This window comes from Crinia signifera, chromosome 3 (genome assembly GCF_055691185.1).
Source record: "Crinia signifera chromosome 3, ASM5569118v1, whole genome shotgun sequence".
Lineage (NCBI taxonomy): Eukaryota > Metazoa > Chordata > Amphibia > Anura > Myobatrachidae > Crinia > Crinia signifera.
Window position 1 is genome coordinate 277,920,872 of NC_139219.1, and position 576,716 is coordinate 278,497,587.

Sequence of the window (576,716 nt, forward strand, 5' to 3'; positions counted from 1 at the left end):
TCGGGTGCCGGACGGCATTTTACCCAACGTCGGGATCCCGACTGTCAAAACACCGACAGCCGGGTTACCGGCGGCCACCGGCTATTTTCCCTTGTGACGGTCCACGACCCCCATAGAGGGAGAATAGCGAGCCACCGTGCCCACAGCACGGCGAGCGCAGCGAGTCCGCAAGGGGTTTAGTTGCGCTCAATATGCTGTCTGGGTCCGGCCAGTCGGGATCCCGACGTCTGGCTAATGACTGTCGGGATCCCGACTGTCGGACCCCTGTACCACACCCACTCAGTCTTTGGGTAAAGTGCACTTACCTTCAATCCTTCCAACACTTTGGTTTATCCAATCCTGTGAGTGAGCATAGCAATCTATATTTTATATATGCATTTTTTTTATCTTTATTGTAATAATTATGTATATGTTTTAATTTTGATTATTTTCTATAAAAAACGTTTTTTCATTAACTGTTGTGAGCATGTTTTCATTGTAGACCAGCGCTGCTTTATTTGTATATTTATTTGCTTTGACAGCAATAGACAAACCATTAGAGATAAAGGAACTCTATTATACTGTATACATAAGGCTATTCTCGACAAAAGGAGAAATAAAAAGCCCGGTCCTTTATATAGATGCCGAGGAGGGACACACTCTACCTCAAAGCAAACAGGACCAGACAAAAGGTGTGAAATACTTTTTTACTAAAGTATACCAGCACAAAATAATATTAATAAAATAAAAATCACATTGACCCAATATCCACCAAAGCAGCTACCTGCGGAAAGGAATCAAACCTAAATAAACACATCTTTATCTGTACTTAACAGATGATCGTATATCCATAAATGTCCCCAGTAGTAGAGTACCAGCCCTCTGAATGGCACTGTGGACTAATAACATCTTATCTGGCAGAGGCTGGGAGGTGGTGTATGTATAATCGGAGATGAAAGGAGTAATACTCATCCCTTGCTACGGCCCTACCACAGTGTCAGTGTTGTATCTGTACTAGGAGTACGGTGACATTGTCAGCGGCACCTCGGCGCACAGCTTCGTTGGCAAGGCGATGACATGCAGATTCATAGCGGGTTTCTGAGTCGGGGTGGCTCTCTTCCTCCTTGGAGCCATCCTGTGAATGGGTAAGATTATGTCAGACTTCAGGAGAGGATCTGTATACATTTTATTATAGCTCTCAACGCACCACTACTAAGGCAACTTACCTGCACGTGACTAAGGATGAAATTTACAGCCTCGTCTGCGGAGAAGGCCTTGAAAAGACCATCACAGGCTAATAAAACAAACCTGTAGGGTATATAATCAGCAAAAAATTAACTGAAAGTAAAGAAACCTCTCAGTGTTTTCTCATTGTGTTGTGTGCAGGAAAGTGCATATGAAACCATTGTTTATGGTCTTCCTTTGGACAAAGGTCCGACATTATGCACAGTCCCATCTAATCAGAAGCATATTATGTTCATTTGTACCTATGAGACAGAAAGGACATTTAAGCTTCCTTTTGCAGTGTGCCTTTAAAGGCCTTTATCATCACAATGGATTTTTCCGGAATACATACAGATGACTGGCAGTAAGAATACTGGCATCCGGATAGGGGTCTGGTAGGTATACTTTCTCTGCACCTCTCTCCTTGCAGCCTGACCCTAAACCCCAACCCCTGCAGCCTGGTGTAACACTCACCGCTAGTGGCTAAAACTAACCCCCATACCCCACTGCATAACCCTAATTCCCCCCAGTACTACCGAAACCTGGCAACCCCCCCTTAACCACCTAACCCTAAGTCCCCCCAGTATTATCTAAACCTGACACCCCCTTCCCTTAGCACCCCGCATACTTACAATCATACATTGGCTTTTGGGATTCCAGCATCTGCATTCTAATCCTTTCAAGATTCCAGCACTGGTCTTCTAACAGCTGCCAGGATGCCAGCGTCTGTATACGGAGCACCGGCATCCTGACTGCTGGGATGCTGACAGCATGCCGCTTTCTCATACAAAAAAGCACCTTGATGGTGCAAATGGCATTACAAGAATAGACCAAAATATAATAATCAATACTATACGAAATATACCCTAATTACTTTTTTTTCTTCTGCAATCCTTAATTACAGAATCTTGCACTACAAAGCTAAAATCTGAGTTTTGCAGGCGAGTGCACAATTGGGCGCAATTCCTGAACCCTCCCGATATGCTCAGCTCCAGGACACAATGCAAAAATCTTATATTCATGTGTTGGTTTATTAGCATAACATTAGACAAATAAGGCCATAAACCACCACAGCGTAGCCCACCATGCTCTATACCAATTTAATAAATGAAAGTATAGAATTAATAGCCACAGCACAGAAAGTTGTCCCGAAAGCTGTGGAACAAACAAATCATCACAAAATAACACCATTGTAATACTACGCAGACCACACTATTACTGACCTACACTACATGAAGCAAATGGAGTTATCCAGAAGACAAAGTAAAACATAAGATAGCGGCTGTGATACTGTAAGTTACTTGGTGTAAGTGTGATAATAATCTGCTTTACCTGTCACTGGGAGTGAGAGGACACCTTTTCACATCTGGCGTGCTGATGACACCCCAGCGCTTGTATTGCCCATCGCCTAGTGAGCGAGACACCTCCAACACCCCGAGTACTCTGCCGTCTCTGCGGAACACAAAGCACACCAGGTTCTCAAGGAAGAGATATGCTGGAAGAGTAGTTGCTACCTGAGAACTCACACAGTTACAAGTAACCTATAGGTCATAATAGAATGCTGCGATATAAAAGAAACTGTAAATAAATAAATAAATAAATAAAATAAATAACAGGGTACCCAAGTTAACAGAAGAGATGGAAGTCATCTAAATGAAGGTCAAAACACTATAGTAGTGATTTTCCCCCCTTGTACAATGGGGTGCCGGATGATGCTCTGACATGGGGGATCCCGACAGTCAGTATCCCAACATCGTAATCCCAACTGCCGGTGCTCCGACAGGGGGGATCCCGACTCATAGGGGCTATTCTCCCTTGTGGAGGTCAACGACCCACATAGAGGGAGAATAGAACCTGTGGTGAGCGTAGCGAGCCACCGAGCCTGCAGTGTGGCGAGCACAGCAAGCCCACATGGGTTTTTTTTGCGCTCGCCCCCCTGTCGGAGCACTGGCAGTCGGGATACTGACCGTTGGGATCCCCCTGTCGGAGCGCCATACCACACCCGTACAATGGTCCTACTTCATGTTTGTATGCAATACGGATGTTCATGCAACAAAAGCCATTACTGGCAGACTACGCACGTACCGCACACTTGCCAAGATAACTTTGCCAGTCTGCGTAGCCATACATCTACCAATGTCGATGTAATGCTTGTGTCGAACATTTGACTCTGTTGACCTTAGCCATGTCGACCATTTGTCTGTGTCGACCTAAGCCCTTCGACCACAATGTATGTCAACCTTAACAGTGTCGACCTAACAACCGTATACCATATTTCAGGCAGCTTTACTGGCTAACATTCACAGCCTGAATAAAACATACAGTAAGTCGCAGGTGCGTAGGCTATTGCATCCAAACATGAATTAGGCCCAATGCACAGTCCTGTAAAGCCATAACAAACGGATGCAGAGTACAGTGTGAGGCAGCATATCTACGTCTGGAGTGTTCTGTAAGAGATTTGCAGCTGGGAGGCATCTCAGAGCTCATATCTTGGTGAAACTTTTTCAGCAAATATAACCCCCGGGCAGAGCTGTCTGTGTAGTGTGGCCTATACTGATAACTGGCTGGCATTACACAGAACGTGCTGATTCTGCAGAAAACAGTACACACCCCAGAGCTGGGGGCTCCTCCACCCTGAAGGGAGTGCGTGATGGAATTAGAAACCACAAAACTCTATTAAGTAACACTCAAAGAACATATCAGGTAAGCACGTGCCAGACTCACCTATACGTTATGGTGGAATCTACAATTAAAGATATACAGGAGTTTGCGGTGTAGGTCTTTTGTGCGGATGGTTCGGGAGCGATTCTTGAATAAGTTGCTCGGTACACGTGGTTGGGATACTCACTTCCAGGGGGAATTTACCAACATGGGAGTTCTATTTCAGATTGGGATGTTGCTATGGGCAACCAATCAGATACTGTAGATTCTGATTGATGGCCATAGCAGCATCCCATGTGAACTAGAACTCCCATCTTTGTAATTTTCCCCCACAGCATAAGGACGGAGATGCTCACCTCACATTGCCCCCTGCTCTCTGGATTCTCATCCGCTCTTCATACTGTGTGGGGTTGTGTTCTCTACTCAAGCTTAGAACTGTGGGTTTCTGAGTGTCCTCATTAATCCGGCAGAGTAAAGCCTAGCACAAGGGAAAGAGGTCATAAGGATATGCAATGGATAACCTGTAGTGACTAATGCTCAAATTCAGATTGCAGTGTCAGAAATGTGTGCAGATAGCTAGAACCATAAACTGTAGAGTGGCAAATGTACTAGCCAAAACAGTATGGTCAGTGCAATGGTCCCCAAACTGTTCTAAAATCACAGCAGCTTGGGGCATTAGAAGGTTTGTTATTGAGAAATTCAGAATGGTTTACTTTTTCAGTTATGTGAATGCCAAGATCCGCTTCTGTTTGTCCACATATAAATGCATCCTCATACATTTAGCCTCGATATGCCATGAAGTGCAAGGTGTATGGAGAGGGCGAGTAGCCAGGACTTTTTTACACAAATGTGTCTGCCACAATTCAATGTGACTAGGATGCATTGGGAAACTAAGGGCCTGATTCAGACCCACTTGCTAGGCCGCGTATATGTGGTGCCTAGCGAGCGTGTAAGCGCTACCCGCCACCCCGCTGAACGCGCCCCCAATGCCGCAGCATCCCCGCGGTAACAAGCGAGTGGATGTGTCCGAGAACTGGTTGCTGACCATCGAATGATTTCTCTCCCCTTCAGAAATAAAAGTCAGTGAAAACTAACCATAAAATGATTAGTGTTCTCCTGCACGGTGCTCTGGAGCAAATTCTGTCCCGACTGAATGGGTCTGAATCGGCCCTTATGCTGAGTAATTTGATGACCCTTTTATATTGTGTGGGACGGAGTCTGTATTTGGAGCAGAGCCACCAACCCATGGCACCTCGGCAAGTGTTCCGAGGGCAACATAGGGTGCTACAGGACCCAGTTTGGGAACCACTGAGTGCAAGAGCTCCAGAAGCAAACGTCTTCTAATCATATTGCACCTTGTAATGGATAGCCCTTAGATAGCGAGAGAACAAATAAGCTAATATCAGTATCAAGTGGACCAGTTATGTGCACACAGAGCAGGCTTCCATGTTGTGTGCTTATCAACATAAATTACTTCACTGTGCATAAGCGAAGGGTGGAGCATGGACTATCAATTGGCTACACTTTGATTATGAAGGAAATGTCAGAGATTCTATGCACAATGACTACCACTGTGCCAATCGTAGGGTCCGATCCAGAGATGTACGCGAATCACATAGCTGCGGTGTCTTTCTATGCAGCTGATGCTGCAGGAGGCATCTAGTGCCAATAGGTGCCTCCTGCTGGCTTCTCTCACCTGCTGCAGCAGCATTGGATCACCTTCGTGGTCATTGGTCATCTGAGTAACCCTCAGGCTTCTCAGGATGACCGGGGAATTCACACTGGTGAAGTTAATGAAGAGGTGTCCAAGGACTCTCTCAATGGCTTCAGCATAACCAGAAAATCGTGCCCATGTTTCTGAATGCTGCATGCCCCTGCCACCGCTCTTCCACCAAATGGCCTCATGAAAATGCAGGATCCAGAGCACTTGCAATGATCTTGCAGAACATGATCTGCACATTGACAGTGCAGCAACTGGGCATGTGCAGATCTCACACCATCAGAGGGGTATGTAAACCATCGGGTTTGTATAGATCTCTGAATTTGGTCCTAGCACATAATCATATACTGTAAATATGGATATAAAACAAAAACCACATGTGAATAAGAGCTATACAGAACTTAAACAGACTTGTCTTTGAATTAATTCCCTATTTATTGATCCCGCTAGTATGTTGCCAGGGCACAGTGGAGCATGCATGCTCTCAGAGGGGACATGGCTGCCTGGAATGGGGGTGCTGCCCCGCCGGCATCCCTATTGGAGAAAGGCGGCCCTGCCAATGTCACTAATAGGGGGCATGCCCAGCCACTATGGAGGTCGTGGGCTTTTCCCATGCCTCCCCATTTATGAACAGATGAAATGCGTATGCACATGACATCTATTCTGGTGGTGGTGGCACGGCACTCGCTGGCTGCTGATAAAAGAGCTGGGAGACTTAGCTCTTTAAAATTAGGGCAGGGCGCAGTGACCCATTCAACTGGTTTAATAATAATTCTGATCAGAACGTAATTTAAGGAGAAGACCTTTGCAATGTTACATGAAGGTGATCAAAAAGATGCTAAACTTGCTATAAACAATAAAATAAAAACGGCAGGTAATTAGTACAACACATACCTTGCTGTCCCCAAGGTTGGCAATATATAGGATGTTATCAGCAACAACAACACAAATGGCCGTTGTGCCATCTTTCCATGCTGGCTTCCTACAGGCAGAAGAGAACAGCAGGGAATGACAAGGCCATGAATATGGAATGGAGAAGCACAGAACAGACATCAGGACGATATACCCACTGGCTTGCTGCCTTCTTCAGAAACTCCTCATCAGTCTGCTTGAAAGCCTCAAGCAGACATTTCTTTATTGCTTTGTCCACACTGCTTCCCTCTCCTGCAAGAAGCACCTGTCACTGTTATATAGACTGACTCTGCCACACTATGTAACAACCTTTACTTACCTCGTGGTAACTTTTTCACCAGATTCCGGTGTAGATTGTTTGCTGCGAACTGCGCTGCGTGACTACCTCCATGACCATCAAATACAGCATAGTATGAAAGTCGTGATCTAGAAGAGAAAAATCAGGTAGTTTAAAACACAAAGATGAAGTCACTTTTAAATTGAAGGACACATTTTGTGCATGTGATACAGATGTGTCCACATACATCTGTCCTCCATGCAGCACAAGTCACATTACACGCAAGCTCCTTTAGACTCCGTAGCGCCGGGTGTCTTTGCATGCAAATTTTCTCATTACAATCGGTTTTATTTGCAAAATAAGATGAGGATAGGATGCACAATAAGCTTTTGCTGATTAAATGATATGCTGCATGCCAATATTCTGTGTGGGACAGCGGCTGTATCTGCATATGAGATGCTATGCTACTTGCACGTCCTTTTAGCACCGCGTTGCGAATAAGACATATTGTAATTTAAAAAGTTGCACGCAAAGATACTCGGCCCTACTGAGATATGCCAACTCATCTCTATTCTACTTTGTCCCTAGAGGAGGGAATACTCTGGCAAAGCTCCTAGTAGCAATTTATGAGGAATTAATGACAACTCCAGCACAAGAGTCTACTATATATCAATCTGAAGTTACAGTGGGCACAAAATGACTCCAATTGACACTGGATCAATGTTCCCTGGTTGGACAAATCTTGATTTCTCCAGATGGTAAGGTCAAAATCTTGCAATATTAAACCATGGTACCAGACTGCCTTGTATCAAAAGGTTAAGGCTGGTGGTAGTATCTTGGTGTGGGGAATGTTTCATGACACACATTAGGCCCCTCAATACCAAGTGAGCATAGTTTAAATGACACAGCCAACTCAAGGTGTTGTTGCAGACAATGTGTATCTCGGATTGGCCCATCTTCCCATCCTCTAGTATTTGCAGAAAGATTATGCACCATAATGACACACTATCCTAAACTAGTTCCACAAACAATGAGCTTAGTCTGCTATGGCCCCAGTCACTAGAGAACCTTTGTGATACATCACTGTGCAGCAACTGGACCAGAATCTCTAGGGAATGTCTCCTTATTAATAACTGTACCTTTTCCGTAGACAAAGGGAGGGGTGGGGGATCCTACCCGGTACTAGGGAGGTCTACTTAATAAGCAGGACACTGGATAACTAAACTAAACTAAACAAAATGACATACACAAGGGGAATGACAAGACCATAACCATAAGCACAAACAATGCAGACTTACAGCCCAGTACTTACATGTTGGCAGGCATTGGCTGACACTCCTGACTCAGATCACATATAGTATGAGCATCTTGTAATTCTTCCCGCTCCCCTCGTCGTTCCGCTACATGAGCTTTTAAAGACAAAATTCCTAAACGAAATAGAAAGGATGATGAGTTAGTTGTCATGTGGTTTTTGCACTATCACCTCTACTTAATTTTATGGAGAATTTTTACTAGCTTATGCATGGATAAAGAAAAGGTACTCTAAATAGGGTGCCGGACGGCTCCCCAACAGTTGGGATTCCAACAGTCATTCCTCCAACTGCTCACTCATGGGGGTCCACGACCCCATAGAGGGAGAATAATATAGGTGGCGAGCGTAGCTCGCCACCATGCCCACAGCGTGGTGAGCGCAGCGAGCCAGCAAGGGGCTTCATTGCGCTCCCCACGCTGTGCAGTCGGGATTCCGACGTTGAAGAAATGACTGTCGGAATCCCGACTGTCGCTCATTTATACCACACCCCTCTAAATAAACCAAAGTGGAAAGAGCAAGTAAAGCAGCTTTTTTGCCATCACTATGTATGAATGCTGCCTGTTGTATCCTTCAGAGAAAGCACCCATTGCTTTGGAGGGTGGTGCTTCTCTATTTTTAAAGTCAAAGCATGTGCGATTGGCTAATACATTTTCAATATTCTTAACACACAGTAAGTGTAACTGGCATGTTATGCTTTGCATTAGTATTAGTTCACTTTACTAGAGAGTTCTAAGCTTGGTGGAGGTCGCATCAGCTGTCTAATAGAGTGGGAAGATGTTCCGTACATATTTTTTTAGCTTTACAGAATTACAGGGAAAAGGCAGGTTAAGAGCAAACCTTACATTCTGCCACAATGCTTCTTAAGGGAATCGGTACATCTGTCAGAATGAACTTAGGTCTACAGTCATAAGGTCGACCCCATTAGGTCGACTGGCTGGAAGGTCGACCTGATTTAAGGTCGACATGGGCCAAGGTCGACATGACTTAAGGTCGAATTTGCATAAAGGTTGACATGAGGAAGATCGACTGGTCATAAGGTCGACATGGGTTTTTCACTGTTTTTTTATCCGAATGTCGACACAGTCGACATGGACACAGTTGGCAATGAGAATCGGACCCTCGCATCGCTCGCTATGCATCGGGCACGGTGGCTTGCTTTGCTCGCCACAGCTTTAATAACCTCCTCCACGCCCTAGTGGATGGTAGGGCATGAAATACCGCCTGTCGGCACATGTCGGCTCAAAAAACAGTGAAAAACCTCATGTCGACCTTATGACCAGTCGACCTTTATGCAAATTCGACCTTAAGTCATGTCAACCTTGGCCCATGTCGACCTTAAGTCAGGTCGACCTTCCTGCCAGTCGACCTAGTGGGGTCGACCTAATGACTGTAGACCCAAGTTCATTCTAATAGATGACTGCTTCCCTTCTTAAGTTACTTTCGCAGTTGACCAGTCATTTAAAATATTTTCAAGTGTTTACTGCCATCATGCTTTGGTATGCAGTATTACAGCACGTATCATTAGGAACACCAGCTATACGAATATAGTACAAATAAAAACTGCTTCGTAGTACACAAAAAATATTTATGCTCCACAAAAAACAGTTCCAACATTTTGGAACACATTAGATGATGAAATAGGGTGTTGGCTTATAAAAGAAGCTCTTCAGATATGTGCGAGTCCAGGCCTATCCAAACTATGAGCCTGATTCAGACCTGCTCGCAAGGGTGCGTATACTGCGCACAAACGCACCCCCCCCTGCCCGTCATTTCTATGGGCACGCCCCATGAACTGCTTGTCAATCAGGCAACGAGCACCTGGGCGAATTAAAATTTTGCCATAGGCGCTCACCGCAGGGGTCTGCACGTTTCCCCCACCTTCAGAGACAGGGCCGAATTCAGACCTGAGCGAGCACTTCTAAATCGGCCAAACTGGTGAGACACTAAAAGTTCTTGCAGGCCCACAACATCTTAAGAGCCACAGGCCTATGACAGTCATTTAAATGTTGGAGAAATAGATATACACACACACACACACACACACACACGCACATGACTAAATACATTTTCAGAACATCAAATAGGGCTACGCAAATGGTCTACATCTACTACAGATGGAGTCTCTTGGTGCGCCAGGTCCTGTGAAACTCAGCTTGCACCAAACATCTTTTGCATCCAAAAATGTGTTTAGCCACAATACAGTATGAGTAGGACACACCAGGAGACACTGCTGAATTGATACGCAACACTTGTATATAGGATTACTACTAAGTATAGGCAGTGCTACAATGCAGCGGCTGTTTTCCACCACAAGTTCCATTGTGCTACATCAGTGATGGCTAACCTTGATCCCTACTAAAGTCTTAGTATTTGGCCATGCTAAAACTGATGCAGGGCATGCTGGGATGTGTAGTTCAACAACAGCTGGAGTGTCAAGGTTAGCCATCACTGCGCTACATATACAAATGTCATATTATATTACTCAGGAGAGTCTCCTGGTGTGTCTTATCATATCGCACTGTCATTACGATTCCTTTTCAGGTAAAAAAAAGTCACCTGGCACAGTCCCGCAAGAATGACAGTGCAAGGCTGTATGGGGACCTCTGTACATTTTAAGAGAGCCGATAAATCCATTTCAATGGAAAAAAAGCGAAGAGCACATCAAAGAAACGGTTCTTGAACAAAATAATTCCCGCAACAGATGACAATTTAACCAATCATTCCTTTTGGAGGTTACGCAGCTAATGGCAAAAGCTAAATGTTTGCAGGAAGGGATTATAGATTTACTTTATTCTACAGTATGACGCATAAATCAAAAAGGTGTTCTAGTGAGCACCAACTGATTGATAGCTACATGGTATACACAGACATACACGGATGCAGCAGCCTGTCTGACACACAAACCCCATGTGCAGTTTTAAGTTGTGTGAAAACCTTTACAAACTTTCTTTTCCCGGTGCCTGCCCTCACAGCTGTCCGAGTCGCTGGCTTCCATCCTACGTTTTCCACTGGATTTACCATTTGGAGGTTCTGCATCAGGTAAAGATCTTGCTAGGGCTGTGAAGACATGGGCTGAATTGATAAGTGATTATTTGTCATCTATTAAAACCTATGATAAATACAAGTATTCTAGGAATATAAAATATACATAATTAGCTCAGAAGAACAGAACTACAGAACAGATTTTGTGCAATTTCAATATGATAAGATTTTGGTACCACAACCAGAAGCCACCTGTGAGAGTATTTGTAGACCGCTTCCTCTACATGAATCGTCTAGATACTAGTTGGCGGTCTTATCCTTGTCACAAACAAAGACAAATGGGTATATATGAGAAAAGAGGGCCCAAGGCTAAATTGTCTTTGTGAGTATTATACTAAAACTATGTGTGGATATGTGTCTTAAATACTCTGCGCAGAAATGGAAATGGTGTATGTGAAAGTGGTGGACATTTTAATCTAAAAAATGTCTGTAATACCCCTTTTACACCGCTGCAAAAACCCGGGTCAGCAGTGGTGTAAATGGGTCAACCCATGTCCCATGTCCATTTGCACAGGACTTCTACTCAGGTCCTGACCTGGGTTGAACATGCCTAGGATCTGGGTAGAGGGCAGTGTAAATGGGTACGCCGGGTCATCCGACCTGGCTCCTGTTTACATCAATGGGGGAAGGCCAACCTCCGGCCCGCAGCGGAGACAGGGAGGAGGTGAATGGATGCCTGTGTGCGGCATCCATTCACCTCGCGGACGGGGGCTGGGGGGGGGGGGGTACACGGGGGCTGGGGGCAGCCCAGCAGCTTACCTTGGTGCAGGGCTTGCCCCCAGTATGGCGATCGGCAGTCCCAGCTGTGTAAGGAAGTGAGCATTAGGGTGCTTGTTTGATTCAGAACTGTATAAGGCAGTGATTCCAAAACCTAGGGCTCCACGTACTGTACATAGCATTGGACCGAGATAAATAGTACTGTGTAAATAGAAGCTCTGGTCTGGCAGGGGCCAGGTGAAACAGCTGTCAGTTCACTGCTGTGTCTCTATGGATTTGTTGTGCCCTGTGAACTAAACACTTTGTTATCCATCCTTGAGTGCTGGTCTTGACTCATTCCACGGCATGGGGTGGTGAGTGCGTATATATATAAGATAATTTTACCAAGCAGATTGCCTGTTGTCACCACAGCTGTGCAGACATTTTCTGCAAATACCATTGGCTCTCATTATGCCATACTGCGCCCCCACCTCCCTCAATAGGTTCATTAAAAGCATTTTATTTCCCCCAGGCTAATAATGACATTAGTGTGTCCCCATATAACAGCCATAATAACTGTCCCCAGTGTACGATGTGGCCACTCTATAGCGGCGGGGACGTCAGTCTCCTGCTGTGTGCATGTGTTACTACCCAGGTGCAGCTCTCTGTGATGCATGGTACTAGTGACACGGCGACATAGTGCGTATATGTGCTCACCAGACGGAGCCCCGGGCGGCTCTGGCAGCTCATCATACAGGTCCATCTGAGGCACCTTGGCCCAAAAGAGCCAACGCTTCTCTTCTCGCGAGATTATTATAGAGCTTGGAGCTTGCTTGCGGTCTCTTGTCAATCAGCGAGGGTTGCCAGGCAATGCAAACATTTTACCAATCACATTGCAACTTAAGCAAACAAGGCGGGATCACGCGTCTTTTTTTTGTGTACTAAAAAAACTTTATTCACAATGTAAACAAGAACACTGCATTTTTTGTTTTAAGACAAATATTTTGTTTTATTTTAGGACAACACACACAGAGCCCTGAGCTGCATGTATAGAGATGGGCTGGTAAAAGTCTGAAACGAATGTGAATTATTTTAATTAGTTTTCAAAATATTATCATACTTACCTACTTTTGAAAACTAGTTTCAGAGAGATTCCAGGTGCTAATAAAATTTGCTGCACCATTGAGGTAGGGGTCTGCGCATACGCGAATACCCCCTAGGGCGAATGTCTTTATCGACTTTCACACTTGTCGGTCGAGGGTCGACTCGTACCCAGGGCCGGCGCCACCACTAGGCAGCCTTAGGCATTTGCCTAGGGCGCCGGCCACTGGAGGGCGGCCACTTGGGAGCAGCCCCCGGATGAAGGAGAAGGTGAGAAACCACGGTCTCCACTCCCTCTCTGCTCTCCCTCCCTTCCCATGGAGCGACGCATCTCCTGCCGCTACCACCCCATGGAGAGCCCCCCCCCCCCGCTTGTTGAGCGAGACACGTCACGCTGCTCCCTCTCCCCCTGTGGAGTTACTCCACACCCGCCGGAACTGTATGTCCGCCGCATCTCCCGCCGCCTGCACCCCCTCCATCTCTCGCCGCCTGCACACCCCCACCTCTCCGTGGAGCAGGAGGGCGCCGGGGCACCCCCCCTGCCTGGGGCGCTCCGGTGCCTAGCACCGGCCCTGCTCGTACCCCTAGGGTGACCAACTCATCCCTTTAATCCGGGACACATATTAATTACACAGGTTCTGTGGCAGTTTAAAACCAGGTGAAAGCCAGCCACAGAACCTGTGTAATTAATATGTGTCCCAGATTAAAGGGGTGAGTTGGTCACTCTACGTACCCCTGCGAACACTGGTGTGTCGATGCCTGCTTGGGGCTGGCGGCTGACATCAGATCCTGCCCCGTATTTGGCCATAACTAGCCAGGATAAAAGTCAGTTTAGACTGAGTTTTATCTGTAAAGGGAAAAAATTACTTGATGCTGAGCGACCATCAAATAATTTTTCTCCCATGTTGACGCAGACGAGTGGATGTGTAAGCCTACACATCCACTCGCATGCTAATGTGGGGAGTCATCATGTGGCGGGAAGGGGAGGGGGGCAGTGTTGTGGACTAGCTGGGGGTTGTGTATAACACACAGCACCATATTACACTATACACAGCCCAGTATAAATTATACACAGCTGGCCCCATATTAACTACATTATAAAAAGAAGACCCCATATTGCATCATACACAGCCCCCCCCCCCCCCCCCCTTTACACAAGGGCACTTATTTAGATCTGATCCCAGTACAAATTTGTTCTCAAAATGGGCAAAACCATGTGCACTGTGTTACATCTGGCCCACCTGCAGTGCAGTTATTGCCCCCCATATTACAGCCTCACTCCCCAGTACACGCAGCACTCTCCTGGCTGTGTTGCTCCCTCCAGGGGATTGTCAGGTCCCTGCAGTGTGGTGTGGTGGAAGCAGCATAGGGCAGCCGGTGACAGGAGCAGACTAGGGATGGCCATCGTTGCCTTTGCCATCGATGGTTGCCATCGATGGCAAAAGTGCAACAGGCCATCGATGGTGTATAAGTATGCAATGGAAGACCATCAATGTTTTTACATATCGATGGTCATCCATTTGCTTTGAAAAATTGGCCAATCAAAATACGGGGGTGGGGCTTTGCGGCTGTTGGGGGCGGAGCTATGCTCTGTGTTCCGGCCCCTTAATGAAAAAATAAAAACAAAACTATTCAGTTAAGCCTGACATCGATGGTGGAGAACCATCTGGTTCTCCCCATCGATGTCAAAACTATTCGACATCGGCCATAAACCATCAATGATTTCTAATAATCGATGGTCGATGGCCATCCCTAGAGCAGAGAGAGCAGCAGTGCTGATGCACAGAGTGTGGTGGGCGTGGCCAACCTCAGGGAAGCCCTGGCTGCTGCTGCTGACTCTCCTGCACCTCTCAGTCTACCTCACTGTCACAGCAGTAGTAGTAGTAGTTTGTTTACTTATAAGGCGCCACAAAGTGTCAGCAGCGGCGTACATAGCAAACAAAAAACAAATTACAAGGTCACGTACAGGGTGTGTTGATAAAATACAGCATAAATAGGGGTATAGCTGGTAGAGCTAAAATCAGCATCAGTTCTGAAGTAGGTGTCGAAATTGTCGAGGAGTCTGAAGCTGAAGTAGAGGAAGGAAAGAACCGGGCAGGAGCACTGGTGAGGTAAAGAGGTAGGGTGAGTACGTGAGGAAGGAGGGCCCTACTCATAAGAATAAACAGACTAAAAGGTGGTGGGTGGGTGAACGAAAAACAATAGGATAATTAGGAATGGATGGAGGGGTAGGGTAGGCAGAATAGGAGGAGCGAAAGAGGTTAGGAGGAGGAGGTATAGGCTAGTTGGAAGAAGTGGGTTTTGAGGGAGCACTTGAAGGAGGTTAGGGAATCAGCTCAGCTACCGCTACCCACAACCCCACGGTGGCCAGCTGTGATGTAAGCATGCAAGCTCCACCCCCGCGTGCATGTGCAGCCTGGATTTAAATGGGAGTGACCGGTAGGTTTGCGGGCAGCAGGAGGCTGATGTGAAAGTCGAGAGCCTCCCGCTGAATGTGGGAGGGTAAGCATGTCTGCATAGGCGTGCGCATGGGGGGGTGCATAATTACCCCCCCCCCCCCTCACACTATTGCAGCCAGGGCCATTGGGGAGGTTAGTGGCATAACAAGTGCAACCTCTTGATTTTTTATTTTTCTTGCCTCGAGGGAGGGGAGGGAGCGAATCCTCTTCCCAGCCTGCCGGTGTACCTGGGCGGAAGACGGAGCTGCTACCCGGAATCCGCCAGGGTGAGAGAGGAGGAATCGCTGCTGCTGTCATCGCACCCAGAGCCACACCAGTGGGGTGGGGTGAGGAAGTGAGCAACTGCAGGTGACTGAAGGCTCTGCTGCCTGAAGCCGCATCAGGAGGTGGGGAGAGGAGGGAGTGTATGAGGACACACTGCTGCCCGAAGCAGCACCATGAAGGGGGAAGAAGAGGGAGAGGACCCCCTGCTGCTGCTTTTGCTGGCCAGAAATGCTCCACACAGAGAGGAGGAGCCGCTGCCATTGTCTGGTGAAGGACAGATAGTAATGGTGAGCATCCCAGCATCTGTTTGTCAGTTTGTTTTTGCACCCCAACTCTTCCCTCTGTCTATGCTGCCCCTCCATCCATCTGTCAGTCTGTCCCCCAATATGGTACTTTGTCCCCATCTGTCTATGCCCCCCCCCCCCCCCATCCATCTGTGTTTGCCCCTCCCCTCATCCATCTTTCTATCTATGGTGTTCTATCTGTCCATCTTTGCCCCCCCTGTCCATCCTGCGTTGTATACTATATAATGGGCATTACAGTGTGTGTCATGATGTGTAATGGGCATCACGTGTGTCAAATACTGTGTAATCTACATCACAGTGGGCATTATTCTAGTTCACTCTTTCTAACAAAATCCTTCTTAGATGGACAAAACCATTTGTACTGCAGGGGGGCAGATGTTACATGTGCAGAGATAATTAGATTTGGGTGAGTTATTTTGTTTCTGTGCAGGGTAAATACTGGCTGCTTTATTTTTACACTGCAATATAGATCTCACTTTGAAGTAAAACCCCACCCAAATCTAATTCTCTGTGCATATGTTACATCTGCCCCCCTGCAATGCACATGGTTTTGTCCATCTAAGAAGAATTTTGTCAGAAAGAGTGAACTAGAATAAGGCCCAGTGTGAGGTGTAACATGTAACGGGTATCACATGGGAGGCACAACGTGTAATGGGCATTATGGTGTGTGGCATAACATATAATGGGCATTATGGCATGTGGTATACTATGTAATGGCTGTGTGACGTGTAATAGGCATTACGGTGTAAATTTTTGGTGTATAATACACTATCCCTATTATGTGGAATGGGCATTACTGTGTGTGGTATTAAGTGGAATGGGCATTACTGTGTGTGGCATTATGTGTAATGAGCATTACTGTGTGTAGTATTATGTGTGATGGGCATTATGGTGTGTGGCATTATGTGGAATGGGCGTTACTGTGCAATGCATTACAGATGTACCGGGTCTCGTCTTTGCTGGCGATCCGCCAGCAGCATGCTGCTGGCGGATCGCCAGCAACACGGCGCTGCTATCTGACTGAGACGCGCATGCGTCCCCCACCCACGCGCGTCTCAGTATCTGGGCGGCGAGGCGGACGCATTACTGTCCGCCTCCCGCTCGAGGGGCAGGGGGGACCCGAGGAGGCTGCGGGGGGGTGCGGTCGCCCGGTGTGGGCGAAGGGCAGCACCGTCAGAAGGGGACGCGCGCGCACCTCGTGCGCGCGCGTCCCCTTCCGGCATACAGATGGCGGCGGGGCAGGGGATGGCGACGCCATCGCCATACCCTGCAAAGAGGAGACCCGTTACATCTGTATGTGGAATGAACGTTACTGTGCTATGCATTATGTGTAATGACCATTACAGTGTGGCAATTTTTTGCAATGCGCCTTGCGCACTGTCCCTGTTTCTAGTATGTGTGTGTGTGTGTGGGGGGGGGGGGATGATTCATTCTGAAGTGCATATACATAAATAAGTCACCTTCTATTTAGTTTGCATTGACAGTGGCGTAACTATGCCTCCACAGCCCCCGCCGTGGCGGGGAGGCGCAGAGTAACTATGGGCGCCGGGGGGGGCTGCGGTGCTATAGTTACCCACTGCGCTGCTGCCCGGCCGCATCTGCGGTCACTGTCCCGTCACTCGCTCCCGGCGCCGGCTCCTGCTGATAATGAAAACTGACACTTAGAAAATGGCTGCCCCCGTATTCCAGACAGTTTTGGCAGCCATTTTCTAAGAGTCACTTTTCATTATCAGCAGGAGCCGGCGCTGGGAGACTGGACGGGACAGTGACCGCAGATGCGGCTCTGTCAGGTATGGGCATGGGGAGGGGCGCCGAGGGGAGGGAGAGAGAGAGGGGGTGGGGGGCGCCGAAAAAGTTTGGCGGGGGGGGGGGGGGGGGGGCGCAAAATATATAGTTACGCCACTGTGCATTGATGCCCATAGGCGGTGATGGACATGTCCAGTAGGCGGTGGTGAACATGCTACTGTAATGGGCACACCCCTCCAATGGTACACCCCCTAAGAAATTGGACTGTGCATGCCTATGCATGTCTGATTGTACTGCAATCTATTGTTTCCTGTTGTTCTTAAATTCCAGTTAGTGGAGCAGGTTTTCAAGTTTTGAAATTGAATTATGGTAGTTGCTAAATCAGGGTTGCCGACTTTAAAAAAATCCTCTCCGGGAGAAGCCCGGAGAGGAATCTTGCATTACGAGTTTTGGGGGGCGGGGCTTAACTGTGATGTCATTAAGCCCCGCCCCCATTACATCAAATAGCAGAAATAACTGCTATCCATGGAGGGGGCGGGGCTGAAACGTCACGATTGTGCCGTTTTAGCTCCGCCCCCTCCCCTGAGACCCGCGGATTGCGGCATATAAATGCCGCGATCGGGGGGCTCAGTGAGGGTCCCCCTGATTCCGGGAGGGTTGCCCACCCTTCCGGGGGCCAGGAGGAAGGACCCGATTTTCGGGAGACTCCCGCAAATTCCGGGAGGGTCGGCAACCCTGTGCTAAATCCAAATGGTGTAAAGGACCTTTCATGCCTAGGGGAAGGAGCAAGGCCAGGAGCCGTGTAGTTTCACTATCCTCGCCACCACTGGTTGCTTTTAGCCATACTTATGTAAAACCCTGGTAGGGATTATCCACGGTGTACTGTATGTGCAAGTTTCACTAACCTCTGTAGAGTCTTCAGCTGAATAACTCCTGCTTCAGGTTCATTGGTGATGAAAGTATTGGACCAGGCTCTGGGATATCAAGAAATGCCTTAATTATGTTGTTTTATTAAACTGGATAGGTTTGGAATTAATTAAGGAACACTGGGGGTTATTCTGATTCACTCGGAAAGGCACAATCACTCTCTAATGGACAAAACTATATTCACTGTGGGTGGGGCTAATGTAACATGTGCAGAGAGAGTTAGATTTGGGTGGGGGGTATTCTTCTAACTGATATCTGCAGTATAAAAATAAAGCAGCCAGTATTTACCCTGCACAGAAACAATAAAACAGCAAAATCTAACTCTCTCTGCACATGTTACTAGGGGAAGCGGTCATCTATTAGAATGAATTTAGGTCTACAGTCATTAGGTCGACCCCATTAGGTCGACTGGCAGGAAGGTCGACCTGACTTAAGGTCGACATGGGCCAAGGTCGACATGACTTAAGGTCGAATTTGCATAAAGGTCGACATGAGGAAGGTCGACTGGTCATAAGGTCGACATGGGTTTTTCACTGTTTTTTGAGCCGACATGTGCCGACAGGCGGTATTTCATGCCCTACCATCCACTAGGGCGTGGTGGGAGAATAAAATAGTGTGCCGAGCGCAGCGAGGCACCGTGCCCGAAGCATTGCGAGCGAAGCGAGCGATGCGAGGGTCCGATTCTCATTGCCAACTGTGTCCATGTCGACTGTGTCGACATTCGGATAAAAAAACAGTGAAAAACCCATGTCAACCTTATGACCAGTCGACCTTCCTCATGACGACCTTTATGCAAATTCGACCTTAAGTCATGTCGACCTTGGCCCATGTCGACCTAAAGTCAGGTCGACCTTCCTGCCAGTCGACCTAGTGGGGTCGACCTAATGACTGTAGACCTAAGTTCATTCTGACAGATGTCCCGATTCCGTTACTACAGAGGCAGAACTCTGGGAGGCAATGGAGTCATCTGCCGCCGGGCTCCTGCTCTCAAGGGGGCACCTCTCCACCACTGCCAGTTTAATACCATTAATTGAAAGCCATCAAAATCGCTTCTGAAATATATATGTGTTCTCTCTCTCTGTATACATATATACAGTATATAATATATATTTCATAACAGACTATATATATTTTGAATAACATTGTGTGTGTGGGGGGGGGGGGGGGGCTCCAATATTCATCTTGCCTCTGGGCAACTGGGACAAACTTACGCCACTTATGTTACATAAGCCCCACCTGCAGTACATATGGTTTTGTCCATTAGAGAGTGATTGTGCCTTTCTGAGTGAACCAGAATAACCCTCACTAGGACCACCGTCATATCAGGCAACACAATCAATACTTATGCAAATTATTAAAAGTCACAGTACAAATGGGGCAGGCCTCTTCCTGGCTGGCGAATCGCCAGAACGTCCCGCTGGCGATCCGCCAGCAGCCTCGCCAGCCATCAGACTGAGACGCGCGTCTCAATCTCCGTCGGTGGGGCGACGGGAACCCTGTCCATCTCCGCCTCAGGGAGACGGACAGGGTTAGGGGGGGGGTGCGGGCAGGCATCGGGGACCCTGGGTTACCGCCGACAAGCCGGCGGGGACCCGGGGGAGCAGCTGGAAGCACCGTCGGAAGGGGATGCGCGCGCCTCTCATGCGCGCGTGTCCCCTTCTCGCAATTGATATTGTGCTGTCGGGGGATGGCGGCTGGTGTCGCTGTCGCCATCCCCTGCCAAGATGGGACCTGCCCCATCTGTACTTACTCTTGCAAATATTCTGACTATGCGAATCATCTTTAAATATATATATAACAAATCACCTCCCACTAATATCTGTAATAGCATCAGATGCATGTCAATGTTTCCACTACTCATTACATAAATCACTTTCTATTAATGTGATGTGTAAGCATAAAACACTTTTAAATAATCCTTAATACCTGGTATGCAAATCTCTTTTACATTCTCTATGCAATGAAAAGACACAATTTTCTAATATATTACAAAAAATCACCATGCATGCAATCAGTACTATGCAATATTATTTCAACACAGTTCACAGTAGCTAGCAATGTCCATGTACATTTTAGCCATGGAAATCGGTACAGGGGGCATGGTCATGGATATAGGGGTGTGGTCACACAGCATATATTCGTGGCCATGCCCCCACCTGAGAACAGCAGGCAGCGTGCTGACGTCATGCGACGCTTGAACGTTGGCTGCAGTGCAAGGCACCCCTGGGAACAGGAACAGCCGTACTGGGAAACATTTTCCCCCACTGGGCCCAATCACATCCATAGCAGCCCGGACCATTCGCCTGCAGAGTCGGAGGAGCGGCCACTGGCTCAGAAAATTGGTACATTTGTTTTTTAGCCGGTACAGTCCATTAAAAAACGGAACTGTACCGGCTAAATTGGTACAGTTGGAGGGTATGATGTACCTAGTACTTCTCAGCTCCCCTTTGAGAGAGACCGGGGAGAGGGCAGCTAGTTACAGTATATAGGGTGCGTGGGAGCTCTCAAATGTAATTTGGGTAGCTTCGTCTATGGGCCTGCCCCATTTATGGCACAAAAGAGGTGGGGCCATGGGCAGAGCTATCCAAATTACATTTTGAGAGACTCAGAGTACCGTAGCACTAAATCGTTCAAGGAAGGAACCCTATTAAAGAAAACAGCAGGGAGCAGAGGGAGAGAAGCAGGAGGGAAGCACCGAAGCAGCTAGCCGGCTCTCCGGCGCTGCCTTCTGTTGCTTGTGCCGCTCCCATGGCCGCCCCATGCTGCACTGCCGCTATGGCCACTGCCAGCGCTATGACCACGTCCAACAGAACCCGGCAGCCGCGAGGTCAGCCCCGGTAATTCGTGACTTGTGCAATCGCAGACACTATTTTTTACCAGGCAGGCCAAAAGCCGGGAGGGTCAGCAACCCTGCCATGTACAGTATATGAATATACATAAAACCCTTGGACCTGCACTTGGTCCCTTAAATGTACAAGGAAGGGAATGTATTTCTGAACAGCACCAGTATGGAGCCATTAATACTGGACACTCTTTAAAGCATACTTGCCTTAATTGTGTCACTCCTCTCCGGGAGAAGCCTGGAGAGGAGACCATATACTACAAGTCATGGGGGGCTGGACAAGGCTAATGTCACCAAGCCCTGCCCCCATGACAGTCAAATGCGGACATTCACGGGTCTGTGTTTTGGGGGAGGGGCTAAATGGCACAAAATGATGCAATTTGCATCATTTTAGTCCTGCCCCTCCCCACGGACCCACAAAATTCAGACTTATATGCTGCGGGGAAGGGGGTGCAAGGACTGCGGGGGCGATGTGGGAGACATGCCCACCTTCCTGGGGGTCGAAAGGGGGACACCAATTTGCGGGAGCCTCCCAGCCATTCCGGGAGGGTGGGCAAGTATGCATTAGAAAATCTCCTTTAACTTGGAACTGTGCTGACTGTACTCCTGGTAAAGTTGTGTCTCTGACTACAGTCAGCAGGGAAGTTCTTGGCCTTTTCCAAGCTAGAAGGGGTTATTAAATAATTGACAGAACACAGGATAAGAAACTTCAGTCAGTAATACTGCAGAATCGAAAAATGGTATAGACCACTCAGCTATGTTTCAGCAGCCTTAATGGTATGCACGATTTAGCAAGGACAGGTGTTTGTGGAGCAACACAGCGCAATTAAGTGGGGAGCAGCTATTCAAACATAGAAGGTACACCACCTTCTAAAGTAACAATTCCAAAAAGCAAATGTTTGAATTTTAGCGCAACCCCCTTAAAAAGATGTATGGTACACAATCAATAATTGAAATTGATTAATTGTGACAAAACATAAAACAAGTGATAAAATGTAAATAATGTATCTTTACAATATTTCCACTGACAGAATTCAGGGCTTCTTAGTCACATCAGGCACAACAATTATGAAGACTTTATCTCACCATAGACCGAAATTGCGGTGGGCTAAACTTCAGTTTGAAGATCTGCGGCCACACCGCAGATGGCTTGCTATAGGGAAGTGTGCACACAGCTTGAAAAAGGAGACTTAGTTTCTCCGAAACGCGTTGCAGCTACCTATAGGATACAGACTGCAATCTTCAGTGCACTTTACACGTTGCACTTTTTGACCACTGGACACTTTATGGACGCACCAGCACTTTAAATTGAGGACTTCCCTATAGCAAGCCATCTGCGGTGTGGCCGCAGATCTTCAAACTGAAGTTTAGCCCACCGCAATTTCGGTCTATGGTGAGATTAAGTCTTCATAATTGTTGTGCCTGATGTGACTAAGAAGCTCTGAATTCTGTCAGTGGAAATATTGTAAAGATACATTATTTGCATTTTATCACTTGTTTTATGTTTTGTCACAATAAATCAATTTCAATTATTGATTGTGTACCATACATCTTTTTAAGGGGGTTGCGCTAAAATTCAAACATTTGCTTTTTGGTATGCACGATTTAGAAAAGGGGGGAATTTAAGGCACTTGTAAAAATGGTAATACCTTAATAAATAGTGAGGGATTAAAATAGGGGTATGAATAATGAACAAAGTGCTTGCCTGTTAGGAAAAAGGGGGGTTAGTGAGTAAAATGTTTTACAGCCCTTTTTAGAGTAGGTTGTGGTTGTGTTATATTGTTCGGCTGGTTCCGGGGATCACGCAGGTGTGACCAGGTCTACATTGTCCCTGCAATACCTCTCCTCCGCTGTGGGGTTGAGTGTAGCGCTGTCACTGTTGTTCTCTGCGTCCTCTGTGTCCCTGGAGTCCTCCGTGCGGCTCTTGAAACCGGAAGTTTGGGTAGCGTGTTTCCGGCTCACGTTCCCGGCAAGCAACGCATTTCAAGTTTTCCACTCTTTGACAACGAGTGGAAAACTCGAAACGCGTTGGATTTTCCTCCCACAAATATATATATATAGATTGTATGCTCCACTGGGGCAGGGACTGATGTGAATGTTCAAATATTCTCTGTAAAGCGCTGCGGAATATGTGTGTGCTATATAAGTAACTGTTAATAAATAAATAATACATTCAGTGGTGTCGAAAGGGGGGTGGGGGGGGGGGGGTGGTTGGTTTTTCCACAGCTCAGCCACGCCCCCTCCCAAATGCCTACAGTAACAAGTCTGCAGGAGGCTTCCGGTTCTATTGTCAAGTAGATTAAATGTTATGTAGATGTTAGGCATAGCATTGCTGCTTATATCTTAAGCTGGCCATTCACCCCTTGGAGAAGTCGCTGTCAATCACCCAGTGAGCTGTCCAGGAAGGATCATTTTGCAGGCTACATATCGCATGCAATCCCAGCTGAGCCTGCCTGGCTTGGAAGCAATCCAAAATATTGCTTGTGTAGCCGGTAGCTCGCAGGCTCCGGTCCGATGCTCATGGCACCACGCATTGCATTGGATATGCTGTCATTTATATACAATTTGAGCTCTTTTCTTGCGATTGATCACTGCAATTATAGGGAAAAAAAGCCCAAATTGTATGTGAATTGCCTAATGTATGGGGGCCTTAATCACAGGTAATGCCACGTGCTCAATCCTCAGTGATAACATTAGTTTTTATTGAAATGTTTCGTCTGTATTCTCACAAATATAGTTAACTTTCAGCTCACAAAATGACCTTCACCGAGTGTACTTTTATTTTTTTTACCCATACTTGCCTTCTTTTTAAAAAGGATTTCATGGAGATTGTGAAAGTCACACCTATAAGCGCAGATGTGTATGGTTACATCTGAGTTAGTGAAATCTATGTGTTGATGAAAAGACACTGATACTCTATAGAGCTTGCTCATATATTGGGTGCGATTTAGACCTGATCGCTCATCTGCAAATTTGCAGATGGCTGTGAACAGTTAGCCACCGCCCAGACAGAAAGAAAACCCGCCTTGTGCAAATCTTGTCGCACATCCATCTGCAATTCATGAACCACTGAATGATTTTTATGCACTGCGCAAATGTGAGTAATACCGCTTCCAGATCGCAAAATGCAGGGACTCATCGAGACTTGGAAACAATTTAATCCCGAAGCGACCCATACATTTGGCTCTCTATGGCCCCTTCAGCGACCCGTCAATATTGTCGGATCGCTGGCGGGGGGCAGAGGCAGCGCTCCAAGCCTCCATAAGTGTGAAGGGGAACTGGGTCACTAGATATGATTAACCAATTCACACTGCACAGCAACTTAGCAATTACCTGGTAAGAACACTGCTTTATTACCAGTTCGTAATGCCGGGGTGTGGCCGGTTTGCTGGACCCGTTAAACCCTTTCAGATCGCCCCTATTACCATGTTGAACAGCAACAAAACAGCATGAACCCGGTAACTGGGTGCGATCTGAAAGGGGTCTAACCCTTCCACGACAGATAGAGCTATTAATGTAACAGACTCAAACACACAAAACAAAAGGTATCCACCCCCAAACACCAAGTACCTATCAGGGATTGCGATGAGATAGTTTTGCTATTTTTGTCACTATTTTGGCACTCGCATGCTTGATACGATCCATAAATATTTGCAGTAACTTGATAACCATACGGATTGCAAATTCACGCAAGAGTGATAAACTCTGAATCAAGCCCATATAAGTAGCCACAAGGAACCTTTAAAAAAAATGCATGTAGCCCTTGGGATTTTTGTACCTTATAACCAATTCAGAGAAATGGCACTGTTTATCCCATTTCAATGCATATAGCTCTGATTTCTTTGTTTCCCCCAATAATATAGCAGCTACATAATGGGAATAAGGTGCAGTAAGGGAGATTTCTACACTCTTCAGGGAGTCAGGGAGATTGATACTATTTCAGGGAGTCTCCCTGACAACGAGGGAGAGTTGGCAAGTATGTTTCTTAACGGACATGTTTTCTGGGGACATAGGTTATAAATACACTGAAAACATTTCACGAAAGTCAAACCATGCCCCAGACAGTGATGTAACTGCCCAATGACTGTCCTCCAGGAGAAGAGGAGAACATTATAAAGTAGCGGTAAGTAGAACTATAGAAAGAAAACATGAATGCTTGCTGAACATGTAGCTGCACTGTATTTTAACATCTAAGTCATTAAAATTACATTTGCCAGGTATAACATGATACAATGCATAAATAAAACAGTTTTACTATAGTAGTTAAAATACATACATATTTAAATAAATAGGCTTGACAGTCATTTGATATACTTTAATATATGGAAGGCAGAGTGACCAGCAACTTAATTGGAAGATCTTTCCATATGGTGTTTGGAGGTCTGGAACACACAGCACAGAATGACAAGTGCACTAGTCAGTGCAGGGTGAGGGCACCATCCCCGCACAGCAGCTTACAGGACAGTGAGAGCAGTGATCACTTCCGCACTATTATATACTTTACATTACAGAAGTGTTTCAGTAAAAGGTGACAGGACTATCTAATCGGGTGTAGTAGCCACCATCAACATGGACAGGTCTTGGTCTTCTTTGTTATTTTCAATTCAATCTATTTAGTTAATCTCAGAACTTTTTAGTTTTTACTAGTGTATATGGTATTTCCATCTAGATTTGAGGTAGGACAGCTATCGCAGGACTACAAGTCACAGCATGCTTATAATTCTTCATCACCTGCAAAGCAACAGGCTGCCTAAGCGTGGCATAATAGTGATGTCTGCCAGGACAGGGGGAGGCAGAGGAGTCGGCTACTGCATTCTAGAGCCTCCCAGATCTCCCCGGCAATGTCTTTTCCAGGCTAGGCATTTCCCCGCTGTTGCTGGAATGAATGCAGTGTGTTGTTTTTTTTTTTTATTATTGGCAAATCTTCAAATCAAAGTTTTATTGTATACTGGATTAAAACTTCTGTAGTATTAGCACATCCTGGATAAACATACTGTTTTCTAAGCCATTGAATTACATAGTCAAAAAGAAACAACCATACTGTACCGACACAGTGTAATAAGTTACAGTTGAACAAAAAAACTGTATAAGAGGCACAAGACATGACATGTATGAAATACTTTTTACATGTTCGGTTATACAGACAAGGTTATGCTACGCAGAATAAGCCGCCTGCACTTCCATAGATGATCAGTTTTCTGGCCAAAATAATGAGAAATTACAAAATAAATGGGAAATCTGCTCCAACAGTAATTTAAACATATATTCTTTCAGTTATATTTCATGTACATAAAGTAACACAGAGTTCACGGCTACGTCTGCAAATTGCCTGACTTATCAATCCCCGAAAAACACCATACAACATGCGGAGGCGTCTATCCCCTTAAAAAGGTTTTGTTCATTATAGTTTTAAACTCAATTGCCCTAATTTACATAAAGAAATGCATTAGTGTAGATGACTGGGCTGTTGTACGTATCACTACAGTATATACAGTACATCCTTCCACTGGTCTGCAGTATAATAAGTGGCAAATATGCTGCACTTTGACAAAGCAACTACTGTCCCCATTATACATGTTATCCATACTATCTTGTGTCTAGAGGTTGTCCACTTCTATATGACTATCATTGATTGGTTGGCCCTGTGCAACTTTTCCTATATCATTTCCTTTACTTGTCCTGCTTCCTTGTGTGTCCCACTCCTAAGGCAGATATGATCTTCCCTGTCCTTGGGCCACATCTCAAGGGAACAAGTAATGAAAAAGGCCGCCTGAATAAATAGTAATTAGACTTGCTGGACAGTACAGAAGCAAACTACAAGACAGCTGTGTTTTTTTTAAATTACATATAAAATACAGTAAGTAAGTCATGTGGAGATAGATACCTTTCAAAGATGGATTACCTTTCTTCCCCAATGGAAATGACAGGGGGGGGGATTGGAATGGCCCCAGCCCAGCAAAGACGCTGTGCCATAATTATGTCAATTGCCGCAATAAATTACAAAGGGAGCATGTGAACTCCGCTATCACCCTCGCCCACCCCGAATCCACCACTGGAGCTGAATAGAGCAGTCATGCATCCAGTTATTATTTTCGGTATATACCAAAGATAAGATATAGAGAATTTTTTTTACCAGAATCGGTTGCAATTATTTTGTATGGTTGCCCAAACTGGGTATAATTTTAAAATATCCTGGAATTTTTACAATTGTGATGTCAAATCGCAAATCTATCAATATTTTTTTTTTTAAATGACATTTATTTTGCCCATAAACTATTGTAGAAATATGTACAATGAGAAATGTATCATTGAGTTAAATAAAGCTCCTGTTTGCTGTTAGCATGCAACACACATTAGAACATACATAATCGTGTCGCTTAGTATGTTATCGCTCCACAAATCATTAACATGACATTAACATATTATACAATACAGTCATTGTTCACTTTCCAAGCAACAAATTCACCAACCAGGATGCAAAGCAATATGTCATGTAGTAATGCATTTATCCAATCCTGGGCATGTTTGAATCATTCCTTTCCTGATTCCCTATGGTTACACTACCTGCAAATATGGCTGGTAAAGGATTAGTCAGCACCATGATGGACTATTGTGATTCTGTTGACTAGTAATTTTATTAAAGAGGAAATTGATCAAAATTAATAACTGATATCATATTTTTCACTATTTGTACTGGTGTCCAATGGTCACAGCATAAGTCAATGATAAATAGTAACTTATTATTCCCCTTATTATTATTATATTATATTTTATGCTTTTTTTATGTTGTAGAATTGGCGTTCAGGAGTGAAGTGGACATTTAACATAGATTGATACATAGGTCAATGAATGCATTTGATAACACGATTCTCACTCTTGTACGATAATTCCTATAACTGTTTGTTTCATTTGGGACTGTATGTTCTGCAGGTTAGCTGGCCTCAGACATGCATCAGCCCAAGTCTGAGATGATCGGACCTCATAGTCTCAGGCTGTCTGACCATGAGATTGAAGGTCCTACAAACCCAAACTATGGCATCCCAAATACTTTCAATAACCCAGTGCTAACACTTTCCAACCAAGAGCAAGATCAGTCTCATATGCATTCAATGACATTTTGATCACAGACTATAGACGATGTCTCCAACCTATGACTGTCTTATTTACGTTAATTATTTAATTGATATCCCTTGGTTTTATCTTAAAGGCCAATGAAGTAAAGTGCTAATATACATTGCCTTGACATTAACAAGCGTAGGTAGTGAGTGGGCTTTAAGGCTCTGATTCTTGAGAGATTCATTCTTAAAGTGCAAACAGTAGGAATGGAGAAATTCTCTTATGTATGTCCGGCTCCCAGTTCCTCTCTCTTTGGCGTATGTGTGCTCGGACTTGCTTTGGGTTCAGTTCAGTTCTCATGGTGCTATAGCCTCCAGAACATGATCCTGCATGTGAAATTCTAAGTACATACTGTACATAGGGCAAATACATGTAGTACAGTATATCATGGCATTACTTCTCAGTGACCAGCAAGGTCCTAGAGTCATTTAAATCACACTACAAATTACCTTGTGCCTCTTATAGACATACTTATTATGTGAATGCATGACCCTCCCTAAACAGAATAGTGTGCGCTTGTTATGGTCACACACCCACTATGGAAAATGATAGATTAGATGGTGCAAATAAATATAACTAAGGAAGTGCATGTGTGCATGTATGTTCTTGTATGGCCTCATAGTGGTGATTGAATGTATAACACAGCAAGCAGTCCCACATGTATGTGTACCCATTGTCTACACTTAGAACGACCATCCTGTGGTAAGCAACTAATATTGGTGAGAAAGCAGGCTATTAATATAGGCTATTAATATACTAGGAACCAGTGATGTCACCAAGGAACGTGACTGCCCTTTTCATGCCACCACCGTGATGTCACTTGACCACAAAATGCTTCCTGCCCTGTGTGTTGATGTTTTGTGCATTTCCAGGCACGTGATTCATGGTTTAGAAGTAGACTTCACATGCAAGGGAGGAAACAAAGTGATCACATGTTCCTCCACAATTACTCCATAATGCCTCTTACTAGGGATCTGCATGATTCAGTATTCTATCTGTATTATTACCTAATCTTCCTGCCTAGAGAATGCATCTAGTTTCAGTTGATCAACTTCCCACTGGTTTATAGGCATTGTATTGTGACCACTGAGACCAGCACAATATAATTTCCTGAACCGCCTACTACGCTGTCTTGCATACAAAGGGTCATTGCTATCTGCCCATAGTGTAGTGCAGTGAAGAAAGGAAAAATACAGAACAAAGAGTGCAGCACAGTGAGATTCCCTGGACCAGTTGTGGGCACCGCGCGAGTCTCCAGCTGTTAATGTAAAGCTCTCAGCTCGCTGAGAGTTGTATTTCAAGAACAACTGGAAAGCCGCAAGTACCTCCTAGGCAATAAGAATAAAGGAGGAGATCTTCAGTGGGAACAGGAGGAGTAAGCGTGAGCATGGTGCTTAGAGGAGTGGGGCTGTTGTAATGTGCAGGTTTTTGGGGGTGAATAAGTTGTGTAACATGTTGATAAAAGCAGGGAAGAGTATGTGCATCCCATTAAATTCTCATTTGGGCTGTTCTGCGTCGAGACAGTTTGGACCTAAGAGAGGAGCAGAAAGACAAAGAAAGAAAGAGACAGAAAGTCAATGAAGGAGCCATGAATTTCACACTACACAGGACCCACATCAGAAACACTTATACCAGGCTCTGCCAGTGTAAACCAAGTGGCAACGCTATTTGTGACCCAACATGCCAGCATCCTCCACAAATGCTTTAGTCTTAGTAGGGTTCCCTCACCCATTGCACTTACACAGGAGTATTACAGCATTATACTCAACTATGGACATAGAACTACCTGCAATGTTGAGTTTTACATTGTATCTACAAATTGTGTGGCATGGAGTATTATGCAATAACACAATGCCAACAACTAGCAATAAATATCTTCCACCCCAGCTGTGTAGGGGACCCGTCCCCCCCTGAAGTCCATCACACAGCCTCACCGAATGGAGCCAGCCAGGAGAGGGTTGAAGGCGTAGAGCCAGTCATGCATGTCCTTGTCATTGCTGGCCTGCAGCAGAATGCCGCGGTGTTGTGTGCACACAGCGAACGTGTTGGGCGTCTGCAGAAGTAAAAACAAGACATGTAATAGTACAATGAAAACATGGAAACCTCCCAAGGGCTCACACCTGATTGGAGGTATTAATCTGCTAGTCCAGTGGTTCCCAAACTGTGTGCCGTGGCTCCCTGGGGTGCCTCGGAACACTTGCAGGGGTGCCCCGGGTTGGTGATCCAGGACCAATTCAAATTATTTATGGTTAATTATTAATGGGCAAAACCAGTGCTGGTGGCTGCCAATGGTAAAATGTGTACAAACAGAAGCAAATCCTGCCCTTTACCACATAACTGAACCTAAGAATTGCATATAAACCCAATCTAATAATTTTTTGGGGGGCCTAGGGGTGCCGTGAAAAAAATTCCGATACTCTAGGGTGCCGGGATTCAAAAAAGATTGGGAACCCCTGTGCTAGTCTATTTATTTTGTATCAGTTTCTTACATAGTGCATCAAATGTCTACCTAATAGCATTAGGGCTCCCATGTGTCCATATTTTCCCTCATCCGCGCATTTTCTACCTACAATATTTAACCCACAATGCTTACTGTCGCCTAACTGAACTCCTGCTGCAACCAGTAGAATAGTATAAGCAAGAATACTGTAAGTCTGTTGAATTGTTTTACCCTATTTGGAAGAAGGAAGGGTGCATTCTACATCCTATATTGTGGCCAAGGCTGTTTGTTTCTTCAAATAGGGAACCCTGATTCTCACCCTACCAATAATTGGTACAGATCTCCCCCCTCCATCAATAATACAGGAATATGGTGTAATTTTACCTTCAGCATGGCCTGTTGATCCTCACTGTATTCCACTTGGGCCTGAGAGAGATTAAGGATGGCTCTCTCCACTGAGTCACGATCATTATTGTAGATGTAGACATAAGGACGTCGGACCACCACGTACCTCTTTACCCAGCCCCCTGTGTGAGGCTCCAGGAAATGTATGTACCCCTTCTTAGAAACGATGGGGCTGGGAGAAATGAGCAAGAAGAAAAGCGTTGTATTTTACAATCAATTTAAATGGTAATCACTTTTGTGACATCTAAATGTAAATGTCTGAATCCTATATAATAAAACCCTAATACTGCTCCTCACATATATGGTGTACCATCAGCCACAGATGGTGCCCAATGGTGCTCCTTGTGGGTGTGCGCACACACACCCTACACCTACATACACACATACACCCCTACACCTACACACACATGCCTTAGCATGACCCTAGCTCCCAGCAAGTCTTGTCAGTTTGACAGGTTGGTAACTAGTGCATAATAAGAGCACTAAAAATACTGACTCACTATAGCCCCAGCTGTTATAATACTTGCAGGACGCCACACTTCTGCACTGTATGCATGTGCTAACAGATTATGACAATGGATAAAACAAGTAGCCAGGTTTTCCCTGACCAGTTCTATGTTTTTTTCTTTTCCCACTGGAATTTTTAATTCAGAATTCTTCCACACCAAAAAGATCATCAAAAAAGACAAAATATGATGCTAATTGCTCGTCAATGCCATGATACCTGTAGCATCATTTACAGCACTGCCCTCTACCCCATGAACCTATTTCCTGCCTCACCGGGATCATTGATTCCAAATCACTGAAGCTCAGAGAGAAAAATGAATGAATCACAAGCACTTCCTCTCACTGTCCCTGTTTTACAAGGGTGGCGAGTGGCAGGACAAAATGAGGGAAATAAAGAATCCTCCTGCCCTGTACATATTCTGCTGATGTTAGAATCCATGAACAATGCTATGATAATATGTGCAGGATGAAGCGAAGGTGATCAGGATTTGTCGCACAGTGCTTCCTCTTTCACTCGTTCATTCAGGTGCATGGTAACAGGACAGGAGGAACAAGGTAAGATCTTGCATCTATACGTGTACCACCATACATATAACTGCCGAAATTCGCTGCATGAAATGCTGGGCGTTCCCAAGGGCGCAGCCTATCGCCGCGCCCCATGCCCACACTGGTAGATGCAAACGGGATGGCGAACTAGCAGTTCGCCGTGCCCACTCTCACTGAGTGTATGCACATGTGCAGAAATTCACATGCGCAATAGTAAACAAGAATAAGGCACCATGTTTCAAAGTTATAGAACCTTTAAGTATACTATGTGTTCACAGTCTGCCTTATGAAAATAGTCATTTAATTCACATTCTGTTTAACAGAATAGATGACACACAAACCCATTTCCAAGTTGGATGACCAGTATTAATATATATTTAAATGAACATAAAAAGCATAAGCATTTCCTGGGAATTACTGTACATAATGAATGATAACTTCAGTCTACTTACCTAACCCGGATTTCTTGTATGTCAGGAACAAATAAGCTAAGTGGGGTCTTGAGTCCTGTGCTAGGTGACTTCTGCAGCTCCCCTGGGGGGCTTGGAGGGTCCCTCTCAGAGGTAAATGCACATGAGAGAGGCTGCGGACTGTGCATGGCAGAAGGGAGAAAGCAATGTAATTAGAGCCCTGTAATGCAATCTAGATCTATGTTTCCAAGCCTCTGGGTACTTTACACATATTATATTAAATGATTTTGGAGGAGATTCTGAAACATTTCTAACTTTACCTAAATTAACTTCCATTTATACATCTTTCCAATTAGTCTTATTCATGAAATACAGCAGTTACATATTCCTATTAGGACAATGCCATTTATAAAAATTCATTTGAATACTGGTTTAAAAGGAGGCACAAGTGACATTTGTCTAATGGAAATCTAAAAATCTCTGCCTCCAGATAATACAACAATAGCTTGATCCACTGTAAAGGTGCCCATACACGGTACAATTATTGTATACAATTTGGACTAGATCGCATTGCATTGCATAGGTTTTGCAATGCAATGAGATAAGATCTAGTACAAATAGTATGTGCAGCACATACTTTATGAGCTGTGCGATGAGATGTGTGACTGGAGCGCGCATCTCATCGCACTCAGCAATTGTACTTTGTATGGGCACCTCAAGCTAAAGGTGTTCATGCTGCATTTGCACATTGTTAGTGAACAACCCCTAGGAAGCCAATTCTAAGCCTTTACATATATATACTATAAAGAAAATATAAGTGCTATAAACACTGTGATATTTTTACAGTCCAGCCAGGACTTTTTTTGAAGGTTGATCATAACTGACCTGGACTCTTGGCTGCAGTATCGTCCTTCTACAAGGGAAGGACAGGTGCTAGATGGCGTGAGAGATGAGACACCAAGGCCAGGAAGGGAGGGGTCACGCAGAAGTGTGACTGACATCTCAGAAAGCTGAAAATACAAATGATGGAATGTTATCGCTTATGATGATATAGCGGGGTCTAGTCTCATAGATTCATTCACGGAATCCATTTGTAGAAAGGAACAGTGGGCCTGGAACAATGTTCATTCGGATGCATACAGTACAGTATGTACAGTGCAGGGACTTATCTCCCTTGGGGATCTCTCACCTTGCTCTCACTGGCACTCACGCACACATGGCTGTAGGTGTATTCTCTGTTGAAGGTGTGGGTGAGCAGGCGAAGACACTGTAAAAAATACAAAATGAGTGACTGGTAATAACATGCTATTTTAATAATGACAGAGATATATTGTATATATACAAAGTATGTCATGTACATGATTTATAACAATTGTTTTTCAAATTATGGGAACAGCTTTATTTCATTTACGTGAAAAGAGAATTTAAAGGTATGATAAAGCTGAGAGACCCTCAGCGAAACACGTCAGGCGCCCAGCACCCCTCTTCATCCTTCCTCCAATCACATTGTGGATTACAAAGTATCATTTCCACCTTTTGAATACCTGAACCAGGACTCAAAGTTGAACTCTGCCCCACCTGGGCTGGACATCACCGCTACACTCCAGTGCTCGTAGAGGTAAGACGGCACTCTGCTGTCTTACCTCTGCAAGCACCCCAGTGCTGGAGTACCTGGAGGAAACCCATGCAAGAACGGGGAGAATATACAAACTCCGCACAGTGAGGGCCATGGTGGGATCAATCTTGTGTCATTTATTTTTAAAGCTGTAGTTCTTATATAAGTTCAGTTTTGTATATTTATTTAAGCAGTCATATCATAAAGTAACTGCCTGTGAGGTGGGATTATGGAAAATGGGTGTTTTCATTGAATAGTACTGAGAAATAAGAATATACAGTAAGTACCTTGGCAGCCAGCTCTTTCTGTCTCTCACTGGCAGTCTCCAGTGGGTTTTCCTCCACATGTGGGGACCCTGGTTCTGTGAGTTGCACCAGCTGACATATAGGGCTAAGGGGCATCTCATCACTGGGAGAAGGAGTAAAAGCGTCTGTGGCTCCCCTGAGTGTGGCTTCCAGCTTCTCCCGTAGCAGCAGGTAATGCCGGGTCCTCTCAACCTGAAAATTACAAAGACATACAGTATTTTAATTTAAACCTCCAGCATCCAACTACATTCTGCCAATCAGATTTAAGCTATCACTTACAATCTATAAAATGCTAGCTAGAATCTGATTGGCTGCTATGGGCACTTGTCCTATTAAGAAGGTTTTATACATGTGCACCTGTGTATCTCCTATATATTTGGCTACATCTGTCACTCAAAGTGGGTGTTTGTGTCTATAACGCTCTGTTCCTGGACTTTCCTCTTAATGTGTGATTGCCTTCATCTGTGCTGAACACCTTTCTGAGAAATTAACCTGTTTAAAACAGGTGATGGCAATCATACATTAAGGGGAAGTCTAGAAACAGAGCATTGTGTCCCTCCTGGAGAGGGTCATGTTGGGAGGTATGTGACAGAGAACCAGCCCAGTGAGCCCACAGACAGTGCCAGACACCCACTGCCTTCCCATGTTGCCCAGCACTGCTACTCCACAGCCACCAGGTGAGCGCCCCCTCCCGCGATTTGCGGCAAAACCTCCCCCCCCGCGCGCCCCCCCCTCCCGCGATTCGCGGCAAAAACACCCGTGACCCCCCCCTACCGCGATTCGCAGCAAAAACACCCCCGCGACTCGCTGCAAAAAGAACCCCCCCACGACCCCTCCCGCAATTCGCGGCATAACCACCACCCCGCGACCCCCCCCTCCCGCGAATCGCGGCAAACCCTCCCCCGTGACCCCCCCCCCCCGATTCGCGGAAAAAACACTCCTCCCCGCGACCTCCCTCCCGCGATTCGCGGCAAAAAGAACCCCCCCGCGACCCCCCCTTGCACGATTGGCGGCACCCCCCCTGCGACCCCCCTCCCGCGATTCGCGGCACCCCCCCCCGCAATTCGCAGCAGCCCCAGGATTAAATGGCACATGCAAAACACTGACATGGCTATGGTCGACAATGAAAAAGGTTGACATGAGTTTTTGAAGATTTATTTTTAATTTTTTTAATTTTTTCATATTCATTGTCATGTGTCGACATGGACACCAATGAAGTGGCACACTTATGTCAACATTTACATGTGTTGACCTTTCTGTGTTGATTTTTTCTTGTGGCGATTCGCGTCACACCCCCCGCAACCCCCCTCCTGCGATTCGCGGCACCCCCGTGACCCCCCACCTCCCGCAATTCGTGGCAACCCCCCACCGGAACCCCTGTGAACCCCGCCCTCCCGCGATTCGCGGCACCCACCCCCGCGACCCCCCCCTCCCGCAATTCGCGGCACCCCCCCGTGATTCGCGGCAGCTCCAGAATTAAATTGCACATGGAAAACACTGACATGGCTATGGTCGACAATGAAAAAGGTTGACATGAGTTTTTGAAGTTTTTTGTCATTTTTTGAATATTTTCATATTCACTCTCATGTGTCGACATGGACACCAATGAAGTGCCACACTTATGTCAACATTTACATGTGTTGACCTTTCTGTGTTGAGTTTTTTCTTGTGGCGATTTGCGTCACACCCCCCCCACCCACCCCCCCCCCCCCCCCCCCAACCCCCACTCCCGCGATTCACGGCACACACACACACACCTCCCCCGCGATTCTCGGCACCCCACCCCGTGACCCCCCCTCCCGTGATTCACGGCACACCCCCGCGACCCCCCCTCCCATGATTCGCCGCAACCCCCGCCCCGTAACCCCCCCTCCCGCGATTCGCGGCACCCACCCCCGCGACCCCCCCTCCCGCAATTCGCGGCACCCCCCCGCGATTCGCGGCAGCTCCAGAATTAAATTGCACATGGAAAACACTGACATGGCTATGGTCGACAATGAAAAAGGTTGACATGAGTTTTTGAAGTTTTTTTTTCATTTTTTGAATGTTTTCATATTCATTCTCATGTGTCGACATGGACACCAATGCTCCCCCATGACCCCCCCTACCGCGATTCGCAGCAAAAACACCCCCGTGACCCCCCCCTCCCGCGATTCGCTGCAAAAAGAACCCCCCCACGACCCCTCCCGCAATTCGCGGCATAACCACCCTCCCGCGAATCGCGGCAAACCCTCCCCCGTGACCCCCCCCCCCGATTCGCGGAAAAAACACCCCCCCGCGACCTCCCTCCCGCGATTCGCGGCAAAAAGAACCCCCCCGCGACCCCCCCTTGCACGATTGGCGGCACCCCCACTGCGACACCCCTCCTGCGATTTGCGGCACCCCCCCCCGGCAATTCGCAGCAGCCCCAGGATTAAATGGCACATGCAAAACACTGATATGGCTATGGTCGACAATGAAAAAGGTTGACATGAGTTTTTGAAGATTTATTTTTAATTTTTTTAATTTTTTCATATTCATTGTCATGGACACCAATGAAGTGGCACACTTATGTCAACATTTACATGTGTTGACGTTTCTGTGTTGATTTTTTCTTGTGGCGATTCGCGTCACACCCCCCGCAACCCCCCCTCCTGCGATTCGCGGCACCCCCCGTGACCCCCCACCTCCCGCAATTCGTGGCAACCCCCCACCGGAACCCCTGTGAACCCCGCCCTCCCGCGATTCGCGGCACCCACCCCCGCGACCCCCCCTCCCGCAATTCGCGGCACCCCCCCCGTGATTCGCGGCAGCTCCAGAATTAAATTGCACATGGAAAACACTGACATGGCTATGGTCGACAATGAAAAAGGTTGACATGAGTTTTTGAAGTTTTTTGTCATTTTTTGAATATTTTCATATTCATTCTCATGTGTCGACATGGACACCAATGAAGTGCCACACTTATGTCAACATTTACATGTGTTGACCTTTCTGTGTTAAGTTTTTTCTTGTGGCGATTTGCGTCACCCCCCCCCAACCCCCACTCCCGCGATTCACAGCACACACACACACACCTCCCCCGCGATTCTCGGCACCCCACCCCGTGACCCCCCCTCCCGTGATTCACGGCACACCCCCGCGACCCCCCCTTCCATGATTCGCCGCAACCCCGCCCCGTAACCCCCCCTCCCGCGATTCGCGGCACCCACCCCCGCGACCCCCCCTCCCGCAATTCGCGGCAGCTCCAGAATTAAATTGCACATGGAAAACACTGACATGGCTATGGTCGACAATGAAAAAGGTTGACATGAGTTTTTGAAGTTTTTTTTTCATTTTTTGAATGTTTTCATATTCATTCTCATGTGTCGACATGGACACCAATGAAGTGCCACACTTATGTCAACATTTACATGTGTTGACCTTTCTGTGTTGATTTTTTCTTGTGGCGATTCGCGTCACACACCCCCACCCCCCCCCCCCGCAACCCCCACTCCCGCGATTCACGGCACACACACACCCCCCCACGATTCTCGGCACCCCACCCCGTGACCCCCCCTCCCGTGATTCACGGCACACCCCCCGCGACCCCCCCTACCATGATTCGCCGCAACCCTCTCCCCCGTAACCCCCCTCCCGCGATTTGCGGCAACCCACCCCGCGACCCCCCTCCCGCGATTCTCTGCAATCCCTCCCCTCCCGCGATTCGCAGCATCCACCCCCCCACAACCCCCCCTCCTGCAATTCGCGGCACCCCCCGCGACCCCCCCTCCTGCAATTCGCGGCACCCTCCGCGACCCCCCCTCCCACGATTCGCGGACACCTAAGTTGCAATACAGGGCATCTTTCATACAATTCTAACCATATTTCTCATATACAAACGTTCACAAATTAAGGGGGCGCAGCCCCTTACGACGGTGTGAAGAGCGCCCGTAGGGCGCGATGAATCACCTAGTTACTAAATAAGCTCCACTGATAAATCTTAGTCACATTCTATCAGACAAACAGACAAAATGTCTCTCCACTGGTGGCTTCCAAGTCAATATCTTGCTTTTAGCTGATGGCTCATTAAATGCCCACAACAATGCCACCACTGAATTCAGGAATTAAGGGGGTTATTCAGATTCACTCATAAAGGCACAATCACTCTCTAATGGGCAAAACCATGTGCATTGCAGGTGGGGCTGATGTAGCATGTGCAGAGAGAATTATATTTGGGTGGGGGGTGTACTTCAAACTGATTTCTATATTGCAGTGTAAAAATAATGCAGCCAGTATTTACCCTGCACAGAAACAATAAAACACCCACATCCAACTCTCTCTGCACATGTTACATCAGCCCCACCTGCAGTGCACATGGTTTGTTCCATTAGAGAATGATTGTGCCTTTCAGAATAACCCCCTAAGGGAGGAGTTTGCAGGATCCTGCAAGTACTGGAATGAGTTTATGATGAAGGTGAATGCGCCTGACTAACCGCCCACATGTTATCTGTGCTAAAAGAAAATATATAATCTGGAAATACCTCCTGTAGTAGGCTGAGTTTCTCCAACTCCCACTGATGGTCAAGGATTAAGCTGTCACTCCGTGGTCTCCAGCCTGCAAGGTTCTCCTCACCCCGCACGTATGCAACCGAGGTGTCTAGCACACGCCTGCGTCTTCTCTGCATGCCTAGGGGGACATCCCAATGTGGTAACATACAGCAATGTTCATACAATAGCATTAGAATGGGTGTGATGATTTGTGGAAAACTTCTTTATATATATATAATTATATATTTGATACCGTCAAACAGTGAAAGTTCAGAACCACATTTATAATGTAGTCTGAAGGAAGTGGATTCTTGAAAGACATCATCTATATAATGTAAAGTTATCATAATTGAAAGCCACGGCATCAGATGAGACATCTGGTGCAAGGCGTGACTGGAGCAGCCACTAGGGCAATGGGTTTGAAACCTTAGGCTAAATGTAATAGGGTCGTGAGAATCAGAAAGTGAGATATTTTGGGAGAGTTTTCCCATTTTTTTTTAAACGTCAATCAATTATATGGCAAAATCAACCTGGGTTTGCAGTGTAATTGATTGCCGCTTTAAAAAAAAAAAAAGTAAAACTCTCCCAAAATATCTCACTTTCTGATTCTCACACCCTAGTATATTTGGCACATACTGTAGGGCCGAATTCAGATCTGTTCGGAGGGCTGTGAATTCGCAGCCCACCGAACATTGTTAAAACCACGTATATATGCACGGGGTGCTGTGCACATGGTCTCCAAGCATACTGAACTGTGCAATGGATTCCCTCCACTGGCCGTACGCTGGGTGACTGACACGCAAGGGGCGCTCCAGGGTGGACCCCCGATGTTTCATGGGGTATTCCCCGGCCTGTTCCGGGTGGGCGCATGACGCCAGCGCCAATCCTGAAATCACATGGATACGCTGAGTGACTCCTGGGTCTGGTGGCGGCTGCGAGCACCAGGCACAGTAGAAGAAATAATTTGATGGGAAATAACCATCAAATGATTTCTCCATTCGCATCCCTGCACAGGAATTCGTATGGTGAGGTGGGGGTCATTCAGCGTGGCGGTGTTAATCTGCCTGTTAAAAAAAGAGTCACTCACCTGGACTGCTGGCTTCTGCAACCCGGCAAAGACTGAGCTCATATACTCCAGTTACACGGTTGCTGTGGAAAAGAGAATCATTGCTAATGTACAAATAATAAATGGATATAACTTTTCATATACAATATACAATTGTATCCTGCTTTATAACAGAATATTTAGCTTGACATGGAACACACCACGTGAAGCAATGACACTGTGGGGTCTCTGTGTAAGTCCTTTCTCCTGTGTTTTGTAAGAGAACTTATCTCAGCTTCTCCTAATTTCCCAAGAGGTAACCAGGACCGGCTCTACCATTAGGCAGCTTAAGGCAGCTGCCTAGGGTGATGGGATCTGGGGGCGCCACGAGTCTGCCTATCAAAAAATCAAGGATGTCTATGAGGATCCTTGTTGTAGATAATGCAGGTGGCTGCTGTGGAACTTCTAAGACCTCACCTCCATACTTTCCCTTGAGGCATACTTCCCTACTTTGCACTCTGTCATGGATTTCAAAGGGATGCCTCCAGGGAAAGCAGGGGACTTGCCCCCCGTCCTGGGGGGCTGAGAGGACCACCCAATTTTTGGGAGCCTCCCTGCCATTCCAGAATGTTATGTAAGTATGCCTTAGGAGTTTAGAAAGTGGGTATGGGTGACAGTATGGAGGGCAATAGGTTGAAGTTTTGCCTAGGGTGCTGAGAAGCCCTGGAGGTAAGCTCTGTAAGGATGGTGCCTTACAGAGGTTACACGTCTGTGGCATTTGGCCACGACTGGCCAGACCGCATAAACCCCATAAACCTCTGTAAGGATGGTGCCCTCAGACAAGTGGAGAAAACAATGGCTTTGTCCACAAACTGTAGAGGTTTCGCTGTGAATGTCCTGTTGGTAATATCATTATGCACATGTGCAGACAAAAACACACACATGCACATATTTCTTTAACCCTTTGTTGGCAGTGTTAGGCTGTCAGTGACCGGAAAACCCTCACTGTGTAGCCATGGCATGATAAATTGCAGCATTGGAACATTATGTACAGATGCAATATACTGTAGAACTATACATAAGGGTTATTACCGCTGCTGGACCCTAAATATACCCCTAGAATTTACTCCCAGTTAAAGTCTAACTAAAAAGATGATTTTTGTGGATTGAGGTAGGTATGTTGCAATGCTTATGTGCAGTTATCATGAACGTACCTTTCAGATGCGCGAAGGCTGCCTGTACCAAACAGGTTTCGGATGGAGCGGCAGGCAGGCAATTTGGCATCCCGAGAATAGAAGACCATGCAGAAGTCTTTGGTGATCACAGCTGGCTGTGTACAATTCTCCATCTTTGGGAACAAACAACAGTTTTAATAAAAAAATGTCCTTACTCATTTAAATGACTAAAAGGGGGGATTTAATTAGTAGTGGTCATTTTACTGCAGACTTATTGATGCCTCAGGGCTATTCAATTAAGCCTGAAGGCAGGCTGCAGTTAACAGGGGGAAAAAAACCCCAAATAAATTGACTGTTTTTGTGTGCAGCAACCATTTTATTACATAGGTCCAGCAAATGATTCCTTCATACTATGGGGTATATTCAATGCCGGGGGGAGCTGTGACAGCAAGCAGTGCTGCCTGCTTGCTATCACAGCTCACCCTGTCAGTATTCACCTGACCCCCTGCACACGCCAATTCCCCCTCGCTCCATTTGTTGGTGCGAGGGGGAATCGGCATATGCGGCCGCTGAAACAACGAGACTCGCAGCAAAATGCAGTGGGCTCCCTGCATTAGCCACGAGCCTCGCTGTTTGGGGGAATCCTCACTGTCCTGTGACAGCGAGGATTCCCCCAGAACATTGAATAGGGTGAGCTGCTTAACCCCCTCACCGACCGCACTGAATACAGGTCTATGTGTGTTAGTGCATAAAAAGGTAATTTAGTAGGTGAGAAAAAAAGGAAGTTCTAATTGAATAATCCTTAAAATACCAGGCTACCACCCTTTTCACATCCAGTAAATTATGAGGGCTAGATGAATTTCCTCTTTACTGTGTATTCATTTTATTGTTACTTATTGATAGTATTTACAGTTGACAAGGCTGGCAGCTTCACTCTGTTGGATGAATGGTGTCTAATGTGTCCACAGCATCGAATAAAGTTGCTTTTATTTAAAGTTTGCATTGTTAGGATCTATGTTGATCTATGTGTAAAAGAGCACAAATGTCTGTTTAAGAACAAACACTGCCCTTCTCTCTCCCCATATTTCCAAGCAGCAAATCACATAGGAGATTATCACTGTTGAAAATATAATATCTAATTTGTAGGCATTATGGGCCTTATTCTAGTTCACTCTTTATGACAAAATCCTTCTTAGATGGACAAAACCATGTGCACTGCAGGTGGGGCAGATGTAAAATGTGCAGAGAGAATGAGATTTGGGTAAGTTATTTTGTTTCTGTGCAGGGTAAATACTGGCTGCTTTATTTTTACACTGCAATATACTGAAGATCTCACTTTGAAGTAAAACCCCACCCAAATCTAATTCACTCTGCACAAGTTACATCTGCCCCCCTGCAGTGCACATTGTTTTGTCCATCTAAGAAGGATTTTGTCAGAAAGAGTGAACTAGAATAAGGCCCCAAGGCACAATGATTTATAATCTGTTGTGTTCTGGTCGTGCGCAATAAGAATTAATTTGCTCTGCTTCAGCTACCAAGAATACATGGCATAGGCAAATGCAGGGGGGGGTTTCTGGTTGCCCGGAAACCCCCTCCTCTTTGCAAATGCCTTAAATTGTGGCAACAATAGCACTGGTATATAATATGATCAATAGAGCTGCCACCACATCATGCAGTGTAAGGGACAGAGCAGAGCTGCTGCACATGCCTAGTATACCAGCTTCTTCTACCACATTTACTTTATGTGTGGATCTGAGCCCTCAAACATCACATGGACCAGAGAGCAGCTGTCAGGAGGAAGAGACAGGAGCCTTACCATGAAGTGGGAGACTGTGAGCTTAAAAAGTGCAGTACTGGTTCTATTATGTTTGTGTATTTATTTATTAAGATATGTTTAACCTTTTCCTGACCACTTATCTTATTTAAATGTTTGGAACAGCCTATACTATAGACCATCTGTACTGTTAAATATTAATACTGTATTTCATACAGTATCCAGTGTATAGTGTATAAAAAGACAAATTTTGTTAGCACTCCCCCAGACTCACGTACTTACTCCAATGCGCTGCAGATTGGGAAATTTTGGATTACATTTGGAAAGCCCCCTCTAATTATCCTGCGTTTGCCACTGCATGGCTATACTGTATATTTATCTAACGTGCTGAATTGTAAGATCTTTATTCATTAGGTGGTCAATACTGATATACATGGACAAATCTTTAGAACCCTTGAAATGAGGTACATCTGTCAAGTATACATGTGCCTCACCTCTACATACGCAGACAGCGTCATGTAGATCTTCTCTCTGTACGGAGTGACACGATTCAGCAGTAGGGAGTTGTGCATAGAGCTGTCCCATGCCACATCGAAGTGGTAGAATGTCCTGCCACGACAGGAAGGGATTTAATGCAAGCCACACCCACACCCACATATAGCTATGCCTTACACACATGGACACATACGGTACACTGGGTGACACACACTATAGACTCTATTTGCCAAGGTATGTCTAAATAACACGCACACACATATTTACACACCAATTGGAATATTTTCTAAAATTTCCAAAATAGGAAAAGTTAGGTTGTTGTCCCAGACACCCAATCAGATTTAAGGTATCATTTTCTGGAATGCAGTAGATAAATGATAGCTAAAATATAATTGGATTCTTTTTTTTCTCTTTGTTTCGCAATCTGATTTTTATTATTTAAAAAGGAAATATAAACACATACATGTATGATGTGAATAACAGCAATACTGTCGGTTCTAAAATACCAAATTATTACATTTACAAAACAACCATATATGTAAACTATAATTGGATTCTATAGACAACTCCTCCATTTTCATGTACTCGCACAAAGTGCTCACCTGGGCATAGAGTCTACTGGTTCATCATATGTGACATTAATGCAAGCAACAGGAACTCCTGGGTTACCCTTATAAAGGGGAACGTCTGAGAGCAGTGCTGTTTCTATTTACATGTCGCATTCACCTGATTACTATGTGCACACACTAGGTTTTATATCTGTGACATACATTGTGCTTGTAAAGATTAGAATATAAAAAATAAAGTGTCCAATTCCCAAGAGACTGACAAATTGGACACACATATCCATAGCAAATAGAGTCTTATGCAATATACTATGTTATTACCAAACAAAATCCATGAAATCATATACTGACAGATAATATAAATGTATATCAATACACAAATTGAAAGCAGTCTGGGTTATTTTGTTTTGGCAAAACATTTTTTCAATTTAACGGTACACTTCAGCGTATAGTGGGTGACTGGTTTGTGTGGATAATATTTTGCAGAGGAAGTCATTCTTTTGACTGTTTAATGGTGGATTTGTAATCGTTTTGAATCTCCTTTACCCTGGCTGGCCTTACTATGCAACAATGACAAATGTATGTCAAAGGCAAACACGCGTTTCGCTAACACTTAAGCTGGGTACACAAGCGACACTGTACGTGCCGGGGGCCCACCGGGGTGTTGACATACACACTTGCCAATGCCGGGTGGGACAAGCATCTGCAGGGGGCAGGGAGGCCATGTTGCGGCCCCTACCAGCAATAGGGCTGACAGAGGCGGCAGTAGGGCTGACTCTCAGTGACGGCATTTATAGTAATTGTTATGTGGAGATTCTCAGCTATCCATTGCTTTTACTTGTATGGGTCATAGGGTCAACACTATGAAGGCCGACACATGAGATAGGTCGACGTGGCTAAGGTCGACAGGGTCGAAAGGTCGACGCAAGCATTCTGTCTACAATGGGAAGGTGGACAGTCAAAAGGACCACATGAGTTTTTCACGTTTGTTTTGTCCCAAATTTTGACATAAGACGACACGGACACCGTATCAGTGTACCGCGTCCTCTTGCATGGCTCGCTGCGCTCTATTATTGGGGCAGTACGGATGGTGTAATGGTTAGCATTACTGCCTCACAGCACTAAGGTCATGGGTTCGATTCCCACCATGGCCCTAACTGTCTGGAGTTTGTGTATTCTCCCCGTACTTATGTGGGTTTCCTCCGGGTACTCTGGTTTCCTCCCACATTCCAAAAATATACTGGCAGGCTAATTGGCTCCCAATAAATTAACCCTAGAATGTCTGTGCGTGCATGTACATGTGGTAGGGACAGGGGTGTAACTATAGCACCGCAGCCCCCGCGGTCAAAATATTCTCTGTACAGTGCTGCGGAATATGTGTGCGCTATATAAGAAACTGGTAATAAATAAATATTATAATCTCCCTCCACGTCTACTGGATGGTATTGTTTTTAGAAAAAGAACTCGAAAAACTCGTCAACCCAATTGACTTTCCCATTGTCGACCTAATACTTGTGTCGACCATCCAACCCTGTCGAGCTTAGCCATGTCAACCTTATGTATGTCGACCTTCACAGTGTACACCTAGCGACCGTATTCCGACCATAAATGTTACTAGTAGTACTCAGTTTATGTTCATAGAAACACAGACTGCCACTGAATGTGTGTCAATATACACTTACAGTATATAAGAAATGCCCCCCACAATATTACACAGTAACCAGTTAATTAACAATAGGGAAGGCAGGTGAGAAAGGAACCTATGAGAAGGATACAGAAGCTCAGGAAGCCCAATGATAAAGGAGCAGGATCATGGAGGCAATGGGAGAGATGGTGGGGACATAGCAGGGAGGAGGTAGGAGGAGCATCGGGGAAATTAGGAAACATTTATAGAGACAATGGGAATTGGGATAGCATGGGAGAAGCGGGAATGGGAAATGGGATGAGTAATTATCTTCATGGAGGAATTAATAGCAGTGGAATAGGGACCAGTATTGGGGGAATCAAAAGTGGCGGTTAAATACTATTAAAAGCATGACACCAATACCAAGTAGGGTAATAGGAAAGGGGATAGACTATATGTTGACAAATCTATTTCTAGACTAAAAACAATGTATACAGGAAAGATATTGTCCCAAATGTAATAGTCTGCCAGTCACAGGCAGCAGCGAGAATTGGACGATTTATTTCAAGATTCAAATTTTTTAATATGCATTGTGGCGCTAAACCGAGCAGCTACGTGACCAAAATGATGCCGCTGCCCACTGCCGCAGGCTATTACATATGGGCCATTATGCGGAAAGGAAACATGAAATTGACACAAAAGGCAGAGTAGAAGCACTAAGAAATGGAAAAAGAGGCAGATAAGAGGGCAGAAAATCAGAAATGAGTACCTGGTGCCCCGCCCGGATTTGCTGCTGAAGGTGGGAGCCCCAAATATACAGAGTGAGAGAGTGTGAGTGCATTGGGGCAATACAAAACAAAGTATGGTGGGTAACCCAAACACAGGGGGTGATCAAATAATGTACTGCATGGAGGGAGAGGAATCAGGATTTATCTAGCAATTTCCAAGTTTGGTTCCTAACTACAATCCCTACTCACCTTGTCACCAGAGAGTGACTTAGATTAGCAAGCTCTACAGAAAACATTCAATGGTCGGCGACAATCGAATGATTTCAGGCCCCCACACAAGCCTGCAAATGGATGTTTATGCAAAACATCTATTTGCATCACTGCAGGGATATATACGCCATTTAGCGCTGGGGGGGGGGGGGTGTTTGTGTGGTCAGCGGGTGGCGTTACATGGCTTGTGAGCCAACCAGAATCTGGCCCAATATCCGCACAGAATATTATATGACTGAGCTGATGTGGAGTTGTGGTACTGCAAACTCACTCATTGGCCCTTATTCTAATACCCTCGCAAAGGCAAATTCCTTCTCAAATGGACTAAACCATGTGCACTGCAGGTGGGGCAGATGTAACATGTGCAAAGAGAATTAGATTTGGGTGAGTTACTTTGTTTCTGTGCAGGGTAAATACTGACTGTTTTATTTTTACACTGCAATATAGATCTCACTTTGAAGTAAAACCCCACCCAAATCTAACTCTCTCTGCACAAGTTACATCTGCCCCACCTGCAATGCACATGGTTTTGTCCATTTGAGAAGGAATTTGCCTTTGCGAGTGAATTAGAATAAGGGCCATTATGCCACAGTTGGTATCCGGATTATAGATCTGCAATGACTAGATGGACAGTCAATAGGTCAATGGGCTTTAGGTCAACAGGTGAAAAAGGTTGAACAATGACAGTGCTTAAGGTCAACAGGTTCAATAGTCAACATGACAATGGTCCATACACAAGTGGTCAACACATGTTTTCAGTGTTTGACACTTTTTTTTACAACATCTGGTTGATTTATTATCCACGTGGACATGTATAGTAACATGTTACTAAATTAGTAACATTTCCTAAAATGTGGCGAGAGCAGCAAGCCCATGAGGGTACATGTTTGTATTTATGGTGGTCAGTCTAACACGGAATATACAAAACTAGCTTAGGTATCCGGCGTTGCTCGGTTTAGTTGTGCAATGAGCATTACTTTGACTTTATCCTTCTCTTGTTTCAAGCTTAACAGGTCTTCCAACAGACCCAATAGGTGGCTGCTTAGTGTCAGCTGACGTTCTCATCCAAATCCATCCAGCGGAAGGTCCTGAACATGCTTCCCATGCCCATGGTGTGCCAAGAATACACCTATCTGTGGTTGGCTACCGGATCTCACCACATTTTATTCTTAAACCTGATGTCCTCTACCACATCTATGTAATGCAACTTTGCCATATCTGGCTTCCCTGACCCACTTTGTGTAGTGGCAGGACTGCTTTTTGGGACCCCGTAACCCCCATGGGGTCAGGAATGGGGGTCTTAGTGGTCGTGAACCTAATCTGGACCCAATAAAGCCACCTCACGTTGGTTTCCTCCAAATTGGTCCAACAGTGTCTGAATGCATATGGACACACAGACAAATAACAGACACATATGTTAGAAATGCGGCCTTAAAAAAATCATAAAAACTTGTGTTGACAACTTTTGCATGAACTCCTTGTCTTGTCAACCTTTTTTATCCTGTCAACCTTTGTACCTGTTGATCTAATGCAAAGTGTTGATAACCATTTGCCACAACCAGTAGATTCTAGTCCACACTCTAGATAACGATTTGCCACAACCAGTAGAGTTTAGTCCACACCTGAACTGCCAGTGGAACAGGTTATTTTTTCATGTAAAGTATATTTTTAGTAATGATGTCACATAAACTCATTTGGTCTGATTCAGACCTGATTGCTGCTGAGCGAATTTGCAGCAACCAGTGATCAGGTAGATGCCGTCCCGCTAGAGTGAAATCCTGCCTTGTAAATAAATGTGCTGACTGTGTCAATAGATGTGTACGGCTAGCGGAAAATTCTCAGACGAACGAAAATGACCAAAACCATTTGTTAGAGGCTCACTCATCGCAAGTTATGAGTAGCCAAGGACTTACTATATGGGTGCGATGAATACAGGCATATCCGGCCTGGAGCTGATGTTCCCCTAAAATGCTTGGGCACACCTTTGTTTTCCTAGGCACCTCTAGCATTTTTCTGAGCATTCCCACAAAAAGGCCGGTTACCACCCCCAGACACCTACTTCCTGTCAATCATCTTGCGAACGGCTAGCAAAGAAAAAAAAAGTAGCAAGATTTCTTCTCTAGTAGGCATTGAACACGTTCCAGTATGAATTTGCACAGCAGAGATCTGGTCTGAATCAGGCCCATTGCTCTATCCCCTATGAAACATTAAACTGTGCAGGACATAGGCCCAAATGTAATATAGTGTGACATGATCAGAGTGCTGAAATTTTGGTAACTCAGCAGCAATATTTGTAGTTGATTTTTTGGGATTTTGCAAATCGTACACTCAATTATGAAGGTGGCTCAATAAGTAAGGTAACAAGACCTCTGGTGTGTAATGGTCTTTATTTCATTCTAATTTCCCACCAGGCCAGAGAAGCTAGACCACTGCTTCCCCTAACTGCCATTACTGTAGGCCTCAAATCAGTCATACGGTGCCAACATCGGTTCTAAGGTGGGATTGGTTGAAAAATGGTGCGTAGTGTGGTCAGATTTCTACTTCTATAGGGCACATCAGCAGCTGAAATTCATCTCCAACTTGTTGAAGTGTAGGGTAATAATGTCAAGAAAACAAGTTTGGTGCACTGGCTTTTATGAAGGCAGGATAGACTTTCAAGATGAACAGCTATCTCACTGACCTATCTGCATTCAACCGCCTGCCCACCCGCCCGATTGCCCCCCAACCTGCCCGGTTCTATCGCCCGCCCACCCGGCCGGCTCCATCACCCTCCCGGCTCCATTGCCCACTCACCCGGCCACACCGCACATGTAAGTAAATATGCGGGGCGGGTTTTTGTATTAGGGAAGCCAATCCCGGATAACCCGGGATTCAGCATTTTTCAATCCCAAATTCTGGGATAGAAAAAATGTCCCGAGATCAGCATCCCTAATTACAATTGATGTTGGAACAGTATGGCTGATATGAGGAGCAGTTTAACAGCAATGAGAGGAAACCGTAATCTTCCTGCTCTCGTCTGGCATTACATTTGAATAAAAGAAACACCATTACACAGTTGAGAGGTCTTGTTTTCAAACTTATTGAACCACCCTTGTACATTTGCACCTCAATCTCTTTTAAATTAAAATTTTGGATTCTCTTTCTCCATGCTGCATGCACTACTGGTGGAGGGTTGTAAGGTGTCTGCATGTTTAAGGACCAGCTTGGTAAAGAGGGATACAGGAAGGAGCGCGAATACCAGTAAAGCCCCAGTAAATACTGTATGTAATAATAAAATAAAACATGATCAAACACATAATGAAATAGTAAATGGAAAGCAGCAAAGAGACAGTAAGTCAAGTTGCAGAAGGACAGTATGAGGGTAAAAAGGGGTAAGTTATATAGCCGGGTTGAGGAATGATAAAAATAAAATACCTAGGTGTGTCAGAATCAAGAAACTGCCTGAAACACAAATAATGAGACGTTAGTGTTGGCACCAGGGAATGGGAATATTCAGCTCCCAAAGTCCTATCACATTCATTCAGAGGTCAACATCAGTCAATGGACAGAGGTCAGGTCTTAATAAATGTACATCTACTAGCAAATCTTGCTAGGACCAGAAGTGGGAGACATTCGGAACCTCATTCTTATATGGTGGTGTTGATTTGAGGTAAGAGGTGCTAGGAAGGGGACGTTGTGAAAGTTAAAGCGTGGAATATGTGGATTAGAAGGAAATGTGTAGGATAGGGGAATTACTGTCACAAGTGGCAGGTGTGTAACAGGCGGTGCTTGCAATAGAATGAAGTACTGGGGAAGGTGTTTGCACATGGTATGTGAGATATAATATGGTAAACAAGGACAGAGTATGACACACTGGGTAGGCTGTGAATGGGGTATGGAATGACTAGGGTAGGTGGATCTTCAGAATGAGTAAGGACAATGGGAAGGTACAATCATATGGAATGGGAGAATACGGAATAGTTGTGGCTAAGGTTTGCGGGACATGTAAGGAACAGGGTGCTGCGGGGGCGTGAGGGAAGCTCATGCTTAATTTTCTCTGTTTCATGCTTAATAACAAGGCCAAAAGCACAGTAGGAGGCAGGATATGTTTATTTATAGCTAAATCTCTGATTCCTCCTTTTAGTTGGTACAAAGCCTCTCAATAACATTTCGTACACTTGGCTAATTTTTATACATATAAAGCTGACGTGAACACTGACCTGTCACCCCCCTCCGGGGGGCGATATCCAGCTGACAAGATGTTCAGAGACAAGATGTTGGGATCAATTAGAGACTCATCTACCTCTGGTGTATTGCGTATCCTTCCTAAAGTGAAAAAGTTATATTATGTTTCTGTTGTGTATACAGAATAATAGGAAGCATCTGAATGGTAATGTTTGGGTTTGTTAATACACTCTCTTCAGTAGTGTACAGTACAGCTGGAATTCAAGTGCATTTATGAATCAACAGCATTGGATTTTCAGAGGTGATTATTCCACGTAAATATAATATTTGTTCTCTCTAGATGGTAACTTCTGTAGATCAGCAATAGATTAATCATTAATTAGGCAGCCAACTGAACGATATACTTGGATACTAAGAACACTCATAAATGTAGCTATATTCAACATATTGGCTTTCATCTATTAATGTTACAGGAAGACTTTGTGTCATTCAATCTTTGTATAGTATTGCCCACTATAATTGGTTGGTACAATATAGTAGATGTATTTGGAGTAAAGTGGCACTGGTACATCTCTCTCCTACACTACAATTCTAGGCAGAGTGTGCGAATGCACAAATATATTGTGGTTGTTGTACTAAACAAATGAGGAGCAAATTTGGCTAATTCTTTTGATTCAACCTTGATGAGATTCCTTGGTGAACACAAAGGAATCTCCTTGTTCTCTTTTGATCTCTAAACAACTGTCCAGTTCTCAACCTAATTTCTGTGTCAAGCCTTGTTGGTCTAGACTAGTGATGGCTAACCTTGACACTCCAGCTGTTGTTGAACTACACATCCCATCATGCCCTGCTTCAGTTTTACTATTTGGCTATGCTAAAACTGATGCAGGGCATGCTGGGATGTGTAGTTCAACAGATAGAGTGTCAAGGTTAGCCATCACTGGTCTAGACTGTAGAGAGCTGCGCAAGACTTGTTTGGGGGGTGGGGGGTTGTACCCTGATTCTTCCCTTTGGTTTAATAGCGTTTTTGTCAAGCTTGGCATGTTCAGCTCAGAGACTAATTTGTTTTCTTATGGTACCAACACCATTGATCTCCTTTGAGCATCTTCGTTTGGACTTTGGCACTCCTTATATGCTCTTTTATAAATATCTCCAACTCTGTCATGCTGCATATGCCCAGTTTGGAAGTCGCCCTCTTTACCTCTTAAACACACACTTTGTTAATTGCTCATTACCGAGGTAATTGCTTATCGATAGTGTGACCTCGCCTCCCTATTTTTGCCAATTGACCTTATTCCTATTAGGAATATATGGGAAGCACATTTGTGTTGTGAACTTGTCCTTATATTTTGTCATGTGTCCACCTGTGGTTCTAGCTCATACTAATACTAATAATCATTTTAATCTTCCTAAATGTTGAGCCCTTGACTGTTTTATTAGGCATCTATTGTCCTATAGTTAATGGCTTTTGGCCATTGGTTTGGTTGGACATTCATTTTGCTCTTCCAACACTGCCTCCTGCAGTAGCTAAGCTATGTTTGATTGGATTTTGAAGATTTTTTTTAATGTTGCAACTTACAGATATGCTTTGAGTCCATCCACTGACAAAGTAATTATTGAGTACTTGTGGTGTGATTCAGAACTGCCAGATATTTCTCAATGTCAGGCACTTATTAATGACACCATAGACCAGGGGTGTGGAACCTCAGGCCCGGGGGCCATATGTGGCCCCCGTGGCCAGTCTGAGTGGCCCTCCCACCCGCCCGGTGGCTTTGCCGGGAGTCAAGTACAGGGGAATCTCACGAGAGGTCGGTAGTTCTTGTGAGATTCCTCTTTCTCAACAGCAGCCAGAGACTGTCAGTCCTATTCAGCAGCAGCCGCCGGAGCGTAGGACGGCTGCAGCAGGCCAATTTGTAAGATACATTTTTACATATGGCCCCCGAAGGATTTTTTCCCCATACAAATGGCCCTTGGTACAAAAAAGGTTCCGCACCCCTGCCATAGACCATGAGTGCTATGATTAGATTAGTCCGAAAGCTATCCGCTGTATGTTAATCCAGCAACTTTTACTATTTTAAATATGTCAGCACTGTTTTATAATGATTTTTCCCCCCTTTCTGTTAAATATGTCATTACAAATAAAATAAAAAACCAGTGTGGGACAAATAAGGTCCTGGCCATAATTAAATATTTTACCCTGCCCAAAGGCAAGTTATTCGCCGTGCAATTAGTTAAATGTCTCACAAAGTTTCACAGCTCTCGTAAATATGTTTGCTTAGCATTACAACTGATAGAAGGAAAGAGTTACCCACCTACTACTAGTTCCCGCACCTCCAGCCACTTAAGCTCTGCCCCTGCCTCGTGCACCAGGGTCACGGATATACGCCTTTGGATGCCCTGCGTCACAGAAATGAAGGATCAGGTGGGTATGAAAAAACAACACTTACCCTATCAAGTGATAAGGATTGGAGGGAGGGGTTACCTGGTGAAGGAGGAACGTTCCATGGCAGGGTAATCCAGCACCATGATCTACTGCCACAGGTATATAGCTGTAAAAGAGAAAGGTATAATGTATCGCCCTTTTTTTTTCACCAAATCTTCGTCAAGAGCTAACATTATGGACAAGGGAGTTCATTCTGGTTGACTCGCAAAGCTGCAAAATTCACAGCTTTGCGAGTCAACTAAATGGCGCCCACCGCCCACACGAACACCTGATTGTCACACTTGCGCCGATTTCACCCACACGCATGCAAATGCATGTTTTGCATCTTGAGTGCGTGGAGGAAACCATTCGATGGTCGCCGACCATCAAATAATTTTTAAGGCGATCGCAAATCTGAGTCACTCTCTGGTGACTTATATATGCGGTGCCTTGGTACGGGAAGAGGGCGGGCAGCTGACATCCGATGACATCAGCTGCCCACCCCCGGCACCTGTGTCAAAGGGATCTTACCATGGGTATCCCCAGCGTTTTTATGGGGACGCCCATAGGAGTTACTGTAATTGGCTAGTTAATTTTTACCTTTAACTTTATCACAGCTTTATCACCTCACCATTGTAGAAACGGTTTGGTGGGTCAATCGCACAGGATGGTAATCTCAATTTTGAGCAATTGGAAAGGGGTGCCCCCCCCCCCCGTTGGATGTACGGTTGGGTATTTATATAATGCCCGGGGGTGTGCTACCACTGGACAAATGGATTAGGAAGGAATTGGAGAGAAAGGGCAGGTTTTTCACGGTAGTGGTGCACCACAATATAATTGGACGACTTAAAAAGTAACTTTTAATAGTTCATTACATAAAAAAGGAGCTGCGAAAATATGAGAGACTACATATAACATATAACATGGACAAGTGAAACAATAGTCCAAGTTAAAAACTTGGGCTCATGCGGCGTCCCTTAGCACTTTGTATTCCTAATGACTTTATTGTACTATCAAGTCTCTTCCCTGTGTGTCGGTTAAATCGCCTGTTACCACTAGGGGGACGTGTTACATTCAATAGTATTTCCCTGTCTGTGAGTAAAGTCTGAATTGGTTACATAGTTGCCATGTACAGAAATTTATCAAATTGTGTCACAATGTCTGTTACCCTTGCTAGCAAAAGGTGCAGCGTGGGCCACGAGATAGTGCAGTATTTACATGTACGTTGAAACTGAGGTGTTTCACATTGTGTAATGTGTGGGTCCCATTATGCGGACCAACACAGTAGTATTTTAATCGGGCAGTGGGCACCAATCGCCTAGTGTGTACTGCTCCGTTCACATTCAGTTTGTACAACAATTACTGCATATCTGGTAAGTTCAATTATTGTAAGGCCTTCAATATGGGCAACTTGTAGCACTGGGTGTATATATCAATTAGTGCGGTATAGGGCTGTGTCCCATGCACGTTGCGCAGGGATTACAGGCAGTTCCCCGCACGACTGATCGGGGTGGCTTGTGTCACGCTGATAACACCTTATATATGCCAGTATATATGCCAGTGGTGTGAGTGGGCAGCCGGTAGGGCGGGATGTTCAGCTAGAACCTCTTGCGTGCTGTATTAAGCAGTGCGGGTGGAACCCTGTTGTTTGCTTGCACGGCTAGAGAGGGTAGCTGGCGTACGTTCAACCCTTGTACTGCGCCGACACTGTGACCATACAGACATAAACAATGATTTACGCTAAACATTAGAGTCCTTAAAAGGACTGGAAATCAGACAGACAGGGATAAGGAAGGCTGAGGGAGCAACCGCACGGCTATGGAGGCCGGCGTACGCTTCGCAGTTCTTCTTCAGGGCAACCTGCATTGGCGTCACCAGGCGGTTTAAATAGACGGTACTCTGACGCTGTTCCAGTGAGCGTTCGGACTGCACCTGGTTCTCCGCCCTCCTTATTTCCATATTGGACAGGTTGGATTTCCCAGTTTGGGTATCGTCACTGGGAGGGATTGATGCGGTTGTTTAAAATTTGACATATATGCCACTTTCCGTATACGTGGCTGTTGGGTACGCCTGTTTTGTATATGTGAGAGATGGCAATCGCATTCATAGATTTGAAAGTATGCCTATGTATCTTGTACATATACTTGCCGTGTGTCCCAAACCAATATATCGGGGAAAATGGCATATACACGGGTTTGTTGGGAATACTGAGTCTGAGAGATGTACGTATCATCTCCATAGTAACTGCTGACACAGTCCTGTCAGTATCCGGGATTGCAAATTCTATTTAGGGACATAGTGCCTTATGATGGGCGATTGGTCTTCCTGGGCAGGGGACTCTCGTGGTGGATTAGCCGGTATGTTTATAGGTCATACTACGGTTAACGTAGCCTTTTCCTGTATGATGGTTTGCTTAACGGAGGGATGTGTATGATTTCCACAGTGAATGCCTAAAAATCCCTAATCTGTTAACATTGGTTTTCGCTCCCACTTGTGTCCAGAAAGTCTAGAGTGCCAAGTGCTGGAAGGTAGGTATGTTCCTCTGTATAGGATCTAATGTGACTGTTGTGGGCACTTGCGGACTATGTTGTTTAGAGGGCAGGCAGCAGTGGGGTCGCCAAAAGTGAGACCCCTGTTGCCTCTATCACAAGTCTAGTTATCGATTTATTTCTATAAGGCCCCTGCCCAGCTTCGGGCTCTGTGGTATCCCTTCACCTTCTTTATTAGAGAAGTTGTGAGGTGCGGGAGGTCCGGGTGAGTGTGTCGAATTTTATTTCTATTATTTTTCGGGAAGATAATAATCATGTGGTGTACTAAGTGAGGAAGACCGTTGTGAATGTAGGTGATGAGTGAGTATTTAATTATGACTCGTGGGGAGTTGTTTAGGGGATGGGGAGTTAAGGAGTGTGTGATATGTGACACTCAAAATGCACAGCATACTGTTACTGGTGACAACAAGTGAATGAGAGGGGGGGTGACAGGATCAAAGAGGGTGGTAGGAATTATGATTATATTATAAAGAATTATCGGTGGTTGGTCGAGGTCGGTGTGAGGAGAATATAGATGGTGGTCGCAATGGAGGCATCTATAAAGAATGAACATTATATGTGTTCTAAAGTGATCACAGACAGGGAAATACTATTGAAATACTATTGAATGTAACACGTCCCCCTAGTGGTAACAGGTGATTTAACCGACACACAGGGAAGAGACTTGATAGTACAATAAAGTCATTAGGAATACAAAGTGCTAAGGGACGCCGCATGAGCCCAAGTTTTTAACTTGCACTATTGTTTCACTTGTCCATGTTATATGTTATATGTAGTCTGTCATATTTTCGCAGCTCCTTTTTTATGTAATGAACTATTAAAAGTTACTTTTTAAGTCATCCAATTATATTGTGGTGCACCACTACCGTGACAAACCTGCCTTTTCTCTCCAATTCTTATCACCTTACCAGGCTTAATACATCTGCCTCATTCTGTGTTAAGGCATTTATACATTACTCACAGACATTTAACCTAGACCTTGTTCTCCTCTCCCCTTCCACTACACAAAGCTTAATACAGTGGAAGCTGGGTTACTCACTCTCCATTTGCTTCAAGCTCACAGATTTGGAAGAATGCCATCAGGTCGTACTTGCAATGGCACTGACCAGTACTGGGAACACGTTGCCTGGTCAGCTTAGTGGCTGGAACTGGAAAGAAAACATAAATCCTAATTACATTAAGTAAAAGCTGATGAAAATGCTAATGTACAAAATAAGGGCACAGACATCCCTTGGAATCAAAGGGCCAAGAGCTGTCTTCAAGAGGCTGCACAAGATAATTGTATCTCTGAAAGAAATCAATAGCTTCCTTGTATCTCCGTCCAACTCTCTGAGATAGACTGATACGGGGAATAGACTAATTTCCTACAAATCTCCTGGTGGTGCGGGGATAGGCTATTCAATTAAATAGCTATAGCCACACCAAAATATTGGGATTCAAGAGCAGAAACCCACTGATTTTGCATAAACTGCAGAATCTAAGGGGTTTTTCTCTGCATGTTAACCCGATTTTGTGGGTTTTTTCCACAGACTTTACCTCGCAGGTCATGGAGCTCAGTCCAACTGCAGGGAACCGCACACACAATAATCCCAGGCAACTGAATACCTCGAGCACAGCAGTTAGCCGCAGCTTATTGAATACTCCCTATATAGAGGGATATTCAATGCTCTGATGGCGAGCTACAGTATGATGGCGAGCAGTGCCAATAGCTCGCCGTCAGAGTATTCAACTCCCTCCCCTTCACTCGCCATTTCCACCTCGCTGGTTCCATTCGGCCAGGTGGAAACAGCAAGTTTGGCCATTAAAAACGTCGGGCTCGCCACAAAATGCAGCGGACTCGCTCCATTTGCGCTGAACCTCGCTGTTTAAGGGGATGCTCACCGTCCTCTGACGGCGAGGCTTCTGGCCAAACATTTAATACGGCAAGGGAATTTGACAGCGAGGATGGCTTTTCCTCGCCATAGAAAACCCCCTCGCCATGGCATCGAATACCGACCGTTATGTCTATCCGGTAAAAAGACAAAGGCTGCAATCTATATCTTATACAAGGTGATACTGGGAAATATATAAGTACCTACAGCGACTGAATTGAGTTTATTTAACAGATTTGCACCTGAATACGGTGATAAAGAAATTGGAATAAAGTTACACGTTATTATATGCAAATATTGTCTTATCTTACTAGAAAACCACATGCGGTCTCGGAAGACACATAGAATAGACTCACACTGTAATTTAGAGCAACTGAAAGTTTGGTCACCACAGGCAGACTTCAGCAAGTTACAGACTATTAAATAAAAATCCTGACCTGCAGTATCAGTGTATCAGGTACGTCTCCGGGCTACGCTACATGACATGGCCAGAATAGTAATTATCTTGAAATGATCAGGTCTTATCTAAAAATTCAAGAGGTTGCTCTATAATATGGTATGCAGGATCTCTATAGAGAGGTACTGTCATCTCTCGTCTTCTGTGGTCAACAAACTGTCTTCTGGCAGAAAGGAGTGCAAAGGCGATAGGTGGAGAAGAGAGCGCTGGCATCAGAGCGCAGCTACTTTCAGTCTCAGAGATCGGTCAGGTTTATTGGACTGTAAGGAGCAAGGTGAGAAGGCAGATTGTACAGTGCCATACACAGTGTACAGCAGAGTGGTGAGAGGTACACTGCACACGTGACAGCGAGACACAGTGTAAGCACACAGAGTAAATGCGCACCATGTTTCTGCGCCTTTATCACAGCACCAGTCATCCTTAGCATTGCAGGCTCGTGTTGTAGCGGTACCTTTGCTGTGCTTAGCAAACAGATGCCTGCAAGTTCCTCTTCTGCAGACAGCACAGGGACCAGAGAGCTCAGCATGTGAAAAGTGGAGTGCAATGCCAAAGGAAGGAATGGGGTGTGGAAGCCTAGGAAGACCACCCGATGGGGTCACATTGGAAGAAGCCATTAGATAAATGTGAGGAGAGACAGCAGCAGTAGTAGTAGTAGTAGTAAATAGTGATAGCAAGGGAGGGTTTAAACAAAATAAAATATAAATGCATGGGTTAAAAACATACATACAGTAGGTAATGATCTTATACAACATCATCCATTGCTTCTACATTTCATCTTTGTTTATCGCTGTACAACCATCGATGTTTTGTTTCCGATAATAGTAGTTTTACATTTCAATGGTGGTGGTTCCACCCCCCAGCCAGCCACGCTGAAGATGTTTGCTCATTTTTGAGAATGTACAAATCAAATGAATTTTTTCTATCAAAGTCTTTTGATACGATGGTCAGAGACCATCGCATTGAAAAATTCTATGGCGGATGCCCAGCCATCATCTCTAATGAGTCATGCTATGTGTCTATTTCACAACTCTCTAATTTACAAAGTGTCTTGCTGACAGAAGCTCCCAGCTAAGGCTGCGTACTCACAGGTGGTTTAGCATCTTCCTGCATTAGGTCTCCCCGAAGTTGCAGTCACCAGAACGCTGAACACAGCATTAGCGCTGGTTAGTAATGCCCTTTTTACTATTATATGTATCAAACCTTCTAAAGAGGACAAGGGGAGAAGTTGCCCATTAAACAACCAACTACAGTATTATATCATTTATTAGGTACTGTGACAAGGAATCACATACACGGGATAAGATGAAGTCTTGGTCTTTATTTTGTAGCAAGGATGGTAACAGCATTGCAGCACACAGGTGTCACAGCATAGTACAAACTTCTTAGTATATTCCAGTGGTTCCTATCATAGCTCACACCCCAGGCCTATCACCTGGGCAGCTATACCACCATCAGGAACCCTGACCCTCTGCCCTGGAAACACTTATGTCAGGAAAGCACAGGTGCTGCTAATCAGCTCAACCCTGATCACATCCGTTTTCCTGCTGCTGCTGCTGCTCTAAAACCTGGACCGGATCCTCGACATTACCTTTATGTGGAGGTATGCTGTCCCTGCCACAAATGTGGGCAACTTTTCCAACTGTGCTCTTTAGGTTTGATACTTTAATTACTATGGCAAACACTGTAAAATACTGCAACTATCACGGATAGAATAAAACAACTGAAAATGTAATCTGGACTATAAATATTTGCTAAGAATACACCAAGCACCTGAGAATCAGTTGTCAGACAAATCTAACCATAACAAAGCTCAACATCATGCTGAGAACTGACCAGATGCAGCCAATGAGTGTTGGCAGAGCCGGATTTAGACCTCGGGTGTGGTACAGGGGTCCAACAGTCCGGATCCCGACAGTCATTAGCCCGACATCGGGATCCCGACTGGCCGGACCCAGACAGCATGGTGAGCGCAACTGAGCCCCTTGCGGGCTCGCTGCGCTCGCAAGGGGCTTACTATGTTATAGTGTGCCTATAATAATGAGGTGATAAATTTAGTGATTGAAACAAAAATGTCCCATGATACTCTGTGGGTTCGGGTAACTAACTTCCCATCAACCCCTGCAGGTGTCAGAAGCCTGTTTGAGATAAAAGAGCTCAAAAACCATCATGCCAGCATATGTACAATTAAATGCACAGGGCTCTATAGATCTGGTGGGTGTCCGGGGAGGCACTTACAGTTTCAGTTCCACTTCCACCACATGAATGATGGAGGGGGGAAGGAGAGTGCAGCAAGGAAGAGGATAGATGGTCACCGCCTACCTGTCTTTGCAGGGCTGTCGTCAGAAATTGTGTGGCCCAGGACTGACAAAATAGGCAGGGCCCCTTTCCTGTTCTTGAACCACAGTTTGCATGATGAGACCTCTGGTGTCCGCAGCACTGGACGCACTACTAAACCTCTACATTGCTTCAAGGGAAATGTGAACTTTCTTTATGACAATTTATACTTGATAGACTCTATCTGGGCTGGAGACACCTTAGACCCCCCAATGGCTGCCCTCCCTCCATGCCTCCAATATGTGTGCGCTCCTGGGTAAGCAGTCCTCTGTGAGTGGGTGGGTATGCAGTGTACCTCTGGGAACACTTTTGTGGGGGAAACGGATGGATTTTCTGGGACCCAACCACAGGACCCTTGGTTTTAGCCTCTCAGAAAGCAGGGACACTATGCCCCTGTTTAAAGGAATGCAGGCCTTCAACCCAGCTTGTTGTGCAGTGTAAATGGGTAACGCGGGTGGATGTGACCCGGGTCCCGTTCACTGCAGAGCTATAGCCAGTGCTGGGAGATGCTCTTCTATGCCAGCGCCTGCTCAGGACCCGCCTCCAGTGGGGTCATCTGCTCGGCATTATGCCAGGTGGGGGTCGCTCGTGGAAAAGGGTTTACAAGATGGGACGCGCACGGGTTGGAGCCGTGTACAAAATCCAGGTGCGACCCAGCGGGGAAAAGGGGTATAAACCTGCTCTCAGGAATGGAAGCTATTGTAACAGAGTCATTGGACTAACATTTAGAAACATCCGCAAACTAAGTTTAGTTTATAATGAAACAGATACAGGAAGGTGATAATAACCATCTAACACACTAAGGGGATTATTCTGGTTGATTCGCTCGGATGCAAATTCGCACCCTTGCGAGTCAACCAGAACCCGCCCTGCAAATGGTGGTACGCCCGTCTCCCTTGCAGCGTGTGTTCACAGGCAGGGCCTGTGAATGGATGTTTAACATAAACATCCATTCGCAGCCTGTGGGTGAACACCACATCATTCGATGGTCACTGACCATCGAATGATGTGGAACGTGCAAACATATCCAAGTGACTCTCAGGTCACAGATTTGCGTGCACCCTCAGGGGCACCGACGTCACGGCCTGATTACCATGGGAACACCAATCGTTTACATGGGAACGCCCGTGAAAAGCTGGGCATTCCCATAGGTGCGACTAATTAATTAATACCACATCTCACGGTCCTTTCTTTTGCAAGTTGGATTAGGTAAGGACATGTGGGTAATTCTTTGCCCAGTTAGCATAGACAGGTACATGAGCTACTGTACAGTAAGCGCAGTTACATGTGCGCACTGTGCATTGAACTGAATACAAACTATCATTTTTCCAACAATAATTATATATATAAGGGTAGAACATTACCTGGTTTGGATAGAGGCATGACCCTGGGGAGGAGACGTCTGGAAGAACGCAGGGGGCTGTGAAAAGTAAAGGTCTTATTTCTGAAAGATGTACAAGAGGTATTTTAGACTCCACATATGTCAGATAAACTATGAATGCAAATATTTTTTATATTACATTAATGATATTACGTTATCTAAAGCATATCCAATTGCTCTAAGTACACAACTGTACTGTTCCGCCATCAGCTTTCTGAAATTAAGCAGCACAGTGAAAAAAAGGATTACATGTTTTAAAAGAAACATTACAAAATAAAAATAAAGGGAAGAGAAATTCAAAAGCAAAATACAAATATTCAAAACGTTACATTCAAAAAGTTAAATTTTTCAAAGATCCAATACAACAGTTTGAAAAAGAGCAGGCACATGACAGAAGGCGATGACAATGTATACTGTACAGTAACTCAAGCATTTCAAACCCTGATTTGTTGAAATAATTTATACAGTAAATATATTCTACATTACAGCACATATATCGTAATCTGGCCGGTTTACACACAAAAAAGGATTCAAAGTTACAGTAGAAACAATATAAGTGGCAATTTGTATATAAAGGAAACCCTATGTAATGTTTCTGGACCCGATGTTCACGAGAAATATAATGCAGGGTATGCATGTAAACCAATAACAATAGGGGCAGATGTCTTTGTCAACTACTGTAGGGAATGGGTATAATGAGCACCCTATCTCTGTGGTGTGAATGTGAGAAGATGGCTGCAGCAGTTACCTCAGAACGTCTTTGCACAAGGGAGGGAATGGGTGCTGCTGATAATGTCCAAAAACCTCAAAGACAATCGGCTGAGTCTTCACATACTCCACAAAGGACTGAGTGACCTCCACTGCAATCTAATAGGAGCACAACATGTGTTACAGTGAATCCATTCCGCAGTGAGGCAGACTGACACATATAGGTTTATACACTACAATAAAGAGGTCATTTCTCCAACTAATAGGTTCATTGTTGTAGAATTTCTTTCATATACTGTAGCTGCTAAGTATTTTTTGCCAACAGAAAAGCTACAGACCTCATACCGCTACAAGGTATACACTGCATTCCAGGCCTTCAGATTGTGCCCAGTGTAATGGTATGTACGTGCACCTACATCTGCATGTTTGTAGATACTCCAGAGAATACATTCATTGTCACAAAACATACTTCCTCTTTCTTATAAGATGCTGGACTTACGTTCTGAACATGGTAGAAACCCAATGGTGGGCCACGGCCAGTGTTTTTTAGAGGTTCAGTCGAAAATGCCTCGTCATGGCGGTGTATGAAACTAAAAGAAAATATTCATATCAATATTCATATTATTCATTTTAGTATGTACAAAAAAAAACAATTCATGCTGTGAATGTAATGATTATCTAGACAAGTGATGGGCATTCACATGTGCACCCAGTACCCAGGATCCTTCATGCTTTGCTTCCCATCGCTCCCAGCTCTTATACTCTGCTTTTTGCCCCACCAACCTTCACTGGCAGTCCCAGTTTTTATCACACAACTCAAAGAGAAATAAGTGCACACAGTCTGCCACCTTCCATAGCAGTATAGAGCTGCATAACTCCTTCTTTAAAAGATGAGGAATATTAGGACAACTTATGTACGAGAGTGCTGCCATTTTTTGGAACCACCTTCACATGTGGAAAAACTTTCTACCATGGTGCACAAGACGAACATACTGACAGCTGAACGTAGTTAACAAGAAGTCACATTAAATATGTCAGATTGGTGTATACCCCTAATATGCCTGTGAATGATGGACATATGGCACTGGCTGTGCAGCACGGCTGATGGCCAATAAATATCATCTATATATATATATATATATATATATATATATATATATATATATATCCGTGAGTGTCTGTGAGTCTCTGAAACACTGCCCTCTACTGGCAGAGAGTGAAACTACATCTCTTTCTCACACATGCACAAACACAAAAGATAGCAGACTAGCTTTCGAAGCTTTTGCTTCGAGCGGGCTTACTAGTTCAGATATATCAGCACATCTCCGAGAGATCGCAGATTTAGCTGACACTTCTATATATACTTAGAATATATTTAAATGTAACAGCCCATGTTTGGTAGTGGATACAATGTTTTGGATAATGGATTATCCTGTAAATCACAACATCTCTGGCTGTTTTAATGAAAAACACACAAATGTATCACTTATACACCCCTGTGTTGTCATGGAGATTTTTTAACTTTGTATAGCAATGGATGAGACCGTCAAAGCGGAACATGTCTCTAAAGCTGAGGTTCTCAAACTCGGTCCGCAGTACCCCACACAGTTAACGTTTTCCAGGTCACCTGACAGGTGCGCTTATTCCTCAATGATCCACAGATGGAGCTAATTATTTCACTTGTGATTCTTTGAGGAGACCTGCAAAACATGCACCATGTGGGGTCCGTTGGACCGACTTTGAGAACCTGTGCTCTAGAAAGGAGGAAAATGATGCACTTGGATCTGCGTTTGCTTGGGTTTATCGCAATGATCCCATTCTTATTTTAAATGAAAATGTGTAATAAAGCATTATAATAGTTTAGTGTGTATTTTTTAGGAAATATATATTGTAATACCATGATTGAGGGTAATGTATGGCTATTTTGAAGGTTAACCATGTGAGGTTATCAGGTTGACAGTATGGATGGTGTAATGGTTAGCATTACTGCCTCACAGCACTGAGGTCATTGGTTCAATTCCCACCATGGCCCTAACTGTGCGGAATTTGTGTATTCTCCCCGTACTTGCGTGGGTTTTCTCCGGGTACTTCGGTTTCCTCCCACAATCCAAAATATACTGGTAGGTTAATTGGCTCCCAAAAAATTAACCCTAAATGTCTGTGTGTGTGTACATGTGGTAGGGAATATAGATTGTAAGCTCCACTGGGGCAGGGACTGCTGTGAATGTTCAAAATATTCTCTGTAAAGCGCTGCGGAATCTGTGTGCGCTATATAAGAAACTGCTAATAAATAATAAATAATCAGGGTAATACTTGATTACTGAAGACACTCACTTGAACTGACAAAATATGTCAGCATACTCTGGAGGAATGCTAGACGCTTGCAGGACGGTGACTCTGAAAGTAAAGATGGTGCCCAATTTCAAGGGGTGCAAAGTCCCATCTGACAGATCAAGTGAAGCTTTTATAGGACTGTCAAGAAGAGCTGCCTGCTGAGAGGCTGGAAAAAGCAATAAAGAAAGGACATTACAATAATTATAGATTCAAATGCCTAAACACAACTGAAATTTTTTACATTCCCTTGATTTATACCATTTAATTTTAAGTGTGTGTACTGTCCGTCAACAATGCAGACAGCCATTAGTGAACTGATAAGACTGCATGCTCAGGGATTGTTTCAGGCTCAGTCCACAAAATGGCTGCCTTGACTCAGTGTTCATGCAACTTTTATTTTTACATACTGTACTTGTACAGCAAGGCAGGAAATAGTCCTACACAAATTACAAACATTTGTGATGTAAGCTATTGTATATAGGAATCTGATTATATGGCCACTAATGTACTGTACTTGATGTTACTGGGCTCTGAGGGGAATAAAACATATGGTGAGTTTTAGGCTCAGTGCATCCCATTCTCACAGGATTGACTGCTCCACCTATTTGGAACAGGAATTTGTGGAGTGGATACTAATCCCATATTGACTACAATGCCATACTCACAGTAGACTAAAGATAAACTGGACTGATATTATTCCATAAATCAGTTGCTGCATTTGAACTATTCCCATCTTCTGCCGACCCAATGTACTAGCAGGTGGCGGATGATGACCCGACAGTCAGGATTCCCAATGGTCAGTATACCAACATTGGAAAGCCAACTGTTCAAAAGCCCGACAGTCGGTATCTCGACTGATAGGGGATTTTCTCCCTCCATGACCCCCATACAGAATAGAACCTGCCCGCAAGGGGCTTCTTTGCACTCGCCCCCCTGTCAGAGTACTGGCAGTAGGGATTTAGATGTCGGTATACTATCTGTCGGAATCCTGACTGTTGGGCCATCATACCACACCCGCACTAGCAGTCAGTGACATAACACTGAGTAATGTGTGATTTATTTCTGTATTGGAGACACTGACCAGCACAAGTGTTGTTGTTGACCTCATCTGCATTCGGGCCACTATCTGGGTTTTGTCCTTGACCCCCTTCAACGATCCGGAGTTCTTCCTGAGAGGTTCCTGAGCGTGTCATTACTGCACAGGTCTCAGCCTGGAACTGCTCCGCAGCGGGGGAATAACATTATAAGAACCTTACACATAAAATAACAGCTGCCGCCATGCTTACACATTCGTCAACATCATTTTAAAAGTGTAGAATGCAGAAACTACTACATGGACTTCTATGAAAGTGACGTAAAGAGAAACTGGTGTAAAATAAGTTGATTCCATTAGAAGACCGGTCCCAGGACTCCAAATAGATCAGGATCATGAAGTAGGAATACAGACAGCCTAGATAGGATCGGTAAATATGCGAAGGGGGGGCAATTAATATGCGAAGGGGGGTTAATTTTATGCAATATTGGGGGACTTAGCGCTAGGCTGCAAGGTGGTTATGGGTATGAAGGTTAGGGTTAGGCTGTGAGGAGATAGGTTAGATTTAGGCAGCTGGATAGGGAGAGTTAGGTTCAGGCACTAGGGGTGGACAATAAGCGGCCCTACAGATGTTGTAGAACTACACATCCCATTATGCCCTGCAACAGTTTTAGCATGGCTTAATAGCAAAACTATGACAGGACATGCTGAGATGTGTAGTTCTACAACAGCTGGAGGTTCATTTCTTGCCCTCCCCTACGTGACTAGCAGGGAGGGTTGGGGTCAGTGTGCTAGAAGGGACAGTTAGGGTTGGGGGGCAGGGTGAGTGTAAGTATACTGTCATCTTGACCGCCAGTCATCTCTATGTATTCTATTTTATTCTCTCCTGCTTATCGCTTATTTTATGTTGTACTAAATAAAAGTACATTTTAATTAATATACTAGTGCATATTTGCACCTGTGTCCCCCATGATGAGTCCCCTTTTCCTTTCCCACTTTGCTCAGTTGACTTTAGTTCATGCATGACTTTATAATGTACAGCAAAAAGAGAATGTATGCAAACTGAAGTAGAAGAATAGGGAAGAGAGGAGAGGAAATAGAGAGGTGTGGAAGGTAGCAAGGTGGGAGATGAAGAGGGAGAGGTGCCAGGAAGGATTTGTTTAGAGAAGGCCTGAGAAGACAATGAAGTGTCAGAGTAAGAACCACTATTGTATTTATGTGACGGGACTGTGAGAATAAAGAATGTGGCCCAAGACTGCCAAGATCTGGGGAATTATATACAATACGGTCCATATATTCCATATAATCGGTGTGGGAAGAGCATTTCTTTGTGCGGAGAAGGACATTCGGCACACAGTGACATTACCAGACTGGGAGCGGTAGATTTGTGCACATTCAGATCCAACAAACTAATAAGGTTTTATAGAATACTCCCACTATGTTCTTGAACAGATAATGGAAATGTTAATATTATAATGACGAATCTTTCTCACCTTTTGGAAATGTTGGTCATCAAAGGAGATTTTGGCTGTCCCGGATTGCCTAACCCCAGAGCCATAGTCAGGAGCTTCCTCGTCCGCTACAGACAGATACCAATAAATTATTTTGAATGAGCCGGAGCAACCACATACACAGGAAATAGGCATATGTACATCACAAACTGTTCAATATGAGGAACTCCAGTTGACAAATAATAATCTAACACAGGTTCACACTTATCGTTGACGTTACAAGGGACACATAATGGGACTCCATTTATCATTGGCCTATTAAAATATCATACATAAGGCAGAGGCATGGATATTGTGCCTAAATCATGTTCACATAAGTGAGCGTTTATCGGCAAACTACACAAGTGCTGTAATCGCACTACATCAAGGTCCCGCTGAAATGCCACTCTCACTAAGGACTTGATGGCAAAGTGTTTGACAGGCACTACCAGGTTTGGAGGTGGTAACAGGGAGTGGCTGCAAAATTGCAGGTATGTCATGGTTTTTCAGGGTGTCTGCAAGCTCTTACATACAAAAACATGTCACCTGCATCACTACTGCCGTGTCCAGGCTGTGTAGCCTTTGGCCAACCCATAGAACCAATGTTCCAGGTGTGAAAGGGGGCCAGATGTATCAAGCTTCAAAAAATGATAAAATGGAGAGTGATAAACAGCCAGCCAATACGCTCCTGTTATGTTACAGACTGGGTTTGAAAAATGACAGTTAGGTGCTGACTGTCTGGTTGTTTATAACTCTCCTCTGTATCACTTTTAGAATCTTGATACATCTGGCCCTGAGTCTGTGATGACTCCGGTGGGCATGTCTTTGTTTTCTGGGTAGCAGCTTCACTTGCTAACATGTGCAACTGCATTTGCTTACACACATTAATTATTCCTTGGTCCTTTCATGTCTCAAAACTAGAAGCATTACAGCGTTTATTTACTAAGATGGGAGTTCTGTTTAAGATGGGATGTTGCTATGGGCAACCAATCAGAGTCTATCTATTATCTTCCAAAAGGCGCTAAATAAATAAGTAGATTCTGATTGGTTGCTATTGGCAACATCCCATCTTCAAAAGAACTCCCATCTTAGTAATGAACCCCTACATATCTACTTTGTAAATTATTATAAATGTAGAGTACAACATTTATTTGCTACGGTATATCATATTGTTTTGTTAGATCTTGATCTTGGTTATCCATACCTGAACATTTATCTAACATTTTAATTTATAAGCTTCAACATTGAGAGAGTTAGATTTGTGTGAGTTAATTTGTTTCTGTGCAGGGTAAATACTGGCTGCATTACTTTTTGCACTGCAATTTAGATTTCAGTTTCAACACACCCTACTTAAATGTAACTCTCTCTGCACATGTTACATCTGCCCCACCTGTGGTGCACATGGTTTTGCCCATTTTGAGAACAACAAATATGTACTGCGATCAGATCTGAATAAGGGCAAATGTCTAGTCAGACAGTCAGTAGGTTGACACCAAAAGTTAGACATGCATTACTTAGACATTGACAACAGTTAGACATACATTAGATAGACATTGACAAAAGTTGGATATGCAGTAGACATTGACAAAAATTAGACATGCATTAGTTAGACATTGACAAAAGTTAGACATTAGTTAGACATTGACAAAAGTTAGATATGTTGTAGACATTGACAAAAGTTAGACATGCCGTAGTTAGACATTGACACGACTAGGACAGTGACAAAAGTAAGGACACAAGTAAAATGTTGACATGGAAAATCAATATGTGTACATGGACACCGCATATGTGTACATGGACACCGCATAAGTGTACCGCGTTCTCTCGCCATGCTTCGGGCATGATGCCTTGATGAGCTCAGATGAAGTCGGTTTAAAAAAGTTGGTTGTCAGGATATTGAGTGTGTTGGCATGTCTAATTAATGCATGTCTAACTTTTTTCATGTCTAACTAATGCATGTCCAACCTTTTTGTGATCACATTTTCTTATTCACCCCTTTGTAAAGTCATTCAATCTAACCTGTAACTACAGCGGCGTAGCTACGTTTTGGGTGCCCCCCCCCCGCCGTTATGGGGGGGTGCCCCCCGCCGCCCATTCAACCCCCCCCAATCCCCCGCAGCCTTACCTTTCGCGCTGGTCCCAGCGGCTCCGTTCTTCTGCTGAGGACCACCACAAAATGGCCGCCCCCATACAGTAGACAGTTTCAGAGAACTGTGTGCTATATGGGGGCAGCCATTTTGTGGTGGTCCTCAGCAGAAGAACGGAGCCGCCGGGACCAGCGAAATAGGTGTAACCGATTCATCTATTACACACAAATGCACTGTATATGACCTAAAGAAAAGGCCGATGTCGGCCTTGAAACGTCGTCCTGTATATATGCACTAATACCTTTATAAAGTTTTTCTAAAAGACCTTTGAGTGCCGCCTCTACCTCCCGTGGGAAGCCCATCAGCAACCACGGGCTCGATTTATATCCAATCTGGGAAGGCACCTGGGCACTGAATTCGTCTTCTAGAGTGCCGAACTCCGTCTCGCCCATATATATATATATATATATATATATATAGATGCTGGTGGTCCGGCACTCCAATGTAGCCAAGTATTTGCCTTGGGTGCTTTCAATGGTATGTTATTTCGGTGCATGAAACGCGGCACTCCTGGACATCTTTCAAAGAATACACTGTACAAGTGTTTAACTTCTACGTTCCGGTTTTTATTCATTCCTGATGACGGTTTGAATAAAAACCAAAACGTAGAAGTTAAACACTTGTACAGTGTATTCAGGAGTGCCGCGTTTCATGCACCGATATATATATATATATATATATATATATTTATCATGTGTAGGTGCCGGATATATACAGCATGTGTAGGTATCCGGAAGAATCCACACAGCACTGCAGTACCGGTTAATCAAAATTGTAGACAGTCACGCAGTCTTACCGGAAATTGCCTGAACCGCAACTCGAAGGAATCCTTTCACCTCTCCCTTCTCACTGACAATAGCAACTCGGTGAACCAGAGGCACAGAGTACAGCAAGTTACTCAGGTAGACGAAGGCCCTGCAGAGTGGTTGGGATAGATAGATTACAGGGGGAAGAGAGGAATAGAGGAAAAGGAAAGTAGTGGAAGTAGACAAATGAGAAGATGATAACAGAAGGATGTAGTGAAAGGAAAGGAGATTTAATAAGAGAAGGAAGAATTGGAGGTTACAAATAAGATTACAGAGAATGAGAGAAACATTGGTGAAGGAAGAAGAGGTGGGGATGGAAGGGGGTGGGAAAAACAGAAGAGTAGACGTCAAGACACACAGCAATTATTTGGTTGGAGGGTACAGCTCACATCACTACAAGAGCTTCCAAGCCAAAGAAAACATGTGGGGTGGGCAGCCCCAAGTAGCCAAGGAGTGAGGGGGTCAGGCACAGCGTGAAATGAGGGAAATGGGGATGGAGGGACATGGTGGACAGTTATGAACGCAGGAAAAGCTGTGAAGGTGTGGGAGGGCTGGAGGCAGTGAGGAGGGCCAGCTTGACCCTGGTGTTCTGTGTGGGGGAAAAGGCCAGCAGCAGAGCAAAAAAGGTGCATGGGTGTGCCGGCCAAAATCTGAAACAAATCAAACAAAAATAGAGCAAGGCAAAAAAGACACCGAGAAATATGAGAAGGAGCCAGCTCTTTCCATTACAGTGAAGAAAACAGAATCCTCAGAAGTTCTACCTAACTATGCACCTATAGTTCTGGGCGAGTTTATTGAAGGATTAATATTGTGAGGATTCTGTGTACAAAATAACATTGCTGGCTTAATGTTTTACCAGGATGTCCTGGTCTCAACACAACTATCATAAACCTATTGCATTGCCATAGTACCTATCTAATGTACATATTATTATACCTTTACTAACAGGTGGCCCTTCTTGAGTAAATTACATCAAGGTCCATAGGGTTATAATTTTTTTGACAGGAAGGTGATATCCAGTTAAAATGGGGAGTGACCTGAAAAAGTGGTTGGGACTACACTCATTAATATTACATCATCTAAAAAATGAATGCAATTTTAAAAGAAACGGGGTCGAAGGTGACCACAAGGGAGGGCACTCGCTTACTATCGTACTTGATCAGGAAGCGAGTACGTACCTCCTCACCTGCCAGTGCCATTATCCTACTGATATTTGGGAAGATGACGCTGGCCGCTAGAGAGAAAGGACTCTTGTACAGTGCCAGAGTCTTTACTATTAATGTGCGGACTCATCTTTCTGAAGATATACCCAGGAAGATGGCACCACAGCTATACTCTGGAGGAAGGGGCAGCGGATGCAGGCCCCTCCTGAAGCCAAGGCTCGGGTAACTAATACCGCTCACTCTTGACAGTTTAATTGTGCAAGTCAGCTACTCAGTTTCATACTGCCTATCAATAGAATAGAATAATTAGACTCCATCATACACAAGCTCAGGCTAGTGCAGGGCTGGGCAACACCGGCCCTCCAGATATTGATGAACTACACATCCCAGCATGCCTTGCATCAGTTTCAGCATGGCCACATAGCAAAACTAATGCAAAGCATCCTGGGATGTGTAGTTCATTAACATCTGGAGGGCCGGTATTGCCCAGCCCTGGGCTAGTGGGTATAACATAGACAGAAGTACCAAAATTCATAGGATAGCTGCCCAGAATGATGTAGGAACCCATGTAGCCCGGCAAAGTGCTGCAACTAGAAGTAGCATTGATTTTACAAATGTACAGAAGGCCTTTGGAGAGATGTTGACCCATGTCATCCTTGACATTTGTAGGTTCGTTAGGATCCTGACTGAAAATGGACCTCCTTACCAGACCATGAGGAGAGGGGGGATGGAAGAGTACAGCAAAACTAACATCCCATAGAGGAGCAATATATATGTCTAAACTTAAGCAAAAATATAAAGGAAATTCCAACGTAAACTGGTCCTATGACCACATGTTTGAAACAATTTGCATCTCTGCTGTTTTGTGTCACATGAAATAGGTCGACATCGCTAATGGCATCAGAGTTGGAAGGTCGACACAAGCATTAGGTCCACAGTCAAAAGGTTGACATGAGTTTTTCATGTTTCTCTTTTCGAACTTTGAACTTAATACGTATGTTATTGTGAGCTTGCACTCTCCCCAAATAGCTGCTCTAGATGACCCTGATAGCGCCACCCGGGTGCCCCTTTCTTTTCTGCTGTACACTAAGCGCCTGATTCAGAGTTGCACAAAATTCTTTCTGCTGGGGCTGATTAACCAATAGGCTGATTAGGCTGCAGCCTGGAGCGCTGGGTCCTGGGGGGATGCAGCAGCGACACAACGATGGTGCTGGGATACAAGGCCTTCCTGGTGCCGCTGGAGTTGGGGCTGAGCAAGGTCTCGTGAAATTTCCCCTGGGAGCTTTAGTGGCAGCGGTGCCTGTAGGGACTCCGGGAAGAGGAGATCCTGTGATTAATGCCACTGTTGCCAGCACTGCTAGGATGGTAAGTGGCAATATGAATGGAGCCGAGGTCCGAGCCTGTTACAGATTTTTAGCTAAATCTATTAGCCTAGGGTGGATGAAACCCGTAAACTTTTGCAGTCCAATTTTTTTTGCAATTCAAATAGTCTGGTTTACATTAATTGTATTTTTATATTTATTCACAAATGGTCTACATTGAATATTGTAAGATGTTAATGTTCTTATTTTAAAGTGGCTCACCACTGGATCTGCTATTAGCGCTAGGGCTGTTGAGACTGACTAGACGTTGGACTTGAAAGGGTTAATCTGGCCGGAACACGACTGGCCTCTTAATGGGTGTTACTTGGTGGCAGCAAGGCATTAGTATGAAGCATATATTTGCCCTAGGCTACGTATTTTTATTGGATGGATGTTGGTGGTGCAGACACATAGATGCAGCTGCCTGTGTACAGTACATTGATATTTTAGGGTTGGGTCAGTCTTTTTCACTATATTTGCACTCCATAAGTCCACTAGAGAGTCGCAGAATCAATACAACATGTCTACATGACCACAGTGCATGTCAATGTCAAAGAGTGTCTTATGAATTGGTATTTCTGAGTAAGATTTGTCAGGATCATTGCAGATCAACAAATACCTTTTACATCTATGCCTATAATGCACAGCATCAGTGCAGCTAAAGGGAATAATATCAACATGAAAGAGCTGGTTGCTTCCCAGCATGCTCTGGGCAGACCTGACGAACCTTCCCACTACACTGAACAGGGGGGATCGGTCGTGAAACGGGTCGGATCTGACAGCACAGTAGGGATGCTCCTGGGATCCGTCTTCCTCTTCCTCCTCATACTCCAAACCCTCCTCCTCTTCAAGCAGGGAGGCCGGCTCTGTGCCCTCGGAGCCAGGGCTTGAGAGGGTGGGGGAGGGGGTTATTTCGGCCATGCTGTCGCTCATGCATGTGGTGAATAAGGGAGAGCTGAGATCAGAAAGGGGGAGGGGTCTGTTAGTACAAGACAGAACTGGTTAATCCACACCGGGGCTGGAAAACCCAGAGGAGATCTGGAAAGGGGCTTATATTATGACATAAGAGAGATGGCAGGGTTTACAAAACAAAACAGAATATGGATGAAAAATTACAAACCAATGGATAGAGAAGAGTTGTGAAACAAGGAAGAACGGACAAGAAGAGTTATGAGGTGGGGGGGGGGGGGGGGGGGTATGTAGAGTATTTTACCCTGTTAATCTAACATTTACAATTTGGATTTTGAAAAAATGTTGCTTGGAAAGGTTGGGTGGTTAATTATCACACATGGTTACAGATATTAACATGACGAAGAAAAAGAGTTCTAGAAATGCAATTCTTATGCTGTCCATATACGGTGCAGTGTGAACAGTTCATTTTGAAATAGATCGCATCGCATCTAGTTCAAGCGCATGCGACATGATAAAGCAGCATGCGTTTTGAACTAAGGGGGTGATTTAACACCGCTCGCTTAGTGAACAGCTTAGCACTGCCCACCCGAACACCCACCCCCCGCCATCGAATCTCCTCAGTAACATGCAAGGGGATGTACGTGAACCTTCCATGTGGCCGAAGTGGAGAGAAATTTTATGGTTGACGACATTGAATAATTTCTATCACCTTCGGAAGTAAAATTCAGTCAGAATTGACTTTTATTTCCTTCGGTGTCAGCCGAAGAGGACGGTCACTGATGTCCTGTGACGCCAGCCATCTGCCCCCGGCAGGCATCAGCCCGCCTGCGTTTTGCATTGGCCCACCTACCTGTAGGAAAGCCTTGTGCAGAGCCGCACCGTCGGTCCCCAGTCCAAATACGCTATCAACCGATTACTATTGAATCATGCTCTAGATCAGGGGTGTCAAACTCAAATTCATCGGGGGCCGCATCAGCAGTTTGGTCACCCTCAAAGGGCCGGTTGTATCTGTAGGACTATGTGTCCACTCTTTATTATCATAAATTATTGTCACTGCATTCAATTCTTACTGTTTTTTGTAATAATGTAAGTAATAACTAGCAGGGAGATTGGCTGGGGGCCTGGGACAGGGCACAGTGACGTGACGTCAGATCGCCCAGCAGGTGACCTGGGCCTCTGGGTTCGCAGGACTCTCGCTAGAGTTCTGGACTGGTGGTGACAGTGGGACAGATAATGATAATGACCCTGGACACAGGCAGCCGCACTGCAGATTTGTGGGCTCAGGCTGCGGCTGTGTGCTGCTGGCCTGGCTCTCTGCCTGCCCGGCCATGGACTCTGGACTGGACAGACTGGTCTGGACAACAAGAGACAACACAACTGTGCCCACATCACTGCCGAACTTACAGTAAATATACTGACCCAACTGATGCCACTGCTGCGCAGCGTGGCACCACAGGCAAGAGGGAGCTCACCGCCGGGCCGGCGTCCAAGTCCGACAGGCAGCCGCAGCAGCATACACGTCACGGTGTCACTGGCACTGCTGTCAGGCGGGCGTGTGTCACACATGGCAGCGCCGTAGCCGTTGCCCGCAGGAGGAGCCGGGGAGGAGTCGGGCACGTCACACAGTGACACTAACAAGTCTGTGTCCACTGTCCTGCCTCCCTCCTCCTCCCAGCGAGCGCCGCGGCAGAGTGACTGTCACCCGGCTTCCTCACGTTGTTAGGTTTGTCTCTCAGTCTCGAGTCGTCATGTGAGTGTCACTGAATGTGATGTGACACTCACACTGTGATGGCTTCCCACAGTAATGTAATCGGCGCCAGGCGGGGGTGGGTGGCGGCTGCACGGGCCACATGACGAGGTCTGGCGGGCCGGATTTGGCCCGCGGACCTTGTGTTTGACACCCGTGCTCTAGATGCAATGCAATACTTTTTGTACCTTGTGATACGACGTAAGCGGGAACACGCATCGCATCGCAAGGTAACATAGCACCATGCGTGGGCACCTTTAATAAATTGGGGGTAGATTTATTAAGCTCAGTGAAGTGATAAAGTGTCTGTTTTTTATCACCGGCCAATCAGCTCCTACCTGTCGTTTTTCAAACTAAGCCTGTAACTTCAGCGTTAGGAGCTGATTGGCCAGTGATAAAAAACAGACAATTTATCACTTCCATGAGCTTAACAAACCCACCCCTCAGTGAGTAATTATTAAATTGGTTTGTGGTTGGACAGGAAAACTATTATTCATGTAATCTTGATTCATTCATTCAGATTCAGTATTGAATCCCGGCGGTCGGGATCCCGGCGTTCAGAATCCCGACGCCGGAATCCCGACAGCTGAAATGCCGACAAGGGGGGGACGTGGATCGCCCCCCCTTGCGGGCTCGCTGCGCTCGCCACGCAGCGGGCCCGGTGCCTCGCTACGCTCGGCACACTAATTTACTCTCCCTCCAGGGGTGTCGTGGACACCCATGGAGGCAGAAAGTGTCGGCATTTCGGCGGTCGGGATTCCGGCGTCGGGATTCTGAACGCCGGGATCCCGACCGCCGGAGTTGTAACTGCATCCCATTCATTCAGCTATGAATCCCAGGACAGACAGTGTCTAGGTCAGCAATCAATTGATTGGCATGCACCAGGTTGACATTGACTAAAGGATGAAAAAGTGCAAAAAATTGAAAAAAATTGTGAAAAACTCATGTCAACCTTTTTATGTATATCATTGTTATATCGACATTTTGCTTGTGTCGACCTATTGTCAATGTTGACCTAGTGCATGTTGATTGGTGTGGACCTATACATTGTTGACCTATCAAATGGATCACCATTCACTCATTCATTCATTCATTGACATAGGATGGCACTAACTGATCAGTTTTTTAACCTACACAGTTGAAGCAATAGGCCCCTAATGGCGTAAAATGGCATCTTACCTGCCTACCAGACGGAACCAAGGGAATCGGTCATAAAACGGATCCCCTCCAGTCACCACATTATCACAGTCTTCCATCAGTCCAGAAGGAAGCTCAGCTGCTCGATCATACATCTCGCGCATCATGTCCAGACGTTGCCTATAAGATATTGCCAATGAGGTATGATAAATACTGTCATGGATTTCCATCTGTCTAATCAACTAAAACATACAGTGGTTTGTCATCTATAACCAGAATAACCTAACTGTAAGCTGCATGGCACCATGCACCGGTAACAAAATCAACACAGAACAATGATGTACAGGACAAGTCACATTTCATCTGTCAGATGTTGGGGACGGCGCAGTACATAGCTTACAGCAGTACCTTAAGGTGCAATATCTCCATTGCCCTCACCATTCTGACAGGGGATTGGCCAAAACACTCATTGGAAAAGGTCTGGTAAATGGCAGATTGGTTAAATGACCGAATCTCAATGTACAGTTCATGCTTCCAACCAGGGTAATGACACCTTAGAATGGGTTTTGGGTCAGACCAGTTGTTTGGCTCTACTTACTTATGAGGCAGCAGATTAGATGGCTCTGGCTTTTTAGTAGATTCCTCATACCACAGGGACACAACTGTCCCTACTACAGTTTTGTTGCCAATTTGTAGTCAAACTGTCCTTGCTATAATCTGCCATTGAACGTGTAATAACATTTTGAAATGTCCTAACACGAAAGGAAGTATAATCAAACCAGATAATATTAAGCTTAATGAAAACACAGTGTAATTTATAGGATACAGTTAACTATGGTGATCAACTAGAAGGCCTAGCAGTACATCTGGTCAAAGTGGTTGTTACACAGATGTCAAATCATCTGAAGCTCATGTTCTGCCTATTAACTATGTCACTTGTGTACGGCGGTATTGATCAAAGGTTGAATGTGGCTGACATGTTATAGTCGGGATGAATTGTCTCCTCATGGCCACCAATATTGCAGACTTTCCCTCTCTACAAAATGTGCAATGTTGCTGAACTGTAACTCTCGCAGCTGGGCATCGTGACCACTCAACGCAGAGATTTGAATAAGAGTCTCAGAGAAGTCACAACCTTCTAATAAATATACTGAATAAATATTACCTAAATATTGGTTCAGCCCACACAGTGAATGAGTCCACTATACAGAGGTTGCAGGTACAATTTTAAGCGATTTTCCACCCTGAGTCTCATTATCCAAAAAAAACTATGAATACCTGAGTTTCTCCAGGGTCCAATAGTGTGTTGCACCGTTCTTCTGGTCTTGGACCTCCACAGCCACAATGGTCCTTGGGAAGGGACGTCTCTCACGTTCAGAGTGAGCATCCGGGGGCAATAAGTCAGGAGGCAGAGGTGAATACAGGGTGTCTGTCAGCAACACAAACTGGAACTGCACCTGTAGACACAGCGGCAGTGTCACACCAGGCCATAATAACTGTGCACAGTGGCATAAGTTGGTCCCAGTTGCCCAGAAGCCAGATAACTATTGGTGCCCCCAAATAGCTCAATTAACAGATTCAAACTTGCAGGGGAGGAGAGGTGCCCTTTTGAGAGCAGGAGCCTGGCGGCAGATGACTCCATTGCCTTCCCAGCTCACCAGTAATCCAGTCCCAGCGTGGAGACACTTTATGTCGCACTCTACAACACACCTGGTATGGTTAACTGATGACCATTATTAATAATAAGAATACATACTGTATATAATTTATATACTTCTTTCATCATGCTGCTTATACAGGGCATAATATCAGAGGTGGACGCTGTGGTGAATGTGTCCCAATGGTTACTGTATAATGGCAAATCGGATTTGCATGCAGATACATGCAATTTCAATGGATAGTTAGACTTGGACATGTCATGGTTAGTGAAAGCACTGACACCAGCGGCCATGTTCCGATGAAAAATCTGTGCTGATGTAGAGCTGCAGCTATCTCTGATGGTGTGCCCAATGGTGCAACTTAATATGCACATCACTGGATTAGCACAGCAGCCGGCGAGGGTCTCAGGAGGAAGACCGTCTACTGTGGCATTGGCATAAAGACACTGGGTAAATAGACACAGGGCCAGATGCACTAAGCTTCAAAAGTGATACAATGGAGAGTGATTAATAACCAACCAATCAGCTCCTGCCTGGCATTTTTCAAACACAGCCTGTGACATGGTAGGTAGGAGCTGATTGGCTGGCTGTTTATCACTCTCCATTTTATCACTTTTGAAGCTTAGTGCATCTAGCCCACAGTCTTGGCTCCAAAAGCATCCACCTCTGAATCAGGCCACAGTGTTTAAGCAGTGCTGTAAAATATGTTTGTCTCTAATATAATCTCCAATCTATCTGTTGGTCCCTGGAACATAGACACACAAAGGGCCCTGTCTTCTACAGGCTCTCAGTATCAGTCAGTTCCCCTACTGTTACCCACTTAGAACGTGATGTAATGGCATGCCATCCGGCACAAAACAATAATGCGGTTTGTCTAATTTTACTGCCCTGTTCACAATTTCCATATATGTAATGTTCTATTCATTACTAAAATAACATTATTTATATAGGATACCCAAAATATCTAATAGGGTAATGTGTATTAACACCTCCTTCTTTGCTTGTAACCTTTGATTTATTTGGAAAAAATCTGGCATGTTGCTATACCTGCCTAGGGGGCTAATTCAGGTTCAGTTGCAGTTTTGCAAAGGCAGATGAGGGGCCGCCATTTTCCGGCTCGCAGCGGCTGTTTGTGATGTCTCACAGCACCCCTTGACTACCCCCTAATGCCCCCCTTTGCTGACAAATAAAAAGTGAATGCATAATTTCAAGATGCGATCGCAGTTTGACACTGCGCATGGGCACAAGTGCGATAATCGATTATATAAACACATGAGAAACACAGTATATAAAGTATATATTGCATATACATGACAGAAAAGAAGGATTACCTTCTTTTTAAGCTCCACACTGATAGCATTGGCCTCTTTCAGGAAGATGGCATTGCCCCAGAGCTGGTCACGAAGTGAAGTGAATTGGTACCATTTCCATTTCCGAAAAGCCCAGAGTGCGAGATCATACTCCTGATCCGTCCATTGGACTGAAACAATGGTGGGTACAGTATTACTAATAAGCTCTATATCGCGCACAGCACACACAGGTATAAGAGCAAAACAATGAACCCTAGTAAATATATATATATATATATATATACTGTATATATATATATATATATACTCACGCTGCACACCGGCAGCAGCAGCAGCACACGGGGAAATAATAGTTACGACCACGGCAGGTATCAGCAACGTTTCGATTTTTACTTAATCATCATCAGGCATAAAAACAAATAGACATAGCTCAGCTTATATCCCCAAACCCGGCGTCCACGTCGGTCCACGTTTTCGCGGCGGCGGGAATGACCGTCATCACAGTGAGACAGCTACCGGGGCAATTAGGGTGGCTCTTACATCTAGTATTAGTGACCAGCCACTTTGCACAGGCTGGTCACAGTATGGCTAATCTTAGATATATTATCATTGACCATATGCCAAAACGTTTGCGTGGTGGTAATAGGTCTTTGGCTCTTTTACAATGCGAATCCCAGTGGATTCATCGATTAAGAACGATGGTTCCACACGGACTTAATGATCATTTAGGGCTACATGCGTTTATATACATTTTTTATCATGCCCATATTGTAATGTTATTAGTATTGTACTGTATCATTGTGCCTTTGATATGTTTTTGTAATATGTTTTTGTATGTATCTGTTACCATTCTTTACTTCACCATGGGGTGAAATGTAATAGGATGAGAGATTCAGAAAGTGAGAGATTTGGTAAGAAATCTCCAGGTTTTTTAAAGCGGCAATCATTTACACTGCAAAATCAAACTGGTTTTGCAGTGTAAATGATTGCCGCCTTAAAAAACCTGGAGATTTCTTACCAAATCTCTCACTTTCTGAATCTCTCATCCTATTACATTTCACCCCATGTCTTTTTAAATGCACGAGTACTGTCTGTAGCACGGTTTTTGCTGCGGTGATCCGTCTAAACATGTGATGTCATCTTCCATGGCCCGTTTCCGTGGCGACGCGTTGCCATGGTTCTGGTCGGTAGCTATCTCACTGTGATGACGGTCATTCCCGCCGCCGCGAAAACGTGCACCGACGTGCACGCCGGGTTTGGGGATATAAGGTGAGCTATGTCTATTTGTTTTTATGCCTGATGACGATAAAGTAAATATCGAAACGTTGCTGATACCTGCTGTGGTCGTGACTATTATTTCCCCGTGTGCTGCTGCTGCTGCCGGTGTGCAGCGTAAGTATATATTTGGACTTTTGATCCTAAGCTGGCACCGGGACATTTGCTTTTGGCTATATATATATATACAGTATATATATATATATATATATATATATATATATATATATATATATATATTATATATGTGTGACTGAAACATTCTCTGTGGAGAACAGTGAAATATGTGCGGAAAATAAATAACTAATAATAATGAATAAATTATATTATACTTTACATACATTCTGCTATGTTTAGAACGTCCTTAGTGCTTAAAATGTTCTCTTGCACATTGGCTTATACTCTATTACTAATAACAATATCACTAACATATTCACAAAACTTATTCAAGAAATCTGCTTTGGGACAATATCTTTATTCATTTACAACTTGTATGTCGGGAACTATTGGCGGTGCAGCCGGCGCATTGCAAAGCTAAACTGATGTTATCGTTCTATGTGATAAGGCAATATTACTAGATGACATGCAAAAATGAAACAACTGGTTTTAGGAAATGCAATTAACATTTTTCATGAGTTACAACCCCTAATTTTTGGGTTTAAAGGCATGTTATATGAAAATATCATTACATCGGATTAGATTCAGCTGCGTTTACTGAAGCTGCATTAGGGATTGCATGCTTTTCTTAACGCAAAATCGACAAATTTATTTAAAAAATACTCCCATTGGCTAAAACAAGTCACATGCCTTGTCTTACCCAAAAACAATTGGCATATCCACATTTTTATTAAAGAATTGCTGTGCCTTTATAAATAATGACTTATGCAGCCAAGAGTGCCCTACATACCCCTCTACCATGTTTTTCCCATCATATAATGGTTTCAGACAATTCCACGTGAAAAATAAAATAAATAGAACTGCTCCTGACGGTACTATTGAAATATATATTTTTGTCTGAATTTTAAATATTATAATTATATTATAAATAAATATATTAGTAAATATGGGTTAGGAACTGATCTTAAAGTATTAAAGGTTTGGAAGTGGTTCTATTAAAGTGCAAAGTTATATTTCAGTGAATGTTGAGTGTATCTTGACTTTAGTAAATAAGTGACTCATAAAATCGACCAAAAATCGATAGAGCATCAACTGATTCCCCCCCTCATATCGACCTTTTGTCATACTTGTCTACCCTCCCGGAATGGCTGGGAGGCACTTGAAAATCAGGTTCACCTCCTGTAATACTGGCATTGCATAGCAGGGGCGTGACTGCGATGATGCGCTTGCTCAATTGTTGAGCTCCGACCCTTCCCCTTTCATGGCACGCCCTCCGGCCCTGCCCCCTGCTTCCTCTCTTGGATAGGGCAGCCTAAAAGTAGGCAACCCTGCCTTTAGTAGATATACCCCATGGGCTCTATATATTTTGTACTCTTACCTTCATCCTCAGGTTCCTCCTCTTCCTCATTGACCTCAGTATAATATCTGGAATCCATCTGTCTTTGTAGGGCTTCCAACCGGCTTTCATAATCCTGTAGATTAAAAAAGAAAAGTATTGTAGTAACACAGCACAATATAATTAAAATCTACATAACTCTAGTGCTGTGGTGGTTATGCAGGGACACAGCTACAAGCCCAGAGTCTGTATCATTACTACAGCGTTGCTGCTGGGTTCTGTAAGACTACTGTTTTCCTATGCTATGAGTGCTGCTATACTGTATTAAATTTACATGTTGTGTATGAGAATGTGATGATAAATAAATAAACATGCACAAAGTACTAAGAAGTGACACTATGCAAGTGCAGCAGAGCTAAGCAGATCATAAGCATAAAAAGATGAACTATGTCTTCCTGGAATTGCCATAATCAGGAACCAGGATTAGCAGGTCAGCAGGACCAGAGGTGAACATGTGGACAGATGAAATCTCACTTAGCCGCACAGCAAGTAGTCTATGTTCAACTTAGTTTGCCCTTCATAAATTACCTGAACTATACTTCCCAATAGTGGTCACTACAGACACATAAAAAACAATTCACATTCTTACATACAGAGGCCCTGTCGAGCCATCAGCTCCTCACCAGTCTCTGCTGTTCCAGAAGGTAATTAGCTTCCTCTCGCTCTTTTCTATATTGTTCTTCCAGTTCCTGTAGCCTGATTGGGGAAGAGTAATACAGTGGACAACTATCCTGTGTGATGTATAAGTGTATAATACATGCAAACATCATTAGATCCAACATGAAAAAAACAAAAGCAAAAGGCATAAGGGTAGTTTTTCCAAAAGCAAAACACAATGATGGTTTTAGAGCCAAACACAACATAACACACGTGTCCACCGACATCTCTGAAATAAAGTTCTGTTATTATTAAGATTCAATTTATTGCCCCCAGTCTCACCTCTGTTCCATCTCCTGTTTCATGTCAATCCCCTGCTTTTCCAGCAGCTCCCGCTGAGCGAATGCCCAATCCACCGGTTCCACAGGGGTCTCAGCACATGGAGTGCGCTCCCGCTCTTGGCGAGCTTGCTCAGGGTGCGTAAAGCGAAATACGTGACTCTTCCCCATAATTATACGATTACCTTAATGGGATCAATGTCATTAGTGTTCATTTACAGTAGATATATTAATATATAAATAATTAAAGACATGGCTGATTCTAGTTTATCCTCACCAGATCTTAGTATGCACGACTCCTGTACTTTCTTCCCATTCACGTAAGTGTCAGCCCCATCATACGGCTCCAGGGTCACTACCACTGGGAGACACCAAAACATTGGACAACATTAACAACAATATTTTCTTACAAAAATCAGCTTTCGGTAAGTGAAATATAATAAATTTGGGGAGTATTAGTTAAAAGTAATTTTTTTCTGCTCATATCAAAATATCTGGCGACTAGAAATGTCCACCAATATATCCAGAACATTCTACAACATTAAATATATAAGTCATATGAGGTACAGTTCCAGATGAAGGAATCATATTACCTGAGCCGCAGGGCATGGTGTGGCTCCGGAACATACAATGCTCTTCCCGGATGAAGTGACCACTCAGGAGAATGTCCTGTCTCCTCTCTACATCTTCTCGTCCAACTCTAGGACAAGAAATCAGTGTAAGCGGAACACAATATATTTCATATGCTGGAAATCATGTCTTCTAACTATAGTCTATGACATGATGCCACCACGTTGCTAGCACTTGTCGATGGCTACTGTATATACCAGAGGTCCTCAAACTATTTTGCTCTGGGACCCCATCGGACAATAAAAATAATTACAGGACCCCAGCAAGTTACTGCAGAAGGTCATCACATCAAATGTGTAGTCAGCAGACAGCACATACAGGGCAGCATTATGGAGGCATAAAATGATGGGAGGAGTCTAAAATAGCAGGCAATCCAACAGATTTCTCAGACTCCTTGAATCACTGACTGAGATTAGAAGAGTCATCAGCCTGATGGTCAGCAACATGGAGTCGTTGGCACCCACTTTTGGGTCAGGACCCACAGTTTGAGAACCGCTGCTATATACGATTTGTGCATGTTAATGTGACCCCTCAATGTTCGCAAGGTAACCCTGCAAAGAAAGTGTTTGGCACTGGTGCTGGGAGACCACAGGTTATGGCTGTCATTACTAGTTTCACAAAGCAGCTGCTGACTATACAGAATGGTATATGAATCAAAGTTAATATATAAGCTAATAACAGAACAGGCAGAATAGGCACAAAACATATAACAAGGTAGGGCTGAAGCCAGGGAGAATAATATTGAATCAGATCAAACGCTAATAGAACTTGTCGCTGCGGAACCAGAGAATAAGCTAAGGGGTTCCAATAAAGAAGAGTCTCAAGTTACAGACATGTACCCATTCCCACATCATTGGTGAGCCTATTTGGCCTAAACAAGATAGAAATTGCTCTTATGTAGGTGCAACCACATAATATGCCCTTTTTTTTTGTACAACCGTACACTATACACCTATCTGGGCCAATTCGTGAAGGATGAAGGAGAACCTGACTGAAATGGTGGGAATGCAAACATATTACTTGTATATCTTTTAAGCATTAAGGATTAATTCATGAATTAATTCCCGATGGTCGGAAAGTTTCTCTATAACTGCAATAACATTGCACTCTAAAGCTATTGCAAATGCAACTCCTCCTGCATTTCTATGTGATCCAGGCTGAATCAGGACCTTCATTTTAAATCTTACTTCACCTGAATTTATATATCTCACAGATCTGAAAACAAGCAATTAGCAAATATTCTTCAGCTACCAATACTCATAACCAGGGCTGTTGTCAGGAATTTTGGGGCCCGGGACTCATTTCCAGTCTGGGCTACACCTCCCCCCCTCCCCCCTCCTCACTTGACTTACTGTAACCCGGTTCCTGCTCCCCCATCTCATCTCCTGCTAAGCTGCAGCCTGGAGGACCCGGAGCACAGTTCTCTTCAACTCAAGATGCCGGCAGCCAATTAAAATGCAGCACCGGTTGGTGAACCAATCAGAGCTCGCATATCGGTAGACGCTCTGATTGGCTTCCGGTACGCGAGCTCTGATTGTCTCAAAAAAGTCCTGGGTTGAATAAGCCTGCGCTCTGGGACCTGCTTTGTTCAGTGCACTGAGCGCAGTGAGGCAGAGGCAGTCGGGGGGTTGCGGTGGTCAAAATGAGCTGCCGGGCCCTTTCAGATTGCCCGGGATAGCTGTACCCACAGCACCCCCCTATTGGTGACCCTGCTCATAACCCTTATACCTAAGTTCATATATCATAGAACTTCATGTCCATTTGACTTAAATTCTACGTCATAAACCCATCTCTCATCAGCCTGAACTGATCTTGGTTTAACCTGAACTCATGGATTATACAACTGAAAAAGTACTTCAAACCTCATAGAAAGAAATCACAAAAATCTGCATGAAATCTCCATGGACAGAGCAGTTGTGCCGGCACAATATGTGGTGGATACGAGTCCAACTGTTTTAACGTTTTATACAGAGGATCCATCTGAAGCGGTTCTATGTAATATACTGTAGGTCGTGTCATCAGGAAGCTTTATGTTATTATGTATCTCATCCTTTCTATATTACTGGCTTCCCATTAATGTGTCCCATGTCTGTTCTCACCTTGTGATTCCATCCTTGATGTAATATAAGAGACACTCAGACATCAGAGGATCTTCATTAAGATTCACTAGATGAGGAGTCTAAAGACAGAGAGAGAAATGTCAGCGGTTACATGTAGAGCGCAAAGACTAATGTGCCAAATGTAATATTACATTATAACGTGCACAAAAGTGATGTAAAGTAGAAGAACGCTCTTCCCCCTATGAGCCAGAGAAGGGCAGGGGCAGGTAGGCAGAAAGACACAGCACACTAAACCTGCACCAACCTCTTTTGGGGAATAAACCCCAACCAGGTCTGAGCACATATCCAGAGCTGCAGGGATGAGCTGATTATCCCGGGTGCGGGGAAGTGAGTGGGTTGAGAAGACAACAAAAAAGACAAAAAAAACTCAAAAACACAAAAACAACACAATACAGCACACAATGACCCAATGACTCATACTCAGTAATACAAGCATATATTGCAGCCACAGTCAAGTTCAAAAGTCAAAGTATGGTGGCCATATACATACTAAGTGGGTGACTGAGACCAAAAATAAAAAGATGTACCTGGCAACTTGAGCACCGCATGGGGCTAATGATGTATGTCTAATTTAATGTGGTGGCAGTAACAGAGCAGGAAATGAAGGATGAGCACATTTTCTGTCAGCTCCAATCACTACCTCATCATCATCATTTAGATATTGATCAGTATCATTAGCCAGTTCTGGCGGTTCCATTTGCCAATTTCTAGGTCACTCTATTGACTAGGTCTGTGGGCCCGAATCAGTCCCATATGTGGGGCTGTGAATTCACAGCCCTGATGATTATCGAAAGACTGCTCATGTGCACGGTACGTTGTGCGCATGCACAGGGTCCTCTTGTAAATGGACCAATGCGAAGGCTAGCCTTCTCTGGATGCTCGCAATGTGCTTGACAGGCACCGGGCGTTTGGGGGCATTTTCCGGGAGTGCCCAGTAAAATACAGGCATTCCTTGGCATTCCCTGGCCATTGGGAGGGAGGGCCACTGACATCAGCAGCGGCCTCCTTCCCCCATGGCCTTTGCAGTGCTGAGTAAGCCTAGATGTACTCAGCACTGCGAGCAGGGGGAAATCATTAGATGGTGAGGGAGCTCAGTGGGGCAGCGATTATCTTCTTGCAGCCCAGCAAGCAGGTTTGAATCGGGCCCTGTATGTGCTCAGTTCTCCTGCACTGGGAGCCCTAGCAATGGTTGTGAAGCTTACAGAGTGAATACTGGTTACAAGGGGGTCTGGACATAACAAGGTGAAGGTGTCCAAAACTATACAACCCCTTTAAGACTAACTAATTATATCAGCGGCTCTCAACCTGACCCCAAAGTGGGTTGAGAGCAGGGCTTAAAGTGGTCATGCAGAGGTGGGGGAACTCATTTCCCTATGCCACCTAATTATCCTACCCTGTAAACTAGAATGCTTTTCTATGGGCCAGATGCATCAAGCTTCAAAAGTGATAAAATGGAGAGTGATAAACAGCCAGCCAATCGGCTCATACCTGTCATGTCACAGACTGTGTTTGAAAAATGTCAGGCAGGAGCTGATTGGTTGGCTGTTTATCACTTTCCATTTTATCACTTTTGAAGCTTGATACATCTGGCCCTGTGAGAGTTCCTGTGCAGGGCCCATGTGGAGGTTAAAATGAGAGGTGTTGGAACTCAGTTCGACCACGTTCTCCCTCACTTTAACCCATGGAGGATATCATCTCAGCATGGGGTTGCTACTCCCTGTTGCTGACCCTTAGGCTGATGACTTCTCTGATATCTCTGTCAATGATCCAAGGAGTCTGAAATATCAGTTGAATTGTGTGTTACTGTACTTCGGACTCCTCACATTTTGTGCCTCCACAATGCTGCCATGCATGTGCCACCTGCTGACCACACATGTGTGGTGACTATTCTCCCAGAGTGGTCCCAGAGTAAAATAGGTGGAGGACCCCTGATTTATATACTTATAAAAACTGGTCATCTCGGCAACAATATAGCAAGAGGGAGTCTACAAATTGGTCAGATATTGTGTGTGACCTACTGTACAACCAAAACAAAACAAAGATAGAACTTGGAAATAGCCATCTGGATGACTTCCTGTTCATGTCTGAGGTGCATAAGTTATGGTTTGGACACCTATTAGTGTAATCAAATTCAAACCAGATCTTGTCATTTAGTGCATGGGACCTGAGGCAATATACTTGTCTGAGGCCTCTCCCGTCCTCTGACATAATGGTGCATGTGTGTGCGGGCTCTAGGGTTGCCTACCTGACCCTCTCCATGAGGGAGAAAATGCTCTGTTCCTGGACTTCCCTGGTAATGTATGATTGCCATCACCTGTGGGGAGCTAGGTAATTGATAAGAAAGGTGTTTAACCACAGGTGATGGCAATCCTACATTACCAGGGAAGTCAGGTAGGCAGCCCTGGCGGGCTCTGACATGGGAAGAAGCATTTACTAAGTAGGCTTAGGGGATAATAAAAAGAGAGGTGTCAAATGTATTTGATATTAGACATCAATTACACTACAGAAACATGTCTTATGCAGCAGTCTCACCGACTTAACCGGCAGGCATGCAAATCGATGTTTAGCATAAATATCCATTCGCAGCCTTGCGTGCGGGGACCAAAATCATTCGATAGTTGCCAACCATCGAATGATTTCTACAAGCCACGCAAATATAAGTCACTGGAGACTGACTTATATTTGCAGCCATTTAGCTGAAGACAGGGCGGTTGGCTGACACCATGTGACGTTGGCCACCCACCCCCGGCACCCCACGTCACGTCCGAATTACCATGGGAACGCCCAGCATTTTCATGAAATGCTGGGAGCTCCCATGGGCGCAACCTTTGCCCAGCGCGTTCCCCCACCCGCAATGCTACGTGCGAATGGCCCAGCGAATAATCAATTCACTGTGTCCATTCGCCCAAAGAGCCTGCACATGTGCATAAAAGTTTATGCACATGCGCACAAACGAAACATCGCTCCCCTGTGCGAACATGCAGGGGAGTGTACAGACCAGAATGACCTCCTGTATGTGTTCTCAATTGTGCCAAACTGCTGCAGCTGTTCTGGGCCTATAATAGAGCAAACTTGTTCTGCTCAGTCCATTTTGGGGCAAGCTTGCGTACATAGGGGAATCAGCCAGTGCATGTACACTGTTCTGGCAATGAGCAGTATAACTAATGCAACATACAACACACCAACTACTGTAGTGCTCTTTCTACAGTACCTCAGCCCCAATAGGTAAATGTCCAGTACTTCAGCAAGAGTATAACATTGCTTAGTTTGTCATACGGCCTTCACAATGTACCTTTTTAGGTGAAAAGACCCCAAGAGTTCCTCCATCCTCTCTCATGGCCACCCCCATCTCTGCTAGTAGGGCCTCCCTGTAAGAGCAAGAAGACAGGTGTAGAATCAGACAGGAGGCAAAGACCACCACATTCTGAGGACAAGGCCTCACTGCTAATATAACTGCATGACTTCCAATTCAAATGATCCATTTGCTAGGTAAGTATGAGATTATTATCTCTTCTTTCAGTTCTTGTTACATTCTTTGCCAGGACTCTTAGAATCCATCGCTCGTGTTCTCATCGAAGGCCATTTACCTGTCCATGCGGATAGCTTCAGTGCGGCGCAGCTTCTCTTCCCATGTCTCATTTAGCTCAGCAATAATCTTCTCTGTTTCCTGGATTGCAAGCATGAAGAAACAAGAGATTTGTAGTTAGCGGCACATAATCAGAAGAACACCGTATTGTCAGACTGGTGCTACAGCACGTTCAGTGTTAGGTGTACGGTGGAGGTGTACGGATGGCTGACAGGCAGCGTCTAGGATGACTGTTCATAGTTCGACATATGGTCAACATACATGGTAAGCATGGTCAAAATGTTGACACAAGCAACCGGTTGACATTGCTAGTGTTGACCCATGATACGTTATTTTTTTAATTGAACGTTATTATGCACTACCATCAACGTTGATCCACGATTGGGAACAGTAAGGTGTGCGGAGAGCAGTGGTAGCGGTACACTGATTGGGGGTCCATGTGCTCAGGCGTCAACATTGATGCAAAAAGGTGAAAATAAATGCACAAAAGATAGTAATCCGTGACTGTGCAGGTGCTGGGTCATAGTACCACTGGTTGACGGATTGATCTGTAAGTTAACGGACCACAAGTGTTTCCGTGAAATCGGCTCTTCTAGATGGTAACCAAGCATTGACCATGAGATCACAAGAAACAGACCCTTTTTGCAGGAATGTCATGGGAGTGTCAGCATTGAGACTGCGATAGAACGTCTGTTCCTGATGGATCTTTAGCACCTAGTACAGGGCTGGGCAACACCGGCCCTCCAGATGTTGATGAACTACACATCCCAACATGCCTTGCATCAGTTTCAGCATGGCCACATAGCAAAACTAATGCAAAGTATCCTGGGATGTGTAGTTCATTAACATCTGGAGGGCCGATGTTGCCCAGCCCTGACCTAGTATGTCCAGATACTAACAATGATCTAAATACTATTGATGATAATTGTGAGTGGGCAGGATTGCTTCCACGTTCAGTTGTACAGACTTTCTGCACACTTCAGTGGATTCTCGCATTTATATTAGTGCAAATAGAGGACCATGACTCCGAATCAGACCCTTAGTTAGTACATAGTTAGTGTATATGTCACCAGCAGTCACCCGTACATCATACATACATACATACATCATAGTTATTTGGAAAGTGTACCTTAAGCCTCTCGATAGCTTCCTCACTCCCTGGAGTGAAGGCAAGGCGATCATGTAGACTGCAGACAGAGGCAGCTCGACTAGACAAACCAGACATGGAGGACGAAGGGCTCATGCCAGTCAGGGCATTGACGGCTGTGAAGAGATTGTCAGCAGCGTGACGCGTGTGTAGGACATTGGCGTTATCCACAGGACACACATCTATAGAGAGCAGAAGCCAGAGCAAAAGGGAGATTCCGAACCGAAAAGAAGGGGATACCGGGATGGAGAAGAGGAAGGAAAGCGGGAGCAATTATGGAATAGAGAGATGGAGACAGCAGTAAATGATAAAACAAGATGTATTGGCAGGAGACAGTGAGCAAAGTACAGGGAATAATCAAAGCAAGAAATATAAATATCCAATGATTGGGGAGTAATTATTACATTATGTGAATGAGACAGATGGAAGACAAGCAGAGAAAATGAAACCGGGTTTATATAGAGCACATTGTAACGAGAACATGGCATGACAAGAGACAGAAATAAATATGATGCAAAGGAAGGAAGAGTTTCAGGAGAGTTCATATTAAGGGGCAGGCAGGATTCAGGACAAGCAGAAAAGCGAGAAGAGAAATCTCAGTTTGGATGTTGTAGATAGATCACAAGGAGAGGACACAAGGAATCATATATATGTACTGCACCCTATGATACATTACACTGTCATATTAATAGGATATTATATTATATTCCCTCATTTCATAACAATTTAAAATTGAGAACAACATGTACACAGAGGCCTATGAAGGGCATTATCCACTACACAGAGGTCTATTAAGGGCACTATCCAAAACACAGAGGACTATTAGGGGCATTATCCACTACACAGAGGCATATGAAGGGCATTACCCACCACACAGAGGCCTATGAAGGACATTACCCACTACACAGAGGCCTATGAAGGACATTACCCACTACACAGAGGCCTATTAGGGGCATAATCCACTACACAGAGGCCTATGAAGGACATTACCCACTACACAGAGGCCTTTTAGGGGCATTATCCACTACACAGAGGTCTATGAAGGGCATTACCCACCACACAGAGGCCTATGAAGGACATTACCCACTACACAGAGGGCTATGAAGGACATTACCCACTACACAGAGGCCTATTAGGGGCATTATCCACTACACAGAGGTCTATGAAGGGCATTACCCACCACACAGAGGCCTATGAAGGACATTACCCACTACACAGAGGCCTATGAAGGACATTATCCACTACACAGAGGCCTATTAGGGGCATTATCCACTACACAGAGGTCTATTAGGGGCATTATCCACTACACAGAGATCTATGAAGGGCATTACCCATCACACAGAGGTCTACGAAGGACATTACCCACTACACAGAGGCCTATGAAGGACATTAACCACTACACAGAGGCCTATTAGGGGCATTATCCACTACACAAAGGTCTATGAAGGGCATTACCCACCACACAGAGGCCTATGAAGGACATTACCCACTACACAGAGCCCTATGAAGGACATTACCCACTACACAGAGGCCTATGAAGGACATTACCCACTACACAGAGGCCTATGTAGGACATTACCCACTACACAGAGGCCTATGTAGGACATTGCCCACTACCCAGAGGTCTATGAAGGACATTATCCACTACACAGAGGTCTATGAAGGGCATTACCCACCACACAGAGGCCTATGAAGGACATTACCCACTACACAGAGGCCTATGAAGGACATTACCCACTACACAGAGGCCTATGAAGGACATTACCCACTACACAGAGGCCTATGAAGGGCATTACCCACTACACAGAGGCCTGGGAAGGACATTACCCACTACACATAGGCCTATGAAGGACATTACCCACTACACAGAGGCCTATTAGGGGCATTATACACTACACAGAGACCTATGAAGGGCATTATCCACTACACAGAGGCCTATGAAGGGCATTACCCACTACACAGAGGCCTATGAAGGACATTACCCACTACACAGAGGCCTATGAAGGACATTACCCACTACACAGAGGCCTATGAAGGACATTACCCACTACACAGAGGCCTATGAAGGACATTACCCACTACACAGAGGCCTATGAAGGGCATTATTCACTACACAGAGGCCTATGGAGGGCATTACCCACTACACAGAGGCCTATGAAGGACATTACCCACTACACAGCGGCCTATGAAGGACATTACCCACTACACAGAGGCCTATTAGGGGCATCATCCACTACACAGAGGCCTATGAAGGGAATTACCCACTACACAAAGGCCTATGAAGGGCATTACCCACCACACAGAGGCCTATGAAGGACATTACCCACTACACAGAGGCCTATGAAGGACATTATCCACTACACAGAGGCCTATTAGGGGCATTATCCACTACACAGAGGTCTATTAGGGGCATTATCCACTACACAGAGATCTATGAAGGGCATTACCCATCACACAGAGGTCTACGAAGGACATTACCCACTACACAGAGGCCTATGAAGGACATTAACCACTACACAGAGGCCTATTAGGGGCATTATCCACTACACAGAGGTCTATGAAGGGCATTACCCACCACACAGAGGCCTATGAAGGACATTACCCACTACACAGAGCCCTATGAAGGACATTACCCACTACACAGAGGCCTATGAAGGACATTACCCACTACACAGAGGCCTATGTAGGACATTACCCACTACACAGAGGCCTATGTAGGACATTGCCCACTACCCAGAGGTCTATGAAGGACATTATCCACTACACAGAGGTCTATGAAGGGCATTACCCACCACACAGAGGCCTATGAAGGACATTACCCACTACACAGAGGCCTATGAAGGACATTACCCACTACACAGAGGCCTATGAAGGACATTACCCACTACCCAGAGGCCTATGAAGGGCATTACCCACTACACAGAAGCCTGGGAAGGACATTACCCACTACACATAGGCCTATGAAGGACATTACCCACTACACAGAGGCCTATTAGGGGCATTATACACTACACAGAGACCTATGAAGGGCATTATCCACTACACAGAGGCCTATGAAGGGCATTACCCACTACACAGAGGCCTATGAAGGACATTACCCACTACACAGAGGCCTATGAAGGACATTACCCACTACACAGAGGCCTATGAAGGACATTACCCACTACACAGAGGCCTATGAAGGACATTACCCACTACACAGAGGCCTATGAAGGGCATTATTCACTACACAGAGGCCTATGGAGGGCATTACCCACTACACAGAGGCCTATGAAGGACATTACCCACTACACAGCGGCCTATGAAGGACATTACCCACTACACAGAGGCCTATTAGGGGCATCATCCACTACACAGAGGCCTATGAAGGGAATTACCCACTACACAAAGGCCTATGAAGGACATTGCCCACTACCCAGAGGTCTATGAAGGACATTACCCACTACACAGAGGCCTATGAAGGACATTACCCACTACCCAGAGGTCTATGAAGGACATTACCCACTACCCAGAGGCCCAGGAATTGCATTATCCACTATAATTTCTTAGGTCTGCGGGTACATTTCTAATGTGACAGAGCAGTGTGTTGTAACAGGTTGGCACTTGCTTTTGCCAGCCAAAACTTTATCTGGACAATGGGTGATTGTGGAATTTTCATAGAGATTAGTAGTTGACTTCTATCACCCAAACTGGGCCTACTGTATTTATAGAGAAAACAATGTGATTGCAATTATGCACAGTGCACAAAATACAGATGCACTCTATAATACCAAGCACTGCTAATCAGAATAATTATAAGAATCTCTGCAACCTACCATAGAGCAATATTCATGAACAGGGTTAGACACAGTAATACATAGACAAGGCAGTACACCTAGATCATATGGTTGTATGGAAATCCCTACTTTCAGTCATAGGTACCGATTCTGTGGGTGAGTGAGGACCCGAGCACCCACAGAAATTGATAAGCACGCACCTGCTCAGCAGCGGCCCACCCGCCCGTGTCCCACTGCACTCCCCCTCCATCGTCGCTGGCACAGGTACTGTATTTGGCACTGTGGGGGCATTAATGTATTTGGCACTGTGGGAGCATTTATGTATTTGGCACTGTAGGGGCATTAATGTATCTGGCACTGTGGGGGCATTAATGTATCTGGCACTGTGTGTGTGTGTGGGGGGGTGTTGTACCTGCTCTGTGGGGGCATTTATGTATTAGGCACTGTTGCCATAATTTGAATATTGGAGACAACTGTACTGCGTAATATAAATCAGTATTATTTAGTGGCCACGCCCCTCTCCCCTATACTTTTGGCTTGAGCATCCACCAGCAAAAACATAAATCGGCACCTATGCTTTCAGTGAGTAATAATGTCCAAGCAGATTACTTTCTGGGATAAAACAAACAAACGATAATTTCAGTTCTGAACATTGGATGCAACCAATATGATCAGCAGATCCGCAGCTGTAGCTAACCTAAACCAAACTGCCCGGACAGTAGAACTCACTAAAGCACAGATAGGACTTGTGAAAAAGGCTGCAATCTCAGTTTATAATACATGGTAAATCCAAGCAAGGAAATATTCAGTGGGGAGGTAATTATTATGTTATTTGATAATTACACAACATGGAAAACATGAACCGTTGGTAGATCTCGAGGACCAGTTTGGCCACCCCTGGTGTAGAGGAATTATTATTACGCTAATCTATTTAACTGTTCTAGAGGTAACTGTGCAGAAAAGCTGAGGTGCGCTTAACAACATCAAAGCAAAATGAAATGGTTGCTATAGAAACACCTTTCTTACTACACAGTTACCTATTGAACCACCTTTAATAATGTCCCTCTGTATGTCTTAAAAATATTGAAGTAAAAGACAGATTCTTTTGCCTGTCTTCCATTAATGGTGTCATCATGACATCCCAGTAGTGTACTGCAAGTGTGCCCTGTAGGGGACCACTCACTGTCAATGATGTCAGACAGCCCCTGTGCTCCCAGCAGCTCTCGGAGACGAGCCACCTCATCTTTAAGCTCACGGATCAGACGGTTGTTTGGATCTTCATTGATGACAGCATTGCAACGGATCTGTTTGGCACGGTCAGCGTATCTGCAGGAAAGTACAGTGGCTGTTACACACTCAGAGACGTCACCTTCCTTTATACAGTTAAGCTGGGTACACACACAAAGATTTATCTGTGCAATCTCTCTGGGTGGGGGAACAAAAATCTAGAAATGTATATGAAAAAATGACCATCAACATTTGCTCCCAAAATGCTGGAAAAAAGACCAAAACAATTACTTGGATAAATTTGTTAAAATGGAATTGATTTAACCAATTTGGCTGACCAACCATTGTATGCTTTGCAGTGTTTGGGAGAAATTTTTTGATTGTCCTATGCTCCCACCAGAAAGATTGGACAGATAAATCTTTACTCTCAAAATCTAAAAGCCACCTGCGTCTAATCAGCAAATTATGTAAAACATAAAATCCTGAAATAGTTGTTTGTGCGGGAATTTGACTACTTATCTATGAATGAATATAATTATATCGCCATCATTTACAACCTATAATGAATCTGCGAAAACTGTTCAGGTTTCCAATATGAAACCAAATAGTTAATAAAACCTATAAAAGAACCCGGCCACTTATGAGAGGTATTCTGCTATATGATGCCTAGAAGCTCAATTTGGTTCTGTAGAGTACATTAGACAGGCTTGCCTACCCTCCCGGAAAAGCCGGGAGGCTCACGAAAATCGGGTCCCCCTCCCGGCCCCCCCGGGAAGGTGTGCAATCCTCCCGCATTGGGCAGGCAGTCCCAGCACACCCCTTCCCTGCTGTGCAAAATTACCGGTTTTCACGGGTCTGCAGGAAGGGGCGGGGCTAAAATGACGCAAATCGCGCAATTTTAGCCCCTCCGCCAATTCACGGACCCGCAAATTACGTTATTTGACTGTCATGGGGACGGGGCTTGATGACGCTTGGCCGTCCCGCCCCCCTGACATGCTGCTGCAAGTATGACATTAGGTAACATTACTCACCGCAGAGTGCTAAGCGTCTCATCATAATTAATATCTGCGGGGCTCAGAGCAGCAACCATTGCAGTGCGAGAGTTCCCACCTGTAATGTAGGACACAAAAAAAGCAACGTTCACTCATTGTGGCTTTTATATTTATAAAAACAATTAAATTCAAACTAAGTACAGAACTTGTCATAGAGGGCCTTATTTTGGTTCATTCTTTCTGACAAAATCCTTCTTAGATGGACAAAACCATGTGCACTGCAGGGGGGCAGATGCAACATGTGCAGAGAGAATTATATTTGGGTGAGTAATTTTGTGTCTGCGCAGGGAAAATACTGACTGCTTTATTTTTACACTGCAATATAGATCTCACTTTGAAGAAAAACCCCACCCAAATCTAATTCTCTCTGCACAAGTAACATCTGCCCCACCTGCAGTGCACATGGTTTTGTCCATCTAAGAAGGATTTTGTCAGAAAGAGTGAACTAGAATAAGGCCCCATGTACTGTAAAATGTCCTGATCAGCCAGGACATTTTTAGTAAGTTTTGCTAATATCTAATAGATGCAAGGTCAGGGATCTGAAAGTATTTTCAATATGAGGCATATTTTACATATTTGTGGATGTAACCGTTTCATTACCGACCAACCCGCGCCCTAGGTTTAGTGGATTTATCTAGAATAAGAGTTAAAAGAAGTGAGTTTAGCTCAGGTTTCACCTATTTTCTCTAACAAGTGTAATATTTTTTGGGCCACTATGATGTTACTTCTATATACAGTATATATCAGTGGCATCACTAGCGGGGTGTGGGCTGCACCCAGGTGCCTCTTTTGAGGGCTGATACCACACTGCAGACTCGCTCCTCCTCAGTGACGGGGGCTGGATGCTGCACTGTAACATTAATTACAGAACTTGGCTCCTGTCTCTGTGTGCCATGCAGCCACGGACCCCCACATAAAGGTACATTTGGGTTTAGCCTAGGAGGCCACACCCCCACCCCGCATGGCCATACACCACTTTTCCAGCACACTTCTTTTGCTGCGTGGACAAAATATACTGCGGCACTCGGTGTCCAAACTTGTAGGGTTTGTTTAATTTACTTTATTTCCTTCTTATTAATATCTAATATTAAAATATTTTGTATTCATAAGGAATATCAATAGTGGTGTAATGACAACAATACTGGTGTTATGAATATAAAATTACTTAATGCTTAATGATCATCAAAGCCTGGAGGAAATAAATAAATCAAAAATAAAATAATTGGTTGGTGGTAAGGGGGCAATGAAACTTATGATGTGATAGGCAATTTACAATGTCACCAGGCTGTTTGCAGCGGGGAGGGAGAGACGGGGATGGACGGAGGTGGTGGCAGTGCTGGGCCATGGCTTCATGGGTACCACATAAAAACGCTGGGCGTTCCCATGGGAGTACGCATTGGGGGGCGGCTGACATCACATGTCTTCTTCCTGGCACCCACAAATATAAGTCAGTCTCCACTGACTTATATTTGCAAAGGCATGAGAAATCATTCGATGATCGCAGACCTTCGAATGATATCTCCTGCTGCGGGCATATGCGAGGGGATGTGTCTTCATAACCAGGGCAGCCGAGAAGGGGGGGGGAGCAGGTACTAATTACCAGGGCCCGGGCTTGCTGGGGGGGCCCGGCAGGAACCCTAGTCCGACTCCTCCCTTCCCCCTCCATCCCTCCCGGGCAGCAACTCTAAGCCCTCTAAACATTTTGGGGGCGTGGCCTAAGCGTGGGAGGTGGCCACACCTCCCACACTTAGGCCAAACCACAAAAATTTTACCGGGGCCCGGCATTCCTCTCGGCTGCCCTGTTCATAACACACACCCCCGCATGGCTGATAGCAGATATGGCGGCGTTACATGGACTCGTAAGCTGCAAGCTTCGCAGCTTACAGAGTCAGTTAGAATCACTCCCTTAGTACATCACTCACCCAAGTTCTCTCTCAGTAGCCAGGTGAGTACAGAGTCTCTGTATGGGACGAAATCTGTCTTCTTCTTTTTCTTGTTCTGTTGTTGATGGAAAATCAGTTAGGAAATATCTATATTATATACTATATCTCTCCCTCTTCTGTGTACAGTACATACCTCCCATACAGTATACAGTACACGTACCGTACAGTATACAGAACACGCCTCCCATATACAATGCAAGGTCAGTGCAGTTTTCCTATACTTTTTTTCCATTTATACAAAATAAAAATGTTACAAAATTTAATAAGTGACATCCAGCAAGGTATCACTGACTGCTGTTTAATTATATGTAAATTGCCCCTACTTACACAAGCCCGCTACATGTATTTTTAATCTGTATATATACAAGGTATATTCAGATACGCATACACCAGACAGTAGGTCATTATTTTCTGATCAATTTATCATGTGATGTTTTCTCTGCTATACACGTGAAACCCCACCTTATTGGTTCCAGAGTCCTGTGGAAAAACAGAGAGGACAGACATTACATGACAGTAGGAGTAGGCTGTGCCAGCTATGGACGGTAATGTAGTCTAGTTTTGGACTTGTAAACATAAGATAATTCACTTGGTCTTGGCACCCATGGACTTGTTTTAGTAAAAAAACAAATGCTCATATCTTCAATGTATATTACACTTTCTTAGATACTTGGGGGGGGTTCTTTTGTAGAAACAGTAGCCTCTAAGATGAAGCAGGTAAGATAAAAGGGGAACTAGTGTGGTTGGATACAGTGGCGGATTCAGGGGGGTGGCACCCGGGCACGTGCCCCCCCTGTCATTTCATTTTGTAGCTTAGGACCAGGGCTTTCCAACGAGCCCAGCTCCGTGTCTCTAGCCCCCCGGGAACCAGAGATATCGCCTGGCAAAGCTGTAACGTTTTTTCCCCATAGGATAATATGGGACCCGTCAATTCCGACCCCCACCCGATTCCGACGGCTGCCTGTTCCCCCCCTAGCATCACAGAAGCTTGCGGTTGATCTCAATCAATTCCAAATCGCTGGGCCTTCAATATGATACCAGGCTGGTCCATATCGGTCAATCGGTTCCAGAGATATTACGTGTAAACTAATTTTTCTTTTTTGAAATGTAATTTCATGGTTGTTCATGTTCTTTGAGGGCAGATTACTCTGGAACCAAACGTTCCAGTTTCACTGGACCAAAATCATTCAAAGCCCACTCAAAAGTTCTTCAATATGATACTTGTCTCATGTAAATGGATCAGTTGGTTCCAAAGATATAGCCGGTTAAATAAGATAACTGGTTAAAGGGAGGGAGGGGTGGTTTTCTCTCCCCCTCACACAAGAAAATGCAGGGACTAGGCTGGTGTAAAAGGGGCCAACCTGGGAATGCATTTTCTGGTGTGAAAGGGGTATTATTTCAAATAGCCTGGACCTGCAGTGCTCTGAATACAGCCAGGCTCTGCCACTGTCAGTGGCTATCACTTCTGCCTGGCGGCTGTCCCCCATTTACCGCGAGCATGTATTCCCCTTGGCAATGAGCATGTAATCCCACATGGCAATGAGCATGGAACCTCTGGCAATGAGCATGGAACCCTTGGCAATGAGCATGTAGATAAGCAGCACTTATGTAGCATCATTTTTAATAGGCATTATGGTGTTTGACATAATACATAATGGATATAATGGCGTGTAACTTAACGTGTAATGGACATTATGGTGTAAATGTTTAATGCACACCTTTGGTGGACAATGTTCCTGTTTATGAAACGTATTGTGAATTTTGGCTTAATCTGTGTGGCATTATGTGAATTTTGGCTCAATCCGTGTGGCATTATGTGAATTTTGGCTCAATCCGTCTGGATTATGTGAATTTTGGCACAATCCGTGTGGCATTATGTGAATTTTGGCTCAATCCGTGTGGCATTATGTGAATTTTGTCTCAATCCGTGCGGCATTATGTGAATTTTGGCTCAAACCGTGTGGCATTATGTGAATTTTGGCTCAATCCGTGTGGCATTATGTTTATTTTGGCTCAATCCATGTGGCATTATGTGAATTTTGGCTCAATCCGTGTGTTATTATGTAAATTTTGGCTCAATCAGTGTGGCATTTTGTGAATTTTTACACAATCCATGTGGCACTATTTGGATTTTGGCTCAATCCATGTGGCATTATGTGAATTGTGGCTCAATCCGTGTGGCTTGATGTGAATTTTGGCTTAATCTGTGTGGCATTATGTGAATTTTGGCTCAATCCGTGTGGCATTATGTGAATTTTGTCTCAATCCGTGTGGCATTATGTGAATTTTGGCTCAATCCGTGTGGCATTATGTGAATTTTGGCTCAATCAGTGTGGCATTTTGTGAATTTTGACACAATCCATGTGAAACTATTTGGATTTCGGCTCAATCGATGTGGCATTATGTGAATTTTGGCTCAATCCGTGGGGCTTGATGTGAATTTTGGCTTAATCTGTGTGGCATTATGTGAATTTTGGCTCAATCCGTGTGGCATTTTGTGAATTTTGGCTCAATCCGTGTGGATTATGTGAATTTTGTCACAATCCGTGTGGCATTATGTGAATTTTTGGCTCAATACGTGTGGCATTATGTGAATTTTGTCTCAATCCGTGTGGCATTATGTGAATTTTGGCTCAATCCGTGTGGCATTATGTGAATTTTGGCTCAGTCCATGTGGCATTATGTTTATTTTGGCTCAATCCATTTGGCATTATGTGAATTTTGGCTCAATCCGTGTGTTATTATGTAAATTTTGGCTCAATCAGTGTGGCATTTTGTGAATTTTGACACAATCCATGTGGCATTATTTGAATTTTGGCTCAATCCGTGTGGCATTATGTGAATTTTGGCTCATTCCATTTGGCATCATGTGTAAGGGGCAAGTATAATGGGGTCTAGTATTTTGTTGCATAATGTGTAGAAGTTGTATATGGTGTTGTACACTACACTCAAGGACATGCCCCCTGTTGAGTGGCCACACCACATTTTCCGGAGCGCGCCTTAGGCGCGCGCAAAACTACATCCTTCACTTTTGTCACCATGGTGGGCCTGTGTACTTTAAATGCCAGGGCCTATTTTTAATCCCATTCCCACCCTCTCTTTGCCGCTCTCTTAGCATGTACACTGGCACCACTAACACCGCCCCCCCACCTAAACCCTTTTTTTTATCATGGTGCCCCCCCTGTCATTTTATCCTGGATCCGCCCCTGGTTGGATACACTAATTTCTCCACAAATTGGTATAATGAAACCGAAACTTTATTAAAGAATCCTTATTAACATCATTCCTTAGGTCTAGTACCACAATTATTTATATATCATTACCTCCTATTTATTGCATGGGGACCCAGGACCCAGTATCTGGGCGAAATATCAGAATATATTAAAAATAAAGTTACAGTATGCAAATAAAGATCGAAAAAGATGTGATTAATAAAGATTTTACATAAATCTCTGTGTATTATTTGTGTGTACTTTAATGCCTGGTGGGGATTCCGTTAACCCCTTCCCGACATTTGACGTACATTTACGTCATGGTCGGGAAGTACTTCCCGACACATGGCGTAAATGTACGTCATGGCATTTAACTGTCACCGCGTCTATAGACGCGGTGACAGTTTCAACATGTCTGCTGTCCCTGACAGCAGACATGTCCGTGCATGCCCCGGGGGGGCTGCGATGCCGCCCCCCCGTCGGCGATCGCTGTGATTGGCTGTTCAGTGTGAACAGCCAATTACAGCGTTTTCCTGTGTCACCGGCGAATAACGTTCGCCGGTGACACGGGATCAGAGGTGATTGGTGCTGTAAAGTACAGCACCAATCACCGCGGGGTGTAAGGGTGACACTGGTGTCACCCCACCGCACCCCGCCCGCCCCCAAAGGCCGTGATTGGTTCGTCGGACCGACGGACCAATCACAGCCAAGGAGGGGGATTTAAACTAACGGTGACTGCACTGCAGACGCCATTCCGGTCTGGAATAGCGTGCAGTGCGGTCACCGTACCTCCCTGCCGCCATACTGACCAGAACCTTGCTCCATAGCTTGCTCCATACTCCATACTTACCTGATCGCTGCTTCATCACTGCTTCCTGGATCCTGTTACTACTTGTGCCTTCCTGTGAAATTGTGCTGCTGCAGTGTACTAGCTAGATAGAGAGAGATAGATAGAGAGAGATAGATAGAGAGATAGAGAGAGATAGAGAGAGATAGAGAGAGATAGAGAGAGATAGAGAGAGATAGAGAGAGAGATAGTGTCAGAGAGTGCTATATTTTGTGCTGCTGCAGTGTGATCTAGTTATAGATAGAGAGAGAGAGATAGAGAGAGAGAGATAGATAGAGAGGCCTAGTGACAGAGTGCTATATTTTGTGCTGCTGCAGTGTGATAGTTATAGAGAGATAGAGAGAGATAGAGAGAGATAGAGAGAGAGATAGTGTCAGAGAGTGCTATATTTTGTGCTGCTGCAGTGTGATATAGTTATAGATAGAGAGAGATAGAGAGAGAGAGATAGATAGAGAGGCCTAGTGACAGAGTGCTATATTTTGTGCTGCTGCAGTGTGATAGTTATAGAGAGATAGAGAGAGATAGAGAGAGAGAGATAGAGAGAGATAGTGACAGATTGTGCTATATATTTTTGATATAACTGACTGCTGCCCCCTCCTTTTGTGCTGATCAGTATAAATTAACTGATCAGCAACTTTTTGGGGGCGCAGGTTTTTTTTTATATATAGATATACCTGTCAGTGCTGCTGCTGCAGTGTCATAGAGTGATAGATAGTGAGAGATAGAGAGATAGAGAGAGATAGTGACAGAGAGTGATAGAGAGTGCTAAATTTTTTGGCTGCTGCCCCCGCCTTTTGTGCTGATCACTATATCTGAGGTGATCAGCAACTTTTTTGGGGGTACAGAGGTTTTTTTTTTTTTATATATACCTGTCAGTTGCACCAAAGGTTGTGCACCTGCTGCACCTCACTGGTAATCAGTGTCGCATCACTGATCACCTTTTTTTTTTGTGTGTGTGCTGTGGGGTCTTTTTTTAATTTTTTTTTTACACACACTGTGATTTTGTGGGTGTCCTGTGGCCGCTGTGCGCTGATCAGTGACGTACATCACTGATCATCTTTTTCGGCACAGGGTTGATCTATATATTTTTTTTTTTGATCAAATTCCTGTTGCCTTTGAGCGCTGTTCAGTGACAGACGTTACTGACCAACATCTGTGCTCAATTTTTGGCGCAGGACCTTTTTTTTTTTTTTTTTTAACCCCTTCAATTTTTTTTTTTTAACCCCTTCAATTTTTTTTTTTTAACCCCTTCAATTTTTTTTTTTTTTTAACCCCTCCATTTTTTTTTTTTGTATAAAGTATTTTTTTTTCCTGCACACTACATACACACTACAACCTACATACCCCCCGGGTTGAAATAAAGTTTGTACCCCCCCCTACACTATACACGTGTTGAAACATTTCACTACCTGTAACACAAAAATAAAAATGGCATCCCAAATGTCCTCCCAAATGTCCTCCCAAATGTCCTCCCAGTCATCCAGGAGAATGTATTCAGTGGAGGAGGCATATGCCATGCTTGCCTCTGACTCTGACACAGGCAGTGATGCAAGCGGGGAATTTGAAGGATTCGCCTTAAGCTCCTCTTCCTCCTCTGGTGATGAGGGACCCCCTCAAAGACGCCCCCGTAGATCAGCTGAGACCCCCCCCCCCAATAATTGATCTCGTATGGACCCCACCACCAGACAATTTTGAGCCCCAGGTTCCTGAGTTTTTGGCCATGCCAGGAATCCAATTTGATTCCACAGGTCTCAGAGAAATTGACTTTTTCAAATTATTTTTCTCTGATGATTTTATAAATTTAATGGTGGACCAAACTAATTTATATGCCCAGCAGTTTATTGCTCAAAACCCCACGTCATCATTTGCTAGGTGGACCCCTGTAGATGCAGTAGAGATGATGACGTTTTGGGGTCTGGTGTTTCATATGGGCATAGTAAAAAAGCCAGAAATTAGGCAATATTGGAGTACAGATGTTCTGTACAGTACTCCATTTTACCGTATGGCCATGCCCCGGACTCGATTTGAGACAATTCTTAAATTTATACATTACACCGATAATGCACAGTGCCCACCCAGAGATGATCCCACCTTTGACCGGCTATTCAAAGTCAGGCCGGTCATTGATCATTTCAGTGCCAAATTTGAAGAGGTGTACATCCCAGAAAAATTTATTTGTATCGACGAGTCCCTTATACATTTTAAAGGAAGGGTTAAATTCCGCCAGTACCTTCCCAGTAAGAGGGCAAGGTATGGCATAAAAATGTATAAACTGTGTGAAAGCACCTCAGGGTACACCCACAGGTTTAGGGTTTATGAAGGGAAGGATTCAATAATTCAACCGCCAGAATGCCCCCCCTCCCTCGTAGGTGTTAGTGGGAAAATTGTCTGGGATTTAGTGCACCCCTTCCTGGATAAAGGTTATCACCTCTATGTGGATAACTTTTACACCAGCATCCCCCTGTTTAAGGCCCTTGGTTCAAGAGGTACAGCAGCTTGCGGTACTGTGCGCAAGAACCAAAGAGGCCTCCCAAAAACGCACATTGCCCAAGTAATGAGAAGGGGTGAAAGCAGGGGAATATGCACCGAAAATATGTTGTTGGTCAAATATAAGGACAAGAGGGATGTCCTTATACTGACAACAATTCACGGAGACAGTACCACCTCCGTCCCTGTACGAGGTACCAGTACCCACACCTCAAAACCTAATTGTATCCTGGATTACAATAGGTACATGGGCGGAGTGGATCTTTCAGATCAGGTACTGAAGCCGTACAGTGCCCTGCGGAAAACAAAAATCTGGTACAAGAAGGTGGCCGTGTATATCATCCAGATGGCACTGTATAACGCTTACGTGCTATTCCGTTCTACCGGCCAGAGGGGGACATTTATGCACTTTCAAGAGGAAGTCATAAAGGGCCTAATATTTGGGAACCAGCAGGCAGAGGGCCCCAGTACTTCTAGTACTGGCCCCCGTATTGTACCAGGGCAGCATTTTCCTGATGAAATCCCCTCCACTGGAAAAAAGGGCAGGACACAAAAAAGGTGCAAAGTTTGCTATAAAAAGGGAATAAGAAAGCAAACTATTTTCCAGTGTGACACTTGCCCCGACAAACCCGGCCTATGTATAAAGGAGTGTTTTAAAATATACCACACATCTATGGAATATTAGGTTCATAATTTCACCGTGCTTCGGGGGTCTTGCTAATGCCACATAGCACCCACCATTCATTCCACCAGAATCTGAGCCGCAAAATCCAAAAATCACTCCTTCCCTTCTGAGTCCTGCCATGCACCCAACTGGTATTTTTTGGTCACATGTGAGGCATTGCCGTACTCGGGAGAAATTGGGGCACATATTTTGGGGTGCTTTGTCTCCTTCATTCCTTGTGAAAATGAAAAATTTTGAGCCAGAACTGCATTTTTGTGTAAAAAAATGTAATTTTTCATGTTCACTGCCCACTTGTATCAAAATTGGTGAAACCCCTGGGGGTTTGAAATGTACACTATACCCCTAGATGAATTCCCTGAGGGGTGTAGTTTGCAAAATGGGGTCACTTGTGGGGGGGTTCCACTGTATTGGTGCTTGGGGGGTCTTGCTAATGCGACATAGCACCCACCAAAATTCCACCAGAATCTGAGCCGCAAAATCCAAAAATCACTCCTTCCGTTCTGAGTCCTGCCATGCACCCAACTGGTATTTTTTGGTCACATGTGAGGCATTGCCGTACTCGGGAGAAATTGGGGCACATATTTTGGGGTGCTTTTTCTCCTTCATACCTTCTGAAAATGAAAAATTTTGAGCCAGAACTGCATTTTTGTGTAAAAAAATGTAATTTTTCATTTTCACTGCCCACTTGTATCAAAATTGGTGAAACCCCTGGGGGTTTGAAATGTACACTATACCCATAGATGAATTCCCTGAGGGGTGTACTTTGCAAAATGGGGTGACTTGTGGGGGGGTTCCACTGTATTGGTGCAACATAGCACCCACCATTCATTCCACCAGAATCTGTGCTGCAAAATCCAAAAATCACTCCTTCCCTTCTGAGTCCTGCCATGCACCCAACTGGTATTTTTTGGTCACATGTGAGGCATTGCCGTACTCGGGAGAAATTGGGGCACAGATTTTGGGGTGCTTTTTCTCCTTCATACCTTCTGAAAATGAAAAATTTTGAGCCAGAACTGCATTTTTGTGTAAAAAAATGTAATTTTTCATTTTCACTGCCCACTTGTATCAAAATTGGTGAAACCCCTGGGGGTTTGAAATGTACACTATACCCCTAGATGAATTCCCTGAGGGGTGTAGTTTGCAAAATGGGGTGACTTGTGGGGGGGTTCCACTGTATTGGTGCTTGGGGGGTCTTGCTAATGCGACATAGCACCCACCAAAATTCCACCAGAATCTGAGCTGCAAAATCCAAAAATCACTCCTTCCCTTCTGAGTCCTGCCATGCACCCAACTGGTATTTTTTGGTCACATGTGAGGCATTGCCGTACTCGGGAGAAATTGGGGCACAGATTTTGGGGTGCTTTGTCTCCTTCATACCTTCTGAAAATGACAAATTTGGAGCCAGAACTGCATTTTTGTGTAAAAAAAATAATTTTTCATTTTCACTGCCCAGTTGTACCACAATTGGTGAAACCCCTGGGGGTTTGAAATGTACACTATACCCCTAGATGAATTCCCTGAGGGGTGTAGTTTGCAAAATGGGGTCACTTGTGGGGGGGTTCCTAACTTTTAGCATCTTATGGTGCCTTGAAACCTACATGGTGCCTAAAAAATAATCTCATAAAAAGGAGGCTCCAAAATCAAGTAGGTGCTCCTTCTATTATGAAGCCTGTGGTTTGGTCACCGTGCACACTAGGGCCACATATAGGATATTTATGAAAACCAAAGAATTGGGGGAATCAATTTTTAGTCACATTTCTCTAGTAAAATGTACTGTGTTCCTTATAAAAATGTATTAAAATTGCAAATCTGCAAAAAAAAAGAAATTTTGAAATTTCACCTACACTTTGTTTTAATTCCTGTGAAACACCTAAAGGGTTAACAAACTTCCAAAATGCTGTTTTGAATACTGTGAGGGGTGCAGTTTTTGAAATGGCATCATTTATGGGGGTGTCTCACATACAAGTCCCTCAAAGTTACATCAGAACTGAACTGGTCCCTAAAAAAATCAGTGTTTGAAATTTTCTTGAAAATTTGAGAATTTGCTATTCATATTGTAAGCCTCCTAGTGTCCCAAAAAATTAAAAGGAAGTTGAAATAATGATGTCAACATAAAGTAGACATATGGCCTATGTTAGTTATTCACTATTTTGAGTGGTAAGATTATTTGTCTCACAAGCAGAAAATTTAACATTTTGCAAATCGCTAAATTTTCCATTTTTTCACGATATTTTGGTATTTTTCACAAAAAAACACAGACTGTATCGACCCAAATTTACCACTAATTTGAAGTACAATGTGTCACGAAAAAACAATCTCAAAATCACTGGGATAAGTAAAAGCAAAAAAAAGTTATCCCCACTTAAGTGAGACATGTCAGATTTGAAAAAAAGGGCTCTGTCAGGAACGCAAAAACTGGCTCTGTCAGGAAGGGGTTAATAGACGTGCCATGGGAAAGCTAGGATAGCGACATGGGCAATGGCACAGCTCTGTGTATTAGTACAGGGTATTAGGAGTAATTTCCCTGTCACAATATGTACTGGCGGTGGGGCTTTGCTGCATATGAAAATGACCCAATTTTCGTGGTTTTTACGGCATTTTTTGTTTGGTGCATCTCGCCCATACTCACCATTTCAGCAAGAGCAGAAATCACTTTCCCCAGTGTAGTGAGAGACTTATTGATGTTTGCTCCTTCCTGTATGTAAAAAGAGAAAGGTGAGGGAAATTAAGTAAATTAAATGTAAAATATCAATAGATAGAATTATGTTATGATTTAGAAATTTATTGATCTTTATTTTTTTGTTCCGTATCTTAATTACTATTACATGTAGTTTCGGATATGTTTACTATCAGGTATTTCAATGTCGCTCGGCGAGCGAAGGTGAGGGGGTTTGTACGGTGAGGATGCCTTTTTTTAGCATGGAAAAGCCATCCTCGCCATCCAGCCCCCTTGCTGGTCGCTCTTGCCGCCCCCTTGCTGGCCGCTCATCGTATTCTACGTATTCCTACGTTTTAGGATTCCCCTAAACGGTGATGGGGAGCCCACTGCATTTGAGGCGAGCCTCGCCGTTTTGATGGCCACATTCGCTGTTTCTACCTCACCTCAGGGAACAGGCGAGGTAGAAACGGTGACTGTGGGGGGTGAGTTGAATACTATCAGTGCTGCTCGCCGTATAGCTCGCCATCAGCTGCTCATCCCCCCATGCATTGAATATACCCCTATGTATTTGAACACTGCATATTCATTTTCAATGTTCCTGCGTCAATAAAATAAATGTAGTAATTGAAGCAATAATACATGGGAGAGAATAAACAAAGAAAAAGGGTTAGGGCACTAAGGAGGTTATTCTGGTCGATGCGGTCTGTCCCAAATTCTTTCGGAGCGGACCGCACGCCACGCTGTGCGGACATCGTAAGAAGAAACGCCCACCGGTCCTCCGCATTCGGACGGACTCACTCTTTAAGAAGAGGGCGTGTTTACGGACGACATCCAAACCTTGCGTGTGCGGTGGACACACACATATTCTGCACGGTCTTACAGCGTCTGAAAGGACTGGAAGCTGGCCGTATGCACCGATGCAGTGTATTTCCGCAAAACTCACGACTATTATCTGAACTCATAAATCTGTCACATGACACACTTATGCAATTAGGCAACCTCATTCAAAAGTGTTTGTTTGTAATTGGAATCAATTAAATCCTAATAGATACTTAAACACATTACTACCACTTTACATTAACCCTTACATCATGTGAAGTGCTATTTATTCATTGTTACCCCTTTATCTAGGTTCCCCTGTTGCCCTCTTTCTGCTACCATTACTGTCTGCTGTACTTGAAGTGTTGGTGCTATACTTTTCTTATGAAGCCACCTGATGTGTTCCTAATGATTCTGCTGAGGCTATCTATGTATTTTTTTACATTTTTGTTTGTTTTGTACATTCCTGTTATGGTCCCTTTATTTTTTGGCATGTGCCACATAACATGCTATTAAAATGTTATGCTTTCCCTAACTGTAATAAATTCTTAATTTGATCCCCAAATGTGTGGTGTTATTGCTGAATGTAAAAGTGACATGTATATTTATATTAGTGATACCAAGTTCTATCCATTGCTTGCAGTGTAAATGTGTGTAAAAAATACAGCCGTGCTTTCAGCATATATTTGTGTGTTTAGTAATGGTCCATTTAGGCTGCAATGGTTCCAATTGAAGCAATGAAAAGAGTGTAATTAATGAGTAATGAGTAGAGGAGTGGATTGTATTGTGTTCAGCTGACAGTGGTTCAGGTGCGGCCGTACTAATTGGGCGATCCGAATGCCTAGCGCATGACCGAGTGGTGTCCGCAAAGTGAAACTTGCTTATGAAGACCGCATATTTCCTGGCTGTTGGTTCGTTTGCAGTCAGTGTTCTGTCCGAATGCACGCCTACCAGAATTAGTGCACTCCCTCGTGTACGCCCATGTTTACACCCAGTTTAGCCCACTTTTAAACTACGCCCCTGTGTACTTCCGAATGACGCCCATATTACGCCCATATTTCCCGAGTGAATGCGGTGCACATTTCTGTACGTTATTAGTGAGAACGAGTACGAAGACCGTGCATGGCACATGCGCATAGCGTTGCCCACGCATGCGCAGATGGCTAAAAATCGCCATCCGAAAGAATTCGGAAATTTACGCATCGACCGGAATAAGGTCCTAAGTGTCCTGAGAGGGCGCCTAGGGAGGTGTAGAGTTGCTTAGCTGCAGTTGCAATATAATAAAAAGTGAAGAAAGGGAGTTTAACTGCGCTGCATCTAGAAACATGCAACAGGTGTGATATGAATATGAAAGCCTGGTTTATTTAAAAGATAATAATTATAGATAATAATAGATAATTAAAAAGCAATTGTGATATATGAGTCACTGGTACCATAAAAATCGATTACAAGGATATAGTCACCCAGAAGTCCAAATGGAGTTCCTGATAAGTGTCCGTTCCTATGATGCTTCCTTGTAAGTCCCAAGTTGAAGAAGCCGGTTTTCTAACTAGAAGGATTTTTGGGAGAGACAGCACCCTCCTGCCAAGGGGACACCTGATGGTGGAGGGTCCCGTCTTGTAGAAGCTGGCTTGTTGTGGTCCTGATGTTAGGTTCGGCTGTTGGGATAGGTGGAAGCCTGGTCCGGTCACAAAAACTGAACGTAGGTGAATGATCCAAGTGGTGGGTGTCCGTGTTGGGAGTCACCAACGCGTTTCGCTTTACAGCTTTTTCACGGCGATGCCTTGAAAAAGGCTTCTGCAACTTGGGGCTTACAAGGAAATCATCATAGGAACAGACACTTAGCAGGAACTCCATTAGATTTCTGGGTGACTATAGCCGTGTTATCTATTAAACATGCTTCTTTTTTTTACATAGGGGAGAATAAAGCCTTGTCCGACTGGAGCTCCCATGAGTGTGAAAATAGTAAACCAGGACAACAAAATATCATCATGAATCGCTGCACCTTTAATATGAAATGAATTTATTATTGAGTCCCTTTGGATTAGATGAATTAAAAGCTCATGATTCATACAAATTCTAATATTTGTGAAAGGGAAACCACCAGCAGCGGGTAGCCGGGTACCACTTTTAGTAGGGGTCCTGTCGCTACCCTTATGCCCGGAGACAACTGCCAGCCCTGATGTCTGGCAAATGTACAATAGATCTAGCAGGTGCTGTGACCAGATGCCACGGTGCGACTGCACATGCACAAGGTGGAAGGCAGGGAATGGTTTCCTCATCTAGCAGTGCCGGTGGAAGGGAATACATCACTGTCTGTAGAAGTCACTGCCAGCCACAGTGTAGCCAATACAGTCACGGATTGCACCTGGCTTCACAGTGGGGTGGCAGATTTTAACTGGGAGCTGCAGTCATGCAGCCAATAGAAAACAGTAAAATCCGCCACTGGAAACCACATTTATTTATCACTTACACAGGGCCAAGTATTGGTGGGTAATGGTAGGAGTCTTACCTTTAGCCTTGTTCCTTTAGCTCCAGTGGAATCTGCTCTTTCACTTCCTGCCAGGTCCACAAGACTGATCTTACTAACCTATGGGGAAAGATAAATATTCACATTTCTCATCAGTTCATTGAAATTTGTGACCTTGGGCAAATCAACTAGACCTGAAAGAATCCTACTATTTGTTTACAGGTGTCAGAGCTCAGTGAGGTTAAACTTTACTCATGAAAGGTGCTGAGTACAGCCAATAAGCTAATAGGAGATAGAGTGAAATATGCATATCTCCATAGGTGTGCCCCCCTCCTTTAGGGTTCAGGTTCCAGACAGTGCACTTTATACATATGTTATACTAAGTACAGTATATGCCTGATAGGTCGACACACCTAAGGTCGACATGCATTGGGTCGACCCCTGAAGGTCGACATGGACTTAAGTTGACCGGATCATTAGATCAACACAAGCATTAGGTCAACATGGGCAAGGTCAACAGTTTTTTTAACCCAACATGTGCCGGCAGGAGGTATTTCATACCCTACCAACCACTAGGGCTTGGCATGGCCGCAATGAGCCATGGGATGCGATGGGACATGGTGCATTGATACAGTGTCCATGTTGACTGTGTCGACATTCGGGTAAGAAAACAGTGAAAAACCATGTGACTGTCAACCGTGCTTGTGTCGACCTAATAACCCTATCAACCTTATCCCATGTTGACCTTAGTTGTGTCGACCCTATGACCCATACCCCTGTTGCTGTTATTAGTCTGGTACATTATTATATACAAGTAAGCCTGCTCAAAGCAAAAGCTTCGAAAGCTAGTCTGCTACCTTCTGTGTTTGTGTATGTGCGAGAAAGAGATGTAGATTTACTCCCTGCCAGCAGATGGCAGTGTTTTGGAGACTCATGTGAGACTAGACATGTATATAGATGATTATATATAGTATTCAGTATATATACAGTAAGTGGCTCCAGTGCTAGAAGTGACAGCAGTCCATCTGGGAACAACATCGGTTGTTGAGGGCTTCTCTGCCATTCCCAGGGACCCCGAGGGTGGTGGAGAAGCCATCAACACCCAACGTTGTTCCCAGCCAGACTGCTGTTACTTCTCGCACTGAAATCATTTATCCTAAGCCAGAAATAAATCCACCCCCCTGAGACCAGATGGGGATCATATTTATGTGACCGACAAGTGGTATTTGCCCCACCATATTTTGAAGGGTGCCCAAGAGTTGATGGAAACATGACGAAAGTTCTGTTAAATAAACTGAAATGTAGATTGAAGCTGGGTGTCCTGCAACTAATTATCTTATGATTGACAGTCCCAAGAGTACAGCCGACCCACACTTTCTATCCAGCATTGGATTCATTGGAAGGCACCATACTGTATATATATTTGCAAACTTGCACTTAATTGGATTAACCCCAATGAGTACTGTGTTCTCCTTGGTGTATAATGATGGTGTAGCTATCTAGTCTTTCCTTATGAGTACTGAGAAAGCATGCACAAAGAAGTATTATTATCAATTTTAAATACCACCACAGATTTGAGCACCACTTTATAGAGAATATACATCATTCATAGACATATGAAGGGTACACACCATCCGACGCCTTACCCAGATATATTGCCCGTTCATTACAACAGTCAATTATATTGGCCAGCGCATGCATACACAACAGAATATGGTTACTGTAGATTCTGCATAAAAGGAAATTGTGCATGATGGGAGACAGGAAAGGGACAGACAGAGATCTGTAGTAGATATAGTAGGAGGATTCGGAGGAAGCAAAAGCAGACGTATCGGGGAAGTAGATTATATTCCATCATTTTAACTAATTACCAAACTAGATTCAGTTTATAGCTTCCTTATCTCAAAATAATGAATGAATCATAAAATGACTGTCTGCATTAGATTACAGAGGAGAACACTAGAGTCCATTAGATCAGAGTTTCCCAAACAAAGATCTCCGGATAGTTGGGGGACTAGGTTCCAGAGGGTGTGGTATAACACACCGACAGTCTGGAATCCGACAGTCATTAGCCCGACGTCGGAATCCCGACTGCACAGCGGGGTGAGCGCAACGAAGCTCCCTCTATGGGGGTCGTGGACCTCCACAAGGGAGCAGTCGGGATTCCGGCGTCGGGGTAATCACTGTCGGAATCCCGACTGTAGGTGAGTCATCCGGCCCCGTTCCAGAAGGGGAAACATTGATATTAAACAACTACTGCAGAGCTCAGATAAGCTGCTGCAGGAAACTTACTATCCGCGTTCATCAGAAATCTGAATTTAAGAAACATAATTATAAGTTAAATGTTCCTAGTGAATAAGATAACAGCCCTGTGAGGCAGGAGAACCCTGAGAGCAGCAATACTGCAATGTTATATATAGCATAACCTAATGATCTGTGATTGCTAATAATGTAATATGTTATTTCTGATGGTCAATAAAGCATTAAAGCATACCCAGCTCCAGTGTCTCTGCATGTGTCACTTCTGGAGGTAGGGAATAAAACACGCTGGCTCTGGCATGACTCTCCGCATATGACACTTCGGGGGGGGGGGTTATAAAACATGCTTGGCTCTGGCATGACTACTTGTATATGTCACTCTGAGAGGGAATAAAACACGCTTGACTTTGGCATGACACTCTACAGCAGGGGTGGCCAAACCTGTCCTCAAGATCTACCAACGGTGCATGTTTTCCAGGCAACCTGTGGATCTATAGTAGGAATGAATGCAACAGGTTTGAAATGTGACAGTTAGTAATGACTACAGCTGTGCACCAGCTAGGTAACCTGGATAACGTGGACCGTTGGTAGATCTCGAGGACCGGTTTGGCCACCCCTGCTCTACAGTATGTGTCATTCTGAGGGGGGATAAAACATGCTTGGCTCTGGCATGACTACCTGTATCTCTGTATCTGTCACTGCTGGGCAGGAATAGAACATGCTTGGCTCTGGCATGACTACCTGTATCCCTGTACCTGGCACTGCTGGGCAGGAATAGAACATGCTTGGCTCTGGCATGACTACCTGTATCCCTGTATCTGTCACTGCTGGGCAGGAAGAGAACATGATTGGCCCTGGCATGGCTCTCTGTGGGTGTTACTCTCAGGGTATAAAACATGCTGGACTCTGCCATTGCGCTCTGTATTGCATGTATGATATTGTTTAGTACTCACCTTCTCTGTGGTGTTCTGCGTGTCAGCATCGTGCCTGCGCTGGGTGAAGATGATGTTAAACACCGCATGTGACCGACTGCTGGTTTCATTCATGTTTGTGGCAGCGACAGTCCTGTATGGAGACAGACAAACATTCCAGGATACATATAGTACACTAGCTCCTATATTAGGAGACCTAATATAGGAGCCCTTATTGCAAGATTATATGTACAGGAACCGCAGGTGGTTATGGTCATTATCCCACAATCCATGTAATTCCCCATTAATTATATAAACATAATTTCACAGTTACCTGAAGAGTAAAGCAATGCAGTGTGCACAAAACACAATAGTGACATCATAGCTATGTACACTGCAATGTAAGCAGTGGCGGATTCTACCTAGGGGCTGCAGGGCTGCAGCTCCCCCAGTAAAAATCTGCCACCACCAATAAGTCAAGTGATTGCAGAGGCTTCCTACTGGAAGTACTATCTGCTAATCACATGCTGGGCTGTGATACGGCTTCCAATAGGAAGCCTTTCTGCCAGCTCAGTTCTGCTTCGAGGACTGCAGATGACACAGTCCCTAGATGTAGCAGGGAGAGACAGGGGTGCGATTGCATTGCACTGATGGATTTTGTCTGGATGGTAAAACACATCCAGGGCTTTTGTGTTACACTGATCACTAATCTCCCGTGCTGGAGTGAGAATGTTCTGGCTCTATCGCTGATTATCTGCTGCGCCAACAGAACACTATCATACTAAAATCCTTATTGTGTCCAACAAATGTTGCATTAGATACGATTACATTTACTAACATCGCACACAGAGCTGCTCATTGTTAAGATTACTGTAGGAATCTAATCCATACAAGCGGCAATAATGGAAAGTGGGTGATACTATTAGAACTTGGCAGAACCTTGGCAACATGGACTCGCAGGAAACAAAGCTCATGTTGGGCTTCGCAAATGACCGCTAGTGCAAACTAATAAGAACATTTTATTTTGCCATTACTCCCCCTGCGTTGCACCATCTAGCTGGAGAAGAATGTGGACTTGAGAAGTCCTTTTGTATGGTTAACCATTTGAGTGCCAATATTTCTGTGAGAGATTTATTTACAGTTTGTTATATAGCGCAGCATATTCCGTTGCGCTTTACAATTGGAAACAAGAGTGATTAAACAAACTGGGTAGAAACAAACCAGCATAGAGGTAGGAGGGCCCGGCTCGCAAGCTTACACTCTATAGAGATGAACAAAATAGTCGCTAAAAATGCTATCATCGCTCACATTGTTATATAAAGTCATATTAAAAAAGGTATAAAAAAGATTATATATCCTATATAAGGTACACAGTCAAGGTCATTATGATGAATAAAAATGTTTGCTTGGCAATTTTCATACCTATTTGGACACATTCACTTGGCACTCAAATGAGTTAACCAGAGATATCCAAAATGTCGGTCTATGTACAGTTGTTTCCATAAGGACTCCTCTAGGGTTAAACCATTAGAAAGCAACTCAACAACTCGGTATAGAGATCCACTGATCCCCATGAGCAGTGGAATATATGGATCTTGGTGGTTCCATAGAGAAAATGATCACTATCTGAACTGGGCGTATAGACCGCAGAGAAGTTTCAGTACGATGATCAATGGATCTCATGAGTGGATCTCTATGCTATCCATAGCAGAACATTCTAATTACAATGAGTATACCTGGCCTTGTTACCAGAGTCCATAAGATCTTGAATGTCATTGTATGAGGTAACAGCCAGTTTGGACAAATCCTCCACATAAGGTCCCAGTAAGGGGTGCTCACGGACTCGGAGGTTTCCCTTATTCTTTGGATTTAGAAGGTCTCTGACCCGCTCACAGTATATCTCCATATAACTGACCTAAAGAACACAGATGTACAAACTTATATAGTTATCTCCTGGGGAGCAGAACATATGTATTACATGCCTATCATACGTAAAATATAGGTGGAGGCTGCGAGATATCAGCATGAGAGGACAAAGCAATAATTAGCAAAACTAAATACATTGTCTCACATTATATTATTATCCTACTGGGCAATATAAGTTTTATTTCAACATATATTATCAAACTGTGGGGCAGATGTATTAAGCTTTAACAAGAGATAAATGCAAATGTGATAAGGAGAGATAAACGTCCAGCCAATCACCTGCTAACTGCCATGTTACAGGCTGTGTTTGAAAAAAGTCAGCAAGGAGCTGATTGGCTGGCTGTTTATCTCTCTTTATCACCCTTGCATTTATCTCTTGATAAAGATCAGTTACAGGTGATTAGTTATGTTTCCTCAATAGGCAAACGTGAACAATAAAGCTGAGTACATACCTGACGATGCAGCGGTGATATGTATCGATACATCACACTTACACTTACTGTACTTATGTGTAATAACACAATATTATTTGCGGATTCCTCCCATTGGACATGCACCACATCCAATGCCAGGATACAACAAACACAATTAACATAGAATTTGGTGTATTTCAGGGTATATTATGATCATTGTGATCTGTTGAGAATCACAATATTGTCCGATATATTGTAGATTGTGGACCCATCTTTATATTCACTTCAGATGTCTCTGTGGTTTCGGGCAAAGTGTCTGTAGGGTAAGTACCTCATATTTCAGAATATCTTTTGTTATTAATGGAAATATCCCAAACTTTTCAAAGCTAAACTAATCAGTTCTCTCAAACTTCTGCATTCAAATGGTGCAGCCCATGGTTTCTTGTAGAAAGCAAAATGGCCAACATTAGCATACAGTACCTCCACAGAGTAAGACATGTTATCATTGGTGGTGTCGCTGATCCGGGAGAAGAGATCTTCACAGAGCTAGAACACAAAGAGACAAGTGATGTCACATCGGCTCACCAGCTCAGATACAAGATTCTACAGTGACGGCTCTTCGTTCATGTCCTGGTCGCATAAGGGTTAACCTTTTACAGACAGTGTAGGGTTAATTAATTATTCACAGACACAGACTACCGTATACATTGAATAATTCATACACTGCAAGGACTGAATGAATAATTCAGATAGTGAGGGGTTAACCAGAATGAAGCACCAAGGTAATCGCCGTTATACAACGAACCTCTTACATATATTTGTTTGTGAAAGTCTCATTAATTCCACACATCTATCACGGTACGCTGCTTTATATTCCTAATAATGAGAGGGAATGGGCGCTACAGGATCAAGTGCGTTACTGGCTGAATGCAGGGACCAGACGGGAGTGTTTGATCATGCTAATATGTCGTCTGGTGGATGATGCTAGTGTGACACTAATCCCCTTAGATAACTGTGTGTTTCTTGTAAAGGGGAGTAAATGCAAGCAATCAGAAAAATTTATTTACTGTAAGATAACTTGATGAACTTTGCCTTAAATTCATTGTCAGAATTTGTCTCTTTTTATAGTGCCCCATCTATCCTTCATTCCTTGAAGTTGGCATATTTCTACTGCTATGGGGAGGCTCAATGTGTGTCTTGCTACGGGGTAATCCACAAAGCTTATTTGCATGTTTAACCCCAAATTTAAAACTGTGATCAAAACACACCACTTAGTAAATGTACACCTAAATCTACTGTATGGTCCTTATTCTGGTTAACTTTGAAATTTGCAGCCTTGCAAGTCCGCCCGCAAACCCTAATTTTGTGGATACGAACGTAATTCCGGTTCAGATCCCCTGAAGTGATCAAAAATAAACCGAATCTCGGTCTGTATCTTTCCCAAGTTTGGAATTCGGATTTAAAATTTCTTGAAAATTCATAAAAACAGCTAAAATCATTTGATTTACCTATTTTTGAAATCCAACACCTGAAATTTGAATTTTAAATCCAAGTTCAGAACCAAAATACTTGAGGGTCGTTTTGCCAAAACATAAAAAGAAAAACAAAACATTGCAGCTGGCTTTGGAATCAATACACCTTTTGATCAATATACAGTGCCCAAAAAAATTACAGGCATGCATCATTTAATTTTAAATAAATATATAAACAGTGTTGGACTAGGGCCCATGTTTAGATTTGGATCACAAGCATTTTATTAAGCTTCACACTTTTGATTGGCTTCTGGTGAATGGAGATCCACAGGAATTGTGCTTTTGTTATGTCATCAAACAGATGTATGTATAATGTTTTATTTTTACAATTTTAAAATATGTTCTGTTTGTTTAGAAATAAAGGAAGAACAAAAATATAAAATTGTACTTGCCACTGGTCCAAAAAGTAAAATTTGTTAATTATCCTATAGCCTATGTGAGATGAGAGGTTTTTATATCCACTTCTTCCCCCACAGATGCGCTATAATGACATGGGGATGCCATAGGAACCCCACATATGTGATGTTGCAATAGAGACCATCCCAGGCTGTTGGTAGCTGACAAATTCGTTGGCGGCACTCTGCCTATTTTCATTTTTTTTTTTTATAAATTTATTTTAAGCAGGGCACTGTATGCTAGCTAAAGATGTTCCCCTTCAATGCACATCAAGTATTATTTAAGTTTAAGGAAGGCTGCCCCCAAGTGCAGAGAGCAGGCATTGCACCTTAGCTACATTCTGCCGTGTGCCCATCAAAATTGTCCTGTTAATAAAACCATTTGGTTACAAGAATCTGTTGGTTTCCTTACCTGTGGTATGATCCCTTGCTGATTTGGTTCCTGTTTGCCCATCATGGTGTATGATTTACCAGCTCCAGTCTGTCCATAGGCAAAAATGCACACATTGTAACCCTCGAATGCATGAAGCAACATCTCCTCCCCAATGTCACAGTATACTTGCTGTTGGCCGGCGAACTGACTGTCCTCATCCTGCACAGTGAGACAGTTCCATCAAAAACATGTTGGCTTCTATGACAACTTCCCATTCTGCGCAGAACACAACTGCACAACTAAATAAAACATTTCCTAAAAAAATTATCAGTTAATCAATTTTGTTAAAGTAAATATTCAGTCATTTGTCAAGCACATAGCGTATGCTTGAAAAAAGCATTTGCCATATCCTTACCATCCTTTCTGACTATTGCTTTATTATCTTCTGACTATAGGTCCTTAAGGTTCTTTAACTATTTATTGGCCCTTACCATCTGACTGTTGGTCTTTACCATTCTCTGACTATTGGTGTTTACCGTTATCTCACTTTTGGTCCTTAATGTCCTCCGGACTGTTTATAGGTCCCTGCTGTCCTCTGACCATTAGTCCTTACTGTCCTTGCACTACTGGTTCCTACTGTCCTCTGACTGTTGGTTCTTGCTGTCCTCTTACTATAGGTTCTTACCGTTCATGACTATTGGTTCTTAACGTCCTCTAACTATTGGTCCTTACCATCCTCTGATGATTTATAGGTCCTTACAATTCCCTAAGTATTTATTGGTCTTTACAATCCTCTAAGTATTTATTGGTTCTTACAAATCTCTGACTTTTTTTGGTTGGCCTTAAAAGACAAATATGTATCTTTTGTGTCAGATTATTTTGTAGTTAAGTATCTGCCGTTGATGCTACAGTACTCACAGAAGTATGGGACCAGTATGAGTAGTCAAAATTGAAGCTCTTCGGTGTTTCCTTTGGCTGTTTGGGGTTTGAAATCGCTGTAAATAAGATAAATACAACGTGAGTCTAATAATCAAGGTAGAATCTCACACACAATAATATAGGCTATGGCCACTAAATCAGAGATGATGCATGATCACAGAGGGGAGGACCAGAGCCTTGAGATGACCAAGATGTCACTGGCCATTACTTGCTGCTCATACAGAAATGATGCATGTAAGTCATTGGTTGAGTGTGACTTCCACAGACGTATCATAGTGCGCATTTGTAACAACTATAGCAAGTACTGAAAAATGTCACTGTTTAAGACTAAAGTAATCAATAACATTTGGCTGGTTTGATAACGTATACAGTAAAAGTGATTTATAACAGTATCAAACATGCACTTTTGTTAGGGTGTGGTACAAAAGTCAACATTCAAAATGCCGACACAGATGTGATGTCGACATGGTCATAACTTAATGGCCCTAACCTTACAGCTAATCACAGCCTAACCATAACCCTAAACTCTACATCAACATTGTGACTACTGACATATTCACTGTCACCACTATGTCTAGGGGTAAACATCCGGACGGCAATGTAGGACCAAATGCTGCTGGTAAGGCCTCTGAAAAATATAACATTGCTCATAATTGTTTTAAAGGCAACAGAGTGATTTTATATGAGGACCTCATGCCCGTTCAACGAATTATATCAGTGATCAAGGAACAGGGTTAAATTACCCCAAATGGGGTGAAAATTTAATTCCTGGGGTTAATGGATGGTCACGCTGCCAAGACACAGCCGGGCATGCATATGAATCTATATGCATGCCCGGCTGTGTCTCGGCAGCGCAACCGTCCATTACTCCCAGGAATTTAATTTCATTGCATACATAATCTATATATAAATTCTATATGCATGCTTGGCTGTGTGTGTTACAGTACTGTAGTGTATAAGGACCGGACCTGCAGTGCGTCAGCCCCTTGCATATAACGCGCCTTCCTGTGTGATGCCCAGGTCCTGCCTCCAAGCCCGCCCATTTCCTCAGTAGAGTTAACTAGTTGCTGCGCCATCTCGGCAGTGCACAATCTGTACTGCAGCTGCGACGCTGAGTTTCTTTGACTGGTTATAGGCTCCTGTAAAGGTCAGTGGCGTAACTATAGCACCGCAGCCCCGCGGTCACGGGGGGGGGGGGGGCGCTGTGCATGTGGGGGCGCCGGGGGGCTGCGGTGCTATAGTAATGCCCCCGCCCCCCCTCCCCCACAGGCTTACCTGTCTGCGCGTCCCGGCTCCCCTCCTGGCTTCAATCAATTCTATGGAGATGGACCACGATAAAATGGCCGCCCCATAAAGCAGACAGTTCTCTGAAACTGTCTGCGGTATGGGGGCGGCCATTTTATTGTGGTCCGTCTGCATAGAATTAATTGAAGCCAGGAGGGGAGGCGGGACGCGCAGACAGGTAAGCCTGCGGCGATGGGGGGGGGGGGCACGGGCGGGGAGGGGGGGGGGGGCATTAATGGCGGGGGGGGGGGGGGCGCCCCAAACCAAGCTACGCCACTGGTAAAGGTACTGTATACCCATCTCTAGTCTAGGAAAAAAAATTTGCACAGACTGTCACTATATCATCTTGAAATACTGACACTAATAGTTGCCTGGATGTCACATTATCAATGGCTACACCACACACAGACTGGCAGCCATTGATGATGATGATGATAATTACCATGGATGGCTGTGTGGGGTACATATTTTGTACCACACACAGCCATACCGGTTAATCATCATCATCATTTGCTGCCAGGCTGTGAACCGTAGTAGCAGGATATAGAATCAATTTCTGGGGGTACAGTGTGTATTACAATTATATATATTTCCTTCCTTTCAAATAAAGGGGGTAACGTCGGCATATCTAAATATTTTCATTTTCATAATTAGATTTTTAGTAACGTTTTATAAAACATAAATCATGAAAGGGATATATTTTGGGGGAAAAGGTTAAAAAACTATGCTGCAAAAATAGACAGGGCAAATAACCGAGGTTTATGAAATTCTCTGCCAATACAAAATCTGTGTGTAAGATGTGACTTGCTGTTTTACTCATCATGAAGGACAGAGTAGACTATTGTATCTAATACGTGCTACTAACGGTTAGCTGTAATCTTTCACATTGCTATGAATTCCATATTCACCAGCACATTTTTCCTAGCAAACTTTGGGCAGCGCGCATGTCAAAGTACGATCACATCCCAGAAGCATGGGATCGCAGTTTGATGGGCAGCGGATGCGTTTAGGGGCCACAGTCCGGAAAGCGCAGGTATGTCCAGACCATTTTCCGGGCACCTGCATGACATCACATTCAGCCACTGTGACCCAAAATAAGATGGCAGGGGGCTACCATTAATGTCTGGTTTATCGCAATTGATCTAAAAGTACATATGTTGCCTGTTACACATTGCCTAGGTTGCCAATTCCACCCAAATCTGCTCTTTCCATGAGCTGATAAGAGATGACGGGGAATAGAAATTAATTCAGCACTCATACAGTAGATGCCAGTGATTGCCCTCCAGACACCTCCCCTTTTCAACAGTGGAGGATTATGTGGGCACAGAGACTGCCATTGTTCTTTCAGCAAAACACTGCTCTGTCAGCATGTCCCGACTCATGCCAAATCCCAGTGACACCAGAGAGACACAAAAGAGTGGTGTCAAAAGACCAAAGAAAGGGACACAGGAAAATAGAAGAGTCATTTAATGGAGACACAATTTCACATCACCAGAAAATGGGGACAGGCTAAAGCCTACAAATCCCAGAATGCACTTGATTCTTTCAGACACGTATTCCCTGTAGAGGTTTCCATGGTAGCAAAACAGTCACCAAAGTAAAAAACTCATCTATTATATATATATATATATAAAAGAGGCTGTCACGTGACCACAATCAAAATCAAACAGAAGGCAGACATCAGTTACCATTCCACGGTGATAATAATACAGTAACTAACAGAGGGGCAGATTTATTAAGCTAGGTGAAGTGATAATGTGGCTGGACCAATCATCTCCTAACTGTCAAGTCAGGCTAGGTATGAAACTGACATTTAGGGGTAAATTGGCCTAAAATAAGTACCAGCCACACTTCACCGGGCTTAATAAATCTGACCCAGCTTTTTACTGTGTCATATAACAGTTTATCCATTTCTGCTTACTTTATTATCATTTACAAGCAATAACATAGCAGGAGCATATTCCACAGCGCTTTACAATTGGGGGGGGGGGGGGAAACTGTAATAAAACAAGAGTGGGTATAACCCAACATAGAAGGAGGTAACAAGGCCTCAGGAAAATAGGTTGATAAATTAGTTTATACTTTACATACTGTATTGGTCCAGAAAGAATTGGATAGAATACGTGGTTTGGGAATATGATAAGTTTGAAGGCAAAGGGGTAACAAAAAAAAAAGTGAGGTAATAATAAGGCCCTTATTCTGATCGGTGCGGCCGGATCCGATTATGCGGCCAGGACCGTGAGTGCGAAACCCCGCCTTCCATACGGATCGCCAACTCCGTCCGTACGCGGTAAGAAGCTGGCCGAACGGACCGCACGTGTATTTTTCACGGAATACGCCTCCTCCATCTCAGGGAACCTCCCCCATCATTCGATGGTCGCAGACCATCGAATGCAGGACCGAGTGTTCCACCAGCTCCCGCAACCTCAGACCACACGGACATTTTTCCGTGCAAAAGCAGGGATCTGGGCGGGCAGCTGACATCCGGCGATGTCATATGTCCGCCCCCTACATGTGCGTCACGGCCGCATTACCATACGTACGCCCAGCGTTTGCATGGGAACGCCCATGAAACGCGGGGCGTATGCATATGGTAATGAGCCCAAATAGCCCTTCACGCCCCTCTCCACCCCCTGTTCGGAGTGTTCACATATCATGCGGGATTTCGCCGTACGCCCCGCTCGCACATGCGCAGAGACGCCTCTGCACATGCGCAGACACAAAACATCGGCGGTCCGAACGCACGCGGATATATCCGCACCGACCAGAATAAGGGCATAAGTGTTAATGAAGCAGATTGCTTGAGCTGTTGCTTTTATTCTCATCTACAGATAAATAAGTATCAGGTCAGTACTTGTGTTGGCTGTCGAAAAGAATAGTAGCTCAATTTTTGAAGCCTGATACACCTGGCCCTAAGTACCGCGACATGTATCTAGGAGGGACCGCAGCGGGAATCTCCGTTACCTGGTGCGATCCCTCCTGTCCTTCCCACAGCCGCATTCCCAATAGGTTTCTATGGGGGATGCGATGCTGCCTGATGTACCAATACTGGGCAGCATTGCATTGGGTCCTGGAGCTACCGCCATTTTGAGCCTATTGTAGCCAATGGGCTGCATACTGCACTGCCTGCGGGGCAGTGCGTTCAGCGGGGTCAGCACTATCTGCATATGCACAGATTCCCCTACACCTTTTCGGAGACCCTCTCCCTGAGACTGCATCAATAGGATTGTGAACCTGCGTGGTAGATCCCGCCCAGATCACATTGTACTGTATATGCAATCCTGTGGTAACTGGGCCCATAATCCTTGTGGTACTGATAGTGGAAGTGCACAGGAGGTAGCTCTAGAACTACTCCCATATGGGTGAATAATAAAAATAATGATGATAAAATAAGAAGTGAGTCATGTAACATCCTGTGATGAGTGAGATGTCCAGGGGCAAGCATGAGACATTTACAGGGATGGTTCCACCTTCGTTTTACTCTTGCAGGATCCTAACCTTTGTCAGCTTCTGTGATGCATAGAAACAACAACAATACCAACTAATGCGACATTGTCACAAAGTATTTTAAGCCAGAGAGTTGAGTTGGTTTAGTGATAAAAAAAGTCAAGAGGTGAGTGAGTCAGTACTGAGAGGAGACATGGCATGAGGGGGATGAGGCCAGGCTCAGGTTAACAATGGGGCAGATGGGACTACAGCTCCTGGTCACAACATAAATATAGGCCACTCATCATGACATAATGATGGGATACGGTCAGTTGGTCGACCTAAAGATGGTCGACACTCATTAGGTCGACAACACTAGGTCGACAGGGGTTTAGGTCGACATGGCACAAGGTTGACAGGTCATTAGGTTGACACAAGCATTAGGTCGACATGGTATAGGTCGACAGTCAAAAGGTCAACATGGGGTTTTTCACTGTATTTTTTAGCCAACACGTGCCGATAGCCGGTATTTCATGCCCTACCATCCACTAGGGCGTGGTGGGAGAATAAAATCGTGCCTGAAGCATGGCGAGCACAGTGAGCCATGCGAAGGGACGCTGTGCACTTAAAACTGTGTCCATGTCGACATTCGGGTAAAAAAAACAGTGAAAAACCCCATGTCGACCTTTTGACTGTCGACCTAGACCATGTCAACCTAATGCTTGTGTCGACCTAATGCCCTGTCGACATTGTGCCATGTTGACCTAGACCCCTGTCGACCTTGCAGTATGTCGACCTATTGGTGTCGACCTAATGACTGTCGACTATCTTTAGGTCGACCATACAATCCATACCCATAACGATAACCATGAACTCACGTCGGACATAGCATTGCAATTTCATTTATATTTTCCTCACAAAATGCTAAACGCTTTCTACTTTTATGTATTTTTGGAAACATTGGGGCACCCACTGTGGTAAGTATCACAAAATTCTATAAAACTGGGTAAATTTACTACAGTACCCAATGCCACCCGAAAAATGTCCATCCGGTGTCTGGCTTTGCAGCTAGGGTGCACAGCCAGGGGGAAGCCGGTGATGTGCGAGTGCTTCCAAGTGCATGAACAATAGCGATGTGCCTGCAATATATTCCGGGCACATCGCGGGGAGGGACCTTGCCCTGTGCCCCTCCCCCTTTCTCTGAAGCAACTCATACTGAATCAGCCCCTACTGAATGTACACAGATCCAACAGATCCGAGCGCAGGTCCTTGAAATCGCAGCCATGGTGATTATCAAATGAACACACATGTACACATGTGATATATGTATGCATACATTAAATTGCCTATTTGAATGAGACTGGACTCTGTTAAAAGGTAAATACCCCTCCAGGATGGAGGGAATGGACTATCCCAGCCAAACTGTGCTTTTTGCATTTTGTTAAATAAAGTTGCAGGACAGAGAAAGAAACCAGGAAGTGGCTGAGCATGAGGAGAGCAGAGAGAGCAGAGCAGTGGGAAGCTGGGATCTCATGTAAGTTTGTGTAAATGGACACTTTAAGAAGCTGGGCAAGCAGAATTCATCTTCAAGTGGCCTTCTCCCAAATCTAACCAGCCACACCAAAAAAGACTGTCATGTTTATAGACTGTATTGAATAACTCCAGAATTGCTCAGTGGCAGGGGGTGAAAGTATCATTGGCCCATGTGGTTACAGCTTATAGAAGAGGCAGCTGAGTTACCCAATATCCTACTGCATTGGTTTGTTTTTAATCTCTTAAGCTGGCCATACATCAGAAAGATATTGTACCCAATCATACAATCTCAATTGATTGTAAGATGGATTGTATGCAGATTGTGTGCACATCTTGTGTACACAATCATACAATCCATCATAAGATGGATTGTATGACTGATTGTATGATGGATTGTATGCAGATTGTGTGCACATCTTGTGTACAAAATCATGCAGCAGATGGATTGTATGACTGATTGTATGATGGATTGTGTGTAGATTGTGTGCCCAAAAACCACCAAGGACTGCTGGGGATTTCAAGGGAAATTGTACACAATCATGAGTGCAATCGATCTTAAGATCGATCTTTCTGATGTATGGCCAGCTTTAAAGTTGGATCCTCTTGAACAAAAGACTGCTGCAGGAAAGACATTTATTATCTCACTAAGTATGTCCAAAACCCAGTGGATTACAAATATTCAGTACAAGTTTATAGTCCAAAGCAGGAACTGAACTCACTCTTTGGGATCTCTGTGATAGACTTTTAAGGGGTGATTGAACTTTCCTCTCCCAAGGATTCTATAAGGACTGACAGTGATATCATCTCAGGTACTAAAAGTGCACTATAAAATATGTATTATTGCGCAATAATAATTCTCTGTTTATTCTTATGCATGCAATGACATTTCTCTGGTTATCTTTGCCTATGCAATAATAATTATCTGTGTTGTTTTGATTTATGTGAATATGATGCCCAAGGTTATATTCAATTGAGAGTACCTCCTTGACAGTGGTGCAGTTAACCGTAGCAAGAAGTGAAAGGCATTGATTATTTGTCACTTCTACTCCTCCGCGGACACACGCGCTGCTCCCTCTGGTCACACCGCTTCCCTTCTCGCTGGGACCTCTGACCCCTCTTCTCACTAGTCACACCTCACTTCCTCCTTGCTCCCATACATCCTCCAGTGCTGTCAATCAACCGTAGCAAGAAGTGAAAGGCATTGATTATTTGTCACTTCTACTCCTCCGCGGACACACGCGCTGCTCCCTCTGGTCACACCGCTTCCCTTCTCGCTGGGACCTCTGACCCCTCTTCTCACTAGTCACACCTCACTTCCTCCTTGCTCCCATACATCCTCCAGTGCTGTCACTAGTCACACCTCACTTCCTCCTTGCTCCCATACATCCTCCAGTGCTGTCAATCAGCCTGGGGATGTTTTCTTCGCACCCCAAATGATCTGGGTATTAACCCTGCCCCCACTGGAAGACAGTGGCGAAGGCTGGGGTGCCACAATTGGCTGCCAGGCGGCCACTGTACAATGATTGAGTCCCGGCGGCCGCTGCAGTGATTGGCTCGAAGCGGCTCACGCCGGCGTCTCAGTCACAGGTACAGAATCTGAATCTGCACAGCGCGTCCTCGGGGACCCCTTTAGTTTTGACAGCTGAGTCCCCGGGGACTGTTTTGGGGTAAAATACGCGCTATAGCGCGTTTTTGCGAACCCTGACACCGGTAAGAGAGCACAACTAACATACACCTGTGGTTATCACACACGCATGCCGTCATAGTCTGATGGTAGGGTGACTGACACCCTGTGGGCATTTGGGGGCGGTAATGCAGCATTTTCCAGGAGTGGCCCTGAAAACACAGACATTCCTCAGCTGTTGGGAGGGAGGGCCGCTGACGTCATCAGCGGCCTCCTTCTCCCCACATCTATCGCAGCGCTGAGTAAGTGTAGATTTACTTGGCACTGTGACAGTGGCGGGTGGCGTTTACCTGATCGCTGGGCTCCAATATGACGTAGCCCAGCGATCAGGTCTGAATCGGGCTCTAAGTCCCATCTATAAGGAGCTAGTATGGACTGCAGCTGAAAGGTATAACTATTAGACAGCCACTTCTCAGGGTGGTTTTATGTAGCTGCTGTGATGGCCGCTCCTGAGGTTACTTTATACTTAGGGGCCGATTGAGACCTGCTTGTAGCAGGTCAAATTCATCCCCTTTACCAATGTTCGGGGTTTGCGCATGCGAGTTTATGCATAAGTGCAAACCCCGGTAGTGAGTGAGTCTCACACTCAGAGGGCAGAAGGGGGCGGAGATGGGGCTAGAGTAGGGGAACTCTCAGCTTTCTATGGGAGTCCCCATGAAAACGCTGTTTGTTCCCCTGGGAACGCAGGCGGGCCAATGCCTTTTTGCCCATCTCCAGCTAAAGGGGGGGATGCTCTAACATCCGCGCCCCCTTACCGCCGCCCATCGCCGGCTACCGCATACATAATTATCGCACATGGTGTAACATATTGCGATAATTATCACAAAAGACAGCTCTTGCGTTAAGAGCTGTCTTTTGCGGTGACCCGGTTGATGAGCGGCGGCTCCCCCCTCCCTCTCTTACCCGGCTGGCTGGCTGCTGCTGCTGCTGCAGGGGGGGCTGGCTCTCCTCCTCCCTGCACCCAGAAGAGGATTTAAAGTGCAGGGAGGTGGAGGTCACAGGTCCGGGCAGCACAGCTCTGTGCTGCCCGGACACAGGTGAGGGGGGGGGTCAGTGCGGGGCGACGGTAGGGCGGTGCGGGGCGGCGGTGGGTTTGCGTTAGAAGCCCATAGGCTTCTATGGGGCATTGCCAGATTCCTCCCTGCACCCGGAAGAGGATGTAAAGTGCAGGGAGAAGGAGGTCACAGGTCCGGGCAGCGAACACAGGTGAGGGGGGGTCGGTGCGGGGCGGCGGTAGGTCGGTGTGGGGTTTGCCATCAGGACAGTCCCACCACTGCTCAATCACCAGGGAGTCTGTGTCAACTCCCCTACCCTCTTGCCTGCCGAGGAGGGCTCTGCCTCAGTGCCCACCTCAATCAGGAGTGAGCTGCCTCTACCAACATTACGGAGCTCCTGATACATGGAGGAGAATGTACAATGCGCACCGCCTGCGTAACTACGGTCACCAGGAACAAAGGCTCTGTAAAGTACCAGCCAACCAGCTCCCAAATGCCAATTTTCAAATACAGCCTGTAACATGACACTGTAACAGCCTGTAACAGGAGCTGATTGGCTAACACTTTGGGCGGGATGCACTAAAGTGAAAATGCGGTAAGAACCCTTTTTCGGTGGAGGATTATGTGGAGTTTGTATGTTTTCTCCATCTTTGCAGTAGTTTTTCCACAAACACACTGGTTCAGGTAGGTTAAGTAACTGCTTCTAGAAATATAACCCTATAGCCAGGGCTTAAAGTGGTCATGCAGAGGTGGGGGAACTCATTTCTCTATGCCACCTAATTAACCCCCGGCCCCTACCCCCATTAGGCAGAGACAGGGCCAGTGGTAGGGTTTTTGGCATCCCCTGCAAACTAGAATGCTTTTCTGTGAGAATTACTGTGCAGGGCCAATGTTGAGCTTAAAATGTTCCACCTCACCATTAGATGTAGTGGAAATCAGTTCCACCCCGTTCCCCCTCACTTTAACCTCTGCCGATAGCGGACATAAACACCCATTGGGTTTACACATTGTATGGTTTGTAAATGATCTTTTCTGGATTACTTTGATATTGGAGGGATTCTAGACACCTATCATGGCCTCATTCTGAAGCCTCTACAGTGAGGTGATCATAGCATTACAGGAAGACAGAAAAGAGATTAGTGCCTTATCATTGGCTGTTGTAGTGACGATGGCTGTTTGCACTCCTATGGTAACTGTAAAATGATGAGTATCTGTGACAAGGTGACAGTAATAGACATGACAATTACTCACTGGTTGTGTTTCCAGTCATCTGGATGATGCATTTTGAATCTTTGCCAATTTCACGTGAGTTGAATGGCCGCACTCGGACTGCGACCTTCACTGATGCTCCCGCCATTTCCTGCAACACAAAATATTTTGTGATGAGTTACCGCCAGATGTATAATGGAGTGCGAGATTGTTGTTTCATTTGCAGCAGACTGTGGCTATCCTGCCTGGTGACACCATACATTTTGGCACTCTGACTGATGGTGAGGTTACTGAGGCATAATAAGGAAGTTTTTATTAATAAAAGAGACTTGGGAGGAAAACACAGGGTTATCTGGTGGCAGAAGAAACAGATCTGATATGTAACATCATGCATTTTTAATGTTTAGTAATAAGACATGAAATTTCCCAGCACACAGAAGATAGCAATCATTGCTTTTGCCCGACCTCACATCTTTCATTATATTGCTATACTGTAAGTATGAGAGGGCTGAACAGAGCATATTTTCTAACAACCTATACATACAATCATAGGCGCCGATTCCGTGGGTGCTCCCGGGCCTGAGCACCCACGGTAAATGTTAAGCACCCACCAGGCCTGTCAGCACGTTAGACTGCAGACAAGAGTACAGCGCACGGCCGGAGGGAGCGCGTCAGAAGTACAACCTGCACAGGGCAGAGTGCGTCGGGAGGGAGGAAGCTGACCTCACACCACGGGCAGAAGTACAGGGCAGAGTGTGGCGGGAGGTATATCACTATATATGCGTTCACTATATCAGCAGTGTCTCACAGCCGTGCTGCTGTAGGAATGTGCATTTGGTCTGTGATGTACAGTATAGTCATGTGAGTATTAATAATAAATAATTTTGGTGGCATCGATTAATTTCAATGCATTTCATGGTGTGTATCGTGACATTGTGCCTTAATGTATAAAAAGGGGGACTCTGCTGCTGTAAAGTGTAAAAAGAGGAACTCTGCTGCCGTAATTTGAATATTGGAGACAACTGTGCTGCGTAATATAAATTGGAAATATTTTGTGGCCACGCCCCTTCCCCATGAAGCTTCTCACCCACCAGCAAAAAACATAAATAGGCACATATGCATACAGTATGTACCAAGGTGCATGTATGAAGGAAAAGAATCAAAGTTAAGCCGTTTTGGTGTATACAGGTGTAGCCCTGCTCATGCCATGTCGCACCCGCGTGCGAAAGGTGCGCAGCCACTGGTAAGCTTGTGTGCCCAAGTCGCACCCGCTGATCATTGTAAAGCATTGAATTGTACTGGGACTAGCAGCTATATCGTAGCAACGATGAGCGAGGCTATATCTGTATCTCTCCTATTCTGATAAAAAAGAATAGAAAGATCTTAAATATTTGGTGATGGGCCTATGCTGGCCACTGGACTGGGGGCTATACTCATTTATTCCCAACTCTCTAATTATAGAAACTAATCTGGTTCCTCCAAAATGACTCTCTACAAGTCACAGCAAGTTTAAAAAAAATAGACATGATTTATTTTCAAACACTAAATACAAATTGTTACACACACCACCTAGTATCTAAGGAACCTGGTGCTACTACATAGTAATATAGTACCATACAGTAGTAACAGAGTAGATCAATTTGAATAAAGACATTTGTCCATTTGTCCATCAAGTTCCACCTGTTTAACTAGACTCAATAGCCTAAACCTAGATATTATCTCCCTCCCAGGATTGCACATTTTGATACTACCTTCGGCATAACCAGTTTGTTGGATATGGCCTTTTTTTAACCCACTGATCTCTCCACTACACCTTAGCTTGCTGATTATAGCCCTGAATGTTATTATCCTTAGAGCCCTTGTCCAATCTGATCTTAAATGTATTTAGTGTATCTGCCATCACCACCTTTGTTGGTAGGGAGTTCCACACCTTTACTGCCCTCACTGTAAAGAACCCCTTCCTTCTAATGGTACAAAACCTCCTCTCCTCTAGTTGAAGTGGATGCCCTCTTGTCTTGGTCACGGACTGTAAGGTAAAGAGTGTGCTTGATAGTTCCTTATATTGCTCCTTAATATATTTATACATGTTGAGCATGTCTCCTCTAAAACGTCTTTTTTTCATGTGTAAACATTCCTAGTTTGGCTAATCTGTCACCCATGTTCTCATCCATTCCTTTAGCTTAGTTGCTCTACGCAGAACCTTCTCCAGTTCAATAATGTCTTTTTTTGTAGTGTGGGGCCCAGAATTGTACTCCAACACTCTAGATGAGCCCTAACAAGTGCTTTAAAAAGTGGCACAATAACAGTGTCGTCCCTTGATTCTATACCCCTTTGTGTACACGCTAGAATCCTATTGGCCTTACTTGCTGCTGCTTCGCATTGAGTACTGCTCCCAAGTTTATAATCAATTAGCACTCCTAGGTCCTTTTCCATTTTTGATGTTGCTAAATATACCCCATTAAGATTGTAGCTATTGATTATTTCTCCCAAGATGCATAATCTTACATTTGTCAACATTGAATTGCATTTTCCATTTATCTGGCCGCTCCCGCAATTTGTTTAAATCCCCCTGTAGCATGGATACATCCTGTCCTGTTTTAATCACTCTGCTCAATTTAGTATCATCCTTGAAGGTGGAGCTTAATATTCCATACTAAGCCCACACCATACAGAAAGACGGAGTATGTAGCAAATGCCCAATCTGTAACATGATCTACCTCCACCCTATTACCGTATAAGACAAAATGTAAGTGCTAAATAGCCAACAGAATTTACAATCTAAATGGAAAACAAAGGGAGTATACAAAATTAAAAAAATGTATGTTATGGGCAATGAGCCATCTGCATATGCAATGTAAAATAGAGGACGAATCCCGCGGAAGTGCAAAATAAGTCTGAAAGGCAATTTATACATATATCTATCTATAAAGACTTTACCCATAACATACAGTACCAATTATTTTTTTTTGCTATCATTATTTTTATACCACAATTGAAATACCGAAGCCTTTCAATATACACAAATATTAAATATACCCAGTACTTCCGGCATACAAGATTGAGCAAAAAATACTGTAAACAGAAGCAACAATAGAGATAGGTATACATTTAGGTTTTATTTATTTAGCAGCACAAAAGGACAGCAGCGCCTTACAGACCGCATATACTGTAGAACTATATAGCAGACAAACTGTAAAGCCACACAATGGAATATAATAGGAACCTGTCTCAGAGCAGTATACATCACATTACATGACCATAATACAATTAGTAATGAAAAGCTGATAGAACTACTTTTTTGTTTTTGTTTGTTTGCTCTTTTCAGTTCCATCATTTATTAGTAATTCTAAAGTCAATCCAAGGGGGATTTTCTGGCTGCTGCAACCCATACAGCTATCAGTGATGCAGAGCATTGGTTGGTTTGTGCTAGGGGCGGGCGAGGATGGATGCTTCCTGAACCAACCTCTTTACACATATCCAGTTACGCCGTACCTAGAGGTGTGCTGTGACCACATCTACTGCCTGGCAAACCTGTCCATGTTCCTGGGGAGAGCCCTATGTGGATCTGTGCCAGTGTTACGTGTTACTTACAATGTCCACACCATGTTACAATGCCTATGCAGGTTTTTATAGATGAGTGCTGAAACTAAGAGACATAATACCATTTATTTGCGGCTTTATCACCAAAAACATCAGTTTTCTGCGGTTAGCCGCAAATATTTAGCATCCACTGAATGTTTCACAGCGGGACTGTTGCAGATATCTCCGATACCTCTATTCCCGTCATCAGCCCCCTTAGGTTTCTATGGAGTATGCAATGCTTCCAGATTTATCAACTTCCAGAAAGCAAAGATTGCCCCCTGCAGTTGTGTGCATGCACTGGAGCCCCGCTGTAGGTCAGGGGTGCCAAGAGGGGGGAGGGGTACTAATTACCTGCCCCAGGTCTGATGGAGGGGCCCAGTAGGTGCCTGTGTAATCCCCCATTATCTGGAAACAAAAGCTGCAGCAGTTCTTAGCCTCAACCCAGCACAGCATGTGCCATCAAATTTCTATATTACTAGATGGGGCTATGGTAAGGGCTTATTATTCAATGGGGCACTACTGTGAGTACATGTTATTAACTGGTCACTACTATGGGGGCATACTATTAACTAAAGCACAATTGTGGGAATTCATTATTAACTGGGACACTACTCAACTGGGAGATGTTGTTATTTTATGCTTGTATAGATAGGTAAGGCAAAGGGAACTTCTTGCACTAGTCCTAGTCATCAGCAGTGGTGCCAATGGGAGGAGGGCCGGCACTACCATTAGGCACCGTGATCTTGGGGGTAGAGGAGGGGTGTATGGGGGTGCCACGAGTCTGCCTATGACAAAACTTCCTCTAGGAGGAAGGCATCCTTGTTGTACTTAGGGTGGTAGCTGTGGAACATCTAAGTGACCATTGAATGATTTCTCCAGCGCTCGCAGATCATAGACACCTCTATGGTGTCTCTGATCTCCGAGCGCCCTGTGTATAAAGCAAGCGGACAGCTAACATCCGGTGATATCTGCTGCCCACCCCCCGCACCAGCGTCACCAGGCGATTACCATGAAAACATCCAGCGTTTTCATGGGAACGGCCACTGCTAGTGCGAGCGGGGCGGCTAACATGTATTTCGCCATGCCCACTTGCAACCTGCATCTGCATATGCACAGAAATGCATCTGCGCATGCACATGTGCAAAACATCGGTCCCCCGTGCGAACGCATGGGGGACCGAATCTATTAGAATAACCCCCTATATTAGAGTAACTGTGTAAAAGCTTTCACTAAGAAAACTGACTTTCTTAGATCAACTGGATTTAAGAAATAAGGATAAAGATAAAGAACTCAGAACATGATAGAACACAATGATGCATGGCACCATGTCCAATGCTGTCCCAGATACATCAGCAATATGCTGTCAGTATCCATCATCCACATCCCCACTGAGCAGCCTCATGCCGTGCAATGCAGATCTCACTGACGTACTGTATTATAGCAATAGTATCATTTATGTTTACAAACCATCCACAGCTACAGGTATCTGATCAAACATGAAGCCTTAGTAATCATCTAACCACATACATATGCAATGCAATGGCATACCTCCCAACTTTGAAGGTTTAGGATGCGGGACGCTGCTGCTGCGCGCCGGGGGCGCGCCAACATTTTCGGGGGGCATGGCCTAATTTGGGGGCGTGGCCTATACTCGCGGCTCTCCCGCGAGGGCACGCCCCCATTTTGCCGCTATGGGGGCATGACCCAGAGGCTCTGTGAGCCTCTAGCCATGCCCCCTGGCTGCAGGAATAGACGCTGTGCGCATGCGCACAGCGTTTATTCCCCGCTGCTTAGCAGCTGACAGGGGGGACTCCCAACAGCCCCCCTCACCGCGGGACACTGCCGCTCGCGGGTGGGACAGCGGGACAGGCCCTGACAATCGGGACTGTCCCGATAAAATCGGGACTGTTGGGAGGTATGCAATGATGAAAACGTATTTATCTGATTTGTGGTAGAAATTGATGTATGGCCCTTATTAAGATTCCCTGTAATCTCTGGTTTTACTAACATACAGGTGTCTGCCTCAGTATACAGAATAATTCAACCATAAAGCAGTCAGCAAACAGAAGGAAAACATGGAGATGCTACTCACCTAGAAATACAAATTGATGCAAGATTTATTATAGAACCTTCCACACAAGACTTCAGACATTTGTTTTATTCATTTCTGAAATGAAGCCATTGATTTATTCTGGAACTAGTTGCCGAAGAAACAATTACAGCCAAAAAACTGCCATTTCTACAATTATAATATAATAATAAAGGGAAACCCGTCAGGCTGTGTCACAGTTGGAGATGCATGGGGGTAAAACACCACTTATACTAGGCGTACATTATACAATTATTGGGGGATATTTGCAGATTGCAAAGATAATTGTACTGGGTATTTGCACGACCGATCTGAAAATATCAGACAGACATTTCTATCCAATGCAATACTTCAGGAGTTGTAATTTGAGTGTTGCATATATTGCATACAGTTTGGTGCAGCGATATATTAGATTACGGCATAAAAAAGAAAATGTGAAATACAGAAAAAGAATAGGTTGAACAGAAGAGGTCGCACAGGGCCCGATCAGATCCCAGGGGGCCGGGCCACCAAGAGAACTGTTTCCTGGAAAGCATTTTATTTCCAGGCCCTGGCAGACCGTCAGTGCATTGTTGGAGTGCGATATCTGCTGGGTGCATGCTCTGCCTTTCCAGCATACGCCACTGACTGTGCTCTCCACTGTGTTGTAGCTTCCTGCACTCACACAGAGAGAGAGCGAGGGAGAGAGAAGAGCCTAGAGTCATTGTTGAGGAACACCATGGTCACGCTAATAAATGTCAACAGACTGACAGTATACAAGATCCAGGGATTTCCGGGATCGGCCTCCTGATGCCGCACTGGGATCTCCTATGAAGCAGTCCTTAAACAGCAGCAGAGGGGACATGCAGGTGCTTGGCTGCACAATGTGACTTCTAACATCATGCTTACATAATCATCCATTTGCAGGCGGGGCGACCATCAAATGATTTCTTCAGCGCTCGCAGAAGAGAGACACCTCTATGGGTCTCTGTTCAGCGGGCGCCTTTTGGGAGGATAGGCCGGGTAGCTGACATCAGCTGCCCGCCCCCCGCACCCATATCACCGGGGCATTTGTATGAAAATGTCCAGCGTTGTCATTGGAATGCCATGAAACGCTGGGCGTTCCCATATGTAAATGACCTCGGCCGCCATACCCTCCACACCCCCCCACCTGCACCCTTGGGTGCGATCGCCCAAGGAACACCCTGTTCGCCATGGCCACATGCATCCGGCATATGCACATGTGCAGAAATTACCCTGCGCATACGCATTCGCCACCATCGGCCCCCTGTACGAGTATTCTAGTCTGTGCGAACGGACCAGAATAACCTCCATAACCCCTGTCGCACTCGCTGAAGGGTCATGTCCTCCTTTCAGTATTAAAAAAGTGGTAAATGAAAGATTACTTCTGTTTACCCCTGTAACAATTACCCCAGCAAGGTGTATGCTGCCAGGGATGTGACTTTGCTGAAACTTACCAGGGAGGCCACCGCCGATGTAATTATAAAAGCTACAGAACCTCTCTGGTTGCACGCTGTGCCTGCTGGAGCCCCCTGTAGGCTAGGTGGCGGTCACCCTAGGCAAGTGGCTCGGCAATCTATGCCACGGGTCTGCCTAGCATTGGAGAGGAGCCTTTTTCAGGACTGTCAATAGCTTGAAGTGGGTTACCTAAGCCCTGGCAGAGGAGCTATTTAGTATCTGTAACCTATTGCCAAGGTGGGGCGTGAGTACTCATCTTTGTCCTCCTGTGCCCACAGAGAGGCTCCGCCCTCCATCCCCAGCCTTGCTTACAGTTACACATTATCCTGCTAATGCTGAGATTAGTGGTGGTCAGTGTCCTGTTAGGTGCATTAGCTCATTGGATTATTCACTGATACACAAATGACCTTTATGTCTTTGACTCCAGTATTTCCTCAATTTGCATTGATTTTAGGGTATCTGTCAAGTTTGTCCATATATTTAGTTGTATGGTTGTGTGCATAGATAATATTTTTCAAAGAACCAGTACATAAAAGATATATTGGCGGGGTGTAGTTTACCTTTTGTGTTCTACGTTAATTCCATTGAACTTGAGAGATCATGATCTAGGCTACTTTATTACAGTTGTCAGAATATACCAGTGATTTATCACTCTAAGGAGATTATTTTCTAAGACCAAAGTCGTTCTTAGTGCTGTGGTAAATCCCCTGGCCCCACTGACAATAATTCAATAAAATGATTACTGTACTTTCAAAGTGAGTTTAAGGTCTTCACGTCTCCTCTGACTGCTCCTAACATTTCAGCATTAAATCTGGTCAGTCCAGATTCTCAAAAGAAGGTGTGTTCTATAATCTCATTTACAGCCTAGTAGCAGCATTTTCCAGTGGCGTAAGTTCATACGAGTCGCCCGGAGGCGGTAAAGATAGCGGTGCCCCCCACCCCCACCGCATTTGTAGATATCCTACTGTGTATACCAATCTAAAAATAAAAACTGTTATATTATATTTGATATATACTGTGTGTGTATATGTATATATAGATACAGTATATATATATATATATATATATATATATATATATATATATATATACATACACACACATACTGTATATACTATACATGTATTGTGTGTGTATGTGTGTGTGTATATATATATATATATATATATATACACACACACACACACACACACACACACACACACACACACACACACACACACACACACACACACACACACACACACACACACATATATATACACACAAGTGTGTGTGTGTGTGTGTATGTATATGTGTATATGTATGTAAATGTGATGTGTATTTGTATGTATATATTATATATATATATATATATATATATATATATATAATGCTTAATGTAAAAGTCAGCCAGTCTTACTTGTGCTGCTAAATTCTGAGAGCGGGTCCCCTGCTGCCTTAGAGATCCCGCCTCCTTCCTCCGGGCAGCCTGCACACCACCCATTCAGGGTCCGTCAGGCTGCAGATTTACATAGCATTGGACAGCTGAGCCGTCGCTCAGCTGTCCTGGATAACTGTGCAGCAGGCAGGCACCTGACGTGAGCTGTCAGTGTGCACTGCATGCAATAGAGGGGAGCTGCGCTGCGCTGCGGATCGGATCCGTTGTAGAGATCTGAGCTGCAGCTGTAGTGGACCATACTAGAGCGGCGGCGGGGGGCTGTGTCAGCGGCGGGTTTCTTGCTGCAGCGGGGGCCGGTATTCTTGCTTGCGCCTACTCTCTGTGCCCCCCCTGATGGCTAACGCCCGGTGGCAAAAGTCTCCATTGCCTCCGGGAGTTACGCCACTGGCATTTTCATACAATAATCATAGTAACATAGTAATTAAAGTTGAAAACAGACGTCAGTCCATCGAGTTCAACCTATTTGACTTGAGTAAGTCATATCTATAGGATTCCCTTAGTGGCCAAAAATGTATCCAGTTTGATTTAAATTCATTAAGAGTAGTTCCTGTAACCACCCCCACTGGCTAATGGTGAAGATTCCTCTTCTTAATTCAGTACAGAATTTCTTTACCTCGAGCCTCAGTACATGCCCGCGTGTCCTAAGTATAGGACTGTTAGTGAACAAATCATCTCCCAGTTCCATATGATTCCAAATCCTGTATTCAGCTTGGTAACCTATCTTTGTACTATCACATTGGCATCCCTTGAATCCATTCCTCTTTTAATGCATGCCAGTGTCCTGTTTGCTTTTGTTGCTGCACTTAAGCAGTGTGCACTATTACACAATTTTTAATCTATGATGACGCCCAATTAGAAATCCCTATAATAACTCCATTTAGCCTATACGTAGCTTGTTCATTTTTGTTCCCATAATTAAATAATTTACATTTTTAAACGTTAAACTGCATTTTCCACCTTTCTGATCACCTTTCCAGTTTAATTAAGTCACTTTGTAGTGTATCCACATCCCCTCCTGAGTTAATTTTCTTACTCAATTTTTTGTTGTCCGCAAATATTGCAATTTTACTCACTATGTCATATCATTAATGAATTAATTAAACAAGGTGGGTCCCAATATTAAACCTTGCGGGACTCCACTTTGGACCTTACCCCAGCTGGAATGTATGCCATTTACCACCACTCTGTGTCCCTGATTGTGCAACCAGTTTTTAATCCAATTATACATTTTATCTCATGGCCCTAAATTACATAGTTTCATGAATAACCTTTTATGATGCACTATGTCAAATGCTTTAGCAAAATCAAGAAGTATTACATCAACAACAGATTTCCCTAAGTCCAGCCCCCTACTGACTTCCTCTTAGAAGCTAATTACATTAGTCTGACATGATCTATTTTTTTTATGAACCCATGCTGAGCCTTATTTATCACCTTCTCCTGTTCTAAGAAATTTTGGATACTATCTCTTATTATTCCTTCTAATATTTTGCCCACAATGGATGTAAGGCTGACCGATCTATAATTTTCAGGGTTCGTTTTGCTACCTTTATGCATATTGGTACTACGTTAGCTATGCGCCAGTCCCTTGGTAACATCCCCAAGTTTATTGATTCCTCGAATATCAGATATGATAGTGCTTTGACAGATCTCAATTATTTTAGTACACTAGGGTGTATTTAGTCCGGGCTAGGAGATTTGTTATTGTTTAGGTTCTTTAATCTATTTTTGACTATTTCTGTATGTATAAAACAGAAAAAAATGGAGAGAATAGTGCAATACGTCCAATATATTCAACAGCTTTTATTTATTATTTCTTAAAACTCTGGTTTCCAATATTCCCAAACAAAGTCAACTAAGGAATAATGTGGGGAGTCTTTACCAGATATTTGGGATCAGGTCCCTTCTTCAAGGAAGGGGCCTGATCCCGAAACGCATAGCAGATACAGATTGTGGTGCAGAAGGGGTGGATACTCTGCCAGCTAACATGCTTATACAGTAGGAACTCTGGGAGCAGTTTTCCAAACAAACCAGCTCTCCCTACAAAGATACCAACAGATGGGCCTATAATTCACGAATATCTGGTTAAACCCCCACCCACACATTATTCCTTTGTTGACTTTGGGAATATGGCGCAACCAAAGTTTTAAGAAATTATAAATAAAAGCTGTTGAATATATTGGGTACTAGGTAACCTGGGTTGATGCCTTCTGGAACCCGTCCACTGCAATGGAACAGCCGATGCTGGGAGACGCTCTCATCTCCTGCCACCGGCAAAGGCCCAGTCTCTGGTGACGCCACCCACCTGGGATTAGGTCGGGTGGCGAGTCCGGTGTAAAAGGCGTCACAAGCCGGGGCGGACCCAGGTTGGAGCCGACTCTAAAATCTCAGATGCGATCCAGCTTGCTGGAGTAAAAGGGATATAAATTAAATTACCAATGTTCCTGCCATTTGTAAACACATTTATATATTGAGTGATGCAATAATCCCCAATCTTGTGTGTTATTTTCAGAATATGTTACTATTTTTTATATTGTACACAGTTCATGAAACTTGTTATGAATGTACAGTAGTTCTAATTATCTGTAATTATTTTGAATAATACATAAGTTACTGTTAACATATTAAAAAGTAACTAAATCTAAAATGCATGTAAGTTATTTCAATTGCATCAAATGCCTACCTCCCAACCTCCCCCTAGGCCCAATCGGGCCAAAATACAGTAATATGATCTGTGCTGGAAGTTCTTCGATTTACAAAAAAAAACACACATCCCGAAACTCTCATCACGACAACTTTACAGCTAACTCGCTTGTCTGTGGGTTATTGTTACTGAGGAATTATAATTAAAAGGCCTAATTCAGATGTATGTTCACTTACTACACATGCGTTTGAGCCGCAGTGCACACATGCGGCGAGGGATGTATGACCAACCATATGGCCAGCTGGTGGGGATGGGCCTATTTTTATGTGGAGTCCTTGAGTTGTAGCTTCCTCTACCCTATTGTAACTTTGATGGTCGCTGACTATAAAAGGATTTTTTGAAGCCTCACAGATAAAAGTCAGTCTGAGCTGCCATTTATCTGCCACGGAGATGGCCAAACAGGGACTGGGCGCTGATGTCTTGTGATGTCAGCTGCCTACTTTGTGCAGGCTTCGGCACGCCTGCGATCAGATGGGGACACCCACTGTTTTTCTTGGCACACCCTCCGTTTTTCTGAGAACGCCTAGGAAACTCTGGGCATCCCCATGTTCCACACCGCTGTGTGCGAGCACCTCAGTGACTGTGATAGTCGCCATAGGAGTTCACACTGCGGCCCTGAACATGAGTATATTCACTTATACGCACAGTCGCACCATTGTTCCCTAGTGCAAATACTCTGTGGGCCGGTGGAATCATGCCCTAAGCGTGATCATTATATGTCTCCTGTTTAGGGGGGGGGGGGGGGAGGGCATTTAATATGGTCTGTTTTTTAGTCTAGACCAAAAAAAAACCAGCCTTTAATAATCAATGTTTTTGCCTCTTTTTTTAGACTTGCTATTTTCTTAGTTTTACGCATCCCCTCGCTCGCTGTGCTCGCCATGCTTCTGGCTCGGTGGCTTGCTGCCCTCGTCACACTATATAAAATCAGCTCCACACGGACATGGATAGTGGGGGTATGAGCGTACTAACTATAGTGGGCGTCCAACTAACATATAAGTACCCTTTTTTCAAATGGGCATTGGAGAATAGTGACTAAAACACGGGCAATTTTGCTGAAAATATGTGGATCGGTGAGTAATTTGGTGATCCAGGTGTTTTCTAACCGGGCCGATTTTTATTGACTCTCACTCTGACTAGGTGGCCGGGGGACCAAATGGGGCCAGTTCGAGCAGGTATGCATAACCCCCTTGGTCCCATTGTTTATATGGTGTTGCAACCACATATATGGTGAGTACAGTATGTGTGAATGCCGCCATTGCAGAACCTCGGACTTCATACCCCTATGCACCTTTTGAGGACCTTGCTGGCTGCCTGCCGCAGTTTTCTGTCTTAGCTCTGATTGCAGCTAGCATGTGGTTCATCATTCAAGCTGCCTGTGACATTGCCTAGGAGACTGTGCCTGGGAAACCACAGTGTGCGCAGCATTTGCAATCACGGCTTTATAACTGAATACAAATGAGATATTTCCTAGCAGTCATTCTAACTCATCCCTGAACAAGAGCTGTCACCTATCAGATGCACAACCTCACAATTTAACACAACAAAACTATTAAAAGAGGTGTATAAAGAAGTATCAAAATGACTTGAATTAAAAGGATGTCCCCTAATTTGCAGAAAGAATAGCGATATCAACCGAATTTAATCTCAAAGAAATACAAAGATATTTGTTTATTTCATACAGGTTGAATATCCCTTATCTAAAATGCTTGCGACCAGAAGTGGCAGATGCAGGATTTTTAGGGGGGTATTCAATGTCTGTCGAGCTTGTTATTTTTGTCGAGCTTTGTTGTTTTCTCGACGAAAGGTTGTTTTTTTTATGAGGTCGCCTATTCATTGTCTAATTTTCTCGACTTGTCGCCCTCGACTGTTAAGTTGAACATTTCTTGACTTGTCGAGTTATTTTGGGTAAAATCTGTCGAGATAATTCCTGCATCATATTCAATGTCAAAGAGTACACCTGACCTCGACTGTTTGAAATCACTCTTCCCTCAAAATTAACTTGACAATTACTTCTGTCGTGACAAGGGAGTTTCTCCAAAAATTGTGTTAAGTGTATATGCAGGATTCACTAATGTTTGTAGGGTACTTGTGTATTTTGGCGGCGCCCATCGCATCGCATACCATAACACATACGATGGTATGCGATGCGACGCGATATCGTACGATAGTGCACGATGGCATACAATTTAGAAATTGTATGCCATTGTACATGGCATACGATGCCATACGATGCGATGCGATGCGATTAAACATTGTATAAGCACCCTAATGGGTGCTTATACAATGTTAAGCACCCAAATGGGTGCTTACAATGTTAAATGCACCCCCACGCCACCCCCCACTATAAACGTGAACCCGAAGCGTGGCGAGCGCAGCGAGCCCGCGAGGGGCGGCGGTACGCGTCCTACGACCTTTTCATACCCCCACTATCCACGTCGGCGTGGAGTTGAGAATAGAATAGTGTGGCGAGCGCAGCGAGCCACCGAGCCCGAAGCGTGGCGAGCGCAGCGAGCCCCGCGAGGGGACGCGGATACCTTCACAGGTAAACGCGTCCCCTCGCGGGCTTCACAGGTGTCCGCGTCGCCACGGACACCTGTGAAGCCCGCGAGGGGACGCGTATAACTGTGAAGGTATCCGCGTCCCCTCGCGGGGCTCGCTGCGCTCGCCACGCTTCGGGCTCGGTGGCTCGCTGCGCTCGCCACACTATTCTATTCTCAACTCCACGCCGACGTGGATAGTGGGGGTATGAAAAGGTCGTAGGACGCGTACCGCCGCCCCTCGCGGACTCGCTGCGCTCGCCACGCTTCGGGTTCACGTTTATAGTGGGGGGTGGCGTGGGGGTGCATTTAACATTGTAAGCACCCATTTGGGTGCTCAAAAGCACCCTTTAGGGTGCTTATACGATTTTTGGTCGTATAGGGGGTCAAAATCGCGTCGCATCGCATGCCATCGGGTGCATGGCATGCGATGCGATGCGATCTGTTCGTCGTACGACGGACATCGGGGGCGCCGCCAAAATACACAAGTACCGTTTGTAGTGCTTATCTTTGTGTTTGTCTTTGTGATATTTTGCTAAATACCTGTATTCCTCTTTTGTTTCATTTTCCATTTGCTGCATGTTTATATGATATACTTTATTCCATTATCAGCATCAGTTTTCAGATTGTATTATTATGCATTTGTTTAAATTATTCCATTGCCATATAAGAATTATTCACTTTTTTTCTGCTCACCTTTCATGTTCACTGTTCTGGATTTTGCCAATTGAAAGTCTTCTGTATACATGTCTAGTTGTGTCTACTTCTGGTTTGACCAAACACCTACTGTATGTTTAGGTCCCTTGTATCCATGCTGGGGCAGATTTACCCAGGATTCAATGTTTGTTGTTGCCATACTTTTGTTTACTTCTCCCACAATGCACTCTGTTTACCACAGCGCTCTCACTCTTGTACTGAGACTTCAGGGAGATACCAGAATTGTGCAGTCTGCTGATTTGGAAATGGTTTTTATAGGAGAATTTGCGTTTTTAACAGATATCTACTTTCATTTCATTGACTACAAAAATGGAGCCTATCTCTGACACAATTTCCTCTCTAGGAGAGAACTCGACTTGTCGAGTAGGGGAGAACTCGACTTGTCGAGCTACATTTTCAGTCAAGCAAAATGAGAAAAACAAATGCAAATGCTCGACAATTCGGACTGTTACTGGTGGGATTGAATACCCCTCTTAGAGGGGGGTTTCCAAATGTAATCCAAAGTCTCTGCAGCACAATGGAGTAAGTTTGGGAGTGGGGGTGCGGTAACAGCCTAGAAAATTGGTCTTTTTGTGCACTGAATACTGTATAGAATACAGCATTAATGTTTAACAGATACAGATGGTCTAAAGCAGGGGTCCTCAAACTATTTTGCTCTGGGACCCCATCAGACAATAAAAATAATTACAGGACCCCAGCAAGTTACTGCCGAAAGGTCATCACATCACATGTGTAGTCAGCAGACAGCACATAAATGGTAACATTGTGGAGGCACAAAATTATGGGAGGAGTCTAAAATAACAGACCATTCAATAGATTTTCCAAACTCCTTGAATCACTGACTGAGATTAGAAACGTCATCAACCTGATGGTCAGCAACATGGAGTCGCGACCCCATGCTGAGAAGGCTGGGACCCACTTTGGGGTCAGGACCCACAGTTTGAGAACTGCTGGCCTAAAGTATAGGCTGTTTCAAACATTTATATAGGATAAATGGTCAGGAAAAGGTAAAACATATAATAAATAAATACACAAACATAATAAAACCAGTACTGCTCTTTCTAAGCTAAAAATCTCCCACTACATGGTAAGGCTCCTGTCTCTTCCTCCTGGCAGCTGCTCCCTGGTCTATTGCGATGTTTGAGGGCTCAGATCCACGCATACAGTAAATGTGGTAGAAGAAGATGGTACACTGGGCATGTGCAGTAGCTCTGCTCTGTCCCTTACACTGCATGGTGTGGTGGCAGCTCTATTGATCATATTATATACCAGTGCTGATGTCATAATTTAGAGGGGGGTTTCTGGGCAACCAGAACCCCCCTTGCATTTGCCTATGTGTTGGGGGATGGGACCCAAGTATACACACAAATTCATTAAGTTTTTATATATACATTACCATATGATACCTCCCAACTTCTGTGCTGGAGGTGAATCTGTATCTGAAAAAGGGATGAGCCTTGGGTGGGCAGGGTCTTGGGCAGAGGGTGGGGCCTACTCCCAACCAGGGCGATCTTAATATATGGGCTCAATGGGCAGCTGCCCAAGGGCCCCTCAATTCTAGGGGCCCTCATGCTGGAGCATATTGGGTTGTGGGCATCTGACTCCTGAGCTTATTGGGAAGCAGAAGAAATTGCTGCCTGGTCGCTCTGATTGAGAATCACACAAAAACAGAGCAACCAGGCAGCATTCTCTACCAGCTTTCCAGCCTGAAACCAGACAGTGAATGGCTGTCAGCATGCTGATTGGTGTATGGCTTGAGCTATCCACCAATCATACACATAGCATGAAGGTCATTTTATACAGTATTTCTAATAACTGTGTACATGAAAGATTGAGCTGGATCAGGGCCGTTTCTAGACAATTTAGCTCCTAGGGCGAAGAAAATAAAATGCGCCCCCCCAATACATAACATGGTATCATAGAAATTGCGTGCGCCTCTGGCGCGCGCCGAAATAGGGGGTGTGGCTTAATTTAAAAAGGGGTGTGGCTTAATGTAAGGCGTGGTCTAGCAGGAAAACAATTACCTTATATCACACTGTTGCAACCTGCATGACCAGACATTGGTTGCTGCAGGAATTGTTATTGTCCTCCCGCACTTAAGTTGGCCGGCTGAAGGCCACACACAGTGACCTAGTACGCCTCACAGATCAAGGCCAAACAATGACAGGCTACTTAAATCATTATACACTATTTATCCGTGATGCCAATTACACATTACGCCGTACACTGTGATGACGATTACATATTACGCCGCACACCGTGATGACAATTAAACATTACACCGCACACCAAGATGCCCATTAGACCCCACACTGTGATGGCAATTACACAATACTCCCCACATCGTAATGCCCATTACACATTATGCCCCATGTGCCGCTGCCGCACAACTGATGCCATTTACTAATATGCCCCCACAGTGCCAGATATGCCCCCACAGCGCCACACATATGCCCCCACAGTGCCACAAATATATGCCCCCACAGTGACACAAATATATGCCCCCACAGTGACACAAATATATGCCCCCACAGTGCTACACATATGCCCCCACAGTACCACAAATATATGCCCCCACAGTGCTACACATATGCCCCCACAGTGCCACAAATATATGCCCCCACAGTGCCACACATATGCCCCCAGTGACAGAAATATATGCCCCCACAGTGCCACACATATGCCCCCAGTGACAGAAATATATGCCCCCAGTGCCACACATATGCCCCCAGTGACAGAAATATATGCCCCCACAGTGCCACAAATATATGCCCCCACACTAGTGCCACAAATATATGCCCCCACAGTGCCACAAATATATGCCCCCACACTGCTACACATATGCCCCCACAGTGCCAAACTCACTTTTTCTATGCTGCTTCCGAGGGGAGGGGAGCGCATATTGCCTCTCTCCTTCCCCTTCAGTGTGTGTACCTGAGCTGAGCCGTCAGCCATTCATATCTCGCGCCCGAGCTCTGATTGGCTGACAGCGGCAGCCCAGTGACTTGAGCGAGGGGACGGAGAGACGCACGATGCGTTCCCCTCCCCTCTCCAGCGTGTAGTCGGGCCGGCCGGGGAGACTACGGCGGCTACGGCTACGGGGTGTTGGGGGGGAGACTGCCGGGCGCCCTGGCTGTTTCAGAGGCGGACAAGCCGTGCGGCGCCCCGGGCTGCTGCACGGCTTGTCCGCCTCTAGAAACGGCCCTGAGCTGGATTCAGACATAGGGCCCGATTCTCTAAGTTTCAACAGTGATAAAATGGAGAGTGATAACCAGCCAGCCAATCAGCTCCTGTCTGTCACAGACTGTGTTTGAAGAATGTCAGACAGGAGCTGATTGGCTGGCTGTTTATCACTCTCCATTTTATCACTGTTGAAGCTTAGAGAATCTGGCCCTTAATCACTGTTTTGCGAGTTTGCACAGAGGACATTTATCAATGAACTGTGCATGCATATGGGCCGCAAATGTCCGCATGAGATGCCTGCTAGTGAAGGAGCCCTGCTTTTCCCCCCAGGTATTCAGGGCAATATTGTAGAACCATAAAATAGCAGAAATTTCCATTTGTACACACGGAAGTGTTTTTTTATTTTTTTTTTTAAACACACAGGTCCATATTTGATTGTATTCAAATGATCCACTTTTCTGTTCACATTTGCATTGGTCTGCACAGGTACCACATACAGTATATACAACATGTAATATACTTTTAACAATTGTATTTTTTTTCCAATTGGATTCCACTGCACATATACTCAAAAGCAAATTCTCTCTCTCATGGACAAAGCCATATGCACTGCAGGTGGGGCAGATGTAACGTGCAGAGAGAGTTACTGTTCGGTGGAGTTTGTACTTCAAACTGATATCTATATTGCAGTGTAAAAATTAAGCAGCCAGCCAGCTAACTGTCTCTGCACATGTTACATCTGCCCCACCTGCAGTGCACATGGCTTTGTCCATTAGAGAGAGAATTTGCTTTTGAAAGTGAACCAGAATCAGGCTCAATTGCTGCCTTGGTGATATTTTATTGATAAATTGCATTACTTAGAGGTTTGGAGATGTAACAAACCTTTAAGAGAGATAAAGTGGATAAGTCATTAACCAATCAGCTTCTGTCATTTACAGCAGTGCCGGCCATGTAGTGGGGTGGGGGGGGGGGGTCATTTATCTAGCACACGTTGACGGTTAAAAGCTGATTGGTTGCTATACAGTACATCACTCCTTTATTGAAGGTTTGAGACATCTCTCCCTTTGTATCACTGAAATTTTTTTTTTATAGGAAACAGATTTGCATATTACCACTGCTTAATAACCACCGTTACATACCTAACATATTAAAGATCAAAACAGTGAAAAATGAGCATCATCAACAATACGGCTTTTGCATAGTCATATTGCCAGGAGGTGGCAGTCCGGGACGAGCATAGAGGGCATGGTGGCCTCAATGGAAGGCTGTGTGTGGAGCATGTCAGAAAGATCCCATCATCATGGCACGGACCACTGCTATACAGCAAAGAGAAAACAGGCGTTGTATATAGTGGAATGGGGCTACAGTGTTGCGATTTAGCTGAACCTTGGACCTCTCGCTTGTGCTCTGTAAGTGTGTGAGCATCTAGATTGGGGTACAAGCAGCTGGATGGGGGTATGGGGACCTGTTCACCTTTCTGGGGCCCCAGGGGCGGTTAGCTGACATCACCGGATGTCAGCTGCCCACCCACTTCCATCAAAATGTGCACGCACATCTAAGGTTGCTCTGAGCAACCTTAGATGTGCATGTGCCTTCCACATCATCGATGGTCGTGACCATCGAATGATGTGGGTGTTCCCCCGCAGGCTGCTAATGGACATTTGTGTCAAACATCCATTCGCAGCCAGTGCCTGCGAACGCACACTGAGAATGGGTGGTGGCCAGGCCACCATTCGCAAGGTGGGGTTTGGTGGACTCGTTATGCTGGCCACACATCAGACCAACTTTCCTCCAACCATCCAACTAGTTGCTTGGATAGAATAAAAATATGGTACTGATGGGAGCAAATGTAATATTTACTTCAGAAATTTGCTCCCAAAATCTAGAAGAGGACAAAAACTGTCGCTCAGACATGGGGCCTTATTCTGGTTGGAGCGGCCGGGCCGTACGCGTACGTCCCGGGATTTTTTATGATCTGCGCATGCGTACATTCGCTAATGCGCAGGCGCGAACACTCCACAACGCTTACGGACGGGCCTCTACGTGCGAAAAAACCTATACGCGAGTGTACGGGCATTGGGGGCGGCATAGGGGCGAAAAGAGGGGAGCGGCCAAAATAATGAGGGAAAAAGGGCGTAAATATGGGCGTACACGGGGGTGTGCACCAAAAATGAGCGGTGCTACTACCGCACGATCGACTAAGGCACCGTTCATTTCGGACACAAAACAGGCGGCCGCCAACCGCCAGCTCAGACCACCCCTACAGATACCGCATGCCAGCGTGCGCCTGGGTTTGCTAATTAATGCTGATTACTACTCAAACACATACACCTGAATGTAATAAGCAATGCTGCAGTCTATTAAGTCCAAACCATGATTTCACTACCTGCAAGCCACACACAGCACTCAAACACATTGGAAGCTTATCTTTCTATACTTCTCTACATTTAAAGGTTTGTTTAATTTAAGGTAAGAATCTTTTTAAGACCTGCTTATATATGCTAAGGTAGCTATTTGCTAAACAGTTACACACATTCACTACGTGCTTTCATAGACTTTACACAGTAGCACACTCAATCTACACAAGTCGACATGTGTCAACGTGTTCACTCTAATACAAACATAGGTTTTGTATTTATGATACAATAACATAAACCACATCTAACACCTACAAAGGATGTTTCAGCAATGTTTTAAGCCCATGCCCACTATTTTGCACACAATCTTTGTATAGTACCCAAAATACAGAACTGTACCACTATCTGATCTGCTATGAATTGGATTTTACTACACTCTGGATGTAAGATGCCACCAATCACATTATTGCACTCACATCTCTCTAACAAAGGATTCCTACATCTGCTTATGACACTGTAAAATCATATATATTTAAAAACTTATACATGTTTCTTCACAAGCAATTTTATCATGTTTGGCCGATTCACACATCTTTTTTTAGGGAGGACACATATGCATTCCTACACAAATGTACCTTTTGACCCTTGTTTGTCTGCCTCACCCACTCCATGAGGAAAGCATTGTTCTGGACCTGCTTTTACCTACTACTGTAGGAGCTACCTCACCTGCACACAAACTGCTTTCTCACCTATTAAGTTGCTCTGCACATGTGCTGACACAAACTAATTAGCAGGGAATAGTTGGATAGGAACATGGGAATGACCATGGAGAGGGTTACACATGGGAAACTTCGACCACACTTCAACAAATGTTCAAAAATACCCTGGTCAGTAAGTACACATAAATCTAGTATTTGTTTCACACAAGAAATTACACATACAACAATTTTGTTTTAATTGTTAAAATAAATTTATTTGCTGTTCAGCATCACAGCTTAGTAGACACTTTCATGTCATAAATCAAATAAACAAATAAAATAGACACAAAAATAAAAAAAACAGCCAGAACAAGAGGTTGCATATCTCCAAACATGTGTTACCCTGCAAATGCAATGGTGAAAGAAATGGGGACACCAGAATACGTACTGCAACAACCAGGGTGAATACTAATCAAGATACACACCACCAAAAATTTATCCTGCATTTGTAGAGGTCAAAATAAGAACTTTAATGCCCATGGCACGAAAATGGATAGATGGCCAACTCAGGAAGTGGATGTCCAGTGCAATTTAAACATTTGGGGTCCAACCACAGAGGAAGTGAACCAGGTCTCATTATTTGGGCCCTTTTCTCCCCCTTTTAGATGGGGCCTTGGGGACAGGGGCCTTTGGGTCAGATGGCTTGCGGCGTCTTCCCCTAGTGGACACAGGAGGGTCAGCAGAGGTGGAAGGTTGGGGAGCAGCTTGGGGTGGGGCAGCAGATGGGGGATTGTCCCTTAGGGACCTGGCGGTGGGCAGCAGCTCCGCAAGAATGTCATTCAGGCGGCTGAGGTGTTGGCCAATGTTTTGCATGCCAGCCGCCAGAGTGTCATTAATGCGGTTGAAGGCCTCACACTGCTGCCTGTTTGTGGCCTTCCAATCCTCCAAAAATTCCCCAATCTGCTGCTGACGGAGCGCAGCATCCACCCCTTGCTGCTCGATCCTCTCCAGCGTCACCATCATGCTCTCTTCCCATGTCTCCTGTGGCTGGGGGTGTCTTCTTGGTGGAGGCTGGACCACTTGCTCCACCTGTGGCTCTGCAGAGGAAGATGCTGCCGGTACATCCTGGGTTTCTGCTTCTGCTAGGATAATAATTGAAAACAATGTCACCATCACATACGCACTAAAAAATCTCTTTCAAAATACAATGCATTACTGTGACTTACCATCAAAAGCAGCATCAAAGACCTCCGCCGGGAGCTCACTGTCCATATTGGAGATCCCCCTGACCTCAGCCACATCAATGACGTCCAAGGCGTCCTGCTCCAGGGGGGTATACTCCAAAGTATCGGGCATAGGACCTCTCCCGGTGGACATGCTGTGGTTGTACCGGTCAGTCATCTTCCTCTTCAGTGTACTTTTGAAGTCGGTCCACCTACAAGTTTAAAAATACAAATATCACCATGAGATATGTGCACCACTGTGCTAGTGAACATCATGACTACGTTACATTTCCTAGTGTGGGTGATCTTATGTTTTTTATCCATATGTGTCCCACACACACATTAATGTCTCCATTAGGAGGCATTTCAGTGTCTCATCTCATTCATTAGGCCACTAAATGCACATACATAGATCACTATGCAGAAATGACATCATCCCTGGCCAAATTAGGCACCTCCACCCACATTCCACCATAGCTTGACAGTGTGGTTATTATGGAGTCATTTAACTATGGGATGGCATACTGGGATGTGTAGTTTCTCACCAGCTGCATGTGCACAGTTTGCTCATTCTTGTTTCAGTTGCATCATATGGAACATGTAAAGGTGGCCATACACGTTACAATTATTGTATACAATATTGCATCTCATAGCATATCGGTTTTGTGATGAGATCAGATTAGATGAGATCTAGTACAAAAAGTATGTGCTGCACATACTTTTTGTACTCATCGCTAAACCGATATGCTATGAGATGCGATATTGTATACAATATTGTATACAATAATTGTAACGTGTATGGGCACCTTTACAACAACTCTTTCCAAAACACACTTTCTCTTGTCCCATCACATACTTCACATACTTCACATGAGCAGAACTGTGCCCATAACCTCACATCACACCAATGGTGCATGTTTCATATATCAATGTGGGTTATTAGACATGGTTGTGTTCACATGTGACATTGAAGTGTAGCACTATCTACAAACACACCTTTCTATTATTCTCAAAACATACATGTAACATATGTACACACATATGACATTATCAGGGGGACAAACACACTTGCCTTTTCTTCACCGATAGCCAATCTCTGACCACTGGTGACACCTGGTTCACTTCCTCTGTTATCTTGTCCCAAAGGTTTCGCCTTGCACTGGCACCCGGCTTCCTGATTGGCAATTCTATCCATTCACGTGCTCTGGGCACTAAAATTCTTAATTCTGCCTCTACAAATGCAGGGTTTCTCTTTTTGGAGGTGGTATCCTGCTCAGTCCTCACCCTAGATGTTGCAGCTCGTTTTCTGGTGGCCCCAGTTCTCTCACCATGCACCTGCTGGGTCACACCTGTTTGGAGAGATGCAACCTCTTGTTCTGGCTGGTTGCTTGGCCCTTGTGGAGGTTGAACAGGGCCTGTTAGTGAGGGGCCCGCTTGGTCTGGCAGGCTACCTCTCTCTTGAGCCCTCCTTCTCCGCTCCTGTTCCCTCTTCTGTAACGCTTCAAGCAGGGATTCTGCTTGTGCTCTCTGCAGAGCGTCCTCAGCTGCGGAATCGTCTGAGTTAGACATGTTTGCAGCAATTCTGGCCTGCATCTGACTGAATATTTATATGTTAATCTCCCGCCATGAACAAGGGGGCGTATATTTTTTCCCGCAATGTACTTGCTAATTTACGCCGATATTTCCCGCCGATAATTGCCGCTTAAATTACGCAGGTCTCCACGCACCTGATCAATCACCTGTATATGCACATACACAGGTTATGGAGCATTGTGTTCTGCATCGTGAAATGTGTGCACCTGTCATTCCAATGATGAGTGTTGTCAGCTGGTATCTGTTGGAGTTCGTGTATGCTTTGTGAGTCACATTTCAAAACATCACGTTATAATGCTTTCCTTACATATGTAATGAGTCTGAAATTGTCATACACCAACATGTTGCATTGGGCCCCTTTTAGCAGCGTATTTATTAGTAGACGCTTGCGTGTATTCTTTTATGCACACTGTATATACAGTACGTCTCTCCATGGAAATGGGTGTATTGTGCCCCTTTAAGCAGCGTATTTATAAGTAGACGGTTGCGTGTATTATTTTCCGCACACTGTATATACAGTTCCTCTCTATACATTGAATGCATGCTGTTGGTTTTGGTCTGTGTATATCGGAACGGTCCGCGTAAGTTTCTATTCGCATCCAGTTTGTTAATGTAAGAAGGATTAATAAAGTTAATACCAAACAAACAATTTTTTAGACCAATCAGCAAGCACCAAAAGTGATATATGTACCTGCAATTATTAACTGCGCCATTGCCACTATGACTTCAACCAGGGCTAGGCCGTTTTCGACCCAGGAGCTGTTGGCCTTGGTTGAGGTCATGGACCGTCACCTGGGGCCCAGGGGCCCATATGTCTCAAATATGGACAAGCGGCGGGCGTATACTGCTGCCCGCCGCCTAATATACTCCACGACCGGTGTCCGCAGAAGCCTGGGGCAAGTTGAGCGGCGCTGGTCTGACCTGCGCCGGCGGCAGCCAGTGTTGCTATGCTCACTTCGCCGCCATATTGCCCGATGTAAGTTTTTATTACTAGTATGTCTGCGTTTTTTTGCAAATGTTTTCTGTACTTTTTATAAATATGTTCCTGAGTATGTGGGTGTATAGGGGGTGTATAGGGGGTGTATAGGGGGTGTATAGGGGGTGTATAGGGGGTGTATAGGGGGTGTATATGGGTGTATAGGGGGTGTATAGGGGGTGTATAGGGGGTGTATAGGGGGTGTATAGGGGGTGTATATGGTTGTATAGGGGGTGTATAGGGGGTGTATATGGGTGTATAGGGGGGGGTTTAAGTAGTTGCTCAGTTTTTGGGTGTAGCATATCAATTAGTTTGCATGATAAATGTCTGAAATATAACAGCAATGATAATTTTGAAGGTTATGAGCATGACTAATGTGATTTTTTCTTTCCCCCTTTTTTATGAAACCCAATCTTCGATTTCTATGCCATCAACATGAACATTTCAGCACGGGCAAGAGCCCGCATAGAAGCCCGGGAGCAGGCAGCCCGGGACCAGGCAGCCCAGGAGCAGCCGGAAGAGGAGGAGGAAGAGGAGGAGGAAGAAGAGGAGGAGGAAGAAGAGGAGGAGGAAGAAGAGGAGGAGGAAGAAGAGGAGGAGGAGACAATGGGTCAAGCTGGGGCCCACACAATTTCCCCACCCCCTCCCCAACCCCCACCCCCTCCCCAACCCCCACCCCCACCCCCACTTTTTATTATGTACAAATACAACAAACATTTGTGTATGTTATATATTAATTTTTTTTTTTATCCCTTCACTACAGACACTGAACAGCAGCAGGAGGAGGTGGCAGCCCTTATTCGGGAGATATTCCTGACCCTTTTTTATTTGCAACTTCTTTTTGGCCAACTGGAGGCCCGCATTTAATTTATTTTTATCCCCCCCCCCCTTATTATGTTTGTTATAAATAAAAGTTAATATTGTGTTATAAATTGCCTGTGTTTTTAATAATAAATATGTTAGAGGGCTTGTAAGGGTAGGTATATACAGATGTGTAATGTAAGTTATATTAGTAATTTGAGGTGAGGGGTAATGATTGATGTGTAAATGTGTGTGTTTTTGAGTAAAATAACACATAGTGAAAATGCATGAATGTTTAATGTTTTTCGATTAAAACATCACACATAACATCAGGGTAGGTATACATGTTACACATTTTGGACAAACTAATTATGGACATAATTTAGTACATATACAGAAACACCAACATAACTTGATTTAAAAGTAACAGCAATATGGGGACACATAGATAGTGATTAAAATGCCACATTAGAACATAACAAATATACATGTAATGAGGGTTAAAATGTTGTTTTATTAGGGTCTTTATTAAGGTAGACAATTGAGTTAATAGAAAACAATAATTGAATAACAAATAGATTAATTAATCAATTGTCAGAATTGTAGTTGAAAGGCAAGATTTGCAGGTCCATATATGTGAAGGGTATGCCAGCGTACACGGACGTACGCTCACTCTCACGAGCGGTGACATAAGCTGAGTTTTCCATTGAAAACAATAGGGACCCGTCCGTGCAAGCTGGCGTACGCTCAGATCTCCGCAAGAAGTCGGTGGGAAGACGGCCGAGAGACGTCCGTAAACGGCGGCGTACGCTCTGTTGTACGCCAGTTGTCGGAGTGTAAGGGCCGGCCCGTCCGTGTACGTTTGCGTACGCTCAATTGTACGCCACTCCCCTTTGACGTTGTTTCTGGCCGTACGTATGCGGCTGAGTTGTGGGTGGACTTAACCCCAACGGCCGCGTACGGATAGCGTACGTTGTTTTGGAACGTACGCACGTTTGGCCGCTACGATCAGAATAAGGCCCATGGTCCTGTAGTTGAACCTGTTTGATTTAAACAATTTTACTGAATGTTTTTGTCCATTTTCCTGGGTTTGTGAGCACATTTCTGATTGTCCTTTGCTCCCATCCAGTACCATATTTTTATTCCATCCAAGCAACTAGTTGGATGGTTGGAGGAAAGTTGGTCTGATGTGTGGCCAGCTTAAGGCTGTGAATTTGCAGCCTTGTGAATCAACCAGAAGAACCCCCTAAGTCCAGACGGGCGCTAGGTCCTGACTTTATAGGACATGATGTGAGAAAACACAATGAAGAGATTAATCTTAGATTTGTTTTCTATCCATCCCCGTGTTAACAAGACAGCGGGCACCATCCATTATGGTAGAGATGTACCAGTAGCTTGATGCATCATGTGTTACAGCGAATGCTTTCCCTGGGAGGACATACATCATGCACACCAACACATCAGTCAGCATCATCTACACAGGGAAATAAAATGCCTCCACAAAACTGTCAGCTCCTCTAATAAAGTAATGCAGACAAAACTGACCTGAAATCATTCCGAGCCGCAGGCCATGAATAACAGGTATGTATGACATAAGACTCACTCACAAATCAAGCTGAGTAAAAGGAGTGAGTCAAGGGCTGCGCAGCTGAAAGGTTTGGAAATCAAGTGGGAAGAGAGGATAAGGAATCGCAGGTATTTGTTCTGCTCAGACAAATGAGAGCAACACACATTAATAGCTCTAAGCTCTCCGCGCAAACCATATACAGCATAGTAAGTCAACAGGGCAGCTCACTATTGTGTAATTACACAGATTAATGCACTCTTGCAGGAGTCACACAATTCATTGTATCTATTTATGAGGTACTAGTAGTGTCTCCCTATGGCTGTGATTGGCTGAGCATATAATCTTATCAGAGAAACCTTATTTGCATCAATATATACATTATAAATTACAGTAATTTATATCTGAGGTAGCAGGATGACTAATACTGAGTGTAGAACCATACAGTAAAATACGTACTTTACTATGACATCAACAATCCTGCGCTGTAATACAGAAATGCTGATCCTATAATACAGCATGTTGCTACAGCCGCCCAGATATTCCTTGCATCTCCGTAAGTAGCTGTATAAATACCAGTTTTCCATTAACATTAGAGGCATCCGGCCAAAGAACCCATTTAGAATGACTTCCTGCTCTGTGCTGTATACAGCAACCTGTCCGCATACATCAAATTCTGCTGATCATCTACCTAGCACCTTCTAGCATTCAATAGCCAGAATCTGATTGGTCGCTATAGGCAACAACATCGCCACATTTAAACACATGAACCATAGTGATAGGATGAAAAGTCATAAACACAATATAAGACAAAAGATATGCTAATACATTGTGCTCTAATAACAGAATACAGCGTGAGTTCTGATGTCATCGTGGTACTTATATGTTAGTTGGGCGCCCCAAGCTATTTGCTTAGTTTTCCACATCCCCTCGCGGGGCACAGTGGCTCGCTGCACACTATATAGAATCAACTCCATGCCGACATGGATAGTGGGGGCAGTGGCGTAACTATGAAAAAATCCCCCCCCCCGCCACAACTCTTTTGCATCCCCAGCTCGTACTGTTAAATATTAATACTGTATTTCATACAGTATCCAGTATCCAATTTTTCGGGCTGTCATCACTCCCCCAGACTCCCTTACTTATGCCAGTGTTCTGCAGTGTGGGATATTTTGTATTACATTTGGAAACCCCCCTCTAAATATTCTGCGTTTGCAATTATCCACTTTCACATTGTGAATTGTGGTGAAAAAGATTTATCACAATGGCATTAAAATGCAGATTGTGATAAATAAATCCCCAATTATTTACCCCCAAAATAACCTTTAATGTATATAAATAGTCCACTAGACCTAAACAAAATATAAAAGTACAGTATATAAATTACTGTATCTACAATATAATCACAGATATAACTGTAGTAATAATAATAGTTTAAGAGTTCATCAGAATTGTGCTTGTGCCGGGAAGATATTTTCTTACGTACACCAGACTTCCTGTCAGCAATATATTACTGAAGGTCATTGCAGTACTTTACTTTAGCAACCTATAGACAAAAATGGCTGATTACAAAGATCAGTGTGCATACAGTATGGTAGATGTAGAGGCCTATTTAGAAAAGAAACAAAACGGTTTTCTTCTCCAGCTCTCCTTTAGCTTGAGAAAGCATATGATTTTATTTATCCATACTATCTGCCCTTTTAGTGTACTTTCATCTATCTGCCGCCCCCACCAGAGCCAGATTACTGATAGGGCGATACAGACTGGTGTCTAGGGCCCGGTGTTCCTAGGAGGCCCAGCACCTGCCAGGGATCGGAGAGTTTCTAGAGTTTTTTTTTTTTTTTGGGGGGGGGGGGGGGGGGGGGGTAGGCAGAGCAGCTACAGAAATGTTAAGGTAAAAAGATGCAGAAAGGACACATGGAAGACATTACAGGGAGTTGAGTATACACAAGGGAGACATTAGAGAGGTTGGTTAGTATTAAGCCGCAGGGGGAGGGTTAGGGTTAGGCACTGAGAAAGGAGGGTTGGGTGCTAAGGGAGTGCGGTTAGGGTTAGGCACTAGGGAGTGGTTAGGGTTAGGCTGCAGGGGTGAAAGGGTTATGCCGTAGGTAGGAAGTGTTAGGTGTAGTCTGAGAGGATTGGGATGCATATCTACTATGTGTCTGGATCCTCAGCCTCAATGGGTTGATTTTGGTCCTCTGACTGCCGGGAACCCATACCCAACCCGATTATACATATGAGGAAATTAAATACAGCAGCAAGACCTGCACCACAAGTCAGAATGGTTATAATAATGCTACAGCTTGTAAAGGTACAAAGGCAGGTTAAATGTAACAGTGGCATCATGTAGTATTACTAATGGCAAGGGTAGGGTCTATTAAGGGTAAGAACCAAATACTAATCCATACAATGTGATGGGTGCCGGATGGGGTCCCGACAGTCATTTACCTGATGTCGGAATCCCGACTGTCAAAACACAGACAGCTGGGTTCTCTACGGCCGTTGGCTATTTGCCCTCGTGGGGGTCCACGACCCCCATAGAGGGAGAATAGAATAGGTGCCCGCAGCGTGGCGTGACTGTGCCTGCAGCGTGGCGTGACTGTGCCTGCAGCGTGGCGAGCGCAGTGAGCCCGCAAGGGGCTTAGTTGCGCTCACCATACTGTCTGGGTCCGGCCAGTCGGGATCCCGACATCGGGCTAATGACTGTCGGGATCCCGACTGCCAGACCCCTGTACCACACCCAATGTGATATACACACGCAAGAAATCTAATGTTATTGCATGTCCCGTTATCACACCAACTCCATCCCATACTGTACCTGTGACCCCTGAGGTAATATTACAGGGCACACGCCAAGTATAAAATTCCTCTCATTCAAAACATAATTCACACACAAGGACACAGGAAGTGACCACTGCAACCAGTGAATTGTGGATGAGGTCAGATGGAGAATGATACTGCCATACAGACAACTGGACAGAAATAGCTGCTTGTTATGTTGTGATGGGGCTGGGAAGGTTATTACACTAATGAATCCCAGCCTGTTTATCTGGGGGGAGGTGATGTCATTGATACCACTAGTGACTGTTCTCTTACACAGTGCCAAGCCAGCACATGACACATACAGGTGTCTGTAGCGCTACACAACACAAATAATCATACAACATAAACGCCCACATACAGTGTGCAGCTGTCTAGCAGAGGACATAATGGTGCATGATAAAAGCTGTCAGCAAAGCAAGAAAAGAGGAGGAAGGACAAGATAAAAAACCCGCAGAACAATGAAGACTGTAAGCAGCAATGACAGTAGCCCTTACACTACCAGAGGCACTTCCAGGAGTAAGCAAACCCTCTACCATCCACACTAAACACAAATTACACAACATTATAATGTCAGTGATCATTCAAAGTCACCTATTTATTATTTATCGGATTTGTGCACTATAAATAATGGATAGCTTTGCATTAAGAGGCTTTTTCTGAGCTATTGAACAATCGTTTCTTGTGTAGGCAATAGACCATGTTCGTTGTCCTTATAGAAAAGCATGGAAACTGTTAATGTGAATGAAAATAGAGGGGCTTTCACAGATCAGCGACTGCTTATGGCAAATAGCCCCAATACTAAATAAAGCCACAAATGGCCCCACTACTATTTCATACCTCCCAACTTTTAGGCTGATTGATGCGGGACACAGACGCGCACCCGAAATTAGGATCGTGGCTAGCTGGAAAGGGCGTGGCCTATACGGGCATCTTCCCACGAGGCCACTCCCCCATTTTGATGCTGTGGGAATCGGGACTGTTCGGAGGAATGCTATTTATTAAGACCGTATGACCCCAGCACCGATCGGAACCGGTAAGAGTATTGCTAATGTGTATTACCGTGTGTTTCCAGTTCCAGATTCAATATAAAATTCAGACTCAAATAGAAATATAGGGGGTTATTCAGACCCGGTCGCTATTTCCGCCAGTAGCAATAGCGGCTTTCGACTATTCAATGCTGCTGTTATCGACAGCATCGGAGGCAGGTTCAGACAAAACAGATTCAACTTTAAAACAAGTCGGAACAGTTTTGTCAGAAACTGCCACAATTCACTGTCCAATTCACGGCCGTTTTTCGCAAATCCGCATCAGTTTTCGCCGTTTTGTGAACTTTCCAACACTCGTCAGTCGGTACATTGAATACCAACTGTCGAGTTCCTGCCAGAAGGGATGAAAAACGGCCCGGATTCTGACTGTGGGGACGTTCCAACAGTCGACATACGGCTCTGAATACCCCCCATTGTGTGTTTCAAAAATAAAATAAGTAAAAAAATAAAAAAAGGAAACATTTTTTTATTTTATTTATTTATTTTCATAATACATTTTCTTGCTCTTCAGATGGGCACCCCTTGTTAGCGCCAGCCAGAGATCACAGAATGAAATATAATAGCCAGCGACGGCTTTCATAACCTGCAAAAAGCCCTAAATACTATGGAATTTTTACAGCATTTTAGAGTTTTAAACGTTAAGAAATAATCCTTAGCACATAAATAAATATGCCGCATAAACCTGTTTTCATTTCACCACAACTTATATGGTAATGTTGAAAATGATCCCTAAACATTGCGTACAAAATTTAGATCACTAGTATAAAAAATATGATTTTCTTTTTGTATACTAGGAAACTGGATTCTGTCCCTGAGATGACTTTGCACGCTTTACTGACTGACCTCAAGTAACACGAACCCTGTAAGGTGATCGATGCACTGCAGACAAGCCCCTCATATTACACCATACAGATGCGTCACCGAGACTAGACTAATGTTAGTGCGGTTCACTAGCAGCACGATATCCTGCAGGTTAGGTAGCAATTAACAATTGTGACTGGTGCTCTTCATTTAATCAAGCTGTTAAAAGTGACTTGAAACTTGGTGCTGGAGAGGTTACACCATACAAACAGAACACTCTGAAGCATGGGAAGCAATAATAACTGTAAATTATAATCATACTGCAGTTAGTGGTGTGTGACAGGGAATACAGCTAAAGTATTAAATTAAAACGAGGTAAGCCATTTTCTGACCTTTAACCCACACATTCGGCTAGAGGCCTATGGGAAAGTGAATTTCTCCCAGTTAGCTTATTAAAGATTATAATTGTTTAATCATAACAATAAAGCAGGATTCGTAGAACGGATTGATGCATCAATATACAGATAAACATATTTTTTACTGCTGTGTATCCCAGCACTAATACCCCTTTCAGACTGCATATGACTGGTGCATCCTGGGAGTGACCTGGCATTTGCAGTCTGAAAGCTCCCGCAGCGACCTGGCTTATGCAGGCGGTGGGGCGGAGCAGTGACACGTCATTGGGGGGGGCGGGAGAGGAGCTGACAATGCCTCCAAGAGCTGCCTCCTCCATTGTGTGAATGGGACCCAGGTCTCTCGACCCGAGTTACCCATCACAAGACACCTCGACACTCTATGATGGGTATCCGAATACCTGCTGTAATTTATCACGGGTAATTGTATCACCAGGGGCTATCCAAGTGGCCACAAAAAAACATCACAAGCCGCAGCTTGTCAGAGATTTTATTTCACCTGCCTCAGATGTGATACAAACAACCCAAAAGCAGCCCCATTTTTGTGAAAACACATGTCTCACTGGAACTGTGTGTTTTTCGACCATCATAATAGGATTTCCTGGAAATATTGTTCAAAAATCAGGAAACATTTTTCGCAGCTAACTGGATACCCCCCTAAATAATAAACACTGCTAATCAGAATAATTCTAATATTCTAATCTTATACTGCAATAAAACATACAGTCAATATGACATTCTTAGCCTAATTTTGGACAAAAATATGGACCCACCAACTGCGACCAGATAGTGATCCCTGTGTTATTTTTGCATTCTCTCCTTTTTATGGGTATCGAGAAAACAACCCCCCCCCCCCCCCCGAGACGGACCAACAGTTGATTTTTTGAGACAGAGACAGCCCAGTCTTTGTCTCTGCATTGACAGCCTCAGTGACGATCAGGGCTGTCAGCCCAAAGAGCACTGCACAGAAGAACTCTATTTGCTTTGAAATGCACAGGAGAACGGAGGGGAGCCATGGACAGCGGGAGAGCCAGACACTTGCCAGCACCGCGCGACGGTCTATGTATCCACTGCTGGGCTGGCCTAGTCTCTGAGGACCGATTCTTCACTCATGAGTACTTTCAATACACATGCACAGTCATCACACAGCGCATATGTAAGCGGATATCTAATAGAGACGCATACTTCAGATTTAAAATAAAAACCTTGAAAATATAGGGTAAAAGTTGCAGATGCCAACAAAGGATGGCATCATCTATCGGAGGTGAAACTCCAAAAAAAGCTAAGCTTGATGCATCTTCCAATATTGCATCCATTAATACCACCACAATGTACGGACCATTGTTCCTTTTTTTTTTTTCAAAATAAAATAAGCCGTAATGACAAAAATAAAAGAAATAGTCAGCTAGCCAACAGCAAGCCTCATGTGCCTAGTGGGAAATCCACCACTCATTCTACCAATGCCATTTTTGCCTAATTATATCACATTATAAAATGTAGAGGATTAACGGTACTTGTTTAGTTTCATGGCGGCAGCATGGCCGCGCGCTACTTCCGGGTTGCGCTCCCCACACTTTCTAAAAGAAACTCAATGCCAACATGGATAGCTCATACCCCCACTATCCATGTTGCCCGCAGCGTGGGCGAGCGCAGCGAGCCCCACAAGGGGACACAGGCCCAGAATTAGCGCACGTCCATGCTGCCGCCGTGAAACTAAACAAGTACCGGATTTTCTGTAGTAAGTATATTGCATTTAAGGCTTTTTTTGTCCTAGCGTATCCTAGTTTACTTAGCAGCATTTGCATTCCATAGTACTCTACCCACGAACAATCTAACCATCTGTCAGATCCCTGCTCTGCTTTGTCAGATGGTCTGCTGGTCTCTTTGATGTATGAGTCATTATTTAATTCATCCTTTGTGCTTTCTTTGTGTTTGTGTTCCAAGTGCACTACTTAACATTTTTATTGCCCAATTGACTAATTTTACTTGATTCAAGGGTGACCACGAATGCTTCATTTACTTCATTATACTGTATACAGGAGTAGGTTTTTGGCATAAAAAAATGAATAATTTTGTACAGTATTTTCATGTTAAAATAATGCTGCAATCTAGAAGTAATTACATTTAGAATTAAAAACATCAATGGTCTGCATTAAGGGCCCCATACATCAGCAATTAATTGTGACAATTTTCAGATATGGAGATGATTGCCACAATTAATTTTAGATGTGTGGGCTCCCCCTTTTGGCAATCCCAATCAAAATCGCCAATCGATTGCTTTATCAGATTTTTAAACATGCTTAATAATCTGGTATTATCTGCGGATCTTTTTTAGATGTGTGGGCATTCCCAATTCGTCTTTTTCATCTATTTACATTATGAACAGCAATCGATTAGGCAATTTCCAGATATGAAGATGCAATCTTTAGATGGAAAAATCTGCCGATCACTGAAATAAATCTGTAATGTGTGGGCAAAGTCAGATAGATTGTAAAATCCATTTATCTGGCCAAAATATCCCAATATCTGAAAATCCACAAATTGTGATTGCTGATGTATGGGGCCCATTAGAATGTCACCATACTGTAGCTGACAAATGTCATTGATTTCTTAAGGAAATACTATTGTACAGCGCAGTCACAGACAGTGCCCATTTGTACAGGCAAGTCAGCGGGTCTAATGCCTTTAGAAGCATGCCCATTGAATGGTTCACATTATATGGTCTCCATCAGTGGTGACATTTCTACTTCACATCGATGGCAGAAAAGCATGAATGGAAAACCAACAATGGCTCGAGCCATTGATGATCATTACTAGCTGGGGATACATGAATGTTGTGGGCCAATCAGAGAAGGAGGATCCGGCTAAGCTGGGCATATCGGGGTGAGGATAAGCTGCATGCGATGTGGGAAAAAATAAATTGTAGCATCATCAACGGAACAACATCTCTGTTGATGGCATAACCATTAACCATCAGTGGCCAACCATCAATGGATGATGGGCATCATTATTCCTTTCCTACACTGTATAGCGTCTGCTGTATCCCCCTCGTTGGCACAAATTGACAGGGACATGCGGTGTGATAAATGGCTGTGGAGGCACTGACTAGTACCAAAGCCAGAATTATGCACAATATATGAGCCCAAGGTTTCATGTGTGTGTTATACACAGTAGCAGCAGTACTGTATACACTGCTGGAAATGTGGGGAGTATTGCCATAGACTTTTTTACTCCAGAGTTTGGACTATAAAAATTAAACATGTTTCTGCTTAATCAGCAGCTTTCTTACATATTGATCATGTTTCAAACCAATCACCAGCCTCTAATCATTTATCATGTTTCTACTCTATAGGCCTAATTCAGACCTGATTGCAGGGCACATTTTGTTTGCAAATGGGAGAAAAACAATGCTGCACTGCAGGTGGGGCTGATGTAACATGTGAGAGCATTTCATTATTACTTTATTTATTTATTATTTACAGTTTCTTATTTAGCGCAGCAGATTTCACTGGAAACAGTGATGAAACCAGCTGGATAGTAACAAACCGACAAAGAGGTAGGAGGGCCCTGCTCACAAGCTTACAATTTAGTCTTCGTCTCTATATTGTAGAAACTTCCAAATCTGTTTAAAAACTCCAAAATATTTCTAGAAATAAATGTATAGGGATCACTATTTTCCCAATCTTAGTTGAATCAAATAGAATGAATGAGTTTGTTCCCTGACTGTATATACAGAAAGCCTCACTGTCACAGTATATACACAATGCCAGTGCAGGGCCACATTGCTGTTCTTTATATAAGTGACTGCACTTGGTAATTTAGTGGGGGCATCCCACCGGGATGTTGGCAGTAATAATGCCAATGTCAGCATCCCCACTCCCACCAGGAAACCAGCGCCAGAATGATGCACCTGGATCCTGACAACCAGCATCTTGAACATAAATATGAGGGGAGCTGTAGCATTAGCATGGTGGGTAAAGTGGCAGGATGTTGGATAAAGTGACAAGGGTATGGGTAAAGTGGAAGTAGGGTGGATAAAATGACAGGATAGTGGATAAAGTGGCAGTAGGGTGGACAAAGTGGTAGTGGGTGGATAAAGTGGCAGAAGGGTGGCTAAAGTAACAGGATGGTGGATAAAGTGCCAAGATGTGGGTAAAGTGACAGGATGTTGGATAAAGTGACAGGATGTGGGTAAAGTGGCAGTAGGGTGGATAAAAGGACAGGATGGTGGATAAAGTGGCAGTAGGGTGGACAAAGTGATAGTGGGGTGGATAAAGTGACAGGATGTTGGATAAAGTGACAGGATGTTGGATAAAGTGCCAGTATGTGGGTAAAGTGGCAGTAGGGTGGATAAAGTGACAGGATGGTGGATAAAGTGCCAGCATGTGGGTAAAGTGGCAGTAGGGTGGATAAAGTGACAGGATGGTGGATAAAGTGGCAGAAGGGTGGCTAAAGTAACAGGATGGAGGATAAAGTGGCAGGATGTGTTCAAAGAGGCAATAGGGAGTATAGAGTGACAGGATGGTGTATATAGTGGCAGGATGTGGGTAAAGTGCCAGTAGGGTGGATGAAGCGACAGGATGGTGTGTAAAGTGGCAGAAGGGTGGATAAAGTAGCAGGATGTTGGATAAAGTGGTAGAATGGTGAAAAAAATGAGGCAGTAGGGTGGATAAAGTGAGAAGAGGGTGGATAAGCTCATACCATCAATCTGCTACTATATCTGTGTGTGTGTGTGTGTGTGTGTGTGTGTGTGGAGGGTTTCCAGCATCCAGGCGGACAGTTGTTGACAGTCATAATACCGATGTCTACATCCCAACTACCGCTAGGAAACAAGCGCCAGAATGACAACATCAATTAGGATGCCAGCACCTGGAGCCTGACTGCCAACATCCTGAACATAACTATGTGGGGAGCTGTAGCATTAGGCCAGGTAGGTTTAGGCACTAAGGGGGTACTCAGGGTTAGGCTGTGAGGTTGTGGGGTGGAAAGTATTCCTGTCCGGATGCCGGGTTCGGTATTGACTGCCAGCTTCCCAAAGTGGTAATTGGTATGTATCCCATTTGAGGTTTTGCTTTCTCCAAGGATGTAATTTCCCCTCAGATTCAAAAGTGGAGCCTGTGAGGCTCTGCCCCGCCCCTGCTTCAGATACTCACCTTTGTTTTCTCATTAATGTTTTTTATCACTCAATACAGCAAGTAGTGTTTATTACATGTCACTTCTATATGTATGAATTTTCTTAAGGTGGCCATACACACGCAGATTTATCTTCAGGTCTGGCTGGTTATGGATGAGAGCAAATGACAGTTGACCATTTGCTTGAAAATGCTGGAAAACTGACAAACTGTCACTCATCCATAACCATGTTTTTGTTCCAACCAGCCAGGTCTGAAGATAAATCTCACTAGTGTATGGGCACCTTTACTTCTACAGGAAGGTACTACTACCTACTGCAGAAGTGCCAGTACACTACCTACTGGCAGTGCACTGTACCTACCCATGAAACTGTGGCAATAAAATTTTTCAGGAAATCATTAAATTCACCATATAATAATTATTATTAGGAGCCCATGTAGCACAGCAGACGGCAATGTTATTTTGGTGGTGGTAGTGCACACTTTTTTTTTTCCACAGGTGCACATGGGCCTCCATCTGCCGACAGAGATTTCCTGGCCTCTTGGTAGTGTGGCAGAGGCAGCATCTCTCCAAATGAGAGTAATGTGGAGGATCCAGACCAGGTTTTGGAGCAGTAGCAGAAGCCATGAGTGTAACCAGCAGCACCTGTGATTTCCTGATATAAGTGTTTCCAGGGCAGAGTGCAAATGCTCTTGATGGTGAATTAACTGCCTAAGCGATAGGCTGGCAAGTGGGCTATGGTAGGGACCACTGGAGCATTTGCGGGAGTCTGTTTATGTCTGTTTATTACCTGTATGCTGCTGCCTGTAACTACGCTTACCTATGGAATTATTCTGGTATGCTGTGACCTGCTTTACAAAATAAAGATCAAATCCTCATTTGAATCCCCATGTATGTGATCCTTGTCCCGGTAGGATCATTCAGGAAATCACAGGTGATCCAATGCTGTGCCTAGGACGTAGCACTGGATCACAAATGCTTATACCAGATGTCTCCTGCTGCATTAACATACTTGTGTGTAGCTGCTGCCTCCATGTAAGCAGACTGAATCAGGCCCAGGGAGTGGTGGAATTGTTTTGGCCCGACGCAGAGTTATTAATACTCCACAAAAAAACGGATTCTGGAGCTGGCGAATTTCAGGTCTCATCCAACACACTTGTTCCAGTTTGGTGCAGAAGCTCATTTCTAGTGCCCAGTGTATAGAAACCTTCTCACAAAAGTAGCACATGTAGTATGTATCACAGCTCCCATGTCTACTCATGCTTCTGATTTATGTAACCCGTAAATTAGGCAAAGCTAATAAAAGTATTTCAACAGAACAGCTGAAATATTGATTGATGAAAGGGGGTGGTAGAGTGAACGGATGGTGGATAAAGTGGCAGGATGTAGGTAAAGTGGCAGTAGGGTGGGTAAAATGACAGGATGGTGGATAAAGTGGTAGTGGGGTGGATCAAGTGGTAGAAGGATGGCTAAAGTGACAGGATGGTGGATAAAGTGGCAGTGGGGTGGATCAAGTGGCAGGATGTGGATAAAGTGGCAGGGTGTTGTCTAAAGTGGCAGAATGGTGGATAACGTGTCAGTAGGGTTAATAGCGTGACAAAATGGTGGATAACATGGCATCATGGTGGATAAAGTGGCAGAATGGTGGATAACATGGCAGTAGGGTGGATAAAGTGGCAGAATGGTGGATAATGTAGCAGTAGGGTGGATAAAGTGGCAGTAGGTTTGGTAAATTGTCTGGATGGTGGATAAAGTGGTAGTAGGGTGGATAAAGTGGAAAGATCATTGTCGGCTCCAAATGGGGGCTGCAGCCCAGTTCAAAATTCAAATAGGGGAGCCATACCTACTGGCAGTGAGTCCGTTTGGATGGCAGTTGGTGGCAATGGGTGTGGTTCCACTATTTGTATTTTTAACTGTGCTGCAGCCCCCCTTTGGAGCCGCCACTGGGAAGGGTGATGGTTAAACTGGCAGGATGGTGGATAAAGTGACAGGATGGTGGATAAAGTGGCAGGATGGGCGAAAAAGTGGCAGGATGGGGATAAAGTGGCAGGATGTTGTCTAAAGTGGCAGAATGGTGTATAACGTGGCAGTAGGGCTTTTTGATAAAACAGTTACACTATTGCACATTATACAGTATATTATGCCTCTTCAGATTTTTACACCTACAGACTAGAATGTTCCTAGTTTTGCATACAGTAGGTACATCCATGTGAAGGTGGAAGACACATCCAGGCATTCCTCCACAGAACCAAGCCATTTGCTGTTTTCGCTATTCATGATAAGCCAGGAACCCTGTCTGTATCATACAATACATCTGAGAGAATACATGTAACTGTGCATGAGAATTATTCATGTCGCAATAATAACAGACATTAAAACCAAAATGAGCATTTTGTTGAATAAACCAAAATGCATAGCCTATTTTTCTGGCTACTAAATTGCATCTTACATGACACCTGCGTGCTTCCAACACAGCTCATAAGAGACCAGGAAAATGACTCTTTTCCCACCGTTATACTATAATCATGATTAAAATCAATAGCAAAATACCATTACATTAATCTGTGACAGAGGCCTGTGCATTACCTATCCGCACCAGTGAATCAGACATAGATCTAGAGTATGGTATTATACCGTCATCAAATATTTCCCTGACTGCTGGCTGCTAACATTGATGGATATCGTCAGTACAGGACTGCAGGTGACAATTCCAGTCATCTAAACACAAAGGTGGGTATTGCTTCAGCAATCTCTCCCTTGTACACATTAATTCCATATACAGCTGCCTGCTGTACCACTAGCCTGGACCACTTCCCCTGCTGACCATTTATCCTGGAACCTCTCCCTGTGATGGTCTGTAAACAGATCAGCTGCCAGGAATGGGATGCAAGCGCAATGGGCGGGCAGAGTACCAGAGTTTGCAGTGTCATAGCCTTATGTTTTGGCTACAAAGACTAATATTACACCACCCAACCATAATGCACAGGGTGCATCTGTATCCAACGCAATGTCTGCCCAGGTGTGACGCTGTTGTGTATTGTTACAAGCCTCAGCAAAACATGGCGGTGGGGACTGAGGAAAGAAATAGGGGGGTTTATCAGACAGGTTATGTCGTACGACAGATACAAAGATAACCCCAGCCCTTCATTCCTGTTATTGAGTACACTTTACACTGACAGGCATAGAAAGTACAGTGCATGAATATAGTGTATAGGAAGATAGGCATAGTACACAAGAAGCCAGCTCAGCAGGACCATATGTAGCATAGCAGTATCAGAAAGATGGGGAGTAATATAACACACATAAGACTCCCACTCATGATCTAATACTCCACAGTGATGACAATTGTATTGAAATGGTACCCATAGGCCATTAAGCCACTAACATAATGGCTAGACACCAGGTAATAAAAGACAGTAGCAGACTGATAGATAGCTGATGTGAACCACAGGTCCCTGCAGCAGAGAATGGGTTAAACCTGGTGCAGGAATGTCCCATGGGAGCGAGAGAAGGGAGGGAGACTGAGCTGGGAAGAAGGAGGAAGGGAGGGCAATGACAGAAGAGAAAAATAAGGACATAGGCTGATATGGTGAAGATCAAAGAGACATGATGGATGAACCGAGGATGGTACATGCTACAGAAAGGGACAGAAATAAGGACAGACCATCAAGGACAAGTAAAATAGAGAACGGGGCATGGAAAATGCATTTTCATGCCATATACAGCACTAATGCAGACATTGCAGGGAGATGGCGTGCAAGTATACAGTGCCAGTCATCCTGTCTGTCAGCATAGAGGGATGGAGAGGAGACAGAGGAAGGGAGAAAGGAGGTACCTGGCTATCTTTCTTGTCACTGCTTCCCTCTGCGGTGGAGCATCAGACCTCCCTGGGCTGACAGCAAGTGGGAATGATCCAGTGCTGTGTCACAGCTCCCAGTGTGTGTGTGCTGTGCTGCTGTCCTGTGCCTCCTGCTTGTCCCTCTGGGCCCTTCCCTGCTTGTCAGCGTTGGTTGGCTGGAGCTGTGATGTGGGGGAGGAGGGATGGTCAGGCTGCTGAAGCTGGGACACAGGGAGAAACAGAGATGGAGAGAAGGGAGGAGGAGGAGGAGGGAGAGGAAGAGCAGGTGGGGAGAGGGAGCCTGTAGGGGAGGAGACCTGATGCTGGTGGTGCTGATGAGAGTGCAGTGACGTTAGTGCAGATACTACACCATCACTAGGGCACACTTTTCATGGATGATAGATAGATAGATAGATACATAGATATTAATAAAACAGTGCGATATATTGATGCACAGATATGAGATAGATGCTGTACATGGACACACTTTAGATTAATATGAGATAGCATATATGAAGTATATGAAGTAGTACACTCGGCACACTCATTTATTCTCCCACCACGCCCTAGTGGATGGTAGGGCATGAAATATCGCTTGTCGGCACGTGTCGGCTCAAAAAAACGTGATAATGTTGACCTTTTGACTGTTGACCTTCCCATGTCGACCTAATGCCTGTGTCGAACTAATGACCCTGTCGACCTAAAGCCATGTCGACCTAAGTGTGTCGATCTAATGCTTGTGTTGAGCTAATGACCATGTCGACCTAAACTATGTCGACTTTTTGAGTGTGTCGACCTAATGCCGGCCAAACTAATGAATGTCGACCTTCGTGTGGACAACCTAGGGACCGTATTCCGGTTTAAAGTCACTATTTTTGCCCCACATTCCTATCAGTTCAGTAACTGCTATAGTTGCAGCTTTTCATGTACACTGTCTCCTAGAAGAGTGATACCTGGCACAGTAAGAAGTAGACAGCACATTACAGATGATAAGACACAAGATGCTTGGACAGCACTCCATTTCCACAAGTTCTAGAATAGCAACTAGAACGAAGAAAATGCTGCTGTCCTCAGCTTCAGCTTCCATAATGCAGGATTTATGGGGGGTTTTAAAAAGACAATTAGGCTATAATTAGTAGGTTCAAATATTACTGTATCTGCAATTGTGGCTGGCTTGCAGCTTGGATACAATTCATAAGAAAGAGACAAGTTAGTACAGAACAAATGGAACACAGGGGTTTCTGAGTTACTGAACAAGTCCATGGGCCAATGTAATAGGGTGTGAGAATCAACAGAAAAAGGGGGGAGAATCGGCGCTCAGAGAAAGTACTAGTTCAAGTGCTTGCATCAATTCAATAAAAAATATTTAATAATTAAATTAATTTCATACACATATACACAAGAAAAATAATAATAACAAATATAAGTATAAAAACAATGAATGAATGGCAATGGACCTATTGGGAGAGCTGGGGTATTTGTATAGTCACCCGTGTGGTGTTGATAAGACCTGCACTGATCAAAGAACTTGTGTCCATAAATGTCCAGAGAGCGTCCGTGTAATTATGGCTGTGTGATGGAATGTCCTGGTAACTCCCTAGGAGGTAGGCCCGTTGGCAAAAGATGATGTTTATAGCCAGCCCGGGAAATCCTTCCAGTTGGAATGGCAATCAGGATTTGTAAGGCTTCTCACGGTCTCAGTGGAAACAGTCTTTAGGACAGGATCAGATGAGAATGGTGGTCAGTACTTCATTGAAGGGACTTGGTGTTAGTCTCTCTCCAAGTAGCGTCCAGCAAACACCAACGCGTTTCGCTGTGTTGGCTCACAGCTTTATCAAGGTGTATTTTGTCAAACAGGTACCTCACTTATATACCCTACTTCCTGTATAGGTAATTAGCATAGGTAATTGATGCATGCACTTCAAAACACATTAAAAACAAATATTAGTGATTGCTCGGAGACTGTATATATTGATAATACTCAGATTCAATTACATCATAAATAAATAAAAGACTGTAAAGGGTGAAGATATAAGGAAAAACGGACAGAATGTGACCTTTTTCGGTCTAACTACTTCCGGGTTAGCACTGTCATTATTTTTATTATCAAACAGAAATGTCCTAGATATACATTTATTCACTGGATTATACTCGGCATAGATTCGGGCAGTAATAGTAGTATAGGATTTCAAAAGGCATTCAATAGATCGGTAGTAATCACATAGAACAATCTAATGTTTTGTTTTACCGAAACCGGAAGTGACGTTCCGACTTCTCATTATCCATCATTCACAGATAGGTAACCATAGCGACGCGTCTATCATTGCGTCTTTAACTAGAAGGAAGTAAATTAATAAGTGATTATTAGCACCCTGCCAGGGGCAATCCACTAAGAGATGAGGTTATGGTATGCTCATACAATTAATTCATAACAATTGAAGTGTCCCGAAGGCTCGAAAGTGACATATCATCACTGCTCCGGCCCTATTGGTTAGCTTATTGTATTGCCGTCGCGTCACTTCCGGCAAGCGATACTGCGGCTACATGGAACGCAGTGTACCTATTTCCTGCTTCTGTGGAGCGCAGATGTATAGGCAGATGGAACGCAGGATACTTATTCCTGCCTCAAATGGAACGCAAACATAGACAGTAGATTTCATTCGTTAGAGGTCATTCGTTAGAGGGGGACCAATTGTGGAGTTATACACTGAGAAATATATACAATGAATTATATATATCGAAAAAAACACAAAACAAAAAAATAAAAAAATAAAAAGGGAAAAAAATGATCAAAATAAATAAAAAAAATATAATAATAAAAATAATAATAATAAATAATAATAATAATAATAATAAAAAGTAATAAAATTGAAAAATAAATATGAAAATAAAACGAAGAGGGAAAACTTGAGATCCATAGTGGTCTTTAGAATTTGGATGGTAATGTTCAGACATATAGAGGGGGAGATCCTTTTTCATTTCTTATTTGGATACATCGGGACATATCGGACTGCATCACAGAGATATGCTATAATATACATGCTGGTAAGATTTGACCAGATTTTACCCCAAATACATATACAAGATAGACATCATTAGACTTTTTATTTATTTTAGCAAGAAATACATAACGAGACAGTAATTGGTAAAAATAATCATGCTAAATTTCAACTAGACGGACACAGAGAAAATATATTTCTAATATTATTTCTTGATTTTTTGAGGAGAAATAATAAATAAAAGGAAACACAGGGTGTTATGCCCCAATGGGTCCTGAAACCGGCAGATGTGTTAATGGTATACCCAGGGGCAAACTGTATAGCAACATAGTGACAATCGAAAGCAAACTCATCATAATTACAGCCTTTTCAGATCTCTTAGACTATTTAAAGAACCACATTAAGTTCCATTTGTTCATTGAGGCCATTCGGATACAATGAATTATGCTTGAATATCCAAAATATTTCCTGGCTGCAAAGGGTCTTGAACCTATTGCCTCCACGTTTCATAATTTTAATGTGTTCTAATCCTAAAAGTTTTAGATGTTTTGGTACTTGTGTATTTTGGCGGCGCCCCCGATGTCCGTCGTACGACGAACAGATCGCATCGCATCGCATGCCATGCACCCGATGGCATGCGATGCGATGCGACGCGATTTTGACCCCCTATACGACCAAAAATCGTATAAGCACCCTAAAGGGTGCTTTTGAGCACCCAAATGGGTGCTTACAATGTTAAATGCACCCCCACGCCACCCCCCACTATAAACGTGAACCCGAAGCGTGGCGAGCGCAGCGAGCCCGCGAGGGGCGGCGGTACGCGTCCTACGACCTTTTCATACCCCCACTATCCACGTCGGCGTGGAGTTGAGAATAGAATAGTGTGGCGAGCGCAGCGAGCCACCGAGCCCGAAGCGTGGCGAGCGCAGCGAGCCCCGCGAGGGGACGCGGATACCTTCACAGTTATACGCGTCCCCTCGCGGGCTTCACAGGTGTCCATGGCGACGCGGACACCTGTGAAGCCCGCGAAGGGACGCGTTTACCTGGGAAGGTATCCGCGTCCCCTCGCGGGGCTCGCTGCGCTCGCCACGCTTCGGGCTCGGTGGCTCGCTGCGCTCGCCACACTATTCTATTCTCAACTCCACGCCGACGTGGATAGTGGGGGTATGAAAAGGTCGTAGGACGCGTACCGCCGCCCCTCGCGGGCTCGCTACGCTCGCCACGCTTCGGGTTCACGTTTATAGTGGGGGGTGGCGTGGGGGTGCATTTAACATTGTAAGCACCCATTTGGGTGCTTAACATTGTATAAGCACCCATTAGGGTGCTTATACAATGTTTAATCGCATCGCATCGCATCGTATGGCATCGTATGCCATGTACAATGGCATACAATTTCTAAATTGTATGCCATCGTGCACTATCGTACGATATCGCGTCGCATCGCATACCATCGTATGTGTTATGGTATGCGATGCGATGGGCGCCGCCAAAATACACAAGTACCGATGTTTTGGATCACTTTCAATAAAATGTCTGGAGACGCTGTGGAGTAAATTTTTATTAAGAATGTTCCTACGATGCTCCAGGAACCTTACACGTAAGGGTCTCGTGGTACGGCCCACATACTGTATTAAAGTCCGCAATTGCAGGTCAGTAAATAAATCACATACTCTGTGTTGCAGTTTATGAAGCCTCTTATATCCACTGGTTTCTTATCACCTTCAATCATTATTGTTTTTGTTTTATTTTGAATAAAATTACAAGTGATACAGGAATTTCTCCCACATTTGAAACATCCATTGGGTTTAGGATTTAGCCAGCTGTTGGTAGCTATGTCTGTTATATTTGTTTCGGTGATTTCCTTCAGTTCGCTAGGGGCTAACAGGGTTTTCAAAGACTTATTCTGTTTAAAAATGAAAGTCGGTTTATTGGGCAATATGTAGTAGAGCAGTGCCGAGTGTGTGAATGTAATATCAGTCCTTTTCAGGACTCTAATGTACCCCTGAACCTAACCGTCCACAGTCTTACCCCAACCGCCGCACGATTTTCAGGGGCAAGGCGAGTGACGGCTAATACACGCTGGGTTGCGTCGCAGTGTATATCCCCGAGATAGGGAGAACCTGTTGATGGCAACCGCGTGATACAGTAATGCCGCATGATACCTAGTGGTGACTATTGTGACGGGCAGTACACGCCGGGTTGCATCACAGTCTGTATCCCCCACATAGGGAGATCCTGTGAAGGCAACGGCGCGATATAGTGTCAGCAAGGCTACGTGATTACCAACAGTCCTAAATTTGTATGCCAGTACCTAGCAACACACTGGTAACAGTACATGATAGGTATTGACCACATTGTAACTGATATTGAACCAGGTTAATGTTGCACTGTAACAGATTCTCCTGTAACTACCTATCATTAATGATCAATTCCCTGTATGATGGCACCATTACCAAACTCACTTACTAGTGCCTCTGCACTGTAATGAAATAGATTGGAATAGCCGCATACATAGCATCACCTACGTATTAAGAGGTAGTTTTACAAGAGCCTGTGACTAAAATTCTACCTGGCATACAACTCAATAGGAAACTAGCAACTATATGGCTGCTGACTAACTGCGGGACCCCTAAATCATTCACACAACTCTAACCATCAAGACACGTTTTCCTAATATACATATTTAATAAAAATAAAAGGAACATTGATAAGTGTCACACACAAGAAGAGATTGGTAACTGCTCGTAGACTCCGCATGTGCCTTTTAAAGTGCACTGTTTTCACTTGTGTTTATGTTATATGTTGTTTGTCATATTTCACAGTTTTTTAAATGTATAACCAATAAAAGGTATATTTTATGATTCCTCTTCTTTTTGCCAATGGTGCACCACTAATAGACAAACCCTCTCCTTTCCAAATATCCAATCTGAACATTTTTTGTCCATGGTAGCACACCCCTAATATATATAAAGGAATCAATATTCAATAATCTAGTGTTCCCGCTAGGCTGTTTTAGCGGGGCGCTGCGCCTTGCCCGATTTTTACAGGGCAAAATGCGCCCTGCCCTGCTAGCAGTGCCCTGCTAAAACAGCGTGGTGCCTGCCCTGGCTGTGTGCACGGGGAAGCGCAGCGCCGCCTTAGACGGCGATTCCCAGCGCTTTCCCGGCAGCACGGTAACTTCGGCGGTGCCGGCCTCGCCTCCTTTAGTGACGGCGCCGGCCGGGCCCGCCCCTTTTCGCGACGTCGCTGCCCGGGCACGCCCCTTTTCATGACGTCGCTGCCCGGGACCGCCCACAATTGTGACGTCGGCAGGCCCGGTCTGCCCACCTTGCGCTGCGGCGCCCTGCCCGCCCTCCTTTCTAGAGGGAACACTATAATCAATATAACAGGGGGCCAATACATATCCTATAATTTATTCTAACCTCCCTGTCTTGTGAAACAGATCCCCCACCCCTAGCTTACCAGCACATAAACTAACAAATTGTAAATGTGCAACATATTAACCTTAGTTATATAGCGCACACATATTACGGTGAGTAATTGGTCATGCACATCAGTCCCTGCCCCAGTGAAGCTTACAGTCTACGCTCCCAGAGCCGGCCGGCTAGGGAGGATGTAGTGAGATGAGGAGGGGTGGTAGGGAGGGAGAAGGGAACCTCTGGCTGCTTAGGAGGGTGCTAGGAGGATTTAGTGAGACGCAGGGCACTAGCAGGGCGGATTGGGAATTAAAAGCAGCCGGGGAAATATGTTGAAGCAGCCCCAGGGCAGGGTAACCTGTCCAAATTTTTGGGGGCGTGGCCTAGTGATATGGGGGTGTGACCTATTTCAACAAGGCCACACCCCATTTTCGCAGCTGTGGGGGCATAGCTAGTGGCTCTCTGAACTGCTGGCTATGTCCCCAGCCCCTCAGACTGCAGAAAAGGCGCATGGGAGGGGGGACGCAGGGTGGCGTAGGGTGACAGAGGGGAGACGCAGCGTGGCATAGGATGTGGGGTGGCGGAGGATTCATGTAGGGAGGGGGGGAAGCAGAGTGGGAGGGGATATGCGGTAAAAAAATATGTATTAATAAAAAACGACACCAATAACGACATAATAAGGACACAACAGGCTGCTCCCCCTGTATAATTACAGGACACCACAGGCTGCTCCCCCTGTATAATAACAGGACACCACAGACTGCTCCCCTGTATAATAACAGGACACCACAGACTGCTCCCCTGTATAATAACAGGACACCGTGGACTGCTCCCCTGTATAATAACAGGACACCGCAGGCTGCTCCCCAGTATATCAGGACACCACAGGCTGCCCCCCCCCCAGTATTAAAATAAACGGATAGGACACTACAGGCTGCTCCCTCTGTATAATTATACCAGGACACCACAGGCTGCTCCCCCTGTATAATTATACCAAACACCACAGGCCTATGGTGTCCTGGCAGGACACCACAGGCTGCTCCCCCTGTATAAATACCTTACACCATAGGCAGCTCCCCCTGTATAATTGTACCAAGACTGTCCTGGTATAATTATACAGGGGGAGCAGCCTGTGGTGTCCTGGCAGGACACCACAGGCTGCTCCCCCTGTATAATTATACCTTACCCCACAGGCAGCTCCCCCTGTATAATTATACCAAGGCTGTCATGGTGTAATTATACAGGGGGAGCAGCCTGTGGTTTCCTGTCCTGTGGTGTCCTGGCTGCTCCCCTGTGTAATTATACCTTACACCATAGGCAGCTCCCCCTGTATAATTATACCAAGACTGTCCTGGTATAATTATACAGGGGGAGCAGCCTGTGGTGTCCTGGCAGGACACCACAGGCTGCTCCCCCTGTATAATTATACCTTACCCCACAGGCAGCTCCCCCTGTATAATTATACCAAGGCTGTCATGGTGTAATTATACAGGGGAAGCAGCCTGTGGTGTCCTGGCAGGACACCACAGGCTGCTCTCCCTGTATAATTATACCAGGACACCACAAGCAGTTCCCCCACCCCCATTATAACACCCAATACATAGTACTGTTGTTACTTGCTTTTAGGCCCGGGTCCGTGCTCCACTGCTGCGGCTCCCGTCTCGCTGTGCCCTGCCTTGGTTTCCCACACTGCGGCTCCGTCCTCTGAGTAGCTGTTGTCCGTCCACTGCGGCCCGCCCCACCCCCCCATGACGCATGAGTGGTTGGCCATGAATCATTCAGGACAGGAATGTTTTTTTCAAAATTTGATTTTTATTAACTTTTTATGAAACACAAATAAGGGGGGGATACAGAATGAAGAGGGGGAGAGGTGGGATACAGGGGGAGGGGGTACATTCGTAGAAATACAAAGATTGTCGTGAGACACAGCCAAAATAAGACATATCAGGATAGCTGAGTGTAATTTAAGAACAGTGCTGCTGAAACCGTCGCTAACAAATACTGGTCATACAGGGAGAAGAAAAAGAATAAATAAACAATATTTCAATGGTTGGCAATAGGTACATGGAGACCCATCAGGTAGCTATCAAAGCGATTACGTCCCGGGAAACAACAACCGCAAGGTGACCATAGAGAGGTCCTATTTCAGGGGTGGAGAGATCTATATTTGCTCCAGGAAGTCCATCGAAGGGCGTAGCTAGATAGACCACCAGCGAATCGGAGGCTCGCTGTTTCGTATTCATAGTGTGATTGAACTGCTTGTTCAACTGCTGATAGGGTGGGGACTTGGGGGGAGCGCCAGAGTTTTGCGATCAGAAGCTCAGTTGATATTAACACGTGACCCATCACATACTTATCAGCTGGGGAAAGTGCACCAAAATAAATATGTAAAAGTGCAAGTTTGGGATGGGGGGTACCCGATAGCCCAAAACCTCCGACAACATGGTGAAGACTCCTGTCCACAGTGGGGTGAGGACAGGGCAGGCCCAGAAAGTGTGGAGTAATGTGCCCACTTCACCACAACTGCGCCAGCACAAGTTTGAGTGAGATGGCCAGATGGAATGTAGTCTGGCCGGTGTGAGATATAACCGGTGGAGTAGTTTATAAAAAAGCTCGACATGTGATATACATTTAGATACATGAAAGCATGTATGAAATACTTCAGACCAGTATACACTTGACAGTGAGCATGAGAGATCTGATTCCCATTTTGCTAAAGCATTAAGTGTTGGAGGAGAATGGGAATCTACAAAGGGTGACATTCTATGGGATGCGATTTCCGTTTTTTGGCGTTATTTAGACCACAAAATGGCGATATCGCATTTTTCATAGAAATCGGCAATTTAATGGGATGCGTTAAGGGACAGAAATCGCATATTATGTGCGTAAAGGTATGCGGACCAAAAGCGCGAGATTAATTCGCACTTTTATCGCATCCAGATGTTTTCCAATACAAAAGTATACAAACCGCTTATTTAATGCTATGCGCATTCGCAATTCGCACTTTTTAGGTGTCTAATTATCGCACTTATTTCAGACCTGGTTCTGTTTGGCGAATTTGCACAGAACTCATTTTGGCCAAGTGCACACATGGTTAATTTCATCACAGGTGCCCTCATGATCACTCACAAACACCCCTACATTAACCCCAACATTAGTAAGGACACCTGTGAGGGTTTATCATGTAGATTTTTATGACTATTTTCAAGTTGCTTATCTGTGATGTGTCCCATTTGGAGGAGCAACGCAGGAGAGAGGAAGCTGCGCGCCAGATCCTGGTAGCCCCCCCACTACTGGGTACCCCACGTATGTATGGTGCTCGCCTGTACCTGGACTACCTGTCGGATCAACAGGTTGTGGGGATGGTTACGCTGAACCCCATTACCCTGTAGGAGATATATGAGCAGGTGAGAGATGAATTGTACCATTTTGTAGGTGCCAACTATGCAGTGTCTGGCCAGCACAAATTAATGTGTGCCCTCTACTATTTTTCCACAGCCTCCACTCAGTGTGTGACCTCATGGCCCTTGGTGGTATCACAGGCCACTTTGTCTAAGCATTTTACTCAACTGTTACTTGCTATAAAGAAGTTGTTGCGGACATACATCAGCAGCCGTAAGTTTTCTGCTAAGCACATGTGCCCTGTACTCTAAAATGTACCAGTGTTGTAAGTGTACTCATTAACAAATTATTGACCAATACCATCTGTTTCCACCCACATTTAACCTAACACCAGTCCCCAACGGATGCACATGGTGGTGCTGACCTATCCCTTGCTGCTATCTACCTTCTAGGTACTGTTGATACATGTATGAATGAAGTTTGCAGTCAAACATGGCTCACTGGTGTTGTGGAACTACATGTGCCAGCATGCCCAGACACACTACAACCATTACAGTCCAAACCATGAGTGTCAGAGCCTGCTGGAATATGTAGATCCGCAACCTTTCACAGCCAAGGAGTTATACCACACTACTTTAGTGCAATCCCATAGTCATATACCATTACAATATGTTATCATTCACACATTAATTTATATTGAGAAAAAGACACAAACACAATGGTATGCGGTTAGCAATTTTTACTTTTGTTTTTTTTTGGGTGAAGCATTCTGCATTTTGACATGTGGTAAATAACAACTGTGGGGCCATGTACAAAGATCTTTGGCATTTCAATGACTAAACACACTGATATAGCAGCTACCTTCTCCCAGCATCAGGCAGCCCTACACCACTTCTCGACCCTGCACTAAGCCCACCACGGGTCCTCACACTACGACGGGGTGGGGAAGTGGGTGAGCCACTTATTGGGGTGCTGGATACACTGCTGAGGGTTGATGCAGTGCCACCTCCCACATTGGCTTCCTGCTGCTGTATTTGGGCCTGCATAGCTAGTAGGGCATTGGTCTGCGCTGTGCATGTTTGGGTTAGTGCTGTTAGACTTTGTGCCAGGCTTCCAATATGCATATTCTGCTCCCTTATTGCAGCAGTTAGTTCTGCAAAACGGGTGTCAATACTGTTGGCAATGCGCACTTGAGTGCCTACACCTACCCGTACCCTACGTGCAATTTTGCGTAACTGAAGGAAGGTGTCACGCATGTACCCCTGTATATTACCTATTTGGAGGCTTTGGGAGGCCATGAATTCTAACTGTTTGTCCTTGAAATTAACCAAGGAGTTAGCTACTTGGGAAGCAGTAGCTGCTGCTTAACTTAACATCATGTGAGAAAAATATGAGCACAGACCTGGAAGACGACAACTCGGAGACAGTGTGGGCAGAGATAACCGACAATAATAAGAAACCGAAAAACAAATTTATAATAGGGGTATGCTATAGACCACCAAATATAAATGAAAGGGAAGAGTCTCTTCTTTTAAACCAAATCAAACAAGCATCAAATCAGGGTCAGGTATTAATTATGGGGGATTTTAATTTACCCGACATTGATTGGGAAAACGAAACAGGTAAATCAGCAAGAAGCAATGGGTTCTTAAGCTTACTTAAAGACCAGTTTATTACACAAACGGTAGAAACTCCAACTCGTGATGAGGCGCTCTTGGACTTAGTATTAACAAATAACACAGACTTAGTTTCAAACACAAAAGTAATTGAACAATTAGGGAATAGTGATCACAATATGGTTTCACTGGAAATCAACTTCAGTAAATTACATCAAAAAGGAACTGCAAAAATACTAAACTTCAGAAAAGCGAACTTTGAATTATTTAGGGAAGCCCTAACAGGAATTGGGTGGGAAACGGTTATGGAGGGAAAAAATGCAGAGGAAATGTGGGATACTCTAAAAAAGGTCCTTGATTCACTAACTATTGAATACATTCCTAAAGTAACTAAAGGTAAATTCAACAAAAAAAAGCCACCATGGTTGGACAAAGAAGTAAGGTCAGCTATCAACAATAAAACCAGAGCCTTTAAATTCTATAAAAATAACTTGAATGAGGAGGCATTCGCAAAATACAAAGAATCAAACAAAACTTGTAAAGGGGTAATCAAAGCAGCTAAAATATTATATGAAGAGTGCATAGCCACTGAAAGCAAAAACAACCCAAAGAAATTTTTTAAATACATAAATAGTAAACGTTTAATTAAGGAAAACATAGGCCCATTAACTGATACTAGTGGAAAAAGTGTTACTGAGGACAAGGGAAAAGCAAAACTGTTAAATGAGTTCTTCTCATCAGTATTTACTAAGGGAGAGCAGACTGTGGAACGAACATTTACCACAAACGGGACAAATAAGCCAGATCTCATTGTGGATTTCACGCCGAAAGAATTAATACTGAGGCTAAGCAAACTCAAAACAAATAAGTCACCAGGGCCAGATGGGATTCATCCGAGGGTATTAATGGAATTAAGGGATGAACTAGCTACCCCCCTACATTATATCTTTAGCAAGTCACTATCGTCAGGTATAGTACCAAAAGATTGGAGAATAGCAGAGGTAGTGCCAATATTCAAAAAAGGAAAAAAGGAAGATCCCGCTAATTACAGACCCGTTAGTTTAACATCAATTGTGGGTAAACTATTTGAAGGATTTTTAAGGGATGGTATCCAGGAATATTTAGATCATCACCTTCTACTCAGTACTAACCAACATGGGTTCGTGAAAAATCGTTCATGCCAAACTAATCTACTAGGGTTCTATGAAGAGGTTAGCAAAAACCTCGATAATGGAAATGCTGTAGATGTGATTTTCCTAGATTTTGCTAAAGCATTTGATACTGTCCCACACAAGAGATTGATTAATAAAATGGAGAACCTAGGATTGGGTGAAAATATCTGCAGATGGGTAGGGAATTGGCTATGTAATAGAGAACAAAGAGTGGTTGTGAATGGTGCCGTATCAGATATGATACCGGTACTAAGTGGCGTGCCCCAGGGTTCGGTTTTGGGGCCCATTTTGTTTAACATTTTTATTAACGATATTGGGATAGGGTTACTCAGCAATGTATCCATCTTTGCGGACGATACAAAACTTAGCAAAGTCATCAAATCACCAGAAGATGTCACCATGCTTCAAAATGATCTTGCAATTCTAGATGAGTGGGCAAAAAAATGGAAGATGAGGTTCAATGTAGATAAATGTAAGGTTATGCACCTTGGGAGACACAACCAGTGTGCAAGTTACAACCTTAGCGGAGAGGAACTGGGTAATTCCATACTTGAAAAGGATCTAGGAGTCCAAATAGACAGCAATCTAGGATGTAGTGCCCATTGTAATGTAGCTACAAAAAAGGCCAACAAAATTCTGGCATGTATTAAGAGGGGAATGGAAACTAGGGACTCAAGGGTAATTATGCCACTATATAAAGCATTGGTGAGACCTCACCTAGAGTACGGAGTACAGTTCTGGGCCCCACACTATAAAAAGGACATCATAGAATTAGAAAAAGTCCAAAGGCGAGCAACAAAGCTTATTAGGGGAATGGAGAATTTAAGCTACGGGGAGAGATTAAGCAATTTGGGACTATTTACATTAGAAAAGAGACGTTTAAGGGGGGACATGCTCAACATGTACAAGTATATCAAGGGCCAATATAAGGAACTGTCACACACCCTATTTTCTACTAGAAAGGAATCTAGGACGCGAGGGCATGAGTATAGATTAGAAGAAAAAAGATTTCATTCAGCTAGTAGAAAGAATTTCTTTACGGTCAGAACAGTCAAACTCTGGAACTCTCTTCCCAGAGAGGTGGTAACGGCTGGCTCATTAAATGCGTTCAAGGCAAAGTTGGACAAACATTTACTGGAGAAAAACATCCATGGGTACAAATAAGAAATATAATTTGTCTGTAAAATACCAGAACCAACCAAATCAGCAATGGATATCTATACCAGGTTGAACTAGATGGACGCAAGTCTTTTTTCAGCCTTACCTACTATGTAACTATGTAACTATGTAACTATGTATGGGGTGGGTGGGTGGTTGGGGGTGGGTTGGGAGACACCCCACTTGGGGGAAGATCACTCTGTGACGAGGTCTGCATTTCTTCCTCTGCCGCAAAGGTGTCGACCGGATCAAGAATGATGTCCATTTCGTCTAGCACCAGTATTGAAGAATCTGTTGTGTTGCTCCCTAGTTGTATAGCACCTGTGGATACAGATGAAGAGGTAAGTATTGATGCATATATAGGCCACACTGTCGTATACACTGTGTTACATAGGGCAATAGATGGCTGACGCACATACCTGTGTTATGCACTTACACATGTACCCCGATACAGCATGCAACATTGGCATTAAGAATATATCACATGCCTAGCTCAGATTACATTCATTTCTGTAGCAATGTAGCAGCAGGAGCTGAATGTAGTTTGAGATCTTGTTGATGTAACATGGGTGTGTGTACTGTATGTGTAATGTGGTGTGGTTTGTTCATTTACCTGCTTCCGCAGATTCAGCAGCAACGGGCCTTCTTCTCTTGGATGCCGCAGCACTTCGGGATGGACAATCTGTACAAGGAAAGATGGACAGGCATTATGGACATTGCTAAGGCTAAGCATTTTCTGAAAACATGCATTGAATTTACAATAATGGACAATATCCAATGGATAAGGACTGCTTTATATCTTGACCACCTTTTTTTGGTTTATAGTCAATTATTTCATTTAAAGCTTAGTAGTAAACTAGTGTACACATGACAACTATTGGTTACTCGGTGGTATGTAGGCATGGCAGCTAAACCACCAGTACACCACAGGGTTTTTCTACACATACATGTTAGTCTGCTAGAAAGAATGGTACACTGTTAATCAATATGAGTAGTTGTGGAACTACAAGGCCCAGCATTATCAGCAATTTCAAAGTAGGAGCAGACATTTTCTTGTGCATGACCTTGCTGGGCTATGTAGTTCCACAGCAGCACTTTACAAAACATAACAATACAAGTGCACATTACAGGTATAATACATTGGCATGTATGTTAAAGATTGCATGGGGTCATACTTACCAGCTCGCGGTGGCGTTTGTGGCCTGTCAGAATCCGCCACATGCATGCCAGGCAGGACCTCAGGGGGGATGATGCGCTTCAGCTTCACCTCATACGCATTGTAGCTGACAGTGGTGGGGCTTCCTCCTCCAGTCCTGGTGGCCTCCTCCATCTCCAGGGCCATTTTATGTTTTAACTGGCGTTTTATATCGTTAAACCGCTTTTTCACATTGCGGACCAGGCGCTTGTGATTACTGACAGCGTTCACCGCCTGGGTGATGTTCTTTCATATAGCCCGTTTGCGCTGGGCAGTGGTCTTGTAGTTGCTTTTTCCAAGCAGACGCTCGAACACTGGCATGATAGCCCGTACAAGTGCCACATTTTCTTCATAGGAAAATCTCACCATCCGGCCACTTTTGGTGCGACCAGCTACCACCTCCTCCTCCTCCTCCTCATTTTCACCACCAGCCATGTCGCCCTCCTCCTCCATGCCAGTGTCTTCCTCCTCCTCACCAGCATCTTCCTCCACCTCTGACATGTGGCCCTCCTGCAGCTGGTGTGGGGTATGGTCTAGGGCTTGGCTGTAGGATGGGGATGCCAGCGGATCCTCAACCTCCTCCTGCTGGGGCTGGACGGCCAGGGTCTGGGCTGAGGCTGGCCTTGCTGTGGCCATGCTGCCTGCCACACTGCTGCCTCTCACACTTGACTGGCTGCTGCCACTGCTCCCTCTGCCACTGCTCCCTCTGCCACTGCTTCCTCTGCCACTGCTCCCTCTGCCACTCATCACTCTGCCACTGCTCCCTCTGCCACTCCTCACTCTGCCACCAACACCTCTTCCTGAACTCACGCTTCCACTGCTCCTCTCCATGCTCCTTACTTCCTATCAAAGAGTGAAATGGCGCCAATGCCCCTTTATATAGGGGGTGTGGTGCATAATGGAGGGGACACAGGTGTGCCAATAGGTTGTGGGGTTCTTACTCATGCGGAGACAGTTTTGTAAATCGCACTCCGGTTGGTCCAAAACTCGCACATGACCGGCGGAAGAAATCGCACTTTTTTGTTACTAAAAATCGCACCTCTTCGCCGCAAATCGCACCTCTTCGCACTTTTCAGCCTCAAATGCGCATCACATTAAATAATCGAATTTTTACTGAAAAGTGCGATTTTGAAAAAGGCGATTTGCGGCGATGTGGTGCGCGAATAAAACATGCGCATTTAGCGCAAACCATAGAATGTCACCCTATAAGTTTATACCACTTACTGATTGCCCCTTTACTGTCATCCCTATACAGTAAGTCTTGTAAAAAATTTGGGGTAATAAGGATTTTGTGAGGAGGTGTTGTTACCCCAAATAGCCAATGACGGAGTTGTAGATATCTGTAAAAGTCCCTATGGGGCAGGAAGAAGAGGGTTTGGAGTTCTTTAAACTGAAGGAGATGACCATCGGGGGCTGCTTCCTTAAGGGACACCAGGCCATTCGATACCCAGGAATCCAAATTCAGATCCGGGATCATGGATGCTAAGCCTGTCAGTGTTAAATTAGGGGACGTAAGTTGTGCTGTATCTATTCTGGAAAGCACTTCCAGCCAAGCCCTTCGTGCAGAATATACTACTTCTGAGCGAGTTACTAATCGACGGCCTTCTGGCGCTGGGATCCAGAGTACATCGGCCAGAGGGAGGGGTGAGATCAAGCCCCTCTCCAACTGCACCTACGATTTGGGGTTGCTATCTACAAACCAAGCACTGAGGGGGGAGAGAATACTTGCAAGTTGGTAAAGGCGTAGGACAGGAATGTTTATGTAACAGGCGGCCGGCCCGGGACATGTGAACAAGTCCTCATGCAGGAGGCCGGCGGCCATGTTCCTGTAGCCGTGGCATGGCCTACAGGAGGTCACAATGTAAAATATAAGGCGGCCCGTAAAAGTACCTTTTAGAGCGGCCCGGGGGGCACTTGGCACCCTGCCCCAGCCCGCCCCTGGAACTGGGGCAAATGCAGAATTTTGTTGGGAGTGGTAGGGGGGGTGGTGGCTGTACATGTATAGTATGTACTGTACATCATTACACACACACTTTTGTACACAGACATACTGTACATACATGCTGTACATACATGGCATACTTACAAAAACATCACATATACACACACTACAGACACAAACAGTGCATATATACACATTTCAAACACACACACACACACTAGCATAGAAAACATAACGCAACATATACATCCAAGCATACAGTACATACACACAAAAACACACATAGCATATACACACATTACTTATATATATCATATACATACATACAGCATATACACATGGCATGCATAGACACAGCATATACACACTGACACACACAAAGCATAACATAGCACACATATACAGCATGTAGACAGACACACACATATGCACACATCATGTACACACTGACACATATAGCATACAGCATACCTCCCAACTGTCACGATTACAGCGGGACAGTCCCGATTTTCGGGTCCTGTCCCGCTGTCCCACCAGCGGCAGGCATTGTCCTGCTGCGGGGGGTGGCAGTTGGGAGACCCCCCAATCTAATAGAATAGACGCTGTGCGCATGCGCACAGCGCCTATTCTCGTATGAAAATGAGGTTGCGACTAATTAGCATAAGCCACACCCTAATTTGCATATACCACGCCCCCCTTTTGGGCGCACGCGCGGCTTCGCCGCGCCACTGCTGTCAGCCAGCAGAACAGCCGTAAAAAAACCTGTCACTAGGAGGAAGCTCTCAGCTGTGTGAATCGGGCTGAAAGCACCGCGGGAGGTGCTGCGTGCGGCCACACATGCGCACCAGTCCTCCCGCGGCCATTTTAACTATGGTCACAGCCAAGGCCGGCCGCAGCCATCTTTGATTAGAGCATTTTGCTGTGGCCGGTAACCACGGAGATGGCGGTTCGGCGGTCCGCGGCCCAGCCTGGGAGGGTGGGCGGCCGCTATTACTTAAAAATGTGCCGGCCCACCGGGAAACGGCCCAGTTTCCCGGTGGGCCAATCCACCCCCTGGGCACTAGGGAGGGTGTAGTGAGACACAGGGCGCTAGAGAGGGAGTAATGAGATGCAGGGTGCTAGGGAGGAGGTAGTGTGATACAGGGGGTGGTAGGGAGGATGTAGGGCACGAAGGAGATGTAGTGAGATGCAGGGTGCTAGGGAGAAGGATGTGAGATACAGGGGGCAGTAGGATGGGAGTGGGGAGACACAGTGTGCTAAGAGGATGTAGTGAGATGCAGGGCACTAGGAGGATGTAGTGAGACGCAGGAGGCAGTAGGGAGGATGTAGGGCGCTAGGGAGGATGTTGTGAGATGCAGGGTGCTAGGGAGGATGTAGTGAGATGCAGGGGGTGGTAGGGAAGGAAAAAAAGGGAGACACAGGATGCTAGGGAGGGAGTAGGGAGATCCAGGGTGCTAGGAGGATGTAATGAGACGCAGGGCGCTAGGGAGGGCGTAGTGAGATGCAGGGTGCTAGTGAAGATGTAGTGAGATGCAGGGGGTGGTAGGGAGGATGTAAGGTTCTAGGGAGGAAGTTGTGAGATGCAGGGGACGGTAGGAAAGGAAAAAAAGGGAGACACAGGATGCTAGGAGAGAGTAGGGAGATGCAGGGCACTAGGTGGATTTAGTGAGACGCAGGGTGCTAGAGAAGGCATAGTGAGATGCAGGGTGCTAGGGAAGATGTAGTGAGACACAGGGGTGGTAGGGAGGATATAGGGAGCTAGGGAGGATGTCGTGAGATACAGGGTGCTAGGGAGGATGTAGTGAGATGAGGAGGGGTGGTAGGGAGGGAGAAGGGAACCTCAGGCTGCTTAGGAGGGAGTAAGGAGACGCAGGGTGCTAGGAGGATTTAGTGAGACGCAGGGCACTAGGGAGGGTGTAGTGAGACACAGGGCGCTAAGGAAGGAGTAGTGAGATGCAGGGTGCTAGGGAGGAGGTAGTGTGATACAGGGGGTGGTAGGGAGGATGTAGGGCACAAGGGAGATGTAGTGAGATGCAGGGTGCTAGGGATAAGGATGTGAGATACAGGGGGCAGTAGGGTGGGAGTGGGGAGACACAGTGTGCTAAGAGGATGTAGTGAGATGCAAGGCACTAGGAGGATGTAGTGAGACGCAGAAGGTGGTAGGGAGGATGTAGGGCGCTAGGGAGGATGTTGTGAGATGCAGGGCGCTAGGGAGGATGTAGTGAGATGCAGGGGGCGGTAGGGAAGGAAAAGAAGGGAGACACAGGCTGCTAGGGAGGGAGTAGGGAGATACAGGGTGCTAGGAGGATGTAATGAGACGCAGGGCGCTAGGGAGGGCGTAGTGAGATGCAGGGAGCTAGTGAAGATGTATTGAGATGCAGAGTGTGGTAGGGAGGATGTAGGGCGCCAGGGAGGATGTTGTGAGATGCAGGGCGCTAGGGAGGATGTAGTGAGGTGCAGGGGACGGTAGGGAAGGAAAAAAAGGGAGACACAGGCTGCTAGGGGGAGAGTAGGGAAATGCAGGGTGTTAGGTGGATGTAGTGAGACGCAGGGCGCTAGGGAAGGCATAGTGAGATGCAGGGTGCTAAGGAAGATGTAGTGAGACGCAGGGGTGGTAGGGAGGATGTAGGGTGCTAGGGAGGATTTCATGAGATGCAGGGTGCTAAGAAGGATGTAGTGAGATGCAGGGGGTGGTAGGGAGGGAGAAGGCAAACATGGGCTGCTAGGGAGGGAGTAAGGAGACGCAGGGTGTTAGGAGGATTTAGGTGCCCATTTATCAAACCATATTTGCAGCTAAATCCTCGAAAAACACCAGTTTCCAGGGGTTAGCCGCAACATACTGTATTAAGTAAGCAACCCTGAGATTACTGCCCCATATTTCTGACTGTACAGTTTCTATCCTTGGTGCAAGGCAAATGTCTGAAATCAGCTGGAACTCTGCATACACTCACGGAGGAAATTTACTAAGATGGGAGTTCTATTTCACATGGGATGTTGCTATGGGCAACCATCCAGATACTGTTTTGCTCGTATGTTTGTAAATCCAGTCATAAGGACACAGAGACATGTGAGTTCACTGCTGTGCTGTTTTATTCCATCCAACTCCAGACACACTGCCTCCAGGACCACCCATTTCCCAGCATTCCCCTGGTCCTAGGGACCATCACCGAAGATTCAGGCTTACACATATTAGTAAGGGAGTGTCTACAAATATTAAGCATTCTAATACACTAACATCACATCCTATTTTCTTTAAAGACAAGCCCTGTACGCTTCAATGCAACAATTAACATCATCTAACACGTTTCAGTGAGTCTGTCAGGTCTGCGTATTTCTCTTTTGGGTCTTTCATACACAGTCTGTGTTTCATCGACCATGTTGGACCTTTCTAGAATCGTGGTTTGTTCACCATTATCAGGATCATCATACATGTCAGATGAAGGGTATTCTTCAGTCATGTTGTCTTCATTATGGTTAGGCTGAGATCTTAAATCCACCCGATTTCTTCTTACTTCCGTTCCACGCTCTGTACGTATAGTATAAGATCTTGGTGCTACTTGTGCTTGCACAATACCTTTCTTCACCCAAATACCTTTCTGATCTCTGAGACGGACTTGGTCACCCGATCAGATAACCTTTTTGTTCGCCTGTCATGGAACAGTTTCTGTTTCGCCTGTTGACGTTCCTTACTCAGTCTGACCAACACTCAGTTATATGTATTAAGCAGTTCATCATGTATCGGGAGATGTGCTCTAATCCTTCCCATCAGCTTTTGTGCAGGAGAAAGACCATTCTGTAAAGTTGTACTGCGGTAGATTAAAAGACTTTTGTAGAAATCTTCACCTTCTTGAGCTTTTTTCCTGAGACTCTTTACAGTTTTTACTGAACTTTCCACCAACCCATTTGAGCGTGGATAGTGGGGACTTGACGTAGTATGGACAAATTCCCACTCATCAGCAAATTGTTTAAATTCAGCACTGGAAAACTGAGGACCATTGTCAGTGAACACTTCCAAAGGAACACCATGCCTTGCAAAGATTGACTTAATGCAATTGATTACGGCTTTACTATTAGTTGTACAGTATGTAGTGTCAACCTCAGGGTAGTTAGAGTAATAATCAGTCAAGACAATGTAAGTTTTCCCATTACAATCAAACAAATCTGCACCAACTTTCTGGTACGGACTCTCTGGCACTGAATGAGGACTCAGTGGCTCGACTTCGAAATAATTCACATATAGCTGTAGTCTGTGCTATGTCTTGGTTCATTCTTGGCCAATACATAACTTCAAGCAGTCCCTGCTTACATTTTTCTTCTCTTAAGTGGCCTTCATGTATCTTGCACAGCATAGTTTTTCTTAGTCGTGCAGGTATGACAAACCTATTACCTTTGAAATAATACCATCGACAACTGTAAGGTCACTGCGGTACATCCAATAATCATGAATAGACAGCGGGCACACATGTTTTTCTGCTGGCCAACCTTTCGTAATGATATCTTTCAACACTTTCATTGTGTCATCTGTCTCAGTTTCTTTCCTAATCTGTTCTTCTCTTACAAGAGACACTGGTATAGAAGCTACGATAAAATTAACATAGGCTTTTTATTTCTTTATACATCAAACTTTTGGAACCTTCACTTTTGTCCACAGCACGAGAAAGTGTATCAGCGATGTACATGTATTTACCGGGACAGTACAGCAAGTGTACATCATATTTCTGTAGTCTGATAAGCATTCGTGTCACGGCAGAAGGGCTGGATGGAGTCGTGTGGTGCACAGAAGCTGGAGACGGACCAGGGCGAGTAGGATTGAAACGTGCAGGTTTAATAACTGGTTTCATAAATAATAAGTTCACTTAAATACTTCTTTAAGTGGCAAAAGAATAAATCAATAAGTCCAGCACAATATACTGCCAGTGGTAATTCTGGAACCACTCTTTAGGTGAGCCAGAGTACATAGAAGAAGATGCAGGAAGAGGTTGATTTGATGATGGAAGAAATGGATCCGGAAGACTGGAAGAGGATGGAATGGATGGATGATGAAGAAAGGGAATTCTGGAACAAGCAGGAGCCAGCACTAGATAGCGCTTGCAGCATTGGTGTCAGGAGAAAACCTTCCTTGGATAAGGTGCAGGGAGCAAGGCACCAGAGTCAGGAGAGAGAACCAGGATCCAGGAGTCAGCTCGGAGATGTGAACGACTCAGAAGACTCATTGCACTGACACGGATCAGCCTGGGCAGCTCCACTATATCCCCAGGGAGTGGCTGCCATTGGCTGTCCGTGCAGGATGAGGAGGAACTCTCTACTCTGGCCCAATCCGCTACCTGCCCTTACTCAAGATGGCGCCGCCGGCCTCCCGGCGCCGCAATCGTCAAGGACGCTGCTACCTGATGCTCCGTCGCTGCCGCCTCTACCCAGCGCTGCCCCCACCTGCCCGCCTCAGAGTGGAGCCTGCACACGCTAGCCGGCGGCGGGCGCGGACGGGTGAGTACTGTACCCGCCGCGCTCCGTCGCGGCTGCGTGTGACAGTACCCCCCCTTTTCAGGGTGGCCCCAGGACGCCTATGGGCCTTGTGAGGATTTCGCTGCAGAAATTGCTTAATCAGCTTTGGAGCATGCAAATCAACGGAGTCCACCCAAGAGTTCTCTTCAGGACCAAAACCGACCCACTCCACCAGATACTGAGTACGAGCATTGCGGTGACGAGAGTCTATGATACGTCTTACCTCGAATTCGATCCCACTCTCGGAGTTAATCTTGGGTGGTTTGGGAACCTTCTTCTGATAAGAGTTCAATCTTAAAGGCTTGAGGAGGGACACATGAAAGGAATTCGAGATCCTTAGGGAAGGAGGAAGTTGAAGTCTATAAGCGACTGGATTAATGACTTGGGTGATGGCATATGGCCCAATGTACCGGGGAGCCAGTTTCATAGAAGGCAGACGGAGGCGTATATGACGGGTAGATAGCCATACCCGATCCCCGAGTTTTAATCTGGGCGCTGCTCTTCTTTTCCTGTCCGCCATTCTCTTGTATCGAGCAGAAGATTTAAGGAGAGCGGTGTGGACATCCGACCAAATCTTCGCAAAGCGTTGGAGGGAAGTGGTCGCTGCAGGAACTTCAGAAGAGGGTAATTCTGAGAAGTCTGGAGATCGTGGGTGTTTACCAAATACGGTAAAGAAGGGCGTGGTTCCGGAGGAAGAGTGATAGGAGTTGTTATGCATAAATTCTGCCCACGGGAGGAGATCTACCCAGTCATCTTGAGAGGACGAGATGAACAATCGAATAAAGGCCTCCAAGTCCTGATTCACCCGTTCCGTCTGGCCGTTGGTCTGGGGATGAAAGGCAGTAGAAAACTTGAGGTTAACCTTTACCGTGGCACAGAGAGCTCTCCAGAATTTCGCCACGAACTGTACTCCGCGATCAGACACAATTTCTTTGGGCAGACCATGTAATTTAAAAATGGTGGAAATGAATAGCTGAGCCAGTACTGGAGCAGAGGGAAGACCTTTTAGTGGGACGAAATGGACCATTTTTGAGAATCGGTCAACCACTACCCAGATTGCTGTATGACCTTTGGAAGGAGGCAACTCGCAAATGAAGTCCATAGATAGATGAGTCCATGGTTCTGTGGGAATGGCCAGAGGACGGAGAGGACCAACAGGAGTTGTTCTGGGCACCTTATGCTGAGCACATTTTACACAAGACGCGATGAAGTTGGTGACGTCGTGACGAATGGTTGGCCACCAATAAGAACGTGACAGGAACATCAAGGTCTTCTGTATTCCTGCGTGACCTGCGAAACGGGAGGAATGTGCCCATGATAATATTTTTTTTCGCAGTTCGAGAGGAACAAACGTCTTGCCTGGAGGAGGAATTGGCTGTACGGACACTTGAGCAAAAACCACTGGATCAAGGATTGGACGAGGAAGAATCTCTATATCAGAAGTCGTTTCAAAGGAACGGGATAGGGCGTCAGCTTTAATATTAGTGGTGCCAGGTCGAAATTTAATTTGAAAATTAAAACGTTCGAAAAACATAGCCCATCGGGCTTGACGAGCAGTGAGGCATTGAACTTGTTTGAGAAAGGACAAATTCTTGTGATCTGAATACACGGTGATCTTATGCCGCGCACCCTCCAGAAGGTATCGCCACTCCTCTAACGCCGTTTTGACAGCAAGTAACTCTTGTTCCCCAATGGGGTAATTCTTCTCTGCCGGAAGGAATTTTTTGGAGAGGAAAGCACAAGGATGTAATTCTTGATCCTCTCCTTTTTGTGACAAGATGGCCCCAATACCTTCCGAGGATGCGTCCACCTCGAGGATGAAGGGCTTGTCGAGATCTGGTTGGAGGAGAATGGGTGCCGTCATAAACGCCCTCTTTAACTGTTGGAAGGCTGAGAATGCTTCTGGCGGCCATTGACTTGGATCAACTCCTTTGTGGGTAAGAGCTGTGAGGGGAGCAGCGATGGTAGAGAAGTTCCGGATGAATCGCCGGTAATAATTTGAGAATCCTAAAAATCTCTGAATTCCCTTGAGTGTCGTGGGAGGTGCCCAGTCTTGGATCGCTCTCACCTTCTCTGGATCCATCTCGATACCAGTAGCAGAGAGAATGTGGCCTAAGAATGGAATGGAGGTGACTTCAAAAACGCATTTTTCCAACTTACAGAATAGTTGATTTTGACGAAGACGTCGTAGCACCTCGGACACGGTCTGTCTGTGATGTTGAAGATTGGAGGAGAAGATGAGTATATCGTCTAGATAGACTACAATGGAATGGTACAGCAAGTCCCGGAAGATATCATTCACGAACTGTTGGAAGACGGCAGGGGCGTTGCAAAGGCCGAAGGGCATCACCAGATATTCATAGTGACCGTCTCTTGTATTAAAAGCCGTCTTCCACTCGTCACCGGAACGGATTCGTATCAAGTTGTAGGCCCCTCGTAGGTCCAATTTGGTGAAGACAGTCGCTCCTCTGATCTTATCAAACAGTTCTGTGATAAGGGGTAAGGGATAGCGATTCTTTATAGTGATGTCGTTCAGGCCTCTATAGTCGATACAAGGCCGAAGACCGCCATCTTTCTTTTTCACAAAGAAAAACCCAGCCCCGGCCGGAGAGGTAGAAGGTCGGATGAACCCCTTGTTTAAGTTCTCTTGGATGTACAAGGACATGGCCTCAGTCTCGGGTAGCGACAGAGGATAGATGCGGCCACGAGGAGGAAATTTCCCAGCCATCAATTCTATTGGGCAGTCCCAAGGCCGGTGGGGAGGTAAAGTGTCAGCACCTCCTTTACTGAAGACATCTGTAAATGGACGATACGGTACGGGTATAGACAAGGGTGGAGCTGAAGAAGATGAAGAGCAGTTATCCTCACATTGTGGATGGGTCTGGTAGACCGGAAGGATCTGAGGAATGCAAGTAGACTGGCAGACTGTTCCCCAGGCCTTGATCTCCATAGTGGTCCAATCAATTTGTGGATTATGTTTGGAGAGCCAGGGAAGACCCAGGACCATTTGATGAGAAGATTGTGGAAGAATGAAGAATTGAATGGTCTCTTGATGTAAGGCTCCGATGAGCAACTTCAGCGGAATGGTTTGATGAGTGATTTGTCCACTCCGAATTCGACTCCCATCCACAGCCGTGAGGACCAGCGAATGATCCAGAGGTTGCACAGGCAGGGCATGCTGGTTGACAAAAGAAGAAGAAAGGAAGTTCCCCGCTGCTCCAGAATCCAATAAGGCCTGAAGTCTTCTCTCGCCTTGGGGACACACAAGAGTCACTGGAATAATAGAGTCAGTAGAAGAGGGAGATGAAAACAATACTCCTAATCGGACCTCCCTCGGGGGGATTAGGAGCGGTCGTTTCCCGGCCGCAGTGGGCAGGCAGCCAATAGGTGAGCAGATGAGCCACAGTACATACACAAATTCTCTCGCCGTCTTCGGAACTTCTCCTCGAGGGACAGGCGGGAACGATTGATTTGCATGGGTTCATCAGCTGGTGCAGCAGGCGAAGGAATTGCCTTGGGACCCGGAGCAACATTGGGAGAGAAACGAGGACGAAGGCGATCAGAACGATTCCTCTCAAGTTGGCGTTCTTGGAGTCGCAGGTCGACTTTGGTACATAGGGAGATGAGTTCTGCCAGGGTGGAAGGAGGATCGCGAGTTGCCAACTCGTCTTTGATGCGCCCAGCCAGACCGTTCCAGAAGGCAGATACGAGAGCCTCTTCGTTCCATCGAAGTTCGGACGCCAGGGTTTGGAACTGTACGACATATTGTCCCACTGGGCGACTGCCTTGACGAATCCTCAGGATCTCCGTGGCTGCAGAGGACACTCTGCCGGGCTCGTCGAATATACGACGGAAGGAGGCCACAAACTCTTCATAATTATTGAGAAGAGGGTCCGCACGCTCCCAGAGGGGGGACACCCACTCCAGGGCTGGACCAGCCAGTAGGGATACGATGTAGGCCACCCGGGTTTTGGGCGAAGGGAAATTGGAAGGCTGGAGGGTAAAATGCACGTCACATTGATTTAGGAATCCTCGACATCCTCTCGGAGACCCGTCATATTTACTGGGTGTCGACAGCTGTAGATGGTGAGGAACAGATGGACTCGCAGGAGCAGGAGGGGCAGAGACTCCAGCAGTGGGTGCGGCCGAAGCTGAGGGAGCCGCCTGAGGTGGTGACAAGGACTGGAGGAAGTGAGCCACTTGACGCTGGGTGGTTTCTACTTGTTCCAGGCGAGCCATGATGCCTTGAAGAACATCCGTCATGGAAGCCTGTGCTTCACCCGATTCCATCGGGTCAGTGCAAACTGTCACGGCAGAAGGGCTGGATGGAGTCGTGTGGTGCACAGAAGCTGGAGACGGACCAGGGCGAGTAGGATTGAAACGTGCAGGTTTAATAACTGGTTTCATAAATAATAAGTTCACTTAAATACTTCTTTAAGTGGCAAAAGAATAAATCAATAAGTCCAGCACAATATACTGCCAGTGGTAATTCTGGAACCACTCTTTAGGTGAGCCAGAGTACATAGAAGAAGATGCAGGAAGAGGTTGATTTGATGATGGAAGAAATGGATCCGGAAGACTGGAAGAGGATGGAATGGATGGATGATGAAGAAAGGGAATTCTGGAACAAGCAGGAGCCAGCACTAGATAGCGCTTGCAGCATTGGTGTCAGGAGAAAACCTTCCTTGGATAAGGTGCAGGGAGCAAGGCACCAGAGTCAGGAGAGAGAACCAGGATCCAGGAGTCAGCTCGGAGATGTGAACGACTCAGAAGACTCATTGCACTGACACGGATCAGCCTGGGCAGCTCCACTATATCCCCAGGGAGTGGCTGCCATTGGCTGTCCGTGCAGGATGAGGAGGAACTCTCTACTCTGGCCCAATCCGCTACCTGCCCTTACTCAAGATGGCGCCGCCGGCCTCCCGGCGCCGCAATCGTCAAGGACGCTGCTACCTGATGCTCCGTCGCTGCCGCCTCTACCCAGCGCTGCCCCCACCTGCCCGCCTCAGAGTGGAGCCTGCACACGCTAGCCGGCGGCGGGCGCGGACGGGTGAGTACTGTACCCGCCGCGCTCCGTCGCGGCTGCGTGTGACAATTCGTTGAATTCTCATGGGACAGTCATGTAATGATTTAGTCATGATAGATACCAATGGCTTGTGGTCAGTTTCCACTGTAAATGTTTGACCATACACAAATTGATAAAATCGCTCACATGCATATGTGATCGCTAGAAGTTCTTTTTCTATCTGAGCATACCTTGTTTCAGCACTTGTCAGTTCTCTTGATGTATAGATTACTGGTTGCCATGTATCCTCATGTTCTTGTAACAACACTGAGCCTAGGCCAAATTGTGAAGTATCTGCTGAAATTCTTATTCTTTTCACAGGATCAAAGAAGTATAGCACTGGTTGCTCTGTAATGATCTGTTTCAAGTTTTTGCCAACTTTCTTCTTGTTCATACAGTATGACCACATCCACTCGTTATCTTTGTCCAACCATCTAAGAGAGGCTGTTCGTTCAGAGAGTTGAGAAATAAACTTTCCTAAGTAAGTAATCATTCCTAGGAATCTGCTGATGTCGTCTTTGTTGTTAGGACGTTCCATGTTCACTATGGCTGATATTCTCCTTGGGTCTGGTTTTACACCTTGATCCGAGACCACGTCACCCATAAAGGTAAGTGTATTGATGCCAAATTCACATTTGTCTTTGTTTAGCTTTAGATTCACTTTCTTGACAAGTTCCATTACTTGTCTCAACCTAGAATCATGCTCATCCTTTGTAGATCCCCAGACAATAATGTCATCCATCATTGTTTCAACACCTGGAATATGTTCAAAAATCATGTGTATCTTTTTGTGAAATACTTCTGGAGCAGACAAAATTCCATATGGTAGTCGAAGAAATCTGTATCGACCTTCTGGTGTATTAAATGTACAAAGCTTTGAGCTGGCCTCATCTAGCTTCATTTGCCAGAATCCTGAAGATGCGTCCAATTTACTGAACTATTTTGCTCCCACAAATTGCGACATGATTTCATCTCTAGTTGGTAGTTTGAAATGTTCTCGTTTAATAGCTTTGTTTAAATCTCTGGGGTCTAGACATATTCTGAGTTGTCCATTTTTCTTTTCAACAATTACTAAGGAGCTTACCCAGTCAGTAGACTCATCAACTTTCTGTATCACACCCAAGGCTTCCATGCGATTTAACTCTTGTTTCAGTCTTTCTCTCAGCGCAAACGTCACTTTTCTATAGGGGTGTATCACGGAAGAAACTTGTGTGTCTATATTTATTTTATGCTCTCCAGGCAAGTAACCTAGACCTTCAAACAAGTCTCTGTAATCTGTAAACATCGATTTGCAGTCATCTTCTACTTGTGATGTCACCGTAAAAACTTCCTTTAGCAAGCTTAGTTTCTCACAGGAACTTAATCCTGGAATCGGTTGCACATTTTTATCCACAATCAGTAGAGATGTTTTAAACTGTTGTCCCTTATATTTCAGTGTCACTAAGCATGTACCTAGGTTCTGACAGGCGAATTTGACAGAACCATGCACAGATCATTGAGATATGTGCATGGTTCTGTGTTAAAATATGTTTAAAAGTAAAAAAATGTCGTGAGGTCCCCCCAACTGAGCATAACCAGCCCCAGGATCATTGAGCCGGACCGGTTCCAAAAATACGTTGGACAAAAAGAGTAGGGGTCCCTCATATTTCTGAAACTAGCCCTGGACTCTTGGACTGGTCCTGGTTGCAAAAAATACGGGGGACAAAAAAACAGCCCACGGTGTCATGCCACAGCTGGGGTCCCCCAGCCGTATAATGCGCACCGTGGCTAGTAAGCTCTGGACGGGGTACCTGTGGAGTGGGGAAGCTCAGCCCTGATTGGCTGAAAGAATCTCCATGGAGAGGCATACAGCCAACGGGACTGAGAGCTATAGAGCAGTGACAGCGGGCTAGGAGGAAGTCAGCTCACCCCGCAGTCAGTGGAAGGGGAGCCGGCTCACCTCCACTGTCAGTGCGGGGTGAGCTGCTGCAGGATAGACAGTCAATGCTGGAGCCTGGAATGGTAATGTATGCTGGTGTAAAATTAGTGTATGTGTATTAAAGTTTTACTTTTCTGTGTGTGTGTTTTTATTTAAACATTCTTTTTACAGGTGAACTACAAATCCAAGGGGGCCCATTAATGCCCTGCATGCTGGGACTTGTGGTTCGCAAGTCCCAGCAAGCGGGGAGGCCTGATGGGACTTGTAGTTCACCTGTAAAAAAGCAATGGGTTTTTTTACACTTTTACACGTAACAGCCCAGCGTCCACAGCCCACGGGGCTTCAGCCCTGAACGGGTGAAGGCTTGGGGGGGACCCCTTTATTGGGGGGATCCCCACTCCCCAAGTACCCGAACCAGGGCGGACCAGCCACAGTGAGCATGATATGGCCGGGGGGACCTTATGTAAAAAAATGTCCCCTGGCTGTGGCATGACACCGCTGGCTGTTACAGCCCGGTGCTTGTACCAAAATACAGGGGACCCCCAGTTTTTTTGTCCCCCGTATTTTTGCAACCAGGACTGGTCCAAGGGTCAGGCTGGTTTCAGAAATACGGGGGGACTCAACGCTTTTTGTCCCCCGTGTTTTTGGAACCAGCTCTGGCTCAATGAGCCCGGGGCTGGTTATGCGCAGGAGGGGGGGCATCATGCCCTTCTTTTTGCCCTTCTTTTTTCCTGACTAAAAATCGTATATATTCTCATGACTTAAAATCGCACATTTTCATGACTAAAAATCGCACCATATCGCACTTTTTTTGCAGCGAATCTCATTAAATATGCGAATTCAGGCAAGAAAAAATTGATTTTAAAAAGTGCAATATGCGAGTAAATTGCATCCTATTAAATGTCACCCTACAGTACAGTATATATCTCTGTTTTCTTTTTTTCCCCAAATATGTAATGGGCAGCACGGATGGTGTAATGGTTAGCATTACTGCCTCACAGCGCTGAGGTCATGGGTTCGATCCCCACCATGGCCCTAACTGTGCAGAGTTTGTATATTCTCCCCGTGCCTGCGTGGGTTTCCTCCGGGTACTCCGGTTTCCTCTCACATTCCAAAAATATACAGGTAGGTTAATTGGCTCCCAACAAAATTAACCCTAGAATGTCTGCGTGTGCGTGTACATGTGGTAGGGAATATAGATTGTAAGCTCCACTGGGGCAGGGACTGATGTGAATGTTCAAAATGATCTCTGTACAGCGCTGCGTAATCTGTGTGCGCTATATAAGAAACTGTTAATAAATAAATAAATAAAAATAAATAATGGCTGAATAATGTAGTTTAGGTGAGATTTGCAGCTGGCCGCCGATCTGTGATATTTTCGCAAGCCGTTCGCAGCCTTGCACTGGGTGAGATTTCACTCTGGCGGGTCTCTGCAAATTAGCGGATTAGTGGTCAGGTCTGAATAACCCCTATGTTTGCCTTGGTCTAGGAAGGGATATCAATCATTAATTGTTGGAGAGGCAGAATCAGCAGACTGGGAGGGAGAACACATTATAATTATTAAGGTCAGCAAACAGGATAGGAGGGGGGAAAAAACATTTAAAGTCCTGACCGAGGTCACAGAGCAAAGATTACAGTGAGACCAGACGGGCGGTGCAGGTACTGGATAGACAGGCAGTGCAGGGCTGAGACACAGGTACTGGATAGACAGGCAGTGCAAGGCTGAGACATAGGTACTGGATAGACAGGCAGTGCAGGGCTGAGAGACAGGTACTGGGGACAGACGGGCGGTGCAGGGCTGAGTGACAGGTACTGGGGACAGACGGGCAGTGCAGGGCTGAGAGACAGGTACTGGGGACAAACGGGCGGTGCAGGGCTGAGAGATAGGTACTGGGGACAGACGGGCGGTGCAGGGCTGAGAGACAGGTACTAGGGACAGACGAACGGTGCAGGGCTGAGAGACAGGTACTGGGGACAGACGGGCGGTGCAGGGCTGAGAGACAGGTACTAGGGACAGACAGGCGATGCAGGGCTGAGAGACAGGTTTCTAGGGACAGACGGACAGTGCAGGGCTGAGAGACAGGTACTAGGGACAGACAGGTGGTGCAGGGCTGAGACACAGGTACTGGATACAGACGGGTGGTGCAGGGCTGAGAGACAGGTACTAGGGACAGACAGGCGATGCAGGGCTGAGAGACAGGTTTCTAGGGACAGACGGACGGTGCAGGGCTGAGAGACAGGTACTAGGGACAGACAGGTGGTGCAGGGCTGAGACACAGGTACTGGGGAGTTCTCACACAGACAAATCTAAAAGATTTTTAAAGGAGAGAGATCCAGACTGCACAGTGACATTGCAATGTCTTTGAAAACAAAACCAGGTAATTGCACATCCCGCTTTTGATCCCGCTTAATAACTGTATAAGACAAATTGCAATACAGACATCTGTGCATATACTTAAGCAGCTCCTACTGTATTATGAAATGTTTGGTAAACCCTGTTACTAGTTACCTGTTCCAGATATCACAATTTCTCACTGTAAAAATGTTTTGTATCTTGTTGACTTTACGTTTAGCGCTTAACAACGATCTAGTGAAACTTTGCGTTGTCTATGCAGTTTCCTATATTTATTTGTATTATGTGAGTGCAATGCCTCATTATTCTTATAATATACCTCTAGACGCCATCATTCCAGTACAACTTCCTCAAAATATAGGTACAGATGTGTCCGCATACATCTTGATTTTATTGTGCCATGTATGGCAAATTTGGCAAACCTTGGACTTGCTTCTTTAATCTATTACTTTATACAAATTCTAATGCTGCACAGGGGAACGATGTTTTGTAACTGCGCATGCCCGTATGCATTTATGCACATATGCAGCCGCTTTGTGCGGCCGGGCCGGGTCGGGTGCAGCAAATTGATTATTTGCTGGCTCATTCGCAACTAGCAGTGCAGGTGTGGGGGGGGGCGCATGGCCACTGGGTGTGCCCATGGAATATTAGCCGGGGATGCGGATGCGGTGGGCGAGAAGCTGACGTCAGTGGATGTCAGATGCCCGCCCTCTTCCCGTACAAGGGCACCAGCTTTGCGGGTCAACCAGAATTACCTCCTTGGTTACTACCCTGGTCACAAGTCACAAATTGTCTTTACTGTTTACTCCATCATATATTTATTTCTGAAAATTTAACAGGGGTGGGGTACAGAAAGATTTAAATGGTGGAAATAGGGCATGGTAAATATAGCTTGGAATGCAAATGCAATTATAATCAGAGAACAGAAATAAAAAAAATTGTACTAAAACAAGAGCAATAATGAAATAATGCTTCAGGGGATGTATTGAGCATCCCGGAGCTTATTTTAGCAGGTTTAGGTGGTGGGGTACAGGGGTTAGGGTTAGACCAGGGATGGTTAGGGTCAGGCTGTGTGTAGGGGGGGTGTGTTAGGGTTAGGCTGTGGGAAGAGAGGGTTAGGGGGAGGGGGAAGATACTGTAAGCATACTTTTCTTCCTTACCTTAGGGATTTCAGGAAACCCTTCTTCGAGATGCTGACATCGGTCTTCTGACTGATGGCAATCTGACCGCCAGTCATCCATATGTATCCCTTATTCAGGTGACTACAATCTACATGCCAATAGTCCTAGGCAAATTAATGGTTATAGCTTGCATTGAAGTGAGGAGAGAGGCTTGTGGGGAGAATATGGAGGCGTAAAGAATAAGGAAATAACTGCACCCATTGCCTGTACCCGGGAATCAGAATAAGGTTTCACAAGCTGCTTCAGAAGGGATACGGTCTAATTGTCAACCCCAACTAGGTCAACAGTCATTAGGTCGACACCATTGGGTCGACATACAGCAAGGTTGACAGTGGTCTAGGTCGACATGGGTCAAGGTTGACAGGGGTCTAGGTCAACAAGGGACTAGGTCGCCATGGGTCTAGGTCGATACATGCGTTAGGTCGACATGGTTTAGGTAAACAGTCAAAAGGTCAACAGCTTTTTTTACTATTTTTTGAGCCGACATGTGCCAACAGATTGTATTTCATGCCCTACCATCCACTAGGATGCAGCAGGAGAATAAAATAGTGTGCCCGAAGCATGGCGAGGGAAGCAAGAGATGCTAGGGGATGCGGTGCACTTTAAATAGTGTCCATGTCTACTGTGACGACATTCGGGTAAAAAAAAACAGTCAAAAACCCCATGTCGACCTTTTGATTGTCGACTTAACACCCATGTCAACCTAACGCATGTGTCGACCTAGACCCATGTTGACCTAGTCCCTTCTCGACCTTGACCCCTGTCGACCTTGACCCATGTCGATATAGACCCCTGTCAACCTTGACCCATGTCGACCTAGACCCCTGTTGACCTTGCTGTATGTCCACCTAGACCCCAGTCGACCTTGCTGTATGTCGACTCAACGGTGTCAACCTAATGACTGTCAACCTAGTTGGGGTCGACTGAATGATCCCAACCCCTTCAGACTCCCATTGGCTAGTTTTACAGGAGTCTGAGGGCAGGCTTAGGAGCCTGTGAAACCGTATGCTGATTACCACCTGCCAGAACTATTGTGCTCCAAATATGTATACTGTTTATGGTTTAAGTGCTTTTTAATATCTTTATTGGTGATGTTGCAAATGGAATTGAGGGTAAAATGTGCCTTTTTGCAGATGACACAAAGGTATGCAACAGGGTAGACACACCAGGAGGGGTAAAACAAATGATTGATGATCTAGGTAGATTAGAGCAGCTAATGTGGAACCTGACCCCAAAGTGGGTCCTGACCTTCTCAGCATGGGGTCATGACTCCATGTTACTGACCATCAGGCTGATGACTTTTCTCATCTCAGTCAGTGATTCAAGGAGTCTGGAAAATCTGTTTGAAATGTTCTCGTTTCATAGCTTTGTTTAAATCTCTGGGGTCTAGACATATTCTGAGTTGTCCATTTTTCTTTTCAACAATTACTAAGGAGCTTACCCATTCATAGGCTCATCAACTTTCTGTATCACACCCAAGACTTCCATGCGATTTAACTCTTGTTTCAGTCTTTCTCTCAGCGCAAACGTCACTTTTCTATAGGGGTGTATCACGAAAAAAACTTGTGTGTCTATATTTATTTTATGCTCTCCAGGCAAGCAACCTAGACCTTCAAACAAGTCTCTGTAATCTGTAAACATCGATTTGCAGTCATCTTCTACTTGTGATGTCACTGTAAAAACTTCCTTTAGCAAGCTTAGTTTCTCACAGGAACTTAATCCTGGAATCGGTAGCACCTTTTTATCCACAATCAGTAGAGATGTTTTAAACTGTTATCCCTTATATTTCAGTGTCACTAAGCATGTACCAAGTTTGAGGACCCCTGGATTAGAGGAATGGTCTAGAGCAGGGGTGAGGAACCTTTTTTGGGCCAAGGGCCAATTGTATGGTGGAAAAAGCCTTCGGGGGCCATATGTAAAAATTTCTCTTAAAAATTGTCCTGCTGCCTATTTCTCTTAAAAATTGTCCTGCTGCCGCCGTCCCACGCTCCGGTGGCTGCTGCTGAATAGGACTGACAGTCTCCGGTTGCTGTTGATTAAGAGGAATCTTGCAAGAACTACCGACCTCTCGCAAGAAGTCCCTTGTACTTGACTCCCGGGCAAAGCCGCCGGGTGGGTAGGAGGGCCACTCAGACCGCTACGGGGGCCACATACGGCCCCCGGGCCTGAGGTTCCCCACCACTGGTCTAGAGCATGGCAACTACAGTTTAATGCCAAAAAATGCTAAATCATGCACTTGGGTTTCAAAAATCCAAAGACTAAATATAGTATAAATGGCACTATAATGGAAACTAATGAGGAAGAGAGGGATCTAGGTGTCACTATTTCAGGGGACTTAAAAGCAGGTAGGCAATGTAACAAAGCAATGAAGAAGGCAAGTCAGATGCTTGGTTGCATAGGGAGAGGTATCAGCAGTAGGAAGAAAGAAGTAATAATGCCACTGTATAGGTCATTGGTATGACCTCACCTAGAGTATTGTGTTCAGTTCTGGAGGCCATATCTCCAGAAGTATATAAATGCATTAGAGACTGTACAAAGAAGGGCAACTAAAATGGTGCATGGCCTACACCTCAAAACGTACCAGGAAAGACCAAAAGATCGTAATATGTATACGTTAGAGCAGAGAAGGGAAAGGGGGGACATGATAGAAACTTTCAAATATATCAAGGGTTTTAACAAGGTACAGGTGGGAGACATTCTTCACAGGAAGAGGAGCAGCAGAACACGAGGACATGCACTGAAACTAGAGGAATATTCAGGGGAAATGTGAGGAAGAATTACTTCACAGAAAGAGTAGTAGATAAATGGAATAGCCTCCCATCAGAGGTGGTAGAGGCGAATACAGTAGTACAACTTAAACATGCTTGGGATAGGCATATTGATATCCTTTCAAAAAAATAAGGATCAAATATGGTTTGAGGTAACATGTTTAAAAAAGAGGCAGACTAGATGGGCCAAGTGGTTCTTATCTGCCGTCAAATTCTATGTTTCTATATTTACATGTTGTTTTGCATAATTCAGGTATTTGCCAGGATATATCATTTCTAAAAAATGTGCATTACGTATGGGACCCTAAATGCATTTAAAATGTGCACAGCAGATATCGGAGATAAAAACTGCAGACCAAGGGCACAGCTAGCCCGTATAAAATTCTGAGACTGCAATATGCATACAGTACATGCATCAAGCTCCTGAAAGCTAAACTTTCCAGAGCTTCAGCAGATAGGTAACATCATCTATAGATGGCAATACATACTGTATAGAAGTCTATGAGCTTCTTTCCCGAAGGAATTCAGCTGGTTGGGAGCATTGTCTCTCTCAGTGGTCGCAGCATTACACATCAATTACTCTCTATTGTGGCAATAAAAGAGTTTATTCCACTCACATGGTTCCGTCTCATTTTATTCCACATACACCTCCATACACCATGATGTATAAAAATGTCAAGATGAAATGTGATTTGTATCTCAAGAGTTAAATGCCATAGATCACTGACCTATCTTTTATTACATTATCCTAGGTATTATGGAAGCCGTACTAGGGTCAACATTGAGTATTATTAGGAGTAAGAGAGTAATAACTGGCAACACCATCTCTCCTGCTGACATCATCATCTGTGATGGGAAGATCACTAGTGTTTTACCTTGGGGAAGGCAGCTACCAAACGCTGGGGCACAGGTAATACTCGGTCATTTGGCTTTGAAAAATTTTTTTGCTGACAATTTTATAACATTTTCTGTTAACCACTAGGTTGCGCACGCGCAGTTTTGAGCACTAGCAGCACTTGTCTCAAACACTGCCTGGCTGTGTGGCCCAGGTGACAGCAGAGTGGCCTGGGTGACAGTAGAGTATACAGTGTTTAGGTGGGCAGCCATAAAGACACATAGAGATGCATTTCAAATGTAGCACTGACAGCCAGTCAATCAGAGCTTGAAAACCAGCAGCCAATCAGTGGCTGCCGGCTGAAGCTACATTAAAATGCCACAGGCCCTGTCTGTCTCCAATGTCTTTATAGCTGCTCCCCTAAGCCCCATGTACACATTACACCTGTATACACTCTTTACTTCCATCCTTCACTGCTCCCTACTCCTATTCTACCTCAATGCTCTTTACACTGACCATCCCATACTCACCCTTACTTGCTGCTCCTCACACCCACTCTCCCTGCTCTCTACACCATTCTCTGTACCCTTCCTCTCTGTTCCTCAAACCCACTGTCACTGTGCCCTATTACTTGTAAATACAATGTAATCCCTGGAATACCTGGATTGAAAATTCTTTCAATGCAGAGTCCTGGGATTATAAAAATAGCCCGGGATAGGCTTTCCTACTTGATACAAGAGATACTGGGAAGCCCATCTGCACCCACAAGGTGGTTCTCCAGGATAGGCGCCTGGGTGCCTGCAACACTCAGCCTGCAGCACTGCCATGCATCATGTGACTGCATCACTCTGATGCTGCAGACAGCAGCATCAGGTTGAGCATCGCAAAGCGATGTCACTCTTGGACTTGTAGGCGGAGCCCCACACACAGACATGTGTGCCAATTACCTGGTGCTGGCACTGCATCACTGATAGACCAGACAGGCAATACAGAGCGCAGGTCCTGACACCAGACCAAAACATGAGAAACAGCATGCTGTATTGAATCAATTCAGGACACATGTCACAATTACAGGACGATCCTGTGTAAAACAGAAAGGGTGGCAACTAACTATGACTGATATGACATCTGACAGATAGGCTAGCTGTTGATACTCATTTATATCTGTTTTGTTTTCTTATGATGTTGTTTCCATTCAACAGTTGCTGGATGTTGGAGACCTTGTGGTCATGGCTGGCATCATTGACCCACATGTACATGTTAATGAGCCTGGGCGTACTGACTGGGAGGGTTATCGGACTGCCACATTGGCTGCTGCTGCTGGAGGAATCACTACCATCGTAGATATGCCACTGTACGGAAAGTACTGTAACAAAGGGGCTGATCAAATTCCAAATACACTTTTACCTCTGATCCGGCAAATCTATTATACTACCCAACTGTAGTGGTGGCAAGTTTAAGTGGGGTGAGGTCTGAGCAAGAGTACCCATCACAAGCTGTACAAGGAGCAGAAAATACCAGGAGCATGTCTGGCGTTAGGCCGCATGGCCATAGGAATATCTTAGTGGAAGTTACAATAAGAATTTACATTCACACTTGCCTATTTTTGAAAACTATTTCAGGGAGATTATAGTTGGTAATAGAATTTTGCACAGTGCCCCACTGAGGCGGCGTGCCATGCTCCACCCAAAGGGTGTGTCTAGTTCCATATATGGAGAGATTGTGAAAAGAGATTGTGAATGTGGCACCTCGAAGCGTTGGTGTGTACTGCTACATCTGAGAGGAATCTTTTAAAATGACTTATATCCAAATGTAGATGAGCCCCAAAGCAGTTAGTAAGAGCTACTATACTTGGTAAAGTGCTGGGGAATGGTACTGATGATTCAATGTAAATGTATCTATCTCTCATTCCTTTTTTCCCAAAAAAATGTAACAGTGTAATGTGTGCTATGTGAAATGAGGGAGATTGTTAGACTAATGAGGGAGAGAGGGATATTGCTGCTATTTCAGGGATTCTCCTGCAGAATGCAGGAGGGGAGGTAACTATAATGTAACAGTGTAAGGGAGATTGCTAGACTAATGAGGGAGAGAGGGAGATTGCTGCTATTTCAGGGAGTCTCCTGCAGGAGGGGAGGTAACTATGATGTAACAGTGTAATGTGGGCTAGGTGAAATGAGGGAGATTGCTAGACTAATGAGGGAGAGAGGGAGATTGCTGCTATTTCAGGGAGTCTCCTGCAGAATGCAGGAGGGGAGGCAGCTATGCGTGATTCAGGTGATAGGAAATTCTTACAATTTAGTATTTTCAGTGGAGCTTATATATGAACTATTTTTTTATTGTAAATTAGAAAATGGCTTTGGTTAACATTTATTCCCAATTCTAATTGTATTTAATATCTTGACATTGGTAGGTTGATCCCAAACTGGCCCCAAGCAGTGTTCCTACCTGTATTGACACTGGTGCATGGACTTACCTAGAGTGCACAGCAAAGCCGCACGTCTGTAAACAGAGGTGTGGCCTCGCGGGTAGGGGCATGATCTCGTGGGTAGGGCTCGTAGCCTTGTGGCTTGAACCCCAGCTTTGTTACTCAGTGGGCTCTAGAGATCCAGGCTGCCCTTCATACCAGTATGACTGCAGAGCTGGCACCTTCCACAGTGGCAGGAGTCTGGTGCTGCACATAATGTTACAGTGCAGCACCGGCTCCTGTCACTACAGAAGAGTTGGCACTTTGGTGTCCAACCTTGGCAGGTAACAACACCCGGTGTGGCCCACCTCCCTGCACCCTCCATGTGACGCCACTGCTTCATAAACGATGATGTGAGATGGCCATACCGATTTCCTTTGAATTCCTGGACTTATGATATAATGTGTACAAACTGGACCATGTGAATGATTTATTTTTCCGATTCAGGTCAAAATGATAAATCCTCCGAGTTATCATCTAATGCAGCCATTCTCAAATTGCGAGTCCTGACCCCAAAGAGGTTCCTGACCATATCAGCATGGGGTCGTGACTCCATGTTGATGACTCTGAGGCTAATGACTCATCTGATCTGTCAGTGATCCAAGGAGTCTGAAAAATCAGTTCAATTGTCTGTTACTTCTTTGCATCACTGGCTTAGAGATCTGAAGAGTCATGAGGCAGCTATGACCCCACTCCAGCGGTCTGCCTCCCTGTGTCCCATGCAGCTTCTGCCGCCACTTCCACAAGCAAGCTGCACTCCTCCATTTACATGCAGATATCCACAGAGGGCACACAAGTGGCAGCGAGGACACGCCCGGGTCCTGGGGCTTCTGAGCTGTAGGAAACTTACAGATAAAAGAGGTAGGGGAACCTGCCCTTAATAAACAGGACTGAATCTGTGAAGCATCATGGGGGGTTCGGGTCATCCATGGCACCAGAAGGGGTGGTTCCAGAAAACAGCAGCAGGGGAAGATGAGAGGGATGGAGAGGAGCGCTGAGCACAGACTTTATGGTATATGTGGAGGATGAGGAAAGGCGGGGACCAGTGGAAAACTCGCTCTTACATCCCTCTGACACCTTCCATCCCCTATTACCCATTCTCTCCATATCACATTAGTGGTCACATCACTTGTTTTGTGCCACTGCAATGCTACTGTGCATGTGCGGTCTGCTGATCACACATATGGCGGACATTCTGCAGTAACACGTTGGGGTTCTCCCATAATATTTACTGTCTGATGGTAGTCCCAGAGCAAAATAGTTTGAGATCCGCTGGTCTAATGTATACCCAGATTAAAAGGCTGCGATGTTTGTAGAATACATGCGTACCCTTGTGAATAACATTTGCCATGTTTTGACAAAACAGTGGCCTGGCACTACTGAATTATAAAGATTAATACAAGTTATAAAGGAAAGGATAACTCAGCTGCAAAAACCACTACACATTTGCATGTGAACATACAGTATGTTAATTAAAAATGGATCAAAAATAACCCACATTTATTAGACACAGTGCTGTTGTAATTCGTCATATAGAAAGTCTGTGGAGTCTGTGGGGGAAAAAATACAATATACCACATATTCAATATATGATATATTTATTAAAAATGTTTACAAAATAACACAACTTGCTGTGATCATCAAGGTTTGCATAAACATAAAATAATATATCATATATGCTAAAACCTTAACTAGCAGATATGCAGAGAACATTTTTATGGGTAGATGAGTATTATACAGTTTGAGTAACCCTTATCCAAAATGCTCGGGACCAGAAGAATTTTGGACAACGGATTATTCCGTATTTTGGAATATTTTTTATATTTAAATGAGGTATGTTCTGGAGGTTTACACATCAAACACATGAAATACACAAAAAGAGATTTTATTTGTTCATGAAACAAGGTTTTAAAACATGAAACTGAATTTGAATGCCAAGTAATCATTTTCTTGCAAATATTTAGTGCCAGTTACATACCATGTCCCCAGCAGTGCCAGTTACAGATATACCCAGTAGGTTTTAGCAAAAAAAAAAAAGTAAATTCTGGAAACTATTGGTTTTTGGAATAATTTGGATAACGGATACAGGTTGATCCCGTATACGAATATCCGTTATCCAAATTATTCCGAAAACCAATAAAAACCTACTGGGGACATATGTAACAGCACTACTGAGGATATGATATGTAATTGGCACTATATATGTACAAGAAAATGATTGCTTGACATTCAAATTCAATATTTGAGATAGTACACAAATTTTGTTTCATGTTTTGAAACCTTGTTTTTTGAACAAATTAAAAATATTTGTGTGCATTTCATGTGTTTGATGTGTTTATACAGCATAAATGCAAGATACTTTAAAAAACATCATTGAAATATAAAAAATATTCCGAAATACGGAATAATCCACTATCCAAAATTCTCCTGGTCCCGAGCATTTTGGATACGGGATACTCAACCTGGTATTTGGATAAGGGATACTCAGCCTGTATCTTTGTATAGTTACCACACGAAGTGTATATCCAAGGAATATACGTTTTTGAGTTATAATTGTGATACATTGCAATATTTATTGCGAGCTCCGATTGGCTCATGGCACAAGCTGGCTTCATATTTGAAATGGCATAGTGAAGGGCAGGGGAAGTGTGCTGTCCACTCTCGTCGCTTCAGACGGACTCGTGGCGCAGGGGGATGCGGAGTGGGCAGGCCAGTGGGGGGTGAGTATTACTTGGGGCATTATGAGCAGGGCACTACTGGGGGCACCATGAGAGAGTGGCAGTACTTGGTGCATTATGAGCAAGTGGCACTACTGGGGGCATTATGAGTGACTGGCACTACTGGGGGCATTATGAGCAACCAGCACTACTGGGGGCATTATGTGTGTAAGGAGCACTACCGGGGACATTATGTGTAAGTGGCACTACTAGGGGCATTATGTGTAAGTGGTACTACTAGGGGCATTATGTGAAAGTGACACTAAAATGCCATGGAGGAGGGCAGAAAGGTGATTGTGTGTGTGTGTGTGGGGGGGGGGGTTGTTTTATTTTATAAACCATTTTTTATCAAATATACCATATAATAATTATGAACCGTGGTATATTGTATCTCCCCCACACACACACACACACATATCAGACTTTTATATGACTTTTAATGTAACAATGCCTCATTATATGAATAATGCATTTTTATTCAATGGTGATTTTTTTTTTTAACAACATTTCTTTTTTGAGATCTGTTCTAATAAAATATTTTCACATTTTTTTTCTTTTTGATATTGTGAAAAGTGGTACTGGTTAGTGAAGTTGCCCGTTTACACTTTTTTAGTAAGCAACTGTCACCAGAGACAATTAAAAAAGTAAAAATGTAAGCAAAATGACTCTATAATGGGTATTTTATTTTGAAAACACTTATTACCGTGTACAAAATTTGCATTATATCCTTATAGTTATATCAAATGCACTTGAATAGGAAATGAAGATGCATCATGGAAATAGAAAAGAGCTGGCATAGTATCATCTTATTAACAATTTAATACTCAAAAAATGCACAAGCAGAAAATAAAAAGAGATAATGGGGGTTATTTTGGTTCACTCTTTCTGACAAATTCCTTCTTAGATGGACAAAACCATGTGCACTGCAGGTGGGGCAGATGTAACATGTGCAGAGAGAATTAGATTTGGGTGGGGTTTTACTTCAAAGTGAGATCTATATTGCAGTGTAAAAATAAAGCAGTCAGTATTTTCCCTGCACAGAAATAAAATAACTCACCCAAATCTAATTCTATACTATACTTTTAGATTTATCATAGTGAGATAGGCCCTGAATCTGGTGAAGATAGGGCGTCTCCCTATTTAAGATGCCCCTCCCATCCTCCCCCGGTCAGAGATATTATTTTCTGGGTAACTCAGCTATGCATGGGAAATCCTATATTACAAGAACAGCATCGGTCCAAATGCCACCAGCTGTTCTCATATCGCTCAGATTATCTCAGTAATTACGTATTGCAGATTTGGGAATTTAGGGCCGGAGTCAGCAAGGCTCGCTAAGCAGCTGTCGTTCGAGCCTGGCCAGTTCACTAACACATCCCCTGGCAGGCGGCCGCAAGCAGGAGAAAACATTCAGTGGTCACCGACCATCGAATGATTTCTTCTGCCTTCAGAAATAAAAGTCAGTCTGAACTGACTTTTATTTCACCGAAGACATCAGCCGCCCCACCCCCGGCAGACATCAGCCCGCCTGCGCTCCCAGGGGAACACCCAGCGTTTTAATGGGGACTCACCTCCTCCGGCCCCGTTTGCGCCCCCTTCCCTTCCTCCCTGCAACGAACGGCTCCAGCGAGTGTGTAACTCACCAAAGCCGTTCAGTGCCGGGGTTTGTACTTGCGCAAACCCCGACCATCGGCGCCGGTTGCGAATTCGGATCGCAGCAAGCGATCCTAAATCTGCCCTTTAGTTTTATATAAATAAAAACTGGATAAAAAGTCTACATAAGAAACATATACATTATTATATATAAAGGGGGAAATTTTATAGGATGAGAGATTTAGAAAGTGAGAGATTTGGTAAGAAATCTCCAGTTTTTTAAAGCGGCAATCATTTACACTGCAAATCCAGTTTGATTTTGCAGTGTAAATCATTTTTGCTTCAAAAACACCTGGAAATTTCTTACCAAACCTCTCATCCTGTTACATCTCACCTCAAATGTTTGCTTTTTGCATAAAATGATAAACCAAATAGTATTTTATTTAAATGTAAACATAGTTTTACTGTATTTGCAGAAACAGCCTCCCTCCTACCACCTCTGTAAGCAATTTCAACACCAAGCTTCAGGCTGCTGAAGGACAATGCTACGTGGATGTCGCATTTTGGGGAGGAGTTATTCCTGATAATCAGGTAAGGATAAGCTCTTCCTCCAAATCTTTGCTGACTTGGAATGCTGTTTCTCTACTTGTTTTGGGTGCAGGATCTGCATTCTGGCAGATCCGTGTTCTCTCCAGCTGCAAATCACTACTACAATAGTGTTTAGATCTTGTTCACATTCAGTGGCGTAACAATGGAGGGTGCAGGGGATGCAACTGCTATGGGGCCCTTCGGCTCGGGGGGCCCGGGGGCCTAGCAGCCAATCCCCCTGCACCCTTTTTGTTTTAATTATCACTGCAGTGCGATGCCGCCGCCGCAGCAATTTTAGTTCCTGGGTGAGAGGGAGAGCGGGTTGGAGGGCGGCATGTGGCGTAAAAGGAAAGGCAGTCTGCTTAAACTAAAGCGCCACACTAGAGGGCGCTGCAGCTGCCTTTCACAACTGCCGGGTGCTCGCTGAGATGTGACCTGCGGCACCCGGCAGCTCCGAGTACTTCACTTGCAGTGCGGCTTCTTGTGTTGTGCGCGGAGGGAGGGTGAGTCAGCGCTCTTCGAGCACCTTTTAGTCCAACCAGCGCAGCATGGGCCCGGATGTCTGCTGGCTGCACACACCCAGTGCAGTGACCACAAAAAGGTAACCTGTTGGCATGCCAGTGCGTGCCCCCCCCCTTCCCAGTCAAGTGTCAGACACCAACCCTCCCTCACCCCTGCAGATGACAGCCTGTCTGCTCCCCCCACCATCCTATCACTGTGCTAGTGACATCCTGCCACCTGCTCTGTCCTGTACCTGCGGCCCTCTCCGCCTAATCCCTGCAGGCGATAGTCTACTCCCCTGCACCCTCCTGTGACTTTGACCACCCACGCTACAGGTCACAGCCTGCTCCCCCCTGTGCAGCCAACCCCCACCCCCCCCCCCCCATCCCTGCAGGTGATAGCATGCTCTCTCCCTCCCTCCAACACCACCCCTGTCCCATGGCCCTCTTTTTTATTTAATAATTTTTATTGATGAACTGCACGGTACAAACCAATGAACATTATTACAGTTATTCGAGAACATAGCCATCATAGTTACATTTGTATAATTTGAACAGTGAAAGTTATACTTTTGTCAAAAACATATTAAAAGAATCTAACTCAAACATTGATTGTCGTTCCTTATTTCGTGGGTCACACAAGTCACTTTCGGATGGGTAAGAAAAGAAAACAGCATATACATTTTCTTTGCACGCACATCTACATTTTCGTCACGCCTGAGGGTCTTGTTAAAAGGGGTAGGTATTATGTTGTAGTATCATTAGGTTGTACCAGGAGGTTAGTTGTACGGCCTTCCTTAGGGTGGCTTTTACAGGTTCTGGCAGTGATTTTACGTGTGGTAACCAAATAGCGAAGAATTTTTGGGCCCTTGCGTCTTTATTCAGGGACATCTCCAGCCAATCCATTTGAAATAAGTGTGTTATCCGGGGCGTTAACAAGGATATGGACAGTGTATTAGAATTTATCCACTGTGATAAGATAGTTTTACGCGCCGCTGCAGCAATTTTTGCTAGAAACTTTCTTTGCCCTGCAGATTGGCGGACTGCATTAGGGGTTGGGTATACATCCCATAGCGCCCACTCAGGTGTGACGGAAAATGTGACATTATATTGTGATTTGACATAAGTACACACCGTGTCCCAAAATGCTCTTACTTCCGGACAGCTCCACATACAATGTAATATGTCGGCGTTTGGGGTCTTACATTTAAAACAGCATGAATCCTCCGCTATGCCCATTAACTGTCTTCTCTTTGGAGTATAGTATACCCTATGCAGAAGTTTGTATTGCATCTCCATGTAGGAGGCTGATATCATTGTCTTGTTCAGCCTTACAAATGCCGATAACAGGGAAGACAATGATATGGCCGGCAGGTCTATGGTCCACTTTGCCATCCCTGAGTCAAGGCTGTCTATGTCAATCTGTCTTTTAATATGGAGATATAGTAAAGAAGTGCTACATGGTCTGGATTGTGCATGTTTGATCATCACATCCAGACCTGCCGCCAAGTCCGTCTCTGGAATCTTTCTGATTTGACTGGCTACATGACTTTTTAACTGGAAGTATACATAAATGGGCAGATTAACTTCTGGGTATTTTTCACAAATTTGTTGGTAAGATAGGATGGGGTCGCTCTCGTTACACATAAAGTGATGCAGCTGTCTGAGTCCCATTGCCTCACAGCGTCTGGTCAGGCCCCTGTTTTGGATTATACTTCTGCCAGAGTTTATATTATAATAAATTGAATTAAAAATAGTATCGTGTGTGGACAGTTTTAACCGTGAGCGCGTCATCCTCCATGTTTTACACGTTGTAGTCAGCAGTGTATTCCCTGCTACCTCAGGTGGATAGTCTGTAGGTCTCATGTGGAGAAGGCTCGGCAACGGGATATTTGGGCACATGGCTTGTTCAAGCACCGTGTCCGCATAATTGTTGGTAAGATTAATCCAATCAATGGCATATCTAAAATTGGCTGCCAGCATATAGCTCTTAATACACGGTAAGTTTACCCCTCCCAAGGATACATGTTGTGACAATTTATATAAGGAGATTCTCGGTTTCTTCCCTTCCCAGATAAATTTACTGAATGCTGTATTGATGGTGCGCAGGTCTGTGTCCGTTAATAAGAGTGGGAGCATCTGGATGGTGTACAGTAATCTCGGGAAAGTGATCATTTTTATCATATGGCACCTCCCCAGATATGACAGAGGCAAAGCTTTCCAAGATCTAAAGTCTGACAATATTTTGGTAATTAAGGATGGGTAATTTACTTCATATAATCGCGTCGGGTCTGCTGGTATTGTTAAACCCAGATATGTAAGGGAGCCCCCTGCCCACAGGAAAGGAAATTCTATTTGCCATCCCGTCTTGGCCCCTCTATGTAGTGCCAGTGCCTTGGTTTTGGATTTATTGATCTTAAAACCTGATATGTCTTCGAATTCACTCATCAATTTAAGAAAACCAGGAAATGCTTCCTGTGGATTGGAGAAGTAAAGCAGAAGGTCATCCGCGTATGCCGAGACCCTCATCTCCACATCCCCACATCTTATCCCCTGCCAGTCTCTCTGAAGGTGAATAAGCCTGATCAGTGGGTCAATTGCAAGATCAAACAGTAACGGGGAGAGTGGGCATCCTTGCCTAGTGCCCCTGGCCAAGGTGAAGTTAGAGGTGTTTAGACCATTTACAGTGAGAACTGCTGTGGGGTTGTGGTAAAGTCTACGAAAAAAGGATATGAAACTTACTCCAAACTGTTGTGTGTGTAGCACCCTCAAGAGATGGGCCCAAGACACTCTGTCGAATGCTTTGTCAGCATCACAGCTGACAAGCAGGGAGTTTCCATTGTTCGCTCTATGGGCTTTGGTGATGGCGGCTATTACTTGTCTAATATTGTGTACTGAAGATCTGCCTTTTACAAAGCCTGTCTGGGATGGGTGAAGCAACTTTGGCAGTACACCCTGCAGCCTGTTGGCTATTATTGTGGTTAGTATTTTTAAATCCTGGTTTAGCAGGGAGATTGGCCGATAGGAGCCCACCAGGTCCGCCTCCTTGCCTGGCTTTGGGAGCAGGATGATGCGAGCCTGATTAAAGTCGGGGGGAGGAGGGCTACTGCCATCTAATATAGAGTTGTAAAGTGACATCAAATGTGTTTTAAGATGTGGTAGGAGTATCTTGTAATATTCTGCTCCCAGACCATCTGGGCCTGGTGTCTTGCCTTTTGGGAGGCCTTTTATTGTGTTCTCTAGTTCCATTTCTGTGATGGGGGCTATCAGGGCGTCCCTTTCCGATTGGGTTAAGGTTGGTAGGGACGCTCTCCTGAGGAAGTCCATGCCTAGTGCTGGGTGATCGTTTGGCGGGGAGTATAGTTCCTTGTAGTAATCTAAGAAGGAGTTTGCAATGTCCGTTGTGTTTGTGTGGAGTGTTTGGCCTATCTTTATTTTATTTATATGCGGGTGGGGTCTCTGTCCACGGGCTATAGAGGCTAATAACTTTCCAGATTTATTTCCCCATCTAAAATATCGGTGCTTTTGGAAGTCTAGCAAGCCTTGCGCTTTCTCTGTGCATAGGGTGTCATACAATGCTTTGGCATCTTGATAGCTTTGTTTGTTGGCCTGGGTGTCGTTTCTTAGCAATTCAGCGTAAGTTTCAGAGACAGTAGCGCTCAATTCTAGGAAGCGAGCGTTCATCGTCTTTTTTCTAGTAGCTACATGTGCAATAATATGTCCCCTTAGTACAGGTTTGGATGCTGCCCAAAACAAACTGGTGTCTTCTATGTGTTGGATGTTGTCATCCGTGTAGTTAAGGAAGTGTTGTTTCAGTTCTGATTGAAAATCGGGAGAATCTGCCAAGTATGATGGAAATCTCCAATTATGGGAGTAGTGAAAGGGGGTAAGTAGTGCCAGTTCGAACCAAGTGGGGGCGTGGTCTGAGACTAAAATGGGTTCAATTTTTGCCTTTATGACTCTGTTTAAGGTGTGCGTGGGAATTAACCAGAAGTCTATCCTCGAAGAGGTGTTGTGGGGGTGGGAATAAAAGGTATAGTCCCGCTCAACGGGGTGTAAGTAGCGCCACGGGTCCGAGAGACCCATCGAGCTCATCATTAAGTCTAGTGCGGGAGGTGGTGTGACCCTTTCCCCATTATTACTTTTATCCAAGGATCGGTTAAGGGTGGTGTTAAAATCTCCTCCTATCACAATTTGGCCTTCCGCCCAGTTTTGTAGTTGGACAAACAATTCTGTGAAAAAAACTGTGTTGGGACCATTGGGCGCATACAATGTCACAATAGTATACAATTCCCCTTCCAACCTTATTTTCAAAAATACATACCGCCCTTCTGGGTCTTCTAAAGTGTCCAACACCTCGTGCCTCACCAAGTTGTTGACAATAATGAGAACTCCCCGTCTCTTACTTGTGTATGAGGCCTCGTAAGTTTTAGTGAACCAATTTCCCCTAAGGACGTTAGGATCCCCTTTCTTCCAGTGCGTTTCTTGCAGCACCGCTACATCTGGTTTCAACCTCTTTAAATGTTGCAAAACTTTTTTCCTCTTGATCGGGGAGTTCAGGCCCTCTACGTTCCATGTCAGGAACCGTAATTGTGTGCGTGTGATTGATGTGGCGTTAATGTGTGTGCCCATCCTAACCTATGCCAGTTCGTGGAAGCTTAACAAGTGTGTCCTTTTGTTTTGGTGTCGACGCCTCCGTCCCAGCGAGCAGAGGCATCTCCATCACATAAATTCTATTGGTGTCTCTTACGTGTGACCCATTCAAATGTGCTAAAATGTACCTAACAGTTCTATCAAAGTTTATATTTTTATGAACCCAGTTGTCAGGCCAACCTGGCCTGAAAAACATGTCAACATTTTGCTTAAGCCTAAGGGTGAGAGGGGGGAGAGGGGGAGAAATTTTAACAATCTTATCTGCCGCTTGGGCAACCGGACCCAGTAGGGTCTTTGCATCTAACAGTGTAAAACATAACCAGCAGTACCATAACATTACCAACATTATGCATCGCATGTATGGGTATATACTTGCAAGTCCTTAGAGCAGGTTGTCACCCGGAGTCCATTGCTGGGGGTGATTCCTTGCTGATTGAGTCCAAAAAGTTCTGTGCTGACCCCACTGTGTCAAAGAAGTGGTGCTTGGTGTCATGTTGGATTCTCAACTTTGCCGGGTACAACAGGGCAAAGCGCATACCTGAATCGAAGAGTGCCTTGCATACCGGCGCAAATTCTTTACGTTTCATCGCTACCTGGTACGAGAAGTCCTGAAACAATAGTAGTCTCTCGCCCTGGTACTGTAGATCTCCTTTTTTCCGGTATGCCTCCAGCACTGCCGTTTTTTCCAGATAGTTGAGGAATTTGAAGATGACTGGTCTCGGTCTTCGCCGTTTATCTTGGGGGTCAGGGCCTATTCGATGAGCTCTTTCAATTTGCATTGTGCCTGAGGCTGGTAAACATTGGAGTTCTCCCGGCAGCCACTTAGAGACCAATTGCAGCAGGTCACGGTGTTTGACCGATTCTGGCAGGCCTATCAGGCGTAGGTTGTTCCTCCTGTCTCTGTTTTCTAAATCTTCCAGCTTTGCCTGTATGGCTGTGATAGTGGACTCCTGCTGCGCTATTGTGTTTTTGGCTGCTGCAAGATCGTCCTCTACGTTGGAGATGCGCTGCTCCGCCTCCTCAAATCTCGGGCCATACTCCCCCAGCTGCGCTACCACCGACTCTATGGCTTCCCGTATTCCTGCGAGTTTCTTGTCCAGCAGGGGCGAGAGCACTGCGGCAATTTCTTGGATATGTGCTGTTGCCACGGTGTTATCCGTTGGGGGTTCAGGGTCCCTTGGCGTTCGTTTGTCTATGGGCGAGGCTGGCGGGGTAGTCGTGTGGGGCGAAGTAGCTTTCGCTTCTTTATTTTTGGCAGCGGTCCCACCCCTTCCTCCTTTATTCGCTTTTCCTACATATTTATCCATCGTCGGTCTGCTTGTTTGAGATGGGCCCGTATGCTGTAGAGGTGCCCGACTAGTTGATCTGTGGCTTAGGGCTTAGGGAATGCCCCGTCAGCTGCAGTTGTTCTTGTATTAATTACCAATATGGGGATGAGTGGTTTGTTGTAATCACTTGTAAATGTTACTGTACTTTTTCACAGGGGGACAGTGTGAGCTCTGTCTGGTGCACAGCGTGGATTTTAGTAAACCGATTAACAGTTCATGAGGCCGTGCGGTGACTTGTTAGGATCTTTAGCGGCAGTTCGGTGTACATAGAGCACTACGCCTCTTCAGTGTGCCTCCCCAGCCTGTACAGCGTTTAGATTTTAATGCTCTCTGTCGCTGGACGAGATTGTGTGGAGCTGGTGAAGGGTGTGGGGGATGGGGGTGCCTCAGGTGATGTCCACTCTTGGTGTCGGAGCTGTGCTCCTCCGCTGCCAGTGACTAAGATGGCGGCCGTTCAACCGCGGTGACCCCCTTTGGAGCAGCGGCTATGTGGTGTCTGCCAGGCTTTTGGTTTAGGGGCGTTGCAGCGTGGGGGGAGATGTGTGGGGCACCCAGCCCGCTGAGGTGTCCCGCCGCCCCCCCCAGTCACTTGCCTGTAGGACGCGCTGCCACAGCCAAGATGGCGTCCGGCCGTCTCTGTTCTGCCTCTCTAATGGCTGGTGTACTGTAGCTCCAGGGGGGGGGGCCCCGCCGGCGAACCGCCGCCCGAGGTGTCCAGGGATGTCTCACCCGGCTGACGCGTCTCTGTCTGATGCAGCTCCCGGCCCGGGTGCTGCTGGCTCCTCTGCGCCCGGCCCGACGTCATGCGCCGAGCGGTTAGCGAGGGATGTTGCTGGGGTGTTGCTTGCGGTGACGGTGAGTCCCCTGTTCACGCCGCCGGGTGCTGTCAGGTCGCGCTATGCCGTGGTCCCGGTTGCCGTCGCCGCTGCTTCTCTCCGTGGACGAGCGGTGCGCATCCAATATGGCGCCCGCTCCGAAGCGGCGTCTCCTTACTGCCGCGGGTTCCGGGGATATTACTGCTGTGGGGAGCTGGGCAATCGCCTCTTACCCACCACTATCTCCTTGGCCGAGAATGTGGGCACTTTCCACGTCCTCTCCGCCCGTGTGTGAGCCCCTGGGTGTCGGTGAAGGTCCCGGGGCTGGAGAGCTCAGTTAGAATGCGGCCATTAGCTGGGTACGCCCACCGGAAGTCCCCATGGCCCTCTTAAGAGGTATTGTAGTGACAATGGTGGGGGGGGAGAGGGGGCCCCTAAGAAGATTTAGCTTTGGGGCCCACAAGATTCTAGTTACGCCCCTGTTCACATTAACCACTGAACTCCTCAGAAATTGTTGTTTATTTAATAAAGTTTAAAAGGTATTTTTTTTAAAATAATATGTTAAAATATTGTTTTTAACCCCCCCATTTCCCCGTGTCCTTGGGCTCTAATTGTAAAATAATGTTCCAGTAACCTGCCCCAGCCCCTTAATGGTAAAATCCTTATTTTCTAAAAAGCCACCATTCCGTAAAAAGTTGTTTTGAACCAACTGTCTTCCTATTCTGTGGCGATGTGTCTCCCCAGACTCCTCATCTGCCAGCAGTTATACATTTAGTAAACTTATTTACTAACAGTTTTGTATACAGCGCAGCAGGTTCTGTTGCGCTTTAAAATTGGAAATAGTGATAAAACAAACTGGTTATTTACAGACAGTCAATATGGTAGGAGGGCCCTGCTCTCAAACTTACAAATAGGCATTGATACATAAAAAAGGTGTTACCTATTGCATAATGGTCCATCAGATTGCAAAGGTCCTTGGTGGGCTGTATGATACAGTGACCCAAGAATGATGGCCAGGGGTCAGGAGGGTGTAAAGGTGAGAGAAACATAAGTGAAGATATGTTTGGACTGTATATTGTAGATATCATTGGATAGGAAAGGTTTATGAATGTAATGTGTGCAGTTCTAGAATATGGAAAGCTACCTGAAGAGGTGAGTTTTCAGGGAACGCTGGAAGGTTTGGAGAATAGAGGAGAGTCTTATGGTGCGTGGGAGGGCATTCCATAAAGCGTTTCATCGTGAATGCGAGTAAATAATGCGTGTGGATTAGAGAAGTAGAGGTTCTGTGAAGAGGTTGAGTTGGGAGAGCTTTTGAGATAAGTGAAGAGAAATTTGTTGGTGTAGTTTTGGTTTATGGCCTTTTGTATAAGTAAAAATATTTTATATCGAATACGGTAGAATACAGGTAACAAACTTCATGTTAGAAAATGGAACATAACTGACCTGTTTAGAAGTGGCAGTAAATGTTTATACAACTATGGTAGTGAGTACTAGCTAGCTGTAGCTCTGCCCAGACAATGGGTGCAGCCCCACTGGTGGACAGTCACTCAAAGCATCATTAAGAAGGCAGAGGACTATATTTTCCTTGTAGACCAAGGTTGGACAGCAGGTGACATTGAGGTTGCATGCAGCCTCTGAACTGTCCCCAGCTCCTTCCTACTTTATTGTTATATTTGTTTGTTTTAATTAGAGATGGGCCTAGACCCTTGTGTCTTGCTTTTGCCAATACCACCATTATTTATTTGTTCTTTGGTTTGGCAAAACAACCCTTAAGTGTTTTGTTTTGGATTCAGTTTTATGTTTTTAAAAAATATCATTAAAAAAGGCTAAAATCATGTAATGGTGCAAATTTGTATTATTTTACCTTAATTCTGAAAATAATGTAGCCAATTTTTTACCGATAGTGAGCTCCCTTGTGAGCCCTGAAGTGCATCAGGAAGACTCTAGTAGACTTGGATCGAATACAATGTATAAACATCCTAGCAACTGATGTGTGACCTTGTGTTTGCATGATAATTAACACTTAACTTAAACCCAAAATAATGACTCGGAGACTTAGGTTTGGCAGAAAATTTTAGCTGTATTTATTAATGAACTTTAAACTAATATAATTAATTGTAATAAATTAATGGAGGCCAAGAAAGAACGGTTAATTATTTACGCTCCACTCATAACTATCCTACCTAATCAACAAATATCCTAACAACAAGCGGTATCCCCCCAGCCTTCTACATTGACTGACCACCCGTCCGGGTGGTGTCGCTATCCCGGACCGGGTGATCCAGTGAAGGCCTATAGTCAATGAAGATGAGCGCACCGAAGAACAGCTATAAACAACGAATCATCATTTAACAAAGACCTTAAATCAATTAAACTGCCATTCTTTCCAGCCACACAGCCAACGTAAAGAAACACCCACCCACATCCAAATAAAGGGCAGGGGAGAGGGGAAACTCAGGAAAAAGAGGGAGACTCCTCCTGCAGCTCATATCCCCAGCTAACTTTGCCATCCCTGCATCCTTATTGGATGCTGTCACATGCTTCACTAGGTCATCACGGCCTGGGATGTTTAACCCACTACATGCCTATCTCAGTCATTCCGTTCTTCAACTGAAAGCATAGTTTGCTATGTTAATATTGGAAAAGCGATACTTGGATATAGTAGCTGCTTGGGGTGGGTGTCTAGTCAACAGTAGATGTAACAAACTAGAGCTTTCTCAGAGACTCTCAACCATTCTCATGATCAATGTTATCCTATGTATTGAGCTATGTAATGACATTGCTACTAATTTTCTGATGCCTCCTGTTAAAGGCGGAGCTAATGCCAATGCTGCACGCTGGGGTGCCCGGATTTAAGTGCTTCCTTATCAACAGCGGAGTGCCAGAGTTTCCTCATGTCAGTCTAATGGATCTGCACACAGCCATGGCTGAATTGCAGGGGACCAACAGTGTGTTACTGGTTAGTGCTGCATGCATGCTTCTTTCTATAGCTTATTGAACATAATGAGGCCGTTTGTACTTTTCCATTTTCTTCATTTTTTGGACAGTCCACATGTATGTGAGTTGTATAAAGCTACATACAGGGGCAGAGGAATTAAGCCTGGCAAACTGATAATGCGGTGATAACACACCAGGTAATCAGCTGTGTTTGAAAATGACAGTTAGGAATTATTGGCTGGGGCTTTATCACCTTCCACTTTATCACCAAATTATCACTTTATCAGTCTTAGTACATCTGCCCCATAATTCCTAATTATACATAACAAATATTTTAAGAGAAAGTAGTCTCTATAATTCAACACGTGTGCAATTGTCATCCTTCAATGCAAATATTCAGACAACTAGGGCTCTATTTACTAAGCACAGATGGTAATTATTAGTATATCGCCCCTTATTGCTGCAGCAGGAAATAATGTATCACCCCAATTTGCCAATGAAATATCTGAGTGCTACTCATGTGCCAGGCAGCAGTCTTTTTCCTGGAAGATTTGACCAATCATCTATGTCATGCGTTCTGTCAGGCTGCAGCACTAGGGAATTCAATTCCACTTGTACCCCTTTAACACCAGAAACTGCAGGGACATTCCCGGAAATATTGTCCCTGGATGATTCCCGGGTTGGCCCCTTTCACACCGGGCTAGTCCCTACATTTTCTGCTATGTGGGGGCAGCGGGTGGTAAGATCCGGGCAGCGGGTGATGGGGTCCGGGGTCCAGACTGCGGGGATCTGGCAGCGGCAGTGCTATTTGCCGGACAGGGTGGGAGACATGAAAAGCATTTGAAAAGACTGTCCGGACGCTGATTGGCTGAGAGCGTCCGACCAGTGTTTTCAAATCCAGCAGCGCTTCCTGCCCCGCTGCCCAGCAAATATCGCTACAAGCGCACAGCCACCTCTGCCGGATTCCTGCAGTCTGGACCCCTGGACCCCGGATCCATAGACCTCGCTGCCTGGACCCCGGACCCGCCACCCGGACCTCGCCGTCCGGATCCCTGGACCCCGGACCCCACCGCCTGGACCATGGAACCTGCTGTCCAGATGGAATCAAGCCGGGATGCCGGGTAAGTACCTTTCACACTGGCCTGTTTCCCGGCCTGGTCCCGGGAGCAACCCTGCTTTCTAGTAGGTTTGGATTCCCGGGAAATTTTTCTGGGAATTTGGCCCGGGAACCTTGCACTCTAGCGCTAGTCATGGGTTGTTCCCGGGTCCAACCCGGGAATTCAGGCTGGTGTGAAAGGGGTATTAGAAAACCCCCCAATAATAGAAACAAATACATGTCAAAAAAAATTTAAAAACAAAAATAAAACGTAATATATGGAAAATAAAAGAAAAGGCATTTTCCACTAATGAGCCTCCATTATCACGATCCTGAGACAGCGGTAGTACATTGTTTACAGGGGTCTCGAATGAAGCTAACCAACATAAAATGGCAGGGGATAGGTGATCATAAGGCCCAATCTCTAGCTGCAAGTCCATGGCCGGATCCAAGGAGGGGTGACAGGGGTGGTCATCTCTCCCTCTAAATCATGCACGCCCCTGGTACTGAAATCGGACCAGTGTCTCTGATTTCCCCATTGCACAGCCGCTGCCAGCGCTGCCCGGCGGAGGTGCTGCTGAAGTCAATGTCAGGCTCTTGCGGGATTTCACAGTCACCGTCGTGGCGGCAGTGACGTCCAGGAGCTGAGAGTGAGGTGGTGCCATTTTACTCAGCTCCTTCATCATTGGCTCTGGCAGTGTGTGACTGGCTGGCAGCAGGCTTTGAGTTGTGTGGCGCCGGACAGACCTAATGATACCCTCTGTGGTGATGGCCTACTACCTATCTACTAATGTTGTTTATGTTAAAACAAACTTCTATTATTACTATTAATAAATATATTCTATTCTATATAGTATACAAAGATTCATAGCACTGTCTCTGGCTTTCAAAAAAATGCTATATCTTCTTTCCTAAAAATTGAACACAGTCACAATGCTGATTGGTAAATTAACCTTTATTTTTATAACTGCCATTATATCACTTTTATTGATAGGGGCTCCCACACATTTGATGTCAAGGACCCCACAGACCTGTGCAAGTCTATTGCTTATGGTTTCTGAATGATGTTTCCTCTGAATGCCTCAATTTTCATCTGAGGCTTTGGCCCTTATTTTGATTCGTGCGGTACGGCCCGCGTGCGGCCGTACCGCCGATGTTTTTCTTCTGCACATGCGCAGAGGTCAATCTGCGCATGTGCAGCCCCCTTCGCCGCAGACGGATTTCGTCCGCCGCAAAGGGGGCGTATAGGGGCGTGAGGGGCTTCATCCCCTCATTTCCCTATGTGTACGCCCCGCGTTTCATGGGCGTTCCCATGCAAACGCGGGGCGTACGCATGGTAATGAGGGCATGACGCCACTCATGGGGGCGGAAAGCTGACGTCGGCGGATGTCAGCTTTCAGCCCCCATACAAGCTACCACACGGACGATTGTCCGTGTGGTCTCAGCTTGCGGGAGCTGCCGCGGCGTGCGGCCCTGCCTTCGATGGTCGTCGACCATCGAATGCAGGGGGCAGCTCCCACCATGGTGGAGGCGTACGCCTCCACCATTTTCGTGCGGATCGCCAGCCGTCCGTGTACGGACGGCCGTGGCGATCCGTAGTGTGGGCGGGGATACGTCTGGTGCGGTCGGAGCCGCATATGCGGCTCGACCGCACCAACCAGAATAAGGGCCTTTAAGAGGAACAGAGGAGCCCTGGGGAAAATTAGGAGCAACAGCCAGCACTCCGGCTATGGGGAAGGTCATCTCCCATTATCCGGATGGGAGATTAAATGACATGAGTCGCGTTTAATTGCATCATCCCAGCCCTGGCCCCCTGCTGTAAAATACAGTGAATCATGGATTTGAACAGCAGGCATCCAGAACATGCAGCCTTGCCAATGGGGGTTATTCAGACATGATCGCATGGCTTCGAATTCACAGGCCAAATGATAATCAATAGACTGCACACGCATACTGCTATTTGAAAGAAAGACTGCGTTTGGGGGTAGTGACTGGCTGTTTTCTAGGAGTATCAGGGAAAACACAGGCATTTCCAGGCTTTTGAAGGGAAGTCATGTGACATCAGCTTCAGACCCAAGCAGCCTATTTCTATCGCAGTCACTGAGTAAGTCCTGGGCTACGCACAAACTGCACTCACTGGAAAAATCATTCCATGGTGGGTGATTGCGAATGGGTTTGCCGCTAATCACAGGGTTGCAGAATCTTCACAGGCCTATGGCAGCCTTGCTGGGTGGCCTATACCTGATTGCAGGGCTCTGCAAAGTAGCAGCTGTGCGATCAGGTCTGAATAACCCCCAAAGGCCATAGAATAAAAGCCCCACCAAATATGCCTTAATAAGTGCTTAGTTATGGTGTAAGTGTAAGTGCATACACGGCAGAGGTTGTGACAGTTCCTCTGTGTTTGGACCTTCACCAGGTGAGGTCACCATTTTCTTGTCTATTTACCCAACCGGCCTGCCTAGGCCTGAGCACTGAAGTACCCCATCTCTATAGTCCGCGTTCTTGTTGGCTCCTATAAACCTGATGGCCAAAAGTTAGAAACACCTTTGGAGGGATATTTATGGGCAAAGTTTGGAACAGATATAACGGTCTCAGAAGAAAATGTTATTTAAAAGACATAAGTAGACTGATCCACAAATAAATAACTTGTTCCAGGAAGCTAGGTTTAGTGATAACTGAGGTACAGTTAATAAATATACAGTAGTTAGCTTTGAACAGTGAAGCCAAGCTCTTGGTAAATAAGTACACAGTTTTTGTGGTGGGGGCAGAAAAAAAATCTAATGTTTCAGAGCAAAAATAAGCGGAAAAAGTTTCCCACCTTAGTGCTTTCCATTGGTGACATTAAATGGTCTTTAGGGAGACCCGAGGTAGAAGGTTGATATCCAAACCAAAAATTCTCCTCTTGAGCCAACTGATTCGAGCACGGGAAACATAAGGGTCAGGTAATACTGTCACATGCGTTGGAGGTGTAATAGTTACAGTAGTGTTACTGCCTCACAGCACTGATTACATAATGGCCCTAACTGTGTGGATTTTGTCTATTCTCCCTGTGCTTGCATTGGTTTTCTCTGGGTACTCCGGTTTTGTCCCACACTTCAAAAATATACTGGTGGTTTAATTATCTCTCAACAATACTTGCCTACCTTATATGTCTTCTCTCCAGGAGAAGCCCGGAGAGGAGACTCTGCTGCTTTTCTGGGGGGCTGGGCTTGCCATCATTAAGCCCTGTCTCTATTATTGTAAATGCCATGATTTGCTGCTCTTTGGGGAGTGGGTAATAAATGACACAATTTACATTATTTTAGCCTGCTCCACCTCCTCAGCATCGGCAAATGTGTATGCACTTGTCGATGCCAGCACCCCGCCAGGCCCCTGACCAATATCAGCAGATACAGGGATCACCTAGTGTGTACAGTGCTTTTGTCACTCTAGGAAAGCTATGGCAAGAATCCTATATAATAAGAGACTCATCCTGCTCCTCACCTCTCTGGGGTGAATTCAAGTGTTTTGCGCACCAGAGGTCACTAGATGACACGTGACAGAGCAATTCAAGTGTTGCTATGTTCAGGGGCACACAGACGCTAGCGCTGACATTTCTGTTATGTTGTTCCACCATATTTGACTGGATGCTCATGTACTCAGCTGTGCCTGTTCCTTGTGGCCGTCAAATTCTTCTCTTGATGCAGCCACTACACAATTTGACAGGGAGGCAAGTGAAGATGTATCTCCTTATTGCAGACAAAGAACCACACCTTTCAGATCCAATTCGGCATAAAATCATATCATACGCAGGAATTACCAGTAGTCCGCAATATACAATGATACAAAGTGAAAGAAAACATTACACAAGAATTAGTTCTTATACGTTAGCAATTTTCTCAAGCTTGTTCAACTTTAAAGCACAGTCACCGCACCAGTTTTTGTGTTCATTACTCTGCAAATATCTTACTCTCTACTTGACAACCTTGTAACTGAATTAGACTGTATTTGCTGTACCTAAAATCAATAAAAATGTAATTTGCACTAAAGCACAGTCACTATACCCAGTGGTAACCGTTAGGCCCTTGAAAACGTTGCACACAGATAAGGAAGGTACTGTAACACAAGTTGGTTCAGCTTTAAAAAGTCATATTTAACTAGAAGCAGTAAATGCGGAGCACACAGATGAGCAGGTTAGGCAGGTAACACAAAATGGTTTGGCTTTAAAAACACAAGGCCAGATGTAGTAAGCCATACTTGCCTACTTTTGAAAACTAGTTTCAGGGAGATTATAGTTGGTGATAGAATTTTGCACAGCGCCCCATTGAGGGTGTGTGTCATGCTCCTCCCACAGGACGTGTCTAGTTCCATATATGAAGAGATTTTGAACATGGAACCTAGAAGCGTGGGTGTGCACTGCTGCATCTGAGAGGAATCTTTTAAAATGACTTATATCCAAATGTAGATGAGCCCCAAAGCAGTTAGTAAGAGCTACTATACTTGGTAAAGTGCTGGGAAATGGTGCTGATGATTCAATGTAAATGTATCTGTCTCTCATTCCTTTTTCCCCAAAAAATGTAACAGTGTAATGTGGGCCATGTGAAATGAGGGAGATTGCTAGACTAATGAGGGAGAGAGGGAGATTGCTGCTATTTCAGGGAGTCTCCTGCAGAATGCAGGAGGGTAGGCAACTATGTAGTAAGCTTGAAAAGTGACAAAATGGAGAGTGATAAACCACCAGCCAATCAGCTCCTAACTGCCATGTTACAGGCGGTATTTGAAAAATGACAATTAAGAGCTGATTGGTTGGTGGTTTATCACTCTCCATTTGATTATTTTTCAAGGCTTAGTACATCTCGCCCATAGTCACTATAACTAGCAGGAGTGATTAGGGGCCAAATGTAATAGGGTGTGAGAATCAGAAAGTGAAAGATTTTGGTAGAGTTTTCCATATTTAAAAAAAAAAAAAAAAAAGAGACAATAATCTACATTGCAAATTCAGCCTGGATTTTCAGTGTAAATGATTGGCGCTTTAAAAAAAAAAAATCGGAAACTCTCCCAAAATCTCTTACTTTCTGATTCTCACGCCCTATTACATTTGGCCCTTGGCCTTTAAATGCCAATCACACAGGTGAGCAAGTGAAGCAGAACACAGCAATACTGTATATATATACAATATACATTGTATAGCTTTAGCTTCAAGGGAAAGTACATATGCATAACTCATCCTACTATAGCATAAAACATAATATTAAAAGTTGTATAGCATTAGCATAAAGGGAGAATACATTTGTTTAACCCCTCCCACTAGCATAAGGCACAATATTAATGGCTGTATATCATTAGCATTACGGAAAAGCATATCTGCGTAAACACTGACACTTTAGCATAAAACACAATATTAACTGTATAGTATTAGCATTTAAGAACACATCTGTGTAAATCCCCCAATTTAGCATAACACACAATACTAACAGTTGTTTAGCATTAAGGGAGAGAACATCTGAGTAACTCCTCCCACTTTAGCATAAGACAATATTAACAGCGGTTTAGCATTAAAGGATAGCACATCTGAGTACTCCTCCCACTTTAGCATAGGACAATATTAACAGCGGTTTTGCATTAAAGGATAGCACATCTGAGTGACTCCTCCCACTTTAGCAGAAAACATTAATTTGCACCATCAACATCTGTATAACATCAGCATTGGTGGAGGAATAACTAATTATCCAAGGGGAACCAACCCCTCTAAACTTAGGTTTCCAGAACAAACCAGTGATAGGAGAGCACAAGGGAGCCACCCCTTAAATTCTAATATTTCCAGCAGGGTGGATAGGAACAAATAAGTTGCCCCTACCAGCAGCGTATTGCAGCTGAGGGCTCAGAGGTAAAGGTTTGGGGGAAATGGGACACCGCTGTCTCACTCAACATCTGCCATCTGCAACCAGGTCTTTAGCACTGCCTGGAATGCTGTGCACCAGGCTGTGCTCTTTTGCTCAGAGTCTTGCTGTCCAGGTATCCATCCATCCTTTGACTGTGGTCCTCCCATCTCTGTTGGCTCAGCAGGCGTCGTTTGGGTCTCTGCTCTTCTTGGTTCTGGCAGGCAGCAGGTGCGCGGTCCTACCCTGGTCCAGGACTTTTACTTCTTATTTTATGGGTCCCCAGGGGCCCTCCTCTGCCCCTTAGCTTCCCGGACATTGCAACAGGCTGCCCCGCCCTGCAACCCAAGAATCCAATCCCCTGAGAAGGCTTTTCCCTGCCTAAAGCAGTTGCTGAGCATGGGTCACACAGCTGTCTCTATAGAGGAGCCAGAAACCTCTCAGGGTCACCTACTAACTTTAGCCCTAACCCATCACAGGGCTATACAGGCTGCCATATTCATACAGTATATACAAAAATAAAATAAATAAAGGAGTCTCTATGTTTACATACAGTACCTCTGGGGTACTAGGTATTGTACCAGCATGATGCTGGTGACCATACTGCAGAAAAGGTTACTTTGTTAAATTAATTTGTATATACAATATGTTTGGCTAATGTTATTAACCAACCCAGACAGACTGTATAACCTTTATCTTTCCTGCAACTTTTTATTTATCTTCTGTGCCCGGTAATGGGGAACCACTCAGCCACACCATTCCCAGATTTTAATTTTTATAAATAAAAAACAAAAAAGGTACTTATATGTTAGTTGGGCACCCACTATAGTTAGTACGCTCATACCCCCACTATCCATGTCGGCATGGAGTTCATTTTATATAGTGTGGTGAGCGCAGTGAGCCACCGAGGCCGAAGCATGGCGAGGGGACGTGGAAAACGAAGCAAATAGCTTAGTGGGCGCCCAACTAACATATAAGTACCATAAAAAAATATATGGCTCATTTTAACCCTGAGCTCAAGATCAAAGACCCCAAAAAAACATAAGGCACATATAACATGAACAAACTGCGAAGCATTCTTTCATTTTCTTTTTTCTTTTTTTTCTAAAGTTTCACGCGGAACTTCAAGAATCAAAAGCTGTCCCAGTTACTGGAGGTAAGGACATGTGATTCATAAAATTATATTTATAAATTCACACAAAACTGGTAAAAAAATAAGTGATTAATGCCAAGCCACAGTCCTCGCAGAGCTGGTGTTTATAAAGAGAGAAAGCAAGAAATTTACCTCAGATACTGAGAGTGTGCCTCAAATGCCTCTCACATCAGTTACAGCAGGCACACAGGAACACAACTGTCACACAGACTGACACCTACTGGACACTAATGGTGTACAAAAGAACATACAGCAGAACACCATTTTTCTAGACAATTGTCTCAATGTGAGCCAAATTGATAGAAATGGTAAAACATGCATACCTCCCAACATTGTGTCCCTGCTGACCGGGACTTTCAAGAGGCACACCTGAAAGGGGGTGTTGCCTTTACAAAGAGAGCGTGGCCTAGTGGAAATGCCACAGCCACAAGCAAGCCATGCATTTTCTGTGTAAGCTGCTAGCCATGCCCCGAGACCCTCTGTTTCACTGAGTAGACGCTGTGTGCCTAAAAAGGGGAGCGGCAGCTACAAAAGGGGAGTGGCCTTGCATGGATGTCAGGCCTGCAAGCCACACTCTCGTTTTTTATCACTATGTGACTCCTCTGTTTCACTGCTGAGCAGAGCAGCAGCAGGCAGAGGGGACTCTGAACAGGCCCCCCCATCCGCTGGACACTCCTGGCCCCGAGCGGGACGCAGGACAGTCCCGCAAAAACGGGACTGTCACTCAAAAATTGGGACAGTTGGGAGGTATGAACGCGCCTTAAAAATGGTGCAGGCATAGTTTGCATGTTGCAATGCAAACAACTTGTACATGGTTCTGAAACTCTGGGCCTGATTCAGATGTTAAAGCCAATGCAAGTGTGATTTGATTTGACTTCACAACTGCTGATATTCGCAAGTAAAGTTAAAATGAAAAGAGATGCCCATGGGAGCTATTGCTATGGCAACTTATTTACAATTGCATACACCTTTCACAGCCCAAATGCAAGAGCAACTAACATCGGACTTAAGGGTAGCCCCATGGATACGCAGACTGGAGATGGCAGTAGTAACGCAGATACCATGCTTCTGTACAGTAGATAAGTGGAATAGCCTCCCATCAGAGGTGGTAGAGGCAAATACAGTAGTACAATTTAAACATGCTTGGGATAGGCATATTGATATCCTTACAAAAAAATAAGGATCAAATATGGTTTGAGGTAACATGTTTAAAAAAGGGGCAGACTAGATGGGCCAAGTGGTTCTTATCTGCCGTCAAATTCTATGTTTCTATGTTTCTACATAAGAGCCTGCAGCTGACGGCAGATATATGTCCTGAAAATGACCATGCCACGCCTCCCTGATACCACCTCCAAACATTCCCTTCCCGTTACTCACTTTGCAATGAAATCCTCATTGTGATCAGGATTGCAGCAGAATCTGGTCATTAGGTCGACAGTGTCTAGGCCAGAAATATATTATGGTAAAACAGAGAGCCGATACCATGCAAAATATGGGTGTGACCTAGCTAATACGAGGCCACACCCCATTTTAAAGTGGGTTGTGGACTTGCTGGCACAAGGCCATGCCCCATTTTTGTGTGAATCCTCTGTCCCTGCATGTGATTCTTCACACATCAGTGCGGTACATTACTTCTTATTGGTGCACATACGGTAGTGGCTATAATAAATTCTAAATATTGGGGCTAAATCCAATCATTAATATATGGGCCCCTATCAGTAGATATGTTTTTTTTTAATTACCTGATATTAAACTGTTCTACTGTACTTTGGATGAAATTATGGCCCTGATGTACAGTAGGTGCAAAACACATTTGGTTTGCAGATGGACAAAACCATGCTGCACTGCAGGTGGGGCAGATGTAAGAGAGAGTTAAATTTGGGTGGGGTTTGCACGTCAAACTGATATCTACAGTATATGGTATACGGTCACTAGGTCGATCACATCCTAGGTTGTCCACTTAATTTCGACAGGTCTTAGGTCGACACCCTAAAAAAGTGAAAATCCCCATGTTGACCTTTTGACTGTTGACCTTCCCCATGCCGACCTGATGCTTGTGTTGACCTAATGACCCCGTCGACCTAACCTATGTCGACATTCCTGCATGTTGACCTGGGGGTGTCAACCTAATGCTTGTTAAGCTTGTTGGTGTCTATCCAATGATCCATACCCAATAGGATAGTGCCCAAAGCATGGCGAGCATAGGGAGCCCTGCGAGGGGACGCGGTGCACTGATATGGTGTCCATGTTTTACTGTGTCGACATTTGAGACAAAAAAAATGAAAAAACCATGTCGAACTTTTCATAGTCAGCCTAATGCTTGTAAAAAGTATACAGATAGGATTGTCCCAACACTGAACCCGTTTTAACCCATAGGAAACAGTGGATGAAAAAAAACGGGTCTGAAACGGGTAGGACCCTGCTTTATTACTATTTAGGAATACCAGTTCAATCGAACCGGTAAATTCACTCTGCACCTTTCAGACTGCACAAATTACCGGTTTAAAACGGTAATAATAATGGGTAAAAAGTGCGGTCTGATACCCCCTTCAGACGGCACTTTTTACCTGTTATTTTGCCGTTTTTTTACCGTTTTAAAACGGTAATTTGTGCAGTCTGAAAGGTGCAGAGTGAATTTACCGGTTCTATTGAACTGGTATTTCTAAATGGTAATAAAGCAGGGTCCTACCCGTTTCAGACCCGTTTTTTTTTATCCACTGTTTTCTATGGGTTAAAACGGGTTCAGTGTTGTGAAGGAACAAAAACTGCACTGAAATACCGTTTAACGACAAAAACTGCACTGAAATACTGTTTAAAGACATGCGGTGTGAAAGGGATTTTTGCTGGCAGACCTGTTTTTAGAAACATTTTAAAATACCTGGTCAAAGCCAGTTTTGCGGTCTGAAAGCAGCATGAAAGGGGTATTAGCGAACTGTCTGTAATTTGTGCCAATTTGGACTGACCTAGTGGAAATTTGGTGGAGGACATACAGTACATACCCTATCAAGGGTGGTAAATATCCTATTCATATTGCAAACTTTCCTAGGGGTATTATAGGAACGGACTGACCGGTACACCCACAATTTATGAGGGTTCCCTTTAATTGATTTTGTTATTTTTATGCATTTTACATGCAATATTTTATAATGTGTATTAATTAAAATTTTGTCAAAGGTCATCTAATCTATCACTAATTTTTTTATTTGATTTTCATTATATGTGCGCTGCTCTCATTTTTTCTTTTTCTAGCCTAATGCTTGTGTTGACCTAATGACCCTGTAGACATACAGCCATGTCGAGCTTGTCATATGTCGACCTAAGGCCATGTCAACCTTCAGTGGTCGACCCAATAACCCATATTGAAACAGGATAGTGGAAGGCAGGGTGGAGTGGGTACTGATTATCTGGGCCTGGTCTTGTCTGTGGGCCTGGGTCAATTATGGCAGGGAAGGTATATACCCCCTGACCTGCCCTAATCTTTGATGTGCTTAATGATTTTCACTGAATGAACAGGGCTGTAATCTTTTCTTGTCGGTCTTAGGTATTGGAGGACATGTCAAAGGATTATATGTATCTCCATATTAAATTAAATTCAAGTTGAGTAGCCCATATCTAAAATGCTAGGGACCAGATGAATTTTGGATAACAGATTATTTCATATTTCGGAATATTTTTATATTTCAATGCTGTATCTTGAGGTATCATGCATTTATGTTGTACAAGCACATCAAGCACATGAAATACATCAAACACATCAAACACAAAAAATGGGAGGTTGATCTGGGTTTTCTTAATGATAATGAATGGGATGCTGCTAGGGAATTTCCATCTCTGGCTACCACCTCAATTAGAACACGGCAGGTTCAACTATTTTATTTAAAACTTATTTGACTCCAAAGCGTTTGGTCAAGTTTGGAGGTAGGGATTCAGCTGAATGTCCAAAGTGTAATTGGGCTGACTGTAACTTTTGGCACCTTATATGGGAATGTCCTGTAGTACGTCATTTCTGGGATCAGATTAAGACTGCCTTGGTAGTCACAGGTATCCCATCGGACTATCTTACCCCTAAAGTGTGTATATTGGGTGCGGGGGATAGTGAACTACTTTCAAAGGAAGATAACCTGTATGTAACTAATATGTCAGCATTAGCAAAGTTATGTATTGCGCGTAATTGGATGGCAAAGACTGGACCTTTTTTTCAGACTGGAGATTGTTGGTTAATTCAATTATACAACATGAACAATGTATATATATGACCAGGGGCAAGTTGATTAGATATGAGAAGGTTTGGCATAGATGGCATGACTCAGTATATTCCGTGACAGTTTGAAATATTTTGTTGTCCATACAAAACTTTAGTCAATAATAATTTTTTAAAGTGATTTTAAAAATGTGAAAATGCAATTTAGTCAAGTTGTACTGTCTTCAAAGAAAATATTTCTTAACAACGGGATCAATTCAGCTTGGGAGTGGGTCTGGTATGGATAATTTATTTATAAAATGTTTGGGTACTTATGTAATATATGGGCTCCCGTTTTTCTTATGAGACCGCGTCCGCTCGCCACGCTTCAGGCACGGTGGCTCGCTGTGCTCGCCACACTATATAAAATCAACTCCATGCGTAGTTGGATAGTAGGGGTATGAAAAAAGGGGTGCATTTAACATGGGAGCCCAGATAATACATAAGTACCATTGTTTTTTTTTTAATTAACTTTAATGATTTATTGTTAAAAAAAAAAAAAGTTTATTGTACTACATTGATTTCTGTAATGTATGCCTATGTTAAATAAAATTACTCTATTTAAAAACACATGAAATACACACAATTATATTATATATTCTATGTGCATAAAACAAGGTTTCAAAACATGAAACAAAGTCTCTCAGGCACTAAATTTGAATGCCAAGCAATCATTTTCTTGCAGATATTTAGTGCCAATTACATGTTATTTCCCCAGTAGTGGCAATTACAGATGTCCCCAGTAGGTTTTTAGCAAAAAAAATGTAAGGGATGCTCAACCTGTATGTAATTACTCTTCACAGACCCTACTCAGTATGAAACATTTCTTTCCTCGCGCCCAGACCGCATGGAGGTTGCAGCAATAGAACTGGTGGCTGAGCTCTGTCTTCAGTACAAGTCAGTGTCTGGTAAATATACTGGTGCCTGCTGTTTTGCAGACTATTAAATATTTTTTATATATATATATATATATATATATATATATCACCACGGTAGTGTTATATAGAGCCCAGTTTCTTTGTTTGTCTTTCCTTATCTTAAAACATCCATGGACACAATTTCACATATATATAAAACATTTATTAAAATACACTTTTAAAACAAAAGTTCAAAGTAATTCCTTGTCAGAGGATTTTCTTAGATAAAGGATGTAAACAATAGCCCGACGCGTTTCGTCTCACTAAGAGACTTCATCAGGGGTGCTTTTTACATAAATCTACAAAAAGTAGAACATATTGATAAGCATATAAAAACAGGAAAGACATAACAATATGTACAATTTTCTTTTTAACAGATGGTCTATACAGGAGAGGAACAAATGGAAGTTTCTTAGATGTTCTTTAATAATTATTTTTCTAAGATTATATCATATGAATTATTATGAGGGGGACTTTTTTCAATTCATAGTTTCCCCATATAATTAGAAAAAGGAAGGAAATGGAGAAGAAGGAAAGAGGAGGAAGTTTCAATCAAGAATATCTAATTGCTTTTATGTAAGGAGAATGTATCATACCTTTACTGATCTGTATTGGAATTTCTCCTTATTTCAACAGTGATAGATTTCCTATATAGATACTATTTTAGTGATCCATATAAAAAAGACCTTACATTAAAGGTAATAGAAATGTAATTTAACAAACATACATATAAAATATAGAAAATTTGATATCAATACTTTGAAATTATGTCTCTGTATTGGTAGTAAGATCACATCCAGTGGAGATTTCATTCATTCTGCACCACAAATAGTATCTATATAGAAAATCTATCACTGTTGAAATAAGGAGAAATTCCAATACAGATCAGTAAAGGTATGATACATTCTCCTTAAATAAAAGCAATTAGATATTCTTGATTGAAACTTCCTCCCCTTTCCTTCTTCTCCGTTTCCTTCCTTTTTCTAATTATATGGGGAAACTATGAGCTGAAAAAAGCCCCCTTCATAATAATTCATATGATATAATCTTAGAAAAATAACTATTAAAGAACATCTAAGAAACTTCCATCTGTTCCTCTTCTGTATAGACCATCTGTTAAAAAGAAAATTGTGCATATTGTTATGTCTTTCCTGGTTTTAAATGCTTACCAATATGTTCTACTTTTTGTAGATTTATGTAAAAAGCACCCCTGATGAAATCTGACAAAACGCGTCGGGCTATTGTTTACATCCTTTATATAAGAAAATCCTCTGACAAGGAACTACTTTGAACTTTTGTTTTAAAAGTTTATTTTAATAAATGTTTTATATATTTGTGAAATTGTGTCCATGGATGTTTTAAGATAAGGAAAGAAAAAAAAAAAGTAACTAAGCGCTATATAACACTACTACGGTGGTATTGGATGATAGTAGCCTCACTGGTAGGAGGCTAAGTGTTATAAGAGACCATTTGTGTAAATGTGAAATTAGCGCAAATCTAGGAATTTTGTGCTTTTATACATATATATATATTTTTTTTTTTGCTCAGTACTCACGCAGCAGTTCTAGGCTCTGTACTCACGCAGCAGTTCTATGCTCAGTACTCACGCAGCAGTTCTAGGCTCTGTACTCACGCAGCAGTTCTATGCTCGGTACTCACGCAGCAGTTCTATGCTCGGTACTCACGCAGCAGTTCTATGCTCGGTTCTCACGCAGCAGTTCTATGCTCTGTACTCACGCAGCAGTTCTATGCTCTGTACTCACGCAGCAGTTCTATGCTCAGTACTCACGCAGAAGTTCTATTCTCAGTACTCACGCAGCAGTTCTAGGCTCTGTACTCACGCAGCAGTTCTATGCTCGGTACTCACGCAGCAGTTCTATGCTCGGTACTCACGCAGCAGTTCTATGCTCGGTACTCACGCAGCAGTTCTATGCTCTGTACTCACGCAGCAGTTCTATGCTCTGTACTCACGCAGCAGTTCTATGCTCAGTACTCACGCAGAAGTTCTATTCTCAGTACTCACGCAGCAGTTCTATGCTCAGTACTCTTGCAGCAGTTATATGCTCAATACTCTTGCAGCAGTTATATGCTCAATACTCTTGCAGCAGTTCTATGCTCAATACTCACGCAGCAGTTCTATGCTCAGTACTAAAGCAGCAGTTCTAGGCTCTGTACTCACGCAGCAGTTCTATGCTCAGTACTGACGCAGCAGTTTTGGACCAAAACGTTGATGGAAACTACAGTATGGGGACTTTAAACATTATAATTTTAATTTACCACTGGCTATGGTGAGTGCCCTTCTCTTTGTGGACCCACTTCACTTGCATTTAGTGCACGTAGATGTCCCTCCTGTGGTCACAGCAATTTTGGAAGGTATGCCTTTTTTTTTTTTTTAGAAAAAACCCACCATTTCAAGCAGCTGAGGTGTATTATTAAGTTTCCATTTTATATTGCTGTGCTAGAAAAATAATTGCATTCTATCTATTACAGAGATAAGAACAGACTGAGTTCTGAAATGCTGCGACTCTCCCAATTTCTTTTAAAGGGTGCTGTAGAGTTATGGTGAATATAAGGATGAATGTACAACCTCTTTAAAGGTTTATCTAATTAACCTACCGTACTTGTGCATTACTAGAGTGGAGCTGAGCGCTGCAATGTTCTATATCACATAAGAGTGTGCAATAAGTTACCGGATGTGCACTTTATAAGTAGAATAGACACAATTTACTAAGATGGGAGCTCTATTGAATATTGTTATGGGCCATCAATCAGATACTATCTATTATCTGCTCGAAGGTGCTAAATACAGGGCTGGTGCAAGCACCGTCTGTGCCCCAGGCAAAATTGGATAGCACCCCCCCCAATGTTCATTATAGCTATTTATTATTGTTACATATTAATATGTCAGTACAATAATGCCACGTAGTTCATAATATAAAAAATACATGTCCCAAAATAACACATCTGTCTACCTCCAGAGTACGCTGTCATATTGTGCACCTCTCATCAGCACGGTCACTTCCCATTATCAGACGAGCCAAAAAGGCTGGTGCACCCATCACTGTAGAGACCACTCACCATTACCTGACACTGAGTGCGGAACACATTCCCCCTGGTGCCACATACTACAAATGCTGCCCGCCTGTGAGAGGACAGAGCAACAAGGTATGGTACAGTAATTGCCTTATATACATCATTGTAGTCACTAGTCATCTGCCAGTATCTGATCTGATTTATTGGATGAATGCGCATGTTGCCAATGACAACTACAGTGGTCATTTTGGAAAATTGAGATTAAGCACAGATACTAACACACATTTGTGAAGGCCACTCTTTGCTAATATGCCAACAGTTCTCATAGTGTCAGGACACCCAGGGGTGTGATGTGGATGGAAAGGAGAATATACAGTATATAGTAAGCACAGTAAAAACATAATTTCTATGGTTGTTTTTCTTTTTAAACTTTAATATGATTTTATGATTATTTATAAAATGTACATGTAACTTCTACATTACTACTTTAAAACTGAAATTATCGGTACTTATGTATTAGCAGGGCGCCCATTACGTAGTTTGTGTAGTGGTGTATTGAGAATACCAATACACCACTATGCTGGCTACGTAAACTACGTAGTTTACATAACTGGAGCTGTGCTAATACATAATGGATCATATCCCCACTATCCACTTCATACTCCCATTATCCACGTGGGCGTGGAGATAATTTTGAAAGTGTGGCGAGCGCAGCGAGCCACCGAGCCCGAAGCGTGGCGAGCGGACGCAGATATGCAAAAATGAGATCTATATTGCAGTGTACAAATAAAGCAGTCAGTATTTTCGGTACGAAACAAGTACCGTATTTTCTAATCTAGATCTCTCTGCACATGTTACATCTGCCCCCCTGCAGTGCACATGGTTTTGTCCATCTAAGAAGGAATGTGCATGTATATAAGCTGCAGTTCTGCAGACTGTTTTGACATGAAGTTGGGTAATTGCGTTTTACTAATGTTTTGGAGGTCAAAGATCAATGAGGTTTCTCCCGATGTGTTGGTATATGTAAATGCCACCATAGGAAAAGCTGGTATTCTTATAGCTAACAAACAAGAGGTCAACACAAAGCATGGTCAAGCTGGAAATTAGGTAAATATGACCTAAATGCAGAGCAAGACAAACTTAACAAAGAATGGTCTTCTTGGCATCATAAGGGGCATGTAAATGGGCACAGCCTCTCAAAAAGCAGTATCATGATACCTTTGCCTATAAATGAGATGCTCACCATTTGAAGCTGTGTTTATACAGATTACCAAGATCAAAACCTGAAATACATCTAAAGGTGCGTACACACGTACAGATTTTTCTGTCTGATCTATCTGGTGGGAACAAAAACCTGGAAATGTATGGGAGCAAATGACAATAAAAAAATTGTTCCCAAACACTTGAAAACAGACAGTGATCAGTCAGACAAATTGTTTAAATCATTCTGATATAGCAAATTTATCAAAGCATATATTTTTTTTTCTGTTTTCCTGCATTTGGGTGGAAATTTTTGATTATCATATGCTCCCATACATTTCCAGGTTTTTGTTCCCACCAGATAGATCAGACAGAAAAATCTGTACATCTGTACGCACCTTTACTCTGATTTCAAAGCAGGATCTTATTGGCTATCCCAAATCACATGACAGTTGTTTACAGTTGATAGCCAATAAGATCCTGCTTTTAAATCAGAGTAAATCAGAGTAAAGGTGCGTACACACGTACATATTTTTGTCTGATCTATCTGGTGGGAACAAAAACCTGGAAATGTATGGGAGCATATGACAATGAAAAATTTTCACCCAAATGCAGAAAAACAGGAAAAATATATATGCTTTTACAAATTTGTTATATCAGAATGATTTAAACAATTTGTCTGACTGATCACTGTCTGTTTTCAAGTGTTTGGGAACAATTTTTTGATTGTCATATGCTCCTATACATTTTCAGGTTTTTGTTCCCACCAGATAGATCAGACAGAAAATCTGTACTTGTGTACGGTGCGTACAGGATAGCAAATGACAAAACAATGTGGATTAATAATAATGTAACTATTATGTTTACTTAGCTTCAATTAAGTTGATAAACAAATAGCAAAAGATTCTCCCGATTTAGAATAGAAGACCCCCCCATTCATACAGAAACATGCATCCTAGAATTCTCACGGAGGAGAACAGGTAGGGCGGTTTCACACACTCCGGCTCCTGCCGGGCGGCTAAACCCCGCACGGCCAGGAAGCCATGCAGCACACAGCAGTTTAGAATGGAGAGGATGGCCACAGCCCGGCAGCTGTCCATTCCAGTGGTGGGTTCCGGACGCAACCGGGTGGCCGGGCCGTGGCTGCCCTGTGTGAATGGACACAATAGTGTCCATTAACAACTAGTGTGCACAGCAGGGCTTTTGGTCGTGTGGGATTTCGCCGCCCGGCAGGAGCCGGAGTGTGTGAAATAGCCCGTAGGGTTTGTCATCACTCAGCAGACGGTTCTAAAAGTAGTTTGCGCCCTGCGGAGTATCAGTGTTTGCTTTATTAAGAATCAATGCAGATACAATAAACAGTGTAGACAGTAGATGGCAGTATTACTGTATAATATTACATCAGTTCTGTGCGTCATAATCAGTCTAGAGTTATAGGACAAAGAATAATATACCGTAAATATATTCACCTACAGTGTAATGTCTTTTTGTGTGTTGAACTCAGCACACTATAATTGCATACATCCTTCATTTGCTGCCTGAAGTTGCAGCATCTTAGCTTGCAAAAGCTTATGGTTATTGTACATTTAAGTTTGATATTACAGTATATTAATAATAATAAATTGCAGAGAATTTTTATTAATTAAATCAATCTTGTAAAATTTCTAAGCAACCTCTTTATATCACTGTACAGCTCTGTGTGCCGCAATCATCTATTTAATGCAATAGACAGGAATAGGCTTGAGAAACCTGTCCTGGGTATGGGTGAAAACCAGAACCGAACCCTCTGAACCCCCAGACCAAACAGGCTCCATTCATCAATTTCTTGCATTCCGGAGCTTGTAGTTTCAGGTCCGGAGGGGTGCCTGTCCGGGGGGTGTCATCTCAGAAAAGCCACTTACAGTATGCATAAACTCACAGGGTCTATAGGCATAAAGGGCCCCCTGGGGGGAATACAGTGGTTAGAGCTAATCATTAGAGAGTGCATGGTCTGGGCCCCTTGATAAAAAAAAAAAAATTATATATATATATATATATATATATATATATATATATATATATAAATAAAATACTGCTAGGGCATGCATAATAATGCATCTGATTAATAACAGCAATGCACTATAGAGGATACACCATAGTCCTGTGCAGTATATCGCAACATACTGTAGGTACTGTATAATGTATAAATCTGGAACCTGATCCCTACAGGAGGCCGTGGGGCCCCAGGCAGTGGCCAACAAATACAATGAAAGTCCAGGTACTACAGATGAAGGGTAGCTCACACGTGGGGCCTTATTCAGATCTGAGCTCAGTACAAATTTTTGGGAAAATGGGCAAAACCCTGTGCACTGCAGGTGGGGCAGATGCATCCTTGCCTACTTTTGAAAACTAGTTTCAGGGAGATTATAGTCGGTAGTAGAATTTTCCACAGCGCCCCATTGAGGGGGTGTGTCATACTCCACCCAAAGGGCGTGTTTATGTCCATATATGGAGAGACTGTGAATAGAGATTGTCAACATGGCACCTAGAAGCGTGGGTGTGCACTGCTACACCTGAGAGGAATCTTTTAAAATTACTTATATCCAAATGTAGATGAGCCCCAAAGCAGTTAGTAAGAGCTACTATACCTGGTAAAGTGCTGGGAAATGGCGCTGATGATTCAATGTAAATGTATCTATCTATCTCTCATTCCTCCCCCCCCCCCCCCCCCCAAATGTAACAGTTAATGTGGGCTAGGTGACATGAGGGAGATTGCTAGACTAATGTGGGAGAGAGGGAGATTGTTGCTATTTCAGGGAGTCACCTGCAGAATGCAGGAGGGTAGGCAGCTATGGGCAGATAGTAACATGTATAGAGAGAGCTAGATTTGTGTGAATTATTTTGTTTCTGTACAGGGTAAATACTGGCTGCTTTATTTTTACACTGCAATTTAGCTTTCAGTTTCAGCACACCCCACCCAAATTTAACTCTCTCTGCACAGGTTACATCTGCCCCACCTGCAGTGCACATGTTTTTGCACATTTTCCGAACAAATTTGTACTGAGTAATAAATCTGAATAAGGCCCTTGGTGAGTAACTAGTCACAATTCAATAGACAGACCCTACAGAAGACAGGCAAGTGACCAGAGCAAACTTACAGGCTAGAAATGAACTCTTTACTAGGCCATTTCAGCCAAAGATGCCAAGGATATCTGAATGAATTTAGAGTATTCAAGGGATGGTGAATTCAGAAATAGTTTTTTTTTTTTTCAATTTGGCTTAACATAATGTATTCACTCAATTAATAGGCAACTACCCATAACACATGCATATGGGAGTCTATCGGAACATGAATGTTCTAGGTGTTCACTCTGTAAATCTAGAATACCCCTGTATATAAGTTATCAGTTCAGTTGGCAGTTGAGCGGTTTCCATTATCGGTTGTCTTTTTTCTTGTTTCTCATCTACGTATCTAAAAAAAATGAGATCCAATCTAATAAAATTGATGTCACATTCGGAATCAGCACCACAGTTAACCCAAAAGTGCCTGATCAGTGCACGGTAATAGGTAATCTGGAGGTTAGCTAACACACACGTCTCCTCACCTGCAGGAGGCGCTATGGATTGCACTGCTACAGGGTGAGATAGACATGGTGGTGTCTGACCATTCACCGTGTACAGCGGACCTCAAACTCCTGACAGAGGGGGATTTTCTGAAAGCCTGGGGAGGGATATCTTCCCTACAGTTTGGTGAGTATTCATTTACTTCTCATGACAAATGCTGTGGAAAGTCTGGGCACCATTTTGGTTGCATCCTATTCTGCATGAAAATAAAATCCTTTACCTAGTTCATATTAACCAGCAGATGTGACCTGGTTCCTGTCAGGGACTTAGCAGTTTAGGTGTGAGGCTGATTGTATACTGCTGTAATTGCCTAAATACAGTGGAAGTTATTGATGAAGCACAGCGGACAACGAATTAAATATAAGTCGGTACAGACAGACTTTTATTTTCGAAGGGAATAGAAATCATTCGATACGGCGATTCAGCATTCCCAGAAACCTCATGATGATGGTGCGCCCACTTTCAGGAATGGTGGCCAGTTCTCTCCACCCCAAAAACTGGGAGCCTATCAATTAGGCTGTGGCTTGGAAGCACTGCATGCAGTAATGCAGGACCCACTCTGCACATGAGCCTGCACAGCCACACCACCACAGTAAACCATCAGGTTTATGTACATCTCTGAATCAGACCACTAGTACCCCCCATGGTGTTTTTAATTATTTGTTTGACTTGGGTGTATTTGTAGTTATTTATATTAAACCATTTATACAATTCTTACTGAATCAGGCCCCAGGAGCTTCCTCGTTGTGATTAAAGTTAGTGGCAGTTTCAAGCCAATACAAAAAATGAAGTTTAGCAAATCTGACCTTTGGAGGCAGCAGTGAGAGGTGGCTATAAGTGGAGAGGGGAGGCAGCACTGGGAGGTGGCTATCAGTGGAGAGGGGAGGTGGCTATCAGTGGAGAGGGGAGGTGGCTATAAGTGGAGAGGGGAGGCAGCAGTGAGAGGTGGCTATCAGTGGAGAGGGGAGGTGGCTATCAGTGGAGAGGGGAGGCAGCAGTGAGAGGTGGCTATCAATGGAGAGGGGAGGCAGCAGTGAGAGGTGGCTATCGGTGGAGAGGGGAGGCAGCAGTGAGAGGTGGCTATCAGTGGAGAGGGGAGGTGGCTATCAGTGGAGAGGGGAGGCAGCAGTGAGAGGTGGCTATCAGTGGAGAGGGGAGGCAGCAGTGAGAGGTGGCTATCGGTGGAGAGGGGAGGCAGCAGTGAGAGGTGGCTATCAGTGGAGAGGGGAGGTGGCTATCAGTGGAGAGGGGAGGCAGCAGTGAGAGGTGGCTATCAGTGGAGAGGGGAGGTGGCTATCAGTGGAGAGGGGAGGCAGCAGTGAGAGGTGGCTATCAATGGAGAGTGGAGGCAGCAGTGAGAGGTGGCTATCGGTGGAGAGGGGAGGCAGCAGTCACCACCCAATTAGTGGTAACAGGATATGCCCATTGTATTTGTATCACATGCCATTTTCTTTAAGGGCTGTCTCTTTTCTGGAGTTCTGCAAGGGAGCGGGGCTTCTCTCTGCCCGATGTGGCTCGCTTGTTGTGCAGTAACCCAGCAAAACTGTGTAGTCTTTACAATCGCAAGGGTTCCATCAAAATGGGATATGATGCTGACCTGGTGATCTGGGACCCTGACAGTGAATTTCAGGTAAGCAAAATTAAAACTTTTGAACAATCGAAATACTGTACATACACATGGTGCAGCGTCTATGCAGTCTGATATTCTACCTCCACTTTATACATAGTTTGCACATCGGTCGGAAGCACCTGCATTAGAGGCCCCCATACACTAGTGTGACTTCTCCGAGGCTTGAGGTCACACGTGATTTCCCCTGACCTCCCCAGAAGCTTCCAGGGCGGCAGAATCGCATACCATACACTGTATGCAGTACTTTTGCAAACAATGTATCATATGCGATCCCAGTCATGACTGAGGGATCTGACCAATCTTTATGGCAGCAATGGTAATCTCTGGCTCCAATCTGATGCTCGCTGGACCGCACAATGGATCAGAATCCAAGGTTTAATATATACTATTTGACACTTTTCACCCAAATTTTTGTCCCGATGGGTGATACTATTGAAGATGGGATGTTGACCTTTGCAACCAATCAGATTATACTTCTTATTTATTTAGCACCTTCTAGAAGATAATGGATAGAATCTGATTGGTTACTAGTGGCAACATCCCATCTTCGACAGACCTCTCATCTTAGTAAATTTACCCTGAATTGTTGAGGGTTGTTGAATCTCTCTTAAATTAAAGGTCCAAAAAATAATGAGCAAAATAATACACTCAATAATAGCAGAGCCATGACATTGGTTAGCCATAGGCAATCTGGAACAGCCTTATCAGGATTGCCCTTTGAATGAATATAGCCAGTGAATGTATGGAAGGAGCATAGAGTGTGGCTAACCTGTTTTTAGAGTGTATCATTTTGTTCACGAACTACTTGGCTATGTAAGTACTATTTACTTTAATCTGTTAATAAACATGATCTATGTTCCCATTATACCTATGTTTAATGCTCTGCAATAATAATAAAAATATATAATAAACCCCATTAATTAGTGTATTACTTGTGATCCTGTACGGCAGGGGTCTTCAACCCATGGCCCGCGGGCCACGAGTGGCCCGCGGAGCTGATCTCAGTGGCCCCCTGCCCGCCATGCACAGGATTTTTTTTTTTTTTAAGTAAAAGAAAACGCTGCAGAGGGAGGCAGCGTAATGGAGTCCCCCCGGGTGCCGCCTACCCGATTTCCATTGGCTGCAGGCAGGGCAGAGTGTATCCAGTGCGGCTGAGGGAGGAGGAGGCACGTCTGGTCACGAGCTGGCGAGTTGGGACCCGGCGAAGCTGCGGGAGGAGGAGGTACAGCTGGCGGGAGCAGGGGACCTGGCAATGCTGCAGGCATTACTGGGGGCATTGTGTGTGGGGCATTACTGAGGGCATTGTGTGTGAGGGGCACTGCTGGGGCATTGTGTGTGAGGGGCACTGCTGGGGCATTAGGTGAGGGGCACTGCTGGGGCATCATATGTATAAGCAGGAGTACTGCTGGCATTATGGTCTGTGGCATAATGGGCATCAGTGTGGGGCATAATGTGCAATGGGCATAATTTTTGTGTGGATTAATGTGTAATGGGCATCACGGTGTGCGGCATAATGTGTAATGTGTATTATGGATAAACAGTGTAACAGTGTATATTGATTTAAGTAGCTTTTCATTGTTTGGGTTCGATCTGTGAGGCGTGCTAGGTCACTGTGTGGGCCTTCATGTTTATATGTCACTGTGCAGCCTTCAGTCAACTTAAGCGTGTGAGGACAACGACCATTCCTGCGGTAACCAATGTCTGGTCATGCAGGTTGCAAAAGAGGTGTCAGGTAATTGTTTTCCTGCTAGTTCACACACGTTATAATTAGGCCACACCCCTTTTTTGGGAGCGCGCCTACGACGCGTGCAATTTATTCAATATCAAATTATATAGGGGGGGGGGCACAAATTTTACTGTTTGCACTGGAACCCAAATTGACTGCTGATAACTATTTGGGTATGTGTGTGTGTGTGTGTGTGTGTGTGGGGGGGGGGGGGGGTTATGTGCTGAGTATGGGCGGCTGTGCCAACAATCTATGAAGGACTGTGCTGACGTTATAGGGGAGCTGTGATTCTATGAGGCTGTCCGAAATACCGCAGTAGAGTATAGTGGCCCTCGGGCTTCACTGGATTTTTTTAGGTGGCCCACGCTGTCTTAAAGGTTGAAGACCCCTGCTGTACGGTATTATGCGTTCCATGCGTTACATACAGTACAGTCACAGGCTTGGCCAGAACTTTGCTGGTCCCATAGCCATATTTTGAATGGACCATTGTATCTATGTTTCTAGAGCAACACATTCTAGGGCTGCCAGTATACATTATATACATTATGTAAAACAGTACCCCCAATTCACATTATTACATACAGTGACCCCAGTTCATATTATGCCACACTATACTGCATCTACTTCATGTAACAGTGTCCCAGTTAAGATTATGTATCATAACTTTAACCCCTTCACGACATTTGACGTATATATACGTCATGGCCGGGAAGTACTTCCCGACACATGACGTATATATACGTCATGACTTCAAACTGTCACTGCGTCTAGAGACGCAGTGACAGAGGGACGATGTCTGCTGTCCCTGACAGCAGACATGTCCCTGCATGCCCAGGGGGGGCTGCGATGCCGCCCCCCCGTCGGCGATCGCTGTGATTGGCTGTTCAGTGTGAACAGCCATTCACAGCGTTTTCTGTGTCACCGGCGAATAACGTTCGCCGGTGACACGGGATCGGAGGTGATTGGTGCTGTAAACCCCTTCAATTTTTTTTTTTTTAACCCCTTCAACTTTTTTTTTTTTTAACCCCTTCAATTTTTTTTTTTGTATAAAGTATTTTTTTTTTCTGCACTACATACACACTACACACTACATACCCCCCGGGTTGAAATAAAGTTTGTACCCCCCCCTACACTATACACGTGTTGAAACATTTCACTACCAGTAACACAAAAATAAAAATGGCATCCCAAATGTCATCCCAAATGTCATCCCAGTCATCCAGAAGAATGTATTCAGTGGAGGAGGCATATGCCATGCTTGCCTCTGACTCTGACACAGCCAGTGAGGCAAGCGGGGAATTTGAAGGATTCGTCTTAAGCTCCTCTTCCTCCTCTGGTGATGAGGGACCCCCTCAAAGATGCCCCCCTAGAGCAGCTGAGACCCCCCCCCCAATAATTGATCTCGTATGGACCCCACCACCAGACAATTTTGAGCCCCAGGTTCCTGAGTTTTTGGCCATGCCAGGAATCCAATTTGATTCCACAGGTCTCAGAGAAATTGACTTTTTCAAATTATTTTTCTCTGATGATTTTATAAATTTAATGGTGGACCAAACTAATTTATATGCCCAGCAGTTTATTGCTCAAAACCCCACGTCATCATTTGCTAGGTGGACCCCTGTAGATGCAGTAGAGATGATGACGTTTTGGGGTCTGGTGTTTCATATGGGCATAGTAAAAAAGCCACAAATTAGGCAATATTGGAGTACAGATGTTCTGTACAGCACCCCATTTTACCGTATGGCCATGACTCGGGCTCGTTTTGAGGCAATCCATAAATTTATACATTACACCGATAATGCACAGTGCCCACCCAGAGATGATCCCACCTTTGACAGGCTATTCAAAGTCAGGCCGGTCATTGATCATTTCAGTGCCAAATTTGCAGAGCTATACATCCCTGATAAATGTATTAGTATCGACGAGTCCCTTATACATTTTAAAGGAAGGGTTAAATTCCGCCAGTACCTTCCCAGTAAGAGGGCAAGGTATGGCATAAAAATGTATAAGCTGTGTGAAAGCACCACAGGGTACACCCACAAGTTTAGGGTATATGAAGGGAAGGATTCAAGAATTGAACCGCCAGAATGCCCCCCCTCCCTCGTAGGTGTTAGTGGAAAAATTGTCTGGGATTTAATGCACCCCTTCCTGGATAAGGGTTATCACCTCTATGTGGATAACTTTTACACCAGCATCCCCCTGTTTAAGGCCCTTGGTTCAAGAGGTACAGCAGCTTGCGGTACTGTACGCAAGAACCAAAGAGGCCTCCCCAAAACGCACATTGCCCAAGTACTAAGAAGGGGTGAAAGCAGGGGAATATGCACCGAAAATATGTTGTTGGTCAAATATAAGGACAAGAGGGATGTCCTTATACTGACAACAATTCATGGAGACAGTACCACCTCCATCCCTGTACGAGGTACCAGTACCCACACCTCAAAACCAAATTGTATCCTAGATTACAATAAGTACATGGGCGGAGTGGATCTTTCAGATCAGGTACTGAAGCCGTACAGTGCCCTGCGGAAAACAAATATCTGGTACAAGAAGCTGGCCGTGTATATCATCCAGATGGCACTGTATAACGCTTACGTGCTATTCCCTTCTACCGGCCAGAGGGGGACATTTATGCACTTTCAAGAGGAAGTCATAAAGGGCCTAATATTTGGGAACCAGCAGGCAGAGGGCCCCAGTACTTCTAGTACTGGCCCCCGTATTGTACCAGGGCAGCATTTTCCCAACGAAATCCCCTCCACTGCAAGAAAGGGCAGGACACAAAAAAGGTGCAAAGTTTGCTATAAAAAGGGAATAAGAAAGGAAACTATTTTCCACTGTGAAACTTGCCTCGACAAACCCGGCCTATGTATAAAGGAGTGTTTCAAAATATACCACACATCTATGGATTATTAGGTTCATCATTTCACCGTGCTTCGGGGGTCTTGCTAATGCCACATAGCACCCACCATTCATTCCACCAGAATCTGAGCCGCAAAATCCAAAAATCACTCCTTCCCTTCTGAGTCCTGCCATGCACCCAACTGGTATTTTTTGGTCACATGTGAGGCATTGCCGTACTCTGGAGAAATGGGGGCACAGATTTTGGGGTGCTTTGTCTCCTTCATTCCTTGTGAAAATGAAAAATTTTGAGCCAGAAGTACATTTTTGTGTAAAAAAATGTAATTTTTCATTTTCACAGCCCAGTTGTACCAAAATTGGTGAAACCCCTGGGGGTTTGAAATGTACACTATACCCCTAGATGAATTCCCTGAGGGGTGTAATTTGCAAAATGGGGTCACTTGTGGGGGGGTTCCACTGTATTGGTAATGCAACATAGCACCCACCATTCATTCCACCAAAATCTGTGCTCCAAAATCCAAAAATCACTCCTTCCCTTCTGAGTCCTGCCATGCACCCAACTGGTATTTTTTGGTCACATGTGAGGCATTGCCGTACTCTGGAGAAATGGGGGCACAGATTTTGGGGTGCTTTGTCTCCTTCATTCCTTGTGAAAATGAAAAAATTTGAGCCAGAAGTACATTTTTGTGTAAAAAAATGTAATTTTTCATTTTCACAGCCCAGTTGTACCAAAATTGGTGAAACCCCTGGGGGTTTGAAATGTACACTATACCCCTAGATGAATTCCCTGAGGGGTGTAGTTTGCAAAATGGGGTCACTTGTGGGGGGGTTCCACTGTATTGGTAATGCAACATAGCACCCACCATTCATTCCACCAAAATCTGTGCTGCAAAATCCAAAAATCACTCCTTCCCTTCTGAGTCCTGCCATGCGCCCAACTGGTATTTTTTGGTCACATGTGAGGCATTGCCGTACTCGGGAGAAATTGGGGCACAGACTTTGGGGTGCTTTGTCTCCTTCATTCCTTGTGAAAATGAAAAATCTTGAGCCAGAAGTGCATGTTTGTGTAAAAAAATGTAATTTTTCATTTTCACAGCCCAGTTGTACCAAAATTGGTGAAACCCCTGGGGGTTTGAAATGTACACTATACCCCTAGATGAATTCCCTGAGGGGTGTACTTTGCAAAATGGGGTGACTTGTGGGGGGGTTCCACTGTATTGGTGCTTTGGGAGTCTTGCTAATGCAACATGGCACCCACCATTCATTCCACCAAAATCTGTGCTGCCAAATCCAAAAATCACTCCTTCCCTTCTGAGTCCTGCCATGCGCCCAACTGGTATTTTTTGGTCACATGTGAGGCATTGCCGTACTCGGGAGAAATTGGGGCACAGATTTTGGGGTGCTTTGTCTCCTTCATTCCTTGTGAAAATGAAAAATTTTGAGCCAGAACTGCATTTTTGTGTAACAAAATGTAATTTTTCATTTTCACTGCCCAGTTGTATCAAAATTGGTGAAACCCCTGGGGGTTTGAAATGTACACTATACCCCTAGATGAATTCCCTGAGGGGTGTACTTTGCAAAATGGGGTGACTTGTGGGGGGGGTTCCACTGTATTGGTGCAACATAGCACCCACCATTCATTCCACCAAAATCTGTGCTGCAAAATCCAAAAATCACTCCTTCCCTTCTGAGTCCTGCCATGCACCCAACTGGTATTTTTTGGTCACATGTGAGGCATTGCCGTACTCTGGAGAAATGGGGGCACAGATTTTGGGGTGCTTTGTCTCCTTCATTCCTTGTGAAAATGAAAATTTTTGAGCCAGAAGTACATTTTTGTGTAAAAAAATGTAATTTTTCATCTTCACAGCCCAGTTGTACCAAAATTGGTGAAACCCCTGGGGGTTTGAAATGTACACTATACCCCTAGATGAATTCCCTGAGGGGTGTAGTTTGCAAAATGGGGTGACTTGTGGGGGGGTTCCACTGTATTGGTGCTTTGGGAGTCTTGCTAATGCAACATAGCACCCACCATTCATTCCACCAAAATCTGTGCTGCAAAATCCAAAAATCACTCCTTCCCTTCTGAGTCCTGCCATGCGCCCAACTGGTATTTTTTGGTCACATGTGAGGCATTGCCGTACTCGGGAGAAATTGGGGCACAGACTTTGGGGTGCTTTGTCTCCTTCATTCCTTGTGAAAATGAAAAATCTTGAGCCAGAAGTGCATGTTTGTGTAAAAAAATGTAATTTTTCATTTTCACAGCCCAGTTGTACCAAAATTGGTGAAACCCCTGGGGGTTTGAAATGTACACTATACCCCTAGATGAATTCCCTGAGGGGTGTACTTTGCAAAATGGGGTGACTTGTGGGGGGGTTTCACTGTATTGGTGCTTTGGGAGTCTTGCTAATGCAACATGGCACCCACCATTCATTCCACCAAAATCTGTGCTGCCAAATCCAAAAATCACTCCTTCCCTTCTGAGTCCTGCCATGCGCCCAACTGGTATTTTTTGGTCACATGTGAGGCATTGCCGTACTCGGGAGAAATTGGGGCACAGATTTTGGGGTGCTTTGTCTCCTTCATTCCTTGTGAAAATGAAAAATTTTGAGCCAGAACTGCATGTTTGTGTAAAAAAATGTAATTTTCCATTTTCACATCCCAGTTGTACCAAAATTGGTGAAACCCCTGGGGGTTTGAAATGTACACTATACCCCTAGATGAATTCCCTGAGGGGTGTAGATTGCAAAATGGGGTGACTTGTGGGGGAGGTTCCTAACTTTTAGCACTTATGGTGCCTAGAAACCTACATGGTGCCTAAAAAAAAATCTCATAAAAAGGAGGCTCCAAAATCAAGTAGGTGCTCCTTCTATTATGAAGCCTGTGGTTTGGTCAACGTGCACACTAGGGCCACATATAGGATATTTTTGAAAACAAAGGAATTGGGGGAATCAATTTTTAGTCACATTTCTCTAGTAAAATCTACTGTATTCATTAGAAAAATGTATTAAAATTGAAACTCTGCAAAAAAAAGAAATTTTGAAATTTCACCTACACTTTGTTTTAATTCCTGTGAAACACCTAAAGGGTTAACAAACTTCCAAAATGCTGTTTTGAATACTGTGAGGGGTGCAGTTTTTGAAATGGCATCATTTATGGGGGTGTCTCACATACAAGTCCCTCAAAGTCACATCAGAACTGAACTGGTCCCTAAAAAAATCAGTGTTTGAAATTTTCTTGAAAATTTGAGAATTTGCTAGTCATATTTGAAGCCTCCTAGTGTCCAAAAAAATGAAAAGGAGGTTGAAATAATGATTGCAACATAAAGTAGACATATGGTCTTTGTTAGTTATTAAATATTTTAAATGGTATGATTATTTGTCTCACAAGCAGAAAATGTGACATTTTGCATATTGCTAAATTTTCCATTTTTGCACGATATTTTGGTATTTTTCACAAAAAAACACAGACTGTATCGCCCAAAATTTACCACTAACTTGAAGTACAATGTGTCACGAGAAAACAATCTCAAAATCACTGGGATAAGTAAAAGCAAAAAAAAGTTATCCCCACTTAAGTGAGACATGTCAGATTTGAAAAAAAGGGCTCTGTCATGAAGGGGTTAAATGGGGCAGTTCATGTTATATCATACCACATTGACCAGATCCAGAGCCGTAACTTAGATATACTGTACTGCATGCAGCGAAGCAAAAGTTTGTAAGGGCCCCTAGGTATCACCCAATGGTGAAATATGTATACTACACATGTAACAGGGAAGATGGGCGCCCTCACATCTCTGGGCCCCATAGCAGCTGCACTCCCTGCACTTATAGTAGCTGTGCCCCTGCATGCAGTATAGTCTTATACATTGCAATTGGGATCAGGATGTTTAGCATGCATTATGTTTGAGAGATGGAGCTAAATGTATTTGTCCCTGAGTTGTCGGATATTTGGGATTTTGTGCGAGTCTGTCCGTTATTTTAAAGCAGCAATCATTTACAATGTAAAACTGTAGGTTTTTCCTGGTAGACGATTGGTGCTTTAAATGAAATGTGCAGACCCGCATAAAATCCCATACCTCCGGCATCTTAGAGGCTATGACATGTAGCACATGGTCTCTTCATGCATGATGGCTTGTAGAATTCTCACGTCTGTCTCTTGTATCTTACTATTTGTCTTGTGTTTCTCTTGTTATTATAGGTGCAGGTAAAGAATATTCATCATAAGAACAAGGTATAGCAGCAATACTGCACAGGAATGTAATTGGATTGTAATTCAGAAATATAACCATGTCAAGTATTTAATACTAAAATCAAAACAAAACCCTATATATTGTAGGGACTTCTGGCAAAATGTGTTAAGTCTACAGAAGGTTGCACACTTTTGAAAGGCATTATATACAGTAGTTTTGGAGATCTATAGTGATACTGTATGACTTACAACGCGATGTTCACCAAGTTGTCATTTTCTGCTGCTGCTATCCTTGAGACGCAGCTGTGATTGACACACACAATAGGGAAGGGCTGGTACCAGAATTAGCAGATAGTCACATATGCATACCTCCGGGGGGGGGGGGGGGGGGGGAGTTGGGAGTCCCCCCAGCCTGAACGGAATAGATGCGGTGCGCATACATCTATTAAGCAGTGCAGAGGGCAGAAGCCGGGGGTGTTGCCAAGCTCTTACTTCATTTGCATAAACCACACCCCCTTTTCCGTGCACCGCGCGGCTACCGCTTCATATGTTCAAGATGTTGTGAGGTATGCATATGCACCAGGGAAGGGCTGATACCAGAATTAACACATGAGGCGCGATTCAGACCTGATTGCACGGCTGTTCATTCACACTGCGGATGATTATTGATACACTGCGCATGCGTACTGTTTACAGGGAAGGGCTGATAGCAGCATGGGCATTGTCCCAAATACCCCAGGAAATGGCTTATACCAGCATTAGCACATAGGGCCTGATGCAGACCTGTTAGCAAAGCTAAAATTTCTGCAGATGGACAAAACCATGCTGCACTGTAGGTGGGGCAGATGTAACATGTGCAGAGAGAGTTAGATTTGGGTAAGGTGTGTGCAAACTGATATCTATATTGCAGTGTAAGACTAAAGCAGTCAGTATTTACCCTGCACAGAAACTGCGTACAAATTCACAAGCTATAAATTGAGGAACATCTGGGTTAGGGGTTGGCCTTTGGTTACGCAGACTGGATACTGCAGCTGACGGAGAGGTAAATGCGATTAATTGGGTACAAAGAGTTCAGCGCTAGGGCTTCCATGGACCAGCAGCCCATGTGCACCGCACACCTTGCACCCATTATACAGGAATGCCAGTGGTTACAACTAAGCATCACTATATACAATGGGGGAAATGTACTAAGATGGGAGGTCTATTTCACATGGGATGTTGCTATGGGCAACCAATCAGATACTATCTATTATCCTCTAGAAGTGTCTAAATAAATAAGAAGTAGATTACTATTGGTTGCCTATAGGAACATCCCATGTAAAATAGAACTCCCATCTTAGTAAGTTTCCACCAATGTCTGCTGTGAATAACTACCTGTGTCTTCTAGGTGTATGACTTGTAACACAGTATACCAAACATACTTTGTGTTGTACTGATGAGAACGTTTTGTTCTTTAAACCTACAGTATAGCAACTCCAGGGACTCACTGTAAATAAATATATGTATCAAAGTATCTTATATAATAGCCTTACACTAAAAATGTATAACCTCCAACATGACCCATTCCATTAGGTACAAAATGCTCTGTTTCTGGGCTTCCCTGCCAGTGAGTTACAGAGCTGGGACTGCACCACTGTCCAATATTCAAAAAGGGGAGCCATACCTAATGCCACCTCAAACATCACTGGCAGTTGATGTGACCCCCACTCTTTGAATTTTGGACTGTGCTGGAGTCCCACCTCTGTAACTGCCACTGACAGGGAAGTCCGGGAACAGAGCATTTCGTACCTAATGGAATGGGTCATGTTGGAGGGTATGAAAATGTCCCTCGTGGTAGCTAATGCGAATTCTGTGTGTTACAGCTGACCCCATACCTGGGATTCCTTCTTTGGGGAGAAGTAATGGCAACTGTGGTCCGAGGGACTCTGGTTTATCACAAGGGCAAACACTCTCCAAAGCCCACAGGAAAGCAACTTCTCATTCACACTGTGGACCCTCCTGAACCTAGTGCGCCCTATTACTAATGAGAGCCTGCCAAATATCCATGGATGAAATTGGGAAGGAATTTGCATTTACCTGTATATGTATTTTGGTTACTAATTGGGGTTATGGATGGTATAGTGGATCGAAGCTGTCTAGTGTCATGTTATGGTTGACCACACTTAGTCGAACCTGTCTAGTTAGATGCCTGAAGATAGTCGACCGCATCTAGATCAACAGTAGGGGAAGTTAGACGCCAGCGGCAGAGTGACGGGAGTGTGGTCGACGGTCACATGGTTGACATGAGTTTTTCACTTTTTCTGGTGCCAAATGTCACAGGGGTCCCTGTGAACTTTGTATATGAGCGCAGTGTCCGTTGACCATGGTTCGGGCACAGTGTCACGCTACGCTCGGCACACAATTATAATATCACTTTATATACACTTGTAGAGTAAAGTATGAACCAAATCGACCTGTGACATTCGGCACAAAAAAAAAAACCATGAAAACTCATGTTGAACATGTGAAAGTTGACCACGCTCCCATCGCTCTAACACTGGCGTCTAACTTACGTTAATGTCAATATAGACATTGTCAACTCTAGGCATCTAACCATCTAATATGGTCAATCTAGACATCGAAGATCCGTCTACCGGATACCACTAAATGGTCAACATAAGAAATGGCATTATTGTGAATAACTAAAATAAAGTGAATAATTGATGTGTTTACATATAAATATCTATACCCATTATATCAGTGGAGAAGAGCTGCTCAAACTGTCCCTACAATAGCTGCACTTCTGTTGTACAGGTTGATACTAAGGGGGAAATTTAATAAGATGAGAGTTATGTTTCACATGGGATGTTGCTGTAGACTCGTGCACAGTTTGCATTCAAAGATGTTGCTGCGCTCGAGATGGATGGTATCAAATGTTGTGGAAAAATGATAGGCGTTTCTGGGCAGTGACTAGGAGATGTAAATGGGAGAGGAAAGAGCAAGGGCTTTGTAAGTGAGTGGGAAAAGCTTGAATTGGATTCTAAATGGGAGTCAGTGTAATACTTGGAAGCTTTGGAAGGCAGACATACTGTAGTACTTTTGGAGATGAGCCAGGCAGCAGTACTGAGGAAAGATTGGAGTGTAGATAGTACTATTTTTCTGGAAAAATAGGTCCAGGAACTCGAGGTCTGGGGGTGGATCGGTTAAATAGAGAGAGAAAAAGAGATAGAGAGAGAGAGGTTGAGAGAGCGATGTATATATAGTATTTCGAAACAAAGGCACTCACAGGGGACTTTAAAATAAAACTTATCTTGTGAAAGTACATTTCGTCCCAGTTCCTGATGATGTCATATTTAATAAGAGGTTCAGGAACTGACTTCTGCTGGTTCCAGCTGAAAAATAGCACTGACTGTAGAGATGTGGAGGGAGCCCAAATTGGAGGAGGTTAGAGTAATACAATCTGGAGATGACCAATATGAGGGTCTCGTAGCATTCACAGTGAGAAAGGGCCTCGAAATATTTTTGGACATGGAAAATGGCAGGACTACAAGATGTATTGACTGTATGGTTTAAAGGAGAGGGAGGAGTCAAGGATAACTCCAAGACAGCACACTTGGCTACAGGAGAAGATTGTACAATCAACAAATACGGTAATACAATTGTGGCATGTGAGGTTATTCTCAAAGAAAATGAACCAATCATTTCACCCACAGTTGTGGCAGAGCCTGTCGCTCAAATGGTTTGTTAAATACAGCATGTGCTGTTATGTAGCACAATTTCATCTTGCACCTCTTTTTTTGGTGGGGGTCCAAACTAACCAATTATTTCAGCCACAGTTGTGGCAGACCCTGTCTCTGAAATGATTGGCGCCACTCCTAGATGGGCCATATGTTTGTGCCAACCACTTGTGTCACTTAGCATAGTCATCCAGCTACCTCGGTGCAACCTTTTGGCCTAAAAGGTGTGAGTTGTTCAGGATAGACTGGAAATAAGTGGAAATTAATGTTATTGAGGTTAATAATAGCGTAGGAGCAAAAAATAAAAAAGCTCCAATTCTGAGATTTGAGCGGTTTCTATGTTTTTTTCTTTTTTTTAAAATCTAGATCCAAACACAAAACATGAAAAGGGTGGTGTTTTGGAACAGTTACATGTGAACATATGTTTAGATACATAGTGAACACAGATTGCTGCAAATAAGACCAATGTACAAAAGTCTAGACTCTACAGTAATAAGGGTATGTAAACAAAACATTTTGAAACCTATATTACATAACAACTGTTTCTTTAGGTTGCAAAATGTTACATTTCCCATAATTTATCCTAAATAAAGATAATCATGAATCTTTAATACAGCAGCAATAATCATCTATAGTTACGCTTTTCCACTGGGACTGAACAGATAAATCAGGGAAATATGATGGAAATGGTTGTATTAATCTAGTACCATTAGCAATAAACAAATAAGAAAAACAGAAAATACAGATTATGTTCTATACGTTTGAAAGATGTCAGATAATCTTCTCCCTACATGTATAGGTCATTCAAAGTGCCCTGTAAACTATGCCAGTGGTCCTCAGCCGTGGTCCTCAAGGCACACCAACAGTACAGTTGGGCAACTGGTGAGTGATCAGTAGCTGAGAAAGCTGTACTTAAAGTGGGGTTAAAACTTGGTGGACGTATGTAGTGCTTTCTCGTATGATATTTCCCAGAGGGATTACGAAGAAATACGATGAGGAACTACAGTACAGTTCACTAGATTTAATGAAGCATTACCGAACACAATTAAGATGCAAATGAAGAAATGAAGACTGTAAGTAATTGTGACTTATACACTGTGAGTAATTGAACACTGTGGCCTTGGAGACGAGGATGAAGATTACTGTGAAGAATTGTAGACTTTGCCTTAAAGACTGAGTAACAGAAGACTGTGGCTTTAAGACAAACATAAAAAACACTCAAGCAGGATGGACTGCCATAACCTGGACCCTTCTCTGAAGCAGACTCAGCGGAAAACTGCCGCAACTGGTGGGCTAAATGTAGTACTGCAACGCAGAATGGACCACCGGATATCAACAGCTGAACAAGGATACTAGAGGATAATCTGGGAGCTCAGTATTTGAGCACCTTACAGCAGCAAGTAACTTGAAGCACTGTGACTAAAGGCCAAGCCTCTTTTAACAGGGAAGTCTGCACCGGATTGGCTAGATGCACCCAGGGATGCAATTGGACTGATCTGGTCTCCAACATGGTGGCTCCCTGTACAGGAGACTACTATTACTACTACTATCACTACTAGTACTACTACTACCACTACTATTACACCTATTATTACTACTAATACTACTATTACTACTACTACCATTGCTATTATTACTACAACTACTACTGCTACTATTACTACTATTATTACTACTACTGCTGCTACTATTACTACTACTAGTACTACTTCTACTATTACTACTTCTACTATTACTACTACTACTTGTACTACTACTTCTACTACCACCACTACAATCACTGCTATTACTACTACTACTTCTACTACTACCACTACTGCTACTATTACTACTGCTGCTACTACCTCTGCTACTGTTAGTACTCCTTCTACTATTACTACTACTACTTCTACTATTACTACTACTACTACTATGACTGCTACTACTACTATGACTACTACTTCTACTACTACTACTACTACTACTACTACTACTACTATTACTATTACTACTAGTACTACTATTACTTCTACTACTACTATTTCTACTACTACTACTACTATTACTACTAGTACTACTATTACTTCTACTACTACTATTACTACTAGTACTACTATTACTACTAGTACTATTACTTCTACTACTACTATTACTTCTACTACTATTACTACTAGTACTACTATTACTGCTACTACTACTATTACCACTACCACCACCACTACTATTACTACTTCTACTGCTGCTACTATTACTATTACTACTAGTACTACTATTACTTCTACTACTACTACTATTACTACTAGTACTACTATTACTTCTACTACTACTACTACTACTATTACTACTAGTACTACTATTACTTCTACTATTACTACTAGTACTACTATTACTTCTACTACTACTACTACTATGACTGCTACTACTACTATGACTACTACTACTTCTACTATTACTACTACTACCACTACTACTACTACTATTACTACTAGTACTACTATTACTTCTACTACTACTAGTACTACTATTACTTCTACTACTACTACTATAACTACTAGTACTACTATTACTACTACTACTATTACTACTAGTACTATTACTTCTACTAATATTACTTCTACTACTACTATTACTACTAGTACAACTATTACTGCTACTACTACTATTACTACTACCACCACTACTATTACTACTTCTACTATTACTACTGCTGCTACTATTACTACTAGTACTACTATTACTTCTACTACTACTACTAGTACTACTATTACTTCTACTACTACTACTAGTACTACTATTACTTCTACTACTACTATTACTACTAGTACTACTATTACTACTAGTACTATTACTTCTACTACTACTATTACTTCTACTACTATTACTACTAGTACTACTATTACTGCTACTACTACTATTACCACTACCACCACCACTACTATTACTACTTCTACTGCTGCTACTATTACTATTACTACTAGTACTACTATTACTTCTACTACTACTACTATTACTACTAGTACTACTATTACTTCTACTACTACTACTACTACTATTACTACTAGTACTACTATTACTTCTACTATTACTACTAGTACTACTATTACTTCTTCTACTACTACTATTACTACTACTACTACTACTATGACTGCTACTACTACTATGACTACTACTACTTCTACTATTACTACTACTACCACTACTACTACTACTATTACTACTAGTACTACTATTACTTCTACTACTACTAGTACTACTATTACTTCTACTACTACTACTATAACTACTAGTACTACTATTACTACTACTACTATTACTACTAGTACTATTACTTCTACTAATATTACTTCTACTACTACTATTACTACTAGTACAACTATTACTGCTACTACTACTATTACTACTACCACCACTACTATTACTACTTCTACTATTACTACTGCTGCTACTATTACTACTAGTACTACTATTACTTCTACTACTACTACTAGTACTACTATTACTTCTACTACTACTATTACTACTACAGTAGTACTAGTATTACTATTACTACTAGTACTACTACTAGTAGTAGTAGTAGTAGTAGTACTACTACTATTACAGTAATAGTAACTTTCTTACAAGTCATAATTACACGGACAGATTATGATAATTATATTATGATATTAATGATATCAATAATATTAATTATTAATAACAATTTCTTATGAAGTGCAGCATTTTCCATTGCACTTCAAAATTGGAAACAGTGATTGAACAAAACTGGGGTGAATAACAGTCATTAGGTTGATCTCTATTGGTCGACATGGTCAAAAGGTCGACACAAGCAAAAGTCAACCGTTTTTCATCCCCCCCCCACCCAAGAAAAAAGACTAGGTCATACTCTACCATCCCAGCGGATGTGGAGGGAGAAAATTAATAGTAGACATAAAGTAGACACAAAAAATGGAATAAAACTCATGCTGACCTTTTGCTTGTGTCAACCTTTATACCATGTCGACCTATTGCATGTCGACTTTGCTGGAAAAATGGTCTCAGACCCTACTGCTCCTGGCAGAGAGGAGGGGACCTGGCTGAGGAGACTGAACACTGGTCTCCTCCTTTCTAAAGACACCCCTGGCCTGGACATACAGTATATTTATGTGCAAAAACTCTGTTTATACTGTGCATTAATGACATTATCTAGATGCTGCCAATAAATGTGTCTAACCAGTTTCCCAGAGACTTTATTGCAGGTGTCGTTTCTTTTCTAATATTGCACCTCATTTGGAACATAAGACCCTGTTACGTTAACAGACTGACTTTGCATCTATTTGCTTACGATAAACAACTATTGCAGCATGAAGGCATATATTACCCAGGAAGGCACTGCAAGAAAGACTTAGCCATTACTCCTCCATCCACCAACAGAAGAATGAATGTGATACCTCATAATGCAGGTCTTCCTCCTCACACATCTGCAAGCCAGTTACAGCGGCCATGACAGGATATATCTTCACAACAGGCCGAGCACCTTTCAACGTGGAGCACACAGGTTGTATGCGTCGCGGAGAGGGAAAACACAGCAAGTGTCCAACAAAGGAAGAAACAACAAAAACTGGACACGTCACACTAAGCAAGGAATTAGTACATGCTGCTGATCAGAAACCGGACCATTACCACAAAAACACTCCGGAATTGACAGTTATATTTTAGAGAATTAGGAGAGGAACATGTGCAGTATTTAAACTTATGCAATTGAAAAATAAATACATTTTTCTTCATATAACAAATATTGTCACTCAGGGCCGGCGCCACCACTAGGCAAATCTAGGCATTTGCCTAGGGCGCCGGCCACTGGAGGGCGGCATTTCGCCCCCCCCCCCCTGTGCTGCGGGGGTACCTGTCCTGCGGCTGTGTATATCAAGCTTGCGGCGGCGGCAGCGGGGGGTCCCTGCAGTCAAGAAATAACGAGCGCTATCCGCCTGGCTACGCGGAAGCGCTTCTGTTGTGGAAACACTGGCCACACGCTGATTGGCTGAGATTCAGCCAATCAGCGTGCGCCGTGCGGCCAGTGTTTTCACAACAGAAGCGCTTCCGCGTAGCCAGGCGGATAGCGCTTGTTATTTCTTGACTGCAGGGACCCCCCGCTGCCGCCGCCGCAAGCTTTATATACACAGCCACAGGACAGGTACACACCCCCCCCGGCACCGGGGCGCCCCCACCCCGACTCGCCTGGGGCGCTCCGGTGCCTTGCACTGGCCCTGTTGTCACTATCAGAAAGGCAGAAAACATTACAAACATCAAGACTTAGATTTCCCCAGTGCGGTGTGTGACAGTATGTGGGACATGTGGGCTGACAGTACTTCAATGCCCAATCACTTTTGCCAAAAATGATCAGAACAGACTGGGGTGCAGAGCTGCAGCTACGGAATGTCTAGTGCTGCTGGTAGGGTCTTACACTGGGCTGCCTGCCCACCTGATCACTGCTGGTCACAGTGATCGGGACAGGGGGAAGAGGCAGAGGGATGAACAGAGGCAGGTTCTTTATTGTAATGATCGTGGTGGGTTTCTGACTAGTCGTATCTGATGTGAACATTCCAGGCTAGTGGATAAAGACAGGCTACACAAATGAAGTATCAAAATAAGTTTCACATATTTTTTATTAATAATCAAAAGTTATAATAGATTTTCTTGTTATATTTTCTTTACATTCATATTTTACAGGTGATGTTGCAATAATAATTACAAAGTTTGGTACAGACAAAAAAAGAATTCTCAGTGTCCCAGGCGCTGAGGTAGGAGAAGTGTAAGGGAATCGCACTTACACTGATTAGTGAATCTTAAAGCAACTTTCTCCACAATCTGGGAAAAGTCCTGATATGTCCAGGGTGCTGTGTAATTCACTTTTTACCCTTTAAGCACCTTCTAAAGAGGAAAAAACATCGTGCAGCACCTTTGTGTACAGAGGGGTACAATTTATTCATAAAAACACACTCACAAAGGTAGGGTAATAACAGGCATATAATCACCAGCCGGTGATAAAATGGGGAGGATCTCACCAAACCACTACTGTGGTTCCGATTTGGATGCCAAACAAGGAAAAAGTTCCTTTTCTCAGCCGGAACTGTAGATAGCGGTCAGCGGATAGGAAGGTCCTCCCAAAATATAGCGATTCTGTCCTCCAGCCACGGGTACAGTTGCTCAATGCATTTCAGACCTTCTGGTCCTTCATCAGGAGCATACTGTAGCCTGTGGCTGGAGCTGTTTAAATAGCAAAAAAAGGGCGCGAGATCCCGGCGTCCGGTACGCTGACCGGAACCGGAAACGCGTCATACATCCGCTTTCCGGATGTTTGCGTGTCATCTATACAGGAAGCATGCGTTCCATATAGCGGTTGTCAGCGCTAAGCAGACGCGACCATCTGTTTGCACTCCAGCTACAGGAAGTATGGGTTATTAGCTGGAAATAATATCCTAAGGGCAAAAAGACAGACATTCACAAAAGTTCATATAGTTCGTTTATTCCTATCTCCTTTGGATTAACCGGGACCAATCCAGGTTTTTAAAGTGCTGATGCTTGAGAGACATATTCTTCCATTGCACTTAATAGTCCCGATTAGTGTCCATAGCAGCAATATCATAGTCCATATACAAAAAAAGGATGATAAAAATGGAATTAGAATATCATTTTAAAAACAAAAAATTCCACAATGAATAAATACATAAAAACTATAAGAACCATTTTATCTCAAAGTCACCATTAAGGCCATTAGGTACCAAGGTTTTCAATTTAAAAATCCATTTAATTTCTGTTTGTGCAAGTTTAGTTTCGATATTTTTATTTCGCCAAGTGGATGTCACTTGTTCTAATGCTCCAAAAGATTTTAATTCACACTCATTAGAATTGTGGATATTTTTAAAATGGGCAGAGAGGGTATGTGTTAAAAGCCCTTTTCTGATGTTGTATACATGTTCTGCAAGACGTGTCTTCAGATTTCTAGTGGTTTTACCCACATAGAATAGTCCACACTTACACTCAATAAAATAAATAACATTCTTGGAGTTGCACGTGATGAATTTATTCATTTTAAAATCTGTGCCATTAATGGTGACTTCTTTAACTTTACTTGGTCCTTTTACAGTCCTGCATAAGAGACACATCCCACACCTATGAAAACCCTTGGTGTGGTCACTAGTTCTGGGGATGACCTCTAAGCAGCTTTTAACTAGCTTGTCTTTGAGGGAGGGTGCTTTTCTATATATGAAACCAGGGTATTTTGGAAGCTGGTTCCCAATCACAGGATCATTCTGCAGAATTTTCCAATTCCTTTTAATGATCTTCTCAATCTTTTTGAATTCAGGGTTATAATCAGTTATAAAGGACCATTCATTGTTTTTCTGGTCCTTTTCTTTTTTTTATCTTTTAATAATTCCCCTCTTTCGACAAGATCCACTTTGGTTTTTGCCAGTGTTAGATCTTTGTCCTCATAACCCTTTATCATAAAACGGTTAGACATATCTTTTATCTGTTCTTCATAGAGTGCTTTTTCAGTGAAATTACGTTTAAATCGTAAAAATTGGCCATACGCTATGCCTTCCAGCCAATTACTGTGATGTTGACTATTGCGCTCGATGTAACTATTTGAATCTGTGGATTTAATATGATTGCTGGTACAGATTCTATTATCCTGGATATAGATATTCAAATCTAAGAACACAATTTTTTCATTACTCCATACAAAGATAAGATTCAGGTTAAAATCATTCTGATTAAGTTCATTAAAAAACTGTAAAAGAGTATTTTCATTCCCCCTCCAGACCAATAAAACATTATCGATGTAGCATTACCAGGAGACCAGACTTGCCCCCAGCTCCGGAGAGGACCAGATGGTGAGGTCCTCCCAGTACGCCATTTATAGATTGGCGAACTGGGGGCAAATCTGGTCCCCATCGCAGTACCGATCATTTGAAGATAAAAATTACCGTTAAAATAAAATAAATAGTTTTTCAGAATAAAGGAGATACTCTCCAACACAAAATCCTTCACTTCCTGAGACAGCGTAGACTGGTTTAAAAAGTACTCTACTGCTCTACTGCTGTTAGGCCTTTTCTAATAGGATCAGCCGTGTTTTTGCAAAGGGTTGGGATCATTTGGTCTATTGCATTATGGTCGAAAGTCATTAGGTCGAATCCATTAGGTCGAATCCATTAGGTCGACATGCTAAAAGGTCGACATGACTCTAGGTCGACATGATTTTAGGTCGAAAGGTCATTAGTTCGACAGGTCATTAGTTCGACAAGGTCATTAGTTCGACATTGTCTATGTCGACATTCACAAGGTCGACATGGGGTTTTTCACTGTTTTTTTTACCTGAATGTCAACACAGTCGACATGGACACAGTTTAAAGTGCACTGCATCCCCTTGCATCGCTCGCTGCGCTCGCTATGCGTCGGGCACGGTGCCTCGCTACGCTCGGCACACTATTTTATTCTCCCACCACGCCCTAGTGGATGGTAGGGCATGAAATACCGCCTGTCGGCACATGTTGGCTCAAAAAACAGTGAAAAACTCCATGTCGACCTTGTGAATGTCGACATAGACAATGTCGAACTAATGACCTTGTCGAACTAATGACCTGTCGAACTAATGACCTTTCGAACTAGAATCATGTCGATCTTTTCCCATGTCGACCTAGAGTCATGTCGACCTTTTAGCATGTCGACCTAATGGATTCGACCTAATGACTGTCGACCATAATGCAGTAGACCAAATGACCGCATCCCTTTTGCAAAAGCACGGGATTTGTACAGTTTGTAGACTGATTCAAAGTTTAGTATAGAAACTCATTTTGCTTAGAAAATTAATTTACCTTTTGAGTGCCAAGTGAATTTGTCAAAATAGGTGTGAAAATTGGCAAACAAACATTTTTATTCACCGTAATGACCTCTTTAGACATTTTCTATTTGAATTTATATAATTTTTAGTGACTATTTTGCACGTATCTCACAGAGGTGTTGGCACTCAAAGGGTTAAGGACCAATCAACTCCTAAACTGAAATGTCCAGTTTCAAAATGATATAGGGCAAAGATTCGCAAACGTGGTCTTCAAAGCAGCCCAAGGTCAAAGGTTGAAGTCAATCCATGCTTGGCCACAGGTGACTGAACACTTAAACTGGGAGTTACAAAGGGGGACAATAACAATGTGAAGGGGGCTGCGATAGACTGTTTGGGGGGGCAAAAGTGAGCGGTATCTGTGATCGGACCTGAAAACACAGGCATGTCTGGGCCACTCTGGGGGAGAGGGCCCTGGTGACTGCTTGACATCACATGCAGCCACTACGACCCTAAACATGGCCAGTCTGCAGGCACATTATGGGGTTGGATCTTGCATGTGGTTTAATTCAGCCTGGATCGCTAATTAGAAAATTCACAAATTGAGCCATTATTGGACAACTGACCAAGCACAGCATACGTACCTCTCGTGCAGGATTAAATAGCAAAAAATATCCACAGAGTAGTTGCAATTTGATTGACAGGAAGTCAGCTTACAGAGGCATCTCTCTATCCCCTCCCGACCACCCTGAATCTCTCTATCCCCTCCCGACCGCCCTGAATCTCTCTATCCCCCTCTGTACCGCCCTGTATCTCTCTATTACCACCAGAATGCCCTGCACATAACTATACCCTCACTAGTGCACTGCATCTTACTATTGCCTCCCCACCACCCTGCATCTGCATTGTTTTCCCACCACCCTGTGCCTAACTATGCCCTCTTTACCGCCCTTTGTCTCTCTATCTCCTCCCTACATCTAACTATCTCCTCCCTTCCGCCCTACATCTAACTATCTCCTCCCTTTCGCCCTACATCTAACTATCTCCTCCCTTCCGCCCTGCATCTCTGTATCCCCTCTTGACCACCCTGCATCTCTCTCTCTCCCCTCTGGACCACCCTGCATCTCTCTATCCCCTCCTGACCGCCCTGCATCTCTCTATCTCCTCCCTACTGCCCTGCATCTCTCTATCCCCTCCCTACCGCCCTTTATCTCTCTATCTCCTCCCTACATCTAACTATCTCCTCCCTTCCGCCCTACATCTCTCTATTCCCTCCTGACCACCCTGCATCTCTCTCTCTCCCCTCCGGACCACCCTGCATCTCTCTATCCCCTCCTGACCACCCTGCATCTCTCTCTCTCCCCTCCGGACCACCCTGCATCTCTCTATCCCCTCCTGACCACCCTGCATCTCTCTCTCTCCCCTCTGGACCGCCCTGCATCTCTCTCTGTTCCCTCCCTACAGCCCTTTGTCTTTCTATCCATCCCTACCGCCCTGCATCTCACTATGCCCTACCTATGCCCTGTGTCTAAAAATGGCTTTCTAGCACTGCATCCTGTGTAGTGACAGCACCTCTATCCCCCACAGAAATGGTAATAGAGTGATTACAGCAGGTATCGAAGAGCTGCTACAGTCCCTATGTCATATATGTTGGTGGCACATAATTTTTGCGGCTAACCCCTGAGAAACACATATTTTTTCTGGAAATATATCCACAAATATACAGGGATATAACAGCATATATACAGGGATATAGCAGCAAATATAAAGGGATATAGCCGCAAATATACTTTAATAATTGGGATGTAGCATAGTGATGCAGTGTTTTTGTCAATTTGAGAATGTTTCGCTTTGCGATCAAGTCTGAATTAGGCCCTCTGTCTTGGCACTCCCTAAATTGTCCCAAATAGTTATAGTACTGAGTCATATGCATGATCTGTGAAATTTATTCGTACTATATTGGGTTTTTCATGAGGTGCTCTACCATTTTCCTGATGACTTTGTTTGATGCAAAGGTCTATTAAAATATACATCTTAATTTGAAGCATGAAAGAAACCTTTATACGCGCCACATCATTTGCTTTATCTTTTTGGAAAAGAAACGTTGATAAGTAAAACATCACATTGTAGAGTATGAGTCTGGGTGCGCTTGGTATTCTAGCACTTTTAGTTTTTTCAACAGAACCGAAGGTGGGACTCCTGGGGGGGGGGGGGGGGGGGGGGGGGAGGAGGATTAAACAGTAACTTTATCCAGCATTTCTCACTGACCCAGAAATAAACAAACAAAGGGAGAGATAGAGGTGTGAGGGGGCGAAGCAGATCATACAGATCATAGTGCAAGTTGGTTACTGCTGCCTTTGGGATATGCAATCAAAAAGACAAGTACAAGTATTGGGAAATACTGTAAGCAGAGGTGTATCTATACAATACAAGCAAATGGGGATTTCTACGGGCGCAAATGGATCAAAGTATCTGTATCTTCATATGTTTTCGAAATCTTCAAAAGTGTTTCTCAATCATATATGGGGAAATTCAATGTGTAGATTTGTACTGTATTTAATACGTTCAAAAACACCCCGTGGATTTGATATCGAATGGAAAGAAGTGTTAGGTCATACCTTATTCACCAAGGAATAAAGTAAGGTACACGTGTAAAGGTTTATTTTTTAGATGTGACTATTCATATGGAGATCAATAATGGATGGGCGTACCCCAACTCATGTGGAAAGATGTAGCTATATGCACGTAGCGTGTTCTTTTTTGTAGGGTTCTGTTTCAGTCAAATGCCATATTTTTCTCCACTGATGTGATAATAATAAAACAATGTAACAAAAATTGTGTCAGTTTGATTGAAAGTCAAACTGACACAATTTTTGTTACATTGTTTTATTATTATCACATCATTGGAGAGATTGGGGTACGCCCATCCATTATTGATCTCCATATGAATAGTCACATCTAAAAAAGAAACCTTTACACGTGTACCTTACTTTATTCCTTGGTGAGTAAGGTATGACCTAACACTCCTTTCCATTCGATATCAAATCCACGGGGTGTTTTTGAACGTATTAAATACAGTACAAATCTACACATTGAATTCTTGTTTTCTTCCCACACCTCCATCCACGGAAACGAGGAACTTACCCAGAAAAAGAGAGACATCAGAAGAATAAAAGAAACCACTACGGGTCTTTACACTGCCCTACTTACCGTAAGTAGGGTACGCCCATCTCTTTTTTTCATACAGTATATTCATCTTCGCTCTTCTAAGATTTGGGATAGCAACACCTAACCGTCAATTTTTCTTCTGAATTTCCCCATATATGATTGACAAACACTTTTGAAGATTTCGAAAACATTTGAAGATACAGATACTTTGATCCATTTGCGCCCGTGTTTGGAAATTCCTATTTGTGTGTATTGTATGGTATTCTAAGGGTTATTTGGTGATAACCGGGGGTCAGTACAGTTCATAGGCAGCAGTGCGCCATCACAGGTCATATCCTATCAATTCTACAGAGGTGTATCTATGTGACATGGTGCGCAGAGCAAGGGTATGTCCGTCCGTCCCCCCCCCCTTCCTCCTTGTAATCAACACTTCAACTCTGACAACGAGGTGAAAGCTGCCGTTCTGTCCTGGGTTTGGCTGACTCGTCAAACGTTGGCGCACATGCTAGGAAAGGGATGAGGACTACGTTGAAAAGTGAATAGTGCATTACATAATATAAACTAAGTTATCATGTACAAAAACAAAAAAGTGTTCAAATGTGTTCACAAATAAAAAACTTATAGCCATGGAGGCATTACTTTTCAATCCAACCTCGTATATAATGTGAATAAGGAGCACTACGTGGTGGTGCAATTTCAATAAAGAGCACTATTGGGAGGCATGATGTAAATAAGGATTAATAAGGTGAGGTGAAATGTTAATAAGGAGCATCACGGTGTGGTTTAATGTGAATAAGGAGCACTACGCTGTGGTGTAATGGGAATAAGGCACACCATGGGGTGGGTATAATGTTAATAAGGAGCACTACAGATTGATATGTGAAAAATTAGTATAAAGGGGTGGCATAATGTGAACAAGGAGCACTACACTGTGGCATAATGTGAATAAGGAGCACTACACTGTGGCGTAATGTCAATAAGGCGTAAGGTTGCACTACTGTGTGACTTAACCCTTTGAGTGCCAAGGGAATTTGTCAAAATAGGTGTGAAAATTGCAAAGCAAACATTTTTATTTATCATAATGACCTGTACTGTTTACCTTATATAGGAAAACACACAAAATATTTTATATGAAATTATATAACAAATGTGGGCGTATGTGAGCGGCGCTGGCATTTTTAGTGGATATTTGCGCATCTCTCACAGAAATGTTGGACGCTCAACGGGTTCATTTGAATTTGTGGTACTACTGTGTGTCAATGCCTTGTACTGTCCATAATGAAATTATGGGGGATTGGAACACCAATGTTCTTGCTGGCACAGGGCACCAAAATAAGGATTGCTATTGGTGAGGGATGACGTGTATTACTGGCTTCTGCTGTAGGAGGCACCTACCAAAATCTCGCCTAGGGCAACAAATTGGTTAGGGCCAGCTGTGTTCTGCATCTCTCTCTACACCTCTCTTGCTCTCTATTTTCATTAATGTCTACTGCCAGCTCCAAACTCACTTTTTTCACCTGTGCATAGTCTCAACATAAACCTATCAAACAAGGGGCTGTCCACTGAGAGCTTCCACTAAAAGAAAAGCAGAGAAAAATATAACAAATTATGCCACACACAGTAATGCTCCTTACAAAATATTCCACACATCATAATGCCCATTACACATTATGCCACACATCATAATGCCCATTACACATCATGCCACACACCATAATGCATCTTACACAATATGCTACGTCATAACGGCCATTACACGTTATGCCACACACTGTAATGCTCCTTACACAGTAGGCCACATGCCGTAATGCCCTTTACACAATATGCCACACACTATAATGCTTATTTCACTTTATGCCATACACTGTAATTCCCATTACACTTTGGGTGAGATTTAATAGGATGAGAGATTCAGAAAGTGAGTGATTTGGTTTTATGTCCAACACTGTAATGATTAATTCACTTTACCCCACACACACTGTAATGCCTATTGCTTATTAGTATGTCACATCCTGTAATGTCTATTGCATATTATGCCAATATTATGTATATACAATACAATATAATACAATATATACAATACAATATAATACAATACAATATAATATAATATTATGCTGATGACAACATTTTCAGCGAGATTTAGTGAAGTGCGATTTTTTCACACTTTCAAAAATCGTTGCAAATCGCACTTTTCAAAATCATATTATTGGCCCAATTTTCACATATTTAATGAGATGCAAAAAAAAATGGTGTGGGGTCCCCCCTCCTGAGCATAACCAGCCCTGGGCTCATTGAGCCAGACCTGGTTCCAAAAATACAGGGGACAAAAAGCGTAGGGGTCCCCCCTATTTCTGAAACCAGACCCAGACTCTTGGACCGGTCCTGGTTAAATAATGCGGGGGACAAAAAATCTGGGGGTACCCCGTAGTTTGAAACCAGCTCCAGGCTCCGACAGCCCGCGTGTCATGCCACAGCCGGGGGACACTTTTTACATAAGGTCCCCCTGCCATACCATGAGCACCGCAGCTGGTCAGCCTTGGATGGGGTACCTGGGGGAGTGGGGACCCCCCCCAGGCTTCACCCGTCCAGGGCTGAAGCCCGGGGCTGTCACCGGTGTCCCTGACCTTTGGACACCGGTCTGATAGGGTTAAATAATTTATACATAACATTACTTTATACAAGTGAACTACAAGTACCAGCAGGACTCCCCTGCATGCTGGGACTTGGTGAACCACAAGTTCCAGCATGCGGGGCATTAATGGGCCACTGGGACTTGTAGTCCACCTGTAAAAAGAATGTTAAAATAAAACACACACACAGAAAAGTAAAACTTTATTACACACACCTCACTTTTACACCAACATACCGCACTGGGGTCCAGCGATGCCTCCCTCCTCCAGAGCCAGCTCACCCCGCACTGACAGCGGGGTGAGCCGGCTTCTTGCGGTGCTGGTAACAGCTTCTATAACGCTGTCCCATCGTGCTGTAAACAAAGACAGCGTGCGGCTCCTGCCTAGTTCATCCTGGTTCGCATGACCAGGTTTTTTTTTGCCAAGTCCTACATGGAACGAAGAGGACCTGATCTACGCCAAGGAGTATGTAAGTATAGTTTGCCTCCACAGGTACCCTTAATGGATTTCTACTGGACAAGGGGACCGATCTTCAATCAACATAGATAAGTATGTATGAATGAGCTCTGTATGAAATAAAGTTTTATATTTCATATGTCAGTTCATTTTTCCAATTCGAAGTCGATACGGATTCGTATTTAAAAATTTGTATCTAAAATACAAATTCGTATCGGCTACAATGGCTACGAATGGATATGACATTGGAGAATATGAATCAGTCAAATACGACTGATTACCGTAGTAAATTTTCCTCCGGAATATGAATTTGCATAAGCTAAAACAGCCGTATGCAGTCGTATCCATTCGTATTAAGAATACGAATACGATTTTTCGTATTCATATTCTTAGTAAATTTCCCCCTATGCCTCCACTAGTGCCACTTACACACATAATGCCCCTAGTAGGACTTAATGCCGTACATGCTTATTGCTAGAGTTGCCTTGGGTCAAGGCCACCATCAGGGGGTGCTATGGAGACAACAGTCCAGGGCCCTTCAACTCTGACAGAGAGAGGAGGTTCCGGGCTGCTCCATCGCAAAGTGTTGGGAGGAGTCCCCCTCTCTTGACCACCATGACCATCGGGTCACCCACTGCCCGCCAGCTCCCTTCACTCAACAGCTGCAGGTCATCATGCAGCTCCGGCCCACTGCTGTGTTCAGACCACTTCACTCAACAGAGCAGTGGCCCGCAGGCCTTCTGCACACCGCCACACCGCTCAAAGAGGGGCCGTCAATGCAGCCATAGGTAAGCCCCACTTACCGCGCAATGTGGTGCAGTGACATCATGCCGCAGCCATACCAGGACCAAAGAGTAGTTACCATCCAGAAGAGTAGGGATATGAGCATCGTACCCATGCTATCCCCTTAACTCTCTTTGCACATGTTACATCTGCCCCACCTGCAGAGATCACAGTCTATACTATTTACTGTATAATAGTCAAATACGTGACTACAGACAGAGGTTCTGCTATCAGCCATGAGAAAACAGCAGATGGGAAACTATATTAGTGTACAGCTAGATATGTTTACATAGAAAGAGGCTATAGATTAGTTATTGAATGTATGAATGAAATCAGCCTACAGAGGTAATGTCTGCCAACATGTTTCAAATGCTTCATCCACCCACAGCATCATTATACTGTAGAGTACAGTTGCTAGGTGTATGAGGACACACCTGTATGTAGGTACATTGAAATGCTCTGAGGCAAATATAGAACCAGAATTGAATGAAGATCGAATTAAGTAATTGTATCAGAAACACAAATGGTTTATGAACAATGCTGAATCAGAGGTCACCCAAATAAGCAGCATGGCGGTAGAATCTAGGGTTACCACCAGGGCTTAAAGTGGCTATGCAGAGGTGGGGGGGACTCATTTATCTATGCCACCTAATTACCCCTCCTCCACTCCCCCCATTAGGCAGAGACATGTCCAGTGGTAGGGTTTTGGGCATCCTTCTGCAAACTAGAATGCTTTTCTGTGAGAATTACTGTGCAGGGCCAATGTGGAGGTTAAAATGTTCCACCTCAGCATTAAAGTTGGTGGAACTTAGTTCCACCCCGTTCCCCCTCACTTTAACTCCTGGTTACCACCTTTGTGTTGAGAGATTCCCGGACAATGGCCTGCCCATTGACACACCCACAGTCCACCCACTGACCCACCCCCAGCCCCGCCCCTTAAACCACCTTATGGTTTTTTTTTAACCTTTGCTTCAATTTCATTCTTGATTTTGCACACCATAATGCCAGTTACATCACACACATGTAATGCCCATTACATGCTACGCCATACACCGCAATGCCCATTATATGTTATGCCAGGACTCAACTATTTTTTTCTAAAGGAGGGATAATATGGACAGTGCGCACCGAACATAGGGCCTTATTCTAGTTCACTCTTTCTGACAAAATCCTTCTTAGATGGACAAAACCATGTGCACTGCAGGTGGGGCAGCTGTAAAATATGGAGAGAGATTTAGATTTGGGTGACTTATTGTTTCTGTCCAGGGTAAATACTGGCTGCTTTATTTTTACGCTGCAATATAGATATCAAAAATGTGAAAAAACCGGGGCTTATCCCTGTTAACCCAAAAACTCAATTAATGTTACCGTGATATTGATCACTTCAATTGGTACTTATGTAGTATCTGGGCGCCCGATTTTTTGATTGTATGCCTTAAGTTAAGGCATACAATCAGATGCGATGCGATATCGCATCGCATCGCATGCGACCATCGGATGCGATGCGATGCGATGACCCGATTTTTCCATAGGAATCAATGTTAAAATGGACTGAGTCCATTTTAACATGGAATTCAATGGGAAAAAGGGGTCCTTTTCATACCCCTACTATCCAAGTGGGCATGGAGTTGGATATAAACCTGTGGCGAGCGTAGCGAGCCACCGAGCCCGAAGCGTGGCGAGCCCCGCGAGGGGACGGTATTCTGTGTCCGCTCGCCACGCTTCGGGCTCGGTGGCTCGCTACGCTCGCCACAGGTTTATATCCGACTCCATGCCCACTTGGATAGTAGGGGTATGAAAAGGACCCCTTTTTCCCATTGAATTCCATGTTAAAATGGACTCAGTCCATTTTAACATTGATTCCTATGGAAAAATAGGGGCATCGCATCGCATCCGATGGTCGCATGCGATGCGATGCGATGTGCCCGATCCGACCCGATTTCTAAATCGGGCGCCCAGATACTACATAAGTACCTAATTTTTTGTTTTATCTGATCACTGGCCAGTGTAATATGTATGTTTAATAAATTCTTACATCTTTCTTTCTCTATTCATTAATTCCTAGCGAGTGTCCATCTACCTCTACCAATATAGATATCACTTTGAAGGAAAAACCCCACCCAAATCTAATTCTCTCTGCACAAGTAACATCTGCCTCACCTGCAGTGCACATGGTTTTTTCCATCTAAGAAGGATTTTGTCAGAAAGAGTGAACTAGAATAAGACCCATAGTGCCGATTACACGTCACACACCCATTACATAGTATACCGCATGCCATAATGCCCATTACATGTTATGCCACACACCGTGATGCCCATTGCACATTATGCCCATTACTGGTTATGCCAGGACTCACATTTTCTATAAAGCAGGGACAATATGAACAGTGCGCGCGTCAAAAAATATCACTGTAATGCCGATTACACGTCACACACCCATTACATAGTATACCACATGCTATAATGCCCATTACATGTTATGCCACACACCGTGATGCCCATTACATGTTATACCAAACACCATAATGCCCATTACACATTATATTAAACACCATAATGCCCATTACACATTATACCAAACCCCCTAATGCCCATTACACATTATGCCACACATTGTAATGCCCAATATAATAATACCACACGACTTAAAGCCTGTTACATATATTACACATTTAATTCTTGATGCCAAGGGTTTCATATTTCATGCTCGATGTCAGGGATTGCATGCTCTGTGCCAGGGGGGTACATACACTATGCAGGGGTTATATGCTCTGCCATGGGTTACATGCTTGTTGCCAAGGGGGGAGTGAGAGGTGAGGCCAGGCACTGGCAGGGTGAGCCGTGACGCCAGACAGTGGGAGCAGTAAGGCCAGGCAAGGGGAGCAGTGAGGCAGGCAGTTGGGCAGAGAATCGAAGGAACAAAGAAGCGCAGCCCACCCCAGCGGCTGTCAGAGAAGGTCTGCACTATTTGAATCTCACGCCAACTCAAACAGTCCGGCAATCAATCAGGAGCCGCCACTCCCCATTGGCTGTGCGAGCCGGCGCCAGGTTTAAATTAGCCACAGAGCTGCTCTTTCTTCGTCGGTCCAGCGGGCAGCGGCTATTATTGCTGCCGGAGTATTGTCGCCCTTAACGGTAGCGAGTTTAGCACTCACAGAGGACAGTAAGAGGAAGCTCAGTAGCCAGACTCTCCCTCCCTGCCCCGTCCCAGACAATGTATAGAACGGTAATGCCACCCCCCTGGACTCCGGACACCCGGCTTAATTAACAAACTGTCCGGAGTAATCTCGGATGGGTGAAAACCCTAGTAGAATCCAATGGTTCAGTGCCATTGAAGGGAGTATGGAGTAGATCATTGTTTTTCAATCACTGTGCTGTGGACACTAGTGTGACTTGAGCTGTTCTCAAGTGTGCCCCCAGATCTAGAGGTGCCCAAACTAGTTTACAGCCACCACCTGTTATTTACTGGTCTCTTCTTTTCATGTAAAGGGCCAATGGATTTTATTTTTGTTACCTGTGGGGACCAGTGTTATTGTTTTATATATGGGGGCCAATAGATTTGCTTTTTTTCCTGTGGGGGCCAATGTGTTTTGCCCTGTGGGGATCTCATGGTGTGCCTTGGCAATTTTAAAATCTTATTTAGTGTGCCGCAAGGTAAAAAGGTTGAAAATCACTGGAGTAGATGATCGTATTAGTAGGGAAGCCAAAGCACACGATGGATGAGGAGTCTGCATAAGAGAGCATCTAAAGGGGAGGGACAGACAGACAAGGGTGCCATACATGGGGTAGACAGCAAGGGACAGAGGGTTAGACAGAGGGATTGCTGGGTTTGGTGTCGAAGTTGGTCTTGAGAGCCTGGTTGAGGTGGACTGTCTGACAGAGACTCTCATTCAAATGTGGATGCTTGTTTTTACAAGAGAACTTTTTTCATTTTTAGGGTGACCTTATTGGATTGGCCAGAAAAAAAATTGTCAAAAACCACAAAACCATAAATTTATTGACAATTATTTTGCTGATTATTGGATATTGGCCTTTATTTCTCTCCAATGCTTATTACATCTGCCCCAGGGGTATCTAATTAAGTGTGTAGAGGACCTTGGAGTAGATGTATGAAGCAGGGATAAGGGAGGAGAAGTGATAAAGTGCCTGGTACTTTTATCACTGGCCAATCAGCTTCTCCTGACTTAAGTTACAGGCTGGGTTTAACAAGGGGCAGTTAATAGCTGATTGTCTGGTGATAAAGTACCAGGTACTTTATCACTTCTCCTCCCTTATAACTGCTTCAGACATCTACCCCTTTTCTTATGGTTGTGTTGTGTGAGTATTGTGGGCATTCGGTGAAAGTGGTTGTGTACATACTGTAGATGCTTCAATGCTCACACTGCAGTCCATACTCAGACAAAGAATCTGGATCTAGCATAGGGCTATTGCAAAGTTCTAGGGTGCTACTGATGATGGGGTCTATGGGCTCACTTAACGGTATTTGGGAGTCTAAAGATGCTCATTGCGGGTGCCTCAGTCCTTGTGCATTCGGACACATAGCTGTACGGTGGGGCTTTGTAGCAGCATAAGCATACATTTGCAGATGTAAATGACGCAGAGACAGGCATGACTGCGCACGACTCAGAATCAGGCCCTTTGAGTCATGACAAGTTTTAGCAGTTTGTTATTCCAGATCTAGATGTACAATTTGTCAATAAGAAAACATTTGGCATAGACAGCAATTTTGGGAGATTGACGTAGGACTTAGCATTAGCCATGTGTAATAAATAACTGTTTATATGTGTGGTGAGTTAGCTGTTATCTATTGCTTAGCTAACGCAAGCATTCAGCACTATCTAAACACCTTACAAATATGTACTACAGTGTTCTATCTAATGTCTCATGCACTCAGCCAGAAGACACAAAGAGGTGTAATTGTCCCTGGTGTTGAGTACAGGTCAGACACCTGTGACCCTGGTACTGGAGGGCGTAAGCCTGACTGGCAAATCATGGTGACGGAGGGAGGAGATAAAGCAGTATTGAAATGAAGCCCATGCTGCAGAGCCAGGGATAAGGTTAAGGTTCAGAGTTAGTCATCCTTTCGAGTGAATGGTTAATAAAGATGCAAGGGACAGTGATCCGGAGCATATCCTGCACCATACGCTGCGCTGTCAGGCTATCAACATCTGCCAGGATGTCCTCCCAAATAACTGTGCCCCAATCCCCAGCCCTTCTGCAGCCTCTCGATGTACCCCATCGCCTAATGCTGGGGCCTGGTCCCTCTAATTTATCTCCACGGATACAGGCAGCTGGGGGTCTGCAGCTGATTGGTCACATGCACCCTGAAATGTTCAAGGTGAGTCAGTAACTTACTAGATAGTTGTTTGTACCAGACATTGCATTGCCCTATTGTGTCTGCCACAGTGACTATTTAAAAACAACTTTTTACTGCATAAAAAAATGACATTGCTGAGGTGATATGTGTAGCAGGATGACGTTATTGTATTTCTTAGCATTAAGCAGGTACATGTATAATTGGAGTTGCTAACAATAAGTTGCCTAGGAATGGTAAATGTATTATCGGGGCTAATCAGCAATCTGCGCATATGCGCCAATCCATGAGCACTTAAACTGCGTTCCTGAGCGCAGTCTAAGTAGCGACGGACCATTGCGGGGGTGGTGATGCGGCATCACGTGGGTGTGGTCCAGACAACGCAGGGGCGGGTGTGCAGTAAAGCGCTGGCAAAACATTAATGCGGCCACAAGAGTTTGCAGCTGCATCGCGCGGTGGGGTCCGGTGTGCCAGGCGTCCTTACGCTGTGTGAGAGAACAGGGATGTTGCAGGAGATTATGATCTTTTTTTTGCCCAGTTCTGTTATCCACAGACTTGAATAATGCTGAGAATTCCTAAATTGGAAAAAGTAAAAAACATGTTCTACAGTTCTACAGAAGGGAGACTGTACTTCCGTACCTGTCCTCCAGGGGCAGAACATCTATTCAAACTCAATAGAATGCCCCTCATTGCATGCTACATTACAGCAGACACAATGCTGTTCTATTAATGCTCCTTTTTATTAAATAGACCATATTCTTTCCTTGCTGTAAGGATAAAGATTACAGAATTTTATTACCTTGGCATCTCCCAGCAAATACACATTGAATAACTTGGATACGGTCGGTTGGTCAACATATTGCAAGATCGACATGGATCTCGGTCGACATGTGTCTTGGTCGACATGGGACAAGGTCAACACAAGAATTAGGTCGACATGATCTAGGTCGACAGTCAAAAGGTCGACATGGGGGTTTTCACTGTTTTTTTGAGCCGACATGCTGGAGGGCCATAGTTTGGACATGCCTGCACTAGGGCGTGGTAGGAAAATAAAATAGTGTGCCGAGCGCAGCGAGGCACCGTGCCCAAAGCATGGCAAGCGCAGCAAGCCATGCGAGAGGACGCGGTGCACTTAATCCTGTGTCTACATTCGGGTAAAAAAACAGTGAAAAACCCCATGTCGACCTTTTGACTGTCGACCTAGACAATGTCGACCTAATGCTTGTGTCGACCTAATGACCTGTCAACATTGTCCCATGTCGACCTAGATCCAGGTCGACCTTGCATTATGTCGACCTAGTAGTGTCGACCTAATGACTGTCGACCATCTTTAGGTCGACCATATGATCCATAACCGAATAACTTGTGTCTATAATATAACCATTTATCAAGTTTATGTACCTTAGGTAAGTTTATTCATTTAGTTCTCATTGTTCATTTTGCTTTCTGTTTTGTCCTGCTTTAAAAACTGAGAACAGTAAACCGAACGCAGAGACTTATAAGCTGTGTACACACGGGGGCGATAGGGGCTGAAATCGCTGGAAATATGGTCGCTAAGGACCATATTGCCAGTGATGGGAGTGTGCCCCAGCGATAAATCGCCGGGTGCGCGCTCCCGTTTTCAGCCCCGTTCTAATCGCTGGTCACAGGAGCTTGCTCCTGCGACCAGCTGATTACCTCTGCGGCACCGGGGGCAGAGGTTCCCTTTCATCAGCGACCAGAGATGGTCGCTGATGAAAGGGAACCTCTGCCGGCGGTGCCACAGAGGTAATCAGCTGGAAAAGGAGACACTGAGCAATATATTGCTCAGCCATATATTGCTAGCAATATATGGCTGAGCAATATATCTCCCCCGTGTGTACGGGGCTATACAGTATATGTTACATATATGAGAGGCAATATTGTAATTAAGCAGGCAGAGTGTGAGTTATAAATAAGAAAAAAGAAAAAAGATAACTCTCTTTTTAGGGGCACTAACTTTTGCTGTAAGATTGATTTACAATTTCGTACACATGGGTAAAAGAAGACAATACAATGTGCGTAAATGTTTCTAAGAAAATTCCCTTAAGAGATTCCCTGAAAAAATTGTCGAGGAAGAGGGGGAGAAGGGAAATAGTCAAGGATAGACAGGGTTGACCTAATTCGGAGCACACTTTAAGTGGATGTTTGTTGTTATGAGAGTTGATGTTCTATATGGGGTGAAGATGGTAATGTACACAGTGTATCTCCCAAGATGGAGTCTAGGTTACTGTCCCTTTAATGACTCAACACACCCTCTAATAGACAATGAGGGATTTGAGCAACCCTGGACTACAATGATGCTCAAATAGTCCAGGTTACTGTCCCTTTAAAAGTAGCTAACTACCTTTACATGCTTATTTATACTCTTATGCTCTCAAACAAACCACTAAGAGGTAATAGTGAAAACAGATTAGATATCAGCAGCTAAGCACAGATGGTGTACACAGCTACACATATGGGAAGTATGTAAAAAAGTATTTTTATTCAAAAAGTTTTTTGATGCTAAAGTGATAAAGTGTATCAGCTTATATAATAAGATGAACACCACTTGTGATCTTCCGCAGAATCACTTGGGTCATCAATAGAATGAGCTGAATTTAATAAGTGTTGTTATACAGTGAAAAAATTAATCCAAGAGCTGAGGTACAACAGCAGATCCCAGTTTCCTTGCTTCTAATTTGTTCCGATATTGGCAGCCCCTTATCCTGTACCTTACTGGATTCCGTTCACTGCCCTTGTGGCACACGGACTAGTAGGAGGCAGTTGGGACACCAACGGGCACAAACTTGATTTTTCACTGCTATACTAGCTCATGTGCAAAATAATATGTGTGCAATATGTAATTGAAGCTAATTAGCTTATGTTACTGATTAATTACTGGGTCTCCTGAAAGTGGTTGACACCACCTTACCATTAATATTTTCGCCATTTTTAAATGTTATTATGATATTTTTTTATTATATATAATTTTTTCACTGTATAACAACACTTATTAAATTCAGCTCATTCTATTGATGACCCAAGTGATTCTGCGGAAGATCACAAGTGGTGTTCATCTTATTATATAAGCTGATACACTTTATCACTTTAGCATCAAAAAACTTTTTGAATAAAAATACTTTTTTAAATACTTCCCATATGTGTAGCTGTGTACACCATCTGTGCTTAGCTGCTGATATCTAATCTGTTTTCACTATTACCTCTTAGTGGTTTGTTTGAGAGCATAAGAGTATAAATAAGCATGTAAAGGTAGTTAGCTACTTTTAAAGGGACAGTAACCTGGACTATTTGAGCATCATTGTAGTCCAGGGTTGCTCAAATCCCTCATTGTCTATTAGAGGGTGTGTTGAGTCATTAAAGGGACAGTAACCTAGACTCCATCTTGGGAGATACACTGTGTACATTACCATCTTCACCCCATATAGAACATCAACTCTCATAACAACAAACATCCACTTAAAGTGTGCTCCGAATTAGGTCAACCCTGTCTATCCTTGACTATTTCCCTTCTCCCCCTCTTCCTCGACAATTTTTTCAGGGAATCTCTTAAGGGAATTTTCTTAGAAACATTTACGCACATTGTATTGTCTTCTTTTACCCATGTGTACGAAATTGTAAATCAATCTTACAGCAAAAGTTAGTGCCCCTAAAAAGAGAGTTATCTTTTTTCTTTTTTCTTATTTATGGTTACCCATAACTCTAGGGAGCACCACCAACGAGTTAATATATAATATTTATATTGTTATTTTAATATAGTTGGTTCATCCACTTTGACCTTATGCTATAGTCAGTGCAAGCCATCTCTTCTCTTTTGAAGAGTGTGAGTTATATCAGGCATGTAGCGATGCATTGTCAATGTGTTAACTCATACACACTACTGTAATCACAGTAAATCAAATACAGCAGTATCAGCCTTTTCACCTGTAAGAGATCACCTAAGGACAGCGTTCTACTGATACGGGCGGAGCTATAGCAATCCGTAATGATGCAGTGGTAATTCAGCGGAAAGCCAGGGTAACACTGTTTGATGTATTTAACTACATATGTGATCATTTTATCAACAAGATTATTAAATGCAATGAATTTTAAAATTCGTGTATGATATATGGTGCTCAGCTACCAACTGCCATTTGTTAAAACATGACAGTTAGGAGCTGAATGGCTTGAGCCCCATTTATTTTATGCAACAAGTGACAAAACTCCTTGATAAATTAGCCCCTACACGTCAGTACACGTCAGTTTAATACATATATATATATATATATATATATATATATATATATATATATATATATATATATATATATATAAGTCATGTAAGACAGCACTCAATTTTGAAAATAAAAGAACTCACATTTTGTGGTGCACAGTCCTGAGAAGCACTCACCCTCCTTGCAGAAGGTTTGGGGAAGAACTGGCACACACTTGTAGAAGTCCAATGTAGATTTATTTTAAGGCATGAGATGGTATACAGACACGGCCCAACAGCCGTTTCAACTGATATTCACAGTCTTCCTCAGGGGAATATATATATATATATATATATATATATATATATATATATATATATATATATATATATATATATATATATATAGGTCCAACGATGGTGCGGCACTCATGGCTTTCAATAAAGAATACTTCACACAGTGGTAGTGATCACTACCACTGTGTGAAGTATTCTTTATTGAAAACCATGAGTGCCGCACCATCGTTGGACCTACAATTTTCTATACTGTGAAGGCACCGGCGCAGTTTCTATCGGTTTCAAGGAGTGCCGATCCCGCCATTTATATATATATATATATATATATATATATATATATATATGAATGAAAAGAGAGTGCCAAAAATTAATAAATGACTTTACTATGATTCAATTATTTAAAAATAAATAATCATAAAATGTATAATGTGTACTACTACGGTGTGGCATAATGTGTATATTAGGCACTACTACACTGTGGTGCAGTGTGTATAATAGGCCCTAATACTGTGTGGCGTAACGTGTACTGTATATGGGTTACTACTACTAAGTAGTGTAACATGTATATAGGGTACTATTGTGCTGTATAATGTCAATTTCGAGCACTTGTTGCGTGGCATGTAAATTTTGGGTACTGTATGGCATAATGGGAATTGGGGGCAGTTTTTTTAATTACACACACACACACACACACACACACACACATACACATTTGTATTTGAGGGGGTTTTCATTGTGCCCAGGGCAGCAAAAACCTTTGTTACGCCTCTGATGCTCATGGTAACACATGCTGCAGTCAGTTAGTAATTGTTAAAAAACAAATGTACTGCATTAACTTTAATTATATATCAATCAACAGGGACTGAAGGAAATATTAATAATTATCAAATAATTTAATATAAATTTAGTCCCACAAGCAGCATTTTTTTTTGTTGTTTTGTTTTTTTAAATACAAAACGAAGTTTGAAAAAATAATGTATGCAGCCTGAAGATCTGGAAGAAACCCTCCCTTTCTCTGTGAATTGCTACTTATAATGAAAATATTGACCTAATTCAGAAGATGTAAAAAATGGGTTCGCTTAAAAAATGCATTGTTACGGAACCTAGATTCCCTTCGGATGCGGGACCATTTGTCTACAATAAGAAGATAGACAGCCATTAGGTCGACACCATTAGTTCGACAACTCAATAGGTCGACATGCTTTTAGGTTGACATACCATTAGGTCGACATACCATTAGGTCGACATGTCATTAGGTCGACATGCCATTAGGTCAACGGTATCTAGGTCGACAGTCAAAAGGTCGACATGGTTTTTTACACAGTTTTTTTACCCAAATGTTGACACAGTCAACATGGACACAGTTTGAAGTGAACCGCAGCCCCACGCATCGCTCGCTTCGCTCGCGATGCTTCAGGCACGGTGCCTCGTTGCGCTCGGCACACTATTGTAATCTAACTCCACATCCTAGTGGATGGTAGGGCATGAAATACCGCCTGTCGGCACATGTCGGCTCAAAAAACAGTGAAAAAAACCATATCGACCTTTTGACTGTCGACCTAGACACTGTCGACCTAATGGTATGTCGACCTAATGGCATGTCGACCTAATGACATGTCGACCTAATGGTATGTCGACCTAATGGTATGTTGACCTAAAAGCATGTCGACCTATTGAGTTGTCGAACTAATGGTGTCGACCTAATGGCTGTCTATCTTCTTGTTGTAGACAAATAGTCCAGATACCTTCCCTTCACTGTCAACCTGTAACTTATCTGTATTTGTTTAGAGCTCGACAAACATTGCTTCAGACTATAGAACACTGAAACCATAAACACTGACCCAAAAAACAGCTTGTACTTTATTGTGCAACACTACAGCCTACATACACATTTGGCATGGTTTGGTATTAATATTCTGGCACACAGGATTCTAAAGTTGGCCATACATTAGAACGATTTCAGGACCGAATACACAATTTTGACGGCTCGCAAGATGCACTGTGCATCGGGCATTTTTGGGTACATGGTGAAGTGTTTTGGTATGATTACAAGTCATGAGATGGATCGTATGATCTATGTACTGCACACATGATCTGAAGATTCTATAAGGAGGAGTTGCAGATCTTACGATAGATCTTAAGTAAAATGAAACAGTAGTGTAAAAACAGATTTGCTCCTTATCGGAGCTGGGGGTATGTCTAAAGAACTCTAAAGAAAAATTGAATTCATATGATCCGTAGATCCATTCCCCACATTTAAATCAATTGGTTTGTGGGGGTGCAGTTCCCAAACAGTAAAGGTTTAAGCAGAAGGCAAAAGAGGGAAGGAGTGTTATTTAGAGGGAGTGCACTTCAAATTAAAAAAAGTATTTACATAAAATGTAACTTTTAATAGATCATATTCTAAAAAATCCCATTGTAGGATATGATGGGAGGCCCCAGTGAATTTATAGGGGTTAAAATCACACATACTGTACAAACATATATACACACAGGTGGTGTTTTTGTGACAAAAATAGCAAGGAAAGAGTGATCCTAAAAAGATCTCTAACTGAAAATGTTAATTTTATTGGTTCAGCATAACTTCAATGTATGAGAAGAGGGTTTATTAAAAAGAGGATGTCTTTATTGTATAAAATACTTCTGATAATAAAGCTCCGGTACTTCTGTAGTTTCACGGCGCCGGAAGTGCAGAAGCTCGCGTGCCGCTCTAGCTATGAAACTTGGCAGCCTGCCAGAGGCTCTGATTAACCGTGCTCGTGCCGCTCTAGGTCAGACAGAGTGTGCTCGCGCCGCTCTAGCTGTATTGACAGCTACGTAAACAGCGTATAGCTGTATTGACAGCGTGGCGCCGGGCAGCAGCAGCGCGCTGCCCAGGCGCTGAGAGGTCACTGTCACTGTGGCACTTGTAGTTCCACAGTGAAATAGGCAGCGCCTGGGCAGCGCTGACAATGGGGGTATGTTAAAGTGGACACCCCGGCACAGCGATGCTTCTAAACTGTACGCGAGATTCAGACGCAACTGCGTCTGAATCTCGAGTCGCATAGATAGCCGCTAAGAAAATACAGGCGCCTTGCAAGCCGCAAAGGTGTTGGGGCTTGTAAACGCAGACGCAAATGCGTCTGGATTTACTTAGGTGAAGGGGTACATCTCAATTTAGATGCAAAAGCATCTAAATATAGGTGGCCCTAGGGGAACACTATTGAAACCCACCCTCAGTGCCACTAGTGGACGCCACAGCTGTGGACCGTGTAAATCCCACTATCCACGCCCACCCGAAGCGTGCCGAGCGCAGCGAGCCCCGCGAGGGTCGGCGGTACGCGTCCTACGACCTTTTCATACCCCCACTATCCACGTCGGCGTGGAGTTGAGAATAGATTAGTGTGGCGAGTGCAGCGAGCCCGAAGCGTGGCGAGCGCAGCGAGCCCGAAGCGTGGCGAGCGCAGCGAGCCCCGCGGATATCTTCACAGCTATCCGCGTCCCCTCGCGGGCTTCACAGGTGTCAGCGTCCGCTCGCCACGCTTCGGGCTCGGTGCGTGGCGAGCGGACGCTGACACCTGTGAAGCCCGCGAGGGGATGCGGATAGCTGTGAAGGTATCCGCGTCCCCTCGCGGGGCTCGCTGCGCTCACCACGCTTCGGGCTCGGTGGCTCGCTGCGCTCGCCACACTAATCTATTCTCAACTCCACGCCGACGTGGATAGTGGGGGTATGAAAAGGTCGTAGGACGCGTACCCCCGTTGTCAGCGCTGCCCAGGCGCTGCCTATTTCACTGTGGAACTACAAGTGCCACAGTGACAGTGACCTCTCAGCGCCTGGGCAGCGCGCTGCTGCTGCCCAGCGCTACGCTGTCAATACAGCTATACGCTGTTTACGTAGCTGTCAATACAGCTAGAGCGGCGCGAGCACACTCTGTCTGACCTAGAGCGGCACGCGCACGGTTAATCAGAGCCTCTGGCAGGCTGCCAAGTTTCATAGCTAGAGCGGCACGCGAGCCTCTGCACTTCCGGCGCCGTGAAACTACAGAAGTACCAAAGCTCCTTTTATATACACCCAATTGGGTGTATATAAAAGGAGCTTTATTATCAGAAGTATTTTATACAATAAAGACATCCTCTTGGTAATAAACCCTCTTCTCATACATTGAAGTTATGCTGAACCAATAAAATTAACATTTTCAGTTAGAGATCTTTTTACGATCACTCTTTCCTTGCTATTTTTGTCAAAAAAACACCACCTGTGTGTATATATGTTTGTATGTGTGATTTTAACCCCTATAAATTCACTACGGCTTCCCATCATATCCTACAATGGGATTTTTTAGAATATGATCTATTAAAAGTTAAATTTTATGTAAATACTTTTTTCATTTGAAGTGCGCTCCCTAAAATGAAACAGACAAGATCTATTGTGTGTATGGAGATTGCTGGGGAGTTCAAGGGAAATAGTGACAGGATCTGGATTGGATGCTAGTTATCCTGATGAATGCTGACAGCAGCACCCTAATCCTGGCAGATTTTGAGATTTTAACCCTAACCCCTCCTGCAGCCCATCCCTAACCCACCCCTCCTGCAGCCTAACCATAACTAATTTCTCCTGCAGCCAAACCCTAACTCATTTATCCCATAGGCACCAAAACCGTGGGTGCTCTGCGGCCCAAGCACCCATGTAAAATGAGGAACACCCACGGTCCGCGGCCGGAGCTCACCAGCTGCTCGCTGTCAGGGATCCTGGCAGCGCCGCAGCGGGGTCCCAGCAGCGGATATGCCATCAGCAGCAGGGGTCCCTGCGGTGGATGGGAACTAGTACCAGTATTATTACCGCTGCTAGTACCCATCTTCCGCAGGGACCCCCGCTGCTGATGGCATATCCGCTGCTGGGACCCCGCTGTGCGGCGCTGCCAGGATCCCCAACTACCTCCATCCAGAACTGGGGGGTGGGGGTCTGTGGGGCCACACCCCTTGAGCCCCCCCCCCCATGAGCACCCACCGGCAAAAACGTAAGTCGGCACCCCTGATTTATCCTGCAGCCTAGCCCTAATTTATTTCTCCTGCAGCCAAACCCTAACTCATTTCTCCTTCAGACTAACCCCATACCTCCCAACTCTACAGCCATGGGAGGAGGGACGCTCTTGTGCGGCGTAGGCAGGGCCGGTGCAAGGCTTTCCAGCCCCCTAGGCGAAATGTCAACCTACCCCCCCCCCCCCTCAGATCCCCCCCCCCCAAAAAAAAAAAAGTGGTCATCCAATCCCCTGGGAAGGTGGCCAAGTCCCTTGCTTTTCCTGGAGGTCCTCTGCACCCTCCCCTTTGCCACCCACAACAGAGTACAAGGAGGAGGGGGCAGCAATGTAGGAAGTATGACTCAAGGGAAAGCATAGAGGTGAGGTCTTAGAAGTTCCACAGCCACCACCTGCATTAAGTACAGCAAGGATCCTCATAGACAGCCTTGATTTTTTGATTTGCAGACTTGGTGGGGCCCCTCAGATCCCGGCACCCTAGGAAGCTGGCCAAAAGCTGCCTAGTGGTAGAGCCGGCCCTGGGCGTAGGTGCGAGCCCAACATTTTGGGGGCATGGCCTAGTGGGAAGGGGCGTGACCTGTAACCCTAACTCACCCCTCCTGCAGCCTAACCCCAACTCCTCTCTCAAGCAGCCCAACCCTAACCCCCCCTCCTGCAGCCTAACCCTAACTAATTTCTCCTGCAGCCTAATCCTAACTCATGAATAGAGGGTGAGGCGCACCCCCTCAGCATGTATGTCAAACCTTTTATTAAGTTATCAGAATAGAAGAATTCTTGAGAGTAAAACCAAGATGTGAAGTGAGCTGAGAGTGGGAAGGTTTCTCTGGAAACATGAATCACTTAAGAGTGGTATGTAAATGTTCTGTTCAATGGGCGTAATGTGGGAGTGTCTGTTTCCCCCGACCAACCGCCAGGCACAGGAGGCCATAGTCACCTGCCACCATTCCGATGGAGGCATCTAAGGATGCACCAATCAGTATTATTGAATGTGTAGTTGCTGAAAGTGGGTGTCTTAGCCTTTGCACATTTGCTGCACGGATGTACACTAGGGAACGAGCGTGTAGTAGAATATGCATAAAGTGGCTGATGGCGACAGTCAATAGACGCTGCTGTGTGCACTTTTGCATCCACTGCTGAATCAGACCATTGATGCTCTGGGGAAGTGCATGGATTGGGTGGGAAGATGGGGGTCCAGCAGCGCGCAACAAGAGTGTGACTGGATAACTGCAGATTGGGTGCAATAGTGCACAATGTTTTATTTTGTGGGATGAGCTGCCCCTGCCAGGGCCATGGTCACCTTGCCTGGTACATTGCAGTGCTTCCAGTGTGCTCACGGGCATACCCAGTCACAATTTTTGGTCACCTAAAATGTATAGTTTAGCAGACAAGTACAGTAGATGTACCCTCAAAGCAGATATACTGTATGTTAATGTATATGAATTGTAAATGATTGCAATGAGGTACCTATATGTGTGAACTGGCACAGAAAGGGCATGTCATTAATAGTGTCTACTACTTATAAAGCGTCAGTGTATGGATTTATGATCCAAACAATTTACGCACAACTCATATGAATTACAGAGAAGATAAACACGATTCTGCCCAAATGACTCATAAAGTAGCAGAGGATTCATTGTAACGAATAGTGAGGTTAGTGTAAGGCAAAAACATACAATAATAATGTAGCCATTAGCCATTGTCAAGCTTCTGGGGGTATGCTACAGATAGACTGAGGATAGACAAAGCAAGTGTAGACATAAGCATGACATGACATGTATGCATGCTTTGTACAGGACAGAGAGGTAGATGTATGAAGCAGTGATAGGGGAGAAGAAGTGATAAATTGACTGGTACTTTATCACTGACCAATCAGCTCCTAACTGTCCCATTTTAAACAGAGCCTGAAACTTTATAGTCAGGAGCTGATTGGCCGATAATAAAGTACCAGGCACTTTATCACTTCTCCTCCCTTACCATTGCTTCATACATCTACTCCAGAGACCATTGTCAGGTATGTACATAAGGTGGTTGGCAGATGACCACTGTTGGCCCATGTGTCCTGTCATCTGATGACTGCATTAACAGGCCTCCATCTAAGAATGATCTCCAAATAAATGTATATGACCACCTTTATGTCATTAAATTGGCCCGTCCGTACAGATGATTGGAGCAGAATGTGGACTTACTGCTCCACTGCTTCCTGGAATGTGCTACTAAGATGTTGTGTAGGTGTAGGACACCTGTAATTGGCACATACAAAGGGCATGCTGCAGCAGGGTAAGGGTCACTAGTTAGCTTGAGTTAATGAAGAGAGGGTATAAGAAACATTTTTGGATAACTGTTTTACACTCCATAACTGGCAGAGAAACATGCCTTCCTTGCTGTCTGTGAGCATACCAAAATCCCTACTCCTGCCTCTACATGTCCCTCAAGTACTACTGCTGGGACCTGGTCCCGCCAATATGTCTCCTCGAATCCAGACTGCTGGAACCCAAACAATAACGAGTCCAATAAATCCTGAGATGTACAAGGTAAGAAGACACCAAGAGCCCATATGATCATAAACTTAAGGGCTGGGGAGAATGACCCCCCTATGGAGGCACATTAATCTGCCATCAGTCATAATGCAGACTATACATCTTCTCAGTGTGGGACAAGGGCATTAAGGGCAGTGGCAAGGGCCCATGCTTAGAGGTGTAGAGGTGTGGCCGGCCACAACAGGTCACCTTAGACCACCTTAGAGGAGGGTGTGGACCCTTATGCAGAGTGGCCTGCTGGGGGTTTCCCCAGTAGACCGATTGAGACCTGCAGCTTTTCTTAACGTTTTTCTCATTGAATGTTGAAAATAGTTATGTTTTACAGTAATGCTTTCAAACTACATACTATAATTATAATTATCTGTATAACCATTATACAGTAGTATCAAAACAATTTATTTATTTATTTTGAAGCTACATTGTGTTTGTTGGCTAAGTAACGCCTGCTACAACGTTGTTCCTTGCTCCCTACATTTGATAACTATGGGGAATTAACAATAAAATAATGAAATTCACATGTCCTTACGGTAATTGTATAGTGAGGCTCTCTTGGAAGGAAGAAACAAGACTAAAAAGCGCTTATTATGCTGTCATGTAACCACTAGTTAACACTTATAATACATGATATTATACAAATGTTTGATTATAGCAATATTAAACACTTACCATAGAAAACATTTCTTCTGTCTATATAGCAATTAAGAAATGTCCTTTAACAGATAACAGTTAAAGGTACAGTAACAACCCTGCATACGTTGGTTTTAGCGAGTTTACAATTATAATCTCATACTATAGTCTATTTCCTATCATAAAGAAATTTAACCTTATCTGGTAACTGATCCTTAACCATTTGCGTGCCAACATCTCTGTGAGCTATGTTCAAAATAACCGCTAAAAATTCTAGCGCCACTCACACTTGTTATATAAATTCAAATAAAATGATGTTGTGTAAAAAAGATTATATTTAGTATATAAGGTAACCATTACAGGTCATTATGCTGAATAACAATGTTTTCATGGCAATTTTCACACCTACAAATTCACTTGGCACTCAAAGGGTTAATAATGAATACATACTGAATACATTTATAGAGCTGGGCATGGTTGTCAGGTCTGTGACTGTAATGTGTTGGCACTAGCCCTGGCTATGCATTGCATATCTGATTCTGATATGGAATTTAAGCATCAAACACACCTGGGCAAAACCATGTTGAACCTTCCGTAGGGATGATATAATGGGGCAGATGTATTAAGCCTTAACAAGAGATAAATGCAAGGGGGATAAGGAGAGATAAACGTCCAGCCAATCACCTGCTAACTGTCATGTTACAGGCTGTGTTTGAAAAAAGTCAGTAAGGAGCTGATTGGCTGGACGTTTATCTCTCCTTATCACCTTTGCATTTATCTCTTGTTAAGGCTTAATACATCTGCCCCATAATGTGCAGAGATATTTCCAAAATGAAGTCTAAAATGCAGTGTAAAAATGTATCTTTTTATTAAAATATTTAAAATAAACATAATTTTACAGAAGGAGTTTTACCAATCTCTCCAACTTCGACACTACGTCCACACACCCCTACCTATTTTTTAAAATTATGTTCAACCTTAAAATGAAAAAAATATACTTGGATCTCTCAAAATAGGTCATGTACTATACATGTCATTATTTAAAAAAATGTCCACATTAAAAACAGGATGCAATAGGACACACAAGCAGATTCTGCTGATTTAAATGATATGTGGCACGCCTGTATTTTGTATGTGATTGTGGCTGTATCTGCATACCAAATGATGTGTTTGGCAGACAAACACTGTAGGATAACATTTCATATGTCGATAAAGGTCTGCAACTGGTATACTTTATGACGTAATCTGGTTGGTCTGAAAAAGTCGGATGCTTCCTGGTCTACAAATCTCATGAGAAGTCAGAACCGATTTACATTTAGAGTGCTAATTACATTGGCCGAGTTCCGGAAAACAGTTGAACATTATACTGTCTATTTTTTCCAAGACGCCAAAATTATCTCCTGTTACTTCGAGGCATTACTTCAAGTCATTTACGTTTAAAAAGTACCCTCTATGATGCTCCCTTCCTCTTTCTTTTGTCTCTGCCCTTGTTTACTTAGATTTCTAACCAGGATAAACACTATTATTCAAAATGATCATAAATGATACATCATACCTAAGAAGCAGTATGGGCAGTATAGTGGCTGAGAACGCATCATCATGGCCGTGCCCCCCGCTGTACTATGCAGATATTACCGCCATTGTACATTGAGGAATGTGGATACGATGATGCGCTCCAGGAAGTGGGTGGTAAACTAGTGGTAGTGGGCAGCTTTAAGAGGCTTGCCCACCTTTTTGGAGGCCACGAGGGGCACCTCATTTTTGCCATTACAGGAGAGTAGGCAATTATGGATAAAGTACCAACCAATCAGCTTCTATTATTTTTCAAACAATGGGGTCTAATTTTAGGACAGAGAAAAGCCCTGTTTTGAGGCAGGGTCATAACTCCTAGAGGCAATAGAATCACCTGCACCTCTGCTTCCAGTCCTGAAGGGGACACCTGCATGTATAGCAGCCCTTGTGTGGTTCACAGTGGGCCACTGCTCTTCCAACTGAGCTCTGCTAACATGGTTGCCCGGTACCGCTCAGCATGCGCTGCAGTAAGCAACAGGGCGGAGGCGTAACAATAGCCCCGCAGACCCCGGTTTGGCGGTGAGGCGCTTTATAGGTGTGGGCGCCGGGGTCTGTGGGGCTATTGTACTGCTGCTGCCGTCTGCCGGGAGCTCACCTGTGATCGGGCCCCGGTCCCGCAAAAGATTTGTCTGTGGTCTCGGCTCCCCTGTCCCCTCCTGGCTTCTGCTTCTAATCTAAACGGACTATCACAAAATGTCCGCCCCCATACAGCAGAAGAGTATCTGCTGTATGGGGGCAGACATTTTGTGATTGTCCGTTTGCATTAGACGCTGGAGCAAGGAGCGGACAGGGGAGCTGGGACCACAGACAAATCTTCTGCGGGTCCCGGGCTCCGACCACGGGTGAGCTCCTGGCAGACAACTTTACTGCGCTGGGGGGGGCAGGGGGGGGGGGGCGGTGGTTTGTTTAACTGCGGGGGTGGGGGTGTTAACTGCGGGGGGAGCGGGCGCTGCTAAAATTTTGGTGGGGGGGGGCGCAATATTTTTAGTTACACCACTGCAACAGGGCACCAGCCACTGCTGCTGGACTGTGAGATGGGCCAACCATTGAATGCTGATTCTGCATGCAGCTGACATCCGGATCTCATGAGACTGACCCTGACCCACCGGGCCGTTGTCAAGCAGCAGAGCTGGAGCACTGACAATATACTGCAGGCTCCGGTCACTGTAGACTGGCTGAGATCATTTCTATATAATTCTGTAAGTGGTGTGCATTAATATAACTGGTCGGATTTTTCCGTCCAGTCCTTGAGAAAACTCTAACATTAACATTATTTTAGTAAAAAAAAAAGGTTATAAATATGCCCCTACTGTATGTACTTCAATAACACCCTGTATTGTTCTTCTCCTGCAGATAATGGATGACATTAAACTTGGAATACAGTATGCCTTCCAGACACGGAACAACCTGACACTGGCTGTGAGCGGCTCGGGACACTGTGCCATGGAGGCGGCTTTTTTCAATGTAGTGGAGAAAGGCGACATAGTGCTTGTTGCTGCAAAAGGCATTTGGGGGGAGAGAGCTGCTGATATTGCTGAAAGAATAGGTAAGGAGAGCCAGTGCCTCATTCACTCATTTACATTTCAGGCACAAAAATAAACACATCAGATGATCGTTGCCCCAATTCCCTGTTCTGCCACCACTGGGGTCTGATAGAATTAAATTAAAAAATATCTAAACAAACATGATTTAACCAAATTTGCCCAAGTTCAACAATAGTATCAGAGTTGCCTACCCTCCCGGAATGGCCGGGAGGGTCCAGGAAATCGGATCCCCCTCACGGCCCCCCGGAAAGAGGGGCAACCCTCCCGCAAAACTGCCTGGCTCCCGCGACCCCCCGCCAGCACCCGTGAATAGTGCCGTTTTAGCCCCGCCCACCACAGTGCAATGCCATAAAAAACAGCATTGCATGTCGGGGGCTTGGCTAAAATGGTGCTATCGCTCTGGACAAGTAGCCGCCCATATGGCTCCGCTCCCTCCCCACCCCTTTTCACTCAAAATTGTATTAAATAGATATTTTATAAATATGCAGCAATAAAAAGCTTTTCTGCTAATCGCAGGGATGGAAAATGTTTTGTCCCTGCAATATGTAAAAGTTTGCCAGGGCAGCTGAGTGATGCTTACAGGTGGCAAATTGCTAAGAGGATTGTAGCACATCATTAAGCTTGTGGGCTATTATTAAATGGATGCTTGTGGTGTGTTTGCGAGACAGAGGGTCAGATAGTGTTGCTGTCTCTTTAACAGGATGTCAGCTCTGTCGAACTCTAACCCTATTACATCCACACGAGTCTGTGCTCCTGTACCCAAACCAGGTTAATTATTGGCAAGATACTGTTTTTTTGCACTATACACCTGGTCTGTTCCCACTGGTGTTAGCTTGGACTTGTGTCCTCTTCTTGTAGCTTTGTTGCCTGGAAAATAAATGTGTGGTAATCCATGAACAAAGCCTCATTTTAAAGGCAACGGGTAAACACTATTGGCCATAAGTAATAGGTTCTTATCTGTTTCCTTTCGAGTCCTGTTGGAGAAAGTGCACTATATAAATTATACTTACTTACTAAAGATGCTAGTGGATAGCCTTCCAAAAGACACAAATATCTAAATAGTTGATAGTGGTTTCACTAAAAGAAAGAGTGAACCTAATGGTGGTACTCAGTGAATGGAGGACATCTATGAATGTGGTGATATTAGCTCCCCCAGTCCACACAAGGAATCAATGTAATGTACATAAAATATTTGAATTGAGCAAACAAAAGATGAGACATAATATTTTGAAAATATTTTCACATGAGGGGTGCCATAGTTGACCCCATTGCGGTTCCTCTAAGTTGTAAAAAAAAAAACTATTTTTGAAAAAAGAAAATAATTCTTCTTCAAAACTATATCCATTAACAATAACAAAAAAATATCAGGAAGTCACTTAAAGTGTGGACTAGAGGAGATCAGTGCCTGAACCAAGTCTATACCATCAAGATGGGTGATATTAGTATATAGGCTGGTAATGTGTCCAGGCTAGATTCAGGTGCCAAGTGCATCAAATTAAGTAATAAAATCAGTGGCATTCTTCAAAAAGTAGTAAATATTTCAAACCACAGGTTGTAGCCAAAAATTAATAAATTGCGAAACTGGCTGATAAAGTGAACCACAGGAGGATATTATCAGCCTCCCTGCAGGGAGTACATACATCAAGGTGTTCTAGGATGTGTGTATATTAAAAATTCAGAGGTAGATGTATATATCCATCCATTCAGTAAACACAAATCAACCACAGTATCAATTTTCTTCTCATGAGCACACATCAGCCAATTGTCTTTTTATCTCTGTAACATAGTCATATCTATTCAATAGCACAATCAGGGCCGGATTAAAGCAGGGGCAAAAGCAAGGGGCCCCCTGTGGTTGTCATGTATTTAAAAAAAAAAATTGATACTTGTATACCTTCACGGCTCCCATTGCATGCCATCGCATGACATATGTAGTGGCATGCGATGCGATGCGATTTTTCCGAGGTTTTTATGTATTTGTTGTAAAAATCGCATGCCATCGCATGGCATGCCATGCGATGGCATGCGATGGCATGCGATTTTGATCACAAATGCATCCAAATGCATTTAAATTAGTAGCAAACATGTTAAATGCACCCCAAATGTCTTTTTTCACACTGTACCACCCCCACTATTAACGCCAACCCGAAGCGTGGCGAGCGCAGCGAGCCCGCGAGGGGCGCGGTACGCGACCTACGACCTTTTCATACCCCCACTATCCATGTCGGCGTGGAGTTGAGAATAGAAAGTGTGGCGAGCGCAGCGAGCCACTGCGCCCGAAGCGTGGCGAGCGCAGCGCGCCCCGCGAGGGGACGCGGATACCTGTGAAGCCCGCGAGGGGACGCGGATACCTGTGAAGGTATCCGCGTCCCCTCGTGGGGCACGCTGCGCTCGCCACGCTTCGGGCTCGTGGCTCGCCACACTTTCTATTCTCAACTTCATGCCGACGTGGATAGTGGGGGTATGAAAAGGTCGTAGGACACGTACCGCCGCCCCACGCGGGCTCGCTGCGCTCGCCATGCTTCGGGTTGGCGTTCATAGTGGGGGTGGTACAGTAACAAATGCCCTTTGGGGTGCATTTAACATGATTTCAACACATATCAATGATTTCTTTGAAAAATGGCATCGCATCGCATCACATCGCATGCGATGGCATGCGATGGCCTGCGATTTTTTCTTATGCGATGCACATCGTGGGAGCCGTGATACTACACAAGTACCAAAATTTTTTAGCTAAAGGTTTTGTGCATGGGAGTGGGGTAGTGCTGCAGCTTCACCTATCTGCTGATGTGACAATGATTAATGGAGCTGAGCATGGGGTGCCAAGGCACACTGACTGCACAAGTGCGCAATGCATTACTGGGGGTGGACTAAGAGACACTTTGCACAAGAGGGCAGAGGCTGAGAGGTTTGTGCTGAGCTCTGATTGGTGGAGCTCATTACATGCTTCTCATGCCCATGGAGGACAGCAGCAGCAGCCTAGTCATGGGAGGGTTTTTAATCAGAGGCAGCACTGGGACTGTGAGGTCTCCTCCAGTCCTACAAAATAAGGTGCAGAGGGACAAACACAGGTTTTTCATGTGGTATGTATGAATTTATCTCCCCCCTGCAGTTACCCATTGACCAAGTTTATACTGCCTTTACTCAGTGTTTTGACAGTGTAATATTCTCCCATGCAGTTGTGGCCAGTAATGACAAATGCAAGGGGGCCCCCCTGTCTAAAGTGCCCCAGGCTCCCGGAAAGGCTTAATCTGGCACTGAGCACAATACCTCACCCCTTTATCTGATGGGCAAATAATTATTTATTTATTGTTCCCTACAGATTTAACAGCCAAATTATCTTCGCTAGTTAAATTTGAAATGGAAATCCTTTGTTTCTCTATAAATAAGAGAATCTCTTTTGACTAGTCTTTTAAAGGTGTCAATTGAGGGATTACTTCCAGGATGCTTCTAGGTTTAAATGTAACTGTAGTCTGATCTTGTTTGGCAAAAAAATCTTTATGCTTAAGTAGACGATGAAATCTATATACTGTAGTTCTATTTCAAAATCAAATGAATGCTGCTTATAGGTCCTGACAAAAGATAAAACATTAGAGAGTACAGGCATTTCAGGGGGTGTGGGGTAATATGTTGAAAATTAAAGACAACTATGTCTTCCTGTCTTTCACAGGATTTTTGTTTTGCACTGTGTCTGACCCTTCCCCTTCTACAGGGTGTCTGACCCCTCCCCTTCTTTGGCACTTTTGCTTATGCTCTTGGTGACTCTCCCTCGTAAAAAAAGATTGATGCTACAACTGATCAGAATCACTGGCCAAGGTTTGGGTATCCACCCCTTAAATTCCTATTGGCAAGTATTCTTCTAGTCCCGTGTTTACATGAGACCATTAGAGTCTCAATAGGTGAGTTTTTCCCCCACTAACAGTCACCCGCTGTTCCCATAGAGCTAAGTACGCTCCTGGTGGAGAATGCCTGGATTTATGCTTGGACAGTAATGGCTTACAACATTAGAAGAATACCGAAAGATCAGGGCCGTCTTAACAGCAGTGTGGGCCCCTGGGCAAAGCAATGCACTGGGGCCCTTACCCATTCTCCCCTCCTAGGGGTGGGGGGTGCTATCAGCAGCAGCTTTGATGTCCCACGGGTGACAGGGGGTGCTCTATCTTCCATTCAACATGTAGGACCTGGAGCAGTAACTTCTGCTAATTACTCCTTTACTGCACAGGTGGTGGGAGGGAGAACACTAACGTGTGGAAGGGGGCACTGAGCTGAATGAAGGGCAGCTTGTTTGACTGCAGATATCTCCATTATCTGGAAATAGATCTCTTAGCCTTCAATAGTATAAAAACCTAGAGTCCAAACTTTCAGGAGGTGCTGGGAACTTGGGGATCAGAGATCAGGAGCCAGAGCAATCCATTGACAAAAATATAAAACTGTACACCAGACGTTTGGAGCTGGAGCAGGGACCGGCTGCTGGAAGGCTGATATCTCTGTTTCTGGGCATGATTGAGACAAGCCGCTAGTGGCGACAGAAAGGAGAGAGTCCCAGCTTTTGGAATATACTCTCAGAAAAACTCTAAGTCAGAGAGAACCTGAGAAATTTGACTGGGAATTGCAATTAACAGGTCAGATGCGGACTGCTGTTTGAAGTTGGATATCTCCAGTTCCCCAGGGCCGATTTTCAAAATTCTGGTATCCCTGGAAAAAGGGGATCCTCAGCTTTCAGAATAGGGCCCATATACACCTGTGGCAAGTGCCATTAAGCCCATACAAATAGACGGCCCTGCGAAAGATTCCTACTATTCTGGATGTGGACATAATAGGACTGTCCGAAAGGGATGACTGGATTGGGAACCATCACCAATACCTCAGATATACAGGATACTACCTTGTCAGATGATATCGACTGTTCAGGATTTCTGACACATGATATAGGATAGCACGGTCTCAGATTATAACTTCCGTGCAAGACTCTTGGCAGGGGATACAGACCACGTATGCAGGACAGCAGGGTCCTAGATGATCACAACTGTGCAGGTATTCTAGCAGGAGACAGAGGCCAGGTATACAGGATAACACTTTCCCATGATATGATGGCAGCCATGCAGGACTTCTGGCAGGTGACACAGGCCAGGTATGAAGGATAGCACAGTCACAGATGACAACAACCATGCAAGTCTTCTGACAGATGATGCAGGTCAGGAATGCAGGATCGCATGGTCTGGGTGGCACTAAACATGCCGGACTACACACAGATTATACAGGTCAAGAATGCAAGAATTCCTCGATCTGGACAGAGCGCCAAAAAACAAATTTCGGTAGACAGCGAGCTAGGACTACTAAACAGTAGCTGGCAGGGCAGAGGGGAATTTAAAGTGTCCAATTGATAAGAGCCAGCCCAGTTCAACCTCTCTTAATGAAAATAATTTGCAGCTGGTGCACTGTACGCTCTGATAATCAAGAAACCCCCACTACAGCTGGGCATCTCTGTTGCCCAGCAACCAGTGGATAGACGTTGACCGGAAGATTGGGTAAACCCCAGTCACCTAGCAATGACTAAGGCTTCTGTAGAAGATGAGCTGCGGCAGCTCATTATGCTTAGCCGGAGTCTTTAAAGAACCGCTTGTTACACTTCTTATCAACTTATGCAAATCTCTCATTCTGTCTACAATATTTAGCAATAATATACTAAGATGACAACAGCAATAACAAATGGAGGACATTAATAATAACAACTGAGAAGTAATCTGATTTATGCGCATAATATGGATCCTGGGTATAAAAGCTTAAGAACTGTGATATATATGCTGTAATGATGAACCACCTCTTTATGTAATGCAGGTGCTGATGTCCGTATCCTGACAAAGCCCCCTGGTGAGGGATTCACTTTACAGGACATAGAAAAGGTATTTACATGTATACTATAACTTACATTATTGCCAAAGATAAATGTAAATATATTGTGTTAAATGTGAAAATGTTCCCCCAGTACAGATCCAGGTCACTGACATAATAATGGCGGGCGGAGCGGCATGGGGCCATCGGTGGGCAGGGAGGAGGCAGCTCTTGGAGCTATATTGTGAACGGGACTCGGGTTGCTCAATCCGGGTTACCCGTCCTCACTGCCGAGTCTGAGATGGGTAAAACCCTTCTTTTAACCCAGGTCGGATTGCCGGAACTAGGATTTTTCAAAAGGCCCTTTCACACCGCATATTGACCCTGGTTGACCCGGCAACAACCTGGGAAGGACCCGGTTATTTGTGCAGTGTGAAAGGGGTATAAATGTATGGATACTCAGTGACTACCAGGGCTGTAACCAAGTGTGTGCAAGAAGCGTCTCTGGATCTGTGGATGGCACCGTTGCTGTCCCTCGGTCCCAGCATCTGACTAGCAAGGTGCCTGAGACAGCAGCCAGGATCACTGCTTCTGCACAGCCAGAACGTCCTTTGGTAGATTGCAGCGTGAAACAGACGCCGTAAGCATCCTGTGCATGCTCTGAGCAGTTCTGTCCCTACTGGCGCTGGCTGCCCCTGTTATGGTGAAGAAGCCTACTGTACATATGAAAACATAATGGCTCATTAACCAATTTACTGAACCTTATGAATAGTGCACTATGATACATTCAGGCAAGGAAGTAATAACCACTGTGTTGCATTTGGAGATATATTGAAGAACCATCATCATTTACATGATGTAACCATACACATTTTAATAAACAATGATGCACTGTTTTATAGCCTGCAGTTTATATATCATTACCCTTTTCCAGGGTCTGGCACAACACAAGCCCTCCCTCTTCTTTATCACCCATGGAGAATCATCTAGCGGAGTGGTGCAGCCATTAGATGGTGTCGGAGACCTGTGCCACAGGTATGTGCATCTACAGCCTCAGAAGAGAAAGCAGTGTGAAGGACAACCAGTTGTGTGCAATCTATGCTGTGGCCCCATTGAGTACAAATGAAAGTGCTGGGTTTATTACAGGAGGCTGGTTTCATCCATGCATCAGTTGACTTTAGCAACCAGTGGATAGACGTTCACAGTACATACATACCTACATGGACTTTATCTATGATGAGAGATCGGGGAGTAGAGTAGATTGAGACGACACAGTTCACAGCATGGAGCCTGCACCTCACAATGTAGACCGGGGACAAACCACCACTGGTGCATTTCAATGGAACGATTAAAAGCCAAATACAGTACAGTTGACCAAATCATTAATTGGCACCTGCTGATTCGCCATTAGTGGAGTCATAGAAGTAAAGGATACCTTAGCTGTATATACACAGGAGGGCAGTAATGATATTTTGGTCGAGTCAGTTTAAAGTTTGTGATAGACTGAGAAACATCCAATCACTGTGCCTAACATATCCACACATCAGTCTTTCACTGCATAAACCAGCTGGTTCTCCGACCCCTTGCCTGTTTCCTGTTTACATCCTGCTATCTAACCACCACCCCCTCGCTTGCACCTCTTGTAATCTGTCTGTCACCCCTTCCTACTAGATTGTAAGCTCCTCCGAGTAGGGCCCTCTTCCCTCCTGTTGTCAAAGCCCACTTCTCTTCACATTTCACTCACAGCTCTCCTTTACTCCAACACTCAGTGACCATCTTCATACTCATCTCCATCATTGGCCTCAAGCCTCTAGTTGTATGTTGATTGGGTCCTCACTACTTACATTTAAGCTGTAATGTGTATTGAACTGTGGTGCTCTTTATTTGTACTGTATTTTTGTTATTTATTCAATGTTATGCCAAGTTTTGTCTCCCTGTATTGTTCCTTTGTACGGCGCTGCGAAACACTTGTGGCGCCTTATAAATAAAATAATAATAATAATAATAATCAGTCTATAGAGCATGCCCCTTACATTGCACTACTGTATCAATCTGTCAGTGCACTCATCTCAGCTTGTAATATAAAGAATAATGCCATTGTCACTATTCACATTCTTCTATGTGGCACGGTAAAGATTTGGGTGAACAATCCTGTAATCGCCTAATTGTGATGTCACCCTATGTCGAATGCTTAAGTAACACCCCTTTCACACCGCACAAATAACCCAGGTCCAACCCGGATTCTTGCCAGATTGACCCGGATCTCTGTGCAGTGTCAAAGTGCCAAGGCCCAGCAACCCGGCATTCCGACCCAGGTTAAAAGAAGGGTTTTACCCGGGTTGGAACCTGTGTTGGTGGGCGGTGTAATCGGGACCTGGCATTTGCAATGTGAAAGGGGTAGGTGTGTTCCAAAATAACTGGTGTCCCAATGGTTACAGTAGTTGCCCCTATGCTACTAAGAACTCCCAATTTGCTAAGATTCACACGTATTTGATTTATATATATGGACTGACGGATGCTAATTACTGATGAAACCACAAATCTTCCTATCTGACCTCTGTGTGCTATCCATAGGTATAACTGCCTGCTTCTGGTAGACTCTGTGGCATCTTTAGGAGGTGCTCCCATCTACATGGACAAACAGGGTAAGGATTACTTATATACCCATCTATTTATGTATACTGTATGTACTCACAGGTAAGCTCAGTTACTAGGAGTGGCAGATTCCCTATTCTGATTGATGAAAAGCAAATGTATTTTGTAAATGCCCCTTCTGTGTACTATAGCTCCATACACACACACACACACTGCAGACTCTGAGGGATTTGGTGAATGGGGAAATATAATGGGGGAATATAAACATGTTCACGTTTGGCATGTTGGTGAATGCAGTCAGAAGGTGATGCATACTGTGCCAGCACAGCAAACAGTGGCCCCATTTCATCCAATTGGACACAATCCCACAATGTGTATCAGGACTGGTCCTCGTGTGGCCAGTTCTATTCTTGATTGAATACATTTATTCCAGCATGTAACATTATATCTCTGATATAAAAATGCAGATGGGACGGTATTATACATAGAACTTACTTGTTTCATGTCCTCATTTATTATGGTGTGGTATACCTCAAGGCACTGTGCTGAGCCTGGGGCCACTTATTTTTAATATACTGTATTTGTTAATGACCTAGGTGGTCAGGCATGTCCAAAGTCAGGCCCAGGGGCCAATTGTGGCCCATGCTGTCATTTCAAGTGGCCCGCAGCCTCCAGCTGGAAGTGGGCAGAGCATCAGATGTGGGAAGCACAGCGCAGGACACTAAAGGTGGGGTCCCGGTGAGCGCACCTTTACCTTGCTGTCTGCTGCAGTAAGGAGGTGCCGGCCGCCACAGTCAGATGTGTTTGGCGTCCTACACCTGCTGCTGCAATTGTATTTCACCCTACTCCATACCTCCCAACTTCTGTGTTGGGGAAATAGGGACACTCGTGCGGCGAAGCCGCGTTAGCGCCCGAAAAGGGGGTGGGACGTATGCAAATGAGGGTGCGGCTTATGCTAATTAGCCGCAACCTCATTTTCATACGAGAATAGACGCTGTGCGCATGCGTACAGCGTCTATTCTATTAGATTGGGGGGTCTCCCAATTGCCACCCCCGGCAGCGGGACAATGCCTGCCGCGGGTGGGACAGCGGAACAGGACCCAAAAATCGGGACTGTCCCGCTGTAATCGTGACAGTTGGCAGGTATGCTACTCCACAATCACAGTGGCAGCAGTGTTTGGGGAGGGGGGCAGCAAGGGGGAAGCTTGTTCCTGTAATACCACTTTTACACCAGAATGCCGGGTAGGACCCGGGAAATTGAACCCGGGAAATTACCAGGGCATGCCCTGCCTCAGACCCCATTTACACTGCACTTCAATCCAGGTTATTCCCGGGTAATGCCCTTTTACACTGAGAACGGATCAGCCCTGCCTTTCCTTGCTGCTGTCATTAAGAAATGGATTTTTGGCCTGTTGATGAGGTCACAACAAATGGAACATGACACTCCTCAAGTTTTTTTGCTTTATTAAGCTGAAAATATGCATAAAATCATCATACATTGGAATCTTTATAGATGTTATGTATTCTCATAAAGAAAGATGAAGATGCGTCTGAATACAAACTTGTAACACACTGGGACACACTGTGTGACAGCCAGCGTGTGTTCCCGCAGCTGAGGCTGTAAACTAACTGGGGAGAGTGCTTCCAGCACAGACTGTTGCTGTAGTGTAGGGCACAGTCTGCACACAGTGTGGTAACGCTGCTGCTTCTGCTGCTGCTGCGCTGCTCCATGTGCAGGTCTCCGGCAGATGACACTATCTGCCAGAGCCGCAGAAGCACCAATCAGCTCTTTGCGGCCTTCTCCCTGCCAAATAACCCGGATAATGACCATTTACACCACCCTGAGCCCCGGATAAGCCCCATGTCCGACCCTGAACATTTGCCGGGTCAGATTCCCGGGGAACAGTACCCGTGTTATTTTTTTTCAGCCCATTTACACCATGCCCTGCCCCTGACTGGAGAGGCAATATCCCGGGTCCAACCTCTGGTGTAAAAGGGGTATTACATGCAGACAGGAGGAGGGCAGCAGCATGAGCCCAAGCATCTCCTGTCCTTGCAGTGCCTGCTTTGCCTCTACGTCCTCTGGCTCACAAATAATGTCAGGCTGAATGGTCGGCCCCCACACATTTACACTTCACCAAATCTGGCCCTCGCCGCAAAAAGTTTGGACACCCCTGGCGTAAGGAATAAAATCAGATCAGGATGTCATCTCTTTGCAAAGTGACTTATATATATATATATATATATATATATATATATATATTATATATATATTGGTGCATTTAATGAATACATTGGTGGCAGTGGGCAGAATAATATAACTATTGGTGCCCAGCAGGTGTTAGCAGGGAGCAGTGCTGTCTGCTCCGTGTGTTTAGGCTGGGGGCGGGGCTAGCAGGTCTCTGCAGCAGCAGCAGCAGCATCCAGCCGGCCAGCCAGACGGAGCACAGGGGTGAGTATGACGGGCGAGGGGGCGGGGGGGCGGTCCGCCGGGCTGAAAGTGGTTAATCTTTCAGCCCGGCAGGCGTACACACATGGCGATGATGGATGAAAAACCATCTTTCCTAGCGATGATGCGGGAGCGCGCATCATCGCTAGTCGGCAATCTCCGGGGCATACACACTGGGCGATTTTCGGCCGAAAATCGCTAAAAACGGCTGTTTTGACCGATTTTCAGCTGAAAATCGTCAAGTGTGTATGGGCCTTTACACAAGTGCATAGATTGCTATACATCACCTTGCAATCATTTTTTACCCATTCAAATACTGCTTTTACTTTATAATTATTATGCATCCATTGTAAGCATTGTTGTATGGCACAGATTACAGTTGGTAGGAAACAGCCGACACCAGGAAAGGAAGCATATTGTTCTGTATACATATAGGGTATTGGGATTGTCATAGTTTCATATAACCTATACTGTTGTGCTCATTCTAGGCTAAATATACATGTACACAATAACAAAATACATTTCCCTGATGTTAATATCATTCTCTAACCTTTATTTTATCATGTTTTATTTATTTGCATTCTGACTATTGTTTCTCCTAGGGATTGATATATTATACTCTGGATCTCAGAAGGTATTAAATGCCCCACCAGGCACAGCACCCATCTCATTCAGTGATGCAGCGAGGTACAGTATGCATAAAGGATCTAGCATCTGTTATATATCATGCTGTCAGAATCCTACCGACTTTAGCCTGTAGATGACAGTAGAGCCACATCCACATACAGTATAATAGTAGTTAGCAAGCAGTACACACTCATGCTCATACATGCAACTTGTAATAACCTTGAATCTCATTGGAAATAATTACATACTTTGAACAACTGGGCAAAGTCTGGCATTGCTGTGTCTATGGGTTTATTACTGGGACTGCACAGATGCTGTATTGGTTAGCATTACTGCCTGAGGTCTTGGGTTCATTCCCACAACTCCAACTGTGTACAGTTTGTATATTCTATTCATGCTTTCATGGGCTTCCTCCAAGTACCCCATTCTCCTCCCACCCTCTTAAAATGTACTGGTAGGTTATGACTTGTAATGTTCCACACATCCAGTTAAATAGTATCTGACTAAAATAAAATATGTCTCAGTGGTGCTTTTAGAGCAGGCTTGTCCAACCCGCGGCCCGCGGGCCGCATGCGGCCCAGGTCGGGTAGTAATGCGGCCCAGTGCATTTTATAGAAATTCTAAGTATAAATTATAGGGCAACTCCGCCCGCAGCAGCGTCTCCGTGCTGGCCGCGGCACTGTGCCCAAAGTAAAGATGGCCGCGGCCAGCATCGAGATCTCCCAAACCTAAAATGGCCGCGGGAGCGCTGGTGTGCATGCGCAGGCGCACTCAGCTGCTCCCGCGGTCCGAAGGACGTCTGTGCTGGCGCTTCCCCCACGTGACTCATCCCAGCAGCGCGCAGGGCTGGATGATGATCTGATGGGTGGCGGCGGCAGGAGCAGGCAGCCAGGCCAGCGGTGACTTCTCATACCCCCACTACCATCAGCTGCGGTGAGTAATCACTACAGGGGGCATTATGAATATAAGTGGCATTACCAGGGGGCATTATATTCATAATGCCCCCTGATAATGCCACTTATATTCATAATGCCCCCTGATAATGCCACTTATATTCATAATGCCCCCTGATAATGCCACTTATATTCATAATGCCCCCTGGTAATGCCAGGGGGCATTATGAATATAAGTGGCATTACCAGGGGGCATTATGAATATAAGTGGCATTACCAGGGGGCATTATGAATATAAGTGGCATTACCAGTGGGCATTATGAATATAAGTGGCATTACCAGGGGGCATTATGAATATAAGTGTGAATATGCCCCACACACCTTGATGATTATTAATTAATGAGCATCAAGGTGTGGGGCATATGTTTAATGGGCATCATTTGTGTGGCATATGTTTAATGAGCATCAATGTGTGGGGCATATGTATAAAGGAGCTTCACGCTGTGGGGCATTTGTATAATGGAGCTTCACATTGTGGGGCATATGTATAATGGAGCATCACGGTGTGGCATATGTATAATGGAGCATCACGGTGTGGCATATGTATAATGGTGCATCACGGTGTGGGACATATAGATAATGGTGCATGACAGTGTGTGTGGTATATGTATAATGGAGCTTAATGTGGGGCATATGTATAGTGGGGCATGTGTGTCACCTGGCACTGTGGGGGCATGTGTGTCACCTGGCACTGTGGGGGCATGTGTGTCACCTGGCACTGTGGGGGCATATGGCACTGTGGGGGCATATGGCACTGTGGGGGCATATGTGTCATATGGCACTGTGGGGGCATATGTGTCATATGGCACTTTGGGGGCATATGTGTCATATGGCACTGTGGGGGCATATGTATCATATGGCACTGTGGGGGCATATGTGTCATATGGCACTGTGGGGGCATATGTGTCACCTGGCACTGTGGGGGCATATGTGTCACCTGGCACTGTGGGGGCATATGTGTCATATGGCACTGTGGGGGCATATGTGTTATCTGGCACCCTGTGTCAGAATGTGAATTTTTACTCATTCCCTGTGTCAGAATGTGTATTTCAGCTTATTTTCTGTGTCACAATGTGAATTTTGGCTTATTCTGTGTGTCACAATGTGAATTTCGGCTTATTCTCTGTGTCAGAAAGTGAATTTCGGCTTATTCTCTGTGTCAGAATGTGAATTTTGGCTTATTCTCTGTGTCAGAATGTGAATTTCGGCTTATTCTCTGTGTCAGAATGTGAGAAACAATGTCAAACATCTCACTAACTTCATTTCCAATTAAGTTTAATATGTTAACTATGTTGTCTATGTTTTTTTTGGATGATCAGGTATCGTTACTGTTATTTTATTTTATGTGCGGCCCAAACCAAATTTTCATCTTCTAATGTGGCCCAGGGAAGGTGAAAGGTTGGACACCCCTGTTTTAGAGGGTGTCGATCAGTTGGTCACCAGCAACTTGTTAACTTGTTAGACAGTCATTAGGTCGACACCATGAGGTCGACATGAGTGTAGGTCGACATGGGTTAGGTCGACATGGGTCATTAGGTCGACATGGGTTAGGTCGACAGTCCCAGAATGGCAATAGCCCAGGGATGCGAAGCCAGGCTGGCAGCTTCGCATCCACCATAGAAACCTATGGGGGATGCAGCCGGCGGCGTTGCAGGGGGGATCGCAGCAGGGATAGAGGGAGATTCAGGAGACACCTTCTCAAGTATTATTAAATATTTATCCAACAGCTCTGTCTAACTCAGACAGATATGTGTTAGATCAGTGGTCTCCAACCTTTTTTGGGTCGGGAGCTACTCGCGACAAAATAAACCGCCCGAAGAGCTACTAAAGTAAAAAATTTTAAAAAATCTGCATAATATAAAAAAAAATGCCCTTTACACATAATGCCACAAACCGTAATGCCCCTGACACATTAGGCCACACACTGCAATGCCCCAGACACAATATGCCACACACTGCAAGGTCCAATATGTCACAAACATACCTCTTAACACTGGAGGCAGAGGAGAAGAGACATCTGCGCGTGCCGAAGGCCCGCGCCAAAAATTAGAGGGTTCAGCTAGTACCGTGGAACTCCTGCGAGGCTACATCCCCCATTTTTCCCGCTATGGGGGCATGGTCAGCTCTCTAAGAGCTGTAGCCACATGGGGTGGGGCCATGGAAAATGGGGGTGTGATACACATATGCCTTCAATAGTGCAGTGCCAGATACACATGACCCCAATAGTGCAGTCCGTGATACCCATTATAAATATGCCCCGCACCGTGATGCTCCATTATACATATGCCCCACACCGTGATGCTCCATTATACATATGCCACACCGTGATCCACCATTATACATATGCCACACCGTGATGCTCCATTATACATATGCCGCACACCGTGATGCTCCATTATACATATGCCACACACCGTGATGCTCCATTATACATATGCCACACACCGTGATGCTCCATTATACATATGCCACACACCGTGATGCTCCATTATACATATGCCACACACCGTGATGCTCCATTATACATATGCCACACACCGTGATGCTCCATTATACATATGCCACACACCGTGATGCCCATTATACATATGCCACACACCATGATGCTCCATTATACATATGCCACACCGTGATGCTCCATTATACATATACCACACAATGTTAAGCTCCATTATACATATGCCCCACAGCGTGATGCTCCATTATACATATGCCACACACCGTAATGCCCATTATACATATGCCACACACCATGATGCTCCATTATACATATGCCACACCGTGATGCTCCATTATACATATACCACACAATGTTAAGCTCCATTATACATATGCCCCACAGCGTGATGCTCCATTATACATATGCCACACAGCGTGATGCTCCATTATACATATGCCACACACACACAATGCCCATTATACATATGCCCAACAACATGATTCTCCGTTACACAAATGCCCCACAGCGTGATACTCCATTAAACATATGCCACACAGTGATGCTCCATTATACAAATGCCCCACACCGTGATGCCGATTATGCTTATGACCCACAATGTGAAGCTCCTTTATACATATGACCCACACATTGATGCTCATTAAACATATGCCCCACAAATGATGCCCATTAAACATATGCCCCACAAATGATGCACATTAAACATATGCCCCACAAATGATGCCCATTAAACATATGCCCCACAAATGATGCACATTAAACATATGCCCCACAAATGATGCCCATTAAACATATGCCCCACAAATGATGCCCATTAAACATATGCCCCACAAATGATGCCCATTAAACATATGCCCCACAAATGATGCCCATTAAACATATGCCCCACAAATGATGCCCATTATGGAAATGGAAAATACGCTGGGGACGTCAGGAGGTCACGTGGCACGAAGTCACTCTGAGACCTCCTGCCGCCAAGCGAGGATGGAACCGCTACGCTGCAGGAGGTCACTGCCGCAAAGTCAGGACCACAAACGCTGCATTACAGTACATCACTTTCTGACCTCCTGCCGCCAAGCAAGGAACCTCTACGCGGCAGGAGGTCACTGGAAGCACGCCGAGCTACTTAAATACACCCGGCGAGCTACCCGTTGCTCGCGAGCGACGGGTTGGCGAACCCTGTGTTAGGTCAATTATTACTTAGTGACACATTTTAAAAGATCCACAGGTCCACTAACTATTTCCCTTGATTCTGTGGAGACCTGCAAAACATGCACTGTGTGTGGTCCTGAGGACAGATTTTGAGAACCCTATTTCTTTACTACCTCTTCCCCTCTACCCAAATGGATCAGCTGGCATGAGTTTACTACTGTATGGGAATGCGTACCACTACTTCTTGATATAATCTGATCCTTTAAAGGAAATGATGGAATGATCTGCCGAGTCTGATAGCATATACTCGGGCTCGGTGGCTCGCGAAAATCAACTCCACACCAACGTGGATAGTGGGGGTATGAAAAGGTCGGAGGATGCGTGCCGCCGCCCCTCGCAGGCTCGCTGCGCTTCCGGTTGGCGTCAATAGTGGGGTGGCGTTAACAATGGGGGGTAACCATACTTAATACCCATGAGGGGGCATATGCAATGAGAAATTGGCCATATTGGCCCTTTTCCCATTGTTCTCTATGTAAAATCGGGTTGATCGCGTCGATCGCATCGGATGCCATCATAATGGCATGCGCCCGACGCGATCAACGCGATTTTAACTTTAAAACTAATTTAACATTGTTCTCTATGGGAAAATCGTGTTGATCGCGTCGGTCGCATCGCGGCCCATTATAATGGGCCGCGATGGACGCGATCAACGCAATTTTGTCTTTACCGGCAATTAAAGCTGGTAATTAGCAGAAAATCGCGTCCATCACGTTGATCGCATGCCTTAAGTACCTTAACTCAAGGCATGCGATCAACCCCGACGGGCGCCGTGCTAGGAAACAAGTACCTAAATTTCTTTATAACTTACTATATGTATAATTTGTATCTTTTATTTTGTTATAAACTGTTTGTGTTTCTGGACCTGATGTCATTATTCTTGATTCCTCTATCCATTGTCCCCTTTTTATTTTTCTGTACCCCTCCCCCCTTTTCCATGGTTAACTGAAATAATGTTAATAAAGATTATTGATGAAAACAAAATAGTTTAAAAGAATATATAATCAAATGTAAAAAAAAGAAAAGAAAACCTAAACTACATAAGGTTAAGGATGAGATGTAGTAAGCTTTGAAAAGTGATTAGTTGGAGAGTGATAAACAATCACGGTCTCATGGTACAGGGTGATTTAGAAAAATGTCTGTTGGGAGCTGATTGGCTGGTTGTTTACCACTCTCCACTCTGAAGCTTGATACACCTGGATCTATGTCAAGTAAGATTACAAATATTTGTGATATATTTGCTTAAAGTTATGAATGGCACAGACAGAAGTATATCATTGCCATAACACTATGATGACTATCTCAGTGACACTGCTGATTTGATTTTTTACATAGTAAGAAGATATTCAGCCGTAAAACAAAACCACCATCGTTATATGTGGACATGACCTGGCTTTCAAACTACTGGGGCTGTGATGGTAAACCAAGAGTGTGAGTCCCACTATCAAGCATGCACAATTACTATTTGAATATTTTAGGAATTTAAAATTCAGTAAATGGCATACTACAGTATTTTCTTGCATTGAACAGATGTCCTACATTCAGGAAAACCACACGGTGAGATATTGGCTAATGGACAATTTTGACTAAGCAATTTTGTCTAAGTAATGATAGTCTATGATCTAGTCAAAATTGCCTTGCCTGCACAGTCAATCTATGCTAAGCAATTTATGCTAGACAATATTGACTAAGCAGGAGAAAAATAGGGAGATTTTTGCCTAACCTTCTAGGAGATTTTGATTATCTAGTCAAAATCTCCTGCCAAAATCTCACCGTGTGTACATGGGTTATATAGATACATTTAAGAGTTTATTGATTACAAAATTCACCTGTCTTGCAGCAGTACCACTTGGTGGAGCAGTCAATCTATTTGATGCTGAGGCTGACATCATGTGACATCGGCTGCTGCCCCCGGCACACCGCACCACATCCTCATTTACATGGAAACACCCAGCGTTTGCATGGGGATGCCCATGAAACGCCCAGCGTTCCCATGTCCTGCCGCACCCACCCCCCCCTGTGCAGGGCGGTGAAGGCGCCCGCACAGAATGCCTGCACATGCGCATATAACAATATGGGCATGCCCAAAGCCAAACCATCGGACCATATGGATCAGAATCAGGGCCATTGTGATAACAAATTGACACATAGAAATCTAAATTCAAAAAGTTATTTAAACTAAAATAAAAATAAAACACATAAGCAGTAGCAGCACACCCACTGTGTTGTGTAATTTGGCATCTGAGTAAGGTTAGAAAGTACGGACAATTCATCAAAAAAAAAAAACACCCTCAAAACTGTAAATTTCTAAAATCATTTTATCACTTATTAAACCTTTTTCTTACTTGCAAAAACTCCCTTCTCTGTGACATCAAAACAAAACGCGTGCTAATAGCTAATCTACAGTATATTACAACCATTTGGTTGCCATTTGTCCAAGTACAGTTCTAGTAATTATACCTTTCTTCAGAGATTTTAAATGAATTCTACTGAACACCATATGATTTGCTGCACGTATACATCTGAAATTTGAATATAAAATAGAATTCCATTGGAGAGACATATTAGGCCTGATTCAGTGGTGAGTGCTACAATTTCTTGAGTTTCTAGAGTGAACTTCCAAAAATGATGCTAAGGAGGTATGCAGTACATCGGCAGAAGGAGCCTTTACACATAAGATAGAGTCTCACATCTGCTGCTTACTTTCAAAGTGGAATCAGTGGGTGCACACCAGTGATACCATTGAACCTCTGACCAACCCTATGAAGTCTCAGAATATGTGTCTTATCTGAGGCACCTTGGCATCCCCAGATTGATACGAACCTGCAGTGGTTGACTATGGCATGCCCAGAAAACAGTCCCATTGCGCCTGTACCTTACCCCCCTTACCTCCCCTAAATGCTGGCAACCTGTCTCTCTCTCGCTCATCCATCACTGAGCATGTTCTGTAAGGCTTTGGCGCAAGTGCATAAGCAAAACATTGCTCTGCTGCATACGCGTTACATATGCAATCGACATTGAATCCACCTCTACATCTGACCGATTACAGGTTCCTTCGGGTTAGGTATAGGTTGTTGACCCATTTCATCTGGTAAATTAAAGTGGTTCCAAAGTTTTACAGAGGTCGTCTCAAACATGAAATATGCAAAGTATTACTTTTGATCCATCATATTTACCATAAGGACTGAATTTGGAGTGAACCCAAATAGGGTCCTATTTTGCTATAGGAAACCTAGTCAAGCTCTCAGGATCTGTGGCCTGAGCAGTAAAGCAACAGGGCTGCATGGGGCAGCACTGCGATTCCAAGCCGCGGGTGCAACTTGCTGCGCCAAATGTGCAGAAGCAGCTATATATCGCAGCAACAATGAGTGTGGCTATATCTATGTCTTCTAAAGTATCTTAATATTCCAGGATTGACCATTACTACTATATTTCTAGTTATCCTGCTCAGGCGATAAACATAACAGCGCTGATTGTATTACTGTGTATTTTTATATCAGGTACCACCATACAGGACCAATTACCAACTTCTTCTGCTTGAGAGAAGGACTGGCAATTCTGGCAGAGCAGGTACTATATTGTACAGATAAAATAAGAATAATATTTGTATTTATATGAGATTTGTACACTAAAAGACCTGTGTACACACAGTTTATTTATTTATTTATTAACAGTTTCTTATATAGCGCAGCATATTCCGTTGCGCTTTACAATAGCAGACAGTGAAACAAAACAGGGTATTTACAGACAGTCAAAATGTAGGAGGGCCCTGCTCGCAAGCTTACAATCTATAGGGTTAGATTGGAGTAGGAAGCACTGACTCATAGATAACTGTAACTGGGGCAGTACGGATGGTGTAATGGTTAGCATTACTGCCTCACAGCACTGAGGTCATGGGTTCGATCCCCACCATGGCTCTAACTGTGCGGAGTTTGTATATTCTCCCCGTACTTGCGTGGGTTTCCTCCGGGTACTCTGGTTTCCTCCCACAATCCAAAAATATACTGGAAGGCTAATTGGCTCCCAACAAAAATTAACCCTAGTATGTGTGTGCGTGTACATGTGGTAGGGAATATAGACTGTAAGCTCCACTGGGGCAGGGACTGATGTGAATGTTCAAATATTCTCTGTAAAGCGCTGCGGAATATGTGTGTGCTATATAAGAAACTGCTAATAAAAAAATAACACATAGGAATGTACAATACATTTTATTAGGGTGAGACCAACTTCATCTTACTCCTCATTCTCCACTAACCCTTCTGTCCTTATCTATATTGTTCTTTATTATACTTACTCATGATCCTCAGTGTCCTGATCCTCAAAATTTCACCTACCCAACCACCCTAATCTTTCTAGCCTAAGCTGTGCTGCAGATGGGAACTGGTCATGTATCTGTCCTCCTTGCTGAAATACTCAGCCACATGTAGGGTGGCCAATCCCGGGATTGGGATCAGCGGGATCCTGGGATTTGGCCCCTAAAATGCCGGGATTTCAATCCCGGGATTGGAGTTTCCAATCCCGGGATTTCGGTATTAGACTTCGCATGCACAGTCTAATGCCGGGCAGCGTCTGAGCTAGTGCTCAGACGCTGCCCGGCTTCTCCCATCCCAGGCAGTGCGGCTCTGCGCAGCGTGACGACGTCAGAGGTCACGCTGCGCAGGCCACACAACAGCCTGACCCACTGACCTCCCGTCGCGCTGATTTCCCGCCGCCTCCAAGACCGCCCACCCACCGAGGCTGACCCCCGTACCATCACCCGCCTAGGCTGCATCATGCCACCGACCCACCCAGGCTACATCCGTCCGACCGCACCGCATCTGTAAGTAAATATGCAGGCGGCCAGGGCGAATATTTGCATTAGGGAATCCTGGGATTGGGCATTTTTCAATCCCGAATTCCGGGATTGAAAAAATGCCCCGGGATTGGTATCCCTAGCCACATGCCTTCAGCTTGCTGCCTGTGCACACACTAATGCTCTGTCACCAGGGATTGTGGGTGGAGAGATAGAAATCATTAAGCTGGGTACACACTGGCCCTTATTCAGATCTGATCGCAATACAAATTTGTTCTCAAAATGGGCAAAAGCATATGCACTGCAGGTGGGGCAGATGTAGCATGTGCAGGGAGTGTTAAATTTGGGTGGGGTGTGTTGAAACTGAAATCTAAATTGCAGTTTAAATATAATGCAGCCAGTATTTACCCCACCCTCCTCCAGATCCAGCTCACCCCGCACTAAAAGCGAGATGAGCGGGCTTTCTCCGGCACTACTAACAGCTTCTATATTGCTGTCCCAGTGCTACAGATGCTGCTAGCGTGGTTGGCTTATGCGTCTCTACAGAGGCTGCTAGCATGGTTGGCTTATGCGTCTCCATGGAGACGCATAAGCCAACCACGCTAGCAGCCTCTGTAGCGCTGGGACAGCGCTATAGAAGCTGTTAGCAGCTTCTGAGAAAGCCGGCTCACCCCGCTGTCAGTGTGGGGTGAGCTGGCTCTGGAGCAGGGAGGGCAGTGCTGGACCCTGGGTTGGTAAGTATATTAGTGTAAAAGTGAGGTGTGTGTTTGTGTGTGTAATAAAGTTCTTCTTTTCTGTGTGTCTCTTTTATTTTAACATGGACTACAAGTCCCATCAGGCCCATTAATGCTCCGCATGCTAGGACTTGTGGTTTGCCATGTCCCAGCATGCGGGGAGGCCTGTTGGCACTTGTAGTTCACCTGTATAATGCAATGTTATGAATGTGTGTTTTAACCTTGTGTGTTTTAACCTTATCCTTAACCTTATCAGGCCGGCGTCCAAAGCCCTGGGATGCCAGCAACAGCGCCGGGCTTCAGCCCTGGGGGGGGGGGTGGGTGAAGCCTGGGGGGGAGACTCCCCCAGGTTCCCTGTCCAAGGCTGACCAGCCACAGTGCTCATGGTTTGGCAGGGGGACCCTATATAAAAAAAGACCCCTGGCTGTGGCATGACACCACGGGCTGTTGGAGCCTGGTGCTGTTTTTTTGTCCCCCGTATTTTTGGAACCAGGACCAGTCCAAGAGTCCGGGGCTGGTTTCAGAAATACGGAGGACCCCTACGCTCCCCCCCCCCCGTATTTTTGGAACCAGGTCCGGCTCAATGAGCCCGGGGCTGGTTAGGCTCAGGAGGGGGACCTTCAGAATGTGCAATTCGTGTCAAAAAAGGTGTTTTTTGCCTTTTTTCGCATCTCATTAAATATGTGACTTTGGGAAAAAGTGCGATTTCGCCCGTTTTTTGACTAAAAATCTCACAAATCACATTTAATGTCATCTCATTAAGGGCCCTATTCTAGTTCACTCTTTCTGACAAAATCCTTCTTAGATGGACAAAACCATGTGCACTGCAGGGGGGCAGACGTAACATCAGGGTTGCCGACCCTCCCGGAATTACCGGGAGGATCCCGAAAATCGGGTCCTCCTCCCGGCCCCCCGGAAAGGTGGGCAACCCTCCCGGATTCCGGGGGGCCCCCACGCCACCCCCCGATTGCGGCGTCTTCCCCATACTTTTTGATTGAAATCCGTCAATCCGCGGGTCTCAGAGGGGGCGGAGCTAAAATCACGTTATTTTAGCCACGCCCCCTCCACGGAGATCCGTTAATTGGGGGGTTTTACCATCCAGGGGCGGGGCTTAATGATGTAAAGCTCAAGCCCCCCCCCCCCCCCCCGAACTGCAGCTGGAAGTCTCCTCTCCGGGCTTCTCCCGGAGAGGAGACATAAAAAGTCGGCAACCCTGCGTAACATGTGCAGAGAGAATTAGATTTGGGTGAGTTCTTTTGTTTCTGTCCAGGGTAAATACTGGCTGCTTTATTTTTACACTGCAATATAGATCTCACTTTGAAGTAAAACCCCACCCAAATCTAATTCTCTCCACATGTTACATCTGCCCCACCTGCAGTGCACATGGTTTTGTCCATCTAAGAAGGATTTTGTCAGAAAGAGTGAACTAGAATAAGGCCCTAAATGTCACCCTACGTGTCCATTATGTCAATCCAATCCACTGGATCATCTAGTGTGTAATCAGCTTTAGAGTAGGTTGAGCAATGCAAGACTTACAGTATATTAGAAGAATAAACACAGGCTGTCATATAAATCCAACCTTAATACATCTCGGATATTAGCACAGTACAGTTCCTCTGTGTAATTATTGGATCAGTGTGGATAATGGGATCAAATCTAGAAAGTGTTCTCATACAGTCTATAAAATAATAATTAGGTAGTTATAAGAATTAGCAATGTACGTGAGGGACTCCCTGAGGTCAAAGGAAAGGTGTTTACAGCAGGAAAACATAAAACAGATCTGGTTGTAGAAAATATAAGGAAGACAATAACATGCGGTATCCTTACTTATAGCATGACATTTAAAAAATCATTCCTGCTACGGACTCTCTATAATGGTCTATATAACAACATTGCCCACTGGGAAATCATGATAAAATAGGCCACACTTATAGGGGTACTGTATATTCAATGATTTTTTGCGAGCTGTGACAGGAAGCCGTGCTGACTGCTTGCTGTCACAGCTGGTACGGTGAGTATTCAACTGAACCCCCTGCACATGCTGTTTCCCTGTCGCTGGGTTTTTGTAGCAATGGGGAAAACAGTGAGGCTCACAGCAAAATGCAGCGGGCTCCCTGCATTAGCTGTGAGCCTCGCTGTTTGGGGAATCCTCGCTGTCCTCTGACAATTTTGTTTTCAGCGATGCCCGCCATTTAACCCCCTCGTCGGCCGCATTGAATAAGGGCCATAGCAGTCATACTCATAATGTAACCTATACCCTGCTCTCCCCACCTTACCCAAACCAAGATAATGAGCACCACAGAAAGGTGAGTGACCTACAGGTATATTGAATTTAAAATCACTGATATAAGGCAAGTCTCATAAATATTACTAAACATCAGATCCCATTTCCAGCTTTTAACTGTATTTTGGAATAATGATCTACTGATGTTGAATAATAAATTCTATTTCCAGGGTCTGGAGCGATCCTGGGAGAAACATCACGAGAACGCTCTAAGGCTTCATAAAGGATTAGAAGCTCTAGGACTAAAGCTCTTTGTGAAGGACCCTGTGAGTAATGATACTTTATTATCATTTTAGCACATAAAACTGAATCCTAAAGGTAAACAAATCATTTAAAACTTCATGTACAAGATTTCTATTCAGCTAAAAGGGTATTTTATGCCAACTTTAATTTCTAGAACCTCAGCTCTAGCTGTCGCCCAGGTGCCGGATGACTCACTGACAGTCGGAATTCTGCAAGTCACGGCCTATTTTCCCTTGTGGGGGTCCACTACCCCCAAAGAGGAAGAATAGAATAGGTGCCACGTGCAACTTGCCACCGAGCCTGCAACGTGGCGTGCTCACCGAGCCTGCAAGGGGCTTGAATGCGTTCGCCATACGAAAAGATGACCCTGCATAGTCCCCTATTTGTGACATATGCCAAACGCTACATTGGTAGGAGTAGGTGTTTCTGATGCTATGATGCTGGGGGAGCTCCGGGCTCCCCAGTATAACTATAAATACCATGTATATGTATTTTTCTCACTCTTCTTTAAGCTGAACAGCAAATGTATAAACAGCAATGGAACGCAAATCATACTCCATAAATTCTGAATTAAATAACTGTGAACAATTGCTATGTCCTTGAACCACCTATGTTACACACATATAACTTAGATTATCTTGCAAGAAAAATAACCTGTGGGCACCTACCCTAGTAGTTAACATTTATATCATTGTATGACTACTGGCTTCTACTCCATGGATTGTTTATAAGAGCTGTAGAAGGAAATCGGTGTATATATCACACAAGAGGATTTAGTTTATCCTTTGTTTGCGACGTGACATTTCTTGCACTTGACTCCATGTACCATGTCTGGACTTGCCCCAAATTGACCAGTTTGAGCTATAGTCCATGTAGGAAATGCTATTTGCTATGGGTTTTATATTTTCTCTTTGAATAGTTGTGATGAAACCACATAGTAGAAATTCCAACAGCTTCACTTTGTAAATATTATCACGTTAATCACTGCAGGCGCTGCGACTCCCCACTGTGACAACATTCACTGTGCCAAACGGGTATGACTTGAAAGACATCGCAACATATATCATGAAGAATCACAGCATTGAAATCAGTGGAGGGCTGGGGCCCTCTGCTGGAAAGGTATGGAGTCAATTAGGAATATGAGGCGAAATTATTGGATTAACCAATTTGTATGCACTTTACATTACTAATACCGCATAGGTAATTGACCCAAATGGCCATTTATTTATCTTCTTTACATTGCTTACAGAACTGCAAATGCCGGGTCAGGCCCGAGATTAGGTGCTCAAATGCCGAGACACTGATGTCATCTGGGGGGCAGGGCAGAGCGTTAGCCATCAGACAGGGGTGGGGGTGGAGGCAGCAGCGTTAAGATAACGCTGCTGCCTCCTCCATAGAAGTGAACGTGACCGGGACGCTCAGCCCCGGTTACCCGTTAACACTGCCCAGCAATCTGGGTCCAACCTAGGTAGAACCCTTCTTTTTACCCAGGTCGCATTGCCGGGTTGCTGGACCCGGGTTTTTTCCAAAGGACCTTTCACACCGCACAGTGACCCGGGTTGACCCAGCAACAACCCTGGTCGGTCCCGGATTATTTGTGCGGTGTGAAAGGGGTATTAGTTTGTCTGATAACTGTCTAGCATGATAAACAGTGTCAATATCTTAAATTATGTATGTATGTAAATTGTTAGCTACACTCTCTAGCAGGAAAATTTCCAAATATTAGTCTGTTACGATATGGGATATTTTTTTTGTATATTTTTGTGGATTTTTACCAATGCATTTTACATAGTCAGATATGTTAGTCAGAGATTGGCTGGTGATGTCTTCTCCCCTGAATGACTATCCAATCATATGCTTGCTGTGCAATGCTTAGTTTGAACTCTGTACCATAGGTGGTGATAGCCCTTGAAAGTGTCCCTTCTGGTTTCAAAGCCCCAAAATTTCGGATTGCCCCCCTCTGTCCAATCAGGGCTTGTTCTCCACATTGGAAATAAGAGTACATATATACAGTAATTGCAATATTATCATATTGAGTAAGCTCTTTTAATAATTGCTCTATGTTTTGTGCACAATAAAATATCTTAATGTAATCTTTTGACCTTGCAACTGGGCCATAGAGATGACCACTATGGCAGGCCCAGGGGAGGGGGAAGAAGGGCTGATATCCATGGGAGGTGTGGTTTCCGCTCCATTAAAAAAATTTTTTAATGAAAAATACAATGAGCTCTGTAAAATGGAGATTTGTCCCCTCAACTCCTGGAACAGGCACCCACTTGGCCACTCGAACAAGCCTGGGCAAGATAATAAGTACCCCACTCCCCTTCTCTCATCAGCCATGCCTTTCAGAAACATGATGGTTTAGAATGTTGGGTTGAATCAGTGTTGCTCTCAAAGTTGTTTTACTGTGGATGCATCTTGTGTGTTTTCACACTGGGCATACTACATAGCCGGTCGCACACACCTTTGGGTTAAAGGAATTGTATGCAACTCAGTCTTAACTTATGTGAAGGGGCAAAACCGGGTGTTAGAGGGGCATTACTGAAGCAGATACACAAAAGTGCTGGCTTTGATTCATTAGACAGAGATCTGATTTAAGATGGATCTCTCATGGCACAAGGGCCCCCAGATCATAATGATGATGGCTAGTATTAGTATTGATAGAAGCAGTGCAATCACATAGACAGTACAACTCAGCATATGGGCATTTAGATCCATGCACACAAGAGGTTTTGATTAATGCAGGGGAGTATTCAATCCTGGATGCTATTTCCGCCTGCGGTTTTCGACAATCCGCGGCTGTTTTTGCCGACAGTCTCCATTTTTCCGACACTCGACAGCTGCAACAGTGAATTCCAACTGTTGAGTTACAATCCAGCTGTGTGAAAACGGCCCGGATTGAACACCCCCCAAAAACCTGTGGTATGTGTTGGAAATGTAACCGTATCAAACTGACTGCAAGCAAATGTCAGAGATAACGCAGCATTTCCATAACATTTACCGCTCTGCAAACACCTTACTTTGTTGTGTGGAGCAGCCTTCGGGTGGAGATCAGACCACAACAACATGTAAGATTTGTCAGACAGTAGAGAAGTTCCCATATAACCTATCTGCCTTCCCTTGACAGGTTCTACGTATTGGACTCATGGGATACAACTCAACTAAAACTAATGTAGATCGAGTTTTGGAGGCTCTGCGTGATGCTCTGCAGCACTGTACCAAGAACAAGATGTAAATGCTCTGCACTGTACGGCTGAAACACCGTCTCAGCATCATCCATTTTCACACATCTCCAATTTGTGTCCCGCATTCCTGTCCCTGAATAATGCAAACATTACCAAATAAAATATCTGTCAATAAGCATGTTCATACACTGGTTTGTCTTCCACTAGAGTGCGTACATAACATCCTGAGTTGTGCAGACTATAGGATTGCTAATTGATATTGGGGGGAATTTACTAAGTTGTGTATTCTACTTCACATGTGTTGCTATGGGCAACTAATCAGATCCTGTCTACTATCTTCTAGAGCAGGGCTGGGCAACACCGGCCCTACAGATGTTGAGGAACTACACATCCAAGCATGCCTTGCATCAGTTTCAGCATGGCCACATAGCAAAACTAATGCAAAGCATCCTGGGATGTGTAGTTCACTAACATCTGGAGGGCCGGTGTTGCCCAGCCCTGTTCTAGAGGGTGCAAAATAAATAATAAGTAGATTCTGATTGGTTGCCCATAGCAACATCACATGTGAAATAGAATACACATCTTAGTAAATTTCCCCAATGCATGTACACCTGCACCATGAATAATACACTCACTACCTTCCTTCCCACTAGACTGTACCCACCTCACACATCTACCTACACAGTATCTTCTGATTCAACAGTTCCAACATCCTCCTGGCATTTCCATAACATTCTGTCCTAAATGCCATAGGAGGAATTCAGTTTGTCACGATGTGCCATGATGCCCGGCTGAATGCATAGTGGGCAATTATGGTAGAGGCTTGCTCACTTTCAATGCGGCTGACACCAGATCACATGGAGGAACTGGGTGTGATGCCATATGGAGCAATGGCCATTGGCAGGCATACTGAGACTGAGCACTCCCAGCTGGTGAGCACCTGTACGAGTGTGATTTATCTGTATCCCTGAGGAAAATGTAAAATACATTGAAACATTGGTCAATTGAAGTATTGTCTTTTCTGAACATACTGTAATCCCTGAGTGATACTGCTAATATACTAGTCCACCATGGGCAAAGGTGGGCCCTGAGATAGTCATAAAAGGAATCACTGGGCACTGGTCCATCCCCTTCCTGCCAATGCTAGTGTCAAAGGAGTCCATGTGAAGGTGATGTGATGTCATGCTTACATCTTCTGCTGTCATCTCACCAGAATAGTCTGATATTGCTGATAATGAAGTCTGTGACAGTGGGTGGTGGGTTTTCCATACGTAAAGCATTATCAAACAGTTTGATGACACTTTTGTCTATCGGGAATGCAAGGATCATTCAGAGAGGTCTAATGGTATGTGGCGTGGTCCTGTGTCTGATTAACTATTAGGTTAACTCAGCAGCCTAGGGCAATGGGGGTAATTCAGACCTAGTTGCATGCCAACGAATGTGCAGTAGCCAGCGATCAGAAGGATGCAAGGTGAAATCTCACCTTGCTAATGTGTACACAATGAAAAAACTTAACAGCCCTGTCCTGAGGACAAGTAAGACCTAATTTCCCCTGAGCTCCCCCTGAGCTACTTGGGAGAGCTCACTAACGATTTGGCACTTGATGTGCCATTTTTTACATGTGATAAACCACATGCGATTTATCCCATGTAAACTCCCGGGGTGCTGCAGGGGCAGATTAAAAAAAAAAAAAAAACCTGGTGAGGAGCAGGTGCCGGGCTGCCTTGAACGCCTGGGGGGGGGTTTGGGGGGGGGTGGTGAACACGCAACAGCGAGACGGCAGTGGGGATTCAGTAGGAAATCCCGATGCCGGAATCCCGACCGCCGAAATACCGACAAGGGGGGCCGTGGATCGCCCCCCCCCCCTTGCGGCCTCGCTGCGCTTGCCACGCAGCAGGCCCATCGCCTCATTATGCTTGGCACACTATTTTATTCTCCCTCTATGGGTGTCGTGGAGAAGGGAGAAATTGCTGGCATTGCGGCAGTCGGGATTCCGGCTCTGGTATTTTGACCGCTGGGATTTTTACTCCATTTGGGAAGTGGCGGGTCCCAGGCTGAAGCAAGCAGTGTCTGGAAACTTGCACTGAGTGGCAAGTACAGTGTGGCCAGACAGGCTGGCCGTCGATTGGCTGAGGTACATAGGTGTGTACCAGCGGCCCAACACATTGCGGGTGCTAAAAAGCACCCTTGATGTGCCGCTGATTGGTCCGATCCAATATTGTGTGCAGAACGTTCAATCTCTACGTCCCAACCTGATGTGCACAGGACCACGCTTCAGGTCGGATGGGAAGTCAAACACATCTGATTTGGGCAGATTTCTTGTACCGATCCGTCGGGATCAGGTGAAACCGTCCCAAAATCAGATAAGTGTATTAGCACCTTTAGAAATGATGCATGTTTCTAACAAGACCAGCTTTGCTATTCTGATTTATCCTGTACATTGTCCATGGCTGTCACCGCATGAACAGCTAGAGCTGTAATACTCAGCAGTATGTTTATATTATATGAAAGGATATAGGGCCTGATTCAGACCTGATCATTGATCTGCAAAGTTGCAGAGGACTGTGAGATACCTGCCGCCCAGACCCAGTCTGAAAGAGAAGACACACCTTGCTGCATTGCAAACGGATCGCTATTTGCAATCATGTCGCAATTTATGAACCATAAATTGATTTTTCCAGTCTATGCAAATGTGAGTACAGTAGCTCTGATCCTTCCACAATTCTGCCACAGGGCGGAAGTGGCCAACGTGTCAGACTAGTGGCAGATATGCTCACCTAATGACCCTGTACAAGCAATACATGGTCACTACAAGCGCGTCTCCTGCTGTACATAATGCAAAACAGAAAGCGTGTGACGCTTGTGAACAATAGTGCAAACACTCTGTACTGATTGAGGACGGTAACACTGAGCCAGCCAAGTACAGTCAGTATGCCGCCACGACACACGGCAGGTGCACAGCATTTATTCAGGAGCGCTCGAGTGCATCGTGCCGTGGACAGATACGTTACTTTCTCTTCCCCTCATCACCATCCATGATCTCCCTCTTTCTCCCCGCACTTTCCCGCACTAATATAAAACTAACCCACAACCCCATGCCAAACGTAACCAGTTCTGTAGCCACGCCCCCAGCCGCCGTCACCCAGGTTACCAAACTCCGCCAACAGCACATCACTGGCTTCTAGACCACCGCTCTGCCGCCGCGCTCTGTAACCAAGGCAACGGTCTGGGCCTCAGCGTCCGCTATTACCATGGAAACGTCAAAACCATGCTCCTCGGCCCAAAACGGCAGCTCAGAGCGTGGTGCGACGGAGTGCAGTACAGTGCACGGGATAACGGCGGAGAAAGGGCAGCGTCATGGCGAGCGAGGAGGGATCACCGATGAAGCTGGAGACTGTCATTCAGGTAACAATCAGCATAGCACTACACTGCCCGGTACACACTGAGCTCTTGCTGCTGCCGGCTGGCATGTCAGGGAGTCTGACTTATCCAACCCCTGGTTCTTTCTCTCTCTCTCTCTCATGGACTACATACTGTAATTGAGAGAGACATATACAGTACATTACATACCACGCAAGTATTATAATCATACAAAGGCACCCAGGCAGTTGATAATCAATAACGGATGCAGTGCCAGTTCACATATCGCCTATCTATATATACATACAGTGTATGAATATATAAGTGATGTCTATCTATCTATCTATCTATCTATCTATCTATCTATCGATCTATATCTATCTACTATAGATAAGATAACTTCACACCATTTCCCTCAAAACTAGTCCCAGTAGTACATCAGTAACAGCATACTGTACCTCCCATGTCCCACCTCTCCTGCTTTCGGAGGAGCAGTGGGAGAACAAATGTTGTACAATCAGTATGTACATGTTACTCATGTACATGGCATCAATTCACTTTTTGGATCTGAGAGGCAAGCCCCCCTTTTTTGTCAGACCATAGTGATTAAAAGGGGGGGGGGGGGGGTAATAAGACCAAGTCCCTCCCCATGAAGCCACAACCCCTTTTTAGATGTGCGCGGTATCTAGTTTTGCAATGTTCCGAGGTATGGCAACAGTGGTTGTACTAAGGTATTAAAATGTTCAGAATATATATATATATATATATATATATATATATAATATAGTAAGGGACGGTTTGCAATATTGGTATATAGAGGCTTTGTTGGCGATAGGGAGCATTTGTTGTTCTACTGCAGTGGTGCTGTGGTGAATAAGGCCACGCTTCTGTAGCCAAAACGTCAACTAAAGAGTCTGTACTATATCACTGTTAAAAATGGACTAATATAGAAAACCTATCTCTGTGCATATGAAAAGCCCTGGTAAGTGCAATTTCTTTTGGATTATTATCCGCAGGACCATTTCATTGAGACCCCCAGGTGAATGGAACTGAGATATATGTACTGTATATATATATATATATATATATATATATATATATATACAGTGGTCGAAGTGGGGCGGTATACGGGGGTATGGCATACCCCCACTTTAATCTGAAGATAAAAAAAAAAAAGTTTTTTTCCCCTGTACAACGGGGCAGTCTGGCAGGGGATGTTGATGGACAGGGGGGTGTCCGAAGGTGCACACTATATTCACTCTTTACTTTTCCATACCCCCACTTCAAAATTTCCATACCCCCACTTCAAAATTTCCACTTCGACCACTGTATATATATATATATATATATATATATATATATATATATATATATATATATATATAGAAGACTTGCGGTGGGGCACTCGTGGCAATTGTAGAGAAGCAAAAAGATTTGCCAGCTGGTTTTCAAGCAGCAACGTTTCAATTTATTGTTCAAATTGTCGTCAGGTTATATAGAGGAACAGGATGGATGGTCGGCACTCCATGCAATCAACAGCAACAGCTGGTACGGTGCCCTCCACGGCCAAATGGCAAATGTAGTACAGTGTAGATAGGCGGCACTCGAATCTTCAATAAACAGACTGACTCAAAGAGCTCAGAAGTTCAAGATGACGTTTCGGTTAATAAACCGAAACGTCATCTTGAACTTCTGAGCTCTTTGAGTCAGTCTGTTTATTGAAGATTTGAGTGCCGCCTATCTACACTGTACTATATATATATATATATATATATATATATATACATACATACATTCCGTACACCTGACGACGGGGTCCGTAGAACCCCCAAAACGTTGTTTAATAATTTTCTTCACCTTTGCAAATCCTGTAGTGCCGTCAGGGCTGCTGAGAGGGGGGGGGAGCGGGTACTAATTACCCGAGCCCAGGCTTACTGGAGGGCCCCGGTAGTGGCCCTGGTCTGCCCCCCCCCCCCCCCATACCTTCCCCCTCCATCCTTCCCGGGCAGCAGCACACACCTACAGCATATGCTGTGCTGACAGCAGGCTCAGCATGAGCGTCTCACTGACAGCATGAGAGCTCATGCTGAGCTTGTTGTCAGCACAGCACATTCTGTAGCCTACAGCCTGTAGGTGTGTGCTCCTGCTTAGGTGGGGTAAGGGGGTGGGGGATGACTTTAGAGTGTTTTTTCCCCCACCTTAAACAATTTAGTTTTTAACATTTTTAAGATTAGGCCACGCCCCCCAAAACTTTTCCGGGGCCCGGCATACCTCTCGGCTGCCCTGAGTGCCGTGCCTCAAAGTTCTGCTCAGTATCTCCATTCCTGCTGATTACTCAGGTTCTCTAACTATTCAAACAGAGTGCCAGATCTCTGACTCCCATACATATATACATATATCAAACTTGAGCTGGCCATATATCAGGACGTCCTGCATACAACCTAATCATATGCAGGTCATGGAGCAGTCGAACAAGCGATCGTATGTGCTTAAATAGCACATATACAATCTGTTTACGAACGCAATGAAAGCCAATGGATCAGAAGTGCAGCACATCTGATAAGAGGGCCGGCCTCACGACCCGCGGGATTGCTTATCATAACGAGAATACACACGATCCGTCGAGATTGTGCGTTCAGGCCTAGTATCAATCTGGTGTATAGAAGCCGTTAGATTGCTGCAGGGAAACTGGCCTCTGACTATATACACCACATTAAAGCTGTGTACAGGGCTGCCACTAGAAATTGTGGGGCCTGGGGCTGTCCAGATAGACAGCACCCCTCCCCCCGCCACCACCTTAGTCACTACACTGTCATGATTTATCCTCACACTGACTTCCCCATCTCATTACACAGTACTAGGAGTAGGAGTAGCTGCACACACCAGGCTGTTCCTACCCCTGGGGTAACTTCCAGCAGCCCCTCCAAAGTGTCCTTTGCTCAGTACAGCCCCAGCCCAGGGTGATGACACTGCCTCCTGCCAGTGTTCCCTCTAAGCTGTGCGCTTGTGCGTGCACACACAACTTACCAAGTGCGCGCACAGACATTACAACAGGGCGCCCAAAAATGTTAAACTCGGAACAACCCTTTCAACCTCCTTCCCATTTATCTGAATAGGGACAACATGTTTACTTTTTAAACAATAATCTCTTTTGTTTTACTGATGTTAAGTAACAGATTGTTGTTACTACACCAGGCAGCAAGAGATTGTGGGGGAATTTACTAAGATGTGTATTCTACTTCACATGTGAGGTAGCTATGGGCAACCAATCAGATCCTGTCTACTATCTTCTAGGGTGATAAATAAATAAGCAGTTGATTCTGATTGGTTGCCCATAGCAATATCACATGTGAAGTAGAATACACATCTTAGTAAATTTCCCCCTGTATCTCTTCTCTATAGGCTGTTTTGTCATTATTACTAATGAGACCTATCAGTGTAGTCACCTGCAAACTTAATGATCGTATTGGATGGATGTATTGTTTTACAATCAAAAGTAAAAACAGAGTACAGATGGACTTAACACACAGCCTTGCGGTACCCCTTTGTTTAGTATAATAGGGCCCTTAATCTGGTTCACTCGCAATGGCAAATTCCTTCTCAAATGGACAAAACCATGTGCACCGCAGGTGGGGCAGATGTAACATGTGCAGTGAGAGTTATGCAGGGTACACACCAGGATGACAAGAGTCCGATCCCATCAATCTAGATCCAATTCCGACAGATTGGATGTAGATTGTATGTTGATTGGGCCCTTTTCTGTCCTGTTCTGATCCGATCCCGATCGGATGTGCGGCCCCGCGGGTCGATCGGTCGTTATTCAGATCCTACCTGCAGCAGGTAGGATCTGAAAACGACCATACACCCGGGTGCGGGTCACGATCGGATCGTGAGCGGGTCATGCACTCCGCGTGATTGTGAGCGGGTTGGACGAGACACTGACGACCCGCTCCCCATGTGCATCGTGAGCGAGTCATCCTGGTGTGTACCGGGCATTCGATTTGGGTGAGTTATTTTGTTTCTGTGCAGGGAAAATACTGACTGCTTTATTTTTACACTGCGATATAGATCTCACTTTGAAGTAAAGCCCCACCCAAATCTAACTCTCTCTGCACGTTACATCTGCCAGACCGGCAGTGCACGGGATTTTGTCCATTTCAGAAGGAATTTGCCTTTGAGGGTGAACCAGAATAAGGGCCTAGATGTAGAACAATTGGATTCTGATCTAACAACCTGTGGTCTGTTAGTCAATAAATCTGCAATCCAGTTGCACATAGAACTGATAATTCCCAGCTCTGTCAGTTTGATAACTAACTAACTAGCCGGAATGACCGTGTTAAATGCTGAACTAAAGTCCACAAACAATAGTCAAGCATATGTATTACTTTTATCTAAATGAGACAGCACCGAGTGCAACAGCATGGAAATAGCATCCTCCGTGCTCCTGATATGATCCCTGCATCACAAGGCAAAGTATTTGGCATCACGGCACAATATTAACTGATGCATGGTATAAGAGAAACAGAACTATTACAGTGCAAATGGGTTAATGCTTATGGTACCTACTGTAAGATAGCTATGCAGATCTATTGGGGTATGTCCTATACAGCTTTACAAGACATGAGGACAAAGCTGTATTCCCAAAGTAGAGCATATCTTGTTTATTCTGGTGCTATAGCCCATGCATTTATAAATGGGGGCAAATGTGAGTTTATGATATTAGCTGTGTTAATAATGTACATTTTAATTATAAATGTCTATGACTATCTAAACAATACATAAGGAGAGGCGGAGTATACATACTAGGACAAAATCACTGAAATTAAAAATAAGTGATGCAACCTATCAACCATATGTAGTTGTTCTTGTGTGACCCTTACAGTCAAGGACATAGTTACCATAGGTGCAGCAGGTGCAGTAGCTGTGGCCCCCAGAGCTGAGATGGGTCCACCCTCCCTGCCAAAGTTAAGCCCTGTACACACGCTTAGATTTGCTTTAGATTTGATGTTAGATTTGATTTTCTATTAGATCTGGCATTAGATCATCCCATTCGATTTGGCATTAGATCTGTACTTTTGCATTCGATTCGATTTCGATTTCACAATGTAGGCACAATGTACTCATTCAATTTACTGGATTGAATTTCCTTGGCTGCAAAGTAGATTTTCTATTCGATTTTGAGAAAATGGGAGCGCACATCGAATCGAATGCAGATCGAAAGTGTCCTAAAAACCATTCGATGTGGATTCGATTTTCCTCCTATAAGCAAAATTGAATCGAAAACAAGGAAAAATCTAAGCATGTGTACACAGCTTTAAATGTAAATTGTTCATCACTATGTGCTACAAATTCTTCCCATGGGGCCTGTAATATATCTAGGTATGCTGCTGTATTGTGATATAAAATGAACTGGATGGCATTAGAATGTTACTTATTAGGAAACTGCATCACTATAATATGGCACAATATGAAGTGGAGGCAATGTAGTGCGGCATAATATGAACCAGGGCACTGTAGAATATGATCTGGAGCACTGTAATGTGGCATAATTTAAGCTGGAGACACTGTGTCATAATGTGAATTGGGGGTACTGTGTGGCATCATATGAACTAGGGTACTAACTACTATAGTTCATAAAATAAACTAGGGCACTATTATGGGGCATAACATTATCTAAGGCACTATTGTGGTTCAATAAAGGAACTACAGATGTTTTCTTAGCACACTCCAGCTATGCCATTGAAATAAATGAAAGACATTATGTGCATCCCCCCACCCCCTCTCTCCCCAATCATGCCACACTTTGCTTGCATCACGTTCCCACTATATTAGGCTGCTGTACGCACCAACAATGTGGCGGGACACATACTGTATGAACGGCATAAACCTGACCCTCTCCATGCGGGAGAAAATGCTCTGTTTCCCTGGTAATGTATGATTGCCATCACCTGTGGTGAGCTAGGTAAAGGTGTTTCACCACAGGTGTCTGCAATCATACATTACCAGGGAAGTCCAGGAACAGAGCATTTCCTCATGCATGGAGAGGGTCAGGTAGGCAAGTATGGTTAGGGGGACATTTCTAAATATTGCAATGGGGACAACAAATTTCTGCCTTTGTACCTTGGCTTTTAGTCCTGTAGTCAGAGTAGATCTTAGCATTCAGTAATCCACATTACTCAACTTAGAAGCGTACACTCCACTGCAGTACCTGCAAGCCCAGACAATAGAGACAGAGGCAGCAATTCAGTTGCTGGGCAAGCCCCTTCTCCCTCTCTGGCATCTATACAAATGGGCGCCAGATGGACCAATTCAATGCTTAATCAATCCATTCAGCCGCCTATATCCGCACAGGGGACACATTTCTACACACAGCCACCCGAGGAGTGAGAAGAAATGTGTGCAAAGTCCATTGTTTGGGCACCCTAATGGTAGGATGGGCACCCAAATGGTGGTTTAGGGCTCTTATCACTTCTTTACTCAGGTTTAGCTGCTCTGCTAAACCCGGTGCTTTTAGGTGCTGCATCAACTCTTCACTAATGGGCGACTGAAAGGAGCAAGTTTCCTTCCTCCGTCAGGCTCATATTCGTATAGATGCCTCATTGATCGGGGTTAGTTGGATATCAGCCATAGACACACATTCAGTGATAGAGGAAATGGAGCAGAATTTGCTGTTTATTTGTAAAGCTTGTGATATGTTCAGATAAAGCACAAAAACTAATGGTTCAGGAAAAGGTGAATTCTTATTTTAGTTTAGTTTTGTAATAAGACCGTTCTTAAGGCCCATACACACTGTCCGACTTTGAGCTGAATGTCGCTCAAAACAGCAGGTTTGAGCTGCTTCCAGCTCAAAGCCGCCCAGTGTGTGTTGCCCGGCGATGAGCGGTGAGTGCTGCTGCGCGCTCCCGCAACATCGCCTGGAAAGCCGGTCATCTGCTGGTTATACCAGCAGATGAGCATCTTTCAGGATGGCTTTGTATAGCGCTCCGCTATGCAACACCGTCCTCCACCCACCCCCCCCTCTGTCGGCGCCAGGCAGGGGGAAAGTCTCCCAGTGTGTATGGACCTTTAGACATTTAATAGCTCTATATACAAGGTACCAGTGAGCACAACTCTTAAACTGAGACACACTACATGACGTACCCAAAGATATCACAGACATCAGGATCCATCGGGGGAGCCGGCATTGGCAAGTTCATACACATACTGATGTTGGCAGTGAGGGAGCGCTGGCCATACTGCAATCTGCAGCATGGCCCTTGCTAGTAATGTCCTCTGGGGCATGTCACTGACGACACGCGGGATCGTGCATCGTCAGTAGCATAGTACATACACAATGGCCGATTTGACATTGTAAACGGCCAAATCATTCAAAATATTGTCTACTGTGTACCCAGCTTTACACACTAGACGATATTGGTCACAATATCGTTCATAAAGGGCTTTCTGAATGATATTGTGAACAATACTGTATCTTTCAGTGTGTACGCTGTGCATCATTAACAATGCGCACTCCCGCGCATCGTTAACGACCTCCTCTCTCATTCAGCATGTATTAACGAGGGAGGTCATCGTTAATGACAGCCATGCCGCAGCTACGGTCTCCCACCTCATGTGTGACATCAGCAAGTGTGTATGCCCTTGCCGGTCGTCCCCCCCCCCACCACCACCACCCGATCCCGCCAATATTGGTGTAGTGTGTACGACCCTATAGCGAAACAGCAAATTTTTGCTAGCAATTTTATTAACCAGAATTTTATATACACGTGATGTTCTAAATATGTGTGACTGACTGGTCTGTCAAGGGTTTCGAAGAATGTCACTATGTTATGACAACATGCTTTCTAGTGGAATCATTAATCCCGATACTAATAGATCTTCCAGCGGCAGTTCACAGAAAATGTGTCAGGCGTGTCCAGCAAGTGCCCTTGTGAAAGAAACCTAAACTAATGCATCAAATAAGGACGTTTCTTGTCAGCTTCCTCACTGTAAGAAAATGTTTGCTGAATATTTATCCTCCCTGTCCTTTTTAGCCAGCTCATATATCAAACACAAGCCTGGCAGCAAAATAGAGAGGCCGGCTTAAAGGTAAATATATAAACATTAGCATTACTGGACTTAACAGCTAGAATTAAATATAGATTTACTGAATAAAAATAAAATAGTTGACCTTACTAGGCCCCATTACCAGCTTATTTAGACTTCTAAAAATATATTACAGTATTTTATTATAATAGTTAAGTGAATTTACTAGAACGCCAGGTTTACCACCTCACCACTGCTGACAGCAGCTCTATACTGCCCATGGAATCACTGTGCCTTCAACAGGAAACACTTGTCCTGTAACATGACTTAAGGCTCCCATACACTAGTAAGATTTATCTGACCTGTAAATTGCATCTGATTTCCCTAGAACTTCCCCAGCAGCTTCCCAAGAGGCCTAATACAATCTGACACTTGATGTGCTGTTTTCTACATCCAATTTGCATCAGATAAATTATCAGTATCATGTGATTTACACACGGCCTAGCGGCCCTGAGCCGTCAGCGGAGTTCCTGATCCTAGGCTGTCCCTATGAGCCCACGTCCCCTGTGCCAAGAGACCTGGATCTGGTTTCTATTTTATTTAATATTATATTAATATTGATTTAATAATATTTTTAATAATATAATTATTTCTAGTTGTCCCCAAATGTTTCAGTGTAGCCCCCTACCCCCACTTCCCCAGCAGGTCTGCTCCTAAACTGCAGCCAAAACTATTATCAAAGATGGGAAATCGTTAATGATAAACAGCTAATGTGTACGCAACTTTAGCCAGTTTTTCTCTGTTTTATTTAGCAATTTAATAGATCTGATAACGTTTTTTCTTATCACTCTCCTGTACAGTGCTATGGAATTTGTAGCTACATATCATACATATCATATCCCTACTGTGAAGATGCTGGGAGCCTAAAGACCAGCCCTAACCATGTTCCGCTAATCAGACTTGTAGTAGCTTAACCCTAACCCTCCCTCCCCACGGCTTGACCTTAACCCCTGTATCACGCAGCATAAACCCCCCGACTCACATCTTAAATCTAACACCCTCCTCTAACCTTCCCCTCCCTGCAGCCTAAACCTAACCTCACCTCTTCCCCCGCCGCACTCTAGGCTCGCACACTTCTTGAGTTTCCAGTGCCAGTCTTCTGACGGTACTTGGGATGTCGGCATAGCATATTGAACGCTGGCATCCTGTCTACCATGATGCTGACCACGTCCCTTATAAACATTTCTTTCATTTGTAGTAGTAAAGTGAACCTTATACAAAGATACTGCGCTCTACAGAATATCATTTTGAGTAATAATAATACACAGCCAGCAGGGGGCAGTGTGCTCACATTATTAATTATAGTGCAGTTACACGGTACATGTACTTCTCTTTCACATTATTATTGCTAGAATAATGCATTGACTATTGTTTACTATTTCCAAGTTGGGATGTTTGTCATTGTAATATTGGCTAGATAAGATTGATTTATTACAAGATAAAAGGATTACACCTCTTGTCTAATAATATCTACCCAAATAAACCCATATGCACTTACCTGCTGGTCAGAAGAACATAATAATGTATTGCACTATATTACTACAGTATACTTTACAGTATTACACTACTGTACTATACAACTGGATGTTGCTACAATTACAACCCTCATTTCGTTATACAGTTCCATTGTAGTGCATAGACTTGTGACAATACAAACGTTAGAGCGTTCATTCTTTCTTCAGTCTATTTAGCATTGGTGTCAGTGGGGTTCCAAAAAAGTACCATTCCATATTGTTACATAATGCAGCGCTGAGAGGGCATTGGGGTAGGTACAGGTTACATGGGCCCAGGCTGGTAGGAAGAGCAACATCCTGCCATGTTCTCCTAAGTGGCATGCTGACTTTGTGGCTGCTCGCTCCATGAGGGAGCAGCCAGGCCAAGCATTACCAGCATTGTAGGTCTGGGGCCATTACCAGCATGGTAGGTCTGGGGGCATTACCTGCATTGTAGGTCCGGGGACATTACCAGCATTGTAGGTCCGGGGAGGTTACCAGCATGGTTGGTCTGGGGGCATTACCAGCATGGTAGGTCCGGGGGCATTACCAGCATTATAGGTCCGGGGGCATTACCAGCATTGTAGGTTCGGGGTGCATTACCAGCATTGTAGGTCCGGGGGCATTACCGGCATTGTAGGTCCGGGGTCATTACCGGCATTGTAGGTCCGGGGGCATTACTAGCATTGTAGGTCCGGGGGCATTACCAGCATTGTAGGTCCGGGGGCATTACCAGCATTGTAGGTCCGGGGGCATTACCAGCATTGTAGGTCCGGGGAAATTACCAGCATTGTAGGTCCGGGGGGCATTATCGGCATTGTAGGCCCGGGGGGCATTACCGGCATTGTAGGTCTGGGGGCATTACCGGAATTGAAGGTCCAGGGGGAATTCCTGGCATTGTAGGTCCAGGGGGCATTACCGGCATTGTAGGTCCCCGGGCATTATCGGCATTGTAGGTACTGGCATTGTAGGTCCGGGGGCATTACCAGCATTGTAGGTCCGGGGGCATTACCAGCATTTTAGGTCTGGCGGCATTACTAGCATTGTATGTCCGGGGGAATTACCAGCATTGTAGGTCCGGGGGCATTACCAGCATGGTAGGTCCGGGGGCATTACCAGCATGGTAGGTCTGGCGGCATTACTAGCATTGTAGGTCCAGGGGCATTACTAGCATTGTAGGTCCGGGGGCATTACTAGCAAGTGAGGGGTGAGTCTATGATGACAAAATTAGCCACAAATCACGCTATCACTCCTCCCACTTTTCTTTCGGCAGCAGGTGGCAGTGGGGGGACATTGTGGTGGTTGATGGGAGTGTGTTAGCTGGAGACTTGCCCACCCAATTTTCAGGATCCTTCTGACTCATCTGGGAGAGTAAGTAACTATGGGCTATAGACGGATATGGAGAGCACAATGTGGCCACATCATATGTTTGTCTAGCATTCACAAAATTAGGAGAACTTGTTGAATTTCTTAGTAGCCCTGATGATTATCAATTATTTTTCTGCCTATTTAAATATTAGGTTAAACCACAGGTTCTCAAAGTCGGTCCTCACGACCCCACACAGTGCATGTTTTGCCGGTCTCCTCACGGAATCACAAGTGAGATCATTAGCTCCACCTGTGGATCTTTTAAAATGTATCAATGAGTAATGAATGCACCTGTCGGGTGACCTGGAAAATGTGAACTGTGTGAGGATCGAGTTTGAGAACTACTGGGTTATACCAAGAAAGCTGCTCAGATAAGCAGCTGAATGCTTAACCTGTACTTTTAATGCTAATTATGTCAGAAAAAGATAACAGTTCCAGGTTCTGCCCCAGTGGTGTTTTTGCACTGGTCACACATACACACATGCCGGTCACACATGCGCACACACACACACATGCGCACAGAGTAAGAGGGAGCACTTATATAGTTCTTTCCATTGGAAAGAGCCTGTTCACTGCAGCTTTTCGGAGCCTGTGAAATTGGAGAAGACACCACCTGGGGTAAAATGATGCATAAAATATATAACTTATTGTCATAAACTTTAGACTCTGGGTGCCCCCTAGATCAGTGGTTCCCAACCTGGGGTACTAGTACCCCTGGGGGTACTCTGAAGACCAGCTGGGGGTACTTGAAAATAACATTGGTAATGGCGGAAGAAGTCTACCATTGCCATGGAGACGAACCACGTTGCGTCACATCCGGTTCTATCTGCAGCATCATGAGTGTCTCCTTGGCCCTTATTCTGGTTGGTGCGATGTTTGCCGCTTGCGGTCGTACCGCCGATGTTTTTAGTCTGCGCATGTGCAGAGGTCACTCTGCGCATGTGCAAGCGGTTTCGCCGTACGTTTTTTTTAGACGCCGCACAGGGGGCGGAGAGGGGCGTGAAGGGCTACTTAGCCTCATTACCCTATGCATACGCCCCGCGTTTCATGGGCGTTCCCATGCAAACGCTGGGCGTATGCATGGTAATAAAGCCGTGACGCATGTGTAGGGGGCGGGCATCTGACATCGCCGGATGTCAGCTGCCCGCCCCCATACATGATTTCATACGGACAAGTGTCCGTGTGGTCTAGGGTGGCGGGAGCTGGTGGAGCGTGCGGCCCTGCATTCGATGGTCGGCGACCATCGAATGCAGGGGCTGCTCCCAAGATGGAGGAGGCGTATCCCCGTCCACTTTCATGCGGACCGCCACATATCCGCGTACGGACGGAGGTGGCGATCCGTATGGAAGGCGGGGATTCGCCTGCACGGTCCTGGCCGCATATTCTGATCTGGCCGCACAGATCAGAATAAGGGCCCTTGTGTTTTGCCTTACTAGCAATCCACTGAGAGCTACCTGCGCTGCTCTCAGACATCAGCAAACATCTGCTTCGCACTGACATGGCTGAAAGAAGCATTAATCCTACAGGCGTTAGCGCGAACTCTTGAGATAATACACAGCCAGCGGCCAGACAAACAGGGATCCGATTCCTGACCATATACTAGTCCACGGCTACTCCTTAATATTAGGACACGCATACTGCTCACTTCCACTCATAAGTACTGTGGATATTTCAAATTGAGAGGAGGGGTACTTATAAATGAAAAGCTTAATCAAGGGGTACGGGAGAGAAAAAAGGTTGGGAACCACTGCCCTAGATGATCAGGCTTAGGGGGTATTTACCAAAGCATGGAGAGAGATAAAGTGGAGATAAATAAAGGGTACTTGTGTATTAGCCAGGTGCCCAGTACGTAGTTAGCGTAGCGGCGCTGTCAGAATCAGCGTAGTGTTCCCGCGGCCAGCGTAGTTAGCGTAGTCAGTCAGAGCCAGCGTAGTTAGCGTAGTCAATCAGAAGTAGCGTAGTGTTCACGCGAGCGTCCCTGTCAGAATCAGCACGTGCGCCTCATGCATAAAGTGCGTCCTATGCACAATAAAGGAGGCATTTTGAAACCCCCAGCCCAAAGCATAGGGAGCACAGCGAGCCCCGTGAGGTGGCCCCTTTACGCGTCCTCCCGACCTGTTCATACCTCCACTATCCACGTCGGCGTGGAGTTGTTTTTAAAAAGTGTGGCGATCGCAGCGAGCCACCAAGCCCAAAGCGTGGCGAGCACACGCGGATTACTTCACATGTGTTCCATGTGCGCTCGCCACGCTTCGGGCTGGTGTGGATACTTGGGGTTTGAAAATGCCTCCTTTATTGTGCATAGGAGGCACTTTATGCATGAGGCTCATGTGCTAATAATTACTGAGACGCAGGAACGTCTGGAGTGCCTCTCCGCCGGCGCCCGCATGATCTCCTCTCCACTGTGTCCGCCAGCGCAGGGGATCTGGCAGTTACCGGTGCTGTGTAAGAGGTGCTCACTAGGCTTGGCATGGATGCCGGGGACAGAGCCACAGACGCCGGGGACAGAGCCGGGCTGCCGTGGAGTCACTACGCTAACTACGCTAGGCAGTCGTTGGATTACACTAGGCAGCCGTTGGCTAATACACAAGTACCGAATAAAGCACTCCTGCTTGAACACAACAAGATAGACACCCTGGAATAAATGAATCAAAGGACTCTCGCCATTGTCCCTTGGCAGTTGTCCTCTCTATCTGTCATTGGGGCAGCCTAGAGAAGAGATAAACTGGAGATAAAGCGGAGATAAGGTAAAAGGAGATAGAGCACCAGCCAATCAACTCCCAACTGTCATTTTCAAACATAGGGGCAGATGTATTAAGCCTTACCACGAGATAAAGCAAGGATGATAAAGAGAGATAAACGTCCAGCCAATCACCTGCTAACTGCCATTTACAGGCTGTGTTTCAAACAAGTCAGTAAGGATCTGATTGGCTTGACATTTATCTCTCCTTATCACTCTTACATTTATCTCTTGTTAAGGATTAATACATCTGCCCCATAGTTCATTGGCTGGTGCTTTATCTCCTTTTTACCTTATCTCCACTTTATCTCCAGTTTATCTCTTCTCCATGTTTAATACATTTGCCCCAATCTGCGTTATATGCAGTGGGCACGGCGTGATTGCCTATATCACTCTATACCACTTAACCCCTCTCCTCTACTTATTTGCACGGTTTCCTTTGTCCGTTTCCTCTCTTAGCACTTTCAACCCCGTTCTCCCACTCACCCTCTCCTTCCTCACCCATCCCTCCCAGCTCTCCCGCTCTCTGTATACTGCATCCCTTGTTCCTGGCCTGGCACCTGCCCAGACTGTTAAGGGAAAGAAAACTGCCCAAGAACCTGCCAAATCTTTGAGCTGGGCTCCAGAGCCTGCCTGGAAGGGGTGGGGCGGCCTCCTGAGTCAACAACAGCCACCGACAGGTGCGGAAGCAATTCCGGCTAGGGTGGGGGCCAGGGGACACAGAACCCAGAGACTGGACTGAATCGAAACGCAAGTGCTAGGCTCCCTTTTGCAGCCACTGCCTGCTCCCCTGGGACAAGGGAAGTTAGTGTGATTTATACAATGTTGAGTAACACACAGCGGATACACACCACCACAAGATAAATACACAGCAACACCTGCCGACAGAGTTTCACCAGAGTGTATCCCTCTGTGCAGCAGAAAATTACTTCTTGGTGCTGCTGATTCACTGCGTTCTCCAATTCTGTACTCTGTAACACTCCTCCTGATTGCCTGGTTTAGGAATATACAGTGAACTGCTATGAAAGACACTGGGCAACCTCTGCTCACCAGTTACAGAACTACAAGTTGTAGCATGACACATAGACTAAGTCTAAGTGATGCAGTCCAGCTGATGTTCTTTGACAACTATTATTATTATTTTATTTATAAGGCGCCACAAGTGTTTCGCAGCGCCGTACAAAGGAACAATACAGGGAGACAAACCTTGGCATAACATTGAATAAATAACAAAAATACAGTACAAATAAAGAGTGCCACAGATCAATACACATTACAGCTTAAATGTAAGTAGTGAGGACTCAATCAACATACAACTAGAGGCTTGAGGCCAATGATGGAGATGAGTATGCAGACGAAGATGGTCACTGAGTGTTGGAGTATAGGAGAGCTGTGAATGAAATGTGAAGAGAAGCGGGCTTTGACAACAGGAGGGAAGAGGGCCCTGCTCGGAGGAGCTTACAATCTACTGTGAGTGAAAAGTGAAGAGAAGTGGGCTTTGACAACAGGAGGGAAGAGGGCCCTGCTCGGAGGAGCTTACAATCTAGTAGGAAGGGGAGATAGCAGGATGTAAACAGGCAAGGGGTCGGAGAACCATCTGGTTTATGCAGTGGAAGGGTACGCTTTGATGAATAGGTGAGTTTTCAGTGCCCGTTTGAAGCTTTGCAAGGTCGGGGAGAGTCTAATGGAGCGAGGGAGTGCGTTCCACTGAAGGGGTGCAGCACGGGCAAAGTCCTGTACTCTAGCATGGAAAGCAGTGATCAGGGTGGAGGAGAGACGACAGTCGTCAGCTGACCGTAGAGGGCGGGAGGGTGTATGAATGGAGATGAGGTTAGAGATATATGGAGCAATGGAATTAGAGATGGCCCTGTATGTGAGTGTGAGGTGTTTGAAGAGGATTCTGTAGGGGAATGGGAGCCAGTGCAGATTGTGTTGAAGGGGAGTGGCAGAATTAGAGCGGCGGGAGAGGAAGATAAGCCTGGCTGCAGCGTTGCGGACAGATTGGAGAGGAGCCAGTTGGGATTGAGCAAGGCCGGTGAGGAAAACATTGCAGTAGGCGAGCCGTGAGATGACCAATGAGTGGATGATCAGCTTAGTTGCTCTCTGTGAGAGAAAGGGCCTGATGCGAGCAATGTTACGTAACTGGAACCGGCAAGAATGGGCCAGAGCTTGGATGTGGGGTGCAAAGGAAAGGGAGGAGTCAAGAGTGACACCCAGGCAGTGGAGTTGGGGAACAGTGTCATCATTCTTACAAAATGTTACTAACTGCTGATATAAGTTTATTACTAATTTGGCTGTTAGTTACCACAATTGCCCAAAGACAGGTGGTAGTAGAGAGGCCAATGCCGGGCCATTTTTTTCAATAGCGGGATTTGGCTATGAAAAACTGTCAATTCCGGGATTGGCCTCCTGACACTGCACCATACCGGGAACTGAATAGAAACAGTCCTTCAGCAGATGTGACGGAGTGAGTGGGCAAGTGAAACCAGCATGTGTGGGCAAGGGAGAACACAATACAGAGAGGGCATGTGGAGCCGACGTACGCAGCAGAGTGTAGGCAGGTGCGTGGCTGTGCAATGTGGCCTCTAACATCACACTACGCAGCCGTATATTGGTGATCCCCCGCACACACACACGTCTATTTCAAAACAGAAATAGACTTCCCTGCCAAGTCTATTTCTGCTTTCGATACCGGGGCCGCGCATCGGGATCAAATCTGCATCAAAATCGAGGCGTGTGTACACTCCACATGTCACTGTTTGCTCATTTGTTAGGCCCTATATAAATAATGGATGATAATAATAATAATTATTATTATAATAATAAGTATCATTGTATTTTATAGGGATGGATTATTAGCATCAGTAGGCCCCGTCCCTTCATTAAATAATGCCAGGAATAGTGGGCCAAAATGATGCAAATACCATAGAATTGAGTCACATTTGCCCCTCCTGCTCCCACAGATCAGCAATTCCCGGTATTATTCTCCCCATCTTGCCTACTTCACTACTCTTCAAAGAGTAAAATAATAGCAGTAGCCTGGAGACTGGGCCACTCAGAGTCCATCTGTACAACAGCCACCCTACCAACGTCACTGCACCCTACACAGTAATGTTCCAACTTGTTCTGTATTTGGTCTAAGATCTTCTATCAGTTGTCTTGTATGATTACCTGACTATAGCCGGCATTGTTTACTCACCTTACATCTTAAGTTGGGTACACACTGGTGCAAAGTGTACCCGGATGATACTGTATGCCGGCGGATGGGCCGACATATTTATCCGCAGTACGCATTAGAGTTGTGTTGAATGGAGCCTCATCTCCTTCCATCATTCATTACATGGCCTGGCACTGCATGTAGTATAGGGGCTGATTTATTAAGCCTGGTAAAGTGATAAAGGGGAAGGCAATAATGCACCTGCCAAATAGCTCCCAACTGTCATTTTACACCCTGTCTGTAATTTGACAGTTGGAAGCTGATTGACTGGTGCATTATCACTGGCCACTTTATCGCTTCACCAGCTTAATAAATCAGACCTATAGTCCGGTTGGCTATGCAGCATGGCTGACCGAAAGATATTGAATGCGGCGCACACAGATTAGCCATACACGCAGAACATTCCAGCCAATATGTTGACACTGTCTACGCTGTTCCTTGTTGCTCTGGTTCCCCCACTACTTTTTTCTGTACTTCTCTACTAATTAATAAATGTCTTTTGGAAATCAAATACATTTTTATTTTTTATTTTTAAAGAAAAATGAAAAGGGAATAAATGCTGTTTAAATACCGTGAGTCCCAAATATGATATTTTTTTTCCTTAAAAGTTGTATATATTGTTTTCATTTCAGCGACTGGAGAACACAGTCCTAAACCCAGAGAGCATGTCCGAGGACAGGATACTGAGTGTTCGCAGTGGGGAGAGTGAGCGAGACTCACTGACGCCTGTCCCTGCCCGTATAAGAGAGATCATCACACAGAATCTAAGCGAAGAGCCCAGTCATAGTACGTTCACTCAGTTATTCCTATCACAGGACTACAGAGTCATCTGCAGGGGTACATTACCCAAATTATCATTGTGGCAGGCAATATATTTCTACTGTACTCTACCTGATATTCAGGACAAAATAATTGGTTGCTGAATTCTAGGATTAGAGTATTGTGGACATGATTCAGAAATAAAGCCAGGTCAGTACAGCAGCTGCGCCATTGGATGGAGATGCTGTACAAACATATGTGAATGCAGCAGGAGGCATCTTGTGTAGACAGTTCCTACTGCATGCCTGTGTCACCCGAAGATGCAGGAGAGGATCAATTGTGTGAACATCGCCCTTTTGAGTAACCAACCCTCAGTTTACTCAGGATGGCTGGCCTGTTCATGCTGCTAGTGCCAGTTAGGGATGGCCATCGTCCATCTATGATTCATAATCATCAATGGTTTATGGTCGATGTAGAATAGTTTATAACCAGATGGTTTCCTTCCATCGTTGGCACAGCACAACCAAATATATCTTTTTTTTTTTGTTCCCAAGGGGCCGGGATAGACCCTGGCACCTGAGAAGCCCTGCCCCCAGGTTCTGATTGCCCCAGAGGCCACTCATGTCAAGGAAAATGGATGATCATCAATAGGTAAAACCATTGATGGGCATCCATTGCATAGTATGCAACCATCGACGAGTGGTTGCACAATCAATGGTAACCATCGATGGCGATCGCAATGATGGCGAACCCTAGTGCCTGTGAAGCTGCTTCCAAGGAAACATCTACTGACCTTGCCACTGCCAGGAAATGGGGCTACATGTCCCTGATTTCAGGAACACAAGCTCCTCCCCCAAATACTATCATCCTGTCAAGCAGGCTGCGGCTTAGAGGCACTGAGCGTAAGGTGCTGCCATTCCACAGTATAGAGGTATATACATTTCTGAATCAGGCCATGTGTACAGTAATTCCTATTGTATTATTCTTGCCCTTTGCAGATGTACATGTGGATTATTTATATGATAGTAGTAGTATAGAAGATATATCCTGAAATATTGAGTATATATCTTGTTCCTGTCCTCTCCTTTTGTCTGACTTAGATTGTATACCTCTTTCTGTTCATAGGCTTCACAGAATCATACCGTGACCTCAATCTGCAGGAGGAGAACAGATCTCTGCAGGACGAGTTATTTCGTCTGAAAGACCTGTTAGCACTAACCCGCGCTGAGCGCGATGACCTGACCATCAAAAACCATACCATGACTGCAAAGGTAAAGACATCTGCATATGTAGATTGTAAAGCACAATTGAATCACTAATGAAGTAATGTTAATAATAAGATGTTATGGATGAACCTGTTTTCTGTGTATACTGTCTTGGATGCTCACAGAGAAGCTTTGCAGCTACATATCACATTAACCTGTGTGCTTGTAACCAGTTGTGGCTGCCTTTTATCTCCAAATTGCATTTTTCTTTCGGGTTGAAGCAGGACACCCCAACACTCTCTGTGTGTTCATACATGGCCACAACTGTCATATTAGTATTGCCACTTTCTCCTGTCCCATGCTGGGTGTAATAGATTCATCCCTTCACTGTATGTGCTGCTCAGCATGGACATCTAGCTGCACACCTACAAGATTCTCATGACACTCCCATGCCAGGCCCATGAGACCCGCCCATAAGACTCCCATGACCCGCCCATGACACGCCTATGAGGCATCTCTTATGTGCGACTGCAGCATGACCGCCAAGTTGCTGCCTTGAAATGCCCATTTCATGCAGAGATGGATCTGTTCTAGATCCATCTGACTAGGCCAGAAATGCACAACATTGTATACATTTATTTCAGTACATATACAGTATGCTGTAACTAGCTTTTTAAAGTCATATAAGGAGCCAAATTGTGTGTGACAAGGAAACAAAAGAAGAAGCTGCATGTGCAAGAATGATGTAGAGGAAACACAGCACTTGCTGACTCAGATGTAAAGGTCTCTGGCCCTTATTCTGCTTGAAGCGGTAACGGCCGCTTGCGGCCGTTCCGCCGATGTTTTCGGTCTGCGCATGTGCAGAGGGCACTCTGCGCATGTGCAGCCGAAATCGCCGCACACGTATTTTGACCGCCGCAAAGGGGGTGGATAGGGGCGTGAGGGGCTACGAAGCCTCATTTGCATATGCATACGCCCCGCGTTTCATGGGCGTTCCCATGCAAACGCGGGGCGTATGCTTGCTAATGAGGCTATGACGCGTGGGTACAGGGCGGGCATCTGACATCGCCGGATGTCAGCTGCCCGCCCCCATACAAGATTTCACACGGACAAGTGTCCGTGTGGTCTTGTGCTGCGGGACCTGGTGGAGCGTGCGGCCCTGCATTCGATGTTCGGCGACCATCGAATGCAGGGGCTGCTCCCACCATGGAGGAGGCGTATCCCCGTCCAAAATCATGCGGATCGCCACATGGCCGCGTACGGACGGCTGTGGCGATCCGTCTGGAAGGCGGGGATTCGCCTGGTGCGGTCAGAGCCGCATATGCGGCTCTGGCCGCACCGATCAGAATAAGGGCCTCTATCCGCTAGTGCGATATGGCCTGTTTTCATGCGATTCGGACACATTGCTGCGATGGATTGCATGAAAACTGGCACATCACATGTCCTTGTCCTGTGATTGTGACAGGTGCGCTCCCGTGCGCCTCGAAATTCAAGCGCAGATCAGACGGGCTGCCATGAATATTTCTCGCAATCGCACATGAATAGGTTCCCATCGCAGTGCATTTATACACCTGCGAAACGATGGCATGCGATTACTTGGAGGAAAGTTTATAGTCTGTCTGTTGTTACCCAGTTTGTTTTATCTCTGTTTACAATTGTAAACGCAACGGAATCTGCTGCGCTATATAAGAAACTGTAAATAATGAATCTTAAATAAATATATGTTAATAGCCCATCCCACCTGACGAACCGCATGTGTACATCGCAGGTAAAAATCTTCTTTCAGATTTATCAAATCAGATGGATCACAGTAGGATAGATTAATTTACATGTGATAAATCTGATGTAAGAAAAAACACGCAAGTAGCAAATCGCAATCACAGGCCTCAAAGGAAGGCCCCGTCCAGATTACAGGAAAAAAAGAATCCAATTTAGCGCTAAAGGCCCCATATACTAGGCAGAGTTACATGCAATTTCAATGATAAATCGCATGTACAGTGCCCAGATTGCATGTTCATGACAAGAAGTGCAATGCTATTCGCGTTCCTGTGCGCATTGCATCGCACTTCCTAGGTCGTACCTGCCACCGTCCTCCGGGTCTTCAGGAGCGCATGCTGCTGCGAGACATCGCAGGGCTCACCTCCTCTCCCTTCTCCCTCCAGGCTCCTCCCAATGGGCAGCAGAAGCTGCGAGGACACCAGCAGCCTCCTCTCCTGCTCAATGCCCCCACCTCCCTCCCTCTCCTTCTACCCAGCAGCAGCAGCAGCATTAGCCTCTGAGGAGAAAATCCTGCCGGGGCTGATGCTTCCACTGTCCAATAATGCTTTATTATTTTAATGACAAACATCAGCCCGCCACCCACTGCCCAGGGGTGGCCGGGACAGCCCCAGGCTTCAGCCTGGGCAGGGGTTCCCCTGGAGGGGGGACCCCTTTTTGGGGGGGTCCTTACTTCCCCAGGGACCCGGCCCGGGCTGACCAGCCAGGGTGCTCAAGCTTTGGCCGGGGGACCTGATGTAAAAAGAGTCTGTGGCATGACACCGCCAGCTGTTTGAGCCCGGTGCTAGTTTCCAAAATATGGGGACCCCTATTCCTTTTGTCCCCCGTATTTTGGGAACCAGTATCGGGCCAAGAGCCTGGTGCTGGTTATAGAAATACAGAGGGACCCCAGCCTTTTCCCCCTGTATATAGCGCAGTCCTAGTGCAGTATTCAATGTGATGAACAGGGAGAGAGATTTTGTCAAGAAATTGCTTTATGGAAACAAGATACCAAGGTCACCTTGACGCCCAATTCAAGGGATGACTTTTGCTGGTTTCTGTACAGATAAACAAATATAAGACACAAGCGCAAGAGCAAAGCCTGGAGCATTTGTTAATATATTTATCTAATGTGTAAAGATATTTTATATGTAACCTGAGCTGTGTTTTTGATAATTTTTAATGTGTAAGTATAATAATGCTACTTGGGTTCCATGTGCATAAAATAGCAAACACTATATTAAGCATGTACAGTTTAAAAGTTGGCATTGTCTATAACCTGAAATCCTGATGTGAAAGATACATTTTGATCAAATTTGAGACCTGGAAAACATGCACTGTGTGGTTCCTGAGGACCGAGTTTGAGAATCTGGGGCCTAGAACACCTCAAGTTTTCCTAGTCACAAATATATTGTTATCCAGTGTAATTCATTAACGGGACCTGTGTGCAGAGTTCCCATGACATCTGAAGTTCATTGGCAATTATTCTGATGTCCCATCACTTAGAATGTGCAGAGAGAATGTGTTAAAGACCTGTGCCCACACCTCCCCCTTCAAAATAAAGAGGAGTTTTTGAGTCACAACTTTGTGGATTAAACATTACTCCACTAGTAATATGCCAATGCTTTAACAAGACTGGCACAACTCAGTGCAAAAACTAAGATTGTCCCACAATGCCATCTACTTGTCATACACATCTTGGCGTAATCTCTGCTTGTGTGCTGTGTCAGTCTTTGGCAGGTATCACAAGAGTACACACTGACAAGGCCCTTGACTGCTTTGTGACCTTGTCCTTAACACCAGAGCTCACATCATTCCGTCCAGCTGCACCTCTCCGCTCCCCCCTTGGGGCCAGATTCCCACCTTCCCGAGCAGAATTAACGCTCTCTCATAACAGCACTAAATAAACTGTCTGGCTGTTAACAACCCAGTGGGAGCACGACCCTCCCCGCAAACACTTTCCCAGGGATGTGTGATCTCCGACTCCCATCTCTTCCCCCTGCAATTCGCCTCTAGCAACACAGGAGATATCAACACTTTCCAACAGAAATGCTTATACAGTGACACATTTTATTGGGCAACTTAAATAATTCTCCATGGATTTGCTTGAACATGAATGTTTTTTATCAGATTGAGAGCTGTCAAGTTAATAATTATTTCCAAACCGTTTTAGTGCCATTTAGCCATTAATTGACCCCCTCTGTTGTCTTTGTATCCTCTGGCACAATAAATTCAGAGCATATGGTCTGTTTTTGTGGCCATGTGTTTTTAAGGAAAATATTAACTTAGGGTATCATACGGTGTGCATTAAATATGAAAGTGGGTATTTAGAACATTCTGTCTATATTTCCAGTGGCTGGGGAACACTATAAGGTTCTACAAAGGTATATATATATATGTAGAGAAGAATGATTATATGGATATAGTTCAGGTGGGAGATGAGCCCTTGATATTTTTCACAACGATCCGGACCATTGGAAGCACTTTCCTACCTCAAGTTCTCCTACAGACTTGCTCTGTATTTGCGCTGTATTTACACAGTGTGCGGTCAGCAGTCTCCGCAGACAACCAGTCACCTCCATGCTGCCGCAGTGTCACACATCTCTCTGCTGCCGCAGTGTCACACATCTCTCTGTCTGCAGCAGCCTCCAGTCTCTGCACTCCACAGCATTTGGCGCCCGGTATTCCAAACATGAGATAAGATGAGATTCAACTTTATTGTCATTACCCCAATACATCAAGGCAACAAAAATGAGTTTAACATTCATCGGAAATACAATGTACAACAATAAAACCTACGTCACAAAGTCCAACCCTCCTTCAACCCAAGGTAACATTCAATTCTAAAATCTCCCTAGGGAAGAAACTACTCCTCATCCTACTGTATTCATCCTGCTTCTAATACAACTAAAATGCCTACGTGAAGGCCACACTACAAACAATCCATTAGCCGGATGAGTACTATCCTTTACAATATTATGCGCCCGATGCAAACAGTGCTTCCTCTGTATGTCCTCTATGGCTGGGAGAGGAGTTCCTATTATCCTTTGCACCAGTTTGACCACCCGCTGAATTGACTTCCGCTCCAGAGCCGTACCGTTTCCATACCAAACTGTGATACAACTTGTCACAATTTTTCGATCACACAGCGATAAAAAATTTGTAATATAAGTAATGGTAGTTTATGTCTTTTTAATATCTTTAGAAAGAAAAGGCGTTGATGAGCCTTCATTACTAATCTCTTATATATTTGGCTACATGTGTCAATCATCCGGACACTGTGTCCGTAACGCTGGGCGGGGTCACACACTCCCTCCCAGCTGACACATGTAGCCAAATAGCCATACAGCACGACGTCATGGAAAGAAGTGCGTCAGGACCAATTAACCAATGGCAGCAGGCCGGGGGGGCATGTCCGGCAGGGGGGGCAGGGCAGGCGCGGGCAGCACACACTCCAGGGCGCGGACCAATGGCGGGCTGGGCCGGGGGGAAGGGTGCCATATGCCCCCCAGCACGCTTACCCAGTCCCTGTCTGCGGCCCGCGCTGGACCTCCTGCGCTGGCTGCGGCTTCCAGAAGCAGAACACGGCCGCGGCTACAGGAAAATGGCCGCCGGCCCCCTGCACCGGCGGCCATTTTCCTGTAGCCGCATCCATGTTCTGGAAGTCGCAGCCAGCGCAGGAGGGCTGGAGGAGGTCCAGCGCGGGCCGCAGAAAGGGACTGGGTAAGCGCTCTCCCCCCCCCCTCCACGCTCCCCCCAGCAATATCTAGCAATGTGGGGGCATATCCCCCTCCCCCCAGCAATATTTGCCACTGTGGGGGCATATCTGGCACTCCACGCTCCCCCCAGCAATATCTATCACTGTGGGAGCATATCTCCCCCCTCCCCCCAGCAATATCTGCTACTGTGGGGGCATATCTGGCACTGTGGGGGCATATGTGTCTGGCACTGTGGGGGCATATGTGTCTCTGGCACTGTGAGGGAATATCTGGCACTGTGGGGGAATATGTGTCTGCCACTGTGGGGGCATATGTGTATCTGGCACTGTGGGGGCATATGTGTCTGGCACTGTGGGGGCATATGTGTCTCTGGCACTGTGGCGGCATATCTGGCACTGTGGAGGCATATGTGTATTTGGCACTGTGGCGGAATATCTGGCACTGTGGCGGAATATCTGGCACTGTGGCGGAATATCTGCCACTGTGGGGGCATATCTGCCACTGTGGGGCCATATGTGTATTTGGCTCTGTGACGGAATATCTGGCACTGTGGGGGCATATCTGGCACTGTGGACACCACATTGTGCGGTGTAAAGGGCATCATGGTATGGGGCGTAATGGGCATTACGGTGTGGGCAGCATTGGGTAATTGCCATCACAGTATGGGGTGTAATGGGCATCAAGGTGTGCGGCATAATGTGTCATTAGCATCACAGTGTGCTCTCATTTTAATGGGGCGTAGCCCCCTACGACGGTGTGAAGAGCGCGCAATGAATCACCTAGTTTCTCTATATTTGTGGACCATGATAGGTCCTCAGAGATATAGACATGGAGACACTATCACCATCGGTGCCTGTGTTAGTGGTTCTTCCCTGAGTTCATATACTTACTGTACCTTCAGCGTTCTCTCTATATCCGATATTCCATCGATGTACCACACCAGAGATTCTTAGTACCTCATCCCATTATTCTCAGTTTCCTGCATCCCTTTGGCTAAAGACGATTCCAGGCCTCTTTTGGTTACAGCCAACTCCAGCTTATATCCGGTTCCAGTCCCATCTCCATAACCCTTCAGTTACAGACGATTCCAAGAACTCTACTGGTCCCAGTCCGGCCTCCATTACCATTCATTACAGCTGGATTTAAGAACTCCACCAGTTCCGTCACAGTTTATGCGCATGCACAATTGCAAAACATCGTTCCCCTTTGTGAACACGCAGGGGAGCGAACCCATCTGAATGAGGGCCATGGTGCGATCCAGGGTCACTTTCTATTCGATTTGGACTATATCATCTAAATTGAATAGAAAGTTGGTCTGAATCACATAATGCCAATTAGATCCTGGTAAGTGGCCCTGCGGAATCGGAATCGAAAGCAGAAATAAACTACTACTCAATGTATGTTCGATACCATACTCTATCAAATCAATGTGACGGGAGCTTCAAACCATTACTCTACGTTATTGAGGTTGCTGCTCCATCCCCTGTCTCTATGTTACAGTACTTCCTGCTTTCCTCAAGCCCCCGCCTCACGTGACATTGCTACTGTCACATATTTGGTCTGATTCAGAACTGGTTGCAGTTTTGCGAAATTTTGCCCCAGGGCAGCCAAAACACAGCTGCACTTTGTGGTCTGCTCCCAGAAAATACCATGTCTTGCCGTCGCAATGCTGCATCACCGCCCACCCATCAGAACTTGCATGTGTGCCCGCATGTGCAAATCTGTGAAAATCGAAGAATAGCAATTTTCACAGATCTGCAACTGGGTCTGAATGATGCCCATTTCCTGTCCTCACTAATATACTCACACAAATGAGCAAGTCACTGCCTCAGTAAGATCACCACACTAGTTCTGATCATTATTATGCTCTTAGTGCTGTGACTATTTGACATTCTTATTAGATGAGTATTCAAACATACGTTACAGGAGACTGTAATAATGTTATGTAAAGATACGTAGCCACGTTCCAGAAATACAGTGTGAAAATTTCCACATTTACAAAACGACAGTACTATACTTACTGCAGACCTGCTTGTCTCAATTGTCCTATATCTGTGAATGTTTAAAATGTTCTGTGTAATAGCGCAGCGGAATATGTGTGCTATATAAATGACTGTTAATAAATACATCTGTACATACAGACGGTTATTCTGGTTGATTCACAAGGCTGCAAATTCGCAGCCTTTTGAGTCCACCAAACCTCTCCTTGCGAATGGTGGCCTGGCTGCCACCCATTTGCCAGGGTGATTCCCTCGCAGGCCCTGCGAATAGATGTGACATAGTAACATCCAATCGCAGCCTAATGGGATCCACCCACATCATTCGATGGTCGGCTACCATCAAATGATGGCGAAGGTGCATAAAAGTGACTCTCAAGTTACTTACATATGCCTGGATGCTCGGGAGAAAGTGGGCTGGCAACCCCCCCCCCCCGAACCTGAGTTATCGGGGCATTTGCATGAGAACGGCCCGGCCCGCCATCCAACGCCCCTCCACGCCCCCCACCCGCACACTTGGGTGCATGCGACCAGCGAACACCCTGTTCACCATGGCCGCACGCACCCTGTACAGAAATGCGTCTGTGTATGCACAGAGGCAAAACATTGCTCCCCCATGCGAAGACACGGGGGAGCGGATGAACCAGAATAACCCCCACTATGTGTGTCCCTACAGCTGGAGCAGTCTCAGGCGCAGAGGTCTGGAGAAAGTGATACAGTATTAGATTTAAGACGACGCTTCCAGGAGGAAGAGAGGGCCTATAAGCACAAGCTATCTGCCTATCAGGAGGGGCAGAATCGGCAGGGCCATCTAGTACAGAGATTGCAGAATAAGGTGAGCAAAGGTCCACTGTATAAAATGCACATTGTGTTTATATGCTTGCATGCTGATGCTGTGATGCTAGTCAGTAATCCTATTGTTCACATGACTGGTTATCAGTGATTATGGAGAGATGTTGATATATTATTAGATCAGTAATCATATTGGCATTATAGGTGATGCTTATTGGGCCTATCTCAGACCTAATTTGTTTTGTTCTCAAAATGGACAAATCCACATTGTAGGTGGGGCAAATGTAACATGTGCAGAGAGACCGTGTGTAGGGCCCTTTAGATTTGGGTGGGGTGCGCTCAAACTTAAAACTTAGTGGCAGTGTAAAAATATAACAGCCCGTATTTACATTGCACAGAAACAAAATAACTCACCCAAATCAAAAACTCTCCCTGCACGTTACATCTGCCCCCACCTGCAGTACAGCATGGTTTTAACCATTTTGAGAACAACTATGCCCTGCGACCAGGTCTGAATTAGACCCATATTAACCTGTTGAGCTAAAATGTTATATTGTAATAATAATATTGTAATAATAATAATAATAATAATAGCATAAGATTATGCTGGGATGGCAAAAGGTCAGGAAGAAGATATTGTTATATGCAGCAATGTGGCATGATAGCTGCTCAGTAATTATGAGATGCCATATTAGTAATTACGCTTTGATCACTAACGTTAGAGTTAATGATTGTCTTTAAATTGAACACAAGTGTTTTCTGGCTTATTTACTAGTACCCCTTTCACATCACAAATGCCGGGTCGCACACGGGATTTGGAAACAGGTCCGTCCTGGGTGCAACCTGTCGTTTGCGTGGTTTTGCTCCCCACAGTGACCTGACAATACGCTGGATCGCTGACATCAGATGGGGGCGGGGCAGAGCCGCAGTGCATCATCAGGGGGGTGGGGATGGAGGCAGCACTTGGAGCTGACGCTGTCTCCAAACTATCAACTTGACACACAGATGACTTTAACTTCTGACCTTGGACTCTGCAAAGATGTTATTGTATATCACTCCTGTACCACACAAACCCTACTGTGTTTTCCAGGTCTTACAGTATAAGAGCCGGTGTGGAGAACTAGAGCAGCAACTCCTGGAGAGATCGTCTGACATCGAGCAGCAGAGATTGTCTGTAAGTACTTTACACCTCTATAGTTGCCCATGGAGCATGTATCAATCAGATTACGCCATTTAAAAACATATTTAAAAAAGGCATACCTTAGCCAATTGGGCCTTTTCTTTCCCACTTGTGTAGTTAAAGGGGCACCCTTTACTTTCTCCACACCTCCCGTGGAGGTGTTGCTGCCGGCTTCCAGGATCTACCCTCAAACATCCTGGTGTAAAAACCCAGGGAGGAAAGAGGAGCCGCTATACACAGGCTTCAGTTCAAGCATGCAGTGCTGGTAACATAAATCTGATGTCTATGCAGACCGGATTCAGCCAAGCGACCTAGATGCCATGTTTTTGCACTTACAAGCCTGCATCCAAACGTGCACTTGATGCATGATAATTGGCCATTGTGTACAAATATGAATTAAGCTTATTGTGTGCATGCTGGGGATAAAACTTACAGGGACAAAGGTTATTTATTTATTATTTATTTATTAACAGTTTCTTATATATGTAGCGCACACATATTCCGCAGCGCTTTACAGAAAATATTTGAACATTCACATCAGTCCCTGCCCCAGTGGAGCTTACACCCTATATTCCCTACCACATGTACACGCACACACAGACATTTTAAGGTTAATTTGTTGGGAGCAAATAACCATTAAACCATCCGTACCACCCCAAGCAAGTTAACTTTAGTGCATATAAGGGATATTTTAATTCAAATTGAGAAATATGTATTGTGTTACTGACTCTTAATCATGATGGCAGCAACATGAGGATTACTATAGGCCCCATTGGCCCCATATACTATATTATATATATATATATATATATATAAATTTTGCTTCCCCCCCTACCCTCTAGGCTCCTCTCCAGCATGTTTCCCCAGCGTGTGACGTGATGACGCATAACGGAGAAGCTGAAGCAGGAGAGAGGAAGAGAGACCAGCAAACACTGCTGCTTCTCTTGGCTCCGACGCATCCCAGGCCGCCCTAGCATGCCCATCCGCCCGCCCATCCTGTACACAGTAGCTAATAGCTGGCTCTGTGTACAGTCAATTGAATCAGTGGGGGAATATGTCATCTCTGCCATGGCCCCACCCGCGCTGCAGCTGACTCGCGTCCAGTGCTCAGTCAGTGGGCAGCAGCATGTCAGTGCGTCGAGCGGGTGCCGGCGCCTACACAGACCCTGCTGCTGCTCGCTCCCCCAAGCGGCTGCTGGGGCTGCCTTACAGTAGTTATGCCACTGTAATAGCTGGTAAGGCTTCCTGTTATTGTTAGCGCTGCTATGTTAGCCATTCCTGTAAGCCAGCTGAAAACTTCAATGAGTGATGAAAAACAAAATATCGTATTAATGATATGTAACACAGAACATATTGAACTTATGTGTTCAAAATGCTAGGAATGTGGAAAATATTTAGGAATATTGTGCTGAGCAAGTCTGAATAGGTCTTTCAATTACTAGGTTAAAAACAATGTTTACCATTACATTTAAATGTCTTAGGGATCAAGTTCATGCTCCGCCAGCTGCAGAAACATCAGTGTCTGGCTTAAACCCTCTCCGACCCATTGCACTAAGCACCTGTGGCTGCGGTAGACACATATTAATGTGTAAAGGCTCTGCACCTTTTGTGCTCTCATCTATTGTATATACTGTCTGAATTCCTGTATCCCGTAGACAGCTACAGGTGTGCTCAGTTCTGTGGTTTTTTTCTGTAGAAGATAAAACTATGCACGTACTCAGGTGAATTAAATTAAACAATGCTAAGACTCTGACAGCAAGGGAATGTTACCACAGGATTTGACACCTTTAAATACCTTTATCTTACTGGTTCTTGGATGACACCCGGCAAAATTTGCTAAATGGTACTTGTTTCCTAGCACGGAGCCCGTCGGGTCCCATCGCTTACCATTAGTTAAGGTATGCGATGGGACCCGATCTGACTCGATATGAGGGTTTTCAAAGTTTTCTGTACAATGCTGTACAATTTTAACATTGCGTCGCATCGCATGCCATTACAATGCGATGTGATGCGACGAGACCCGATTTTACATTAAAAAGGTACCCTGATGGCTCATTACTATGTTAAATGGACCCCCAGACCCGATTTTTAATTGTACACCCACCCTGATGGGTGATTAATATGTGAAATGCACCCCCATTGTTAACGCCACCCCCACTATCAATGCAAACCCGAAGCGTGGCGAGCGCAGCGAGCTCACGAGGGCCGGGTTCGCGTCCTCCGACCTTTTCATACCCCCACTATCCACGTCGGCGTGGAGTTGATTTTAGATAGTGTGACGAGCGCAGTGGTCCACCGAGCCCGAAGCGTGGCGAGCGCAGCAAGCCCCGCGAGGGGCAGCGGAATACATGTGAAGTCATCCGCGTCCCCTGCGCTCGCCACACTATATAAAATCAACTCCACGCCGACGTGGATAGTGGGGGTATAAAAAGGTCACCACGCGCTCGCCACGCTTCCGGCTGGCGTTGATAGTGGGGGTGGCGTTAACAATGGGGGTGCATTATCACCCATCTGGGTCGCTGTACAATTAAAAATGGGGTCGGGGATGCATTTAACATACTAATCACCCATCAGGGTGACTGTACAATAAAAAATCGGGTCTGATCGCATCGCATGCGATCTGGTCGCATGCGATGCGACCCAATATGATAGACCCCATGCCATAAGATTAAAGTCGGTGGCGCCGTGCTAGGAAACAAGTACCAATTAATCTTTTTTTATATTTCTCAATGGCTTATCCAATCAACAGCCCCATTTTGTAGCTTTAATAATAATAATATTTTTTTTTATATAGCGCTTTCGCCAATAGGACTCAAGGCGCTTAACAGATAGAATGAATGTAATACAGTACAGAAACAATGAAGTACAGAAAAGCTTTTCATAAACAATACTTCAGGGACTGAAGGAAACGCCTGAGTAAATAGGAAAGTCTTGAGTCTGTTTTTGAAGCATTCTAGAGTTGGGGGTCTCTCGAACTGTGCGGGGAAGTGAGTTCCATAGCTGAATGGCTAAAAGCTCGACCCCCTTAGATGAATTATAGGAGATCCTAGGTACTGCTAAAAGTCCTTAATCTACAGACCGCAGTCTGTAGATGAAGCAGTCCTCCCCCTTTCCCATAAGACGGTAAACTCCCGGGGCGGCCAAACCGGTCTTCAAGATACGAAGAAGGGGGTTGAAACCGCGTTTATCTAAGAACATGCAACAGGTGTAAAGAATAATAAACACTTTTATTAAAATGCTTATGTTAAAAATAATTATAATAATTCATTGGATAATCCATAAAAATTGCTGATACCACAAAAAAATATGAATTAGAGCTTGGATAGTCACCCAGAGTTCGAACAAGTGATGTCCTGTGTCCATTCCTATAATTGCTTCCTTGCTAGTGTCCCATTTAAAGAAGGCCAATGTTGCAAGAGGACTTTGTTAGGAGAGATTGCTGTCTCCAACCCAGGGAGCGCCTGTTTTTATGGAACTCTACCTGGTGTGCTTGTGATGTCCCGATAATTGCAGCTGCTGGGATAGTTCTGGAAGCTGGTCCGGTCACATGGAATGTGTGCATATTGGGTGTCCAAATAGTGGGTGTCCTGGCTCTATTCCACCTACGCGTTTCGCTTTGCAGCTTTTTCAAGGTGATGTCTGCAGTACCATGTGTCAGTGTTTTATACCCAGAGTAATAGGGTAAATAATTGGCACGTGTTGCATGTAAATTATAAAATCTAGTTCCTTTTATATATTCTATATAGGCTGATATTATGGGAAATAGGAGACAAAACTAAGCCTAATTGTACCTTTTAAAGTAAAAAAATAAGAAATAAGAAAATATATAAAAAAATAAGAAATAAGAAAATATATAAAAACATCATTTATTAAAATGTGTTTAGAGACCCGTTTCCGGACATCCGGTTACATCATTTTCGGGTCTTATGAACCGCACATGCGTTCCACCAATACTTGGTATTACAGCTATGTATTTAGCCTGTCTCTGCCCTTTTTAGAGATGGCGGATTATGTATTTCCGGTTTTCGAATGCCGGAATTTACTAGGGAGGAGGTGTTGCATTATTATGAGTCCTTCCTACTATGAGATCGTTGTAATAGGGCTTTTTCAGTTCCTTTGTTGTTGATGCGGCTTTCTTAGTCCACCTTCTATTCGTGGTGCGCATGTGCAATTTAACATAGTACATTGAGTGCATATACATTGTAACTAATAATAGGTATCATTAGACAGTATATAATATAGACAAAGGAGTCATTGTATACATATAAAGAAATAACACAGTGAGGGAATCTGTCTGCAGAATATCGATATATATGAAATATTATTTATAATCTCATATTCATGTTAGTACATAGAAATAAATTCTTTATATCATATAATCATGAGTTTTATCATATTACAATTTTATTCACTATATGTGATAATATTTTTCTTTGCATTTTCATTTCATATTGTTATTTTATTTATTAAAGAAGATCTCACAAGTGTCCACATTTTCCAAATCACCTAGCTGGTGCACAGCTGTAGTCATTACTAAAGCTGCCCATACACGGTCCGTTTAACGGATCCGCTCGGGACTTAAATAGTACACATCGTATCGGATCGCATGCCTTGTGCATGCTCTGCGATCCGATACGATGTGTAGCTAGTACAAAAAGTATGTGCAGCACATACTTTTTGTACTGTACTATGCAGTGGCGTAACTAAGTTTTGGGCGCCCCCCCGCCGTTAGGGGGGGGGCGCCGCCGCCCCGCCAAGCACCCCCAATCCCCCAGCCGCCCATGCAAACCCCCCCACCCCAATCCCCTGCAGCCTTACCTATCGCGCTGGTCCCGGCGGCTCCGTTCTTCTTCTTCTGCTGGGACCACCACAAAATGGCCGCCCCCATACAGCAGACAGTTTCAGAGAACTGTGTGCTATATGGGGCCGGCCATTTTGTGGTGGTCGTCAGCAGAAGAACGGAGCCGCCGGGACCAGCGAGATACATAAGTCTGCGGGGGATTGGGGGGGGTGTAACTATAGCACCGCAGCCCCCGGCGCCCCCACATGCACAGCGCCCCCCCGGCGTTGGCGGGGGCTGCGGTGCTATAGTTACGCCGCTGGTACTATGTGATGTGCGGGAGCCGGGACACAACGGAGCGTGTATGGGCTCCTTAACTGTTACATGACCCAAATCACCTAGCTGGTGCACAGCTGTAGTCATTACTAACTGTCACATTATCAAACATGCTGAATTCATTCCTACTATAGATCCACAGGTGGCCTGAGACACATGAACTGATGGTAGATCTTGAGGACAGGTTTGGCCACCCCTGGTATACTCTTTTCTAACATGGGGCAGATATATCAACTAGCGATAAGTGCATATCTGCACTTAACGCTAGTTAATGGGGGGGATTATGTTTTTTTTAACATGTACTAACAGCAGACCTAACGTGCCTAGCGCACGTTAGGTCTGCTGTTAGTACATGTTAAAAAAAAAACGTAATCCCCCCCCATTAACTGGCCATGAGTAAAGCTCGGCGGTACAGGCCATGAGTAAAGCTCGGCGGGGCTGTCCCCTGCAATCCCTCCCAGCAATTAGCAGCTGGGGCAACGTATTAACAGCTGCCTAGGCGTTAAATTGCCCCGTCCGCTTCGCCAGCTCAGGGCTAGCGTTGTCCTATCGCCACTGCACGGACAACGCTAGCCCTGCTGCTGGGCTCCGGGCTGCGCTGAAGACTTGTGGTAATACCGAGATCTCGTGCATGCCCAGAGAGCCGGACAGAGGGGAAGGAGGGTTATTTAAAATGCGTATGGGTACTTGTATACTATCACGGCTCCCACGATGGGCATCGTACAGCAGAGCCGGCCCTAGCCTAAATGACGCCCTAGGCAAGATTTTGGCTGGTGCCCCCTAGCACCGCCACTAGTTCCGCCTCTGACACTGCTCCCTTTTCCCAGCACCATCAACCCTCATCATAGCAGTCATCATTTTGGTGCTCCTACCTGCAATATTTTAAATAGAAACAGTGCACACATTTGGTGCGCAGCCCAAATAGGGGTGCGTTCTTGCTGGGAAGGGGCATGGCCACACAATTTTACCCCAAATTCAAATTATGCCACACAGTAGTGCAACTTTATTCACATTATATCATGTGAGAGTGTCCCTTATTCATGTTACATCACATTGTAGTACCACTTTACCTTATATACATTACTCATCAAATTATACCCTTAGAAAAAAATCCTGAGAAAATATTGTATTTTAACCACCTCCATGGCCACACTGCAACCCAGCACAAAGCAGTGTGTGCTGGACAGAGGAGAAGAGCTGCAGCTGCTGCTGTCACTTAAGGGGAGGCCTTCATACACATAATGTGCCCTTCATACACATAATGACACACATAATGCCCCTTACACATATGTTTCACATTATTAATGCCCTTATACACATGACACACAAAATGCCCATTACACATGTCGCACATTATTAACGCCCTTATACACATGACACACATAATGCTTGTTACACATATGTCGCACATTATTAATGCATTTATACATGACACACATAATGCCCCTTACACATATGCTGAACACTATTGCACAACCAACCCACCCGCAGACCGCACTCGCACAGCCGCTAATACTGTGACCTCTGCCTCTGCTTGGATTCAGATGTTTCCTCATACATCTTGTCTCAATAGGCCATGCAGCTCCTGGCCCTTCTGCTAACGTTGGGTGCCTTTTTTGCTGAAAATTCGTCTTATTTGCATTGTTATGACCAGCACACACACAAGGAGCTTCCGATTATTAAAATGATATGTGGCATGCCTATATTCTGTGTGCGACTGTGGCTGTACCTGCATACGGAATGCTATGTTACAGTGATTTCCATGAATACACTATTTCATATGCAGATACAGCCTCACTCACACAGAATATAGGCATGCTGCATATCATTTTAATCAGCAGAAGCTGCTGATGCCCCTAGGAATTCCAAATGCCCTAGGCAATTGCCTAGTGTGCCTATGCCTAAGGCCGGCCCTGTCGTACAGGGAAAAATCGCATTGCACCGCATGCGATCGCATGAGATCACATGCGATCTGATGCGATGCGATTCCTTTTTTCTAAAAAATCATGGACATGTGTTAAAATAATGTCAAATGCACCCCAAATGTAATTTTTCACACTGTACCACCCCCACTATGAACGCCAATCCGAAGCGTGGCGGTGGTACGCGTCCTACGACCTTTTCATACCCCGACTTTCCACGTCGGCGTGGAGTTGAGAATAGAAAGTGTGGCGAGCCCGAAGCGTGGCGAGCGCAGCGCGCCCCCCCCCCCGCGAGGGGACGCGGATACCTGTGAAGCCCGCGAGGGGACACGGATACCTGTGAAGGTATCCGCGTCCCCTCGCGGGGCTCGCTGCGCTTCCCACGCTTCGTGGATAGTGGGGGTATGAAAAGGTCGTAGGATGCGTACCGCCGCACCTCGCGGGCTCGCTGTGCTCGCCACGCTTCGGGTTGGCGTTCATAGTGGGGGTGGTACATTGTGAAAAATTACATTTGGGGTGCATTTCACATGTTTACTACTCATTTAAAGGCATTTGCATGCATTTGTTAACAAAAACGCATGCCATGGCATCGCATGGCATGCGATTTTTCTCATAAATGCATTAAAAACCCAGTGAAATCGCATCGCATGCCATTACATATGGCATGCGATGGCATGCGATGGGAGCCGTGATAGTATACAAGTCAGTGGCGTAACTATAAATTTTGCTCCCCCCTGCCAAAAAGTTTGTGGCGCCCCCTGGGCTCCTCTCCAGCGTGTTTCCCTGGCATAGAAGCTGAAGCAGAAGAGAGAGGCAGAGAGACCAGCAGACACTTCTGCTTCCCCTGGCTCAGACGCCCCAGCACGCCCATCCTGTACACAGTAGCCAATAGCTGGCTCTGTGTACAGTCAATTGAATCAGTGGGGGGATTTGTCATCTCTGTCACGGCTGACTCGCCTCCGGTGCTCAGCTAGTGCGTCGAGTGGGTGCTGGCGCCCACACAGACCCCGCTGCCGCTTGCTCCCACAAGCGGCTGCTGTGGCTGCCTTACAGTAGTTACGCCACTGATACAAGTACCTGCGCATGTGCAGGAATGCCAGGGGCGCCGAGAAGGAGAGCCGCTGAGACAGGAAATAAAAGCTCTCCTTATTGGCTGCCCCTGAATAATACATTGAGGTGATACAGGCAGAGCCCACCCTAACTAATTTGGAGCCCCTTAGCACTGTTGCTACAATACTTCTGCCCCTGACCATTGCTCCTTATTCACATTACACCACACTATTGCTTTTTTTTTTTCATACTGCATCACAAAGTCGTGATCTTTATACACATTACGCCACATCGTAGTGCCCTTTATACACTTAACACCACACCCTTATGCACCTTATACACAGAATGCCACAGTAATAGTGACCTTTTACACACAAAGCCACACAGTAATGCCCCTTACACATTATACCACACATTAGTAATGCCTTTATATGAATAATGCTATACATTAATTCCAATTACACATATGCAACACATTACATCCCAATCCCCCACCCTCCTGCACACTCAACCTGCCTGGACTCTGCAGATATTGAAACCTGGGGTGGTTTCAGGGAGTCATTACAAGCCCATTCTTCGAGACTCCACAAAGGCCCTTGGAAGGAGGAGCTGCTGTGGCTGGGCATAAACAAAAGTCCTCCTTCAGAGAAGGTGGCCATTTGTGTTACTGCCTCCCCCTGTCCCCACTCTCTACTTACTGTACTGGCACTCCCACTGCTGCTTGCTTAGTTGTATGAGCTGCATGCCCCTAGGCATTCTAAATGCCCTAGGCCAGTGGTTCCCAAACTGTGCGCCTAGGCTCCCTGGGGTGCCGTGGAGCACTTGCAGGGGTGCCTCAGGTTGGTGGTCCAGAACCAATTCAAGTTATTTATGGCCAATTAAATAGGCAAAATCAGTGCTTGTGGCTTGCAATTAAGAATATGTGGGTAAACAGAAGTGAATCATGTTTCTCACCACATAAATGGACCTAAGGAAAACATTTAAATCACAACTAATTTAATATTTTTCCTGAAATTAGTAACCAACTTTTGGCCTAGGGGTGCCATGAAAAATATTCTGATACTTTAGGGTGCCATGATTCAAAAAGTTTGGGATCCACTGTCCTAGGCATTTGCCTAGTTTGCCTATGCCTGGGGCTGGCTCTGGATACGGGTGCCCACTTCTCCACGTTATACAGGAGAAGCCTGACCTGTTATTTTTAAAATGCAAAGGGATTTTTAATACATCTGGCCCTTCTCCCTCTTCAGTCTCACCTTGCACTATCCCTTTCTCCAGTAGAATTCCATTTACTGAGGGAGATGTGTTAAGTCTGGGGGGATGTGAAACAAGCCTCAGAGAGAGAAAAAGTACCCACCAATCAGCTTTTAACTGTCACTTTACAGTCTGTGGGGCAGATGTGTTCATGCTTAAAAAGAGATAAACCTGAGGGTGAAAAAGAGTTTTTGTGGGGTTGGGTCGGATTGGCACAGGTATAAATAAATAGTAAATATGAATCTCTGATTACCAACATACACACCGTTGCTCCGTTGTAGGATTTTGCGGCTGTGGTCTGTGGTTGGTGGTGCTCCCAAAATAGAGTTCAATGTTAGAACTGAGAAGAATGGAGTCTGGAGGTGACTCAAAAGGGAACCCGACAAGGCTTTTTGGGGCACACTTATAAACAATTGTTTATAAGTGTGCCCCAAAAAGCCTTGTCGGGTTCCCTTTTGAGTCACCTCCAGACTCCATTCTTCTCGGTGAAAAAGAGTTATAAACATCCAGGCAATCAACTCCTACCTGTAATTTTTTAAACAGCCTATAACATGACAGGAGCTGATTTGCTGGACGTTTATCATTCTTTATCACCCTTGCATTTATCTTTGTTTACGGTTTAATATATCTGCCCCATTGTTTTAAAAATGTCAGGAGCGGATTGGTTGGTACTTTATCTCTTTAACTGCCATTTTTAAAGACTACGCTAGTGGGTACACCCTGAGACAATATGTACCAGGAGTGCTACTGAGTGCTAACTAACTGTCACTCATGGGCTCATAAATCCCAGCAGCTGCTGAGTGCCTGTGCTGGTACAACTTCTAAGTTGCATGCACTCAGCTCTGAGCCATTATCAGAAGCTGTAAAGCACTCCAGTATTCCTGATTCAAACCCTGGTTGTTCTGTTGTACCCTTTACCTTGTTCCAACCTACCCAGAGTTTCCATTCCCAAGCCTGATTCCTGTATACTCCATTACCCTTGGTTCCGTCCACCCTGAAGCCAGTTAGGCTATCTTCAGTTCCGTTATCACCAGTCCAAGTTATCTGCGCCAAGTCGGCATCCTGAGTTATCCTGCTTTCAGTTCCCGTTATTAAAGTCAAGTCAGCCCTTTTGAGTTCCAGTTTTCTCCCGAAGTTATCCGCCCAGGTGGCCATTTCTGTTCTCCCTTCTTCTGCCTCCAGTTCCAGTGTCTCGACCTACATCCAGTCTCAGTTGCACCCAGGCCTCCTGTGAGTGCTTCTGGCGAAGGGCCGCGACCTGCTGTCTGGACCCAACAAAGTCCAAACGGTACTTGTGTATTTTGGCGGCACCCCGATCGCATGCCATGCACCCGATGGCATGAGATGCGATGCGACGCGATTTTTGCCCCCTACTCGATGAAAGATTGTATAAGCACCCTAATGGGTGCTTACAATGTTAAATGCACCCCCACGCCACCCCCCCCCCCCCCGACTATAAACGTGAACCCGAAGCGTGGCGAGCGCAGCGAGCCCGCGAGGGGCGGCGGTACGATTCATCCGACCTTTTCATACCCCCACTATCCACGTCGGTGTGGAGTTGAGCCCGAAGCGTGGCGAGGGGACGCGGATACCTTCACAGGTATCCGCGTCCCCTCGCGGGCTTCACAGGTGTCCGCGTCCGCTCGCGGGGCTCGCTGCGCTCGCCACGCTTCGGGCTCGCCACACTTTTTATTCTCAACTCCACGCCGACGTGGATAGTGGGGGTATGAAAAGGTCGGAGGACGCGTACCGCCGCCCCTCGCTGCGCTCGCCACGCTTCGGGTTCACGTTTATAGTGGGGGGGGGGGGGGTGGCGTGGGGGTGCATTTAACATTGTAAGCACCCATTAGGGTGCTTATACAATGTTTAATCGCATCGCATTGTATGCCATTGTACAATATTGCGCGATATCGCGTCGCATCGCATACCATCGCATGCCTTATGGTATGCGATGGGCGCCGCCAAAATACACAAGTACCGTCCACACTACCTTGCGGGGGGTCCCTGGCGAAAAACCGCCCTGCATTTAGACTCCGCGCCTTCGCCAAGGAGTCCAGCCAAAACTCACGGTCGGTGTATATGCGCAGGTCTTACATCCTCCCAGCCAAGCTACAAGCAGTCCGTACTGGGATCGCAGCCTGAGACGGAAACTCAAACACCCGCTGTGACACTATCACTCACTTAAACCCCTTTCACACTAAGGGGGGTGATACAGGTTGGTTTGCAAATCATTGAAAAACCAGGTTGATTTTCCCATGTAATGATTGCCGCTTTAAAAAAATGGAAAATTTCCCAAAATCTTCACTTCTTGATTCTCACCCTCTATTACATTTGGCCCCATATGTTATCACGTTACTCTTTGTGGAATTATCATAGTTACATTCTTAGTTGAGTTGTTTTTCCTGGGGGAAAAAAGAACATTACAAGTTGAAAATAAATATAGCTTACAGTACATACACAGATGCATTTCTGTGATGGCCACCGTAGGTCTGTTCAGCCACGAGCACTGTCACCTACTGGAGGTGAATGAGTATGTTGTTTATTAGTTACAGACGCGGTTGGATTCGGCAGAGTCCACTTTGCACAGGATGGATCAGGATCACAGCACGGAGCTAAAGAGTACCCTGAGCAGACTGGAGGAGGAACAGCAGAGGTATGCCTTACACTGTTACAGCATCACCTTGTTCACCAGTCTTCCAAAATATAGTAACTATAAAATTCCCAGAATAAATTGCTGACATTAATGTTCGTTTAGACATAAGCCTCTGCATGACTCATACATCAATAAGGTTAACACGGCTGACTAGGTCACAGTAATAAAGGCTTTTATATTCAATAAACCTGATTAATATAGGGATTTGGCAACAGCTGGGCAGTCAAATGTTCCAGGGCTTTAACATCATCCATTAATTTACAATGCACATAAAATATATATGCTCAGTGGTTGGTTGGTGTTAAGGAATAATTTCATATAGCAGTATATCTGGCAGAGACCGCCTCTCATCTGTCCGGTCAGGTGTGCGGAAAAAAATGGGACAGGTAACTTGGTGGGGCCCTGGGGTACTTTTTATTGCAAATAAAATCTAAGTAAATTGAATACACATGACCAGGGTTATAACTAGAACTTTGATAGCAGTGGTTGTTCATTTTAAGCCCCATACCAGTGCCCTAGTTAAGTGTATGTCTCAGTAGTAGTTCCTTAGCTCATATTATGCCATACAATGCCCCTAGTTCACATTAAGCGACATTGTGTTCAACACACTGCAAGGTTGTTGAATCCCAGATCACATAAAGCTACTCAGTGTTCCCTGTTCATGTTATGCCATGTTATACAGCCTCCCAGCTCACATTATGTCACATTGTCCGTTACCAGTTCATATCAATCTAGTCCTTTCTTCCTCTTTCTCATGCTCAGTGCACCAAATTTTGTGTACGCGATCCCCAGCGAGGCGGCAATCTGTAGAAAGGGGTTAGTCTACAAACTACTTTTTTTGCAATCTAGTGTATTTCATACACTTCTTTGAATACACTTGGCACTGATATACTAATACGAGCTGGGTGCCATACGAGCTGGGTGCTCCATTGCACCATGAGGTGGGCCCCATAAGTTTTCAGTCTCCAAAGCAATAGGCATTCCAGATGATAGGTTGACAATCAGTAGGTCGACCACATATGGTCGACATGCATGTTAGGTCGACCCAGTCAAAAGTAAAATTTCAACAGTGCTTAATGTCGACAGGTACAAAACAACTGCAGGTTCACATGGTCGACAATTTTTTTTTTTTTCATTTAAAAAAAAAAAGTTAAACTTTTTCATTATTTACCACCTGTGTGCACTAAGATTGGCAAAAGTAACCTGTGCCAAGCATTGTGGTAACGATACGAGACACCTTGCCCGAAGCATGGTAAGTGAAGAAAGCCATGCAAGGGGACGTGCTGCACTAATTAGGTCACATCAGGTTTAACATAAAATAACACCCACAAAACAAAAATTAAAAACTTGTGTTGACCTTATCTGTGTCAGGTATTTCCATGTTGAAGTTCTGACTGTGCAGCACTGTTATACCCATAATGATTGCCGCTTTAAAAAACTTTCTGATTCTCTCATCCTATTAAATGTCACCCTTTGTGTTAATACATGTTGATCCCCCGAACAAAGGGTTAGTGGTCATGCCATGTAGTTGATAACTCCACGGCATAATGTGAATTTCAGGCCCCAGTGGGGTAATCCCACTGAAGGAGGATAGTGGGAGCAGGATTGCTTCTTCTGGCAGGCCTAGGTCCATGTACAATATATTCCCACCAGCGCCACTACCACACCAAGGGCCTTATTTTGGTCCATTCTTTCTGACAAAATCCTTCTTAGATGGGCAAAACCATGTGCGCTGCAGGTGGGGCAGGTGTTACTTGTGCAGAGAGAATTCGATTTGGGTGGGGTTTTACTTCAAAGTGAGATCTACATTGCAGTGTAAAAATAAAGCAGTCCTTATTTACCCTGCACAGAAACAAAATAACTCACCCAAATCTAATTCTCTCTGCACATGTTACATCTGCCCCCCTGCAGTGCACATGGTTTTGTCCATCTAAGAAGGATTTTGTCAGAAAGAATGAACCAAAATAAGGCCCCAAATCCCTTATGGTATGGAGAGCAGAAAGTGCTCACATATAAAACTCTTAGGGATAGATGTATGAAGCAGTGATAAGGGAGAAGTGAGCCAGAGGGAGACGTGGCCCATGGCAACCAATCAGCACTGAAGTAACATCTATAATTTGGATAAAATAAAATTATGCAGAGCAGCTGATTGGTTGCCATGGATCACTTCTCCTCTGGCTCACTTCTCTCTTATCACTGCTTCATACGTCTACCCCATAGCCTGCTCAGGATAACATGAAGTCATGTTTCGCATCACATTTCTTTGTGATAGGCAAAGTTAAGCAAAAATATATTTTTGTTGTATATGTCCCTTTAAGCAGCTTTAACAGCACATTATTTTCACTAAATAAAGCACTAGAGGTCTTTAATGGTCCAGAATTCATGACGACAGATCTATTTTAATTTACATATTGGGCCTTTAGTAATGTATAGCCTCCATATATCCCCTACAGGAGCAGCAGCCTAGCACAGGTGAACGTGACCCTGCGGCAACAGATGGAGCAGTTGCAGTTAGTGAATGAAAAATCGACAGAGGATGTGAGACTCCTGACCTCTGAACTCCACAGGACACGTAATGACCTGGAGCAGCGGGAGTCTGAGTGGAGGAAAGAGAAAGAGGTGATTGCAAGTGATCTTTAGAAAACAGAGTATTAGATCCAAATGTAATAACCTGTGGTGTGCTGAACATAATAATATTGTTTGTGGGTGACTTAGCCACTAGGTTTAAAAATTAAACTGCATTAGGGCTTACGGTTCAATCTCTGGAACCTGCAGGCTGTTACATTTGGCAGTAGTGATTTTGTATTCCATTCACCCACAACAGGACTGAAACTATTATTTTTATTATTATTTGCTTTCCTTTTAAAATCATTTTGTAACTGCAGCTATTTGTTTGCAATCTTACAATGCTTTCAAATATAACCAACACCTGAAGAGTTTTTCACAGGAGGGCACGTCCAATAGTTCTGCCTATACTTAGATACTTAGAGTAGTTATGCTACTTGTGCGATAGCATTCAGCGCGATATCAGGATCAATTTCCCTTGAAGCTCACCTTTCGATAAATCACATCACATGGCGTACAGTTGTGCATACAATCATGCGATTTATCAAATGCCACTTGCTATAAAAAAATTGGTCGGGATCGCATGATTGAATGCGATTACATGGAATACTGTAAAAAAAACCACACCAGATTATCGAACCGATCTGTACACAGTGAGTGGAAGAGGAGTGGGTAGGAAGTGGCCAAAAATTCTCAGGAATTGAACATCGCATTTAGAAAAATTGATTTTCGCTGTGTGTCACCGTGTAGCAAATCGCCATCTTTTCATGGTGAAGTGTAAAGTGAACTTTTAAAATAAAGGTTTTTTTTTTACATTTGGTGTAAAAAAATCTGGAATTTTATTATGTGAAGGGGCATGCTATTTTTATTCATGTGCTTATAGCACATGAATATATATTTAATTTAAAATTATATATTTTTTTTACACATAACAGCCAGCAGGGGGCTGGGAGCCGAGAGCCGCTCATTAGATATTCATATATTCACTGCTCCCGATCATTACATATGCACGATCAGGAGCAGTAAATACCGGGTCCCCTGCTGGCTCTCCCGGGGTGCAGCTTGTGCTGCCTGGGTCCCGGGGAGCCATCCTCCCCTCCACATACATTCTGGGGCAGGCAGGGAGACTTCCATCTCCCTGCCTGCCGCCGTCTCCCGGCTCCCTGTGGGACGCCGCAGGGGTTAAGTTTCGCCGTCAGGGGCAGCGAGCCCCGACGTTTAATATGGGGACAGCAGGGGGACAGCGAGGCTCCGGAACACGGCGACTGTGCAGCGAATCCTAAACAGGATTCGCTGCATGCCGCGATTATGTTCATTGAATACTGCCCATCAAGTGATTGCTTAAATGAAGCATGTTTAAAATGCCCGATTCCCCAATCCCGATCAGGATTGGTTGATCAGGATTATTAAACAAGTCTAATATTCCTGACCTGGCTGTTGGGTAACTGGCTGATGTATGGGAGCCATTACCCATTTGGTGCGGGTGACACCGATAGCATAGTCAGACTATGGGCCTGATTCATACATTGATACAAATATGACCACCGCTGTGTCTTTTGTACATAGCGGCTGTGTGACAATAGATGCAGGAGGTATCTAACGTAAAAATATGCCCACTCTGATCCTCTGCTGTGTCCAAAGATGTAGCATTGGGCCAACATTGTGACCATCGGTCACAGCATTGGATATCTGAGTAACACAGTGGCTATATGGGATGTCTATGAAAGTTATACTGACAGGAAATCTGTCCTGTAATGTACGAGGACACAGCCACTGGCTTTGGCTCACCTTCAAATGATAGGGACACCCCTCTGTCTTGTCCCCAAAATGCCTGCAGCATGTCAATCATGCTGTGCTATGCAGGGCACTGTGACCAGGGTCACAGACAGTAATATCGTAGCACGTGTGCACTGCAGCCCCGGCACATACGTAATTCCCAAACCATTGGTCATTTGCAATCACATCAGGACTGCAGGTGGTCCTCATTCAGGCCCTATGGCCACATACTGTACACAATTATAGGAACCCATTCAAAAACGTTCCGCTAATTCAAATGAAATTGATATTAGTTGGAATAAAGGGTCCTGTCCTCTGGAAGCAGGGACACGGGGAGGTTGACGGCATATCACAAAATATTTTCTCTATTCCTTTAAGCAGTTACCCAGAGAACTGCCTGTACCTCACAGCATGGAGTCTAGCTGTCACATGGGAAAAGCCAACGAATCATAGAAACTGCTGTTTCAGCCAAACATGTTTCTGTATTTGTATAAATGTTTACAGTCAGATTGATACACACAAAGAGCGCTGCGGCCTGACCCACACAGGAAATGATGAAGTGTTTTAGTTAATTGACAGATGCAAAGGAAATAATTGATATATTTGCCAAAAACACATTATTTTTTATGTGCAATCTATTTATAGCCCACAGACAAAGGGATATTTCATTCCAAGTTGCTCTGAGGTCCTAAAAATATTTATTGAAACCGTAAATGTAAAAATAATATATTTTATTATTTTAAGAGTAATTTTGTACACACCCTGTATGAGGTGGTATAATGTCATTAGAGAGACATGCATTGGGTTAGCCATTGAAGGTCGACATACGACAAGCTAGGTCGACATGAGCATTAGTTCGATATGGGCTAGGTCGACAGTCAAAAGGTCGACGTGGGGTTTTTCACTATCCTTGAGCCGACATGTGCCAACAGGCAGTATTTCATACCCTACCATCCTCTAGGGCATGGTGGAGACGGCGAGGGGATGCAGTGCCCTGATACAGTGTATATGTCAACTGTGTCGACATTCAGGTATAAAAAAAAAAGTGAAGAACCCATTTTCGACCTTTTGACTGTTGACCTAGCCCATGTCGACATAATGCTTGTGTGGACCTAATGACATGTTGACTTAAGCCCATGTTGACCTTCACATGTGTCGACCTTGGCTCATGTCAACCTTCAGTGGTAGACCTTAGTGCTGTCAACCCTATGACCCATCCCAGTGTGAGGCTTGGGAGGCATTGCGGTCACGAGAGTAATAAGCAGTCTGGTTGTGGCCTGCTCATCAGGACGGTGACTTTAGTGGGTAGTAATTAGTCAGGTGGTGACATAATGGAGATAGATGAAGGTGTCTGTGCCAAGGAGAGATAAATGTCCAGCCAATCACCTGCTAACTGTCATATTATAGGCTGTGTTTGAAAAAAGTCAGTAAGGAGCTGATTGGCTGGACGTTTATCTCTCTTTATCACCCTTGCATTTATCTCTTGTTAAGGCTTAATACATCTGCCCCAATAATAGTATTCTATATGTCTGTCAACAATATCACTCGCCATTTATAAAATAAACATTGGTGTTTTGCAGAGTTATACCATGTACATGAACAGTGAGCACAGCGGTATCCTGACCTTGTGGCAGCAGACAGCGAATCTGCACAGTCAGTTCCTTAATTTGCGTGCTATGGCTGAAAGGTAAGCGGCACATCACACTGTGAGCGACCGGATCATCACACTGCCACAATACACTGACAGATTATCACTCTGTGGCAGAATGCTAGTGATGTTACATGATTATTCTATTGTAAAACAAGTGGCTTCATTTAAATATATCAGCCCCAAACATACATTTTTGGCAATACAACTCGAATCTGCTTCTTATAGAGGTAATGGGGTCAACGCAGAGTCTATGGAATGCTAGTTTGCATAGTCATGTGTATTTATGAGCTGTGCATAATTTGAAACCAAGGGCCTAATTCAGACCTGATTGCAGGACAAATTTGTTTTAAACAAGGGCAAAGCTATGTGCACTGCAGGAGGGGCTGATGTAACATGTTGGGTGAGTTATTTTGTTTCTGTGCAGGGTAAATACTGGCTGCTTTATTCTTACACAGCAATTTAGATTTCAGTTTGAACACACCTCACCGAATCTAGCTCTCTGCGCATGTTACATCTGCCCCCCACACCCTGCAGTGCAGCATGATTTTGCCCATTTTGAGAACAGATTTGGCTCCAAGGGGGTCATTCTGGTTGGCTCGCACCAGAGACACCGCTCACCCCCCTCCCCCGCCGCTGTTGATTCCCCTCTTTAACATGTGAGGGGATGTGTAACGAAAACACATCACCTCACATCGATGTCTCCCTTGGCATGTCTCTGCAGCAGGACTTTCACTTACAAGCAGGAGGAATCATTTGATGGTCGCCGACCATGGTCTGATTTCCCCTGCCTTCGCAAATAAAAGTCCGTGGAAACTGACTTTTATTTGGGGCCGCCGGGGCAAAGACAGGGTGGGCCGCTGACATCCTGTGACCAGTAGCGCACGCAGGGGGGTTTCTGAGTACCCAGAAACCCCCCCAGAAGTCTAAGTACCCTAGGCTGAAAGCTGAGGGTCCCCTCTTTCCATGGGTATAAGAATTTTAAAAATCGGCACTTGGGAACCGGAGATATCTGACTTCAAAGTCAGGTTCTGTCTGACAGAGTTTTTCTGAGGATATATTCCAAAAGCTGGAACTCTTCCCCTTCAATGGACACTAGCAGCTTGTCTCTACTGTTCCCAGAACCAGAGATATCAGCCTTCGAGCAGCTGGTTACTACTCCAGGGTGGGATTCGCTAGTTTTTAATTCCATTAAAATCTAAGAAATCTATTTCCGGGAAATGGAGATATCTGCAGTCAAGCAAGCTGTCCTCCCACCAGATAATTATGAATAATAAGCCCACTCCACTATACACCCCTCCTCTTCATATTAAACATCCTATACCACCCTGGAAGTTATGTATCAGGGCCCCTTCATTCAGCCCAATGCCCCTTCTCCCACCTCATCTCCCACCATCTGTGCATTTAAGGGGTAATTAGTGGAAATTACTGATCCAGGCCCTACATGCTGAGCGGTTGATATAATACCCCCTACCACCCGTGGAACATCAAAGCTTCCCCCACCCCTACCGCTGGAGGATCGGTAGGGGCCCCAATACATTGCTATGCCCAGGGGTCTACACTGCTGTTGACGCCCCTGTATGTATATATATATATATATATATATATATATATATTATTATTATTATTAATATACATTTGGTCTATCTACAATACTTTAACTGACCCGGCATATACTGGGTCACCTAAGTGTCCACCTCCGTGATATGCTCCGCCCCTCTGGAAACCCCCTTCTGAAAATCCTGCGTTTGCCCCTGTGTGACGGCTGCCCCCGGCAGGCATTAGCCCAACCGGGTGGCCATGGGAACGCCAAGTGTTTCCATGGGGACAGCCATAAAACACTGGACAATCCGGACTGTCCGGCCCCGGCCCGCCCTGATGTTTGCAAAGGGCTCAGTGACTGTGCAAGTCTCTGAAGCCATTCACAAAGGTGCGCATAATATACCACGTGCATGCGCATAATATACCACGTGCATGCGCATATAATATACCATGTGCAGCGCATAATATACCATGTACATGCGCATATAATATACCATGTGCAGCGCATAATATACCATGTACATGCGCATATAATATACCATGTGCATGGTACATCGGGATGGATCCAAACTCAATGTGAGTAATTCAGACTGACCCCCCAAGTGTATACAACTTCATTAGACCATATACAGGTAATTTTGTGCACACGTTGAGGGGGGTTACACCTTGCGGTGTCACTTTGCGCTGAAATATACCTAGCAGAAATTATTTATGTGCTGTGCTAATGGTAATGAATGAAAAACGAACACTTCTGGTTTAAAATGTGTAAATTATATTTTATTTCATTTTATCATAAATAATTTCTGCTAGGTATATTTCAGCGCAAAGTGACATCGCAAGGTGTAACCCCCCTCAACCTGTTTACTCAGAAGGCACTATTAGTAAACCTTCCACACTTTGCAGCAGAGATACTCTTTACACCGTCCACAGCGCAACCTTCCCGACAAACCATGCCCCAAACAATTTTGTGCACACACTGGAGGCCATTCTGATTCCCTTAGAACGTTGGGAATTCGGCCCTGTTCCGATGGTTTGGGGGTTGCGCATGTGCATAGTTTATTATGCGAATGAGCAGGCCACCTTTGCGAATAGCTTCAGCGACTTCCATAGTTGGGGGGGGGGGGCACCCATGGTAATCCCAGCCTTTTATGGGTGTCCCCATGAAAACACTGGGCGCTCCCATGGCTATGCCGGCGGGGTGATGGCAGCAGGACGTCAGCCGCCTGCCCCGACATGTTAATGTGGTGATTTGGCGACAGGAGGGAAGGGGGGATGGGCATTTGGCAGGGTGGTGTTACAGGCACTCTGTAAGCTTCGCAGCTAACCAGAATCACCCCCAATGTGTGAGCAATTATGGTCGGCTTGAGTTTTACTTGAGACAAAAATTGTTTAGTTTGGTTTCTATGGAAACAACACTTCTATGCAGCCTTAGGACCAGCTGCTCCATTCTCTCCCTTTGCGAACACCATTCATGTTATCTTATACACAGCTCTTACACATACTTACTGTATCTATTTATCCTGCAGTGTTTCTGGGAAATCCATAGGCCAGGTAAAAGGCGTAGATGTAGTTAGGTCTTCATCGTACTGTACTGAGGTCACAATAATAAAACAAGTGCACCAGTACAGGTCTTTGAATTTATTATTAAATCTGGAATTATCCTGCACTGAGATATTATGCTTACAGGAGGGCAAGTGACAGCAAAATGTTAGCATCAAATTAATTTGAATGAATTGTTTTCTCTTCTGTATCAGGCTACTTGCTGAGATGAAGACAGACATTTCCCGCAGCTCGCGGCGCATGCACACAGCCTGCCTGAATTTGGACTCCAACTTGCGCCTCTCCCAAAATGCCGCAGGGGCATCTTTGCACACAGCCCGTCTTGAGCAGCAACTCCGCGACAAAGTGCGACAAATGATCCAAATGCAGAGCCAGTGCGATGCAGAGAAAGTGGAACTAAATGCCAGGTGATATATGTCGAAGTAACACTCTAGACAATCAGTAAAAGGGCGGCAAAGAAAGTCATCTGTCCATTGTGACCAAGGAGAAGGGCCGTACTGGCCATGTAACAGCTATGGTATATGCCAAATGCCCCTTCTCCCCTCCAGCACAGTCTGTCTGTGCTGCAGCATGCTTTCTGTCTGGCGTCACATGAGTCATTTCTCAGCAACCCCCTGTAGTCAGCTTAACCCATACTTGCCTCCTTTTGAAAATTACAGTAGTTTCAGGGAGATTTTCGTTGGTTGTAGATCTAGAATTTGGCTGGGGGGCATCCAAACTCATACTACAGTATATGTACTGTAAATAACAGTGTAAAGATAAAGCTACCCAGCGTTTGTGGGCTACATGCAAACACAGCCAGTATTTATCCTGCATGGGAAAAATATATATAAATATATTTATTTATATATTTTTGTTACATGTGTAGTTTTACACCTATATAGCAATATTTATAAGGATATCTTTCACATTTACAGAATCTCAGAACTGTCTCTGAAGGTTGACAAGCTGAAAGAGGAGAACAGTAGAATGGAAAAGGAAAAGCAGAGACTGGTGAGTTAACAGTTCTCTGTATATTATGTTATATTATTTGTATAACTATAAATTACAAGACAATACGTTATTAATACCTATAAGAATAGTAACTTTGGGGGGGGGGGGTGTCCCCATGAAAAAACTGGGCGCTCCCAAGGGTATGTGGGCGGGGTGATGGCAGCAGGACGTCAGCTGCCTGTCTCGACTTCGTCCCTGCACTTGCGAATAAATGTCAGTTCCCACAGACTTTTATATGTGAGGCTAGGAGAAATGATTCGATGGTCGACAACCATCTGGTGATTTCTCCTGCAGCGGAGACATGCGAGATGATGTGTCTTCATTACACATCCCCTGACATGTTAATGTGGGGATTTGGCGACAGGAGGGAAGGGGGGACGGGCATTTGGCAGGGCGGTGTTACAGGCACTCTGTAAGCTTCGCAGCTAACCAGAATCACCCCCAATGTGTGAGAAATTATGGTCGGCTTGAGTTTTACTTGAGACAAAAATTGTTTAGTTTGGTTTCTATGGAATACAAGCACTTTCTATGCAGCCTTAGGACCAGCTGCTCCATTCTCTCCCTTTGAGAACACCATTCATGTTATCTTATACACAGCTCTTACACGTACAGTACTTACTGTATCTATTTATCCTGCAGTGTTTCTGGGAAACCCATAGGCCAGGTAAAAGGCGTAGATGTGGCTAGGTCTTCATCGTACTGTACTGAGGTCACAATAATAAAACAAGTGCACCAGTACAAGTCTTTGATATTATTATTAAATCTGGAATTATCCTGCACTGAGATATTATGCTTACAGGAGGGCAAGTGACAGCAAAATGTTAGCAGTAGCGGACATGGCACCTATCTGTATGTAACTATAATTAGTAGGGGACATGGCACCTATCTGTATGTAACTATAATTAGTAGGGGACATGACACCTATCTCTATGGAACTATGATTTGTATTGGACATGGCACCTATCTGTATGTAACTATAATTAGTAGGGGACATGGCACCTATCTATGTGTAACTATAATTAGTAGGGGACATGGCACCAATCTATGTGTAACTATAATTAGTAGGGGACATGGCACCAATCTCTATGGAACTATAATTTGTAGGGGACGTGGGACCTATCTTTGTGTAACTGTAATTAGTAGGTGCCCAGGGCTGGCCTTTGGCGCCGGCCACTGGAGGTCGGCAATATAGATCCTAAGAAGTACAGACCTCGGCGACAAACAAGTTTTACATTATACAGGTCACTGCACAAATCAATCACTGCACCTAAGAAGGACAGACCTATGTGATATTAACCAGGTACAATGTACTCATTAGTTGCACCACTCAGTGTTTTAAATATCCCATTCAATTTGGTTGAGTCTAGCAACAAACAAGTTTTACATTATACAGGTCACTGCACAAATCAATCACCGCACCGTCTGTCTAACACATTAACACACTACTTGAACCTTAAACTAACTGGAGAAGAAAGTAAGAACTAAGGGGAATTGCTCCCAGACTTCGGACTTCAATGTGAGGGGAAGACAACTGTGTGACAGGTTGAAACAAAGGGGGTTCTGTAATAAACCCATTAAAAAGTCCAGACAAGAGGTTAAAAACTACCCTAGGGAATCCCTCTTAGTCCCTAAAACAAAAACAACAAAAGAAGAACCTGGAAAATTCTACATACTGACCCAGATTTGGAAGAAATCCTTCCACAAAGAGTCGAAACGAGCTGGAGACGATCCCAGAGCTTGAAAGACAAGATAGTACAGAGCCACTTAACAACACCAAGAAGGCCACTTCACTCTAAGAAGGGCTCATACAACCGTCGACTATGCAAAGCCTGTCAATATATGACACCAACAACACATTTCCAGGACAAATAACAAAAAATGGACCATCAATACCAACATAGATTGCACAACAATTGGGGTGGTCTACCAGCTGACCTGCCCGTGCAACAAAATTTATATAGGAAAACTAAAAGACAGCTGAAAACAAGAATCCTGGAGCATGTTGGTAGTATCAGAAATGCACAGCAAGGCATTATCCCCAGTGGTTAGCCACTTCTTGCACGCCCATAATAGTGACCACAGAGGCTTGCGAGCCTTCGGCATGAAACATATTCAGATGAATATACGTGTTTGGGGGGGACGTCAACAAAGCTCTTCTTAAATTTGAGACCAAAATGATATTCTTGATGAATAGCCAAAAACCAACAGGATTAAATGAATACAACAGCTTTTCATCATATATATAACCAATAAGTATTTTTCATCATATAAACCTCATATATAGAATTAAAAAGCAATCTAATTACCGTAAAAATAATAACCAATTCCACATATAAAGAAATTAACATAATATTTATAATTATCACAGAGTAAACTCTTCTTTCTCTCTTCCCTTTCCTTTTTTACACAACTCACATCTAAATCCTATAATCAATAATAGCTAAATATTTCATAAAATTCACCCCGTCACATCTTGATTTTAATATATATATATATATATATATATATATTTTTTTTTTTTTCAAGGTTAAAAATGATACACAGATCACTAATATATTCACCATGATTCACAACATATTAATATGTCGACTAACACTAAACATTTCCGATATACACACGTATGTACATATATATATATATATATATATATATATATATATATATATATATATATATATATATATATATATATATATAGACATAGCATCACATAATTGATCATTAACCAATACATTTTTTTCACCTACTAATAATCTTGTTTGGTTTTTGCACTTATCGTTTTCTCACTGAATTATTCCACACAGAGAAGGTCTTTTATAGTAATATAATAATACACATATAAAAATAAATAGAAAAAACCATACTTATAAATGTCATAAATTGCAAAAAGTAAAAATGATGGACAAATAACATCAGAGAAAATATATATGAGGATATTAAAATAAAACATTTTTGCTACTATTTATTATCAAAAATTCTTGTTGCACCCATATGATAACCCCCCAGCGTCTATCTAGCGGGGATAAGTACAAAAGAGAAGTGGTAAACAATGTATTCATCTCCTATATATTTGGCTACATCTGTCACTCAAAGTGGGTGTCTGTGTCTATAACGCTCTGTTCCTGGACTTTCCTCTTAATGTGTGATTGCCTTCATCTGTGCTGAACACCTTTCTGAGAAATTAACCTGTTTAAAACAGGTGATGGCAATCATACATTAAGGGGAAGTCTAGAAACAGAGCATTGTGTCCCTCCTGGAGAGGGTCATGTTGGGAGGTATGTGACAGAGAACCAGCCCAGTGAGCCCACAGACAGTGCCAGACACCCACTGCCTTCCCCTGTTGCCCAGCACTGCTACTCCACCCCCCGTGCGCCCCCCCCCTCCCGCGAATCGCGGCAAACCCTCCCCCCGTGACCCCCCCCCCCCCCCCCGATTCGCGGAAAAAACACCCCCCCCCCCCGCGACCTCCCTCCCGCGATTCGCGGCAAAAAGAACCCCACCCGCGACCCCCCCTTGCACGATTGGCGGCACCCCCCCTGCGACCCCCCTACCGCGATTCGCGGCACCCCCCCCCGCAATTCGCAGCAGCCCCAGGATTAAATGGCACATGCAAAACACTGACATGGCTATGGTCGACAATGAAAAAGGTTGACATGAGTTTTTGAAGATTTATTTTTAATTTTTTTAATTTTTTCATATTCATTGTCATGTGTCGACATGGACACCAATGAAGTGGCACACTTATGTCAACATTTACATGTGTTGACCTTTCTGTGTTGATTTTTTCTTGTGGCGATTCGCGTCACACCCCCCCGCAACCCCCCCTACCGCGATTCGCGGCACCCCCCGTGACCCCCCACCTCCCGCAATTCACGGCAACCCCCCACCGGAACCCCTGTGAACCCCGCCCTCCCGCGATTCGCGGCACCAACCCCCGCGACCCCCCCTCCCGCAATTCGCGGCACCCCCCCGTGATTCGCGGCAGCTCCAGAATTAAATTGCACATGGAAAACACTGACATGGCTATGGTCGACAATGAAAAAGGTTGACATGAGTTTTTGAAGTTTTTTTGTCATTTTTTGAATATTTTCATATTCATTCTCATGTGTCGACATGGACACCAATGAAGTGCCACACTTATGTCAACATTTACATGTGTTGACCTTTCTGTGTTGATTTTTTTCTTGTGGCGATTTGCGTCACACCCCCCCCCCCCCCACAACCCCCACTCCCGCGATTCACGGCACACACACACACACCTCCCCCGCGATTCTCGGCACCCCACCCCGTGACCCCCCCTCCCGTGATTCACGGCACACCCCCGCGACCCCCCCCTCCCATGATTCGCCGCAACCCCCGTCCCGTAACCCCCCCTCCCGCGATTCGCGGCACCCACCCCCGCGACCCCCCCTCCCGCAATTCGCGGCACCCCCCCGCGATTCGCGCCAGCTTCAGAATTAAATTGCACATGGAAAACACTGACATGGCTATGGTCGACAATGAAAAAGGTTGACATGAGTTTTTGAAGTTTTTTTTTTTCATTTTTTGAATGTTTTCATATTCATTCTCATGTGTCGACATGGACACCAATGAAGTGCCACACTTATGTCAACATTTACATGTGTTGACCTTTCTGTGTTGATTTTTTCTTGTGGCGATTCGCGTCACACCCCCCCGCGACCCCCACTCCCGCGATTCACGGCACACACACACCCCCCCGCGATTCTCGGCACCCCACCCCGTGACCCCCCCTCCCGTGATTCACGGCACACCCCCCGCGACCCCCCCTACCATGATTCGCCGCAACCCCCGCCCCCGTAACCCCCCTCCCGCGATTTGCGGCAACCCACCCCACGACCCCCCTCCCGCGATTCTCTGCAATCCCTCCCCTCCCGCGATTCGCAGCATCCACCCCCCCACAACCCCCCCTCCTGCAATTCGCGGCACCCCCCGCGACCCCCCCTCCTGCAATTCGCGGCACCCTCCGCGACCCCCCCTCCCGCGATTAGTGGACACCTAAGTTGCAATACAGGGCATCTTTCATACAATTCTAACCATATTTCTCATATACAAACGTTCACAAATTAAGGGGGCGCAGCCCCTTACGACGGTGTGAAGAGCGCCCGTAGGGCGCGATGAATCACCTAGTATAATAATAATATATATGAACAACCATCACCATTACAGATATAAACTATACATCGCACAATATTACATATATCAATTATTATCCTCCTCACAATATACACAAATCAAGTTAGTAACAAAACAATTTCTATTCCTCTAATAAATAAATACAAATCAAGTCAGTTTCAATACAATAAGAGAAATACAAAATCTGGAGTAAATCACATAATGTTAAACATAAGCAATGACGTCAGTGCATCAGATGATCACAGAAACCAATTCTAATTGGGTCACCTTTTTCAATATATCTCCACCGGCAGTGACGCTCATGTCAGCCCTGAGAAAGCCGTATGTGAAACACGCGTCGGTCCAGCCTGATGCACGCATTGTGTTAATGTGTTAGACAGACGGTGCAGTGATTGATTTGTGCAGTGACCTGTATAATGTAAAACTTGTTTGTCGCTAGACTCAACCAAATTGAATGGTGTATATATAAGACACTGAGTGGTGCAACTTATGAGTACATTGTACCTGGTTAATATCACCTAGGTCTGTCCTTCTTAGGTGCAGTGATTGATTTGTGCAGCGACCTGTATAATGTAAAACTTGTTTGTCGCCTAGGTCTGTCCTTCTTAGGACTGACCTGAGAAATTGCAGCTACCCCAGCCAGAGATTGCAGCAATCCTAATCATATGCACGTAACACTAATACATAAGGTGGAAGCGGGTGAATAAAATATAACAAAATAAAACTGCACAAAATTGAAGTGATATAAATCTGACATATTGAGTAATGTGTATGCAAAAAGGGATCCTGTTGAGTACTGTCTCTGAGATACAGACACGGTCTTCCGGCAAACGATCCACTGTGGACCACAATCCTTGAACAAACCAGAGTGACCAACAGCAATATATGGAAATATAATTGGTATAATTGTGGAATATAAGCTGTGGGTTTTTTTTTTTGCATCTGTGATCACATTATAAACCCTGTTGCCAGTACCGCAGTATAAACTAACAAATTAACAAAGTAAAGCTGGCAACAACATTTCAAAATAAATTTACTTTCTCTGCTACAAGTCATTGCATATTAGGATAAATCCAGTAAGATTGAAATAAAAGCTTATAGATAATAGATAAGATTGGGAGACTATCCTGTCCCGATCAACCATACTTGTAGTCCTAATGCTTTTTTTCATATACACCAATATATACATCCTAACTGACACAGCGCTGCCATACCTTAGCAGTTTCTCCTGCATTAAGAGCAGCATAATTATCTGTGGTCAAATCACTACCTGCAGACTTAAAAGCAGCATCACTATTGGTCTATATAATAGACTGCCGATTAATGCGTTCCAGCATGACTTTCATTTTCACACATATCCTTCATGACATATAGCTGCCGTGCTTTAGCAGTTTATCTGCAATAAGAGCAGCATAATTAATTGTGTCGAAGGAATTCCTTTAAAGCTGAAACATATAATTCGGCTCTGAAAAAAGATTCAGCTACCTAGAGAGAGCAGAGCTGTCTAGCACTAACGGGCTAATAATGCACAAATAGCAGCAGCATTGTCTATCCCACAAAGCTATCTGCATATAATAAATTATTGGTACTGGAGGAAATATTCTTCTTCATTACGATACTAAACCCCGGCACCATCCTAATTATTGGTTTAAACACGGTTATAAAGGCCCTTATTCTAGTTCACTCTTTCTGACAAAATCTTTCTTAAATGGACAAAACCATGTGCACTGCAGGGGGGCAGATTTAAAATGTGCAGAGAGAATTAGATTTGGGTGAGTCATTTTGTTTCTGTGCAGGGTAAATACTGGCTGCTTTATTTTTACACTGCAATATAGATCTCACTTTGAAGTAAAACCCCACCCAAATCTGATTATCTCTGCACAAGTAACACCTGCCCCACCTGCAGTGCACATGGTTTTGTCCATCTAAGAAAGATTTTGTCAGAAAGAGTGAACAAGAATAAGGGCCTAAGTTATTAAAATCACAGGGCAGTGTCTGCATACAGTACAAGGACGTTTGCTAGAAGAACAATACTCATTAAAAAGATTTCCATGTCTTTAGTACAATATTGACTACTAGTTGAGTAACGAATTTATAAAAACTAACAAGATACATCACAACATAGATCCATTGAAAACAACACAACATAATTAAGAAAATTATATACACAATGCGTGCATCCAATTTTTTATATAAATTTATTGTTCAATGTTTGTCAAATAAGTTTATGTGGCACATATTTCACTTAAACGGTTTTATCCAAGACACTATTAAAAGGTATATTTTATTCTGAATCTTCTTTCTTTAGTGCGCCAACAAAAAAGACAATTATTTTCTGTTTTCTTTTTTCCTGACATGGCCCCTATCTCTGGTTTTCATGTAATAAAGTATTAATAAGTGTTAATAGAGTTAGGTGCAAAACTACCTCCTGGGTGCCCTATATAAACAGCACTGTGTACCCTCAGCAACAATGTGTGCAGTTGATACATATAACAGTATTGAATTAATAGAATACTTAGTAATATATTTATTATTTTGTATGACTTGAGATGTAAAGGCCACATGTGACTGTGGTTTCATAATGTTTCCTAGGTGTGTTTTAAGCATGTACTGTGTGTATTCTATTACTGAGAGCCATGTATAATAGGTGTAAGTGCAAACAATATTAAAGTGTTTGCCATAAAGGCCGCACAACTAAGAAAGGCAGACATTTGAAAAACCCTCATAAGACCAATGAGGCATCAGGCGTTTCTCATGCATTTTCCTCTCCAGTATCACTACATGTTTATTGTATTACCCTGCAGTCAGGGGGTTAACACAACTGTGTGTATTGCAGGGGTAGGGATTGTTTAGTCGACCATAACTAGGTCGACAAGCATTGGGTCGACACCACTAGGTCGACATGGGTTAAGGTTGACATTGGTCAAGGTCAACATGGGTCTAGGTCGACACTAGTGTCGACATGGACACAGTTTGAAGTGCAACGCATCACCTCGCATCACTCGCTTCGCTCGAGAATTCTCCGGGCACGTTGAATTCTCCCACCACGCCCTAGTGGATGGTAGGGCATGAAATACCGCCTGTCGGCACATGTCTGCTCAGAAAACAGTGAAAGACCCCATGTTGACCTTTTGACTGTCGATCTAGCCCATGTTGACCAAACGCTAGTGTCGACCTAATGTCATGTCGACCTAGACCCATGTCGACCTAGACCCATGTTGACCTTAACCCATGTCTACCTTGCTTCATGTCGACCTAGTGGTGTCAACTAAATGCTTGTTGACCTAGTTACTGTAGACCTAATGACCGTATCCCGTATTGCACGGGGCTTGATAATATCTGTTTTTATTTTGCACTAGACCAATAAACCTCTCCCAGGGAGATGCCTGCAGGTGTTCTGTGGACCCCTGTATGGCAATGTGTATACATCCAGAATGTGGTGGTACTGTACTGTGCAGTCAGCTAATCAACCATGAACTATAAGATATATTCACTGTGAAGTTCCCTGAATGGTCCTAAGAGATTGTATTCGGAGAACCTGATTTTTACATACAGTGATTACTTGCCTTGACTGACACTTTCCATCATTACTCTCTTGGGATTTTCTTTTAACACTGTCACTTGCAGACACTTAATAAAATGGTCATAAATCAGAAGCAATGAGCTCAGTAAAGCAAAGGTTTGCTGTGTAAGATTAGGTCACTCGTAGCTGGCACAGCTTTCCAGGTGAGGACTTACAGGGGGACCTATTAGTGTAATCCTGCAGAATTGGGTAATGCCTCTACCAACACCTTCTGAGCAGCTGAACAATGCACATATTCGAAGTACTTTCTCAGTTCCGTACAGTTCAGAGCCCAGGTAATAACCAACACATATGTTATGGATGAAATATAAGAAAGAATATAACCCTGTGCACTATATATTTTCTGGATGAATTATAGCTTATGAGTACCTGATAGCTTCCAGAAGGATAAATTAATGCCTTACTTGGCCTATTTTTTAACTACAGCAATAATTATTCTTTCGTATTTCTGTTTATCGCAGCGATACAATTGTGTTACTGCAGGTATTTTTTTTTCAATATGTGTTTTATTGAGAATTTGAACATTAAACACAATACGTTCAATACAAACTGAAACATCTTCAGTCATCACAGTAAGGGTTGCAGTAATTAGGTGGTACAAATCGTCAATGTGAAAGTTTCATCATAAACTACAACCATATAATCACAGCAGATCTAATAATACCATTGATATTGAAGTTTTATGTAACTAGAGAAATGAAAATTTAGACAAAGAAAGAGAAATAGGTAATATACATTACATGTGTACTTCTACACAGCAATCGATTAGTCTGCAGGATGTGTCTCATACTGCTTTCACATTGCAGAAATGGGTAATGACACGGTATTCTTAAATGGGACTTTAAAACGGGTCTGAGCCTTGAGACCTTTCACATTGCAGGTGAAAACCGTTTTAAAAATCATTTAATACCATTCAAACATTCAACCCGTTTAACCCCCAAGGGACACGTTTCAAGCCATTGAAATAGAGCCATTCACACTGCCTAAAAAACGGCTTTAAAACGTGTAGGACTCTGCTTTTTAACCGTGTTGAAATACCAGTTAACTTTAACCGACTTTGGCACTTTCACATTGCAGCCTTAAACGTTTTAAAATGGGAAAAAAACGGCAATATACCGTTTTAAAAGTGCGATGTGAAAGGGGTATAAGATACAGAAACATTGTTTATTAGTTACATTCAGAATGATTATGTGCTAAAATGCAACAAATTTAGAACTCAGGTCTAGTGCGTTTTTTCTACTATTTCATGTAGTATGTTGGAAACAGTTCTGTATTGCTGTTTTAGTGTGGGGAGGTAAAGTCTGTATGTACTTTTCCCAGCATTGGAAAAGGGAGGGTGTTAGTTTTTCTTTATGTAAAGTCGTTTCTCACCAGTCTATAGTAAACAGGAATAGAAGCCTAGTGGTTGCCATGTGGACAGTAGGTGCAGAGTTATGTATCCACTGTTGTAGTATAGCTTTCCTGCCCACTGCAGAAAGGATAACAACAAGTTTCTTGCTATATTTTGGAATTTGGGGTTGGTCGGTTAAGCATCCAAAGAGTGCCCAAGAGATGGTGCAGCTAAAAGATATGTGTAGGGTTGTGGCGCTGTAGTGACAGAGGTCTTTCCAGAATTTCTGTATATGGTGACAGTCCCAGAAGCAGTGTAGAATGTCTGCGTCATCTGTGGAACATTTGGGGCATCATGTCCCTTCAGCGATACCCATTAAATGTTGTTGTTTAGGTGATAAATATGCTCTATGGAGCATTTTGTATGTCATTTCTTGGTAAGAGCTTGCTGGGATAAGTTTTAAATTAAGTTGAAAGGTTTTCATGAGGTTTTCGGGGGAGAGGGAAGGTATTTGAGTTGTCCATTTGGTTATTTCTGGGAGTTCCGTTTCTGGGTCAAGTTCAGTATGTATACGTGAGTATATAATAGATGGGGTGCAGTGTAAAGAATCTAAAGCATGGACAGTTGTGATCTAATCCATTATTGTATTAAACTGTAAGTCACACAGGGGGTATTCAATCCTCTGCCGCTATTTCCGACCGGGGAAATAGCGGCGGGTGCCTATTCAATGCTGTCTTTCCCGACAGCATTGAACAGGCATCTTGGCAGAACGGACCTGACTTTAGAAGCAGTCAGGCCGTGGATTGTCAAGCTCCCGGCCGTATCTTGGTGATCCACAGCCGTATCTCGTGGCCACGCCCCTTTTTGGCGTTTGGCAGGCAGGACATTGAATCCCGAATGCTGAGATGCAGTCAAACAGGTGGAGCATGTGACTGGGTCATGACTGTCGGGCCAGCCTGACAGTTGTGATCCGGGAATTGGGATTGAATACCGCCCCCTGTTTTGTTTTTTGTTTATGTGCTCTTTAATTGAGCGCTGTGGATCCCTTGTGGTGCCTCTTAAATATAGGATGATGATAATAATAATTACTCAAGGCAGTTATTCCCTAAATGAGTGCCTCTGGGCATGATAAAATCTGTGCACAAATTGATGTGCAACCCTATCTACCATCGCATACCTGACCCAGAGGATGACGAATAAGCACAGTTTACTTAATGTAACAATTTTTTTCAGTAAGGACCTTTTGACCTCGGAGTGACGTGAAATAAATGCTGACACTCTAGAGCAGTGATAGGCAACCTGCGCGGACCTTCAGCTGTTTCCTAATAGCAATACTCTGGCAAGGCATGCTGGGATGTGTAGTTTTACAACAACTGGTCCACAGGTTGCCTATGCCTGCTCTAGAGCAGGGGTGTCAAACTCAAATTCATCGGGGGCCGCATCAGCAGTTTGGTCACCCTCAAAGGGCCGGTTGTATCTGTAGGTCCCCCTGTATAATTATAATGCAATGACACCACAGGCTGCTCCCCCTGTATAATTATAATGCCATGACACCACAGGCTGCTCCCCCTGTATAATAATAATGCCATGACACCACAGACTGCTCCCCCTGTATAATATAATAAAAGTAATGCCATGACACATAAATGATTATACAGGAGGAGCAGCCTGTGGTGTCATGGCATTATTATTATTATACACGGGGACACCTCAGGAAACAGCAGATATATATATTTTTTATTGTGAGTGTGATCCTCATCCTCACTTACTGTTTCTCCGTCTGTCCTGCAGCTGCTGCGGCTTCCAGCTTTTCTTCACTGCTTGCTGCGGCCACACTGTCCCCGACTCCCGGTCCAGCTTCCCTGCCTGCTCCTACTTCTCTACAGACACATGGGCGGGCGGCGTCATCGTCATGACGTCCCCACCCAGTGTCTGTCACTGCCGGGTATCAGAGGGAACAGGCGGCCTGGCCCTCCTCCACGTAGCCGTGGAGGCCGGCGGCCATGTTTCTGTAGCCGCATACATATGTGCCTACAGGAACATGGCCGCCGACAGTGGAGGAACAGGTAAGGCGGCCGCGGTGGGGTGGGTGAGAGGAGGTGGCCTAGGCAGGAGCTGGGACACATTGCCCTGCGTGCTATCTCCTCGCGCGGGCCACATAACGAGGTCTGGTGGGCCGGATTTGGCCCGTGGGCCTTGTGTTTGACACCCGTGCTCTAGAGCATTGTAATTCAAGAGAGTTTGGTTAGCATTGGCTTAAATGATAGCAATACCAACTGCAACTGTTTAGGAATGTCAAAAAGGAATAAATATCTTTGAAAGATTAATAGGGTTGAGCATTTATAATAGCCATTATCATGCAGCCTAGCAGTGTGCAGGTGGAGGAACATATTCTCAGGGCAGAGAGCAACGCCAGGCCCTGGTACTGTATGGGTAGTTTTCCCTAAACAGGTTTAGCAAGCCTTGGTCTGGGTAATTAGTCCATGCTCCCCCTTCCCTCATCTCTGCACCAGTGCATAAGCATATTCTGCATGTAGTGATAGAACAGACTGTTTGGCATACTGGCATCTAATCTGGTATACTAAGGATCCAAACATGAAAACTGCTAAATATAGAAACAACAGGCCTTTCACAAGTGCTATATCAGCATAGGCACCGCTCATGCTGCATGCTTCTATATATACATGAGGAGTTTACACCAACTCTGCAGGGTGCGAACTATATCAAAGCATTCACAGTTACTTTGGCAGGTGTAAAAGATTGGGGTCCTTGCCAACCAGTACTTACTTCCAATCCATTCTGGTAGTCAGCAATCCTCTCCTGTAGAACCACCCCCAGCTTTTCATTAGTATGTATGTCTGGGGGCTATTAAAGCGATTCCAAAGCTCTGATCTTTTGTCCCTATAAGTACTTAATGGTTGGATTTGAAATACTGGAGTCCATTCTGATTTGGGATCCAAGCAAGAAAAAATTTGGTTATAGCTGCTTTTTACAAAGAAGCAATTGTAATATATAATATCACAGTTGTGATATATAATATCACAGTTGCGATATATAATATCTAATATTGTAATACAGCTGGCAGCGTCACACCTACTGCTGCATTAATGGTCCAAGGACGCAATATCAGATCATATCCATCACCATCGGCTGCCCAATACACAAGCTAGTCTGGCCACATCTAAGCATAAGGGGCCTTATTCTGGTCGATGCGTAAATTTCCGAATTCTTTCGGATGGCGTTTGTTTAGCTGTCTGCGCATGCGTAGGCAACGCTATGCGCATGTGCCACGCAAGGTCTCCGTACTTGTTCTCACTAATACCGTACAGAAATGTGCACCGCATTCACTCGGGAGATTCAAAGTGGGCTAAACTGGGCGTAAACATGGGCGTACACGAGGGAGTGCACTAATTCTGGTAGGCGTGCATTCGGACTGAACACCGACTGCAAACGAACCAAAAGGCAAGAAATATGTGGTGTCCATAAGCAAGTATTTCTTTTGCGGTCATGCGCTAGGCATTCGGATCGCCCAATTAGTACTCCCGCACCTGAACCAATGTCACCTGAACACAATACAATCCACTCCTCTACTCATTACTCATTAATTACACTCTTTTCATTGCTTCAATTGGAAACCTTGCAGCTTAAATGGACTATTACTAAACACACAAATCTATGCTGAAAGCACGGCTGCATTTGTTACACACATTTACACTGCAAGCAATGGCCAGAACTTGCTTTCACTAATATAAATATACATGTCACTTTTACATTTACCAATAACAGCACACATTTGGGGATCAAAAGATAGTAGCATGTTTTTCGGGAAATACACTGCATCGGTGCGTACGGCCATGTTCCCGTCCGTTCTGACGCGGTAAGACCGTGCAGAATATGTGTGTGTCCACCACACACGCAAGGTTTGGATGTCGTCCGTAAACACGCCCTCTTCTTAAAGTGTGAGTCCGTCCGAATGCGGAGGACCGGTGGGCGTTTCTTTGTACCATGTCCGCACAGCGTAGCGTGCGGACCGCTCAGAAAGAATTCGGAAAATTACGCACCAACCAGAATAACCTCCAAGGAGACCATACATCGTCAAAGAATGTCAAGTCTGGAACCTAGTCTGGATTCACAAACCAATCGAGTTGTGACAAAAAGTAATCAAATATAACCTAATACACTGGTGCATTAGTGCAACAGCTGTGCAACAGCTAGGTAGTTGGCCACGCTTCGCAGTGTCTGCTTCTTCAGGGCCCTGTATCAGTTTATGTTGTGAATACTTTTTATGTTACTCTTCACAATCTGATTGTACACCATGTCTCTGTTCTTGTGAGGACATGAGATATACTAGTGTGACTTATGTATGATAAACCAAAGTGAATGTGAATGAGGACTATAGGAGGATAAGATACTGATTATTCCAATAACAGTGCTCAGACTCATGAAATTATATCAACTAGTTCCTATTGGGTCAGAGCTACATATACAGTATATTGTTGGACAGGTAGATTGGTATAATCATATTTCCTCAGACACAGCTACTGTATGTTTCTTGATCATAGATCCCTTATGACCATATTCCTATAGCTGACACATTGATACATTTAGATAATATAATATCTGTGACAAGGAATGGGGGATTTAATTATCAGACTTGTCTCAACAAGATACTGCATACTCATCATTAAGAGGAGTTATAATCAGTTTTACTCCTATATGACCAATTAAGACTATACTGAGCCAGAAGTTCAATATTTAAAATACTCATGCTAAATTGTGATCCTACACACATCGAAGACGTGGGTACAGTATAATTTAATCATTTGAACCGGATCCAGAGCATAAGACGCAAGCACAATAGAAATGTATCTTTATTTAAAAAAAACATTTAACATCATTTTTTTTTAAATGTTTATCTTTTCTTTTCTTCCTAGTGCTTTGCAGCTTTTAACAGTTTTTTAAAGTATCAAGAAAAGTTCATTTTTAATTTTACATGGTGCACCTCACCAGGACAAATCTTTCCCTATGGATGTTTATTTATTTGTCATGTGGTAGCACATCCCATATGAAATATACCTCATATTGTCAGATCATAGTAAGGAGACTTCCTTTATTGATATCAATATTATATGTGCAGAGTGTGACCAAACTGAAATCTGAAGCTGGGCATACATTACTGCGATAACCCGTGAACCTCCTGGGACCTTCCCGGGTGGCAGGTTCAAATGTTCTCCACCTGGCCCGCCTCCGGGAGGGAGGTCTGAAGTCGGAGGTTGGACCTGCATGTCAGTCCAACCTCCGACTCAGGTCTGATGCATGCAGGACCTGTGGGGACATCACACTGACCCGTTGTGGGACGATTTCTCAGCCCGTTCCAACGAACAGATGAAATCGGGCCAAATCGAGTTAGTGTATGGGGGCCTTAAATTGTAATGTAAAAATAAAGGCAGTATTTAACCTAGCTGCATAATAAATAAATGTATGCCCCTTGCATTGTAGCATTGTTTGTTCAGGTGCAGAGTTACTCGCTTGTTTTTGCTGTACTCGCACCTCAGAATCAGCCCTATATAACAGATTATCTTCACTTTTTCTAAGATATTACTTCTAGGATGGTTACTATTCAGTTAATTCCATTCTTTCTTCCTCCTCTACTACTGGCACAGCTCCAAAGCAATTTGCTTTAGGTCCAGATGTATATTTTTCTCCAAATATATCTTTCATGAGATAAAAGTAAAATTGTTGCTACATAAGATAAAAGTAAAATTGTTGCTTTCATGAGATAAAAGTAAAATTGTTGCTACTAAGCTTCTGCCTTATCTACCTATTGTTTGGCAACCAGACGTATAGTACGTTGACTTTTGCTATAAGGCAATATGTATAGTTTCGTCAAACTGTTTAATGTAGACCATTTTTATGTACAGTAAGTGCTGGATTTTGGATCTTATGGGCCCTACACACATGCCGATGTGTGCAGGGCTACCTAGCTATGCTAGGTCGGGCTGTGCTGCGCCGCTATCGCCTAGCACACAGAGCTGACAGCCCACACACAGAGCGAGCTGTCAGCTCTGTGTGCTAAGCGAGCGGACAGCGCCAGTGTTCTCCGGTGGGAGAACACTGCCGATGCCGAGATTGATGGACACTGTCCATCAATCTCGGCCACCGATAAAGACGCGCGGGGACGCGCACGGCTGCCGATACAGCCCCCACACATACACCGATGTGAGGGCATTTGCTAAGCGACTTTGCAAAACTAAGCAAAATCGCTTAGAAAATGCCTTAATATCGGCATGTGTGTAGGCCGTATTAGAATAAAGCAAATTCATACAAGGTCCATACACTATTTATTTGGTTTCTACAAGACTCCATGAGCAGTTACCTACCAGACCTTGATTTGACTTCAGCAGTTCCCAGTGGCATAAGTTTGTCCCAGTTGCCCGGAGGCAAGAAGAATATTGGTGCCCCCTCTCCCCCCACACACAGACACACACAACGTTAATCAAAATATAAATGTTATCTGTTATGAAATGTACATTATATACTGTATATACTGTATATACAGAGAGAGAGAGAAAACATATATATATTTCAGAACTCCACAGAAGTGATTTTGATGGCTTTCAATTAATGCATTTAAACTGGCAGAGGTGAAGAGGTGCCCCCTTCAGTGGAGGAGCCCGGCGGCAGATAACTCCATTGCCTCCCAGAGTTCTGCCTCTGGCAGTTCCCCAAAACACCCATTCTCTTGTGAGCTTGTAAATTCCAAGCTGGAAGCATTTAGATGTCTTTGTATAACTTTCTCACCAAGTAAGCTGCTTAGAGAAACCCATGGTTGTTGAGATGAGGCACACAATTCTGTGAGGCTAGATCATTAAATTGTTGTTGCCTTATGTAGGGCAATCAAGTTTTCATGTCTATTGTAACCAAACAGGCTTACGCTTAAATCCAGTACTGGTTGTTATACCTAACCACCAGAGTGAGCTTAATTTCCACTCCTTGTGTAAGTGTAAGGAATCCCTTTTAATTGTCCTACAGTAACAATCTGTTATTTTCACATCCATCCTGTCATAGACCATCAATGCAAATTCCATGCATGTTCACAGCATTAAGGGATAAGACGTATGTTTCTTTTGGATCTTTTGAACCTAGCTTGGGGTTGGTGCAATTGCAGATACTGTTGATTACAGTTGTAAATGGGCAAGATGGGCTTCCAGTTTCATTCGCACAGATTTTCTGCACACTTTGGTGGATTGTCATCATTGAATATAAAAGTAATTAGTAAAACAGAAATTGTCTGTAAATGGCTAAGGGGGGTATTCAATGTCAGGGGCACGGCTGTCGAGCTAGCGCGACAGCCGTGCCCCTGTCCCGTTCTCGGTGAGCTCGCCTGGAGCTCGGCAGTCGGGATTCAATGTCCCGGCCGCCGAGCAGCGAGAAGGGGGCGCGGCCGCGAGTTGCGGCCGGGAAGTGACGAGCTGCAGCCGGCAGCTCGTCACTTCCCGGCTGTTCTCGGCACAACGAGCCCGACAGCTAGAGATGTCGGGCTCGTTCTGACAGGAAACCCTGTTCAATGCTGTCGGGGAAGACAGCATTGAATAGGGCCCGTCGAGCATCTCCCCCACGGGAGATGCTCGACGGAGATTGAATATCCCCCTATGACTCAGAATCGGACCCATTTTGTTTTAAAACTAATAATTGTTATAGAAAAGCCATAGGGTATACAATCCCATTTGAAAAAATTGGAATGAACTAATTTTCATAAATACCATCTTATTTTGTAATATATAAGAAAAATAAGGAAAATAGAATAGAGGAGAAAGAAAAAAAGATGTAGGCCACAAATCACAAATCACAAAATAAAAGAAATACAGGTTCAGTATCCCTTATCCAAAATACTCTAGAATAATATATACTGTATATATACTCTAATATAGAATTTTGGATAACGGATTATTACGTATTTCAGAATATTTTTATATTTCAATGATGTATCTTGAATGAGGTATTTTGCATTTATGTTGTATAAACACATGAAACACATGAAATGCACACAAATATATTTTATTTTTGCATAAAACAAGGTTTCAAAACATGAAACAAAGTTTGTGTACTATCTTAGATACTGAATTTAAATGCCAAGAAATTGTTTTCTTGCACATACAGTATTTAGTGCCAGTTACATATCATGTCCCTAGTAGTGCCAGTTACATATCATGTCCTCAGTAGTGCTGTTACAGATGTCCCCAGTAGTGATTTTATCAAAAAAATGAAAAAATTCTTTCACTTCTGCAATGTATGGTTTTCGGAATAATTTGGATAATGGAATGTCAATAGAAAATAATACTACAAGGTACAAATAGTCAAAAAGGGAGATGCACTTAACAAAAAGTGAACCAATGTTCCCAGACCTGATTAAACCTATCTACCTTACTATGGAGAGAGGCAGTAATTTTCTCCAGATTAACAATGAACCAGATTGTTACTTTAGCACCATGCAAAAGTGGAAGAGAGGGTTTCTAAAATGGATTCGGTATGGAATCGCGGCGGTTGGAATCCCAGCATTCAAAATCTCGACGCTGGAATCCCGACCGCCCAAATCCCTAATTTATTCTCCCTCTATGGGTGTCGTGGACACCCATGGAGGGAGAAAGTTTCGGAATTTCGGCGGTTGGGATTCCAGCGTCGGGATTCTGAACGCCGGGATTCCGACCGCCAGGAAATTCACTGCATCCCTCTAAAATCTGCCCGATGATCATCTACCAGCTTGAATTATATACATTTACTTATTTATTTGTAGAAATATTAAACCTTGAATCCCAGAGCCCTAATAGAGCCATCCATAGACTCAGAGGTACTGATGTTTGTAAAATGTCCCGCAAAAGGTTTCCAATCTTAAAACAGGTCCATCGAATAAGTGCACAGTCAACCAACTGACCACATCCTCACAATCCTCTCCAATGAAGTTGGAAATTTTTTATGAAGACTGGACAGTACCAGATACCGTCCAGAATAAAAATGTTTAGAGTCCTATTTGATCAAAGAGAACATACAGATGTGTCCTCAAACATCTGAGCTAGTCTGCTACCTTGTGATTGCCTCTGTGTTTGTGTATGCGTGAGAGAGAAAGAGATGTAGTTTCACTCGCTGCCAACAGATGGCAGTGTTTCGCAGACACACAACCGAACACTATATATATATATATATATATATATATATATATATATATGACACTACTTGTTATAAGAAATTAGCCTACGATCCAACATACACTTATAAGAAAGAAATTGATGCTGTTATTAACTTTGGTTTAGGGAATGTTGGATTGATGAACAGACAGCTTACTTTTTAACGCAAAATCACCCTAGGATCCCCATTATATATATCTTACCTAAGGTGCATAAAACTCTTGTTAAGCCACCAGGGCGACCCATAGTGTCTTCCTGTGGGTCGCTTTGCCAACCACTCTCCCAGTTTGCCGATTTCTGGCTACAGCCTATTGTACAAAACACTAACTATTATTTGAGAGACACGACAGACTTTATTGTGAAATTAAAGAATTTGAATATGCTACCTGACTCCGCCCTACTGGTCACCTTAGACGTGTCCAGTTTGTATACAAACATTAAACATACATTCTGGATGCAGTCAGAAGCTTGGTCACCACCAGTCCTCATTATGCAGGCCCTAATGTTAATTTATTATTACTCATGGAAATTGTTCTGACAAAAAATTATTTTCTTTTTGAAAATTCTTTTTATTTACAGCAGCAGGGCACTGCTATGGGGTCAAACATGGCCCCTACATATGCTAATCTTTTTATGCATATGTACGAAAATCAATATATCATGGCGAACGGTTTATTTTCTAGTCACATATTTTTTTACGTTCGATACATCGATGATTTGTATTTGATTTGGACTGGTGGTGCCAAGCTTCTGACTGAGTTCGTGGATTATTTAAATATGTTGGAGACTACTATTAGATTCACGATGTCATTTAGTGAAAGCACCATAAGTTTCCTAGATGTAACAGTCACTAATATCGAGGGCGTTTTAAACACACAGTTGTTTAGAAAAACCACAGATAAAAATACGTTGTTAAACAATGAGAGTTTTCATCCTTGCCCTCTAAAGCGTGGATTACCACTCTCACAATTGATGCGAGGTGTGCGAGTGACCTCTAATGTTGATCAATTGCATGCAGCCTTATGTGATATGGGTAATAGGTTCCTTGTACGAGGATATCCTAAACAAGAGATTGATGATGCCATTGAGAAATGTATGAATTTGACCCAGAATGATCTATTGGCAGTGCACACAGGGAGGCCTAGTTTAGAGCGCTTAACTTTTGTCTCCACCTATTCTATTGCATCCAATAGGATAAAGCTAATTTTTTTGAGGCATTGGCACATTTTGCAATCCTATGAGACCATTGGGTATTTCTGTCAGAACCCCCTTTTTTGCTACAAAAAAAGCCGGAACATCAAGGATATAATTGCAAAATCGGATATTCAGCCTATAAAGATGAACTTTTGGTTGTCGGCGAAAAAAGGCAGTTTTAAATGTTCCAAGTGCGTCAATTGCCAATACGTCGTAACTGGTGCCCAATTTACTGAACCTCTAACCCACGACAGCTACAAGATTGACCATCATTTGGACTGTGAAAGTCATTATGTGGTATATGCAATTGTGTGTCCATGCCCCATGGTATACATTGGAAAGACGATTCGGACACTAAAAGAACGTATAGCCATGCATCGTTCATCCATTAAAAAAGCCATGGTTACCATCGACTCCAGCACGCCCCCTGTTGCAAAACACTTTGCACTCCACGGACATACCTTCAAAGATTTTCGCTTCCTACCACTGGACCAGGTTCCCCCTTTGAGAAGGGGAGGTGACCGCGGTAAACTATTTCTCCAAAAAGAGAGTTTTTGGATTCACAAACTTGTTTTTTATGAATGAATTCTTCTTAAATACCCTTTTCATGTAATATTTTTCATGTAATATAATTAATTGTTGATGTAACTTTTTATTTTCTCCATGTTCCATTTACTATACTCATGATTCTTTGTACACCTTTTATGTGCGTATTCTATTTTGCGCACCAAGTGTTTGCCCTGTATACCGCTCCCTTTTCTGTATCACAAGTGTCTCTCACCATCTGGGAGATCGGCACTGCCAGTGGGTCCCTTATACAGTGGTCCCTGAAAGTTATCAGATCACCCGATTGCTGCCTCGCCTGGTGTGTGGAGGCCCTGTCAGACAGATTGTCTGGTTAGGGTTTCCTTCAGACCTTGCGTGAGACGGCATTGCGTCTCCATGGTGACGGACGTGGTGAGCGGGTCTTCCTGAACGCTGCGATACATCACTTCCGGTGACGCGTTCCCCTGCTGTCATGGAGACAGACGCGGCTTTCTGGTTTATACCGGAAGCGGCGTTCTGACACTCCGGACTGACGGGGAACAGGTGAGTAGCGCTAATCTTTCTTTAACAGGTGAGCTTGGTCAGTACTAATGAAACACTATTGGTGACGCTATAAAAATGCGCACAGGGGTCCAGTCTAACATACTCCTGACGACGGCAACTCATGTGCCGAAACAGCTGTCGAGTATGACTGCCTTACAGTGATGTATCCACTCTACCCCTGAGATGTTAAGTATGGATTACTGCCTTGTCTGATGCCTCACTGTTCATCCCTCTTTTTGGATTTATAAAAGACTATTTTTTTCATTGCAAATGGTGTGCCTGCCTCTAATTACCTGCCTATATATATATATATATATATATATATATATATATATATATATATATATATATATATATAAAGCAAGGGGCCCGAGGTTGGGGTTTGTTATTTTTCAAAAATAAAACACTGGGCTCTTCCGTCCCACAGTGGCTCCATGGTGGGGGGGGGGCTTAGAGGGTGGAGAGACATTGCAGGTAACAGGGAGAGAGAGAGACACACACACACACATCACAGGGGACAAGAAGAGGGACACACACCACAGTGGACAAGAAGAGAGGGAGAGGCACATAAGTGGACAGGGAGGGAGGAAGCGAGACATCACGAGGGACAAGCAAGGAGGAAGAGAGAGACACCGCAGAGCACAGGGATATAGTAAAATATACTGCAGAGGAAATGAGTACCTATGTGTTGGCTCCACAGCTGGCAGGCTGAGTGCCAAGCCCAGCCTTCCTCTGTGCAGTGCTAGTAGCCGCAGGGAGAAAGAACTTTGAGAGGAAGAGATTTGTGGGCGGGGCGACTGCAGAGCACAGGAGGAAAGGAAAGATAAACTACTAGGGGGGCTTGAGGGGGGGAGTCTGTCTGATTAGGGCCTTCCCAGGGTAGGCAGACTAATAATCTGGCCTCCATCAAATTCTGTATCCCACTTATGGTGGCCCGTCTGAATGCTGTTTACTGAGTGGGACACAGCAGTGTGCACTGTGCAGCAACCAGGCTGACAGCCGGGAGACAGGCACAGGAGACTTCTCGGCTGTCAGCAATATGCACATACACAGCTCACAGGCAGCCCTATTGCAGCATAATTGCAGTGGCCTGGGGGGCAGGTGGCACCTTGCTCCCCTGCCCAGCCTGCCACTGCCCATCAGATCTGCTTGGTAAACACATCATCTACTGTGTACCCAGCTTTAAAGCTTGATTCATTTACTCCATAGTTATCAGTTAAGCTATAGTATAAAGATATCATATGTATAATATGATGCAGCACGGATGGTGTAATGGTTAGCATTACTGCCTCACAGCGATGAGGTCATGGGTTCGATACCTACCATGGCCCTAACTGTGTGGAGTTGTTATATTCTCCCTGTGTTTGCATGGGTTGGTACTTATGTAATATCTGGGCTCCCGTTTTTCTTATGAGACCGCGGGGCACGTTGCGCTCGCCACGCTTCGGGCATGGTGGCTCGCTGCGCTCGCCACACTATATAAAATCAACTCCATGCGTAGTTGGATAGTAGGGGTATGAAAAAATGGGGTGCATTTAACATGGGAGCCCAGATAATACATAAGTACCCATGGGTTTACTCCGGGTACTCCGGTTTCCTCCCACAATCAAAAAATATACTGGTAGATTAATTGTCTTTCAACAAAAAAATGAACCCTAGAATGGCTGTGTGTGTGTGTGTGTGTGTGTGTGTGTGTGTGTGTGTGTGTGCATTCCCTACTCATGTGGTAGGGAATATAGATTGTAAGCTCCACTGGGGCAGGGAATGATGTGAATGTTCAACTACTCTCTGTAAAGCGCTGCGGAATATGTGTGTGCTAAAGAAACTGATAAAAAATAAATATGTATGTTACAGCTGAGGTTCATTATTAAGTACAGTAGGTACAAAACATTACAGTCCCGAAAGCTCTGTTTAATTGTATATATGTGGCTTTTATTGCAGGAGAATGAAGGGTGTGACACCTGGGAAGAGCTGGAAGGGTTCCGAAAAGAGTGTGAATCATTACAGCACAGCTTAAATACCATCACACAGGTATGTAACAGTATAATGACTATATACAGTAATGTTTCATACAAATGCACTTTATAGTCTAAATGAAATTACGGTGCCCTGCTTCGTTATTGGTAAGAAATACTATAGATTTATCAATAAGAAAGGTTAGTCTAGGGCAGTGGTTCCCAAACTGTGTGCCTAGGCACCCTGAGGTGCCTCAGGACACTTACAGGGGTGCCTTGGGTTGGTGGACCAGGATCAATTCATATTAGTTATGTGCAATGTAACAGGCAAAAGCAGTGCAAGTGGCTGCCAATCATAACATATGTTGATAAACAGGAGCAAATCCTCTCCCTCACCACATAACTGTGACATATAAACACAATGTACTTACTTTTATATTTTTTTACTGAATTTCTCAATAAGACACATTTGGCCTAGAGGTGCCTTGAAAACATTTTGATGCTCTAGGGTGCCGTGATTCAAAAAAGTTTGGGAACCCCTGGTCTAGGGCCTTGTCCAGGGGTGTAAATACACCTTTGTGGGTCCCATAGCAAAATTTTGAAAGGGCCCCCTAGCCCTTAACCAAAATGAGGGCGGTGGGGGGGTGGAGGTCAAAATAGCAAAGGGGGATACAGTAGAAGGCATATTAGGCATAAGTACAGGACAATAGGCACAGCACAAAAGAGACAGGACAGGACATTAGGCATAAACTCAGGACAATAGAAACAAGACAAGAGAGACAGGACAGGACATTATTCATAAGCAAAGAACAATAGGGACAGTACAGGACAATTGAGATGACAATAGGGATAGGACAATAAAGATAGGAGGGGAAGAAGCACAGGACAATAGGGACAGGACATCACCACTCACCAAGCATGAATACTCACCTTCATACAATGGATCCAGGTCTCCCGCTGGAGGGGGAAAGGGGGGCAGAGACCCCCAGCAAGTGCTGTACTCCCGCGCTTGGTCTCTCTCCCGCTCACATGCACTAGGTGGGTGGAGACCAGACACAGGAGGTGCAGGCAGCCTGCTCCCTGCTTGGTCTCTCCTTCACACGCGCTGGGGGGAGACAGGAGGCGCCGGCAAATGCTGCTCCACGCTGGGTCTCCCCATCTCACATGCACTGGACAGGAGTTGCAGGCAGCTGCTGCTCCTCGCTTGGTGTACTCCTTACATGCGCTAGAGGGGGGGGGGGGGTGTTCTCGGCAAGTGCTGCAGTTCCCCCAGCAAGTGCTGCAGTTCCCCCAACAGGTCTCTCACCCACTCAGGCTCAGCCTCAAATGCGCTGGGTGGGCAGAGACAGGAGGTGCAGGCAAGCGCTGTTACCCGTTCACACACGCTCGGGGGGGCAGGAGGCGCTGGCAAGCGCTGTTGCCCGCTGGATCTCTCACCGCTCAGCTCCAGTGCAGGGAAAGGCAGGGGAGTGCTTGCTGTCCATTGCCCCCCCCCCCCCCAGCCGCTGGGCCCCATAGCAGCTGCACCCACGGTAGTTCCGCCACTGGCCATGCCATAGTATTCTGCCAAATTATTTCACTTACTACTTTATTACTAATATACAGTAGTACATTTTATTATTTTTCAGTTAATAAGGACATTTAGATTAGCAATATATTAATGAGGTCATGATCTGTCCTAAAACCTAAATGTACTTTAAATAGCATGGCTTCCAGTCAATCACAATAAAGAGTTAATCACAGCAGTGACCCAATACTAAAAGTTTTGGAAGTATTTTCAACCTTAAAGGATTGCTTTGTCAGTATTCCAGTACTCCCGTGTATGAAAGAGGAAATAGAATATTTGTAATAACAGTAAATTATTTTCTCCGATTTGATGTTGGCTGAGGTTTAGTCCGTGGATCTCTCTTTATTTTCATTGCACTCAACCTCCATCCTTTACACACTTAAAAGCTGTTTTTAGGGGCAGCCAATAGATGTATAGAAGGGCAATAGCCTGAAATGAAACAATTTGTGAGTGTCTAGGCTCCTCGTGCCACAGCTATACCCAGTATAAAAATGTTCCCCATGGAACAAGAGAAAAAGATTTAACCAAAGTACAGAAGCTCATTCTTGCATGCCGAATATGTAGTCCATTATCTTGGGTGTTCTAGGTTTCCTTCATCTCTACTGCACGCTCTTCACTGGTGTTCCCAAACTGTAGTTCATTTACTGGCATGATCTGTCATGTCTCTCTGGATTGCCTTTGATGGGTGTTTTCTTGTTGTTTTCCCAGATGTGCCATACAGATAGTATTAAACCTGATGTGATGATGGCAGAGACTCCAGGAGGAGTTACTGTGGATGACCTGAAATGTTCTGTCTCTCCAACAAGTAGGAAATCTCCCACTCCCATGCGTGTCTCTCATAGGCAAGACACAGCTATAAAGGCAGTTCAGATTGCTCTGCAGAGACACCAAGACAGAGAGAAGGTAAGGCAGGACCATGTGCAGTGGGGACATTTACAATAAAGTGAACAATCTTTGCTTTGCTGTTAAGTAATGTCCATGAAATGTAATTTGGGCATACACTGACTGGTCTGATCACCATCCCTTCATGCCATCGGATCTACAGTATGTCAGATTTATCTTTACACATACATAGATGTAAAATAAACTGGCTGCACTTACTCACTCTCCACTAAATAAAGGGAGATACTAGCATCTACGTGGCCAAAAGCAACGACTACCAGATACACAGTAGAAATACTGCCTTACATCAAAATAGTGTCCCAGAAGTATGTCCCTCTTTTCCACAAGGTAGTAATAAATGAAGGTAATAAATCAAGGTAGCACCTGTCTGCATTCAAGAGCGAGGCACATTCTGCGGAAACTGGGCCAGGAGCGAGGCACATTCTGTGGAGGCTGGGGCAGGTTGCCTCTTCGGGGTTGGCCTCCATTGTCTCCCTGGAAGACCCACTACTAAATTTCCAGCACATCTACAAATAATTATTATACTCTATCACACTCGAATTTGTTCTGAACAATAAGAACCTTTCATTGGAAAAGTTTAAATAGTATATTTGCCACTCACATTACATGACCTTGTGCAGGAGCTGCTGTCTGAAGTAGAAGCGGCACGGAAGTCCATTGAAGACACTAAGACGGATCTTTTAGAAAACCTACAGGAGTTGGAGAGGGACAGCATTGAATTTAGGAGACAGAAGGATGAGTTACTGGAGAGCGTGAAACAAGACTCTCAGAGATGTCGGGCCAGTCTGGAATCCTTAACCAGGTACAGGAGAGTACTCATCTCTGATTTTTACCATTTGAGATGCCTACAACCAGTTGACACAGCTTGTTATGTAAACTAGATCTCTCTTGCTTTTTTTTTTTTTTAAATACATTTGGTACTTCTGTAGTTTCACGGCGCCGCCGCGCGCACACTCTGTCTCAGAAACTTGGCAGACTGCCAGAGGCTCTGATTAACCGTGCGCGTGCCGCTCTAGCTCAGACAGAGTGTGCTCGCGCCGCTCTAGCTGTACTGACAGCTACGTAAACAGCGTGGCGGCCGGGCAGCAGCAGCAGCGCGCTGCCCAGGCGCTGGCAGGTCACTGTGGTACTTGTAGTTCCACAGTGAAATAGGCAGCGCCTGGGCAGCGCTGACAACAGCGGGGGCAAGTGGACACACCCCGGGCACAACGCTGACGTGCCGGGGCTTGTAAAGTACTCACCCCGGCACACCGCTCTGTCCCCCATGTACACGCTAAATCCAATGGCTTGCAGCCTAGATCTAGGCGCTAATGCGCCTGGATTCACACTCCCTGCAAGCCGCTAAGGAGGAGGGGGGCGCCTGGATTTAGGCGCAAAACCCTCTGAATCCAGGCGCCTTGAGAGCCGCTAAGAAGGAGGGGGGCGCCTGGATTTAGGCGCAAAACCCTCTGAATCCAGGCGCCTTGCGAGCCGCTAAGAAGGAGGGGGGCGCCTGGATTTAGGCGCAAAAGCCAGGCTCCCTGGGAGCCGCAAAGGTGGTTTAGCATCTAAATTTAGACGCTAAAGCGCCTGGATTTAGTTGGGTGGAGGGGTACATCTAAATTTAGACGCAAAAGCATCTAAATTTAGCTGGGTTTAGGGGTACACTATTAAAGCCCGTCCACAGTGGCAGTAGTCGACGCAACAGCTGTCGACTGTGTAAATCCCACTATCCACGCCCACCCGAAGCGTGGCGAGCGGCGGCGGTACGCGTCCTACGACCTTTTCATACCCCCACTATCCACGTCGGCGTGGAGAATAGAATAGTGTGGCGAGCGCAGCGAGCCACCGAGCCCGAAGCGTGGCGAGCGCAGCGAGCCCCGCGAGGGGCCGCGGATACCTTCACAGGTAAACGCGTCCCCTCGCGGGCTTCACAGGTGTCTGCAGCGACGCGGACACCTGTGAAGCCCGCGAGGGGACGCGTTTACCTGTGAAGGTATCCGCGTCCGCTCGCCACGCTTCGGGCTCGGTGGCTCGCTGCGCTCGCCACACTATTCTATTCTCAACTCCACGCCGACGTGGATAGTGGGGGTATGAAAAGGTCGTAGGACGCGTACCGCCGCCCCTCGCGGGGCTCGCTGCGCTCGCCACGCTTCGGGTGGGCGTGGATAGTGGGATTTACACAGTCGACAGCTGTTGCGTCGACTACTGCCACTGTGGACGGGCTTTAATAGTGTACCCCTAAACCCAGCTAAATTTAGATGCTTTTGCGTCTAAATTTAGATGTACCCCTCCACCCAACTAAATCCAGGCGCTTTAGCGTCTAAATTTAGATGCTAAACCACCTTTGCGGCTCCCAGGGACTGACTGACTGACTACGTAAACAGCGTAGCGCGCGCCTAAGCCTGAAGTGGCGGGAGTGAGAATTGACACGCTAAAAGCCCAAAATAAGTTAGCGTCTACATTGGGGACACCCCCTGTGGTAGCGGTGTGCCGGGGTGTGCGATTTATAAGCCCCATTTATCCCATTTTGTCTCCTTTTTACACTTCATTAATCTACGTTACACTATAACACTGTAGCTAGAGCGGCACGCGAGCCTCTGGCAGGCTGCCAAGTTTCTGTTAATAACACTGTAGCTAGAGCGGCACGCGAGCCTCTGGCAGGCTGCCAAGTTACTGAGCCGGCGGCGCCGTGAAACTACAGAAGTACCATACATTTTATTAGTTTTTAAATAGAAGCAACAGCAGTACAAAAATAGTATAGCACTTCAGAAGAACACGTATATTACACTAGCCAACAAAAAAACAACTTTTTATTTGCTTCTTTTATAAAAATAGTCTTTTTTTTTACTAAATTTGGGTCAGGAAAAACGAATATAACCTTAGAATTTGTTTATTAGCTCTAGTTTTTTAGATACACTACTTGTGATACATGTACTTCTGCAGTGAAAACCAATATTATATTAATATGATATCTGTACACAACAGAAGTAGCAATTGTTTTAATTCAATCTATGTACAGGTAAATTAGCAGAAAATAATAACAAGCCTTGCTATTTCGTATGACGACCTATTTATGAGTGTGCCTTCGTTTTGCTTGTCGTTTGTACTCTTGTCCTGGAGCATCTTTTGTCACCGTCCAACAGTAGTCTACAAGCATGGAAACGTCCCAGTTACCCTGATATCTTCGTTCCATAGTTGAAATATCTTGGTGGAATCTCTCACCATGCTCATCACTTACTGCACTATAATTCGAAGGAAAGAAGTCCAGATGAGAATCGAGAAAATTAATTTTGAGTGACATATATGAGTAACATATATATTGAGTAACAAAATATGGCTGACAATAACTCAGGATACCTGTACTAAGGATTGCCAACCTACAATTTATTTAAATTAAAAAAATCCCTAGTATTTTTCGAAAATCCCTCAAATTCTCTAGCATTTAATGAAATATGGTTATATCTCAGAACATAGAGCTAACTCAGCATTTTAAATGCCATATTTGTATTTTCCCATGCTCGAATAAACTAGAAATTACTATTTTTGTTTCGGAAGCATTTTCACTGTTGGCTAGTGTTATCGGAAATTATTCAAAATAGTGCAATGACATGTAACATACACAAACAACCTGTCAAAGTAGGTTCCAGGTGGTACTGTATTTTCAAAAAGTTTCATTATATGATTCTGGGAGCATTTATCTAATGTATTAATAAAAAATTCCCATTTTTTTTTTTAAACTTTTCTGCTCCAGTCTCAACCTCGGGGGTAGTAGACCGTCTATCACAGTATAGAATTTGGATTAATTTTTGTTTCACCTCTACAAGTGAGGGGGCCGATCGACGAGTCCAATGTATTAAAATGTTTTTTTTTTGCTATAGTGACAATCACAGCTAGCAATCGGATCTTAAACTTTTTATCAGGGCCTAGATTCCAGATCTTTAAATTCACACATATACATGCTAGGGGGTCAAGCGTCAAGTGTGTGGAAAACATGGAATTAATAAACTGGACTATTTTATGCCAAAATCTTCAAATTTTTCCACAGTCCCAAATACAGTGAATAAAATCTGCATGGGATGCTTTACATTTAATACAGGCCCCTGTTTCAAAAGTAGTCATATGTTTCCTCTGAGCAGGAGAAATGATCTCTCTTGCTTAGTATGTATAATGCTATGCATGCATGCATGTAGTAATGCATACTGTTGTTTTATTTCTTTTGCTAATCATACCATGATGGACATGGTTCCCAATCTAAGAGGTGAGTATTTGATTTTGCTTAATTATTAGAATACAATGCTGATTTGGTATGGACAGATGCACCACTGCTATTGTAATTTTAAGCACCCAAAATTATCACAAGTAAATACTGTATATAGGGAGTTATTTTGGTTCACTTGCAAATTCCTTCTCAAATGGACAAAACCACGTGCACTGCAGGTGGGGCAGATGTAACTTGTGCAGAGAGAATTAGATATGGGTGGGGTTTTACTTCAAAGTGAGATCTACAGTATATTGCAGTATAAAAATAAAGCAGTCAGAATTTTCTCTGCACAGAAACAAAATAACTCACCCAAATCTAACTCTCTCTGCACCTTACATCTGCCCCCCCCCCCCCCTGCAGTACACATGGTTTTGTCCATTTGAGGAGTTCTCCTTTGCGAGTGAACCAGAATAAGGGCCATAGTGCATTGTGTGACGGACCTGTTCAAGGATCACTAGGACCCAAGACAAGACATAATCCGTCTCAATGAAACGTGTCCGTCTTGATGATGTCCTATTGAAGTGTATCCACACAACTGTATTCATTCTGCATTGTTTGCAATATTATTATCTTATGTATTATCTATTGTTCTTAAAGTGCCACATAATTAACAGTGTAAGTTGACATTAAGTAGATCCAATAAATGTAAGTTAACAAATCTTATAAAAATAGATATAAAATGGAAGGAGGTTGGGTGATCCGCACCATAAGTCAGATATTCATATTTTTATATTTTGTGTATTATTTTCTTTCTGGGTGGAGAGATACTCGCCTACCAAGAATTTTTTCAAAATATAATTCCCCCTGATTTATCAATTAAGCAGTGTAAACAAGAAAGAAAGAAAAGAAATCAGTTTGGAGTGGGGCGCACTCCTTACCCAGAATGTCTCTTATTGGACTTTTTCATAAAAACGTACCTAGTATTAGGTGTATACTTTATTAGTGTGTATTCAACACGTTAGCCTATCCGGCCATCACTTTTACTTATATTATGGGTTTTCAACTGTATTAGTTGTATTGAACCTTTATATAATTAATTCCCTTTACAAGGGATAAAACGTAGCGAAAATATTAAAAACAAATAAAGATATAGAAAAACAAAGAAATAGAAATTTAAAACGTGTCTCTGTGACCTTTTTGCAGCTTATGTGAATTTAGCTTATTGCTGTTATATAGAATCTGTGTTCATTACAATTGTAATAAAGATACTTATTTCTTAATCAACTGTGTTTGGTGTTTGTTGTTGCAATTGTTGGTATTATGTGTATCCACCCAGTATGTTTTGTATCAATATAATTTTGACACAATTATTGGTGGGAATATTTCTCTCTTACAGTGTATGTCACGTACTCTCTCCAGTGTGTCGGGGGTCACTTATTCTGGCTGTTTAGTTGTGACTGCTTTCCCGAGGTGTAATTGATCTTTAGAACATGATATAGATAAGTGGGGAATGCCTGCCGTACAGCCCAGTGTTCCCTTGTTAAGAATATCTAGGGATCAATGAACAGGGATTTATACACATGTGTGCACATATGTGTTAGAATCACTTATTGCTTATGTGTACATCATAGAACATCAGTTTAATTATGTGATGTTGATGTATTTCATAGGGGGCGTTCCCTCACATTTGCCATTGTGCCCACATATACACTATACATTCACTTCAAGTATTTATTCTTAAACATATATAGTGTGTGAAATTTAGTGTGCAGGTCAAGTGGCTATACCGTTTAATTCGTGGTATTGCTGTGGCTTCCCTCCTTCCAGGTACACATTTACTGGTACAATTTTTTACAATGTTTCAGTAATCAGACATATGTATGCAGGTAATATTAATATTCGTTTTTATAGGCAGTATAGTTAACAACTGAGTTGTCTTATTGTTCACGTTTATACGCAGAACTTAATATTCTGTTTTTTCAACAAAACGTTATACTCCTGCATACACACTAGGCAATTTATCAGATTGGACTTTATAATTTACTTTGCGTAATTCTGCATGATATTCACATCCAATCAGTAATTTGTTATTAGACAGTATATGTACAGAGTTAATCAGATCCTTTCTACTCCGTTAAGCATATATATGAGTCTGATTTTTCATTATTTGCGTACACATGTGGCAATCTGCCGATTTGTCTTAGAGATTGGATCTCTTCCACTCGCGTTTTTGATCACACTGTTCATACACCAAGTGATAGCTGGATGAGAGTAAGTGTAATTTTTTGCATTTTATTAAGTTTAACCCCTTCACGACATATGACGTATATATACGTCATATGGCCGTTGCGGGGGAATCAAGCCAGCTCACGGAGTGAGCTGGCTTGAAAGAGAGCAGGTAATGGCTGTATATTACAGCCAGGTCCCTGCTCTCACGGCCACGAGCGGCGAGTTCGCCGATCGTGGCCGTTTAACCCTTTAAGCACCGCGGGCAAAGCGCCCGCAGTGCTTAAATAGCTGATCGGAGGGGGGGCGCCCCCCTCCGGCGCCGATCGGGGCCCCCCGCAGCGAGATCGGAGGGTGCCGATCGGTTGCCATGGTAGCCAGGGGTCTAATGTAGACCCCTGTGCTGGCCGTATATGCATACCTATTACATCCTGCCTCAGGCAGGATGTAATAGGAAGTGCATAAAATCACTACGTTCAGCCATAGAGCTCTATGGCTGAACCTAGTACAGGCGATCGCGCCCCCTAGTGGTCAAGTACACTAGGGGGCCTTGTAGTAAAAGTTAAAAAAAAAAAAAAATAAAGTTTAAAAATAAAAAAAAATAAAAAAATATTAAAAGTTCAAATCACCCCCCTTTCCCCATTTCCCAAATAAAAATAAAAAAAAAATAAAAAAAATAAACATATTTGGTATCGCCGCGTTCCTAAAAGTCCGATCTATTAAAATATAACATTAGTTATCCCGCACGGTTAAAGGCGTAAACGGAAAATAATCCCCAACGCCAAAACTACGTTTTTTGGTCGCATCGCGTACCCAAAAAAAAATAACTAAAAGAGATCAGAAAGTCGCCCATATCCCATAATGGTATTAATTAAAAAGTACACTTCAGCCCGCAAAAAATGAGCCCTCACCCAGGTCCGTAGGTGGAAAAATAAAAAAGTTATAAGCCGCAGAACATGGCGACGCAACGCAAATTAGAAAAACCGTAAAAGTTGCGATTTTTTTTTTTAGTGGTAAAACATAACGAAAACTATATAAGTTTGGTATCGCCAGAATCGTAACGACCCATAGAATAAAGATAACCCATCATTTTAAACGAACTATGAACTCCAAAAAAACCGTAACCAGCGCAAAATTGTGCAATGGCGGTTTTTTTTTTTTTTACCCCACATTGAATTATTTCCTGATTCCCCAGAATATTATACGGTATAGTAAATGGTACCATTACAAAGTACAACTTGTCCCGCAAAAAAAAAGCCCTCATGTGTCTATATAGCCGGAAAATTAAAAAAGTTACGCTTATTTGAACGCAAGGAGGAAAAAAAAAAAAAAATTACCTTAAAAGGCAATGTCGTGAAGGGGTTAAAGAGAGAATTTGGCTTTTATTTTCTCTCAATTCAGTGCTGAGAACTGTTGGTGTTTTATATCACTTTGTTGGAGCGTGTTTGCTCAGCTCTCAATATCCCTTTTGCCGCACAGTTTGCAAGATTTCTTACAATGTTTCAGTAATCAGACATATGTATGCAGGTAATATTAATATTCGTTTTTGTAGGCAGTATAGTTAACAACTGAGTTGTCTTATTGTTCACGTTTATACGCAGAACTTAATATTCTGTTTTTTCAACAAAACGTTATACTCCTGCATACACACTAGGCAATTTATCAGATTGGACTTTATAATTTACTTTGCGTAATTCTGCATGATATTCACATCCAATCAGTAATTTGTTATTAGACAGTATATGTACAGAGTTAATCAGATCCTTTCTACTCCGTTAAGCATATATATGAGTCTGATTTTTCATTATTTGCGTACACATGTGGCAATCTGCCGATTTGTCATAGAGATTGGATCTCTTCCACTCGCGTTTTTGATCACACTGTTCATACACCAAGTGATAGCTGGATGAGAGTAAGTGTAATTTTTTGCATTTTATTAAGTTTAAAGAGAGAATTTGGCTTTTATTTTCTCTCAATTCAGTGCTGAGAACTGTTGGTGTTTTATATCACTTTGTTGGAGCGTGTTTGCTCAGCTCTCAATATCCCTTTTGCCGCACAGTTTGCAAGATTTATAGCAAGTGCTTAAGATTTATACATATACATATGATGCAATGAGTATTATAATGATAAAGCTGTGTCCTGACATACAGTCACACCGCTTATTACATCAGCCGTTTGTTTGCCGCTCTGTGAGACTGTAGTGACGGCTGTCAATGTCACCTGCGTTTTTAAATCACATACTAAATCTCCTTCACTGGCTTGTATTGCCACACTGGTGATTAGTATGTTAGGAGATTTAGATATAATAACAAGGGTTTATTGGAGCGTTAAAGCGAAAAGCGCCGGTGGATGCCTCCAGCCGGAGACTGAGTCTCACAGGCTGGCACGCTCTGCCGCAGCAGTTGTGGAGCACAGGTACAATTAACCGCTCTTGTGCCAGGAAATAGATCTCTCTGGTTAGCGGGCGCTCATCACAGTACTGTCACATACATCAGTAGCACTATCGATTACACAAAATATTTTAAACACCAAACAAATATATATTTTATACACAGATCATATGCTACAAGGTCACAGAGTGAATGCCGATGCGCATTTCGCTCAGTAGCTTTTTCGAGGCTGTCACCTAGGTATCTGGCCCGCCTCCATTGGGCTTTATTTATGGGAAATGGTCTGAAAAGGGCGTTTTTGCATTTGGACCAATTGCGATTTTTTATTAGGATTTTCAAATGTAGCATTGCGGTCTGATTGGTAGGTATTCAGTTGGGAGTACATATCCATTATTTTACTGTCAGAGTATTTAATTATGTTCTTTTCTTATTCATTTATATCCTCCGTATCCATTCTTACAATATAAATAATGATATTAGTCGGAAACCATAAGTTTATTATTCACATTTGTTGTGTTATCTTATCAATTGTGTATAACACCGCATTTTTACTCGTGATTATTATTTTATAATTCATTGGTATGGATAATCTTACTGTATCCTCATGTTTGGATATTATTAAAATGTATTTTTTGGTTTTCCGTGCTCTGTTCTGTATTTCTTTAAACAGGAGAGGAGAGAAACTTTATTGATTTTATTGAGGGTTCACTTATTTTATTAAATTGTTACTCTTATTTATTTCATATTTAATTAGATTGATGAGGTATTCTTTATTTTAATTAATTGTTCCCTTTAAGATATGATATCCTTAGTGGGTATTTAAAAAAAAAAAAAAAAAAAAATTTATTTGAAAAGTCCAGATATTGAGTGATTTTTGTGTTTATTAAGTTTTCATGAAGAGCTTATATTTGTGTGAAAATTAAAGGTGCAAAGAATATGTGATACAAAACAAAAACACAAACAGTGGATTTAAACGTGAAATTAATATATATGTAGCTTTAAGTGATATACAATTATATAAAAATTATTAATTTTTATATAATTGTATATCACTTAAAGCTACATATATATTAATTTCACGTTTAAATCCACTGTTTGTGTTTTTGTTTTGTATCACATATTCTTTGCACCTTTAATTTTCACACAAATATAAGCTCTTCATGAAAACTTAATAAACACAAAAATCACTCAATATCTGGACTTTTCAAATTTTTTTTTTTTTTTTTTTTTAAATACCCACTAAGGATATCATATCTTAAAGGGAACAATTAATTAAAATAAAGAATACCTCATCAATCTAATTAAATATGAAATAAATAAGAGTAACAATTTAATAAAATAAGTGAACCCTCAATAAAATCAATAAAGTTTCTCTCCTCTCCTGTTTAAAGAAATACAGAACAGAGCACGGAAAACCAAAAAATACATTTTAATAATATCCAAACATGAGGATACAGTAAGATTATCCATACCAATGAATTATAAAATAATAATCACGAGTAAAAATGCGGTGTTATACACAATTGATAAGATAACACAACAAATGTGAATAATAAACTTATGGTTTCCGACTAATATCATTATTTATACTGTAAGAATGGATACGGAGGATATAAATGAATAAGAAAAGAACATAATTAAATACTCTGACAGTAAAATAATGGATATGTACTCCCAACTGAATACCTACCAATCAGACCGCAATGCTACATTTGAAAATCCTAATAAAAAATCGCAATTGGTCCAAATGCAAAAACGCCCTTTTCAGACCATTTCCCATAAATAAAGCCCAATGGAGGCGGGCCAGATACCTAGGTGACAGCCTCGAAAAAGCTACTGAGCGAAATGCGCATCGGCATTCACTCTGTGACCTTGTAGCATATGATCTGTGTATAAAATATATATTTGTTTGGTGTTTAAAATATTTTGTGTAATCGATAGTGCTACTGATGTATGTGACAGTACTGTGATGAGCGCCCGCTAACCAGAGAGATCTATTTCCTGGCACAAGAGCGGTTAATTGTACCTGTGCTCCACAACTGCTGCGGCAGAGCGTGCCAGCCTGTGAGACTCAGTCTCCGGCTGGAGGCATCCACCGGCGCTTTTCGCTTTAACGCTCCAATAAACCCTTGTTATTATATCTAAATCTCCTAACATACTAATCACCATTGTGGCAATACAAGCCAGTGAAGGAGATTTAGTATGTGATTTAAAAACGCAGGTGACATTGACAGCCGTCACTACAGTCTCACAGAGCGGCAAACAAACGGCTGATGTAATAAGCGGTGTGACTGTATGTCAGGACACAGCTTTATCATTATAATACTCATTGCATCATATGTATATGTATAAATCTTAAGCACTTGCTATAAATCTTGCAAACTGTGCGGCAAAAGGGATATTGAGAGCTGAGCAAACACGCTCCAACAAAGTGATATAAAACACCAACAGTTCTCAGCACTGAATTGAGAGAAAATAAAAGCCAAATTCTCTCTTTAAACTTAATAAAATGCAAAAAATTACACTTACTCTCATCCAGCTATCACTTGGTGTATGAACAGTGTGATCAAAAACGCGAGTGGAAGAGATCCAATCTCTATGACAAATCGGCAGATTGCCACATGTGTACGCAAATAATGAAAAATCAGACTCATATATATGCTTAACGGAGTAGAAAGGATCTGATTAACTCTGTACATATACTGTCTAATAACAAATTACTGATTGGATGTGAATATCATGCAGAATTACGCAAAGTAAATTATAAAGTCCAATCTGATAAATTGCCTAGTGTGTATGCAGGAGTATAACGTTTTGTTGAAAAAACAGAATATTAAGTTCTGCGTATAAACGTGAACAATAAGACAACTCAGTTGTTAACTATACTGCCTATAAAAACGAATATTAATATTACCTGCATACATATGTCTGATTACTGAAACATTGTAAAAAATTGTACCAGTAAATGTGTACCTGGAAGGAGGGAAGCCACAGCAATACCACGAATTAAACGGTATAGCCACTTGACCTGCACACTAAATTTCACACACTATATATGTTTAAGAATAAATACTTGAAGTGAATGTATAGTGTATATGTGGGCACAATGGCAAATGTGAGGGAACGCCCCCTATGAAATACATCAACATCACATAATTAAACTGATGTTCTATGATGTACACATAAGCAATAAGTGATTCTAACACATATGTGCACACATGTGTATAAATCCCTGTTCATTGATCCCTAGATATTCTTAACAAGGGAACACTGGGCTGTACGGCAGGCATTCCCCACTTATCTATATCATGTTCTAAAGATCAATTACACCTCGGGAAAGCAGTCACAACTAAACAGCCAGAATAAGTGACCCCCGACACACTGGAGAGAGTACGTGACATACACTGTAAGAGAGAAATATTCCCACCAATAATTGTGTCAAAATTATATTGATACAAAACATACTGGGTGGATACACATAATACCAACAATTGCAACAACAAACACCAAACACAGTTGATTAAGAAATAAGTATCTTTATTACAATTGTAATGAACACAGATTCTATATAACAGCAATAAGCTAAATTCACATAAGCTGCAAAAAGGTCACAGAGACACATTTTAAATTTCTATTTCTTTGTTTTTCTATATCTTTATTTGTTTTTAATATTTTCGCTACGTTTTATCCCTTGTAAAGGGAATTAATTATATAAAGGTTCAATACAACTAATACAGTTGAAAACCCATAATATAAGTAAAAGTGATGGCCGGATAGGCTAACGTGTTGAATACACACTAATAAAGTATACACCTAATACTAGGTACGTTTTTATGAAAAAGTCCAATAAGAGACATTCTGGGTAAGGAGTGCGCCCCACTCCAAACTGATTTCTTTTCTTTCTTTCTTGTTTACAAAAATAGATATAAAAAAACTCTACAAACCACTTAGGGCAGGAAGGAATGCTTATCATTGCTGGGGCACATATCTGTCACGCTGCAGGACTTTCAGCTTTACATTTAGAGTGACCGTGACTAAATTGTTAGGGGATTCATAAAAATGCCAGAAACATAAGTGTTCCCGGAATATCTAATTCCTGAGAATGTGCATTTGTTTTTATTTACCTTACACTGGTGCCTAGTGAACTGCTATTATGTGTAGTAGTAAATGACATCACTACTACTCAACATAATGGAAGTATGGAGGAAGTAATTGCTGGCATGTAACAGTAACCTTACACATTATCATGTTCAGTGGACAAAGAATATAGGACACGGTTTTATTTGGTGCAGATTCACTTAGACTTAGAAATCACACAACACAAGCGTTCTAACATGATGTTAGGATTTGTGGGATTATCTTGCTCTGCGGTGTGTGTGAGTGTACTACAGTATGCGTCATTCTTATGAGCAGCAGATGCAGTAAGGGTGTAATTCAGACCTGATTGCATGTACGCATATTCTCACTGCGGCCGATAATCGTTACACTGCGCTTGCGTATGGCACATAGTACGCATGCGCAAGGCCTTGATGTGATAAAAGCCTGCTGCTTTTTCTATTTTGCTAGCTGAACCCAAGGTTGACAGTAAGTAGGCGTCTGGGGGTGGTTACCGGCTGTTTAGTGGGAGGGATAAGAAAAACGCAGGTGTGCCTAGAAAAACACGGAGCTTGTCCAGAGAAAAAGTGCCCGAGCCTTTTATGGGAGGGTGTGTGATGTCAGCTCTAGGCCGGATATACCTGTATTAGGGGACGGTGTGTGACATCAGCTCCAGGCCGGATATACCTGTATTATGGGAGGGTGTGTGATGTCAGCTCTAGGCCGGATATACCTGTATTAGGGGAGGGTGTGTGATGTCAGCTCTAGGCCGGATATACCTGTATTATGGGAGGGTGTGTGATGTCAGCTCTAGGCCGGATATACCTGTATTAGGGGAGGGTGTGTGATGTCAGCTCTATGCCGGATATACCTGTATTATGGGAGGGTGTGTGATGTCAGCTCTAGGCCGGATATACCTGTATTATGGGAGGTGTGTGATGTCAGCTCTAGGCCGGATATGCCTTTTTCCATCGCACCGCCGAGTAAGTCTCTGGCTACAATGAGCCTGCGATTACTGGTGCCCTGCATAGAGATCATTCGATGGTGAGCCGGTTACGATGGGTTTTGAACATATTTCCTTGGCTGCGAATAGATTTGTAGCAGGATTTCACTCTAGGAGGAGCGACAGCTTAACTGAATGATTTTGCAGCTGTGCGATCAAGTCTGAATCGGACCGTATGTAAAGTGTCAGTGGCAGGGAGTAATCACTATTCAGATACAGTGTCTTTACTAGGCAGACTGACCTATAACTACATATCAGGACAGAAAGCTGGAGATTGTTTTGTGTTTCCGTTCTGATAATGATGATTCTATAATTAACTTATTACATTCTGCATACAGCATTTCATTTACTCACTGCTCTGCATTCTCTTGTTGTTGGTGAATGTTATTGGTTCTATTAGTTAGGTCATTTGAACCTCCTGCCAATTCATAGTGGAAACAGCCTGAAATTCATGAGAATGCACCATACCACTTTAATGTTTACTACACCAAGCCTCTGTGATGTCACAAATTCCTAGATAAGTAGTAGGTTGAGTACTGTTTGGCTGCCTCTGCTTTGTGTAGGTGACACACTGTCATCTTACTGAGGTGACACACTTTAGCCTTGCTGAGGCAACAGACTTGAGCCTAATTGTGGTGACACACTTGAGCCTTGCTGAGGTGACACACTTTAGCCTTACTGATGTGAAACACCTTAGCCTTACTGAGGTCACACACTTTAGCCTTACTGGGGTGACACACTGACTATATCCTCTGTTTTAGGATGGACAGTGACAGCCCCTTGTCCTCCGTTTCTGTGTCACTGTCACCCTCTGCTGGAAGATGCAGTACCCACATGACATCTATATTTGACACTTCACTGTCAACTTCTTATAGGATTTGAAACTTTTAGTACATGTGTCTTTTACACCAACAGAGATCTTGTTACATGTTTTTCATACACCTATGCTGCGGACAGTATTACCTTAGGGCAGTGGTAGCCAACCCTAGCCCTCGAGAGCTACCAACAGTTCACATTTTCCAGGCAACCTAGCTGCTGCACAGCTGCACTCATTAATCACTGACACATTTTAAAAGATACACAGATGGAGCTAATTAGCTCACTTGTGATTATGGGCAGTATTCAATGAAAAAGTTCTCCGTGCATAGTGCATGGAGAGCGTTTTATTTAGCTCTCCATGCACTCTCCGTGTTCCGGAGGGCTCGCTGCCACTCCTGCTCCCTCTATTCAATGTGGTTAAGACTCGCCGCCACTCGCGGCGAGTCTTAACCCCTGCAGGGAGCAGGGAGCTTTCAGGGAGCCGGAAGCAGCCAGAGAGATTAAAGTCTCCCTGGCTGCTCCAGAGGACTGTGGAGGGGAGGGGGGCTCTCCAGGACCCAGGCTGCACCCCCCTATAGCCAGCGGGGGACCCAGTATTCACTGCACCGTTCGTGCATAGTTACGTTCGGCTGCAGTGAATATATGAATATCTAATGAGCGGCTCGAGCGCTCGGGCCCCCTGCTGGCTGCACTGTGTAAAAAAAAAAAAAATGTAAAAAAATATTTTTTTTAAAATTAAATATACATTCATGTGCTATAAGCACATGAATAAAAATAACATGCCCCTTCACAGGAAAAAAAAACCTGATTTTTTTACACCAAAATTTAAAAAAAAAACCTTTACGTTCAAAAGTTCACATTCCAGCTCTCCATCAAAAGATGGAGAATTGCTACACGGAGAGAGACGGAGAAAATCACTTAAAAAGACGGAGAATATTTCACATTGAATAGGGTTGCTCGCTTTTGGAGAGCAAAATGCTCCATCCAAGGCGAACAAAGCACAAATTCTCCACAAAACACGGAGAACTTTTCTCATTGAATACTGCCCTCTGTGAGGAGACCTGCAAAACATGCACTGTTGGTAGCTCTCGAGGACTAGGGTTGGCTACCCCAGCCTTAGGGTCTAGAGGACATTTTAAGGAATGGGCACATGCTCAATCTGAAGCTGTGAGGGAACTCCTTCCCTCTACAGTACATCCCACCTGATCATAACGTCCAAAAGGAACTTAGATTAACCCCTTCACGACATTGCCTTTTAAGGTAATTTTTTTTTTTTTTTTCCTCCTTGCATTCAAATAAGCGTAACTTTTTTAATTTTCCGGCTATATAGACACATGAGGGCTTTTTTTTTGCGGGACAAGTTGTACTTTGTAATGGTACCATTTACTATACCGTATAATATTCTGGGGAATCAGGAAATAATTCAATGTGGGGTAAAAAAAAAAAAAAACGCCATTGCACAATTTTGCGCTGGTTACGGTTTTTTTGGAGTTCATAGTTCGTTTAAAATGATGGGTTATCTTTATTCTATGGGTCGTTACGATTCTGGTGATACCAAACTTATATAGTTTTCGTTATGTTTTACCACTAAAAAAAAAAATCGCAACTTTTACGGTTTTTCTAATTTGCGTTGCGTCGCCATGTTCTGCGGCTTATAACTTTTTTATTTTTCCACCTACGGACCTGGGTGAGGGCTCATTTTTTGCGGGCTGAAGTGTACTTTTTAATTAATACCATTATGGGATATGGGCAACTTTCTGATCTCTTTTAGTTATTTTTTTTTGGGTACGCGATGCGACCAAAAAACGTAGTTTTGGCGTTGGGGATTATTTTTCGTTTACGCCTTTAACCGTGCGGGATAACTAATGTTATATTTTAATAGATCGGACTTTTAGGAACGCGGCGATACCAAATATGTTTATTTTTTTTATTTTTTATTTATTTTTATTTGGGAAATGGGGAAAGGGGGGTGATTTGAACTTTTAATATTTTTTTATTTTTTTTTTATTTTTAAACTTTATTTTTTATTTTTTTTTACTTTTACTACAAGGCCCCCTAGTGTACTTGACCACTAGGGGGCGCGATCGCCTGTACTAGGTTCAGCCATAGAGCTCTATGGCTGAACGTAGCGATTTTATGCACTTCCTATTACATCCTGCCTGAGGCAGGATGTAATAGGTATGCATACACGGCCAGCACAGGGGTCTACATTAGACCCCTGGCTACCATGGCAACCGATCGGCACCCTCCGATCTCGCTGCGGGGGGCCCCGATCGGCGCCGGAGGGGGGCGCCCCCCCTCCGATCAGCTATTTAAGCACTGCGGGCGCTTTGCCCGCGGTGCTTAAAGGGTTAAACGGCCACGATCGGCGAACTCGCCGCTCGTGGCCGTGAGAGCAGGGACCTGGCTGTAATATACAGCCATTACCTGCTCTCTTTCAAGCCAGCTCACTCCGTGAGCTGGCTTGATTCCCCCGCAACCGACATATGACGTATATATACGTCATATGTCGTGAAGGGGTTAAAATCGTATTCTTTACATCAGCTTGCCGTGGTGGAGGTACTGGCGTTCCAATTTTCTCTTGCGCTCCACTGGGTGGCTAATGCTCCATCAATCTAGCGTCGGAGTGATATACTGTACTGTGCCAATGGAACCCCGCCATTCGCTGAACGAAGGGCACTTACAATACAGTATGAGAGGCTCATGCGCATTGAGACGCTCGTGTGTAATGAGATGTCCGTGAACGTCGCTGCAAGCAAAAATTGGCCGTGTAGTATAATGTTCCTATAGGCAAATATTTACCTTCACGTTCACGTAGCCGATGCTGAATATTTTGAACATTGGGGCATTAAAGCAGTGTACAGTAGAACATTGCAACATTAGGGGAGGCGGGAGTAGACGAGTTGAATACTTTACATTACAGTGCTATACCTCCAAAAGCGCTAATCACAATCGTCTGAGGCGCTCATGCTCCAACAGTGCTACGCATGCCACTGATTATACCAGCACTCTACAGACCTTACACATCACCGTGTTGTGTAGTGTAGTGGATAGCTGCGCAGCTCTGCATGCTGGAAACCTGTGTTCGACTACAGTGTCAAATTTTTTTCTTTTTTTTTTCTTTTATTCAAGTAATGTGTATTCAGCTGAAGTCAACTGCCGCCTCCCCTCCCCCAGGGGAGGAGGGGGTCGACTTGACCTGAATACAGTACATTACTTTATCTCCAGCAGCACTAATCCACAAGGGGACCGTCTCAGATACTCCTGCGACTCTGGTTTCGCCAATAGCGCTACAGATGCCACTGATTATACCAGCACTCTAATGACTCCACACATCACCGGTTGGCGTAGTGTAGTGGATAGCTGCGCAGCTCTACATGCTGGAAACTCTTTTTTCTTTTATTGAAATATTTTGGAAAATGATATTTGATATAATAATGATATATTTAATATAAAATAAATTAAATAAAAAAATTAAAGGTGTCGGAAAGCGCCCGTGAACAATATATCCTCCAGCTGATGGAAAACAGCCCTCATGTGGGCCAGGGTCCTTCGAAAATTTTCTGTGGGGGAAAAAAGGGGACAGTATTACGGTACAACAGAAATACTTTACAGTTGTCAGTTTTAAAATGTATTGCGACGCCATGCGCCGTGGTCCGCCATGGCGAGCTGGCGGTACAATCGCCATAGGTAGGCTGAATGAGCAGCGCTACATCTGTAGTATATCAAGTAGAAATCCCTAGCAAGCACCCATAAGCTTCTTGAACTCTATTTACTATATTGAGCTGCACTACATTATGGCACAAACTGTTTGTGGTGCTGTGTACTCTCTCCTTGACTAAGCGCCACTGTAATAGTGTGTACACACGGTTAGATTAGGCTTCCGATGTTCCCGATATAGGGAACATCGGAAGCCAAATCGCATGCTTTTTTAGGGCTTGCGAGCCCGATGCACTGCCGATGTGCGCTCCCGTGTGAGCGCACATCGGCAGCCAGATAGAGAGGGCAGGCAACACTATATAGTGCAGATCTGCACTATATAGTGTAAATTGTGCCCCTCTAGCATGCCGTGAGATGCGAGTCCCGATGCAATCTGATCGCGTCAGGACTCGCATCTCACGGCATCATCTGCTGTGTGTACACACCTTTATTACACACTAAATGTTCCTTAATGTACTGTATTTATAAGATTCTGTGATGGTTTTAAGCCTTTAGGCTTTCTAAGATGTGTATGTCCAGTTGCGCAAATTAAATGCTGGGAGGTAGACATACAGTAGTCAAAAAAAGGCTGGTTCACTATCAGTCAGGATCTGTTATTTTGTACTAGGTGTAGACTGTTACTTCAGCAGCTGCAAGAGGTAAGAGGGTGTGCTGTGGCTATGCGCTTGTGAGTGCACTGTATAGACGTGTCCAAAATATTGCAAATAATTAGTAATAAAGTGGATAAATCACAGATAAAAGCTGCAGTAGAAATGTGGGTACTTCACCACATAAAAAAAGAGCAGAGAAAAAGAATACTGCGTGAAGATCTGTGATTCTTCTCATATGTTATCCACTCTAGTCGTTTTCCCTTTCACCACTAGAGGTCACTTTTTGATCATTAAATTGAAGGATGCACAATATAAAAGAAAATATATATTTATAGTTCCACATCAGAAGCAATAGTTAAATAAAAACACACTGACGCCAGAAATATAAAACTTTATTACATACACAGCTTATACATACTGAAACTTACCTATCTTGACATTGCAGGTAGGTCTCCATCCATCCGTCCATCAGCTGGGCCTGTGGCTGGATGATGCTGCCAGAGGATCCCGCAGGGGTGACTGGGGGTGATGCTGCCGGGAGGGCTGGGTCTGGATGATGGGGGGGGAAGGGGGGGGGGCGATGACGACTGGGGATGGATAGTGCGGGGGGCTGATGCGGGGGGGTGGTGGATGATGCAGGGGGGTGGGGTGATGACTGGGGGTGTGGGTGTGATGCAGGGGGTGTCGATTGGGGATGGATGATGCAGGGGTGTGTGATGACTGGGGGGGGCAGTAAAGCAGAGGCAACGTGGCGGTGATTGTGGGTGCAGCGGGGAGCTGGCAGGGTAGTCCGTGAGGCGCGGGGGTACCACTACCTGCGGTCAGGATTGGAAGAGGCTGGACTCTGGAGGTCCCTGCGGCTCAGAGTATGACGTTGCCGGGGTCACTGCAGTGAAGTGGAAATAACGCGCTATCTCCGACGCCCGGCGGGGTGGGAAGCGCTTCTGACTTTGAAAACACTGGGCGCATGCTGATTGGCCGGTGTCGGAGATAGCGCGTTATTTCCACTTCACTGCAGGGACCCGGGCAACATCATACTCAGCGCCGCAGGGACCTCCAGGCTCTCCCTGACCGCAGGTACCCCCGCACAGCACAGACCCCCTGCCAGCTTCCCAGGGGGGGGTCTTGTCTTTTAAGGGGGGGGAAGGAGCGTCCGGGTGAGTGACAGGTCCCGGGAAATCGCAAGGTGATTGCGTCACATGCGTATCGCAAGGCGCATGCGATGCATAAGATCACCTTGCGAGTCCCACTACATAGTCTTGCCACCCTCACTATATCTGCTCCGATTTTTACTGAAACGGGAGCGCGTCTCGGCAAGTAATCGGGCTCGCAAGCCCTAAAAACACCTACAATCTGTATGCGATATGGCTTCCGATGTTGACTATATCGTCAACATCGGAAGCCATATTCGCCCGTGTGTACATTATAAAATAAATAAAGTAAACATACAACAAATAATACAAAATGAACAACACAATTAGACAATAAATAATATAAAAGGACATAAAAAGCCACTAATAGGTTGTAGATGCAAAGATGGAATTTTTCAGCAGCAATATCCCTGTGCAATCGGTATTAGTACTCAATTGTTAGTGATGTGAAAAGCATGATGTAGCAAAGTCACTGTATAGTAAAAAGCAGCAATTATTGTTTCTTGTTAGTAAAGCAGAATGACACAGAGTCATAGATTGGTTAATCCATATTGGTTAGTAGTGAAACAACAGTAATTTCCATGGAATATCAGAGTTTTAGAATTGTTATATTTACCACTACTTTATGCAGCTGCAATGCTTTTTTTTGCTGAAAAGATGAGCAGGAGGCCACCCCTCTCACCGGTAAATCAATTCAGTCCCAGGCTGGGTTAGTGTTTCCATTTCAGCCGTTTTAGGGGTTGCCAATGGTGGGTAGGTAGCCGTCCACAGATAAAAACACTGGATACCCTAAGGCCGGTTTTACACAGTCCGGCTCCTGCCGGACAGGAAATTACCGCACGGCTTAAAAGCCGTGCCGCCCCTACAGTGTGTGATGGACAGCCCTGTGTCCATTCACACTGGACGGTCACGGCGCGGCCGCCGGGTAGCAGACGGATCTTACCTCTGCAGCGTGCGGCTGCCGTGCCGTGGCCGTCCCGTTCTGCCCATTCAGTGTGGTGTGGAAGGCAATGGGCGCCTTCACACACCACGGAATTTGCCGGATACTTACACCCGCCCCCATGTGACGAGTAGGGCGGGCGTACACCCCGTCAGACTGGACATGCCAGTCAAACTGTTTGGACCCACCCCCATGTGACGAGGGGGCGGGGCCACAGGATCTCCAAACCGGACCATGTGAAAGGTCCTGAAATCCGGCTAAAAACCGGACAAAGTGGGTCCGGTTTTTTTCCGTCCGGTCAAAACCGGAGTGTATGAAACCAGCCTAACGTGTTTCTCCGCCTGATAACGCTCGCTCAGCGCAGCGGCTTCCTCAGAGATCATATGGCCTTTGCTGCCAGATGGCTGTTTTAAAGAGCGCAGACACCCTCTGTTTTGCGGCTTAGCGTGTCACTTCCGCGTATCAAGCCTCATTTCCAATCACGCCTGTGTCTCAAGCCCTTTTCCGGATTATGCTGTCTATTGGTCACCTCCTGTCATGTGACACGGAAGATACCATCATAATTGTATTCTCCAAGTTGGTATTCCACCTTTCTACTGCGCTGTTCATTCGATTGCACTAGTCACATGACCGGGGGATATCATCTTAAACCATGCAATTACTTAGACCATGCAATTAATAGCTGAAATAACACCATCCAAGCTAAGCAATTTGCAAGTGTATCCATTTCGCATGTCTCTCATATTATTAAAATAAATATATATACCATTAAAATATATATATATATATATATATATATATATATATAATAAAGTTATGCAGGGCGGCACTCCAAATACAAATTAATCTTGGTGCAAGGTCCATAAAGGTTAGAAACAAGGCACTTACCCCCCACACACTCTGTGAAGGATCCAGACCAGCACTCAAAGGTAGGTGAAGAAAAAAAAGGCTTTTATTCCATGCTGTGCAGTACAATATAACAGCTGCTTGGCCCGACGGCCGTTTCAACCTGCTGTGTGGTCATAGCTGTGCCCTGTGTTGGATTGTTGTTATAGATGCCCATCTCCTGACGAAGGTCCCCCAGAGGACGGAAACGTTGAGTAACATTTTGTTCAATTTTTTCTTTTGACAAGTATCATTGAAATACACAGCTTTTTATTGCATTTATATTCTGGAGAGTGCGTCCTTTTTTTCTTGTACATGAGGACTTTGTTCTGGATGACACCCCGGGAGTTGTTTGATTGCTGGATGGAGTGCGATCCTATTTCTACATTATATATATATATATATATATATATATATATATAGTTATAATCCTTAATCCTTCATAGATCATTCATTTATCCTGTTTAATATAATCCTAACACACTAATATATTGGCATCTTTCTTAATCGTTACATGCAGTAGTGATATATTTGTATACTCTAGGCTGTGGAGGCCAATTAATATTACATCATAGTTACATAGGGCCTTATTCTAGTTCACTCTTTCTGACAAAATCCTTCTTAGATGGACAAAACCATGTGCACTGCAGGTGGGGCAGATGTTACTTGTGCAGAGAGAATTAGATTTGGGTGGGGTTTTACTTCAAAGTGAGATCTATATTGCAGTGTAAAATTAAAGCAGTCAGTATTTACCCTGCACAGAAACAAAATAACTCACCCAAATCTAATTCTCTCTGCACATTTTACATCTGCCCCCCTGCAGTGCACATGGTTTTGTCCATCTAAGAAGGATTTTGTCAGAAAGAGTGAACTAGAATAAGACATAGTTACATAGTAGGTAAGGCTGAAAAAAGTACAAAAACAAAGGGGGTGAAACCACGCTGTCTAAAAACATGCAACAGGTGTAAAAAGGTATTTAGACAATTTTAATAAAAGAATATAAATTAAATAAGTATCAAGTAAATTCATTAAATCATTCCATTATGGAAATGTGGGTACCAGAAAATAAAAAAATAGAGCGTGAATAGTCACCCAAAGTTCAGGATGGTGTCCTGTGTCCGTTCCTATAGTGCTTCCTTGATGGAAAATCCCATTTGGAGGCCGATTTGAAAGGACTTGTTTAGGGGAGATTGCAGTCTCCAACCCAGGGAGCACCTGTTGGTTAGGGGCTCTACCTGGTTCGCTTGATATTTGTATGTCCTGATGGTCATGGCTGCTGGGGTATTTCAGGAAGCTGGTCCAGTCACAAGAGATGGGGACAATATTGGAGTCCAGAAGATGGGTGTCTTGGCTCTGTTCTACCAACGCGTTTCGCTTTACAGCTTTCAAGGTGACCTTCCTACAAGATGGTTTAGATTGAGGTTTAAGATTGGTTTACTGAAAGTTAAAATGTCATCACCTTCCTTTGTTTTCCAATGGATAATAACTAATATTCCTGATATTCAGACATTCCGTCAGAGGTTCCTCCACATAAAATATTCCACTACATCTTCATTGGAACCTTATATTTATTCTGTTGGCCTAATTCTACCATGAATGTTAAATAACATATGGAAAGTGGCGTTTTAATTGTCCATTTCTTCTGTTAGGCGAGTGTCAAAGCATTATTACTAGAACCTCTTTTCTGCACATAAGTTGTATCCAAGTTTCACAATAACCAGGATATGTTAATCCTGTACTAATCTTTCTAGTTGAATATAATTCTATTTTTTTTCCTCTAGGATTAGTTACTTTTTCTATTTTTTGCTCAGGTGGGATGTAGAGGGAAGGAATTTAGGGGTCTATGTACTAAGAATTGGGGAGTATGCAATATGGAAATCCAACTGTCGTAACGTCCTGACAGTCAAAATCCCGGGCCATTTTTGTTTCTTCCAACAGTAACTCGACAGCTGGAATTCAATGTTCCTGCTGCCATGTGCCAGAAAGTCCGTGGATTGATGAAAACGGCCATGTATTGTTGAAAAATAGCCATGAATTCGTCAATCCGCAGCTGTTTCTAACCAAACAGATCCGACTTTAAAAAAACTCTGATCTAACAGCCTTCAATGCTGTCAGTAATGGCAGCATGAATAGGCGAGTGCCGGTATTTTCCCTGTCGGGAAATATCAGCACATATTGAATACCCCCCTTAGAGAGAGATAAAGTGTACAGAGGTAAAGTACTAGCCAAACCGTTCCTAATTGTGATTTATCAAACACTGCCTGTAACATGACAGTTAGGTGCTAATACTTTACCTAATACTTTGTCGACGTTATCTCTCTCCAAGGCTTAGTACATAGCCTCCAATCAGTTTGAAGATCTGCATACTCTATACACTGAGTGCTTCCTGATAAATTCCCCTGAAACAAATCTCTGGAAAAAATAAAAATAAATAATGGGGCATTGTCGTTGGACATTTTATAACTGTGTAATGAAGCATATGGTGATCAGTAGAGTTCCATCATTGTCTACGCATTTCTGTTCCCAGAGAAAAGGCAGCTCTAGAAGAGTCCTTACAGACAGCACAACAGAGAACCGAGGCATCTCTCCTGGAGCTGGAGAGACTGAAGGCTGTGAATGCAGAATTACTGCGTCAGAGGGAAGTCTTGGAGGAGCAAAAGGAGGAATTGAACAGGGAGCGGGACCGAAACCAGAAGGAGCTGGAGAGAGGGTCAGAAGGAAGCTGTGCTCTTACTTGGTGTATTGCTTGTGTTATTTGCACAACCCGTTCTGCAAATCCCATTAAAGGTGCCCATACACGGTGCGATAGCACAGTGCAATGCGATGAGTGCTCCCGCGGGCATCGCGCAGAACAAAAGTATTTGCTGAGGCTGTCCTATTCTATAATGTGATGTGCTAAATCTCTGCATTGCTATTTACCTCCCTGTGAGACACGTGTGAGGACTCTATATTGTCTATTGGTGGACAAGGTGGGTTAGATCAACATTTATACTATATAATATATTGGGTCAGGTCTATCCAATATTTAAGACCACAGACATCACAGGCATCTGCATAAAATCCAATGATATCCAGACTCCTAGTAGAAGCTCACTATCTAGGTGAGCATACAAGTCATCATTGCTGTATACCTTTATATTGTGACCTGTATAGTACCACAAAAGACTGGCTGTTACCACCAACATGTATTAGTGCGGCTGTAGCCAATCTACAATAACTGTGTAATATTTATTTTTCATGCTGTTGTAGGCAAAGGACCCAAGAGAAATTGGAAGAAAAGGCATCTGTGTTGAAGAAAGACCTGGTTAATGTCAGGGAGAGCCTGAGTCAAACAGTCCTGGAAAGAGATGTCCTTCAAGGAGAGAAGGAGGCTGTCACCAGTGCCCTTAGCAAGGTCAGGCTATGAAATACAAAAGCATTAATGGTTCTACACTTCCTCATCTCTTGAGCTGGCCATACATCAGGACGACCTGCTTACGACCTGATCGAATGCAGGTCGTGGAGCGGTTGAACGAGCGATCGTTTGTGATTAAAAAGCACATACAATTGGAGTGCCTCTCATCATTTCCGCCAGCTCGCCGTGGCGGGGGTTCTGGCGTTCCACTTTTCTTCTTGCGCTCCCGTCCGCCAAGGGGCGTGGGCGCACACCATGCAATACAATCCACCACCACTGGGTGGCTAATGCTCCATCAATCTAGCATTGGAGTGATATACTGTACTGCGCCAATGTAACCCCGCCATTCGCCGAACAGAGAGCGCGGTACTTGTTTCCTAGCACGGCGCCCGTCTCATTGAATGTATGCCTTAAGTTTAAGGTACTTAAGGCATACAATCAACGCGATGGACCCGATTTTCTGTCAGTCATCAGCTAATTTGCTGGTGAAAGATAAAATCGCGTTGAACGCGTCCATCGCGGCCCATTATAATGGCCCGCGATGCGACCGATGCGTTCAACGCGATTTTCCCATAGAGAATTATGTTAAAATATTTTTAAAGTAAAAATCGGGTTGATCGCGAGGGTCGCGGGCCATTATAATTAACGCGATTTTATATAGGGGACAATGGGAAATGGGCCAATATGGTTGTAAAGTATGCTTAATGCCCCCCCATTGTTAACGCCACCCCTCTATTGACGCCAACCCGAAGTGTGGCGAGCGCAGCGAGCCCGTGAGGGGCAGCGGTACACGTCCTCTGACCTTTTCATACCCCCACTATCCACGTCGGCGTGGAGTTGATTTTATAAAGTGTGGCGAGCGCAGCGAACCACCGAGCCCGAAGCATGGCGAGCGCAGTGAGCCCCGGGGTGGATGCGTATACCTGTGAAGTTATGCGCGTCTGCTCGCCACGCTTCGGGCTCGGTGGCTCGCTGCGCTCGCCACACTTTATAAAATCAGCTCCACGCCGACGTGGATAGTGGGGGTATGAAAAAGTCGGAGGACGCGTACCGCTGCGCTCGCCACGCTTCGGATTCACGTCAATAGTGGGGTGGCGTTAACAATGGGGGGGCATTTCAAACATGAGGGGGGGTTTGCTATAAAAATGGGGGGTTTTGGGGCTTTTTACAATTAAATCAATGTAAAATCGGGTCTCAGGGACCATTTTACATTGATTCCAATGTAAAAATCGGGTCGATCGCATCAATTTGGTTGGCATGCAATGCGATTGACGAAGTACCGAGCGTGCTTACAATACAGAATGAGATGCTCGTACTTTAGGAGACGCTCGTGAGAAATGAGATAACCGTGAACATCGCTGTAAGCAAATGGGCTGTGTAGTGTAATGATCCTATAGGCAAACATTTACCTTCACGTTCACGTAGCCGATGCTGAATATTTTGAACATTGGGGCATTAAAGCAGTGTAGAACATTGGGACATTAGTGTAGTTAAAAAAAAAGAACAACCAGGGGAGGCAGGAGTCAACGAGTTCAATACTGTACATTATTTACCTCCAACAGTACTAATCACAATTGTCTGAGACTTTCATGCGACTTGGGTTTCTCCAACAGCACTACGGTTGCCACTGATTATACCAGCAATCTACAGACCGTACATATTACCGGTTGGTGTAGTGTAGTGGATAGCTGCGCAGCTGTGCATGCTGGAAACCCGTGTTGGACTACAGTGTCAAATTTATTTTCATTTTTTTTTCTTTTATTTAAATATTTTGCTTCCATTCCTACTGTCTTTTACACATTTTGCACATGAGCACAATGAGCTGTGTATTCTGGACGAAAAGGTGCGATAATGGGCGATTTTTAGTCATGAAAATGTGCGCATTTGAGGAAATGTTCGAATTTGTGTTAAAAAAAATGGCGTGAGGTCCCCCCTCCTGAGTATAACCAGCCCCGGGCTCATTAAGCCGGACCTGGTTCCAAATATACGGGGGACAAAAACCATAGGGGTCCCCCGTAATTCGGAAACCAGCCCCGGACTCTTGGACTGGTCCTGGTTCCAAAAATACGGGGGACAAAAATTCTAGGGGTCCCCGGTATTTTGAAACCAGCGGTGTCATGCCACAGCCAGGGGACACTTTTTACATAATGTCCACCGGACGAAACATGAGCACCGTGGCTGGTCAGCCTTGGACGGGTACCTGGAGGAGTGGGGACCCCCCCAATAAAGGAGTCCTCCCAGGCTTCACCTGTCCAGGGCTGAAGCCCGGGGCTGTAACCGGCGTCCCAGGGCATTGGACGCCGGCCTGATAGGGTTAAAACAGTCATTCATAACATTGCATTATACAGGTGAACTTCAAGTGCCAGCAGGCCTCAACCTCATGCTGGGACTTGGAGAACCACAAGTCCCAGCATGCTGGGCATTAATGGGCCCGCTGGGACTTGTAGTTCACCTGTAAAAAGAATGTTTTAATCCCAAAAGGGTCATCCCTAGGACATGCCACATAGACCATGATCCAGCTTGGTCCAAAAACTCTGCATGAGATGGAAAATATTGATACAAGTACAGTACATGGTGTCTCTGGCAGGATAGTGTTTTTAACATGGATTTCTATGCCAGGCTGAGTCAAGCAGAGCGGAAGTTGAGCTGGCACTAAACCAGATGCGCAGTGAACGGGCGGCACAAAATGACTCGCTGGCCAAAATGGGTGCTCTAAATGAGGGCTTAGCACAAGATAAAGTGTCCCTGAACCGTGAAATTCTACAGGTACATATTGCTGTATACTTTACTATACATATTGCCGTATACTTTACTATAAATATTGCTGTATACGTTTTTTAGTATAAAGTGTCTTACTGATATTATTAGAGAGTTTTCTCTTATACGATTACTGTCTATCTGCCTGTCATCCATATTATCACCCTTTTACTTTCTTTATTGAAGTTACACTTTTAATAGTAGGATTTTAAAGTGATGAGTTTTGTTCATAGCGTGACATAGTTAGTAAAACTGTGGGCCAATCAGATGCACAATCTATATTTGAAATTACAGTAAGCAAATATTGGGGGTTATTCGGGTTCACTCAGAAAGGCACAATCACTCTATAATGGACAAAACCATATGCACTGCAGGTGGGGCAGATGTAACATGTGCAGAGATAGTTAGATTTTGGTGTTTTATTGTTTCTGTGCAGGGTAAATACTGGCTGCTTTATTTTTACACTGCAATATAGATATCAGTTTGAAGTACACCCCCACCCACATCTAACTCTCTCAGCACCTGATACATCAGCCCCACCTGCAGTGCATATGGTTTTGTCCATTAGAGAGTGATTGTGCCTTTCCGAGTGAATCAGAATAACCCCATAAACAGAAGAACTTAGCAATATAGAAACCGCCTAGCATCATGCTTCTACCGTTACAGTGCGACACTTACTAAAGCAGAAAGACCCCAAGCACTAAAAAGTTGCAAAGAGAAATATTGTACTTGTAAATCAGAACTGAAACTACTTTGTCCTGCTTGCTGGGGGCAGGCCCAACGTGCCTGGCCCCTCCCCATGATGCAATGCTTTCCCATTTCTATGGTAGTCCCCTGCCTGCACAGCCTGGCTGCAAAGGCAGACGCAGGGCTGTAGTATTCCAGCTCAGCTCACAGCATCTCCGTGTGACATCATGCAGCCACAGTGAACTGCCCCAAAAAAACGATCCTGACACGCCTTAATTGTCCAGGCCGTGCACCTCCATGCCATGTCACTGCCCACCCAATGCTGTCTTAGCCCCATCGCCACCCCCACTGTCATTCAGACTGTGTTCACATCATTCTGGGATGTGGCCGCAGTTTTGCAGCCGAATTAGCAATTTTCACACAACTACAGGGCTTACTGATTTAGCCCATTTGTAATCCACATCCATTCTTGTAATCAACCGGAATTTTTTTAATGTAAGAAACCATGGGCCAATCTCTCTGCACATCTTCAGTGCAGCATGGTTCTGCCCATTTGCATGTTTTTTGCTAACAAAGCTGCATTAGGCCCCATATACATAATCCTGTGCATATGAATTTATGACCCATGATATTTCTTTTCCAACCACCACCTACTGTATACAGCTGGAGGCAGAGCGCAGTTCCCTGCAGGAGGATTTCCGCATTAGTGAGGCTAACTGCGCAGCACTGAAGGAGCAGCGGGAAGCATTGGAGCTGGAAATATCTAAACTGCAGAGTGATAAAGCCGGACTTGAGTGGAGGTGCCAGGAGACTGAGGAGAAGCAGCAGAGGGTTGAGGAGCAGCTTCATACTGTGCGTAGGGAGAAAGCAAAATTAAAAGAGCAGCTTGCTCAGGTAATAAGGAGTGATGTAATAGATCATGCTGTTCTCAGTTGGATTTCATTCATTGAATGGGTTGGAATGAAAGTTCATCCTGTTCCACTCTTTATATAGACTGAATTTAAATGCCGGCACACATTGATCCCCTATGAGAAAAGCACCACTTCTGCAACAAGCTTCTGTACATCTTCTAATGCATCATCTGTTGGTGGACAGCTGTGTTCTTGTGTGGTCATTTTCTTGTAGGGATCAATCATTACTAGGGTTCATTCAATTTCCGCTGACAAGTTGTCTGATGTTTTGCCAATTTAAAGCTCACTGAAACTACTGTGTTTTTTGGCGACCACAACCCCATTTTTGTTCAAAATCAGGGCTGCTTTTGGAGATTTGCTTCACCTGCCGAAGGCAGGTGAAATACAATCCCTGATAAGCCACCACAAGTGCCAGCTTAATGGGGCTAATTGGTAACCCTGGAAAATATCCCTCCTAGTGTGCCAGTACCACAGAGGCCTCTCTTCCCCCATTAATTGAACTCCAAGATACTTGTGGTGAGTTAAAAGACCATTGCTCTGTCCACCACACTGTCTTCTCTATTCATCAGGCCATTGCTACAACACAGACACTTCAGGATCAATTACATGAAAATCACCATGAATTGGATGTACAAGCAGCAGCCTTGCAGCGAGCAGCTCAGCGCATTGAGGAGCTGACCAATCAGAATGCAGAGCTTGGAGTGCAGGTCACAACCATGAAGACTGAAAGACAGGAGCGCGAAGAAGAACTGTCTCAGCTTCAGTATGATGACTTCTACTACTCTCCTGTATTTACTGTACAGCTCCTTGTGCTAGTTCACCGTTACTGATTTTGTGATGTCTTTGTAATGTCCCAGGGCACAAAAAGATTCCCTAGAGAGCATCTTGTATGATTCCCAGCGCCGGGCAGCACAGCTGGAAGATCGCAGGGAACAAATGGAAGGCGAGATCCACTCACTGATTCTTACAAAACAAAGCCTTCAAGGTATCTGACCACTGAAATCACTGCATGATCTGTGTCTTTATGTCCTTTGTATTAGGTACTCTGTGTTCATGGCTTCAATGCTCTGATATATTTATCAACAACTTTCCGTAAATAAGGTAACATCTGGATCATAAAATCATCAAAGATCAATCTAACTCAGACATGTAGAAGCCCCAGCATGCCAGTAAATAATAGATAATAATAATAAAAAATTTTTTGTTTGTGGCTGAGATGCCTTTGTGTATACAGAAACCATACAGGGCTGAAACTCTGGCACAGACTTTTTTCTGAGACCTAGTAAAGTGAAGACCTAGTAAAGTGAAGATGAAGGACCAATTGGTCCTGATGAAGCTAACGGCGATAACGCGCGTCGACCTCACACACTTAGTTTCTTATATCATGGGGAAGGGATATGGGGATTTACCCCATATCCCTTCCCCATGATATAAGAAATGTATTGTGATTTGTGAATGATGCGCACCATCGGCAGCACAAGAGTGACCATCGGATAGGAGCCGTGGGGTCAGACCCTGACCACGTTCTCCTCCAGTGCTGCTGCACAGCAGCCTGCCGGTTGTGCTGTACAAGGAGTCTGGCGTCTAAACTCTCTGCCTCAGATATTAGCGTGTGCACGGAGCGCGGAGTGACACTGGCAGGGAGAGTCGCGGTGTGACGATCCCACTGCGGTGTCTCCCGTCCTAACTCCGGCACCTATGTACACGCCACAGAAATATTGCCCTTGTTGATATCCACAACAAGCAGCCAGCTGTACAAATAGAGCCCGATTTAGTAGTGCGTGAACGGCACATGCTATAAGCAAAACATATATGCCTGGTTCACTCACCCTCGTGATGCCTTCTTACAGACTTACAGTGACAGCACTATCTGCTACAGTTTAATTGATGAATTGCGATACTCAATAAAGACAAAATTGTACAAACCAACCAATTTATTGTATGCAGACATTGAATGTGGATACACTCTAGGTGATTTAGGATAAGACGCACCAATTCACATGCAAATAATTTCAAGGGGACCCGCACAGTATGGACAAACTTGATACTATTAAAGACAGTGATAAGTGCATTCATCTAATTATTCTCTGGCTAGAGAATAACTTCAAAAAATTGTACACACAAGTATGCACTGACCCAATCACTGTCTATATAATCCTGATTTAAGAGATATTGGGGTTCAGTAAGGATTCATTCCTTTTTTATCTTTACATAGGGGGAGGGGCATATGTCCAGGGTGTGCAGTTTATGGCCCCTCCCCCTATGTACTATATATTGTGTATTCATACACACTGGAAGGAACTAGAGACCCCTTCCTCCTTAACTAGCACCCCACCCACCTGTCCCAGATTGTTTTTAATTAGGTTGGAGTCCCAACATTCAAGACTGCACACCTCAGCTTGGCACTATGAGGGTAAGTCCTACTGTACATATATGCTGAGTGTTGGTCTGTGGGACTGTGTTTGGGGCGCTGGGCTCTTTGGGCTGCTGTTGCTGGGCTGCTCCATGGCATCATATCGTACACTTTCAATTACCCCTTTAGTTTGTTTAATATATATGTAGCACCCTTCACATTTATTATTACTTCTTACCTAGGTAAGTCCTATCACATATAATTTCCCCTATCCCTTTTACTATCACTTTAATTTCACACTAATGTGATGCCATGGGGTGGTTCTGCTGGGCTGGCCTGGGGGCCCTGTGCCCTGGACCTGTCCCAGAGTAGTGTTAGGGACTTGTCCTATTGAGGTAACCTGGATGCGGTGGACAAGCCCATACTAATGGCCATTACTATGCTAATAACCTCAAATGCAATATAGCAAGATATTAAAAGGTCTAGCATATATATTTAGTGTGCACCTGCAAACTCCTCCTCCTGCTTGCTTTTTTATCTTTACCCTGTCACTTACCCGTGTGTGTATGTATGTTATGTGTTTTATATGTCGCTATTTTTAGATGCAAAAATTAAAAGTTAATTTTTATTTAAAAATTCCTATTCTTCAAAAATTCTATCCATTTCCTGTCTCAGTGGCAGCACACCCCAATATAAAGACTCATTGAGTCTCAAAACCAAATAAGGGGTTACTTAACATATATAAACATCCTCACCTGTGCGACTGGAAAAAGTTCTGTTTGGGGTAGAATCGGGCCCATAGTTGCAGATATCAGCATACCTGTAGTGTACACCAATTGCATTTTCTCCAGTTTTCATATGTCATTGATAAACCATAAGGAATAGCTGGTAACATGCTGTCTCCTATTAATATACAGTACTCTGTAACTCCTATGTGTGTGGACATTTCTTGTCATGTTTCCCCTTAGTGTTAAAGACAGGAGAAGCAAATCCATTCATTTGTAGAAATGCTTTTATCATTATGGTAACATGTAAAATAACCTTCGACCTCTCATGGTAGCGGAAGCTCAGCACCGGGCCGTGGTATCTGAGGAAGCCATGGCTGAGCTGCGGCAGCAGAAGGTCAAGCTGGAGATGCAACTGGCAAAGACAGAGCAGACAGCACAGCTATCTCTCAGTAACCAGACCCAGCAGCACCAGGACATGATGGAACGGCTCAAGAAAGAGAAGGTTCGTATCCTGTTTACACGTGTTGGTTTTATACATAATAAGCACATAAGTACAATATAGCTCCCGCAAGGGCTGTGGTGATGGCTGTGTAAAAGCAGTTTCCATATAAGCAACTGTCATCTGTCTGCCCTCCTCCATCCCTGCTACTTTCTGAACTTATGGAACCTTGTGAATTATTTTTACACCAGACTGTTGCAAAACTGTACCAGCAGCAACCATTTCATACCTGCGGTAACATTATCCCAGCACCATATCCATATGATTCCTCTCTAACCGCTACCACAGGCTAACCAGCAGTCTCCACCAATCATATCACCAATATTGTGAGGATCAATGTTTCACCCACTAGCTTTTGCCCTTAGGAGTCCCTGTGTCAGGCCATGATGGTGGAGAAGCAGGAGGCAGTTCAGCGCATGGAGAATGAGAAAGGAGAGCTTCTCTCTGAGTATGAGAACCTGAAGCAGCTGCTGACTGCGGAGATTGTGCGTTTGCAGGAGGAGAAGGAAGAGAGCCTGTTGGCGGTGGAGAGTGAGAAGCAAAAGGTAAGAAGATGGCGTTACCTTAGTCCGTGAATACACATTAATACGGTAATACCCCCGTTGCCTGTAGTGAGGTATTAGAGGGGTTATGATTGCTGCCTTGTAAGGGCTAGCTGATTTCAGCTGGATGCAGAACCTGTATGATCCTAATTCTGGGAGTTACTTGTTACATTTTTGGTAACCACGCTCTGCCTGTCATCATCTGGCATTTATGTGTCTATGAGGCTTAAAATCTTCTATTTCAGGCTCTTTTCCAGAAGGAAACTGAGAAAAATTCACTGAGTGAGCGGCTGATTCAGACCCAGAGGGAGCTTTCTGACACCAGGCTGGAAGCTGAAAGGTTTAGACGGGAAGCTCAGATTAAGCAAGACCAGGACAAGGTCAGTGTTTACTGTACACATATAGATATGCAAACTTATTATTTATCCTGGTTTGGCAGAATAGTTGCACTTAAAATGAACATTATTCCACACCTTCTCTACCTATTTCAAACGCTACCTGTTAATGTTCCAGACCAGGTCCTCTCCCAGCTTCATAAATGGTTTATAAAACTTGTCTGGAAGGGAAAAAATCCTAGAATTAGTTTTTTAACTTTACTTAAGGAAACTAACTGTGGTGGCCGTGGGTTTCCTGATATTAAACTATATTATATGGCTACACATCTCAGTCAGGCGGTGGTCTGGTTTGCGTCTTCTTTTGGTCCAGGATGGTAGCCCTTGAGGTTACTTCCTGTGGAACTGTATCACTCCCTCTTGTTTTAATGCTTCCCCCAAAAGGCAGGCCTCCGCCCACCCAGTAATTAATTTCACCTGCTCAATATAGAATCAGGGGGTTAGAATATTTAAGTTACTCTCTGCTCCTTCTCCCCTTACCCTGCTATGGAAAAACCCTTCTTTAGTACTGGGGCGGTCCACCTCTTTTGCATCAAAGTGGATTGCGAAAGGAATAATATTTGCAGCAGATGTCCTCCAAGGGGGAATGTGTATGAGTCTAGGTGATCTGCAAGTAAAATATTATTTTCCGGAATTGAACGCTTTCACATACCTTCAAATTAAGCACTTTGTAGATTCCCTACACTTCCCCACCCAATCTCACTTAAAATCTCCATTGGAACGTCTCTGTTTGGATGAACTCCTCATGAAGGGAATGATCCCTTCTTTATATAATCTAATATTACATTCATCAGATCCCCCGGCTCCCAAATTTGAGCGTCAATGGGAGATATATTTGGGAGATCCCCCAGAGGAAAATTCGTGGTCCCTTATACGTGAGAGATTATCTAAAAATTCCATTTCTACTCTGGTTAAAGAAAATGCCTATAAAATGTATTATCGCTGGTACTTGGTACCTGTTAAACTAAATAGAATATATAGTTCTGCTTCGCCCCTATGCTGGAGAGGTTGTGGAGAGTCCGGCACCTTTTTACACATATGGTGGACATGCCCTAAAATTGTAGATTATTGGGAAGAAGTGGCAAATTTGTTGGGCAAAGTGTTACTTACTAAAGTTGATAGGGAACCATGGTCCTTTCTTTTGGACCATCCCATAGCTTTCCTAGACCCTCTTTTAGAAAAATTAGCATCCCAGATACTTAGCGCTGCAAGGTGTCTAGTTGCCTCACACTGGAAAAACCTGGACCCCCCTTCCCCTCAAACATTGACAAATAAGATATGGTTTGTAGCTTCAATGGAGAAGATAACAGCATTTCTACAGAACAAATCCATAAAATGTATTCAAATATGGAATCCTTGGTTGGTTTTTTACCCAATCTCTCTGTGGCAGAAAAACTACCGACCATCTTGGAAATTATGTCATCTAATTCTAAATTGAGACCTCTTCCATGGTAATTCTTTAAAATTCGTTTCAAAATTTATTTTTTCCCTTCAAATACTCCCAGGCAAACCCTTTCTATTTCATTAAATCTTATTTTTTTTTTTTCCTTCTATAATATTCACCCTTATAATTTAAACTGTTAAGTAAGAATTAATATGTTTGTTAATGCAGTTTACAATTTAAAGAACATGTCTTTAAAACATACTGTAGTTTATTGCAACACTTATGTCATTTCAATAAATAAGATTGAATTGAGATTTTTATGGCGCAATGTACTTTCTATATTTTGAACAGTCACAGTGTACTATGTCAAATTTTGATTGACATTGTCCATTTTTAATGTATGTATTTCTTGAATTTCTTGTATATTGTAAATTATAAATCAATAGATCATCTGAATAAACTATATTGATAAAAAAAAGATATGTTCCATAGAGCTTGTGGTTGCTCATGTGTCTGGGGTGTATTTATGAGGAGTATATCAGCTATGTCTGCTCTATTGTAGAAATGACTGTGAGAAAGCTATAGTACGTAATACATTTCTTTTTAAACCATGCAGGCACAGCTAGATGGAGTCTCTTCAGACCTTAAGGGTCTGCAGGTGGAGTTTGAGGATGCTATCTCAGCTCACTCCAAAGAGAACAAGAGTCTCTGTGAGCGGGTCAAGCAGCTGAGTCAAGACAGGGAGAGCCTGACCAAAGAGGTGAGTGGTGTTATTTATTGATGTAGGGAAGCAATGTGTGCAGTGCACTCGGGCCCCTGAGCCCAGGGGGGGGGGGGCCCACACTGCACCCATGTTTTAATACTCACCTCTCTAAAGTCCCACCGCGCATTAGCAGCACTGAATTTAGTCTCTGGAACAACATGTATCATCTTTAATGAATCTGCACTTACTGTATAGTTAACTCTAAATCTTCCTTTTCTGTGTAGAATCTAAAAGTATTACGCTTGAAAAACAAATTCATATATAACCACTTATATCCAACTATAGATCATAATAGCAAATAGATGAGTGAAAATGTGCTTAGCTGTGGTGTCACTCCCATGCAGGTGGAGGAGCTGAGAACACAGTTGCGTTTAGCAGAGGATGCCAGAGACGGCTTGCGCAGGGACATCATTGAAGTACAGAGGCTGCTGCGAGAGGCGGAGGAGACCGGTGAGGTGCAGAGGAAGGAGGCTCTAGAGTTACGTAGAGATCTTGGAGACCTGACCCGTGAAAGAGAAACTCTGAATAAGTCCAATACTGAACTTAGAGCATCCATCAAGAAGACAGAGACAGAGAGGAGCAGGTGAGATTTGCAACATTGAGAGTCGCACGTCTAAAGCTAGATATACTTTCAGATGTTTTTGGTTGTCCTGACAGGTCACCTTTTTGCCATATTGCAGCTACAGTAATCGCCGAGCTGTGATACTATCACAGGCCTTTAGCAGCCTTGCACAGGGAGGGATTTCAGTGTGGCTATCTGATCGTAGGGCTCTGCAAATTAGCAGAGAAGCGATAAGGTCTGAATAACCCTGACTAACCTAAATGTTTGCAAGGTTGTGTTGTGCACTTGTCATGGCCTGTGTTAGAAAATAAGAAAGTCGGGGAACTATGGGCCTGATTCAGTCCTGAGCGCCGTGAATATTCGGTCATGACTGGCAAATGTATTTTGATCTGTACATACGCAGAAGCCCCACTGCGCATGTGCGAATCCAGTCCTGCATCATTGGACGCAGTATGGCTGCAGATGTCCTATATTTGTCGGTCTGCAGCCATTTGGAGATGGAGAAGGAGACAGTTGCCTAAAACAGGGTGACACAGATGATCACGAAATTGATTCAATGCTGCATCTTAGGACACAGGCAGCAGCTCAGAGAAGCTAGCATTAACACATGGCCTGTGGATTATCCTGCAGGCAAGGGGATGACTTTACTCTCTGCAGAAAATGTGCTAAATTATTTTCAAATCATCTTTTCTTCACTGGGACTAGACCAGGCATGTCCAAACTATGGCCCTCCAGCTGTTGTGGAACTACAAGTCCCATCATGCCTTGCCACAGTTTGGTTATTAGGAATTGCTAAAACTATGGCAAGGCATGCTGGGATGTGTAGTTTCACAACAGCTGGAGGTCCATAGTTTGGACATGCCTGGACTAGACAAACTAAAGGGCATAGAACTTCCTTGTAAAAGGTATGGAAACCTATGTCTGGGTAGTGCTAGCAGTAACACATAGCTGTCCAAAAAGGACATCCTCCCTATATAGGGTGTCAGATGATCACATGACGTAGTCATACAGTATGATATAGCATTATTACACACACGTACTTTTTCGCTAAGGTCATGTTGGTAAATATCTGAATAGGGAACATTTATTAGGGAACAATTCAGTATTGAAACTGCATAACTTCTAACTTCTGTGTCCCTTAAAGAGGGCCAGTGCGCGACTAAAATTTGGGGGTGTGGCCTAGCGGGGAAAGGGCGTGGTCTATACTCGCGACCCAGCCACGTGGCAACGCCCTCATTTTCGCCACTGTGGGGGCATGCCGAGAAGCTCCGTGAACTGCTGGCTATGCCCCCCGGCCCTCCAGCTGCAGGAATAGACGCTAGACACTGCTGGCCCCAGGAGGGACATGGGAATGTCCCAAAAAAAGGCAAATCCCAAAAAATCCCTCACCTCTGGCAAACTCTGACCCTATTACCTATGCCTCCATGTGCTTTATTCAGTACTATGTATACCAGTTCCAATTCTGAATTGTTCCCTAATGAAAGTTCCCATTCAGATATTTACCAACCTCTGGCAAAGTCAGGCCTATTACTTATGCCCCATAGTGCCTATATCTGTGATGTTAATTAAAATAGTTTCCCATGTTCATTGATCACTGTAATTCTGCGGTCCCGGGTAGTAATGTCATTGCCTCCATTCCTCCAGCTTGCACATGGCAGTAGAGGAGAAGCAGAAGCGCATGGCTGTACTGCAGGAGGCAAAATCGTGCGTGGAGCGGGAAGCGGCCCAGCTGAGAGGCAGCCTGCGCGAGGTGGAGCGTTCACACATGGAGGCCCGCAGACAGCTACAGGAGCTGCGCCGGCAGGTAAAGCCATTACCCAGGCATCAGCCTTACAGTACAGATTCATTCTATTACCCGTATACTGTACACAACCAATCAGTATTCAGCTGCATCACTTTTGCTTCCTTTCTGTTCTGAACTCTTTGAGGGAAATTTACAAAGATGGGAGTTCTGTTTCACATAAGATGTTGCTATGGGCAACCAATCAGATCCTATCTGTTATATCTATTATATCTTATAGAGGATGCTAAATAAAAAATAAATAGATTCTGATTGGTTGAACATACCAACATCCCATGTGAAATAGAACTCGCAACTTTGTAAATTTCCACCTTTGTATTGGATATATCATCCTCCATTCACTTTTCTATAGGTCCTTTTTATCATGTTAATTTATAGTACTGGCATTTTTGACTTATGGTGTTATGTTATAATTTGTTAGTGTATGAAAGCATAACAGTAGTACTTTACAAAGGGAGGATTAAATAACACACTCAGACAATTGACTCATGTCACCTACCCTACACCTATTCCCAGGTAAAAACACTGGGAGGAGAGAGCAGCCAGAAGGAGCAGGAGGTGGTTGAGCTGCAGGTCAGGATTCAGCAGGAGGAACAGAAGGAGCAACAGAGTCGCAGGGAATCCCTGGAGCTGAGACAGCGAGTAACAGAAAGCGAGGCTGAGAGAGAGGCTGCCCGCAGAGAGGTAGCGTACCAACGCAGTGTCATATATTACATGATCACTTTGGGGTGATTCAGACTCGTAGCAGGCCAAATTCCCTCCCCTGGGTGATGTTTGGGGGTTTGCGCATATGCGAATATGCACATATGGAAAAACCCAGGGCGAACACGTTTGGCGAGTATCACACTTGCCGGGGTGTTCGCTCCAGGAGGGGTAGGCAGGGACCGGATGCAGGGGAACACCCAGGGTGTGCCCACAGAAACGGTGGACCGCCCATGTAAATGTGGACTGCTCTGAATTCTGCGGGAAGCATAGTCAGTCCAGGCTGACACTTCTTTCTGGATAGTACAGGACTCATTCGATGGTGGCGAGCATCAAATTATTTCTCCTCGTTCGGCTGCATGCGAGCTGATGTGTATGGGAACATTCATGTTTAAAGCCATGTGCTGGCAGCAGGTCTACTTTCATGTCACTTTAATTGAACTTAATTTGTTGTGGTTACTCCCAATTTATATGGTAAATAATAACAATTACATATACAGTATATACATACAGACAGAAGGACTGTGTCTGATATATACACTTTTGGTATCTCTTAGATCTCATCTCTGCAGCAGCATCTCTCAGCATTAGAGTCTTCTTCCCGCCAGCGTGAGAGAGATTTCGAGCAGAGACTTAGTGAGAGCCGCGCCGGGGAGAAGCGGCTGCAGGAGGGGTGCAAGTCACTGCAGGAACAGCTACAAAAGGGAACCAGTGAGGCCGCAGATCTCAGACTTCAGCTGGGAGCATGTGAGACTCGAGTGAGAGCACTTGAAACTGAGCTGTGCAAGATCCAAGCGGCGCGCAGAGAGGCAGAGGCCCAGCTAAACGGTGTATACTCAGCATTAAGATGTACTGTGGGCATCAGAGGCCGCAGCCCCTCGCCCCGTAGAGCTGCCTCTCCCAGTAAAGGTGAGCGCTTAGCACAGAACACTGCAAATGACATGCAAAATGAGTATAGAGGGTAAAGGCCCCATACATCGAGGCAATTTGGTCCGATTTCGGCCAATTGCGACCAATCGGCCCGTTAAATCGGACCAAATCGCCTCTTCCTGACATGCTGTCGGGTCTGATGCGCTGTCCCATGTGCATCGGACCCGACCAGGTGGTCGGACCGGCAGGCCGTCCGACCAACCGTTCCTCCAGGCGGCGAGGCGGGCGGAAAGCAGGGACGCATGCGATCCATCACATCGGATCGCATGTGTCCCTGCCGCACTCTGTCGGGTGTCCGTACACTTCTGCTAGACGTCGTAGGCAGTGTATGGGTACCTTAAGAATTTAGCAAACTGTCACTACAGTAAGTGAAGCCATATATAGAAAATGTTGTGGGTGTTATGCTTACATGTATGTACTAAATAAACAGACAATTAAAGCCCTAACATCTTATTGGTTTATCACTTTAGTTATTAGATTACGGTTTATGCTGCTTTTGATGATCATGAAGGTTTTAAAAATTGTCATGTATGACGTGGGCAGCAATAGATCTGTTGTAAACCTGCAAGCAGTAAACCATAAGCTTATTAAACAAGACTTTGGGTAATTTGTACAAGGATACAGCGTACAATGATCTGTGAACAGATTAAGCATGGTAATTATATCCTGGGGCTATCCAATCAGCCACGATAAGTCAGCGCAATCTGCAGCTTATCAGGGATTCTCTTTCACCTGCATCGGGCAGGCAAAACCAAATCCCCAAAAGCAGCCCTGTTTTTGATCGAAAACAGGGCTGCAGCGGGCAAAAAACATACAGGTTTTACAACAGGGAGTACGTTATATCATGTATATAATCAGGTCCAGACATACTGTATAATACTTATTTTACATTATGCCAATATATCTATGCACCTATGCAGGTCTTGATGGCTCAGTCAGTGCACTGCTGGACGGACAAAGGACTCCAAGCTCACGAGGAGGATCTCCTGATCGCAGTCACTCTCCATACCCAGAGCTAGAACCCGAGGCTGTGAAAGTAGCTCTAAAGGGTCTTATGCAGGAGCTGAGGGACGCTCGGAAGGAGAGGGTAAGGATTTAGGAACCTGTCACTAATAACAATTGGCTTTATTTATGAGCACCAGTAATTGATAATTATCAGGAGGCGAGCTTGTAAGACATATTGTACCTGATTTTAATTGGTGCATGCAGTATCCTCTATTTGCGGGTGTCCAACTGCGACAGCCAGTGCTATTTTTCAGCAGAAACAAGCAGGAACTGAGTTTCGGAACCTTTTACTAACTAGTTACAGAATCCACAGTGTCTGCACTCGCAATAATACAATAGTGCTCCACTATAGATGATCACATCCAAAAATCCAGAAAATAATCAATGGGCACTCACCAAATATTTAGCAGAATAAAGCCAACAAAGGTTTATTCACAGGTGACAAGAATAAAGCAGTCGCATGCGATTCATCACATGCAGTCCCCGGGGAGCTGCTGTCAGAGGGAGCCGGGAGCAGAGCGGGGCGGCGGAGGGCTGCAAGCGCAGAGGCAGTTTACTCACTGGGTAGCGAGGGGACCAGATTGCCGGGTAGCGTAGGGGAAGCTGGGCAGCAGCGGGCGCACATAGAAAAAACACACAGAAATGAATGGCCATCCAGTGATTGGCTGAGAGCTCTCTGACTGAGAGAGCTCTCAGCCAATCACTGACTGTCCATTCATTTCTATGTGCGCCCGCTGCTGTCCGGCTTCCCCCATGCTACAGGGTCTCTGGTACCCATCACTGCGTTCACCGCCCCGGACCACCGGCTCCCTGCTTGCGGCGATCACCGCCCAGGTCAGTGCCCAGCTCCTTGCATCAACTCCCCATATGCCGCGTCCCCTGCCCGCCTCCAGGCTGCAAATAAGATTTACCAAATCTTATGTGCAGCCCGTCCGACCTCCCGACCCTGACCCAATGCGCACAGGACCGCGCATCGGGTCGGATGGCATGTCTGCACATACGATTTGGCCCAATTTCACTGCCTAATCCATCCGAATCGGGTGAAATCGGGCCCAAATCGTGTATGGAGGCCTTAACACACTGAACCCGATACATCTTCAGAGAGTACTGTTTGGGGTAAATAGCAGCAGATATACAATGATACATAGGCCCCATAGTCTCTGAACATTATTGTCATGTTTCATTTTCTCTTCTACTTATGTCAGGATGAGGCTGGGAGTCAGATCGTGTCTCTGCGCAGACAGCAGCTGGATGGCACAGACCAGTGTGAGCGATTGCAGAGCCAGCTGCAGAAACTGCAGAGACAGCTAACAGAGCTCCAAGAAGGTATCTATCTACCACATATGGCTTATTACTAAGCCCAGGATCCTTAGGGGTAAATTTACTAAGATTGGGGTTCTATTGAAGATGGGATGTTGCCCATAGCAACCAATCGAAGTCTATCTATTATCTAGAAGGTGCTAAATAAATAAGACGTAGAATCTAATTGGTTGCAGTAGCAGGACACAGCGAAGGTGGGTGCGTGCCACACCAGGGTGTCATCCACCGAAAGGTGACATCAAAGTGCCTGTGCTGCTTAGTGACAGGAGCCGAGTGCCGCACTGTAACATTACGTGGGTGCAGTGTGTATACAGTCATCTCACAGAAGCAACATGATGTCACTGTCTCTACCGAATTATCTGTAGCTAACGCAGGGAAAAACAGGACCTTAAAAGGTCAGTGTCTGACCTGGTGTCTGGCAAGTCTGAAGCCTATAGGCCATCTAGTCAGCCTCCTAGATTAGCCCCTCAGAAGCTTCCTCTGCCCTCCATTCTTCAGGATGACTCTGAAGTGGGTGAATTTATGGAGGTTGATTTTGTGGAGGAATGGGTTATGAATCCCTTCCTCAGGGCGTAGAGGCTCTCAGGAATTTTTAGGTCGTCTCTTATAGCAAATATAAGAGACGTCCTAAAAATTCCTGACGAGGAGGTTGAACAGCTTGAACAAACATTCTTTTCCATTAAACAGAAGTCCTCAGCTACTTTTCCGGTGTCAAAGGAGCTTGACCGGATATTTAAGGGAGCTTGGGCTCAGCTCGGAATAGTGTTCCAATTACCTAAGAGGTTTTTATCTATTTTTCCCTTCCCTTCAGATGATCGTAAGGGTTGGGAGAATCCTCCAGTTGTGGATACATCTGTTTCCAGACTGGCTAAGAAAATTGTTCTCCCGGTACCGGGAGCTATATCCCGTAAAGATCCGGTAAACTGTAAGCTTGAAAATAGCTTGAAAGCAATTTATGTAGCAGCAGGGCAACCCAGAGACCTGTCATAGCTGGCTGCTGGATTACCAGAGCTATTAGTCAGAGGGCAACTATTGCTCAGTCTGCTTTGGAAGAAGAGACTCCACAGGACGATATCGTCACTTTTGTTAAGTCATATACAGTAATCTGCAGTCTTCCTTTGTGGAGCTCTTCAAAAGATTGAAATTATTCTGCCCGTAACTCTACAATAGCGGTTTTAGCCCGCAGGACTCTATGGCTGCGGCAGATTCTGAGTCGAGAGGAGAGGAGGGTTACCCTTTACGTGAGAAGAACTATTTGTCGAGGAACTTAATAAGTGGATATCATAGGATGCTGCCGGCAAATTAACTTATCTTCCTTCTGCTATACCCAGGGGCAAACGCAGGATTTTCAGAAGGGGGTTTCCAGAGGGGCGGAGCAAAGCACGGAGATGGACACTTAGGTGACCCAGTATATGCCGGGTCAGTTAAAGTATTATAGATAGACCAAATTTATATAAATAATAATAAATATAATAAAATATATATATATGTATACATATATATACACACACACATATATATATACATATATATATACATACAGGGGCGTCAACAGCAGTGTAGACCCCTGGGCATAGCAATGTATTGAAGCCCTTACCGATCGTCCAGCGGTAGAGGTGTGGGGTGCTATGAGCAGAAGCTTTGATGTCACGCGGGTGGTAGGGGGTATTATATCAACCGCTCAGCATGTAGGGCCTGGATCAGTAATTTCCACTAATTACCCCTTTACTGCACAGATGGTGGGAGATGAGGTGGGAGAAGGGGGCATTGGGCTGAATTAAGGGGCCCTGATACTTAACTTCCGGGGTGGAAGAGGATGTTTAATATGCAGAGGAGGGGTGTATAGTGGAGTGGGCTTATTATTCATAATTTTCTGGTGGGAGGGCAACTTGCTTGACTGCAGATATCTCCAGTTCCCGGAAATAGATTTCTTAGATTTTAATAGAATTAAAAACTAGAGAATACCACCTACCAAATGATATTGGGGACTAGGGGATCCGAGTTCAGGAGGCAGAGCAATCTGCCAACGAGTATATAAAACTACATACCAGGTGTTTGGAGCTGGAGCAGTAACCAGCTACTGGAAGGCTGATATCTCTGGTTCTGGGAACAGTAGAGACAAGCTACTAGTGTCCATCAAGGGGGAGAGTCCCATATTTTGGAATATATCCTCAGAAAAACTCTAAGTCAGACAGAACCTGAAATATCTGACTGGGAAGAGGAATTAACAGGCTTGGATGGGGACCACTGCTTTGAAGTCAGATATCTCCGGTTCCCAAGGTCCGGTTTAAAAAATTCGGTACTTATGTAGTATCTGGGCTGCCGATTTTTTGATTGTATGCCTTAAGTTAAGGCATACAATCAGATGCGATGCGATGCGATATCGCATCGCATCGCATCGCATCCGATATCGGATGCGATGACCCGATTTTTCCATAGGAATCAATGTTAAAATGATTCCTATGGAAAAATGGGTCCTTTTCATACCCCTACTATCCAAGTGGGCATGGAGTTGGATATAAACCTGTGGCGAGCGTAGCGAGCCACCGAGCCCGAAGCGTGGCGAGCGAAGCGAGCCCCGCGAGGGGACGGTATTCGTCCCCTCGCGGGGCTCGCTTCGCTCGCCACGCTTCGGGCTCGGTGGCTCGCTACGCTCGCCACAGGTTTATATCCAACTCCATGCCCACTTGGATAGTAGGGGTATGAAAAGGACCCATTTTTCCCATTGAATTCCATGTTAAAATGGACTCAGTCCATTTTAACATTGATTCCTATGGAAAAATCGGGTCATCGCATCGCATCGCATCGAATCGCATGGTCGCATGCGATGCGATGCGATCTCCCGATCCGACCCGATTTAGAAATCGGCAGCCCAGATACTACATAAGTACCAAAAATTCTTGTACTCATGGAAAGAGGGGACCCTCAGCTTTCAGCCTAGGGCCCGTAGACTCCTGGGGGGGTTTCTGGGTACTCGGAAACCCCCCCTGCGTGCGCTACTGATACCACCTGCGAGAAGAACCTATACAGGCCCATCCTTACAGTCCTTTTGGGCTGCTAGATTTCAGGGATGAGCAAATGGTGCCTCAAATGCAGCAAGAAGCTCCCATGGGGAATTACGAAACCCAATCGCCTCTACCTTTCAAGAGCAGGCCATTGGCTTGGCTCCCGCCATACTTCCACGTGACAAATCCCTGTTATCCCTAGAGATCTCCCAGTGGGGGCTTGTCTCTGGTATTTCCCTCATCTCTGGAACGAGTCCTGTCGGGACCGTTGGGCAATTGATCTGATCTCTCAGGGCTAGAAAATAGAGTTTCTGGTTCCACCTCCTCCCAGATACTGCCGATTCTCGCAACAATCTGCTGGAAGCCATTCAGCATCTAGAAATGATGCAAGTGATAATCCCTGTTCCTGCTCATCTAAGGAACAGGGGTTATTATTACAACCTGTTTGTGGTGCCAAAATCGGACGGGTCGCTCAGATCTATCATGAGTCTATGTTAAAAAAACTTGTGTCAACCCTTTTTCGTGTTGACCATTGTCATGGGGACCATTTGTTTTTGTATGGTCTAACAAGACCATATAGATCATCTACGGTATGCCACACTCCCTACTCTTGGGCTTCTTGCACACAGGCAGTATACAGCAATCTGGTAGGCACTTGTTTCAGTGTAACCTATAACTGGACTGCACCTCCACCTGCAGTCTAATTGGTGTAACATGTAGGATCAGTGTGCTGTGAGTGTGGAGAGAGATTTTCAGACTACATAGTGTTGTGAGTATCTTCTTTTGTGAGCTGATGGCTACTGTCTTATACAGATGCATGACATGCAATACTTTACTCTTGCCAATAGTGTGGTCGCAGGCTGCTTCAACACTCTGGGGGTTATTCTGGTTCACTCCTTCCGGCAAATTCCTTCTCAAATGGACAAAACCATGTGCACTGCAGGTGGGGTAGAAGTTACTTGTGCAGAGAGAGTTAGATTTTGGTGGGGTTTTACTTCAAAGTAAGATCTATATTGCAGTTTAAAAAAAAAGTACCTTTTATAGACTATAGTTTAGATTTATGGACAACTCTCAATGTTAAAGACTTTGCAGCCTGGGGCTATGTTTTGAAAGGGTGCGACCCTTCAGCTTTAACAAGGAGATGTGAAGGGAGGGGAAGTTTATCCTGTTATCTGTATGGGAAGCTTCACAGGCTGTTACATAATGGGATGGATTATCAGATAAATGTGGAACATCACTTTTTGTTCTTTAGAACCCGACGTCACTAATGAGCTGTGTGAAATGAAAGGCACGATGACAGCTTTTACATTTCATGCTCACACAAGGAGAACACCAAAAGTGTGTCTGCATGCTACGTCCTGCCTTAGGCCCACGCTGGTCACACAAGGACATTGATAGGGGGAGACTTCACTTATGCTTAATTGAAACTCCCAAGTCTGCATTCATTCTCACAATGCTCTGCTACTGATGGTCATCCATGGCTTTTGGGGGGTAATTCAGAGCACAGACACAGGGCGAGACTGCTCCGCTCCCCCGGTCCCTTCCGCAAAATGTTTTCAGCTCACCGCTATTGTGCATGCGCTTCGCTACGCGGTGGCATGCTCACACATGCCCAGTAGCTCCCTGGCTGCACAACCTTGCTTAAACACCAGGCTCAGGATGGCCAGCTTCTGTGATGTATGTGACATCACGCAGTCACTGTGACCCTCTCCCAGAGCAGCCCAGACAGGCCTGCGTTTTCAGGTCCGTTGACAGAATACTCAGCGCCCCACCCATTGCAACTCAAACTGTGATTGCCTTTGCAATTGTACGAAAATTGCGCCTATGATATTCTGACAATTGCTTAGGGGTCTGAATCAGTCCCTATGTTGGAAACAAAAAATCCTATAACATTGTTCCTCATCCCTGTGTGGTGAATTCAAATGCGGTGCATGCCACTAGATGGCGCCAAAATGAACAATTAAAGTACAGGTTGAGTATCCCTTAACCAAATATCAAATTATTCCGAAAACCATCGTTTCCAGAATGTACTTTTTATTTTTTTCTAAAAACCTACTGGGGACATCTTTAACTGGGACTACCAGGGACATGATCTGTAACTGGGACTACCAGGGACATGATCTGTAACTTGGACTACCAGGGACATGATCTGTAACTGGGACTACCAGGGACATGATCTGTAACTGGGACTACCATGGACATGATCTGTAACTGGGAATACCAGGGACATGATCTGTAACTGGGAATACCGGGGACATGATCTGTAACTGGGAATACCGGGGACATGATATGTAACTGTTAGAGGCCGCATTAGCGGCTCCTGTCCGGCGCAGCCAGGTCCTGCAGCTCCGGTCCTGGCTGTTGCTAAGCAGCCGGGATGACGCGTCACTGCCGTTCCCAAAGTTCCGGTCCGGGACGGCGTTATGGCAACAGTTGCTAGACGCTCAGCACGTCTCTCCCTGTCGGCACCACCTCTTCCCCAGCGGTTGCCTAGGCGACGGGGTTGCCAGGCAGCCACAGGGAAGTAATCAGTTGCGCACCTGAGACAGCATGCAGCTGCTGTCTATTCCTAATCAGGGGTGGACACACTGAGCAAGCTTTTATAAGTGATTCATTTGGGCTGCTCTGGTGCCGGTTATAGACGTGTTTGGAGACTGCTCTGACTCTGTTGGTGTGGCCGGTCCTGCTGGTTAACCCCTTGTTACCTGTATTCTGGGAGGCTACCTCTGGCTAGTCCTGGCTGCTCATTCCCCCTCTCCTGCAAGCCAGTACCATCAAGCTTTTGTTACTGCTACACTGTTATTTGGCAGAGAGGTTAGCAGACACTTATAGTTAGCTGTGTGAGGCCAGCTTCCCAGTTAGGGCCTTTGTTTAGGCCATGGCTTTGGGCCACTCCGTTCTGTTGTAAATACCTCAGTTACTGTTTGTTTTGTCCGCGTCACTATTTTCTGCATAGCAGTTATTCTTGTATCATTCATTGCATCTTCTTTGTCTTAGTCAAGATCACTTTATCACAGGGTTGCCGACCCTCCCGGAATTCCCGGGAGTCTCCCGAAAATCGGGTCCTCCTCCCGGCCCCCCGGAAGGGTGGGCAATCCTCCCGGAATCTGGGGGACCCCCCTGAGCCCCCCGAATCGCGGCATTTAAATGCCGCAATCCGCGGGTCTCAGAGGAGGGGGCGGGGCTAAAATGGCACAATCGCGTCATTTTAGCCCCGCCCCCTCCATAGAGATCAGTCATTTTTCCTGTTTCCCGTAATGGGGGCGGGGCTTAATGACGTCACAATCAAGCCCCGCCCCCCGATCGGGTAAGGAAAGTCTCCTCTCCGGGCTTCTCCCGGAGAGGAGCATTTATAAGTCGGCAACCCTGCTTTATCACTGTGAAGTACCTTGTCTCAGTCGACCTATGTCTTTGTATCTAAGCTTATTGCACCCCTTATTGTGTCCCAGTCCTGTCATTTAGTATCAGCTTAGTTTTCTGTAGGCAGTGTAGTTCCCGTGCTTGCTGCCCCCTACCGGTAGCTGCCTGGGACCCTTGGGGTTAAGTCCACACTGCCACTCGTCGACGTAAGTCCAGGCGGCATACTAGTACCGGTAGACATATAGGCCCTTATTCGGATCTGATCGAAGTACAAATATGTTCTCAAAATGGGCAAAACCATGTGCACTGCAGGTAGGGCAGATGTAACATGTGCATAGAGAGTTAGATTTGTGTGAGTTATTTTGTTTCTGTGCAGGGTAAATACTGTCTGCCTTATTTTTACACTGCAATTTGGATTTCAGTTTCAACACACCCCACCCAAATTTAACTCTCTCTGCACATGTTACATCTGCCCCACCTGCAGTGCACATGGTTTTGCCCATTTTGAGAACAAATTTGTACTGCGATCAGATCTGAATAAGGGCCATAAAGTCTTATGGGAAAAGGGCTGTTATTGGCAAGAAGGCTCGCTTATGTGTTGATCCACAGGTAAGGATATGATATGTAACTGGCACTATTAGGGACATTATATGTAACTGGAACTACTGGGAAATATAAAAATATTCTGAAATACAGAATAATCCGTTATTCAAAATGCATCTGGTCCCAAGCACTGTGGATAAGGGATACTCACCCTGTAATGCTCCATTTGTCCAGACACAGCCACTGGTGCTGACATTACGGTTATGTTGTTCCATCCTTTTGATGGCCTGGTAACTAGTTTTATGTTGATCATGTATGCCTTCCTATTCCTAAATCAGGCGCCAGAGTACAATCCTGGTACAAATAGTGCACAATCTATAATTGTTCACAAATGTGAGACAAAGCAGCATATATCCGGTGTGTCAGTGTTCACACACCTGTATATCCAAGGGCACCTGTGAATTACAGGCTCCTAGATAATAGTTCAGATCGACAAAGATGGGAGTGATAGTAAACTAATTAAAGCCTTCGATCAAGTTGATTTGGTCACCGGCGTGTTTGCACCGGGGACCGATGTTTGTGATCTGTGCATGCGCAGAGCTTCTGTGCAGGCACATTCGGAGACTTGCATAGTCTCCACGGCGCTTGCACAGAGGGACAGGTTGGAGGTGTTCGCATGCAAATTCCCTGTGTGTTCTGGGCATAGCTACCAAAATGCTGGGTGCGCCCAGGAAACCGATGGGCATCCCCATGTGAATATGGGACGGGCACCTGGCTTCCGGGGATGGGCGTCACCTGCCCAGTTTTCAGGCCCCGGACACCGCATGTCTGTCAGCAGAGACTGACTTAGATTTGCGAGCACTGAAGAGATCATTGGATGGTCGGCGCACGCTACCCTGTGAATAGATGCTTATGCTGTAAGAGTGATCCATAAAGATGCATAGTACATATTGTATATTGCTTTATATTATTGTAAAAGGGCAACAGAAGGCAGAGGAGAGGCTGGGCACATCACACACAGAGATGCGGCTGCTGCAGGACAACCTTCGTCACGTTGAGGCGGAGCGGCAAGCTGCAGGAGAGCGCGCATTAAATCTGGAGCACAGTCTGCGTGTCTGCGAGGATGAGAAGAAGGACTTACAGGTACAAAGGAAGATAATGGAGTATGGTAATATTATAAAGGTTGTGCAGGAGATTATAGGACCCCCCCCCCACACACACACACACACACACACACACACTTCCACTGTCCAGCCCCTCAAGTTAAAGTGTGGAGGTGGAGTCTAAAAAGTTCCACTACTGCATTGAATACAAACTAGATGTCTTCCTCATAGACAGTGGCTGTGGATGGGAGTTACCTTACTGTGGGTGGGAAGTATGAGTAAGAGTAGTGGCACCTTGTCCATCAGTTATAGCACAGATCAGTGATATATATAAGATTATAGCAGAGTAACATCCAAGAAATCCCATCTCCAAGGTCACTGACAAGAGAATGTCTGCCCCAAAGTGGACAGCTCCTCTAGTTGATATGTTATAATAGTAATAGCAGCTATTCACATGACTATGCCCCAGTATCAGAGACATTGGTGTCACAGTAAATGGTGCTGATGTTTTGGATAGACATTTACTCTGCTAATAATGTCAGCTAATAACCCATTGATTGTTGCAGGAGCGTCTGTGTCGATCTCGTAGCGGTGAAAGTCGACATGAGCTCGAGTGTAAGAGCCTGAGAGAGGTGCTTGAGGCCTCAGAGAACCGTGGTACTGACCTGGAGCTACGGCGCCGATCCCTGGAGGGCGAACTGGAGCGAACGCGCCTCTGTCTCGCAGAACGGGAGGCAGAAGTCCAGGCTCTGCAGGAAAGAGCACACGATTTGCAGGATCACCTGAAAAAGAGTGAAGACAGAGAGGTAGCCCTGCAGAGGGAGGTGCAGCGGCTGAGCATGGCTTTGTCTAGGGCGCAGGATGGCGAGCGGCAGCTGCAGGAGAAGTCACAGGGGCTAACGCAGGCACTTGGGGAGGCGGCATCTGGCAGAGGGAACTTGCAGGAGGATGTGAGCAGACTACAAGGAGCTCTAACAGCAGCTGAACAAGACAGGCGGGTATTACAGGTAATGGTCTGCCACTACCCAACGCACACTGGTGCCGCAAACTTCACTAAGATAAAGCGTGTATGAAGACATACAGTAATGGTTTGCAGGGCAGCCGAGAGGGGGTGGGGGAGCAGGTACTAATTACCCGGGCCCAGGCTTGCTGGAGGGGCCCTGGTCTGACCCCTTCTCCTCCGTCTCTCTCGGGCAGCAGCAGCACACACGTACAGCATGTGCTGTGCTGACAGCAAGCTTAGCATGAGCGTCTCACTGATAGCATGAGGTAGATATGTGCTGCTGCTGGGGGGGAGGGGGGGGGCGACAATAACAATCCCCTCTCGACTTTACAGTGTGTTTTCACCCCACTAGTTTTTGGATGTGGCCTAATTGCGGGAGGTGATCACGCCTCCCACAATTAGGACACCCCCCCCCCAAAATTTTTGCAAGGCCCGGCATACCTCTCAGCAGCCCTGATGGTTTGTTTTGTATTTGGGGACCAGGAGCGCCTAGATTCCATTCGGCAGGCATTGAGTGACAGCAAGAGACAGAACCTGCGTCTCTCACAGACGGTGCAAGAGCAGCAACAGCAGCTGGGGGAGATGCAGCTGGCCTGCAGGGACTATCAGGCACGATCAGAGGATCTGCAGCAGGTGAGTCAGTAAGGCAATGCACCAAGATAGCAGTTCATGGAACACTGTGGCTATAAGCAGCCTTATTATGCTTATAAAAAGGAAAAATGGCTGGAATAGTTTCTTTATAGCAATAAATACACATTTTAGTCCTTATGGCGAAAATTTTGAAAAACTCTTGTTTTATGAAATTCATGCTAAACCATTGTCAGTGCCTTTTTTTCTTTTACTTTGTGACATTAAATAATGACACATTTGTATTGTTCTTTAATAGAGTAGCATGTTATAAAGACACATAAAACGACACATACAATTATGGTTAGGATGCAACTAGGTTCATTTAGGGTTAGGCTAACAATTGAGTGTCAACATATTGATTATGTTATGTGAGAAGGAAGCACATACACTGGATCAGATGAAGTCTTGGTCTTTATTTTTGTAGCAGGTGAACAGCATACCAGGTAATCAGCACAGCAAGAATAGTTACAGCATTGCAGCATACAGGTGTCACAGCATAGTACAAACTCTTCAGAAAGCTCCAGTGGTCCTTACCGTAGCCCACACCCCGGCCTATCACTTTGGGCAGCTGTTCCACCATCAAAAGCAATAACCCTCTGTCCTGGAAACACTTACAGTATATCAGGAAAGCACAGGTGCTGCTAATCAGCCCAACCCTGATCACATCAATTAGAAAACCTGGACTGGATCTCATTTTTTTTTTGTTGCAGCTGCTTATCTAAAACCTGGTCTGGATTTTCCACATTATCATCATGTGGGAATATGGTGTATCTGCCACAGTTATCATTTTGTCAATATTGAGTTTTATATGGTATATATGGTGCATATGCTGCATATAGGGCCTTATTCAGATCTGAGCTCAGTACACATTTGTTTTGAAAATGGGCAAAACCGTGTGCACTCTCTTTGCACAGGTTACATCTGCTCCACCTGCAGTGCACATGGTTTTGCCCATTTTCCAAACAAATGTACTGAGCTCCGATCTGAATAAGGCCCATTGTTCATAGCATCACAGTGGTTTATTGCGGAGGGCACAGGATCGTTCATATCTCCCTCAGCTGGAGTTATCAGCTTATTTGGAGTGCCGCCTCAGGAAATTTATTTAGAGAGAGATAAATAAGAGGCACTCACCAGTCTTAATTCTGCAAATAAAAATGCTGAGTATTTATTCAAACCTTCACATCGGATACATAGTATGTGACACAACGTTTCCGTCCTCTCGGGACCATCATCAGGAAAAGTGATCAAAATGCATCAATTGTGATAAAGCCACAGCACAACCAAGCAGCACTACCTATATATATAAAATATGTTCTAGTCTTCTCCTGAAATGTGTGTATATATACTGTAGCTCATAATCTTTGACTTAAGGAGATGTCACTGCACCCCATCCAGGCTCTGCTCAAGCAGCAGCAACGGGAGAAGGAACAGAGCGTTGCGTTGCTGGAGCTACAAGAGCGAGCAAAGATGTTACAAGATGAGAAGACACAGGTTGAGATAGACATACAGAATGTTCAACACTCGGAAGCGCTTCTAGAGAAGGGAAACAGCAAACTGAAAGCTGCTTTAGAAAAGGTCAGTGTTGGAAGGGACCTTCTAGAGCACTCCATGTCTTGAGCAACAACTAAAATCATCATACTGTATGAAAAAAATGATGGTTAATATGGGCAAGAGATAGACATACTGTACATTAAGGCTCATTAAAAATTTACACTGTAAGCAGTGCTGTGAATTTTATCTGCAGAAATGCGACTGTTGTAATGCTTTTTTTGTGCACATGAACATGCTCACCCACTTTTCAGTCTTTGGAAGCACCCCAGAAAAAGAGGGTTACCATTATTAGATTCCAGTACTCAGGAAAACATGTGAGGTGGAATCAGTAAGATCATTGCGAAGTCCACCCCGATGCTAATTTAGGACCTCCCCTCCATTCTCCTAGCCTCATGTCATGAATGAGGGGTTATTGGGATTGTTTTTACTATCTGGCACTTTTCTGTGTGTCTCATTGTGTTATTATCATGTTGCACTGTTGTCTTTATGTCTATTACATTAAGGACAAGGATGGTTTTCCAGGCCCTCTGATGAGGGGCCACTTTGCCGATGGATCTCATGATTTTAGCAACCATGCACCCATAGGCCATTGCATGCTCAACTGTCAGCAATTTTTGGTGATGCAGAGCCCTAAGCATCTCAATCTCCACTAAATGGGTCCAACTGGGTGGCAATAGGGGCATTCATACAATGGATAAGTGTTCCATGGGTGACAATGCAGTAAACATTCCCTCGCATGTGAAGGTGCATATGACAGAAAGGGGGGGGGGGGGGGTCACATAGAGATGGGGTCTTGACCTTAGGTGAAACGCACGTTAGATCATTCCGGGGCATTCTACACTGCCAGCTAATATGCAGTGATAGGACCTGGGCACTGCACAAGAATGTGCTGCATTTTCATGTCACCCCTTCGAAGGGTCACACCTGGGTGCACACCACACCCCCCTTGTGACACCTCTGGTAGTATTGGTTATGTTTATAGGAAAGAACTTATGGCATTGCTCAGTGTGATGTAATAATGTATAAAGGGGTGCAAACGGGGTGGGTATCAGTGTTCCCTCTAAGCTGTGCGCACGTGTGTGTGCACAGACATTACAACAGAGCGCACAAAGCAGCATTGGTCCCTTTTTGCAGTTGTGGACTCAATTAATGTGTGTTTCACCCATTAATTACATTGTGTGCTGCGTTTTGAATGTTTAAATGTTTAATATCATTTTGAAGTAAAGTTAACACAAATGCTGAACGTCATTTTCCAGTTATATATAAGTGACGCACAAAAATTTAAATTTCCTTCCAAAGTTGCACAGCCAAAATATTTTGCCACTTGTTGAAGGGGTTTGGAAGTGGCACTGGTCAGGTAGCCGTAAGTCACATGCTCACCAAATTTTTTAAAAAAAGGGTTTGGATTTAAGAAAGGTTTTAGTCAATTGAAAATTAATTCTGGTTCTCACACTGCTCTGGTACATGGAGAGTGACATAGTGCAGCTTTCCAATAGCTCCCAGGCCCTGCAGCCTCAGGATGCTCATCACACTGCTCTGGTACATGGAGAGTCATATAGTGCAGCTTTCCTATCGCTTCCAGTCCCTGCAGTCTCAGGATGCTCATCACACTGCTCTGGTACATGGAGAGTCATATAGTGCAGCTTTCCTATAGCTTCCAGGCCCTGCAGTCTCAGGATGCTCATCACACTGCTCTGGTACATGGAGAGTGACATAGTGCAGCTTTCCTATAGCTTCCAGGCCCTGCAGTCACAGAATGCTCATCACACTGCTCTGGTACATGGAGAGTGACATAGTGTGGCTTTCCTATAGCTTCCGGGCCCTGCAGTCACAGAATGCTCATCACACTGCTCTGGTACATGGAGAGTGACATAGTGCAGCTTTCCAATAGCTCCCAGGCCCTGCAGCCTCAGGATGCTCATCACACTGCTCTGGTACATGGAGAGTCATATAGTGCAGCTTTCCTATAGCACCCAGGACCTGCAATCACAGGATGCTCATCACACTGCTCTGGTACATGGAGAGTGACATAGTGCAGCTTTCCTATAGCTTCCAGGCCCTGCAGTCACAGAATGCTCATCACACTGCTCTGGTACATGGAGAGTGACATAGTGCAGCTTTCCAATAGCTTCCGGGCCCTGCAGCCTCAGGATGCTCATCACACTGCTCTGGTACATGGAGAGTCATATATAGTGCAGCTTTCCTATAGCTTCCAGGCCCTGCAGCCTCAGTAGGCTCATCACACTGCTCTGGTACATGGAGAGTGACATAGTGCAGCTTTCCAATAGCTCCCAGGCCCTGCAGCCTCAGGATGCTCATCACACTGCTCTGGTACATGGAGAGTGACATAGTGTGGCTTTCCTATAGCTTCCGGGCCCTGCAGTCACAGAATGCTCATCACACTGCTCTGGTACATGGAGAGTGACATAGTGCAGCTTTCCAATAGCTCCCAGGCCCTGCAGCCTCAGGATGCTCATCACACTGCTCTGGTACATGGAGAGTCATATAGTGCAGCTTTCCTATAGCACCCAGGACCTGCAATCACAGGATGCTCATCACACTGCTCTGGTACATGGAGAGTGACATAGTGCAGCTTTCCTATAGCTTCCAGGCCCTGCAGTCTCAGGATGCTCATCACACTGCTCTGGTACATGGAGAGTGACATAGTGCAGCTTTCCAATAGCTTCCGGGCCCTGCAGCCTCAGGATGCTCATCACACTGCTCTGGTACATGGAGAGTCATATATAGTGCAGCTTTCCTATAGCTTCCAGGCCCTGCAGCCTCAGTAGGCTCATCACACTGCTCTGGTACATGGAGAGTGACATAGTGCAGCTTTCCAATAGCTCCCAGGCCCTGCAGCCTCAGGATGCTCATCACACTGCTCTGGTACATGGAGAGTGACATAGTGCAGCTTTCCTATAGCTTCCAGGCCCTGCAGTCACAGAATGCTCATCACACTGCTCTGGTACATGGAGAGTGACATAGTGCAGCTTTCCTATAGCTCCCAGGACCTGCAATCACAGGATGCTCATCACACTGCTCTGGTACATGGAGAGTGACAAAGTGCAGCTTTCCTTTAGCTTCCAGGCTCTGCAGTCACAGAATGATCATCACAATGCTCTGGTACATGGAGAGTGACATAGTGCAGCTTTCCTATAGCTTCCAGTCCCTGCAATCTCAGGATGCTCATCACACTGCTCTGGTACATGGAGAGTGACATAGTGCAGCTTTCCTATAGCTTCCAGGCCCTGCAGTCACAGAATGCTCATCACACTGCTCTGGTACATGGAGAGTGACATAGTGCAGCTTTCCAATAGCTCCCAGGCCCTGCAGCCTCAGGATGCTCATCACACTGCTCTGGTACATGTAGAGTGACATAGTGCAGCTTTCCTATAGCTTCCAGGCCCTGCAGCCTCAGTAGGCTCATCACACTGCTCTGGTACATGGAGAGTGACATAGTGTGGCTTTCCTATAGCTCCCAGGACCTGCAATCACAGGATGCTCATCACACTGCTCTGGTACATGGAGAGTCATATATAGTGCAGCTTTCCTATAGCTCCCAGGCCCTGCAGTCACAGGATGCTCATCACACTGCTCTGGTACATGGAGAGTGACATAGTGCAGCTTTCCTATAGCTTCCAGTCCCTGCAATCTCAGGATGCTCATCACACTGCTCTGGTACATGGAGAGTAACATGGTGCAGCTTTCCTATAGCTTCCAGGCCCTGCAGTCTCAGGATGCTCATCACACTGCTCTGGTACATGGAGAGTGACATAGTGCAGCTTTCCTATAGCTCCCAGGACCTGCAATCACAGGATGCTCATCACACTGCTCTGGTACATGGAGAGTCATATATAGTGCAGCTTTCCTATAGCTCCCAGGCCCTGCAGTCACAGGATGCTCATCACACTGCTCTGGTACATGGAGAGTGACATAGTGCAGCTTTCCTATAGCTCCGAGGCCCTGCAGTCACAGGATGCTCATAACATCTGCTCTGGGACATGGTGAGTGACATAGTGCAGCTTCCCTATAGCTCTCAGGCCCTGCAGTCACAGGATGCTCATCACACTGCTCTGGTACATGGAGAGTGACATAGTGCAGCTTTCCTATAGCTTCCAGGCCCTGCAGTCACAGGTTTCTCATCACACTGCTCTGGTACATGGAGCGTGACATAGTGCAGCTTTCCTATAGCTTCCAGGCTCTGCAGTCACAGGATGCTCATCACACTGCTCTGGTACATGGAGAGTGACATAGTGCAGATTTCCTATAGCTTCCAGGCCCTGCAGTCTCAGGATGCTCATCACACTGCTCTGGTACATGGAGAGTGACATAGTGCAGCTTTCCTATAGCTTCCAGGCCCTGCAGTCACAGAATGCTCATCACACTGCTCTGGTACATGGAGAGTGACATAGTGCAGCTTTCCTATAGCTTCCAGGCCCTGCAGTCTCAGGATGCTCATTACACTGCTCTGGCACATGGAGAGTGACATAGTGACGCTTTCCTATAGCTTCCAGGCTCTGCAGTCACAGAATGCTCATCACACTGCTCTGGTACGTGGAGAGTGACATAGTGCAGCTTTCCTATAGCTTCCAGGCCCTGCAGTCACAGAATGCTCATCACACTGCTCTGGTACATAGAGAGTAACATAGTGCAGCTTTCCTATAGCTTCCAGGCCCTGCAGTCACAGAATGCTCATCACACTGCTCTGGTACATAAAGAGTAACATAGTGCAGCTTTCCTATAGCTTCCAGTCCCTGCAATCACAGGATGCTCATCACACTGCTCTGGTACGTGGAGAGTGACATAGTGCAGCTTTCCTATAGCTCCCAGGACCTGCAATCACAGAATGCTCATCACACTGCTCTGGTACATTTAGAGTGACATAGTGCAGCTTTCCTATAGCTTCCGGGCCCTGAAGTCTCACCTTCTCTGTCACATACAGGTGAAACGGGAACATATGCGTGTGGATGAAGAGGCTCAGCGTCTTAACTTTGAGAAGGAACATCTCAGCCAGTCAGTGATTTCCTTGAAGAAAGATTTGACAGAGGCACAAAGACAGACTCAGTACCTGGAGGTAAATTTCTAGTTTCAGCCACTAGGTTAGTCCATTGTATGGGTGTGTTGTTATGTCTTTGGGGTAAATAAAACTTTTAAAAATGAAAAGGGGTGATGTTGCTTATAGCAACCAATTAGGTAATGTATATCATTTCTCTATTGCATCTTAGAAAATGACAGACAGAACCTGATTGGTTGCTATAGCAACATCACCTCTTTTATTTTTTAGAAACTTTTTTTTTTAACTTGCGTCTTTATTTAGTTTTCAATATCAAAAAAGACAAACACATATGTAGCATCACATGGGTACCACCAAGATTTACAAAAGTATGGAACTATTTGATTCCGTTGTACCACAAACATATACATAAACAATGACATACACATAAACACGTTCACAGCTCAACATACCCTACAAACAACAATTTTTTTAGAAACTTTAGTATATTTACCACTGAGGTTTTTTTTTTTTTACTAAGATAGGAGTTCTATTGAAGATGGGATGTTGCTAGGGGTAACCAATCAGATTCCATATATTATCTTCTAGAAGGTGCTAAATAAATAAGAGGTCAATTCTGATTGGTTGAATGGGCAACATCTCATCTTTAATAGAACTACTATCTTAGTAAATAAACCCCTCAGTGTTCATCTTTTACATATTACAAAGCCTTTTCCAATAACATTGATTGCCATGACATTGGGCCAGATTCTCTAAGCTTCAAAAGTGATAAAATGGAGAGTGATAAACAGCCAGCCAATTAGCTCCTGTCTGAGATCTTTCAAACACAGTCTGTGACATGACAGGTAGGAGCTGATTGGCTAGCTGTTTATCACTCTCCATTTTATCACTTTTGAAGCTTAGAGAATCTGGCCCATTGTTAGAAAAATAAAACTAACTCGATTGTAATTGTTGTTCTGTCTTGTTTTATCAGTTATTGTGAGGTTGTTATAATCATTAACATTACAAACCAGCCTCATAAACCTGTAGACTAATTTCAAAAGTACCCCTCACAGGGCAATATACATGCACAAGGCAGCACGGATGGTGTAATGGTTAGCATTACTGCCTCACAGAATGGAGTCCATGGGCAGGGCCGAAACTAGGTGTTTCGGTGCCCGAGGCGGCAGTCATTTGGTCACACCCCCCCCCCCCCCCAAAAAAAAAACAACCCACCAAATTACTGGATTGGGGACAGGCAGCGGGGGTCCGGGGGCTGGAGAAGGTTAACTCCGGCTCCTAGCGCTGCCGGGCGGTGGGCGGGAAGCAGATTTTGAAAAGACTTGACATCCGGCAAGTCTCTTCAAAATCATCAGCGCTTCCCGCCGCCAGGCAAATAGAGAGCGGCTGTGTATGTGAAAGCCGCCAGGCAAATAGCGAGAGGCTGTGTATGTGAAAGCTGCCGCTACACCAGTCCCTGGACCCCCGCTGTCAACATACCTGTGTGCAGCCAGCGGGGGTAGGCAGCGTCCAGGGACTGGTGTAGCGGCAGCCTTCACTCACTCCATCTCCTAGCGCTATCTGCCTGGCGGCAGGAAGCACTGATGACTTTGAAAAGACTTGCCGGACGCTGATTGGCTGAATTCAGCCAATCAGCGTCCGGCAAGTCTTTTCAAAACCTGCTTCCCGCCCACCGCCCGGCAGCGCTAGTAGGAGCCGGAGTTAACCCACCAGTCCCCGGACCACCGCTGCCCGTCCCCGGGACCCCAGCAGGTGCCAGCGTTAACCCACCAGTCCCTGGACCCCCGCTGCCGGGACCTCACACTAGCGCCCCCACCCTCCAGCACCCGGTGCGCGTGACCCCCTAGACCCCCCCCCCCCCTAGTTACAGCCCTTTCATGGGTTCCATTCCCACCATGGCCCTAACTGTGCGGAGTTTGTATATTCTACCCGTGCTTATATGGGTTTCCTCCCACAATCCAAAAATATACTTGAAGGCTAATTGGCTCCCAACAAAATTATCCCTAGAATGACTGCGTGTGTGGTAGGGAATATAGAGTGTAAGCTCTACTGGGACTGATTAGTTCAAATATTCTCTGTAAAGCGCTGCGGAATATGTGTACGCTATATAAAGAACTGTTAATAAATAAATAAAGTGATCTATAATAATTTTAATGGTTATACCCTTTATAATTACTGCTATGCTGTACATCCTGATCTTATTTTCCTACTGCTATTGTTATCTGAATATTTAGTTTCTTCTCATTATAAACTGTAAGGAAAAAATAAGAATGATAATGTCATTTAGCCGGGTTCAGCAACTCAACTAACTACAGACGGTGCGATGGTGCCCCGTGCTGTGCAAGGTCTAAGCACAGATCACTCGGCACACATTGCTGAACACATGCGATACACTGCCAATGTGTGCTGAGTGATCTGAGCGAAGCAGAGTTTTGCCTATGCTGATAGGCGATCTGAGCAGGATAGACAGTGCATGCACTGTCTATCTTTGCGGGCGATGGCGACGTGCCAGAAATCGTTTGGATCGCTTACATATAGGGCTTAAATTGGCCTGTGTGTGTGCCCCTTTAGGAGAAATGCATTGTGGCAATCAGCATATTGGGGCAGATGTATTAAGCTTGGCAAAGAGATAAACTGTAGATAAAGTGGAGATAACGTGGAAGGAGATAACGCACCAGCCAATCAACTCTCAACTGTCATATTTCAAACAGCTGATTCGCTGCTGCGTTATCTTCTTCCACGTTATCTCCTCTTTATCTCAAGTTTATCTCTTCGCCAGGCTTAATACATCTGTCCCATTGTTCTTTATTGTTTTTGAACAGTCACAGATAATGGAGCTGGAACGAGCTCACTCTCAGCGACTGATGGAAGTGAGTATGAGACATCGGCAGGAGCTGGAAACGGATAGCGGGAGACTGCGCATTGCTCAGCAGCAGGCAGAGAGCACACTGGAGACTAGAGAGAGAGCACACCGGCAGAGGATCACACTACTGGAGGAACAGGTAATGGGTCTGAGGGCCTGATTCTCCATGAAACGCTTCAGTCCATGTTTGTGACTTTTTCTGATGTACCTCCATGCATCTGCGTGTGTAAGGACTGAGACACCCTATTTGAGCAGCTTTAGACACCACCATCATTTGCACCATCTTCATGCTAGGTGCAGATTGTCCGTCAGAGTAATGATTTTGTGTCTGAGTTCGCAACCATGTCCGCAGGGCCGGCGCCACCACTAGGCAGGTCTAGGCATTTGCCTAGGGCGCCGGCCACTGGAGGGCGGCAGCTCGCCCCTCGCCCCCCGTGCAGGGGGTACCTGCTGCGCCGTCTGGGGAGTGGGCAGGGGGGTCCATGCCGGCTTCTGACAGGAGCCTGCAGTGGTGTCCTTGCCGCGCTGGTACCTGCAGAGCTGTGTATAAAGCTGGCAGCGGTGGGGGGTCCTTGCAGTGAATAAGAAATAACTAGCGCTATCCGCCGGGCAGATAGCATGCGGCCAATCAGCGTGCGGCCAGTGTTTTCAAAACAGAAGCGCTTCTCGCGCCGCCGCATAGCGTTAGTTATTTCTTATTCACTGCAGGGACCCACCGCCGCCACCAGCTTTATACACAGCACCACAGGTACCCGCGTGGCAAGGACACCACTGCAAGCTCCTGTCAGACGCCAGCATGGACCCCCCTGCCCGCTCCCCAGACGGTGCAACAGGTACCCCACCCCCCGGGGCGCCCCCACCCCGACTCGCCTGGGGTACTCCGGTGCCTTGCACCGGCCCTGCATGTCCGTGACACTCATTTCTCTTTCAATGGTCCTGGTGACACAGCTCAACACTGGGATGTAGGAGGGTCCGAAGGAGCCAGGCACCTATCCTAAAGTTTTAGAGGGTAGGCTCCTCCCCTACTGCATCCCTGGACTCTTCAGTTCGTGTTAGGTGCCCACTGGAGTGGGTGCTATTCTAAAGGGCTGCAGGAGCAGCCGAAGAATTAGAGTAGTTAGGGGATTTTTTATTGTTTTATTAACTTTTACCCTAGCTAGGTAGGCACAGTGTGAGGATTCTCATAGTGAATCCTCACACTGCTAGCGCAGCAGGAGCTGACAGAAGCGCGTCCTGTCAGCTCACTGTGCACAGGGGAGACACTGTCTGGTCTCCCTGTGCAGCGCTTATAGCCTCTTCTAAGAGGCTGCCTGGGCTCCGGAGTACCCTGAAACCGGCTCCACATTTAGGTGGGGATCATGGGGGACAGGCGCTCCGTGATGGCGGCGGCCATTTTATGCGGAGCTTACACGCTGAGCTCCTAGATGAGAGGACAGCAGCGTTGTGACAGGCATGTTCCAAGTGATCCCCAGTTGAGGGGGAGACACTGGAACTAGGAAATCCTACCTAAGGAGCGGCTGGCTGGGGGTGGTTGGCGCCAAAAGGTCACGGACCCCGCAGCAGCAGGGACCTGTGGTCTCTTCCTTCACTCTGACTTTGGCGCCTTTCAGAACGCTTGCAGCGGAGCTGAGCTGGCTTACTGATCCTGGCAGAGTGACTTGGATTTCCTGGGCATCGCTTCCCCGCAGTTGAAACCAACAGACAGATAAGTGACTGGGTGCATTACCTCTGTATAAACGCTTGTACATTGTTTGCACTGTGTATACTGATAGATATACATTTATCACTTGCATCATGTCTGAGCATCAGGCTGTGGTTTTGGGGGAGGGAGCCCTTAGTGCACTGAGCGCGTGCAATGTTTGCACACAAAAGTTTGTCCCTGAGCAGATGGCCAAGGGGGGCTTATGTATTACTTGCGCTGATGTGAGACCCATGGGCAGTGAACCCCATAGGGCAGAGCAGATGTAACCTGCGTGGGCCAGGGCCCTAGGCAGGTCAGTAAACGCTTTGGTGCAGCTTTTGGACAGGCAGAGTGATGGGCTGGTAGAATCACAGAGACCTATGGCCATCATCTCAGCAGTCGTCTGGCTCCTTGCCTCTTACCCAGGCAGATCCTGCGCTGATTCAGGTGATGCAGGATACTGCTAAAGGGATCAACAGGTTCAGTGAAATGCTGGACAAAATGGATGATGTGGCAGGGACCCCTAGAAGGTCTTATGCTTTGACTACTGTGGTAGATGAGGAGGAAGGAGAGTATACTGACATCCCCTGGGATCAGGGCGATGATTTGGAAGAGAACTCTGCTGCTGGTATAGAGGATCTCATTGTAGCTGTGAAGCAGGCTTTAAAGCTGTCTGTGGAGGATAAGACTCCTGTTAAAGGTGTTTTTAAGCGACAGCGGAAGGAGGCTGTTACTTTTCCTTCAGATGAGGGGTTACAGGAATTGTTAGAAGGGGCTTGGAAAACTCCTGATAAGAGGCTTCAGATGCCTAAGCGATTCCTTAGTCTGTACCCCATGCCAGAGTCTCATGCGGAGCTCTGGGAAAAGGTCCCAGTTGTGGACGCTTCAGTGGCACGGTTGTCCAAGGCTACTGTATTACCAGTACAAGGCGGTGCAGCTTTTAAAGATTCTGTGGATAAAAAGCTGGAGGGAAACCTCAAGGCTATCTTTGAAGGGGTGGGGTTTACCCTACGTCCCCTTATTGCTTCAGCCTGGGTCTCTAAGGCCATGATAGAGTGGGCTGGTGAATTATGCACCATGCTGCAGGCTGACCCTGGTGCGTTACTGCTTGCAGAAAAGATTAAGGCAGCTGCAGAATATGCAGTGGAAGCAGAGGAGGAAGCTATTAAAATGGCAACCAGAGTGTCCACAGTCTCCATTAATGCCAGGAGAGTGCTTTGGCTTAAAGCCTGGGAAGCAGACAATGAGTCCAAGAAGGCTCTGGAAACATTAGCCTTCAAAGGAAAGGTACTCTTTGGTACCGAATTAGAGGAGATTATAAAACAGGCCACGGGCGGCAAAAGTACATTCCTGACGGCCTCCTCAGCAAAGCAGACGTCCAGATTTTCTGCTTTTAAGCCGTCCTTTCGGCCCTCCCCTAGAGGTGGTGCGTCCTTTCGAGGACAGTCTTTCAGGGGAAGGTTTCAGTCCTCTAGAGGCAAGACACAAAAGTCAAAATTTGGCTCTTTTCACAAGAAGCCTGCCACAAAAGGAGAGGACAAACCCTCTGCATGACTGTCAGGGGCTTCGCCCGACAGTGACAAAAGTGGGGGGGCGTCTCACACTCTTCAGGGACGCTTGGGCTTCTCTAGACCAGGATGCCTGGGTGTTAGATATTATAACACAGGGTTACAAAATCCCTTTCAGAGGGCCGCCTCCGAAGAGGTTCATTCCCACATCCTTACCAAAGGAGGCACGGCTTCGTACAGCTCTTGTGAGAGCAGCTCACTCCCTTTTGGAAAAAGGGGTGGTTACACTAGTCCCCAGGGCAGAGTGGAAGAAAGGCTTTTACTCCACGCTGTTCCTGGTGCCCAAACCAGACGGGTCTTTCAGACCAATACTAAATTTGAAGTCTCTAAATGTTCATTTATGGGTAGACCATTTCAAAATGGAGTCCCTACGGTCAGTACTCCTGAGTCTGGACCAGGGAGAATTTTTGGCGTCCATGGATGTCCAGGACGCATATCTGCACGTCCCTATACACCCGGAGCCTCAGACCTTGTTGAGGTTTGCCATAGGAGACCTGCATTTACAATTCCGGGCGTTACCCTTTGGGCTAGCAACCGCGCCAAGGGTATTCACAAAGATAATGTCAGTGATGGCGGCGGTGCTGAGGCTCAGGGGAATCACAGTAATACCCTATTTGGACGATCTCCTGTTCAAAGCAGAGTCAGCAGCCATGCTGCAGAGTCACTTGGCAGAGGCCATCAGTTTTTTGCAGGCTCACGGCTGGATTTTAAATTTGCAAAAATCTCAGTTGGTACCGTCCCAAAGGCTCCAATTCTTGGGAGTCATACTGGACACCCATCTTCATCGGGTTTTCCTCCCGGAGGTAAAGGCCAGGGATCTGGTCACCCTAGTCCAGGAGATTCTCAGGGCTCAGAGCATTTCAGTATGGAGGTGCCTCAAGCTCCTGGGGAAAATGGTGGCGTCATTCGAGACGCTTCAATTTGCCAGGTTCCACTCTCGGAGGTTCCAATGGAACATTTTTGTCAGCCTGGTCAGGAAACACTTTGACCATGAAATCCGAGATGATAGTGCTGTCTTCGGACACTCGGGAATCCTTGAAATGGTGGACAGAAGTAGATTCCCTTCAGTGGGGTCGGTCATTACAGACCTGGGACTGGTTGGTAGTAACTACCGACGCCAGTCTCAGGGGATGGGGGGCAGTAGTCCTGGATCTCAGGCTTCAGGGCCTGTGGACGGCAGAGGAATCAGCGTTACCAATCAACATCTTGGAGCTGAGAGCTGTCTGGAAAGTGATTTCCTTGGCGGGAGACAGGTTACAGAACCTCCCTTTGAGGATTCAGACCGACAATGCCACAGCTGTGGCGTATCTGAATCACCAGGGAGGTACACGCAGCAAATTGGCCATGTGGGAGGTGTCCAGAATCTTCCTATGGGCGGAACAGAATGTTCCAGCTGTATCGGCTATATTCATTCCAGGAATAGAGAATATAGAAGCCGACTTCCTGAGCAGGGAGGAGCTCAAGGAAGGGGAATGGAGCTTACACCCTCAGGTGTTTCACCAGATCACTTCGATGTGGGGAACTCCGGATGTGGACCTGATGGCATCCAGGGTCAACCGTCAAGTGCCCAGGTTCTATGCCAGAACGAGGGATCCACTAGCGGAGGCAGTGGATGCCATGACTATTCACTGGCAGGGAGATCTCCTTTATGCATTCCCACCAGTACCAATGTTACCGAGACTTCTGAAGAAAATACAGGGGCAGAAGGTTCCAGTGATCTTAGTGGCCCCAGATTGGCCAAGGAGGTCCTGGTACTCGAGGCTTCAGAGGTTGTCTGTGGACTCATGGCGTCTACCTCTGAGACCAGACCTTCTAAGACAAGGCCCATTCAATCACCTGGATTCCGATCGATTGATTTTGACGGCCTGGCTATTGAAACCACCATTTTGAAAAGGAAAGGGTTTTCTGAGGCAGTAGTACAGACGATGATAAAAGCCAGAAAAGCTGTATCTTCGGCAAATTATTATAGAGTCTGGAAGACTTACATTCGATGGTGTGAGAGAAGAAAGGCTCATACATCTCATTTTAAGCTATCAAGAATGATGGAATTCTTACAAGATGGTTTTTCATCGGGTCTAAGCCTTCAGTCACTGAAGGTGCAGATTTCGGCCTTGTCCATCTATTTCCAGAAAAAGATAGCCATTTTGCCGGAAATTCAAACCTTTTTACAAGGAGTATCCAGGTTGAAACCCCCATACAAGCAACCAGTAGCACCTTGGGATCTATCACTGGTTTTGGAATGCCTTCAGAAGGCACCATTTGAACCTTTAAGGTCGGCTGACTTTAAGTTTCTCACGTGGAAGCTAGTGTTTTTGTTAGCAGTAGCATCTGCTAAAAGAGTTTCAGAGTTGGGAGCCTTGTCATGTAAATCTCCCTTCTTAATTTTTCATGATGACAGGGCTGTTTTGAGAACAGTGCCTCAGTTTTTACCGAAGGTGGTATCTACCTTCCATTTAAATCAGGAGATAGTTCTACCTGTGTTTCAACCCCCAGAGGGTTCTAAGAAAAGGGACAAGTTGAGAACTTTGGATGTTGTGCGTGCTTTACGCATATATGTGGACAGAATGAAGAGTGTCAGGAAGACTGACACATTGTTGGTATTGTATGACGTACACAAAATTGGTTGGTCTGCATCTAAGCAGACTATTGCTAGGTGGTTGCGATCTGTGATAGCCTTTGCATACACCAAAGTGGGTAGACCGGTACCGGCCAAAATAAATGCGCATACCACCAGGTCAGTTGCCACCTCTTGGGCGGTTCGACATGGGGCCACAGCTGAGCAGGTTTGCAGAGCTGCCACTTGGTCATCTGTTCACACATTTGCCAAATTCTATAGATTCCATGAGTTCGCGTCGGAGGACGCATCATTCGGGCGAGCAGTGCTGAGAGCTGCAGACCTGAGCGTACCCTCCCAAAGGACCGGCTCTGGAACGTCCCAGTGTTGAGCTGTGTCACCAGGACCATTGAAAGAGAAAAAGGGATTTTTGTAAGAACTTACCGTTCGAATCCCTTTCTCTGATATGGTCCTGGTGACACAGCGATCCCTCCCTTACGCTCAGTAAGTATGCCAGAAGTTTCATGATGTTCATGTTAAAATGGTTAAAGGTTAACAGTTTCTGTTATAAAATGTGCATATAATATGTGCAGGCGTTTGTACTGAGTTAATGTATTCCAGTGGCTTTGAAAGATTGAACTGAAGAGTCCAGGGATGCAGTAGGGGAGGAGCCTACCCTCTAAAACTTTAGGATAGGTGCCTGGCTCCTTCGGACCCTCCTACATCCCAGTGTTGAGCTGTGTCACCAGGACCATATCAGAGAAAGGGATTCGAACGGTAAGTTCTTACAAAAATCCCTTTATAACACACTGAAACGTTGGACCATCTCTGTGCATAGCTACAACATAGCTCCTGCGTAGCCACCTCCCACTTCCATGCACTGCGCACAGATCCATTCACAGCGTGACTTTTAGACTCATGTGCAGATGAAAGAAATCTCTCAACTGTGATATACTATGACCTACAATGGAGGAAATTTTACTAAAGTGAGAGTTTTTAGAAGTTAGAGATGTTCCCCATAGCAACCAATGAGGCTAGAGCAGTATTTCCCACCACTGTGCCAGCAGTCAGCACTGCTCCCTGTCACAGCGAGCAAAAAGCATAGAATACTGCCCATAGTTAATGATATCATTGTGCATATCGGTCAGTGTGTACCCACTATATCGTTATCGATGCACACTCCCGCTGACTGTTAACAACAACCCTAATCAGCTGAATATGCAGTCCAATATGACAACATTGTCAGTTTCTGCTTGTTCGACTGTGGGGTCCCATTCCCGGCTTATCATACAGTGTGTACGGACCTTAAAGCCAAAGTGTAAAATGTTAAGGGTTAACTTCTACCTGTATTTATTGCAAATGCTTTATTATTTATGAGGGAATGACCATGGCTGTCATACAGATGTGTCCTCATACATAAAGTCTTAATACTGTATGCCACCCAGAGCAGATAATGGCTGGCGTGTGCGAGTCTTCAGATAAGTGCAACTCCACTAGCATCAAGCATCTTTTCTTTGATGAAACTGCATCTAAATGCCCCATTCATCGAGGCGATTTGGTCCGATTTCGGCTGATTGCAACCAATTGGCCCGTTAAATCGGACCAAATCGCCTCTCCCTGACATGCAGTCGGGTCCGATGCGCGGTCACGTGCGCATTGGACCTGACTAGGTGGTCGGACCCGACTAGGTGGTCGGACCGGCTGGTCGTCCGACCACCCGTTCTGGGGCGGGTGGGAAGCAGGGACGCATGCGATCCGTCACAATGGATCGCATGTGTCCCTGCCGCCGGGAAGGTCCCGGCGGCTCGCCCTCTGTCGGGTGTCTGTACACTGCTGCGAGACGTCGCAGGCAGTGTATGGGCATTTATAGTCCCACTACAATATGACTACAAGCAGACTGTGCTGAGTAATTTAATATGTGACACTGGCATATTTCTGTGTGACTGAATCTGTATAAGGAGCACATGGGAACTTGGCATGGAAATAATCTGTATATGAAGTGCTGCATTATAGCACTTCATATACAGATTCAGACTCAGTCGCACACAGATATAAAAGTGTCATATAGCAAGTAAAATCTTCAGTCTCCTGGGGCATCCTAGTCACATCTTGTTGCGACTAAGACGCATTTTCAATATAAAAAGATGCCAATGCTAGCAGAGTCTAATGGGACCAGGCACGCTGAGAGATGCACGACTGACTCAATGATGGACATATCATAAAAGTGTGCCAGGTACTATTATATCACTGTTTTATCAGTAAGGAATGACATATGAACCGTACCTCATTTACATATTATTTTACCTTCCAATAGTCCCTTTTTCCATTGGACAGTCCCAGTTTATGTACTGCAGATAGGGAGTTAACTTGATTAAGACTCATAACCTGGTTTTACAGTGCAGTTTGACAGGATCAGGATGAGGCTTGGGTTATAAATACAATACCTGGAGTGGAGGGAAGGGGTTTTATCCTGCCATTGCTCACATGTGATCACGGATTAGACCCCACACCCAATACAAAGCTGCGATTTGGTGCATTATGTACAGTAGCTGAGATAGGGGCACCGTAATGCTATTCATCCCAAATTGCATTACAAAGACTGCACTGAATGATTATCATTCCTGTACATTAGAGATGTGCACCGGCCACTTTTCGGGTTTTGGGTTCTGATTACCTTGAGGTTTTGGGTTCTAATGGGTTTTGCCAAAACACCTCCTAAGTGTTTTGTGTTTGGATTTCTTGGGTTTTGGGTTCTGATTTTTTTGTTAAAAAAGCATAAAAACTGCTAAAATCGCAGAATTTTTTTTTTTTTTTTGCTCCTACGCTATATTAACCTCAATAACATTCATTTCCACTCATTTTACAGTCTATTCTGAACAGCTCACACCTTACAATATTGTTTTTAGGGCAAAAGGTTGCACCGAGGTAGCTGGATAACTATGATAAGCCACACAAGTGTGCGGCACAAACACTAGACTGATATGGCACACTTAGCATACCCTCTAGGCTGATACTGCACACCTAGAATTACCCCTGGACTGATACGGCACATTTAGCATCACCCCTGGACTGATATGGCACACTTAGCATCCCCCCTAGTCTGATATGGCACACCTAGCATCACCCCTGGACTGATATGGCACAGGTAGCATCACTCCTGGACTGATACGGCACATTTAGCATCACCCCTGGACTGATATGGCACACTTAGCATCCCCCCTAGTCTGATATGGCACACCTAGCATCACCCCTGGACTGATATGGCACAGGTAGCATCACTCCTGGACTGATACGGCACATTTAGCATCACCCCTGGACTGATATGGCACACTTAGCATCCCCCCTAGTCTGATACGGCACACCTAGCATCACCCCTGGACTGATATGGCACAGGTAGCATCACCCCTGGACTGATATGGCACACTTAGCATCCCCTCTAGTCTGATACGGCACACCTAGCATCACCCCTGGACTGATATGGCACGCTTAGCATCACCCCTGGACTAATACAGCACACTTGGCAGCACCCCATGAATTATACGGCAGACTTGGCTTACCCCAGGAATTATACGGCACAGATGGTGGCACCCCTGACCTGATACAGCACACATGGAATTGTACGGCACAGATGGCGGCACCCCTGGACTGTTACGGCACACATGGCGGCAGGCATGGAATTATACGGCAGACAAATTCCTGCAGTAAAAATAAAAATGTGTATTCTTTTAATTATAAAAAAGAGCAGCACACCTTACTTAGCAACACCCCAAGAATTATACAGAACTCTTGGCTCACCCCTGGACTACAGCGCATTTAACAGCCCTTGCAGTAAAAAAAAAAACACCTTAATTTTATTTTCATAAAAAAAAAAGGGCACATATATGGGACACATGGGGCACCCCTGGAATTATACGGCACACATGCGGGCACCCCAGGACTGATACAGGACACATGGGGGCACCCCTGGACAAATACAGCACACATGTGGGCACCCCTGGATGGATACAGCACACATGTGGGCACCCCTGGACTGATAGTACTGGTAGCCAGTGGAAACAGCAGATTGGAATTATATACTGCAATAAATACTGGTAGCCAGTGGCAACAGACTGGAATTATATACTGCGATAAATACTGGTAGCCAGTGGAAACAGCAGACTGGATTTTTATATACTGTGATAAATAATACTGGTAGCCAGCGGCAACAGCAGACTGGAATTATATACTGCAATAAATACTGGTAGCCAGTGGAAACAGCAGACTGGATTTATATACTGTGATAAATAATACTGGTAGCCAGCGGCAACAGCAGACTGGAATTATATACTGCGATAAATACTGGTAGCCAGTGGCAACAGCAGACTAGAATTATATACTGCAATAAATAAAATACTGGTAGCCACTGCCAGTGGCAACAGCAAACTGGAATTATATACTGTGATAGGTACTGATAGCCAGGGGCAACAGCACACAGGAATTTTATACTGCAATAGGTACTGGTAGGCACTAGCCAGTGGCAACAGCAGAGAGCAGACTGCAGCAGACACTGGGCAGTGCAGGGCAGGCAGTGGCACTAGCAGCACCAGTGCCACTATCACACTGTGACTGACTATACAGGAGCAGACTCAGCAGAGGCAGGCCCCAGCACAAGGGAGAGACAGAACACAGCACCAGTCATCCTTGCAATGGTGATGTCTTGATCACTGAGCAGAGACACAGTACACAGCAGCACAGGCCCCAGCAGAGACCACACACAGCAGCAGCACACCCTTCCCTTCCCTTCTCCGAGATTGGAGTGAAGATGGCGGCGCGAGGTTGCGGAATTTAAGGGTTCTGTGATCTCGCGAGAATCCGACGCCGGGCGATGACGTTTTGCCCGTGCGCCCGGATTCGAGTAAGGCGGGAAGCACCGAGCGCTGCTCGTATCCGGGCCCGGATTGATGACGTCCGTGCTGGCTCGGATCTGAGGAATCCGAGCCCGCACATCTCTACTGTACATACACTAATATTCAATCAGAACTATCCGTGCATCAAGTAGATTGAAACCATTATTGTTTAGTGTATGGTCAGAATAATAGTACAGTTTCAGTTTCTCATCTAATGATTTCTTCTGCCCTACAGGTAAACTCACTTCAGGAGCAGCTGGATCAAGAGCCGAATCGTAGACAACAGAGCTTGCGCTCTGCCCATTAATTTGCTCATTGCCTGGTAGAAAAAGACCCCGGAGCTCTGTTCCAGCTAGAAACCAAGGCTGGAAATCACAAGTTATCCTGAAAGTCTTTTATTTAGCTAAATTATTTGTACTATGAACATAAATTGGTTATTTGTTAAACTATATTCAGGTTCATTGGGGGTAGTGTATCAATATAAGGAGATCAGTATTTTATTTGTTTTTTCACTAGTCTATACCATAAATATATCCTTTGTGAGTCTCTCTTATGTGACAGATTAAGGGGGGTATTCAATCTGCGGGTCACGGCTGTCGTGCTGACTCGACAGCCGTAACCCAGTCCTGTTATCGGTCAGCTCGACCGAGAACAAGCAATGTCTCGCCTGCTGTGGGGCGAGAAGGGGGGCGTGGCCGGGAATAGTCGAGCTGCGGCCGCGAGCTCGGCAATTCCCGGCCGTTCTCTGCAGAACAAGCCCGACTGCTTGTGAAGTCGGGCTCGACTGCGAGATCCCCTGCTGAATGCTGTCAAGGAAGACAGCATTGAATAGGGCCCGATGGCCATCTCCCCTGATGGGAGATGCTCGCCGGTGATTGAATATCCCCCTAAGCATCACGTGAAATAAGGAATATTTCACAAGTCGCACATCTGACAACATTAACAGAAGCTTATGTCTATTAATAAAGGGTGTTAAACTTAAAAGGACCCAATTTGAATATATTTTGTATCATCTGTAAATCCTCAAACTGTCTGGTTTTGCCCTAGCCTGTTATCTTGGTTCTCTTTCTTACTAAACTGTGATATCTATATCTATATCTATATCTATATATATAGATATACTGTAGATAAAGATATAGATATATATATCTATATATATATAGATATATATATCTATATATATATATATATAGATATATTGTTAATCTAAATGTGACAGAGGTGATGTCTTGTCTCCCGTTACTGTATATGTATAAATGAATGAACATAACTCTGTCATACCTGCTAGAAAGGCTCTAACTCTCATGCATTAATGTTGTGCTCCCTTTGTCTATGTTTAGCCTTTTAGAGTTGTAATGTTCTCTATATATTGCATACATTATATAAATACAGCAGTATATTACCAGTTATCTTCTAAAAGTTGTGTATGACTGTAACCTCTTGTTGAATATTTAAAGCCTAAAGGAACAATATTTTCTGTTGCTTGACAGAGGCTCCTGTGAGTCAGGTGATTAATAGTACAAACAGTAATATGCTAATCCGATGGTTTGTATGGTAATAAGTCTGACTACTATGCTAATGACAGTCACTCTGCTTTTGCCAAACACTAGGTTAGTGCTGTACAGCTAATATAGATCGCTCCTACCCCTTTTCCACTAGCAAAAATAACCCAGGTTTTTTGCTAGGGGAAATGCAAAATCGACTCCAACATGGGTAGTTACCTGGGCTTGGCCTGGGATGCTCCCAGGTCCAGGAGAAGTGGAAACAGCTAACGGGTCCACTTCACTGCAATACAGAGGACGCCTCTGAGAGATGCTCTCATCTCCCAGCGCCGCCTCGGCCCCTGCCTCCTGATGACATCATCTGACCGGCTTTATGCCGGGTCGGAATACCAGTGTAAAGGCCGGGTTGCAGCTGGGTACAAAAATCCCAGGTGCGACCCAGCTTGCAAGTGGAAAAGGTGTATCAATGACAAAGGAAAATACTCGCTGTTTTAGCTTCCCCTTCCTTGGTGAACTGAGGGACAGAGAGATTTTCTTTGTCTTTGCTTTAAGCTTTGAATTGCCAAGAGAACTTGTTAAACGTTACAGGACATCTCTAATATGTCTAAAAGAATTTGAGCTTTGTACACACTGCTGCTAAAATAACAACACAGAGGCACTAATTGTAGTCATACTTATGTTCTTGTGGGTCTGGGCTTGTTAACATTGTCTAGTATAGTTCTTAATCTGTGTTGGTGGTATTTCCCTAACTGTAGAATGTTGTCTGTTACCCACCAATATTATCCGCTGTAAGGTTTCCAGGGTTATTGTCGTTCTACTTCTGTGGAGTTCCTCCGTCAAATGAGATTGTATTTTTATCCCTTGGTATAAATGAAACACTAAAAAAGTTTACTGGCAGGACATTTGTTTATCTACATGATTGTTTTTTTAATATGTATTTTTGGTAATATGATTTTCTACAAACATTGTTATAAAAATAAATGACACCTTGTTTTTCTTTCTTGGAAGTGCCATTTATTCTGGCTTCAGAGGACCAACTGGGTTGTTGGAGCCCAGGGCAAAAAAATGGTGTCCCTCGAAAATGATACTTTTAAATTGTGTCTAATTTCATTAATTGGTGCTCATAAAAAAAAAAAACAATACTGGAAATGGGAACTCTAGTGGAAAGCAAAAACTTTATACGATGGTAGTCAATATCACAGACAAAGGGCAGAATTTATTAATATACATCGCCGCCCAGCCGCCGCGATGCTAGCCGCATATGTACTAAAATATGCGGCTAGCATCAGGGTGTAGTGACGGAGACCCCCGAGATACCTGTAATGTGGTGTGCGGGGGTCTCCGTCACATCCCGCGGCTGTCAGTGTCCCCGGCATCTCCTCCTCCCCCCTGCAGCCGGATGTCCTCCCAACTGTGACACCGGCTGGGGTAGGAGGAGATCCTACAAATCCTGTGTTGGACTGTCTGTATACCTGAAGGAATCTAGCCACGTAACACAAAGTACAATACAGATGTCTTAAAAACGGTATAAGTGTGAGTCTGGTCCAGTGGCAGAACTGGCAATATGGCAGTCTCAATGAAGCCTTGTAAAATCATCTGCTTAGTTTGTACTCTGAGTCTAGTGTTGTTTAGAGGTGAGCAAATCAGATTTTATACAGTTAATTGCCACATTATGCCAAGTTTGAGAAGGAAGATTGAACATTGCACCTCTCACTCTCTGATCCTAACTTACTAGCAGGAGATGAGCCAACTTAATGACCGTCATCAGCCAATTATTGGAAGAGCAGAATCTGTGGATCAAAATAAATAATATCTAAACAGTGTGCTAAAGCGGCCTATACTGTACAAGCATAAACATGTCCTGTTGGTGTCACCACACCCACAAATTAAAGTACACCCACAAGTACAATAAAAAATTGGACAGATAACACCTCTAGGAACTAAAAATACTGTACATTCCTTATAGACCTTTTTCTGGTAGTGAATGTATTTCTCCAGCATCAGGTACACTCGCTGTTTCACATATTTCTTCTCATGTGCATTTTCATTAAAGTATGTGAAGAGATCAAAGACAGACAAAACAATGTGTTTTTTTTAAATGGGCACACACCACAGAGAACAAACAATAGAAAGTGATTGAATTGATAGCGTATCCTCACTCACATAAAGATTGGTGATGTTCCTCACATAAATCTATCTTTAAGTGTTGACAATATACCGGTCACAATTCAGTAGGTGGATGACTACTATGTGGGGTTTTAATTGTACTTAGAATCTGTGGAGCATTCCAATATCTCCCTCACATGAGGGGGTAGAACAAAATGTGATCCACAAAACTCGGGTTTTCTGGAGCTTTTCTCATTTGGGTGTTTGTTCCTCTGAGGTTTCTTTTCGTGCTGACTAGCAGCTACCTGTGTATCAGTTTAGAATTTGAATAGCTTTGATAATTTATGGCTGCATCTTCAATTTCAAAATTTCGCCCATTGCAGTAATCTTTAAATAGGTTCTCTGGCTTAAATCTTCGGCTGCTCTTTTTGGGACCAACAGATCCTTTCAAAAACTGCCCTTTCATGGAACAATTCTTTTTGAATCTGAGCTTGACAGGGTGATCATTCAAGCAGCTAGTAATAAAAACTTTTCTTCCAGATATTGCTTTGAATCTAAATCACCACAATGTCACCACTTTTTGAGATTCCCTTTGTCAATAAGTCTGCTACAGCTGTGCTGGAAGACAGACTTTTGGTATTCCAAGAGAATGGAAGGTCTCATCTTCAGACCATTGGGTAAAGTAAATCACTCTGAGGGGTAGATTTATTAAGCTCGGTGAAGTGATAAACTGTCTAGTTTTTATCACCGGCCAATCAGCTCCTACCTGTCATTTTTCAAACCAAGCCTGTAACTTCACAGGTAGGAGCTGATAGGCCGGTGATAAAAAACAGACAGTGTATCACTTCACCGAGCCTAATAAATCTACCCCTAAATCTTTTGGGACCTCCTTCCACAAGATTCTTTACCACAAGTCTTTAAGTCAAAAAAAGAGGTGTCCAGCTTCTCCACAGACCATAACAATACTTCTATCTGCAATGTATTGCTCCAGTACTGTAAGAACAAAGGAATAAGGATTCCTATTCACGGATTCAGTACTGAATCCCGGCGGTCGGGATCCCGGCGTTCAGAATCCCGACGCCGGAATCCCGACAGCCAAAATCCCGACAAGGGGGGGACGTGGATCGCCCCCCCTTGCGGGCTCGCTGCGCTCGCCACGCAGCGGGCCCGGTGCCTCGCTACGCTCGGCACACTAATTTATTCTCCCTCCAGGGGTGTCGTGGACACCTCAGGAGGGAGAATGTGTCGGGATTTCAGCGGTCGGGATTCCGGCGTCGGGATTCTGAACGCCGGGATCCCGACCGCCGGGATTTTAACTGCATCCCCTATTCACACCTCTTTCTCACAAAAAGCTAGAAAAAAAAGTATCTACCAATTTTAATACTAAATGTTTGAACATCTACACATTACTTTTATTATTTGGGAAGGTAATTTGACTCCATTCCTCCATACAAAACAGCTTCAACTCTGTTATGTTGGTGGATTTTCCTCCCATGAACTTCTTTTTTTTTAAATATGTTTTATTTATCCTCACACATCACAATTATTGTAAAGAGTAGGGAGAGAATACAGGAGTATTCTATGAGGAGCAATCCACAATATTCACATTTTCCAAAAACATACTTAAACAGAAAAGAAGGCATAACATGGCAACTCCAGTAGTAACAACAATGGTCTGAGCATTGACATATAATCAACAATATCATAAGTAGAAATATAGGTAGCATTGATTATTTAAAAAAATGTGAGTTGCCAAAAACAATCAATGATATAGGAAATAAATTAAGAAAACTAAGCAAAAATTAAACAATAATAAACAAACAACAGCCTGCTCCTAACTCCAAGCCATCAACCCATCAATGGACCAATCTAGCCACCCAGTGAAAAGCACAAAGGAGAGAAAAAGAGGGAAATGAATAAGAGAGATAGGAGGAGAGCACTTGAAGGAGAATTATATGCCCATGAACTTCTTAATTCAGGTCCTTCCACAACATTTCAGTTGGATTCAGGACTTTGAGTCGGCCATTCCAAAACCTGAAATGTACAATTCTTTAACCATTTTTTGGCCCACATTCTCTTGAGATGAAGCCCATGCACAGATGTCCTGACATTTTCCTTATTCTTGTAGAATTCAGAATTTATCATCCCATCAAAGATGGCAAGTCACCCTGGGCCAAAAGCTGCAAAACAGGCCCATAAACATGATACCATCACTGTATTTCGTAGATGGTATGATGTTTATATGCGGTACTCCATTCTCCAAACATAACACTTCTCATTGTTCAAATAGCCTTCTGGCTTATGCAGGTAATCATTGGCAAACTGCTGACGTGCAGCAATGTTTTTTTGGGGAACTGTGGCTTTCTCCTTGCAATCCTGCCATGAACACCATTGTTGTTCAGTGTCATTTCGATTGTGGACTCATGAACATAAAGGCCATTAGAGGATACCTTGGGTTCCTTTGCCACTTTATGAACTATTAGATGCCTATCTCTTGGCATGATCTTTGTTGGTTGAGCTCTCTTGGGAGAGAAATAATGGTCTGAAATTTCCTCCATTTGTACACAATCTATATGTTGATTGGTGTCCAATCTCTTGAGTTTTGTAACCTTTTCCTGCCTGATGAGCATCAACAACTCTACTTCTGAGGTCCTCGGAAATCTCCTTTGACATGATACACTTCCAAAAACAGACAGGTTGTCCACTCACTACTGATTGTCATCCCATAAAGTAAAAAATGCCTGATTTTTAAGTTCACCTTATCTGGTAAGCCTAATGGTTTACAAGCTTCTCCCATTCACGGATATTTGATATTGGATCAGGTCCCTAAATTATAAAATGAGCATGTTTGTTTTTTGACTCGCTTGTTTGATGTGGTTCACTTTATCTTCTTTTAGGACTTGTGTGAAAATCTGAGATTGTATTAGTCCAAATCTCAGCTGAAATATAGATAATTCTGATGGGTTCACAAACTTTCAAGCAAAATAAGTTTTTTTTGTAGAAATGTGGGGGCTCAGATTTCCCAGATCTGAGCCCGGACGAACGTCACTAATCCGAGCCCGGATCCAAGTGGAGCTCAGAGCTTCCCGCCTGACTCGGATCCGGGTGCGCGGACAAAGCGTCATTGCCCGGTGCCGGATTCTCGTGAGATCCGGACTGCTATATAAAGAGCGAGCGTCTGGTGCCATTTTTTACTCATGATTTGAGCTGGTTAGAGAGAGTAAGATAGTCTGTGTGCGGAGCTTTGTTAGGTTAGGTAGGGAGCCGTGTTTTTTTTTTCTTCTGGGGCGAATGCCAGTGCCTACTAGTGCCACATTCTGCTCTGCTCTCTGGTGGTGTGTGCTCTGCACTACCAGTGTCTGGCTGCCAGCCCAGTCAGCAGTAGTACCTCTACCTGACCACTTCAATCATACATGTGTATATGACTGCAGTGAGCACTGTTGCAAAATGTATTAACCACTTGTATACCAGTGTGCATCTGTATTTTTTTTACAGCCTTATATCAGACGTGTATATGACTGCAGTGTGCAGCACTGTTGTTACATTTATTAACCACTTGTATACCAGTCTGCTTGTGCATCTGCTGTATAATTAATATTACCCCCTGCTTGTATATTTTTTTTACAGCCTTACATAACTAGTAAACATATTCTCTGCTGGTGCATCTACTGTACTACTGAGTCTGACATAAATAAACATTAATAAATTAACAGTGTACTGGTGCATCTACTAAATAAAATAATATTCTGCTGGTGCATATTAATTATACTGCCGTATATATAATATCTCTTTGGTGGTGCCTAATTAATTTACTGCCGTATATATAATATCTCTCTGGTGGGGCATAATTATTTTACTACCGTATATATAATATCTTTCTGGCGGTGCCTAATTAATTTACTACCGTATATATAATATCTTTCTGGTGCTGCCTAATTAATTCACTGCCGTGTATATCTTTCTGGTGGTGCATAATTAATTTACTACCGTATATATATATTTCTGGTGAGGCCTAATTAATTTACTGCCATATATATATCTTTCTGGTGGTGCATAATTAATTTACTACCGTATATCTTTCTGGTGGTACCTAATTCATTTACTACCGTATATCCTTCTGGTGGTGCATAATTAATTTACTATCGTATATCTTTCTGGTGGTGCCTGATTAATTTACTACCGTATAGCTTTCTGGTGGTGCATAATTAATTTACTACCGTATATCTTTCTGGTGGTGCCTAATTAATTTACTGCCGTATATATAGGGGGGTATTCAATGTCAGGGGCACGGCTGTCGAGCTAGCGCGACAGCCGTGCCCCTGTCCCATTCTCGGTTAGCTCGCCTGGAGCTCGGCAGTCGGGATTCAATGTCCCGGCCGCCGAGCGGCGAGAAGGGGGCGTGGCCGCGAGTTGATGACGGAAATAGACGAGCTCCGGCCGGGAACTCGCCTATTTCCGGCTTTTCTCGGCAGAACGAGCCCGACAGCTTGTGATGTCGGGCTCGTTCTGCGCAAAACCCCTGTTCAATGCTGTCGGGGAAGACAGCATTGAATAGGGCCCCGCAGCCATCTCCCCCGTCGGGAGATGGCTGCGGGAGCTCGAAAGACATTGCATACCCCCCATAATATCTTTCTGGTGGGGCCTAATTAATTTACTGCTGTATATCTTACTGGTGGTGCCTAATTAATTTACTACCGTGTATCTTTCTGGTGGTGCCTAATTAATTTACTACCGTGTATCTTTCTGGTGGTGCCTAATTAATTTACTACCGTGTATCTTTCTGGTGGTGCCTAATTAATTTACTACCGTGTATCTTTCTGGTGGTGCCTAATTAATTTACTACCGTATTTCTTTCTGGTGGTGCCTAATTAATTTACTGCCGTATATATATTATCTTTCTGGTGGTGCCTAATTAATTTACTACCGTATATCTTACTGGTGGTGCCTAATTAATTTACTACCGTGTATCTTTCTGGTGGTGCCTAATTAATTTACTACCGTTTATCTTTCTGGTGGTGCCTAATTAATTTACTACCGTATTTCTTTCTGGTGGTGCCTAATTAATTTACCACCTTATATCTTTCTGGTGGTGCCTAATTAATTTACTACCGTATATCTTTCTGGTGATGCCTAATTAATTTACAACTGTATATCTTTCTGGTGGTGCTTAATAAATTTACTGCCGTTTATATAATATCTTTCTGGTGGGGCCTATTTAATTGACTGCCATATATATAATACCTCTCTATTGGTGCATCTACTGCCGTATATACTTGCACTCCAGTGGTGCTGTCCTTTGGTGTAATATGTTGCATAACCACAAAAATAATGGAGATCCAAAATATGGAGAATCAATTAGGGAAAGATGAAGGGCCGCTTTCTCTTACTTCTGAATCTGCTGCAAATGCAAGTAGTAATGATGACATACACAATGATATGTTTGCCAAGGCCGATGTCCAGTGTCAAAGTATGGAGCACGTAAAATCCAAAAAGCCAAAGTTGAGTAAAAGGAGGACAAAATTTGAGGAGAAACGTAAAATTGGCAATGTGCCATTTACGACACGGAGTGTCAAGGAACGGTTAAGGCCCTGGCCTGTATTCATGACTGGTGGTTAAACTACACATGACCATGCAAGCCCTCCTACTCCCCCATTTAGAAATTTGAAGAGATTTCAGCTGTCATCAAAAACACAGCAAACATCTCTGGCTACTAAAGAAGACATGTTATCACAAACCCCCAAGGAGAGTCCAAGGGTGTTGGTGGTTGCGATGCCTGACCTTCCCATCACGGTATGGGAAGAGGTGGCTCCTTCCACCATTTTCAGCACTGCCTCTGCATATGCGGGAAGGATCACCCACAGTGCAGTTCCTGATTTAGATAATGAAGGTGTCAATGTTGTAGACCGAGAGGAGGATATTGATGTAGCTGGCGCTGAGGAGGAAGTTGACGAGGAGGATGCTGACGTGGTTTGCTTAAATGAGGCACCAGGGGGGGGAACAGTTGTTGTCCATGGGATGAAAAAGCCCATCGTCATGCCTGGACAGAGGACCAATAAATCCACCTCTACGGTCTGGAATTTTTTATCTGAATCCGGACAACAAATGTATTGCCATATGTAGCTTATGTAAAGCTCCAATAAGCAGGGGTAAGGATCTTGCCTACCTAGGGACATCCTCCCTTATACTGTACGTCACCTGAAGACCCTTCATAAATCAGTGTTTAGTTCAGGAACTGTGGCTAGCAGTCCAGGGACACCTAAATCCCTTGGTCTTTCTGTAGGAGCCAAGCGCCTAAAAATCACACCACAAACCCCCTCCTCGTCAAATTCCTCCTTGCTCCAGATTGGGGGTAGTCCTGCAGGCCATGTCACCAGCATGACTCTCCTCTTCTATCTCAGATTCCTTCGGAGGATCCTGCAGCGATACGCCTACTACTGCCGCTGCTGCTGATCAGTCATAATCCCAGAGGGGAAGTCGTAAGACCGCTACGTCTTTCACTAAGCAATTGACCGTCCAACAGTCGTTTGCCATGAGGACGAAATATGACAGCAGTCATCCTATAGCAAATCGGATTACTGCGGCCGAGACAGCTATGTTGGTGTTAGATGTGCCTCCGGTGTCCGCCATCAGTGGAATGGGATTTAGACGGTTGATGGAGGTATTGTGTCCCCGGTACCAAATCCCGTCCAGATTTCACTTCACTAGGCAGGCAATACCCGTGATATACAGGGACGTCAGAAAAAGTTTCCTCAGTGCCCTGAAAAATGCAGCTGTACCCACTGTCCACTTAACTTGTTTGGTTTGTTAAAGTGTGCATGTCCTATTTCCGCAACATAAGGGTGGGTGGGAGGGTCCAACGACAATTCCATCTTGCATCACCATTCATTAATCCGACTACTGAGAGTCATTGATATGTGAGATATGTGAACTCGTCTTAAATCACATACAACTGTTTGGGTCAAGTGGTAATAACCACAGAGCTGACCAATCCCACTGCTGAAAGTCATTGATTGCTGCACGAATCGCCCACTGCACCTCGGCTGGTGGTAAACAGGATCAAGCCATCACCATTCATTAATCCCACTGCTGAGAGTCATTCATATGTGGGATGAGTGGACTTGTCTTTAAATGCATACCACTGTTTGCATTCAAGTGGTAATAATAATCACAGAGCTGACCAATCCCACTGCTGAGAGTCATTGATTGCTGCACAAATCGCCCACTGCTCCTCGGCTGGTGGTAAACACGATCAATCCAGATAGTGGTCTTATTAGATATTAAACTGATAAAAACAGATACACAGCACAGCACACTTGCAGACCAACTCAGTGCTGCACCAATCGCCCACTGCTCCTCGGCTGGTCATCGCCTGTGTTCAGAAGGTTCCACTCCTCTGGAGGTATTGCACTGCTGCACCAATCGCCCACTGCTCCTCGGCTGGTGGTAAACATGATCAAGGGGTCTTTTTTGGGCCTAGTTTTATTAAACTGCCATCCTGTCTGCCGCTGCAGTGCCACTCATAGATGAGCCACGTGTTTGTGCCGCACACTTGTGTGGCTTAGCATAGTTGTCAAGCTACCTCGGTGCAACCTTTTGCCCTAAAAAGAATATTGTGAGGTGTTCAGAATAGACTGGAAATGAGTGGAAATGAATTTTATTGATGTTAATAGTATTGTAGAAGCAAAAAAAAACACAATAATTCTGCGATTTTAGCTGTTTTTATGCTTTAAAAAAAAAAATCAGAACCTAAAACCCAAAACGTTTAGGGGGTGTTTTGGCAAAACCCATTAGAACCCAAAACCTAAAGGTAATCAGAACCCAAGTGGCCGGTGCACATCCCTTTTATATATATATATATATATATATATATATATATATAACAAAGAGGATAGAAGAGGGCGCTTCATGGTGCATTAAAATAGTAATTTTATTGGATCCCACGGAAACACTGATCCACAGTAAAAGCAGTTGCTCGTACCAAATAAACAAACACTGTGGACTGATTACCACAAGGCGTAAATATATATATACAACAAGGCAATGCACCGAAAGCTCCAATTCCCTTGAAGTGTGTGCCCACCTTATAATGGTGCCCTATTTTCACCAAAAGGTTTATTTTACTCCCAGATCCTCAGACCATCAGTAATAGAACTCAACTCCAGACTGGTTCACAGATCACAAAACAGTTCTGTTATTCCAAGGTCCATTCAGCATACAATCCAATAAAAACTTAGTAACAATAAAATGAATGGACAGGCTTACAGCAACCACTTTACTAAGACCACCTCCGCTCACCCAGGTCTAGAGAGAAAGTGGGTGTCCTCAGATGGAAAAATGTGGGACAGGGGGATCCATGATGCTAGTGAGCTGCTCCACAAAAAACATTGACGCGTTTCGGACCTGCAATGGTCCTTTTTCAAGGTGTAAAGTCAGTAGATGCCTTGCAGTTATTTATGCCCACTACCCAGGCTGATTATACTGGGTGCACATAAAAAAACCGAACCGGATTAAAAAAATAAATATTTTTATTTTTAATAAATATATAGGTGTGTTTATGGTACTATTAACAATAGTATCCTTAACATTTCGTGCCCTCTATATACAAATTTGGGATCTGTTTTAACATATTTGGTGAGTAATGGATCATGAGTAAGAACGCTCCAGTGTTTCTAATCACCTGCTCAAGTTGTTTGTGCTGGCTGGTATATTTAGTAATAAACAATATATCAGAATTATCGGATTTTTGTTAAGCCACAATGTTGTCACTTTCTGCTCCTCTATTAGTAAGAAGATTCCTCCCTTTATTTTTTGCTTCCTCAATAATAGGATTTCTATATCCCTTACTAAGAAATTGCTTGGTCCTCATATATATCCAGGTCTGTACAGTTCCTGCTGATTCATTGGAACTGCCTGCCTGGGATGCTTTTTAACCAACTCTGGTGGTGGTTGCTATCCGCTACAATAAATGAGTTACAGTCAGTCTTTTTAACACATTTTTTGTTTTTAGTAAACCATTTTCTACATATATTGTTAAATTCAAAAAATGAACTGACTTGTGACACATCAAACGTCAATTTTATATTTAAATCATTAGAATTAAGATGTTGACAGAAAAGGTTAGATCCATCTCATTTCCCTTCCAAACACATATTATGTCATCAATATACCAACGACGCAGCACCAGGCTGGCACCAAAAGGGTGATCGCCCATACTGCTTGGGTCTTCCACCACGCCATAAACAAAATGGCGTAGCTTGGTGCCAGCCTGGTGCCACACATACTGATGTTGGCAGTAAGGGAGCGCTGGCCAAACTGCAATCTGCAGCATGGCTCTTGCTAGCAAAGTCCTCCAGGGGATGTTGCTGACGATACGCCGGACTGCTCATCGTCAGCAGCACAGTACATACACAATGGCCGATTTTTTGCTCTGGACAAGATCATTCAAAATATCATCTACTGTGTATACAGCTTTACGGCCCATACACACTAGACGATCTTGGTCACAATATCGTTCAGAAAGGACTTTCTGAATGATATTGTGAACAACATCTTCCAGTGTGTACGCTGTGCATCACTAATGATGCACACTCCCTCGCATCGATAACGAGCTCCTCTCTCATTCAGCATGTCTTAAGGAGGGAGGTCATCGTTAACGACAGCCATGCTGCAGCAGCAGCACTGCCGTTGCTCCGCCGCTCTTGTCTCCCCCCTTATGTGTGGCTTCGCCAAGTGCGTATGCACTTGCCGATGCCGGTTCCCCCTACCAGGTCCCAACAATATTGGCGTAGTGTGTATGGCCCTATAGCAAAACAGCAAATTCAAAATTTTCTGTACACTTGATGCTCTAAATATGTGGGGCTGGTCTATCAAGGGTTTCAAAGAATGTCACTATGGGCCTTATTCTAGTTCACTCTTTCTGAAAAAATTCTTCTTAGATGGACAAAACCATGTGCACTGCAGGTGGGGCAGATGTTACTTGTGCAGAGAGAATTAGATTTGGGTGGGGTTTTACTTCAAAGTGAGATCTATGTTGCAGTGTAAAAATAAAGCAGCCAGTGTTTACCCTGCACAGAAACAAAATAACTCACCCAAATCTAATTCTCTCTGCACATTTTACATCTGCCCCCCTGCAGTGCACATGGTTTTGTCCATCTAAGAAGGATTTTGTCAGAAAGAGTGAACTAGAATAAGGCCCTATGTTCTGACAACATTCTTTCTAGTGGAATCAATAATCCCTATACTAATAGATCTTCCTGCGGCAGTTCACAGAAAATGTGTCAGGCGTGTCCAGCAAGTGCCCTTGTGAAAGAAACCTAAACTAATGCATCAAATAAGGACGTTTCTTGTCAGCTTCCTCACTGTAAGAAAATGTTTGCTGAATATTTATCCTCCCTGTCCTCTTTAGCCAGCTCATATATCAAACACAAGCAAATAGAGAGGCCGGCATAAAGGTAAATATATAAACACTAGGTGATTCATCGCGCCCTACGGGCGCTCTTCACACCGGCGTAAGGGGCTACGCCCCTTAATTTGTGAACATTTGTATTGTGAGAAATATGGTTAGAATTGTATGAAAGATGCCCTGTATTGCAGCTTCTGGCAGTGGGTGAGGGTCCAGCGTGGCAGCACAGGAGTACCGGACGGTGGCCCTGAGTCAGTGTCTCCTCCTACTGGGTAGGAGTTAGGGTGCATGAGAGCAGGAGGCTGGGATATGAGGCATGATAGGGGTATGTGGGCAACACAGCGTCAGCGATTACCCAGTGGTGGAAGTTACGGTTCAGGAGAGCAGGAAGCTGGGTAGTGATAGGGGTGTGTGGGCATACGGGGGACTAAAGAGGGTGGTGGACACTGTGCAGCTTCTGCCAGTGGGTGAGGGTCCAGCGTGGCAGCACAGAAATACAGGAGTCAGTGTCTCCTCCGACTGGGTGGGAGTTAGGGTGCATGAGAGCAGGAGGCTGGGCGGTAAAGCATGATAGGGGAATGTGGGCAACACAGGGTGAGCGGGTCTCCACTGGCGGAAGTTACGGGGCAGGAGAACAGGAGGCAGGGCAGTGTCCTCCCACATTGATGGCAAAAGTATTCAACATCGGCCATAAACCATCGATTATTTGAAAATCATTGATGGTCGACGGGCATCCCTAGAACTGGAGGAGGGTGGGGGACAGTATGCAGCTCCCGGCAGTGGGTGAGCGTCTCCTCCCACTGGGAGGGAGTGAGCGTGCATGAGAGCAGGAGGCTGTATAATAGTGGTATGTGGGCAAGACATTGATAAAAGTTGTGGCGCTGGTGCAGAGGGCAGTGGGGAAACCTGCAGTGCGGCAGCCAGGGCCGGATTTCCCACCTAGGGGCGGTACCTGCTTGTGGTGGTACAGGATCCCCCATTGTCACGGGGGTACGTGAAATGCGGGAGCGGGGGCCACGGTGGTCCGCTGGGGGGTGGAATTGCCGGAAGGGGGTCTGGGGGGTCTGCAAATTGTGGGAGGGGGGGTGGTGTGTGGGGATCCGCGGTTAGCGGGAGGGGGGGGTCCGCAAATCGTGGGCGGGGGCGCGGGGGGGGCTTGAATCGTGGGAAGGGGGGTCCGCAAATTGCGGGAGGGGGGTTGTCGGGGTTAGTGAATTGCGGGAGGGGGGGTTGCGGAGGTCCGCGAATTGCGGGAGGGGCGCGTGGGGTGCCGTGAGTCAAGGGGGGGTGGTGCGGGGGTCCGTGAATCACGGGAGGGGTCATGAATCGCAGGAGGGGGGGGTCGTGGGGGGGCTGCGAATCGCAGGAGGGGGGGTGTGGGGGGTTGCCGTGAATTGCATGAGGGGGGCGTGAATCAAGGGAGGGTGGGCTCAGGGGGGTGGTGCGGGGGTCCGTGAATCGCGGGAGGGGGCATGAATCGCGGGAGGGGGGGTCGTGGGGGGGTTCCGAATCGCAGGAAGGGGGGTATGGGGGGTGCCGTGAATTGCGTGAGGGCGGCATGAATCGCGGGAGGGGGGGTCCCCGAATGTGTGAATTACGGGGCGGTCGCAAATCGCGAGAGGTGCCGAGGGGGCCCGCAAATCGCGGGAGGGGGGCGCTACGGGGGGTTTCGTGAATCGCGGGAGGGGGGGTCGTGGGGGGTTGCGAATCGCAGGAAGGGGGGTGTGGGGGGTGCCGTGAATTGCGTGAGGGGGGCATGAATCGCGGGAGGTGGGGTCCCCGAATGTGTGAATTAGGGGGCGGTCGCAAATCGCGAGAAGTGCCGAGGGGGCCCGCAAATCGCGGGAGGGGGGCGCTACGGGGGGTTCCGTGAATCGCGGGAGGGGGCGGCGCGAATTGCGGGAGGGGGGTCGCAAATCACAGTAGGGGGGGGGGTCGTGGGGGGCTCTTTTAATGCCGGGAGGGGGGGTCGCAGGGGTCCCGCGAATCGCGGGAGGGGAGGATGCAGGGGTCCTGCGAATCGCGTGAGGGGGCTCACGGGAGGGAGGGGTCGCTGGGGTCCTGCGATTTTCGGGAGGGTCGCGGGGGTCCCGCGTTTCGCGGGAGGGGGTGGTCGCGGAGGTCCAGCGAATCGCGGGAGGGGGTGGTCGGGTCTGGGACGGATATTAGACAGCACTTACATCGACAGCCATTACATCGACACCATTAGTTCGACAGCTCAATAGGTCGACATGGTTTTAGGTCGACATACCATTAGGTCGACATGTCATTAGGTCGACAGCTCATTAGGTCGACATGTTTTTAGGTCGACACTGCCATTAGGTCGACAGAGTCTATGTCGACAGTCAAAAGGTCGACATGGGTTTTTCACTTGTTTTTTTGGCCGAAATGTCGACACAGTCGACATGGACACAGTTTGAAGTGTACCGCAGCCGCTCGCTATGCTTCGGGCACACTATTTTATTCTCCCACCATGAAGTAGGGCATGAAATACCGCCTGTCGGCACATGTCGGCTCAATAAACAGCGAAAAAACCCATGTCGACATTTTGACTGTCGACATAGACACTGTCGACCTAATGGCAGTGTCGACCTAAAAACATGTCAACCTAATGAGCTGTCGACCTAATGAGCTGTCGACTTAATGAGCTGTCGACATAAAGACATGTCGACTTAATGGTATGTCGACCTAAAACCATGTCGACCTATTGAGCTGTCGAACTAATGGTGTCGATGTAATGGCTGTCGATGTAAGTGCTGTCTAACAATAGTCCGGATACCGGGGTGGTCGCGGGGGTCCCGCGAATCGTGGGAGGGGGGTCGCGGGGGTCCCGCGAATCGCGGGAGGGGGGGTTCGCGGGGGTCCCGCGAATCACGGGAGGGGGGGTCGCGGGGGTCCCGCGAATCACGGGAGTGGGGGTCGCGGGGGTCCCGAGACTCGCGGGAGGGTGGAAAGCGGGGGTCCCGCGAATCGCGGGAGTGCGGGGTCCCGCGAATGGTGGGAGGGGGGTCACGGGGGTTCCGCAAATCGCGGGAGGGGGGGTCGCGCAGTACACGCCCACCATCCACCATTACTCCACAGCCACCATCCACTATTACTCCTGCACATCCCTACCCTCTGCCAGGACCCCCGCGACCCCCCTCCCGCGATTCGCGGGACCCCCCGCGTCCCCCCCCTCCCGCGATTTGCGGGACCCCCGCGACCCCCCCTCCCGCGATTCGCGGGAGGGGGGGTCGCGGGGGTCCCGCGATTCGCGGGGGGGGGTCGCGGGGGGTCCCGCGAATCGCGGGAGGGGGGGTCGCGGGGGGGTCCCGCAAATCGCGGGAGGGGGGGGACGCGGGGGTCCCGCGAATCGCGGGAGGGGGGTCGCGGGGGTCCTGGCAGAGGGTAGGGATGTGCAGGAGTAATAGTGGATGGTGGCTGTGGAGTAATGGTGGATGGTGGGCGTGTACTGTAGCCCTGGCTGGGCGGGGGGAGGTGATGTCAAGGGGGTGGAACGTCATACACATGAAAGTGAAACTGTTCTACACAGGAACGTTCTCCACAGGGGTTGAGTGACAGATCTGGCTAAATATATAAGAGATTAGCATTACTGGACTTAACAGCTAGAATTAAATATAGATTTACTGAAAAATAGTTGACCTTACTAGGCCCCATTACCAGCTTATTTAGACTTCTAAAAATATATTACAGTATTTTTTTATAATGGTTAAGCTCCGTACTGCCCATGGAATCACTGTGCCTTCAAACACTTGTCCTGTAACACGACTTACAGTATAACATGTTTGAGGGCCTATTACAGATGTGGCAGAAAGTTTCCAAAGATTGCCTGCCTTCATATGGCGGTGGTTCCAGGAGACACCCTCATTCTTAAGGGAAGGAGCACCAGGTTGCCAAGAGAGATCCAATCAGCACCCACCCATGCCCATGTGTTAACTTGGATCATGTATGTACATGAACAATGCCAGGTCAGACCTGAAAGACCTTGTCCAATACCTAATGCCCCTGTACATACTAAAGGCCCATACATACTATGCAATTCCCGCCACTGGAGATATTGGCAGCTGTGGGGACCTGGTATCTAGCATCGCAATTGTAAACACACTTCCCATTGCCATCGTTGAAGGACCGATTTTGAGGTGGGGGAGTGAGAGCAATGTCAACAATATCATTTATCAGCCACATCTAGAAGTATAGCTGTCTTTGATGATATATCGTCTGGATGTGACTACGATGTACAGAGAAAAAAGGGGGTCAATAACGACCCACGGATGCACGTATCATTAACAAAATTGTGCATACACATTAGCCAATATGCATCAAAATATTATTTAGTGATCCCTCCAGGATTACAGGAGAGCAGGGCACTGGAGGAAAGGGGGCACTTTAAATGCTGCTGCCCAGTCCTGCCAACGTCACTAATGTGCCTGGGCGGCCCACCCGCCGACATCTCTGTTGGGCAGGGGCGTAACTAGAAGTTTGTGGACCACATAGCAAAATCTTAAAAGGCACTCCAACGGCTGTCACCACAATGCCCCTTAGGGGAGAGAAGAAAAGAGTGAAGGGAGCGAGAGACAAAGAGGGGGTTAGTGGGAGAGATATAGAGAAAGAGAGGAGAGAGAGGGAGAGGGGTGGTCAGGAAGAAATGGAGGGGTTCATGGAAAAATAGGGAATGAGAGAAAGAGGAGCACTAGAGAGAGGGTGAGAGAGAGAGAGAAGGGGAGAAGCAAGATAGAGATGGATGGGTGCATGTTGGAGTGAGAGAGCACTATGTGCAAACATGGGTGCATTTAGGGGGGGCACCCAGGCACATGCCCCTCCTGTCATTTCTGACTTTTTTAAAAATCCGCTGCGCGGGTAGTGACAGCGGTGCTGCCGTTACTTGAGCCCAATCAGCAACTGCTGCTGTGGGGTCCTCCCCTGTCCTACCGCACCTTCAGGCACTTCATGGTGCCTGTCAGTGGGCGACCTGACACGTGCTGGGGAAGCTTCCGGTGTCGGCATCAGCCAGGGCCTGTCTGCGGGGTGACACAGCGCCAGTGATCACTGCAGCTGGACATGCCAGCACAGGACAGCGGGAGGTCCACATCTGCAGCGGTAGGAAGCACCGCTATTGTTAAAGGGGGACTGGGTAGTAGGTACTGAACAAGGTACCCAGGAAGGAGGGGGGTTGATTGGGAGGCACTTTACAAAGTTATTACTGTCGCCACCCGCTTCTCTCTCCCACTGCATGTCTGCTCAGCCTCCTATCTCACACCTTCCTGTATACCTAGCCCCCTGCTCTCCCCCCTCCATTTCTCCCCAATCCCAGTCTTTTCCACCCTTTCTCCACAGCCTCTTCCCACTCCCTGTCTGCTCAGGCCCCTTTCTTACCTTCCTGTCTCCCTAGCTCCCCCATCTATCCCCCCTCCCCTGTTTCCCAAGCCCACCCTCTCCCCACTCCCTGTCTTCTCAGGGCCCTCTCTTACCTTCCTGTCTCACCTCTCCCACTCCCTGTCTCCCAAGCCCCCTCTAGCCCCCCTCTTCACACACTGTGTCTCCCCAGCCCCCTCTCCCTACTCCCTGCCTGCTCAGTGCCCTCTCTTACCTTCCTGTCTCCCCCCTCCCTGTCTCCCTAACCCCCCTCGTCCATTCCTGGTTTCTCCAGACCCCCTCTCCCCCCGCCCTGTCTCCTCAGCATTCTGACTCTTAACCGCCGCAGCCCCCATCTTACCCCTCACTGTCTTTTTCTCTTTCCCGTGCTGTCTCCCCATCACCCCTTCTCTCTCTACCTGTCACTGTCTCTCTCTCTCTCTATTTTCCCTATTTTTCATTGACCACCCCTCTGTCTCTCTCTATCTCGCTCCTCTCTTTTTCTCTGATACCTCCTTTGTCACTCACTCACCTTACTTTTTCTTCTTCCCTCCAAGGGGCATTATAGTAACAATGGTAGGAGGGGGGCCCTTTCAATATTTTGCTATGGGTGCCCTCAAAGTTCTAGTTACTCCCCTGTCGCAGGGCCACTCCCGGTAAGGGGGTGTGTTACAGCCACCGCTGGAAAGAACAGTAAGCTCCGACAGCCAGGCAGAGTGCCGGGGACTGCCCGGCTGTATCCAGAGCGCTGCACGTGCCGGCTATTAGAAATCTTGCGCTTCTGCCTCCCGGGTTCAGCAGCCAATCAGGAGCCACCACTGCCGCTCCTGAGACCCAGCAGGTGGCAGTACAAGATTTCAAATAGCCGGGATGTGCAGAGCTGGGAATACAGCCGGGAAGCCCCTGGCTATCTGCCCGGCTGTCAGTGCTCAGAGTTCTTGCCGGCAGCGGCTGTCCCCTCGTTACCAGGAGCATGTATTCCCCCATGGCAAGAAGCATGTATTCCCCCCATGGAAAGAAGCATGTATCCCCCCATGGCAATGAGCATGTAATCCCACATGGCAACGAGCATAGAACACCTGGCAACAATCATGTAATCCCACATGGCAACAAGCAATGTAATACCATATTGCATCATAATGTTTGGCATAATACATAATGGATTTATGGCGCTCGCCTTCATCGCATAATGTCCCTGTTTATGGAATTTATTGTGAATTTTGGCTTAATCTGTATGGCATTATGTGAATTTTGGCTCTATCCGTGTGGCACTATGTGAATTTTGACTCTATCCATGTGGCATTATGTGAATTTTGGCTTAATCTGTATGGCATTATGTGAATTTTGCCTCTATCCGTGTGGCATTATGTGAATTTTTGCTCAATCCTTGTGGTATTATGTGAATTTTGGCTTAATCTGTGTGGCATTACATGAATTTTGCCTCAATCTATGTGGCATTACATGAATTTTGGCTCAATCTGTGTGGCATTATGTGAATTTTGGCTCAATCCGTGTGGCATTACATGAATTTTGGCTCAATCCGTGTGGCATTATGTGAAATTTGGCTCAATCTATGTGGCATTATGTGAATTTTGGCTCAATCTGTGTGGCATTACATGAATTTTGGCACAATCCGTGTGGCATTACGTGAATTTTGGCTCAATCTGTGTGGCATTATGTGAATTTTGTCTCAATCCGTTTAGCATTATGTGAATTTTGGCTCATTTCGTTTGGCATCATGTGTAAGGGGCAAGTATAATGGGGTCTACTATTTTGTTGCATAATGTATAGAAGTGGTATATGTGGTTGTAAATGCATGCCGTGCATTGTGGGAGTTGTAGCCATGCTGGGTGACTCACTTCCTGTGACACTGGTTACACTTCCAGTTGGTTGTTACTGCATGCTAAGTAAAGACGCACATTACCTTCATGCTACACAGGTATCTGTGACTTCTTTACCACACGCATCTACATGGTGTCAGAAGCGGGATCAACATGGCACACAGACTGAGAAGAATAGTTCCACTGGTATTCGACGAAAACATCGCTGACAACTGGCTCAGGTTCAAAAGGTAATGGCACGTGTACTGCATAGCCGGTCTCTCGTACAAGTCGGAAAAGGTCCAGGCCTACACACTGCTGAACCTCGCGGGCACCGACGCCATGGACAAATCAGAGGCCTTCACATACGCGGACACAGAGAACAGAGAGGATCCTGACGTCCTTGTCACAAAGTTTGAAGAAATCTGTATGCCGGTAAAAAACGTCATTATGGACAGGCACATCTTTAACAGCACAAGCCAGAAGGGTGACGACACCATACAGTCATATGCCTCCACGTTAAAGCTGCTAGCAAAGAAATGCAACTTTGGCACCCTCACAGATGAGCTCATCCGTGACAGGATTGTATGTGGGATACGTAGTGACAAGGTACGTGCGCAACTGTTACGGGAAAAAGGCCTTACACTAGAGACTGCCATAATAATTTGCATGCTCCATGAACAGGCCGAAAAGGGCCCAAGGGAGTTAAAAAAGGATGCTGAGGTGTGTGTCATGGGGGCCACTCCACCCCGATCACCCACATGTGGGAACTGTGCAGCACAGCACCCCCCAGACAAACAGAGCTGGCCCGCTTATGATAAACGCTGTAATGCAAGTGGCAGGTGGAATCATTTTGCAAGGTGCTGTCGTTCCAAAGATCGAGCGCCCAGGGAGCGGCAGACTGAGTCACCATACAGCTGTTCACCCCGGCAGGTCAACCAGGTAGAGACAGATGCAGGGTGCGACATAACCCGCGCAACAGTCTGTGACAGCGTGGACTACTTAGATGAGAAGGGTGAAATATTTATCAAGCTCAAGACAAAGAACACTAACAAAGTGGCCACGGTCAAGATAGACTTAGGAGCAAAATTCAATGTCATGTCACACAGGCAACTGCGTGAAAAAGATCCTGCTGCACAGATAAACCCACAGGACAAGATCAATTTAATAGCATATGGCGGCCAAGTCATCACCACACCGGGCACCACGCAGATACAGTTCACTTGTGCTGACTTACTATTCCACATTGTGGACCAACAGGTCAAATCACTGCTTGGCCTCCCTGACAGCATGAGATTAGGCCTGCGCAAATTGGGGCCTGATGTGCATGCAATTCAGGTGAGCGTTCCGGAAATGAGAGACTTTCAGGACTTATTTGATTGCAGCACACTGGGCAAGCTTCCAGTCACATACCACATGAGGCTAGATGACTCCATTGTCCCTACTGTCTGTGCCCCCGAAGGGTCCCCATCGCAATGAAGGATAAGATCATCCAAGAAATACACAGAATGACTCAACTGGGTGTCATTGCCCCCATAGAGGAAGCAACACAATGGGTGTCTGCATCAAAAAAAGATGGAACTGTACGTCTCTGTATTGACCCAGTGCACCTGAACAAAGCACTCTTACGTCCATATCACCCTCTTCGCACCATCGAGCAGGTGATTGCTGACATGCCAGGTGCCACAGTCTTCAGCACTCTGGATGCAAAGTGCGGCTTCTAGCAAATTCCTCTGGACATAGCCTCCTCCCGGCTCACCAGCCTCATGACCCCAATAGAGAGGTATGTATTCCTTTGCATGCTCTACGGCATCACCACGGCCAGTGAGGTCTTCCAGCGTTGCATGGAACAGCTGTTTGCGGGCTATCCCTGTGACATCATCGTTGACGACATCCTGATCTGGGGCCGCACCATGGAAGAACATGACCTGCGTCTACACCAGGTACTTGAACGGGCTCGTGCCCTAAACCTCAAGCTCAACCCCGACAAGTGCAAGTTCAGAGTCTCAGAAGTTGCGTATGTGGGCCACGTACTCACCAGCAAGGGTGTCAAGCCAGACCCAAACAAAGTCTCTGCTGTACTACAGATGCCTCTTCCAGCAGATCAACAGGCACTACAGCGCTTCCTGGGGATGACCAATTACCTGTCCAAATATGTCCCACAATACAGTGAAACCATTGTGCCTCTACGCCAGCTACTACACCAGGACTCAGAATGGTGCTGGTTGGACACGCACACGGCTGCTGTCAACCGCCTGAAGACCATGCTGACAAACCCATGGGTCTTGCAATACTTCAATGTGCGTGACCCGGTTGTTCTCTCTGCCGATGCTTCACAGAGTGGTCTCGGGGCTGTGTGCCTCCAACACCGCAGACCTGTGGCCTTCGCCTCCAGGGCTCTCACTGACACAGATACCAGGTATGCACAGATTGAAAAGGAACTGTTGGCCCTCGTTTTTGCCTGCAACAGTTTTCATGATTTTATCTATGGCCATCCTGTCACAGTAGAGACTGATCATCAGCCACTCATCACAATTCTAAAAAAGCCCATACATTCGGCCTCCTCCCGTATCCAAAGTATGATGCTCAAGCTCCAGCGATACAACTTGGACGTCATCTACAAGCCAGGCAAGGAAATGTATGTTGCTGGTGCCCTATCCAGAGCCTTCCTATCCTCTACTTATGCGGGCAGTACAGAGGAGGACTACGAGGTCATGGCCGTAGAGGTACTCCCCACCAAGTGGCTGGAGGAGCTGCGTGCAGCCACGCTTGCGGACGAGCTCTCCCAGCATCTGTCTGCAGTCATCCTCAATGGCTGGCCTTCCTCTTCCAAGGAGCTGCCCCACTGCCTGCGCACTTTTTATTGCATGAGGGATGAGCTCACCATGTCTGATGACATCATCATGCGGGGTCACCACTTTGTGATCCTGGCTGCCCTCCAGACATCCTACACACAGCAAATGCACCAGGGTCATGCCGGCCTGGAGGCCACCAAGCGCAGGGCCCGTGAAACCGCATTCTGGCCCTCCATGTATGGAGACATCGACCGTGCTGTTTTACTCTGTGCTCCTTGCAATGCCTTGCGTCCACATCAGCCACGCGAGCCCATGCTGCTTCACAACATTCCTGACCTCCCATGGTCTATTCTTGCAGCAGACCTTTTCGAATGGAGGGGGAAGGACTACATTGTGCTAGTTGACTCCTACTTAGGATGGTTCGAGATTAACGACCTGCCCAGCACTACAAGCCTCATGGTAATCTCGAAACTAAAAAGACACTTTGCAGCACACGGCACTCCACAACAGCTTATTACCGACAACGCCATGCAGTTAAAGAGCAGAGAGTTCTTAGACTTTGCAAACACATGGGACTTCCAGCACATCACTAGAAGTCCGCTCTACCCGCAGTCCAATGGGTTGGCGGAGCGGTCTGTCCACTCTGCATAACATTTAATGGAAAAATGTACATGAGATGGGTCAGACATATCTGGCATTGCTGAATTTGAGAAACACACCCAGAGATGGATTGCCATCCCCTGCACAGTGCTTGCTAGCACGACGCACCCGCACAGCTATCCCAATGGCAAAACAGCTCTTGCAACCCAGAATGGAGTCACAGGTGCGGGACAACATCAACAGGCGTAGATTGACAGATCAGCACACTGCCTGCCGCCACTGTCTCTAGGCCAGCCAGTCCGCATGCAAACCGAACAAGGTTTTGACAGAATGGCAATAGTCCAGCACCCTGCAGAACATCCAAACAGTTTTGTAGTACAATCTGATAACGCGCTTTATGAACAAAACCGTCGCCACTTTCTGAGTGCGGCTGGAGAGGACTCTGCACAGCCAGGTCCATCAGTTTCTACCACCACTGCAATCAATGTCAGTGATGATTCGAATCATGTGGACAATCCCTCCCCAGAGACCACACCGGTAGCAGAGCCCTCTCAGAACACTGATGACATTCACAATATACTGTTACCAGGTGGGGCCGAGTGTCCAAACCCAATCCCAGGTTTCAAGACTTTATTGTTTAATCTTTCTCTTTTGTCTTGGTCCACACTGCTGTAGCAATTCATGCATGTTCTTGACCTTCCAGTTAAAAGGGGGGATATACAGTAAATGCATGCCGTGTATTGTGGGAGTTGTAGTCATGCTGGATGACTCACTCCCTGTGACACGGGTTACACTTCCAGTTGGTTGTTACTGCATGCTAAGTAAAGACGCACATTACCTTCATGCTACACAGGTGTCTGTGACTTCTTTACCACACGCATCTACAGGTGTGGTACAATGCACTCAAGGACACACCCCTTTTGAGTGGCCACACCCCCTTGTCCAGAGCGCGTGCGCCTTACGCGCAAGCACAACTATTTTCCTCACATTTTAATCTAAGGTGGGCCTGTGTACTTTAAATGCCAGGGCTCTCTCTGCTCTCCTCCTCTCCGCTGGCACACGGGGGGGCACCACTAGCACCCCCCCCCCAATCCCCTCCCCTATCATGGTGCCCCCACCCCTTGTCATTTTCTCCTGGATCTGCCCCTGTGTGCAAATGTAGTTTGGTAAAAAAATACAGTTTTAATTTTCCTGGTTGCACTCACATGTAGAAATGAGTATTAAAGCATATAACGTCCCCTCTATGGATAACACCAGCTGACAGTTCTTCTAATCGGATTTTTGTAGAATCTGGATGCTATAAGAAGCTCCAAAAAATATACATATTCTGTTTCACACAATGGGCCAATTTATTACAAGAAGCACTCATTAAACACAATAAAAATTAGCATATCACCATTTAAGGTATATTCCACATGGATCCCGTTTCTCACCGTGGTCATGATATATGTGACCAAAGGCAGGTGATCAGTCCTGGAAACCTCAAAAAACCCTTTCAACAATCCCTCCTGAAGAATGGTGACCAATAGAGTAGAGGGCAATAGACTTGAACACACTATTTGAGTTTCCAGTGCCAGTCTTCTGACGGTACTTGGGATGTCGGTATAGCATATTGAACGCCGGCAGCCTGTCTACCATGATGCTGACCACATCCCTTATAAACATTTCTTTCATTTGTAGTAGTAAAGTGAACCTTATACAAAGATACTGCACTCTACAGAATATCATTTTGAGTAATAATAATACATAGCCAGCAGAGGGCAGTGTGCGCACATTATTGGTAGATTGTATTGTGCAGTGCAGTTACACGGTACATGTACTTCTCTTTGACATTATTATTGCTAGAATAATGCATTGACTATTGTTTACTATTTTTTAGCTTTGATGTTTGTCATTGTAATCATATTGGCTAGATAAGATTGATTTATTACAAGATAAAATGATTATTCCTCTTGTCTAATAATATCTACCCAAATAAACCCATATGCACTTACCTGCTTGTCAGAAGAACATAATAATGTATTGCACTATATTACTACAGTATACTTTACAGTATTACACTACTGTACTATACAACTGGGTTAAATGTTGCTCTACAATTATAACTAGGGTTACCACCCGTCCGGGATTACTCCGGACAGTCCGGTAATTAAGACCGGCGTCCGGAGTCCGGGCGGGTGGCTTTCCCGGACTATACATAGTCCGGGAATAACCCGCCCGCCGCCGCCGCCGCCCCCTCGTCTCCCCGCTCCCCCGCTGCCCTGCTCCCGTCCCCTCACGTCTCGACTCTCCCCCGCTGTGTATGCGGGAGAGACGTGCTGCTGCGGTGCTGCATATGCTGCTGGACCGCTAGCCAATGGCCGCTCGCGGTCCAGCAGCCACCAGTTGATTGGCTGCTGGACCGCGAACGGCCATTGGCTAGCGGTCCAGCAGCGGGAGTTAGAAATGTTAAAATCATACAGCACAGCAGCACGTCTCTCCCGCGAATACAGCGGGGGAGACGTGAGGGGACGGGCAGGCAGGCACAGGCACACTGACAAGCCTGTCTGCCTCCCGCAGGCGGGGGAGGGGGTTTCTATCTCCCTTGGCAACGAGCACACTGGCACAGATCAATCCCCCTCGGCAACGAGCACACTGGCACAGATCAATCCCCCTCGGCAACGAGCACACTGGCACAGATCAATCCCCCTCGGCAACGAGCACACTGGCACAGATCAATCCCCCTCGGCAACGAGCACAGAGGCACAGATCTATCCCCCTCGGCAACGAGCACAGAGGCACAGATCAATCCCCCTCGGCAACGAGCACAGAGGCACAGATCAATCCCCCTCGGCAACGAGCACACTGGCACAGATCAATCCCCCTCGGCAACGAGCACACTGGCACAGATCTATCCCCCTCGGCAACGAGCAGAGGCACAGATCTATCCCCCTCGGCAACGAGCACAGAGGCACAGATCTATCCCCCTCGGCAACGAGCAAATTCAGTCCACCTTGGCATCGGCATGAAGCCCCTGGCATTGAGCATATAGGTAAGTGGCACTTATGTGTCAAATGTGTATGGTGTGTTATACAGTATGTCATGGGCATTGCTTAGTGTTATATAGTATGACATGGGCATTGCTTAGTGTTATATAGTATGACATGGGCATTGCGGTGTTATATAGTATGACATGGGCATTGCGGTGCTATATAGTATGTCAAGGGCATTGCGTAGTGTTATATAGTATGTAATGGGCATTGCAGTGTTATATAGTATGTAATGGGCATTGCGGTGTTATATAGTATGTCATGGGCATTGCGGTGCTATATAGTATGTCAAGGGCATTGCGTAGTGTTATATAGTATGTAATGGGCATTGCAGTGTTATATAGTATGTAATGGGCATTGCGGTGTTATATAGTATATCATGGGCATTACGGTGTGTTATATAGTATGTAATGGGCATTGCAGTGTTATATAGTATGTAATGGGCATTACGGTGTGTTATATAGTATGTAATGGGCATTACGGTGTGTTATATAGTATGTCATGGGCATCATGTGTGGGCTTATGAGTAATCGGAATTACAAAGTTCATTAAAACGTGCAATGGGCATTACGGTGTGTGGCATAAAATGTAATGGCCATTATGGCATGTGGTATACTATATAATGGGTGTGCGGTGTGTCAGCATTATGACAAAAATTTTGCTGCGCGCCTTCGGCGCGCACTGTCCATGTTTTCCATCCTGTGCAAAAATTTGGTTGAGTCCTGGCATAATGTGTAATGGCCATTGCAGTACATGGAATAATACATCGTGATTGGCATCACGATGTGTGGCATAACTTGTAATGGCCATTATGGCATGTGGTATACTATATAATGGGTTGCGGTGTGTCGGCATTATGTCAAAAATTTTGCAGCGCGCCTTCGGCGCGCACTGTCCATGTTGTCCATCCTTTGCAAAAAAATTGTTGAGTCCTGGCATAATGTGTAATGGCCATTGCAGTACATGGCATAACACGTAATTGGCATCACGATGTGAGGCATAACTTGTAATGGCCATTATGGCATGTGGTATACTATATAATGGGTTTGCGGTGTGTCGGGATTATGTCAAAAATTTGACGCGCGCCTTCGGCGCGCACTGTCCATGTTGTCCATCCTGTGCAAAAATTCTGTTGAGTCCTGGCATAATGTGTAATGGCCATTGCGGTATATGGCATAACACGGAATTAGCATCACGATGTGTGGCATAACTTGTAATGGCCATTAATGTATGTGATATAACATGTAACTGGAATTATGGTATGCAAAATCAAGAATGAAATGGAAGCAAAGGTTTAAAAAAAAATCAACATAAGGCGGGTCTGGGGGCGGGTCTGGGGGTGGGGCTGGGATGGGTCAGTGGGTGTGTCAAGGGGCGGGCCAATGTCCGGGAATCTCTCAACAAAAAGGTGGTAACCCTAATTATAACCCTCATGCCATTGTAGTGCATAGCCTTGTGACAATACAAATGTTAGAGTGTCCATTCTTTCTTCAGTCTAATGAGCAATATTGTTACATAATGCAGCGCTGAGAGGGCATTGGGGTAGGTACAGGTTACATGGGCCCAGGCTGGTAGGAAGAGCAACATCCTGCCATGTTCTCCCAAGTGGCTTGCTGACTTTGTGGCTGCTCGCTCCATGAGGGAGCAGCCAGGCCAAGCATTACCAGCATTGTAGGTCCAGGGGCATTACCCGCATTGTAGGTCCAGGGGCATTACCCGCATTGTAGGTCCGGGGGCATTACCAGCATGGTAGATCTGGTGGCATTACCGGCATTGTAGGTCCGGGGGCATTACTAGGTTATTACCCCTCCTACTTTTCTTTTGGCAGCAGGTATCAGTGGGGGACATTTTGGTGGGTGCTGTGACTTGCCCACCTGATTTTCAGGATCCTCCTGACCATTCCGGGAGAGTGAGCAACTATGGGTTGTAGACGGGGAATATGGAGAGCACATTGTGGCCGCATCACCAGGTTTGGCTAGCACCCGCAAAATTAGGAGAACTTGTTGGATGTCTTGGCAGCCCTGATGATTTCTCTGCCCTATTTAAATATAAGGTTATACCACAGGTTCTCAAACTCGGTCCTCAGGACCCCACACAGTGCATGTTTTGCCGGTCTCCTCACAGAATCAAGTGATATAATTAGCTCCACCTGTGGATCTTTTAATATGTGTCAGTCAGCAATGAGCGCACCTGTCGGGTGACCTGGAAAACGTGAACTGTGAAGGGTCCTGAGGACAGAGTTTGAGAACCATCGGGTTATACCAAGAAACCTGCTCAGATAAGCAGTTGAATGCCTAACCTGTACTTTTAATGCTAATTATGTCAGCAAAAGTTTACATTTCCAGGTTTTACCCAGCTGTGTTACTGCACTGGTTATACTGTACATGCACACGTGCTGGTCACACATGCACACGTGCTGGTCACCATTGCCGGTGCAAGGCACCGGAGCGCCTCAGGCGGGGGCGCTCCGGCACCGGCACTGGGCACATGGCACACAGCGCCTGTAACAGACGGGAGAGCGCTGCTATGTCAGGGGATGAGCCGCAGCAGAGACACATACTGAGGGTAATTCAGGTAGGCAAACTGCAGGTCTTCCTACCTGCAATGTACGCAATGTTGACTCGCTCCTGCCCGCACTGTTGCTGCTGCTGGGATAAAAAAAGGCGTTTCCGAATCTGACTTTCCTAGTCTGTACTGGGGGGTACTGCTCCCCCACTCCCCGGGGGGGGGGGGCGGGGGTGCTGCTCCGATGGTGCTGGTAACTGCAGCACTGCCCGCCGCGATGTTCAGGGGGGGTGGGGGTTTGTCAGGGAGGGGGGGGTCGGCTGACGACGCTAGGTAACTCCAGGGGTGGGGAGGGGGGCCTAATCGCTCCGGAGGAGGAGGGAGGGGTGGAGAGTTGCGGCCGGTGCCACTTACCTCCATCCGGGGGGAACTGCTGCAAACTGCCGCCCTCCAGTGATCGGCGCCCCTAGGCAAATGCCTAGAGCTGCCTAGTGGTGGCGCCGGCCCTGCTGGTCACACATGCGCACAGAGTAAAAGGGAGCAGAGGGTTCTGAAGGGATACCTCTTTGCCCTCATATACTGTAGTTCTTTCCTTTGGAATGAGTCTGCCTACTGCAGCTTTTCGGAGCCTGTGAAATTGGAGAAGACACCACCTGGGGTAAAATGCTACATAAAATATATAACTTATTGTCATAAACTTTAGACTCTGGATGCTCCCATATGATCAGGCTTAGGGGGTATTTACCAAAGCATGGAGAGAGATAAAGTGGAGGAAAATAAAGCACCCCTGCTTGAACACAACAAGATAAATTGTCACCTTGGAGTAAATGTTTCTGGGTCACTAAGTGACTGTGCTTTAGAATAGTCAGCATCAGAGGTCTCTCGCCATTGTCCCTTGGCGGTTGTCCTCTCTATCTGTCATCGGGCAGATGTATTAAGCCTGGAGAAGAGATAAAGTGGAGATAAAGTGAAAGGAGATAAAGCACCAGTCAATCAACTCCCAGCTGTCATTGTCAAACATATTTCATTGGCTGGTGCTTTATCTCTTTTTACCTTATCTCCAGTTTATCTCTTCTCCATGTTTAGTACATCTGCCCCAACCTGCGTTATATGCAGTGGGCACGGCGTGATTGCCTATATCTCTCTATACCACTTAACCCCTCTCCTCTGCTTATTTGCACAGTTCCCTTTGTCCATTTCCTCTCTTAGCACTTTCAACCCCGTTCTCCCACTCACCCTCTCCTTCCTCTCCCCCCCTCCCAGCTCTCCCGCTCTCTGTATACTGCATCCCTTGTTCCTGGCCTGGCACCTGCCCAGACTGTTAAGGGAAAGAAAACAGCCCAGGAACCTGCCAAATCTTTGAGCTGGGCTCCAGAGCCTGCCTGGAAGGGGTGGGGCGGCCTCCTGAGTCAACAACAGCCACCGACAGGTGCGGAAGCAATTCCGGCTAGGGTGGGGGCCAGGGGACGCAGAACCCAGAGACTGGACTGAATCGAAACGCAAGTGCTAGGCTCCCTCTTGCAGTCACTGCCTGCTCCCCTGGGACAAGGGAAGTTAGTGTGATTTATACAATGTTGAGTAACACACAGCGGATACACACCACCACAAGATAAATACACAGCAACACCTGCCGACAAGGTCACACCAGAGTGTAACCTCTGTGCTGCAGAAAATTACTTCTTGGTGCTGCTGATTCACTGCGTTCTGCAATTCTGTACTCTGTAACACTCCTCCTGATTGCCTGGTTTAGGAATATACAGTGAACTGCTATACAGTGAATATACAGTGAACTGCTCACCAGTTATTGGAGAACTACAAGTCATAGCATGACACATAGACTACTTCTAAGTGATGCAGTCCAGCTGATGTTCTTTGACAACGTCATCATTCTTACAAAATGTTACTAACTGCTGATATAAGTTTATTACTAATTTGGCTGTTAGTTACCAAAGACAGTTGGATGTAGAGAGGCCAATCTTGGGCCATTTTTTTCAATGGCGGGATTGGATTCGGCATTGAAAAACTGTAAATCCCCTGGATTGGCCTCCTGACACTGCACCATACCGGGAACTGAATAGAAGCAGTCCTTCAGCGGACGTGACGGAGTGATTGGGCAAGTGAAACCAGCATGTGCAGGCAAGGGGAGAACACGCTACGGAGAGGGCATGCGGAGCCGTCGGATGCAGCAGAGTGCGGGCAGGTGTGTGGCTGTGCAATGTGACCTCTAACATCACGCACAGCATGTTTTTTGGCCAGTGCCTGACCTGGAATGCTGCTCATGCTCAGTGCTGCCCAAATGCATGTTTCAATCCCAAAATTTCAATCCCAGAATCCAACGCAGTGACATATGTTTGGCCCAGTTGCCTGGAGGCAAGATATATATTGGTGACCCCCCCCCCACACACACACACACACAGAGAACTGTATGTGTATATATAAAAAAAGTTTCAGAATGCCAGGTACCCATTGAAGTCACTCTTACTCCTGGACACAAACAGGAAGTGGTGAACCTTGTGAAGTACTACCAAAATGTGTTTTCTGCCATTCCGGCAAAGACACAGATCATCCAACATGATGTTGTGACTCCAATCGGGGTGGTCATTAAACAAAGGCCATATCGTATACCCGAAGCAAAGCGGGCAGTGGAAAAGCAGGAGGTGGAAGAGATGTTATGCCTGGAAAATTTATTTTGGTACTTGTGTATTATCACTGCGCTGGTGCACGCCATGTAGTTGGCGTAGTCAGAGCTACGTAGTCAGTGTAGTCAGAGCTACGCAGATGTAAGCCCCAGGAGATAAGGGGTTAATGCAGCTCTAACAGGCGCGCTCCAGGATGTGGGGGGGTTAACCTGCCCCACTATGATAGCCTGACTGACAGGCCAGGAGGAACACAGATTGGAGGAGAAGGGAGAGGAAGAGGTGTGAACCTAAGGAGTAGAAAGAGAGAACTCACGTGGGAGGAGGGAGGAAGGTGACGGCGTGGACCGGAGCGAAAAACGGGCAGCGGTGAACGCAATGCAGCCCAGTAGACGAGGTGCCGGAGGAAGCAGGGAGGCAGTGTGAACGCAATGCAGCCCAGTAGACGAGGTGCCGGAGGAAGCAGGGAGGCAGTGTGACATCACCGGAGCGCCGGAGGAGAGAGCCTCGCGTCGCGGTGACCCCCGCCGACCCCGGAGTGGAGTGAGGGTGCCGGGAGTGTGGAAGCGCAGCAGCGCCTGACTCCGGGCATGCAAGGGAATAGCCGGCAGCAGTGAGGAGGGCAACGGCTGGCTTCTCTGAGGGATGAGTGGCGCCGGGAAGCGCTACCAAGAGCAGGGGTGCAGCAGCGACTCCCGCTTCCTCGCGGGACACAGAGGTGGCGTGTGACGTCACCAGGAGCACTGAGCACAGCAGCATTGAGCTCAGCAGTGCTGAGCCCAGCAACAGAGGGCCCAGCAGCAGGAAGCCCAGCAGTGCAAGACCCAGCAGCACAGAGTCCAGCAGCAGAGGGCCCAGCAGCAGAGGGCCCAGCAGCACAGAGCCCAGCAGTACAGAGCCCAGCAGCAGAGAGACCAGCAGCAGGGAGCCCAGCAGTGCAAGGCCCAAGTGGGAGCCCAGCGGACAGCAGAGCCTAGATGCCAGGGACGACAGGAGGTCGAGACTGGTCGGAGCCAGCACCTGCAGCAGCTACAGGTACCCTACTGCACACCATTCCCCCCAACTCGCACACCACGTTCAGTTGCCGGCCCCGCACCTGTTAAAGCCAGCAACCTTGTGTAGCTGATTGCGGCAACGCCCAGGCGCCCGCAATAGCAGTCCCTGGAGGGTACACAGCCCTGGCGAAGACTTACTCATCCCAGGCGGAATCCCGGGAACATAGTTAATGGAACACTAGCGCCATTCGGTGGTTCAACACCCAACCTGCGGCCTCATATAGAATCAACCGGAAAGTTAACCAGCCCTATTAAGTCCTATGCATAGGCCCTTCCTCTGGACTGACCGGTCTTAAGTATAGGAAGAGTACCCGGGTACCTAGAGTAGGTAGTGCACTAATCCGATGGTAACTTGTTAATCCGATTTATTGATGCAATTGTTTAATGGTATGTCGCTGAGACTCACACATTATCGCGTGTGTTCATGTTGTTTTTGCGTAGAGTATAGTGTACCACATTTATTGTCTTGTGACATTGTGAAAATATTGTTATGTTATCATCTGAAAGAGGTTGACGCCCTCAGTGACCGGTGTTAAAATAAAAGGTCAACCTAACCCGGCTGTCGAGTATTCTGGGCGAAATGTAATAGGGTGCGATTTTTTAGACATGTGCGATTTTTGGTCAAAAACGGCCGAAATCGCACATTTTCCGAAAATCGCACATTTAATAGGTTGAAAATCGCGGTAAAAAATCGCACTTTTTACCGCGAAATCGCACTTTTAGAAGTGCGATTTTTAGTCACATTTCAATTCGCATCCAGATGTTTTCCCATTATAAAGTATACAACTCGCAAATGTAATAGGGTGCGATTTTTGGTAAATGTTACCAAAAATCGCAAAAAAAATAGACCAGGTTCTGACAGGCGAATTTGACAGAACCATGCACAGATCATTGAGATCTGTGCATGGTTCTGTTAATAAAAAAGTGTAAAAGTGTTTTTATAAAAAAAAAACGGCGTGGGGTCCCCCCTCCTAAGCATAACCAGCCCCGGGCTCATTGAGCCGGACCTGGTTCCAAAAATACGGGGGGACAAAAAGCATAGGGGTCCCCCGTATTTCTGAAACCAGCCCCGGACTCTTGGACCGGTCCTGGTTCCAAAAATACGGGGGACAAAAAATCTGGGGGTCCCCCGTATTTTGAAACCAGCACCGGGCTCCAACAGCCCGCGGTGTCATGCCACAGCCGGGGGACACTTTTTATACAAGGTCCCCCGGCCAAAACATGAGCACCGTGGCTGGTCAGCCTTGGACGGGGTACCTGGAGGAGTGGGGACCCCCCCAATAAAGGGGTCACCCCCCCCCAGGCTTCACCCGTCCAGGGCTGAAGCCCGGGGCTGTCACCGGCGTCCCTGGCCAGTGGACGCCGGCCTGATAGGGTTAAATCCATCATACATATCATTACATTGCTTTTTACCGGCGAACTACAAGTGCCAGCAGACCTCCCCCGCATGCTGGGACTTGGAGAACCACAAGTCCCAGCATGCGGGGCATTAATGGGCCCGCTGGGACTTGTAGTCCACCTGTAAAAAGAATGTTTATAAAAAACACACACACAGAGAAGTACAAGTTTATTACACACACACACCTCACTTTTACACCAGCGTTACTTACCATTCCTGGATCCAGCGCTGGTCTGGCTGCTTCACAGCCGGCTCCCCCCGCACTGACAGGCAGCGGGGAGAACCGGCTTTCTCCGTTGCTTCTAACAGCTTCTGTAGCGCTGTCCGAGTGCTACAGAGGCTGAGAGCGTGATTGGCTGAGCTTCAGTATGCGTCTCCATGGAGACGCATAGCTCAGCCAATCAGGACTGAGCTATGCGTCTCCATGGAGACGCATACTGTAGCTCAGCCAATCACGCTCTCAGCCTCTGTAGCACTCGGACAGCGCTACAGAAGCTGTTAGAAGCAACGGAGAAAGCCGGTTCTCCCCGCTGCCTGTCAGTGCGGGGGGAGCCGGCTGTGAAGCAGCCAGACCAGCGCTGGATCCAGGAATGGTAAGTAACGCTGGTGTAAAAGTGAGGTGTGTGTGTGTAATAAACTTGTACTTCTCTGTGTGTGTGTTTTTTATAAACATTCTTTTTACAGGTGGACTACAAGTCCCAGCGGGCCCATTAATGCCCCGCATGCTGGGACTTGTGGTTCTCCAAGTCCCAGCATGCGGGGGAGGTCTGCTGGCACTTGTAGTTCGCCGGTAAAAAGCAATGTAATGATATGTATGATGGATTTAACCCTATCAGGCCGGCGTCCACTGGCCAGGGACGCCGGTGACAGCCCCGGGCTTCAGCCCTGGACGGGTGAAGCCTGGGGGGGGGGGACCCCTTTATTGGGGGGGTCCCCACTCCTCCAGGTACCCCGTCCAAGGCTGACCAGCCACGGTGCTCATGTTTTGGCCGGGGGACCTTGTATAAAAAGTGTCCCCCGGCTGTGGCATGACACCGCGGGCTGTTGGAGCCCGGTGCTGGTTTCAAAATACGGGGGACCCCCAGATTTTTTGTCCCCCGTATTTTTGGAACCAGGTCCGGATCAATGAGCCCGGGGCTGGTTATGCTTAGGAGGGGGGACCCCACGCCGTTTTTTTTTAAACTTTTTTTTTAGCACAAAATCGCATTTATGAAAATGCGCACATTTTCATGACTGAAAATGCGCACATTTTCATGACTAAAAATCGCCCGAAATCGCGGCAAATCGCATTTTTTTGCCGCAAATTCGCATCTCATTACATATGCGAATTCGCGGCAAAAAATGCGATTTTTAAAGGTGCGATTTGGTGCGATTTTTTTTTAGTCTAAAAAATCGCACCCTATTACATTTCGCCCTCTGTGTCCATTCCTGTGTCAAGAGAAGACTCCCGACTGAGATCCGTGAGATCGGGGAAGCAGGACCCCCACCGCATCCATAAGGTAACACTCTTATTCGGGTCGTTACAGTTTCTGGCGTCACGAACAGGATATAGTCGACGCGGAGTATAATCCGATCCCAGGATGGACGCACCACAGGCCGGGGGTGGGCAGGCACCCGTTGTGCCCCCCAACGCCGAACAACAGGTTGCCACCCCAGTGGTGATGCCTGCACCAGCAACGACACACCATGCTCTCATCACACTACCCTACTACTTCGGGGCCCCATGGATGCTGACCTACAGTGGGGACCCCGACAAGGGCGCCACGTTCACGGCATTCAAGAACCAGATGAAGTCCATGGCCCAGCTCTACACCCCGAGCGAAGAACAGAGGGTACAGATCCTAGTCGGCCAACTCACGGGCTCCGCCCTCAGTGAGGTTGATTCGTGGGATGACAACCAGAAGAAGGACACCGACCAGATCTTGAATCGGCTGGCCATGATCTTCGAGACCGCCACCCTCCCGGAGTTGAAGATGCAACTCTATGGGTGAAAACAACGACCGGGCGAAACCCTCCGGGACTTCGCCCTTAGTCTACAGAAGGCCCTGAAGCTCATCCAAGCGGCTGACAAAGATGAGGTTCGTAACAGTGACGAGGCTCTCACTCTCCAGTTCGTGGAGGGAGCGTCGAACCCCATCATCAAGACCCAGCTACGAATCCTAAAGATGCAGATGCCGGGAAAGTCCTTTGCCGACTTTAAGAACACCGCCATCCTGACCATCGGGAATCACGCTGACCCCGAAGTAGAATATCCGGAGATGGCGGGGGCTCGAGGATCTGTGGCCACGAGCTCTGAACAAGTTGGCCAATTGAAAGACCGGACCATCCAGAGTGGCCAACCGCCAGCGGGAAATCCAGACCAATCCCTCCAGCGCCAGGTGGAAGACCTGACCCTCGGGATGGCTGCAATGGAGCGAGACATACGCCAGCTGATACAGCAAACCGCGTCCAACCGCGGGGAGGCCAGATGGAAGACGGAAGGACAGCAGTCGAACCGGAATCGATGGGACCCACCCCGAGAAGATAGGAGGCGAGCCTCAGACCAATTCGACCATCAAGGCCGGCCCATCTGTCGACACTGTCAGGAGGCCGGGCACGTCGAGAGAAACTGCCCCTCGTCCGACCATTTAAACTGCAATACCCCGTGGGAGAGGGCCGAACCTCGGGGAGAACACCGGGAGTAGACTCCGACCCGGAGGAATGGTGGGCCCAATATGTAGGACAATGCCCGAGGATCCCAGTAGTGATCAACGGGATAGAGACAGTTGCCATGATCGACACCGGGTCACAGGTATCCATGATACAGTTACCCACTCTCCAAAAGTATTGGGGAAAAGTACCGTTTAGACAGCCCCCCACGCAAGTGAAGGTGGTCGCTGCCAATGGCCGAGAAGTCGTCTGCAACGGGTACTGGGAAGCCGACTTGCAGATTGGACGAACACGTTTACCCAGGCAGGGGTATTTAGTGATCACCTGCGGAGAAGGGAGAGTTGCCCCCATCATCCTGGGCATGAACATACTAAGGAATTGCCCTGAAGAGCTGATTGCAGCGTTAAAGCAGGAACCAGTTAACCAAGACCAGGCTGGGGAGATCACCCAACAGCACATAATCTGCGTCCAGGGGAGCCAAGTGGAGAAGAGAGTGCTGGCCCCGCGTACCCAAGGGACGGTCAAGTGGTTTAACATCCGAAGGGGATATGGCTTCATCAACCGGAGCGACACAAGAGATGACATTTTTGTCCATCGGACAGCCCTAAGGAGGAGCCACTCGCGGAGACGTCTGTGCAGTCTCAGAGAAGGCGAGACGGTGGAGTTCGATGTAGTGGAGGAGGAAAAGGGTGCCAAAGCGGTGAACATGACTGGTCCAGGTGAGGTGTCAGAGAGAAGAAACCGGCCGGGCCCCGACAGGCGTCCTTTCCGCAGGTGTGCCCATTGGTGCCAAAGTGGACAGATGGAGGCACCGATTTCCCTCAGCCCAGTCTCACGGCATCTACTCTCAAGAGTGAACCTCGTCCCCACCAATAGAGGAGAGAAGCCGGTCACAGAAGAGGAGTGGAATCAACCCACCCCTATCGTTAACAGTCGTCCCTGGCGTAGATTTCACCATAAATGGGAGACCAAGCCCTACGTGGTCACCAAGAGCCCGACGGCAGCAATCGAAGTCCACCAAAGCGGAGTACCGGACAGGACTCGACTGCACTGGGTACATCGCAACCAGCCTAAGCCATACTCTCGACAGACGGGGGCCTCTACCGTCGCCCCCGGGAGCATGCCCAGGGGCCCGCAGGAACTGCTGTTGAACGTAGGGTGGAGCATACCGTCCATCCCGGCTATACTGACCACAGAACCTGTAGAGGACTCCAGCCCGGTGCCGAGAATAAGCTCCAGCTGTAATAATCTCATGCCGTTCTGATGTTATATATTTATGTATATATATATAGATTGTTCATTTATGTTGACACTGTTATAACTGTCGGTAGGTTGCTCTTCCTACTGAAAGTATTCGAACTGTGAAAGAGACTTTACCGATTCAGAACTTTGAAAGGTTCGGACTTATGTCTCAGAGCGTGGCGTGAGGACACGACCACAAAAAAGTAGGGGCGGATGTAAGCCCCAGGAGATAAGGGGTTAATGCAGCTCTAACAGGCGCGCTCCAGGATGTGGGGGGGGTTAACCTGCCCCACTACGATAGCCTGACTGACAGGCCAGGAGGAACACAGATTGGAGGAGAAGGGAGAGGAAGAGGTGTGAACCTAAGGAGTAGAAAGAGAGAACTCACGTGGGAGGAGGGAGGAAGGTGACGGCGTGGACCGGAGCGAAAAACGGGCAGCGGTGAACGCAATGCAGCCCAGTAGACGAGGTGCCGGAGGAAGCAGGGAGGCAGTGTGACATCACCGGAGCGCCGGAGGAGAGAGCCTCGCGTCGCGGTGACCCCCGCCGACCCCGGAGTGGAGTGAGGGTGCCGGGAGTGTGGAAGCGCAGCAGCGCCTGACTCCGGGCATGCAAGGGAATAGCCGGCAGCAGTGAGGAGGGCAACGGCTGGCTTCTCTGAGGGATGAGTGGCGCCGGGAAGCGCTACCAAGAGCAGGGGTGCAGCAGCGACTCCCGCTTCCTCGCGGGACACAGAGGTGGCGTGTGACGTCACCAGGAGCACTGAGCACAGCAGCATTGAGCTCAGCAGTGCTGAGCCCAGCAACAGAGGGCCCAGCAGCAGGAAGCCCAGCAGTGCAAGACCCAGCAGCACAGAGCCCAGCAGCAGAGGGCCCAGCAGCAGAGGGCCCAGCAGCACAGAGCCCAGGAGTACAGAGCCCAGCAGCAGAGAGACCAGCAGCAGGGAGCCCAGCAGTGCAAGGCCCAAGTGGGAGCCCAGCGGACAGCAGAGCCTAGATGCCAGGGACGACAGGAGGTCGAGACTGGTCGGAGCCAGCACCTGCAGCAGCTACAGGTAGCCTACTGCACACCATTCCCCCCAACTCGCACACCACGTTCAGTTGCCGACCCCGCACCTGTTAAAGCCAGCAACCTTGTGTAGCTGATTGCGGCAACGCCCAGGCGCCCGCAATAGCAGTCCCTGGAGGGTACACAGCCCTGGCGAAGACTTACTCATCCCAGGCGGAATCCTGGGAACATAGTTAATGGAACACTAGCGCCATTCGGTGGTTCAACACCCAACCTGCGGCCTCATATAGAATCAACCGGAAAGTTAACCAGCCCTATTAAGTCCTATGCATAGGCCCTTCCTCTGGACTGACCGGTCTTAAGTATAGGAAGAGTACCCGGGTACCTAGAGTAGGTAGTGCACTAATCCGATGGTAACTTGTTAATCCGATTTATTGATGCAATTGTTTAATGGTATGTCGCTGTGACTCACACATTATCGCGTGTGTTCATGTTGTTTTTGCGTAGAGTATAGTGTACCACATTTATTGTCTTGTGACATTGTGAAAATATTGTTATGTTATCATCTGAAAGAGGTTGACGCCCTCAGTGACCGGTGTTAAAATAAAAGGTCAACCTAACCCGGCTGTCGAGTATTCTGTGTCCATTCCTGTGTCAAGAGAAGACTCCCGACTGAGTTCCGTGAGATCGGGGAAGCAGGACCCCCACCGCATCCATAAGGTAACACTCTTATTCGGGTCGTTACACAGTCAGCCAGCGTAGTCGTAGTAAGGCAGCGTAGCAAGTGTAGTCATCGTAGTGTAAGCCTAGTAAGTGCCTCTTACACAGTGCCAGTAACCGCCAGATCCCCTGGATGGCGGTTGCCTGCGGAGAGGCGATCATGCAGGCGCCAGCGGAGAGGCGCTCCATCTGCCTGAGACGCACGAGCATCTCATATGGTTGTGCGTCTCAGCAATTCGTAAAGGACGCATTTTCCAGTGTTCCATATTACCTACTGGCAAATGCCTCCATTTCAAACCCCACTATCCATGGCAGCCCGAAGCGTGGCGAGTGGACGCGGTACACGTCCTCCCAACCTGTTCATACCCCCACTATCCACGTTGGCGTGGAGTTGACTTTATAAAGTGTGGTGAGCCCCCGAGCCCGAAGCGTGGTATACTTGACGTGTAATCCGCATCCCCTCGCTTCGGTCTCTTTATAAAATCAACTCCACGCTGACGTAGATAGTGGGGATATGAACAGGTCGGGAGGAAGCGTACCGCGTCCACTCCATATGCTCGACGCGCCTTGGGCTGACGTGCATAGTGGGGGTGTTTCAGGAACACATTCACACCTGTCAGGCAGCTTAAAATGGTCGATGGTTCCCACACAATGTAATAAGTGCTGAATGACTGCGCTACCTGCGTAATGCTGACTGACTACGCTAACTACGTAAGCTCCAGCTAGCCGCGAACTTACTAACTATGCTGGCTGCGGGAACACAACGCTGATAGTGGCAGAGACACTGACTATGCTGACTACGCTGGCCGCGGGAACACTCCGCTGATTCTGACAGGGACACTACGCTAACTACGTAATGGGCGCCGTGATAATACACAAGTACCTTTATTTTCAATAGTTTTTAAATATGATATTGGCCGGTCATTTCTGGTCCTATCATTTTTCGATTGCATCCTAGAAAAAGACAGGGGGCCAAATGTAATACGGTGAGAGTTTCAGAAAGTGAGAGATTTTGGGAGAGTTTTCCTATGTTTTTAAAGTGGCAATCATTGCAAATGCAAAACCAGATTGATTTTGCCATGTAATTTATTGCTGCTTTTAAAAAAAATGGGAAAACTTTCCCAAAATCTCTCACTTTCTGAAACTCTCACCCTAATACATTTGGCCCAGAATATGATTTGTTGCTATGAGCAATGTCACCGCTTCTCATTTTTAGAACCTTTAGTGAATTTACCACTTACAAGCCCTACACTGGCTCCCCTGGTGTCCGGATAATAGGTCGACATTGTCTAGAGCAGGCATTTCCAACCACGTACAATAAAAGAAAACGAAAATTTGCAGCGCTGGAAAATTCAAAATTAATAAAAACCAATTGGCAGTTGGATTGACTTCACAAATTTATATAAAAAAGATCATAACAATTTAATAGGCCACATGGCCACACATATACATAAAATATTAAAATAAAAAAGCATGGGTATGGTAGCAGAATTGGGATAAACTGGGGTAACTGTCCGTTCCTATATTGCCTAGAATGGTATTTTTAGGACCGCCTTTAGTAACCTGAGCAATGAATATATTTACCGTCCACTTTGCTCACTTGAGGGGGGAATGGATCCTGATGGAATGGAATTTCCCTTGATACAGATAGCGCAGGGCTTGTCTTTGCTGGGGATGGCGGAGGACTCGCCACCCGCCATCCCCCGCCCCGCGCCATCTGTATGTCGGAAGGGGACGCGCGTGCACGAGGTGCACGCGCGTCCCGTTCCGACGGAGCTTTTGCCCGGGTCCCCGCCGGCTTCCCCGGGTCCCCGCCGGTCCACACCGCCCCCCCGCAGCCCCCCGCAGCCCTGCCCGTCTCCCTGAAGCTGGAGACGGGCAGGACTGCACCCGCCGCGCCGCCTCGCCGCCCGGCTATTGAGACGCTCGTGCGTGGGAGACGCACGAGCGTCTCATTCAGCCAGAGCGCCAGATTGCTGGCGGATCGCCAGGGACACGGTCCTGGCGCTCCGCCAGCAATAATAAGCCCTGCTCCATCTGTATCATGTGCTGTCTGCTCAAAGCTGCTGCTTATGGGAGTAATTACAGATAGCGCAGGGCTTGTCTTTGCTGGGGATGGCGGAGGACTCGCCACCCGCCATCCCCCGCCCCGCGCCATCTGTATGTCGGAAGGGGACGCGCGTGCACGAGGTGCACGCGGGTCCCGTTCCGACGGAGCTTTTGCCCGGGTCCCCGCCGGCTTCCCCGGGTCCCCGCCGGTCCACACCGCCCCCCCGCAGCCCCCCGCAGCCCTGCCCGTCTCCCTGAAGCTGGAGACGGGCAGGACTGCACCCGCCGCGCCGCCTCGCCGCCCGGCTATTGAGACGCTCGTGCGTGGGAGACGCACGAGCGTCTCATTCAGCCAGAGCGCCAGATTGCTGGCGGATCGCCAGGGACACGGTCCTGGCGCTCCGCCAGCAATAATAAGCCCTGCTCCATCTGTAAGTCCAAAGTCCCTTCTGAGTTGAACGTGGAGTGGGGCTTGCCACTTGGTATTGGGAAAATGCTGGTTTCCGGGTCCTTTATAGGCTGGTTCGGGCAGTTGGATTGGCAAAAAGAATTGGTAGAGCCAGTGCTCCTGCTTCTGCTTCCAAAGATAGGTGTCCATCTAACGCGTTTCGCTTGAAACAAGCTTTATCAAAGGTATAGTGGATGTGGAGAGGTAGGCAACTGGCCTGATATTTATACCCCCATGCATACTGGTTAATACATTGCACCTGGCAATTAATTAGTCAATCCAACGTAAAGAATAATCAAAACGATTGTATATGAAGGTGAGGAGGAGACATACACAATAACTTGTCAATAAAATAATTACATATCTAAAACGATTTTCCATTCACAAGAAATAAAGCATTAAAGAACAGAGTTTATTTGTTGTTATTTCCTGATATGGTATGATTGGATGGGACCTGAACATGTGACTCTAAAAAAGCGAGTCTTGGCTTTAATCTGACCATTCATATAGTCAATTGACATGGAGGCTTGGCTGTTTAGACACAATAGACGTCACGTGATCGGGGAAGTCTGGCTGACAAACGTGACTAACGTCACGTGATCGGGATATAGTGTTTACACTATTGGTTTACTCGGAAGCAAACCTGCGGTGCATGTGGCAGGTGCTTCCGGGTTTTGACACGCAAATTGCGTTCCAAGTATACAGGACGGAGCCTCCGCCGTCTTCTGTATGTGTGTGGGGGAGTTCAAGCGTCAGGTTCTGACCTCTGACGTATATTGCGTGGTAGCAACTTCCGGGTATGTTGCTAAGAAACATATGATGCATTTGTGTATCCCGTAGTTTGTATACATGGTTGCTAGGCAACGCTAACCAGAGATATGTTATTGTGAGTTTAGAACAGCGCTTGAACTGGGATGTTGTTTGTAACCTTTCCTATATAATTCTTTGTTTTACATAAATGCCAATATTCAGAGTGCATAAATATACATATACATGTGATCCTTCTAGTCTTTTATACACTTGAAACAGAGAGGTTATGGGATTTTTTATATATATAAGAGATTCCACAGACAGAATATACATTAACCCCTTGTGGTTTATACCACAAATCCTGCAGACAGAATATACATTAACCCTTTAAGGTTTATACTCAGAAGATGAACTTAATATATCAAGATGAGAATGGAAACCTTTTCTATATACATTATAGAAGGAAAGAGAATCCCTATCATAAGGTGTATTACTCAGATGTCTTATTCTCCATATTAAAACATATAGTAGGTTTATTATTATTAAGACTTATACCCAGGATAGCCTAAAAAATCATGACGACCTATAATTTTGATACATCCTATGATTGCATAATTAAAGCTCTCTTAGATATAGGGTATACAATAACATAATTGTTTAGTCCTATGGATGAAGATTGAACATTCCTATCAGTATAGTTTATTTTTCTGATGGTATGGGGAGGGGGGGGGGGGAGAGGGGGGGGTAGAGGGGATTGTGATGATGAATGGAGGGTAGGGGATTTTGATAATAAAGGGAGGAAGATTCTTAAATCACAGTGTTGAACTCCAGTGCCTCGTTTAATCCATCTGGATACAGTGAACCAAGTTGGTGTATCCAGTATACCTCCTGTATACACAGTTTTCTATATCTATCCCCCCCTCTCATTGTCTGTACAATATGTTCTATCCCCAGAACTCTCAGACAATCTGGGTTGCCCTGATGGTATTCAGCAAAGTGTCTGGAGACGCTGTGTGTTAGCAGTTTATTGATAATATTGCGTCTGTGTTCTAGAAAGCGAGCCCTCAGCTTTCTAGTTGTGCGGCCAACATACAATTTTTCACAGTCGCAGGATAAAACGTAAATTACATATGTGGTGTTGCAGTTCACAAATGAGGCCAAATCATGGGTTTTGCCTGTGGTAGGTATTAACAGGTTTTTTGTGGTTTTGATGTGGGGACAGGTGAGACACCTGGTTCCCCCACATCTGTAGCAGCCCTTTGGCTTAACATTTAGCCATGTTAAGCCAATTTCTTTACTTGTAAATATATTCATTGCTCAGGTTACTAAAGGCGGTCCTAAAAATACCATTCTAGGCAATATAGGAACGGACAGTTACCCCAGTTTATCCCAATTCTGCTACCATACCCATGCTTTTTTATTTCAATATTTTATGTATATGTGTGGCCATGTGGCCTATTAAATTGTTATGATCTTTTTTATATAAATTTGTGAAGTCAATCCAACTGCCAATTGGTTTTTATTAATTTTGAATTTTCCAGCGCTGCAAATTTTCGTTTTCTTTTATTGTTTGTATTTTCAGGTCTGACATACCTGATTTCATTGCAGCTGCTCTTGAGTGAGGCAGGTCACATCTAGCGCCCCTAGGGTATTCCTCCCCTGCCACACAGCAGGAAGAGGGACCCAATTCCTTTTCCAATTTCCAACCACGTACCTCAAGGCACACCAACAGTGCAGGTTTTAGTGATATCCAGGCTTGAGCACAGGTGACTTAATTAGCACCTGAGTGATTCTGATGAAACCATCTGTGCTGAAGCCTGGATATCACTAAAACCTGTACTGTTGGTATGCCTTGAGGACCATGGTTGGGAAAGCCTGGTCTAGACCAGTGGTAGCCAACTCCAGTCTTCGAGAGCTACCAACAGTTCATATTTTACAGACAACCTAGCTGCTGCACAGGTGCAGTCATTACTCACTGACACATTTTACAAGATCCACAGGTGGAGCTAATTACTTCAGTTGTGATTCTGTGAGGAGATCTGAAAAACATTAACTGTTGGTAGCTCTCGAGGACTGGAGTTGGCTACCCCAGGTCTAGACTGACAGTATTAGGTCACTCCTCCCTCATTTACATCTCTGACCTTATCTCCTCTCACACTCCTGCTAGTCCATTTCGCTCCACAAATGCATGGCACCTGTAAATGCATGCCGTGCATTGTGGGAGTTATAGTCATGCAGGGTGACTCACTTCCTGGTCGCACGGGGGTTCACTTCCAGTTGTTGATTACTGCATGCTGAGTAAAGACGCACATTACCTTCATGCTACACAGGTGTCTGTGACTTATTTACCCTGCACATCTACATGGTGTCAGAAGCGGGATGAACATGGCACATGGATTGAGATCCGCTGGTGTTCGACGAAAACATTGCTGACAACTGGCTCAGATTCAAAAGAGAATGGCATGTGTACTGCATAGCCGGTCTCTCGGACAAGTCGGAAAAGGTCCAGGCCTACACACTGCTGAACCTCGCGGGCACCGACGCCATGGACAAATCAGAAGCCTTCACATACGCGGACACAGAGAACAGAAAGGATCCTGACGTCCTTGTTGCAAAGTTTGAAGAAATCTGCATGCCGGTAAAAAATGTCATTATGGACAGGCACACTTTTAACAGCACAAACCAGAAGGTTACGACACCATACAGTCATATGCCTCCACGTTAAAGCTGCTAGCAAAGAAATGCAACTTTGGCACCCTCACAGATGAGCTCATCCGTGACAGGATTGTGTGTGGGGTACCCAGTGACAAGGTACTGTTACGGGAAAAAGACCTTACACTAGAGACTGCCATAAGCATTTGCATGCTCCATGAACAGGCGGAAAAGGGCACATGGGAGTTAAAAAAGGACGCTGAGGTGTGTGTCATGGCGGCCATTCCACCCCAATCACCCACATGTGGGAACTGCGCAGCACAGCACCCCCCCCCCCCAGGCAAACAGAGCTGCCCCGCTTATGATTAATGCTGTAATGCAAGTGGCAGGTGGAATCATTTTGCAAGGTGCTGCTGTTCCAAAGATCGAGCGCCCAGGGAGCGGCAGACTGAGTCACCATACAGCCGTTCACCCCGGCAGGTCAACCAGGTAGAGACAGACCCAGGGTGCGACATAACCCGCACAACAGTCTGTGACAGTGTGGACTATTTAAATGAGAAGGGTGAAATATTTATTAAGCTCAAGACAAAGAACACCAGCAAAGTGGCCACGGTGAAGATAGCCTCAGGAGCAAAATGCAATGTCATGTCATAAAAGCAACTGTGTGAAATAGATCCTGCTGCGCAGATAAACCCACAGGACAAGATCAATCTAATAGCATATGGCGGCTAAGTCATCACCACGCTGGGCACCACGCAGATAGAGTTCACTCGTGCTGACCACATTGTAGATCAACAGGTCAAATCACTGCTTGGCCTCCCTGACAGCATGAGATTAGGCCTGCTCAAATTGAAGCCTGATGTGCATGCGATTCAGGTGAGCGTCCCCGAAATGAGAGACTTTCAAGACTTATTTGATTGCAGCACACTGGGCAAGCTTCCAGTCACATACCACATGAGGCTAGATGACTCCATTGTCTCTACTGTCTATGCGCCCCGGAGGGTCCCCATCACAATGAAGGATAAGATCATCCAGGAAATACACAGAATGACTCAACTGGGTGTCATTGCCCCCATAGAAGAAGCAACACAATGGGTGTCTGCCATGGTGGCTGCATCAAAAAAAGATGGAACTGTACATCTCTGCATTGACCCAGTGCACCTGAACAAAGCACTTTTCCGTCCTTATCACCCTCTTCGCACCTTCGAGCAGGTGATTGCTGACATGCCAGGTGCCACAGTCTTCAGCACTCTGGATGCAAAGTGCGGCTTCTGGTAAATTCCTCTGGATAGAGCCTTCTCCCGGCTCACCACCTTCATGACCCCAATAGGGCGGTATGTGTTCCTCCGCATGCCCTACGGCATCACCACGGGCAGTGAGGTCTTCCAGCGTTGCATGGAACAGCTGTTTGCGGGCTATCCCTGTGACATCATCGTTGATGACATCCTGATCTGGGGTCGCACCATGGAAGAACATGACCTGCGTTTACACCAGGTACTTCAAAGGGCTTGTGCCCTAAACCTCAAGCTCAACCCTGATAAATGCAAATTCAGACTCTCAGAAGTTGCGTACGTGGGCCATGTACTCACCAGCAAGGGTGTCAAGCCAGACCCGAACAAAATCTTTGCTGTGCTACAGATGCCTCTCCCTGCAGATCAACAGGCACTACAGCGCTTCCTGGGGATGACCAACTACCTGTCGAAGTTTGTCCCACAATACAGTGAAACCACTGTGCCTCTACGCTAGCTACTACACCAGGACTCAGAATGGTGCTGGTTGGACATGCACACGGCTGCTGTCAACTGCCTGAAGACCATGCTGACAAACCCACCAGTATTGCAATACTTCAATGTGCATGACCCGGTTGTTCTCTCTGCTGATGCTTCACAGAGTGGTCTCGGGGCTGTGTGCCTCCAACACTGCAGACCTGTGGCCTTCGCTTCCAGGGCCCTCACCGACACAGAAACCAGGTATGCACAGATTGAAAAGGAACTGTTAGCCCTCGTTTTTTGCCTGCAACCGTTTTCATGATTTTATCTATGGCCGTCCTGTCACAGTTGAAACTGATCATCAGCCACTCATCACAATTCTAAAAAAGCCCATACATTCTGTCTCCAGAGTATGATGCTCAAGCGATACAACTTGGATGTCATCTACAAGCCAGGCAAGGAAATGTATGTTGCTGATGCCTTATCCAGAGCCTTCTTATCCTCTACTGACGCGGGCACTACAGAGGACGACTACAAGGTCATGGCCATGGAGGTACCCCCCACCAAGCAGCTGGAGCAGCCACGCTTGCGGATGAGCTCTCCCAGCGTCTTTTTGCAGTCATCCACAATGGTTGGCCTTCCTCTTCCAAGGAGCTGCCCCACTGCCTGCTGCCTTTTTATTGCATGAGGGATGAGCTCACCGCGTCGGGTGACATCATTATGCAGGGTCACTGCTTTGTGATCCCGGCTGCCCTCCAGTCATTCTACACCCAGCAAATGCACCAGGGTAATGCTGGCCTGAAAGCCACCAAGTGCAGGGCCCGTGAAACTGTATTCTGGCCTTCCATGTATGGCGACATTGACCGTGCTGTCTCACGCTTTACGTCCTCATCAGCCACGCGAGCCCATGCTGTTCCATGACATTCCTGACCTCCCATGGTCGATCCTTGCAGCAGACCTTTTTGAATGGAGGGGGAAGGACTACATGGTGCTCGTTGACTCCTATTCAGGGTGGTTCGAGATTAACTATTTAACCACCTCAAGCCTCATGGTTATCTCGAAACTAAAAAGACACTTTGCAGCACACGGCACTTCAGCTGATTACCGATAATGCCATGCAGTTCAAGAGCAGAGAGTTCTTAGACTTTGCAAACACATGGGACTTCCAGCACATCACTAGCAGTCCGCACTACCCGCAGTCCAATGGGTTGGCGGAGCGTGCTCTCCGCTCTGCAAAACACTTAATGGAAAAGTGTGCACGAGATGGTTCAGACATATACCTGGCATTACTGAATTTTAGAAACACACCCAGAGATGGATTGCCATCCCCTGCACAGTGCTTGCTAGCACGACGCACCTGCACAGTTATCCCAATGGCAAAACAGCTCCTGCAACCCAGAGTGGAGTCACAGGTGCGGAACAACATTAACAGGCTTAGATTGACCTCCAAGGCCTCTTATGACAGATCAGCACACCACCTCCCGCCACTGTCTCCAGGCCAGCCAGTCCGCATGCAAACTGAACAAGGTTTCGACAGAGTGGCAGTAGTACAGCGCTCTGCAGAACGTCCAAACAGTTTTGTAGTGCAATCTGATAATGCGCTTTATGAACGAAACCGTCGCCACTTGCTGAGTGTGGCTGGAGAGGACTCTGCACAGCCGGGTCCATCAGTTTCTACCACTGCCACAACCAATGTCAGTGATGAGTCGCATCATGTGGACAATCCCTCTCCAGAGACCACACCGGTAGCAGAACCCTCTCAGAACACTGAGGACATTCCCATGGGTTCACAACATACTGTTACCAGGTCAGGCCGAGAGTCCAAACCCAATCCCAGGTTTCAAGATTTTGTTGTTCAATCTTTCTCTTTTGTCTTTGTTCACATTGCTGTGGTAATTCATGCATGTTTTGTCCTTCTAGTTAAAAGGGGGGATGTAGATGCATGCCGTGCATTGTGGGAGTAATAGTCATGCCGGGTGACTCACTTCCTGTTAGCACGGGGGTTCACTTCCAGTTGTTGATTACTGCATGCTGAGTAAAGATGCACATTACCTTCATGGTGACTTATTTACCACGCACCTACAGCACCTCTCCTGATGATTTCTTTGCCACGGTTTCCTGCGTCCCCAGAGAGAAGGGGGCCTGATTGGACTCTGCACACACGCCCCCTTCTCTCTTATACAGCATCTGAGTCTGCCACTAACATTTAGAGTATAAGCTCTCCCAAACTACCTCTGCTATCATGTGCTTTGCTTTCCTTTACTACAGTATTATCTACTCCATATTTTCTGCAACAGCACCTAACCCTTGGTTTCTGCCACGTTGCTACTTATCTAAATGTTATGACCACTGATCCAGCTATGTTCACAAACGTTGTACTTGTCTTGTACTGTAAAAGGGCATACAGATGCTTTGACCCCAGAGGCCATTCTTACGATCCAATATTGACGGGTGCCGGTTTCCGGAATCGAACAGAAGGGAGGGAGGGTGGCATGAGGACGGCACACAGGGGGGAGGGAGGGTGGGATGCTGCATAGAGCAGCATTACACTGCCTTCGATCTTCCAGATCAAAACAGAAATAGATTTGCCTGCCAAGTCTATTTCTGCTTTTGATACCGGGGCCGCACATCGGGATTGAATGTGCATCGAATGCAGTTAAATAAACCCTCAGTAAAAGATAAAGGCAGGGGCATAACTAGATATTCGTAGGCCCCATAGCAAAAATTTTAAAGGGCCCCCTATTTAGCAACTGATGGTGATAAATGTGTGTAAAACATATTACTTAGACAGTAAAGATGGGGCCCTTTCAGCTCTGGGCCCCATAGCAGCTGCACCCCTTGCACCTATAGTAGTTACTCCTTTGGATAAAGGGAGTCTCCAGTTAGCCCCAAAATGCTCTGATATTGCGATTTTAGCCTGATGGTATTGGGTATCTTATTACAGCCAATTTTCTTTGTCAGAAAAATGTCACCTGATCTCCCAATAACATACTGGATCCAATGTGTTATTGCAGGTCTGAAGGGCAGCTTATTGGGGAGTAAGCTTCACGTACCTGAGGCGTGCAGAGCATAATACCGGAAAGGTACCGGCAAATCATAATGCCAGCATCGGGGTTAATAAGATCTCACCCGCTATCCTATTAGCAGCAGTAAATTACCACTGCTAATAGGATATCCCTCTAAAGGGGGACTTACACTAGGGCAATTTACATGCGATTTAAGTGATAAATCGCATGTACAGTGCCCAGATTGCATGTACATGACAGGAGGAATGATGCAATGCGTGTTCCCGTGCGCATTGCATCGCACCTCCTTGGTCGCACGGGCAGCCGGTGAAATCCGTTGCTGCCCACCAGGTCGCCGGGACATCGCCTCATCGCCGCATGATGTATCACCGCTGTGATGCCTCCTCCCCGCTCCCTCCCTTCTACCTGCTCTGCTTCCATGCCTCTTCCCCACTCGCTGGCGTTGCTCCCTCTGTTCTGCTCCGCCCTCTGCCGTCCGTCCCTCCGCCCTCCTCTAGCACAAAACGCCAGCAGTAGCAGCAGCAGCCTCTCTCATACACACAGGAAAAGATTTTCAGGAGGCTACTGCTGCTTTTGTGAGTACAATCACTGCCACCAATTATTTAATGTTTTACACACTGCCACCAATGGTATATTATAACAGACTGGCCCCAATTTTGTTAATTGTTTTTTAATTATATTTTTATCATCAGCCCGCCACCCACAGCCCAGGGGTGGCAGGGACAGCCCTGGGCTTCAGTCCAGGCTGGGATTCCCCTTCATTGGAGGAGTCCCCACTCCATCAGGGACCTGGCTCGGGCTGACCAGCCAGGGTGACCATGCTTTGGCCGGGGGACCTTATGTAAAAAGTGTCCCCCGGCTGTGGCATGACACTGCTGGCTGTTTGAGCCCAGAGCTGGTTTTCAAAATATGGGGAACCCCTACTCCTTTTGTCCCCATATTTTGAGAACCAGGACCGGGCTAAGAGCCTAGAAATACAGGAGCCCCCCCCCCTGTATTTCTGTAAGCAGGACCAGTTTAATGAGCCCAGGGCTGGTTATATTGGGGCGGGGGACTACACGCAATTTTTTTCCTGATGGTTTTTTTTTTTTACACAGAGCTAAATTACCTTTCCTCCTTTATTTATGGGCAAATTCCTCAGTACTGGGAGATAAATACTCCTTTTACACCGCCGCAAAAACCCAGGTCAGCAGCGGTGTAAATGGTTCAACCCGTGTCCATTTACACAGGACTTCTACCCAGGTCCTGACCTGGGTTGAACACTGCTAGGACCTGGGTAGAGGCCGGTGTAAATGGTGCTAGCATGGATTGATAGGGTAGCTACTAGCTTCTCCTACATACTGTAGCTTTAAGAAGATATATTTAGGCTAGCCCCCTAGCACCCTGTAGTGCAGCCCCCCTAGCACCCTATAGTACAGCCCATCAGATAAATTGTATAGTACAAGTGTATGCAGTGAGATAAATTGCTTGCAATATATCTTATGTAAAATAAGCCCTCAAGTACAGAATCTGACATGCAGGACTCCCGGGAAGCTGCCGGGGAGTTCAAGGGAAATCTGATGCAATTTCAAGCCTCAGATAAATTGCCCTGCAGCTCCCCGGGAGGGGGACACACAATTAGGCACTTGATTTTCAAGTTTTGCATTTGATAAATCGCATGGATTTATCATATGCAGTCCCTGGGGTGCTGCAGGAGGAGGGAGCCTTGAGACTGGCTGGGCAGGGGAAGATGTTGTGGAGAGCTGGGAAGAGGAGGAAGCTGTGCGGGGGGTGGCGGGGGTGCGGGGGATGCCAGCTAATAGACAGCCCGGCGGAGGATGGAGGGGAGGTGGAGTAAGGAGCCAGGCAGGTGAGGAAGCTATTGCCCTCAGACTCACGGTGCCAGCGGGAGCTGTTGCCCTCTTGCCCTCAGACCCACAGTGCCAGGAGAAGATGCTGGCTGCCGGGCAGCGGCGGGAGGAGCAGACAGCAGAGCACTTGAAAAATAAATAAAAAGCCCATACAGATGAATAGGAAGCCATTGATTGGCAGCCAGCGTCTTCTCCTGCCGGTGCCGGGCGCCCTGCTCCCACTGGCACTGTGGGTCTGAAGGCAACAGCTTCCTCACCTGCCCGGCTCCCTACGCTGCCTCCCCGTTTCCTCCACCCGGCTGTCTATTAGCTGGCATGTTAGCAAATCTTATGTGCAGCCCGTCCGACCTCCCGACGCATGTAACCCCCCTGGCAATGAGCATGTAACCCCTGGCAAGGAGCATAGAAACCCCCTGGCAAGGAGCATAGAAACCCCCGGCAGCTAGCATGTAACCCCCTGGGAAGGAGCATAGAAACCCCCGGCAGCTAGCATGTAACCCCCTGGCCAGTGGCGTAACTAGATACATGTGGGCCCCATAGCAAAAGTTTGTAAGGGCCCCTATTCATCAACTAATGCTGAAAAATGTATATAGAACATGATACTTTGACAGGCAAAGTGGGGCCCTCTCAGCTCTGGGCCCCATAGCAGCTGCACCCCCTGCACCTATGGTAGTTACGCCCCTGCCCCTGGCAATGAGCATAGAAACTCCTGGCAGCTAGCATGTAACCCCCTGGCAAGGAGCTTGTAAACTTCTGGCAATGAGCATGTGTTGCGGTGGAGGTGGAACTAGTTCCCCCTACCATTAGAGGTTTTTATTAATTCGTCATGTTTCATGGAAATAACAGATCAGATTCAGTAGGTTGAGCAAATAGACAACATCCTTGCAGCTTAAGCTGGGCATATACTTGTACAACTTCTACCCTCAGAGATGTTACAAAAAACCCCAACTTGAGCCGCGATTGCGCATTGCATCTGACTGGTCTGACAGCAGGTCTGATGTGATTCTATCAATCACATCGGATCTGCTGTCAGTCACATATGATTTGAACACTTTTCATGCGATTGATCATCACAATCGCATTAAAAGAGCTTATGTGAATCGCACTAGTGTATGGGCACTTTTACATTCAAAATGGCTGCAGAATGTCCTTGAAAATGCATTTTCTACACTGTCAACTCAGCTTCTCCCAACCTAGGAGCAGTTAGTGATAAACATGGAGAGAGATTTTGTCAATAACTTGCTTTATGGAAACAATGTACCAAGGTCACCTTGACCCCAATTCACCTGACAGGTGCATTCATTGCTCATTGACACATTTTAAAAGATCCACATTGGAGCTAATTATTTCACTTGTGATTCTGTGAGGACACCTGCAAAACATGGGTTCTGAGGACCGAGTTTGAGAACCTGTGGCCTAGAACACCACAAGTTTTACTACTTGCAAAAATGATGTTATCCAGTGTAATTCAGTAACGGGACCTGTGTGCAGAGAACTAGCCCATGACATCTGAAGTTCATTGTGGCCAGAATAAAAAAATAAAGCTATTAATTTGATGTCCCATCACTTAGAATGTGCAGAGAGATTGTGTTAAAGACCTGTGCCCACACCTCCCCCTTCAAATTAAAGAGGACTTTTTGAGTCACAACTTTGTGGATTAAACATTACTCCACTAGTAATATGCCAATGCTTTAACAAGACTGGCACAACTCAGTGCAAAAACTAAGATTGTCCCACAATGCCATCTACTTGTCATACACGTCTTGGCGTAATCTCTGCTTGTGTGCTGTGTCAGTCCTTGGCAGGTATCACAAGAGTACACACTGACAAGGCCCTTGACTGCTTTGTGACCTTGTCCCTAACACCAGAGCTCACATCATTCCGTCCAGCTGCACCTCTCCGCTCCCCCCTTGGGGCCAGATTCCCACCTTCCCGAGCAGAATTAACGCTCTCTCATAACAGCACTAAATAAACTGTCTGGCTGTTAACAACCCAGTGGGAGCACGACCCTCCCCGCAAACACTTTCCCAGGGACGTGTGATCTCCGACTCCCATCTCTTCCCCCTGCAATTCGCCTCTAGCAACACAGGAGATGTCAAGACTTCACACTTTCGAACAGAAATGCTTATACAGTGACACATTTTATTGGGCAACATAAATAATTCTCCATGGATTTGCTTGAACATGAATGTTTTTTATCAGATTGAGAGCTGTCAAGTTAATAATTATTTCCAAACAGTTTTAGTGCCATTTAGCCATTAATTGACCCCCTCTGTTGTCTTTGTATCCTCTGGCACAATAAATTCAGTGCATATGGTCTGTTTTTGTGGCCATGTGTTTTAAAGGAAAATATTAACTTAGGGTATCATACGGTGTGCATTAAATATGAAAGTGGGTATTTAGAACATTCTGTCTATATTTCCAGTGGCTGGGGAACACTATAAGGTTCTACAAAGGTATATATATATATATATATATATATATATATATATATATATATATATATGTTTCTTTAAACATCCGTGCACACTCTTAATCCGCAAGAGTGGGTGCTAGGGCCATTTAAATGGTAATGCAGATGAACAATTAGAGGCAAGCACACCGTTGAAAGTTGAAAAGGTGAATAAATTGTATATAGAAGTTGCAGGCAGGTCCAACATGCAGTACAGTCACATTTCAGGCATAAACAGGAATGGAAATCCATACTTTACTGTGGAAGCACATAGAGGACTGCAGGGACGCCATGCTCAAAAAGCTCTACAGCTGTTTTGGTGTGGTTTCACTGTCATCAGGAGCATACTGAACTAGCTCACCGTGCGTGTCTTTATACCAACCAACATTAGAGCATAGAGCTGTCTCACCTGTGTGTGTGAGACACAAGAGCGAATCAAATACTCACAGCGTTAATCCCCGTGTTCATGACTCCCCGCGAAGCGAGCCCCACGAGGGGACGGTATTCTGTGTCCCCTCGTGGGGCTACGCTCGCCACAGGTTTATATCCAACTCCATGCCCACTTGGATAGTAGGGGTATGAAAAGGACCCCTTTTCCCATTGAATTCCATGTTAAAATGGACTCAGTCCATTTTAACATTGAATCCTATGGAAAAATCGGGTCCATCGCATCGCATGCGATATGGTCGGATGCGATGCGATGGACCCGATTTCAAAATCGGCAGCCCAGTTAGTACATAAGTACCGGCTTTTTTTATGGATGAACGGTGCATTGCTATTCTTTCCTTTAGGGTTCTGATGGTTTTCCCAATGTATATAAGAGAGCAAGGACAAATAATGGCATAAATGATGAAGAGGCTGTCACAATCCAGATGGTACTTGATTTCATATTGATGGGAGGACACCGGATGAATGAAATGTGTGCCAGTCCTGATAAATTGACAATTGACGCAATGTGAGCATTTAAAGCTGCTCTTTTTGGGGCTTAGCCAAGTGTTTTTTTTTATGGGTTCAAGGTCCGATTTAGCTACAATATCTTTCACATTACGGCTTTTCTTATAGCAGAATAGTGGAAATTCTTTACAAGCTTGTCCCAAAGTGTCATCGGTTTGGAGTATATGCCAGTTTTTTAGCATTATTTCACGTATTCATCTTGCCTCATGGACATACATTGACTGATGGCTTCCTCAATCTCATAGTGAGGATAGCCACGTAAGATGAACTTATTACCCATTTCTTGTAAAGCATCATTTCATTTGTCTGAATCAGACGTGATGCGTACCACTCTCATTAATTGGGACAGTGGCAAGCCACATTTCAAAGGACGCGGATGGAAACTGTCACTGTCAAGGAGAGTGTTTTTATCAGTGGGTTTCCTAAAAATTTGTGTGCATAGTGCACCATCATCTTTAGTAATGCATACATCCAGAAAATTGAAAGTAACATCACTAAATGACATAGTAAACCTTATAGAGGTAGCCAGTGCATTCAGGTAATCGACAAATTCAGTCAGGAGTCTAGCTCCACCAGTCCAAATTAAAAATAAATCATCTATATAGCAGACGTAAAAAAATATGTATTGTGAAAATAAATCATTAGCCATGATATGTTGGTTTTCGTACATATGCATATAGAGATTTGCATAGGCTGGGGCCATATTAGACCCCATAGCCGTCCCTTGCAGCTGAAGAAAAAAAGAATTTTCAAACAAAAAGTAATTCTTGGTTAACACAATTTCCATCAATAGTAACAGAAAATTAACATTGGGGCCGGTATAATGAGGACTGGTGGTGACTAGACTCCTGATGGCATCAAGCCCATCGGTATGCTTGATATTCGTATACAGACTTGTCACATCCAGTGTGACAAGTATAGAGGAAACAGGAATTGTGCCTAGTTTTTTTATTTTAGTAAGAAAATCTGACGTATCTTTCAGATAAAAGCTGGTGTTAAGTACAATCGGTTGTAACCAGTAATCAACATACTGGGATAGAGGCTGGCAGAGAGAACCACATGAGGAGACAATGGGGCGGCCTGGTGGTTTAATTAATGTTTTATGGATTTTGGGCAATACATAAATGATGGGTATTCTGGGATGGTTTTGAGTCAAGAAAAAAGCAGTAGGCTCATCTATCCAACCATTGACTAGACCGAGATTTATAACTGAATCTATTTATTTTTTATAGTTATAAGTTGGATCATAAGTTAAGCTTTTGTAACATGCTGAATCCTTTAATTGCCTTTTAATCTCATTAACATAATCAATCCTATTCATAATTACAACTCCGCCCCCCTTATCGGCAGGGCGGATGATGATGGAAGAATTGTTTCTAAGCGAATCTAAGGCCAAATTTTGTGCCCTGGAAAGATTAGAAAAAGAAATTCATTAACATTGAGGGTATAATCGGATAAATGAAATACTACATCCTGCCTCTACCCCTTCTAACAGGTCTCCTGTAAGGGAGCCCTTGTGCTTTGAGCGGGTCACTGTGCCCCTTTGAAAATTTCATTTCTGCGATTGGTCAGAGTCTGAAGCAGATGTATGGGTATCTAACTCAGAAAAAATTCTATCGGCTCTACCCTGACGTCTCCTATTGAATTTGGAATTATCCCTCCAAGATTGTCTTGGTTCATTACCATGAACCCAACCATAGACCTTGAGGTCCTTGTAGTCATCCTTAACCATTTTGTACTTGCTTTTTTTGAAAGCTAACAATTCACTGTGGAAGGAATTAATGGCATCATCAGGTTTGGTAGTGAGATCACCAGAGGGATCTGATTTTAACAGATCAATCCCTGTGGTGGTAAATTTATTCACCTTTTCAACTTTCAACGGTGTGCTTGCCTCTAATTGTTCATCTGCATTACCATTTAAATGGCCCTAGCACCCACTCTTGCGGATTAAGAGTGTGCACGGATGTTTAAAGAAACCTTCACATTTGTATGCAACTGTGGCACCTCGGAGGATGACTACAAGGACCTCAAGGTCTATGGTTGGGTTCATGGTAATGAACCAAGACAATCTTGGAGGGATTATTCCAAATTCAGGAGGAGACGTCAGGGTAGAGCCGATAGAATTTTTTCTGAGTTAGATACCCATACATCTGCTTCAGACTCGATCGCAGAAACGAAATTTTCAAAGGGGCACAGTGACCCACTCAAAGCACAAGGGCTCCCTTACAGGAGACCTGTTAGAAGGGGTAGACGCATTGCCAACCGGTCGAAAACAGACCGGCAAAAAGGGCAGAGGCAGGATGTAGTATTTAATTTATCCGATTATACCCCCAATGTTAATGAGTTGGATGTACTGACAAAGGGTTTGTCCTTTGTCAGGACTTTCAAGCAACGCCCCTTCGAATTCGAAGTGGAGTTTTATCGCTTTTTTCGAACATTAAAACTTAAAGATCATTTTTGCAAACATCCACCTCTTAACCCTATTGTAAATTCACGGTTCAAACCCCCTAGCACATTTGATCCCCCTTGTGCCAATCCGGCTATTGAAATTTTCTCTAGATTGGTCAGATCTGAAGTGGTGTCTTTCATGAATAATTAAAAAAAATCTTTTTCTAATCTTTCCAGGGCACAAAATTTGGCCTTAGATTCGCTTAGAAACAATTCTTCCATCATCATCCGCCCTGCCGATAAGGGGGGCGGAGTTGTAATTATGAATAGGATTGATTATGTTAATGAGATTAAAAGGCAATTAAAGGATTCAGCATGTTACAAAAGCTTAACTTATGATCCAACTTATAACTATAAAAAATAAATAGATTCAGTTATAAATCTCGGTCTAGTCAATGGTTGGATAGATGAGCCTACTGCTTTTTTCTTGACTCAAAACCATCCCAGAATACCCATCATTTATGTATTGCCCAAAATCCATAAAACATTAATTAAACCACCAGGCCGCCCCATTGTCTCCTCATGTGGTTCTCTCTGCCAGCCTCTATCCCAGTATGTTGATTACTGGTTACAACCGATTGTACTTAACACCAGCTTTTATCTGAAAGATACGTCAGATTTTCTTACTAAAATAAAAAAACTAGGCACAATTCCTGTTTCCTCTATACTTGTCACACTGGATGTGACAAGTCTGTATACGAATATCAAGCATACCGATGGGCTTGATGCCATCAGGAGTCTAGTCACCACCAGTCCTCATTATACCGGCCCCAATGTTAATTTTCTGTTACTATTGATGGAAATTGTGTTAACCAAGAATTACTTTTTGTTTGAAAATTTTTTTTTTCTTCAGCTGCAAGGGACGGCTATGGGGTTTAATATGGCCCCAGCCTATGCAAATCTCTATATGCATATGTAGGAAAACCAACATATCATGGCTAATGATTTATTTTCACAATACATATTTTTTTACGTCTGCTATATAGATGATTTATTTTTAATTTGGACTGGTGGAGCTAGACTCCTGACTGAATTTGTCGATTACCTGAATGCACTGGCTACCTCTATAAGGTTTACTATGTCATTTAGTGATGTTACTTTCAATTTTCTGGATGTATGCATTACTAAAGATGATGGTGCACTATGCACACAAATTTTTAGGAAACCCACTGATAAAAACACTCTCCTTGACAGTGACAGTTTCCATCCGCGTCCTTTGAAACGTGGCTTGCCACTGTCCCAATTAATGAGAGTGATAGGCATCACATCTGATTCAGACAAATGAAATGATGCTTTACAAGAAATGGGTAATAAGTTCATCTTACGTGGCTATCCTCACTATGAGATTGAGGAAGCCATCAGTCAATGTATGTCCATGAGGCAAGATGAATACGTGAAATAATGCTAAAAAACTGGCATATACTCCAAACCGATGACACTTTGGGACAAGCTTGTAAAGAATTTCCACTATTCTGCTATAAGAAAAGCCGTAATGTGAAAGATATTGTAGCTAAATCGGACCTTGAACCCATCAAAAAAACCACTTGGCTAAGCCCCAAAAATGGCAGCTTTAAATGCTCACATTGCGTCAATTGTCAATTTATCAGGACTGGCACACATTTCATTCATCCGGTGTCCTCCCATCAATATGAAATCAAGTACCATCTGGATTGTGACAGGCCCTTCATCATTTATGCCATTATTTGTCCTTGCTCTCTAATATACATTGGGAAAACCATCAGAACCCTAAAGGAAAGAATAGCAATGCACCGTTCATCCATAAAAAAAGCCTTTCTGTCTGTAGATGCCAATACTCCACCTGTAGCCAGACATTTTGTACATAAAAACCATCGTCTAAAAGACTTTTGTTTTATTCCCATCGACCATGTCCCACCTCTGTGAAGAGGGGGGGACCGAGGTAAATTGTTACTCCAGAAGGAAAGTTACTGGATTCATCAATTGGACTGTATACTCCAGCTTATATCCGGTTCAAGAGCCATATCCATAACCCTTCGGTTACAGCCGATTCCAAGAACTCTATTGGTTCCAGTCCGGTCTCCATTACCATTCGGTTACAGCTGGTTCCAAGAACTCCACCAGGTCTTAGTTATTATTCAGTTTTCACTGATTCTTAGACTTTGCATTCATCTTCAATAAAATATATTTTAATTATACTCACCTCTTCTGTATAAAGCTGCCATGTGAGCAACAGCAGCAGCCAACCCCCTAGCATTTCTAAACTTCAGATGACATTACTCTGCAATCTGCATACCTCAGAGGAGCAGCTCACAAGAAAGGGATCATTCTGCGGTGCACAGTAATGGATCCCATTGCTCATCTAAACATTTCTACTGTGCTCACATGCATCAGGATAGACACCTATGCGTAGTTGTGTGTGCGGGTTTTGAACTAAGATTTCAGTAGTGTACACATGGGCCCTTATTCTGGTTGACTCGCAAAGCTGCAGATTTGCAGCTCTCTGAGCCAACCAAACACCGCCTACACGAAGGTCCGCCCGCCGAACGCACCAGGGCAGAAAACATTAGATGGTCGCTGGTGGTCGAATGATTTCTCAAGCACTCACAAATCTAAGTCAGTCTCTGCTAATTTAGATCTGCAGCGCCCTTGTACGGGGAAGGAGGCAGCACTTGGACCGGGGGCGGGGTGGAGCGGCAGTGCATCATCGGGGAGGGGGGGGGGAGGCAGAAACTTGACACACAGATGACTTTAACTTCTGACCTTGGACTCTGCAAAGATGTTATTGTATAAAGCCCTCACACATCCCAGTGTAAAAACCCAGAGAGGAAAGAGGAGCTGCTATACACCGGCTTCAGTTCAAGCATGCAGTGCTGGTAACATAAATCTGATGTCTATGCAGACCGGACTCAGCCGTTGCGACTTAAGTGGTGTACACACAGGGAGATTTTGACTAATAAAGGATTTTGACTAAGCAATTTTTGCGGAGATTTTGGCTAAATGCCCTGGAGATTTTGACTAAGCAATTTTGTCTAAGCAATGATAGTCTATGGTCTAGTCAAAATTGCCTTGCCTGCACAGTCAATCTATACTAAGCAATCTATGCTAGAGATTTTGGCTAACCTTCTAGGAGATTTTGACTATTTAGTCAAAATCTCCTGCCAAAATCTCACCGTGTGCCATGTTTTTTGCACTTACAAGCCTGCATCCAAACAGGCACTTCCTGATGCTTTTCCATGAAATCCTCATCACAAGCGAGATCGCAGTGGATCCTTTGTGCATGTGCATTGTGACTGCAGCACATGCGCACATAGGTGTCGATTTATGTTTTTGTTGGTGGATGCGCAAGCCAAAAATAGGAGTGGCTTAATGGGGAAGGGGTGTGGCCACAAAATAATACCAATTTATATTATGGAGCACAGTTGTCTCCAATATTAAAATTACAGCAACAGAGTTCCACATACATAAATGCCCCCACAGTGCAGGTACATAAATGCCCCCACAGTGCAGGTACATAAATGCCCCCACAGTGCAGGTACATAAATCTCCCCCATAGTGCAGGTACTCTGCGGACAGAATACACTCTTCCCGGCATACTGTTTCCCAGGTGGCGGGTCCGGCTATGTGGGTGCTGCAGCCGCAAATTAGCAAGTTAATATGGCGGCCCAGCAGCGGGACTCTTGCCAGTGGGTGCTCATCAATTTCCGTGGGTGCTCGGGCCCTTGAGCACCCACAGAATCGGCACCTATGCATGCGCACACTTCCGATAATCCACCTATTGCATGATAATTGGCCATTGTGTACAAATATGAATTAAGCTTATTGTGTGCCTGCTGGGGATATAACTTACAGGGACAAAGGTTATTTATTTATTATTAATTTATTAACAGTTTCTTATATAGCAAACATAGGCGAATCTAGGGGGTGGTCCGGGGGTGCACAGGACCACCCATTAGCCTATTTTGTAGCTGAGGGATGGGGCTTTCCAACGAGCCCAGCCCCGTGTCTCTAGCCCCCTGGGAACCGGAGATACGGCCAGGCAAAGCTGGAACGTTTTCCCTATAGGATAACATGGGACCCACTAATTCCGACCCCCACCCAGTTCAACGGCTGCCAGTTCCCCCTTCGGCGTCACTGAAGCTCGAGGTTGATCTCAGTCGAACCCAAATCGCTGGGCCTTCAATCTGATACCAATCTGGATCCATATGGGTTAATTGGTTCCAGGGATATTGAGGTTAAACCGTTTTATTTCATTTCTTAAATGTAATTTCATGACTGTTTATGTTCTTTGAGGAGAGATTTCTCTGGAACCAAACAGCCCAGTTTCACGGGACCAAAATCATTCGAAGCCAACTCAAAAGTTCTTCAATATGATACTGGTCTCATGTAATGGGTCAGTTGGTTCCGAAGATATAGCTGGTTGTTTAAAGGGGAGTAGGGAGAGGGGAGTGGTTGTCTCTCCCCCTCACACCAGAAAATGCTGGGACTAGGCTGGTGTATAAGGGGTCAGCCTGGGAATGTCCCTGCATGATCCTGGAACCATATTCCTGGGTTAATCCCTGCATTTTCTGTTGTGAAAGGGGCATTATTTCAAACAGCCGTGACCTGCAGTGCTCTAAATACAGCCGGGCAGCCCCCTGCTCTGTGCCCAGCTGTCAATGACTGTCACCCCTGCAGCTTCCGCTCCAATTCTTCTCCCCGCTTTCACCTCAGCCCGCCCCCCCTTTAATCATGTGGTGCCGGCGCCCAGCATTCTCCCCCGACGTCACGCACAACAACAGCGCGCACAATATTTCAAATGTCCACTCGGCTAGAGGGGACACCAGGAGGGGAGTAGGAGCATGCTCTGCGCTGCGCTCTGCTCCTTCCCCCATAGAAGCAGCTACCCCGCTCTCCATCTCTCCCTGCGGCAGCAGCGAAGGCTCATATAAAAATTTACAGTAAGTGGCACTTTTGGGGGCATTGCTTAAGGGACGCTACAAGTGGCGGTATGTGGGGGCATTACGCATAATGTGTGGCTTAATGTGTAAGGGTCATTATGGTGTGCAGCATCATGTGTAAGCGGCATTATATGTGCAGCATCATGTGTAAGGGACATTATGTGTGCAGCATCATGTGTAAGGGACATTATGTGTGCAGCATCATGTGTAATGGGTACTATGGTGTGTGGCATCATGTATAATGGGTACTATGTTTTGCGGCATCATGTGTAATGGGTACTATGGTGCCATCAAGCAAGAACCCCCTAGCAATGAGCACGTAGGTAAGCAGCACTTATGTGGCAAATATGTAATGGGCATTACGGTTTGTTATATAGTATGTAATGGGCATCATGATGTGTGGCACAATGTGTAATGGTCATTATGGTGTGTGGCCTTATGTGTAATTGGCATTATGGCGTGTGGCTTTATGTGTAATGGGTATTACTGAGTTTGCTAAAATGTGTAATGGGCATTACTATGTATGGTTGAAAGTGTAATTCCACACCACTTTATGTGATGCCACGCCTCCTTCCCATGAGACCACGCCCCCTTTTCGACGCACGGCTACGCCGCGCAAAGGTCCCCCTGCTGTTGTGTCTGGATCTGGGACCACCCATTACCATAATTCTAGATTCGCCTATGATAGCAAACACATATTCCGCAGCGCTTTACAGTGGATATTTGAACATTCACATCAGTCCCTGCCCCAGTGGAGTTTACAATCTATAGCCCCTACCACATGTGTACACACAGACATTCTAGGGTTAATTTGTTGGGAGCCAATTAGCCTACCAGGGAGGAAACCGGAGTACCTGGAGGAAACCCATGCAAGTACAGGGAGAATATAAAAAATTCAAACAGTTAGGGCTATGGTAGGATTTGAACCCATGACCTCAGTACTGTGAGGCAGTAATACTAACCATTACACCATCCGTACCACCCCATGCAAGTTAACTTTAGGGTATAGCGGGGATATTTTCATTAAAATTGAAAAGTGTCCATTGTGTTACTGACTCTTAATAATCATGTTAGCAACATGAGTATTATATAGGCCCCATAGAGTAAAATAAATGGACGGCCACATTGTAAAGATGTTGGAAATGTCATAGAAACATAGAATGTGATGCAGATAAGAACCATTAAGGGCGCATTTTCCAAAGTATCAAAACTGATATCGCATATCACCTTTGGGTGGTGATACCCTATAGAAGCCTATGGGCTTCTTTTCGCCGCCTCCGACGTAAACCCGCCGCCTCGCCGACCCCCCCCCCCCCCCTGGCTTACCTGAAGGGTCCTCCTGGACCCCATAAGGTAAACCCCTCCTCCCCCTAGTGAAGCAGCCAGACATCCTTCTGGCTGCAGGGGGGAGGAGGAGGCGCCTGCTTAGCTGTCCCCGGCGTGAGGGGAGAGCCAGGCGGCAGGGGGGTAACGGAGACCCCCCCCGCACACCAGAGTACAGGTATCGTGGGGGGGGCTCCGTCACCGCATCGCGATGCCAGCCGCATGATAGTACATATGCGCTGGCATCGCGGTGGGCGGCGAAGGGCGGCGATGTATTTTAATACATCCCGCCCTTAGTCTGTTCCTTTTGTGACCATATTGTTACCTCAAATCCTAATTGATCCTTATTTCTTTGTAATTTTGGGGGTTATTCTGCTTTACTACTTCTAGCAAATCCTTCTTAGATGGACAAAACCATGTGCACCGCAGGTGGGGCAGATGTAACATGTGCAGAGAGAATTAGATTTGGGTGAGTTATTTTGTTTCTGTGCAGGGAAAATACTGGCTGCTTTATTTTTACACTGCAATATAGAGCTCACTTTGAAGTAAAACCCCACCCAAATCTAACTCTCTCTGCGCAAGTTACATCTGCCCCACCTGCAGTGCACATGATTTTGTCCATTCGAGAAGGAATTTGCCAGAAGGAGTGAACCAGAATACCCCCCTTTATTGTTAAGCCATGTTTAAATTGCTCTACTGTTTTAGCTTCTGAAGAGAGGCTATTTCACATATCTACTACCCTTTTTGTGAAGTAATTTTTCCTCAGTTTTTCCCTGAACGTCCCTCTCTCCAGTGTCAGTGCATGTCCTTGTGTTCTAATACTAATTTTCACTTGAAGTATGTTTCCCTCCTGTGCCTTGTTATAGCCCTTGGTATATTTGAAAGTTTCTATCATGTCCCACTTTTTCTTCTCTGCTCCAAACTTAGGCCCTTATTCTGATCGGTGCGGCCGGATCCGATTATGTGGCCAAGACCGTACGTGCGAAACCCCGCCTTCCATACGGATCGCCAACTCCGTCTGTACGCGGTAATAAGCTGGCCGAACGGACCGCACGTGTATTTTTCACGGAATACGACTCCTCCATCTAAGGGAACCTCCCCCATCATTCGATGGTCGCAGACCATCGAATGCAGGACCGAGTGCTCCACCAGCTCCCGCAACCTCAGACCACACGGACATTTTTCCGTGCAAAAGCCGGGATCTGGGCGGGCAGCTGACATCCGGCGATGTCATATGTCCGCCCCCTACACGTGCGTCACGGCCGCATTACCATACGTACGCCCAGCGTTTGCATGGGAACGCCCAGAGACGCCTCTGCACATGCGCAGACACAAAACATCGGCGGGCCGAACGCACGCGGATATATCCGCACCGACCAGAATAAGGGCCTTAATGAGATTTTTTCGTTTTTCCAGGTAAGTTTTGTGATGTAGGCCATGCACCATTCTAGTTGCCCATGTCATAGTTAAAAAGTATAGAATCAGGATATTTTCACTTAATATTTACTTAATAAATCCAGCCATCATACAGTAAGTAATTTGGCTTATTGGTTGCTAACACTAGTTGTAAATGAACTATAATCCTTTGAGAGGTATTTGCAGGTAGTTAGGGGGAAATTTACTAAGATTCTATTTCACATGGGATGTTGCTAGGAACAAAATCAACTTCTTATTTATTTAGAACCTTCTAGAAGATAATAGATAGTACCCGATTGGTTACCCATAGCAACATCCCATCTGAAACAGAACTCCAATCTTAGTAAATTTCCTCCTTACAGTCTGATTATAACATTACAATTTATGTGTCCTAAAATGTGTGTATTACTAGCTGAATACCCGTGCTAGGCTACAGAGTTTTAAGTATATCCATGAGTGTAACTTTAATTTTGAAGGACTTCCTGGTACTAAATTTTTTAGTCTTTCCTTCAGGCTGGAGAATGGCCAGAATGTCAGTGGAGTTGATTCTGTGACAGCCAACATACAACTGGCCATGGGAGAAACAGTCACTCCTCAGATCCACACCAGCCACTTTGAAACTCTGCCCCTGAGCTTTGTTAATGGTAGCAAACCGTTACCGGGAACTAAAGAGCAAGAAAAAAGCAGCGCTGTGCCTTTAAAAATAATTTGGGATTGGATAATCTTCACAATATACTTAATGATTATTAAAAGACAATTTAGACATGTAAAAACAAATTGAACATGTATAATAACTGTTTCTAAAAGAGTTATAATTCCACTTCCACATTAGCAGCAATAAAGGGGAGAGTCCATTCCTAGTATGCCCAACTGTGATAGGAGTTATAGTATAGTTACCACTCCAGGTAGGTTAGTCCCCTGGATAGATGTCTCTGCCCAAATGTCCAGATGGCCGGCCCAGATGGCTCAAATTACCGCTCCACTGGATGATATGATGTAGTTGGCACTCCGGCTTGATCAATCCCAGGGTTAGGTGGCACAATCTAAATAACCAGGTAGTCGGCCAGTGGCGTAACTATAGTGGGTGCAGGGGGTGCAGCTGCGGGGGGCCCGGCGGGTTGGAGGGGCCAGAGGGCCCAGCAAACCCCCTGCACCCTCTTGAATTTGTACTGATCCGGGCCGGACAGCGCAGCAGCGGTGGCGGGTTGCACAATAAACTGGGAGGAGGGCCAGTTGATCCAGGCTCTCCCCTCCCCCTCTGGTGGCACTGGTGCCGGGGCTCACGTCACAACCTAGTGACCAGCCCTGGCGTGTAAACTACACCTAACTGCTGCGAGCGAGAGCAGCAGCGCGCTGTGACGCTGAGGCACGCCAACGCCATACAGCAGGGAAGCTAGCCGCTGGGGCACGGCGGCCAGGAGGCACGGCACCTGAGACCTGGTGGGAGGCCGTCTGCGGAGAGCCGGTGGAAGGGGAGGCCTGGCACTGGATACCCAGCGGTAGACCTGTCCCTGGAGACCCGGCGCTGCTGGAGGTAACCAAACTTTACTAAAGGGAAAGTGGAAAGGTCTCTGTTTCCCCTTCTCTCTCTTTCCCTCTCCCCTTCTCTCCCCTCTTTCTCTCCGTCTCCTCTCTGTCTCTGTCTCTCTCTGTCTCTCTCTCTGTTTCATCTCTCTCTCTCTCTCTGTGTCTCATCCCTCTCTCTCTGTGTGTCTCATCCCTCTCTCTCTGTGTCTTATCCCTCTCTCTCTGTATCTCATCCCTCTCTCTGTGTGTCTCATCCCTCTCTCTCTCTGTGTCTCATCCCTCTCTCTCTCTGTGTCTCATCCCTCTCTCTCTCTCTGTCTCATCCCTCTCTCTCTCCGTCTCATCCCTCTCTCTCTCCGTCTCATCCCTCTCTCTCTCCGTCTCATCCCTCTCTCTCCGTCTCATCCCTCTCTCTCTCCGTCTCCTCCCTCTCTTTCCGTCTCCTCCCTCTCTCTCTCCGTCTCCTCCCTCTCTCTCTCCGTCTCATCCCTCTCTCTCTCTCCGTCTCATCCCTCTCTCTCTCTCTCTCCGTCTCATCCCTCTCTCTCTCTCTCCGTCTCATCCCTCTCTCTTTCTCTCTCCATCTCATCCCTCTCTCTCCGTCTCATCCCTCTCTCTCTCTCCATCTCATCCCTCTCTCTCTCTCCATCTCATCCATCTCTCTCTCTCTCCATCTCATCCCTCTCTCTCTCCATCTCCTCCTTCTCTCTCCGTCTCCTCCCTCTCTCTCTCCGTCTCCTCCCTCTCTCTCTCTGTCTCATCTCTCTCTCTCCGTCTCATCCCTCTCTCTCTCTCTACGTCTCATCCCTCTATCTCTCTCTCTCCGTCTTATCCCTCTCTCTCTCCGTCTAATCCCTCTCTCCATCTCATCCCTCTCTCTCTCTCCATCTCATCCCTCTATCTCTCTCCGTCTCATCCCTCTATCTCTCTCTCTCCATCTCATCCCTCTATCTCTCTCTCCGTCTCATCCCTCTCTCTCTCTCTCTCTCTCCGTCTCATACCTCTCTCTCTCTCCGTCTCATCCCTCTCTCTCCGTCTCCTCCCTCTCTCTCTCCCGTCTCCGCTCCCACTCTCTCTCTCTCTCTCCCCCGTCTCCTCCCTCTGTCTCTCTCTCTTTCTCTGTCTCTCTCTCTCTCCCCGTATCCTTCCTCTCTCTGTCTCCTCCCTCTCTCTCCGTCTCCTCCCTCTGTCTCTCTCTTTGTCTATCTCTCTCTTTGTCTGTCTGTCTCTCTCTCTTTGTCTGTCTCTCTCTCTCTCTCTTTGTCTGTCTGTCTCTCTTTGTCTGTCTGTCTCTCTCTCTCTCTTTGTCTGTCTGTCTCTCTCTTTGTCTGTCTGTCTCTCTCTCTCTTTGTCTCTCTCTCTCTTTGTCTGTCTGTCTGTCTCTCTCTCTTTGTCTGTCTGTTTTTCTCTCTGTCTCTCTCTAACTTTGTCTGTCTCTCTCTGTCTCTGTTTCTCTCTTTCTCTGTCTCCCCTTCTCTCACGCTCCTATGTGTTTACCCTCTCCCCTCTTTTCTCTTTTTCTCAGTCCCATGCACTCTTTAAAAAGGCCGGCATCCCGCACAGTCACTGAACTTGTCAACATTACATTCTGCCCCTTGTCTCCCCCCTTACATCCTCACACTCTGATCCTCCTCTCTCTCCCTGCCATTCTCTCTCTCTCACACCTCTCTTTCTCTATCTTGCTCCTCACTACAATTCCCCAACCCTAAAAGGGTGTACACGCTGGGTGATTCTTCCAAGCGATTTTTGACTACATTGTCAAAATGGCTTGGAAGGTTTGCCTGAATCGCCCCACACAGCGGGTGATAGTGGTGTGTGGCTCCGCAGCATCGCTATCACCCGGCCAAATAGACAGTGTAGGCAAGAATATTTTTTCTTTACTATGTATTTGGCTGTGGCTCTCGTGGCTAGCAGGATGTAGTTAGCCATCTCTCTGATGGCTTAACATCTAGAACTCTGTGGACCACATAGCAAAATCTTGAACGGGGCCCCCTATACTGTTGTCATTAAAATGTTATTACAGTGCCGTGTGCACACAGGACTCAGTTCCGGCGAATTCGACTGAGCGCCATGTGTATCAAGATGTACTTGATAATGTACTCAATACACACGGCGCTCGGTCGAATTCCCCAGAACTGAGTCCTGTGAGCACAAGGCACTGTAATGACATTTTAATGAGAACAGTAGGGGGGGGGCCCGTTCAAGATTTTGCTATGGGGCCCACGGAGTTCTAGTTACGCCTCTGTGGTCGGCCCAGGTTGGCTCAAATTACCGGTCCACCGGAGAAGGAAGTCTGGAGTGTTTGTGGGTCCCAGAAACCGCTGGGATCGGATTTTGGCAGGAGGAGGGTAAAGAACCTCTAGATGGTAGGCTGGGTTCCAGACAAGCACTGTCTATTGTCCGGCTGGTTTGGACTTCAATCCTAAAAGGTAGTGGAAGTGGAATCTGCACCGCTGGGATCGGATTTTGGCAGGAGGAGGGTAAAGAACCTCTAGATGGTAGGCTGGGTTCCAGACAAGCACTGTCTATTGTCCGGCTGGTTTGGACTTCAATCCTAAAAGGTAGTGGAAGTGGAATCTGCACTGGCTGACGCGTTTCGCTGCACCTGGCAGCTTTATCAAAGGTCCACACCAGCAACTTTGAAACTCTGCCCCTGAGCTTTGTTAATGGTAAAAGACCTTTACCGGGAACTGCAGCAGTTTCAACTGGAAGTGGTACTCTGACGGGTTCAGAGACATTCTCGGAATAAAGAAAGTTTCTCTCTGGCCAACGCCTGTCAATGTCGATTGATGACATGTTTGTGCAGTCTTCACCTTTTGGTTTGGGTGGATTCAAGTTGCTAAAAGCCTTATGGGGGCGCCGACCTTGAGATAGAGTACATGAGGTGATATTCTGGGTAGGTTTAGATTATGCAGCAATAGTAATGAATGGTGTCTTCCACCTCTACCATAGAATCAACCGACTCGTACCTAAGCATATCAGTAGCCAATTACTTTAACAGCGTGTTGATGATGTTAACTGCTTAGTCATTTGTTGGAGTCTTCCTCAAGGCTGGGTAAATCCCTTAGGTAAAGCGTTCTTTACACCTTTTGCTTCAACCTCAATAGGTATTTTGATAATAGGTCTGATTAACCAGCAGTAAGCAAAGAAAATTATTATGTAAAACACATTTTACCCCTTTTTCACCTTTGTGGTGGAATCTAAATCTTATATTGATTCAGAGATAATAAAGAATTTATATAAATAAAAAAACCTTTCACCCGTTCTCACCCCTTTGGGGTGGAATTTTGTCAAATTCACCGTGGTAGTAGTACGTTTATTTATAAGGCGCCGCAAAGTGTCCGCAGCGCCGTACATAGCAAACAAAAAACAAATGACAAGGTAACGTACAGAGTGTGTTGAAAAATACAGTATAAATAGGGGTATAGCTGGTAGAAATAAAATCAGCATCAGTTCAGAAGTAGGTGTCAAAATTGTCGAGGAGACTGAAGAAGAAGTAGAGGAAGGGAAGAACAGGACAGGAGGACAGGTGAGGTAAAGAGGTAGGGTGAGTACGTGAGGCAGGAGGACCCTACTCATAAGAGTTAACATACTAAAAATAGGTGGGTGGACGAACGAAAAACAACAGGATAAGTAGGAACGGAGGGGAACGGAGGCAGGATAGGAGGATCAAAAGAGGTTAGGAGAGGGATAGGCTAGTCGAAAAAAGTGGGTTTTGAGGGAGCGCTTGAAGGAGGTAAGGGAATCAGAAAGCCTGATGGGTGGTGGGAGGTTGTTCCAGTGCAGGGGGGCAGCGCGAGAGAAGTCTTGGACACGGGAGTGGGAGGAGGTGATTAGGTGAGAGGTCAGTCGGCAGTCAGCAATGGAGCGAAGAGGACGGGAGGGAGTGTGGATAGAGATCAGTGAAGAGAGGTAAGGAGTGGTGGAGGAGGAGAGAGCCTTGTAGGTGGTGGTGAGGAGTTTAAAGAGAACTCGGAAAGGAATGGGGAGCCAGTGTGGTGCCTACACCACAAAAGAAAGCTACTGTCCAAATTTCAAGTTCCTAAATCCTCATGGCTCCAGAGCATTTGTGATGAGTCAGTGAGTCAGTCAGTGCTATTTGGCTTTTATATATATGTAGATTATTATTATTATTATTATTATTATTATTATTATTATTATTATTTAGCCAATTTAAAAAAAAAAAAAAACATTTTTTTAAATATAGGGTTTTTTACTTTCTATTTCTTCATTATTTTAAATGTTGAATGAGAATAACGTAGTACAGTAGCGGCAAAAATATAACAGTGTTATCAGTATGGGTAATAGCTGTTAATGTGTAAACACAAAGGCTTCCTGTTATTGTTAGCGCTGCTGCCATTCCTGTAAGCCAGCTGAAGACTTCAATGAGTGATGAAAAAACAAATATCGTATTAATGATATGTAACACAGAACATGTTGAACTTATGTGTTCAAAATGCTAGGAATGTAGAAAATATTTAGGAATATTGTGCTAAGCAAGTCTGAATAGGTCTTTCAATTACTAGGTTAAAAACAATGTTTACCATTACATTTAAATGTCTTTGGGATCAAGTTCATGCTCCGCCAGCTGCAGAAACATCAGGGTCTGGCTTAAACCCTATCCGACCCATTGCACTAAGCACCTGTGGCTGCGGTAGACACATATTAATGTGTAATGGCTCTGCACCTTTTGTGCTCTCATCTATTGTATATACTGTCTGAATTCCTGTATCCCGTAGACAGCTACAGGTGTGCTCAGTTCTGTGGTTTTTTTCTGTAGAAGATGAAACTATGCACGTACTCAGGTGAATTCATTTAAAGAATGCTAAGACTCTGACAGCAAGGGAATGTTACCACAGGAATTTTACACCTTTAAATACCTTTATCTTACTGGTTCTTGGATGACACCCGGCAAAAATTCACTAAATAAATCTTTTTTATATTTCTCAATGGCTTATCCAATCAACAGCCCCATTCTGTAGCTTTACGCAGTACTCCCCCTTCCCCATCAGACGGTAAACTCTCAGGGCGGCCAAACCGGTCTTCAAGATCTACCAATGGTCCAAGTTTTTTAAATCCCCTAGCTGGCACACAGCTGTAGTCATTACTAACTGTTACATGACCCAAATCACCTAGCTGGTGCACAGCTGTAGTCATTACTAACTGTCACATGACCCAAATCACCTAGCTGGCGCACAGCTGTAGTCATTACTAACTGTTACATGACCCAAATCACCTAGCTGGCGCACAGCTGTAGTCATTACTAACTGTCACATGACCCAAATCACCTAGCTGGCGCACAGCTGTAGTCATTACTAACTGTTACATGACCCAAATCACCAAGCTGGTGCACAGCTGTAGTCACTACTAACTGTTACATGACCCAAATCACCTAGCTGGTGCACAGCTGTAGTCATTACTAACTGTCACATGACCCAAATCACCTAGCTGGCGCACAGCTGTAGTCATTACTAACTGTCACATGACCCAAATCACCTAGCTGGCGCAAAGCTGTAGTCATTACTAACTGTTACATGACCCAAATCACCTAGCTGGTGCACAGCTGTAGTCATTACTAACTGTCACATTTTCAAACATGCTGAATTCATTCCTACTATAGATACACAGGTGGCCTGAGACACATGACCTGTTTGTAGATCTGGAGGACAGGTTTGGCCACCCCTGGTATACTCTTTTCTAACATGCCCTTCTCCCTCTTGGTTCTCACCTTGCACTATCCCTTTCTCCAGTACAATTCCATTTATAGAGGGAGATGTATCAAGTCCGGGGGAATGTGAACAAGCCTCAAAGAGAGAAAAAGTACCCACCAATCAGCTTTTAACTGTCACTTTACAGTCTGTGGGGCAGATGTATTAAGCCTTAAAACGAGATAAACGTGAAGGTGAAAAAAATGTCCAGCCAATCAGCTCCTATCTGCCATTTTTCAAACATCCTATACAATTCCATGAGCTGATTTGCTTACTTACTTTATCTCTTTAAGTGCCATTTTAAAGACTGCGCTAGTGGGTACACCCTGAGACAATACGTATCAGGAGTGCTGCTGAGTGCTAACTATCACTCACTTAAATCCCTTTCACACTTAGGGGGTGATTCAGGTTAGTTTGCAAAAGCAAACTCCTTCTTTAATGGACAAGACCATGTGCACTGCAGGTGGGGAAGCTGTGCAGAGAGAGTTAGATTTGGGTGAGCTATTTTGTTTCTGTGCAGGGTACATACTGGCTGCTTTATTTTACACTGTAATATAGATTTCGGTTGGAACACACCCCACCCAAATCTAACATGCAGTGCACACAGTTTTGTCCATTAAAGAAGGAGTTTGCTTTGAAAACCAACCTGAATCACCCCCTAAAACCCCAGCTCTGACTCAGCATACGGACCCCCCCCCCAGCAAGCAGCACTCCTAGGCACATGGTGCATACAGCCAGGGGCAGATCTAGACTTTTTTCTATGGGGTGGGGTTTACTTTTCAATTTTGACCACCCCTCTCCAGTCCTGACTCCTCCCCTTCCCAATCCTAACTCCTCCCCTTCCCATTCTTGATAGATAGATACTGCACTCCTCCATGCAAGAGGTGGTGCATCAGCTGCGGTGTACGGTTAGCACTGTACGCGGGGACTGAGCTGTGATAATGAGGGACAGCGGCAGGCACCCCCATTCCGGGACAATCCTACACAGGAGCCCTGTGACCCTGTGAGCTGTCACCACAGCTCTGGCATCACACCGCTGCACTGCACATATAATCCCCCCCCCCCCCCCCCCCCTCTGTATCCGCTCCTGTGGGAGGCTGGCTAATTCCCGGCCGCTGACAATCGTTGCACGGGGCAGGCCGCTTTGGGTCACCAGATGCTTGTGTGCTGCCTGGCTGTGACACACTGGCCGCTGACAGATAGAGTAAAAAGGCAACATAGGAACAATACATAGGGAACTACAACAGAGCACTGATTGGCTGGCCTAGTATGAAGCAGCTTCTCTCTAATTGGCTGGGCAATAATGCACTGCTTATAATGCAATGTGTACACAGAGAAACAAAGATTTGCTTCTAAGCACTAGACAGAAAAATGAATCGGCTCAGCTGACAAGCGCAGAACATTAGCATGCAGAACACAACTACATTTATATGCAGTGGTATCAATGAAAACTGTATTTTCTTCTACGATCCCCATGGCAGCCAATACCTAGGGATTTCATCCCTCATCCTCGAGTTAGACAGGTTACTTTTTTCCCTGGAACCTCCCCCTCAGGTATAAATCCCTGCTCCTCCCCTTCCTAGGTGTCTTTCGAGTGTCTCCTTGTTAGTTAGATAGGATCAGCAGTGTTACTTTTTTTTGTGAGGTCACCTCTTAGATACAGGGCTCACTCTGGGGGAAGAAGCATGGGAGTGTGACCCCTGTGGGGATTCTGTCCATGTGTGTTGGCGCTGAGTCTGGAGGAAGCATGCCAGGCTGTGAGTCTTCCATGACAGGAGCAGCGTCTGCCGTGGAGGTACAAGTTTGACGCGGCCTGTCCAGCCGGGTGGACGTGGCGGGAACGGAACTACGTTTCCCAGGATGCCGCGCTGCCTCACCAGACTCCCGGCGGAAGTGCGCGTCACTTCCGCCCATCGGACGGAGTGGAGACTACAATCCCCATGAGGCATTGCGCCGAGCGCGGCCGTCCGTGCTGCGGTGGATGGGGAAAGACTACAAGCCCCAGAATCCTCTGCGATGTCTGCACGCTTTCCGTGGCGCGCTCTGCTATTTTAAAAGGCATCAGCTGGGCTATGTATTCAGTCTGCGCTTAGAGACTGTGGGCAGAGAGAAATGGAGCGGTGTATAAGGAAAGGTAAGGCCTCCTGGAGGCTATGGTTTATCCGTTATATATGCCTGATTGAGCCATTCTTACAGTATGGTGTATTTATGCAGGTTGCTTCAGGAGCTTTTCTACTGCATTAAGGATGGATCTGCCTCCCCCCCCTAGGGCTGATAGTGTCCCTGTGAGGTGAGCCTCATGACTGTTTATTTTAAAGCAGTGTAGAGAAGTGTTTATTTTCTGAGTGATAGTGATAGGCTTTTTCTGTCTATTTCCAGTGTGCCTGGGTCTCCTAAAAAGAAGGTTGCAAAGAAGAAGCATATTAACTTTAAATGCATGGCATGTGATAAGGTGTTTCAAGGCTCACAAGAAAGAACTCTGTGTGATGATTGTGAAGTTCAGCCAGCACCTGTGGAGAGTCACAGTAAAATATTGAAGGATCTCATGGACTGGATGAGGCGGTCATTTGTGTCTAAAGAGGAGTTTAAGGAGAGCCAGGGTCATAAGAGATCTAGGGTTCAAGCTGAACTCGAATCTGTGTCATCAGAGGAAGTACTGGAAGTAGAAAATAAGTCATCGGATGAGTCTGGTGAAGTTAAAGAGGAAAATAGGGTGTTTAACTTTGATATCGTGGAGAATGTACTTAAGAATATTTATAAGACCATGAACTATAAAGAGACAGTGGCACAAGTGGAAGGAGAAGATGTGTTATTTCAGGATAAATCCAAGAAGACAAGACATTTTTATGTCCACCAGGTCATGAAGAATTTGAACTCTAAAGAGTGGGTTAATGTGGAAAAGAAGCAGGGGAAGCTGTTCCGTATAGATCGCATGTACCCAGTGAAGGATGAGTCCTTTCTGCAGTGGTGTGGCCTTCCGAAGGTAGATGCGGCGGTTGCCGAAGTAACCTCACATACGACCCTCCCGCTGGAGGATGGGGCCTCATTCAAGGACCCGATGGATAGGAGGATGGAGGGGTCCCTCAGAAAGCTACACCTATCGGCAGCAGTAGCATTGAAGGCTAGTGTATCGATTGCTTCAGTAGCTAGAGCACTACGGATCTGGAGTATGAATCTTTACTCGGATATAGAGGAACGGATATCTAGAGCATATATTCTGAAGAACTTGGAGAGTATGCAGAAAGCAGTAGAATTTCTGTGTGAGGCATCATTGGACATTACATCATTTTCGGCTAGGTCTATGGCAGCAGGGGTCGCTACGAGAAGAGCCTTATAGCTAAGGTCCTGGTCGGCAGACACGCATTCTAAAAATAGACTGGTTGCATTACCCTTTGAGGGTTCATTTCTTTTTGGCTCCAAGCTCGACGCCCTTATCCATCGCATCACTGGAGGGAAGTCTTTGAAGCTGCCACAGGAGAAGAAATTTAAGTACCCAGTGTCTACAGTGACAAGACAAACATATAGAGATGCAAAGTCATACAGGCCAGGGAGACCCTACAATCAGAGAGGTTCATTCGGTACCTCTAGGAGGTTTTTTCGTGCCAACTCCAGAAGAGGCTCCAAGCAATGACAATCATGGCACGTCAGCCGTGGGAGCCCGTCTTCTAGGATTCCGAGAGCAATGGCTGACCTCAGTTCGGGACAAATGGGTGTTAAATATAATACGCGAAGGTTACAGGATAGAATTTGCACAGCTACCAAGAAGAGATCACTTTATTCAGTCAAGGATGCCGACATCTCCCATAGAAAGAAGAGAGTTACTGAAGATTCTGGACCAGTTGTTAGAGATCAAGGCGATCGAAAGAGTGCCGCCAGAACAAGAAAGAAGGGGGTTCTATTCGAACTTATTTCTTGTGGAGAAAGCTACAGGTGCCTTCAGGACCATCATAGATCTGCGATTGCTTAATCAGTATATAGAAGTGAGGAAGTTCCGTATGGAGACATTGAAGACCATTACCTCAGGCATCAGGAAAGGGGACTTCATGGTGTCCCTGGACCTGAAGGATGCGTATTATCACATCCCGATACACTGTTTTCATCGAAGATTTCTCAGGTTCTGCGTGCAGGGCAGACATTTCCAGTTTACGTGCCTCCCCTTTGGGCTGACAACCTCCCCAAGGGTCTTTACAAAGGTCTTAGTGACATTAATAGCGGTTCTCAGAAAGAGAAAGATTCAGATCTGGCCCTATCTCGACGACCTCCTGATTGCAGCCGCATCATCAGAAAGAGTATTAAGAGACTTGCAGGTAGTGATGGAGGTTCTGCGGGGACATGGTTGGCTGGTCAACCTTCAAAAGAGTCAACTGATGCCGACTCAGAAAATAAAGTTTTTAGGTGTTATAATAGACACAGAGAACTTCAGACTACTTCTCTCAGAGGAAAGGTGTGTAAAGATTACCTCTCTCGCAAAGAAGATAGCGGTGAAGATGACAGTCCCAGTGAAGGAGTGTGTACAGCTGCTGGGGATGATGTCATCCACGATTGGTGTGGTGCCTTGGGCACAGTGTAGGATGAGAGAACTACAATGGGCCGTTCTACCTCAGATAAAGGGGAGAGGCGATTATTCAGGCCGGGTGAGGTTAAACTCGGCGGTAAGAAGATCCTTAAGATGGTGGATGGAGTCAAGCCTGAACGAAAGGGCGATGTCTCTGTATCTACCTCACTTTCAGGTTATAACGACGGATGCAAGTCAGTCAGGCTGGGGTGCTCATTTCAGAGAGCACACGGTTCAAGGGCTTTGGTCAGAAAAGGAGAGTACAAAGTCATCGAATTGGAGAGAGGCAGAAGCAGTGTGGAGAGCCATAGGAGAATTCGGTCACAGGGTGATCCACTCACATCTGAGAATTTTCTCAGACAACACTACAGTAGTAGCGTACATAAACCACCAAGGAGGAACGAAGAGCAAAGATCTGATGGTGGTGATGTCCAAGATACTAAAATGGGCAGAGGCATCAGTAAAGTCCCTTACAGCAGTCTTTGTTCCGGGAAAGGAGAACATATTGGCCGATCTGCTCAGTCGAAGCAAGGTAGTCCCAGGGGAATGGGAATTGGACACGGGAGTGTTCGAAGAAGTGGTGAAGAGGTTTGGAAGACCAGACGTGGATCTGATGGCGACGCACACCAACAGGAAGGTAGAGAAATTCTACTCAAGATACTTTCTACCCCACACATCGGCAGTGGATACCTTCTCGGTCAAATGGGAGTGCCAACTGGGATACCTGTTTCCCCCCTTTCCCCTGATCCACCGGGTATTGAAGAAAATAATGGAAGACCAGGTAGAAGTCATCGTGATACTACTGTGTTGGCCCAGGAGAGCCTGGTTTGCGACAGTACTCAGGTTGTCCATACAGGAGCCTTGGACTCTCCCAATAATCCCGAGGTTGCTGGTGCAAGGTCAGCAGAGTCATCCAGACCCGGCGGCATTGTCATTGATGGCCTGGAGATTGAGAGGGAATCTCTGAGAAAAAGAGGTCTCTCTGACCAAACTATTTCAGTCCTTCTTCATGCAAGGAAGGATGTATCTTCTGCAGTATACTATAGGGTATGGCGAGCCTTTATAAATTGGAGAGGATCAAAAGAACAGTTGGAGGAAATACCTACAGGGGAAGTACTTCAGTTCTTATGTAAGGGTTTCTTTGATGGTCTGGCTACAGCAACGCTCAAGGTGCAAATCTAGGCACTAAGTGTCCTGTTAAACAGGAGGTTAGCAGAAGAGGACCTCATTATAAGGTTCGGTAATGCTATCAAGAGGTTAAGGCCTCCGATGAAGTCGTTAGTAGCACCTTGGGACCTGAACATGATTCTAAGGGCTTTGGTGAAAGAGCCATTTGAACCATTATCTGAGATATCCCTGAAATTCCTAAAATGGAAGATAGTCTTCCTCGTGGCAGTGACCTCCGCTAGGAGGGTGAGTGAGATCCAAGCACTCTGGGCAGAGGAGCCTTATATCAAGATCATGCCCGATAGGGTTGTACTAAGAACAAACCCATACTTTCTACCCAAGGTGGTATCATCATTCCATCTCAATCAGGAGATTTCATTACCATCGTTTTATCCAAATCCTGAAACTAAGGAGGAGGAATCATGGCATAATCTGGATGTGGTAAGAGGAATTACTACATACCTAGAAAGATTGAAGGATGTAAGGAGAGCTAAGAATCTATTTGTAATCCCGGAGGGGACAAGAAAGGGTTTGCCACCAACAAAGCAGACCATCTCAAGATGGATACGATAGCTGATATCCTTTGTTTATCAGGAAGAAGGTAAAGAGGTTCCGTCCATAATTAAGGCACACTCAACCAGGGCGGTGGCGACATCCTGGGCCTGGAAGGCGAAGGCTTCAATCAAGGACATCTGTGAGGCAGCGACCTGGTCGTCAGTGCACACGTTTGCAAGGCACTATGAGCTTAATGTATCTCTGCCGCGGTTTGGAACTCAGGTCCTGCAAGGGGTTCTTGACAATTAAATTCTTGACAATTAAAAAAACTCTTGACATATGTATTCCTGGGTCCCTCCCTCTTTTGTTCTTTGCTATGGTATTTCCCTAGGTATTGGCTGCCATGGGGATCGTAGAAGAAAACAACGGATTATGCTTACCGATATGTCCTTTTCTTCATAGAGATCCCATGGCAGCCATTAGTTGCCCTCCCTTGTTGTCTCTTTTTTCCCTAGGAACCTGATGTGAAGGAGACACTCGAAAGACACCTAGGAAGGGGAGGAGCAGGGATTTATACCTGAGAGGGAGGTTCCAGGGAAAAAAGTAACCTGTCTAACTCGAGGATGAGGGATGAAATCCCTAGTTATTGGCTGCCATGGGATCTCTATGAAGAAAAGGAATTATCGGTAAGCATAATCCGTTGTTTTCTTTACTGTAAATTAGAGATCTGGGGCCATAGGTAATAGAATCTGGGAATCTGAAAGTGAGAGATTTTGGGGGAGTTTTCACATTTTTTTAAAGCAGCAATCATTGAAAAACCAGGTTGATTTTCCCATGTAACGATTGCTGCTTTAAAAAAAAATGGAAAATTTCCCAAAATCTCTCACTTCTTGATTCTCACCCTCTATTACATTTGGTCCTATACTGTATGTTATCACGCTACTCTTTGTGGAAATATCATAGTTACATTCTTAGTTGAGCTGTTTTTCCTAAGGCAAAAAGAACATTAAAAGTTGAAAATAAATATACTGTAGCTTACAGTACATACACAGATGCATTTCTGTGATGGCCACCCTAGCTCTGTTCAGCCATGAGCACTGTCACCTACTGTAGGTGAATGATTATGTTGTTTATTAGTTACAGACGCGGTTGGATTCGGCAGAGTCCACTTTGCACAGGATGGATCAGGATCACAGCACGGAGCTAAAGAGTACCCTGAGCCAGTGGCGTAACTCCCGGAGGCAATGGAGACATTGGCCGCTGGGCGTTAGCCACTAGGGGGGGCACAGAGGAGCCAGAACCAGGCATCTCCTGTCCTTCGGCTTCTGCAGTGAGCGGCAACGCACCTCAGGCTCATTCACAGCAGGAGAGAAGGAGCTAGTGCCACAACTAGGGGGGCATGATGTGGGAACCCAGCCAGATCAAAGTAAGCACTTAAGGTGCCCACAGACGCATCGATCCCGGCGTGCGTTCTGTGCTTAACTAGCACACATCGCATCGCATCGTATGCCTTGTGCATGCGATGTGCATGCGATGCGATAAAAAGCTAGTACAAAAAGTATGTGCAACACATACTTTTTGTACTGTGCGATGAGGTGCCTCGGGAGCGTGCACCCCATCGCATAGCATCGCCCCGCTGGGATCGGTGCGTGTGTGGGCACCATTACAGTCACTGCTGCTGCGGCAGCCGGGTCCTGTGTGCACTCACTGCAGGCATGAAACTGAAAGTAAACTACAATATCTGCTGAGAGCTTTCATTTACTTTCAGTTTCTTCCCTGTAGTGCTGTCCGTGCACCCTGCAGCCAGATGAAGATGGGGCTAGTCTTCTCAGCCCCTGACACCCCTCACCAGCCTTTCCACAGTGTTTAATAAACCAGTCAGCAGACTGAGGCTCTGGACTCGGAGCTGGACAGTCCTAAAAGGGGGCGGGGCCAAATGGCAGGCCCTCAGGATGAATGGTGAGTGTGACAAGGTGCACTCTATGTATTTATTTATCTGTGTAAGGGCGAGATGTATCAAATGGAAAATGCGGTAAAACTCCGGTTTTACCGCATTTTCAAATGTATCAAAAATGATACCGCACTGAAGGGTATCGCCACCTTTGGGTGGCGATACCCTATAGAAGCCTATGGGCTTCTTTTCGCCACCCGCCCCCTCGCCGACCCCCCCTCTGGCTTACCTTCCTGAAGGGTCCTCCTGGACCCCGGAAGGTAAGCCCTGCCTCCCCCTAGTTAAGCAGCCGGACATCCTTCCGGCTGCAGGGGGGAGGAGGAAGCGCCGGGGACAGCATGCATAGCTGTCCCCGGCGTGAGGGGAGAGCGTGGCGGCAGGGAGGTGACGGAGACCCCCCACACACCAGTGTACAGGTATCGCCGGGGGCCTCCGTCACCGCACCGCGATGCCAGCCGCATATGTTAGTACATATGCGGCAGCATCGCGGCGGGGGGGCGGCAAAGGGCGGTGATGTATTTTAATACATCCCACCCTAACTATTGTATTGTACAGGTTGAGTATCCCTTATCCAAAATGCTCGGGACCAGGAGAATTTTGGATAACGGATTATTCCGTATTTCGGAATATTTTAATATTTCAATGATGTATTTTGAAGTATCTTGCATTTATGCTGTATAAACACATAAAATACACACAAATATATTTTATTACCACATAAAATACACACAAATATATTTTATTTGTTCAAAAAACAAGGTTTCAAAACATGAAACAAAATGTGTGTACTATCTCAGCACTGAATTTGAAGGCCAAGCAATCATTTTCTTGCACATATATAGTGCCAGTTACATATCATGTCATCAGTAGTGCTGTTACAAATGTCCCCAGTGAGTTTTTAGCAAAAGAAATATTTTTTTTTCACTTTCTGGAATGTATGGTTTTCGGAATAATTTGGATAACGGATATTCGGATACGGGATACTCGACCTGTATATGTGCATTGGTGTGACTGTCTGTGAATAGGTGTGTGACTGTATATGTGCATTGGTGTGACTGTCTGTGAATAGGTGTGTGACTGTATATGTATGCATACTGGTGTTTGACTATGTATATATGACTGAATGTATGCATAGGTGTATGTATGCATATGTGGGACTATATATGTGTGATTTTATGTATATTGTGTACACAGTTGCACACATGCAGACATGCTGACCGGGACTGGGGGGAGGATGTGTGCTGGTGGGTGACAGAGATCCTAGTCTCAGCTACTGCTTACTGCCCCCATGTTAGCGGTTAATAGATGCTGTGGGGGGGCACTGCAATCTTTGTCGCCTCCGGGCACCTGCTATGAACTTACGCCACTGCCCTGAGCAGACTGGAGGAGGAACAGCAGAGGTATGGCTTACACTGTTACAGCATCACCTTGTTCACCAGTCTTCCAAAATATAGTAACTATAAAATTCCCAGAATAAATTGCTGAAATTAAAGTTCGTTTAGTCATAAGCCTCTGCATGACTCATACATCAATAAGGTTAACACGGCTGACTAGGTCACAGTAATAAAGGCTTTTATATTCAATAAACCTGATTATTATAGGGATTTAGCAACAGCTGGGCAGTCAAATGTTCCAGGGCTTTAACATCATCCATTAATTTACAATGCACATAAAATATATATGCTCAGTGGTTGGTTGGTGTTTAGGAATAATTTCATATAGCAGTATATCTGGCAGAGACTGCCTCTCATCTGTCCGGTCAGGTGTGCGGAAAAAAACGGGACAGGTAACTTGGTGGGGCCCTGGGGTACTTTTTATTGCAAATAAAATCTAAGCAAATTGAATACACATGACCAGGGTTATAACTAGAACTTTGATAGCAGTGGTTGTTCATTTTAAGCCCCATACTAGTGCCCTAGATAAGTTTATGCCCCAGTAGTAGTTCCTTAGCTCATATTATGCCATACAATGCCCCTAGTTCACATTAAGCTAGAGTCCCAGATCATATAAAGCTACTCAGTGTTCCCTGTTCATGTTATGCCATGTTATATGGCCTCCCAGCTCACATTATGCCACATTGCCTGTTACCAGTTCATATCAATCTAGACCTTTCTTCCTCTTTCTCATGCTCAGTGCACCAAATTTTGTCCATGCGATCCCCAGCAAGGCGACAGTCTGTAGAAAGGGTTAGTCTACAAACTACTTTTTAACAATCTAGTATATTTAAAACACTTCCTCAAATACACTTGTATTATGTCATCGCCACTTGGCACTGATATACTAATATGAGCTGGGTGCAATGGAGGTGGGCCCTGTAAGTTTTCAGTCTCCAAAGCAATAGGGATTCCAGATGATAGTTGACAATCAGTAGGTCAACCACATATGGTCGACATGCATGTTAGGTCGACCCAGTGAAAAGTAAAATTTCAACAGTGCTTAATGTCGACAGGTACAAAAGAACGGCAGGTTCACAAGGTTGACATGACAATGGTCAACACACATACTGTATGGTTGACAATTTTTTTTTATTTAAAAAAAAAGAGTAAAACGTATTCATCATTTACCATCTTCGTGCACTACGATTTGCAAAATTAAACAGAAATGGATAGGAGGTGTACACTGCGCTACAAAATAAATATATAAAAATATATGGTACAATTAAGTTAATAAGTGGGTGCCAATGATATTCAAATAATTACAATTTATTAGTAGACAATAAACAAGATTTTAAAAAAGCAATAAAAAATAGGTAAACAAAGATAACCACAATGAATGACAATGGGTGCTTTAGGTAATTAGAAGCTTCTTGGAGGGAATGGAAAAATAAGTGGGTCAGTCCATACGGTACTGTATTTTATGGAGAAAGGGAGGAGATCCGTTCCTGGGGATGCCTTCCGAGATGTCCTTTATATATTCCCGTTTAGTGGGGGGGGGGGTCCTGTTCCTGATAGTGGTGGCGTTGTATTTGTGGGGTAACGTACCCCGGCCAGATGGTAGGAAGTCCGTTTGACTGGACTGTGACCAATCCTCCAAAACTTAGGGAAAGGTGACAAGGTAGTTCCAGATAGGCTGGTTCGGTCTCAAAAGTGTATCTCCAAAATATTTGTAGTAGATGGTATGGGACTGTGGGTTCCCTCTCCTCCACCCACGCGTTTCGCCTATAAAGAAGGCTTTTTCAAGGTGTGAAAAGCCTTCTTTATAGGCGAACTATACTACGCAGTGTACACCTCCTATCCATTTCTGTTTACCTTTGTGGGTCTGACAACCCATTTTCAGTACACAGCAGCTTTTGATAAAGCGGCTCATTTTCTGCGCCCCCCACTCTGTGATAACTTGTTATCTCCCACCACCCGATTGGCAAAATGAACCTGTGCCAAGCATTGCTTTAGCGATACTAGACACCTTGCCCAAAGCATGGTAAGTGAAGAAAGCCGTGCGAGGGGACGTGCTTCACTAATTAATCACATCTGGTTTAACACATAAAAAAACACCCACAAAACAAAAATAAAAAACTTGTGTTGACTTTTTCTGTGCCAGGGATTTCCATGTTGAAGTTCTGACTGTGCAGCACTGTTATACCCGTCAACCTTTTCAGGTTGACTTACTGACCCTGTCGACCTTTTGTCTCTGTCAGCCAATTGCATGTCAACCATATGGAGTCATTCTATCCCCCCAGTGAAGTTTACCTGCACTTACCGACCCATCCACTTGCTGCCGCCAGGTCTTCTTGCCTGCGGTCCTTGCCCTCCTCCTGCTGCAGCTGCTAAAAGTGCCTCCAACAAATGGCTGCCCCTAACAGCAGACTGTTTTGAAGGATGCTAGAGGAGGTCGCCTCCCCATGTATCCTCAAAACCTGTCTGCTGTAAGGGGCAGACATTTTGTTGGAGGCACTTTTCATTAGCAGCAGCAGGAGGAGTGGCGGGAGTCGGGACTGCAGGAGGAAAGTAAATCTGCGGGTCCCGGCAGGACCACATGAACTCAGCGCCTCCCCGCCACCGCGGGGTCTGCGGGGCTAATGTTACTCCACTGACAACAACACATTAGCAATTAGCTTTTATCAATTACTAAGATGGGAGTTCTATTGAAGATGGGATGTTGCACATGGCAACTAATCAGATTCTATCTATTATCTTCAAGAAGGTGCTGAATAAATAAGAAGTAGAATCTGATTGTTTACTTTGGCAACATCCCATCAACAATAGAACTCTCATCTTATTAATATACCCCCAAGAGTCTGGGTTGCTAAAGGTTACTGCAAGTGTTGCTTCTATGTGCTACACTGGACAGGGGGCCTTATTGAGATCGCTTCACTCGGACGCGTGCACGGCCCAAAGCGAATGTACCAAACCCCGCCTAGCAAGCGGATCTCCCACGCCACCCATTGGCCCGCAGAATTCAGCCGCTCGGCATGTGAACGGATGTTTTATGTGGACATCCATTCCCATGCCTATGGGAACCTCCCCCATCATTCGATGGTCGCCGACCATTGAATGATGTGGAAAGCGCTCGCCCATGCATGAGTGGTCTAGACCAGTGGTTCTCAACCACGGTCCTCAAGGACCCCCAACAGTGCACATAATCCAGGTCTCCACACAGAATTACAGGTGAAATAATTATCTCCACCTGTGATCTTTTAAAATCTGTCAGTGAATAATGAGTGCAGCTGTGCACCTGATGGGTGACCTGGAAAACGTGTACTGTTGGGGGTCCTTGAGGACTGAGCTTGAGAACCACTGATCTAGACCACTCGTACATATGAGCGAAGAAAAGCAGGGATATGGGCGGGCAGCTGACATCCAGTTAAGTCAGCTGTCCACCCCCCCCGCACACACATCTCGACCGCATTTCCATACGCAAGCCCTGTGTTTTAATGGTAATGACCCTGATTAGGCCGCAACGCCCCTCTCCACCCCCTGCTTGGAAGGCCATGAGCGAGCACTTGGGCGACCGGACTTCTCACCGAGTTTGCTCGCTTCCTGCATCCAGATATACGCAAAAATGGTTTTGTGCATGCATATACGCACAACATCGGTACACTGGCTGAATTCGCTTCCGAAGTAAGCGATCTGAATAAAGCTTTGGATGTAAGTGAACTCATATCTGCTGGAGTTGCCAAAGTTACCCAGGTTTTAATAAATCACAGCAAAATATGTATTTGATCTGATTTTAATTAACCACAGAAACTGTATAATGTACATTTGGCAGCAATTAAAAGAGGAAGATGGCAATGTGCCCCTTGGTGGTGGCCTGACACATGTCCCACCACCCTAAATTAATTGCTATATTTAAGCGCTAATGATGCAAAGTGTATAGGAAAATATGTCATTTGCATACCACCAAATATTTTTAAGATCTAAGTTTATTATAAACACACATATGTGTTTATTCAGATGAGTGGTTAAGTTCTGTAGCAAAGTTATTGCTGTAAGGGGGTGCGTTGCTGCTATGCAAAATGATTACATATGATGTTACATAGTTACATAGTAGATAAGGCTGAATAAAGACTTGCGTCCATCGAGTTCAACCTAGGTGACGTGTTCCTGCTGTATTCTGTGTTCCTACCATTATTATTCTAACAAATGTTTCACTATATGTGCAGAGGATGCTGTGAAAATGGTTTCCAAAGACAGCAAATGAACCAACGCTTCAAGCTATAGCTGTAACTTGGCGGGTACGAGCGTACGGTGGTGGTGGGCAGAGCCAGGACCACTGTTTTGGACGGCGCACCCTACACTGACTCTATTGGCCTTCTCGGGCAGGTGACCATAGACTGCTGATTGCTAGGCTTCGCCTGTAGTCGCCGAGTTTGAAGGAGCGAGTTAAGCCTGCTCTGACCAGGATGCAACCAGGTCTTATGAGATGACAACTCTACGGCGACCGCCAGAGATAGTGCCAAGAGGAGATCTAACTAACGGGTGTTAGTTGGATAGAACCCCCTGACTGGTGGCACCAGGCCAAGGACGGGGAGATTAGTCACAGACACAAGATATAACTGGAACGGGGAGCCACCGAACAAAAACAAATCAAATACTGGATACACGTAAACTGACGGTACCCCAAAACCGGCGTTAACCCACAACCTATCAAGGAGAGCTGGACCAAGACAATAACTACAACCAAGGACAAAGGGCAGCTTGCCCACCGAAATAAAGTAACAGAACCAGGCTCCACTGCAGCACTTACGTGACCAGACTGCGAACCCCGGCAGCATGGGATGGAGAAGTGCAGGCCGGTTACGACTGGCAGGACTGGACGACAGCAACGCTGAATGGGACCGGACAAAACCAGAACAGGACCAAACCAAGACAGGACTGGATCAAGAAAGGACCAGAACGTGACCCAGCGGTGTAGCTAGGTGCTATGGTGCCCGGAGCAAGGACATATTTTGTCGCCCCCCCCCCCCCCCCCCCCCCCCCCGGTAATGAATTGGGTTGGCATGTTACATTTGAAAAGAAAAAACGTAAAAAATAAGACCCTATATAAGACGCTGTAACGAAATCTGCTGCGCTATATAAGACACTGTAACGGAATCTGCTGCGCTATATAAGACACTGTAACGGAATCTGCTGCGCTATATAAGACGCAGTAACGGAATCTGCTGCGCTATATAAGACGCTGTAACGGAATCTGCTGCGCTATATAAGACGCTGTAACGGAATCTGCTACGCTGTAACGGAATCTGCTGCGCTATATAAGACACTGTAACGGAATCTGCTGCGCTATATACTGTATATGTATATACATAGATACAGATAAAGAACAAAGATAAATACAGCACACAGCATGGCCGGGGTGGCAGCAAAAGCCAGAGAGATTCACTCTCCCCCCCCCGCCCCACGAATCCCAAACCCCAAGTTTATTATGTTTATTTCTATTTTTAACTACATTAATTACCTTATTGAAGGTAAGGAGTAAAAGGGCGGCAGCAGCAAAACTTCTCCTCCTCCAGGGCGGCTAACTACAGCCAGCTCTTGAGGCTGATGACGCTGCTGTAGCCAGGGAGGAGGGGGTGAGGGGGTGAGGCTGGGAGCTATCTCCCTCCAGGACAGCCTTATCTCTCAACTGCACATTCACTGACCTTGCATGCATCCTTCCTGATCCCACCAGCGCGGTTCCCATTCCGTCTGTCTCACAAGTTCACCTGTGTGAGACTTCCTCCCAGGGCAAAGCATGGCCTCATGGGATTTGTAGTTTAAACGTTAACTGCTCAAAGTTTGAGCAGTAACATATAAACTACAATTCCCATGATGCCACTGTCCCTGCTGCTCTGACCTGCCGGGTGCCTGAGTCACAGGCAGCTAAATCTCGGCACCTCCACTCCGACTGTATGTAACTAAACGCTGCAGCTGGGCGGGGAAGCAGGGCAGGGGAGCCGGTGGCACGCGGCTCCGGCGCCATTTGATCTCTCTGCGCCCGGAGCGCGTGCTCCGGTGGCTCCGCCCTCGCTACGCCCCTGACGTGACCAAGACAGGATCTAGACGTGACGTGACAGGACCAAGACGTGACAGGACAGGACAGCAGTGCATCTTAGACACACTGCAGGAAACAATATCATCGGCGGGGCTGAGCTGGGCCAGATCCCTTAAAAGGGATCCTCTGGCCAATCAGCCCTTGGCGTGCGGCCGGCCCCCTGTAGTTAGAATTACTTGCAGGTGGCCGAGCGTGCGCCGCCTTGCATCGGCGTCCCCAGCAGCACAAATGTCAGAGCTGCTGACAATAGCGATAGGAAACAACCATATGCTAGCCCAGAGGTTCCCAAACTTTCTTGACCAGGGCCCCCTAGAATATCAGTATTTGTTCAAGGCACCCCTATTCAAAAAGTTTCTTATGGATAAATATAAAAATAAAGTCAATAGTGCTTAGCTGTCACCCTCAGGTTCAGTTATGTGGTTGAGATCATAGCCACCAGCACCAACGCCAGCAATGGTTTTGCCTATCACCAGAGGCACCCTTGCAAACATCCCAAGGCACCCCAGGGTGCCTAGGCACACAGTTTGAGAACCACTGCCCTAGCCATAGTTCTAATCGAATAATCTTAACTGTTAAAGCTACTGCAAACCGTTATCGAATGAGCCATTTATTTTTAAAGTATTATTAACTGTATAAAAATATTTTTACAGTACGTAACTAGACTCTTTGGGGGAAATTTACTAATATGAAAAACCGAGTTTTTCGTATTAGTATTTTCCCTACGACTGCATACGACTGTTTCAGTCGTATGCAAAGTCGTGTTCCGGAGGGTCATTTACAAAGCAGTCAGATACGACTGCTTTGTAACCCACCGATGTCGTAGGAATTCATATTAGCGGCCGTATATACGGCTGCTAATACAAATTATTTCTAGCAGTCTGCGAGGTGTAAAAAAATCCGTAGTCCAGGTAAGTGTCTTGGCAAAAAAACAAACCGAACACCCCGAAACCAACCGGACAGCAGGGAGCTGCACGGTGTTTGTTTACATCGTGCAGCTCCGCCTCCCGAATGCCGCTATTGGCCGCCTTGCGGCCTAGCGGCTCCTGATTGGCCGCTAGGCCGCAAGGCGGCCAATAGCGGCATTCGGGAGGCGGAGCCGCACGATGTACACAGAGTACCGTGCGTCTCCCTGTCCGGTTGGTTTCGGGGTGTTCGGTTTGTTTTTTTGCCAAGACACTTACCTGGACTACGTCGCGCTGGGACAGGTGAGTATGGTTTCCTTCCACAGCTTCCTCCATGGATTTCGTCGGATCCGGACGGGGACGCCATCGCCGACAGCGACGTCGACATGGACCAGAAGACGACACAGGACCAGGGATACCTACGGGAAGAAGATAGGTAAGTATTAGTATGTGTGGGCTTTGTGTGTATTAAAGTTCTATTTTAAAAGTGTGTCAGTGTGTTTTGTGCACTATTTTTTTAACTGTGGAACTACAAGTGCCAGCGGGCCCTTTAATGCCCAGCAGGCTGGGACTTGTGGTTCTCCAAGTCCCAGCTTGCTGGCACTTGTAGTGCCACAGTAAAAAACAATAGATTAGTCTTTTTTTACACCATAATCAGCCCGATGCCCACCTCCCAGGGGCATCGGGGACAGTACAAGGCTTCAGCCTGGTCAGGTTAGTCCTGGAGGGGGGGACCCCTTCATTGGGGGGGTCCCCACTCCCCCAGGGCCCCTGGCCAGGCTGACTGGTCGGTAGGGTTAATGTTTTGGCCGCGGGACCTTATATTATAAGTGTCCCCCGGCTGTGACATTACCCTGCTGGCTGGTTGTGCCTGGGACTGGTTCTTGAAATACGGGGGACCCCTAGTCATTTTGTCCCCCGTATTTTGGGAACCAGCCCCGGACCTGGAGCCTGGGGCTGGTTGTTAAAAATCGGGGAACCCCTATTTGTCGGGTTCCCTGATTTTTAATTACCGGCCCCGGCTCCTTCAGCCTGGTGCTGGTTTCGGCTGTGGGGGGGACCCCACGCCGTTTTTTTTTTTTAATTTATTTAATTTTTCTATTTTTTTACACTGTAGCCTGCACGGATCTGACTGATCCGTACAGGCTTAAAGCAAATAGAACAGGAAAATGGTGTTCTATTTTCCTGTCGTATTTGCGTGGGTGTTTTACACCACTAAGCAGCCGTATTATCAGTACGGCTGCTTAGTAAATCAGGAACCACCATTCTTTTGAATGGTGATTTCTGTCGTATCCTATCAATGGTGTAGACATTCGTATTTGTAAATACAAATACGAATGTTCCATCTTTAGGAATACGAATTGTTGTATTTTTGGGATTGTAAATCCCGAAAATACAAATTCGTAAAAAAAGGTGTATTTCTGCCTACGAATACACCTTTTTTCTACGAATCCATTTTGGTAAATGTCCCCCTTTGTGTTGATACATGTTAAATCCACGAACAAAGGGTAAGTAGACATGCCATGTAGTTGATACGGCCACATCATAATGTGAATTTTGGGCCCCAATTGGGTAATCCCACTGAAGGAGGGTTGTGGGAGCATGATTGCTTCTACTGGTAGGCCTAGGCCCATGTACACTATGGACCTTATTCAGATCCATTCAGTCCTCCATGCGTTCGCACTGAGGACCGATGTTGAGCGTCTGCGCAGGTGCAGATGCAGGGTACGTGCACTCACAGAGTGGTATGCATGTACATTTTTCAAAATATACATTTAAACAAATAGTATCTTAAAGAGATAATGTACACAAGACTTTCAAGTGACACTTAAATATCAGCACAAAATAATTTCAGTGTATGGCAAAAATTTTAAATTACATACAGCATACCAAAAACATATACTGAGACAAAGACGATAGGATATTAGAATTACCTTGCGTTATTTTCAAAAATAGAGAAAATGGTAGGTATTCAATGCGGCTGGCGAGGGGGTTAAACAGCGAGCATTGCAGAAAACCAGCGATCCTCGCTGTTTAACCCCCGCGCCGGCCGCTCGCTCTATTCAATGTTCTGAGGAAATCCTCGCCATCACAGGACGGCGAGAATTCCCCAAAACAGCGAGACCCGCGGCTAATGCAGGAAACTCGCTGAATTTAGCCGCGAGTATCGCTGGTTCAGGAGCCGCATACGCCAATTCCTCCTCACTCAAAAATGGAGCGAGGGGGAATTGGCGTATGAGGGGGCTGCGTTGAATACTGACAGGGTGGGTGGTGACAGCAAGCAGGAAGCTCTGCTCGCTGTCGCCGCTCGCCCTCAGCATTGAATTCCCACCAATGTGTGTTTTAGTATTAACAACAAGAGTATCAATGTACGGTGTCCATTTGTAATAAAACTTTTTGGCTCCATTGTGATAGGCCAAGTTACGCAAAAATATATTTTTGTTGTTAATGTCCCTTTAAGTAGTTTTAACAGCACATTTTTTTTTCACTAAATAAAGCTCTAGAGGTTTTTAAAGGTCCAGAATTCATGACGACAGATCTATTTTAATTTTAGTAAAGTGTAGCCGAAGTAATCTGCGTCCCCTCGCGGGGCTCGCTGCGCTCGCCACGCTTCGGGCTCGGTGGCTCGCTGCGCTCTCCACACTTTGTGAAATCAACTCCACGCCAACCTGGATAGTGGGGGTATGAAAAGGTCGGAGGACACGTACCGCCGCCCCTCGTGGGCTCGCTGCGCTCGTCACGCTTCGGGTGGGCGTTGATAGTGGGGGTGGCGTTAACAATGGGGGTGCATTTAACATAGTGTCTGTACAATTAAAAACCGAGTCCAATTTGGTCGCATCGCATGCAATCGCATGCAATCGGATCGCATGCAATGCGACCAAAACTATGTTGTACGATGGAAATCTTGGGCGCCCAGATAATACACAAGTACCAACCCCTGTAGTCAGCATAATCCATACTTGCCTACTTTTGAAAACTAGTTTCAGGGAGATTATAGTTGGTAGTAGAATTTTGCACAGTGTTCCACTTAGGGGCTTGTCATGCTCCACCTAAAGGGATGTGTCTAGTTCCATATATGAATAGATTGTGAATGTGGCACCTACAAGCCTGGGTGTGTACTGCTACATCTGGGAGGAATCTTGTAAAATGACTTCTATCCAAATGTAGATGAGCCCCAAAGCAGTTAGTAAGAGTTACTCTACTTGGTAATGTGCTGGGAAATGGTGCTGATGATTTAATGTAAATGTATCTATCTCTCATTTCTTTTCCCAAAAATATGTAACAGTGTAATGTGGGCTAGGTGACATGAGGGAGATTGCTAGACTAATGAGGGAGAGAGCGAGATTGCTGCTATGTCATGGAGTCTCCTGCAGAATGCAGGAGGGGAGGTAACTATGATGTAACAGTGTAATGTGGGCTAGGTGACATGAGGGAGATTGCTAGACTAATGAGGGAGAGAGCGAGATTGCTGCTATGTCATGGAGTCTCCTGCAGAATGCAGGAGGGGAGGTAACTATGATGTAACAGTGTAATGTGGGCTAGGTGACATGAGGGAGATTGCTAGACTAATGAGGGAGAGGGGGAGATTGCTGTTATTTAGGGGAGTCTTCCGCAGAATGCAGGAGGGGAGGTAACTATGATGTAACAGTGTAATGTGGGCTACAGTAGGTGGCATGAGGGAGATTGCTAGACTAATGAGGAGAGAGGGAGATTGCTGCTATTTCAGGGAGTCTCCTGCAGAATGCAGAAGGCCACTATGGCTTAATCCCAACAGACGGGATATACAGTATGTGCACCTTAAATCACTGTTTGTAAACCCCACAATACTCAGCATGCTATTCAGGAGCCACAAACTCCAGGCCTTATATACCACAGCCAGACACTTTAAGCATGCATTATAAGTCACTGTTTTCTTTCTTTCTGCATTTGTTTATGTAATTTGTTGGGGGCTGCAGAACCCCTTGTGGTGCCAAGGATAATAATCATTATAATAATGAGCTATTTGCTCTTGTATAGCCAACTTTGTAATTCTAGCTACATGTAAACTAGCTGTTCTTAGCTTAGACCACTGCAGCTGAGCAGATCTATATGCAGTAGTATGCGGCGGCAGGGTTGGGATCATTTGGTCTACAGCATGATGGTCGACAGTCATTAGGTCGACACCATTAGGTCAACATAGTTCTAGGTCGCCACGGGTCTAGGTCGACACTGGAAAAGGTCGACATGGTTCTAGGTCGACAGGTCATTAGTTCGACAGATCGTTAGTTCGACAGGTCATTCGTTTAGTTACCTGAATGTCAACAGTCGACATGGACACAGTTTAAAGTGCACCGCATCTCCTTACATTGCTTGCTTGCTGTGCTCGCAATGCATCGGGAACGGTGCCTCGTCCTAGTGGATGGTAGGGCATAAAATACCACCTGTCGGTACATGTCAGCTCAAAAAACAGTGAAAAACCCCATGTCGACCTTTTGACTGTCAAACTAATGACCTGTCGAACTAATGACCTGTCGAACTAATGACCTGTTGAACTAACGACCTGTTGAACTAATGACCTGTTGACCTAGAAACAGGTCAACCTTTTACTATGTTGACCTAGACCCATGTCGACCTTTTCCCATGTCGACCTAATGGTGTCAACCTAATGACTGTCTACCATCATGCTGTAGACCAAATGACCGCATGCAGCGGCTGCAGGCTCACATAATGGCTGAAAAGAAGTGCTCTGCACACAGACTGTGCTGTGGGTATAACTATTGAGTATTCAACCAACACTGTGCATGAAACATGCATCCCTGCAGATGCCGACATTGTCATGTATTAAATATTTTTACAGTGCTTACAACAGGGAAAACAGGTGTAAATGGCATGTACTCTACATTGCGGGATTCAGATGGTAGAAAGCATCACATGCATGTAACACCTATATATTAGAACAATATTACATCTCCACATTTCCAGGCAGATATGGTGGCCTCTTTGCACATTGCTGTATGTGCTAGTACATTATAATGCTGTTATATAGCACAGCACACTACATCCTGGCACATTGCATCAATTTATCTTCTCCGGCAATTTTGCCCCAATAACTTATTTCTTATTTATCCGGTATGGACCCAGCTTGTCTTATACACAAGCATGACCTTCAGGAAAATGTGCCATATCTTATCCTGTAGGCTAAGATGGTGTTAGCTATGGTGGTATAGTCATGTGTACACTGCTGTGATATCTGCTGTGGTACCTCCTTGTTAAATGGCCCACGTGTTGAGCGGATGACTGCAGAAAGGCATCAGATAGGCCCCTAAGCACGGGGTTGATAGCTAGGTAAGAAGACAACATACCTTTGTTGATGAAGAGTCATACACATGTGAATGAAGGGCGATTATTACAAAGTAAAGTCCGAATTTCTTTTGGAAGTGCTTACAGATAATGTCCTCATCAGACGTGTGGGATTATTGCCAATCTGCTGTACCTATCGGTATTGCCTGGTGATAAACATTGATGACATAATTAAACTGTTGCTTGCGTCGGTGGAAGCTGGAAACATTGGTCAGGAGCAGAGGTATTATCCCAGATTGGCACTAACCTTGTCAACCTCCTGAGCGGATGAGGATGCTAGCAGGAGGAAACATGAGTCCTGGACACACCACTCATGACTGGGATAAATAAATCCCTTTGTGCGTCTTATAATCACAGACAATGCTCTGAATCCAAGACGGTATTAACAGTGTGCGTGATTCATGACTTTGGACTGTTGCACGTCACAATCAGATGTTTTGCAAGTAGACCCAAGCATCTTAGTCAGAGTAGGTTAATGCCGTCTTAGACGCTTTGTTTCAGTGCATACTCAAAATGAGTAGGAAATTCTGATACTATGCTGGATTTTCATAAATCATGAATAGTTGTGTCTAATAAATGCACTTTCCCCAGCCTATGCCCTTTAACACGCTTTACCTTGTTCCAAAATGGTTTGAAAGCCAGATCGGGTGGAACTGTAGAGTAATATTGAATGTAAAACGTCATTTCCTCCGATTAATCTTTATATTTAATGCTATTATATCACTAGTTTAAACACATCTGTACATTCCATCAGGTTTGTTTATCGTCATATGATATTGATAACTACATTTTCCTCAATATTGGTTTAGTTATCAAACTTGCTGTCTACATTGTGCGCTGGTAACAAGCAATCTTGAAAGATCAGTCTCAGTTTGTGGCTAAATTTACGAGGCTTCTTCCATTCCAGCTTTAGGGGTAGATTTATGACCCGGTGATCAGGGGAATATGCGCTATCGCCGTGCGTTATGGCAGGGGATAGAGCTTCCCCTGATCTATGACACCTGCTGAGCGGGTGTCTAATGTGCGGCGGTGTGGGGCAGGAGGCAAAGTGCAGGGATGATAGGATATCCTGCCTAATGTGTGAATGGTCAGCATCGCTGACCGTTCCACCCCCTGCAACTGTCGACTTTGACAGCTGAAGGCGGCAAAGCTCTATGCCCACAGCAGGGACAGCGCTGTCCCTGCTGCTGGCTCTGAGCTGCACTGGGGATCTTGCGTGAGTAGCGAGATCCCGCGCATGCGCAGTGAGCCGGCCAGGGGAAAGGAGACGGCGCATTAGTGTTAACTGATATGCTGTCTCCAGGAGGGGCATCGCCAGAGGGGGGAGTTAGCGCTCTCCCACTTCGGCGGACAAGCTCTTAATACATCTTGTCGGTCTCACCTACTGCTTTGCTTCACTAATGAGGAGAAGCAGCAAGTGTTATAAACGCGCCGCTATAATACATCTACCCCTTATTTCTGTAGTGTTTTATAACATATATGAATATCAGAACAATGTTTCCCTAAAGAATACGTAGATTGCTAGAAGTAGATGACTTACCCAAAATATAATACCGGTAAAGCTACCGGTATCTCAACATTAGATATCATCTTCCTTCCTCCCTAAGTTGAGGTGTTTAACTGGGGTGGTACATCTGTCAAACCGTAACGCACGTGCTCTAAAGCGAAGAAACGTTTTGGTGGAGCAGAAGGACTACCAGTAACTCAACATATGGCCCCTCCTGTCTCCATCACCGTCAGTAACTCCACAATGACCTCAGTCTCACAAACCCAACGCCTTGGTCACACTTGACCACTCACATCCAGGCTCCATCTTCAAAATATTGGGCCTAATTCAGACTTCAGACAAGCACATTTTTTCTCATATGGATGAAACCATGTTGCACTGTAGGTAGGGTAAATGTTATATGCGCAGAGTTCCACCTTTTCACAACTCGGCGACAGAATCAGGATGATCAAGGCCAGTACTGATGTCACACACCCTCCCTTAAAACATCTGGGTACTCCTGCATTTTTCCGACACTCCCAGAAAACATCAGGTTACCACCCCCAAACTCTGATTTCTTGTCCGTCAAATTGCGAAGGGATTACGGCAATGTTTTGGCTCATGCATGTGCGCAACGATCCATCCGCATGTGCAGTCATTCAATTATTGATAGGATTGTGAATTCGTACAATAGAGATCAGGTCTGAATAAACCGCCTTCCCCTTAATATTGCATACCGGCCACCTGTCCTTCCTTTTAGGAACTGTACCATCTGTGGTACGCATTCACGTGGCATCTTCACAATGTGGGGAGAGAGTAGGGCCACAGGGTGGCCAAGTGTCTCTAGAGTGCTTGGCATGCCACCAAAATGATGAAAACAGAGGTGTGCTGGGGGCCACACACTTTCCTATGAGGCCATGGCTCCTTTTCAAAATTGTTAGGAGGTGGGACAGAGGTATATTACGCAGAGAGATTTAGAATTTGGCGGGTGGCCATCCAAACTCACATCATATGTACTGTAAATAACATTGTAAAAATAAAGCTACCCAGCATTTGTGGGCTACATGCAAACACAGCCAGTATTTATCCTGAATGGTGAAAAATATATATAAATCTATTTATTTATATATTTTTGTTACATGTGTAGTTTTACACCTATATAGCAATATTTATAAGGATATCTTTCACAATTACAGAATCTCAGAACTGTCTCTGAAGGTTGACAAGCTGAAAGAGGAGAACAGTAGAATGGAAAAGGAAAAGCAGAGACTGGTGAGTTAACAGTTCTCTGTATATTATGTTATATTATTTATA

The 576,716-nt window shown here is 45.1% G+C and overlaps 5 protein-coding genes across 25 annotated transcripts; 3 read left to right on the top strand and 2 right to left on the bottom strand.

Annotated features, from left to right (window-relative positions):
- Window positions 1-667: 667 nt before the first annotated feature.
- Window positions 668-12,675, bottom strand: ILKAP (ILK associated serine/threonine phosphatase). Of its 2 annotated transcripts, none has more exons than XM_083178147.1 (10): window positions 12,541-12,675; window positions 11,020-11,142; window positions 8,086-8,200; window positions 6,816-6,922; window positions 6,655-6,748; window positions 6,479-6,566; window positions 4,221-4,342; window positions 2,536-2,655; window positions 1,206-1,287; window positions 668-1,114 (listed from the first exon to the last, which is right to left on the bottom strand). In XM_083178147.1, exons 1-10 carry the CDS (start codon window positions 12,584-12,586, stop codon window positions 977-979), a joined length of 1,035 nt encoding a protein of 344 aa, XP_083034273.1. In that variant the 5' UTR covers window positions 12,587-12,675; the 3' UTR covers window positions 668-976. The 2 variants fall into 2 exon arrangements, with proteins under 2 accessions (XP_083034273.1, XP_083034272.1); XM_083178146.1 differs by having other exon boundaries at window positions 11,020-11,157.
- A 12,952-nt stretch (window positions 12,676-25,627) lies between these two features.
- KIF1A (kinesin family member 1A) lies at window positions 25,628-172,467 on the bottom strand. 18 transcript variants are annotated; one of them, XM_083178149.1, is made up of 50 exons: window positions 172,218-172,467; window positions 131,286-131,394; window positions 121,092-121,168; window positions 120,213-120,392; window positions 118,354-118,419; window positions 117,271-117,449; window positions 115,577-115,688; window positions 112,407-112,484; window positions 109,046-109,111; window positions 99,648-99,665; window positions 99,165-99,240; window positions 97,222-97,300; window positions 96,147-96,289; window positions 91,170-91,369; window positions 90,042-90,121; window positions 89,747-89,822; window positions 86,434-86,513; window positions 84,298-84,404; window positions 83,982-84,065; window positions 83,709-83,889; window positions 83,393-83,465; window positions 82,752-82,845; window positions 80,003-80,151; window positions 78,292-78,470; window positions 77,056-77,193; window positions 73,945-74,172; window positions 70,684-70,802; window positions 67,744-67,829; window positions 66,299-66,434; window positions 65,218-65,383; window positions 63,383-63,473; window positions 62,924-63,042; window positions 62,159-62,238; window positions 57,172-57,280; window positions 53,644-53,710; window positions 53,474-53,558; window positions 51,197-51,302; window positions 50,412-50,438; window positions 46,769-46,789; window positions 43,809-43,923; window positions 41,580-41,713; window positions 40,408-40,469; window positions 39,314-39,459; window positions 34,794-35,003; window positions 34,081-34,158; window positions 33,777-33,901; window positions 32,934-33,071; window positions 31,408-31,600; window positions 30,518-30,636; window positions 25,628-30,114 (listed from the first exon to the last, which is right to left on the bottom strand). In XM_083178149.1, exons 2-50 carry the CDS (start codon window positions 131,389-131,391, stop codon window positions 30,072-30,074), a joined length of 5,424 nt encoding a protein of 1,807 aa, XP_083034275.1. In that variant the 5' UTR covers window positions 131,392-131,394; window positions 172,218-172,467; the 3' UTR covers window positions 25,628-30,071. The 18 variants fall into 18 exon arrangements, with proteins under 18 accessions (XP_083034275.1, XP_083034274.1, XP_083034281.1 ...); XM_083178148.1 differs by having other exon boundaries at window positions 46,769-46,792; XM_083178155.1 differs by having other exon boundaries at window positions 46,769-46,792; window positions 91,170-91,303; window positions 172,218-172,466.
- A 30,703-nt stretch (window positions 172,468-203,170) lies between these two features.
- LOC146064547 (allantoinase, mitochondrial-like) lies at window positions 203,171-260,478 on the top strand. Of its 2 annotated transcripts, XM_083178172.1 has the most exons (12): window positions 203,171-203,923; window positions 208,600-208,757; window positions 209,885-210,036; window positions 215,930-216,044; window positions 226,150-226,296; window positions 234,339-234,384; window positions 239,425-239,518; window positions 242,517-242,703; window positions 247,359-247,497; window positions 248,829-249,001; window positions 257,781-257,813; window positions 259,634-260,478. In XM_083178172.1, exons 1-12 carry the CDS (start codon window positions 203,902-203,904, stop codon window positions 259,793-259,795), a joined length of 1,428 nt encoding a protein of 475 aa, XP_083034298.1. In that variant the 5' UTR covers window positions 203,171-203,901; the 3' UTR covers window positions 259,796-260,478. The 2 variants fall into 2 exon arrangements, with proteins under 2 accessions (XP_083034298.1, XP_083034300.1); XM_083178174.1 differs by lacking the exon at window positions 226,150-226,296.
- Window positions 260,479-282,360: 21,882 nt separating this feature from the next.
- Window positions 282,361-325,970, top strand: AGXT (alanine--glyoxylate aminotransferase). Its single transcript, XM_083178175.1, has 11 exons — window positions 282,361-282,656; window positions 298,244-298,436; window positions 304,273-304,337; window positions 305,201-305,301; window positions 306,841-306,911; window positions 309,913-309,997; window positions 315,893-315,988; window positions 318,058-318,127; window positions 322,538-322,633; window positions 323,601-323,729; window positions 325,738-325,970. The coding sequence occupies exons 1-11, from the start codon at window positions 282,423-282,425 to the stop codon at window positions 325,843-325,845; spliced, it is 1,248 nt and encodes a 415-aa protein (XP_083034301.1). The 5' UTR covers window positions 282,361-282,422; the 3' UTR covers window positions 325,846-325,970.
- Window positions 325,971-328,860: 2,890 nt separating this feature from the next.
- CROCC2 (ciliary rootlet coiled-coil, rootletin family member 2) lies at window positions 328,861-480,487 on the top strand. 2 transcript variants are annotated; one of them, XM_083178176.1, is made up of 36 exons: window positions 328,861-329,200; window positions 346,688-346,841; window positions 347,940-348,085; window positions 356,167-356,325; window positions 357,373-357,456; window positions 369,348-369,454; window positions 371,908-372,073; window positions 375,376-375,482; window positions 378,740-378,952; window positions 379,463-379,538; window positions 403,012-403,101; window positions 405,301-405,495; window positions 406,116-406,297; window positions 430,025-430,207; window positions 430,747-430,891; window positions 433,511-433,657; window positions 434,999-435,229; window positions 435,816-436,009; window positions 436,104-436,231; window positions 438,660-438,829; window positions 439,192-439,371; window positions 439,614-439,748; window positions 441,761-441,904; window positions 442,252-442,490; window positions 444,114-444,273; window positions 444,787-444,954; window positions 445,530-445,881; window positions 446,823-446,989; window positions 448,113-448,233; window positions 456,115-456,278; window positions 456,805-457,245; window positions 457,725-457,874; window positions 459,243-459,446; window positions 464,365-464,496; window positions 467,259-467,438; window positions 478,224-480,487. In XM_083178176.1, the coding sequence occupies exons 1-36, from the start codon at window positions 329,153-329,155 to the stop codon at window positions 478,293-478,295; spliced, it is 5,934 nt and encodes a 1,977-aa protein (XP_083034302.1). In that variant the 5' UTR covers window positions 328,861-329,152; the 3' UTR covers window positions 478,296-480,487. The 2 variants fall into 2 exon arrangements, with proteins under 2 accessions (XP_083034302.1, XP_083034303.1); XM_083178177.1 differs by having other exon boundaries at window positions 328,862-329,200; window positions 459,267-459,446.
- The last annotated feature ends 96,229 nt before the right edge of the window (window positions 480,488-576,716 follow it).

Coding starts and splice junctions, on each gene's coding strand:
- KIF1A (XM_083178148.1), bottom strand. CDS start 131,391: ATGGCGGGAGCATCAGTGAAGGTCGCAGTCCGAGTGCGGCCATTCAAC. Junction 70,803..73,944: donor CTGTTCAGTGTAGTGGGAAG/GTTCGTCAGGTC, acceptor ACCACTCTGCAG/GGCCTTCGTCTACCTGAGTA. Junction 46,793..50,411: donor CTTGATTCTGACACACCTAG/GTATTTTATTTT, acceptor TCCCACCTTCAG/CAGCAAATCCGGGCGGGGCA.
- CROCC2 (XM_083178176.1), top strand. CDS start 329,153: ATGGCGAGCGAGGAGGGATCACCGATGAAGCTGGAGACTGTCATTCAG. Junction 378,953..379,462: donor AAAGTGGAACTAAATGCCAG/GTGATATATGTC, acceptor TCACATTTACAG/AATCTCAGAACTGTCTCTGA. Junction 467,439..478,223: donor TCACACTACTGGAGGAACAG/GTAATGGGTCTG, acceptor TCTGCCCTACAG/GTAAACTCACTTCAGGAGCA.
- ILKAP (XM_083178146.1), bottom strand. CDS start 12,586: ATGGACCTGTATGATGAGCTGCCAGAGCCGCCCGGGGCTCCGTCTG. Junction 4,343..6,478: donor CCAACCTTGGGGACAGCAAG/GTATGTGTTGTA, acceptor CCCTTGTGCTAG/GCTTTACTCTGCCGGATTAA. Junction 1,288..2,535: donor CCTCTCACTCCCAGTGACAG/GTAAAGCAGATT, acceptor TATACCCTACAG/GTTTGTTTTATTAGCCTGTG.
- LOC146064547 (XM_083178172.1), top strand. CDS start 203,902: ATGTCTTTGAAAACAAAACCAG. Junction 216,045..226,149: donor GAGTTATTCCTGATAATCAG/GTAAGGATAAGC, acceptor CTCCTGTTAAAG/GCGGAGCTAATGCCAATGCT. Junction 249,002..257,780: donor ACCCTGACAGTGAATTTCAG/GTAAGCAAAATT, acceptor TTGTTATTATAG/GTGCAGGTAAAGAATATTCA.
- AGXT (XM_083178175.1), top strand. CDS start 282,423: ATGCAAGGGACAGTGATCCGGAGCATATCCTGCACCATACGCTGCGCT. Junction 304,338..305,200: donor CTTTACAGGACATAGAAAAG/GTATTTACATGT, acceptor ACCCTTTTCCAG/GGTCTGGCACAACACAAGCC. Junction 318,128..322,537: donor TGGCAATTCTGGCAGAGCAG/GTACTATATTGT, acceptor TTCTATTTCCAG/GGTCTGGAGCGATCCTGGGA.